The 576,716-nt window shown below is 41.9% G+C and overlaps 1 protein-coding gene and 1 long non-coding RNA gene across 15 annotated transcripts; one reads left to right on the forward strand and one right to left on the reverse strand.

Annotated features, from left to right (window-relative positions):
• Nucleotides 1–20,490: 20,490 nt before the first annotated feature.
• MYCBP2 (MYC binding protein 2) lies at nucleotides 20,491–419,606 on the reverse strand. Of its 14 annotated transcripts, none has more exons than XM_054011672.1 (86): nucleotides 419,021–419,606; nucleotides 384,773–384,848; nucleotides 376,630–376,845; nucleotides 361,778–361,931; nucleotides 347,924–348,120; nucleotides 345,469–345,711; nucleotides 345,111–345,182; nucleotides 343,312–343,408; nucleotides 339,503–339,576; nucleotides 336,370–336,508; nucleotides 335,146–335,222; nucleotides 321,914–322,118; nucleotides 315,236–315,400; nucleotides 314,273–314,431; nucleotides 303,863–304,067; nucleotides 303,109–303,254; nucleotides 296,490–296,591; nucleotides 287,154–287,261; nucleotides 285,218–285,337; nucleotides 283,441–283,522; nucleotides 280,475–280,592; nucleotides 279,149–279,353; nucleotides 278,613–278,766; nucleotides 269,631–269,803; nucleotides 263,459–263,584; nucleotides 263,241–263,368; nucleotides 255,130–255,221; nucleotides 244,168–244,302; nucleotides 244,000–244,083; nucleotides 228,146–228,242; nucleotides 225,476–225,668; nucleotides 224,468–224,742; nucleotides 222,484–222,705; nucleotides 213,927–214,118; nucleotides 209,039–209,245; nucleotides 206,965–207,096; nucleotides 206,100–206,278; nucleotides 200,570–200,712; nucleotides 199,236–199,336; nucleotides 194,161–194,379; nucleotides 187,199–187,424; nucleotides 186,655–186,773; nucleotides 176,496–176,583; nucleotides 170,044–170,093; nucleotides 163,008–163,180; nucleotides 162,426–162,570; nucleotides 159,290–159,502; nucleotides 154,064–154,119; nucleotides 153,381–153,496; nucleotides 144,871–144,968; nucleotides 139,636–139,752; nucleotides 138,662–138,802; nucleotides 125,361–125,435; nucleotides 122,721–122,945; nucleotides 121,699–121,831; nucleotides 116,113–116,238; nucleotides 104,641–104,796; nucleotides 91,327–91,428; nucleotides 88,165–89,814; nucleotides 84,866–85,035; nucleotides 81,234–81,478; nucleotides 80,220–80,387; nucleotides 78,858–79,015; nucleotides 77,594–77,793; nucleotides 76,806–76,955; nucleotides 69,867–70,027; nucleotides 68,607–68,763; nucleotides 67,603–67,827; nucleotides 66,291–66,356; nucleotides 63,358–63,597; nucleotides 62,354–62,452; nucleotides 57,450–57,530; nucleotides 55,956–56,222; nucleotides 51,689–51,972; nucleotides 51,325–51,421; nucleotides 47,094–47,213; nucleotides 43,359–43,460; nucleotides 41,326–41,454; nucleotides 38,345–38,477; nucleotides 36,239–36,342; nucleotides 35,416–35,604; nucleotides 34,587–34,694; nucleotides 24,651–24,860; nucleotides 22,838–22,945; nucleotides 22,475–22,640; nucleotides 20,491–21,295 (listed from the first exon to the last, which is right to left on the reverse strand). In XM_054011672.1, the coding sequence occupies exons 1-86, from the start codon at nucleotides 419,305–419,307 to the stop codon at nucleotides 21,180–21,182; spliced, it is 14,361 nt and encodes a 4,786-aa protein (XP_053867647.1). In that variant the 5' UTR covers nucleotides 419,308–419,606; the 3' UTR covers nucleotides 20,491–21,179. The 14 variants fall into 14 exon arrangements, with proteins under 14 accessions (XP_053867647.1, XP_053867568.1, XP_053867577.1 ...); XM_054011593.1 differs by having other exon boundaries at nucleotides 62,363–62,452; nucleotides 419,021–419,512; XM_054011602.1 differs by lacking the exon at nucleotides 345,111–345,182 and having other exon boundaries at nucleotides 419,021–419,512.
• An 83,457-nt stretch (nucleotides 419,607–503,063) lies between these two features.
• LOC128827699 (uncharacterized) lies at nucleotides 503,064–558,817 on the forward strand. Its single transcript, XR_008443042.1, has 3 exons — nucleotides 503,064–503,099; nucleotides 558,328–558,364; nucleotides 558,677–558,817. It is a non-coding gene; the product is annotated as an uncharacterized LOC128827699 (long non-coding RNA).
• The last annotated feature ends 17,899 nt before the right edge of the window (nucleotides 558,818–576,716 follow it).

The following is a 576,716-nucleotide window of genomic DNA, read 5'->3' on the forward strand; positions in this document are numbered from 1 at the left end:
AGCTCATGTATGAGTGGAGTGGGCTGGTCAGTTACTGAGGTGGCACTGGAAAATATGCTGTTCCCTGAAATATGATCAGGGCCCATTTCAGCGTTTTTGCCGCCCCAAGCCGTGGCAAAAAGAAAAAAAAAGCCGCGATCGGCGGCAGTTCGGCAGCAGGTCCTTCACTCCAAGAGGGACCCTCCGCCAAATTGCCGCCGAAGAGCCAGATGTGCTGCCCCTTTCCCTTGGCTGCCCCAAGCACCTGCTTGCTGCGCTGGTGCCTGGAACCGGCCCTGAATATGATACCTATCTGGGAAAAGTTTATGGCTATCAACATTCAGGATTGGGTTTTAATTCATGGGGAAATCAACAGGATGCTCTGTTAACATCTGCGTGGATTACTGCCTTCCCATGGCTTGTGATACAGCCTTTTATTGACTGCATGCAAACACACATGCTAATATGGACTCGCAAAGAACTGCACAGCCAACCTCCACCCCAGCACATTTCTGGACTGCATACAACCCCCCAGCCATATTTCAGGGAAATTATTTTGTCACCCGTGTATTACCCGGAGTACATTTAGCTTAAATAGACCACACTTTTAAATGGATTGCATGTCAACTTTCCTCCCAGACAGGTCACTGTTTACAGAGCAGCGTGCTAACAGGAAAGGCAATATAAGGTTCTTATTTTTAACACCCTGGCACATCTTAGGAAGAATGTGGGAGTTTCTAGTAAAACTTAATTTTTAAATGCTTGTCTCACTGTTTGCACTTCCTGGTCTCCATTTTGAATTCCATGTGATGGTGGGGCGGGGGCGGGTGGAGTGTCACCAAGGTGCTGCCATGCAATTCACCATTAGCGGATACCTTCTGCTGCCTGTGACTAGTAGTAATTTTTGCACTGGTTCATAATCTGGAAATCCCTTCCGTTCCTACATTAATAAAAACAAACATGGAGCCAGAATCTTACCAGGCTCCGGGGGGAGTTCTGTCACTTCCACTTCCGCTCCTGGTTCTGTGGCAGGCTGCTCCTCGGGGAGTAAAGGGGAGCATCAAAAAGTTCCTCTAAGTAGGGATCCAGGCTGTACTGGAGCTGCTTCAGTGGCAAAACCTCCAGGACTGGGACCAGTTCCAGTACCAGAGTTCCTTCACTACCCTGATCCAGCATTTTCTGGCTCCCCTCTGGTCCTATACTAGATTCAGGGGGCAGAAGGCTGCCATCCCAGTTGATCAGGCCATTGTGAAGCATGTGGCTCCATGCTCAGTGCAGTACCCAACAACTGGTCAAATTCTTCATAAAAGGAGAAGTTTGACTGCGAGATCCTAGGGGCGTGGTTCTCATCCCTGGCTTTTTGGTTGTTGATCATGAGCCACTTAATCCTCTCCCTGCACTGGTCATGGGTCTAGAGAATCCCCAATGCTGCCAGCTTCTTCAGTATATCCTGGTACACTTAGTCATTCCTGGTAGTCTTACTAAAAATCAAACTTTTTGCTCATCTCACCCCAGAGATTCACCAAAATTTGGCTGTGATGCTGTGACCAGGAAGCAGCGCATTTGGCAAAGGATTTCTTCTGGTTATTAGCCATTGCAAATGCAGAAGAAGATTCACTGTGTTTGCAGCTCAGCGGTCAGAATAAAATGGAAGGGTTAAATGCTAATCTGCTGTACTTGAACAAGGGGAGCTGTTTCTATTTCCTGGGAGTCAATGGACTACTCTTGGGATAGAGTGGACAGAGAACACCAGGCCATGAGATTATGGGACAGCATTGGTAGATTGTCAGAGCCCGGGTCCAGGGGTCCAGGCCTAAGCTGTGTCCCCAGTGCAAAATGAAGGAGTTTGGGCCAAGTTCCAATGGGACCTGGGATCAAATTCACCCATTCTGTTGGCTCCTGGGGCTAAGGCCAAGTCAGACAGAATTGTGTGTAGATGGAAGGGGGGTTTGGGCTAAAGTCTGAATCTGAGCCCGGGTTTACACTGCAGTGTAGCTATAACGTGACAGATCAGATAATGTCACTTGACTGCCTATTTGCCTACAGTCAAATATTCCAGCACAAATGCCCTGATGTAGGTGGTGGCTACCTTTTTGATCGCATTGTGGTGCCATCTGTTAGGAATCCTACTTAAATGTCTTTGTCACTCACTTTATTACTTTGTGATCCTAAGAACACCCCAGTACAAGAAGACAAGGGGCTCTTGGTATGTAACCATGAGCCTCAGCTGCCCTGACCAGCTCAAGTACCCCAATTTACTGTTGTCATCATCTGTATCTTCAAAGGTACCATATGTGAACTGGCAACATGCTGGTCATTAATATTAATGGATGATGCATGTATAGGTGACATGAAAAAATGTGCTGAAAACATGTTCTTAAAAGATGTTTGGCAGGCAGGGTTTAAGTCGTCCCATCCTAGACAAAGGAATGTGATTCTGCCTGCTTGAACACGTCTCCAATATAAATTAAGCAAGCATTTACATGCAAGATAGACAACGCCATCTGGCAAATCTGTGTGTGGGTGGGCCACTTAACACTCTACATGGGATGGAAGCAGCAGCTCCAGGAAACCTTCCTATCTCCTGAAGCAAGGTTATTGAACTTTGGTAGATATAAGCAGAGAGAGAAAGAGACATTTTGACATCCTTCAAGGGAGGAGACAGAAACCAGCTGCTTTGGGTTCTGCATGTTGGACCCTGGCTAAGGGCTGGCCAGCCATGCTGGAAGAAGGACCGTGGTGAGAAAACTACTTTGAACAAAAGACTCTACTTTGCTAAGTGAGGTTTTACTATTAGAAACACATTTTTACTTTTGTTTATTTGTAACCATTGGTATCCCAATTACTTCTACAGTAGAACTTCAGAGTTATGGACACCTTGGGAATGGAGGTTGTTTGAAACTCTGAAATGTTCCATAATTCTGAACAAGACGTTACGGACTTCAGCCGGGGAGGCTGTGCGGGAGTGTTTTGGTTGCCGCCATGGGGGTCAAGGCTCTGGGCAGGGGGCAGGGTTTTTGCCTGCAGGAGCACCAGGGCTCAGGGCTTTAGACCTGGAGGCAGGCTGGGCTTCTGACCTTCGGGAGCACCAGGGTTCAGGACTTTAGACCTGGGGGTGCCTGGGCAGTGAAAAGACAACCAATAAGAGGGGGCTTTACCCTCAGGCTGGATGGAAATTTGGAAATGGGCTGGATCTTCTAGTGCCATTGCAGACTGGCTGCAGCTCCAGCTGAAAGCTGGTGATCCAAGAAAAAAATCACTAGAGTTGGTAATAGTGATTCCCCCTTGCAGTAGATCCTATAGGCAGTGGATACAGAGTCAGCCCTCAGAGGCCTTTATCAGCCATGATGTTGATAACTGCATAACAATTTACATGCATGCCATTATCAGGCTGCAGAATCAACAATCATTGACCTGAATTACAGCAATTCATTCCTCAACTCTCCTGGCCATTGTAGACTTCACTGTATCACTTTTCAGCTGAGTCCCACTTTACATACACTGAAGAACACAGGAACACCTTTCTTTTTTTTTCTTTTTTAGTGCAAGTTCCAATTCTTGAGCACAAGATGCAGTGGGGTCAGGGGAAGGGCCAGCTCTCAGAGCACTGCATGCCTGCCCAATTTGAAGCCAGCACATTCACCCACCACCGTCTCCTCATTCATGTCCCTGGGGGGGGGAAAATCACTTCTTCCACAGTGACCATAAGAAAAGAGTTTATTACGATTAGAGGTGAGGGGAGGGAATAAGGGAGAATAGCCTCTGTTTTCCACTGAGTTTCCTTGGGCAATCGTCTTATTTACACAATAAGCTCTTTCAGACAGGAAGGTATTTTTGTGTCTATATTGTACAGAGCACTCTTAGTACTAATAAAATATACTATATTTTAATACTGGGAACTAGACTTCAGTTAAAGCCACAAAAGCAAGAAAAAGCTAAAAACTAAAACATACACATTTAAAAGAAAAATAAAAGCCTGAGATATTTTTAGAGGCTCATGAATTGTCTAGATGGTATTTCTTTTCCTTGGGTACAATAATTGTTGCCATATGAATAGCCAAGATGGTGAAGATAAAGTCTTTATATGAAAGGAACCATATAAAACTAAGTACCATATTATTATTCAGCTTATGTTTTGTGAGACTGTAGTAGCTCATAGGAATAATTGCCATTTACTGTAGCATCCCAGTTTTTAAAATGAAGGTTACTTATTTGTAACTAAGATTCTTCGAGCGTCCTCTGCGTATTCCCACTCCTGGGATATGTCCAAATGATGGCACTGAATGGTGGAACTTTCTGTAAGCAGTGCCTCTTAGAATGTTAGCACCGGTGCATGCACGCACCCCCTCCTACCCTCTCCCATAGTGCTGTAACGTGTTCTGAAAGCATGAAAGGAGGTGTAGCAGCGTCTGCTGCCTCAGTTCCTTCTATCACTAATGCAGAGTATTGAATAATTAGGTCTCCACAGAAGAGGGGAAGAGGGGCAGGGTATATGAATATGCAGAGTCGCTTGCAAAGAACCCTCATTACGCTCATGAAGTAACCTTCATTTCTTGTTTGAGTATCCTCTGCATATTCCCACTGTTGGTAGTTTGGTCAGCAGTACCTTGAAAATGGATAGTGAGACAAGGTGCCCTAATTAAAAAGGGATTGAAGAACAGCACTGCCAAATTGCACATCAGACCTACCAGCTACATGCATAATGTTTAGTAAAAGTATGAATTGAGCTCCATGTGGTTGCATTACATATTTCAATTGATGGAACACGTCTGAAGCATGCTGCTGAAGTAGCAATTGCACTGGTAGAATGTGCTTTAATAGTACTAGTAGGAGAATGTGAAACATTTTTGTAACTCACTTCTGTGCATTGTCTGACCCCCATCTAGATAAAGTTGGAGCAGGAACAGCTTTTCCTTTACAGTTATCTGCCTAGGAAATGAATCATTTATGAGACCCTGAACTCTTCAGTTGTATCTAAGCTCTTTTAGCATCCAAACAATGTAACTTTGATGCATTCTTATGAGTGTGAGGTTTTGGAATGAATACTGTCAGGTTAATACACTGAAAAATCAGAAATTATTTTAGGTAAACATTTTGGTACAGCCACACTACTTTAGCTTTATAAAGAACTGTAAATGGAGGTTCTTCAATCAAGGCATAGAATACAATCATTCTTATAGGTGATGTAACTGCTATAATACAGGCTGTTGTAATGGAAATATGAAATAAAGAACAAGCTGATAAATGTTCAAATGGTGGACACATGAGTTACATTAACACAAAACCTAAGTCCCATGGAGAAATAGGGGATCTTAGTGGACTTCTTACTCTTAATAGACCTTTTAAAAACTTTTTGACAATATATGAGAAAATATTGATTTTCCATCCACAGGATTGTGAAAAGTTGCTATTGCAGCTAAATGCAGTCTAAAAGTATATCTACACTTACAGCAGTGTTTAGAGTACAGACACTGCATGCCCTGTAGCAAGGGTATAAATAGCAGTGTAGATGCTGGTGAGGCACGGGTTAGGTGAGTAGAGTGCCCTACATGTCTGAAGCCCCCCAAGGTATAAACCCTACATGGGCTCTCTACATATCTATATTGCTATATTGCTGCCGGAGCCTTTCGCTGTCGGATGTAACCTGGGGGATTGGAATGGATATTCACTTATTCTTTAGGAAAAGCAAATACTCTGAAAAACACTGAATAGGTGCCAATACTGGAACAAAATCCTTATCTGGTACCCATAGTAGAAATCCCCACTGAAACCGGTAGTGAAGCCATGGAGAGCCCCAAGCCCTGATGCCCTCCACGGGGCAGAAATTATCGCCACCAGGAATGACACCTTCCTGGAGAGCAGAAGAAGAGAGCAAGATGCCAAGGGTTCGAAGGGGGCTTTCATGAGTTGCACAAGCACCAGATTTGGGTCCCATAAAGGGACTGGGTCTTGTATTTGGGGGTAAAGCCACTCCATACCTTTTAAGAACTGGACCATCATGTTATGAGCGAAGACCGACCTGCCCTGGAATGGAGGATGGAAGGCTGATATAGCGGCCAAATGGACTTTAATTGATGAAAGGGGCAAACGCTGGAGCTTGAGATGCATAAGGTAGTCGAGGATCAACTGCAGCAAGGCCTGCTCAGGCCTAACCCCTTGGGCCGAGGCCCAGCATATGAATAGTTTTCATTTGGTCAGGTAGGTCGCTCTAGTGGAGGGCTTTCTACTATCCAGTAGGACCTGCTGGACTTGGACCGAGCACTCCTGCTCTTCGGCAGTTAACCATGCAGCAACCAAGCTGTGAGGTGCTGCGCTGCCAGATTTGGGTGTAGGAGTCTGCTGTGATTCTGTGACAGCAGATCCGGCCAGAGGGGCCACTGCAGTGGGGTTGTCACCGACAGGGCCATCAGTGTGCCAAACCAGTATTGGTGAGGCCAAGCCAGGACTATCAGGATAACCTGGCATTGTCCTGCTTGATCTTTCATGAGGACTCTGTGAATCAACAGCACTGGTGGGAAAGCATACATCAGAGCCCCCGACCATGGAAATCGGAAGGTGCCCAACAAGGAGCCCCTGTCAATCCCCCCCACCCACAAAATGATCAGAACCAGTGACACTTCCTGTTCTGACAAGTTGTGAATAAGTCCATCTAGGGAGACCCCCTTTTGGAAAATCTGGTCAACCACTTCAAGGTGGAGGGACCACTTGTGGCAAGACAAGAAGGTTCTGCTGAGGCAATCTGCCACACATTCCTAGTTCCGAGGAGGTGCGCTGCCACGATATGAATGGTATGCTGCACACAAAAGTCCCAGAGTTGGAGGACTTCCTGGCAGAGGGCTGATGACCTGGCTCTGCCTTGCTTGTTGATATAAAATATTGTGGCGGTGTTGTCCATCAGGACTTGAACCACTTTACCTTGTAACTGGGACCGAAAAGCCTGGCAGGCCAGGTGAACCACCCTGAGTTCCCTGACATTTATGTGGAGGGAGTGGTTGCCTCCCGACCAGCGGTCCTGGGTACTGAGCTCACCCAGGTGGGCTCCCCAGCCCAGGTCCGATGCGTTGGACACCAGAGTTAGTGACAGGGCTGGGGCCACGAAGGGAACTCCCTGCAACACTGATGCGGACTCCAACCACCACGCCAGCAATGACCGGATGTAGTCCGGCACCTTGATTACCAGGTCCAGGTCATGCCTGTTGGGGATATAGACCGATGCCAACTACACCTACAGTGGCCAGAGGTGAAGCTGGGCATGACAGACCATGTAAGTACAGGCAGCTATGTGGCCTAGCAGTCTTAGGCAAGTGCAGGCGGCGGTGGTGAGTGAGTGGCCCCTCACACGGGAGATTACGTCCCAACATGGCTCGGAAACAGGTCTCTGGAAGGAATGCCTTGGCCCACGTGGAATTGAGGAAAGCCCTGATGAACTCTATCCCTCTTTCTGCTGCACTGGTATGAGGGTTTTTTTTTTACGTTCATTAACAGGTACAGGTTGCAGCATGTGCACCAGATCGAGGCTGCTCTGCACTTGATCCCGTGATCTGTCCTCGATGAGCCAATGGTCGAGATAAGGATAGACCTGGACCCCACAACACCTCAGGTAAGTGGCTACTGGGGCCAGACATTTTGTAAAGACCCACAGGGCCAAGGAGAGGCCAAAGGGAAACACCGTGAACTAGAAATGGCACTGGCCCACCATAAAACAGAGGAACTGTCTGTGTCATTGGAAGATAGAGATATGGAAATAAGCATCTTTCAAGTCGAGAGTGGCGTACCAGTCTCCCGGATCCAGGGAGGGGATAATGGAGGCCAGGGATACCATGCAAAACTTTAACTTCTTGAGGTACTTGTTGAGCCAGAATGGATTGTAGGCCCTCTTTTGCTTTTGGGATCAGGAAATAGCGGGAGTAGAAACCTTTCCCCCTCATTTCCTGAGGGACCTACTCCACTCCCTCCAGTTGTAGGAGGTCATCCACCTCCTGAATAAGGAGTTGACCCTGAGAAGAGTCCCTGAAGAGGGACAGGGAAGGGGGGCGGTGAGAGGGTGGAATGGCTGAAAACTGAAGGGTGTAGCCCAGCGACACAATCTCTAGCATCCAACGGTCCGAGGTGACTCTCGATCAGGCTGAAGGGGTAGAGATGGAGACAGTTGAGGAAAAGATGGGGCAGATCCGGGGAGGTGACCGGGGCATAGCTTTCGAGCAAACCCTCAAAACACCCCCTTCTGGCTCCCGGGGTGTTTTGCTGGGACAGGTTGCGCAGGTGAATGGGAGGAGGAACGGCAGGGGCAATTGACTGTGCAGCCTCACGTCTGTCTGTTCAGGGCCAGCCTTTGGAGTGGGCTGTAGGGGCCTCCACTGAGGGTGGTCCGCCCAAGGGTTTGGATTGCCACCTGACCTGCTGCTGAGAGGCCAGCTGGGCTGATGGAGGCAGCACAGCAGGCAGGTGAGCAGCAGCATGGGGGAGGAGGAGAGAGCTGAGCTGAGCTGCAGGGGGCAGTTGGACAACCAGCCATTGAAGCCAGGTTACTCCTCCATAGCAGGGGTTCCCCTCCTCCACCCTGCTCCACCTGTGCAGCCGCTGCTGTTCCTGTCCCACCCTTCCTCCCTGGAGTTGCCCCTGGCCACTTCGGACTGGGAGCGTCCTCCTGTCTGCTCTGCGGGGGGGCAGGGGAGGAAGGGGCTGATGGTAGGGTGTCCCTCCCCACCCATACACCTGATTTCCACTAAGCAAGGGTTAGGGGCAAAGGGGGCACAGTGCAGAGATTAGGGGCTCAGGAGGGAGGTGCAAGAGGGTAGGAGTGAAGGGGGCAGAGTGTAGGGATTGGGGCAAAGGGGGTATGCACAATGCAGGGATTAGAGATGCAGGAGGGGAGTGCAGGGGTTGAGGTGAAGGGGACATGCACAGTTCAGGGGTTAGGCTCAGGAGGATCAGGGATTGGGATGAAGGGGACATAGTGCAGGAGTTAGGGTGAAGGGGTCTCAGTGCAGGGGTTAGGGGCACAGGAGGGAGGTGCAGGGGGTAGGAGTGAAGGGGTGCAGGGATTGTGGCACAGGAGGGGGAATGCAGGGGTTGGAGTGAAGGGAGCACAGTGCAGGGGTTAGGAGCACAGAAGGGGCAGGTGTTGGGGTACAGAAGGGAGGCAGAAGTTGGGAGTGAAGGGGGTGTAGAGATTGGGGTGCAGGAGGGGGAGCAGGCATTAGGAGTAAAGGGGGAACAGTGCAGGTGGGGTAGCTTATGGGGGCAGGGGTAATGGGGGTGCCACTCCCACAGGGGCCAGGGGCATCAAAATGCAATTTTGCCCAGGGTGCCATTTTCCCTATGACCGAAAACAGCCCGACTCCATCAAACGTGAGATCTTGTATGGAGGACTGAATCTCCTGGGATAGGCCGGTGGTCTGAAGCCAGGAGCTGTGCTTCATAACCACCGCTGAGGGACTACCTTGACTGCCGAATTGGCCTCACCCCAGGCCATCTGGAGGGAGCACTGAGCCACTGTGGTACCCTCCTCCAGAACGGTCCCGAACTCTTGGGCCATCTCCTGGGGCATGGAGTCCTTGACGTTCCCCTCTGGTGTTATCTGGACTGGTGGTCTGTTAGGTCACTCCAATCCTTGACTCTGGGAGCCAGCCTTACCCTGCTCTGCAGTGAGAACCCCCACTCCTGGGCTGTTCATGCACAGCCTCTGGCATGTAAGCTGCTCCTTGGATTGTGCAACCGAATGACACTAGCCAACATCTCTGGTCCCAGACACAATCTTAGGAACCTCTGACTTGCGGTGTCCAGTTATGCTCACTGGATGCTGCAAGCTTATAAGAGTTCATCAATTTAACAAAGAAATGTATATGTTCCAGGCTTGTTATCCCAAGGTGAGTCTCTGACACACTTCAAACCAAATACACTGCATCAGGTAGAATAAACAAACACATTTATGAACTACAAAAATAAATGTTAAGTGATTATAAGTAAAAGCAAAACAAGTCAGATTTGGTCAAATGAAATAAAAGCAAAATACATTCTAAGCTGATCTTAACACTTTCAATGCCCTTACAAACTTAAATGCTTCTCACCAGAGGCTGGCTGGTTGCCCTTCAGCCAGGCTCTCCCCTTTGATCAGCGCTTCAGTTGCTTGGTGTGGTGTCTGTAGATGTAGGTGGAAGAGAGGGAGGAAGAGCATGGCAAACGTCTCTCCCTTTTATCATGTCCTTTCTTCCCTCTTGGCTTTGCCTCCCCCCCTCCATGGTCAGTTGAGCATTACCTCATTGGAGTCCCAAATTGACCAAAGGAAGTGGGTTGACTCACTCGAGAGTCCAACAGATCCTTTGTTGTTGCTTAGGACAGTGTCCTTTGTTTCTGTGAGGCTGGGCTGGGTTTGTCCCATACATACCCTGATGAGGTGCGAACTGCCTCTCTGCTCTTGGAGAGTTTTCCCCTGGGCTTGCTTTAAGCCATGAGGATACATTTTCAGCCTCATAACTATATACATGAAATTACAACCTATAACATTACTATAGCATTACTGTAACAATGATTACTATAACATTACTATAACAATAATGCTCAGTGCATCATGAGCCTTCCGAAGATCCTCGACATGACAAAATTTGCATTGGATACCACACAATCATTTTACAAGGATGAACATGGGGCTGCTGGATGTTCCCCCCCGGTACATAATGTTACAGAGTCCCACAGGTTAAAATTATAATGCCCCAAAAGAGCCTGGTGGTTCATGACCTGGAATTGGAGACTGCCCGTGGAATACATTTTTCTCCCCAAAAGGCCCAGTCTCTTAGCCTCCTTATTTTTGGGGGTGGCACTAGCATGTCCCTGCTTGTCCTTTTCATTGGCCACCAATACAACAAATGACCCTGGGGGAAGGTGGGTGTATAAGTATTCAAATCCCTTGTTATGGACAAAATACTTTTTATCGACCCTCTTGGAAGCGGACGGGATGGAGGACAGGGTTTGCCAGAGGGCTTTTGCAATGTTCAGGATCTCTTAGTGCACCCGGAGCACGACATGTGCAAGGATGGATGCAGAGAGCACATTGAACAAAGTATCTGATTTCTCTGCCATATCTTCTGCCTCTAGGCCTAAATTAGTGGACACCCATTGGAGCAGGACTTGGTGCTCCTTTAAGTCATCCAGTGGGCTAGCACGGGAGGGCCCCGCCACCGCCTCACCTGGAGAGGACGACGACTGAACCACTGGGGGAGAGCCAGGGGCATATATCCCCTGCAGGGGAAATGGGTCTTGGGGTGGGCACCTGTCGCTCCACCTCAGCGCCCGCCAGCGCTTCATACACTGAGCCTGGTGCCATCGGTGCTGACTGGAGTTTGTCCGATGCAGCAACTGACGACTGCTGAGACAGAAGCATCAGCATAATAGACATGCTCCAGGCATTCCAGTAAGACCATTGCGCAGGCCACTGGCCCTGCTGCCAGATCAGCATCACTGGGACGGATGCAACCTCCGGAGCCCAGTCACGAGGGTGCTGTCTCAGCGAGGGGCTGAACTCCCTCTCTGTGCTGGAGAAATCCTCCTCCAGTGATCAGTGGGGCCATCAATGCCTGAGTCTGGCGGCTAAGCATCGCCATGGGTGACTGGTGCTGATAAATATGGAGCTGTGGTTTATAAACACTCACACTACATCACATTCCCTCAAGAAGCTCACAGCACCATGGTACTATTTGATGAGTGCTGGTAATCTTGCTGAGGGATAGAACACACTACAACCCATTCAGTGTTTCCTAACCTGTGCCCACTTGGAGGGCATCAGGCTAGTCTTAGCGGGTGGGGGAATATATGGCAGGAGAGAGCAGCAATGAGGATGGGGAAAGACTGTTAGGAGAGGAAGATGGCTGGATTGGTTGGGGGAGGCAGGAAGGGCAGGAGGAGGAAGAAAGAGAAAATAGGAGGCAGCAACAACATAGCCATAGGATGGATTTTTGAGTCCTATGTGAAAGGCCTCATTACTGATGGATATGGAGAACTTCTTCCACTTATAGTGGATGCGTCAGGGAGTATGTCAGTGTGGGGCAGGGTTTAGCAGCTTGATGATATTTGTTGCCATGAGTCCACATCCATCCATTTTACTGAGTGGCATGCCATAGGCCACAAAATACTGTAGAGTGTGTATTTTGTATCAAAAATACACAGGCCTATTTTGTCCTGTGCTCTTGTGCATATAGTTAAATCCTGATCTATGGCAGACCATATCATGGAGTCTTCTGGACTTGTGAGCTGCCTAGGTTCCCTGGCCTCGGAAAGATCTATTATTTATATAAGAAAGTTTTGTTCTCCACATGGAGAAGATCCTGTCTGAAGTTAAATTTCATAAATCCTAAATCAACATTAGGAAATGAGACATTTTGGTGTGCGCGCGCGTGTGTGTGTGTATTGGATTGACTTAAGAAAAGATGTATCGAACAAAAACTAATATGGATTTTCATACTACTCTAATGAATGGACACCTTGTGATTATGATACTGATGTATCAAAAACTAAAGGAACTATAAACTGATCTGGTTTCTAGGTATACCTTGCAGTCTTAGAAGAGATCTCGCTCCCAGAGACAACCTTGACAGCTAACATAAAGAAAATCAGTTTTGGCTGTTAGAAGGACAAGAGTTCGCTATCATGCGAGGCGCAAGGTACGTTATACAATTCTGTAACTTAAGTGTAGATTTACCTTGAATAAACCTGTCATGTCAATTTTAGCCAACTGACATAACATTTTATTTCTGTTTTTCATTATTTACAGTTGTCAATAAATGCTTGGTTTATTTTGACTGTTATATGTAGGGAAATTACTCATACCTGCTTTCTGAGGAGAGTCTGAGAAAGGGAATGTAGTCAGCCACAGAAGTATGTGGTCTTTGCCTTAGAGTAGTGCTACATAAGGAGTAACTTTGAGACCTTCCTGGCCTGGTAATGGCCACTAAAATGAGACCTTCAGCAAGATGTGTATAGAATAAGGTTCCCATTGACTCAAAGGTCCTACCACGCATTTGATTAACATCAAAGCTTCTGATGTGTACCGTATATACAATACCATTTTTAGTCTAAGTAGGGGTGTTAAGGCCATCATCCTAGCCCCATTCTAATGCAGGTAATTATAGTCCTAGTTAAATTCCCGAGGTTTCATGTGTATATGGCCTATCTCACTTCAATTTCTAATTTAATGTTGCTCTGAGCTGTTAACAGCTGCTGTGTTCACTCAGAAATAGTGACATTTCTGTGGTGTGTGTATGTGTGTGAAATTTACATACTTCATTGGGGTGTGAGAAGCCTCAGTTGATTTTGTAAGGTGCTTTAAGGTACTTGGGTGAAGTGTATTCTAGAAGTGCAAAGTGTTACTGGTATTGTAATCAAATGGCTAGTGTGCACATGTAGCACTGTCCAAGACTATGGAATGAACTTCTCCAAGGAATAAAAACCGTCACAATACTCAGCATCTTCTGCTCCAAGTGGAAGGTGCATTTCTTTTTCTTCACCTTCTCTAGCATACATAGCAACATGACTATTAAAAAAAACCCCAAACCCTACAAAACAAGACACTCCACTGCATGTGCTTCTCCTCCTGGGAGATGAGAGAACACATGTGACAGCTGTGTGGTCACGTTGCTTAATGCACTACTAGAAGGTCTTAAATATGATGGTGATGAGCACGGTAGAAGAACCTATATAGACTAGAATACAGCTTTGCTGCTGCCCCAATCTATGAAGAAATATAGGAATCCCTTGCTGTCTTTTGAACATATTTACAGAAGTAGGGGATAAGGAGCTTGTGCAGAGGTAGGCTGGGGGGAGGGGAGAGAGGCAGGAGAGGGAAGAGCATTGTTGGCCATGAGCATTCATGCTTGAAGCCCCTTGCTCTGTGAGCTTTAAAGCCTTGCTGAAGTGGTTGTAGGATGTAATGATGCAGTGAATTTTTCTCCCTTAATTTTGATATTTTAGTGCAGGATCACCACCTTTCAGCTTGTCCACTGAAATACTGAAATATGCAGGCTGATGGTGTCAGCAGCTAGATACTCTAAACCAGTGGTCTCCAAACTTTTTTTTGATCGCGCACCCCATCAGTAAAAATTTTTTGAGCACGGAGCCCCTGCTCCTGGCCAAACCGTCGAAGGAAAAAAAAAGGCTGCTCGGACTCCCGGCCGAACTGCCAAAGGGAGGGGGGGACACACCCCACTTTGGAGACCACTGCTCTAAACAATGCCACTTGGATGAAAGCTGCCAGGTTCCATAAAATGTCCAGTCAGGTTGATCTGCCAAGAGACACTGGAAAGAGAAAAGCTTAATTGCTGCAGATTCCAGCTATTTTGATGGCACATGAAGGCTAGCAGTATGGATGAAGTAGGTTGCTTTGCTACACTGATAAGAAAAGCAACCAGCAGGTTGACAAATGTAGACCACAATGACCTAGGGTAGGCTAAAAAGAAAACAGGACTACTGGCACCAGGGACTAGATTCCTCTGTTGTATCCTACAATAAAGTAAAAACACAGAAAGCAGTGGTATAATGAAGGACTGGATTAGGCCACACTTAAGGGAGCCAAGAGAACAGAAGGGTTAATTGGCATCAGCAGGTTGGTAGTATAGGCCAGACCACTGTGTTGATTCACTGAAAGCTAGTAGAAGGAACGAGAAAAGGGTGGGAAAGTGTGGACAGCCAGGCCCATGGTAGCTTGGGGAATGGGACAACCTACCAGGCCAGCAGAGAGAGAGAGGCCAGCAGCCCAAGAAGCAGGATAACTCAGCAGCCACCTGCAGAGGGGGAGGCTGGCAGCCTTGGGAGCTGGGAAGGATGGCAGAGAGGGAGGCAGGTAGCCCAGGGAGCATATTTGATTCTGGAACCAGCAAAGCATTCCTACTGCCTAGGCTACCCAGGCACCAGGAACATTTTGGTATTTCCAAAATGTAATATTACAGATGTTCATTTCCACAATAATTTTTGACTTTTTGATTTTTGTCTTGATACAGCTTGGGCCAAATTTTGAAAACTCAATTTTTCATGGGACCGAATTTCCATTTCCTGGCCAGCTTTATTAATAACACTTGTTACCAGATGACAAATTAGAGGATTGGGCCAAAAGAAATCTGATGAAGTTCAACAAGGACAAGTGCAGAGTCCTGCACTTAGGACGGAAGAATCCCATGCACTGCTACAGACTAGGGACTGAATGGCTAGGCAGCAGTTCTGCAGAAAAGGACCTGGGGTCACAGTGGACAAGAAACTGGATATGAGTCGACAGTGAGCCCTTGTTGCTTATATGAAGGCTAACGGTATTTTGGGCTGTATAAGTAGGGGCATTGCCAGCAGATCAAGGGACGTGATCATTCCCCTCTATTTGACATTAGTGAGGCCTCATCTGGAGTAGTGTGTGCAGTTTTGGGCCTCACACTACAAGAAGGATGTGGAAAAATTGGAAAGAGTCCAGCGGAGGGCAACAAAAATGATTAGGGGGCTGGAGAACATAACTTATGAGGAGAGGCTGTGGGAACTAGGATTGTTTAGTCTGCAGAAGAAAAGAATGAGGGGGGATTTGATAGCTGCTTTCAACTACCTGAAAGGGGGGGGGAGGGGGTTCCAAAGAGGATGGATCTAGACTGTTCTCAGTGGTAGCAGATGATAGAACAAGGAGTAATGGTCTCAAGTTGCAGTGGGAGAGGTTTAGGTTGGATATTAGGAAAAACTTTTTCACTAGGAGGGTGGTGAAGCACTGGAATGGGTTACCTAGGGAGGTGATGGAATCTCCTTCCTTAGAGGTTTTAAGGTCAGGCTTGACAAAGCCCTGGCTGGGATGATTTAGTTGGGGATTGGTCCTGCTTTGAGTAAGGGGTTGGACTAGATGACCTCCTGAGGTCCCTTCCAACCCTGATATTCTATACTACAGTTAACTGTGTTTTACCCTTGCTAGCAGACTAGGATGACATTTCTTCCTTTAGCCAGTTTGGCAGGTTGTTTTTTTGCAGCGTAAGCAGCCTCCCCACCATACCCCACTAACAATGACTGTTATCAGTTTGTTCCATTGGGCCATGTCACAGATCTGTGTGGAGTGCATCACTTTACACGCTGCTGCTGCTGTACCTCTGTTCATACCCTGGCAAGCACTCTATATTCACTATTACACTTGTTTTATAAGTAGGATTGAGAGGGAAAAAATCCTCCCACAACAGATTTTCAATCACTTACATTGGCGGGAGCAAGGCTGTAGTGTGTACACTGACATAATTATGTCAACATAAACTGCCTTACATTGACTTAACTCTGTAGTGTAGACCAAGCCTTAGTTGCAAAGACTCTGCACTGTTTATTGGCCTTATATTTTGTTGCCATTTTTGCTAGCAAATCCCCTGCAGAAGAGGAGGATTCTAGTGGAGCTTTCTAAATACATAAATGATCATGATGAAATGAAGTAGCAGTTCAGTGAAAAAAGCACATAAAATACTATACACTGTATTTTGTAAGTCTCTACTCATTTTAGGCTGGGCACCACACATTATGCCAAGCAGCAAGCATAAATAGCAGGGTCAAAAAAGTAAACAACAATGATTAGAGTGCACATAACTCGTCTGCTTTATTGTCTGGCAGTTTGATAGGATCCAATGATAACTGAAGTAGTTACATGCTTTTTGACAGTGAATTCTTATCCATTGATCTATTGACCATTGTCTTCGGTCAGCAAACAGAACTAAATCTAAGTCTATTTCTAATGCTCATTACTGGAAGAAACACACACCAGTCTAATCTTGCTTAATACTGTATGTTGAAGTAAAGACATTTGTAGAGGGCTTTGCAGAATGTTGCTGCTTATTTTTTGTCTTAGTGCATCCATGATTTTTTATCTAAGATTGAATGTTAAAAGTTATATACAAGTAAATTGCTGTTCATTGCCAGTCATCCATTCCTTCTTCTCTTCCTTTTCTTTCCTTTTCTCAGTTCTCCCATGCTGTCTAATTTCTTCAAGGATCTCTGTCTTCTTTCCCATTTCCTTTGGCACTGGGTCTGTGCTGCTTGATTCTTGATGCTGTGATCACAGTTTCAACACCATTGCTCAACTTCCTCCAAACTGTTGTTTCTACTGTATCTGTGCCTTAAGAGTGATGCTCTCTGTTGATCTGCTCAAGAGCTTCAGGCACATCAGGGAGCTGTGTCTCCCTACTTTATGTTGTATCTTTTCAGTCTTCCCCCAGATTTCAGAACTGGAATACTGCTTGTTTTTGTTTCAGCCACAAGCCCAATTGCTCTCAGCCTTACCACTTCAGATTGTGATTTTGTCAGAACTCAAACTAAACAAGGTAGTTTGATCAGAACCAGAATGTGCGATCTCTAGGGAACACCCAGGGTACTGCTGTTTAGAGCACAATGGGGTCGTTTTGCACATGGTAAAGAACAGGACTGAGAGTCAGAAGACCTAGGTTCTCTTCCTAACTCTGTCACAGACTTTGGGCAACTCACTTAGGCTTTTTGGCCCTCAGTTTCCTCATCTATAATATGAGGAAAAGTAAAACTCATGTACCTCAGGATAGAAGTAGTGAAATTTATTTCATTAATATTTGTAAAGTGTTTTGGAGATCCTCAGGTGGAAAGCACTTGACAAATACAAGCGCATCATTTAGTAAGTGACACTCTTACCTGAGTCATTACTGAACCAATACTTTCACATAGTGTTTTCTAGATGGGACTAGCAAATGAGCATTGAAGTGACTCCATCTGTTATTTGTCGATCAGTTTGTCTAGTACCTGAAGAGTGTTGGATTTAAGGGGCTTTTATTATCTGAATGCATTTAGCAAGCAATGCTAAAAAGACATTTAAAATGCATAGTATCACCCTACAAAATGATTAATAATTTCTAGATTTTTAGCTTTACCTGCAATTATTTTGCTTTCTGTGTTCAGTAAAATCTAAGACATTATGTACTAGAAAATGCAACATGTAGCAAGTATTCATCCATGTAGATTAAGTGACAGTTAGAAACAGCCATAATAAAGCGACCTCAATTTACAGATGAAATTTCCTCTTTTTATCGGGAGTGATATTAAAACAATCTATTTCCAAAGGACTTACTTGTTTCTCTCATTAATTATGCCTGTGCTTTGCCAGTCAAGATCTACAATAAAGCTGTGCTGCTTCTTTAAAATGTTGATAACCACCATATTATGGGCCTAAATCTATCATTACACTTTGTTTCTCCCACGCGTGAGGTCTTTCACATCGCTGTTCACTCTCATCACAGACAGTAGTGTGTTTTAACAAGTATGTCAGTAAAACAGGTGTGTGAGATTAGCAGTCTAAATTTTGAAAAGATCCAATTACTTTTTAAAACAACTTTTCTATTTATTGTTTGTAATACATTTCTGAAATCTTGAGAGCATGAGGAGGTCAAAAAAGGGTGCAGCCTTCCCTGGCACCTAGAGGACTTTAGCCAATGCTAGCAATGTGGGATAGTCTGATGTGGCGGGGCATCATGCTGAGAAAGGTGGATCAGCAGTTGACTCTTGGTGCGGTTCCCAGCTTTGGTGCTTGAAACACCTGGGAAGGCGCTCCCAACTGCTTTTCCTCATCTCCCTGTGTTGAAGTTGAAACCAAACAGATTTCACTGGCCCATTAGAGCAGAGGCCAACTGCACTAAGATGGTAGGCATTTCTGCAGAATAGGTCAGTACTCCGCATTTGGACCAGGTTCTGGATCACGAGGGAGGGTCCTCTTGCTCAAAGCCTGAAGCCAAATTCATGCATTGTTCAGCAGGTGAAAATAGTCAGGTGGCTGTCTGTATCACATCAAGTCTGGCTGAAGAAGGATCAGCAGGTTGGGAATATGGTGGAGATATGGCCTTTCCCAAGGCAGAAAAGATTACTTTGTGTGACCCTCCACACTGTGCCTCAGTCTGTCACATGGGCAGAGTTTTAACCCTAAAGATTTTACCTCAGCCATTCGGTGGGGAAATGGTCTTCGTGTTGATCAGTCGACTGACAGGTCAAAATCTATCTAAAAGCTGCCAAACGGACAACAACCCCCCGGCCCCCAAACCCTAACTACTATGAGAATTATTAATTTTCTGAGATCTAACATTTTAAAAATAAGTCGCTGTGGACACTGCTGAATTGTGACCCACTTCCACAGGCACTAAGGAAGAACAGGCGCAGTTGGTGCTGCATTCCCTTATCTGCCCACAGGTAGGGAAGGTGTGAGGACACTGAGGATGCATGTACAGCCCCAATGGACAGCACTGACCAAACTTTTTTGGACTCATGGCATGAGTCCATACATACTAGAAGAGGGTATCTGCACAGCTTTAATTAAAAGTAAATACAAACCAACTAAAAATTAATCTTCCAGGATATTACTGTGAAGCCTTCAGGAACTGCTTATCAACCTGTACATCAATTCAAATATACCGTATATACTCGATCATACCGTATATACTCTATCATAAGCCAGTTCGTTTATAAGCTGACCCCTCCAAGATGGATAAGTAAAAATGGAAAATTTTTATGACCCGTTCATAAGCCGACCCTATAATTCAGGGGTCAGCAAACTTTGGCTCCCGGGCCATCAGGATAAGCCGCTGGTGGGCAGAGATGGTTTGTTTACCTCAAGCATCCGCAGGCACGGAGGTAAACCTAAGTAAACAAAGTGTTCCAGGGGCAAGCCAGCTACTTACCCTGATGGGCCGGACAGCAACTGGTGGGGAATTTTTTTGGGGGAGGAGAAGCTGGGGGTCAGGGGAGTAACCCCTGTGATCACCCCCCACATGACCCCACCCCTAGCCTGGGACCCCCACACTCTCCCCATCCCATCCCTTCCAACCTTATCTGGGGAGGGCCGGGGGGGATGTCTGTGGCCTGGCTGGAGCTGCTCCGGCAGACCGGGCAGTGCAGCTGCAGCCTACTCCAACGGGCCAGACCAGGCGGCACGGTCACAGCATGTTCCAGTGGGCTGGGCCGGGTGGCACGGCCGCAGCATGCTCCAGCGGGCCGGGCGGCGCGGCTGCAGCCTCCTCTGGGGGGTGGAGCTGAGTGGTATGGCTGCAGCCTACCAGCCCCAGAGTTGCAGCTGCTTTGGAGACTGGGGGGAGAGCAACGTGGCCAGAAGTGGAGAGACTCTGGCCCCGCCTCTTCTGTTCTGGCTGTGCTGCCTCTCCTTGCTTCCTCTGTTGGGGAGAGGGGCTGTGTCCCACCTCTCCCTCTCCATACCCATTCATAAGCCGACCCCCTTCTCTGGTGCTTCCCTTTTTTACTAAAAAATTCAGCTTATGAACCAGTATATACGGTAATACTCTGTGAAGTCTAGTAAGATTACCCAACTTTTCTTAAAGGATGTTCAAACAAACTTTTTCTATCTAATAAATAGTACCATAAGCAACTTTACCATACCAAATAGTACCATAAAGCAGTTTACCAGCTGGTTTTGAATTTGGTTCTTTAAAAACGAATACATTTTATTTGTGAAATGAAATGATTTGGTTTTGAGCCATTCTAAAATAAAGTCTTACACATTCATTAGACTTTCACTGTATAAAAATGTACAGTGGTTTTATTGACATGTACATTCCATTATGTTTACAGCTGCAAGATATGAGGCACACTCAGTATTGCACTTCATTAAAATTTCAGGCTCAAACATAACCCAGAAGTTTAATTGAAACTGCTGTTGTAACTTAGTAATTCTTATACAGGACAAACATTGATATTCTTTATATACAGCGTGATACTTGTTACATTTATGCCTTCCTAACACAATTTTTTTTTTTAACAGTCTAGGAAATAAACGAGAATACTCCTCTTTCCCACCCCCACCCATGATGCAGTTACAATTGTACAGGATTACAAAAAGTCAGTATACAATAATCCATTTTTTCTTTCTTCGTCTGAAAACCAGCATCATTCATAGTCCACAGACACAGAGATCCTTTAATAGCAATTAGTTATTTGTAAATGTCCAATGCTTCATAGCCGATGACTGTAATGGCCACATGCAAACATCTCACAATTTTTGATGTCTTAATTCAAAAAATGTCAATTTCTCACAGCATGGTACATGGTATTTGGCATCCTTCTTGCACTGTAAATTGTTCCTTTTACCTGGGTTATGAAATGGTCCCATCCTCATCCTGACTGGACTTTATATTCTGTTTAGGACACTTGTGGGATGAGGACAACTGTTTTGCTCTGGTAAAAAAATTACTAGTCTAAAAAGTGTGTGCATTTCTGCAAACCCCACATCCCAGAGCAAATTCCTCACCAGTGGGTGGATGGACAACATGAAGTGGACACTCTGTTCCTTCAAGTTGTTTGCCTTTCGGACCTGCAATCAGTGTAAAGGGAAAAAGACATTTTCAAAACTTCCAAATCTTATGTAAATAAAACTGTACAAGTATTGAAAAACACAGTATTAAATAGAGAAATCTGTCTGAATTTATAGGACACCGATAAAAAAGATTTGGGAAAAATGCAGTTAGTATAGGAAAAAGTAGTTACGGGCCACTTTCACATGACCAGCTTCTATCAGGCATTTAAAAATTAGAACTTTTACAGGATGAAAAGTGAATAATTGTGAGCAGTTTGACTAAGCCTAACAAGAAGGGCCAGGACTGTTGGCTTCTACAAGATTTACAACTTCAGGTCAAGGATTAAACACAAATTTGAAGAAAAACCCCAGACTATTTGACTGCTATCTAGTCATAGTAAATCAAATTCATTATGGAAAATTTACAGTCAAAATTTTATTGAAAGAAAATTAAAATTTCTTTAAATGGATCTTCAATACAGTGAAAAAAGTTTCAGCCCAATGTGAAACAAGAACCTTTACATCTGAATAACATATACTTGTTAAATGAAATTTCAACTGAAGAACAATTTAGGAGTTAGGCCAACAATTACTTCCCTGGTGTATAAGTGAAACATTAAGCAATGTAGTAAAAGTATGTATTGCCCTTTCCCTTCAAGTTATCTAATACTATGTGAAAAGCTATAGGTAGCACATGAAACATAATATTAAAATTCACAATTCTGGTGAGACCATCAGATGCAGTGGCACACGATGATGCCAGGAACTAGGGGATCAGCACAGTTCAAAGTGCTTTCCTTTATAATTGCAGGATAAGTACTCAGCTCTGGCTACACCATTTCATGTTAGGAAGTTCATTTATTATCTCTCTTGGTCCATGTGGTAGCATGCAACTCCAGTAGTGCGTGGAGGCAATTTGCTGAAGAAAGGAAGTTTCAAAGTATCTAAAGATGTGTTGATTTTACTGTGATAATAGCATTGCCCATTTTGGAAACCAATACTTCCCGAAAGAAATGAATCACAGAACAAAATAATCCATACTATGAAGATTATCTAAACTGTTGAATTTAAGACATCACATGATTAATTTTGCTATATTTCTAAAAATTAGCAAGATCAATTGTAATAGAATAACTGGCTGATTAAATAATTTTCTGGTAATTTAGATTGTTAAAACTGTTCTGTAAAAAACATTACCTGCAGGACAATGTGGAAGTTCTTCTTTAGTGATGCTTGTCATTCTTTGGAAATCATCATGGCAAGCATTGCAGAAATGTGTTGTCCCAAAGCAGAAAAACACAGCTACTGAGCAGCAGTACCGACATTTGTACTCCAAGAAATCTGTACCATGTTTGGGACACATCTGCATAGAAAGAAAACAAAAAAGTGCTGTTAACATTAGAAACCGAACTGTAACATGTAAGCAACATATTTACATATTTGAAACATCTGTCAAAAATTAAACAAATATGTATATTTTACTACAAATAAACCTAATTGCTGTACAGCTCAGATAACTATTTAAAACTCTTTAAAAGAAAACAAAACTAGTCTGCTTACCTGTGCCCTTGAAACATCAGAGCATGCACCACAAATAAGCTCTCTTGGATCATAATCATCTCCTTGTCCAGCCTCAGCATCACAACGAGCTTCACCACCAAAATATGCCTAAATGTGACACACAAATGACTGAAGATTAAAACTGAAGAGATTGGGGACAAACAGTTTATATTCCTGTTACCAAATTCATATGCATGGAGAAGATGATAAAGGCTCTTCTACAATCTCTTTATTAGGTTCTATAAGGTTAAACCTTTTAAAAAAAATAATCCCTTTTCCGCTATGACCCTCAAAATGGCCAAAAATTATCCAGCAATCCAACATATCCCACATACATGTCTTTAATATGTGCAAAAGATTGCAGGGTTTGGATCACGGGATGATTTTTGGGCCATTCTATGAGTGCATATCAAGAAGGTGGAGGCAGGGTGGTGCTGCTGAGTGATGCTAGAGTTGAAGGGAAGCTTCTCCCTCCCTTCTACTTTACCACCTGCCAGCAAGGTACTCAGATCCAGGGGAGGGGAAAATCCTGCCCCAACGGGCTATGAAGCTGGCTTGAAGTGCCACTCCCTCTGCCTTGGCCCTTAGAACCAAGTCCTAAATGGGCAAGGTAGCAGAAAAACTGCTCTCCAATTGGGTGGAGAGCAACAGGATGGGCAAAGACAGCAGAAGTGAGGAGTACGAAATGAGCTGCACCTTCCTTCTCATGCTCAGGCTCCTGCTGGCCAAGGCATTTTGCTGCTCTCAGTTTTTGGTTTTATGGCACAAAGGCACACCAGGCAGCCATAAAACACACACTAAGCAGGGCTGCCTACTCTGTGGAATTTCCTTATATACTTAAGTGTTTTCAGACACTGCTATTGATTGGTGGGTGGGAACCCCCATCTTATTAGCTGCCCTTTCCCAACCTCCAGGGGAAAGACAGCTAATCAGAGCTACTGGATATACTAAATTATAGCTCGCTTAAGTAAAACAGCAGCTGCTTCCTGCTATCTCTGCACTGCCTGAAATGCACCCTCTTTCTGCCTAGGGGGATGTGGGTGGACTGTCAGTGATATTTTCTCCTCCCTGAAAAAAAAGTCTGGAAATGAGTCTCCAGGCCACTATCCAGGAAGGAAAACCCTTTTGGAACCCCAACCCTGCAGACCAGAGAGAGGAGACTTCTAAACGGTGTGCTCAGGTGTTAAACGTTAGACGTGAGTGAGGGTTCAGGAATTAAATAAAATCACAGGTGTCAGTAGCCTGAGGATAACTAAATGACAGATTGGGGGTGAATACTAACATAGTGGAGTGGAGTCAATACAGAATAATACAGAGGGGATGCATATGTGGGAGAGAGTACAGAATGAAATACGAGGGTGTACAGCATGCTGGAAAGAAAACATGATATGTAATGAGAGCAGAAGGTGTGACAGAGGGAGAGGCAGAAGAAGAAAATACCTTTATTGGGAGGGGAGACAAAAACTCAATTGGTTGAGAGTTGCAATAGGGGAGTGAGCATTGATTAATTGTGGGAGGTGGGAACAGAATTGAACAGGGTGGATGACAAGGGGAGTTTTCTAACAAAATAGGATGCCCACATTCTTCTGAGATGGCACCATCCTCTGTTCAGCTAAGGTATCTGATTTCTGAACCATTCTCTCTCTCTACTGTAGGTTTCACAGGGCTAGGGCTGTGTCTTTTTCTATGTTCTTTTTTTAGTGCTTTTGGATTTTACAGTGCAGCTTTTCTAGTTTTCATACTGTATAAACAAATAAGAGATGTTTTGGCAACATTACCTCAATTTAATCTGAGAAAGTGCTAGTAGTCATACCTTTTTGCATTTGTAGCAAACATAATAAGCATATCTGTTCATGGCATAGCTAGCTGGGTCATTATAAAATCTAACGCCAGGTGTTGTGATGGCCTCACTCTTGTGCAATCCTTCATACTCCAACCTCATTAGAGCTTTCCTCCTCACGTCTTCATAGAGTTCTTTGATTGGATCAAGCAAGTCCTTTAATACCGTATGATTAATTTTGTTCTAAAATAAAGAACAACTGATAAGAAACTTGGAATATTGTAATACTTTCATTATAACAATCTTAGTATTTATTTGTATCATGGTAGTGCCAAAAGGCTCCATTGTGCTGGATGCTGAACAATCATAGAAAAGAATATAGAATATATATTTTAAGGAGCGGTAGCTACACTAGATGCTTATTCTTTTCAGCTACTGCACTCATGGCAAACAGGAATACCCTTTTACCTCAAAATTTTGAAACTCAGATCCATAAGCTCGAGGGCTGGTCTAGCTTACACTGGGCTGTAGCAGCCATGAGGGGGCTAAAAAACACAGCAGAGGATCAGGGTTGCATAGGAGAACCCCAGTCACACCATTTCTTTGTCCATGCTCCCTTTTCCCTTCTTCATCAGCAACAAGAAGGGTATGTGACATAAGAATCCCTATTTTGGATCCATGCCACTGGAAGATCACCCCCTACACAAGCTCCTATCATGACTGCAAATATAGAAGTCCAGCGCAGTGGAGTTGCTAAAGGCCAATAAATTCAATGTACTTATATTCTAATATGCCCTCTTTTCTGGCAGCTTCATAGAGGTGACTGAGTCTTATGCAAACGTGCAATTCATTACCAACCTTCTGTGGTATTGAAAGACAGGTTAAAAAGGCATCTTGCTAATGTTGGAGCTACCCAGTCCTGCTGCTTGAGATAATTTAGGCTAAACTGAGGGAAGCGTGGAGTGTAGAGACTAGGGCCTGGTCCCCACTAAGTCCCCACTTCGGACTAAGGTACGCAAATTCAGCTAGTACCTTAGTCCGAACTTACCGCAGGTCCAGACGTGGCACGGAGGCTCCCCCGTCGATGCCGTGTACTCCTCTCGCCGAGCTGGAGTACCGGCGTCGACGGTGAGCACTTCCGGGATCGATCCCAGAACATCGATTGCCTGCCGCCGGACCCTCCGGTAAGTGAAGATGTACCCTTAAAAGTCTTCACTTATTTTGTTATGGCTACATTGCATCCAACTCTTGGATTATTACAGATTGATAGATCTAAGTATATAAAAATAATTAAAAAAGGACTTCTGCATTATTTTCATTTTTTATGAGAAACCATGTTTCTAGGCACAGTGGGCAAGAAAATTAAAAAAAAAAAAAAAAAAAGGACCCTCCCATACCCACAATTTACGGTTCTTTCCTTTCAGCTATGTTGGAAAGTATGGATTATTCATCTTGTAGTAACTTGAGTTCCTTGAGATGTGTAGTGCAGGGGATCTCCAGTTGTGCACGTGCTCTAGGCAGAGCAGAGATTTTTCCCTAGCAATGTTTGTCTGGTCTACGCATGTACCCCTGCTCTCCTCGTTCTCATACTCTGCAGAGTAGCTAAAGGGACTGCTGGACCACCACCATTTTAGTTTCTTCTCTACTGCCAATTCCCAGTAGGGGGAAATCAGGCAGAGGGTAAGGAGGGTGAATAGTGCACTACACACCGGGACAACGCACCGCGAAGAACTCAAGTTACTAGAAAGTGACAATTCGAGTCATTGTCCCTATGTGTAATGCACTTCAGATGATTCAGAAGCAATATCTCTATTGAGGAGGTGGGTGTCTGGAGTCCTACGACACAATGATTGCAGAAATGCCCTGCCCAAAGAGGCATCGGAGGCAGCTGCTTGCACCCGTTCAGTGTCTAGCCAAAGTGTGTACAGAGCTCCAAGTTGCTGCTTTGCAGATGTCAGATGCGGCACATCTGTAAGGAAAGCTACCGAACGCTGTCAGAGTTCTTGTCATGTGTGATCTTACACTTCCTTCAAGAGGAACGATGTTCAGTTCATAGCAGAGTAGGATGCACCCAGAGATCCATTTGGACAGCCTCGGGGGGAGAGATGGGGGGGAGGGGGAGAGGAGGGGAGAGAGAATGGCCTCATTTCATTTGTTCTGCAAATGATATAAAGAGTCTTGGAGACTTTTTAAATGATTTTGTCCTCTGTAGGTAAAAAGCAAGAACCCTACATACATCCATTGAGTGCCACATTTCTTCCATGCTAGAGTGAGGATTAGGGTAGAACACAGATAAGGGGATACTTTGGTTGATAAGAAAGTCAGACACCAACTTCAGGACAAGTTTTGGATGTAGTCTCATGCATCCCTTTTTCTTGTGGAAAACCGTATAAGGATGATCAGCCATGAGTGTCCCTAGCTCTCTAACTCTTTTGGCCAACATGACAGCAGTCAAGAACACTAGTTTCATAGACACGTAGCAGAGAGCAGCATACCACAGGCTCAGACAGTGAGTTTATCAGCATTGATAAAGCCAGGTTCAAGTCTTAGGCTCATACAGGTTTTGCCACTGGAGGGAACACTGTAATCAGACCCTTTAGGAAACAGGATGTGACTTGGTAAGAAAATACAGAGTAGGTATCTGGCAGATGAAATATGTTGGTGACTGGCAGGCGAATCCTGAGAGAAATAAGAGACACTTGTGTGGATTTTAAGGATAAGAGCTATGTCCAGCACATCTGGAATCTTTGCCTATAAAGGGGAAATTCCTTGTTCTTTGCATCAAAACAAAAACCTGTTCCACTTAGCCTCATACCATTTCCCAGTAGAATCCTTTCTACAGCTGTCAGGATGGCCTGGACATCAGCTGAGCAGACCTATTCTAATTCTGACATCCATCTAAACAGTAAGCCCTATCGTGAAGTATGGCTGGGCTGGAGTGTTAAGTCCTTCCCTTAGCCAGCATTAAGAGGTGTCACATCAGAGTGATAGATACAGACAATTGCAATAGAATGGGGTACCAGACCTGGCAGGCTCAACCTGGTGCTATAAGAATGTTTTATGCCATGTCCTGTCTGATTTTCCTTAATACCCATGGTAATAAGGGAACTGGGGGGGGAGGGGAGAGGAAGGTAAAACTCAGGACAGCATAGTGTGGAGGTCATCCTCCTCAGGAATTGGTGCCGTTCCTACTCATGTTGTGTGGAGAAATGTATGCTTAGAGAGTCCACACCAGGGTGTTTTGGATTCTTGGCAAATGGACTGCAGTCAGGGTAATTTGCATGGAAATGCACCAGTTCCGGAGGGTGACGGCCTCCACGCAAAGCTATGAGGAGTGTGCTCCTTCCTGCTTGCTGATGGAACAGACCGCCATCATGTTGTTTGATAACACCTGGATCGACTGGAATTGCTCAAAGGACAGCCTGCCTGCTCTCAGTTCAAACACTTTGATGAGAGCACAGACTCCTGAGGAAACTGTGTCCTTTGAGCAACCTATCATGCCATGTGTGCCCCCCAACCTAAAATGGATGTGTCTGTGGTTATAGTAATTGTTGGAAGTGAGGAATTGAGTGGTGCCCCCCATACATACCTTTCTATCCTACCACCAAAGAAAGGAAGTTAAAACCCTTCAACGAACCACAACTAAAAAGTCTAGACTGCTTTACTGGGGCACACAGTCTGTAAACAGGCATGCTGACGTCTGAGATGAAGCCTTTCAACCAGGTTCACACAGGTACTTGCAGCCATATAGCCCAATAGTGCCATAAGGCAGGAACATAAGGAGGTCCTGGGGCTCATCTGGATGTGCTGTACTAGTCTGATGATGGAGAGAGGAAGCGATTGTCTGGTAAGTATGCCCTGAACATCACGGTGCCCAGCCTTGCCCTGAAACTCTGTTGACTGAGTGGTTTCCAGGATGAACTTCTCCAAGTTCACATTGAGATCTAGCCTCTCACACAGGTCTAGATGGATGACAGTTGCTTTTTGTGACTGTCCCTTTAAGAGCAATTTGTCTAAGTATGGGTATACCATCCCCCTTGACAGTGAAGGTGAGTATGTGCTGACTGGACATTAACCTCAGGAATCTCCTTTATGCCAAATACATATCCATATGAAATAGTCGTCTTTGAGATTCAGGGCCAGGAACCCATTTCCTGGATTTAGAAAAGGAATAATTGGATCAACATTCTGAACTTTAGGCAGTGGATGAACTTGTTTCCTAAAATCCAGAATGGGTCTCCATATGAGAGTCACTCCTCAAACTACAGGTGATAGAATTAGTACCTCTAACAGCAAGGGGAAAAGGGGTTTAACTCGAGGTACTTCCTCATCCTGCAGAAGAATGCTCTCATGATAGGGGTCCCTGAATGAGGACTGGAGGGGCAATTGGGGAAGAAAACTGGATGATGTACCCTGAAGAGATGACCTCTAGTACCCATCTATTGGTCATAATTTCTGCCCAGGTAAACAGGCAGTGGGAAAGTCGGTCTCCAAAGGGATCTTTGGAGATCTGGTCTAGATCCAGTTAGTGAGTGTGCAGCTCTCAAAGGTCCCATCAAAACATTGGTTTTAAAGATGGCAATGGTTGGGAGGTGGATGGTTGTCCCTGGGCACCCTTTCTAGGAGTCCCTTTGGTACTTGCATTGTGATCCTTGTTGGTGGTGATCGAAAGCAGGTGGGGCTGGTCTCTGTCTAAATGGGCTTAATGGATTTTCTTTTAATTTGTAAGTGTAAATATCCAGTGATTGATGTATGGTTTGGGAGTCTTTCAATGAGTGGAGAGACAACTGTTTTTGTGCTAAATCGTTTGTTGCAGTTGAATGGCAGGTCTTCCACAGTTTATACCTCCTTGGGAATCCCTGAGGAGGAGAGTCACGATGAATGCCTCATTATCACTGCTGTCACCACAGACCTTGCCACAGTATGAAACACGTCTAAGGCTGTCTGGAGTCCAGTCTAGTCACCAGCTTTCCCCTGTCAATCAGGGCCTGGAACTGGGCTCCGTTGTCATGAGGTATCTTATTGGTGAAGTCTGCTAATTTGTTACACATGGAGAAATCATATGTTTGGCTATCAACGCCTGGCAGTCAGACTCAAAACTGTGTCTATTATACTCAATGTTCACTGATACTACCAACAAGTGGGTGAGAGAATAGATACACTGCTCTACAGCCAAAATCCTTCTGAAATAAATGTAGTCAAACTTTACTAATTCTGGGTCACTGAGAACGAAATTGATGCTTAAAATTGTTGATTGGCTCTAGTTTTCAAGATATGCTCTTGGGTCAGTATATACAACCCTTGACTTGGGAATGGCGGAGGATAAGTGAGTTATAAAGGGAAGGGATCTCAATTTAAACCAGAAATGACTAAGATATATCTTTGACTGGATCTATGAATAAATCTATGACTGGGTTTGGACAGTACTTGCTTTTTAGGCAAAACAATGAATGATGCAATCTGAAGCTGGTATTGCGTCATACATGATATGAATTGCATCATGTTATTCCTAGAAGTCATGGATGATGCAATCATAACGAAGCTTACATCACTCTGCTGAACAAATTGCCCTATATCAGCTCTAGAAATCATACAGTGTCGTGCTCTCTTATTTGTCAGTGTTTGATTTTGCAAAGGGACACATTTCTGTTTAGCCAAAGTGAGCCGAGATGCCTCATACTTGTGTGAACAGTGCAGATAACTTCTGCTATGTTTGTGGTGAAGTGACTTTTGCATCACAAAAGCGCAGTATAACCACTATGGTTAAGAAAGCCTATCATCTTTATTTTGGCTGCAAAACTGGAGATCAGGACAAGAGGTGGGCCCCACACATATGCTGCAACACTTGTGCAATAAATCTTGCCAGTGGTTGAACAGGAAAAGGAAATCTATGCCTGTTGCAGTGCCAATGATTTGGAGAGAGCCAACAGATCATACCAGCAATTGTTACTTCTGCACGGTGCCTCCAGTTGGGAAAGGTGTGTCAAAGAAGAAAAAGTGGACTGTGCATTATCCAAACATTCCATCAGCTATACGCCCAGTACCCCACGGAGAAGGACTGCCGGTTCCTGATGCACCAGAATCTTTCTCACTTGAGTCAGACGAGGAAGAGGATGAAACTTCTGGTCCTGAACCATCAATGTCACAGGACCCACATTTTCTCCCATCCTCCTCCTCTGAACCACACCTCATAACACAAGGTGAACTGAATGACCTTGTCAGGGATTTGGAACTACCCAAGAGTAAGGAAGAGCTGTTGGGCTCCAGACTACATCAGTGGAATCTCCTGGCAGGTGATGTTAGGGTTTCCATGTTCCGTGACCGTCAAAAGGATCTTGTCCCATTCTTCTTCATGGAAGGTGATCTTGTAGCCTGCAACAACATCGATGGTGTGATGGCAGCCCTCAACAGCGTTCACAATCCAGATGAGTGGAGACTTCATTGATTCATCGAAGACGAGTCTTAAAGCTGTTTTACTGCATAATGGCAATGTTTTGCCATCAATTCCAGGTCATGCAGTCCATATGAAGGAAACCTATGACAACATGAAACAACTTTTGAGGTGCATAAACTATGACCAACATCAGTGGCAGCTTTGTGGCGATTTGAAGGTTGTTGCTCTCTTGCTTGGTCTGCAGACTAGATACACAAAGTACTGCTGTTTTCTCTGTGAATGGGATAGTCGTGCAAGAGATTCCCACTACATCAAGAAAGATTGGCCACTCTGACAGTCATTGGAGCCTGGGAGGAAAAGTGTTCAGCATCCACCACTTGTTGAATCAAGGAAGCTTTTGTTACCACCCTTACACATCAAGCTGGGTCTGATGAAGAACTTTGTCAAGGCCATTGACAAAAACACAAGCAGCTTTCAAGTACCTCCGTGGAAAATTTCCAAGGTTAAGATAAAGGAAGGTGTCTTTGTTGATCCTCAGATTCGTGAACTTCTTTGAGATGATGCATTTGACCATGCACTGCGTGGCAAGGAAAAGACGGCATGGAAAGCCTTCCAGTTAGTGGCAATAAATTTTCTTGGAAACAACAAGGCAGACAACTACAGGTTGTTGGTGGAAAACCTCCTCAAGGCATACAAAAGCCTTGGTTGCAACATGTCACTAAAGATACATTTTTTGCACACTCATCTAGATTTTTTTCCACCGAACTGCGGAGCAGTGAGCGACGAGCACGGCGAGCGATTTCACCAGGACATTGCAACAATGGAGAAACGCTATCAGGGCAAATGGAGCCCATCAATGCTTGCAGACTATTGCTGGACAGCTCCATTTAATGAATACAAGAGACAAGCCAAGAAGCGCCGAGTAGACACTGAATAGGACTAAACTATGTACATAATAGTTTTTTGCCTTTTGTTTCATAATAACCCTTTTGCTGATTTTTAAAGTGTTACATAAACAGGACAGGTGAAATATTATCATGTAAAGCAACCATAAACACATGAAAAGACCTAGGTTTACAATTTATGATTAAAACTCTACTATCTACACAATATACATAGACATAAAATGTAAAAACTTAAATATCTTAGAAACAGTAGCCAATCAGTTGTTTTAATTGTCATATTTGAATTCAGCACATCAAAATACATAATAAATAGCACATTTTATCTCTGAAGCAGACGACTTCTCAAAAATTGTAGACCAGTGTAATCTGTCCCTTTTGCAGGTATGAAAAACCTCTTTTTTAGCCTGTTCCAATGCTGGTGGAATTTGTGGCAGGCATCTGCCAAAGTGTCTTGGTGGGTTTGAGGATGGCTTTGTTAATTAGAAGCCCAACTCTACTCAGTTCTGAACTGTGTGGGATGTCTAGCACTCTGTGCGGGGCTTCCTGGACCTCTTCCGGGGGATCTGTAGTGACTCTTTCACCCTCTTAAGTAAATCCTGGAAGGCCTCAGGATTATCAGAGTGTGATGGGGAAACTGGAACCACTGCCTCATCTGGAGAAGAGGACAAGGTCACGGACGTGGTACCCTCCTGTTCCCCATGCTGCTGTTGTTGCACATCTTGAGGAGACAGAATATGATCTTTGTCTTCTCCAAGAACCCTAGATCTCCTTGAGTCTCCTATCTGACAACATTGGTATGTTGGGTGGTAGTCTTCTGGACCATCTGGGCCTCAATACTGCCACTCATACCCCTTCAGTGTAGAGCTCTATGGTGCTGGGTAAGTACAGGGAGGATATTCTCTCAAATGGGAGTAGTGTGATACCCTGGAGACTCCTGACATTCTATTTGGGCTCAATCTCGCAAGGAACCCCTTGGGGCATAGCCCAGGGTTGGGAGTCTCCCACAATCCTCTTCCAACTCTGAGGATTTGGGTCCTGGATCCATATGGAGTGCCCTCAATACAGGAGATGATGGTGACCTGCCTCTACTCGTTGCTGGTACTGCCAACAGTCTGGCTCAACCCCTACTTGAAGACTGGGATGGCGGAATACCAGTAGGAAATCGGTACAACCTGATGAAGTCCTGGTACTGGATCTGGAAAGTAATGGTGACTCCAGTTCTGGGAGCACCATAAGAGCATTTGGTGCCAAGAATCAAGACAGAGCAGACAGTGTCATTTCTGTAACTCAAGCTATTAAAGCAGAGGGTGCCAGATCTGGCAATACAAATGTGGTAGATTTTGGTGCCGAGGGACCAGTCTTGGTACCAAATGGTGGTGCAGTCTTGCCCTTTGAAGAAGTCCCAGTCCAGTCCTTCCTGATACTGGATGGTCCCATTACAGAGCACGAAGCCTCTGATGGTTGGTATAGGATGGGGGAACTTCTGCCTCTTTTTAAAGGGCTTCGACAGGGATCCTTCCCACTTGTCCTTATGAGATGACTCCCTTCCCCTGTCTGCTCTGGCTCTGCTCTACTGAGTCTCTTATAGCTGAAGGGTTGCCAGAGGTCTTGGAACTGGCTGGGACAGTAGAGGAGGGACTAGCTAGTTTTATTTTCTTCAGGCTAATGTACAGCAGGGTCTTGCCAGTCTCAGGTTGTTCCCACCTTTATGGACTCCTCCATGAGGGAATTTTGGGGTTGGAACTTCCTCAACTGCTTGATCCTATTTGGGAACAACCTGCAGATACTGCACCTGGAAGGATGCACGTTTCCCCCAGGCAGTACAGACAGAGGTTGTGGTACTCTGTGCCCTAGAAGGGTTTGTGGCACTTGATGCAACTTTTAAAGGCTAGGGATCCTTGGCACACTCCCCAAACTGTTGGAGAACTGGGACTGGGAGGGGGAAAGAGGGGAGTGTTGAGAAATCTCTGCCCATCCCAGATGGAGGGTTCCAAGAATTAAGGAATCAACCCCCTAAAAACTATACTATATTTCAACTTTTTACAAAGAGAAGCTGAAGAAGTTAGAACAAATACTGAAGCACTGTTCTAGACCATGAACAGCAAGAGTGAACTAAACTGGTGGTGATCCAATATGCCCTATTTATTCCTTTGATGCCGAGCATAAGGAGATGTAGGGTGCATACTTGAGGGACACTGCTCGGGAAAAATCTCTGCTCCTGGGTGCATGTGCAACCTGAAAGGCAATATATAGCGGGACAAGCACTCGAAGAAGAATTGAGGGCTTGTCTACACAGGCGCTTAGTTCATGGCTAGCTAGGATGTGAGCATACAACTCCCTAGCCTGCTGTGCACTAAAACCGGCCATGTGGGCCCTGCTGCTGCGAACTAAAAATTCCATAATGTGTTTTGACATACAGCTGTTTGAAATGGAAGTATGTCAAAGCACAGTACAGAACTTCTAGTGTACAGCCGTAGGATCTACACAGTCACTTAGCGTGTGACAAGCTAGTGCACTGTAGATTTACAGCCTGGCTTGCTGCATACTAAGTCTCTGCATAGACAAGCTCTGGGAATGAAAATGAACAATATCTAATGTCCATCATAAGTAACATTAAAGTAAGCACTTGTGTTTACTATATGTAGCACAGAGTATCTACATCATCCTTACCTTGCAAATAGGACAAGACATAAACCCAAAAGTTATCCTGGGCCCAAGCCATCTATTTTCTAGTACTCGACGACAGCACTGCAAGTGGAATACATGACTGCAGTCCAACTTTAAGAAAAAAGGAAGATGTATGAGTAACTACTGTACTGTAAATTCACAAGTTGCAATAGCTACTGTAATGAGACACCATTATATTTGAGTTTTTGATTTTAACTAACACTAGGTGTCAAATTGCAAATTCACTTAAAATCTTATCAGAAAAGCCTTTCCAACCATGAAAAGAAAGAATATTAATGGCCTTTAAAATCAGTTACAAAACTGAAACTTTTGCATAACACTAACCACTGGACATATGAAATCATCAAAAGTGACCAAGTTAGCATACTAACTACAGTAAAATCTTCAGACATACAACGTACACCCTCTACAAGGTCTATGCATATGCCCTTTTTTGGAATATGTAACAATTTTCTTGTATAAGAAATGGGCACAATTTTAATATGATCTGTCCCTTGCATACAAAGAGTGGTACATAAGGAAGAAAAGGGTGGTGATTTAAAACACTTTAAAAAATACTTCTAAGTGAGGTGGATTTTCAGTTACAAACACAATGTTCAAAATAGAGGAAATGTACACACCAAAATGATCCTATTTGCATTCTCAACCAATTGAGAGAGCAGTAGTGTTAGGCACACAATGTGATCCTCTGCACACTGACATTACGTACTCTTTGAAGCTTTTAAAAATGCATCCTTTCAAAGGAAATTGTAAACTCTTAAAAATTTAACAATGTTGTATAGAATTCATTTATTAAATAACAAAGGCAAACCTGGATAGCTGGTGCTGCTGAAAGTGCTTCAGTAAAACAAATCATGCACATGTCATCAGCATCTTGTTTAAGAGCTGTGGCGTTCTTATCACAACCATGCAGGCACGGCAAACAGTGCTCTTCATTCTTAACACCTCCACATGGGTGACCACAAGGATGAGTCTTGCTACAAGCTATCTTAGCATACTCCTATTAAAAAGGAATTCTTAAATTAAAATTTTTTCTAATCAAAGAATCATTTTGTACACTGCAATATATTTATTCTGTTGCTTCTTGAAGTAGTCTTTCTACCTGCAATGAAAACTCAGGTCAGGGAGCAGTGACAATAATTGTCTAAGTATAATACAGACATCAGTATAGTTAGGAATACATCGAGCTCTAGGACTTTGAAGCAAAACAGATGTTTAAATTTGCTTTTGCTATGTGACACCTGAATAGCAGAACCCTAATGAAACTTTATTTAAAGAAAAATTACTTTTGATCACACACTTTACAGAACCTTAAACTATTTTTCTCTATTCTTCCTGTGTACATATTTTGTGCATTTGTTAGCAGTTTTTATATGGTTAGATTCATGGCTTACCCTGTGTAATCAGTCACTTTCCAGTTCACAGTAACAAAGGTGAGAAGAAACATTTAAAAAATAAGAAAAATGGGAACAGAAGGCCATACAAATTGGCAGGAAGAGTAAGTAAGTATTATTCACAATTCAAAATTATTTGGATGACAGGGCCTTTAGCTTTTATCTTTTACTGCTGGTTGTAGACTCAACTATATACTAATATTTCATCTTCACGAGATAAAGTGAGGTTTGTATACATACCTGGCAATCTGCATCAGAACAGACACTGCCTACTGCTGATAACTCTGTTCCACTCCTACAACCACAGAAACGACATGCTTCAGAGCTGCTGGTGGTTGGTTTGCCTAAGCCCACAAAACAAACAAAAAATCAGAATTTACCAAAATGAAGTGATTATCAACCAACATACTAATAGTAGCCTTAACTATCCCAAGAAATGAGCAGGAAAAATGTAATTACTAAGGAAATTCAATGAATCTAGACTAAACTGCCTCATGCATGGGCTAGAAGAACTCTGTGCTCATGGGATTTTCACAAGTAACCATAGAATCACACATCTCTAAAGACCACTAAACACAACACAAGGATATGAGAAATACTGCAAATTTTTGGCAGAAATACATTATTATTATAATGTGATAACACTTAAAAAAAGTGTGCCAGCCACCTTATGTACATGTAAAAAAGATGGTTTCTTGTCTTGAAGACCTTACAATTTAAGACAAATTACAGCCAAAGTGGAGAGAGAAAGGCTTTGTTTTTTTTTTTTTTTAAATTACCTTACGCTGAACACTTTATTTACTTGATCTCATACCTAGCTAGAACTGCCTTGATTACAAAAATTATTAATCCTAGCTTGATTCACCCTTATTTGGAATTTCAACTCATTTATTTTCTCTCTTACATTACTAGGTGTTTTGTATTCTTATGAAATGACATATCAAGATATTTCCCCTTCAAAAGGGGAGTTTGTCAAGTATTTGTCATGTCAGTTACATGAGAAAGAAAGCAGGAAATCTTCCAAGTCCTGCTTAATTTATAAATGTTTGAATTCCCAAAGCTTCAGCTAGCGTATGGGGAACTACATTTTACAAGCAATATCAGTTTCATCTTTAAAGACCACTAAACACAATGAAAGGAACAGCATCCCTTGAGGAGGGACAGGGGAAATGGAACAACATGAAATATATATTTTTCTTTGTTTTACTAAATCTAATGAAAGATAAAGTACTTCTGATTCTTGGGACCCCCCCCTATAATCCCATGCTATCAAAGTTAAAATTCAGCTGTTCAGCGCATCACTCAAGGGTAAGATAATAAAGCATCTTTCCTATTAATTTGTGACCATAAAAGGAGTATTTGCAAGCAGGCAGGTACACAGCTGGCTTTTCTTATTATATAGATGCTGCACAGAGGCCAACGCATCTGAACATTCTGATCACTGTGAAAAGGATTGTAATTAAGGGCTATGGGATAGCTATATTTTTACCACCCAAATGCTCTGTAAATGTAACACAATACTTGGAATGTAATGACTATCCAAATGCCAAGCTGAACACTGTCCACAGCTCAGCATTGTTGTGGTCTTTTCTTTCTAGTAGTAGTCATCACGATACTATGTCTATGGGTAATTTAGAAGTGTTTATATTTTAGGGCAGTGGAAAAAGTTTGTTTTTGGAGAAATTAGCATTAACATTGTTCAAGGGTACTGAAACTATTATTTAAATATATTTTTCTAATTACCCAACTCAATTTTGTTAATGATAGATTAGGTTCTTTTCTATATGGTGTGCCCACCTTCCTCAAAAGAAAGTAAAAGCATTTTATAAATCATTCAAATGTACGTACAGGTGACAATTATTTATGGGGTACTGCTCTCAATTTGTAGTACTCCCTTTGATGAAAGTGGGAGTTGCATGAGTGGATAAAGAGTGGTAATATCAACTCAAGAATCCCCCATTTAAAAAATTCTAGCATTTCAAAGAGCTAAATATCCAATTATTATTATTATTGTTGTTTACTTTACTGTAGCACCTAGGAGTCCTAATCTTGATCCCATTGTGTCAGGCTCTGTACATAAACAGAACAAAAACATAGTACCTGCCCCAGAGAGCTTACAATATTTTTAAACTCAAGCATCCACTTGGTGTTGCAAAGCACCACCATCATGCTACCACCAAGGCAATATATAATTTGCCAGGATTCAGTGCTTTGTTTTAAATAATAGAACTAATAAAGCATTAATGTAAAGATTCAGAGAGTAACATTTCCAGAAACTGATCTTTTGGAGAAGCTTAAGAAAAAGTAATCAGGATGAGTAAGGAACAAGAAATATCTGATTTTTACCTGTTTGTTCTCTAAACTCCACCATAGCCTTCATAGTTTTAGAGTCTGCTAGTGCCATGAGCCAGAAAAGTTTGGTCCTACCACAGCCTTCATGAAGATCAACTTTGATAGCTTCTTCCTCTTCTTTAAATACCTATCAGTTTAACCATATGGGTATTAAATAGTACTCTTACAAAAAGCTGAGTCAGTAAGCAATAATAAAAAACTTTAATTTTGGTATCACCTGTAAGTTTACATTTTTTGTTGCAATTCTCATGGGTGTTATGGAGTCTGTATTGCAAGTTTTAAAAATATGACTTTTATACATTCTGTAATTTGTGTGCATGCAAGGAGTGGGATGATATGATGATTTGTAACACACTGAGGGGTAAAAGCTACAAATTAAAACCTGGATTGGCCAAAGAGTCAACAAAGAAAACAAGAACACTGAAAAGCAATGCAGCTATGCTAAGAACCAGAATGATGTGAAGACTCCCAGTGAAAGCTTTCCACTTCAGGAGGCCTTAAATTACCCTACAACCTCTTGTGCAAAGTAAAATTGTTTACATCTAAAAAATCAGCGTAGGTTTATAAAAGGTAGGCTCTGGTATGGCAACAAATAGGTTGAAAACTGTTCTGTCTTAAGGTTTCTTATAATGCCCATCACTGTAGTAACTAAACACTTCCCAGGTACATTACAATTAGATAGCGAGACCCCAAAAGGACTTAATGCAGTTTTCTGCCTTTCCTGGTTAGGAAGGCTCTGCTTGAATTGATTTTACATATACTATCGTAACGAAAGTGAGAGAACCTTCCTGTGTGTATATACAAGATCTCTCACTATCACAGAATACATACTGTTCTTGTTTGCAACAGAAGCAGAAAAATGTTATTTTTGAGTACAGATTTTTTTTTTAACTTTTGCCTTTTTGTTAAATATAAGTATTCCCATGATGTTTGCCCTGTTCACCATGATCATCTGTGACCTACTAAAAATTGGCCATGACAAATTATTATTTGTTAAAACTGACTATGACAGTGATGTAAAGTAAATATTTCAAAATAATCCCTGCCTTAAGAGTCTCCAGTCTAGAACAAAAGTAAACCGTAGGCAATGATTTAAAAATATTTTGTTTTCCAGTTGTGGGGGCTCATGGAAGAAAAAGCAAAATTTCCAAATCCAGGTGGTCCAAAGTTAGGTTCTTAAATCCATAGTTATGTAAATAAATTAAAGTGAGAAACTCTACTTCCATTTGACTTCAGTGGGACTCTAAAGATTAGGACACTTTTACTGGTGCCAAAACAAGAGTTTAGGTACCAAATTCTAGGTCTGAAAATGCTGGAATATGTCTTAGAGAGGGATATTCAGGAGGAAAGGGTGATGACGACTGGGAGGCTGTTCCTTTCATGGTAGGAGGCACAAAAGACAAGAGTGGGTGAATGAAAAATGAGGTGTTGAGGCTGCCATCATAAGTAGAGAGAAGGGGGAAGAGGTGGAACACGAAAGATCTTAGATCCACAATATAGAGGCCAGAGTGTAGTTCTGCAGGGTTTGAAGATGAGAATTAGAAATTTAAACATGAATGTAGATGTAATATGGTCTGACTGGCAGGCATTTTGGACAAATTGGAAGAGAAGCAATATGGCACCAAGGAGGCCAGAGAGGTGGTGATTACAATCGCCATGGAAGGAGCTGACATGGGTATATTGGTATAGAAAGTAGGAATAATTTTTGAAATGAAGAAAGATATGGCATGATTTATTGACATCATAGGTATATGAAGAGAAGGAAAAGGAATCAAAGGTGACACCAAGATTGCAAACATGAAAAACAGGAAGAAGGTGATGTCAACAGCAGTGGAGAAAGGAGAACAAAGGGAGGGCACAGAAAGAAAAAGAAGGAACTATATTTTGGCTAAGTGAAATGTGAACTGGCTAGGCAAGATAAGTCAGACAGATATACAAAAGATCAGGGGATACAATGAGAACAATTTTTTTTTTTTTTTAAGGTGGTCAGTGGTGCAGTATGAATATTACATCACACTTGTATCTGAAGAAAAGGCACTTGAAAGAAAGGGATGAGGGCAGGGGAAATGGTGCTCACAAATCAGGATGGGATGGAGAGATATGTGGTGAAGAATAGGTGAGTAGCCTTTGAGTGAGTGATTGGCGTAAAGGAAAAAAAGGAAATAGGGCCAGGGGCATGGATGTGAGGAATGGGGGAAGGCGGGGTGAAGGGAGCTATAACAAAGTCATGAAAAGTATGCAAAGCCCTAAACTGAGAGGGAACGGACTGAGGAGCAGAAAGGGTGTCAAAGAGGGCAAACAATTAATTGTGCTCATAGGCATGGACTCCATGCGAAAGGCAGGGCCGGCTCTAGCTTTTTTGCCGCCCCAAGCGGTGAAGAAAGGGAAAAACCCCGATTGAGCTGCCGCCAAAAAGGACGAGAGGGAGCGAAGGTCCCGCTGCCAAATTGCTGCCCCAACAATGGACGGAGTGCCACCCCCTTCTATTGGCCACCCCAGGCACCTGCTTTGCTGGTGCCTGGAGCTAGCCCCGGAGAAAGGAGAAGTAAACATAACATTTCTGAGGGAGTAATGGATAGATTTTTAGTTAAGGAAGTCTGAATGGTTTTTGGATTTTTCCAGAGAAATTCAATGAAGTTAGAATAGGAAAGAAGGAAACAGATGGGGATTATGAGCCAGGGTTGTGGGATTAGGAGCTGACATTACAGTCCTATTCATAACAATATTCTTTAAGGACAAGAAAATCAAGTAGAATCAAATGCAAAATTAAATACAAAGTTATCCATCCCTTTTAGAAAGCACAGAGAACAGTTTGTAGATCTATTACTCACTACCACTGTTTTCTAATCTGATTTATCAATAGAACAGCAACAAAAAAAAGCTACTGAAATGCACACTACTTGGTGTCAGAGTAGCAGCCGTGTTAGTCTGTATCTGCAAAAAGAACAGGAGTACTACTTGGTGTGTTACTCTACCTGTCTCTGATGAGTTTTCGTTCGTCGATGGAGATGAAGGAATCTGTCGCAGTCTGTACACAAATTCCCACAGACATTACATAAAATGATTGCAGCTGTTTCACCATCATCATGGTTATCGCACATTGGCTGAATAAAGAAGAAAAATAGTGGAATAATTCCCTATACATTAAACCTGCTTCCCTCAACTCCCCTCTCCCTGTGGGTGTCCCATAAAGGAAAGTAGGAAATTAAAACAGGACAATTTGAACTTGTTTTAGACTATAAATTGTCAACTTTGAAATGATCAATATCTAAACACAGTTATGCCTGTCAGAAATGTAAGAAATAAAAGTGCAGTAATGCATCCAATCCCAGATTTGCTTTGTTTAATGAAAATTAGCTCAAATTCATCACTAAAATGTCTGGGAATCTATTTTCAAAAAGAGTGAGACAAAGGTCTTGCTGTGCTAACTGACGTGTTACTCACATTTTGGGAGCATGCTACACTTGATAGAAAAAATTATGGAAACTGATGATGGGGAACCTACAAAGATGCATCAAAATGGCACAATATCTACCTTTAACTCCCCTGATAGGTTGCCTTTTCTGTCAAGATAAATAATCAAGGCGTAGGTTATTCCACAGTACAATGTAAACAAATTCCATGGTAACAAACCCTAAATTCCACTGTAACATTAATTTATTCTACTGCTATAAAACACTCTCCATTTCCATCTCTACTGCAACACAATCACATCCTCCTTCCAGCTAGGTATGCAAGGGAGTGGGAAACTGGAAGCAGACTTCAGCAGCTCTTCTCCCTGACTGCTGGACTAGTTCTTCATCTGCCTAGCTCACAAGCCTACTCTTCTGACTTCCCCTACTTCCTAGCTGCAAGATGGATTCCAGCTCTGACTCCCCACGCCCTGTTGTCTGTCTCCATTGAACAGTGCAAAGATCCAGCACTGTAATCCAATTAACTTTCCCCTGGGGAAAAACAGGGGAGAAGAGACAACTGCTGTCAGGTTCTGGAAAGGCAGAAAGCGATCCTTTTTTGTGTCCTTGAACAAATGTTTGTGCGGTGTCCACATTAACATTTACAAATATGTAACCACCATGCATTAAGTGATGACCAGTTAATCTCTCCTGCTGAAGCTGTTCCATTTTATATAATATACTTAAATAATCATTAGAACAAGGACTTGAACTTGGGTCTCCCACCTCCCGTGTGAGTGCCCTAATTACCAGGCAATAAGGTCATTCTCACACTCTCTCTGACTCCCAATAACTATTCAGGTATTTTATACAAAGTGGAACAGCTTCAACAGAAGATACTAAGAGACCCCACAGAATACACTGGGCTAAAAGTTATAAGGGGGAACACCATCACTTCTTCCTCCTTCTCTTTTGTGACTCTGGCCCTTTAAAATGCACAGAAATAAAAACATTTCAGGTTGAACAAAACATTCTGTTCAACCTGAAATGGACTTTTTGCCCACTTTTTTGATTGGCCAAACATTCTGAAAAAGTTCAGATGTGGCTCAAACCAGCAAACTGAAATATCATTCACTCAGCTCTAACAATACCTCATTATTATTACCAGAAAAGAGTAGGTCCAGGGTAGGTGTCTCCACCAACATCTTCTCCAGTGAAGACTGGTGCAAAAAAAAAAAATCATTTAACGTCTTCGCAATGTCCTTATCCTCCTTAATTGCTCCCTTTAATCATTGGTGGGCCAATCGAACCACCAGTTCTCTTGAAGTCTTTTCTATTTCTGATGTATTTAAAGAATGTATTTGTTTTTCATCTTTTGCTATTTGATCTTACATATTGGCTGTCATATTATGTGTTTCTTTTTCCTGGATATTCCATTGGGTTCCATTTTCTGAATATTGTCTGGCTAGTATAACCTCGTGAGGAAATCTGAGAATGTTTGTTCTACATATCATGTGCTATTGTAATCTTTGTCATTGTTACTGCTTGTTTGAAAAGTAAATTCAATACAATCCAAGTTTAAAAGAGAAAAAAATATCTTGAATTTGAAGTCTTACCATCTGTTTTTGCTGTCCATCCTTTCCCATCCATCTTCCAGAAGACAGTCTATCTACATGGTCCTGATCAAGCACACACAGGGATGCTAGGGCTAACCAGAGCTGTTGAAAGAGAGGGTTGTATTATAGAAATATTCCAAGTAGACACAAAAGACTAAAATAAAGATAATTCTCATGGTTAGGAATAAACACAATTTTCAACTGCCTTCTTTTCAGGTCAATCCACTTAGTATGGATTCTTCTACCACATCACATAAAGACAGTCAGGCACATGAATAAAAGTTACTGACTTTTGGGTGCAAATCTTGGGACTAACCCATCTCTCCTCAGTTTCCCCACCTTAAAATTATATTAACATATTAGTTAACTATACAACAGAGAGGCAGAGAAGGCAAATCAATCATAGTATGCTATAGAGAAACATGGTAGATCAAGCACAACCACTGCCAAACTGAACAAGCTTTGTCAATACACTTATGGAATAATACAGCAATAAATAGAGAATGTCAGTATACACTGATGATAAAGAATACCAATAGTAAAAACAAGCTAAAGTTACAGCAGGAAATCACAGAACAGCTGGGTGGTCTTTGTGAATTGTCCTAATCAAGAGAAACACCACTGGCGTTTTTTAGGACTGATTCAAGTTACTTCACACTTTAATATATCTAAGTGGCAGCCTCAAAAGTAAGTGAGGGCTTCAAACAGGCAGAACTCTCTGAGAACTCTGGGTCCTAACACTGTTTTCTTTGTTCACCTGAATCTTACACAAAATTACATGTAATAGGGACTGGAGATGGCAAATGTGGGATGATCTTTCATTTGGAGATAAAATGGCATCTTTCGGGCTGCTGGTGAATCACTTATCAAGATTCCTGGGAAACAGCACTGCCCTAATGAGGTACATTTTTTAATCCACTGAATTTTACTTTTGGAGCCAGGAACTATAACTTTGCTTTATCATCTTTCAATTTACGGATTTTATTGTGCCCTTGCCAGGAGACAAAATCTGGTGTTTGGAGCTACTCTAAGTCCTGACTGAAGTATGAAGGTGATGGCATTATCTCGTATCTTTTCCATGATAGGGGACTAGGACTCAGTGATTCTCAAAATGCAGAGAATAGATGAGGAAGGAGATGGAAAAGGGAATTAGCTTAACATTTTAATACAGACCTTGATGGCAAAATACCTGCAGCTGCTGGGGACCTCCCTCTTCACACAACAGTTCTATGAGAAATAAGAATTTCCTTCTTCTGGAAGAGGAGAAATGCCAGCCACTACAGCCAAAAATATTTGACTACGGCTCTGAGACCAATCCTCCACCGAGACCACTAAATCCTCAACTGTTTAGTCAAAAAGCATAAAATACTTTTGCCACATGAATTACAATGATGAAGTTACCTCAACCTTGAAAGGTGGGGCGGGAAGAAGTTTTAAAAGATGCCACTTAGCAGTACTTACTGCTTAATCTAACTTTTTTATTTTTAAGTGAGAGGAGCAATCCTGGAAGCCACAGGATGGGGCCAGGTTTCAACAAAAGATTTTAATTTCATTTTAAAAATAAATAAATAAATAAATAAAAGAGGACTATGGGAAGAAGAAAAGGCTCGGAAACATAGTATGTCCCAGGGTGAAATTAAAACACAGACTAAGTTTGGTTTAGCTCTTCCAGAGGCTTTTTGCTGCTGAGTAGTGCTCTTCACAGCCTAAAAATATAGAGATTCATGGCCTATGAATATTAGGAACCTGATATGAGCATAAAATAATAGTTTGGAATATTGAAAGCCCAAGGGACAGAGTAAATGAATTTCCTCTATCCATGGATGATTTAGTTGGGGATTGGTCCTGCTCTGAGCAGGGGGTTGGACTAGATGACCTCTTGAGGTCCTTTCCAACCCTGACATTCTATGATTCTAAGAGTAGCATTTTTTCTGCTGAAAGTCTCTCAAACCAAGCTTCAGAGATTAATTTAACTGAAGGCAACCATTTCTTGAAAGGAAAAATGAAAGGAAGAAGGTAACTCTTGTTCATTCTTAGAGTTGCTCCAAAAAAATTCTTCAATTTGACTGTGTTATATTTCTTTCATACAGAAGAAAATTGAAATATGTGGACTATCTTGATTCAGAATAAACAAGGATTACCTGAGAAGATATATGGAAAATCCTTTGAGGACTAAAATGTTGAATATTTTTACTACCAACAGTTTCACAAAATATTATTTTATGTAAATTATTTTAACATATCTGGTGTTGATAATAAAAGAAAATTATCTTTTAATTCTATATAAATATTTGGCATTGCATTTTACATATTAAACACTTTCTATGAAGTGTATTAAATACACCTATGTTCATTTACAGTTTTCAAAACAACAAAAAATAGTAACACTAAATTGAAAATATGTCAGCATATGAGACCACCACCATCCTTTAGCCCTCCCTCCTCCCAAAAAAGACATACTTTCCTCTTGCAGATAAAAAGCCTGAATTAACAGAGGCCTTGCAATGTGCCTTGAAATAAACAAATGTAGGTGCTCTCAGAGCAGTGAGCTTTTTAGGGCTCTCTGAATCCGTTCCAGACATACAGTTCTAGATACTGTCAAATGAGAGGGCCTTGACTAGATATCACAGTATGGCTTTGAAGATTTAGCTTGTAAAAAATTCCTTCCTTCCCTCTGTGAAGTCTCTTGGTGCCTTCCTGGTTCAGCAATATCTCAGTGTGCATCATTCTGTGACATCAAATATCATGGATTACCATGAGACTCAGGTATCTATAACGTTGCAATGTTCAGTGAACCAGAATATTTCAGAATTGGAAAAAAAAGATTTAAAAAGGGTTTGCACATCTATTTAACTTTACTACATATCTAACTTCTTGGGCTTACAAATTTCAGTGGCAAATGCATTCCTATTAAATAAGCTTTAAATATTAGGCATTTTCAACATCATCTAAAATTTACAAAGTTCTCTTCCAACCAATACACATCGATGCTAATTTTTAGTAGAGTTCAGTGTGACAGGAATTTTCAAATTATTATTTGCCCTGAACAATGGGAAATATTTCTAATTAGCAAATACACCTTTGTTTATTTTTCACTGCACGAATACCAAGTGGAATAGTATTATTCCTCCACACCATAGGAGCGCACACGCAACTTAAAAATTAAATGCTCTATGATTTCATACAACTATATAAGGCTTTTGCTCTGCTATTATCGGGTTTTTGAGGTATTCTATCCATGTTGCAGAGAAAATACAGAATCTTCAACTTTGTTCATGGCAGATAAATAAATGAAGGAGAAACTCATTTAAAACTGTATTTAAATTTTAAGTTTAAATGTTCATTATGTTACTGATCTTTTAAAAAAGTTTTGCTGTTTACCTTTATTAAAAACTGTACATATATTAGTGTTACATAAACCATATTGCTTGTATATAATTAGTTATAAATTAGAGAGCTTCAAAATGGAGGTACACAGTACCTGAAACTGTTACATACATAATAATACATATTTACTGGCTCTGCCAACCACCACCCTGCACAGAGTATGCAGGATACACCTCACATACAGAGCAGGACTTAGCAATTGTAATTTCTGTTCCCTGTATACAAAGTTTACTACTATGAGGACATATGGAACCAAACATTATGCTAACCAGTGGGAGTGCCATTAGTAGGATGTTGCTGTTATCAAATGTGTGCAACAAGCTGATGTAAATCTGACAAAGTCCTTACCCTGGTTGTTGCAATGCATCGCACTGGTGATCTGTATTCATCTTCCATTTTGGTCAGAGCAATGATGGTTTCAGCAATAGCATTTTTTGTCACACGGGACCAAGCTTCAGACAGGTGACCCTGTTAAAGAGGGAATTGTAGATAATTTTTCTAAAACTCATTAACGTATTACCACTTTCCTCATTAAAATATCAAGTAGAAATGAAACTGCAATTAAAGGAACTCAACGGGAAGCTAGAAATAAGGGAATTTAAAGTACAGTGGTCACAGTTAAAAAGTCAGCATTCTCCAGCAAATGCTATTCAGTTACCAGTTATTTCTTTTTCTAAGCATACAGAAAAATGGTTAGTCTCAGATATCGATGTGGTAATTATTGGCAAATGCCAACTTTGGCCTTGTCTACACTTGTGACGGCATGTAGGATATATGTAGCTCCAGGCTGCAGTGAAAGGCATCCAAACTCACATGACAGTGAAAGGTTCCAGCAGGTGACGGCAGAGGGGAAAGGCTTCAGCAGTGGCAAGGCTGCTGCCGAAGTGTTTCATTATGGTGGGGAAAGGCCCCGGCAGTCGGAGACTACGTGGCCAAGAACAGCAGTGTAGACATGGGAAGTACTGCTTGGGCTTGTAGAAAGCTGTGTATGGTATGTACCCTAGGGTTCAGGATGTAAGGTACTCTACCCACGTAAAGAGTGGCTCACTGTCTACACCAATATTTATACCTGAGCTAGCTGGGCCTGCAGTGTCTGTATTCTACACATTGCCACAAGTGTAGACCTACTCTTTGTGTAGTGCCTCAGCAGATTAAGTTCCCAAGGGTATCAGTGACATGAACTAAGAATCATCTAGAAAGCATGACAACTGGGGGGAATGGTGGATAACCCTCACTGATCTAAGAACTTGCTTTGGGAGCATAGAAGGAACTGCAATAACATTCCATCTTAGCAATAAGAGAAAGGGAAAATATAACAGGAATACTTACTAGAGGGAAGGGAGGAAAATGTAGAATGCAGCAGCCACTGTCAAATAATCACCTAACATTAACAAGGGCTACTAGGATGATCCGAGGAATGGAAATCCTGTCTTATGAAAGGAGACTCAAAGAGCTTGGCTTGTTTAGCCTAACCAAAAGAAGGCTGAGGGGAGATATGATTGCTTTTTATAAATATATCAGAGGGATAAATATCAGGGAGGGAGAGGAATTATTTAAGCTTAGTACCAATGTGGACACAAGAACAAATGGATATAAACTGGACATTAGGAAGTTTAGACTTGAAATTAGACAAAGGTTTCTAACCATTAGAGGAGTGAAGTTCTGGAACAGCCTTCCCAGGGGAGTAGTGGGGACAAAAGAAATATCTGGCTTCAAGACTAAGCTTGATAAGTTTATGGAGGGGATGGTATGATGGGATAGCCTAATTCTGGCAATTAATTGATCTTCGATTATTAGCAGGTAAATATGCCCAATGGTCTGTGATGGGATGTTAGATGGGGTGGGATCTGAGTTACTACAGAGAATTCTTTCCTGGGTGCTGGCTGGTGAGTCTTGCCCACATGCTCAGGGTTTAACTGATTGCCATATTTGGGGTCGGGAAGGAATTTTCCTCCAGGGTAGATTGGCAGAGGCCCTGGAGGTTTTTCGCCTTCCTCTGCAGCATGGGGCATGGGTCACTTGCTGGAGGATTCTCTGCACCTTGAGGTCTTTAAACCACGATTTGAGGACTTCAGTAACTCAGGCATAGGTTAGGGGTTTGTTACAGGAGTCAGTGGGTGAGATTCTGTGGCCTGCGTTGTGCAGGAGGTCAGACTAGATGATCATAATGGTCCCTTCTGACCTTAAAGTCTATGAATCTATTTTCACTGACAGATTCCTTCTTTCGATCAAGAAAAGTGCTGTCACCTCCCAGACAGAAACATATAATGCCACAAAACATTCCTGTAACTCACACTGTACTGCACTCTTAACTCTGATCTCATACTTTCATTAGAAACAGAACAACACGAATTTAAAGAGTAAACCATGTGAATAGCACAAACACACATGCATTTTTAAGAGATTGGAGTTCAATGTTTGCATTACAGTGCAAGTTCAGTTTTAGGAACAACCCTCCAAGCCTGACCCTTGAGGGCTGGGCAAAGGGCAACTTGTTTCAAGAGTCCAGGAAAGAGCAGGCCCCTCACACACAGCTCCCTCTCTGTCCAGCACAGCTGACAGTCACAGACAGAGGAAGTGTATATATGAAACTAATACATAAAACCACAATTATAAATACTCTTCAAAACTGTCTGTGTTCCATGTACAGGTGAAAGTAAAACAGTGGTGTTATGTTATTAACATTTTAAAAATTGAAAATAATACTGATGTATAAAATTATTTCATCAACGTTGTCATATGTAATGTAGACATTTACAAATCCAGTGGCTTAAAACTGATGTACTTACTTTTCATTAACAAGGAAATCATGAATTTTTGTAAAAATATAGTAACACACATTTTTCCCATCCTTAAGTACCCATTAACTAATAAAACAAATCCCATGCATTTCTATATTATAATTTATGCGCTGGAGGGGTCTGAAAAAAAGTGAAAATCTGTCTTGAAAGAAAAATAGATTTTTGAACTATCCTTAGGAAATAAAAAAGTAATTCCACTAACCTCCTAAACTCCATTCTCAATACACCAGAAATGTGAATACACCAAACTTCCCCATCTGTAATTTACATTTCTTATTTCTCTCTAAACACAGACTGACCAGGTAATTTTAACTATTTGTACTGAGGGCTTTGTTTGAAACAATGGGTTTCCCTCCATATGGCAGAAGCTATAAAAGGCACTGGAAACACCTCCATTTTGCCTCTTTCCTGCTCAAACCTCTGGACCATGGACTTATACTAATGGGAGCATTCTAACCAAGGGGACTGAGGTCCTTCCAATGATTTGGAAGCAACCAGAGACTTAAGCCAGCGGTTTATTCCATCATTGATACAAGCCTGAACCAACAACTTTGCAATTATTGTATGTATTTGATTTCTTTAACCAATTTTTAACTCTCACGTTTCTTTTTATAAATAAACCTTTAGATTTTAGTTACTAAAGGGATTAGCAACAGTGTGATTTCTGGGTAAGATCTGAGTTGTGTGGCTAGTCCTTTGGGATCAGAAGAATCTTTATTTGATTAATTTGGTTTTAAAAAATCACTCAGCTCTAAGTCTAGTGTTTTTGGTGATGATACAAGGACTGGAATGCCTAAGGAAACTGCTGTTCTGACATCTTGTTAGCAAGTGTGGTGAAACAGACGTTTACTTTTGTTACTGGTTTGGTATAGCTCATGGGAGAATTACCTCCTGTTTTGGGGTGTATCTGCCCTATTTCTCAGCAGTTTGTCCTGAATTTGGTATTCTCAGTTGTGACCCATAGAGGCACGGTTACACTACTATATCCAAGAGACTCCCAACAATAACTTCATTTATAGACAAGATGATACCTGAATATCAACACAAAGTTGACCAAGCTCTCACAAGAGCCAAAGATGCTTTTGGTATTCCATTATAAGTAATTGAAAACAGTTAGTGGCAGGCAGCATTTAAACTATTAGGACCACCATACCAGTCACCCAGCAGACGTTCTTTGAGCAAGACTCTTCTATAGTCAGAAGTCATACATGTAATACATAGTTTGCCAAAGTAATAAGGAACTGGAAATAGGGTCTTACAGTGGGAAGTGTTTGGCAACCTTAGCAATAGGTGGCTCTACTACCTTTGCCTAAAATAATTACATACAAATATATAAAAATAACATTATATTTGCAAAGTCAAACATTCAAAAATTAAAAATTCAATAATTAAACTTGCCAGTAACAGTTCAGAAGTGCTGTGCAACTAACAACTTCCTTTGAGTTCAAATGGAGTTTTGAATGCTCCTGAAAAATCAGATTCTAGGTGTCTCGCAATTGGCCATCTAACAAATGAGGAACAAAGTGAGCTGCTACTTCCAAAATGACTTATTCAACAATATACAGAAAATGTGGGCAAAGCCAGAGATAGAACCCAATTCTTATTGGTCCCAGTTCAATTCCTTAACCTAAAGACGGTCCTTTCTCTTCCTGATATCTCTATCTCTTTCACAGTGCACTGAATGAAGCAGGGTTCCTCAGGAAAAACACAGTACATGAACTGTTCAGTGATCAGAAGTGTTTCAACATCAAAGTAACACTCAGAGCATGTAAACTTACTGCTGCCATGTCCTTAATCAGCTTAATAATGATTTCTGAAATCTGTGTAGGAGTTGAGCCCTTCATCCACCAATGGCTTTCACCTCGGCGAATATAGCTGCAAAAGATAATAAATAAGATAAATTAAATTAATAAAGGTAATGCCTTAGTATATTTCACACGTAATTAAGGGAACATTACACTTATTCAGTATCCTGCTTTTTACATCAACATAGTAACACTTTATGTCAAATTAAATAGTTCTAATTGTAGGGCACAAATATTTATTTTCAGATTATAAAAGGGAGAGATAAAGAGTGTATTTTACTTTAAAATCTCTGGCTTCTGTTTGTCTTTAGCTTGACAAAATATAGCTTTTACTAACCTGGAATTGAAAATCATTGGAAGTGTAACTGTAGTAACTCCTTTGCCTGCAGCAGTGCCAGCAGTTCCAGTTATAGTGGTTCCTTTGGCTTTTAGCTGTACAGTGAGTGCTTTGGCAATGCACCCCAGGAACATGTCCAAGATACCCAGTTTATTCCAATCTCCTTTTTCCGTTGAGTGAATAATATCACTTATGTCTGCCGGTGGCAGAGACTTTACTCCTATGATACTAGCCAAGCGACTAGGGGTCACCTCTGGCAAAACACGTCTTAATAATGATGTGACCTAAGCAGACGAAAGCAACACAAATTTAAAGGAGATAGCTGAATTTTCAAAGCTATATTCAAAAGCACTTTTCACTTATTTATAAGCTATTTTGGTATGTCATTTTCATAAGAAGAGTTAATCTACTTTTTAACTTCTAAATCATCTTTCTCAGGAATTTTGTAATGTTTGTATCATACTTTGTAAATTGTAATGTGCTACATAAATTTCAAGCATAATTATTATTGCAATAAAAAGGAATATCCAAGCACCTTATGCAAATACAACTAAAAGCTGCTATACTGAAAATCTGATTACTTACACTGGAATACAGAATGCAACATAGCATATAAATTCATAATTAAGGCTTGAGACTTTCAAAAGCACTATGTGGTATACTAAGAATACTTACTAACAAGAAAGTAGGGAAATGTAAGAAGCAATAGCCAGGCACTAAATGGTCATCTTAGGGCTGACTGATGCTTGTCTGTGCAAAATGTGAAAAGCTAGCTATCAGAAATGTTTGCTGAGAAATACTCTTATTAGAGTTGGTCTAAATTTTCTCCATTTAAGTACTGAGCAGACACAAAACTGCTATTACAGGAACTCAAAAGGAAAGAAACCTAATCTGCAATTTTTGGTTCCAATTAAAGTCAACATTTTCCAGTAGAGGTCATTCAGTCGCCACAATTAGCTATTATACTAAACAAGATTTCTCCCCCAATATCTTACCTTTCATTAATTTTGTAAGTCTCTTGCCTTTGGAAAACATTCAAACCTAGACAAACTTCTACTATAAATAGTACAATAAATTTCCCTATTCTAATACAATACAGGTTTGCCTGGTTAAAATAAAAACCACAATTAAAAAAACAAAACAAAACACCAGGTTAAAACTGTAATGTTAACTTGGTCACACTGCATACAGGAAATATCTCTGTTTCTATTTTAATATACTTCTGTTTATGTTGTTAAATGTAAAGATAAAATACAAAGGATTTGCAATGTGACCAGGTTAAAATTGCTTCTGGAAACTTAACTCCTCCAATTCCTGATTTTTAAATTTTAAGCTATAAACTTTACAGCCTTAACATTGCACTGACCTAGTTTTCTGTTTTTAATTTATTTTTAAATAGAAAAATTAAAATATTGTGTTAATATTAGATGCTAAAATTTTGCTTAATATTAAATGCCAATTAATTTTTAAATCTCAGAAGTCAATGGAAGTACTATTTCTGGCTGAAGATAGTTTCTGCAAGGGTGGGTTAAGTGGGCAACACACATTTGTTTACACATGAGGGTATCCTCTTCGCAGAAACAGATCATTTTATTTTAAATAAAAGCTTGTAATATGCAGTATGATGTATTACACAGTGTAGCAAAAACAGAGAAAAGACTCCAAAAATACCAGTATCCACGTTTTCTCCTATTGCTTATAACCAGGTAACTTTTTTTGCTTGTATTTCAGTGACACAATAAAATAAAATTAACATTAAATCACATAAATTGTTCCAGCAGCAGCCACATTACTTGTGGATTTTGGCAGAAAGAAAGGGTAGTGATGATGTAAAGGGAGCAGCAATTCAGTAGGCTTTCCTAAAATTGTACAAATACTCAAAAGCAACCAGCCAATCTCTTATTCCCCTCCAAACCTAGCAAAGATTATGAAGGGGTGTACCAACCCTGCACTGGAAAGGTGAGGGTTAACAAATTGCTCTGGACCCAAGAGGCCATGCCCACTCACCCCTGCTGGGCATGCTCCCAGTGGAGGGAGCATTCAAAAGGGAGCAGCGCAACTCAGTTTGGGCTGACTAAGGAGGAGAGTGGTTGCAGCAACCTCCTGCCAGGAAGCTGCCAGGGTCGAGCCTCTTAGCTGTGCCATGGGAAGCCAGTTGTCCATGGGAACTGATGGGGACGACTTGCTGTTGTCAGTGGAGGAAACTCTAGAGACCAATCAGAGGGAAGACAAGAACCACCCCGCGTCCAACCCGAAGACGACATTAGAGGGACTGGAATAAGGGTAGGAAGGGACCCAGAGAACACGCTTGGGGGTATCGGGACTTGAACCCTGTGTCAGGGTACACTGTTTTAAAGGGCCCTGGGTCGGAACCTGGTAGAATAGGGTGGGCCCAGGTTCCCCCACCCCATGCTTGCTAGTGGGCCCTGTGATATTGCCACCAGGCAGAGCGGCCTTTGGACTCTTTCCAGTGGGTTACATTACTATGTAATATTGCCACTAGTACAAGTGGCCCTGGGACTCTCTCCAGTAGGCGATTCTACCCTGAAATAATGCCACTAGGGAAAGCAACCTTTGGACTCTGGTATATCCTGGAGTGTCTCCATTAGGCAGCGCTGTTGGCCTGGAGCACTCAACCACTCCCCAACTATGATACTGTTCTTCATTAAGAGCTGCTTGCATAGAAGATTTCAGTTTTCAAACTACAATAATTTTTGCTGTAGCTATGTCTAAAGAAGTATGGCTAGATTTTAAAATAGGAAAAGTAATGGCTCTCAGATTTAAAAAAAATTTTTTTGCTTCCTGTATTTGAATAATTTTGTAATAGTGCCGTGTGATAGCATTCTTTGTAAGTAACAACAAGCAACTGAAACAGCTATTTTTTAAATGGATTTCACTTGTTTTATGTTCACTAACAGGACCAGATAAAGGTATAGGCACTAAGAAACTACCATCTTGTAATAATTTCAGAATCAGAGCTTTCATGTTTTCTTTTTAATTAACCTTCTAGCACTCATGATTTTGGAGAAAAGCTTGAAAAAGTGACAAGTGCAACTTATGTCTGCCTGACTCTGCAAACAATCTGAAAGAATTGGCTCAGAGTGGTATGAATTCCTCTATGAATATCATGGGGTGTTAATTCCAACACTCACTGCTTCTTGCCAACACCATCCAAACAGAGTTGTGTGTGTGGCAGGAAAAGTGCCACTATCTCAGTCAGCCCTCCACCCACCTGAGCAGGTACACTCAGACACCTGGGGGGGTCCCCTGCTGCACCTCTGCCAATCTAGGAGAAAGAGGTGAAGTCTGCTGCCACTCATGTTATCCATGAGGGGAAGAGGGACCCCACTATCACTTCTGTAGCAGAAAAAAGGAGCCCCATTCTGCTGCCCCAGCCTCTCTAGAAGAGGGCAGCGTGCTGTCTGTCACTAGCACTCCAAGTTGGGGGAGGAGGTTGATGCCACAGGATTACTTCATGAGGGCAGAGCAAAGGGGGTGCAGCTGAGGGCGCTCCCTCTAATGGTGGGTGTAGGGCCCCAGATTGTCTTAATCCAATCTTGCTCACAGTTTAAAGGTTGTGTTGAACTGATGATTGTTAGAACTGCCTATTAGTTTGGGGACTTTCTTTACATAACACTTCACTTTTCTTCATGTTATTTGCACATATTTCCTGTGTGTCAGATATATCTATGTAATATAGCTGAAAAAAAAATGGAGAAAATAATCCTCTTCATATTAAAAGGGCTATTGCGCTGTATTAATCTGTACTGCACATATTTTTATATTTAAAACAAGTGATTCTCCCCCTCCTTTATGGGCCTGTCACATAACAATGCAAAAAGACTATTAGATCCCTGTGCTAATCTGGGGAGAATTTCCATTGGTGTAGATTTTGTATAAGGCAGTTCACATTGCCAAAAAAGGCTCGCATCGCAAACCTTTTGGGATGAGATGGGTGGGGATGCAGAGTGAGATCCTGAGCTATTAAGGCTTAACTGTCTTCCATATGTAGTCACACTACAAAAGTCTGCTTTTATTTTATTTGAGAATATTTCACATCTCATATTTGAGGACATTTTGAAATTGACAGTGAAAATTATACACACATTTTGTTTCATGAAAATCAGAAATGAGGCCAACTACTAAATTGAATAAAAAATCAGTTCACATACATTCAGTACTGTGAAGCACATTATGATCTAATTTTTAGCACTGGATTATTTGGCTGGAAGCACTGCAGGAGATAAGGAGTAGTTAGCACACTCACCTGTCTCTGTACCCTGGGAGAGGCAGTATGCAGTAGTGAGAAGAGATCCTGCAGTAGAGTCAGCTGCTGAGCCAGGTACTGACGACCTACATTGGAACCACTCAGTGCCAGAACCATGGACAGCAGCTCAAAGCAATAAGCATCAGAAGAGGCATCTTCATCATTAGGCTGCGAGTTGGCATTCTCCTTGCTAGAGATTGCGTGCTCCCATTCCTCACGTACGCGGGTTGCTTCCATTCGGATGGCCTGGACTATATGAGCACATACCTAACCAAACAAATGCCACACACATAGTAGCTTAGTAAGAGCTAAAAAAAAATGCAAAAACACCTTCAAGACGGCAATGTAAACCAAAAAAGCCCATAAAATTTTGATTTTTTCTATTACTCCCCCTTATAAATGCAATTAAGGATAAAGATGTACCTATAATACTGAATTTGCTGGACTCTGTTAGTCTGTGACAATATCACATAACTGTGTTTTTATTTAAAATCCAGGAAAACACACTAGAAGTCAAAAAGATACATATACCTTCCCAAAAGAGAATACCTCCTTAAAACCACTTTATAATCTCTTTTCTAACCACATATTTAAGAAATCTTAGAGACAATAAAAAACCCTTATTGTTATGTATACATACACATTATTAAATGCATATAATTTACCCAATAACGTGTTAAAAAAAGGTAAACATATTTAAAAGATTTTAAAGCTTGTAAGGCTTGGCTTTTCAAAGGTGGAAAAGGGAAACAGGAACCTAAATCTTGTTGAAATTAAATGGGAGATGGGCACTTAGTTCCTCTCAGGCTCCTTTGAAAATCTCTGCTATAATGTTTATCCCACAGAAAATGGCTAATCTTACTATGTGAAAGGAGAATTTAGTTAAATAAAAAATCTTAAGAAATTTCTTAAAGTTACCTCAGAAGCACAATAGCCACTTTTCTATGTTTGAGTAAAAAAATAAATTAAAAACAGATGAAGCTAAACAAAACCACAGATCCAAACATCCAAAGACATTGTGGATGGGGTAGTTTCAGAATCCAAATCCTGATCTCCTTGCTGGTCCCTCCCATAATCTAAGAAATCTAAATTTATTTTTTGGTGCGAGAAGGGGAAAAAGCGTTTTAAATAAGTACCTAAAATTGGCAGCTGAGACTCATCTGAAATATTGAATGAGGTATGCCAACATTACCTATTAGTAGTAAACTTTAGGACAACTTGTACTCCACTTAACTATAATTTTTAAAAGAAGGTTCATAGGATAAGATTTTATTTTTAGTTACAGTTCACTGCTAAATTTTAAAGCCAAATTATAAATCTTTAAATATGTAATTTATAATGGAAACAGAGCCTTAAGTATGGAAAATACTATTAAGGATGAAAAATACTCAAGTAAAAAAATGTTAAACAACAAAAGATTTATAATTATGCTCTTTTCCGGTAGTTACAATTTAAGGTAAACATTTAACACCTCAAGAACTGTATTACACAAACCTGTTTTTGTAAATTTGTCAGTTTGCTCCTGCTGAATATGATTCCAACCATGTGCTCTTTCAGATCTGCATCTGAAGTTGCCTTTATAAAAAGCAGAAATAACTGTTAGGATATAGATATTCAAGCCTGTCTGTAAAGGCCTATACTTTAACAATTTAGGTATATGTTTATCATTTAGCTAGTTATAGAGGTATAAAAGAAAGAATCTGTGTAAGGGCCTTCTCTCACTGTGACAATCTGAGGCCCTGTTCTTAGGCCAAAGCCTTTGGTTAAGAGGCAGCCATAAACTGAGAAGCGTGCGGTCACATCCTCACATTTCAAACTAGTCATATTGAAATAAGGCAATCTGGGGCTGTTAGGAAGGTGATGCAATCTATCACCTCCCGAAAAAGGGAAGAGCCTGGAAGATGTAAAAGGAAATGTAGTTTGATAGTTTTCTGTCTGGTAAGAACTCACCTTATCAATAGACACAGTTGGGAAACCCTTATGTCTGTATAGATGTAGTTGTGAAATCCTCACTTCTGTATTGTTTTGTATGTTTATTTGCATGGTCTCTGTCTGGTTCTGTGATTGTTTCTGTCTGCTGTATAATTAATTTTGCTGGGTGTAAACTAATTAAGGTGGTGGGATATAATTGGTTAGCTAATCATGTTACAATATGTTAGGATTGGTTAGGTAAATTTCAGTAGCATGATTGGTTAAGGTATAGCTAAGAATATTACTATATAAATTAGGGGCAAACAGGAAGTAAGTTGGGATTCGAAAATAAGGAAAAAGGAACTTGGATTAAAGCTTGCTGGAAGTTCACCCCTATAAACATCAAATTGTTTGCACCTTCGGACTTCGGGTATTGTTGCTCTCTGTTCATGTGAGAAGGACCAGGGAAGTGGGAGAGTGAAGGAATAAGCTCTCTAACAATAACATTAGATTAAGACTTTCTAAAGTATTTCTGAACTGTCGCACCAATGAATGTGGAATGCCAATCTATTGTATGCTAAAAGTGAGCAGATTTTTGTAACATACAGATGTGTAGCAAAATGTTATGTAGCCAAGATAAAGCAATTAGGAAAACTGACAAGTTGGCTGTGCTTATTTCCTTCCTGTTATGTATGTAAAATATAAAAGGTCAGAGTACAGATACATCTCCAGCAAGCTCAGACAAATGAAATTCAGTGTTCTAAGACCCACCCTTATGAATTCAACTTAATACTGATCACCAATGATCAAGTCTTTAGAAACTAATGTAACATGGACCAATTTTACAGTCTTTAATGTATTTTAAATTAAACGTCTCCAGAAGGAGAAACTCAACAATAAAAATAAAAAAAAATCCCATGATTTATAACACGGATCGGCAATCTTTGGCATGCAGCCCAGCAGGGTAAACACCCTGGCAGTCCGGGCCGGTTTGTTTACCTACTGCGTTCGCAGGTTCGGCCGATTGTGGCTTCCACTGGCCGTGGTTCGCCATCCCAGGCCAATGGGGGCTGCGGGAAGTGGCGTGGGCCGAGGGATGTGCTGGCTGTCGCTTCCCACAGCCCCCATTGGCCTGGAGCAGCGAACCACGGCCAGTGGGAGCCGCAATCGGCCGAACCTGTGGACGCGGCAGTTAAACAAACTGGCCTGGCCCGCCAGGGTGCTTACCCAGGCGTGCCGCGTGCCAAAGGTTGCCGATATCTGATTTATAATATGTAACTTGTTATGACAAAGGGAACAAAAATCAGGCAATGTACTTTTCAGGATCTACCATAAATCATCTGCAGTTAATTTAGCACTTGTGAAATGTGATGAACTGACAACACTGGAAACAGAAGTCCTGCCTTGTCACTGGGCCTTAACTGTGTTGCCACTGGGCCTTAACCCCGTTCTAGGTGAACTACTTTAAGCAGTCATAAAAAATAACTTGCTCACTGGACTAAGAGAAAATCTTTTCAAGTGGGCCTGGGCCATTTAAGAAGCATCCAATGAAAACTATACTTGTAAGTTACTAGGAACTGGGACAGCTTTGAACCAGCAATATGGTAATGAAAGATGCCAAATGCTATTATTACCAGTCACATGAGCCCATCATTTTCTATTAGTTTTAAATTCTAATATGATTTAAGTTTGCCATGATCAATAATGCATAATTCCACAATTTTCATGATTTATAAAATCATTTCCATTTTAAACAGATTTTATAGTGACAATGGAAGGATGGATGAGTGAGCAGGGGTCTTGTGGAATAAATAACAAGTAATCATGCAATTAAAGACTATGTAATAATGGTTGTATAGGTGACCTTAACTCTGGCATTTTTCTCTTTGAAATTTCCTAGACTTTTTCAAAAAGAAATAAAGATAGAACCAAATTCTCTCATATGCAACTGTAACATACCTCCTGTCATTTATCTTCAGCAGTGTTTGAACCCTGGACCTTCTACACTTCATCACAAAACTCTACCACTTCAGCAAAAGGACTAACTATAACATCTGGCAGCATGAATAAGCCGTTACCATCTCCACACCAACCATTAGGAAGAGGATGCATAGCACCCTGCAACAGATGGTTACACGTGCATGGAGTAGTCTTTTTTAAAAAGCAACAGATAGTCTTAAAGGTGCCGCACACAGGACTAACAGATGTATTGGAGCATAAGCTTTCGTGGGTGAATGCCCACTTCGTCGGATGCATGCATCCAACGAAGTGGGCATTCACCCACGAAAGCTTATGCTCCAATACATCTGTTAGTCTTAAAGGTGCCACAGGACTATCTGTTGCTTTTTACCGATCCAGACTAACACAGCTACCCCTCTGAGTCTTTTTTAAGAAAGCACAGAATTTGGCAGCATCTTAACAGATTTTTCTTAATCTTTCTGAGAGACTGTGTGGCACAGTGGATGAGACTTGGTGTGATGGAGTGTCTACCCCACCCAAGGCCTAAGTAGGAAAAAAGAGCCAATTAACCCTTTGATAGGCTGCACCTAAAGTAGAGCCAGGGCTGATAAGGCCTTATTACTGATGAAGCCTAGCTGCGTGAGGAGCTGGGACAGGCACAGAAAGAGGAAGTTGGTGATAAGAGGGGGCTGTAGGAAAGACCTTGCAGGCACTTCCTAGAGAGGAGGGGGGATGGCAACAACAAGGGGGGAGTTCTGCAGGAAGTAAGCTCTGAGATCTTTGGAATACAGACTCTTGCAAGAACCTGAGAGGGGTGAAACAGCCATAGGGAACAGAGGAAGCTCTACTGATAACCCAGAGTGGGGGCAGAGCTATAGAAGAAAGGTAGGACGGAGCCTAGGGAAACAGCAATAGTGTCTGGGATTGTGAAGACCATGTGTGCTAAACATAGGGTCCAGATTCCCCTACCAGCCCTGGGGAAAGTGGCACAGTGAGGACAGTAGACAAGATGACTGCCTAAGACCGTTTGTCCATTAGGACTTTGATACCCCAGAAAGGAAAAGCTATAATGACCTAGACAGAGTGTCAAACCATGAAGAGGGATCACCATGAGTCATGAAAAGGAAGAGAGAGAGAGATCACACGGTGAGCAAGTGAAGGAGGGGGCATTAGACTGATTGAGAACTAATCCCCAAATGACCCACAAGGAGGTGCCGCAGCAGTGAGCGGGGAATCCAGTGACACTTGGGTATGCCATATTGGAGAGCAGGGGAGAAATCCTTACCCTGTAGCCAATGAAATTTTTGTGTTGAATTCAGTAAGATGAGAATTTCATTCCTCTGTTATATTCTCAGCGTGTATAGTCTCTCAATAGAGCATGAGACCTCGTTCAATAATTAGGGCAAAAAATTATTAACACCAGTTCATAGAAGGGAATAGATCTAAAACTCTTACTTCTCCAAATTCCCAGCCCAGTACACCTGCTCATAAACGTAAGGCTATTTTGTTTGAGGAGAAGGGGGAGGAGCAGTGGAGGCAGCAGTCATGTGGTGGGTCCTATCAGGAGATTCAGCTTTGTATAGCATTCTCAAGTGAGACACTGGGAAAGGTAGTATGGATTGACTGTTGAGCAATTTTATAAGCAAGACTCAAGACAGCTCTATTGTACACAATGCAGACAGCAAACTGTGATTTTTGACAGCAGATCTTAGCCAAATTATTTTCATGGGGCAACAAATACTTCCTCAACTCCAGAATGATCCCCATTCCAAATTCCTGTTGCAAACCAATGTGATTTAGTGTTTAAAGAAAACCAGAAAAAAAAATGTATAACAGCAACCCTTTTAGGGGGAGCACCAGCAACTCCTACAATAAATAAGTAAATAGCTTTGAGTGGTTACAGTAAAAATTCAGAGACTTGATTCTTCTGCTTACTGTGATACATGTCTGACTTCCATAATTGTTAGTATGATTTGTACCAGTGATAGTCAGACCTCAGTGGTTCAGGAGCCAAATTAGCAATCAACATTACCCAAAAGAACCTCAGTAGCGTGAATTCATTTCATTTACACACACTCTCTCTCTCTATATATAGTATATTATATTATTCTCACAGCAAAATGACTGACAGAGTATTCTACAACTGGTTAATAACATAGTAAAAGCATCCTGATTAATGATTAAATCACACCGTTTTTATCCGTAATATCATGTGCTGCAAAGAGCCATAGGAGACACATTAAAGAGCCACTTGAGGCTTCTGAGCCTGTCTGAGTATCACCGATCTGTACCATTATTACTATGACTCTTTAATGAAACCTATAGCCCCAATTATGATCTATTCATCAAAAATATTAATTACACAAAATTCCATCTAATTATGTTTTTTTTTAAAATAGGCAATGGCAGCAGTATAATATTGCTGGGATGTGAAGAATACCCGGAGTAAGAAGATCAAAACAGACCGGAAAACATCTGGGACAACTTATTTCAGTAAAATAATAATAATTGTAGAACATAAATAATACATTGTGTACTTTTTCTTCTCCTTCCGGGGAAGATAGCAGTGTTTTTTCTTCTTGTTCTGGGGTTGGCTCAGCATCTCCGGAGATGAGTTTTCCAAATACCTATGAGAAGTTACAACGAAGGTTAAACAAAAGTTCAAAACTAGGCTCATATGGACATAAAACTTCTCGAGCTGACAAAATAAGGAGGGTTATGCCGTCATTCTTTGTAGTTTAAAACAGATTAACATTGCTTAGTTTTGTGTGCCATGTATTAGATTTTCTGATTGCTGGCAACAATATAGTAAAGAGAGGAGTCTGCACTGCCAGTCAGCATCAGAGAAATTTCAGCCGCTAACAACATTTGATTAAAATATGTCACTGTTTTTAAAAGTCTGTCATTCTACATTTAAAATGTCTAGCTTGCTCTCCAATTTCTGTGATATCTATCACCAACACACACGATGGTGATTCAAAATGTCTGAATTTGTATTATTTATATTCCATTAGCACCGAAAGGCTCTGATCAGGATCTTTATGCTATGTACTGTACAAACACAAATAAAGACAATCTCTCCCCTGAAAAGTTTACAGTCTAAAATGACAAGACAAACAAGAAAGAGATACAGCATATTTTTTAAATGGAGGTGTGGATAAAAGGAAGGAATGGGAAAAAACATGGGAGAGGAAGGATATAAAGTAGTATGCTGTTGGTAGTGTAAAGAAATGAGGTTCTGCAGGACGGTGGACTGGTTAAATCAAAGAAAGGCAAAAGAAACAAATTAACTGTAAATCAGTACAATGGAAAAGCTCCAGAAGGAAATTTACTTCATCAACATATTTAATCACTGTATGAAGTAGTAATTCTTCAAGTTCTTTTCTACCATAGCTAACTAGCACTCTATAACCACCGCCACACACAGAAAAAAAACACAATAGCCTTCTTTTTAAAAGGAATAAGTAATTAAATCTCAGCAGCTTTTATGTTCTCCAGTGTTTCACCATATGAGATAGTTGCAATGTCCTACCTGGGATGTAATAAGGCGGAATACTCGCAGTGTCTCAGCTTCACAGTTTCTTTGCTGAGCTACACTTGCTGAGATCTGGCCTGCAATTTTAATGCTTTCACCATCTTTCCAACCCAATACTTTCACTTGGCGAACTCTTAGCGTGTTCTCTGGGCCCTTCAATTCAATTTTGATGATGTGATTATCTCCACCAGGAAGTTCACTTGTTACCCAGCCAATGTGTCTTGAATCCAAATCAACCTGATGAACAGGAATATAAAGATGTGAATTTGAAACACAGTATCAGGCTAACTGAGTCACCTACTCCTGGTGAGTTATTGGTACAAATTATCCAGCACACACTGTAGAAACCAATTATAGCTTACGTGACACACAAATGTCTGTTCTGAATAACAAGGTTACAAATCTTTTTTATTATAAAACTATCAGTCTTCACAGGTTAAGATTTCAAAGTCTCAAATTATAAATAAAAAAAGACATGTAACTATTCATTTTCTTCTCACTTTTAAAGCCCAGTTTAAAAAAATCAGTAAAAAGTCATTTTTGTTGGTTATCCAATTGCACCACAGAGTCTACTTCATGCTCTCAGCAGCAATTTATAAATGTGTAAATCACTTTGATGTAAATAAAGTTCTTTCACCTCCTGTAAGAAAAGTAGTTGTCAAAGCACTTAATTTTTCAAATTCTGTGTCAGACAAAAAAAAAAAATATATATATATATATATAGAAACACAGGTTGAAATCCTGACCCTATTGAAGTCAGTGGCTAATCTCCCATTTACTTTAATGGAGGCAAGATTTCATCTCAAGTGTTTTGTTATTTTTTTTAAAATCACAGAAAACAGAATTTAGATTCAATTTAAAACAAGATTCAATGTTTTCTGGAGAAAAAAGTTAATGAAAAACAATAATCATTATACTGTTTGGATAAGTCATCCCACAAAAAGAAACTAACCTGACAGTAATTATAGTTCTTTGAGTTGCATAGAGTGAATAACTGTTTCTTCTTCTGAGTGCTTATCCATATATGTTTCAGAGTAGCAGCCGTGTTAGTCTGTATCCGCAAAAAGAAGAACAGGAGTACTTGTGGCACCTTAGAGACTAACAAATTTATTAGAGTGTTCCATTCTATATGCATCCGAAGAAGTGGGCTGTAGTCCACGAAAGCTTATGCTCTAATAAATTTGTTAGTCTCTAAGGTGCCACAAGTACTCCTGTTCTTCTTTATCCATATATGTATTCACTATGTCTATCAAGCAGTGATCTACATTGTAGGAGGTAAGTGCTAGGAGTCTATCTACGTAGTGATGGTTGCATGTCCCTGTAAAAATTAGCATCTGATTTGGATGTCTCCACAATAGAGTAGTGCTGGGAAAGTGTATGTACAGTTTTGAGGACCAGGTAACTGCCCAACACATGTTCTAAATGGGGGCACGTCTCAAGAAAGCAACTGTTTTTGCCTGTGCTCCAGTCGAGTGCGCTGTTGCCTGGGCTCTAGTCGAGTGAGCTGTGACCACTATAGGTGAGATAACTGTCCCACTTTACTCAGCACTGATGAGACCTCAGCTGGAATACAGCGTCCAATTCTGGGTGCCACACTTTAGGAAAGATGTGGACAAACTGGAGAGAGTCCAGAGAGCAACAAAAATAATAAAAGGGTTAGACAATCTAACCTGTGATGAAATGCTAAAAAACTGGGCATGTTTAATTTTGAGAAAAAGACTGAGAGGGGACCCCAAAGAAAGGACAAGAAGTAATGGGCTTAATCTGCAGCAACGAAGATTCAGGTTAGATATAAGGAAAACCTAACTACAAGGGTAGTTAAGCTCTGGAATAGACTTCCAGGGAGGCTGTGGAATCCCCATCAATATAGGTTTTTAAGTACAAGTTGTACAAATACCTGTCAGGGACGGTCTAGGTTTACTGGGTCTTCCCTCAAATACAGGGAAGCTGGACTTGATTACTTCTCAAGGTTCCTTTCAGCCCTACATTTCTGTGGTTCTATGATTCATTATGGCGAATAATGGTCATACTAAAAACACATTTAGCAAGAAAGGGTTTTAGATGTTGTTTACAAATGGGAGGGATGAACTAACAGTGATGCCAATAAAGAGTGAGTACCATATCCTGGCACACAGCACATCAAGGACACTATTGCCCATTAGCTAAAAAAACAAAAAGCAGGAGCCTTAAAAAGATAGATGTCTTATCTTCCACTTAGTTCAAGACTCAAAAAGAAGTTGCTTACCCATGTAACCAGTGCTTAAACAACTAGTAATATTAAAGTAACCATGCCAATTTACCTTTTTTTCTTGGAAGCTACAGAAAAGAATATAAGGCAGACATAATATGATCATGACTGCTCAAAAACAGTGTGGAAACACATTGTGGTATTCTGAAGAAACTACAAGTGACAGAGAATTCCTGCTAGGAGTTTGTTTCCATAGGAGGGAATTGCAGTAATCAAGATTCATGGTCCTGACAGCTGTTGCAAAATCACCATAGATTAATAGAGGAGCAGATTGTGCAAATTGCACAATTTAAAAAAACCCACCTCTGCACAATGTCTAAACACAAGGCTTTCTATGGAAAGGGCATTGGTCAAAAGTGATGACAATATCTTAACAAGAAAGGATGGTCTTATGGTATGAAGTTTAAAGCACACTGGCTCGCAACAGACTTCCTATGTGACTCTGACAAGCCATGAAATCTCACTATGGTTTAATTTCCCCGTATGTAAAACAGTAATAGTATTAACTTCACAGGGTGTTATAAGGCTTAATTTGTTAAATATTGTAAAGCATTTTGAGATTTATGGTAACACGTGTAAACTACTTTCACAGGTGGGCTGTGTGGTATACATACAAAGGATTATTATTTTTATCATTAACAAGACGTTATTTTTACATGCAGCAATATTTGTAATTAGTTACCTGCTTTATTCTGCAAAGATCTTCTACTGCCTTACCAGTCAAGAAAGTAATTGAAGTCACTTTATTCTGTGAAAGACAAGCAAAATCAAAAAGACAAATAAAAACCTCCACAATTAATTCTGAAAGTGAGTAGCATTATGGTAATTTCTTCCATATTAACATTACGGAGTGCCTTTTTAGAGAGACAGAATTAATGGAGTTGCACGTTTAATTTCTTAAAACACAAGATATCTGTATGTCTAAGGCAATCTGAAGTTCTCATTACATACAAAAGTAGAAACAAGAAAGTGTATAAATAAAAAAAATGGAAGTGATTTTATATTGAAAACTTAGGACAATGAAAAATTACAGAAAAGTTCCAATTAAATCTGCAAACTGTTCTTTTTGCATCACTATGTGCACTTGAAATGAGGATATATATGAAACACTGCAGACTTACAGATCTAGCACTCTGTTACATACTACATGCAAACACCCTGTGTACTCCACGGCAATGCTGCTGGATTCTGGGGTACTCCATACACCATACCAGAGCTACCGTAACAGCTTCAGATATATACCTCTACCCCGATATAACATGAATTCATATATAACGCGGTAAAGCAGCGCTCTGGGGAGGCGGGGCTGCGCACTCCGGCGGAGCAAAGCAAGTTCCATATAACGCGGTTTCACCTTTAACGCAGTAAGATTTTTTGTCTCCTGAGGACAGCATTGTATCGGGGTAGAGATGTATTAAAAAGTTGAGATTTTAAATTAATTAAATCAGAGTAGTATTCCTTGTGTCATTTAATTTTATATTAAGTTCAATGTATTTTACACAGCCCCTACATTTAAACATTCTGTGTGTTACAAATAATGTGTCAGTTTTCTGGAGAAAAAGTAGAAATTGTGGTAATAGGCCAGGAGACCATCATGATCTTCTGATATTTGGGGAGGCAAAGGATGCCATTTGGGATTGTTGGAACAAACTCTCCAAGTGGATGTTTTTGCAAAAAACGATCAGCAGGAAAACAGTTAATAATGTGGATAGCTAAATTCTAATAATTAGGTTTCAAAGTTAACAACTCACTGAAAATGAGGCTTACTGAATCACTTTACATTCCGTTTACGTTTGGAAGCTTTTCTTCATAACCAAAAAAGTTAGAAACTTAATTTCTCAAAATGAGATTTAGATTCTGGAGTAAAATTCTGAACCAAACAGGATGGCAAAAGTGGTGGGGAGGAGGAGGACTCTGTAATAAAATCTGTGACTGAATAATACACAAGGCCCTGGCTATGCACTTGTAATAAAGACAGACAATTTTTCTCTCACCCCAAGATCTCGGGAGTTGTCTACATGAACAGACACATAGCGAGCATTGATTCCTTTTACACAATTAATTGTGATGTTTTTAGTTTTATTTTTATCTTCATCTCCTGACTCCCAGAAGGTTTCTGTGGACCCATCTGTCAAACTGCCAATCATGGCAGGTCGGCTTGATGTTTTGATGTCAACGATGCTGGTTAGGTCTTTTAGGCAAATTACTATACACAATTCCTGTAACAAAAAGATGATTTAAAACCTCGGAAATGAAGCCCAAGTAAAAAAATGTCTAACACACTTTTTAAAGGAATACTTATTAAGAAGAATACACTCTCTAAATTAAAAGAAGAAACCTGTGCACAACGAGTAAGTTATATGATCAAAGCTCCTGGTTTATTGCGCTCCAGCCACCAGAGGAAATACGATGGAAAACAGTTTCAGTTGCTAAAAAGTGTATTAAGAATTGGTAACAATGCTCAGCTTATTTTCTCCTACTCAATTCCCATATCCTCTCTTTACTGTACTTTCTTTTGTAGATGCTCATTAAAAAGCAGCAATGTGTGCCTTCAAAAGAACAAAAGGACAAAGAAGAAATGTGAGGAAGAAGTGGAGGTAGGAAAAAGAACATGAGATGTAAAAGGAATTTTTGAATTAATTTAAATTCAAACATAAAAGGCCCTCCCACTCCTGACCCTAGCAACCAGTAACAGAAAGTAGGGATGGTCACTACTCAAAAATACCGATTTGAATAAGGTTCAGGTTGAGGGGTAATATTTGAATCTTTAAATCTAAATATAACAATCTGGATATCATCTACAAAGGCTCTGATCGCGATAGATATTCGTTACTGACAAAATATTTAAATAAACTACAAATTTATTAATAAAAATTGCATGTAATAAAGTATGATTGCTAAAAACTAGAAAACTGAAATAGCTTGACTATAGTGCTGGAGGTTATCTACTAATTCATTTTGATCTACAACTTGTGATATTTACAGATAAAAAACTTGCCTGACTCATGGCTTCAAAGCCAGACTGTATACTGATACTAAAGCTCTCCTCACTATCTCCATCATCAGATTTGGACAAAATGTTGTTAATATGGTGAAAGACATTGCTCTGATGCAGGAACTGGTGGTCAGATTGTTTGAATTTGAGGCTCCAACATCTGAAAACACATTAAAAATAAGTTTATTAAAAGTTTTTTTCAATATCAGTGCACTTTTGCAAGCACCATTAGTATTTACATTATTTTAATTACTGCATAATTTTAAAAATTTAAGCTTATATAAATATTTTGAAAGGAAACATCTGGATCAGAAACGTTGTGCATCATTTTGAAGAAGGCAAGAAGAAATATTCGTTAGTGCTGCAAAAAGTCTAAAGCAGGAATATTTGTTATAGTCACACGCAGGGCCTCCCAGAGGATTCAGGGGGCCTGGGGTCTTCGGTGGCAGGTCCCGGGGCGGAAAGACCCCCCACCTCGGGTCTTCGGGGCACTTGGGCGGCGGGTCCTGGAGCGGAAGGACCCCCTGCCGCTGAATTGCCGCCGAAGACCTGGAGCAGAAGAAGCTCCGGGGGCCTGGGCCCCGCGAGAGTTTTCTGGGGCCCCCAGAGTGAGTGAAGGACCCCGCTCCGGGGCCCTGAAAAACTCTCATGGGGGCCCCTGTGGGGCCCAGGGCAAATTGCCCCACTTGCCTCCCCCCCGGGGGGCCCTGGTCACACGAGAGTTCAATAATAATTATTCCATATATTCCTTTATACTAGCTATAATAGCAAAATGAAGAATACAGAAAATTTTGTGGAATAGCTAAATGACAGATTTTTCAAACAAAAGGTATTTAAGCTACATGCGGCTTATGCATGTACATTAAAGAACACAGTAATGTAATTATTTTTACAATAAAAGTAATGGATATGGTACAAAATTTAAAATCAAATACATTTTTCTCTACAAACCCCTTGTTTATGCAAGGGTTAAAGAAATATCTTTTTTCTCCATTTTAAAATAGCATATCCAGGCACTTCAGACTTCTAAAATACATTGCAAAATCTTCTAAGGAGTTAGTTTACAATGCTTGGATGTCTTGGGCCTTCATAGTGTCCAGTATCAGGGGGTAGCCGTGTTAGTCTGTATCTACAAAAACAACAAGGAGTCTGGTGGCACCTTAAAGGCTAACAGATTTATTTGAGCTTAAGCTTTCATGAATAAAACCCCCAGACTCCTTGTTGTTTTTGGGCCTTCACAGTTTTCCCCTATTTTGTACCTACCTTAGGGCCATTTGTTGCAATGAACTACCACTGGGGAGAGACATCATAAGATCAGAGATGGTCTGAAGCAAACGATGGAAAGTGTGGGGCAATGGATGAGCTGCTTCACCAGCAATCACTATATCTGACAGTGGATGTTCACATACTCTTGTATCTTTCTCCTAAGATTCAAAGGAAATATGTTACACTGGTTCTGTTAATAAGAGGCTTTCATAAAATAAATATATATATATTTAGACAAACAATGTTAAAACTGAGTTCAGGTTAAGAGTTCATATAACTAATTTAGAATAAAATATATCCCAGGAATGTTGGAATTATCCCCAAATGAATTGTTATAAAACTGCCGGAAAGTCAGAGGTAAAGTTAACATTAGAAGAAATCTAAAGAGGTTAAAATACAGAAATGCACAATTAGGATTGACACCATGCAATAATCATATGATTAAGCACTGTAGAGTTTGTGGTTCCTCATTAGTTTAAACTAATATTTTAAGGTCCCATTAGATTTTTTCTTTCCATCCCCCCAGTGTCCCAACCAAGCAGAGTTAAGGTTGTTTGGGTGCCCTAAATCTGCAATGCTACACCTTCATTTCTTTTTTAAAACTTAACTCTGAATTTCCTAGGTTTATTAAAAAAAAACCCTTGATTTTGAGATAATTACAACATTCTTAAAATGTATTTTATCCTAAAATTACTGAAACATTCTTAACCTTCATAACAATTTAATGTAGTTTTTGTCTGGAAATTTCCCAGGCTTTTTTTAAAATCAAAAATTTCATACATGAACACTGAACAAGAAACTGAAAAGAGAAAGTTACCACGTGATATTTCTAATTATTTTAAAATATGAAATATTAACCTTAATTATTTTTTTTGAAAAATTGAACAGGTGATGGCCCAATTCATCAGTATGTACCAGCTGTTCTATGCCACTCTGGAGCAGTAAAAAAGCAGCAGCCCACTGGCCTGTTAAGATGTGTTTACAGCTGCTTCCCCCTCCCCCCCTTCTTTTTCTCATCAGTGTAGCACAAACCAGCTGGAGTCTACACACCCGTTTCTTCCCTCCCTGTCTTCCAAACTACCCCTGCCTCTTGTACCTCTTTACAATCCCTTCCACACATTATCCTTTCGGCCTTCATAACATCCGCCAGCAATGAGTTCCACAGGTTGACTGTGCATTTGGTGAAGAATACTTCCTTATGTTTGTTTTAAACCTGCAACCTATTAATTTCATTGAGTGACTTCTGGTTCTTATGTTATGTTCTTATGTTTTGGTACACAACTGCACTCAAAAACAAAACAATGTAAAACTTTAGAGCCTACAAGTCCACTCAGTCCTACTTCTTGTTAAGCCAACCGCTAAGACAAACAAATTTGTTTACATTTACGGGAGATAATGCTGCCGCCCACTTCTTATTTACAATGTCACCTGAAAGTGAGAACAGGCGTTTGCATGGCACTTTTGTAGTCAGCACTGCAAGATATTTATGTGCCAGATACGCTAAACATTCATATGCCACTTCATGCTTTGGCCACCATTCCAGAGGACATGCTTTCATGCTGATAACTCTCATAAAAAAAATAATGTGTTAATTAAATTTGTGACTGAACTCCTTGGGGGGGAGAACTGTATGTCCCCTGCTCTGTTTTACCCACATTCTGCCATGTATTTCATGTATATGATGATGAGCCAGTATATGTTGTTCATTTTCAAAACACTTCACTGCAGATTTGACAAAATTCAAAGAAAGTACCAATGTGAGATTTCTAAGGATAGATACAGCACTTGCCCCAAGGTTTATGAATTGGAAGTGCCTTCCAAAATCTGAGAGGGACGAGGTGTGGAGCATACTTTCAGAAGTCTTAAAAGAGCAAAACTCTGATGTGGAAATACAGAACCCGAACCACCAAAAAAGAAAATCAATCTTCTGCTGGTGGCATCTGACTCAGATAATGAAAATGAACGTGTGTTGGTCCACACTGCTTCGGATCGTTATCAAGCAGAATCCGTCATCAGCACGGACGCGTGTCCTCTGGAATGGTGGCTGAAGCATGAAGGGACATTGAATCTTTAGCACATCTGGCGCATAAATATCTTGTGATGCCGGCTACGACAGTGCCATGCAAACACCTGTTCTCACTTTCAGGTGACATTGTAAACAAGAAGCAGGCAGCATTATTGCCTGCAAATGTACACAAACTTGTTTGTCTGAGTGACTGGCTGAACAATAAGTAGGACTGAGTGGATTTATAGGGCTCTAAAGTTTTACATTTTTTATTTTTGAATGCAATTATTTTTTGTACCTAACTCTTCATTTGTAATTTCAACTTTTGTGATAAAGAGATTGCATGACAGTACTTGTAATGGGAGAATTGAAAAATACTATTTCTTTTGCTTTTTTACAGTGCAAATATTTGTAATAAAAATAAATATAAAGTGAGCACTGTACATTTTGTATTGTGTGTTGTAACTGAAATTAATGTATTTGAAAATGTAGAAAAGATCCAAAAATATTTAAATGTTATTCTATTATTGTTTAACAGCACAGTTAATCAGTTTTTTAATTGCGCAATTAATCACAATAAATATTTTTAATCGCTTGACAGCCCTAAACAATATACAAGACCACAACAAACACTAAGATGAAGATACAGTACCATCTACTGTATTAATCATTACAATTGTCCCCTAGATAAATAAGAACTTAAAACAACAACTTCTAGGAAGCCAGGTAGTCTGACAATCATGCAGGTTTCTGTGTTGGTCTGCCCCTTGAGTCCTATATTCAGTCATGGAGACAACACTCATATTTTAATCTAGATTATCAGTGACTGCAGGGTTCATTTGCTCTAAGTTAGGCCTAGCCTTTGTGGACTGTCTGTTGAAGACTGCAGTATGGCGAGGTCCCAACAACAACCTGGCAATTCTTCCTCCATTATTAGACATGGGAACTTGCTGGTGTACCTCCAAATCCTCCTCTGCCTCTCTATGGGATGGTTGCTGAGCATCCTCAGTGCTTGTATCAGCAAGGATAAGGATGGATTACTCACCTTTTGGCAACTTGAGTTCTTCAAGATGTGTTGTCCCTATGTATAGCGTACTTTAGGGTGTACATGCACTCAGGACAGGAGATTTATCCTATCAGCGTCCTTCTGGTTTGAGCGTATGCACCCACGCTCCTTATGCTCCAAACCAAGGAATACAGGGGGCTGCCAAACTGCTGCCTTCTTAGTTCCTTCACTATGGCCAATTCCCAGTAGGGGGAAAGCAGGCAGTGGGCAAGGAGGGTGGGTAGTGTACTACACATAGGGACAACATCTCAAAGAACTTAAGTAACTACAAGGTGGGTGACCATTCATCTTTGAGTGATTGTCCCTATATGTAGTGCACTTCAGGTAATTCGCAAGCAGGGTCTCTACTGAGGTGGTGGTGCCTGGAGTCCTAAGACACAACAGATTACAGAACTGGCCTGCCTGGAGAAGCATCAGAAGCAGCTGTTTGCACCAGTGCACAGTGTGTAGTAAAGGTGTATATAGAACTTCAAGTTGCTGCTTTGCAGATGTCAGCAACATCTCTAACGTAGATAACCAGTACTGCCTGAGCTCTCGTCAAGTATGCTCTCATACTGTCCTCAAGCAAGACATTGTTCATCTCATAGCAGAGCAGGGTGTACCTGAAAACTATTTAGACAGTCTCTGGGAGAAAATGACCACTCCTTTCATACGTTCTGCCAAATGAATGATGATGAAAAAAATCTAGGTGACTTTCTAAATGATTTTGTCCTATACAGGTAAAAGGCAAGAGTCCTACACATGTTCAGTGAATGCCACATCACTTCCTCTCCGCTAGAGTGAGGTTTAGGTTAGAGCACAGGTAAACAGATATCCTGATTGATGTGGAAAGTCTGATACCACATTAGGGACAAAACTTCAGATATAGTTTTATGGACACCTTTTCCTCGTGAAAAACCGTAGTGGGTTTGTCAGCCATGGAGACAAGGAAGTACCTCAAGGAGAATCTCTTTCCCCTTGCTGCTAGAGATACTAGTTATATCACTCCTAGTTTGTGTTCTGAGGCCTTCCAGGACTTGCTTAAGAGGGTGGCAGAGTCACTTCAAACCCCCCTGGAAGAGGACCAGGAAACCATAGGGTCACCATTCTGAACTTTAGGTGGCAGATGAAACTTTGCACCTCTGTGAGGTCCAGAATTTGGATGGAGTTAGAAAAAGCCTGTCCGACTGTTGTCCAGGCCCTCCTGAGCAGTAATAGAAAGGACTCTACCAGGAAATGTTACAAAGCAAAGTGGAAAAGATGTTAATTTGAGTACAACCAACAAGGAATTTTTCCCTTATAGGGAAAGATTTTGGATATGCTGGACTCCCACTTATCCTTACAATCCTCAGAGCGGTCTGTTAACTTCCTCCTAACCTGGCAGCCATCAGCATGTTTCACTAACCAGTAGACACCTACTCTGTATTTTCCTACCCAGTCTCTGCCCAATTACTGAAGGGTCTGACTAGAATCTTCCCTTCTGGCAAAACCTGTACCATTCCGATAAATCTGTGAACCTTGTTTTATTAACGCTTACAAAGTCACTGTTTGAGCCCCTGGCATCGTGCCAGCTACTACATCTCTCTGTGAAGGTAGCATTTTTGTCACTGTCACATCAGACATAGGATTTGGGGAGCCAGTTTGGGATTTTTTCCAGGTTGCTTTTTCCAGTTGCATAGCCACACCTTCTCCCCTTCCTGGTTGGGCACATAATTCCCCTATTTCCTGGCGTTTGAGCCTGGCATGCTCGCTTCCGGCTAATCTGTTTCTCCATCTTTTGGAATGCCGTCCCTAGGTCACTCATATACAACTCTGCCATGTCACCCACCTATGTAGATGCAGGGGGACCTTGCTAGTTGATTCTTGCTGCCTGAACATCAAGTCACAGGGAAGGATGAGTTTGCAGAGTCCAAAAATAATCTTATCAGGAGAGTAATGGATTGTTGAGTGCTGGCCAGCATTATATATAAAGATCTTTTTGTATTCCAGTCTTGTTGGTCTTCACTGACAGATGCTAAGCATGGAACCAGTGGTGTGGTTTACCGTCTCCATTTCTACATCACTCACAGAATGGGTGATATTGGGCCTCACATTGGTTATCTGGAGTAGTCAGCAAACCTTGTGCGACAACCAGGGTTCAAACTTCTTTCTCCATCACTACAGATACAGCGTGGTGGTCTGATCTGCAATACCACATGTTTCATCAATGGAAGTCAACCCTTTATGCTTCAGTAGTTGTGCCACCACATACTTTGAGAGGTTGTCAGACACTGCCAGCAAATACTGGTGTTTCTGGTAGTGAGCCTTTCAAGTCAATATATGGGAATTCAAAACATGGGAGGAACATCTGGTAGAAGAGGAAAGGATTCTAAAACTCTTCCACTGCTATCTAATATACCAAGGGAATCGGATATGGGAGCTGCCTTACAGGAATGCTCCCTCACTTAAGAACAATCTGAGGCAGTACCTGATCACATCTCTCAAGATCTTCATTATTCTTGGAGAACACACTAGCATACCATAAGAGCAGCTGTTCTAATCACTTTTTTGTCACCTTCTCTGGCAGCATCTCTCAAGTCAACACTTAGCTCTTTTACATCTTTTAATCTGTGCCCGATGAAAGGTTTTTAGATAACAGTTACATTGTATACTGTCTCCATGGTCCGATTTTTCACTAGCTGCACTTCCTGGTCAGTGACATTAACTGCTCTTACTCAGAACTCACCCTTTGGTCCAGCTCAAAACAGGGATCTGCTAAACAGCAATCCTGACTGGATATTTGTAGCTTCACACCCTCCTTCAGGTTCACTGCAGAAGTCCTTTATCTTTATGGGCATTAATGCATGATGACCTGGCTTCACCACAACTTTATTCCAAGCCACCATAGGGAGCAGTTTTTCTCTGTCACTCTGTAGGCCCGGTAGAGGCATCTCTAAGCCTCTAAGAGTTGCCCCCCAGGGTCCACAATTCCTCTTACTCCCAGATCAGATACAAAAACATAATATACAAGACTACAACTTAGCAGTAAGATAGAGATACAGTGCCATTTATTGGTAGAGGCTATCTGCACTGATCATTACACTACCTGAAATCTGTTACTTTAAGAGTATATATTACAATAGGGTTTTTCAATCACATGATCACACCATTAAAGAGAAAAAATATAATTCAAAAACAAGTCAAGGCCACATACATTAGCTTAATTTAAAATAATTTCATTATCAAGCTTTGCAAAAAACCCTGGAACTCACTTAGCTACAAAGTTGAAAAACTGTTGCCAATTACTTGCCTGCCAGAAAATTACTCATCCCAGTCAAGTGGGTGATGAGAGTTTTGCAAGACTACTTCATTATAACAAAAAGAATAGTTGCCTCTATAGGAGAAAAACATAACTGTTCAACATAAATTATGCCAGCATAACCTGTGGTTTACACAAGCCCTAAGAATAATAGCGTTTCTTAGAGAAAATTTCCCTCAGTTTTCTGGTATGCAATCTAAGCATAGTTTTCAGTTACTGTACTTGTCAAAAACACAGCATTTTCTATTATAGAGAATGTTTTAAACAGTTTAAGTACAAAAATAATGTACCAAAACAAATTGCAATGGATCAACAGATCATCATTAATTCAGCAGTCATGAAATGTGAATTAAATGCAATGGTGATCAACAAAAACAAACACTGTATAGATATGTTCTTGAAAAAGGTAAACTAAAATTTCCAATTCCATAGTTAAGATTTTGTTGTTCACTAAAAGCTACACAACATACAAAATTAATGTTTGTTTTCACTTTTAAAAATATTTTCTGAATGTGTAAACTAGCTGTACAGTCATACCCACAATTTCTGTAAGATACTTTATGAGTAGCATGCTAAAATCTCACATACTTGCTCTGCATTTTCTTTATTCGCTTTGTTCTCCTCATCCTCATCTTCCTCAGGTTCCATAGGGGCAGGAGTCAGTGAAGCCACAAAATGCCATAAAAGATCATGAAGAGAAGTTGTTTGAATGACATTACAGAGAAGCCAATTAAAAGCCTAAAACCAATGTAGATACAAAGTTATAATTTAGGTTATGAAGTTGGAGGTATGCATGTAGAGTTCAACAAAAAGATTCATTTTAAACATTTCACAGAAGGAGAGGCACCAGTATTTTGAAAAGTTATCAAAAACACTGCTGCACAAGCCCTTTTATTAAACTATAAACTATTTCTTACAATTATGTAAATATATAATAGGGAACACACCACACTGATGGCTTGTACATAAGACAATGTGCAGCAAGCTGGGGGGTAACTCTACAGTGCTCTAGCCTGTCACACCCTAACTGATCATGTGGACTCGGTTACAGCACAGTACTTTAAAACAAAGCTTGAAAAAAATAAGTCCCTTAGATATATTTAAAGATTAGAGACACACTGCTGACCATCCAAACTAGCACATTTACAGTTAACATTTCTATGTTTATATTTCTGATTTTGCAGACATTGTTATGGCTACTTAGACTTGTTTAAAAACTTGCTGGAAGTCTCAGTTTGGGATTAGTAAAAGAGCATTATCTTTTTTGTATTAGTATTTAATTTAATATAAAAATTTGTTTCAAAACTTCTCTGGAATTAGGACAAGTAACTGATGTGTCATTTTTATTATAGTTAGATCCATTAATGCATTAATACCTCCATAGCAAAGACTCGGCAAGCAGATTTCCGTAAGGCTTGTTTCATTGCTATTTCAAGTCCTTCCAGATCATGGTGCTGGATTACAAATGCCAGAACTGGCCACTGGAAATTTCTCTCTCCTTTAGAAAGAGAGCTGTGGGCGGAGATTAACCGAGAAAGTTCAGGAGATGGATGTCTCAGGAGAGATGATCCCACTTCTATTTAAAGTATAAAAATATATACATATTAGATTCTTTGTGTAATTGTTTTTACTGTAGCTAGTTTGCTAGTATTTATAAAATAGCAACTTTAGAAAGGATGTTCTATTTTTTCCTTGTAGAACAATACACTGCTACCTCAATATAACGCCACCCGATATAAAATGAATTTGGATATAACGTGGTAAAGCAGTGCTCCGGCGGCGGCGGCGGGGGGGGGGGGGGGGGGGCGGCTGCGCACTCCGGCGGATCAAAGCAAATTCAATATAACACAGTTTCACCTATAACACGGTAAGATTTTTTGGCTCCCAAGGACAGCTTTATATCGAGGTAGAGGTGTATAATACAATCCTTGAAGTGAAAAAAATTGTGCTTCACTTCAGGGTAAGCAGACACTAAAAATCTGCAAGAATTCTTCCTGAGTTTTAAAACCAAGCAGAGAACTCCCAGGAATTCATTTCAGACCTGAATTAATTCCTGAGCCACTCTTAACGCTCTGCATATTTCTCATAACTTATATGTGGTTAATATTTGACAAGCTATTAGTATTTGGAACTGGGCGAATAATGGAATTTTTGGTTCACTGTCAATTCCAAAATATCAAAAAATGTTTAATTTCAGATTGAAACGAAAACAACATTTTGAAAGCTTTTCAGTGAATCGAAAAAGTTTTGAACTGGGTCAAACCAAAACATTTCATTTTGGGGCATTTGACAAAAGCAAAGGAGGACTAGATTCACAAAGTGACCAGAGACTAAAAAGGAGGAAGTTTCTTTAGCCCAGCAGTCAGGGAAGTCACCAGGGAAGTGAGAGACCCAGGTTCAATCCCTCCCTTTGCCTGATGTGGAAAAGGGACTTGAATAAATTATTCACTGAAAAAAGTCTGCCCAGCTCTATTAATTACATATATTTATAACAAATGGTAATTTTTTCCCTATAGTCTTTCACTAAGGAACTGTAATCCTATGATCTATCCTTAAACTCCATTTACCTTTTTTAAAACTAAAAATAGACATTTTAGAAAAGTGTAAATACTTTTTCTGCTTTAAGAGATCTATTTTTACCTGCGTCGCCACTGTTGACTCTTCTTCTGGGAATGGCCTTAACCCGTGCAGGTAAAATTGAGTGCTGTTTGTCATATTCTGATGCAACAACTGAGTATGATCTTTGAAAAACTGTGCGCTTTGCCAGGTCTGTATCTGTTATTGGACTGGTCTCCAAACTGCAAAGAAAAGAGATCAGTGAGGTCATAAAAACTTTTTTTAAAGTTTCAGTGATGACATAACTCAGACAAAATTCAGAACTACAGTATTACCATTAAAAAACTAAACTTTGAAGACTGGAAATGAAGCAGACGAGAAAGCAGCATACATTTGGATAATGGCAATACTACCGATGTATGAAAATTTACTTTATGCAACATAATAGAATTGACTACATGAACTCATATAGTTGTTCATATAGTATGGACAAAGAAATTCTTGCAAATTCTTTCAACATAAACATTGCTAATATGTGTATCTTGTATTTCTTAAAATATATAATTGTGATGTAGCAAGGTAAACCCTGACAATCCAAATATCTCATGGGGGGAGGGGGAAGAAGAGGCATCCAAAGTATTCAGATGACTGAGTTTCAGATAAACAAATGTATGATGTAGACAGATATATAAACTCCATGGGCCTCCTACATGAAATGTAGAAGTTTGTTTAATGGGGGACATAACGTTTCCCAGCCAGTTCTGATCTGCTGTTGCCAATCCACTGGAATGTTTCACTCCCCCCTACTTTGTGGGAACTTCTTATGGTCTGCAGAAGAGCTCCCACTTCCCACTCTTCCTAAAGGGTGTGGGAGAGCCCCATTGCCCCAAGTCTTTAAAGGGGCAAGGTGGCTACACCAAGATGATCCTGAGGATCCCTGTTAGAGCAGAGATTTGAGATCAGTTGACCAGACACCTCGTTCTCTTTCCAGAAGGTGGTCACGGTTAAATGTTGGCATTCAAATTTGTTTTTATATGTCAAGCTCCAGGACACAGAAATAAGTATATAAAAATGTTGTGGCTGATTATGTCCTCCTGATATATGAAATATCCCAGATTTTGTTTCCATTTTGTTTGCTTCAGTGTCAAAGTTCAGACTTGCGGCAATTCTGTGTTAAATCAATTAATATAAATTAGTTTAAAGTTTTGAACAGAATTGGAGCTTGTGTTTGAAAATATATGAGAGACTGTTGTCTTTCTGTAAACAAATACAATTTCTGGTAGCCTATAAGCCAAACATATATACAAGTTATGGCTAGAATTCAAGGGTTGAGCTGACTTGGTATTTTGGCTACCTATTGAAGCAACAATTCCCATTACCCTTGTGTTCACTTCAGTGCTGTGCTAGTATGTTAGCTAACAGTTATCAAGAAGTACACTGGCATACCTTGGTGGCATAGATTTCATGTTACTCTCTGGTTCCTCAAAGACATTAGGACATGCATCAGGAGTGACTGATATGTATGGTGCAGGTACTGAAGTTGAACGCAGATATCTCATCTCATCTTGGAAGAGGTTGTCATCCTGATAGCTAACAAAGTTTTCATGATGATGCCTGCATTAAAGCAGATATTTAAACTGATGATGATGATTTGTATTATCATAGTGCTCAAGAATCCTATTGGACCAGAACCCCATTGTGTTGGGCATTGTACAAACCCAGAACCAAAAGACAGTTTTCAAAACCAACCAACTGACCCTTTCCAGTCCAATTAGCTAGCAATTACTGTCACTCGTACACCTACTGCATTTGAGCTTAACCTGGTTGTGGCCTTTAGGAACTGAAGCAATGTAAATGTTAATATGATGCTGAAGTAGTGAGCTAAAGAATAGCCTATCTGGATGTGTTTATCATTTGCTAATGTTTTGCAAACAGCAGGGCTTCTCAAGATGATGTTACTTATTGTAGAACCAAATTTCCCCCTTCATCCTGAACCATTTTAGGACTCATGAATATTATATACCAAATTGAAATATACTGGGAAATACAAAGGGGCACATGCTTAAATGCTCTGAATTGAGAGGAGATTGTAGGAGGGACTATGTATACTAGGCTCAAGTCATAACATGAGTCTTATTATGGAGTTCTGCTACCAAGTTCTTAAATCACTGAAATTTAAGTTTTAAGAATTATTCATCAAGCATCCAAAAGCGTGTTAAGGCACCTCCCAAATTCAGTAGCTCTGATCCCTGGAGCAACTGCAATCTAAACAGATGTGACAAAACCATGGAAGATGGAGAGAAAGTCAGGGGACAAAATAATAAAGAAGCATGAGAATGCTTCCAGAGAGCAGCACGCTTTTATATATACATTTTAGTTTAGTATATAAAATACACATTTTATTTTTATTCAAAGATTACGCATAAATAGATTTATGAACTCATGAGTAGCTTTCATTACCTTGCTAAAGTTTGCAGATAGAGGCATGGCATTTTAATGGGAAAGTCCTCAGAAATTCCTTCTTTAACACTGGGAAGCTGAGACTGGAATGGTTTTGCTGGATGATAGCACAAAATACTGGGCTCAGCAGCACTGCTCAGGGACAGCAAGAACAGAGCATTGGCTTTAATCACTTGATGAGCTTCCATAGTTGGCAAGGCACGAGGAGTCTTAACTTGCATTGGCTTTCTCCTGTATTGTTTAACCTAGAATACAAAAATGTTACATGTTTATATATTATTTTATTATAAGTAAGGTTAAGACTTAGTCATGGGTATTTTTAGTAAAAGTCATGAACAGGTCACGGGCAATAAACAAAAATTCACGGCCCAGGACCTGTCCATGACTTTTACTATAAATACCCATGATGACTAAATCTCTGCTCCTAGGGCCCCGGTGCTCGGGGGGGGGGGGGGGGAGGGGGGCGGCGCGGGCGCTGGCTGCTCAAGTGGTGGGGGCTGACTGCCCCCAGTACTGCTCTAAGGCCCCCAGGGACCGCTTTCCCCAAGGACTGCTGTTAGGTGCTGATTATTCAGTAGCTGGGGGCTTGCTGTCTTGCTGGATCCTCTGTTCATTTGGGTCAGTTTCAATCAGTTCATTAATGACACAGTCATTCCACCCAGACTGCCATGTGACACACATGCACACATTCCTGTCTCCCGCATTGTTTTGGGAGCAGCATTAACCATTTTGCACCCACTTAGTAGCAATGCAACACATGGAGGGAAACTGACGTGCTTAGGATTCATAAAGATGTTACAGAAAATTCCCACTTTGACACACATGTTCACATACAATTTTTTTCCACAGGGCTCCTGCCTTGTTCAGTGGATAGCATAGACCATGCTTTGGGAATGAATAAGGGTTGTGTAGTGAAGGACACAGTTGTGACTGTAAGACCCTTGCCTCATTCGTTCAAGAAATTGGAAGGTGTGTAATGAATAAAGCAGGGGATGCAGGAAGAAAAAAGGCAGTTAAATTCCCTGGAGAACTGAATTCTATCCCTGCCTCTGTCACAGAGTTCCTGTGTGATGCTAGGCAAGTCACTTAAACCAAACTTTTCACAGGTGGCCACTTAGCATGCTCATTTTCTGGGTTCCCAATGTGAGATCTGTGGTCTGATTTGCAGAGTGCACTCTCAGCTGCAACTGAAGTCAACGTGAGCTATGCTTTGAAGATATTAAGACTATATAATTTGAAGTAGTCTGAAAAATTAGACCTTATGCATACCAAACTGGGCATCCCAAATTAGTGATAACTTTTGATTATAAATTCTCTGTGCCTCAATTCCAAACCACTTACATCATTAAACTTAATTCTGGCATTTCCTAACTTGTGAGTGCTTGACTTTGAAACCTTAACATTCTTTGAATGTAATTTTTGGTTTGCAATTTTATTCACATAGCTCTTAAATGACAAAACACAGAGGAGGAATACAAAGGAAACAAAAATGATACATCAGACAAGGCTAGGGAAAAAGTTTCCTTACCTATTAATATTCTTTCTTCAAGATTTTCTTTATCAGGCCATATACTTGGATTATAGTCCCTCCCAACCACCAGATGGAGAACAAGAATTTAGGTAATGCCATATCTTCCCTTATAAGGGTCTAGCTATCTCAGCTTTCAATTGAATATTTCAGAAGCAGTACCAAGTAAGAACTTAACCAATTCATAAATAACCATTAAAAAATGTTAAACAATTTCAGTTTGTCAGTGACTCTGTCAAAGTTCTTAATGAGTTAGGCACTCAAATCTTACAAGGTGGTGGATGGGACTGGCATAAAAAGGCTTTAATGAAGGAAAATTAACAGATAAAGATAATTTCCCCCTCTCTCTTTGATCTTCTATAACAGATGATATGCATGCGATCTTCCAAAGCATCTGATAAGCCAGTCTTCTTTGGTCTTGTACACTCAATAGCAAAGTCATGACTACCAACTGTACTGGATGTCCACATGAATTAAGGACCTTGCATACACAGGTTCAGACTAAAGAGGAGCCTGAATGGGGATGGACATGGACATGTTCACCAGTTCCAGGATACCATGGTCTTCTCAGTCAGCCTGGAGTTATAAGAAAAAAAGCTCCTCTTGATTTGGCAAACCTTCTACAAGACTATGCTGATCATGGGCTGGGGTAGGAGGGCAATGTACATTTGGCTGAGGTCTATTGACATTCAAGGTAATTTGTTCTGCTTGCTTCTGCTTTCTTGAATCTGAAGTATTTTTTTCCTGGGTATAATGAGATTTAGTTCTCCTGATTCAGCTGCATTCTACTCATCCAGTCAGGTGTGCTGGTTCTCATCCTCAGACTCTGATTGCCAACTGACTGGTAGGGTTCTTTTTGGCTTAAGCCATCAACAGGTCTGGTTCCCTGAACATATCTTGACTTCTTGTGCCTCTCTGGTGACAGATGTATATTACAGATCGTGGCAATGTCCAACTGAATTTTTATGGATGAATATATTAGCTTTCCCTGGAAGTGTAACAGAGTGATCCTCACAACCTTGGACTCTAACTTGTTTATGGAAGACTTCCTTTGAACCAGTGATGAACATTGCAGCAATGTTGGAAAAAAAATTTCCACCCCAGTGGATGGTTTATTGAAATTGTCCTCAGTTAGCTATTAACTTCATGAGTCTTGAAGATATTTGCAGGATCTTTGAGGTTATCTCTTTACTCCACTTCCAACAGGAAGGCACACTAAAGAGAGTGCATATTCAGGGCATACATTGAAGCTCACTGCCATTGACCCTAGCAGCTGCTGACAGTTCTATACTGTGCTCTTTGAGTGGTGAATTAAAAGTTTTGACTTGGATCTGCAGTTTATTCATAGAGTCCTACACAATAAATGCTCATTTAGTATCGTGAATTCTTCAGATACATAAGGTTTCATGTGGGACTGAAGGAGCTCTTCTTGTTTATCACCAACCCCTGCCTTCCCAAATAAGCCCTACTGTCTTCCACTGATGAACTGGCTGAAGCTTCTGAACCAGCTCAGAGCAGCCAGTTGTCCAGATATAGGCTATACGGTACAGTTTGGTCCAGGATAGCAAATCACAGTTATTTCCAGTGAGACTGCAACACTGGCATATGCAGGGACATATCCTAGAGATCCCATGAGCATAAGAATTTACCTTAATCTCCTCCTTGAATAATTGTTTTAAGTGATTCCATCTGCTTAAATTAGCATTGACCCAACTGTGCAATGACAGCATGTTATTTGCCAAATAATGAGTTATTCAAAGAGATTTACCTACATTGCTTGCAAGATATTAGCTTCTATATTAAAATATGTTAGCTTAAAACTAAAAACTAATTTACAAATTTGAATCTGAAAATAAGTAAATACACTGTAAAATAATTTGGATTAACAACAACTAATTAGTTATGACTTCTCCCCCTTCCCCCATAAGGAATAAACTGGATCTTAAGTACAAAACCAGAAGTGTTCAAATTTTTTTATCACAGTATATTAAAACTACTTTTAATATAAATGAACATTTCATGACATTGAAATATCTTGACATTCTAAAATTACCAAGATAACCTGAACTATTAATACTAACACTGGAGAAACAAATAAATATACCTTCTCTCTTGCTGCTGCTTGCTTTTCACGGAGGTATTTTTCTCTGCATCGATCACAAACCAGATACCAAGTGCTTCCTCCTATACCACCATCACCACAATTACCAGCCCATCCTCCGCAGAAGTGTCCAATGCTATTATAACCTTGACCACCTGCATACCGGCCACAACCTTGAAATAATGAAGACAAGATCCATAAACAATAACTTTACTTTTAGGAGTAACAATTAATGCTTCTTTTCCTATCTGTAAAATAGGAAGGAGGAGACTCATTTTCTTTCCTTTAGCCTGGTTTTATTCTTGCTAAATTCCTTGAAAGCTATATTCTGAAAGCAAACGGTGGTGTCCAATACTTGGAAAGTTTTTGCTTTTTAAAATCTGTTGATCAGAACAGCTTTTTAAAAGCTTGAGAATTACATTCATTACTTATTAATATCACAGTAGTGCCCCAAAGTCAAAAGACTGTGCAGACACACTGGAAGACAGTCCCTGATCCAAAAGGCTCATAAATCTGAAAATGGGAAATGTCGTGCAACCTTCATGATAGGTGGTGCTACCACCCTGCTGATAATTTTATCCCTCTTCATTTGCCAAATACATTTTAAAGCTTATTTTTGATGAAGGTGGAAACTAAGTAGCTTTGTTTCTTTTTGTTCAAAGGGTAACAGTCAAATGCCTGGAATGTATGCTAATTGCTCCACAGCTAAAAGCCAAATTTCAACTGGATTCTATATTTTTGCTTCCCGCAGCTCCCATTGGCCGGGAACGGCGAACCACGGTCACTGGGAGCTGCGGGGGGCCACGCCTGTGGACGATCAACATAAACAAAATATCTCACGGCCCACCAGCGGATTACCCTGATGGGCCGCGTGCCGAAGGTTACCGATCCCTGCTTTAAAATAAAAATCTAAGGAATTCTAAAAAATAAAAATCCAACCCTAGATGTAATAAAACTTTAAGGTTGAAAAATTAAGCTCTTAAAAGTTAGGAAATTTCAGAAAATAAAGGGACATTTTCAACTTTAAAAAAATTACTTTTCTGTGCGAAAATTATGTACATACTATAGCTACTAGAGAACCTAAGATTACTGTAACTGAAGTAAGTTAGCAAAAAACCAGTATTTTCAGTTTGACGACTTTGTGTACTTGATGTTTCTTTGTGTATGGCCAGTTTCTCCCTTGGTCAGAAGGCTCTTATAAAAACATCAACAATGAAGCAAAAATGTTTATTTTCAAGAAGAGGATTTCTTTTAAAGTTCAGAATGTATTATTTAAAGGGTGTTCTACCAGAAACTAATTTTTTTTAAATGCCCATGCTGCTTTTTGTAGAGTCCTAGTCTGAAATAGCATGCACATGTAAAGATGTGTAGGTGATAACATGCACTGAATGCTTTGGTGATCTTAGTGAATGAAACAGGACTTCTATGGAGCCCTATCTCCTTCATACACTGTAGGGTTACCATACGTCCTCTTTTTCCCGGACATGTCCGGCTTTTTGGCAGTCAAACCCCCGTCCAGGGGGAATTGCCAAAAAGCCGAACATGTCCGGGAAAATGGCGGCTCTGCTCCTCCCTGACTCTTCGGCTCTGTTTAAGAGCCGGGCTGCCCGAGCGCTACCGGCTTCGGGAAGCCCCCGTGCCTCCAGACCCTGCGCCCCCAGCCGGGCACTTCCCCTCCCGGGCTCTGGCGGCGCAGGGTCCAGAGGCACGGGGGCTGCCCGAAGCCAGTAGCAATCGGGCAGCCCGGCTCTTAAACAGAGCCGAAGAGCCGGGGAGGAGCAGCGCTGCCGCGGCTGGAGGCTCTGCTCCTCTTCGGCTCTGTTTAAGAGCCGGGCTGCCCGAGCGCTACCGGCTTCGGGCAGCCCCCCCGTGCCTCCAGACCCTGCGCCGCCGGAGCCCGGGAGGGGAAGTGCCTGGCTGGGGGCGCAGGGTCTGCCCGAAGCCGGTAGCGCTCGGGCAGCTCGGCTCTGTTTAAGAGCCGGGTTGCCCGAGCGCTACCGGCTTCGGGCAGCCCCCGTGCCTCCGGACCCTGAGCCGCCGGAGCCCGGGAGGGGAAGTGCCCGGCTGGGGGCGCAGGGTCCGGAGGCATAGGGGCTGCCCAAAGCCCGAGCGCTACTGGCTTCACGGTTTGCCGAGCAGCCTCCAGACCCTGCATCCCCGGCTAGGCGCTTCCCATCCCGGGCTTCAGCTGCGCTGGGGAAGCGCCGGCCGGGGGCGCAGGGTCTGGGGGCTGCCCGGCAAACCCTGAAGCCAGTAGCGCTGGGGCAGCCCTTTCCCCCTGGCTGGGAGTGGGAGGGAGGAGGGGGCGGAGTTAGGGCGGGGAAGGGGCAGAGTTGGGGCGGGGCTAGGGGTGGGGAAATGGGCAGGGCCAGGGCCCGTGGAGGGTCCTCTTTTTTTATTTATTAGATATGGTAACCCTATGTCATACACGTCTTAGAATAGAAGCATGTTTACTATGAAGTAAAGTAAGCCAGGCATGCATGTATGACATAGCCTTCCTTCACTTAGAAAATTATTTAAAAAGTGCTAAAAATTAGACAAGAAGTATTATGAATGCACAATGTGCAGTTTTCAAACCCCTGTAACCTGTTCCAATGAAAAGTTTCATCGGAGCACTCCAGGATACTTCACACAGAGGACTATTTCTCTGTCAAATTTCAACTTTCTACCTGGCCCCTCCCCCCCACCCCATTTTATAACAAGTGCTGCTTGACAAAACAACAACAAAAACAGTGGCAAAAGTAAACATTTCTCCCCCACTCTTCTCCCATTTGTAAGAGGCTGAACAGTTTTTGCTCAAAGTTGTCAAAAATCTTCACTCTTGTCCAGAGAACAGGTCTGGAAAATTTTAGTCTAAAGTTTCAGAAAGTTATCAATGACTGAAAATATGGGGTTGTAATGGAAATGTTTGGCAACCTAGAGCTCCTACTAAAGTTAGGCTTTTATTTTTTAATTTTGATCTCCTCTTATTTTCCCCACACAGTCATAATCTAAAATTTTAGATTAAAATTGTATTGCCAAATAGGTACTGTAAATTCAGTTTTTTAACTGCTTGTAGGTCCTGATTCAGCAAGGCACTTAAATATGCTTGTAACTTTAAACGTGAGTGCTTTAAACTATTCACATGCTGAATCCCTTGCTGAATCAACGTCTTCCATTTCTTTATTGTTTTAATTAACACAATTCCCAATATGGGTAAGGAGGCCTAATTTATTTTCATAACAATAATGACTGTCAAAATACAAACTATGTAAAAATAAATTTTGAGTGAGAACTGGGTTATGGAAAAAAAATAGTCTTACCTGGATGAGCTTGTCTCATGTGGTAAGTCACTGGATATGGATGGGATTCTCCACATAGCTCACAGATGGTATCTTTCTCAGGTCCTCCCACTGCAAGTTGGGCCATCTCACCAAAAAGATTTCCCCTGGGCCTAGCCTCAGCCTTTTCTTTTTTCTTTTTTTCCTTTTTGGTTTTCTTGTTATCTTTGTCGCTTTCTTTCTTCTTTAAGACTGCACAGGAACCAGGGCTTGGGAAAATCATATTCTGGGACGCTGCTTTGATAGTTGCTAAAGAAATATCTTCCCAGAAAGCTACCAAATGCTGCAGTGTTAAGGGAAGAGGAGATTTAGATTTCATAGTATAATGACTGGTTGTTTCAAAAGAGGTAATTTCAGTTTTTCCATCCTCGCATTTCTCATGCAGAGGTGGTTCTTTAAGCATAGACAGGACCTTGTTTTTGTTGATACTCCCCATTTTAGATATGTCTGGACCATGAGGTGCAATGTTAAACATATTAAGAGCAGATGATATTTCCAATGAGTGTCTATTTTTCAACTTGATTTCTTTTTCCTCTGTAGGTTGATGATTAAGACTGTTTCTTATTGGTGCATGCTCTTTGGTAAGCTCTGGATTAAACTTCAAGAAAGATGAACAAGCCATAGCATCATGGACTATTCCTTCATGCCACAGGAAAGAAGCAAAGACAGCTCTGGCACATTCTGCAACAGATGGTGACATTGCTTGCTTGGCTGGCTCTACAGATTTGGATCCATCGCCTTTGAAAAGTAAGCCAGATTTTTCCTTTTTGGGTCTTGTGTGCCTACTGGCACATTTACGGCTCACTTTTGGAGAAGCTCTCATATCTTGCTCATCTTTCAGTGGTGCTTTTCCTATGCTAAAATGAATTTTATTAGAACTATCATCCACAATTTTGAATTCTGTGTTATCGTCACATGTGCTATCTGTAATGCTATTAGTCTTTAAAGTACTTGAAGTACAAACTTCAACAACTTCACTGTGAAGGTTTTCTTGTACAACGTGAGGGGAAGGAGCTCTATTTTCAGTTTCAGTCACAGGTTTTGCATCTTTTGATAGAATTTTTGGTTTGGGTGAAGTGGACCGTCCCCTTAATGGCTCTGTTAGCGGTACTTTCTTTTTGCGAAGTGTGTCTGGATCTAGTGTGTAAGAATCTGATTTGGATCGTTCCCGAGGAGGATCAAGCTTTGTTTTTACAGGGACTGAGGCTTTTTGAGGTAGAGTCTTATCATTCGGAGATGATGATCGTGGTGAACTAGCACCAGAAGTGCTGGATCTTCCTGCTGTGAGTGACTTTGGCTTTGGTGAGGAAGACCGTGTTCCTGATCCCGGAGATTCAGCTCTTAGACCAGAAGTTGTCCTCCCATCAGATTTTAGTGTCTGCAAAGTGTTATGGTTTGGAGATAATGATCTGCTATGAGAATCTGACCTCAACTTTGCAGCATCTGATTTCAACATAAGAGACTCACTGGCAGATAAGCCTTCTGTGTTCCTTGGTTTTTTCTGGTCAGCAACAGTTCTGATCACACGTCCATCGGGTTTGGGTGACTTGCTCTCAGCCCTGTGTTTTGATATGTCTGATTTTCCTGCTGGAGAAACTGGTCTAGCAGCTGCTGTGAAATTCACTCTGTCACCTGTATGGTACATTTTATAGTGAAATTATTACTACATTTTGTAACTGATACCCATTACAATACAAATTAAAAGATACAGAATTGAACACAAAGATAGAATTCAACCAGGTGCTTCTGTTAACATCCCAAAGTGCCAACAGAGCTGGAAAAAAGGATTTTTTAAAAATAATTATAATGCAACCACCGATTACTTAAAACTACTTTGCAAAGGGTGCAAAAATATATACATGAGTATGCATTTAAAACATGTACAAGAAAATATTTAATAGAAAATGCACTACTTGTGAAATTACCTAGAGATCAAAAGCATTACTATACCATATGGAGAATTTGAGTTCACAACCTCCACTGACCACCAATAAGGGAAAGTAATTTGTTTACTTGGAAACTAGAATACAAAGCATTATTAGCTAAGTTTACCATAGCCAAGCTTACCAAAGTCACAACAGAATTATTATTTATTAGCTTTACATATGTTAGACTGACTACAACTATGGAACTTGCTGGATGGTCTCTTGGCTACTTTATTTTTCTTCCCTGCTTAAAAGACAAAGTACCTATAGAAAGTAATTGAAACTACACAAATAAATTAGGATAAGAGGCATGTTCCTGACATGTTGCCAAAAAGTCAGGCTCAAGTTGGAGGTTGCCATATTATTAAGGTCAGTTAAGAATAAATACATGTGACAACTTTTGTCTACTAATTCATCTTTTTTGTTTCGGTGCAGACACAATAATTGGTTGTATTTACACCAATTCATTGCCAATCCATTATCTGATAGAACTATGTAATTGCTTTTTATAAATGTATGTAAAATACATGTGTACAAGGCTGAATAGTGTAGCTCACAAGAAGAAAGTAATTTGTGTCCATATTGTTTTCTATGAATGGATGCAGTTAGTCTATTCTGCAGGATGGCATTTATAAACAGTGCTGGCAAGCTACTGAGTAATCATGAATAAATAAATCTAGAATACCGCCTCTTTCCTTGGCCTTATACAGCAATTTCCTTGCTCATGTGATTAATCCCATTGATTTCAATGATTGTAACACTTGTGATATACAGCATAATACAATCAGCCCCATAAATAATGTCTCAGCATTTTGAACTCAACCAGCACAAAAATTGACTATTTAATACTGTATTAAATATTAATTTTTTATTAGTTTATTTATAGACTAAGTAACATGAAAATGAATCTCTACCCGTTCTCCCAAATTTCACTAGTTTGTTGTCTAAATATTCATACATGTATGACAGTAGTCTGTTTATAGTATCTAAACTGGTTGTAAACTAACATTCCATCTTCAACATACAAGTCATTAAACCATTACAGTTAAATAAGCAACACTGAGTTGTTATATTATATGAACACTCACACATATCACACTAACATTAATTTTGAAAAAGTGTTTTATCAAGTGAATGGAATGAAAATGAACGGAAGAAGAAAAACCATTTTTCCAATGTAAAATTTGAATAACCTGTCTGTGTTTGCATGCATACCCACCCTTTAGTTTGTGAGAGAGAGATGAAATAGCAGAGGCAGGCCCAGCTACATCACTACTTTTGTAAATGCGCTCACGAGAAGCAAGGCAGCGGGATGGAGTTTCTATAGTGGAAAACAGTGGCACAGAAGCAGCATAGATTCAATGGAAAAGATTAGCAAAGATAAAAACAAGCAAAACAAACATTTCAAATGATGTGTATCTACTCTGCTAAATATATTGTATTTCATTGCTAAAATACATTATCCTAAACATGTTTTATATGAGACTGTTATTTAATTTTGAAACATTTTTTTCAAAAGGTTTACATTAATTTTTTAAAGAGTAAAAATGAAATGTTTTATGATTTAAATATGTATTATGAAAAACTGATAACCAAGTATTTGTGGGACAGACAGCAGGGCTTATAGTTTATTATAATAACAAAGAATGATATAATAATGACTATCTTACTTATGTTTCAATTTGATATCTTTTTATAATCTAAAAATTTACATGCATGCATGATTTAGAATTGTAATATGGCATTTTTGTGTAGCAATAAACAAACTGTTCTTAAATGAAACTAAAAAGAATATGTGGGAAATTCACCTTTGAAAATCCCAATTACAAAAATAAAATAAAGTAAGTTACATTTTGAAAGGCAGTTTTAGTGCTTTTATTGGAATTATTTTTCCTTTTATCTATGCAAAAAAAATATTATAACTCAACTCAGTAATGGTGTTTATTTTGTATAACCTAACATGCATAGTCTGAACTTAACTGATCAGTATTACAGAATGACATGACTAGGATTACAGAAGAGTCTAATAAACAATTAATTATGGATTGAAAATTGTATCCATATATAGTCTTTATTTATAAAAACAGAAGAGGAGTTTGGCATGTCAACTCTCACACTTCTATAAGAAAAGTCCTTTATTAATAATGCTGTCAAAATTGTGAAGGGCAAGAATTATGCCTTTAAAAATACTGGGCCAGATGCATTCATGGTATAACTCCATGCTTAACTTCACTGAAGTTGCATCAAGGATGAATTTGCTCCACTGAGTCAAAGTAACCTGAACTATCTAACATAAATCCACAAAACCAAGGAAATATTTCCATACATACTAAGTGTGCCATAATTTAAAAAAAGTATCATAACAAAGCTCTAGACTTGTGAAATGTAAGTAACATGGAAACGTTAGTATGGAATTTTAGCCTTAACTCTAATACTGTCCTGTAGTAAAATTCAATTTTTAACTTTAACTCTTAGTTCGTTCCTTCAGTAAAATTAAATCAAATAGTTATTGTAATAATAGTCTTTAAAGATTTAATTTGCATATGCAGCAGAAAACAGCATGTTTTAGAAAAGCTTTTTTGCGGAAGCTCAAGAGGCAAGTGCATCCGAGGAACTGTGGTTCCAACCCATGTATTTCATAAAAGATTTGTTGCCTGTGTCTCTGGTGTTCTAGTTACTAAAGCATACAAAAAGGTTAAGTATAAGTATCTCCCAACCTAAGTTTTAAGGGTAGTTTTGTAGTGAGTAAGAATGACTGAGTTCACATATACTTTGAACACTTGAAATAACAATCCCATTCTTCAAGACAGAATAATAAAACAGAAATGATTACATTCACCTTCCCAATCAAACATTAGCATAAACTTGAGATCAGTGAATGGAAGCCCCCATGATAAAGCTTATTATTTCTTATTTGAAAACTATTTTTCCAGGCTATAACAGAGATGCCAGATCTTGGGTATACAGATAAAATAAACACTAATTAAAAAAAAAAACCACACTAGGAAAAAAGCATATGGGTATGCTTAAAAACAAACTTTTTACAGTAATGGCTATCAAAATAAAGAAGGATTAACAAAGATTAGAGGAACAGTATGGTCAATAAAAATAAAATTTTTAATTTGATATGTAAGCATTATGCTTTTCTTACTATAACATGATTTGTTGTTCCTAATATTTGTGTCTGTACTGGTAACTTTCCCAAGATCCTTTCATCCTATATATTTGCAAGTACTGTATTTACTTTTTATAGATTGTCAGTTTGTGATTATGCTGTGCTGCCCCTGGATCAGTGCAGGAAGGAAATTACAGCTCAAATAGTCAATCTCCATCCCAGTCCCCCTGTTGCCTTCAGGAAGGGAATAAAGTGCAACTGATCAATACCTGTCATAGCATATGCTCCAAGATACACTGGCATTACTACACATCCAGGTATATTGGGGGGCAAAGTCAAGCATGATGGTGGGAGGTAGTGGCTCTGAACAAGCAGCCTAAGTATGGTTCTCCTGCACATGGGTGTCTTATGCCCCTTTTACTCCCTTACACCAGCGTGGAGAACAGGCCACAATATGACTGCATATTCTGAAATATTATAATATATTTATATTTCTATAGATCTCAAAAGAACAGAATGCAGTGGTAGTAGAACAATGAGCCTCTTTCTTCACTAATTTATGATTAAGAAGAATATACTGAATTGTACAAATACCTGAATATTCAAATATTAAAAAAGGAGAGAATTAGTCTCCGACAATCGTCGTAATGGGATTCATCTCAACACAGGAAAGTTGAGGTGTAGTACCAGTGGGAAATATATCTTATTACCCAAAGGTAATAGTGGGAGCTATATCACTCAAGCTATTTAAATCTGGACAAAGAACTTGAATATATTCAAGAAGGCTGCACAAAATGACCTAACAGTTCTTAGCCAACTGTAACATTTTAGTAAATTATTGTTCAAACTGTTAAGATAGATCCAAAATCTAGCTTAATGCAATTTATGCCCTTCTTCCAAACTGTATACCACGGTTCATGTTTTGGAATTTACCAAATTTGCCACAGAGAAAATAAGCTTCACATCCAGATATTCTAGAATAATAAAACTGTAAAAGCCCAATGCCACATTTACTGTTCCCCACAAAAATATTTGATGCGTCAAAAATATCTGATGGCTAATACACGCCACAGTTCCAGATCTTGGAAAACAGTTTGTGAATTTCCCTCACTGGGGCATACTCATCAACCCTCTTAAAATATTTTAAGTTTTCTAGGAAAGGGACCATTTCTTATTTGTACTGTGAGCTACCTAGCACTAAGGGTGCATGTGAAAAATAATAATGCAGCTGCCTCTGATGCAGAAAAGAGTCAAAGTTTCTGATTTGTAGTCACCCTATATCTATTTCCAGTATACCCACTTCTAATTCCTCTTCAAAATTTCCTTTATGAAGTATTTTTGATAAAAAAAAAATACTCCAGCATAGACGTTAATTTTTTTCTGTGATGAGAGAATATGCCTGGATATTCCAGTTTACAAAATATCCTTCCCGCCCCCACCCATTTAAATACCTAAATCTAGCTGGGTCCATTACATTAGTGAGCTCATTTCTTCCAACCAAAGACTCTATGGTCTCGTCTGACTGGCTGCTTCCTCCAACCCCCATTACCCATCTCTTATTTTCGGTGTCAATCTGCCTGTCCTCTCCATATGTCACATTCTCTTAATATCTTCTCTGCACTCTTCCTTCCATATCCCATCTCTGTTCATTAATCCCCTTATGCCTTCCTTCTTTCACCACCTATTTAGCTTGGGATTTTCAAAGGAGCCTAAGTTTTATTATTAAATACTTATTATTATACTAGCACGCAAAGGTCCCAATTGGGATTAGGACTGGGATTACAGTATGCTATACAGTCAAAGAAGAGATGATCCCTGTGCTGAAGGGCTTACAGTCTATAGATACAAACAGACAAAAGATGAGGATACAATATACAAGCAAATGAAACTGGTGAAGAATTACCACAGCTTTCTTAGTTACATGTACTGTATTTTTTTTTAACAGGGTGTACAGGTAAAATGGAATGGAGAAGAAAAGGAAAAGAAGAGTAGTCACAGCTTGTCACCTGTCTAGCCAAGATCAGCAGGTTGGGTTTTGTAGGCATGATGACAGAGGTGAGTCTTAAGGAGGGATTTGGAGGAGGATAGGGTAGTGTTTGTTTGGATTTTATCAGGGAGTTTTTCCTATGCTTAGGAGCAGCACAGGGGGAAAGCATGGAGTGTTTATGGGAGAAGTTGACTGATGGGCAGTAAAGGTTGGAAATACTGGTGAAGCAAAGGTGGGGATCAATGTTATGATATGTTACTAGATCAGGTAGCAGAGGCTTTGACTAAGTAATGAAAAGATAATGACAAGAACTTTGCCTTCGATGTAGAGCTGAAGTGGAAGCCAGTGGAGGCACTCAAAAAGAGCATCCACATAATCAGAACAATGAGCCAAGATGATTTTAGCAGTAACAATCTGAAAAGTCTAGAAGAGACTAAGGCTGCAGTAGTAAAGGCCAAAAATGAAGAGGCTGTTGTAGTAAAGATGTGAATGACGAATACTTGGATAAGAATTTTGGCTATGTAACCAAAGAGGAATGGCTGAATTGTAGCAACTCCAGCTGGTAGGTGCAGAAGAATCCAAAGCAGGGACTGCTGCACTGGGAAGGGAGAAGGTAAAAGGGGGCACAGACATGGCCACCCCTTCCCCTCCAGCAACTCTTTGGACCCAAAACCGTGCAGGGGAGATCACCCCCCACTCTGGGGACACTAGGACTTGGGCTGTGCCTCCCTCCGTGGGCTTGGGAGATAACTGCAAGGAAGAGCCATCCAGTAGCAACGGGAGCAGCCAAACCAGGAACCTTTGGTCCTTTAAACATTCAGACAACTGTCTACATTTTGACTGGACTTTCTCTGCCCTGTGCTGATTGGCTGTTTGCTCCAACCTACGCAGCTTCTGTTCCCCCTAACAGTCTCGTCACCTCAGCTGCACCCCACACCTGCCCCTCGTCTTCATCAGGGCTGACAAATGTTCTGTTACAAAAAAGTCCACTGAGAACTGCACTCTTTCAAATTGGCTATCATCTCCCATGTTCTTAGGCCACAGGCAGCTATTATAAATGACTGCTGGATTCACTCACAATGGAAACGATGGGAGGTAGTAGGCATTTTGAAAAAAAAAAGGCACATTAACTGAAAGCTGCTATGGCCTCAGTTCCCTTGGGAACAATAGAAGATGGCGACCATTTGGAAAAAGAGCAATTCTCCATGAATTTCTCTGAAGGAGGCCATTTTAACATACCAGCCTCTATTGAGAGGAACTTTTGGCTATGAAAATTAATAGCAAAAATGGCCATTAATCCTAAATGATTATTTTCAAAAGCTACCCATCTGACCCTACCGAAAGGTGTGTATGTGAAGGAGATGGAGTGCAAAAGGGAGGAAAAATTTGAGGACTGATAGGGAAATTCAAATATACACTCCAGCTTCTTCATGCTCCTCTGGCAACGCAAAGCAACTGCAAAAAAAAAAAGCTTAACTGGACAATATGCTCTGGTTTCTTTGTGCTACTCCAAAGTAATACCATGCAATAATCATATGATTAAGGCGCTTCCATCATTTGTGGTCCCAGATTAGGTTGGAATGATTTCTGAAGGCATTACATTTCCCCCTGTTCATTGTATCCCCATAGGGCAGAGTTATGGTTGTTTGGGTGCCATAACCATGAACTGTCCGCAGCAATTAGTCCTTCATGTCCCTCTCCACAGTTTAAAGAAATGTTGATTAAGTCCATTGTGGTAAAGCATGTGGACTCCAACACACTGTAATTTAATACTCTTGTTTATGGTAGTGCTTACAATGTTCTAGATTTAAGGCAGGGGTGGGCAAACTTTTTGGGCCGAAAGCCACATCTAGGGGGAAATTGTATGCAGGGCCAGGGCAGGGGGTTGGGGTGCAGGAGGGGGTGCGGAGTGTAGGAGGGGGTGCGGAGTGCAGGAAGGGGCTCAAGGCAAGGGATTGGGGCAGAGGAGGGGTGCAGGGTGTATGAGGGGGCTCAGGGAAGGGGGTTGGGGTGCAGGAGAGGTGTGGAGTGCAGGAGGGAGCTGAGGGCAGGGGTGCGGGGTGTGGCAGGAGCCTCACGGCAGGGGTGCACAGGGGTGCGGCAGGGAGCTGGGGTGAAGGAGGAGTGCGGGGTGTATGAGGGGGCTCAGGGCAGGGAGTTGGGGTGCAGGAGGGGTGCGAGGTGCAGGCAGGGGGCTTAGGGCAGGGAGTTGGGGAGGGCAGGGTGCAGGAGGGGTTCGAGCTCCGGCCTGGCGCCGCTTACCTAAAGCGGCTCTGGGGTGGCAGTGGCGCGCACTGGGGTCCTGGCAGGCTCCCTGCATGCCTGCCCTGGCCCCGAGCCACTCCAGGAAGCGCTGTGGCCCCTGGGGCAGAAGGGCGGAGGGCTGTGCATGCACAGCCCTTGCCACGCCTCCAGGTACCTCCCCCAAAGCTCCCATTGGCCAGGGTTTCCCATTCCCGGCCAATGGGAGCTGTGGGGGGTGGTGCCTGGAGGCAAGGGCAATGCACATGGAGCCTTCCGCCCTCCCACCCGAGGGCCGCTTCTGAGGGGCCAGATCCGGCCCATGGTCTGTAGTTTGCCAACCCCTGATTTAAGGTGTACCGGATTTAAGGTTCTAGATTTAAGGTGAGCTTAAAAGTGCCTCGGGAGCGAGTAACTGATGCAGGTTGTGTGCTAGTGTGATTGCTGGGTTGCTGTTTGTGTGGTTAGGAGACAAAGTGTTGTGTGAGGTGTGGCAGGGAAAATGTTTGCCATGATTCCAAGTTCAGCTATTTCTAAACTCCATCAGGGACCATGTAGAGTTTATATTATCCATTAGACTGTTTCTAGAGTTCAAGCTACATAAGAGTCCCTGTACAAACTAAAACATTATCAAGAGAGTGTGCCTTAACTCATTGTGTGTGCAGGTGTGACAGAAAAGACTGTTCTTGTGCAAGGGAGAAGAAAGAATGTTGGAGTGCATGGAAGGAAATCAGTTTGGGAACACTGACAGTCCCCTAGTAGTGCCAGAACACTGAGCTCTTAGTAAATCAGTAATGAAGAACATACATAAAAATAAACATACACAAACATACACAAAACTCAAAAATTGAGGAAGAAGAGCAAGTATAAGTAGATGTGTGAAAGCCCCAAAACACTTATACATAATATTAAATTAAAAAAACATCCAAGATTAATGCAATGTTTAGGGCCATGAAAATCTAAAAGTTTAACATGGTAGCAACCTTACCTGTCACACCACAAGTTTTTATAGCATCTGTTAACATATATAAAGCTTTACATTTTAATAGGGAAAAGACTACAAAGTACTACATAACATGCAGTGTTACCAATGAGAACAAAACAAACTTGGCTTTGGAATGTACGATTTTTCTATGCTTGACTTCTCAACATCAACACTGTCAACTATAGTTTGGGGCAGAATTTATGCATGAACATTTATCAAGAGGAAAAACCACACCACCACAAAAAAACAAAACAAAACATCTTTTCAACCTGTACCTATACTAGAGTACAGTTCTGGGTTAATTCTAATGGTTCTTTCTCCTCACCCCCCCAAAAACTGGATCTCATAAACTGATAATCTTTTGGCCTATTGCAAAGCAGCATATATCTTCAACCCAAGGCTGGTATTGGCTGTTAGTTCTCTCTTTTGTAACTGACTGAATAATTCCTGGGAAGTACACCAGTGTAGGAAGTCCTAAATTTTCTCAACTCCTAGCGATTCTCTGCCATTCTGGTGATGTGTTTTGCACATTTGGAGAGGATATGTGAGGAGGGATCTCATTTACCAACTTGTCCACAACAGCAATTTACACGACTAGCTACAATGCTAACGAGACTTTGTGATTACTTAAAGCTATAAATGTCTGTAGTTTCTTATATCTGCTGTCAGGTAAGTGACGTCTTCTGACCTGTTTACGATCACTCCCCATATGAAAAAGATAGTGTAAGGGACAATTTGTTATTTTGGATGTTCATGAAAGACCTATTTTCCTGCAGGGTCTCAGTGGTCTTTAACGTACTACAGAAATCCACATCCTGAACGTGGATGCCACCTTAGAACAGATAAAAAGGTATTCCTTTGCAATTAAGATTAGCAGTAACTGTGACCAGCACTTTGGTGAATATTCACAGAATGGTCATGAGGCTGCACAGGAAAGCTTTAAATTGATATTAGGAGAGGTGCAAAGAAACATCTGGAATTATCTCTATGTATCTCAGGCTTGGTCCACACTGGGGAGGGGATCGATGTAGGAAACGCAACTTCAGCTACGAGAATAGCGTAACTGAAGTTGACGTTTCCTAGATCGAACTAAGTTTACTTACTGCGGGTCCATGCGGCGCAGGCAAGCTCTCCCGTCGACAACGCTTCCTCCTCTTGGCGAGCAGGAGTTCCGCAGTCGATGGGGGAGCGCTTCTGGGATCGATTTATCGCGTCCAGATGAGACACGATAAATCGATCCCAGAAGATCGATCTCTACCCGCCGTATCAAGTGGGTAGTGTGGACCTAGCCTAAGTGGTTTCTTCAGGTTTGCCTTTAAGATCAGTGGACAATCTGGCCAGTAGAATGGTCCTTCTGTGTGGAGGAGAACTGCACCTGGAATCATCTGCATCTTTTGTGTGCTTGAAGGTCTTAAGGACCAGTGGTATCCTCATTACTCCAAATTTATCTCAATGACATAAAAAAAAATACACTACAGATAATCTGAACTGGTTATGGTGCAATAGGCAACAAGTATTATTGTGTACATCCTGGCAAGTTTCTGAAATATTTTTGCTATTTATGACTGAACTATGTGATTTCCCAGGAATTTCTCCAGCTCAACTGAATTCCCTCTTGATGAGCACACAAAGGATCATTTGTCTATATAGAAAGATCTGCTAAATTATGCTGAAATGAGAAGACTCCACCAATAAGAAAGGATTCTCAATCTCTCCCAAGTAGCCAGGATGATTCATAGATTCATAGATTTTAGGACTGGAAGGGACCTCGAGAGGTCATCGAGTCCAGTCCCCTGCCCGCATGGCAGGACCAAATACTGTCTAGACCATCCCTGATAGACATTTATCTAACCTACTCTTAAATATCTCCAGAGATGGAGATTCCACAACCTCCCTAGGCAATTTATTCCAGTGTTTAACCACCCTGACAGTTAGGAACTTTTTCCTAATGTCCAACCTAGACTTCCCTTGCTGCAGTTTAAACCCATTGCTTCTTGTTCTATCCTTAGAGGCTAAGGTGAACAAGTTTTCTTCCTCCTCCTTATGACACCCTTTTAAATACCTGAAAACTGCTATCATGTCCCCTCTCAGTCTTCTCTTTTCCAAACTAAACAAACCCAATTCTTTCAGCCTTCCTTCATAGGTCATGTTCTCAAGACCTTTAATCATTCTTGTTGCTCTTCTCTGGACCCTTTCCAATTTCTCCACAGCTTTTTTGAAATGCGGTGCCCAGACCTGGACACAATACTCCAGCTGAGGCCTACCCAGAGCAGAGTAGAGCGGAAGAATGATTTCTCGTGTCTTGCTCACAACACACCTGTTAATACATCCCAGAATCATGTTTGCTTTTTTTGCAACAGCATCACACTGTTGACTCATATTTAGCTTGTGGTCCACTATAACCCCTAGATCCCTTTCTGCCGTACTCCTTCCTAGACAGTCTCTTCCTATTCTGCATGTGTGAAACTGATTTTTCCTTCCTAAGTGGAGCACTTTGCATTTGTCTTTGTTAAACTTCATCCTGTTTAACTCAGACCATTTCTCCAATTTGTCCAGTTCATTTTGAATTATGACCCTGTCCTCCAAAGCAGTTGCAATCCCTCCCAGTTTGGTATCATCTGCAACCTTAATAAGCATACTTTCTATGCCAATATCTAAGTCGTTGATGAAGATATTGAACAGAGCCGGTCCCAAAACAGACCCCTGCGGTACCCCACTCGTTATGCCTTTCCAGCAGGACTGGGAACCATTAATAACAACTCTCTAAGTACGGTTATCCAGCCAGTTATGCACCCACCTTATAGTAGCCCCATCTAAATTGTATTTGCCTAGTTTATCGATAAGAATATCATGCGAGACCGTATCAAATGCCTTACTAAAGTCTAGGTATACCACATCCACAGCTTCACCCTTATCCACAAGGCTCGTTATCCTATCAAAGAAAGCTATCAGATTGGTTTGACATGATTTGTTCTTCCCAAATCCATGCTGGCTGTTCCCTATCACCTTACCACCTTCCAAGTGTTTGCAGATGATTTCCTTAATTACTTGCTCCATTATCTTCCCTGGCACAGAAGTTAAACTAACTGTGATGGCTTGGAGCTGAAGGAAGGGTAAGCAGGGTCGTGGTGAGACTTTCAACCCCTGAAACTCCTGTTTCCATACCTCTCCCTATTGATTTCCTAGTCTCTACTGATTTTGGAATATCATTAGGAAAGAAAGGAACTTTGATACATACTGAACTATCTTAACTCTCCTCTACTGCTAAAGGGGCAAGGCACGAGTGACTGCTTTTACTTTTCAAAATTGTATGTCACGCCACTTTGTGCAGGCCAGTGCTACCAGATGCTCATCTTGTTGGTCTGCTTTACAGATAGATTCAGATATTTCCTAGTGACGGTACTGGATGCAATCTATAAGGATTATTTTATTTAATCAATTCTAGTTCCTGTTATGAAGGATAATGCAATTGTAATTTGTTAACAATCCTTAGACTCATTTGGCCTTAAGTGGGAGTAGCATTTTGTTTCCCTGTATAATACTAAGGGAGGTCTGAACAAACTAATAGGCTTCACTGTAGTTTCAAAGTACTGATAGAAGCCTGCCCTGCATGGGTGCCTCTGAGTTTTCAGATCAAATCCTATTCTTCAGGTGAGAAGCAATATGAAATGTTTAGTTTAATTTATTAAGGTTTTTTCCTACTTACACTCTTTATAGTATTTTGATATACAAGATTTCCTGTATATCATGGGGACTGAGAAGGGCAACATTCTTTTTGATTTCTTGAGGATAGTTTTAGTGTTCTTTTATACAGTTGCTGATCCAAAGAGCCACTGGCATATCCTCACTATGCTTTATAGGGATTTGTGGGGGCCAGTGTAGTAAAGGTGAAGGCAGCCCAATTTCCCATTATGATCAGTCAAAATTTTCATATTGGGAAGAACCACTATGAGAACAAGGTGGTTCAGAGATAAGTGCACTATAAATATTTAAGTAGATTAAAGAAAATACTGACTCCTATATCTACTAGAGAAGAGGATTCCTTGGTAGACATACTTTTTATGAAGTATTTTACTTTATAAGTCTTCTGTCTTCTTGCAGTCTGCCATCTTGAAGCTATTGTCCTGTGGTCTCAGAGAAAGGGACAATACTTAACTGGTTGTGAATAATGGTGGACAGAAGGGGAAAGAGGTAGAAGACAGTTTATTAGAAAAGTGGACAGTTGAAGTAGTAAAGAAAATTTGAAGAGAGGGGAAATAGGACAATCCCCAATAGATATTAAGAAGTTTGTCTGAAATGGAAATGGGATCCCTTTTCTGGCATGTAGTGACAAGCACATATAGCAGAAAGATGGTGAGAGGCATCAAGTTCATAGAAATGCACAGCTCTAGCTGCTTCCTGTCTAATCAATAGAGGAGTCTTGACATAAGGTGAATCAGAAGACATGGCCCATTCAAAGAAGAAAAGAGTATGACAGCTGAAGTATCATCCCAGAACTATGGGGATGATATAATTTGAAAAGGCAACAGTAGATACTCCACCCACCCATATTTAGAGATACCTGGAATATTAAATTACTTAATCTTTGACAGGAAAGGGTCAATGGGTCATTTTAAAATGCAATTTGACAAATGCGTTAAAAAAAGCAAAACACCACCCTAGAAGATTTTTTTTTTTTTTTTTTTAAGAAAAGTTTAAATTTCTTTCCACTGATTGGAGAGAAAAAAAAGAGAGGGATGGTAGAAATGAAGAGTGACAAAAATGAAAAGAGATGATTGTGGTCTAGCTCCCTATGATGAAAGATGTGAAAAAAAAAAAAAAGCAACTTACTCAGGAAAGTGAAGTCCAATAGAAAATTCAACCTTTTTAAAAAGTGTTTTTAGGTAACAGTTTGTATAGACAGTTTTAGAATGATGCCCCAAGTCCTCCAATTCACTGTGCCACTGTGGCAGTCCAGTGACTTCAACAGGGCTCTATGCTGATGCAGCAGTGCACCTGTTTGCAGAGACTTGCAGGATCCAGGCAATAGAAATTACCCATATTTTAAAATAATGTGATTTAATTTACCTTACATAAGGATAGACCAACTAAAGGAAGGTATGTATCAATAAAGACAGAAGGGAGGCTCATTTCCATTAAAGAAAAATATTTTCAAAATGATAAAGAAAAGTTTTATTCAATTACAAAATTGCCAATTTTATAGTTAAATTCCTCCCTGATATTGGATGGCTCAGAGGATGTCTAAATGGCTATTTCACTTCCAGGTCATTCTTTTGACTCTGGTATAATCAAAAAGTTATTGTTCTTGAAGGCCTTTTGGTGAAGGGTTTGTGAAATGAACCGGAGATCTCAGTCTAGTTCTCACTGTATAAGTATACACATTACAGACCACTATCACAATTCACATTCAAATGAAGAGGAAGAGACTGAACTGGTTTCTACAAGAAAGTAATAATGAGGCACCTCTGAAGGACAGTGTGTGTGGGAGGCTTGTATTACTGCTACCCGTACTATACTTGTTCTGTAGATAGAGAGAAATACCTCTCTAGGGTGATCAAATCTGCCATTCATAATGACCTCTAAATTGAGTAAAAGCTTAACAGTTTCTTCTCCATCCCATCAGCAGTTAATGTTTAACAACTTTTTGGTGCCAATGGTCATGAGCATGCCAGTGGCTATCTATGCTAGACAGAAATGCTTTTCTTATTAATGTTTCTAATTAATGAATTAAGTTGTCCCAATTCCAAGTTTCAAGTATGTTAACGAAAAATTATGACAAGGTAAGGAATGTAGGAGGCAACAAACATTTTAAAATAGAAAATTGAAATGTTTATCTACTGTAATCAAAATTTCTTCAAATGTTACAGGAATTACAATATTTTGCATTGTATGCAATATTTACCTTAATTATTATCCTACTGCAATACACTATATTAGAAACACACTTTCATAAATACACTATCTACACTGCAGAATATATATATAAATCAATACAGTAATTTTAATACTGAAATAAAAAATAGCACAAGTATGCTTCTCTGGGAGCATTAACTCATGTTTCTGAATAAAAAAAATTAATTCAAAAGAACAAAACCAGACAGATGCACTGATGGATGATTAGTAGCTGATAAGCAACTAAGACGGTTATAGCAATGACAAAGCTTCAGAAATGGACTGATGAGGCAGGTAAGGCTGACAGACTTACTCTGAAGCTGAGGCTGCTGGAAGGAAAGGGGCTGTCCGAACACAAATGGACTGTGGACTAGGGAAGAGGGAGGTTTTGCAGCTTGATCAAAGATGGAAGAAGCTGGGAGATTAGGCCGTGACTGAATGGAATTCAGTATGGCACTCAGTTGGTCACCTGCAGTGAGCAAAACAGTCAAAACTACAACCTGTTATTTTTCATCCTCCACAAAGGCAGAGTAAATGGTGCTGAATGAAGTTTAGATGAAGATAATTGATAAAGACCGCACTAATCTCTGACACCATAGTTCGTTTTGATTCCAAAACTCAAGATACGGCACAAACTTTTACACAATTGAAGAAAAAATCCCTTAGAACCATAAAACAAACATGGCTAAATGTAGAGACCTCACCCCATGAACGGTGATGCAAATACTGAAGAATATGAACAAGGTTTGTAAGAATCATGACTTCTTTATCCTTGTTATTTAAAACATTCCAAAGTGCATCTCAAATCACCCATATCTTGCTAAAAACAAACAAAAGCAGCCAAACGCAAAAAAATCAGCTACCATTCACAGAAATACACACAAGTGCAAACAAAACTCTGAGATGAGTATAGCCAGATGAGAGGGTTAAGATAATAAAATATATTTAAGCTTTGGCAGGTATATATCTATATCTATATGTACGTGTGTCAAGTTTAGGAAAGTACTTGCTTGCTTTTGCATATATCTTAAAAGAACACTGTCAAGGTATTTTTCAGTTAAAAAGCTCCCACTATTTACAACCATGTTTTGATTTTAAACTGAAACGTGTTTCCTTAAGAGAACTGTGTCTGCATATTCGATTGGCCGTTGGAGGGTATCTCAGGAGAGTTGTGATATTTTTGTTTTGTTTTGAAGAAAGCATTTGTTTGGAAAAAGGAAAAGAAATAATTATATGTATGTTGCAAACATAAGGTGCATACAATAAAAAAAGATAGGTTAAATCATTTAAGGTCAAACCTTGAGATGTTAGCAGCAATAATTTTGGCCCCTATCGTCTACCACACCCTAACAGTGTTCCTTTATTTAAATACAGATTCTGACATCCCATATCACTTTTGACAGTACTATAGAAGCACTAGCAGAAAAATAATGTTAACAAACAGGAAACAGATAAACAACTCATTTTAAAACTGAAGGTTTTTAGATTTTTAAAATAAATTCTCTAGTTTTATAAAAGGAGAAAAAGACTAGAGGATCTAATGATTCCTACAAGATCCCAAACCACCAAAATGAAGTATTTTGATTATTGTCTCTCTCTCTCTAATACTGTATTTTTGATTTAAAAATTAGAAACCAAAATTACTATGAAAGAAGAGCTGGAACTGAAGCACCTATATCCAAACGATCACCTGCGGGTAATAGTAACCATTTTTATTTCAGTATTACAACAATATTATACTCAAAAACCTTAAGAATCACTACTTCTGCAACTACTGCCCCATCCCACACTACACTAAAGACAACCGACATGTTTAGTGCAGAATTCACAAATTCAAAATGCCCATCTTCAGAACAATGAATTCTAGGTCAAGAGTTGTATTATACTTTTTCTGTATATAAAAATATCAATGAAAGAAAGTTAGGTCAACTAGTAATTTTTTTTTTTTTTAAAATATAACTACTCCCTCCATGTCCGCTTTGGGGGGGGGGGAACAATTTAAGAATGTGTACATTTTTAGAATTCCAAAATAACTCTAGAGATAAGATCCATTATCTTTGTTTGGCACATATTTTCAGCAGATGAGACAGTTACTCACCTTGTGCAGCAACTGAGGTTCTTCAAGATGGCTGTCCCTGTGAGTGGTCCACTTTAGGTAATTGGTGCCCTGTGCTTGTAATCGAAGATTTGCAGTAGCAGTGCCTGGTTGGGCTGCACGCGTGCCATAGCCGTCTTGTGCTGCTCCAAGCAGTTATATAGCTGTGCGCAGCCAACCGTCCTCCAGTTCCTTCTCCACCTCAGAGAATTGGCATGAAACTCCGAAGTAGAGGGGAGGGGGGGGGGGAAGTGGAGCACCCACAGGGACAACCATCAGTTACTGCAAAAGGTTAGTAACAACAACTTCTTCTTCAAGGAGTGTCCCTGTGGGTGCTACACTTTAGGTGACTATTGAGCAGGGTCTGTCAGTGGAGAGGAGGGCCTTTGGAGTTGGTCTACTGATGGCGAACAACACTAAGTCCAAACTGAGCATTTGCTGTTGATTTTTGTTCTAAAGCATAGTGTTTAGTGAAAGTATGGGCTGATGCCCAGGTAGTTGCTTTTCAAATGTCAATGATAGGTACATTACTGAGAAAGGCTACAGATGCTACTAATGATCTGGTAGAGTGTGCGAACTCCCGGTGGGGGTTGCAGATTGTTGTTTTGGTAGCACAAATGTATATATCCAGATATCCATTTGAATAGCCTCTGTTTTGAGATGGTTTGAATCCTTGAGCATTCTGTTATGGAAACGAATAGTCTAGGTGATTTTCTGAATGTTTTTGTTCTTTCTATGTAGAAGGCTAATGCTCTGTGAATGTCTAGTGTGGAGTGAGGCCTTCCTCCCGTCAGCATGTGGCTTCGGGAAAAATATAGTTAAGTAAATAGGATGATTTAACTGAAAAGGGGAGGCAACCTTGGGTATGAACTTAGGGTGCGGTCGTAGGATTATTTTATCCTTAAAGAATGTTCTATAAAGTGGGTGTGCCATTAGGACACCTAATTCTCCCATCCGTCTTGCAGACGTGAGGGCAATGAGGTAGCCACCTTCATTGATAAGTGCAACAAGGAGCAAGTTGCAAGGGGTTCAAACAGTTTTCCCATGAGACTACATAGAATAAGGTAGAAGTCCCACATGGATGTAGGGTTTCTTAGTGTGGGATAAGTGTTTTCTATGCCTTTAGTGAAGCATTTAATCATCGGGTGAGCAAATATGGTGACTCCGCCCATCTTGTCATGGAAGGAGGTGATGGCAGCTGAGTGTACTCTGATGGAGCATGTGGATAGCTCCAATTTTTTAAGCTCCAGTATATAGTTGAGGATTCTCGGTATTAGGGCTAACTGTGGACAGATCTGTTTGTCCTGGCACCAAGTGCAGTATTGTTTCCATTTATGGATATATGTCTTTCTTGTGCTTAGTCTCCGACTGTTCAGTAGTATATCTTTCACTTTCTCAGTACAGTCCTTCTCAATCCCTGTCAGCCATGGAGTAACGAGGCCTCGAGGTGCAGTACTGCAAGGTTGGGGTGATAGAGGTGTCCCACATCTTGTGATAGAAGGTGAGGCACTAAGGGAAGGGCTAGAGGCGGTTTCACTGCTATCCGATGCAGGTATGGGAACTACGTTTGTCTGGGCCATGTGGGTGCAATGAGAATGACCCTGGATTTGTCATGCCTGATCTTGTGAAAGACTCGGCTTAGGAGTGGAGTCGGGGGAAATGCATTCATCAGTAGTGCCTCCCATTTTAGGAGGAGAGCATTGCCTAGGGAGTGGTGTCCCAATCTGGCCTGGGAGCAATACTGTGAGCACTTGGCGTTCTGAGCTGTTGCAAATAGATCTATGGTGGGAAACCCTCATAGTTTGAATATGGCTTTGAGAATACTAGGATCCAACTCTCACTCATAGGTTTGTGAAAAATCCCTGCTTAGTTGATCTGCTGTTGTATTCTGACATCTCGGCAGATAGGATTGGGATATCTCTAGGTTGTTGGCGATGCACTAATTCCAAAGGCGTATTGCCTCTGTACACAGGAAATATGAACTTGCTTCCCTTTGGCGATTTATATAGAACATGATGCTATATTGTCCTTAAGGATCTTGATGGCATTGTTCTTGATTAAAGGGAGAAGGCGCTCGCATGCATTTCGGACTGCCCTTAGCTCCAATACATTTATGAGCATGTTGGACTCCGCTGGGGATCAGCAGCCTTGGATTGTATTGTCGCGTAGATGTGCCCTCCAACCAACTAGGAAAGCATCTGTTGTGATTGTCATGGTTGGAGCTTTTTATTGGAAAAGGACTGAGCAGACGTTGTATGTTGTGACCACCATGTTAGCGAGTCTTTTACCCTGCATGGCATTGTGAGGCATCTGTTGAGAGAGTGTCTGTGTGGTATAGACACTGTTTGAAGCCAGGCCTGTAAGCATCTCATGTTGCGTCTGGCATATTTTACAACAAATGTTGTTGCCAACATGAGCCCCAAGAGTTGGAAGCATGTTCTGGCAGATGCTTGTGGGCTGTCCATCACCACTGAAATTAGGTTGACTAGAGTGAGAAAGCGTTGTTTGGGTAACATTGCTATTGCTGTGAAACACCTGAGGAAGGCCCGATGAATTCCAACTTTTGGACAGGAACTATTGTGGACTTTTGTACATTTATTTGCAACTCTAGGTCCATGAACAGGGTTATCGTCTGTGTGGCGTTTATTGCTCCTTGCTGCATTGGTGCCTTTATCAGGCTGTCGTCTAAGTATGGAAATATTATCACTCCTTGTTTATGGAGGTGAGCTGCAATGACAGCGAGAACCTTGGAAAAAACTCTTGGAGCAGTGGACAGGCTGAAGGTTAGTACTCTGTATTGGAAATGCTGTTTCCCTAAGGTGAATCTCAGGAATCCTCTGTGTGACAGGTGAATGGTAATATGAAAATAAGCGTTCTGGAGGTTGAGGGCTGAGAGCAAATCTCCTTTTTCTAATGCCAGAATTATTAAAAACGTGTTCTCACAAATTTTGAAATGTGTTCTCACAAAATTCGTTGAGTTTTTGTAAATCCAGGATAGGTCTCCACCTGCCGTTCTTTTTCTGAGTTAGAAAGTAATGGGAATAAAAACCTCTCCCCCGTATGTGCCTAGTATGGGTTCCACAGCACCTAATTGTATGAAGTGATTTATTTCCTATTGTAACAGGTGGTCATGAGAGGAGTCCCTGAAGTGGGATGGGGAAGGGGGTATGGGGAGGTGGGCTAAAAATAAAGGGGATGGAGTAGCCTTTCTGGATAATCTCTAGAACCCATTTGGTATGTCATGATGGTGTTCCAGACTGGGTAGTATGGTAACAGATGGTCTCTGAATGGGCAGGGGCTGTATCTGGCTCAGAAATCAGAGTGTGTGGAGGTTAAATTAATTTAATTTAATTTAAAAAAAAAAAAAGTCTCATGCCCTCAACTACACATTCAAAATGATTGTCTGGAGGTGGATGGTTGAGACATCGAAGATTCATCTTGGTTCTGCCAATTTCTGTTCTGTTTTTGTTTACACTGTTGGTCGTACCGTCTTTGTGACTGGGAGTATGGTGTAGACTGGAAAATCTGGTTGTAAAACATGCTCCGTTTCTTTTTATTTGCAGGTACGTATATGCCCAGGGTATTTAAGGTTGTCCTTGCGTCCTTTATGGTGTGTAGAAAGTCATTGTTTTTGTCAGCGAATAATTTTTGCCCTTCAAAGGGTAAGTCCTCAACAGTTGCTTGGACCTCTCTTAGGAAACCAGAAAGGTAGAGCCAGGATGCACAGTGCATGGCCATGGAGGTTGTGATGGACCATGCTGCCGTGTCTGCAGAGTCAACAGAGGCCTATAGGGACATCTTGGCAATGGGAGACCCTTCAGAAATGTTTGCCTTATATTGCTTTTTTTTGTCCTCAGGTAAACTTTCAATATATTCTGACATGTTCACAAACAGATTGTGTGTGTATTTTGCCTGTAGGGCCGCATAATTGGCTATGCAGAACTGGAGTGTGGCGGAGGAGTAGGCTTTCCGTCCGAAGAGGTCTAGCCTTTTCCAGTCCTTATCATATGGGGGGTCACTCTGGACTGGTGTAGTTTTCCCCTTTGGTTGACTGCATCCACCACGAGAGAGTTTGGTGCAGGATGGGTGAATAAAAATTCAGCTCCTTTTGCTGGCACGTAATAATTTTTGTCAGACCTCTTACATGAGGGAGGGGCTGTAGCAGGTTATTTTTGCAGGCTCCATGATAGCATCATTAATTGGTAGTGCTATCTTTGCTGCTAGGGATGCCTGGAGTATGTCCGTGAGCTTGTGTTGGGTCTCTGGTAGTTGTGCGAGCAAAATGTCCAGGGATTCAGCTACCCTTTTGAAGGGGGTGTAGGGGGGGAGAGGTAGCATTATAGTTTTGTCCGGTGACAAAGATCAGATATGAGTGGGTGGCAGAGTGTCACCTTCAGCTGTGTCCTCAGGCTCCTCGGTCTCTTCCTCTTATGTCTCTGAGGGTGCTGGGACAATTGGTGAAGGGGACCGTGTTGCTCTGAACCTAGGCGGGTTAGGGGCCTTGAGGTATTTGGCCCTATACATTGCCCAAGGATCCCAGTATGGCTGGGAATGGTATATGAGGTGTTGATCATACCAGCTCTGCATGTCTGTAGAGGTTTGTGATTATAAGGTCCATGTTTAGGTGAGGAGTGGCAAGGAGTGTATATTACTGCCTCATTCTCTTCTTCCTCATCACTGGAGATAGGAAGTGGTTACCAGGCTTGGTCCCAATCTAGATGGGGTACAGTTGGTATCGAGTAGAGGAGAGTCCTACTGGGAAGTTTGACTTTGCTGCGTGCAACTCCATTAGAGCTTGCCCACATAGGTTCTTTAACTCCTCGGAAAGTCTTGGTACCGGATGTCCCTGGTGCCTCGTGGGCCGGTGCTCTGGGTGCCGTCAGTACTGGGGCAGATTTTTCATTTGGAGATCGCATTATTTTAGGCGATTCTCTGTGTGGGGGTGAGAGGGGCCGCTTTTTGGTAGCCTTTCTAGGAGCAGGCTCCTTAGCAACTGTTGTTGAAGCCGATCCCGTCAGACGTTGCTGCTGGAGATCATTGACCAGGAGGCATCCTGGACTTGAGGTCGGAGGCGGGTCTGAGGGATTTCTCCATCATAAGGAGCTTCAATTGGAGATCCCTGGCGTTCTTTGTCCAGGCTGTCAGTTTTCTACAGTGCGGACAGTTTTGGGTAATGTGTGTCTCGCCCAGGCAACGGACACAACGTGCGTTGCCGTCAAAGACCGGTACGGAGAGTTTGCAAGTCAGGCAGCGTTTAAAGCCAGGTGAGCTGGGTATGCCCCAGAGAGAAAGTCTTCTGGAGAAAGAACAGGGATAAATCCTGTTTTCCTTTCTTTTTTTCTTTTTTTCAGGTAATAGCTGAGTACCTGCCAAGGAGGCAGGGGTAAAAGAGAGAAGGAACATATATATATTTTAGAAGAAAAAATAAAGTAAAATATAAAATATAAAGAGCAAGGGGATAGGGCAGCTAACACTATCGGGAACAACTATGAACTATTAAGTTTATCTGAGGTAAGAGAGGGCGCTGCTGTCGCTCTGACTCAAGCCAAAGGCGGTAAAGAAGGAACAGGGGGACGGTTGGCTGTGGACCCCTATGTAACCGCACAGAGTGACGCGAGATGGCTACCGCGTATGCGCAGCCCAAGCGGGCACTGCTACTAAAAATCTCCGATTACAAGTGCAGGGTGCCAAGACATCAAAAGTGGAGCACAGCGTATGCGCAGCCCAAGCGGGCACTGCTACTAAAAATCTCCGATTACAAGTGCAGGGTGCGAAGACACCTAAAGTGGAGCACCCACAGGGACACTCCTTGAAGAAGGATTTGTTATGTTCTTAGCTGACATTGGGGATATTAGACTAGCTATTCTTTCTGGGTCATTATTGTTTTTCTGATAGCTGATATATCAAGTACTTTGCTATAACAAATCTTGCAAACAAGCCTCATTCTCTCCTATATGTAAACAACTTTGTGGAAGCCAACCAGTCTTTTTTCTCAGCCCATTTTCATAAGTATGTTTTATCTCTTAGGTCTAGAATAAAATGTTTTAGATGTTACATTCAGTATGACATATAAATTGGGGACATTTAAAAAAATCCATTAGTGCATTCATCTTTTCTTCCTGGAATATCTAAACTGGCCAGGTCTGTACCATATATTTTGCTGAAGGGCAAAAAAACCCAAAGCAAATGTCTCTCTTTTGACAATCCGTGGATTGGAGGACACAATGAGATTTATGAGATTTTTGTCACCAGTAAATTTATTTTTTCCAATTAATATATAACTCTAATCTGTCACTGATTGTTTTTTCTGGGTGAAGAACATAAGCTTTTCAAGTGTGTGATACAATGCTTGGGATGTAAGGCTCATCCATTCCATTTATTTTCAAAAGAGTACTTTTAAAATTGTAGGAAAGAAAGGTTACTCATCTATAATTGGAGTTTAGAATAGCTTACCAGTATAGAACTAAACTCTGGGTACAGCTACACACTAACCCTGAAGCCCTCTGGAAAGTGGACAATTGTGGTACCACACAGACTCATCAAGACATGATAGGGTTCAGGTTGAGATTATATAAAAACACATAGCTCTCACACTTGTTTTTTTGATCCCTTGGAATTCAAAACAAACTCTATAGAACTGGGGATGTATGGTAGAAGATGTGGTCTGTTCTAACAAGTTACTTGAACCTGAGTTAATGGAAGTAACCTTTCTGCTCCTTCAAGTATAGTTATTATAGATTCTTCACTTTTGGGAAATGCACAAACAGTACAAGATAGATAAGAAGGTAAATGAAGACACCTATTTAAACAATGATTACAGAACTGCTCACTCAAATTGCATTAGATTTTGAAGCTAAATAAAAAGACTAATGTGGCATAAAAGGTTTGGGAGCTAGTAACAGAACGAAGATCTAACTTTTCCACAGCTGGAATATTCCAGTGGTATGCCATAGAAACCACCATGGAGCTAGTCAAATGAATCACACCACCTTCACGTACACCAGTGAGCTTAGCAAGTTTCTCTTCAGGATTTTATTCATTCTGACAGACCTTGAAAGGAAACTTCCTTTCCCTTAATCTTATCACAGAAAATTATGGTAATGTTTTATTCTTATTACACAATTCCTGTGCTCAGTGGCAATCTGTAATACTGCCCCACAAACTGAGCATCTCTTGCATTTTGTGTGCTTCAGGACTGAGTCGCCATTTTGAAATGTGGATGGCTAAGGCTGGGGAAAAAGAGTACTTCACAGAGTGATCTCAGAAGGGAAATTACTCCGCCATGGGCTAAATAATACAGAAAACATCAGAAAAAGACTTAGTAGAGGCAAAGAAAATAATGACTTCTTACAATGTAAACCGTAAAAACAATTAAAAACAAAATAGAGGGAAAAACTATTGCTTCCAGTGAAGGTAGAACCTCTAATGGGAAGTGGAGTGGGCAAAGCTTAATTTTCTAACTATGAAAATGCATGAATTTTCTCTAATCTTCATCCAGAAAAAGGGATCCGATTAGGGATGGATTGAGTTATGATAAAGACTAGACAAACATCATACACATATTAAACTTTCAGTAAAATTATGTAAATCCTATATTTCAATGTAAACCGTTTTACACAAGATTATATGAACAGTGAAAAACAGTTAATTCAGAAAGTTTAGATAAAGCCCTCTTCTGTTCTCCCTTTAAAAAAAATAAAATATTCTAATTACTAAAAGCCTCTTGAAGACCAAAACCAAGTTGCCCTACTCTTGAAGTGTGTCCACGGCTCTAGTTAGTGTTAAAGGGAAGTTTCACCCCCTACCCCAAAAGCACGCGTCACCAAGACCAGTGGTTCTCAACCTTTTGGGGCTCAGGCCTTATTTGTAAATATTTATGGTGTTGCAACCCAGTAAATAGTCTGGAGGCTCTGGAGCAGACATGTAACTAGGCAATTTAGCGCCTGGGATGAGCAAGTGTATTTGTGCTCCATACCAGAGGCGACACGGGGGGCGGAGGGGGTGCTGGGTCACTCCCCAATTTTTTGATTGTGCCTCCCCCAACCAAGCCAGACTGGATGACCAGCTGAGGTGAGTCCATGGGTGGAGGTGGTGCTCCCTCCCTGAGCTCCGCCCCATGGGGCTGGCCCGAGCCATTCCCCACTGCCTGGGTCTGGTCTGAGCCATGTGGCATCACCAGCCCGAGCCACCCCTGCAGCTTTGTGTCCAGGGCAGCTGCTCCGCTTGGCCCGCCATGGTTATGGCCCTGGAGTGGTTTTGGTTGGATCCTGCCCCCTGGAGGGGCTGGGTCCTGCCCACACAGCCCCCCTCCTCCACAGGTGCATCTCCTGCTGCTCCTGTGCTGTGGGGCTCGCTGGGTTTGGCTCTCCGCTCTGGGCGCTGCAACCTCTGGAGCTGCAGTGCCACTCAGGTTTGGCCCAGCCCCCGACTGGACCAAATTTGTGAGAGTGGAGTTGTGACCTGGCTCATGGGACTGCAGTGCCACTCATGAAGGCTGGGCCAAACCTGAGTGGCACTGGGACCCTAGAGGTTGCAGTGTCTGGAGCAGAGATGTGAGCCCAGCCAGCCCTGTGGGACAGGAGCCACAGGGACTGCCACGTGATCCTTTTAAACGCTCTGGTGACCCAGTTTTAGATCCCAAGCCATGAATTGAGAAACCCTGACCTAGACCACAGAAATAGAAGATCAGAACAGCAAAGCTCCATGTTTCAATGATATTCTTCAAGAACACATGACTACACAAAAGAACTTTCAGTTCACTTAGCCTTCTGCATATAAGTAATGAGTGAACAAGAGTTTGCTGCAGATACCAGGTGATTTGCCCTATGTTGTTATTGTCCAAAATTGAAGCTGCAGTTTTTGTTTTGTTTTGTATGTTGCTGTGATTTACTGTACAATATCATCTAGATTAAGCTATTTGGTTCATATATTTATCAACCTAAACTCTAAAAGTCTACATATACAAAGTAATACTCCAATTTAACAACTACTAGCATTATACTCCATATTAATATTCTACTTTAATGTGAGATCTCCAAGCATAAACTAGACAGAGCACTTTCATGCTATTATGAAAAATGCTTAGTGTGACGCTTCATATTATAACTATCTATAATCAAAACATCAAACCTAATCTTCCACCTAGTCATCAAATGTAAAAGCACTTTTTTAAAGTTAAGCTTATTTAAAGCAGATGGCCAGAATCCTCATGGTTTTCTTGAAAGAATTTTCCAAACTAATGGTTTTGAAGCCTAATTTGAACAATATTGGATGTTATCACTCTTTCTGGTTCAATGAGTAAGAATTTTTAATTCTTGTATTATAATTCTGTGGATAACATGACAGGAATTTACAGGACATTCACTTTTCAATGAAGCTATTCAATAGTGCAATTAAAGGGACCAACATAAAACTCCAGTAAGTCTAAAAGTATTCCCTTTACATCTATGTAAAGTAGAAATTTACACGAGTTACAATATTACTAACTGCACAAAATACAGTAGAAAATGCCATTGCAATTCTCAGTAACTTGTTTCACCATAATGATGGATGGTTTTGTGGGGTCACATCTGTGGGTGTCTCAAATGGCACTGATGTCTACTCAAGTCCTGGAAAACGAGTAGCAAACAATACATAGGCAAAAGTTTGAAAACATACTATTTTGTAAAACGTTTGTAGCTATAAACTTACCTTTGTTATTTGCAAGGCCATAATCAAATCCTTGTCCATTGCTACAAGCAGACCCCTTATTGAAAGCTTGTATTGAAAAAGGGCTTGGAGGAGGAGTCTGAGCATTTTGATCTAGCAGAACTTGCTCTGTAAAACAAGCCATCACTTCAGTGTTAGTATTTCTTTTATCACTGATTTGGAGTGGAAAGATGAGTCACAAGACAAAAGAATGATAGCTTTTAATGTTATTTTTCTGTTAGGCCCCCAAACACACAGCATAAGTGTAAAATCTTTGTCGCTCATGTCACAAGCTAGCTTATGCACTACTGAAAATGGACACCACACTTATGCTATGTGTTCAGGAATGTAATGAAATCCAGTTGTTCATTATGCTTACTTAACATTCTTAACAGACTGATGGAGCTGTGAGGCAATTATTGTAAAGGAGAAAATACTCAGCTGCCTTATCTCTTTCAACAACCAGTTCTCTTATCCCCATTCTGGAGAGTCAGTAATGACTAAAACTATTATTTTTGTTAAAACATACTAAACTCAAATTTATTGGTTTGCAAATATGTCTACACTCTTTGGGGCAGGGACTGTCCATGCTCAAACATCGGTAAGCTATCTGACACATTGTACAAACTAGCATAAACAAATAACTAATATTACTATAAATAATCATTGAAAGTATGTGCATAGTGTTGATACACTAATATGCATAACAGCACATATCAGCCATTCTTTTGCACAACCAGGTAAGACATCTACAGTCTGCAATAGCTGTATTTTGGAAAACCTGACTTATTGAGGAAGGGAGGAGGATCAAATTATTTTCCATTAGCTAGATAGAAAATTCCCCTCATTCATTTGCATGTTTCACCATCATTTAATGGATCTCATTCATTTTAAATTGTAGATGTCAGGAATTAAAAATATGTTAAATGTTATAATGTTAATATAGCAGTTTCTGATTACCAAATTATTAAAATAGATGGGAAATGAGTTTCCAGTTGCTTTAATTGGTATCCTCTGGCTGCTAACACATCTAACAGTGCTACATTTTAGTAAAATGGCTAAAAAGTCAATTTTAATTAAAAAATGTTAACTATAATTGGTGCTTATGTAAATTTCCAGAATACTGAACTGAGCAAAATGAATAACATGAATAACAAAAACTCAAAGCTGTGTGAACATGTATGACAACCATACACAAAGCAAGACATAACACTAAATAAAAATGTAGTAGCAAAATCAAAAGCAGCCATATAATTTTAGCTCAGTTGAAAAAGAAAAGAAAAATATCGGCCAAATGAAAATTATGCAGTTGTTAGGAGAAAATGTACTGCTCTTTTAAAAACGCACAGAGATGAAATGTTAAAACATGAAAAAAAGTGTCGTTTGAAGACAAAAACTTGAAAGAAAAACATTTTTCCTACCTGTCAATTGACCTTTGAATTCTTCTGAATCAGTCTGGTACTGTAGGATTTACCTCCTCCCATCCTTACTCCCCCAAAAAGCAAAACAAAAACCAAGAAAACCCAATCCTGACAATTCCTGTGGGCAATTCTTGAGTCATATTTAGATTAATAGATTTTAGATTTTAAGGTTCGAAGGGACCATCATGATCATCTAATCCAACACCCTGCATATTGCAGGCCATAGAACCTTACCCACTCACTCCTGTAATAGATCCCTAACTTCTCTTTGAGTTACTGAAGTCCTCAAATCATGGTTTAAAGACTTCAAGTTACAGAGAATCCATCATTTACACTAATTTAAACCTGTAAGTGACCCATGCCTCATGCTGCAAAGGAAGGGGAAAACCCCAGGGTCTCTGCCAATCTGACTCCGGGGAAAAATCCTTCCTGACCCAAAATATAACCAGCAGTTAGACCCTGAGCATATGGGCAAGAAAGCAGCAGTAAGTTTCTGGTGGATAACATCTGAACAGGAAGCAAAGCATCATCCCACACCCTTAAATTCATGTGTTCTAGACCCAACATCACAGACTATAGGTGAGTATCGGACTGAAACAGAAGTAATTAAAGAAACTAAATTTACAGGAAGAAAAGTTTTCCTAAAGGCTTCACTCCCTCTGCATAAATTCAGGACTGACAAAGTGCAAAAAAAAAAAAACCCACGAGGGAATTATTGTTGATATAATCATCTAGTGCTGAGACTTAAAGAGCTCAATATATTTAGTTTAAGAAAGAGAAAATTAAAGGGTGACTTGATCACAGTTTATAAGTACCTACATGGGGAACAAGTATTTGATAATCAGCTCTTCAATCTAACAGACAAAGGTAGAATAAGATCCAGCAGCTGAAAATTGAAGCTAGAACAGTTATGCTCAAATTAAAACAAATTATTTTGGGAAGTTCAGTGGTCTGAATTATGCAAGAGGTCAGACTAACTGATCACAGTGGTCACTTCTGGCTTTAGAATCTATGATATAGTACTGTTCGTGTTGGGGGGGGGGGGGGGGGGGGGGGAGATGCATGGCACGGCATGGGCCCACCCCTGAGGGGAAGGAGCATGCTGGCAGTACAGGGCCGGGTGGGCCACTGTGCATCTGGCAACTGCCAGTTTGTAAATAGTGCCCAGTATTGGGCTGGGCGGAGCAGGGAGGCCCCTGCCTGTACCAAAAGGAACCATAAATTTAGAATTAATGTATTGTTTTTTTATTTTCCAATAAATATACAAATTGTTTGTTAAATAATTTAAATAATTTGAAATAGATATAGGAAATATGTGTTGTGTGTGAGGGAATCCCCAAAATATTCCTGCTTAGGGCTCTCAATGGGCTAGCACTGGGGTGGGCAAACTACGGCCCGGGGGCCGAATCCGGCCCTTCAGATGTTTTAATCTGGCCCTTGAGCTCCTGCCGGGGAGTGGGGTCCAGGACTTGTCCTGCTCCATCTGTACCGTGGCTCTGTGTGCCTCCCGGAAGCAGCAGCATGTCCCCCCTCCGACTCCTACACATGGGGCAGCCAGGGGACTCCGCACGCTGCCCCACAGCTCCCATTGGCCAGCAACTGTGGCTAATGGGAGCTACAGGGGCGCCACCTGGCCACGCCTCCATGTAGGAGCCGGAGGGGGGACATGCTGCTGCTTCCTCCAGGAGTTGCCTGAGGTAAGCACTGCCCGGAGCCTGCACCCGATCCCCTCCAGCACCCCAACCACCTACGCCAGCCCTGATCCCCCTCTCGCCCTCTGAACCCCTTGGTCCCACCCTCCTGCATCCCAGAGTCCGTACCCTCAGCCGGAGCCCTCAACCCCCACCCCAACCTCCTGCCCCAGCCCCCCTCCCACACCCTGTCCACACCCAAGAGCCCTTGTGCCAAAAAGTTTGCCCACTCCTGGGCTCCCACAACATCTGTGGCAAATTCATCTGCGGCTTTCCTCTAGACAATATTGCCTTCATTGGTACTCTGATGGCTGAATTTGATGGAATTGCCCAGTATGGAGGTGAAGGTGCTTGGTGCCAGTGCTGGGCGAGTCTCCTGAACTGTTGGTGATGGTGGCACCGAGAAGTTTAACAACTCTCTTGCAGCCTCAAACACCTCAGGAGTAGAAATGACCAAGATGACACTATGGTACCAGGGCATGCAGCCAGCAAAGGTGCTTCGGGAACTGGTCTCAACAGACCCGTGCCGTGCTCTGAAGGCAACGAACTCCCCTGTTTAGAGGTGTGCTTTGGGGTATGTTTCTTCTTTGAATGTCCCCCCAAGTCAATTTCAGCAGCATGCATTTTAATCTGGCTGCCTCCCCCCCCCCCTTTTTTTTTTTAATTAGGGCTTTAAGCCCTTACAAATGCCACATTTGTCACTCGTTTGAACCTCCCGCAAGCACTTAAGACAACAGGGGTGAGGGTAACTATTAGGTGTTGCCTAACCACAAGAATGGCAGGGCTTGAAAGCTGGAACATGCTGCATATTTGTGGTACTGCACAAAAGAACAAACACATTTATTTTAAACTAACCAACCAAGCACTAAACTACACATAACAGATACTATTTATAGATTTTGACTAAAGACTTGCAGAGAACTGGGACACCTACAACAACCGTCATGGGTGGCAGAAAAGAATGGGGGGAGGGGGCGTCAAGACAGCTTGATCCTTTATGCCTGCATGTGGTGCACAAGGCAGCAGGGGCACTTGTGCTGCCCTGACTAGTGCCACTAAGGGAAAAACTCAATTGTGCACTGAGCACACAAACACCTGCAGTGGAATGCACATGTGCAATCAGTCAAAGAAGAACAGCTGTTAAATATTTTCTATCTTTACTGTTCCTTTATTTGCTCACTACACATTATCCAACTCTTCACAGAATTAGGCAGGCCTGCTATACAGCAGTACAAGTTTGTTTTCTGCACATCATAATGAAATAGGACAAGGTTACTTTGGAATGCCCACAGACGAGAAAGGACAACACTACAGGATAGCAGAATAAATGGAAAAAGGATTACAGAAGTTAGTAGACCTAGAAGATCAAGGCTACTTTCATGCAAATGTGAGATAAAATTCCCTAACGGAGCTTGTAGCAAATATTACAATTCTATCACATTTAAATCTAAGTACAACGGTCAAAAGCAGTCCAGTTGAATCCTTAGATCCAAAGAAAGCCCCAGTACTACTACTTTAAGTATAGTGTCCTCGAAATGGACAGAAAAACTGATTTTAAGCAGATGTAGCAGTAGTGTGCTTAGATACTAAATTAGGTTAAATAAATGGCACATTAAAAGATCTATTTTGGATGGGGTACATACAAAAACACATCATCCTGAGAAAATATCCCACTCTACTCTAATTGATATGGAGGTAATTAAGCTAGTATTTTCACAGGAATTGACACTGATAAGGAAAAATATTGTTCTAGCCAAGAACACAAGCTCAGAGACCTCTCTCAAAATCCACAGAACTTGCTCAAAATATGCTGGTTGTAATGACCTAAAACATGATTGCATTTACTGGAAGCCATCTTGCCAGTCCTAAATTAACATTCACCACTCCTTTATTATAATATGAAAAACAGGAAGCACTGAGCAAAAGGACATTAGGTTACCAACTACAGATTTTTCCTCGTTTCATATACGGAGTTCAAAATTTGTTGGCAGTTTTTAACAGGGTACTTTTGTGGCCCCAATCCAATGGTTGGGATTATATGTTAAACTCAAAATAAAAAATTCTAAGATGCTGTACAAATTCATTCATCTTTTTTTTTTTCTTCTTCTTCTTCTTTCAGGTGGAGACAAAAGTAGACTGAAGAAAGTTGCCTCAGGAAGTTCAGGATTGGTTGTCTGAAAACTGAATCCCCATAAACAGAAGAAAGGACAACACTCTAGTTCATAATTGGTACAGAAGAATGACTCAGGAAACACTTACAAAAATGTCATGTTTGCAAAATCTAAATGTCTGAAGACTGTACTATAAAATTTAATTTAAAAAAAGTTTGACTTCATATTTTCTCCAATTGGGTTATTTTATAAGTTACTGTTTTACATCATTCAAACTCAGTTCTTTCTTAAAACTTCCCCTCCCCCGACTTTACTTTGGCAAACTCTTTAAGTAGTTAGTTAAAAAAAAAAAAAAAGACAACTTGCCATCTTCGTGCCGCAGATACTGGTTTCCACCTCTGTCTCTAGCTAAGGACCATGCCTCGCCTTCATCACTCTCACAGAACTCTACCATGCTGTTCTTATCCATTTGCACCCATGTACCTTCAGAATTAGTCACCTGGTGCACACACATAAAAAGGCAGTTTATTCACTTTTCAAATAATCCAGTGCTCAGATCCAGCAACATGCTTCAGTATATGAAACAATATGCTCATTTCCATCATGATATTACAAAAAACATGTTTCTGAAATTAAGGCCACAGCCTGAGGTAGAACAAAAACCAATTCCATGTATGGCAAGTTTAAAACTATAAATACTTTCACAATATTAGGCCAGTTTATGTTTAGAAAAAAAAAATTCAATAGTTGACCAACCACACAAACCCAAATAAGCTCTTGGAAGGTGTTATCCAACAACCTCCATCTTTTTTTGGCACCTGAAACACCAAAATAGATTATATTGTCTAGTTATATATGAAATATTTGTAAATTTGCTAATTATGCTCCTGATGTTGTTTGAGAAAAATAGCATGACACACTACATCCTCAAGCCCATCTCAATAGGAAAATTCCAAAGCATGATGACAAATACAATAACAATTGAATAAATACAGTGAAATAGGATCATTTTTGAACTGATCACAGCCCTGGAAATGATTCCTCCAACAAGGTAAATTCACTTTGATACCTATGATCAGTAAGTGAAACAGATAATCTTATTTAGCAATGAATCAACCATACTGTAACAGAAATATATAAATAAGCATAGGTAACTGCGGTATTAGAAAATTCAAGTTTAATGTAACTCCAATTAATGAACACTTTTCTACAAAGCAAAACACATAACTGTATTAGTATTTATAATATAAACCAAGTTCAAATGTTAACATTTAATCACCAGGGTTGGAAAAGCAAACCTTGTGTAGGGGAAGATGCTTTTGTTGCGTTTACTACTGATATAAACTGGTATCTATGAAGACATGAACTGAAGCTACAAGGATCCATACCTCGCCTACTGCCTTGACTTTGTTTCCCAGAACTAACATTCCAATTGGGATACCTCTAAGGTTAGGGCAGCTTCTGATGTTGTGACCTGAAGGGCCAGTCTTCACTACCTTGTACACTCCAGGCCCACCTCGAAGGAATGGCATATCTTGCTCTTGCATCACTGCCTCCTGTGTGCAGCGTGAATTTATGTCTTTGAAAAAGTCATCAGTATTAGACTTAGGCTCCTGAAAAATTTAAAAAAGCAAAAGAAAAACAGAATAGAACCTGTTAATAATGCCTTTGCACTTTTTAGATTAGAAACACCTCTTCCCTAAGTCTGGAACAGTTAACTTCTTAACCTAGAAAGATTAAAAAACTGGTCATAATGCCAGTTGAATTGTAAATTTCCTTTCCAACTGATCGTTTTAGCTTGCAGAGGTACACACATCTCAACTACTGCTCCACTTGAAATGAACAGGCATTTCAGTGGAATATAAATTATATAGATATTTTCATATGTGCAGTTTGACAAAAAATTCTTTTCACCATCATTTTCATGAAGTACGTTGTGTTTAGCACTGTCATTTATCAGCACAGAGAATCCAAATATGCGATTGAATATCTTGCAAATATAACAGGTAAATGTTACCAGTGATTAATCTGGGCATGTGTAACGGAGACGTATATGCTATCTGGTTTCCAATTCAAATGTGCTCCTTTCTCTGAACTCAATTTCAGGAATATATTGTAAAGACTGAATAAAGGTAAAATTATAATTACTAAGGCCAAGTGGAGCAGTAACTCCATGTTTCTTATATGCACATAATAAAATACTAGTGTGTATTTATTATTATATTTTTACTGTGACAATCAGAGTAGCATTGCAGACTTATTTTGCTTAGAACTAAGCAAGGATGAAGGACAAATCCAGGCCTGATCTGATGTTATACTTCTGAGATATGATGATTCCATATGTTTAGAGTTCCTAGAAAACCCTCCAACCTTCACTGTAAATGAGGAATACTGTCATGGAGCTTCCACTGGCTGTAATTTAATAAAATTTCCAGTATACATGGAGATAATGGGAAGGAACACTAATACACACTTTATATCACAAAGAAACAAATATGTAGCAGTAGCAATGACCGATGTACTTTAAAAACAAGATGTGTGACCTGCATACAAAGACTATTTGCAAGTGTGGTTAATTTCTTTATTAAAATCACAATTTTTGCACTGTTCAGTTTTCAGCTCTATTTGGTGTTGATTCCCGTGTTTTGCGCCTAGAATGTTATAACACCCCTCATAAAAGGTTATAATAGCATTTCCAAGAAAACTACGGCAACTGACCCATTACACAGTATAAAGTTGTTCAGCAAAGAAGGGAATTTTCAATTCAAGTTGTGGCATTTTCTAAAGTAAATTGTTTCAAGGGGGAAAAAAGCCTAATGTTCTACAACTAGAAGCTAAGCATTTTTGTCAATTAAAGTTTCTATATATCTACAGAGCAGCAAAGCAGTTCAGTGTTGTTGCGGGGGGAAGAACAGTGAAAATGTACATTTTTAAGTCGCTAAACCAATATGCGTAATTATTTGAGAATCATTAAAAAGATTCTATGGAAACTGCTGCCTAAAAAGCAACAATAGCCTTCCAAATAATTTACAAAAGCATCTGGGAGATATTTAAAACACTTAGTCATGTATAATGCAACTGGATATTTTTCTACGAATTATGACACTTTTGAAATAGATTAGTAAAGAAGTTAGTGTAGTGTTCATCAGCATGGGTATTTTTAGTAAAAGTCATAGACAGGTCACGGGCAGTAAACAAAAATTCATGACCTGTGACCTGTCCATGAATTTTACTATATACCTTAACTAAAACTTGGGCTGGGGGTGCTCTGGGGAGGGTGGTCCGGGGCGCTGCGGGTGCTGGGTGGGGTGGCCCGGGACCCCCTCTGGTGCCGTGTGTGTGTGTGGGAGGGGGCCAGGCAGTGGCGTGTGGCCCAGGACCCCACTGATACTGGGGGGAGATAAGGGGGGGCGGGGAGAGTTGGTGGAGCAGGCTCTGGGCAGCCCCTGAGCCAGCCGCACTGGCCGCTGCAGAAGTCACGGAAGTCACAGAATCGGTCTCTTCTGTGACCTCTGTGACAGACACGCAGCCTTATTCATCAGCCGTGTTTATTAATATTTTTGAGCTGGCCCAGTTCATGGGGGACCTATTATGTTCAATTTACTGATTTTTGCAATGGACTGGGGGTGTATAGCACTGAAAACAGGGAAAGAAAAGTTTAGCAGTATACCTTGTCTATAAACATAAGCAATTGGAAGGTTCTCTTTTTAATGTTAAATGGCCAACAATGCTTGTGAATACAGTATAGTAATTAGGATGTACTATATTTAAAAGAAAATGGTTATTTTTGTGTTGCTGGAGGTTCACAGTAACCATCATTAGCATTTTGAACTAATAATTTTTCAATCTAGAGAACAGTGAGATTAAAGGAGTAGATACACAATTCTACAGTATGCTATTTACATATCTAGCATTTCCTGCAAAAATACGTCAGAATACAGCAGACTTTAAAAGGTTATTTAATATAAATGTATTTATTAATGTAAAACATCAGGATACAATGTGACTGTTCTTGACAGTTAACTCACCTGTGGGGGAAAAGCTTTAGAAGTCCTTGAAAAAAAGTCCAAATCCCTGACTCCTTGGCTAGCATTAAAGACATTCTGAGCAACAAAGTTTAAAAAAAGACAAATATCAACAAGGAAATGGGAACAAGAGAACACTGGAAGAAGATGCTAGAGACATTGTAATTCAAATTGTCTGCATTCTAACATCAATATTAAAATAAATTGACTTTTTAAAATGAAGTCACTTGAGTCCATTGCTCACCATTGCAAATAATCTGGTAAACAAAAACAGATTCGTATGTCAAAAGCTCTAAACGGATGTAGTGTGTCATGCCATTTACTGAAATAAGAGCCAGACATCTGTTAAAGCTTGAGACTTGTGCAAGACAAACCCCACACTCCTGTCACAGTGAAACCACATATGTTCCAGTGCAAGCCAGATGTGTTTTATGACAAGAGAGTCTGCTGCTTTCTAAAGATTATTTGAGTGAATTAATGTGACATGGCTGAATGTGGACTTTCAGCCACCCAATTCATAACAAGAAAGATATATAAAGTATTAAGCTGTCTTCAAAATAGTTGGAAAACAAATTATTGCCATACAGTACAACCTCACTAGTATGCACATCTAAAATTTGCATACAAAAATAGTATCTTCTCCCCATTATACCAGAAGAAAAACTAAAATAGAATGCGATAGGAGGGATTATCACAAAGAATTTATTAGTAGTACAAAATATACATTTACTAGTACATTATAAAATACAATAAAATAAATGCATTCTAAAATAAATGAATGAGTTTTAGCAAGCTGCAATTGCTGTCCCATTCAGTAGGTATTAGTGAGGTTCTACTGTACATTTTAAAGAACTTTCACAATGCAGCTAGGAAAATATTCATTAATCTTCGGGGAAAAAAATAAAAACCTATTCTCACATTAAAATACAAACTTTATTTCTTTCCACTTCAAAGAAACTCTCCCTGCTCCTGTCATATGCAAGCAAAATTTCATCTCTATTTAATGCAGAGTGTTAATTAACTATCATCAAAATGAATCTATTCTGCAGCATCTCTTTGGAATAGCAACACTTATCTAGACTAACAAAACATGCTTATTATTAAAATCATGTTTCCTAGGCCTATTTTGACAAGGAAATTAAATGAAATCCTTGAACAGCAGTCATATTACAGTTTAACAATGGTATATAGGAGAAGTAATGAACTGTTTTAGATTACCAAAAAAAAAAAAAAGGTCATACAGAAAGCTTCTGACAAGTTTTTCCATACATTGCTTTTCCAAGGTTGTACATATGTTAAAAACAATGTAAGCAAAAAAAAAAAAAACAAAAAACAAAAAACCCACAACCCACTAAAATAAACCATCTCAAACACAGATCAAGTTTTACTAACATGAAAAATCAAAAAACTAGAACAGAACAATACTAATTCTGACACCTTTTTAGAATACATTATATTCATGTAGTGCTGGAACAGGCACATTTACACACAAACAAGGTGGCTGATGTCCTTCCTGTTAAGGTAGAAAGATGAAATATAGACCCAGACTTTTGGCATGAATCTAAGAGAACTATTAAAGCCTATATTTGTCTGATCAGTTTATTTTTTTATTCAATTTATATTAACAGATTGAATGTCTAATTTTGCCATTTATTCTCAATGTCTATTCTTAACAGAGAAATGCAGACTTTCCATACATAAAACAACATCAAAAATGATTTTTCTGGTGCTCTCTTTCGAAGTTGCATATTATTATTTTTGTGTTATAAAGCTGTAGGTGAATGCAATGAACACGAAATTATCAGCAGGAAAAAAAGCACTATAATGGCTGTGCAACAATGAATATACCAAATTTATGGCTTATAATATGCTGAATGCCAGTTTAAAGGAATGTACATGCATGTGTATGTTGGTTTAAAAACACCGAATAAAATTCTGCCAGATTGAAAACAATGTTTCCATTTTGAAGGAAAAAAATTAGATTGACAGACCAGCAAACGCGTCACATTTTAGCCCTTCGGCTGCCATTTGTAGACTCTCAATTCCTATTTTTTCCTTTGCAAACCAATTTTGAACAAAAAATCTCATTCTTTACACACAATTTTTTCATTAAGATTTGAAAATATTTTAAATGCAAATTACTTAAATAACATTTTAGCAGAGAATTTGGAGAGAGTTTAACAATTTTAAATAATTTGAATTTTCTGAAGCACAGTGTTGCAATCATTTTTCTATCTTAGAGTGTGCTTTTACTGTGAAAACAACTCTAAAATGACATACTGGGAATCAATTTTTATTGTGCTTCAATGATTTCATATCAAATTCCCTCAGATTACAAGACACTTTCCCCTCCCCGCCCCTAAACTCTGCCAATTAAACCTGTGATCTGGAAGTTAAACCGTATTCTTTTCTTCTTATGCCCTGCCACTACAGTAAAGGTTCAGGAGGCCAAATTCTTCCTGCAGGGACACCTATACGACCCTGTTGGCCTACAACGGGCACAAGTGTAACAGAGCAATGTCTGGCTTGCAGAAGACAGTTTTTCTCATTAACGAATGAAATTTGAAATTAAGTAATTGAGAGACACACAAACACAGTATCACTCTTTAGAGCAGAACCACACTTGAAAATTATATTAATCTAGTTTCTCACAAGAGAAACCTAAATTTCTCCCCATTACATATTGTTCAATGGTTCATATATCTTTTTGTTATTAGTAATACTTTGTATTTATATAGCATCTTCTATAAGAGGGCCTCCAAATCCTTTCTGTACATAATAAACTAAACTTCACAACATCCATACGAATGAGGTATTATAACCATTTTACAATGAGAAAACCAACGTACAGGGAGATTAAGTAATTTGTCCAAGACTACAATCCACTTGGGCCAGAGCCAGGAATAGAACCATGGCCTCATGAATTCCAGATTCTCTGCTTTAACTACTTCTGCCCCTAAACTGAATCTTTTAATTGAAATGTGCAACATAATAGTGTCACCAATTACAATACTGTTCTTCAACCAAATGGGGTTTGGACTATAAACAGCAACACATTTTCTATGTTTTGAAGATGTATGAAAATTCTCTCCAAACTGAAATTTGGCATAAATATCTTAGCCCAGAATGACTTATCTCCCAGTCATCAAAACATGTTAATTACATTTTTTAAACATAATACCTGTACAGATTTTAAAAACTTTACAGAATTTTTCTCTCTATAATTTTAAAATGACATTTTAAAAAATGAAATTTCACAAGTCAATATCCCACAGCATGCAGTAGTTCGATATTATTGTATGGCATGAGTAGCCCTGAGCAAGAAATGCTAAAATCAGTCAAATCATGGGAGTTAAAGTCTAATCCAAGTCTTCTATTTGCTTAACAGAGTCAAACCATAGGGTGAGGATGAATTTTCACTCTAAGTAGTGAATGAGGACTGTGTCTTAGAGCACACAGGAAAGCAGTCTTTTCACATATACAGTTACATCATCTATAAATTCAATTAAAAATATCCAATATTAGGATAAAGAATTTAAATATAAAAAAGAATTTCAGAAGTAAAGGTTCACCCAGCATCAACTTGGCTATACTGCACTTACAACATGCATACTGAATTAACTCTCCACTAAATAGGTAGTATGTAACAATTCATTCTTAAATTTAGTCATGTTCACAAAGAAGCTGAAAATGGTATATCATGGGCCAACCAAGCAGGAAAAGGCTAAGAGAAAATTATCCCAGTGCTCTGCAAATTCCTTTGCTCTGCATTCAGTAGTACATAAGAATGTACATAGTGATCTAGAATTTGGTCTTCTGATACTATAAAGTTTAAATGTGTCTCCAAAACTGCGAGCCTTTCCAAAGTCTGCCATGACTGCTATGATAATCCAGTTCACTCGCATTTAACAAAAACCACACACAAAGGAATGGTAGGATAGAACCTTCTTAAAATAGTCCCTTGTCTCTGGAACAATGCCCTAAAGGAAATCAAGAAGAGTCCTACACTATCAAGTGATGATGCATGATTCAACTTTTCACCAAAACACTCTCCAAATAACCAACTAGAGGAAAATATCAGCTTCATGTTTAAAATTATTTAAAAAATTAAAAATCAGTAATTCCCTTATCACCAGAGCTTAAATGGCATCAAAATGAGTCCACAGTCCTCTATCATAGAAAGTTTACCAAATATATTTCATCTTAACTTTCAATTGCATGAATGTTTCTATTTGCCATGAATTTTATGAGTAAGTAACCTTAAACATAATTTGATGGTTCTTAATTTTTCATGTTCCATTGTTTCTGACATCTTCATTCAACTCTGAATATTTTATTGTGATAGCAGTGACATTAATCCTCTTTGGTGAATCACTTCTTTTGAGAGTGAACACAGTGTACATTCTACCAAGGAAGGAAAGCAACTTTGCTGTAATAGAAAACGGTCTTGAACTATCTGACAAATACTGACAAGCCGGAACTTGCTGATATAAATGCCTACTTTTCCAGTGATGCAAAATAACTTATAAACTGAAGACTGTTTTACAGAGAAATTATAAACACTATTAATAATAAATAAGACCCTATTTGAATCACGTGACGATTGTACAAAATTTGTGGTTGTGGACAAGCCATGGAAAGTCGCAGAAAAGTAATAATGTACCTTATTATTTGCGGTAATAAGGTCCATTATTACTTTTCCGTGATTTTCTGCTGTGGGCCGCCTGGGGCTGAGAGTGGAAGCTCCTGCTGTTAGCAGCCCATTGTCAGCCACCTGGGGGCCGAGAGGGGGGCTCCCGCTGTTTGCCGCCTGGGGCTGACAACAGCTGCCCAAGGCTGACATTCAGGGCTCCCACTATTGGGGCAGCCAGGGCTCCGTCAGCACTGGGCACCGCGGGGTTCCCGCTGTCGAAATTGCAGTGGAAGCCTAATATTGCAGGGTCTGCAATTTCTGCAATACTGTGAATTAAGTAGGGCCTTAATAATAAATTATAAATAATATCATCAACTCCCTCACTATGAGTGATTAACATGAAATCCTGTGGAGATAGTTGTATTTCATAGTATTAAGTACTGAACTAATTGAGTAGAAGTATAGAACCACTTTTTAAGGTTTAAAATAATGTGGGTTAGCTTTTGAATAAGTCTTAAAATGATCGTTTCCACATTTTTTACTTCTATGGATTCTGAATCAATGTAATTCACTATGCCTGTTACCATAAAGTCAGGCAGTGGACTGTTGGGAGAGAACAAGTTACTTACCTGCACAGATGTTTTGTCCCTATGGGTGTGCAGCTGTAGGATGTGTGCGTGCCTGTGTGCTCTCTATGGGTCCCCACCTGTGTACTATTCAACCCTGTGCTCTAGAGCAAGGGTGTACAGAGAGGAGTGGACCCACTACTGTTCCAGTTTCTTAACTATAGAGCCTAGAATACTCTGCAGCAGAGGAAAAGGAATGACTGAGATGGAACACCCAACATCTCAAAAAACTCAAGTTACTGTGCAGGTAAGTAATCTCTCATCCTTCTTCGAGTATATGTACCTATGGGTTGCTCCACTGTAGGAAACTCCCAAGCAATAACGCAAATGGAGTTGGGTGTTGAGGAGGCAGATCCAACATGGTTCGGACGACAGCATCACCAAAAGTTGCTTCGGTCTTTGATGCAGGTAGAATAGCATAAAGTTTGGAGAATGAGTGAACTGAGGACCAGGTTGTGGCCCTGTAAATTTCCAGTATGGGATCGGCCTTAAGAATGACTATAGTTGTGGACTGAACTCTGGTAGAGTGGGTTGTCACTTGAGGAGAGGGGACCACATCCCAGTAGCTTCATAGTAGGCCAGGGTGCAACCCGAAACCCACGCTGTGTGGAAACTGACTCTCCCTTCATTCTTTCAGCAAAGGATACAAATAGTCTGGGCAAAGCCCTAAAGGTTCTTTGCCTGTCCAGATCAAAAGGCAAGTGATTTTGTAATATCTAAGTGTGGACACTAGCCCGTTCTCTTGAGACACTGGACTTAGGGTAAAATAACAGCAAATGGCTATCCTGATTGATAGGAAAATCTGATCAGACCTTCAGCAGAAACTAAGGATGGTGGCACAGCAGAAGATAGTATATGGTGGCTTGGCTACCAACTCCCTGAGTTCTCCTATCCTTCTGACTGAGGTGATAGCTACCAGGAATGAAGCCTTCAGAGAGAGATGAAGGAATAAACAGGTACTAATAGGCTTGACCAGGGGGTTTCTTAACACGTTGAGGATTAGACTGAGGTCTCATGGAGGTATGGGGTTCCAGACACAAGAAAATAAATTAGATAAGTCCTTAATACATCTTGCTGTGGTAGGGTGGGCAAAGCCAAAGGGCCCTCAATAGGGAAATGGAAGGCATACAGCTACCAGGTATACCTTACCAAAGCTCACTGACAGTCTGTGTGTTTTTAATTTTCAGCAGGTAATCAAGGATCTTCAAGAAACTTCAGAAAAAGATACAGCATGGCAGGAGCACCAGAAAAGGAAGCATTTCCACTTCTACCATAAATTTTATATGTGGGAGTCATCCGACTGCTCAAAAGTACAGCCTGGATTTCTGCCAAGCAACCTAACTCTAAACGAGAAAACTATCAAGGAGCCAGGCTTTAAGGCTCAGTGACATGAGGCTAGGATGGCTCAGGGTGTCGGAGTTCTGTGTCAGGACATCTGATCTCACAGGGAAGCGTTGAGGCATCGCCACAGACAAATGAAGTAGATCTGAATACCACACGTGTCTTGACCATGAAGTTGCTATTACCATGGCCCTTGCCTGCTCCTGCCTCAATTTGATTAAGGTCATGACAATTAGTGTGTATTGGATGGTAAGTGCAGAGAAGGAGGAGGAGCCAGGGAAGTAGGAGAAGGTCCCCTAAAGAACTGCAGCTGCCTACCCCAATGGTGCAGAAGATTTGGTATTTCACATTTGTTGGATTTGCAAAGAGATCCACTCTAAGGTGGCCCCATGTTTGGCAGATGCTGTGAAAAACAATTTGTTGAGCTCCCTCAAGTGGTTCTGATGGAAGTTCCTGCTCAAGGAATCTGCCACAGTGTTTTGGAGGTGTGGTAGGTTAACTGGAGATCTCTATGTGGTGGGCAATCTACGATTTCCATAGTTCTAGTGACAATGCATAAGGACCAGGATTTGTTGTATTAATTTAGATGGGATATATGGGCTAAAGATGTTAATATAACCCAGTCACACTGTCCAACATTAAACAGTGTTAAATAAGGTTCGGGGTTTGTTATACAGAGACCATAGCCTTAACACCATGGCAAATGAATAATTAAACATCCTATTAACCTTTTATTAACGATAAAGAAGGAAAAACAGTTACCACATTTGAAATGTACAGTATAAAATAAGATTTCATTTTAACATCCTTTGTTCCCTTTCCCTTTAGTGGAGAGAATTTTTAGAAGGAAAACCCCCTTATCTGACAGTCTCTTAGACAGAATTAAAGATGGTACTAAATATCCTTTTGGGGAAAAGAGAAGAAATTAGCTGAGATGAGCTGGAGCTGTTGTTGTTAAGATTAAATTCTCTTTTATCCCAGATGGTGTTGGGAATTCAGCTGGAGATAGCAGAGGTGGTGATGATATTTGGTTGCCTCTCTCTGGCCTGATCAGACCATCTCTCAAAATTAGAATGACGAAGGCTGGAGTCCCAGGAGATGGTGGGGGTGACAGACATGATGGTGAAGCTTGCTTGCTTCAGGAGCCTCTGCCTGTATTTCCTATTTCCTTCCTGAACGCTCTTTCTTTAAGGACCCCAAAAGGGACTGGTGGGTGGAATTCATCCCATCATTATTTTGTCAACCAACTGGGCTAATGTAAGAACCTAAGAATGGCCATACTGTGTCAGACAAATGGTCCCTCCTGCCCAGTTTCCTGTCTTCCGACAGTAACCAATGCCAGATACTTGAAAGGGAATGAACAGAACAGATAAATAGTCAAGTAAACCATCCCCTATTAACAACCGACTGTCAGAGGCTTAGAGGAACCTGGAGCATGGGGTTGCATCCCTGACCATCTTGGCTAATAGCCATTGATGGATCCATCCTCCATGAACTTACCTAGTTCTTTTTGGAACTCAGTTATACTTTTGGTCTTCACAACATTCCCCCAGCAATAAGTTCCACAGTTTGACTATGAATTGTGTGAAGAAATATTTCCTTACATTTGTGTTAAACCTGCAGCATATTAATTTCATTGGTGATCCCCAATTCTTATGTTACATGAAGGAGTAAACAACACATCATTCACTTTCTCCATACCATTCATGATTTTATAAACTTCTGTCATATACCCCCTTAATCATCCTTTTCCAAGCTGAACAGTCCCAGCTTTTCAATCTCTCCTCAAATGGAAGTTGTTTCATACCCCTGCTCATTTTTGTGGCCCATATTTCTACCTTTTTCATTTCTAATATATCTTTTTTCAGATGGGGCAACCAAAACTGCATGGAGTATTCAAGGTGTGGGTGTACCACGGATTTATATAGTGGCATTATGACATTTATTGTCTTATCTATCCCTTTCTTAGTGGTTCCTAACTTTCTATTAGCTTTTTTGACTGCTGCTGCACATTGAACGTATAGCTATCCTCCAGTCATTTGGCACCGAAGCTGATTTAAATGATAAGTTACAGACTACAGTTAATAGTTATGCAATTTCACATTTGAGTTTCTTCAGAACTCTTGGCTGAATACCATCTCATCCTGATGACTTATTACTGTTTAATTTATCAATTTGTTCCAAAACGTCTTCTAATGTCACCTCAATCTGGGACAGTTCCTCAGATTTGTCACCTAAAAAGAATGGCTCAGGTTTGGGAATCTCCCTCACATCCTCAGCTGTGAAGACCGATGCAAAGAATTCATTTAGTTTTTCCACAATGGCCTTATCGTCCTTCAGTGCTCCTTTAGCATCTTGATCATCCAGTGACCCTACTGGTAGTTTAGCAGGCTTCCTGCTTCTGTCGTACTTAAAAACATTTTTTGCTATTACTTTTCGAGTCTTTGGCTAGCTGTTCTTCAAATTTTTGGCCTTCTTAATTATATTTTTACACTTCATTTCCCAGAGTTTATGCTCCTTTTATTTACCTCACTAGGATTTAACTTTCACTTTTTATATAGGCATCAAAGATATTTTGTGGACTGCCCTGTTACTTTTTGTCTTGCCTTTTTAATGTAGTTGTGTTTTCTAATGCCATCTCCAAAAATTAGCCTCTTCCCCTTGTCTTCATCACTTGAGCCTAGATGCATATTGGCTGGATTTTTGTCACCATCCCCAATAGGTCCTTTTTAAAGTTTAAAGCTCTCCTTGTCAGGTTAGCCAGACGATGTCCAAAGATGCTCTTCCTAGCATTTGATAGATGGAGCCCATCCCAGCACAGGAGCCCTCTTTCCTGGAACATGAGCTTGTTGTCGAAGAAGCCAAAGCCCTCTCACCAACACCACCTGCGTAGTCATGCATTTACTTCCATGATTCAACAGTCCTACCCCAGGCCTTTTCCTTCAACAGGGAGGATGGACAAGAACACCACTTGCACCCCAAACTCTCTTATCCTTCTTCCCAGAGCCACAAAGCCTGCAATGACCCACTCTAGGTCATTCTTGGTAGTATGGTTGTTGCCCACGTGAATAAGTAGGAAGAGGTAGCGGTCTGAGGGCTTGATGAGTCTCGGCAGACTCTGTGTCACATGTTCAGTGCAGACGTGATGGAGAACTTGTCCTGGGGTAGACTGGCTCTAGTAGCTAGAGAGTCTAGAGTATCTCCAGTAAAATCTATTTGCTGAAGGTGTGGATTTTCCAAGGTTGGTGCATAGGCCTATGGACTGAAACAGGGCTAGGACCTTCTTGTCTGTCAACTGTTGTGGGGCGGCCCTTGAGGAGCCAATCGTTCAGACAAATATTGCTATATCCCTCCGATGCAGGTGAGCCATGACTAAACAAGAGGATCTTTGTAAAGACCCATGGTGCCACAGAGAGGTTGAAGGGAAGGAACCAATACTGATAATGTTCTCTGCCTATGCCAAAGCACAGAAAGTATTTACAGGAGGGGTGCACAGCAACATGAAAATACGCATCCTGAAGATCAAGGGCAACAAATGAATTGCTCTAATTTTGGGGTGGGTTACTGTAGTCAGAGTCACCATCCTGAAATGCTGTGAAAGAATGTAGGTGTTCAGGTTTCTGTGGTCCAAGATTGGCCTCCAGTCACTGTTTCTTTTGGGGACCTTCTTCTGACAAATGTGGGAGAACTAGATCTGTTGTATCCAGACACAGGAGGGAATGGACTCCTGCTTTAAGAGACCCCCTGAGAGGGGTCCCTGCAGAGGGAAGGGGAGGAGAGTTGCAGAAAGAATGGAAACCTCCCTACCTGTGACTTCCTTTTGACAACCTAGACAAGTGTCACAAACACCCCCCTCCTGTGGATCTGCTGATCAAACCCACCATCCCACCCCATCTCCCTTTGCGCACCACTATCCACTTTATTTCTTGGGATAGTATCACAGACATGTGAATCCTAAAGATGGGGTCTACAAGACTAAAATCGACTGCATAGGAAAGTGGTGGCGTGGTATTAACACCTCATCATGGGAGAAGGAGGACTTGTGTGATGGAAACGGCTCTTCCATTGGTAGCTGTTGTTCCTCCTATACTACTTCTTGTGTTAGGGAGACATGATACCAGTGACTGAACTTGTGGTGCCAGTGGTGGTTATGGCACCGACAGGTATTGCAAAAATGGCCTCTTCCGGGCCCCATAAGAGGCTAAGAAATTTCGATAGCCTCATAGTGCTGCCAGGTAAGGGAAGGGACCCCAGGGTATTCATGTTTTGAATGCCTGGGGCATCTTATGGGTTCTAATGAGTCCTCCTTGCGGTACACTTCAAGAGGCATAGGGTGGTAAGGTAGTGAGTTAAAGCTTTGCAACAAAATTTCTGAGTCCAAAGGCAAGACCCCTAGGTATTGGTGCTGGGGCCAGTAACAAAGGCCAAGAAGGTGATAGACAAACTGAAGGATGGATCGGTACTGGAAGGTTGGCTCCTGCTGTCAGGTGTAAGGGGTTGATGACAGAGAGCATAGCAGTACTGGAGGGAAGAGTCTCTTGGTGGCCCTTAAGGGAGGACTCTGGGTCCTTGGAGATTAACTGATTCTCTTGAGAGAGGAATCTCATGAGGGTGTTAGAGGGCTATGGTAGTGGATACTCAGAACTGGGAGTGGTACCGGACCCTAGGCAGGCACGGTAACCAAGCTGGCATCGAAGACGGCACCAAAGTGGCGATTAAAATCATATCTCTGTGCTCTGAATGCATACAACCCAAAGAGGATAGTACTGGAGAGGGAGCAGAGGTTCAATAAGAGCTCCAAGAGAATGTCAAGACGAGTGCCTTAGGCTTTTTGAAGCTTTTCATTTTAGCACAGTCTCAATGCCTGGAAGATGCCACAAACAATACTGGGGATGGTACCTCATGGTGCTTCTTACTGGCAGACTTACTGGGGTGGAACATCATCTTAGGTGGTATTGATGCCTTGGCATTGGGGTTTGTTGAAATCTTAAATGGTATCTATTATTGGACATGACGTCTCCCTGCAGTCATTTCTAAGGGGTGACTTATTCCTTCTTCTGGACTTGCTTTCAGGGGAATGAGGCTCTCTTTTCTTATAGTGCTGTGTCTGAAGCAGCCTTGGTCTCCTGTACAGCCTGAGAGGATGAGGCCAAAGTAGGGGGGAATTGGGACCCTGTGGTCCTTAGGGAACATTCCAACATCACTCTTCTTTCTTTGAGAAACCTGCTTTTAAACCTCATGCCAACCTTGCACATGGACGGGATGTTTGAATGTCTGAGACACCAGTGATAGCTGGAGTGTTTGTTGCTCCATGGGAAACATCTAAAGCAAGTCTGGAAAGGTTTGAATCCTGGGGCCTTTGGCATACCCCCGAAGTTAGGCCACTGAGCAAAGTGACTGAGGAATCTGTCCTAGCTGGACATTAGGGGAAGGAGTGGCAACACACCCCACACCCCAAGCCAAAACTGTATTAAAGTAAAAACTAAATACTAAAGTAAAATAAAGGCAAGAGAAGAAGCTTCTAGGAAGCAGTGGACACCACAGTTGCTTCATCTCAAGCTGCAGGCATCTGAGAAGGTACGGAAGTGGCAGCAGGGCCTCTCCTCCCTATAAACTCTTGCTCTGGAGCTCAAGGTTGTATGCACAGGAACGGATACTACTAATTTAAATCTCAGACTGAGAGCACCCAGGCGAGTGCACATTCTACAGTGGCACCCATAGGGACATATACTTGAAGAAGACTGTGTGTTTACAGATACTTCCATTGATATGATTTCTATTGGGAAAGATCCCAAAATAAAGGTGATGTTCTGTCAACCTATGATTTTATTGGCAAGAAGGAAAAATCTAAAGGTTTTGGTTTCCTGATGTAACTGATGTACACATTTAGATACTATGAAGCAAGAGAAGGAACTGTCTACTTTCAAGTTCTAGTGCTTGTGTTTTTCGTCTTAAAGCTACACATCTACATTTTGCTTATTGTTATTATAAATTCATTAACATGATTTTTTTTCTCAAACTTTGGGAAAATCTTTTGATGGCAAAACATTGCTGGCTAATGTGAAGACAACTGTGAAATCCACGGAGACTGATCAATGAAAAAGTAGTAGAACCTAAAGAGCATTCCAACAGTGTAAAATTTTTACTCCCAGTAACACCACTATTTCACCTGAGTTGGCTTATCAATTGTACTGCATTGCCATAAAATGGGTGTAATAATATTCTGAAAAAGACTAAAAGGACCCAAACATGAAATGAAAAACTCCTCCCCATCTATAAAACAAATAAATATTAAGCTAATGTGTGCAAATCGCAGCCTCAATGGGCAGTGTTATGAATAATTAAGTTTAAGACTTGTATAAAAAACAATTGGTGCAGACCACACACTCTCTAATACGATTGATCCTCTGTGCAAAATTATAGTCATGGCCCCTGCTTTGTTGTTTGTTTCTTTTTTTTTTTTTTTCTTTCTTTTTTTTTTTTTGGGGGGGGGGGGGGGGAGAATGTTTAGCATAAAGGGCCTTAACCTTTCTACACTCCACCCTCATTACACAGTAGCCCTGAAGAATTCAAACAAATATAAGGCAATATGTAGTACAGTGTGGTTTACCTCAGGACTGAACAGTTGCAGCCTTAATTAAAGAAAACCTTGTAATGAGGACAGAGTGTACTGCTAGTATTCTTCAAAGGCACCTTTTACTTACATCAACAGGGACCAGAAGGCTCTTGCCAAGATGCTGGTTAAAAGAGAGGCACCAGGCTTCAGTGTAACCATTCATGTTAGGAACATACTTCTTTATTGTTTCATCATTCAGTCTCAGCCATACACCATCATCATTGTGGATCTATGGGAAACAAGCAACAAAAACGAGCCATGCCTTCCTGCAACTAATACATAGCTAGCAAGGACTAAAAGATTTCAGACCAGGCAGCAATGGGTAACATTAGAGGTAAGCTCTTTGCTATTATGGTAGGAGATATGGAAAGATAGGGAAGAGTGTTGAGGAATTTAAAGCAGCAAAGAATGCCAAAACAGTATGAAGAATACGTTTTAAAAAGCTAAGTTGTGAAAGTCACTTGTACTAGGCAGCAAAAGTAAAAAGAACCACTAGAAAAATTCATTAAGAATTAAAGTCAGGCCTTTCCTCATAAAAATTACTTCTCCCCACCTTTCACTTTTATGTTGCATCAGCACCACCTTGGCTTTTATAACTTCAGTTAAATATGAAGTTACATTATAAGGACAGTACATGCACAATTACTCACAATGTTATGATCTTTCAGAAATATAAATGAAAGATTCATGAAAATACTTTCTACAACTTCAAAATTTTAATGTAGTGTTTAATATATAGATTAAATGTTAGAACAGCCAATCCCTAGAGATACCATAGCAAACGTTTAACATAATGAGCTTTTACTATTACTACTCCACTTCTTCAGACTGCAGTCTCAAGGTTTGTTGTAGGAGTCTTAAAAGAAGTAAATAAATAAAAATAAGTAAAACAACATCTTGAAAAACTGGACTGATGTAAAATACAAAAATCTAAATATTTGATGCACATTTATTTAAATTACAGATAAGGCAATGTCTATACATGAAAATTAGATCATTTATTTACATAGATTATTTACATCTTCACCCCTTTTTTTCCAACAGCAGTTTCTTATGAATTACCTCGTCAATAAAAGTGATGGATCCATTGACTTTCACTATGCCTATTTGCTCACTCTGAAGGGAAGGGTGGCTACGGATACGAAGCCCTGCACTGTCCTTGGCCACAAATTTGCGAACCTAAGAAAGGCAAAGGCAGACAGTAAGGAAGAAAAAAATTGGAAGAGAATTCTCAAGAGTATACAGAAATAGGTTCAACAGATTCTGAAATGTTACAGTGATAAGATGGCAGTCTCAAGAGTTTGTTGCTAGTTTCCCATGGCTGCTGTATAAAGCTTCCATTTTTATTTATAACTGATAAAAAAATCTAATAGCAAAACTATGCTCAACTAAAACAACATCTATTATATGAACGTAAGAACAACAGAAATTTCTATGAATTATCTTCACATTTTATTTCTTTAAAGTTTCAATGTTAGTTTAGTTTTGTGGTTTTTTTTGTTTTTTTAACAGGTCCATAAACCGCAGCCCAAGATCACTATAGTTTCTATTTGGTGGAGCATCTCAACATTACAGCTTTGGTGAAACATTGTTTCTAATTGATATCTGTCAAAATTTGGCTAAATGATGTTTCAAACGCCAATCTGAAGCCAGTAGCTATCCCTCATTGTATCTGTGCCGTAACCATCCAGTTGTTTACCCCTTCCTCATAGCAAGTTTACATCAGGCCCTCCTTATTGCTGTTTTGATTTGCAATAATCCCTATTGCACCCAAATCTTCTTACTGCCATTCTTCTCCCAACCTACCCCACTATCAGATTTCTGCCCTATGCTGGGTGAATTTAAACTCTTGAAGCTTAGTGGTTTAAGATATACATACAGTCTAAGGAGTATGTGTTCTTCCTCACTCTTGCAATCTATATTTTAAAACTAAGTTTTCCAGCATCAACAAACTTTTCATGTAAAAACTGACAATACTGTAACACAAAATCTTTACTGACCCTTTGAATCATGTTGATAAGAAAAAAAAGTATTAAAGATATTTAACCCTTCTGAAGTGCATTAATCTTCTTTTTAAAAGAAACTATATTAAGTTCCTAAAAGTATTTGTAACGCTTTTTACAAACATTTTCATTTGAAAAACTCTTTATAGAAAATAGTAATAAATTAAAGCAAAATATGATCCTTACATCTTTTCTGTACATCTATTTACTTCAAGATACTATATTTAGTATTTTGTTCATATTAGCAATCCTCTCCCTTAAGGGATCTAAAGAAAGATCTCTCTTCCAGCAGGCAGCACAAAGGCCATGTCTACACTATCAGCTAAATCGGCACTGCTGCATTTGGTGAGTCTAGTGAAGACATGCTAAGTCAATGGGAGTGCGCTCTCCTGTTGATGTCTGTACTCCACCTCCCCAAGGAACCGAAGCGATGTCTATGGGAGACGCTCAGTATAGACGCTGCTGTAAGTTGACCTAAGTTGTAATTCTCATAACACCACTGATCTTCATAAAATGCAGTGTTAATTCACTACTGACAGCGTCCCCAACTTGTTGCCAAAGCTATGGGAACTAGGATTGCTGTATTAGCACCCAAAAAGTGAATGAGTGCAACGATTCAAATGGTAGATGGGTAAAATCTTGGAATTACAGATTTTAGTTCCAGGGAGAGACAATCTATGATGGATTTAACACTATGGCTCAGAGCTATGCAGATGACTGAGGAGAGGTTGTTTTCCCTGCAGCAGCCAATGTCAGGGTTTCTAACTGTAGTTAGAAGTAAATGAGGTTTAGAACTGTTGACAGACTGAAGGAACTACAATATACTACAGATTAGAAGGCTCCACTGATTCAGCAATGACCTCCTCTTTGCCCATGATACCAGCCACAATACTCTGTTAGTCTCCTTTTTCCCCCACTCTGCCCCCTATATACTGAATGTCCTCTACATCAACCAGTGCTCAAGCCACAGCTCTTCTCTTAATTTAAAAGAGATTTCTGACCAGTCACTTCTTCCATGGAACCCACAAGAAGTTAAGCAAATAAAATATTCCAATAACCCCTTCTTCCCTCCTTCCAAAAAATCCTCAAATTATTTCTTCCTCTCAGGCCTCGTATACACTATGGGGGCAAGTCAACCTAAGTTACGCAACTCCAGTGATGTAGCTTAGGTCGACTTACTGTGGTGTCTACTCTCCTGTCAACTTACCTTATGCTTCTCGTTCCAGTGGAGTACCGGAGTTGATGGGAGAGCGATCTGCGATCGATTTAGTGGGTCTTCAATAGACCCACTAAATCAACCCCCGCAGCATCGATACCTGGTAAGTGTAGACATGCCCTGAGCTTCCAAGTGGAGCCCACCATCTGTCTGTTTCCATTATATCGTCTCCATTTTGTGTCTAGTACAGTGTCAGGCACATTGTCGATTCATTGAGTTTTGTTCCATATTGATTCCAAGCCATATCCTCAAGTATGAAAGTTTTTGCTTGTTTTGTAAAAAGGTGCTATAAGTATTTTGATGTTTTGTCCAAAACAGCTCTAGGTTTCCTAAGCCAAAGAAGCTTATGTGCTCATGAAAAACAGGTCTGGACTGTGAATCAATCCCTATCTACAAGTATGTTCTGATCATTGAGTTTAACGGTCCTCAAACTAATATCTGGACTATTTTTGGAGAACCATGGCCTCCAACTCAAGTGTGTAGCAAGAAATATCAATATTTTTTATAGGACCACCTGTCAAAGTGTACCATCCACTGCCAGAGCCCTGCTGTTACTCATTCTAGACAAGTATTTCCCTGACTTCCTGTTTGGGGCTGATACAAACAGGTCTACCTGAGGTTCCTGCAGCATGGAGGATATCCAGTAGAAGGTCTTATTGTTCAGGCTACAATTCCCCTTAACTCATGGGCTCCCTCTAGGTGTGAGACAGTTAGCATAAGAAGTTTTTCTGCTGATGAGGAGAATGTCCTTGCTTCCAATATTAGAAACTGACTTCTTATTCCTCTTTTCTGGTATCATACATGAGTGCACAATCATCAAAATATGTTACTGTACCAGTTTGGCTGCCCTCAGATCCAGTCAGTTACTGATACTGTTCTTCTCATGGTTGCACCAAACATACTGAAGCAGGATCCACAGGTTGCATCTGTCCTTACGGATTCCCTTGATGGAATGTAGTGTGGAATTTCTTGCCTATTCAATTACTCTGATCACCCCCACAATCGTAGAAAAGTGGTACTTGTTTTGAGTATCCATATGGTCAAGGACTGGATGAAACTGACACAACCTTCACTAACAAAGATTTAGAATAGAAATCTGGACCTTCTATTTTAAATACAAGAAAAGGAAAAATGAATTCAGAAACATGTTCTGTCACCCATGTTTCAACTGCTTTGGAGTTCAGGTACATTTAGGATTAGTCATTTGGTTAAGAAATTGGAAGATTCCATAGCTTTTCTGCAAAATATTTTATTTTAATCTTTTCTGGTTCCAGTTCTTCACTGTTCATTAGACCAAGCAAGATTTCCACTGAGAATGGACTGTTTTGTCCAAAATAAATCTCTAGATTTCCTCAGCCAAAAAGGGTGATCTGCTCACGAAAAACAAGTCTGGACTGCAAATCAATCCCTATACAGAAGGGATGCATCCCTATATAGATTAGTATGCTTTACTACTGTCAGCACCCTGTAATCTGTCCTTTCCTTCTGCAACCTCTTGCAGTCATTTTTGGAAATTTTATTCTTTTCTAAAAAAACCCTTGACTCAGTCTAAATGAGACAAAGAAGTGTCTCTCTTCAGCTGAAATGAAGTAATTAAATTCTCCCAGTGGCAGGGTCATGAAGACTGATAAAAGGGTCTGCATTTGCAACTAATGACATTTCATGCATTTGTGGAATGCTTGGCAAACCATTCAGATTGCCTAATATATTTAAAAGCATGAAAAAGATGGAGGACACACCTCAAAACAAAGTGCTAAAATGAAGATGTATAAAGGCTTCTCTCTGTGGCACATAAAATGTGAGGAGGAGCACATCTGTAAATTTCTGGTGCTGTCTTGGTGGCTTTCAATTCTGCAGAATCTGCCTCAATGGATCCAAGATGAAGTCCAGAGCAAGTTCTTTGGACATTAGTTTGAGCAAACATTTGTCAAAAGTGATCCATGACAACAGCAAGGGTCATTCCCTAACCCATTGGGTATCTAGAACAGTTGTTTTTTCCCCGCTCACTCTTCTCTCTCTGAATTGCTTATCTCCAGTGCACTTCACAACACGGCAGATGCTTGAATTTCTTCAGCTAGATTGGTAGCCACATTTGCAGCCACAAGTATAACATTACACCAGAAATAATGGAATACTTAAGAGTTCATGGATGTGATGGGGAGGAAGATAAGGGGGATGGGGAAAAAAGGAGGAAAGAAGGAGAGCAGCATGGTAGGCAGGTGAAATGACAGAGAAGACATTGAGGGAAGAAGGACAGAGAAATAGCAAACAACCAATCGGCATAGGAGAAAGAACATTTGTGTAAAAGCTGTAGAACAGTCTGATGACATGAGTGGATATAGGTTCCTGCTGAAACTGCTTCTGCACTGGCTGGCTCACATCTCTGGCCAGTTCCAACGTGAAGTTCTCTTTTTCCCGAGCTCACAAGGCTGAGGGAGGTGTGTGTGTGTGTGTGTGTGTGTTTGTGTGTGTGAGTGAGAGAGTGTGAGAGAGAGAAAGAGAATGAATTTCAAAATCTTATGTGAGCACGTGTAGAGAGTTGGCCAATGAGGGAAAGTTATAAATTACAGATAGGTTATGTTTAAAAAAGGGGCTTGGGGAAGAAATAATTTAGAGGAGAAAGAATAGAGAAAATGTGAGAGGAGGTAGAGAACACAATTCAGGGAGAGGGAAACAGACAAATATAAGATTTTATTTCCAGTGACAGAGAAGAGAGGATTACTAAAACATAAATGTGGAAGTCTCTCTAAATTCTTTTGTGTCTCATATAAATCATAGTGCTGAATAAAAACATTACCATTCCTTTTGTAAACCGTCTCAGTGCTGTGTAATGACAGGCGTGGAGTCACCAATGATCTGCATGCTTGGGTGTCAAACCACATAGAAGCCAGTTACTGCGTGAGTTTGCAATTTGAGGAAAAGAGGTTAACTAGAAACACGTTGAAATTCCCCTCCTTTTTTGTGTGTGGGCATGCAGTACATAAAGGTGACTTGCAATTAGTCTAGTTTAGAACTACCATTTTAACCCACCAAAATATACAAAGAATCCAAGTTATTTGGATTCTTAGTTCTCCAAACCTTGTTTGGTTGAGGTTCTGCTTTTGGTTTGACAAGCTGCGTTCCAGGTGGTATCATCCCTTTTGGAGGGTCTTTTACTTTCACTTCTAATCCAGCATCTGTAAATAAACAAGAATTAAAAATGAAAAAGTTAAAGAAAAAAAAGACCATTTTAAGGGGATAGATTTCCACAAGAGATTAATTATCCATCATTATTGGCATGGTTAGGTACTATACTATTAAATGTTATGTTGCTCAGTCAACATAAAATTACTACTGAAGGTCCAGTGCAGTATAAATTGCCTCAGGATACGAATACTTAGTGTGCTCAATTGGCTAAAATAAACCAGCTGATGTTTGTTTTTTTTATTCCTTGGCTGAGGGGGAAAAAAAAAAAGGATGGGGAGAGGGGGGAGAGAAATGTTTCTCAGAACTAAAGTTAATAGACACAGTATATCTGGCAGTCCCACCCTGTAGAATGGTCTTCCCCGTGTAGTTTTAAGATTAATTCAGCAGGGCCCACCTCCTTTCATAACTACCAGACCAGTGAAAGCCTGCCAAAATTGGCTATCCTGAAGCTGTACTAATATTAAAAACAAGTGTACTAAGACACTACAAATATAATTATCTACAAGCAAGGAAAGAGAATTTGCAATCTGTCACAGGGTGACTAGCTCCTTTAAGAAGTAATAGGTCCAGGCCCACCTATGATTCCCTCTGTTCTCTTCCCAGGTGGGGAAAATCATCAGATACAGGACACGCACGTCATGTGGCTAAATCAAGGTGGAGATAAGAGAGAACCCTTTAGAAACTGAGAGCCAGAGGGGGAGGAGAGAGCGCAGACAGCTTGGAAAGGAGAATATCTGTCTATCAGCACAGCCCCCGTAGGAAGGCTGTGGGCTGCTGAACCAAGAGGAGATCTGTTAAACAGAGCTAGAACCTGGCTACTGATGGGCTGGGGGAAGCTGGCCTTAAATCACATTATAGGCCCCAAGAAGGATGTGGGACTCCTGAACCAAGGAGAAGAGACTTTGCCCAAGTCATAGCACAGGCTCCCAAAAAGAAGTATTTGGAACTGAGGGGACAAAGTTTGTATCCTGAAAAAGACAAAATAAATAAGAATATTTGAGTACTTAAGTATTCTGGCCTGTGAACAAGTTATTTCAAGAACCTCGGAAGCTGAGGGTGAGGTGCCTGCAGGACCACACCATGGCACAAGGTGTGTGCCATGGAATAGCACCAGGCCAGACAATCTGAATGAGATTCCAGCTGCAGATTGGTAATTGAATTGGAGTAAGCTTGAAGGCCATGCTTTTAAGAATTTATTAATATGAGGATCTTCTAAGAGGAATTATCTGGGTTGCAACCCAACAGAGAGGTCTCTCAGACACCTTGTGCAGAGGCCAGCCCCTATACTACACTGCAGAAACTGGAGCAATTGGTAAATATCAGATTTCTGATGGTTAATCTCTTTATATTAGGTACTTATCTGGCTCACATTATGTCAGTACCCAGCCCAGGCAAGCTAATTATCCAACCAGCAAATTTCGTGATACATTCTGGTCACATGCCACCTGAGGCATGTCGTGCATACGCTAAGAAGAATAAGATTACGCTCAAGAATCGGAATGCATTACAATTTAGAACAGGGGTTGGCAACCTCTAGCACACGGCTCGCCAGGGTAAGCACCCTGGCAGGCCGGGCCAGTTTGTTTACCTGCCGCGTCCGCAGGTTCAGCCGATCGCGGCTCCCACTGGCTGCGGTTCACCACTCCAGGCCAATGGGGGCTGTGGGAAGTGGCGCGGGCCGAGGGATGTGCTGGCCGCTCTTCCTGCCGCCCCCATTGGCCTGGAGCGGCGAACCGCAGCCAGTGGGAGTTGCGATCGGCCAAACCTGCGGACATGGCAGGTAAATAAACTGGCCCGGCCCGCCAGGGTTCTTACCCTGGCGAGCCGCATGCCAGAGGTTGCTGACTCCTGATTTAGAATGTATTTATCCTCATCACCCCTGAGAGTTAGAGAAGTATTATCGTACCCATTATATAGATGGGCAGCTGAGGCACAGAGAGACTAAGGGCTTGTCTTCACTACCTGTCCGGATCGGTGGGTAGAAATCTTGTCAGGACGCGATAATCGATCCCCGAATCAACACGCATACTCCACCAGCCCAGGTAGGAGTAAGCGCCGTCGACGGGGGAGCCGCGGCGGTCGATTTGCCGCCGTCCTCACAGCGGGGTAAGTCGGATCAGATACATTGAATTCAGCTACGCTATTCCCGTACCTGAATTTGCGTATCTGAAATGGATCCCACCCCCCCATAGTGTAGACGTAGCCTAAGTAAACTGCCCAAAATCACACAGGAAAATCTACTGATTCCCAGGTACTTACTACCTTCTCCATATATCCAGTACATCTTAGTACTGACCTTTCTCATCAACAATCTGCCAAATTCAGTTTTGGATGGATTTGGATGCATTATAGGTCCTGACAAGATTTCAGCTAGATATTTGCTTACCTTTATAACAGGCTACATAAGAATCACTGGGGAAGTCAGTGAAAACTAAAATTTCATACGAGTTGTTTTATACTGCTTTATATATGCTGAAATAAAAGTACAATATTTATATTCAAATTTATTTATTTTATAATTATATGGTAAAAATGAGAAAGTAAGCAATTTTTCAGTAATAGTGTGTTGTAACACTTTTGTATTTTTATGTCTGATTTTGTAAGCCAGCAGTTTTTACGTGAAATGAAACTTGGGGGTACACAAGACAAATCATACACCTGAAAGGGATACAGTAGTCTGGAAAGATTGGTAGCCACTGGTGTGACTGTACCCCATAATGCTTTATGGGAATATGACATAACTGGAATATGTTTTGTGCTGCCTGTGCCATGTAACATCTCTGTAAAAGTTATAGTCTACTAGATCTATTCATCCTATTTGTACACACATATCATTTTGTACTTGAGGTTAAGAATATTGGCTGTATACTTGCTTGACTCCTAAGTAAGCTTTGTGAGGCATTTGGTCAGCTTCTTTAGGAAGGAATACGCAAGGTTAAGTACCTGATCAGGAAGCACTTGGGGAACAATGCATTTTGGAATGCTCCAATCCACATAAGAAGTCTTCCTGGAGACATACAAGATACCATGTGGACAATGGCTTCTGCCTGTAAAGACGGAGTCATGTCTGGATATGCGACTTGCCCAGGTGACTCCAGAACTCCATCTTGGAGCTGGACTTTGCATAGGAGTGAGGAGAGGGGGGGTCTCCACCCACAAGAGAAAGTCTATTTAACCCCTGGGAGACCCCTCCATTTTTTCTTCAGCTGTCTAAAGAGAGAGCCTCCCCACCCCCCCAGCATACTTGGAAGAAACTGGAACAAAGGGGTGTGAGTGATTGCTGGACCCAGGCTAAAAGGAGATTAGTCTGTAAAAGGGAGCATTCTGGAACTGGTGAGGATCTCATCTGTATTCAGTTTGAATAGACATAGATTTGCGCATTTTATTTTATTTTGCTTGGTGACTTACTTTGTTCTGTCTGTTACTACTTGGGACCACTTAAATCCTACTTTCTGTATTTAATAAAATCACTTTTTACTTATTAATTACCACAGAGTAAGTATTAATACCTGGGGGAGCAAACAACTGTGCATATCTCTCTACCAGTGTTATAGAGGGCGAACAATTTATGGGTTTACCCTGCATAAGCTTTATACAGGGTAAAACGGATTTATTTGGGTTTAGACCCCATTGGGAGTTGGGCATCTGAGTGCTAAAAACAAGCACACTTCTGTGAGCTGCTTTCAGGTAAACCTGCAGCTTTGGGGCAAGTAATTCAGACCTTGGGTCTGTGTTGGAGCAGACGGGAGTGTCTGGCTCAGCAAGACAGGGTGCTGGAGTCCTGACCTGGCAGGGAAAACAGAGAGACAGGTGGCAGCTCCCAGAGGGGTTTCTGTGATCCAACCCGTCACAACTGGTTTAGGACATCTGGGCTTTACCAGGACCCGTGTTCTTATTTTAATTAGATTTTAAAACCATTGTCTTGTTGGTCAGCTTGGTACAGTTAGTATTACTGAAAATTACTGAGATTTATTTCTTGCGATAATCTTGGTAGCAGTAGATTAAAGGAAATGGATACGGAAACAAAACATTATTCCTGGATTAGCATGTCCAGAGTTAAGTGTCCTGAATTCTGAGTCCCCAGAGTAGAATTTCTTACTCTTTGTCGAGAATATGACGGAGCTCTATCTGATATTTCCATGGCATATATTATCTTGTCATATACATGCTCTTCTTGGTATACAGTAGCATTCCCAAGTGCACTGAAGACTGAAGACCCCAGGAAACTCTTCTTGTAAACTATGTTATCATGGGTGATCTCAGTGGTCAGTTTCATTGTGATCTTAGTGGGCAGTTCCTGGACTTTGCTTTAATTAAGGAGAGAATACTTCTGATCCAGAAGAGTGCTAACTGGGTCATCAGCACTTTCATGAAAACTCTGGAGGTAGAGAAGAACACAAACTAAAGTACCTTGCATTGATACTACATCATATGTAGATAGGCTTCATCCAGTCTACTGATATGAACTCCTTTAAGCAAAATTGTTGCCACTATGTCATCCAATGAGGCCATGTGAAATTTCACGTTTCACATGTTTATTAGGAAATTTAAGAATAAAGCATTCTTCTGATGTGGAACAACTTGAAGGACCATGAGTCATTCTGATTTACCTCCTTGTAGTTCTGATATATATCTCCTTGTTCTCATTCCTGCCTCAAAGCAGAGACAGAGAGAGAGAGACAGAGAAGCTTGCTAGGACTCTGGTGCCCAACCACCAGTCTGAGGTCTCCATTCTAGAAGAGGAGCAAGAGCCCATAGCTCCTTAGCGGGTCTTGTAATTTGTCTAGTTCTGCATGGCCTTGCCTGAGTTGGGATAGACACAGAAGAACCAACGAAAGGTCACTTCTGCCTCTACCATATTCCTGTCTCCTTTTCTGCTTCAGGGAAGGAAAAGGAAAATATGAATAACTTAGGAGGCTACTCTCCAGTTCAGCTGGTAGTGCTTTAGTCAGGTGAGGAAGAAGGAAGAACAGAAGAAGTGAGGGGAAAAAAAAGAAAAAAAACTTAGTGGGGTAGAAAGGCTTGTGATCCCAAGCTAAGCTAAAAACGGGCAAAAAGCTCAGGGAAGCACTCTAAGGGGTTGTTTCTAATATGGAGGCACAACATTTTGGTGGGCTATCAGTGACCCTGCAACGTTCAACTGTGAATTCCTGTCTCTCCAAAGGCCCATACACTGTGAGGAATTGGCCACGCATGCTTTGGCTTAAGAAAATAGTTGCTGACTGTACGAACTATTGCTAAGGTCTTCAATTAGTGGGAGAAACACTGTTCTCAGAACTCACATAACCTGCATTTCTTTTAAAGTGTAATTGAGAATTTTTTAAAGAAGAGACCAGATTGGAATCTCAAATCAGCAAAAGAATCTCTTTAAACAGACTTAAAAAAATACCAATTACATTTTTAAAAGAGTTCATGTACATATTAAGTTTCCATGACTGTGCACATCTTCAATGAATCAATTTGCTGATTCCCACTCTTATCAAACTCAAGCCTCTCCTCATTTTCATGGTTCTCCATAATGTCATCCATGTTTACATTTCTACACTTATCTTCTCCTACAGTGCCTTCTCTCTCTTCTGCCTGTTTCCTTCCCCCAATCCCATTTCCACACTTCTTTTTTGCTGTACTTTTGAGCCTGAAATAACATATTCACGATTATACATAAACCAACTACTCTCCCTGAAACAGACTACTAAATTCACCTATTATGAGAAGTATTCAGGTTCTAATGGCTAAGGCTCTTTATTTTTTCCTTGAAAATGTGCCACTTCCCAAAAAAAAAAAACCTGAATAAAACATCAAGTTTAATAGGGCAGCATGAAATTTTAGACACATTTTAATGAGTATGATCAACCTAACAGTGCTTTATCAAGTTCTAGCAGTGTTTCAATTCATACTTGTAGAAACAGGGCATTTCTATTCTCATTTTAGTTTGCTGGGTCACTTTTTAAATCTGCAAGCATTAAAACACAACCAATTTTAATAAAAAAACTTCTTTGAAGTTCTACAATAGATATTTCATTCAATTGTAGTAGGCTGTATAGATCTGATTCTCTAAATACTAATTTAGGAAGTATTGGAAGGTTATTTTACACTACTTTAAAGAGTTTTGCAATTGGCTGGCTGATAAAAACAACCATTCTGCTCCATGCAGTTAGGCAACTCCTAGGGACAACTCACTTTGGTGTTTTTCAAGCTCCATGCTTCTAGTACAGTGGCAAAAACCAGTCATATGCAAAATGAGCATTCACTTGGTCTATCTCAGATAAGCATTTACAATGATGCTTAATGGGTGCACAATACATTTCCTTCTTAATGTTGTACTTGATATTTTGTGACAAATTTACATGGTCACATGCAGATCTCTTAAAAAAATATTCTGCATGATCGAAAACAGCAAAAAAACGAAGTTCAACCTGTGATTATACCAAGAGAAGAAATTCTGAAGATTGGCCCTGAGCCTGCCAGATGTTGCATCATAAATACTTACCAAATTAATTTACATAATTACTTAATAAATACCTCCTCCACCCCCCAAAGGCTCTTATACCAGTAGAAACATGACAATTTGCCATTTTTAGCAGATACAGTCCATATGCAATCCTAGATATATGAATATGAACCCAGCAGAGTTCACACTGGTGGTAATGAAAAACTTGCAAATTTGATCTAATATAGACATATTCCCTTCAAATTCTGTAGTATTCCCATGTAGACTTCCCTATACTTTAGCCACAAGACATAACTAAACAAAAATTATAGTAGTATTCAAGGTATCTAAGACAATTGGCAAGTACTTTTTAAGTACTACCAACAGGTATATGTCCAGATACATTAGAAAGCAAAAGTTTTGAGTGGCATATTACCATATGTAAATATTTCCACCAAATAAAGAAAAAATTTTTTTTAATCTTGTTGCATACTATTTTACAACCATAAAGCAGGTTGCAGCAGACTCAAGACATTTCTTCTCACACACTACTACACTACTAGTGACTACATGTAGCTTTTACAATCATCTGGAATACTACAGGTAATGCCGCACATATATCCAGCGACAAATATTTCACTTTTATACTTCAGATATGGAAATATACTAAATTCCCAGATACAGCCACTTTTTTTGGTCTTCCTCAACATTTATGCTCCATGTACCATAACTCACACTGTTATTCTAGAGCCAGTAAAGTAGCCTAGGGTTTGCAGGTCATGAAGGAAACTAAGCCAGTCAGAAGTGGAGGCAAAATTAAAAACTGCAACTATTTGAAAGGATTGAGACTTGCCCCCCCAACTTTCCACAGAGGAAACAGGAGTATTTGTAAGTATTTGAGACCCCTGGTTTCTTAAGGTTTTTCCCTCTCCTACACTTCTGTTAGGAACCCCTCAAGCAGCTTAAACAATAAACCTTCCTTGCACGCAAGACCACTAAGAGCAACATGAAAAAGAGGAAAAAAGAAAGCAAGAAAAGCAGGCCTTCTCTCCAAGAAAACAGTATTACTCTTAGTATTCAGATCTGTGGAATCAACCTCAAAGAACTCAGGAGCATAGCAGCTAAGCACCCCCTGCACATTCACAACTACCTTCACATTTCTCAAGCAAGTGTCTGAGGGTTTTCATTGCACATGTGCAGCAAGTGAAACTGGTAAAAGGGAATTTCCTTTTCCCAGGTTTTTTGTTTTTCATGGCAGTCAGTGTCATGTTTTCCATAAAATCAGGAATTTCAGTGAAAATATTAGTTTAACACAGGGTTACACTTCTCTTTTCTTTCTTGATTGTCCAATGCATCTTCACTTGAGCTTCAGACTGTAAGCCCTTTGGGTCAGTGATCTGGATTGGTACTGACCTATTACTATCTAGTGTCCTGTACATTTACAATACTATATAAATGATTAAATTACCTACTAGGATCCAAATTCTGATTCTCTTCTCTTTTCCCCTGCAACAGTTAATCTCAAACACCTATAAGGAGTGTAGGAAAATCATTTGCTTTAAAAAGATTTGTGAGGTCATTAACTTTTGCAGTGAAAAGAATCTCGAGCACTAGCTGTCTTTAGTAAAATCTACACAGATATTCTACTACTGAAATGAAAGCTTAAGAAAAACTATTTAAAGGTGAATTAAAATAGTATTTTAAAAGAGTTCCAAACAGTTGCCTTAAGCTCCTTCTGAAGGTACACTTTTGTCAGTCGTGTCTTTACTTTTAGCTTTTCGATAACAGTATGCGGGGGGGAGGGGAGAGGTAGGGAAGAGAGGGGAAAACTGGATAGAATGCTCTTGGATCCCCAAAAGCAGTGTGCTAATTTTCATGGACATGCTACTTACACAAATCTTCGCACACCATTGTGGATACATACATGTTAAGCGCTTGTGGTTACTATACAAGATTAATGAAAATTAGATACCTATTTCAATGCCATCTATAGTAACATGAATGGTGTAAAGACCAACAGCTCCCGGGGTCCAATTTGCACAGTAAGTACCATCATTATTGACTCGGATCAACATGTTTTCACTGGGTCTAGACAAAAACAAAATAGACATTGAAATAATTAACCAAATGTTAACTTATTTAGAAGGCATTCCACTGATTTATTTTCTGCTTTTTCCCCCCTTCATATGCTCCCAAACTACACTGCCTTTTGTGGTCTACCAGGGACATTTCTATGGAAACAGGATCTTTGATCCATAGGAATTCATCTAATCAAGCCACTTGTGCTCTTCAAGTTGTTTATTATGAAATCATAACCTACTACAGTAATTGAATGTGATATCATATTCAGAAAGTGAATTTAGGTGAGGAATAAGCAATTGGAGCAAATAAACTAAGTATAAAAGATTGATTTTATGGAAATGTCCCAGTAATTTTAAGAAAAACGTGCTAGATTTTCACTGTTTTCCCCTACACAGAATATTTTTCAGAGTGTTGAAGTCTGAACAGTTCTTTAAACAGAAATTACGATAACTCTGCTGGAATAATAAGTCTATTCATATAAAGCTCTGATATTAACATGATTTTTAAAAAGTTGGTATAATATTTACTTTTAATTACAGTCAATTTGTAATTCTCTGCAAGACTGTTTTTTACCTTTTAGGTGTTGGTGAGGCAAAGCGTAATTCTTCAAATGAATAATTTTCATATACCTACAAAGCAGAGGATTAAAAAAATGTTCAGCTAAAACAAAATCAAAACTCAGTCAATGCTATTATACTACTACTGTAAACATTTTAAAATAAAAACAAAATAATTTCTCAAAACATGTTACTCTAATTGATCACATAATAGAAGTGTGGAATAGGGAACCAGAAATAGATACAAAGTGTACACAAAGATACACATTTTTAAAGTGACCTTTTTATGTGAGAAAGGTAATTATTGCTCATGAAAGGTGCTGATTAATAGTGCTTTGGGCAGGGAGGGAAGAGTAAAAGTGTGCCCAGTTTCCAAGTTGCTAATGCACCTGACCCCAATTCTGAAGGGACCACTCTCAAGTGGTAAGAAAGTAGCTAATCCTCTATCCATTCTTGATTCTCCTGCTAAATCTGCCAGCAAGGGTTTGAATGAGTGGCATTTGTATGAGGTGGACACTGTCAACTATCATCTGGAATGTGTATGAAGGTTCATTTCTTCTCTGGAACAGCGAGGGCTAGGATGAAACACAAGTAGGTGAATCTCTTGATTGACATCAAATTCTGAGGAAACCTTAGGAAGAAAGCAAGACTGTGGATATAGTGTCACTTTGTCGTGCTAGAATACTAGGTACAGAGGGGCAGCCATCAAGGCTTCAAACTCCCCCACTCACTCCTACATCTTGTTCAGCCAATCGCGGAGACAAACAAGTTTGTTTACATTTACGGGAGATAACGCTGCCCACTTCTTATTTACGTCACCTGAAAATGAGAACAGACGTTTGCTTGGCACTTTTGTAGCCGGTGTTGCAAGATATTTACATGCAAGATATGCTAAACATTCGTAAACAACTTTGTGCTTCGGCCATCATTCCAGAGGACATACTTCCATGCTGGTGATGGGTTCTGCTCGATAACAATCCAAAGCAGTGTGGACTGATGCATGTTCATTTTCATTATCTGAGTCAGATGCCATCAACGGAAGGTTGATTTTCTTCTTGTTGGTTTGGGTTCTTAAATTTCTGCATTGGAGTGTTGCTCTTTTAAGATTTCTGACAGCATGTTCCATACCTTGTCCCTTTCAGATTTTGGAGGCCCTTCAGATGCTTAAACCTTGGGTTGAGTGCTGTAGCTATCTTTAGAAATCTCACATTGGTACCTTCTTTGCGTTTTGTTAAATCTGCAGCGAAAGTGTTCTTAAATCGAACAACATGCTGGCTCATCATCCGAGACTGCCATAACATGAAATATATGGCAGAATGCGGGTAAAACCACAGAGTAGGAGACATACAATTCTCCTCCATGGAGTTCAGTCTCAAATTTAATTAACACATTTTTGTAATAGGCATCATCAGCATGGAAGCATGTCCCCTGGAATGGTGGCCAAAGTCTGAAGGGGAATACAAATGTTTAACATAGCTGCGATGTAAATATCTTGCAACGCCAGCTACAAAAGTGTCTTTTGAATGCCTGTTCTCACTTTCAGGGGACATTGTAAATAGGAAGCAGCCAGCATTATCTCCCATAAATGTAAACAAATTTGTTTGTCTTAGTGATTGGCTGAACAAGAAGTAGGACTGAGTGGATTTGTAGGCTCTAAAGTTTTACACTATTTTGTTTTTTAGTGCAGTTATATAACAATAAAAAAAAATCTACATTTGTAAGTTGAACTTTCACGATAGAGATTGAACTATAGTACTTGTATGAGGTGAACAGAAAAATACTATTTCTTTTGTTTATCTTTTTTATCAGTGCAAATATTTGTAATAAAAATGATAATATAAAATGAGCACTGTTCACTTTGTATTCGGTGTTGTAATTGAAATATATATGAAAATTTAGAAAAACATCTAAAAATATTTATAATACATTTCATTTGGTATTCTATTATTGTTTAACGGTGCAATTAAAACTGCGATTAATTGCAAATATTTTTTTTAAATCAAGTTAATTTGTTTTGAGTTAATCGCTTGAGTTAGCTGCAATTAATTGACAGCCCCACTTAAAACCCAAGCATAAGACATGAGACAACAAGGTGAATATAAGCAGGCGGGCGGGGGAGCATAAGGAAACAGAGAATATTGGTCAGCATGACAGGCAATGGTGTCAGCTCACCAGCTGTCTAACCACTGTCAATTTTTTTGTAGGTATCATGGCAAAGAAGAGTTTTATGGAGGGATTTGAAGGAGAACAGACAGTTAGCTTTGCAGATGTTTATGGGAAGCTCCTCCCAAGTGTGAGGGGCTGTATGGGAAAAACCACAAAGGTACTTGTTAAATTTTCAAATAAGTGGATGATGAAGACTGGCATCATAAGCCATTTGGAGACAGGAGTTGACATTTCGATAGCATATGAAAGATGATAGGTCGGGTGGAGACTTGCCATCAAAGGGCTGGAAAGTGAAGATAAGTAGCTATGATGGAAGTTTCCATGAAAAAAACCCTAGAATCTGAGACTTCCTGATCTCTTTATGCCTGAGGAATTTGATGAGGAATTATATAAATTATGTGAAGTAGCAGGATGACAGCTCCTCTAGCCAGTGCCAAGAATACTGTCCAGTGCCATGCTTCCTCCTCCTTTTCAGGAAAGCCAAAAGAGGGTCCTGACGTCTAAGTGTGATGCTGGTAAAGAGGTGCCAGCTCTGGCCAAGTGTGTAGGCATCGACTGAGCACTGATAAATTCATAGCTGGAAAGCACATCAGCTCACTTATATGTCAATATCGTTCAAGACAGGTGTTAAACTTATAAGGAGGTGTTTAGACCAGTGGTTCTCAACCTATAACCATTGTGGGCCACATATGCAGCTCTCTGTGTGTTGTGTGGGCAGCATCCACATTATATATATATATATATATATATATACATACATACACACACACACACACACACACACACTCTACCTGTATGGCCCTGAGGATATCACATGGGCCACAACTGGGTGCTGACTGGGCCACAACCAGTACACGGGCCACAAGTTGACAACCACTGGTTCAGACTATAAAATGCTCGTAAGTTGCTGTATGTATTAAGCTTACTTGTAATGTCTGTATTCCATGCTACAAAGTAAAATATAAGTTTGTTTTATAATTGTAAAAATGCCTGTTCTGAATTTGTGAACTCAGATGGGACGCGTCTCCCCCTGCCCATCCAGGAGGACTATCGAAATTAAGTATCAGGGGGTAGCCGTGTTAGTCTGTATCTACAAAAACAACAAGGAGTCTGGTGGCACCTTAAAGACTAACAGATTTATATGGGCATAAGCTTTCGTGAGTAAAAACCTCACTGCATCCGAAGAAGTGAGGTTTTTACTCACGAAAGCTTATGCCCATATAAATCTGTTAGTCTTTAAGGTGCCACCAGACTCCTTATCGAAATTAAGTGGGCCATTGTAGGACAAAAGCTTTGTTGATTGCCCTATCCACTCATTGAAAGTACATGCAGAAGGCCTTGTCCCATTGGTTTGAATGCTGGAAGAGGGAAATAAAGAGAGTTGACATTAAAGTTTTTCATCTCTTTGCTGTTGGACTCTTATAAGGGCTAGATCTAATAAACAAAAAGTAGAGATCTGCAAGATCAACCAGGGTTAGCCCTGAAAAGACATTCAATGCTGACTGATTACTACATCTCTGTCACCTTTTGGAACCATATGCTGAACTCATTTGTGCATATATGTTGCCCGCTTTAACCTGTAAATAACACTCATTTCTTCTTTCTAGTTAATAATCCTTAATTAGTTTACTATAGGATTGGCTACAAGAGTTGTCTTTGGCGTCAGATCTAAGCTATCAATTGATCTGGGGTGACTGGCCTCTTGGGACTGAGAGCAACCTGAATATTTTGTGATTTTGGGGGCGACCATTTATCTCTATGACCAGCTTGCCTGCGTGGCAAAATAGACTGGAGTGCCCAAGGGGACTGCCTGTGACTCCATGGTAAAGTCTGTTATAGTGATCCAGAAGTTCATATTTGTTACTGGCTTGGTGAAATTTAATTAAAGAATATACTACCAGTTCGGGGTGCCTGCCCTGTTTTTGACAGTCTGGAATAGGCACACTCAGTCATAAACCACTCCAGACAGCATGACACTAAAAATAAGATGTCCCTGATTGAACTGAAAGACTGAAGCAAAGGTACCTCTAAACTGATGACATTCTTCTAAAAATATTGCTCTTTAAATTTCACCATTGACAAGAAAATCTTGGCATGCATGGGAGGGTGTTTTTGTTTGTTTGTCTGAAAGAATGTCCTGAAAACTAAAGCTGGCTTCTGCTCCATAGGATTCAGACACTTAGCAGGTAAGCCCAATTTCCTTGGAATGTAGGTAGCACTAGAAATATACATGCTCCGTTTTTAAGATGATGAATCTGAAAGACAAGGTGGCTTCAAGGCTTCTTACAAAAGGAAAACCTTTATACAGATCTCTGACCTTATGAGCTTTAGACATAAAGGCCACAAATACAGTCCGCTTTACTGAGGAGCATCCTCCTTCAAGAATGCAGCAGCATTGAGCACTTTAGACTAGAGAGGGGTAGGAAACTGTTTTCTGTCTCATCAATATCTCAAGAAGTTGAATTTTTTTCCTATTTTAATGTCAAAATCTTGTAAAATATTTACAAACTGAAAAACTGATTTTGGGGAAGGGGTGTCAAGTGAAAAGGTTTTTTTGGACCTTTTTTTTACCTTTTCTTCATTTCTTCCCCAGTCCAATTAGCTCAAATTTCTAAATGGAAAGTTTGTTGTTGGGTTTTTTTTTTGTTTTTTTTTTGGTTTGAAAGAAAATTTTCCATTTAGAAAATGGCAAAACAAAACTTTTTTCTTGACTTTTTTGAGCCAGGAAATTAGTCAAATCCAACCCTGTTTCTTGAATCCTTTTGGTTTAAACAAATTCACATTTTTTGATGACAAGTGATTTGTCAAAATATTCCTGACCAGCTCTACTTTGGTTCACAGCAGACAACTTAATGTCACTCCACAAAATTTTTAAAATCATTTTGATTTTTGTAAAAAAGCAAAAATCTCTAGAAAGAGCAATTATATGTGATTCCATAAATCCAAATATCCCAAAATAGAAAGAGAGGTATAATGAATAAAATGAGATTTGCAGTTCTTTGTATTCACTCGTATAAAGTCCCTTTCTTTTCCACATGGAGAAATAACTGTCATTGCTGATCTGACAATAATTTACCTTCATCATTGTAATAGCAATGTAGCGAGCTTCTTTCACTATCATAGGTTCATATGAAGCATCAAGTTTTGGTGAAGGGTGTCCTCCAAAAGTCATATCAGTGCCAGAGGAAGTGGGTGCTGCAGGACTGCCTGGTATCCGTTGGAGTTTTTTCAGTTGTTCTTGTTGCAAAGATGTTTTTTTCTGTGAAACAGGAATAGCCTTGACCTCCACCTGCCAAAATGCAATAAGAGGTGAAAAGATGATTACATTTTTTTGGTCCCTCATTTCCATTTTCATATTATTTTTAAACTACTTACAATCTCACCCCAACTTTTCCACTACCACTTTCCCGAAATGCCTTTATTTCCTCCTCCACAAACTCTACATCTCTTTTTGAATAACTCTTCCACTCTGCATATTAATGGTTGGAGCAACTTCTTCAGCAACCCCATTTGGGTCTAAAAAGCTTCTCACCCCAACAGGACCTCAGCCCCACCTCACCCCACTCCTCAGCCCCACCTCACCCCACTCCATGTACCTGAATTTCTGACAAGTACTATTTGCTATGCAACTTTCAGATGAAGAGTAAACAAATAATCTGGAAAATGAGTTGATTTTTTAGTATTTAAACTCTAAAATGATTGAGTCCATCCCAGCATGGATTATAGTGCAATTAACCTGAACATGAATCTGTTAAATGGGAGTTTGGCTTGAACGGGGAGTACTGAATAAATGGATACCCATGGACACCTGCAGTCAAGTTAATTTAAAACGTCACTGATATTAATACACTCAGTAAGGAAATCACAATGAAATTAAAAATCCAGAAATTACTTTTGCAGCAGGGATCAACATTTCCTTTTCCTTATCACTGGTCTAGGACCACTGCTTTCAGATAAGTTTCCTAAAGTGTTTTTAAGACTCATTTCCAGGAGTTTACAACCACAAACTATAGATTGATTTGACAGATATAAACTTTCAACTGTGCCATCAAGTTATGCACATAGCTAATCTGAATCTCATGTGGTCTTACTGTTATGGCCTTACCTTCCCATCATCCATCTCTCTTTATTTTATGATACCCTCACTTATTATATCACATATAAGTTTAGATTGTAAACTCTTCAGTCATGTATTTCTGTTCCCTTCTGAGCCATGTTGTTTCTTTTCTGTACCTAGAACACTTTGGGGTTCAGTAAATAAAAGTCCTGAAAACATTTGTACTAGTCCAAAGTGATACTGGGACATTAAAATGTAGATGAAACCTGACTTCAATTATTTTTATTTTTTTGTTAATTTTGAATTTCTCTGAATAATTCTATTACACTTAAGTAAAAGTTAATATTCGAACAATTTCTCTAGCTCCCTTTCACAGGAATTCTGGGAAGAAATTGGGTTCCAACTGCTGCTGTCACAAGCAGTTTTGTATGCCAGGATTTATAGGCGCTGCAAAGGCCAATTAATTGGATAGTGGGAAAAATAAAAAAAACTAACAGTGCCAACCAGTTACTTTCTCCACCTAATTTAACTGAGCGACTATAGGTTCTCTGAATATGGGATCCTCTATTTAAAGTATGGGTCTACTCTCAAAAGCAACTCTAAAAATGGCATGCTCATATCTTGATGATTTTATATCACATGTATTCACTTTACATGTAAAATACTGTTTTAAGAACATAAATACATAAGAATGGCAATCATCAAGTGATCAATCCCATCTTCCAGTCTCAGCATCTAGTAGTCAGAGGCTTAAGGATACCTAGAGCATAGGACTGCATCCCTGACCATCTTGGCTAATAGCTATTGATGGACCTATCCTCTATGAATTTATCTAATTCTTTTTTTAATCCAGTTATAGTTTTGGCCTTCACAAAATCCCTGGCAATGAGTCTCACAGGTTGAATGTGCATTATGTTAAGAAGTATTTTTTTGTTTGTTTGTTTTAAACCTGCTGCCTATTAACTTCATTTGGTGACCCCTAGTTCTTGTGTTATGTAGATGAGTAAATAACACTTCCATAGTCACTTTCTCCACATCAGTCATGATTTTACATCTCTTTTCCAAGCTGAACAGTCAGTCTTTTTAATCTCTCCTCAGACGTAAACTGGTCCATACCCTAAATCATTTTTGTTGTTCTTCTCTGTACATTTTTCATTTCTAACGTATCTTCTTTGAGATGGGGAGACCAGAGCTGCACACCAGTATTCAAGATATGGGCATACCATGATTTATATACTGGCACTATGATATTTAGTGTCGTCTTATCTATCCCTTTCTTAATGGTTTCTAGCATTTTGCCACCTTTTTAGACGGTCACTGCACACTGAGTGGATATTTTCAGAAAACTACCCACAGTGACTCCAAGGTTTTTTTCTTGAATGGTAACAGCTAATTTAGACAACCATTTTGTATGTATAGTTGGGATTACATTTTCCAATGTGTGTTACACTTTGCATTTATCAACATTGAATTTCATCTGCCATTTTGCTGCCCAGTTTTGAGAGATCCCTTTGCAACACTTTGCAGGCAGCTTTGGACTTACCTATTTTGAGTAATTTTGTCTCATCTGCAGATTTTGCCACCTCACTGTTTATACCTTTTTCCAAATCATCTATGAGTATGTTGATCAGCCCTGGTCTCAGCACAGATCCTTTGGAACACTGCTATCTACCTCCCATTCTGAAAACTGATCATTTATTCTTAGCTGTTGTTTCCGGTCTTTTGAAGGAACTTCCCTCTTATCCCATGATTGCTTATTTTGCTTAAGAGCCTTTGGTGAGGGACCTTGTCAAAGGCTAACTTCCTAACTTTCCTAACTTGCATGCTGAAAGTTGGTTCTTTTCTTCTCACACATCACCGCCAATAATAAAGATCATGCAGGCCAAATTAGGTCCTTAGCCATACCTGCATAAATCCATTATAGACTAGAATGATTTAATCTGGAGAAAATGGGGTTGAGCAAGCGCAATTAACAGCATAATCTAGACACAGTGGTGTTGCACAGATGTAAGAAAGTCCCACAGAGTGTACCCAAACTTCAGAATGCCACTTTCTGCACTAATCAAGTATTTTCTGTGTGATATCAACTAGAAATGCTGACAAATTTACTGCAGGATGAAAACAGCAAAGAGTATTCTAGTTCATACACAATTACCTTCATACTGGGAACGTGAACAATATCTCCATACTGGTCTTTTGTTTGCACAGTAATAATAGTTGGCCAACCACATCGTATATCATCCTTGTTTAGAATTAAAGATGTCTTCTGAGGATCAGCATATGAATCTGGCTGAAGCCATCTAGAACAGAGTAAAGTTAAAAAACATTTAACATAACATTAGAATGTTTTGTACTACCTTATAATCATAATAAAGAAACACAGAGACATGGCATAAAAAGCCCTATAGTCAGACTTGTTATTAAGGAGCAAAAATAGAGTCAAGTCTGAAGTAATTAAATATATTTTCATAATGACCATATTAATAAAAACCCAATGGCCAAGTTAACAAGGCCTTTTTAATATACAGATACTAATAAAAGGCATAACTATAAAAATGTATCACTACAGGATAAACAAGAGGGCTAAAACATGTAGTTTTCAAATTCCAGTACATAATTAAAACCATGATCCTAAGCAAAACAATGCCTAGAAATGGTTTAAGTTCTATATTTTGCTACAGTGGTTAAAAATGAAAATAATGCAATAATAAGTTTGTTCATATAGCACACAAATCACCTTGCAAGCCGTCCACCACTAGACCCTGGTACACAGACTATGAAATCATCCAAAAATGACTGTTCGTTGCTTTGCATCTGAAGTGGAAGATTTCCTTCAAGAGCTTCTAAGATGGTTGGTGAGTGAGACAGTGCCAAACCTTTTCCAAGAATGCCTGAATGAGATTTACACACCTGTTGAGAAAAAAACAAATAAAAAATATTTCCAGCTAAACAAATCTCTTACGTGTTGATGTTTTCCATTATGTGACAACAATGGTAAAAAACAGATTTTTGGGGTAGGATTCCACTTCACCTGGAAAGCAGGACACCATCTCCATACTCTCAATGACAATAGAGTGATCATGGAAAACCTCTTCTCCTTTGCATAAAAGGAGGAAGGCCTTCTAACAGAAAAGAGGGGCTGCAGCCATGCCAGTGTGGACCCAGGTCTTGCAGCAGAGTCAGTCAGCAGGCAACCTAACTAGTACAGCTGGCCTGCAGTAGGGCTGTCTAATTGGTTACACCGCCTGACTGGCTGGTTGAGTCAGAAGAAACCCAGAAGTAGCAGCAGTTCAGTGATTGCTCACAGCATTTACCCATGGCTGTGACAGTTCCTGTGCCTACTTATGCCCATCCTGGGACCCAGCCCTGCTCCTGCCTTGCCTCACTGCAAGTAACCCAGTTCTGACCCTGGGCTCTGGTCCTGGCTCCTGACTCCAGCTCCAACCCTTGGCTCTAGAACCTGGCCACTGACTCTAGATCTGTTCCTGGGCTCCAATTCCTGGCTACCGTTTGCTGCTCTAGCCACTGGATCTTATTCCTGCTCTAAGCACCGGGCACAACTGCCCAGGGGCTTGTCACTGACACCTCCTCTGATGTCTTCTGTTCTATAAGGGAAATCTTGATGCTTTGTCTCGTCTCACAAAAGATAAACCCACTTCAGGGTCTGGGGGAGGAGTGCCGAGAAGAAAAAAAGGTAGATTTGACCCTCCTGGTAGAAGAGTTCTCTTCACTTCCAAGAGAATATTGTTAGCTCTTCCTCTACTTGTGTCAGTGAAAATGTCCCAAAACAAATTAAGTAAGGGGCTGGAGATACAGCCAATGGAGAAGAATCCATCTTAAGGAACTTATTTTTGATGGGGTACAATATAAAAGATCCCTTCTAGGAGGAGGAGAGAAGCTGGATAGACCAGAGAATTGCTCTGGATCCAATGTCTCACCTCAGACAGTGGCTCAACTCCTCCCATCTGAACTCCTTGTCCTTTAACTGCTCTCTTCCTTCTTCCCATGCGGGGATACGGGTGGGGAGGGGGAGAAAGATGAGAGTCTGAAGAGTGGCAAGAGTACCCAGTTCAACCGTACTCTCCTTTGTGCTAGTGACTAGGTGAGGAAGGCGCTCAGAGCAGTGGAGTGCCAAAGTACTGTTGCACACCATTCACCAGCAGTGTGCTAATACAGGCTCCCTCTGTCCTGCTTTAGTGGCCCATTCAATGGAGGACTGGAAAAAAAAAAAAAGCTGCAGCCAAGTCACGGTGTCATGATCCTGAGGAGCATCATGATCCAAACCTCCACCCAACTGCTTATGGGCATCAGCTAGAACTGGAACTCCCTGAAGCCCAGCTCAGATAGAAGGTTCCAACCCTGGGCCCCAACTGGTGAAACACTGGAGCTCCTGAATGGCTGGCTCACCCTACTTAAGTTGGAAGGAGGAAGTAGTTATCTATACAACTGGGCTCCACCCTACTTGGGAATGCTCACCCAGTGCTACCCGCACCTGTCTCCTGACCCTGACCTCCTGGTTTCCTGATTCAACATGATTCTTGGTATCTGACTCTTGCTTCCTGACCTCCTGATTCTGAACCCCAGCCTGCCTGAGCACCCGGCCTCCGGTCCTACGCTAACCACTAGGCTTGGCCATCTACATCCCAGCACTGAAAGGCACGGCTTGTTGTTCCTGAACAGTTTCTTTTCTTCTAGATTTTCCCCTATTTTACCATTCTGGTGGCTGAGGCAGATTCAAGGCACCCTAAATGGTGTTAAACTATGGCACTAGCTACTTCTACACTGTAAACTCGGAAGCAACGGGGACATCTGCCTTAAAAAAAAAACTCAGAAGGGAGGGAGATGATTTTTTATCCTGATTTGCCGTCAGCTGTTAGCTACACTGAAGGTAAGCACACAACTCAGCCACCTGTATGAGTTACAGTACTACCAACAATACTCTCAGAAAAATAAATTTTATAACATCAAAAATACTATATTTAATAAAAAATATAAATAAGCCACAGCTCTATTCTGTAATATTTATGTTTGAATATATGTTCTGAGAAACTTTACTATAATGTGTGTTTAATGTAAATATTAAACAGATCATAAACGCTTCCATAAAATCCTTTTAGCTTTCTTCTAAATACTACCTCACAAATACTAGGATGCCCTCCTTTTGTCCATATTCTCATATTCCCTCCTCCCCATTTTAGGAAAACATTCTAATCAATGAGTGTGCCCAACAAGATAATTTACTTCCATATAATATGACAGTTTAAATCAATTGGTAATAAATACTGCTTCTTTTTATGAAAATTAGACCCCAGTTCTAACAAGTAAATAGAAGCATGGCTCCATGTAAGACACTATGGTTATGTCTACACTGCAATTAAACACCCATGGCTGGCTTGTGTCAGTGGACTTGGACTCACAGGGTTTAGGCTATGGGGCTGTTTAATTGTGGTGTACACATTCAGGCTCAGGCTAGAGCCCAGGTTCTGGGATGATACCAGACACCTCTGTGTTCTTGGGGAACCAGGGTGCAGTATCCAGCCTGACTCATGAAAGACCCCCCCCCCCCCCCACCAGCCTCTGCTTAAACCAAAACCCATCAGAAGAAGAAAACTTGCAGAGAGCAGTGAAGGGCGTTGGGAGACATACCTAGACCCCTCCTGACAAGGGTGACAAGATTAAGACATCTCCATTCTGTATGCTAATGGAGAGCAAAGACAACTCCCCTAGCCTCATCTGCATGAAAGATGGGACAGGAAGACATCTCAATTTACATACAGAATGGAGAACAGAGAACCACACTGAATTCTGGGACCAGAAAAAGCAGGGAAGCACTGCATCCTGGGAATCTCTGCTCCAGATGCTAATGAACCTATGCCTGCACACACACCCAGCTCAGCAATTATCAGACCAACTCTAGTAATGAATCCTTAATTGATATCCAAATACTGAAGCAGCCTAATTGCATTGTGAGCTCCCTGGAAGAAACCACCACCCATAGCCAAGAGTGATCAGATCCTATTGTCTAGTCTAAAGAAAACCCTTGAGTCATCAGCTTACCTATAAACAAATCTAGTGTTCTCCCTTGAACCATTGTATTTTCTCTACAAAAATCCCTACTCACCCCCTAGTCACGGTTCTGATGCTTAGATCCAAACTAGGCATAAGTTCCACTGGAACTCCATCATCTCCTCACTGATCGTGCAGGGGACTCTGCCTGCCTCTTGCCTCAGGACCCTCAGCTACCACCATCATCTGGGAACCCCGACCAGTTCAAGCTTCAGGGAGCGGTGAGACCCCCTTCTCTCTCTCTCTCTCTCTGTTTTCCTGTCTACCTTAGGTATTAGCCTTTAATCATGTATGTTATGTTGGTTTAGTCCTTCTTGTGTAGTTATCACTATTATTCAATAAATAACTTCTATGGTTAAGTTGGTTGTTTCTCTCTCTCATGCTGAACTTTACTCGGTTGTGTTTTTAGCCTCCCCCATTCACTCTACAGCAACGCTTCTTTTACCTAAGCTAAAGATCCCTGCAGCGCCCAAAATACTGTGGGGTTTGCTCATCAAGGAGGTTACTGCCAGTACAATTGTGCTGGGGGAGTGGGGATAGGGATGTGCTGAATCTGGGACACATAAGGGTAACAGCTTGAAAGTGCTGCTTGACCCAGTTCACGGAGCCCAGGGGCATATAAGGAGAGACAGCTTGAAAGTGCTGCTTCATCCAGCCCAGTGAGTCCAGAGACATATAAGGGGTCAGCTTGACAGTGTTGATTGACCCGGTCCGCTCAGACTTGCTCTGTTAATGTACGTGTGGGTGTGTGGGTGTTTATCTGGTTCTGCGGTGGGAGTAACCCAGCCCTAGGGACCTTAGGTCCTGCAGGATAGCTCCAGTGGGAGGGGACTTGCAGAAGGGAGAAGTAGAGCTCCATATGTACACACAAGTGACACAAGCAGTACATTGACAGGATTACAGAACCCCCTTCCCCAGAGGAGTAACCCGAATAAATGAGCATACCCCAAAGTAATGGGCACATCTGGTAACAGGGACCTGACAAGGGGGGAGGGTCCCCGAGCCCAGCCTTCAGCCCAAGCCTGAACAGTTAAACAGCTTCGTTGCCCAAGTCCCACAAGCCCAAGTCGACTGACACAGGCCAGCCATGGGTGTTTAATTGCAGTGTACACACACCCAAAATAAACCAAGAGTGGACAATGGACCTATCTAATAGCTGTCAAATGATAATTTGGGCTCATTATTGACCTATGTTGTGTTCAAATGTAGACCTTAAAAGGCTTTGTATCCCACTGTAGTGGGGCAACTGCCCCACTCCTGCAGAACAGGAGTTAAAAGCAGCCCTGGAGAGGGCTGGAGCTGGGAAAAAGGAGTGAGGGAGTAGCTGACCACAGGTGTGGCCAGCTCAGTCAGGCCACAGCTAGCCGTATAAAGGGGCTGTGAGCCATGAGCTGAGTGAGTCTCTCTCTAGCTCTGAAGAGAGAAGGACCTGGCTGCCTGGGAAAGAAGGGTACCTGAGGTAGAGTAGTGCTAGGAAAAGGCAAGAGGAGCTGGGGAGCTCCAGCCTGGTAACTCCCCAGGCTGCAGGCCCTGTGCAAGGACTAAAGAAGGTACTGGGGCTGTAGAGGTACAGTCCTGAGTTAGGCAGCTGGTCCAAACCTCCTTGCCAATGACAAGTGGCCATGACAGACTGCAGTTTGCCCCAATGACCAGGGGCTAGATGACGACTGGCAGTAGCCACTGAGGCAAGGTGGGTGTAGAGGCTTGGGGGTTCCCCTGGGAGGGAAGACCCAGCATGTGGGGGTACTGCAATGGGCAGAACGCCAAGATAAAGGGGCACCGGGGTCCAGGAGAGACATGGGGGCCTAAGGCAGGCAAGACACCGGTTTGCAGAGGGCGTTCGGTGTGGATAAGAGCTAATTCCCAAGACAACCAGCAGGAGGCGCGGCACCGTTGAGTCTCGCTCCGCAACACCTACTTATAGGTCAAATTCCTTCACCCCATCCCTGTCTTTCAGTGAGACTGTATTTCATTTCAGCTTACCTCCCTCTTAATACAGAGAACTAACAATCAGTAATAAGATAATACAAAAGAATCTCTATGCTAAGTTAATCAGTTATTAAGAACTACCAAAAGATGACTTTAGTAAAGCTTTTGATACCGTCTCGTTCAACATTCCCATAAACAAACTAGGGAAAAGCAACCTAGATGGAACTACTACAAGGAGGGTGCATAACTGGTTGGAAAACCATTCCCAGAGAGTAGTTATCAGTGGTTCACAGTCATGCTGGAAGGGCATAACAAGCAGGGTCCCGCAAGGATCAGTTCTGGATCCAGTTCTGTTCAATATCTTCATCAGTGATTTAGATAATGGCATAGAGAGTACACGTCTAAAGTTTGTGGACAATACCACGCTAGGAGGGGTTGCAAGTGCTTTGGAGGATAGGATTATAATTCAAAATGATCTGGGCAAACTGGAGAAATGGTCTGAAGTAAATAGGATGACACTGAATAAGTACAAATGCAAAGTATTCCACTTAGGAAGGAACAATCAGTTGCACATATACAAAATGGAAAGAGACTACCTAGGAAGGAGTACTGCGGAAAGGGATGTGGGGGGCACAGTGGACCACAAGATAAATATGAGTCAACAGTGTAACACCGTTGCAAAAAAAGCAAACATCATTCTGGGATGTATTAGCAGAAGTGTTTTCATCAAGACACAAGAAGTAATTCTTCCGCTTTACTCCATGCTGATTAGGCCTCAACTGGAGTACTGTGTCCAGTTCTGGGCACCACATTTCAGGAAAGATGTGGACAAATTGGAGAAAGTCTAGAGAAGAGCAACAAAACTAAAGGTCTAAAAAACATGATCTATGAGGGAAGATTGAAAAAAATTGGGTTTGTTTAGTCTGGAAAAGAGAAGACCGAGATGGGACATGATAACAGTTTTCAAATACATAAAAGATGGTTACAAGGAGGAGGGAGAAAAATTGTTGTTGTCAACCTCTGAGGATTAGGACAAGAAGCAATGGGCTTAAATTGCAGCAAGGGAGGTTTAGGTTGTATATTAGGAAAAACTTCCTGTCAGAGTGGTTAAGCACTGGAATAAATTGCCCAGGGAGGTTGTGGAATCTCCATCATTAGAGACTTTTAAGAGCAGGTTAGACAAACACTTGTCAGGGACGGTCTAGACAATACTTAGTCCTGCCATGAGTGCAGGGGACTGGACTAGATGACCTCTTAAGGTCCCTTCCAGTCCTATCATTCCATGATGACAAGACGTATGCCTTCCTACTCTTCCTCCACCAAGAGGCAATGTCTCCAAAATATCAGCCTTAGGAGAAGTCACTTTCAAAAATGACTAGTGCTTTTGGGTGCTCAATCAGACAACATGAAGGGGCATATTTTTCAGAGGTTGGGTGCTTAGCATATTTTTTGAAAAATTAGACCCCTCTGAGGTGTCAAGTTGGGACATAACAATTGAGATATACAAAATTACTATTCACTTTTGAAAATCTTAGCCAGAGCTCTCCACCCAATCATGTTTATACCAGTAAATAATGAAATACTATGACCCACTAGCTTTAAGAGCCTTTTCTCTGAAGGTTTCAAAAGCAGTTTTACTCTATTTACTAATAATGGGTTAGCTTCCTTCATACTGCCAACATCTTCCAAACAGGTTTCTTCTCTGGCAATCAGTAAAAAGAAAGTGACAGTGGAAGTTAGCACCAAAATGCCTTGCCATGTTAAAAGCAATGCTATACCTGCAATGCAGCCTCTTCAAGAATCTCAAGATCTTCTTCAAATTCATTAGCTGTTGTACAATACATAGAAATGCATATATGGTTAATATAAACATCAAGATAAATCTACATACTTTCAGTATTTAAAATTTGGTTCTAATTCCATTTAGCAATGCATTTTATATGAGAACCTTATTATGAACTTAAAAAAAACTTTACTCATTTTGCTCAGCCCAGCAGTGTGAAAATGTTCTAAGGTTACGCAGCACTTCTTAATGAACAGATAAAATAATATTTTCCATGCAACACTGTAAACATGCAGTATGGTATAATTCAGTGTACAAACAAATATGACACTAATTCATATAAAGAAAAATTTATTCTTATATCTTTAAATGTATTTTCTCCAAAACAGTATGTCTGGCAATTCTGTGCATATGGATAGGTGGTCTACCTTCCAGGGATTTTGGAGGCAGTTAGATCTGACTTCCAGATGGCAGTAGTTGGGACCTATCCACCAAACGCTCCTCAGAGGAGCTTATACAACTAACTATTTAAAAAACATAATAATGATAATGCTAGCCAATTATTAATTCCTTTGTAAAATTAAATCCAAATGTGTTCAATGTAACCGTATTCCATACTTCTTTCTCAGAAACGTAATTCTAAACTTTGATTCCAGGGTGGTCAGAATTCACAACCATGCTTTTTTAGAGAAAAGAAATTTACAGGTAAGGACAACATTTTTCTGCCCTTTCAAAAACATGTCAGGCAATTCTGCACACACAAGATGTAATCACTAGTGAGATAAGAGAGGAACAGAAAAAGAAGGACTCAAGTTCTAATGCATTAAAAATGTCCACAGATGTCTACATCTGTATCAGAAGCTAAATCCACTCAGTATAATCAAATAATGAAGAACGTTCATTAAATATATTGATCCAGGCAATTGTAGCTGTTTGGTATGCTACTTTGCTTTTTTATTTTCTTTAATTAGTACAGGTGCTGTGTCTGTAGAGGAGGATATCATAAATCTTGTGGAGTGCACCATATTGATACCTGCTGCAAGATCCTAATAGCATGGTGGGCAACCTGCGGCCCGTCAGGGTAATCCGCTGGCGGGTCACGAGACAGTTTGTTTACACTGACTGCCCCCAGGCATGGCCGTCTGCAGCTCCCATTGGCCAGGAACAGCAAACCGTGGCCACTGGGAGCTGTGAGCAGCCATGCTTGCGGACGGTCAATGTAAACAAACTGTCTCGCAGCCTACCAGCAGATTACCCTGGCGGGCTGCGTGCGACCCACGGGCCGCAGGTTGCCCACCACTGTCTTAATAGTGTTTCTTGTATACTTCAGATAGGCAAATGAAAAGTGACCTGCAAAAAGGGTCATTAGTCACTTTCTCCTTGTGTGAAAAAAAGCAAAAGACAAATGTGGATTTTTTTACATATTTAAGAATTGATGTATGTTTTAATTAACTGCTCTTCACACTTCCATGCAGTGCCATTATTTTTACTTCAGCTAGATGGTACTGGATAAAAGAGAGTGCTATCTTCAGGACCCTGTTGAATGTAGATGTCACCTTAATCAGGAAGCATTCTGAAATCTTCTAAACTATCCTGTCCACATAAAATGTAAGGTATTGGTCCACTACTGATAGCCAAAACTCAGACATCCTAATTCCTCAAATTTCTGCTATCTTTCTACATATATATCTTTCATCACCATAGTCTTACAGTCATAAATGGATTTTATTCTCACAGCCCTCCTGATGCGGTAGGGAAATATTATGAAAATGTTTACATATGGGAAATTGAGGCATAAAGCAGATGAAATTACTTGCTCAAAGGTCACATAGGACACCTGTGACCGGCCAGGAATTTTACCTAAGGCCTATTGAGTCCCATTCCAGTGCCTTATACACTAGACTTTCCCTTCCATCCCAGCTTGGACACTAGGGTTATTATCTTAATAGTTAAAAAAGCAGAAGGATGGGGAATGCAATGGTTTAAAGAGAGGACTACTGAGATGCTGCAATTCCAGATTTTTCTTCTGGTGTAGATACTTATCTCAGTGGATTAAACATTATTGTTGCATGTTTTAAAAATGCAGATATTGCTAAGGAAATGTGTTGGTACTCCTGTGCTCACCACACGTGTGACTGAATAAAGGAAAACCTAGAGATGGGGGATTTAAAAAAAAAATACCAACAGCAACAATTTTCACAAATGGTTGCCTAAAATAAGCATCCTAAATCCATACTTAGACATCTAAACAAGTGGCCCAATTTAAAAAGCAACAAAAAGAAAAAACAACAGAGACTTTGCTCTCTGTCCTATTCCCCTAAAAAGGGAAACACTAATTGCTTAACATTTGCAGGGAAGAGGAAGACCTGACCCATCCTTCTCTCAGTTCTCTCACTTTCATATTTATATATGGCAAATTAGGAAAAAAAAAAAAAACAACCCCACAACTCAAGGCAGTTTCCTGTCATCAGGGATAAAGGGAATAAAATTATTGTTGTCATTTTTACTTGTAGGAGGCACTCAGAATAGAGCAATGGGAGCCACATAAGAAATTAGATAAAGATAGTTCAGATATCAAGGCCCTAACAGCGGGAAAACAAAACAATCTGGCAACAATTTTTTCCCCAGTGACAACTTGCTCAGGGCTTGTCTTCAATACTGGGGTAAACTGACCTCAGTTACACCACTCCAGCTATGTGAATAACGTAGCTGGATTCGACATAGTTTGGGTCGACTTACCCTGGTATCTTCACTGTGCTGTGTCAACGGGAGATGCTCTCCAGTCGACTTAATTTAATCTTCTCAGGGAGATGGAGTACTGGGGTTGACCAGAGAGTGCTCTGCCGTCGATTTATCAGGAATTCGATTGCAGCAACATCAATCTCCCGGTAATGAAGTCAAGCCCTCAGCCACATGTCAGTTTCCTGGATAGAGGATTTTTTTATGTAGCGGGGGTTCAGACCTACTGATAAATTGTCCAGGAGGAATTATGTAACAATTATCTTCTGTGAACTTGGCTGAAGCTAAAAGTTTATGACGGGTATCAGTTATCCAGATTTGCAGATATAGGTACCTTCACATCACTTTGTTAGCTATGGAACTAGAGGAATATTTGAACAAGTCCATGGTCATGTCTGCGATGAATGCTACAGCTAGTTGAAAGACAGAAATCTGTATTTGTGGAAAGTAACTTCCCTGAACTCCATAAACCAAGTAACAACCACCCTGACAAATCATACTCATGTTGAGATGCAAAATCAGAATGAAGACTTCACGATTTAGGCAGCATTCTCAGTCGTTGACTGTGTGTCTGCTGAATCAGTCTGTCTTTTGTTTCAGCTCTTCTTCTATGTGTATTGTTCTTATGGAAGGGAGTCTTCTCTTCCCATTTCATTATCTCCATTCACTTCTTATGTCGCGTAATGCTCCTTGATGCCCCTTGGTGATTGATGTAAGCCACAGTGGTCACATAGTCCAACTGGACCAGAACACGCTTGCCCTGTAGGTAGTTCTGGAACTTCCGCGGAGAGTTTCAACAGGCTGATGTTCTGGTTCCTTTCCCCAGAGTTCCAGGTGCCTTGCACTGTCATTTGTAGCACAGGTGTCTCCATCCCATCAGGTTGGCATCAGTTGTGAGTTCCTATGGATCTGGAAGGCATATGGGAAGACCCCCCGAGGACAATCTAAGAGCGTTCAGCACGTGGTTCAGAACCAATACCTGATCCTCTAATGGTTCCATACTTCCAAGAGAAAGGACTGGAGGCACCTGATATGGGACCCTACCCATGAGAGGATTCCTATTCATGAAACCAGAAGGACTAGTAGCTGTAGACACTGAACTATGGTCAGAATTGCACACTTTACTAACATGGATATCAGATTCTGGATCCTGTGGAATCTGTCCAGTGATAGCTAGATTCTTTGCCACGGAAGGGTATTTCCACTCCCAGGTGAACTACTTTTGTGGAGGGAATCAAGGACCTCTTCTTAGTGTTTATCATAAATCCATGTGCTTGAAGCAAATCCAGTGTTTGGATTGTGGCACTCCTTGCTGCTGTTTTGGTCAAAGCTCTGACCAAGAAGTCATCTAGGAATGGATAAAGGTGAGTGCACCGAGATCTGAGTCTATTATTACCACCAGCATCTTGGTAAAGAGCCTTGGGCCCCATAAAAGGATGACAGGAAATGTATGATACTAGTGGTGGGCCATGCCATAAGTAAGTCTCGGCAATCTGTGGTCGAATGGTCATATGGGAATATGGAGATATGCATCTGCTAGCTCCACATAAGCAAGAAAGCCCCCTTGAGACAGGAATGCTCCCATTGAAGCTACAGTCTCCATCGGGAACTTTATTTTCTTCATCCATTTGTTGACCCAGAATGGGTCCAACTTCCCCCCTCCCCTCCCACCCATGCATGCTTCTGGACAAGAAAGAAAATGGAGTATGGTCTTAAGAATCTTTCTTCTGTGGGAACTCTTTTTATTGCTCTTATATCCAGGAGATGTGAAATTTCATTTAACACCAGCTCATATTTGATGGGGTCACGTCAAGATAGGGGACTGAGGATGGGATGTAGTGGGGCCCTTAGTTTGAGGGAGTATCTGTGACTCTCTACCTCTTTCACCCCCTTGTCTGTCGTTGATCAAGACCATTCTTCTGAGAAATGGGAAATTCTGCTTCCTAGGTGCAGGTCTCAGTAAAGACACATTTGTTTGTTGTCACAGTGGACTCTTAGAGGTGGCGGCTCCATCTCTGGATTTTCCATCCAGACCTCATTTCCAGGGTTTTCTCCTCATATAACTGTTGTCTTTCCTCCACCTTTTTTATTTTATTTTTTAAAGACTTTAGCCTTTGCAAGCATTGCCACCCAAACACAATTTACTCTCTTAAAGAGCCTGTAAAGCTGCTTCACAGACAGAGCACCACTTGAATTTAGTTTGGTGTTTGTGCAACAGCTCCGCTATGCATGAATGGGGGCAGAGAATCATGGCTGGGAGGCACAAGAGTGCTAGCTGAGACTACTTCACTGCTCAATACCCAATCCAGGAGAAGGAGGAGAACTAAATGCTGCTCGCTACTGCCACCCAAAATGAATAAAATTAAAGGCTGCTCCTTGGTCTTGAACAAGCTGCTACTCAGTAGCGAACAGGGAAGGTCACAGAACTGTAGTAGTAACACCAATTTTAAAAAAAGACTATACAAAGTCTAACAGCTATCCCCTTTAGCAAGAAAGGAATTGCATTTTAGTAAAAAACCATCTTTGGAGATAATTCACTGTTAGAAAAGCCAGGAAATTAAAGTTGGGAGCCTTCTAGTTTCTGTATTTTTCTCTTGCATGGAAGAACGAAGGGAACCGTTGGTAAGCAGGTGTCATCAATGGAAGTAAGTTTTAACTTACCTCTAATCCGAGGGAAGAGGGATTCTAATCCATGTTACAGAATTGCCTAACATACTCTTGAGAGCTAAATGAATATTTATGAGAAGTGCCTATTGCGACTGAAAGTAAGAGATGTGCAAGTGCACAAGAAAATATCTGATTTTTAAAAAATTCTATTTGATCAGTGTGCAGTTACAACCACAAAAACATATGTCCCCTTGCTCATTAACATGCCCTTTCTATTAAGCACTCTCATTTGCAATATGTGAACACTTAGTGGCTTTGCTTACATTTAACCTAACAAGCTAATCACTAATCTGAGCCTAGCAATGAATTTAAATAATCATAGTAATGTGAGCCTTCTGTAAACAAGAATAACGCCATTAAAGACAATGGCGCTGCACCAGAATAAAACTAGTGAGAGGTCAGAATTAGGATCTCTCTCTTTCTAGTTCTACTTCAGTTACAATATTCTGCTCCAGTCACTTTTGCTGAATCTCATTTTTGTCACTTGTGGTACTTTTTAAATTGTGTTTGTATTATTGAAAACGTGTGTGTACTGTGTCTGCTTATGAAGTAATGTAATACTTTTGATAATTTTAAAATTTGGAGAAGAATTATTTTAGGCTCCAAGATCTGCAGATATTCATGACCACTTAATTTTAAACAAATAATTGCACATTTTACAAGTCAGCACCACAGTTGCTGTTCCTTAATGATTGATGTGGAGTGTGCTGAGAAAGAACAGTGATAAGAAAAACAAATAGTAAGATACCTGAACATTTGTGAAGTACCATTAAGAAACTGGAGAACATAGCTCATACCTGTAGATGGGGTGAGTTGGTCAGATTTAAATACTAGATTTCCCTACTCCCTATACATAAAGGAGTAGAGTGGGCGGCAAAACAGCACTATTTATCTGTGTTGATTGATTTTTAGCCTTAAAGTGAAAACAAATTTTATCTCCAATTGGAAGCAATCTTAAAACTCATAGAATATTAGTAATTCACAAAATATAATATAAATCAATTATCAAGGAAAAAATTATGTTCTTTAAGAGAGACTTACCAATGGGAAGTGCCAGATCTTTTTTCATCAAAGCAGCTGCACATGCTCCTCCTAGATTGGCCAACTCTTTCTCAAGCTGTATAATACCCTTCAAAAATAAGAGAAGAATTTAAAGCCAAAGGTAGTTTCAGAAAAGAAAAGCTGAGTAGTTGTATTAATAGAATGCCCACAAACTACTGAAGATTGTGAGACACAAAAATACTGTGCTCTAGTTCAAGGGTGCTCATCCTTAGGGTCATAAACAGGTTTCACGGAGTTACAATCACATTCCTTGCTTTACCGCTATAAGGGAGGAGAGTCCTGACCCTTTTTTTTTCTTGCAACATGGGATCACAGTAGAAAAAAGATTGAAAACAATTTCTCTGATTAATAGGATTTATTAAATGTAGGCAGTTGCTAGGCTTTTACACTCAGCAGAATCACTCTTACCAGAAGATAACTGTTTTCTTTAGCCTGTAGCATTCACTTAAAAGAGTGGGAACTTGGAAACATACTACTAGATAAACCAACTGTACATACATGCATTAATACCTTAAAGCTATGTTCCCTCTAAGATGTGCTCATGTATGCAGCATGCATGAACTCACTCACGTATGCAACTTAGAGGTACCATTACTCAAAGGGCTTCCCCCTTTCTTACCCTACTGCCTCTGGCTGAGGGGACTCCAGATTCTCCTTCCACCCAGCTGCTGGTCCTCAGGAGAAGTCCCTTACAGCCTCTTCCCTGTATATTGGCCCTCAGGGAGAGTAAAAAGTTCTTGGGTTCTTCTCCCCATTGATGTTGCTGCTCTGCGGGTGGGTTGGAAATGAGAACCCCTCTTCCCCCTTGCTGGTCCTTATATGTGGAATGATCCCCTTCTTCTGGGCTGAGGAAGGGAATGTGGCCTCTCAACCTCCTTCTGCTCCGCTCCTGAGGAAGTCCCCAATTTCTTCACCACACTAGTTCCCCCAGATTCTAGGCTCCCTTTCCCCCCCAGCTGCTCCTCTTCTAAGGTGGGAAGGGGAGTGTTGTTCCTCCCCAGTCAGAGGAAAGGGGACTATTGTGCTCCATTCCAGTTTCTCCATTTTTCTGTCTGTGGAACATAAAAGTGTCTGAGCTCATGTTTTAAACCTAAGAGTGCAGTCTCTTCCATTGTGTTCAAAGGGTCTGATTTTTGTAAGTGCTGAGTGCAATGCCAATTTAAGGTAGAGAGTGCTGTGGGTTGGCTCAGCACTTCTGAAAATTGGGTGCATGGGTTCTAAACTTGCACTCAGGAAGTTATTCATTCCACATACAGGAAAAGGAAACCAATTAGTGGGAACAGTTAACTAGAGGAGCTTCCAGGGTAGTGATTTCCTTCAGAGATAGGCAATATACAAAGAAAGACCAAAATCTCTTGGCCCAAAGAGCCCTCCAATCTTGATTATGCCTCACCTTCCATAGATGCAGGCTAATTAATCTGTAACTAGAGGGTGTGTCTTGGACTCAAGTCCTTATGCAACTGAGCCCAAGTGGACTCCGATTACAGATTCTGAAATGTTGAGCATACATGTGGATTGACACCCAACTGTTGCTTGCTACATCACCTTCACAGAATCATATTCTCTTTCTGCCCAGGTACTGTCTTGACACTAAAATAATTTGTGTTTATGTCTAGATGGCGAGGATACCCTTCTGCTTTGTACATTTTTTTAAAAATTAGGTTATACAGCCATTCTGTTCTGCCCAAACAGGAGGTCTGTCTTTTGCATCATGAACAGCACAAAACTGAGTTTGATTTTCAAAAACCTTGGAGTTTTATGAAAATAGAACATAATGGTTCAAATTATATCTAAGGAATTCTGTAGTGACTTCTTGTAGATACCCTTGTTTGCACTGAATAACAGCATACTCTCTGAGTATTCCCATGAACTTCAATGGGATTACTTGTTGAGTAAATTTCTATTCAATGTGAACAAGGATATCAGAACCTTGCCCTATGAGAGAAAAGAGTAAAAAACAAGAGAAGAATACATTGACCCCTTTGAAAAATACAGCCAGATCCAACTTTGTGCCCTGGCCAGCTTGACTAAGTCCCCAGGTGGTAGACAATCAGCTCCACAGATCTGTGCAACACTCCAGAATCCCTGGCATAGGGAATTCCGGGGGGGGGGAGGGGGGGAGAAAGGTGTGGAGCTATGGATAGCTGGGTGAGTTAAGAGCAGCATGAAAGATGCTCTAATTTACATTGAGGACAGCGAAGAAGGTGGCTAATAACTAAGGTTAAGATTTTGTCATGGTTATTTTTAGTAAAAGTCACGGACAGGTTATGGACAATAAACCAAAATTCATGGAAGCCCTTGACCTGCCCCTGATTTTTACTAAAGAATAACTGACAAAATGGGGAGGAAGGGATCCAGCACCCACTGCTAATGCGGCTCTGGGGTCCCCCAGGTGCTTGCGGCGGCTTGGAGATCCAGAGTCCTCCCACTGCCCGTAGTGGCTGAAAGTGCCAGGGTCCCTCCTGTTGCAAGCGGCAGCTCAGAGCTGTGGGGTCCCCCCCATCACACATGGTGGCTGGGAGCTCAAAGGGGTGCCCCTCCCCGCAGCTCAGAGTTCTGCAGGGCCACCCCACTCGGCTGGGAGCTGCAACTGGCGAATCAAAATTGAGTAATTATCTGATGGTGGATGGCACACACTGATTGCTGCCAGGTGGTCTTGTATAGAACTGAGGGAGAGCCCCGTCATTTTGACAGAACGCAGACAGTCCAATATAAGGGGAATATTTGCTGACGTGGGATTTGTGTTCTAGCTGCATGCAGATGGAAAAACTCTTCCACTCAGCTGAATAATGTTTCCTAGTGAACTCCTTTCAGCTGTTATTAAGGATGGTTTGTACGGCTTCAGAGCAGGAATGTTCTAAGTCTGACACCCATCCAAAAACTAAGCAATGAGATGAAGTGCTCCAGGGATGGGGTGATTGATACTGCATTTCTCCTGGGTCAAAAGATCAGGAAAGGACAGGATACTGATTGAATGATGAGATGACACTAAATGGAGATTTGGGAACCAAATTTATTTTTGAGCCAATTGGGGGCGAAGAGTATGACTCCTGCTGTGCCCTGTCCTGTTGAAGTTTCCATAGGACCTGAGGTAGGAATGCTAGAGAGGAAAGGCATAGTTCAGGTTTCCTGACCAGGTCAGAAGGATAGCAACACCCTGAGAGTGTAGATCTAGAGCTCCCCTAGAACAGTAGATGTTGCATTTCCTGTTCATTTGGGAGGCAAACAGATTCTAGGTGGGGTTCCCCATTGAGTGAAAATACTGTTCACTACCGAATCATGCAGCTCCCACTCATTATTAATAGCAAAATACCTAATGGGGGTGTCTGCCAACACATTCTGAGTTCCCAGAAGGTAAGATGAGGACAGGGTGATTCAATTCCTAATACACAAATTCCATAGGGCAACTACTTCTATACACAAGAGAATGGATCTTACCCCTCCTTGCTTGTTGATGTAAAAGTTGGTTATGCTGTTTAACGTTATGAAGACATGATGGAACTGGATAAACCGAAGAAAGGCATTGCAAGCCTATCAGACTGCACTAAATTCCAAAAGACTGATGTGCATCCTGGTTTCTCGGAGTGTCCAAGTGCATTGTGCTGTATGTCTGTGTGGCCCCCCACAGCTCAGCAGGGAGGCATGTGTAATTACTGTATTGTCCGGTAAGGGGGATAGTAAGGGAACACCCATATGTAGTTGATGGCATGACATTACATCACAGATTATGTTACATTAGCAATTACGTTACTTTGGAAGGAAGCGTCACTGTGGTATTCATGCTGTGTTTGGTCAGCGAATGCACTGTTTGGAGCCACGGCTCTAGGAAATTTAAGAAGAGTCTGGCGAATGGAGTAACAAGTGCATGAAGCCACATGTCTCAGAATGAAAACAAGTTCTGACTGGTACTTGAGGGTTGCAAATAACCTGGTCTATCAGGTTGTTCATAGCATGAAACCTGTTCCTTGGTAGATAAGCTCTTGCTGTGATTGAGTCCAAAGTCACTTCATGCAGCCTGTGGTCTGTATCAGAGTGAGGATATACTTTTCAAAGTTTACACTGGCTTCAAGAGAGAAAAGGAGCTGAAGTATTAATGAGGTTGATATGCAGGCCTCTTGAAATGTCCTGGCAACAATTAGCCAGTTGGTGAAATAAGGGATGACAGTCAGACTTTTCTACCTGAAATGAGTTGCTATTACCAGGATGACTTAAAGAGCTTGGGATCAGAGGCAAAACCAAATGGAAGCATCCTGTACTGGAAGTGGTCGGGGCCCACCATGAAATTGAGAAACTGCTTGGGGGGGTGGCGGTGGTGGGGGAGAATGAATGTCTACATGAATGTACGTGTCCGTCATAGAGAGAGCTGTAAATGGAAATGTCTTTTTACAGGGGTGGGATTATGGAAGCAAGTGTGATTATATGAAATTTCAGCTTACAAATAACACGATTGAGATTGCAGAGTTGGAGAATGGGTCTCTAACCACTCTTCTTTTTGGGTACTAGGAAGTACATCAAGTAAAAACCTTTTCCCTGGTGTTGGAGAGGTTTCCACTCTATTGCTCCTCATTGGAGGAGGGACCCTACTTCCTGACTAAGAATCCCCTTATGAGAATGGTCCCTGAAGAGGAATGGAATGGGGGTTTTGGAGGAGGTAGGGAAGTAAACTATCGCACAGCCAGATTGAATGATATCTAATACCCACCCACCCATTGTTATAGCACTCCAGTTGTAGAAATAGAGTGCTAAATGACTGTTGAAAGATATGCGGGTATAGGGTAGTGGCAGCATAATTGATGGTGTGCAGTTCTTGAACTTCCATTATAGATGTAACAGGAAAATTTTAATAAGCGCACAAGAGAGACTTGAGCAAAACACTCATAAGTAGGACCTAGCGGCTTTGTTAGGGCAAAATTAAAGTTCTATGACAGCAGAGGCTCCCTAATGGGAGGAACCTAGAGAATGTAGGGGAGAGAAGTCCTTGTTCTTAACAGAATTGTGTTGAGCAGATATTACAATCATACGTCAGAGTGGCACCTTCCCTGGATTACAAAAGGACGATTTGAACCCTTCAAAAACAGAAACAGTCCACATTACTCAGTAGGCTATCCTCCACATTGTAAGGTGAGTATTTCTAGGTTGGAACGCACAATTCTCCCTTGTGGTTAAGACAGGACCTCTGGACAGATAGGCAGTGATTATGGTGGCTCTCTGGCCATCTGAAGATACCAGTGCTAACAAGGTCACATTGAGGCTATTAATATAATGTTTGCTCTATCCAAATTGCTAATCCTTATGACCTTGGGTATCAGGGAAATGGGAGAGAAGGCATATAGAATAGTGTTGGATTGAGTCCTGCTGCATCACATCTTAGAGGGAGCTTTTGTTCCTGTATACTCTTCTGTGATAAACTTGGCATCTGGTAGTTTTGTTGGGCACAAAGGCATCTATCACTGCATGGCCCTAGACATCAAATAGTGCTACAGCCACTACTGGTTTCAAGGACCACTTCTGTTGATCATTAGATGGCCTGCTGAGCAAATCTACCTCCATCTAATCCACCCCTGCAAGGTGAAATGCAATGAGGTTTAGCTTTAGATGAAGCACAGCCATAGTTTTATTGCCTCCACAGATAAGAGCTGTGTTTATTGACACAGCACACAGCTACAGTGCTGTCTGTAAGCAACTGTATTATATAATTCTGCAGGGATCCGCAATAGGCTTTAAGGGCCCACTGCACTGTTCTGAGCTCTATTCTGCAGGGATCCGCAATAGGCTTTAAGGGCCCACTGCACTGTTCTGAGCTCTAGCATGCTGATATATAATCTGGACTAAGGTGTTTTAACGATCATGTACCTAGAGGTCTTGGTTCTGTGGACCCCAGGCCAAATCAGAGGTAACAGTGGTTACTGTGATGGCAAGTGATGGGCAATGAAGATTTCTCCTCCTCCCCAGATGATGTTTTCCCTGTTCTCCCACCAATGAAGCTATTGGAGTACTTGAGGTTGGATGGCCAGTTTCCTTTGAAGGCTGTGTACATTCAGTGTACAGTGAAGCACTGAGATGGAGTGCACCCCTGTATTCACACTACTGTAATCACCTTTGTATAAAATATGCCTTGTAATGTATCATTTGAAAGAATAACTCACTGGTCAATAATATCATGATGAAATGTGTGTAGCATCACTATATGTAAAGTTATAAACAATCTGAAATTGGGTCTCAAATGTGTTTACCAGACAAGTCTGGGGAGTGGGTAAACCAGTTTCTCAAAGACTAAGGACAAGCTCATACCTCTAGCGAGGTGTCATCACAGCTGATGGGCAATCACCTGTCAAGTGGTGGTTCTTTTGCAAGGAAAGGGGGCAGAAACAAATAGATCTGCATCTTAGCAAACAGAATGGACCCTCTTTCACCACCATACTCCTCCATCCTCACAATGGGAGTGAACTTTATTTAGGGTAACCCTCAAGAAAATATATTTCAAAGAGTGACTAACTATAAAAGGGGGGGGGGGCGGGAGAAGGGGAGAAACATGCCAAGTTATCCTCAAAAAGAACAGGAGTACTTGTGGCACCTTAGAGACTAACAAATTTATTAGAGCATAAGCTTTCGTGGGCTACAACCCACTTCTTCGGATGCATATAGAGTGAAACATATTGAGGAGATATATATACACACACACACAGAGATCATGAACAGGTGGGAGTTGTCTTACCAACTCTGAGAAGCCAATTAAGTAGGAGAAAAAAAAACTTTTGAAGTGATAATCAAGATAGCTCAGTACAGACAGTTTGATAAGAAGCAAGTGTGAGAATACTTACAAGGGGAGATAGATTCAATGTTTGTAATGGCTCAGCCATTCCCAGTCCTTATTTAATCCTGAGTTGATTGTGTCTAGTTTGCATATCAATTCCAGCCCAGCAGTCTCTCATTGGAGTCTGTTTTTGAAGTTTTTCTGTTTTAAGATAGCCACCCGCAGGTCTGTCATAGAATGGCCAGACAGGTTAAAGTGTTCTCCCACTGGTTTTTGAGTATTAGGATTCCTGATGTCAGATTTGTGTCCATTAATTCTTTTGCGTAGAGACTGTCCGGTTTGGCCAATGTACATGGCAGAGGGGCATTGCTGGCACATGATGGCATATATCGCATTGGTAGATGTGCAGGTGAACGAGCCCCTGATGGTATGGTTGATGTGATTAGGCCCTATGTCGTCTCATTTGTTAGTCTCTAAGGTGCCACAAGTACTCCTGTTCTTTTTGAGGATACAGACTAACACGGCTGCTACTCTGAAACATGCCAAGTTATATCTCACTATCCATCTCTTGCTCTTTCACCTAAGACAACAATAGAAACCCCGCATTTGATTTTGGGAGAAATCCTGACCTGAAATTTGGTCAGCCATGTTGCTGGGAGCATGTGGTAAGAATGTTATCTTGAACCAAGTCTAGCTGGTTAAGTTTTAGTCCTAGGAAGCATTTTACTTTTATTTCTCTAGTCATTTCTGAGTTTAATGCCTTATACTTGTACTCACTTAAACCCTATCTCTTTGTAGTTAAATAAATTTGTTTTATTCTTAATCAAAACTAATCCAGTGTTGTGAACTGCATGGGTACTCCTTTTCAAGTACCAGACTGTTGCATATTGATCCCCTTAGAGAGGAAATGGACCTAATATATTTGGACTGTCCAATAGAGGGCTGGACAGTGCAGAACACACATTTTTGGGGGGAAATTTGGGAGTGGGATTGTGTCGGACTCACCCTGCAACTAGCAACCAAAGGCTGCTGGAAGCTAAAGTGTGTCTGGTGTTCGGTCACAGGCTGCTGAGGTCAGAGTTGCTGGGCACACAGACACTCAGGGTGTGACCTGCATGCTGGATGACTGTTTGTGAGTGGCCTTGGTGGAGGCTACAGCAGCAAAGCACTGTGACGCACCCAAGTTTGCAGGACAGCATTGAGACAGCACCTCACTGGTCTGGATTGCACCTGGAATATCATACCCATCATCCAGTGCTGCAAGGTTTTCATATTCAGATAAGCAAAAGGTGTAATGATGTAGGTCCAATGAAGTTATCAAGCCTACTAGTCTTCAGAAAAATTGTGAGGTCTGAACTAGTTGTTCCCTGAATTGTGAGGGAGTCTCAAGTTTTGAAAAATCTTTTCTCCAGAAGGAAGGCTCTGGGCTCAGTGGAGTCCATGAATGTGACAACAAAGGTGATGCGTTCTACAGGAGGTAGTGTGATTGTCAAACAAGAGGTGCACTTCTTAAAGCCGTTATAGGGTGCAAGGTCCAAAGGCTCCTAAAACAAGGGAAGGGATATTTACTTCAAACTATCCTATGCTACTCTGGACTAAATATTTACAATAAGGTCTTAAACTAGCCTGAGGGGAAAAAGTCCTGAAGTCAGGAAGGATTTCTGTTCATTCTCTGTGGCAGCAAACAAACTGAGGTGACTGGAGAGTGTGGTGATGTCAACATTACACAAGAAAAATTGAAATGGGCCATCCTGATTATCACTACAAAAGTGATTTTTCCTCAGGCTGATAATAGCCCACTTTAATTGATTTGTCTCATTAGAGTTGGTTAGGCAACTCCCACCTTTTCATGTTCTGTGTGTATATGTATCTTCCTACTGTATTTTCCACTCCATTCATCCCACTAAAGCTTATGCCCAAATAAATCTGTTAGTCTCTAAGGTGCTACAAGTACTCCTTGTTCTTTTCACTTCTATAGGTATTACTGAGGCAACATATTCAGGAGCATTTGAGAGAATATTAGATGTTCAGAGGTTTAAAGTATCTGTAATTACACTAAGATAAAAATGTATAAGGAATATTAATCTTCATTCTTCATAACATCAGACAATATCTAGTGTTTGAAAGAAACTTCTCTCAATAAGCAACTTACTGCATTATTTTCTATTTTAGGGGTTTGTATACCATCTTCTGAAGAGCCTGGTATTGGCCAATGATGGGGAAAAAGAATAGAAGACACTGTTCCTACAATGACCTGAGCCAGAGGTGGGCAAACTATGGCCCGCGGGCGACATCCGGCCTGGTCCCTGAGATCCTGCCCCGGGAGGCTAGCCCCTGACCCCTTCCCCGCTGTTCCCCCCTTCCTTGCAGCCTCAGCTCACTGCGCCGCTGGCGCAATGCTCTGGGCAGTGGGCTGCAAGCTCCTGGGGCAGCGCAGCTGCAGAGCCGGTGCTGTGTGCTGTGCTGTGGCGACGGCGTGGCTGGCTCCACCGGTGCTCCAGGCAGCACGGTAAGGGGGCAGGGAGCAGGGGGGTTGGATAGAGGGCAGGGGAGTTTGGGGTGGTGGTCGGGGGGGGGTGTGTGGATAGGGGTCGGGGTGGACAGAGAGCGGGGAAGAGGGAGTTGAATGGGGGCAGAGGTCCAGGGGAGCAGTCAGGAATAAGAGGAAGGGTTGGATGGGGTGGTGGGGGGCAGTCAGGGGACAGGGGGAAGGGGTGGTTGGATGGGGCAGGGGTCCTGGGGGGGCCATCAGGAATGAGAGGAGAGATTGGATGGGGTGGTGGGGGGCAGTCGGGGACAGGGAGCAGGTGGGGTGGATGGGGCAGGAGTCCCGGGGGGCCCGTCAGGGAATAGGGGGGGAGGGGGTTGGATGGGACAGGAATCGGGGGCGGGGGGGAGAAACCGGGCCATGACCCCCTCCCCTAACCAGCCCTCCATACAATTTCCAAAACCCAATGCGACCCTCAGGTCAAAAAGTTTGCCCACCCCTGACCTAAGCTAATAAAATGTACTTATGGATTAATAACTATTACAGAGCATTCCTAGATTTTTGATTTCTCAGCATAATGGAATCAAGGCAGATGTCTTGAGTAGAATTACAGGAGATACAGAGTAGTTTTGATGCAACGAATAGATTTTTTTTTAATCAATTATAGAATTTTATAGTCCCTTACATGTCCATAGACTGTTCTAACTGTTAAAGTTTGAGAAACCTTGTACAGTAGGATAATGCACATGCAGCTGGACAAAAAGGCATGAAACAACGAATCTCCATACAACTACAGTTCAAAAGATATGTTGACTAGGGAAGGGCGGTATAAAATAATTTGCCTTTTGAAAAGCAAATTTATTTGGTGTAATTTTAGTAGCTTCACTTATTCTCACCTCATCAGATCCTGGACTAAATTCATATCCAATTGCAAAACACTTGAAGCCATAGAAACAGGCCTTTTCATCTTTCACGTAGTCTGATGCAGTTTCCAGTGAAAAGAGTGCTTCATTTCCTAACAGAATACAATGAAATTAACATAAAATAAATCTATGTGAATTCCTCCTTTTTCATCCACTTTTATATCACAAAAAATAAATATGAAAATTAGCCTTTAAACATAACTGGTGGAAGAAACACTTGAGCAATCTGCATATCTATACCACATAAAAGAAAGTAAATAATTACTCCATGATATCCAACCAATTGCTTTAATTGGCCCACCTTTCTAATCTGAGTCTGGCTTCTCCTCAGCTTTATATTCTAAAAACTAAACTGAATAATTCAGTCTCATTATTTAAGATAGTCATCAAAAGTCTAATTTTGACTAAGTAAAGTTTACTTCTCTGGAAATTACTACAATTTAAGTTCACTTTTGTTAATTATATACTCCAAAACCCTCCATTTTATTTAAACAGGCAATTTATAAACTCTTTTTACCTGGCAACACTAAAACCATGGTAGGCCATCCAGATGTGCCTGAAAATTTCTTTAGTTCAATCCATGAATTAAGATTTTCATGAACAGGAGTTTGCTTTTGTCCAAATCCTGAGTTCAGGACAATTCTGACAGGAATTAGCAAGCGAAGGACATCCTCTGATTGAGCTGTGCCACACTGAGCATCAAACTCTATTGTCATCCACCTGACGCATTCTGGGAAAGTCACCTAAAACAAATAACAGTTGGAAAATAAACACAAAAATCATTGTACACTTCTAATTAATTTTGGTTTAAGTATCTTACTTTAAACGTAATATTTAAAAATGGTCAAGTATCGAAAGATAAAGGAAAGTTACTTATCTCTACAGTAACTGGAGTTCTTCAAGATGTGTTGCCTATGAGTGTTCCATTTCTGGTATGCATAGACCATAAATCAGAACATGGTAGCCAGCAGTGTCAGTTAGGTCAGGCCTAGGCCCATCATATCCTAGAGCCCCCAAGCTGCTCTCCCACAAGGGCATACAAGGGAGGAGCAACCAACTGACCCTCAGTTCCTTTGCCAATACAAAGTCAAGATGTAATTAGACTCCGTGGGAGGGGAAAAAGGAGTGTGAGTCATGAAACACATATATACACCACATTTTGAAGGTACTGTCGGGATAAGTAAATTTCCTTTCTTCGAGTGCTTGTCTGTGTGTTCCACTTATGATGACTCACAAGCAGGTAACAATTAATGGAGGAGAGTAGAAGGATTCTAATTAAATAATGACTTGGTCATGGCTCTGCCAAATCAAACATCAGATGTACATTTCTCTATGATGGAAAAGAGCCTGGAATAGCTGCTCTATGTACAACAGCTATGGAAATACCCCTAAAAGAAGCTGCAGATGCTCTAGTCAAGTGCACTCTAATTTACCTTGGAGGTTCTAATTTAGCTAATTTAGAACATATTAATGTAGTCTGACACCACCTACATGTGGTTCACATTGCTTGCACTTTAGATATTTCAGCAAAGGCAATGAACAACCTAGGGGATACTCCAGATGACTTTGTTCAGTGTAAATAAAATACTAGGACCTGGACAACATCTAAAGGGTGCAGGCTGGCTTCCCCTTTTGATGAATATGTTTTTTTGTTTGTTCTGGGGCGTTTTTTGGAGGGGGGGTGCAGATAGGCAAATGAATGTATTGGATCAAATGAAAAGGAGAGTTACAGAGAAACTGAGACCACACCTTAATTATCTCTGAGAAAGATCAGATAAGGAGGACCAGCTATAAGATTTTGAAGTTGACCCACTCATGACAAGGTAATTGTCACAAGGAAAGCCATCTTCAGGGAAAGATGAGCTAACAAATGTGTGGTCATAGGTTCCAATGCAGATCCTACTGAACAATTAAGGATGATATTAATATCCCAGGACAGGGGTGGTCCTCAGATTGTAGGAAATAACTGAAGGAGTCCTCAAAAGAAATATGATCACAGGAGGATGAGAAAAAAAACATGACCATCAGCTGATGATGAGCAAAAATGGATGCCAAAGAAACAGAGCATATATAGATAATCCAGATATTTTCAAAAAGATAGTCAATATTCAAGGATATGAGGGATCTCTGTCTTTGATGGGGAGAAGCTAGGCTAGGCTAACCACATAGAAAAGCACTTTCATTTTAAATAAACCTACTAGGATCTTTTCTACTCTGAAGCAAGATATTCTGCACATCCATACAGCAAGTTTTCTCCATATCTTTTAACTAGAGAGCTTCCAGGCCATGAGATAAAGAGAGGCAAGATCTGGATGAAGTTAGTCTGACTGACCAAGGCTGGCAAGAGAGGAAATTATATTTGGATAAAGTCTGAAGATCTGGAAATGAATACTGCCTTTGCCAGGACGGAGTTAGGAGAATGACTAATGCAGAATCCTGGTTGATTTTCCTCAAATCGCAAGGGGTTAATGGGATTACAGGATAGGCATAATAGAGATTGTCATTCCATGGAATCAGAAAAGCATCTGCCTTCAAACCGGGGCTCTAACATCTTCCAGAGCAGAAACTTGCATTTCTTATTTCCTCTGATTGTAAACAAATCTGCATGGGGAATGCCCCAATGCCTGAACATTGACTTGAAGACCGAGTCTTTGATCAACCACTTGAGGTCCTGTATGAAGTGGTTCTTTGTGCAAGTGTCTGCTCAGATTATCTGCCAATATGGCATGAAGACCTATCAGATGAATTACTGATTATCCAGTGGTGGATACACCAATTCCACAGCACAATAGTTTCTCTGCATAAGGGAGAAGATCTGGCACTTCCTTGTTTCTTGATATAGAACATTGAAGTGGTATTGATCATCACTATTTGGATGTTTTGGGCCTTGATGTGAGTCAGACATACTGCTCTGAGCTCTAGGATGTTGCTATGCAGACAAACCTCCTCTTTGGACTACCAACCTTGTACTGTGAGGGCATCCAAATGCTCTCCCCATTTGAACATTAAGGCCTGGGGCACTATACACTTTACAGGAAATGTAAAATAGGGAGAAAGGAACACCTTGACATATTTGCTGAGTGTCCTTCTGCCAGTTTGGATCTGAATGTCTAAGTTGTGCAAACTGGAATGATAAAAAGACTTCAGCTATCCTCAGACGACAACTTAGATGAAGCTGGGACAGAGAATCACAAACGTCCATGAGGCTATATGGCCTAGCAAATGCAGATGTGTCCTCATGGTCATCTCAGGAGTCTGCCGGGGCTGGATGATCAGTAGACACTTGTTGAATCTGGTTTGAGGCAGATACACCTCCACCATAAAGGAGTCTATGAGGGCTGCAATAGATTCTATTTTCTGTGTAGAAATTAGATGTTATTTGTTTTGCTTATTTTTAGTCCCAACCTCAATAACAGGTACAGTATATATTGATTGTGATCTGCTGAGGAGATTTTCCATGAGCTAGCCAATTCAGAGGTGGACTGCTGCTACTACTATACACTTTGAAAAATTTCTTGGAGATGTTGATAATCCAAAATGGAGCACTTTGTATTGTTAATCTGAGTTACCAACTACAAAACACAGATATTTCCTGTGTGCTTGCTGAATGGGCATATATAATATGTAGAATGAAAGCTGGATTTCAAGGTATGAAAGCAAGACATATTACTATACCCATATCTCAACAATCTTGTTTGATGAGGAGGTAATTCACCAATGGCCTGAAACATCTGTACAAAATGTATGGGCAGACTGTTATTGTGGTTGATGGCCTGTAGGTGGCTGCCACAGGGATGGAGGTCTGACTTGTGATACTTCAGGTAGATTACTGTCTTCTAATGTGCTGAACAGACCACAGTGCCCAATAAGGCCAGGAGGAAGATATATAGGGATAAAGAGTGGGAGGAGGATATAGCAGGCAGGGGGTCTTAAATATATGGGTCATAAAAAAGGGACCCTTGGAGGGTGGAACCACCCCCACTTATGTCCACAGCAGAAAAGATAAAGGAGTGATCTTCCTCAAATTGAGCAGCAGCCCTGATTGGGGTCTGAAAATTATGTTGTGCTGGGAGTTTTTTAGATGGTGCTGGAGATAAACCCAATATGGACAAAGAAAGCAAAAGGACAGACAGAGGCAAACTCTGATATAAAAAACGTCAGGACCAATTGCGTTAGTGCCAAAACAAAAATTGAAAGGGTCAGTACCAAATTCAATGGTGCCGATATAGTTGGTACCAAAACTACTGGTGCTGAAGTGTAAATGCTGCCTACTAGTACGAGAAGGCCTCATTAGCAGAAACAGATTTGTCCCTTTTTTTTGGTCCTCCCAAAAAACTTTTAGTGGGAGACCCACTCTTATGCTCCTTACAGAAGTTGATCAGGGGTTTCTCTCTCTCTCAACATGTGAGGAAGGAGCAGCCACAGAAGCTGCAAGAAAATGCCTCACAGGGACAGAGATAGTCCTAGAAGATGAGGACATAACAGAAGAATTCTAACTGAAGATTACTCCAAATCAGATGTATCTTGCCTCTCTGGACCAGAGGCAGGTCTCATGGATTTATCCAGGAGATAAGTTTTTAACCTTGCCTCCTTGGATTCAGCAGTTTGTTACTAGTACATTACAAAGTACATTGGTCTTTAATGTGCTCCTCCCCAGGGCAAAATAAGCACATAGAATGTCTATGGTTGGGGGTGGAGCTGCCTCATACAATGACCAATATTTAAAGCCAAGAGATTATTGACCATCTCTAAGGCTGACTCCTGGTACTGGCTGAATGAAACAAAGAAAACTTGCCTGAACTAAAGCTTACACTAAGACACAATAAGATTCCTATCAACTGTATATTAAAACTATCCTATCCTAAGAACAGGTATTTACAATAAATTGGAAAAAGTGGGAGCAGAAGTACAAGAGGCCAGAAACTGCTAAGTCAGTGCTGTGTCTCAGCCACAGGCAGTGTAAAGGAAATGAGGGTGGTTGGTTGTGCCAGCCCCTTTATGTTCTTCTGTGGAGAGAGGGTGCTAAAAGGCATGAAAAGGTACAGGCATGGCCCAACGGACACCACTGGCTAAAACATTCCGACCTCTGGCACGTGCGCAACAGAAATGACACACACGTAGATAAGTACACAAAGAAAAACAGGTTATTTTTATCTAAAATCAAACAATTGAATCAAATGACTGACTTCTGGGGACTGTAGGAAACTAGTCTGTAATCTGAGTTATCTTCATTAGATTCCAATCATCCTTGAAAAGAAATCCAAAAGAAGGCATGAGAATAATCTTATGTACACAGATTCATCTTATTTGCCCATTTTCCAGACCATTTCCCCCTTCTTTCTGCATTGCTCTAATGGCTTCACCATTCTCTACCAAATTAAGCATAAGCTTCTTGTCATCATTTTAAGTCGCTCTGCCACTTATTCTTGCTTTACCATGCAATATTCCATGCAATAGCAACACAATTATGATTAATGGATTTAATGTTTTTTGTCTCAAAGTAATCTCTTTAAAAATCAGGCTAATCTTTACTTTGTGAGACATCCTTACCTAGACTTTACTTCATGTGAGTGCCTTACCTATGCAATTCCATGCCTTGTTCTTTGGACTTCTTTTCATCTTAACCTTGAAGTCTGAATTTCCCGGGTTTGTAATGTTTGTTTTGGGATAATTACAACAGCCACAGAATGATTTTCCCCCCTTAAATTACTGTCAATATTAATATCAGTTTAAATGGTTTTTGTCCAGGATTTATTTTTCAATTATCTATTTCATATATAAACACTAAACAAGAGAGCCAAAGAGAATGCCACCAGAGTTGAACGTATATAGCATCAATCTTAGATAACTTTTTGAGGACAGATTCAGTGGTATGCTTTGGCTGTTTTGTGCTCTCCTAAAACAGTACAAAGTAGCTGAACCATACTGGTGAATCTGATGCTTAGTATGTCAGCATGTAGCTATAGAACTTCGAGACAAGCGAGAGCTGGGGACCTAGTATTCTACCAAGGAACTCTTTACACAAATGTACAGTCTTCCTCATCACCGAGTCATTTCAATCAACAGAAATAAGCATGCAAATTAACTGGAGAGGAAAGATGATGATTGGCTGAGTTGCCTCTAATGTTACAGCAGCCCCATTTAAGATCAACCTAACCTACTGACCTAGAACTGTACAGTTATAACAATTACTAATAAGTTAATTTAATTTCAATATCATTTCCCGAAATGCAACCTATGCATAAGTCATCTATTGGCAACATTTGAAGGAGTATGCTAAAATGTTATTGAGATCATCGGAGACAAAAAAGATCTGACAGTGTGCTAAGTTTCTTAAATGAACCCTTTTATTTTAATTTCAACTCAAACTAATTAAGAGTTTTATTTGTATGTTGTTTGGAGCTTCAGGGGTTCCATGTATGGAGAAAATATTACAGGGTCAGAAACTCAACTCCTGTAGGAAGCCCAGACAGTTTAAAGCTCAAGTGATTATTTCTATTTTCTGTATCAGCTGTCCTGCTCTCTAAACAGAACATCTTAATTTTCAAGAGCAGCAGATACGAATTGCAGCTTGTGTTGTTTCAGTACTTGCAACCTTCTGCTTCATAGTTTTGACTTCATTATGAAATGCATCAACTCTAGAAATGAAAATGATTTATTGAAAACTACAGACAGGGCTTAACCTCTGAGAACTCTGTATCCTAAATGGTGGTCAGATATGAGGCAACTTCATGAATAATTTTAATTGCCACATCTTCCGGCCAACAAAACAAACTGGTGGTGCTACAGCATCGGGGGTCTCCCCTTGCTCAGAGCTAACATTACTTACACTCAAAGCTCTGATATCAGATTTCATAAGAGTACATTTTTGCACTCAATAAGAAGGTTGTGGATATGCATTTGGACTATCTTTACCTATGAGAACAAACTTGTGGGGTATTATCCATTAGGTTCATGAATAGGCAGGAGTTTGCGAGGAGCTCACAAGGAAGGTGTTTCAGTCAAAGCAAAGCATTACACGACTCCCTAGCTTTGTTCCTTTAAACTTTGAAAATGTGACGCATATTAAACTATCCTTTGTCTATTTTGATTCATAACAAGAAATAAAACTTCACATTGTTAAAGAAACCATCTAAACAGACCCTCGCTGCTGAACAGAAAATAAATCAGACAGTATGTTACAACAGTGAAAACATCAGGAAACTGAGTTATAGCAACTGTTAAAAATGTGTATACAAAATGAGAATTTAACTAAAAGACTTAGGTTACGTACAGCTTTGCATCGGCTACCTCAGAACAAGTACACGACTCATAGCATGAGATTCATATATATAAAATCAAACAACAGTGCAAACACTGTATGCTCACAGCATAGACACAAACTAGGTAAAAACTTTAGAGATGTTTTAAAAATCTATACATACTTTCAGTTTATGATATGTACTAAAAATCGCATACAGACATAGAAATGGTCCTTACCTTATAGTGAGTAACACAAGCTGGTTTATAAGGGTGTTCACTTTCTATGACAGCATAGTGATTAGAGGTCGTACCAGCTGAGAGCCCTTGTTCAGGTTGGTTTCCTGTGGTGCTGTCTGTAGACTGATTGGGGTTAAAGGAAGGAGGGGCATACTTCTGATTCAAAACTGCTACAGAGGGAAGTAACTGCTGTACTAGGCCAAAGACTTCAACAGCAACCTGTAGTATGACACAGTAGAATATAAAATATTGTATGATATTGGAGGAAAAAGTCAAAAAGCCTATAGTTCTCTACAGTAATTGAGATAATTCAAAAAAAGTAACACTATCATAGTTCAGTCATGTCATTTTGTTTACTTTAAAAAAAAAAAAAACCCAAAACACCTTCCTCCTCTCTTTTGTGCTTCGGCCACCATTCCAGAGTACATGCTTCCATGGTGATGATAGGTTCTGCTTGATAATGATCCCAAAGCATGCAGACAGATGCACATTTATTTTCATCATCTGAGTTAGATGCCACCAACAGAAGGTTGATTTGCTTTTTTGGTGGTTGAGGTTCTGTAGTTTCTGCATCAGTGTTGTTCTTTTACGATTTCTGACAGCATGTTCCACACCTCATTCCTCTCAGATTTTAGAAGGCACTTCAGATTCTTAAACCTTGGGTCAAGTGTTGTAACTATCTTTAGAAATCGCACATTGGTACCTTCTTTGTGTTTTGTCAAATCTGCAGTGAAAGTGTTCTTAAATCGATCAACATGTACTGGGTCATCATCCGAGACTGCCATAACATGAAATACATGGTAGAATGCAGGTAAAACCACCGAGCAGGAGATATACAATTCTCTCCCAAGCAGTTCAGTCACAAATTTAATTAATGCATTTTTTTTTTTTTTAGTGAGCATCAGCAGCATCGAAACATTTCCTCTAGAATGGTAGATGAAGCATGAAGGGGCACATGAACGTTTAGCATATCTGGCACATAAATACCTTGCAACACGAGCTACAAAAGTGTCATGCGAACGCCTGTTGTCACTTTCAGATGACATTGTAAATCAGAAGCGGGCATTATTACATTATCTCCCATAAATGTAAACAAATTTGTTTGTCTTAGGGATTGGCTGAACAAGAAGTAGGACTGAGTGGACTTGTAGGCTCTAAAGTTTTACATTGCTTTGTTTTTGAGTGCAGTTACGTAAAAAAAAATCCACATTTCTAAGTTAAACTTTCACTAGAAAGAAGTTGCACAACAGCACTTGTATGAGGTAAATTGAAAAATACGTTTTCTTTTGTTTCGTCTTTTTTACAGTGCAAATATTTGTAGTCAAAAATGATAATATAAAGTGAGCATTGTACACTTTGTATTCTGTGTTGTAATTGAAATCAATATATTTGAAAATGTAGAAAAGCATCCAAAAATATTTATAATAAATTTCAATTGGTATTCTATTATTATTTAACAGTGCGATTAACCGTAAATAATTTTTTTATCAAGTTAATTTGTTTTGTGTTAATCATTTACGTTAACTGCGATTAACTGACAGCCCCAGAAAATAAGATACTGAATAAATAGTAAATACAAGTTTAGTTACTACATAAATGCGGTATTTTCCCCTTGATCCCTAAGCAAACCTCCTACAGACATTAACTATTGTGAATTTAGGGGCATATAAAGTCTTGAATTTAATTATGCTCAGTGGCGGGGATACAAACATGAAGTATGTCCCTCTCCTCCAACTGGGTTTAACATCTCTATAAGCAATGTAAAATTTACTTCACTCCTACGTTTCTAGATTTTAAGCCTACTCCAGAGAAGGGCCATATACATTTGCCATTGACCTTCTGAAGTATAGTGCCATGTACATTCACAGCAATATGCAGATGATTAATAATCATCATAGGCCATAAAAGTTACCAAACTGGGGGGGGAACCCCCCACAAATGGAGAATCACCCTCACATATGAATTTGCTAAAGAGAGGCACAGATTTCACCAAGCCAAAAGCAAAGTTATTTTCACATGAAAAAAGCAGGAAAGTCTCTCTTTAAAACAAAGAAATCCCATTTCAAGATCCAGAATCACAGCAATGTTAAAATTTTAAAGCAAACAATGAAATCCCATGAGGTTATTGCTTATTTGTGAATGGTGAAATAATATCAAATTGTATCAATAAGCCTCATATTTTTGTTACTTTGGAGTGACCAATGCACTGCAGAAGATGGAACGAGTCCATCTTAAAGAATCTTTTGTTATTTTTTAGTAAAATTAGTTTTGAGGCTACAAGTTACAGCCATGTGGACTGAAGATGTTAAATAGAGTATTCAAGTAGTCAGGGCCTGATGAAATTTATCATAGGGTACTTAAAGAACTAGCTGAGGCAATCTTGGAACCATTAGCAATTATCTTTGAGAACTCATGGAGGACAGTTGAGGTCCCAGAGGACTTGAGAAAGGCAAACATAGTACCTATTTTTAAAAAGGGGGAACAAAGAGGATCTGGAGAATTACAGACCAGTCAGCCAATCTTCAATACCTGGAAAGATTATTTATTAATTATTAAACAATCAATTTGTAAGCACCTAGAGCAGGGATTCTCAAACTTCATTGCACTGTTACCTCCTTCAGACAATAAAAATTACTACATGACCCCAGGAGCGGGGGACTGAAGCCTGAGCCAGCCCGAGCCCCCCTGTGGGGGGGGAGCCAAAGCTAAAGCCCAAGGGCTTCAGCCCCAGGCAGGGGGCCTATTACCTGAGTCCCAATGCCGAGGGCTGAAGCCCTTGGGCATTGGTCCTGGGACACAGCAAGTCTAAGCCAGCCCTGGTGACCCCATTAAAATGGGGATGCAACGCACAGTTTGAGAACTGCTGACCTACAGCATAATAGGGCTATAAGGAATAGCGAACAGGAATTTGTCAAGAACAAATCATGCCAAACCAATCATAATTTCTTTCTTTGACAGGGTTACTGGCCTAGTAGACTGGGAGAAGCAATAGACGTGATATATCTTTATTTCAGTAAGGCTTTTGACACAATCCCACACAACATTCTCATAAGCAAACTAAGGTCTAGTAGACTGGGAGAAGCAAAAGATCTGGAGAAAGGGGTAAACAGTGAGGTGGCAAAGTTTGCAGACGATACTAAACTGCTCAAGATAGTTCAGACCAAAGCATACTGTGAAGAACTTCAAAAAGATCTCACAAAACTAAGTGAATGGGCAACAAAATGGCAAATGAAATTTAATGTGGATAAATGTAAAGTAATGCACATTGGAAAAAATAACCCCAACTATACATACAATATGATGGGGGATAATTTAACTACAACTAATCAGGAAAGAGATCTTGGAGTCATCGTGGATAGTTCTCTGAAGACGCAGTGTGCAGCGGCAGTCAAAAAAGCAAACAGGATGTTAGGAATCATTAAAAAAGGGATAGAGAATAAGACGGAGAATATCTTATTGCCCTTATATAAATTCATGGTACGCCCACATCTTGAATACTGTGTATAGATATGGTCTCCTCATCTCAAAAAAGATATACTGGCATTAGAAAAGGTACAGAGAAGGGCAACTAAAATGATTAGGGGTTTGGAACGGGTCCCATATGAGGAGAGATTAAAGAGGCTAGGACTTTTCAGCTTGGAAAAGAAGAGACTAAGGGGGGATATGATAGAGGTATATAAAATCATGAGTGGTGTGGAGAAAGTGAATAAGGAAAAGTTATTTACTTGTTCCCATAATATAAGAACTAGGGGCCACCAAATGAAATTAATGGGCAGCAGGTTTAAAACAAATAAAAGGAAGTTGTTCTTCACACAGCACACAGTCAACCTGTGGAACTCATAGTCCTAGCCTTCACAACCTCCTCAGGCCAGGACTATAACAGCATTTAAAAGAGAACTAGATAAATTCATGGAGGCTAAGTTCATTAATTGCTATTAGGAATGGTGTCCTTAGCCTCTGTTTGTCAGAGGGTGGAGATGGATGGCAGAAGAGAGATCACTTGATCATTACCTGTTAGGTTCACTCCTTCTGGAGCACCTGGCATTGGTCACGGTTGGTAGACAGGATACTGGGCTAGATGGACCTTTGGTCTGACCCACTATGGCCATTCTTATGCTCTTATGAAATGCGGTCTAGATGAAATTACTATAAGGTGCATGCAGAACTGGGTGAACGATTGTAGTGAGAGAGTAGTTATCAATGGTTCACTGTGTAATAACTATGGCCAGAGCACTAGCACCTGCTGCAGGTTTGAGATATTGACATGCTATAAGGGCCTGCTGTGATGCAGCAACGTGGAATGCTGACCTGGAAAGGGAACAGCTCACTGGAGAGTAGCTCAAGCTGGGGAAGGGGCTTGGATGACTTCAGAAGGGGAGACAGTTGGAAAAAGCTGTTAGAAAAGGAGGAGGGAAGAAGAAGAACCTAGATGCTGAGTTAGTGGATGAACTGGGGCTGGGGTTCAAAGTGAGGTTAAAAAAAATGGACATGTTTAGTTTTGAGACTGAGGGGGAACCTGAAAGTAGGACAAGAAGTAATGGGCTTAATCTGCAGCAAGGGAGATTTAGATTAGATATGAGGAAAACCTTTCTAACTATAAGGGTAGTTAAACTCTGGAATAAGCCTCCAAGGGAGGCTGTGGAATCCCCATCAATGGAGGTTTTTAAGAACTCGAACAAACACTTGTCAGGGATGGTCTAGGTTTATTTAGTTGGTCCTGTCTCAGCACAGGGGGCTGGATTTACAGACTTCGAGGTCCCTTCCAGCACTACATTTCTATAAATCTATGAAAAAGCAGCTACGAAAACATTGCTATAAATTGGTCTTTTAGATCATAAGTAATATTCTGAGACAACAGTAGAAAAACGTAAGGGTAGAGAAAGCGCCTATAGGAAATTCTTGTTACCATGGCTGAAAAATCCTAACACTTTTGAGGCAGCTTTTAATGTGTCAAGTGTTCTAAGGTTAATCAGGAATTCACAAGAATACACAAACACAAAAGTGCCTTTCAGACTACAGCCATCTCTTACACAGCATTTTAAAAATACATCTGTACAGGATACTAAAGAACATACCTTGGGAATAGCTGCAGCTACTGGTCCTATGTAGGCTATTATAAGGGGAAGCAGCATTGAAAACAGACTGGAAGAGCTGAGCAATTCTGGAATGTCTTCAGCTAAACAAAGATTATTACAATAATTAGATATTCTTTATAATGAACGTACTATAGCTCTGACAAAGTTTTTTTTTCTGTTTTGCCTACTGTATAGTAATGGCTTATAAAGTAAAAACTTATGTTTACAGTGATGCATTTTCAGTATAAATTATTTTCATCATAAAGTTTAAGAGTCAACTTAAGAGCCTGCAAAATTCATTTGAAGCTAAAATCCTCATTTAAAACATTCACTGTATAAAAACCTTCATTTGTTAGAGCAGAAATAAATTATTCTGTCAAATGATTACTAAAGGTATAAAAACTGTTTTAAGTTCAAAAATAAAATCTGCAACAAATTTCTAAAATATGGTCTAATATTTTAGAGTCAATTAATCCTTATTCTGAAGTAGCAGCCCAAACACTACTTTAATCATTTAAGACCAAATGATAACCTCCTAAAAATGGGGATTTATTGCAAAAATGCTCAAACACATTATCTTCAACAGTTTTGCGGATAAACACAGAAATGAAAAACATGCTGTAATTTATACAGTAGACAGTGGCACCAGATCGGGGGGAGGGTGGAAGGGGCCCAGGGCTCTCTCACTTTTTGAAAATGGGGGTTGTGGTCCGTCCATTTTTCACTGGGGCAGACCTTGCCCTCTTCCCCTCCTCTTCCCTGTGAGGTCCCAACCTCCTGCCAGGCCAGTGTGGAGCCAGACCAGGAAGCCCGGGCAGCTGTCGGGAACCGCGGCAGAACCTCAACCTGCCCTAGGTGGGGGACCTAGGGAACAGGGACACGAGCCAGGGGCTGCGCAGCCCTAGTTGAGGGTCCGCCACAGTTGCCTGCCTGGCTCTTATCATGGCCGGGCTTCGGCTCTGCGGCTCCCCACAGGCGAAGTCGGGTCGGGGAGAGCAGCGCTGGCAGCTGCAGGAAGGGGGTCCCTCCACCAGTCCTGGGCAGGAGCTCCAGGGGGAGGGAGGGGACTGCTTTCGGCCCCCCACTCCCTGGGCGGGAGGTGGTTGGGCTCCCCAACTCTGTTCTGGCTTGGCCAGGGAAAGGGTCTTGGGGGGGAGGTCCCCCACTTTTGGGAAGGCTCTGGCACCCTTAACAGTAGATGAATATTCCTGAGGGGCAGGAGGGGGAAGAATTATATGTTAATACTATCTATACTGTAGAGACACTGATCTCACTACCATTAATTTGTGTTGCCAAAGAATAAAACTAAGTTTCAATTAGAAAAAAAGTCTTACCATCTACAGCAAGAGCCCTGTGTAACAGGTCTTTGGCAGCTCGTACCACAGCACTCACAACAGAAATAGCTCTGCTACAGTTTTTATCTTCTTCATTAGCTTTACTTAAAAGCTGTGACTGTAGATCTCCATCATACTCACTCCTGGATAGCAGATTAAGTTAAAGTGAGTTCATAATATACAAATTTTACCTTTAAAAGATATTACATACATTTGACTTTTAAAGCAAATCTTGACAGAGGCTTATTTTAAATTGCACAAAGAAAATCAATTAATTTATAAAGAAAGAGCAAAAAAAAAAAATGAACAAAATAAATAATACCGCATGTAGTGAGAGACCATGGAAGAAATACTGGGAGTGACAGCTACATGAAAATCTTTCCAAATCAATTTATTTTGATTTGAAGAGAAAACGTATATCAAGTTGAAATATATTACTCTATTTAGATGCTTTCTTCAAATCTTCATATCACAGAAACATCCTAATTGCTATCCTGGACTAGGTCAATTGTCCATCTACTCCAACAAAAAATTCTATCAGATTCACCACAGGAATGTATAAAACTTCTGTAATGGAAATTTTAGTGATAGAACTTCCTCAAGAAATGTTTACCCTCCTAATTGAAGGAATAATTTTATGATGAACAGCCCTGGATGGGCAAATTTCCCTACAAGATAATTTTTTTTCTTTGAAAAAGATTATGCTAGGACATAGTGCCTCCCTACGGAGCAGTACACAAAACCTTTCCAGTCATGCATATACGGTGCTAGACAGCTCAGTAGACACTTGGAAAGCAGTCATATGATTTTTTTAAACACACATTTTATTTTAAACCCAAACTGAAACTATATCCAGACTCTGAATAGGGGGAGGTCGTCTTGACTGTCAAACTGAAGAGAAGTCATCAGGTAAGGAAAATATCCCATTCTATCCTAGATTCTCTATGCTAGCCCAAAACACTTGAGACTTTCCAAAGTAACAGTCTAGACCATTAAGTGGAACAAGCATCCCACAATGCCCCACATGATGCTCCTTCTGAATACTGCATTGGAAGAGGCCTGGGCATCCACTCAATAGTGTTTGAAAAAGGCATGGAGTGATGCCCAAGTGACTTCTTTACACCAGCAAAGATGTTTATGCCAATAATTCTGACAAGGAGTTCTTGAGTGATTCTGGGACTTCCTTCCTGCTACTGATGTAACCCTCACTGGGGAGTTATTTTATCCAATAAGACAGGGTAGATCTGGCTGTGGCTTTTTCCCTTAAATTCTTCTTTCATGAAGGAAAGCCTCCTTGACTCCCTGAACTTCTGAGTTCTCTGGGACATTCTTAATGTTCTGATCAATCACAAACTAACAGTACTAACAGTTCCTTACTGTTCCTTGGATTAGAACACAAAGGAGGAATACTTATAATTGGGGTTAAAATAAAGAGATACTTCAGCCAAATTTCTGGCACTGTCCTAAGCACTTCCTCCTCCTGATGAAACACAATGAAAGAGGCTGAATTTTTGTCAACCAACGACAGGAATTTAAGCGAGAGAGGCCACAGAAAATTCTTTGTAATGGCTCAAATGGTAGTTTGGCAAGAATGTTCAGGACCAAGTCTAGTTATGGCAGGGGTTCTCAAACTGGGGGTCAGGACCCCTGAGGGGGTTGCGAGGCTATTACATGGGGGGTTGCGAGCTGTCAGCCTCCAGTGCAAACCACGCTTTCCCTCCAGCATTTATAATGGTGTTAAATATATAAAAATGTTTTTAATTTATAAGGGGGGGGTCGCACTCAGAGGCTTGCTGTGTGAAAGGGTTCACCAATACAAAAGTTTGAGAGTTATGGTGACCTGAAAAGCAGCCTCAGATTCTTCACAGTCTTATGGAAACATATGACCAGAATATGCCCCTAATGGCATTTTATCTAAAGAACCCTGTAAGGTTACAATTACTGCTAAGTGGATTTTCAGTGAACTGGAACTTATTCCTAAATCCAGACTACCCCCCAAAATAACCAGAACACTGGGGACTCTAGCATTGGAGTAAATCCTTCAATTGTCACACCAAGTAGAGAATACTTGCCAAACCAACACATGATGCACTGTGGTACATTGTTACAGAGAGATCATCAAAACTGAATTTACCATATATTGTTCTGCGGTCACTGACAATGGGCCATGTATTAGGATATGTGCTGTCAATGCATCCCAGAATTGAGGCTCTGCTGCCAGATTTACCATGTCTGCATACTGAGATGTGACAGCCATCTATGCTATTTTTCAGTTTTCTACATACAGTGCCAACTGATTGATCTTTCTATTATTTTTCTGCCCATGTCAGAAGCAAGTTCAACACCTCATTAGCTGTGTCTTTGCTTCTTGGACTTCTTGACAATTTTATGTATCAAACAATGATCATGTTGCGTGTCTGTACCTAACTGGTACCTAACCATTTATCCTGAGCTACCACATTTCAAAGATAGGCTCCCCTCCCTGACAGGCTACCGCTTTTTCTTAGGTTAGTCTCACTTCAACTTGTAGCCTTTGAAGTTAGAGCTTAAATCTGAAGTCAGAGTCTGAGTTGAACACCTTGCCACTGTTAGCAAGGTGCAGCTGCTGGGCTGTCTCCATTTTAGGCAGGCTGAAACCTTTCTTGTGAGGGGTGGGTTGACCAAGGGAAAAATGCTGCCGGGACAGAGGAATGTGCGCAGTCTACCCCGGAGAGACAAGGGCGACTGCTATAACTCAGCTGGAAGTATCAGGAGCATAGGTGCCATCAGCCAGAACAATGCCTAGAGCTTTTCTGTCCTTTGAAGAAAGGCAGAGAAAGGTAGTCTATTTCCTGGAAGGGGAATTCACCTATCCCTAGTCCCTGGACCCAGGGTGAGATATGCCAGAATGGCATGGTTCCCACACTCCCACTGTGTTCACTGACTAGCTCAGTAGAGCACTACCTGTGGATTTTGTGAGGGGGATGCTCCCCTGTCCTGTGCCCTGCTTGGACTTCCTAGCTGTTAAGGGGTCTCTGGTAGACAACATCTTGTCCTCTATTCTGCCTATTCTTTCCTAGGCCTGATTATCCAAGAGCCAGAAATCTTCAACAAACAGAGCACAAGGTGAGAAAGGCAAAACAAATGTCTTCAATAACTCCCTGAGTATAGCCTGGGATAGCCACACAGTCCCATCATGATTTTTGAGGTCCCCGAACCTTATTTTCTCCTCAATCCTTTGTTATAGTCAGTGAAGTGCCAAACTCATCACTTGCTATAGACAGGAACAACTGAGCTTATGAGCCAGAAAGACTTCTATATGCAAAAGATGACATCACCAACAAAGTTTTGTGCACTGTCTCCATCTGCTTGAAAGGAGGAACCAAACGCAAGCGTCTGATCTGGCACAGAACATCAAAGAGAAAACACGTTTTCATTAAGTTATCCAGTGTCTGGATCCTTTATCTTAAGTGGTACAGTTAATTTAAAACTCGTCAGTGTCTAAGGAATAGATTAAATTATTCCGTTTGTTTGCAGAAGCTGTGTTGTTTTGTCATTATATCATATCGTATTCAATTAGGTATTAAATAATTGTATTGTTTCGACCAATTTATTTAGTTCTGAAATGCTTTTTACATTACAAATAGAAGTCATCACGGCTTGTATAAAGGGAAATCAAGCCAATCTATTAGAATTGCCAATTTGAATTTTTTGAGGAGGTCAACACGTATGTGGACAAGGGTGAACCAGTGGATATAATGTACTTGGACTTTGAGAAAGCCTTTAACAAGGTCCTTCACCAAAGACTCTTAAGCAAAGTAAGCAGTCATGGGATAAGAGGTAAGGTCCCCTCATGGTTCAGTAACTGGTTAAAAGATAAGAATAAATGGTCAGTTTTCAGAATGGAGAGAGGTAAATAGCGGTGTCCCACATGGATCTGTACTGAGACCAGTGCTGTTCAACATATTCATAAATATTCTGGAAAAAGGGGTAAACAATGAGGTGGGAAAAATTGCAGATGATATAAAACTACTCAAAATAGTTAAGTCCACAGAAGACTGCAAAGAGTTCCTAAGGGATCTCACAAAACAGAGACTGAGCAACAAAATGGAAGATAAAATTCAACATTGATAAATGCGAAATAATGCACATTGGAAAATATAATGCTCTGGATGTCCCTAGCCTCTGATTCCAGAAGCTGGAAGCGGACGACTGGGGATGGATCACTTGAAAATTGCCTGTTCTGTTCATCCCCTCTGAAGCACCTGGAATGGCCATCGTCAGAAGACAGGATACTGGGCTAGACGGACCACTGGGCTGAGCCAGGATGGACATTCTTATGTAACATCACTTACTGCCATTTAAAAATTAGATACATTTACTACCCTCCAATCTCTCAGTGTAGTAGCTGATTTTTAATAGAACTATATCATTTTGTTAGCAGCTTAGTTTCTTCATTCTCAGATCCTTCAAAATCTTGGATAAACATCTGTTCCTGGAGACTTGTTGCTATTTTATTTATCAGTTTGTTCCAGTACCACCTCTTCTACCATTTTGATTTTTGACAGTGTCTCATTTTTATTAATTGATAAGAAAACATGTCTAGACTAGGTATCTCCCCAGCATACTCTGTGGTGAACAATAACAGAAAACAATTATTTAACTTTAATACACTGTCAGCTTCTCCCTTTACTCCCTGAAAGTGCAGACCTGTCAACTATCTCACAGGATTCCTGATTCTGATGCAGAGAACTTAAAGTATTTCTTTATCACAGAGGGAATGACAACAACTCCTATATTGAGATGTTGTCAAAATCAGGCCCTAGGTGTCTGAAGTTGGCCATCCAGAAAATGAGAAACGGAGTTAGTGGCCACCTGCAAAAAATTTAATTTTAGTAACTCTCCCAGTATTGCACAGAAGTCTGTGGCAGAACCTTCTCTTGGGTGGCATTCAATGGACTTAACCACTTTCTCTTCCTGTAGTCCCCTGCCTCATTCTCAACACACCTTTCAACTTCTAAAGCAAATGAGGCAGAAGTTCTATAAACAACAGACTCATTTCACTATGCAATCTGATTCTTTGAGTGGGGGGGGGGAAAGAGTACGGGATAGAGGACTAGTTCTCAGGGGGTGATCCCATTCCAGGAATGATCCCCCTCAAAATGTTGTACCCTGCATGAAAGATAGAGGGAAGAATAAATGCCACTTACTGATGCTCCAAAATCTGGCTTTAAAAGCCAGGATAACAATGGACAAAGCAGGAGAGCTAAGTTACCACAATGTTTGCCAGACTGGAGCACAGAATCTGAAATGAGGGCAGAAGAAGCATAGCCTTGCACCAGAGCCTCATGGACAAATCTAAACTGCCTCCAATAAAACAAAGCTAAAAACAACATAATTGAGTTGGAAGAGCGAGATATTGTTCTAACCAAAGCTGCTATCTCTACAACATTAACTTAGATTTGTTAGTTCCTGTGAATTCTCATAAATGGATTTATGTTAAGTTTTTATGAAAAAAAAATATTTTAATCAAGCATGAGAGCTCACAGACCTGTAATAAAGAATCTGTGGAATCTGTCCTCGTGTCTGGTTTGTGCCATTACTGCTCAGGCTACACGTACTGAACGTAAATGTCACACCATCTGGACACTGGACTGTGGTCATTCCCCCATCTCCATTGGCAGTGCGGCTTCCATAGTTCCTCAGACGGACTGCATATTTCACATTTTCCTTCAAAACAAAAGCCAGAAACAGCATACAATATTAGACTGGTACACAAAATTTGTTTCATAATAGTTTGTAGTATTCATGTTGAAAGCACATTTTCTACTTAATATAATTTTATTCAATTATATAAAAGCAGTACACGGTCGAAAAGTATTTTATACACACTAACTTTCAACTTAAGGGAATACTCTAAAAATAAAATTAAGTGGAAAAAAGTGTGGCATCTAGTAAAAGTCAGAACTTGTCTGCCCTCAAAGTTTTTGTTCACAGTGATGTAAACTGTATTATTTCTGGTTTCTTTAAAAATAACTAAAAGATAACATACCCCATTGACTAGAAACTCCAGAAAATTAGCTGCCAGTATATATCTAAAACTATTTTAATTAGTGCACAAGTTACATTCTATTGAACACTGACACTCAAAAATAAGATTTCATTCATTTTAGAATTTGAACTTGACACTTATTGGGTAGCTAATGAAATGACAGTTTTCTCTAGATATGTTGTTTTTTTTAATTTCTCAACAAAACAATATAAATTTAAATGAAGCATGTACTTTTCACATATATATAACAGAACCTCAGCTATTTTTCAACACCAATTCAACTCTAATATTTAATTTTTTAGAATAAAAATCCAGCATTTACTGACAATAAATGGGGAATTACACAGCTTTTCCTTTTATTTACCTTCAGAGGCACAACTTTGTCAAGTCTAATTTCAGATATGTCGCTGGGGGAATCATCTGTGGTGTATGTTCCTTTTACTAACTCTAAGGATGTCCATCTATGGGAATGAGTTGAATCTCCAGCATGATCACTCTAGTTTGAGGAAATATAAAATCAATTTTTAATTTGTATAAAATGTAACAATCTATTCAGATTATGCACTTATTCTAATAATTATACTTTCAAAGTTACTATGTCAGAACTCTGTGTACCACAAATACCACTGTTTTTAAAGAGCTAAAAACCCTTCAGCAAATAAATAAGAGCTCATTTACGCCAAAAACTTAGGTCAACCTAGCTACATCACTTAGGGCTATGAAAAATGTCACACCCTCTGCGACAGAAAAACCTCTTCTGTCACTGTAGCAAGTGTATACACCACAGGGCTGCTGCAGCTCCACAGTTGTACCGCTGCAGTTTGTAAAGATGTAACCTATGGCTCTCCTCATAAAAAGTGACTTTTAAAACAGAGAATTTATTTTCCCATAACTGCATGCTCCTACCATTCAGAACCCAAGCTCTGTGCCCAAAAGTGAACAACTAGGACTACAGGTGCACCAAATCACACCTTGTGTCTTCACTAGAATGAAGGTATTGCCACGATACTTCTGCACAATATGTTGTCTTGGGAGCAAAGGACTTAATTCCAGTTGCAAACAGATTTCTGCATAGCAGCATTCTGAATTACCTCTGGCTGTAGTCTATGGCTTTTCTTTTTGATATGAGCATTTTCTATGATAGATTGGTAGGTGAGCCCTCCGTAGCATGTTGCACCCCAGACCAAACTCTCGTATATTGTTTGCCTTTTTTTGGTCAATTTTCTGTCTATGCTATTTATCTCCTCCTCCATTTTTTCTTTTCTGTACATGTTGCTTTCAAAAAGATTTCCTCCTCTATCCCCATACCCCATTATTTTGTTTCCCTTCTTCTGGGGGTTCCCTCTGGTTTCTCCTGTCCTACAGAACCCCAAACTCTCCTAGGTGTTTCTCTCCCTTTTCTCATCATCAGAAGGCTACATGCCATATGGAGTAGGAACTGATTATCTATGGACAGATTCAGAGGCCAGAATACATGTGCTTTTGCATCTGAGAGGAGTGCCACAAAAGCAAAGAACAAAAATTTGGGATGATTTACGGATTAATTTTTTGTAGTACAATAAGGCCTCGAGGCCATAACACATCAGGGACCCATTCTGCAAGGAGCTAGTACAAACACATGGTAAGAGACAAGCCCTGTCCTGAACATCTAAGAATCTAAACCAAAGGATGAAAGGAAATATTACCCCTCATTATACAGATGGTGATCTGAGTCACAGAGAGATTAAGGGCCTGATCCAAAGCCTATTGAAATATATAGTAGGACTTCCATTTATTTCAGTGGGTTTGGATAAAGCTGTAAGTGACTTCCAAAGGTCACAAAGGAAGTCTATGTCACAGATGGGAATTAATGCAAAACTCCTGAGTCCCAGTGCATCATTGTAATAAAAAAAAACATCCTCTCACTCTCAGGGAATATCTGACCCACAATTGTGCACATGTGAGTGTCTTCCAAGTATGGCTCTATTAGGGTTAATTGAGAAAGCAGGGGAAGATGGAGGACGGCTTTCAGAATCCAACTGCTGCTTTACTCATAGTTAAAGGAGTACATTTGCAAGGAGGAAGGGAAACAAATTTACTCTCACTACGATTCTGTTTCAGATTTCCCTCCGCCATACTTCCCCTTCCCGAATAGGCTGCCATTCCCACCCCTCAGGGTTGGAAACAACATATCTATATACTGATAAAACTTAGCTGAAAGGATATGGCCATCCCTTACCACAGCTTCTCTCTTTCCATACTTTAGTGCTATAATTGTATTTATTAAATCCAAAGAATTTTAAGATTTTATTTGGAATAATGCTACTAATATTCATACTAATATTAAGTTGTAACATGCTGTATTGGTGCACTGATATCTTGGAGAGTAAAAATATACATGTCCTACTTTACCATATATTATTTTTGTTTGGATTTTTTTTTTCAAGTGCAATACTTACATCATCAACTAACACCTCCAGCTCATATTCATGAATTCCTCCTCCTCCATAAACAGAAAACCCTACAACAACTACACCAGGTTTGTCCACAGAGAAACAGATTGCATCAGGGGACCCATTACCAGTATTCCAACTTCTTCCCTGACTTGTTTTAGTGAATCGGTTTGTGCTGGATTTGACAGAATGAAGGGAGTTAAGTCCATCAACCTGTAAAGAAATAAATATAAGCAACAACTAGAATATACTTTGTTTTAATGGAAGAAAGCAAAATTATCTCAATTATATAAATATTTTAACTTAGTAAATGTAGGAAGCAGGTGTTAGAACAGAGACTCACAAAAGAGGACTTTATTGCAACTTTAGTTAAAAATAAAAAAAGATTTATAGTAACTGCATCTTTTTCTCAATTTGTCTAAAATATCTGACTAAATATTTTTAACAAAACTAAGCAGGAAACTTTAAAATGGCAAATTTTGCTTGAAATTTCTTTGAAGGAAAGATATACAATATGTTAATGTCATGTATCACTTCTGTCACTCTTAGCAGATCAAATGAATCACTTTATTCATTCTTAAGGGGTCAAAAAGTTCAGCTGATTTTTGCAGCTTTTGTTTTAAGAATGGATACGGCAAAATTCTGGAAGTACTGTTGTACTACTAAATGGAAAATTACTTACCTGTAATTGGAGTTTCTTTGAGTGTGTGATCCCTATCTGTACTCCACACACTGTATTCATGCTCTCTATGTGGACGAGAAGGGAGAATTTGCAAGTAGTGTCTGTTGGTCTGCATCCTTGCCCCTGGCGTTCCTCATGCTCAGTACTGAGGTTACAAGGGAAGGTGCAGATCAACAACCTCCCCAGTTCCTTCTCTATCATGAACCCAGACATAATCCCAAGCAGAGGGGAAGGAAGATGAGTAGTGGAATATAGATATGGACTACACATCTCAAAGACCCCCCAGTTACAAGTAAGTAACCTCCATTTCTTCTTGAGTGCTGATCCCTATGAGTATTGCACATGTGGGTGACTGCTAAGCAGTAGTCAACTAGGAGGGGATACAAGGATGCAGCAGTATAGATGTATAATACTACTGTCCCAATGACTGGGTCTGCAGAAGAGGCTGGGACTAAAGCTTAATACTTCATGAAGTTGTGGATGGAACACAAAGGCTGCCCTACAAATGTCCAATATAAGTACTTCCTGAAGAGATGCTAATGAAGTTGCCTGTGCTCTAGTGGAATAGGACCTCACTGTGACTGGAGAAGGAAGATGTGCTAACTGATAACAAAGGATGATACAGCCAGAGATCCACTTAGAGAGTCTTTGAGCATACAATGCTTGCCCCGATCACTCGCTATGGTGACAAATAGTCTAGACAACTTCCTAATTGATTTCATTCTTTGCAAATAAAACGTTGAAAGCTCCTCGGAGGTCAAGGGAATGAAAATTTTCCCCCTCACTGGAAGCACGAGGTTTTGGAAAGAATACTGGTAGGCGAATTCATGTGAAACTTGGTGATTACCTTAGGGATGAAGTCAGGTGGAGGCAAAAGGAAACCTTTTCCTTATGAAACATGGTGTATTGCAGATCAGCCATGAGAGTTCCCAGTTCACTCACCCGCCTGCCTGACACGATGGCAACGCGAATAGAGATCTTCATAGACAGGTGGAACACTGAGCATGCAGCTAACAGTCCAAATGACAGTATGGTAAGTATTGAGAATACAAGATTGAGGTCTCATTGGTGTGTGGGCTTCATTAGTGCTTGGAAGGTCCTCATGAGGCCTTTTAGGAATCTGGTTGTATGCAGGTGAATAAAAACACAATAGTTCTCCTCCAGAGGTGGAAGGCATTGATTGCTGTTAAGTGGACCTGCTTCAAGCCAGTAGAAAGGCCTGATTGTCTTGAGAGTGAGGAGGCAGTCAATACCAGGATCCCAGCACAGTCTTTGGAGAGAAGAGATTTTGTTGTGCCCAGCTAGAGAAATGCCTTAATTAAGCTAGGTAACATTTTCTGGTGGAGTCTTTTCTGCTGTAGTTGAAAACAGTCCAACTGGACTCCGAAAATGAACACTGCAGGTCTGATGCCTATCCAAATACCAGGCTGTGATGTGGAGATAATCTGGGTTGTCATATCTGATCCCACCATTCTTCTGATTCAGCAGATCTGGGAAGGGCTAGATGCTGATGGGAAGATTGAAGATTTGCAGGAGGTACAGAAACCAGAACATCCTGGGCCACTTGAGTGCTATCATGATTGAACAACTTCAGCTGAGCGCAAAGACTAGCCAGGCCAGCCTCCAGGCTGATTAATGAGCTCAACTGAGTTGTGATAGGATTGCCTGATTGACAGGTCCATTTGGCTGAAGAGAGCCAGCAGGCCTCCTGTTAAGCTCAGCAGCATCTGGTCACCAACTACTCAATGCTTTTTGCCCACAACTGTGACCACTCTTGCCTCTGCCTGCTATTGTCTTTCTCTAGCCCTGATCCTATCCTGCTCCAGCCCTGCGTTCCCTTCCCTGCTCCTGGCTCTGACCCTTGGTCCCCAGATCCAGTCCCTGATGCCCTCAACCCAGTTCTAACTATTCAGTAAGACTGTCGATACCTGCCCCGACAGGTGCAATGAAAATGAATTGTGAATCACCAACTCGTGGTCTATGGAGATGTGTCTGCTGAAATTGTCTGCCAGAGAGTTTTGTGCATGAAGGAGGTACATCACTAAAAGAATGGAGTAATTCCAGATACACCAGTTCCATAAGTGGATGGCCTCTATACAGAAAGAGATTTTACTCCTTGTTTGTTTGTTTATAGAGAAGACAGTCATCATATTGTCTAACATTATTCAGACAGGGCAGGACCATGGAAGTGGGAGGAAAGCACTTTAGGCCTTTCATACTGCCCGTAGTTCTAGGAGATTGATATGTGATCAAAAAATGTAGGCAGATCCAAGTCTTTAGGGCCCAAGCATGAGATCTGATCCTGCATTTGTGAGAGTGCCCCTCACTCTCATGAAAAGCCTGAGAGCTCATGCTTGGAGGGGCGCTGCTTGCAGACGGAGGCCTGTGTACAGGTGGGGGGAGGGGAGTACTCCTGGTCTAGATCTGATTGGGGTCTCATGGCTTTTTCCATGAGGTGCTTCCTCTGTTGAAGCTCTCGTCCTTCTCAAGTTTGGGGTCGGAAAGAGTGGCAGATGCTGCACGTGGCAGAAACATGAGCCTCTCTAAGGCAGTAAAGGCAGCGTTAGTAGTCACTGCTGACCGAGCAGGGGCAGGGGAGACAGTTCTTAAGTCTTGGAACTCTGTGCACAGTCCTTCTTCTAAAGGGAGAAAATAGGGAGAGTCCCCAAGGCAGGGAAAAAAAATGCTCTATACAACTTAAAAAGTCTCTAGAAAGGCACTAAAAACTATAAAAACACTATTATTTACAGAATTATTTACAATATATGTCAACAGATAAGAAGACTGAAGCAGCTTTGGACACAGAAGATTCTTCTGACTCAGACCATACAGTGGAAAGAAGGAATTGGAGGGGAGGTTAATCCACAACTTCCCTTACACCCTTAGAGTACGTCTATACTTACCTCCGGACCTGGCGGTAAACAATCAATCTTCTGGGATCGATTTATCGCATCTGGTCTAGACGCGATAAATCGATCCCGGAAGTGCTCGCCATCGACGCCGGTACTCCTGCTCCACGAGAGGAGTACGCAGAGTCGACGGGGGAGCCTGCCTGTCGTGTGTGGACCCACGGTAAGTTCGAACTAAGATAGTTCGACTTCAGCTACGTGAATAACGTAGCTGAAACTGGGTATCTTAGTTCGAAGTAGGGGGGTCAGTGTGGACCAGCCCTTAGTGTAGGCTATACTGCCATTTGAGACATGGCTGGGAGGAGAGTAGGTTGGTGAGAGTTTAAAGATGTCAGTCAAGCTGCCCACTGGATGAACTTTGTGGGCTGGAGCATGTGCAAAAGGGACTCCTCAGATGAGGAGCTGTAACAATGTTGCACTCATGAAAGGCTACACTGGATAATGATTGAAATGCCATATGTAGTCATGAAGTATTCAAAAGGTATTTGTTAACCCATCATATCAATGGTTATCTGTCTGATAGTTCATGTAAATGTTATCTGAACCTTGCTTGATTAATAAGGTTCTACTATTAGTGGATATAATCTGTAAACTCCTGGCCATGAGTTGGAGTTATCTGCTGGCCAGGTTGCTCCACTGTAAGGTCCAAGGGGACCAGGAGGCACTTTTGGGTTTCCTCAACACTCCTTATCAGTTTGTGGTGAAATTGAACAGTTCCTTACGAATACTGTGCAGGATAGGAAGCAAAATAAGGTTAGAAGAGTCCTTCTGCAAGGCTTGATATAGGTAGTTAGAAACTTAGTTTGAGAAAATAATGCCCTTGTGGCAGAGGTGACTAAATTAAAAGACCAATTGGTGGAGGCCGTTGAAGGGAAGGAGGATGCAAGCCTTAATAGCCAATAACAGCCTCTTGTGTTCAGGAGCAGGAAGAAACAGTGGCCAAACCGTCTTAAATGAGATGATATTTAATTTTAACTCTACCTGAATAGTATTATTTGTAAATTCTCAAAAAATTCATTCTGTACACAGAGTAATTGCTGTAATTTTGGGAAAGGTACACTGTATTCTTCAGCCATAACAAAATGGCTAATCGTGAACAGCACTTCAATAATAGAGAGTGATTACACAATTTAAAAAGAAATATTTTAGTTGTTTGAGAGAGACATCTGAGGAACAGCAGTAAAATCAGTAAAAATTTTCACACAGGTAGAAACATTAAGTGCGATCACAGTAAATATTACACTCAATGTACAAATACTGTAAAACACTTATATCAAAGATAATTTTACAGAATCATTATTACCTCAGATCCCAGTGCAGAAGCTGTAAGTTCACTCACAATACTAGCAAGAAGTCCACAGGTATTGGAAACCAGGTGTGAAGAGAAGAGCTCATTTTCTCGTCTAAGACTGTTTCTGACTGGTAACACAACTATAACCAGCATTTTTTCTAGCACTTCCCGAAAGCTTGTCATCCCTGAGATATTTTCCTCATTCTGTGGTATGAAAAAAGTATTAGAAATGACAAACAGTATCTCTATATACAAATCAGCTTATAATAAAATAAATTATCTGTAATAATAATTGAGGCATCGGTACCTTTCTAAATTAGAACTTCAGATCACTTTAAAATCAAACCATAAGAAAAAAATTTGTGATGCTAAATTCACATTCCTACATTTTGCATGAGCTGTGAATAAGATGATTAGCAGATTTATCTGGTAAAACTTCACATACATCAACGTATAAACTATCCTTTATACATCATTGCATTTTTTGCATTGACTCTGACATTTCTCAGAACTACAATGGTGGTGAACGTTTCCTTAAAAAAAAAAATATTAAAAAACTGTACACAGTCTCAGCAACGCTCATACGTAGTAGGATGTACAAACCAGTTACAAAAAGAATCCCAATCTAAAAATTGCACTGATACTCTGCAATCCAAGGAAAACACTCACCCACTACTCAAAAAACTCCAACTTTTATTTGAAACGTGGGTCTACTTTAACAGAAAAAAACCTCAATTTTTCTGAGAATAAGATTTTACCAGTTCAACCCCCAGTACCTCTACATAAAAGTCAACTTGTAATGAAAGAATTTAATTATCTTGCAGTAATTGAAGTATCAGTGCCTTTTTAAATTAGATCATCATAAATTTTAAAAATCAGGACTTAAGGAAAATGTTGACACTAATTCATGTTTACTGTACAATCGTAGCAATTCAACAATTCATTCAGCCAGACAGATTTATGTTTTTGTCTTCTCAAATACAATAAAAACTAGGTTTCATTAAGAATATTATGCTATAACCGGAAAGAGAATTCCTAGATAGGCTTGTGCATAGTCACAACGGTCATAACAGACCCTTATAGTCCATTACCTCATCAATAGCTATATCCCAGCAATGAAAGCTCTCTCTACTGGAGGAGAATGTCTCACCTTTTTTCATATAGCATTCGTCATGAATCATACAATGAAAGTCAATGCAGAGATTAACCAGATAAGTATCAGTCTGCATGTCTTCTCTGTCCCAGAAGCTTCTGCTTTTTGTAAAGGTATGTCTACATTGCATAGTCAACCCAGGTTCTGAGTCAGTTTTACACCCAACCCCCCTGTACCATTCACACACACAGCCTTCTGAGAGGTGCCAGAAGCCTCTCAAGATGCAGGCCTGCTGACTAGCCCAGGGGCATGAGTCTGATCCATATCCTACTGTGGCACAGGTCTAAGCCTGCTAGCTTTGCAGTGTGGATGTAGGCAAAGCCCAGGTCACCAGGCTTGTGTTTGGAAAGATCATCAATGCTATCCCACAATCCCATAGGCCTGTGTGTTCTGAACCTTTAATCCTCAAACTTTCCCACCTGACTTCCAGGAACTGGAAGCAACCTCCTGGTTAAAATACAACTGCCAGGCATTTAATCCATCCTTCACATGAGCTCCTCAGCTAACCCTATCGTACATTAGCTATTCCTACAACTAAGAAGCAGACTAACACTCAGCATACTGCTAGCTGGACAGAGGAACATAGAAAGATTATGATGAATCTGTGGTGTGAGGAGAAGAGCCATAGTTTCAGCAAGAACACAAGAAATGAATATGTGTACATAAGCATCTTGGAGAGGCTGGCAGCACCTGTGCTCCACCAGCCCAGAGCTCAATGCTGGGAGCGGTTTAAGTCCTTCAAGAATGCCTACCACAAACCCAGGGACAGGAACCACACCTCAGGGAACTCCCTATCTACCTGCCCCTTCTACAAGGAATTTGATCAGGTGCTGCGGACCACACCAAGAAGCCTGAGCAGGGATGTTTATAACCACAGAGGAAGAACCAGAAGAGTGCCTGCAGTTGCTAAATCAACCCCTCAAAGTAACCCTGTTGTTGATGCCAGTCCCAGATCAGGCTATGCTGCCACAGCAGCTGCAGCACATCCTAGGCCCATATTCAGAGGATCTGTTTTGGGATGGCCCTGGAGAGCACCCATTTCTGGCTGGTGAAGCATGTGAACTTCTCACACAGTATGTATACACAGCTCCTGGCAGCAAGCCTCCCAGCTCAGGTGAACAGACTCAGGCTTGCACTACCCCTAAACATATCTGTTAGTATTGTGGGTTGGGCTGGAGCTCAGGCTCTGAAGCCTAGGGATATGGGTTGACTTCACAGACCAACCTTTAGCCCAAGCCAAAACTTCAAAGCCCTGCCTACACAGCTAGTTTTAGAATACTAGTCCGAGTCCAGCAACCCGGACTGGGAGGCTCACTGCCATGGGCTATGTAGAAATACCCACAGAGTAGGAACTCTAGATGGTTGGTTAAATTCCAGAGCCGGGAATACTTATTATGGCTCCTTTGTAGTTCAGAAGCCCACTCCATTCACAGATGTGATCAGACACCAGATGCCAAAAAATCTCCTTAGAATAGACAGATGGCACTCCTCTGCTGCTCTGTTTCTATCCAAGCACTTCTAGAACCACAATGTCCTCCAGACTTTGTCTTGCCTTAAAGGACTGTAAAATCATAGTAACAGGGTCCTCTTTATAGGAAACCTCTGCATCAATGGGAAAAAATAAGGAGACTTGTTTATTATTTTAATTGATTTTGGTATGTCAATTTATCATGTCTCTTGGCTTAAAGCATGGCTTGCAGGAGCTTCTAAACTGGCCAGTGAATGAAAGATGAATAAAATAAATCCAATTCATATAAAATATCATATCCTGTGACCTTGAAGTACTGCAGCCCTGGAAAAAGGGCAATAGTGTCTTCCCCAACCCACACCTGAGTCAGACAATGTGCTCTTATTTTCCTTATCAGATCCTTTCACCTCTGCTGGGTAGAGGCAAGGAACCAGAAGCCTGGGGAAGCAGATTCTCAACTAATATGCAAGAAGAGTCAGGAATGAAATGATGCAGGAATTCTGGCCAGGGCTGATGAACAGCTTGATTACAAGAGAAGACTATAGACAGAGGGAGGCAACATAGCAGGAGAAGAGACTGGTGATGTAGTTTGTGCAACATGGCCAGAGATTGAGGAAGGAGGACAGGGTGTAGCACCAGAAGCTTTTTGAGAGGTTGCTCACTGTCATGCCACCAGGCTACAAGCTCTAGCTCCACATGCTGAGTCCCCCTCCACGCTACCACATGCTGCAGCCTCTGCAGACAATGGACAATTCTGGGGTTGTCTGGTTCATGATCCAAGCAATAAACAGTGCATGGAACAATAAAATGTACCCTGTACATCAGTCTACACCTGTTCATCCACAGCTTATGCATGCAAATCACACCAGAATGGGCAAGAAGAAAAGGGGAACATGGGAGAACTGCTGTGGTACCACTGTGAATAGCTTGGCCATTTTGCACTTGTTTCCCACTTTTTTTCTGACTGTTCTCGTTTACTGTCTTTTTCACCTTGATGGCACCTGGTATGCTTGTAAGGTTTTAAAATTATTTACATGCTTGTTTTAAATAAAGTATTCTATTTGCAAATAAGAACATGTTCCAAGGTTCTATGACAAGGTTCCCTTGAATGAATTTATTAAAAACAACACAATAGTCCATAATCAGTGTGTGGAGATACATGAACAGTTGTATTAAATTCATAAAAATAAACTCCACTGCAGCAGCCCATAAACTGTATGTGGAGGCACATGAAAGGGGGGCTACTTACCTGTATTGTAACTGGAGTTCTTCAAAATGTGTGATCCCTATCTGTATTCCACTATGGGGGTATACATGTGCCTGAGACCGGAATATTTTTGCTGGCAGTGTTCGTTGGTCTGTGCCTGCATTGTTCACCCCCTTGAGCTCCGGACTGAGAGCTTAAGGGGAAGTGCACCTTCTCCAGTTCCTTCTCTAGCATGAATCAATAATTAAGTCTGCAGCAGAGGGAGGAGGATGGATGGTGGAATACAGATAAGGACCACATATCTCAAAGAACTCCAGCCACAGCACAGATAAGTAACCTCCCCATTTCTTCTTTGTGTATTCCATTGTGGGTGATTGATGAGCAGCGTCTATTGTGGTGGTGGGTGTGAGGAAGACTGGAACACCACAGACGGGAGCACAGGAAGTGTCAGCTTTCAAGGCTGGTACTAAGGCCTAATATCTGGAGAAGTATGGGCTGACTCACAGGTTACATTAATAGGAACATCTCAAAAGCTATTGAAGCTGTCTGAACTCTGGTAAAGTGGACTTTCAAATCTTGTAGTGGAGCAGTGTTCGTTCATAATACAGTAGGATGCACCCTCAGATCCATTTGGGAAGTCTTTTCAGACAATATGGCTTCCCTGCCATCCATTCTGCAAGTGATATGAACGTAGGCCATTTAAATGGTTTTTATTCTTTGCTGATAGAATACCACTGCACTATGAACATACAGGAAATGCGGACATCTGTATTTGCTAGAGGTGTGAAATTTCAGGAAAAGTTAGGTGATGGGCTGATGGAGATGAAAGTCTGAAATCACTTTAGAAATAAACTTCTGATTCAGTCTCAGCATAATCTTAACTTTGTGAAAGACTGTGTATTGTGGGTTTGCCATAAAGTCTCCCAGTTCATCCATCCATCCAATCGAGTTGATGGCTCCCAAGCAGATGACTTTTATGGAGAAATGATACAGGAAGCCAGACACCAATGGTTCAAAAGGAGGCCTTGTTAGTGCTGAGAGGACCAGACTGAAGTCCCAAGAAGGAAGAGATTTGCTTACAGCTGAGAAAGTTCTAACTTAAGTCTTTCAAAAAATGAATTGTTACAGGATGGACAAAAACAGAGCAGCCATTGATAGCTCGCAAGTGGACACCTATTGAGCTAAGGGAAAGACCTGAGATCTTCAGGGAGAAGTAGTAGTCCAGGATAGTAGGGATGTTGATTTCTTCTGGATTTATGTGACAATTATTGGCCCAGATGGAAAACCTTTGACACTTGGATGTGTAGTGTTTTTTCATGGACTTTTTCCAACTGTTGAGAATAGCATGAACTGCCTCTGAACAAGCTTTTCTAGGCTAAATGCCCATCCAAAAAACAAGCTCCTATTCTCTTCACAGGGCTAGAAAGGCTACTGGAGGGAATCTACCTCCTCTTGTGTGGGAGGGAGACTAACTTGCTTATACTGTTTCTGTTTGGTGAGTAAACTGTGTGAAGCTAGTCATGCAGTCAACCATGTCTTACAAATGCAGGATGCCCCATGACACAGGAGGATGAAAAAGGAGCAAACCTGCATCTGTGGGCTTAGTCTGAGTTGTGCAGCAAGCTCTTCTGTGGCCTGGAACCTGTACTATTGAAGATACACTTTTGGCTGTGATCAAGTCTAGACTCGCTTCTACAAACACTATGGACTGGGTTGTGTGTTATTAGGGTGATTAACCACTGGAACAGACAACCAAGGCAGGTAATGGATTCTCCATTTCTTGAAGTCTTCAAAACAAGACTGGATGCCTTTATGGAAGATGTACATTAGACAAACAGAACACAAGTTACTAGGCTTAATGCACAGGTAACTGGGTGAAATTGAAAGGTCTGTGAATCTATGAAAATCTGTCAGTATAAGAGTATGAGGACACCATGCAGTTTTGCAACTTTAACTATCACAACTACTTGAAGTTATTTGTATTAAGGAAAACTAGAGTCACATTGTATTATATAAATACATATCTATAGGTATCTATATTATGCATGTACTATCTAGCCAGCCTTGCTGCTTTTCAGTACTATGGACAGCAAAATTACTTAAATGTAAAAATTCTTTACTGAAGATATTTCTTGATCTATTCATCGTCTCGGGTTTGTGCTTCTACTATAAAACTGGTGGGTATTTTTAGCTAAAAATAATAGTTTACACTAAGAATGTTGCACACTACCTTTTTTCTTCAAATGCAGTTAACTTTATAAAATATCCTTGATCTCAGGGACTCCAACCTCTACAGAGTCTTTACTGTAGGTAATGAAAGCTATTACGAACATTTTAAAAAACGAAAACAGGGCGCTATGAAAATAATCAAGATGAGGAAGTGTCTCATTTGACAGCGGTATATACATATTGCATATACAAAGGCAAAAACGATAACTTACTGGAGAAATCGCTACCAATAACATAATATCATTCCATAAAACATAATCCATCTTGCACCAAATTACCTTGATTCTCCCCTCCCCCGCAAGTTCAACATCTTGTTTTATTGTCAACAGGAAATCGAGAAATTGCACAATTGCACTTTTTCAATTTTGAGCAGTATATGGATTTGGCAGGATAGTTTCATTTATAACTGCTTTTCTTTCAAGGATATAAACCTTTAGTTTGAGAACTATTCTCCTCCTGATGAGAACACTCAAAATGCGAACAAACACGAATGGCAATTACACCCACTCATCTAGAAACTATCTCCCAAATCATCTTTTTTTACATGCAAGTCATTAACACCCTTTTTGAAAAATCACTGAGTTAACATGGGTTTAACCTTCCTTTTCCACTCTCAGCAGATTTTACTAAATATGGAGCTCACAACAAGCATGATAATTTAAGCCCCTTAACATTTCTTCTTTTCAATCACTATTTTTGTGACGCAGACACATTTCCAAATAAATGCACCACAAAAGACAACAGTGGTAAATTAGATTAATCTGATATCTCCAAAGTGGTGTCATGGGTGAACTAATCATCCATTTAGGGGAACATGTGAACTCCCAAACTGAGCAAGAAAGCCACAACCATTACCCAGCATTTTGTGAAAACAACTGGGACTGATGCCAGCCTCAAAGCCCTGAACGTACTCATGATGTTCCGCCTACAATTAATCTAAGATACTGTGGTGATAGGGAAGTTTCCCTATAGGTAAGAATCAATAGCATCCAGGGCAAGAAACAGAAAAGATGTGACCATCTTGAATTTTTTCTTGACCAAATATTGATTCAAGTCCATAGCACCAGAATGGGTTGGAGTCTGCCTGTCTTTCATTATCAGGAAGAAACTGGAATAAATGGATCTCTCTGCCAGAAGGAATTTACTTCCTGCTGTGTCCCTTCTTGATAAGGCCATACCCAAGTGTGTACCCAGAGGCCAGGGGCAATCAGCAGAGGTTGGGCTTTTTTAAAAATTTCATCTTGCAGGTAAGCCATAATACCAAGAACCATGTGTTCTAGATAGCTACGGACCTCTAATTGGCATGGTAAATGGTCCCAATCTCCCCCCAATAAGGTGGTTTGGCAAGCTATAGCAAGTAGCTGACTGTCTAGATGTTCTGGACCCCTTAAAAAGCCAGGTGCTTGTAGACAGGGGGCCTAGAATGCTTTCATTTCTGTTGCTAGTGAGCGGATATGTCTGTGTAAGGAGGTTCTGGACACATTGAAAGCCAATCATTAATGTAGAAAAACGTATCACCACCCCCACAAATAGTGGTGAGGAAAGTGAAATACACCAGAGCCAACTCAGTTAAACATCTACTCTGCCTTCCATAGAGAGATTTCTGCCGTTTCCCAAAGCAGTTCTCCCCAGTGTAGGGTAGTTCTTCAGGTTTCTTCTTGAACTTTTGGTGGAACCCAGACTACTGCAGTGAAGCAGATCTTCAGGTTTCCAACAGAGCTGAGGCAGCAGCTCTCTTAATCCTATCACCCATATGAAAGGCTTCCTATACAAGATTCTGGACCCAGGCCAAGTCCATATCTTTGTGACCAATCCTTCAAAACATCTAGGATCTGTCATGTTGATTCATTAAAGTACAGTACTGTTTTTGAACATATAATATTATTGCTTCAGGACAATGCTTCATTCATTGTGGAGGCTGGGTGGCTTGTGGATTTTTTTTTTTTTTTTTTTTTAAATCCTTGCTTATGTGTGGTCCTCTGACTCTTTCATTGCAGACCTTCCAATCTCTGAACGAAGCTGGGATCTCCCAGGTACCAATCTCAATCACTTCTCACTCTTGCTTTATTTATGATCCAAAAGTAGTGTGAGATCATTCATTAAAGCCTATCAGTCTCACCGATCATGGGGACACATTAAAAAAAGCCTTATTCAGCTTATGTGGTCATATGTGCAAAGTCAATAAAAAACTGAGATTATTAATGAAAAATATGTAGTAAAACTAATAGCGACAAAAGGGTATTTTTCCCCAGTGTACTCAAATGACTAAGCTACTTTTGATTAAACTTTCCAAAATTTAATTTTCTCTCCAGTTGAGAACAAATGTGGGAAGTTTCAGCCTAAATGATGAATGTTTGACAAAGTTGTAAGCATCTGAAATAAGCCACTTAGAATGGAAACACGTAGGCAACCTAGGCTACAATCCTATAAAACAGACCCAAATTCCCTTTCCATTCTACTGGTTTGCTGTTACAAAAAAAATAAATAAATAGATTTCAGAAAATTTCCTAACCTGACTAAGTTTTTCCATATGGGCTACCAAGAGCGGGAAACGGTGGGCCAGTGCAGAGTCATTCTCGGTGCTGACTTGTTTGACCATGGATCGCAGCAACACCTCTCCATCATAAGTGATAGGAAAGATAGAGGTCAGCTTTACGGAAGTATGACACAGGGCTGACATTACAGCTGCAAGAAGCCGGCTACTTGATGTTTTGAAGTTTGCTTCCTGGATGTCCTTTAAAAAAAAAGAGAGAGAAAATATTAAACAAATAGTAAGTGAAGTATAGGTTTTGAAATTCATACTATTATTTTGTGCACATTCTACTGTACATACTTATATAGCCCCCATCACAATAGTATCTGAGAACCTCACAATGCCTCTGTGAAGTAGGGAAGTACTATTATCCCCATTTTACAGATGGGAACTGAGGAGCAGAGAGACTAAGTAACTTGCCCAAGGTGTCACAGGATATATTTCAGGCAGAACTGGGAACTGAACACAGATCTCTTGAGTTATAGTCTAGTTCTTTAAACAAAGGACCATCCTTCTATTCTCACACTAGTTTCCTCTCTCCTAGTAAAAAGCAACAGAGGGTCCTGTGACACCTTTAAGACTAACAGAAGTATCGGGAGCATAAGCTTTCGTGGGTAAGAACCTCACTTCTTCAGACGCAAGCCTTGCATTTGAAGAAGTGAGGTTCTTACCCACGAAAGCTTATGCTCCCGATACTTCTGTTAGTCTTAAAGGTGCCACAGGACCCTCTGTTGCTTTTTACAGATTCAGACTAACACGGCTACCCCTCTGATACTCTCTCCTAGAAACATTCAGGTTACTGCACCACTATAACTAATATTAATTTTTGTGAAAGAAGCTTCTAAATCACAGTGAAAGGCTTTTTCCAGTGGCACTTTAGTTATTAAATCTATTTTTAAAATGTTTGCTGTAAGTAGCAAAGCATTAAAATGTCAATTCTCTTGTATATTTTACATTACCTTCACTCTTTGGATCTCAAATAGTTTTTAACTTAAGTTTATTAACACATTATTTCTCTCAAATGTTATTTTACTTCCCAAATTTATGACATTATCAAATTACAATTTTTAAACCTGAAAATTATGTCCTCAGCTGAGTAATGAACTTAAGCATATGAATGATTTTAACCATAAAAGTTGGCCTTAGTACGCTTAACAAAATCAGTTTCATTTACAGCTATTCACATTAGGTCATAGCTTCAATAGGGACTATTGGGACTGTGACACTCCCATTTATTTCAATGAGAGTTAGTTGCCTAATGAACTCCCATTGAAATAAATGGGAGTTAGGCAACTAACCTGCATAGATGCTTCAGAAAATCCCACTAGGTGACTATCTGCATCTTTAGGAATCTAAATACCTCTGAAAATCCAGCCTGTGGTGGCCAAAAACAATCTGCCAATTCACTAACTACAGTTAATACTTTCTTTGTTTATTAAAGTTTTAAAAGCAAAGCTGATGCTTATTTTTTCCTTATGTATCATTTAAGATATTTTAATTTAATTAATAAAAATGTTTTGTGCATTTTCAACTAAGTATTTCCATCCAAAGACAAATCCCACAAACACAAATACCAAATAAAAAATTATCTAGTAAATAAATGCATCCTACACCATTTTCCAAAATAGTGTGTCCAAAAGGTTATCTATAAAAGCCTTAAGAATTTGTCTGTCTTCCTCCTTTTCTATTACACCTTCTATTTGAGACTATATTTACAAATGTCAGTGTCAATTCATAAGATAAGCCCCACCCAGAATACTGCACCTTAGATCATAAGACAGCGGTTATAGGATTTATACTATATTTATAGAAGTGAATAGCAACTCAAATTGTAAAAGCAGGATAAAAATTAAACTAAAAAAAGTGAAAAAGAAAGTAGAATAGGAATCTTATTTTTGTGTCTCTTTAGAGCACAGCACAGCATTGCAAGAACTACTGTTCAGTGATGTTATTTAATGTATACCTGATCTAAACAATTGAGCAAGTCACAGAGGCAAGCCCATTGTAGAGCTGGTGTTGGACAGAAAGAGTGAAAGCAGGCTGTGAAAGTGTTATGACATTCTTGAAGAACAGCTTCTAGAAGACTCAGGGGCTGACTGAGATATCCTTGGGGGTCATTGTCCAGCTTCACCATACAGTGATCAACTCCTTCAGATAGAATTTTTCTCAGCAAGGTTCTTGTTTTCCCAATGCAGTCTGCTAACTTGCTTGTTTCCTCTACAACAGCCTTAGCAGTAGCTAGAAGGTGATAACAAGCAGTACATTAAATTTACAATTAACAAAATATCAGTGTATATTCTTGTCTATTACAATGTAAATTATATACAGTAGCTAAACACAAAAGTTACACAGAAAGTTAAAAATAGTATACGCATATTTTTAACAAGAGAAAAATTAAATAAACAGTTCAGTAATTGTATATATCAACACAAAGCAAGACAAATCAAAATTAAGCAACGTTAAATATACATGAGAACTTGAAACTTTTCAGACCTAGATCCTAATGAAACAAAACAAGGATATACAGATGCTACTAAATTTTAATAAAGATGCACTTAGGTTGCAAGTGTGAAAACAGCAAACAAATTTGCTTTCAAATTTTAATTGATTATGCTTACTAGCAAAGCAAATACTATGCACAGAAACTGGATAACAAACCACAGGGTAGTCCTGAAAGCATAGCTGTCTACTTAAGCATGAAAATATATTTTGACATAATTAGGAGGTTAATCAAACATGTGCAGTTGTATGTTCCATTAGGCATATAATTGATAGTGCAAAAGTTTCCTATTTCTGAATGCATCAATCCCTACTCTCTTAAATTGCTCCACTAAAAATATTTCAAACTGTGATACAGCTGCTAAAAATCAATAAACTGAAAATTTTGCTTATTACTCAAGTTATTTCCATATTTTATGTTACCTGTCTGCTGATAAATATTGTCTCACATGCATAAGACAAAAAATATTACCTGACATGGGGTATATCTCACACGTGTAGACCCTCAGCAACCTGAGACAACAAGTGCCCACAAAACGCAACCGCTCTAGATCAAGAAGGGTAGCTGTATACTGGAATCCTTTCAATCCCCGAAGCTCCTCAACTCCTAGGACTAAGGTTGTCCAACTCCAATGAAGAATGCTTAGCAATGACTCAAAGCATTCCTATTTCAGGAAAGGAAAAAAAGTTAAGTTCAAATTTCTAAGGAAGATTACAAACTAATGGCACCTATTTACATCGGTAATATAAAAAAAAAAACCCTCTTACATCAATACACACACAAAACCTTATTAACCACATTAAAAAATGCTTTTAATTTGAGGATGAGAAAAGAAAAATGCCAGAGGTAATTCACTATTATAACACAAATAACACCCCCAGCAGCCTGCACTGTATATAACAATGTCTTGTGAGTGGAAACTGAAAACTGAAGATAAGCCTCTCTATCATACATAAAATATTCAGGTGATCAACATAGCTGATAGCCCTAATTAATTTATAATGAATTAAAATAAACTTTCAAAAATTGTTTTCAGTTGTTGAATAAATACCATGGACAATTTTCAAAAAAATACTTATTTTCAACTGAACGCATCCTTGCCTTAATGAAAAAGGATCTATAACTACATGCCTGGTGCTGTCAATGCCAGAGCTTACAAGCTCATCAGGTTTGAAACTATGTCAGTACTTGCATGGGACACTGCCTCGGAACACCTAAGACCTCTGGGGGAAAAAGTGTTGCTTATTTATAAAGTGCCCTAACCAGAAAGGATGTTCCCATCCCAAATAGTTTACAATTCAGGTTAAGACATGTTATGAGAAGGGATGACAAACATAGGCAAAATAAGGAAGGAGGACACCCAATAAAAATCATGTGACTGCTTGGCTTAGTAAAGCAGATATCTTGAAATATACATAGATTTGGTGGAGAGTAATTGTTAGTTTGTTTTAATGCTATTATTAAAAGAAGGCAACAAGGGTTTTCTGGCCACACTGAAAGTTTTAAAAAGAAACTTAAAGGACAGCAGATAACAGACTGCGTAATTAAAGGAATTCCAAACACAGATGGCCACATAAAAGAGGATATAAAAAAGAGCTGGTGAATGTAACAGGGTGGGCTGCCTCCCTGGTGCCCCTTATGGCCAGTGGCGCTCTGCCTCATTTTCCTCTTCACTCAGGCTCCTCAATAATTCCATAAAGGCTTCTGCCCAATAAAAATTCCTCTTCTTGAGGTCTGGCTTATTAGCATAAAATAAACTCAAAATAAAGTATCTTCAGCCTCAGTCTCACACTGGGCACAGCCACTCCTCCTTGAGGTCTGTCTGTCCTCCTTTCAGCATTCAAACACTCTTCTGCTCCAGTTTCAACCTGGGCACAGCCCCTTCTTTGACGGTCTCGCTTACTGCTCTCCCAGTACTTCTTGCCTGGAGTTCGGCCTTCTCCAATGCCTTCTTCCCCATTAGTGCCTTCCCTCTGCTGAATCAAGGCCCTGCAGGAGCCTTCTTACTCTCTGCAGTGCTTGCAGGCATCAGCCAACACCAAGCTGCAGTCTCTTGTCTCTTTAGGCCCCCTCCTTATCTACCCCAAGACTGATCTGGGTCACCTGACCTCATTCTCCCCACCTAGGCAGGAGAGTTGGGTCATGGGACAGATGGGGCTGGGCTCATCTCCCCTTAAAGGGGCCAGACACCCTGTAACAGTGAAGAAAATTAAGATGTGGAAGTATACTCCTGGAGGCACAACCTTTCAGACGATTATTAGTTGCCAAGTGCTGACCATACGCTCGGTGCTGTACAAGACAAGACGTAAAGTCATATGATGAAATTCAAAACTAATCACCATTTACAACCAATAAAGATCCCATGGCACTTTTTGTAAGAGGAGGAGTGAAATGGCCACATTCCAACTCACAAATATTTTGTTTATGTAAGGGTCTTCTTGGAATTTCAACTGTTCTTTATTTTGTTTTAAACTGTTCTGCTGTGCTGATATGCAGTGTTCAACAGATGGGGTCTTCCACTTCAGAGGTGGCTGTATTTCAGTGCCCCTATGTATACTCCTCACCTCACAGAGTGTAATGAGGCTTAAGTAAGTGCTTTGAGATCCACAAACAGTATGTGCTCTGGAAGTGCAAAGTAATGTAATTTATTCAGGAGAAAAACTAATCTCACCAGTAACTACTTAGGAATCAGTTATATTCTGAAGGCAGCACAAGACAATAAATAGTACTAGGTGCCTCAGAACGGTGTGGAATCATTAACAACTTATTAGCTAGTGAAGACAATGATTTGTGATACTATCAATACATATGAATATTTTAACATCAAAAGTGAAGGCAATTTTCCAAACTAGGTTACCCATTAAAAGGTAAAAACATACTGCAATAAATATGCTATTATACAATCTGGACAACCACAATGATAATCAAAGTTTACTCAGAGATGAGTTTGCATTGGAATGTTGAGGGAGAAGTGAAAAAATCGCATTTAATACATTACTACATCTAGCTTCCTCTCAATGTATGCGAATTTTTATTAAGTTATAGCTGAAAATACAGTAAAATTACAATTTTTTCCTTGAAATCTTTAGATTTTGCAATGAGAAATGAAAACATAGAAACTGAAGACTAACTAGTACTCACCACTGAGACAGTTCTTGCAAATGACCTCTTTAAAATATGCACAGGCTCGCTGGTTTGCTGTTTTCCTTTTGATGCACTGCCATCACTTGTTGGCAGCCTGCAAGCAGAAGTTGAGAAATGAGACAAGAAACCCTGATTGTGTTTTTTAAGCATGTTTTGTTTTAATGTACTGGTTAGCGATGATGCAGCAGAGGGGTAGCCTAATGGAATTACCTAGAAATGTTTACTTCACTTCATTTCTAAAGTAACAATTCTTCTCATAGTAATATATCTGCCAATTTGGATTCTGCATTACTAGGAAAGAGGGCTGTCCTTCAAGCAAACACTGATGAGTAAGGCTACCTTTTAGTCATGGGTATTTTTAGTAAAAGTCATGGACAGGTCACGGGCAGTAAATAAAAATTCATGGCATGTGACTTGTCCATGACTTGTACTATACCCCTAACTTAATCTTGGGAGTGCTGTGGGTGCTTGTGGGTGCTGGGGGCAGTGGCCCGAGGAGGGCCGCGGGTGCTCGGGGGGGGAGGGGGAGAGCAAGTGCTCAATGGTCTGGGGGGGGATAGAGTCGGAAGCGGAGACATCCCTCCCTAAGCTCCTAGCTCCATGAGCTGCCAGCTCTGCAGCTCCCATTGGCTGGGAATCACTTCCAGGGAGACCCCCCAAGATGAGCACCACCCAGAGCCCCCACCCTCTCCCGTGCCTCAACCCCCAGCCCCACCCAACCTCCTGCTGCTGCTGCTGCTGGGGGTGTGTGTGGCCTGAGACTGCCCTAGCAGCGGCCGGTGAGACTGGCCTGGGGGCTGCCTGAACTGCTCAGGCAGCCCCAAAAACAGCCACACTGGCCGCTGCAGAAGTCACGGAATCCGTGACTTCCGTGACAAAGTCGCAGCCTCACCGATGAGTAAGGCTACAATTATGTCATGGAAGTTACAGAATCCGTGACTTCCAGAGACCTCTGTGACATTTTCTGCTCTGTGGCTGGAGCTGTCAGCAAGCAGCCCCACAGCTCTCAGCCGCTTCTGGCGGTAGGCCCTCAGCAGCTCTTAGCCACCAGGCAGCAGGGGAACGCAGAGCTGTCCATTTGCTGTGTGTGCTGGACCCTCCTCATTTGTCAGGGATATTTTTAGGAAAAATCACAGACCGGTCATGGGCTTCCGTGAATTTTTGTTTATTGCTCACGACCGGTCTGCGATTTTTCCTAAAAATATCCATGACAAAATCTGAGCCTTACTAATGAATTTTTCTGTTTTTATTATTGAGAAGTTTTTCTGCTGGCCTTGAGAATACAGAAAAATACAGGACAAGGCACATGACCTCAGGAGCAATAGCCAAAGATTTGCTTAATTCAGGATCTTTTTGTGGTGAAACAGAAAAAAGATGAAGAAACAGAGGGAACTATGGATTGGCAGATATGTTCCTATGAGACCCAAATTACAGGTAGAATAATGTTGTCCGGATCTCCAGCAGAGTGCATTTGATAATCCAGATTCAAGACTACTGAGACATAGGCCCAAAGTAGTATCACACAAAAGAAGGAAGGAGATGAACACACAGAGAGAGAAATTATGACTAAGGAAAGTACCACCATCTGCAGGCCTTTGCGTCTCAAGGCTGCAGACTTGGATATCTAGATGGTAATCCTTCATAAAGGTGAAATAGTGAGTGATAGGTGGCAGGTTTGCAGAACTTTGATTCTGACCTGCTTACATATTAATTATACAACAAGATGAATCAATTCAAACAAACATTTGAACTGTCAACACAAAGGCCCTATATGCTCTCTCTTCTAGCATCTGAACAGGTCATCCAAATTATTGCACTTATGGAAGGGAGCCCTGCTAGACAGAAAATTCTCAGTCTGTGGAATAAAGAACATAGAGATTTTTTGGATTGAGGCAAAGTCATGTTAAGGCTACATCTTTGCTGAAGTGAAAAGGGAAACTCATCCCAGAGAAAATTAGGAGAAGATTGTCAAGGCTATTACACTGAAGTGAGATCCAAGTTGGAAGGTAAACCTTAACATGGGATTTAAGATTAGAAATGGTCTTTAAGAAATGGAAAATATGAGGGTGCATCACAAGAGGATCCTGTCTCCCAGCAAATCCCAAAGTGAAGACTTGTCCATTAACTCTCATCCCCCACTCTCACAGATCTTGGGAGACAGACCTGTCCTCACTTACAGACAACCCCCCAACTTGACGCAAATACTCACCAGCAACCACACACCACTGAACAAAAACACTGACCCAGGAACCTATCCTTGCAACAAAGCCCGATGCCAACTCTGTCCACATATCTATTCAAGGGACATCATCATAGGACCTAATCACATCAGCCATGCCATCAGGGGCTCGTTCACCTGCACATCTACCAATGTGATATATGTCATCGTGTGCCAGCAATGCCCCTCTGCCATGTACATTGGCCAAACCAGACAGTCTCTACGCAAAAGAATTAATGGTCACAAATCTGACATCAGGAATCATAACATTCAAAAACCAGTAGGAGAAAACTTTAACCTGTTTGGTCACTCAATGACAGACCTACGAGTGGCAATTTTGCAACAGAAAAGCTTCAAAAACAGACTCTAAAGAGAGACTGCTGAGCTTGAATTGATATGCAAACTAGATACAATCAACTTAGGCTTGAATAGAGACTGGGAATGGCTGAGCCATTACAAACATTGAATCTATCTCCCCATGTAAGTATTCTCACACTTCTTATCAAACTAACTGTCTGTACTGGGCTATCCTGATTATCACTTCAAAAGTTTTTTTTCCTCTTACTTAATTGGCCTCTCAGAGTTGGTAAGACAACTCCCACCTTTTCATGCTCTCTGTATGTGTATATACATCTCCTCAATATATGTTCTATTCTATGCATCCGAAGAAGTGGGCTGTAGCCCACGAAAGCTTATGCTCAAATAAATTTGTTAGTCTCTAAGGCTAGGTCTATACTACCCGCCTGAATCGGCGGGTAGAAATCGACCTCTCGGGGATCGATCCCCGAATCGGCGCTCTTACTTCACCAGCGGAGGTGGTAGTAAGCGCCGCCGACAGAAAGCCGCAGAAGTCGATTTTGCCGCCGTCCTCACAACAGGGTAAGTCGGCTGCGATACGTCGAATTCAGCTACGCTATTCACGTAGCTGAATTTGCGTATCATAAATCGACTCCCCCCTGTAGTGTAGCTGTACCCAGTGACCTAAAGATAATAATTTTAGTGTTTAATGACCTAAAGACCCTTCCCTTAAGCTGCCAAGCACCGTTTTCCAGGATATTTGGAGAAAAGATTAAATTATTTGCGTAAATGGGGGAAAATGCACCTTACTAGTGCTTCCTATATAGTTTCAGGTTTGTACCAGAAAGTCCAGTGAAGCATGTCCAAGGAGAGTGATATTTTCACTTGTGGGATGGAGAAGTAACTATCTAAAGAGGTCTCAGGAAAATGGCTTCTTGATCAAGATGCGCAAAATTAGAACCACTATGGGGTAGTCCTTCATGGACTTCCTGGAAACACAAGGAGTCATAGAAGAAAGAGATGTATATATAAGAAAGCAATTTCCCATGCTTGATTGGAAAACAGGATAAGAACTTCTGAAGTTTTGACAGGAGGGAAAGTCAAAGAAATGCGGTTGAGAAGTGGTATTTGATGGCTCACCCAGTCTACAAAAGTGTTTTAGTCCCTACTATTTAGCTGAATCAAAGTTATGGGATTCTACACGGAAAATTATTTACAATGGCCTTGGCTTCCCCTCCTTCCCTGACCATGCTGGCAATGTACAGTCATCCTGTTTAACCTCAATCACGATGGACTTGCTAAAAAGGCAAGGAAAAAGAAAATGGCAAATTTAAAGTTCAACAGCTTTAGGCTCTTAAAGGCTGATACAGAAAAAAAAAAATTCTTAAGGCCACTTGTTCTCATAGGAAGTGTTCTACATCTGGTATCCCACACAGGAAAGCAATTTTTGAGTTACTGGAGTGCTTGGTTTTATGTTACCCCACAACCTGCACTTTGGACGCATGCCCTTCCCACTGCTGAAGAGTGGGGTCCATTGTTGGTTGAGCTTGTCAATTCCTCCTGTGCAGAGGGCAGGTTGCCAGCTTCCCTTTAGGAAGCTACTGTACAATCTTTACTCAAGAAACCAAACACTGGACACTGACAACCAACCAACTACTGGCAAGCATCAAACCTATTTCTAGCTAAAATTATTATAGTGAAATAACTGAGTATTTAGCTGCCTTCGAACTCCATGATCTTTGTCAATCTGGATACCTATTTGGATAAGGTACAGAGACAAAGTTGGTTGTATTGCTAGATCTCCTAGTCACACAAAGATCAGGTATCTAGGAAAAAGTTATTAAATTTATCAAAAACAACGAGGAGTCCTTGTGGCACCTTCGAGACTAACAAATTTCTTTGGGCATAAGCTTTCGTGGGCTAGAACCCACTTCATCAGATGCATGGAGTGGAAAATACAGGAGCAGGTATAAATACATGAAAAGATGCGAGTTGCCTTACAAAGTGTGAGGTCAGTCTAACGAGAGAATTCAATTGACAGCAGGATACCAAGGGAGGGAAAATAACTTTTGAAGTGGTAATCAGAGTGGCCCATTTCAGACAGTTGACAAGAAGGTGTGAGTAACAGTAGGGGGAAATCAGTATTGGGGAAATTAGGTTTAGGTTTTGTAATGACCCAACCACTCCCAGTCTTTAGTCAAACTAATCTGATGGTATCCAATTTGCAAATTAATTCCAGTTGTGCAGTTTCATGTTGGAGTCTGTTTTTGAAGGGTTTTTTTGGTTGAAGAATTGCCATTTTTAGGTCTGTTATTGAGAGACCAGGGAGATTGAAGTGTTCTCCTACTGATTTTTGAATGTTATGATTCCTAATGTCAGATTTGTGTCCATTTATTCTTTTGCGTAGAGACTGTCTGGTTTGGCCAATGTACATGGCAGAGGGGTGTTGCTGGCACATGATGGCATACATCACATTGGTAGATGTGCAGGTGAACGAGCCCCTGATGGTGTGGCTGATGTGCTTGGGTCCTATGATGGTGTCTCTTGAAGAGATATGTGGACAGAGTTGGCATGGGAGTTTGTTGCAGGGTTTGGTTCCTGGATTGGAGTTTTTGTTGTGTGGTGTGTAGTTGCTGGTGAGTATTTGCTTCAGGTTGGGGGGCTGTTGCAACTCACATCTTTTCATGTATTTATACCTGCTCCTGTATTTTCCACTCCATGCATCTGATGAAGTGGGTTCTAGCCCACGAAAGCTTATGCCCAAATAAATTTGCTAGTCTCTAAGGTGCGACAAGGACGCCTGTTTGTTTTTGCTCATATAGACTAACACGGCTATCATTCTGAAACCATTAAATTTATGGTCTGTATTTGTTACGATGATCATGAGGTACTGCAGCAAGAATGGACAGGGCTGCTTTCTTTGTGAGCAACCCTACCACTTCTCTTCTGCCCTGAGGACTCATGTGGGGTTCCACATAATTCCAGCTTGTCTCCTCACTTGCTCAAGGTGTTTATGGAGTCATTGGGAGAGTTAGTGAGGAAGCATGGTGAAACCATACACAATATCTCCATCACTTCTGATCTGGTTAATGAAGTTTAATGTCTTACAGTGAGACAGGGCATGGGTTAAGGCTAGTTATCTGAGGCTCAATCACTGAAGATGGAAGTGATATTGGAGGGAAGAAACCAGAAAATATAGCAACAATTGTATTTGTACTGCTGCCCACCTGCTACCCTGGTTGCAATTGGGGTCCAATTACATACCCACTATCTATCTGATAATCATGTACCGCCAGTACCTTTATATGAAAAGGAGGCTGCCGCCTTTTTTTGGATGCAGAAATTGGTATAATCAGCTATGCCTTGGTCAACGTGAAATTTGGCTGCTGCAATATATTTTACATGGGGCTATATGTTAAATTCATTTAGTGATTCCTGTTAGCGCAGAATGTGGTGGTTCACTTGTCAAATGGTGTTTATCAGTGGGAGCAAATTACACCAGTGTTCCAAAGCTTGAGCTGGCTATCTGAATTTCCAGATGATATTTAAGATGTTGTTTTTGACATGTAAGGCCTTAATGGCTTAGGATCTATCTGAGAGACCACCTCTTTCCCAAAGGCATATTGTCACAGTTGCAACCAGTAGAGGCATCAGAATTGGACCTCTACTGGTTTATGAGAGGAGGGCTGCCAGCACTGTATTATCTGTGAAAGCCCCTCTCTCCACTCTGGATTTACTCCCCTTTACTCCCACCACTCAGTCCAAAATAAATCCAATCTGTTGACCTACACGATGTACTGCAAAGCCCACGTTACTAAGCAGAGCAGGGCAAAAAAAAAAAATGCTTGTATTTATAGACAGGGTGAACTAATCTGACTCCATTTGGTTATTTTCCACTTATCTCCTGACCCAGAACAAATGGGCACTGCTGGTGTTATTAAGTATGAATTCCTAATGTAATGCTTCTTCATTTGTAAGCTTTTGTACATCCAGTCTGCCTGGTAGAAGGTTTTAATTTGTAATTGCCCATGCATGCAGTGCTGGCCTTTGAAATATTTCAGAAACCAGCTTTTTAATTTAGTGGCATTTATGCATAGGGTGGCATTAGTGTTAGAGCAGAGGTGGGCAAACTGCGGCCCGCGGGACCGTCCTGCCCGGCCCTGGAGCTCCCGGCAAGGGAGGCTATCCCCCAGCCCCTCCCTTGCTATCCCCCCCTCCCCTGCAGCCTCAGCTTACCGTGCCGCCAGCGCTCTGGGAGGCGGGGCTGCGAGCTCCTGCTGGGCAGCACAGCTGCAAGAGCCGCCGGCTTGCCCCGGTGCTCTAGACTGCGCGGCACCGTGGCTGGCTCCAGTGCTCTGGTGCTCTGAGTGGCCTGGTAAGGGGGGGGAGGTAGTTGGATAAGGGGGAGGGGGTCCTGGGAAGCAGTCAGGGGACAGGGAGCAGGGGGAGGTTGGATAGGGGGTGGGGTCCTGGGGGTAAGTTAGGGTCAGGGGACAAGGAACCGGGGGGTTTGCCTCCCTCAGAGCCCCTGACCCATCCAGTCAGGGGGTGGGAAATGGGAGGGGGAAGAGGCCAGGCGGTTTGGGGAGGCACAGCCTTCCCTACTCGGCCCTCCATACAGTTTCAGAGCCCCGATGTGGCCCCCAGGCCAAAAAGTTTGCCCACCCGTGTTAGAGATTACAATACACAGCTTCATATTGCGCTTCCATCAAAGTGTTCACTAAATAAAAATGGCAATTTTGAGATAAACAGATCTAATTTATATCTCATTTAGCACATCTGTAAAAATGAACAATGGTGGTAGTGGTGGCGGTAATTCTAACAATATATTTTGGGAATTTTATCTCTTCAGTGAAGTTACAGTATATGATGACATGGAAAATACAAGCCCCTTAAAGCTTACATCAGAGAGAAAAAGATTCTCCATAAACTTTAAAAAATGTGTAATTTGTCAAAATTAAAAGAATGCTAAATTGTCAAAAGCCACCAGTGCTGAACAGAATTCTGTGATGCAGGCAGCAGAAGCCAGGAAAAATTAACTGTACTTGTGGCTACTAAATAAATTTTCTAGTTTAGATGATGTGCCATCAATACTCTATCACAGGGGTTGCTTTCAGAAATACACAAGCAAGTCGAATTTAGCGCATATTTCTCCTGGGGCAATTCTGCATAGCTGCGCACGCACAGAATTCATGCCGCGGCAGACCTCTTTACTTCCCTGCAGAAAAATGACTGTCAGGGAAGCAAAGTGAAGCCACAAAAGCAGTCACATGCCCCTCCCCAGCAGAGTGGGCATGGCGTTTCAGGTGCCTGGAGCAACCACCAGAGAGGTAAATCACTGGGGAGGCTGGCGACATCTTGGCCGCTGCTGGGTCAGATCCGCCCCTCATCTGCCCATGATGCTCTTTAATCTGATTCCATTTGTTTTCTTTCTTTAGTTCAATACAACTGTGACACGTTACCCCTGAAGGAATTCTGCGCCAAAAATATAAAATGCCAGATGTTTCAGAGGGAATTAATAGAACAGGCAATCAAGTGATCCCCGTCGTCCACTCCCAGATTCTTGCAATCAGAGGCTAGGGACATCCAGAGCATGGGGCTGCATCTTTACCCATACCTAATAACCATTGATGAACCTTTCTTCCAGGAACTTATCTAGTTATTTTTAGAACCCAGTTATAGTTTTGGACTTCACAACATCCCCTGACAAGGAGTTCAACAGGATGACCATGCATTGTGTGAAGGACTTTGTTTTGTTTCAAACCTGCTGCCTATTAATTTCACTGGTTGACTCCTGATTCTTGTGTCATCATAGAATATCAGGGTTGGAAGGGACCTCAGAAGGTCATCTAGTCCAACCCCTGCTCAAACCAGGACCAAACACCAACTAAATCATCCCAGCCAGGGTTTTGTCAAGCCTGACCTTAAAACCTTTAAGGAAGGAGATTCCACCACCTCCCTAGGTAACCCATTCCAGTGCTCCCCCCCCCCCCCCGTGAACAAGTTTTTCCTAATATCCAACCTAAACCTCCCCCACTGCAGCCTGAGACAATTACTCCTTGTTCTCTCATCGGCTACCACTGAGAACAGTCTAGATCCATCCTCTTTGGAAACCCCCCTTCAGGTAGTTGAAAGCAGCTATCAAATCCCCCCTCATTCTTCTCTTCTGCAGACTGCATAAACCCAGTTCCCTCAGCTGCAACTCATAAGTCATGTGCTCCAGCCCCCTAATCATTTTTGTTGCCCTCTGCTGGACTCTTTCCAATTTTTCCATATTCTTCTTGTAGTGTGGGGCCCAAAACTGGACACACTACTCCAGATGAGGCCTCACCAATGCCAAATAGTGGGCAATGATCACATCCCTCAATCTTCTGGCAATGCTCCTACTTATACAGCCCAAAATGTGGTTAGCCTTCTTGGCAACAAGGGCACACTGACTCATATCCAGCTTCTCGTCCACTGTAACCCCTAGATCCTTTTCTGCAGAGCTGCTGCCTGGTCACTCGGTCCCTAGTCTGTAGCAGTGCAAGGGATTCTTCCATCCTAAATGCAGGACTCTGCACTTGTCCTTGTTGAACCTCATCAGATTTCTTTTGGCCCAATCCTCTATTTTGTCTAGGTCCCTCTGTATCCTATCCCTACCCTCCAGCGTATCTACCACTCCTCCCAGTTTAGTGTCATCTGCAAATTTGCTGAGGGTGCAATCCGCGCCATCCTCCAGATCATTAATGAAGATATTGAACAAAACCGGCCCCAAGACTCACCCTTCGGCCAGTCCGCTTGATACCGGCTATCAACGAGACATGGAGCCATTGATCACTACCTGTTGAGCCCCATGATCTAGCCAGCTTTCTATCCACCTTATAGTCCATTAATCCAGCCCATACTACTTTAACTTGCTGGCAAGAATACTGTGGGAGACCGTATCCAAAGCTTTGCTAAAGTCAAATGTGAAGGAATAAACAACATTTCTTTTTTCACTTTCTCCACAGCAGTCAAGTTTTTATAGACCTCTGTCATAGGAGTTTGTCCTGTGGTTGACAGCTAAAGAAACCTAATTCAGCCAGCAATGAATATCATCCTTCAGAAGACGTTCAAAGGTGGTGTCACTCAGTTGCAGAGTTAATAGCATTTAACAGATCCAAAATGATCACACCACTTGCTACCATGAGTTTTGGTCTTGCAATTTTATTGGCATACTACACCTTCATGGATTCTACATCAATAATGAGCATGTGAGTGCTGCAAAAACTGGGGCAGAAAAATTCCAGGGAGATGTGTTCATTCCAAATGGAATTGTTCCACTTCATGCTTGTAGAAATCTAATCCATGAAGGAAATAACAGACATCAACATAGAGACTACTGATGGAAAGAATACCTTCCATTCAATGGCTAGATTAATATTTCAAGAACAGTTTTCATACAGTCCTGCATCACAGGAAATATCAGTGAAACATGGGAAAGAAAAGTCACTTACTCTCCCAAGGCAATCAGAGTATTTTATGCAGGATGCAGCATTTGAAAAACCTAGAGCATGCCCAGAACCAACTCACCATGAAAAAGCATGAGAGAAAAACTGTTGTCACCTACAGATGAACACTGTCCAAGATCTCTCCGGTGTCTTTTAACAACTACCACCTTGGGATGTCCTACCAATACCAAATGACATTGATATGGTTCACACTCGGGTGATTCCATTTTAAACTGGTTTCAACCACAAGCTCACAACAAAGAAGAGCATCTAAACAGCACTTGCATATGCACCTACTGTGGATACCAAAACAGCTCACATGGCCACTGTCTATATTACAATGCTGAAATGTCAGCAATTCTAGGACAGTACCATGCTGTTCAGACCACGGAGCAACAGCTGTATGCAGTTGCTTAACAATTGAAAAAAAACTTGGTACCAATATGATTCACCTGGGTGGTTTCACACCCTGTGCTGCTTTACTGTATATATTGGGAAATTTGGGGGAGATGCAGGATTGCTATATTTTCTTGTTGAGTCTGATGTGTATGCAGCCTGTACTGCAGATCAAACACTTACTGGGAAGCAATTCAACCCATGCTCTGTATGGCTGGACTCTAGCATTTGAGGCCCCCAGTGCTCTGCAACTTTGTTTGTTACATGGTACGATCTAGGAGGGGATACTCGTATAGTTCCAGCATTTGTCTGGCAAATATTGGCTGACACAAAAAATGTACTTGAGTCTGAAGACATTGAGTCCTTACAACAACACGACATTAAAGAGCTTGATGATGCTGTATCTCAGCATATACTAACACAACTAGAGGAACTTTATACATGGTGGTATGCCCAGTCTCCAACGTTCAAGTTCTGGGATCAGTTTGTCCAGGTTATGCATATACTACTTCTAAATGTCTGTGCGGAGCAAGAGAGTGTTTGGAAACTTCACCTACACACAGCATGACATGTTGCCATACTTCTTTACAGCAAGCAGGCCCAACTATGACAGGTAGATACCAACCTACATTCCTGATCTGTTAAATCTCCCTGAAGTAGTTCATTCAAAGGCATTGTGTCTTTGAATCTGGGGAATTTGATGTGCATGAGACTCCTGGTTCTTTCAGTGGAATTAATAGCGACATGGGAACAGAGAAAACTGTCAAAGACTCTAAAAGGTCAGCAATGGGATTGTAGGACTGACAAGAAAAAGGTCAGCCCTGGTTAGATGGACCCTCACAGACATGTCCTGAGTGAATATGCAAAAACTATGAAAGAAAGAACTGTCCTAACAAGAATTTGTGAAGACAAAATCCACAAACAACTCCTTGCCTCTGTATTCAAGAGGGACGAAGAGCATATTACAAACAATGTCATCAACAATATGACAAACCCATTTGACCCTGTATCACACCCAGAGGTGCTAATCAACATATCTAATGGACAGGATGTAACATCAGATGTACAAGAGGGTCTAGTGAAAATAAATGTTGGTGAAGAACAAATGGAGAGTTTTGTGAGAAATGCACTTGCTTCTGATGAGACACATGGCTTCTTCAGTCCAGTCAAGAAATCTGGCATCAAAACATTTGCTGACATGGTCACAACAATGAAATTTAAGTCCAACAGGGAGGCACAATCACAGCAGCTATCAATCCAAAAATTGTTTCCCATAGAGTGCTGTCTTCAGCAAGATGCAGAGATGGTGTTTCAAAGGCAACTGTTCTTAGTCATCCAGTAGGATCCATGCTTCCATGCTGATGGAACAATGATAAGAACAGACAGAGCTGAATTTTGACATCAGCTAGAAGCTTTCAAGCTGAAAGAATCCAGGAACTAAGAGCATGCAACAAAGAAACCAGTGTACATCAGAGATGCTATGGCTGTCATACAAACAATGGCTGGGAGACAAATTCCAAACATTTGATGAATTGGCTCCTAAGTATTTAATATAGGTCCTAAAAGGATTTGACAAAACTAATTCTGTAATTGAAGTCTGACTGATATGACAACAATACCTCTGTGAAAAGTGCAGAAAGACAGCACCAGACAGGATCTAAAGTTGGATGAAAGAAATACGAGGTGATTGGTGGATTTCCTATGTCTTCACTGAAAAAGTTTCTAAACGTGGCACCCAACAAGCAGTCACTTGTAAAATTCCGCTGTGAATATATAGTTCACAATGCACCTGAGATTGCAGAACCAAACCCAGCACAAACATTCCTCCTAGCTTGAGGCTTTTTCAATGGTGAAGTAGCAAAGTCCATCATCAGTAAAGGTGCTGAAGAAGCTCAAGACTTGTACAGCATTCAAGGGGTAGTGAACACAAGGATGTTTCTGCATGCTGTACATGCCAATATGGCTCTTGGGTCTCTTGGTGTCAAATGTACAGTAATTAGGTCAGATGGTACAGATGTTTTGATCCTTGCTCTTCACTACTTTCCACCAATAACCTGGATTGAAATAGGCACCACTACCAGCACAACTGAAAAGCGTCACTTCATAACCTGCACATGCAATGTATAATACACTCACTCCTGACTTCTGCAACATGCCTCTTGCTATATACACAACAACAGGATGTGACTCTGTCATCCCTATTTGTTATTGGGAAAAATCTGTGTTTAATGTCAAAATAAAAGGAGCTTACCTCTTCACAGATCCTGTCAAATTGGGGGAGAGAGATGGATAAGCTGCAATTTCTGAGGCAAAGAAGTTGGTAGCAGTGCTGTACGACCAGAGCAATTAAGAAAAGGAGACCCATAGAGACCTGACTTGATTGCACCTCAATCTAGCCATCAAAAAGAACAAGTCACTATCCAAACTCCCCCCATGTGAAGACAGTTTTGAAGAGCATATCAGCAAACAAAGATTTGGATGTCTTTGAGCTGAGGTAAACCAGATATTGGATCACCCTTGCAACATGGATGGAAAAATGTGGATGATGAACTACATCCTGTATTCTTCAAGGGCCTAATGGTACCTTAGCTTCAAAATCTCCTTTTTGCCTGGACCCCTAAGGACAATCAACTGTGCCTGTAGTCACAACGATCCTCCCTGCACAGAACTGTGTACATGCTAAGACAGTGAAGACTGTAGTAACCCATGCACTCTTGACAGAGTACATAAAAATGATGAACAAGATGATAATGATATTGACTAGAAATGTCACCTTCATTTCAATGATACCTGTACAAATTCATTATTAGATTTTGTTTTACCCTTTGGATTGTTGTGATGCTTTGAGGTCACAAAGAAATCCAATTTTATGTCTTGAAATAATACAGTCATTAAACTAACAGAACCGAATGCAAATATTTCAAAGTGGTTATTTTAACATGTTATGCTGTTGTTTATGTCCATTTCTATGGTAATAGCACCACTTGACATTTCCATATCACATCTCACCCTCACTGAAAACATAGTAAGTTTTCAAATGATATGCATGTGTGCAGAGAGGGTACATTATGTCAACCAAATCAGTGGTGTGCCACTCACACATATTACTGTACTTTTAAAAGTTGCTTCAAAAGTGCCTAGCACCTGGATAGGTGGATTTTTATTTCTGTAATATAAAGTAAAATATAGAATTGACTGACATTGGAAATACATCTGTCAATTTTACTCTTGAAATATTACTCTCTCTATATATAGGTATCCATCTGAATCTTGAAACTTTGCTGGAAATTTCTCTTTCCTGTAAGGAAAGAGAGCGAGCTTCTTCAATCTTGGCTTTCAGCCTTGATATTTTGTTGTTTTAAGCTTCCTAGACCTTTTTTTTTTTTGTATTCTTTAAAGGTAGATCAATGTGTCTGAGCTTTGCCTCCCACTTTTTGCCTCAGAAGAGAGTATCTGAAATGGGGGGGAGGGGAGGTTTACTGAATGAATAACGAAATGGAAAAAGGCTGGGAAAGAGATGCAAGGCCTTCTGAAAGAGGAGATAACCAGGAAAATGACAGGCTAACAAAAGCTCTGCTGGCTAGCAAGTTCACTGAATGGAGCATTTCATGTAACATTTCAAAAAGAAAGCACTGGAGTAAGAAAATGTGGAGAGGAGTAGACTCCGAGGAGACTCAAAACAAGAGGGAAAGGAGATCTGGAGTCCCTTGAGTTTACGAAAGGGGGCCTGGAAACCTCCAAGGCTAGGAGAAGGGCTGGGCCTCAAAACAGAAAGCCCAAAATGATCTGATTAGGAAGAGGAGAAAATATAACACAGGGAACACTTAAGAGAATATCAACCAAAGAAAATTATTCAGTGCTGTCTCAATATCTTTTTAAAGTTTGACAGCCCTTCCCAGCACTGTGAATCTAGAGTAGCAGCTGACCTGAGGGAATATATTACATCCTAAGAAAGTTACACAAATGGAAAATTCTCTTTTGCAGAGGACAGTGCAAGTGCATAGCTGATGAGGCTAATTTAAAAAAACAAACCTGTCTTTACTTCAGCGATATCTTTGTGAATTGCAAACTTTTCACTCGTTTGCTAGTTTTAAATGAGCTAACTGAACATATATGTAAACTGAATTGGTCACATTCATTTGACCTTTCAAAGAACAAGAGAGATTGGAATCAAAGTAAAACAGTAGGCAAGATTCACACAACCATAAGAACCCTAAAGCTACTTCTACAGTACAGCTTATGTCGGCATGACTTATGTCGTCCAGAGGTGTGAACAAACCTCCCCACAAGAAACGTAAGTTATGCCGACATAAGTGATCATGTGCACAGTGCTATGATGGCAGGAAAGCTTCTCCTGCCAACATAGCTTCTGCCGTTTGCAGAGGTGGTTTTATTATGCCGATGGAAGACCTCTCCCATCAGCATAGAGCGCCTTCACTAGATGCACTGCAGCAGTGTCAGTGCAGCTTCACTGCTGTACATGCAGACATGCCCTAAGCAAGTTTTTTGTCGCCCATATTTCATTTTTTATCCCTACCACACTTTAAGGTGTCAATTCACTCACACCAAGGAAATCCCCAAATAAACACTCTGATCTTAGCTAACATTGTGGTATGCACAAAGTGAAAAGCAACAGTCAATAAAACTCCCAATTAAGCAATATTTTCCTGTCATGCATATTTACGGTTTGTTTTGTGGTAGCACTTAGAGGTACCAGTTAGGATCAGGACACAAGTCTGAAAGACACCGAAAAAATCCAGAGTGGCTTACTGTTTGTGAGAGTGGCTTAGGCTTTCTGACAACTCTTGTTGTCTACTGGCCATTGAATGTGCGCCAAGAAATCCCAAACTCTCAGAATCAAATGCAAAGTCTTATGATTGAGGCCTAAAATACTTACAGCTGAAGCTCTGTGAACCACAGAACAAAATGGTGATGAATTGCAGTATCTGCTGTTTGCCCAGAAGCTTTAAACCCAACTACATGCCAATTACAGTACAAAAATACATAGTCAAGGCCTGTGTAAGCACAATTTGAGTATTTTCTCTAAGAAGCACTGCAGTACAAAATTATGTATGGTAGTTTTTGAGAAACAGCCTACAGCAATAAGCCTGCCAAATCATTTAAGACCTTCAATCTATCACAAAAATACACTATTTTAGGGGAAAAGACCAATATTCACAAAACTAGCAGCTAAACTAAGGATAAAATATTGCGAACATTTTAATCCACAATCTCAATACTTAACACACCACCACAACCTTTTAAAACAAGATGGAAATAACTTTTGGTATGACACATATTTTTCTGTATCTCTTTTCAGCTATAACTTAATTTTCCCACAAGTTTTCAAACATCAGTTTCCTAACCAAGTAAAATGGCCCTAACATGCACTGTAGGCTTATCTTTACAGTACTTCCATAAAAAAAAAGGATTCCACAACCTGACCCAAAAATGGATGAAAATATTACCTGTATAGTAACTGAGGGATCTGTCCTGCATTAACATCTGTACCATTATTTGATTTCTTGGAACTCTTAAACTGGAAAACAACGCTGAAAGAAAAAAACAACTTTCGTTCAAGTAATATTAGATGCTTTCTTTCATACAAATATATAAGAGACACAAAAATAAATTACCCATCATCTGTTGTAATAGAGGCCTGTCCGTGAGATCCACAATCACTGCTAGGGCCTGATACTCGTGCCCAGGCTACATACCACCAGCCAGCTTGCAAGAGAACTGGTTCATCAAACATCATTGCGTATTTTTCTCTGAGAGAAGCAAAGTTTGAAAAAAAAAAGTCTGAATTAATTTACAAATTAAATTATATGAAATTCAACAATCAACTTGAAAAAAGACAATCCAAAGTAAATATCCTAAGCCCAAATGAACCAGAAGGATGATAACAATATGAAATATCTACATATTTCCACTCTCAACTTTACACTACTATGCATTGTGCTGGCGGTGTGTGGAGTGTGGTTGTTTTGTTTCGTTTGTTTTTTTTCAGAAAGCCAGGACATCTAGTGATCCACTAAACTAAACTAAACTTGGAATTGTTCTTAAAACATAGCCGAGGTCCTGAAAATCAACTACAGATTTAAAATGCTGGATAGGCTAATGAATGCAGTTAGTTTAACAAAACACAGGATATTAACATTATTTGCAATAATGCATAGTAAAGAACATGGCCAATGCACATTTTTACTACAGCTTTACAGCATTTCAGGGAAACACATCTTTTTATAAAGAATTTCAGGATATCACACAAATTCTAAGGAATATGTTAATATAAATATACTCACATGAAAGGAAATAAGACCATTACATGAAAGGATGTCAAGATACACAGAAAATATGTACAAGTTAAAATCCTGGTCCCATTTAATTCTGATTATTGGATTCATAGTGAATACAGTGGACTTCAATGGGACTAGAATTTCATAGAATCATAGAATATCAGGGTTGGAAGGGACCTCAGGAGATCTAGTTCAACCCCCTGCTCAAAGCAGGACCAATCCCCAGACAGATTTTTGCCCCAGATCCCTAAATGGCCCCCTCAAGGATTGAACTCACAACCCTGAGTTTAGCAGGCCAATGCTCAATCCACTGAGCTAGCTCTCCCCCCATGAATAACTAATTAACCTTTTTAAAGGCATCTTCTAACCTTAGAAAATAACATTAGAAATGTGAACTGAATGTAGCCCTGCTGCTGTGACAGGTGGTAAGAGAGAAGTTGTTACAAATTTGGGCCTGTAAGAGGACCTTTTCTCTCTCTACCTCAGTTCAGCAGATGAGTGAGTGAAGAAACCACTGCAATGACACCTGTTGAATCCTCTGAGCACCGGACTCCTCCTTGATTCCCCCTACCTTATGCATATAGGGACTAAGGAATGATGATCAGCAGTTCCTCCAAGCTTCCCACTCTCCTGGACCAAAACATGGTGGTTCTTCATCTCCTGGCTGGCTGAGGCCAGGCCCAGAGTATTTTGACAATGTGCAGCTTGACAATGGTACTGCTCTAAAGCTGCCAACTGCACTCACCCAGTTCTGGAGTCCACTCTCTGGGCACAGAGAGAACACAAGATATCTGGCTCCTTACCTGGACCCTTCCTAGACAAAGGAGAAGGACAGAACCCCCAGTTCCTCCACAATCTAGGGGATGGATGCAATGTTGCAAATGAAGCAGAGATGAAACACCTGCTATGAGAGGAAGAACTGAGACCTGACTAGGGAAAGACACGAAGGGTCAACCATGTACTATGAGGTGGCCCAACAATGGGCAAAGAGTTGAGACAGCTACACAACTTTAAAGAGACACGACAGTATGGGAACAGATTTAGTGGAGCTGTGAAGAGAACTGATGAATTGGGTGAGGGGAAAAAGAAGGAAAAGCGAACTGATAAATCTGATGCTGGGGTTAATAGTGAGTGAATGAAGTTATGATTGAGTTGGGAATGTTTTTGGAATCAGTTTTTGGAATCAGTTCCTGAACTGGTGATTGAGCAGGGATTGACTAAAGACAGCAGGTTGAAAAAGAATGGGGATGAGCCAGAGTACGTATGACTTAGTCATGAGGGTATGAAGTAATGAATGAATTGCAGGTTGGTGTAGTTGTTCGATGTGCATGAGAAACAGGTGTGAAGTATGCTGTGGCAGAGTTCCGACCTTGTCTCCGTGGGTCTCGCGCTTCCAGGTGGTTTATGCTAGCCTCCAAGGCTCACTGCGACCCTCCACATAGCCCTTCTTTCTCTAGGGCCAGGGTACAGTCTACTGAGCCCTTTTCATCATAAGCCAGCAAGGAAGTTGGTGAGAGAACTCCCAGGGCACGTCTTCACTTACCAGAGGGTCCGGCGGCAGGCAATCGATGTTCTGGGATCAATTTATCGTGTCTGGTTAAGACGCGATAAATCGATCCCGGAAGTGCTCGCCGTGACGCCGGTACTCCAGCTCGCCGAGAGGAGTATGCGGCATCGATGGGGGAGCCTTCCTGCCGCGTCTGGACCCGCGGTAAGTTCGGACTAAGGTACTTCGAATTCAGCTACGTTATTAACGTAGCTGAATTTGCGTACCTTAGTCCGAAGTGGGGGCTTAGTGGGGACCAGGCCCCACAGTCTCTCTTGAGTCTCCTGTCTTGTCAGGGGCCTATTTTCCCTTCCCAGGAGGTGTTTCTGTAGTGGCGGGTTGGGGGGGAACCCAGGCCCGGCCTCTACTCCAGGTTCCGGCCCAGAGACCCTAATGGCAGCAGCTGTTGGCAGCCAACCTTTCACTGCTAGAGTTGCTACATTTCCCTGGGCCACTTCCTCACAGCTTCCCCGCTTCTCTCTCTCAATGCCTTTTTCACCCTTACCTTAGGGCTCCCTTTCCAGTGGTTTCAGGGTGTCTTCATTACCCAGCCCCTCAGCCGCACTTCCTCTCCTCTGGCTCCCTTTGGCTTGACTGGAGTGAGCCCTTTTATAGTATCAGAGGGGCCTTAAATTAGAGCCAGGTGCTTAACAGCCTCACCTGACTTTGCAGGTTAATTGGAGTCAGGTGTTCTCATTAGCCTAACGGCTTCAACTGACTCTTCGCAGGCTAATTGGAGTCATGTGTCCACCCTACAATGGAGCAGCCCCTGCTCTGGTCAGTCAGGGAACAGAAAACTGCTTATCCAGTAGCCAGACTATCTGCCTTCTACTACTCTGCTGTACCCAACTGGCCTGGGTCTATCACAATGCACATCTCCAAGAGGTATGGTCCCTATCTATATACCATACATGGGTACGCATGAGCACCATGCGCCCAAGTCCGGAAATTCTAACAAGCAATGTACTTTGGCCTGCACATGCACAGTCGTTCTCCTAGTCCTACAGACTGAGGGCTGAAGAGGCAGCGTGGGTCGATGTCTCTCCAGTTCCTCTTCTTACTGCAAATCCAATAGGATTGGAAGCAGAGGGGAACAAGTACGGGTAGTGGAATACAGGTAGAGGCCACACATCTCGACTAGTTACTGTAAGGTAAGCAACCTCCATTTCTTCAAGTGCAGGTCCCGCTGTGTATGCAATGCATCAGACTGAAGGTGGGTGGAAGGATGTTGTCAGCAAAGATGCTGGAAGTACTGCAGTTCCCACTGCAGCATTTGCAGCAGAGGTCTGAACTAGTACGTGTAGTAGAAAGAGAACCTCAAGCATGGGCCTGGTGCAAGGCCTGATGCCTGAACCTAAGTCAGCATAAGTTATGCTATGAGCAACAGTCAGGCCCTGTCAAAAGCAGGTGCTTGCCTGCAAGCCAGTGTCCAGTACATGAACTCAGCACCAATATTGCTAGCATTGCTAAAACACACTGAATATGTAAACACATTCCAGTAGGGCAGCACTAGAACAGACCAACCTAGCACACAATAAAATAATTTGACAAAAGTAATGAATAGGGATATTTTATCTGAAACATCAAGAGAAAAGTACAAGGGGAGGTAACAAACATGTCATGGAACATGTAAGATGATCCGTAAATTGCTTATCCCAGCTTGTTTGTTTCAGTCTATAAAAGTTAGGATATCTCGCTTTAACCCTTCATCTGGCCTAGGGGGCAGTGGAAAATCCCGCCACTGATTGAGCTGGTCCATTGTCACCACCATGTGTTAGTGTACCTGTAACCACTGAGATAATCTAAAACAACTAGGATACCAGCAAAGTCTGAGGAAGACTGTGCCCAGGTAGAGAAACATTTCAATTTAGCTCCATAGCAACTCCTGGTTGAATCTTTCCTATTTTGATTAAGAATGACTTGGACAGCTGTTGAGCAAGAGTATTCTAGATCTGATGTCCATTCAAACACCAAACCACAAGTGAACTGGATTTCAATTGGGATGTCAGATTTTGCTGCCTTCCTGAGTAAGGATATTTGGGAAGGGACGAATCCTGATACGAGGACTGACTGACATTCTCAGAAGGTCTGGGAATAAAAATAGACGGGGCCGGTTGGGTACTAGGAGACAGGTCCTTCAAGACAAGGTCAGTGTCATTCTTAAGACCTATAGTGGCAGGGAAGTGGGCAGAAATGCATATCTGAATTGGTCTGTTGTCTACTACAGCAGGAAAACATTGCCCTCAGAGTCATGGCTCATAGCTGCTCTGGAACAGACAGACAGACAGCCCTGCAGACTGCTCTTAGTTCCAGCAAGTTGATGTACTGTCTGGCCTCCTGTGGAGTCTGGTACCTTGTACAGTGTAGTTATTCAGGTTAGCCCCCCAATCCTGGAGGAATGTGTCCATTACTATGGTAGCACTGTGGGTGGGAGCGCTGAAGAGGATGACTACTCTCACTTGATCCGGGTTCGATTACCAAGCAAGAGAGGCAATGACCCTGGTGGGAACCGTCACTCTGGTGCTCATGTGATCCTTGACTGATGAGCAGACAGACAGAAGCCAGGCCTGTAGGGATTGTAGATGAAGCCTGGCAAATGGTGTCACAAGTACATGAGATCATGTGACTCAAGAAAGAAAGACACACTGACCATAAGTCTTTGGCGAGTAATCTGTGTTATTAGATTGCTCATTAAAACTGAAATCTTTCTGTGGGGAGGAAAGCTCTTGCTGAAAAGGAATCCAGTGTGGCTCTGGAGGTTAAAACAGACTTTTATTTATTCACACAGACACCCAAGGCTGCTAGAAGATGAAATGGGAACAAAGTCACTGATCTGTCCTCAGGGCCAGAACAACCTACTGGGACCCAACTGTCCAATTAGAAGAAAACTGTGCAACTTTGATGTCTCATCTGGGCTGCCACCACAGAGAAAACTTTAGCAAATACTCTGGGTGCTTTTGCCAATCCAAAAAGAAGGGCTCTGAACTGGAAGTATTCCTGACCTTTCATGAACCAAAGGAACTTTCTATGGGACAGATGACTATCTACATGAAAACAGGTGTCCTTCAGGTTGAGAGCCACAAACCATATTCCCTCCTGTGGGATTATTGATATTAGTGTAACCATCCTGAATTTCAACTTTTGAATAAAGATGTTGAATTTATGAAGATCCCAAATGGGTCTCTATCCTGTGTCTTTTGGGGGGGATTAAGAAATGAGGGGAATAAAAGCCTCTCCACATGATACTGAGGTGGCACTCACTCTATTGCCCTTCGTTGGAAAAGAAAGTCTGCCTCTTGTTGAAGACGCTCTTCATGAGAGTCATCCCTGAAGAGGGGCCGGGAAGAAAGTTTGTAGGTAAGGACATGAGAGAAATTCAATGGAGTAACCTTGATAGATAATTTCTAAAACCCAATTGTCTGTGGTGACAGAGTCCCAATTGTGGGAGGAAAAAGTGAGAGATGGCCCCCAAAGATAAGCGGGGAAGAAGTGGGTGTCATCAGTAATGGCTGGCAGTTCTCAACAGAAGCATCAAAGAGTCCTGGGCAGGTGGCTGGGAATGGGCAAACATCGTGGCAGCAGAGGAAACTGTCATTTATGAGGAGTCTCAACTGGACACTTATGACAGAACGTCTGTGGAGGAGGCAGCCTGGTTCATACACCTGCCTGTGGTTTTTTCTCTTCAGGGTCAGAGTACAAATTCCCAGGGAGTAGAGTGTAGGGTCTCATCCGTCTTCTTGTTAAACAAATCTGACTCCTCAAAAGGTAGGTCACTGTATGGTTCTGGACCTCTGCGGGGAACCCTGAAGAGTGAAGCCAAGACTTACACTTCATAACTATGCCAGTGACTATGCTTCTAGATGCTGTGTCCGCTGCATACATAGTAGCTTATAAGGATATTTTTTCCCCACTGGTTTGGCTTCCTCGATGAAGGATTGAAACTGAACTCTATCCTCAGGGGAAGCTTGTCTTTAAAGTCCAGCAGCCTGGAGTAACTGTTAAAATCGTATTTTGCTAATGAGGCCTGAAAGTTAGCAATATAGAATTGTAGGCTTGCAGAGGAAAAAAAACCCTCTCTTCCCAAAAGGTCCAGCCTCTTTGAGACCTCGTCAGCTGGGGTGGTCTTCTGATGTTGTGACCTTGGTCTCTTCATGACTGCTTATACCATCAAGGAGTTGGGCACTGGATGGGAGAAAAGAAATTTGGCTCACTTATCAAGGACAAAATATTGTCTGTCAGCACCTCTGGGTGTGGGTGTACAAAGAAACTAGGGTATGCCAGACCACTATGGCTGGCTCCCAGATGGCCTCAGTAACAGGAAGTAAATAGGCTGCAGAGTTGGAGTTAGAGGTCCTGGACCTCCTCCCATGGGATCTCAAGTTCACTGGCTACCCTCCCCGGCAGCTCCTAGTACTGTCTATGGAGCAGTGGTGGAGACAGTGAGGATAGAATAACTGCTTCATCCAGAAACAAGGATGAGATTCCAGTTTGTACCTGCAGATATGGATCAACATCCTCCACCTCATACTCTGACAGATGCCAAGCAGGTGAGCTATGGCGTGACTCAAAGATGGATCCAGGGCATCTGCCATACAGGACCCATGGGTGCCAGTAGGCTAAATGAGGGGTTAATTGGCTCAGGGGGACCCTGTGGAAAGCATAATTGCAAGGAGGGAATCTGGATCTCCTTGATTGTGTCAGGACTGCGACTAGCTGGAACATATGATTTGTCAGTCTGAAAATTGTTCTCTCCCTATTGGAGGGGCAGTCAGTACCAGAGGGCAGACATCTGCCCAAGGGCTGCAGAAGAGATGTCTTCTGTGTCATCAAATAGTTTCATCCTCTGCTGTGGAAATGGCCCTAGGGAGGATGGGCTAAGAAGAGAGGGGACTGAGAGTAAGGAAGGAAGATATCATCCGATGAAGTATAAATGTCCAGATGTCTCGGTGTTTGGGGCATTCTGATGAATGGGACCAATGGTTCCAATGTGTCCCAAGAGTTCACAGTTGGGGGATTCTTCAAAGGAAGTGCCTGGTTCTGCACAGAAGTCAGGTCCTGGACTGATATGATATGTCTACACAGCAACTAGATATCTGCAGCTGGTTTTGCCAGCTAATTCGGGCTCGGGCTGTTTTATTCCTATGAGATGGGAGAGTCCCAGAACCTGGGTCTAGCAGTTTACATAGCAATGAAACAGCCCGATAGCCCGAGCCTGAGTCAGCTGGCATGGGCCAGCCACAGGTTTTTCTTTGCTATGTACACATATCCTTAAAGCCAGTGGATGTCGATGCCTGAGGGTTTCCAGAGGTCCCAAGCTCTTACGATCCATGAGCAAAGGCTCACCCAACCTGGATGGGATCAGGAAGGGATGTCATCTTTTATGACGAGACTTGGACAGGGATCTGTCGTTGTGATCATGAGAGTGCAGCCTGCTCTCCAGGGAAGCCATTAAATGAGGAGTCCTTGGGCTTAGCAGTAGCCTCCTCTCCCAAGCTTGTGCTTGGAGCGGTGCTGCTTAACTGATTAGGGGTATGGAACTTCCATATGAGGAGAGATTAATAAGACTGGGACTTTTCAGCTTGGAAAAGAGATGACTAAGGGGGGGGGGATATGATAGAGGTCTATAAAATCATGACTGGTATGGAGAAAGTAAATAAGGAAGTGTTATTTACTCCTCCTTATAACACAAGAACTAGGGGTCACCAAACGAAATTAATAGGCAGCAGGTTTAAAACCAACAAGAAGTATTTTTCCACACAATGCACAGTCAATCTGTGGGACTCTCTGCCAGAGGATGTTGTGAAGGCCAAGACTATAACAGGGTTCAAAAAAGAATTAGATAAATTCATGGAGGATAGGTTCATCAATGGCTATTAGCCAGGATGGGCAGCGATGGTGTCCCTAGCCTCTGTTTGACAGAAGCTGGGAATGGGCAACAAGGAATGGCTCACTTGATGATTACCTGTTCTGTTCATTCCCTTTGAAGCACCTGGTATTGGCCACTGTTGGAAGACAGGATACTGGGCTAGATGGACCATTGGTCTGACCCAGTATGGACGTTCTTATGTTCTCAGGACTCTGGGCATTGTCCCCTGTATGGGGAAAGAACTATACCATAAAAGCTAACAAGACTCAGTAAAACTATTTACAACATCTGTTTAACACATTATAGACAGAAATCTGGGGAAATCTGTGAACATAGGGATTCTGACTCAGGCCATGCAGCGTAAGAAGAAACTGGAGAGGCATAAGTCCCCCACTCCTCTTCTGCCCTTGGTCCGGAGCACAAGAACAACTACTGCATATGTGTGGGCCAAGGGACACTGCTTGTTAGAATTTCCAGACTTGGATCCATCATGTGCATGCAAACCCACATCTGTAACACACACAGGTGCCAGCACTTGAAAAAGAACCCGGACCTCAATCAACTCATCAGTTGCACAAGTGCATCTGACAGGAAACTGGGGACCTAGGACTCAGACTAGTAGGGGAGACATTATTGTGTGAACTGGTGCTTATGTTAAGTGTGACAGAAAATTTTGCTTGGAGAGCTAAATCTGAATTAAAACAGTAGGGCTGTAGGGGTTTCCTTTTTTATTATTATTCTACATCTTTAAGGAAAGTTCCTAGACTATAAAGAAGGGTGAGTTACTTACAATAGATTTTCTTTGAAAATATACATTTTAATGGATTAGCAAGCCTTGGAGGAACTCCCATAGGTGTACATTTAAGCAGCTGCACTCAACAAGGAGCAACTAATAGTGTCTCCATGAGATATTCATGTTGTCACACATTCCTTTCAAATGGGAAGTGAAAATACTCCCAAAGTAGCCAATTTGTTGAATAACATTTAGAAAAACCTCAAGTCCGTTGAGAAGGTGGGACAGGTGAGTGGTAAGCAAGAACGTGCTTCTCTAAAAAATATTCAGAAATGGGAATTTATAAACCTACTCTTAAAATACTAAATCATAATGCATGCCCTGTCACAAATCTAAAAAAACTAAGGTATTATTAAAATGAAAATTTAACAGTTTGCAAAAGATAGTAAGAAACAAACAGGATGAATATTACTTAAACTGTATGATTTGGATACTTTCAAATATATGGAGAAATAAGATACCTCTGAAAAATGCTGAGAGCAAGAGAGACACGCAGAAATCAAATTTTAGGAGGCAGGTCAGGTTTGAGCAACTCTAACACAGAAAAATATTCTGTAACTCTGTTGAGCCAAATTTGGTTTCTTGTCTGAAGGATGAATCAAAGCAACAATATCTTGGAAAAAGTGTGCAAAGACCATGTGGAAGTTTAGCAAATCTCATTAACTGACATTGGTTAGAAAGCTAGCTACTCCAACTGACTTGAATGACATTCAAGGTCTACGTAAATACATTAAACTGTGAGAAAGGTAGTCAGCCAGTTATTTAGACACAATTCCCCATGAAGAAAGCAAAACCTGAGTCAATATCAAATGAAACAGAAAACTGGGTGTACTTTCAAATAGCTTCAACAGACCCCAGAGAAAAGCCTAGGAACCTTTTCAAATTACATTTATGGAAAAAAACTTCACAACGGGCAGGAGGGTTAAGTGAAAAATATTGGCAGGATAACTGATTGTTCATAGTAGGACAGTCCCTATATTTGGAAAGTATTTAGGAATTAGTAGCTCCCCTCTTATTTGAAGAATATAATGTAAGCTTAATTATCTTTTAGACAACCTCATTATCTTGATTTGATGCTATTACTACCCAGTGACTTTTTTTTTTTTTTAAATGGGAAGTGGACTGTTTTAAATCCATTAAGTATTTCAATAACCCAAGGACAAGTTATAGGAAAGAATCCTGCCTATATTCAGAAAGTTCATGAAAGGCCAAAGCAGCTGCAATTGAACTTTAAGAAAAGATGCTTTTCATTCACATGGACAGTAAGTAAGGCAGTCAAAGCAGTTTTTTGTAGATCACTTTCTATTTGCAATTATATGTCCTCCTGGTTACACCCCTTTTTAGGGTGACCAGACGTCTCGATATTTACTTGTTTGTCCCGTGTCCTGACTGATGGTTCAGTCGGGACGCGAATTGTCCTGATATTTTGCCCTCCAGCGCACAGGCAGAGGGCGCTCGTGCTCACCCCTCCCCGACTCCGCCCCCTCCCTCCCCATTGGATCCCTCCCCAATTTCCGTCCCTTGCCCCACCCCCTCACTGCCCCATTGGATCCCTCCCCAAATCCCCACCCTGGCCCCACGTCTTCCCCAAGCACGCCGCATTCCTCCTCTTCACCCCTCCCTCCCAGGCTTGGGCTAATCAGCTGTATGGCAGCGCAAGCACTGGAGGGAGGGGAGAGAAGCAGGATGCGGTCCCCAGCTCAAGGAAGGTGGAGACGGAGCGAAGGCGAGCTGCTGCAGCTCTCTAAAACATATTCTTTATCCTTTAATCAAACAGACACAAAATGTAATGTCTACATTCCCACCGAAAAATAAAAGTAAATGTGTTGGTCTGGGAGAGGGAAGGCTTTCATTTTTCCATTTGATATCTCAGTCTCCCTACAATATCTGAACTGGGTTGTTTGTTTTTTTTTGGTTGCTCTTTTCATTCTGTTACCTTTCTTTTTGTTGAAGATAATAAATGAAGCACTGCATGTTAGAGAGTCTAACAACACAGATTACTTAGCATACCTTAAAAATATGTTTAAAATGCATACCAAAACAAAATTAACAAGACAGTAAGCCTCTTTACAGAAAGTAAATAAAATGATTTACCTAGCAGCACAATCATACGCCAAGACATCAGTTTCAGCAAGAAGGTCCCCATCAGTCTCATGATCTCCCCCATCTGGACCCAATTCAAACAACTGCAAAAATAAAGTAAAATATTTCTCCATCTTTACAAATTTAATTCTCCTCATTTGCTTGTCATTCTTTCTTGCCTCTCTCTATAGGAACACTATTGAACAGTGTACTACTATTAGTAAATATACAAAAGAACAGATCTTTATTTTACAGTAACTGTAGTTCTTGGAGTATGCATCTGTGTGGATCCCACTCTAGGTGACTGGAAATCAGTTTCTCATCTAGAAAGTGGTATTGAGGAGTCTTATCTGCTAATAACTAATGACTGTAACACCGCCTTTCCAAACCTGGCTTCTAATCTTGCTGTCAAAAAAAGATGAGAGGCCATGTAAAGGACTTTGTCCTATTTAGTGAATATAACAAGGGCCTAGAAACATCTAAAGTATGGCCTTTTTTCTCTCCTTGACAAAAATGTGATTTTGGAAAGAAATCTTTAGACTAATTGCTTGATTTAAAATGAAATGTGAAACAACTTTGGGAATAAACTTAGAATGAGGTCTCAACTCCACCTTTTTGATGAAACAATACGATTAGCCATGAAGGCTTGGAGTTCACTGACATCTGGCTGTTGTGATACCCACCAAAAAGGCCATTTGGAGAGTAAACTGGTTAAGAGAACATTCAGAGAGGGGGTTCAAATTCAGTTGCCTGAGACCTGCAAGGACAATGTTGAGATCCCAAGAGGGAGGGGGCTCCCTAACTGGTGGGTTAAGTGTGATTCAACCCTTCTAAAAAATCTAGAAACAGAAAGGTGGGAGAATACAAAGCATGACTGAACCAGAATGTGGCATACTGAGATTACTGCAAGGTGAACTTTGATTGAACTAATGGAGAGGCCAGAGAGTTTCAGTTGCAGAAGGTAGTCAAGGATCTTGAGGAAAGAGGCCTTCAAAAGGTCACAGTCATCCTGGGTTGTCCAGATAGTTCTCCTCAAAGTGAAAAGAGATTTGCTAAGAGGATTTCTTATACCTGGAATGAATAGTCTCTTTAGTAGACCTTAGCCAGTCAACATCCAGGCTATTACATGCAGTGATTGTACATCCAGACCCAATCTGTCCCCAGCTCTGTGATGTTGTTTGTTCAGTCCTGAAGTGATACAAGGCCAGAGAGCTGACATCTGGAGAAAATCTGTTAGCCAGAACTGTCTCTGTCAATGAGAAGCTATCAGGATCAATGTAGCTGCATCTTGTCTGATTTTCCCCATAACCCAGGGTGCCAAGGGCATCGACAGAAACGTATATAAGACCTCAAAAGCATGGTATGAGAAATTCATCTTGAATGGATCTTAGGCTCAGGCACCCACAGAGCCACAGGCAAAACTCTGCATTTTCTCTGATGGCAAATAATTCTGTGAGGATATTCTCCACTGCTGAAACATCAGTAAGAGGACGTAGCTCTTCAGAGATCATTTAGGATTGGTGACACATTGACTGATGAGAAAGACTACTAACTTGTTGGTCCCTGGAAGACCACCAATTGGGGTTATCCCATTAAAGTGACACCATGTTCATTTCCTGGTTGCCTCTTAGTGAATGGGCAGCCTTCTGCCTGTTTACATAATACATTGCAGATGTGTTGTATAGAAGGATCTGTGTGACTAATACTTTAAAGCTAGAGGAATGCTTTGCAGGCCAACCTAATTGCCTTAAGTTCCAGGACGTTTATATGGAGTCTCACGTCCTTTTTGGACCATATTTCGTGCATTTAAAAGTGGTGTCGGGTGACTCCCCAACTTGTTCCCGGAGCAACTGTGACAGGTGTCTTTATAGATGGATGTGTAGAGAACATTCTGGGCATACATCCACCAGTTTAGTAATAAAAAGATATAAACTGGGACTACAATATGTGCATGCACTTGATGTTTTTTAAGTTGATACACAAAGCTCAGACAGTCCCACAACGGATGTGAGTGATGTCTGAATAGTAGTGTGACAAGTGAAAATCTACACATTGGCTAACAGTTTGAGACAGGTTTGTACTGGGGTTGATTGGACAGAATGGAATTTCTCTTACGGAAGATGTGTATTTGCCAATTTGGAGGTGATTAAAGCTCCTATGAATTCTACTGTCAGTGATGGTTGAAGTGACAATTTGTTGTAGTTTATCAGGCCCAGCTCTTTGAACAGATTGAGGATGGTGTTCAGGGCTGCGGTGATATCTTGCTGCTTCTGATCAGCCAATCATCTAGATATAACTAGACACAAAAGCTTTGTTTTCTTAGATATCAGCTACTGCAGCTAGACATTTAATATTCTCTGCGATGTGGCTAGATCAAGTGACTGTACTTTGTATTGATAATGATTGGGCCTACTGTGAATCACAGATACTTCCCAAGGGTCAGATAGATTGAAATGTGGAAATATGCTTCTCGGAGGTCCAAAGCTATGAACCGGTATTCTGCCAGTAGAAAACGGATGATGAACGGTTGCACTGCCATCCTGAATCTGAGATAGAATATATATTTGTTCAATCTTCTGAGGTTGAAGATACGATGAAGACCCCCTTTCTTCTTCACAATAAGGAAATAAGGGTACCTGAATTCCATAGTTACCTCCTCAATGGCTCTTGGGCAAAGCAAGGAGGCCACTTCTTTCAGCTGACTCTTGTGGGAAGAGTTCCTGAAGAGGATGGGGTTGAGGTAGGGTCTGGAATTGCATCACGTACCCACATAAGAGGACTTCTAGTACCCATTTGTTGGCTCAGGTGTTACTCTTGACCTTCAGGTCAAACCCGCTGTCCCAAAGATATTGTGGGGTGGATGGTGACTGTGGCAGAAGGTGATTTTCCTCCAGGCTCTGGGTTTATTCCTCAGAGAACCATCACCTCCCTTAACATGCTCTTGCTGAGAGTGGGAGGGTGCTGGTCTGAGGTTGGTACCTGGAGGGCATCCATCTTGAGGTCAGGGTAAAAAAGCCTAGTGATCCAAAAGTAGCCCTAGAATCTTCTAATAATTGTACCTCAAAAATAATTGTACCTCAAAAGTCAGGTTACTAAACAAGTCAGTTCCCTCAAAGGGTAAATCTTCTATGGTAAGTGTACCTCTTCTGGGATACCTGAAGCCTTCCTCACTCTATCAGCTATGGCCACGGACCAATCTGGAGTATCAGAACCATCCATAGCTGCTCATATAGAGGTCTTTATCACTTGCCACCCTTCAGAGATTATAGTCTTTAATTCCTCTCTGGGCTCTGGAGGAAGCTTCTTCACGAAGGGAGATACGTTGTCCTCTGTCAAAAAATTATATTTAATGTATTACACTTAGTAATTCATTGTGTATAACACTCAATTTGCTGAGCCTAGTTGGAGTAAAGTGGAGAAGCAAGCTTTCCTCCCAAAGATATCCAACTTTTGGGGGGTCTTTAGCTCTGGAAGTAGCCTCTGATGAGCCAAACTGTCTAAGCTTTCTTCTGAACTGCAAAGACCACCAAAGATCTTAGGACTGGATGTGTGCAGAACTGTAAAGCCTTTCTGTAACACTATCTCTTTCCCACTTGGTTGCTAGTTGGGGAAACGGTAGCAAGAGTCCTCCAGCGAGCATTAGCTGGCTCTAAAATGCCTTAATTTTTAAGCTTCGCTTCCACCAAGAACAGAGGATACCAAATAATTTAGGGGCTGACTCCTTGATCATTGAGGTCTCAATCTCAATAGCATATGCAATTTTTGAGAAAGCAACTCCTGAAAGACTCTGAAATCATCTAGGGCTGGTAAAGGGGCAGAAAAAACTATATCATTAGGAAGGATAATGATCTTTGGGAGAAGTTGAAGGTTACTGGTCTGGAGGCTGAGAACCTGACTCTTCTTCATCCATCTGTTCTTCATCACTAAGCCAAAAAGTTTCTGACTGAGGTCTTGAAACTGAGGCCACAGGAGAATAAAACCGCCTACATTTTCATGATGATCAGGAAGCAGATCCACTTCTGGAGGGTGGGCCCCAGACAGCCCATTATGGCCCAACTGGGATGTTGCATGGTTCACTTTGACCAGATTGGGCCACTGCCATCCACGTGATGGATAAGATGGGACCTGAAATGAGTGTTCTAGTCTGGAACCATCTCCTGATCTTAGTGAGTGGGGAAGTGAAGATTGCTGTTGGGATGGGGTGGGGGTGCTGATGTGGTACAATCAGGAGAGTGACCAGAATAGAAGATCTCCGCTATTGGTGGTGCTGATCTCTGAGGTGATGTCAGTATGGGGAGCTGAGATCTTTAAGTTGGTGCCAGATGAAATGCCCTCGGTAGAGAGGGTGATACTGGAGAGAAAGTAGCTTCCATTAGTAATAAATCATCAGGGAATATTAGTACCTTAACTGCCAATGCCAGCTCTGAGGTCAGTACTGAGATTTTCAACACTGAGGCATCTATCCCAGTCCCAGGTACTGGTGTAGCCTTGAGACCCTTTGATGCAGAGTCAGAGATTGAACTGTGTCACTTGCCCCTATAGTATGAAAGGGCATTGTGCTCAGTAGAGCTAGGAGAAATATTTTTGAAAAATTGTTTATTTGCTGGAAAATACAGTTTTTGTGGACTCTAAACTATTCAAGAATTTGACCCAAAATTGACCCAATTAGTTTTGGCCCAAACTTTTTTGGGGTGGTGGGAGAGGTAGATTCACAAGGGCACTATTCACAAAATGGCTGGAGGAATCAGAGAATATCAGGGTTAGAAGGGACCTCAAGAGGTCATCTAGTCCAACCCCCTGCTCAAAGCAGGACCAATCCCCAGACAGATTTTTTATGCCAGATTTTTCCCTCAATGGCCCCCTCAAGGACTGAACTCACAACCCTGGGTTTAGCAGGCCAATGCGCAAACCACTGAGTTATCCCTCCCTCCAGGAACCTCCTTTATAACCTTTACCCCAATGATTAGGGAAGTCACCTAGATTGGAGGTTCAAGTCCCTGAACCATGAAAGGGGGGGGGGGGCACTTGAACCTGGGTCTCCCACATCCCAGGTGAGTGCTCTAACCCCAGCGCTAAATGTTATAAGGAAGGCAAGCAGCAACACCACCGCCACCTTCTCCTCCAGCCATTTTGAGAATCTAGCCCTTAATTTTCCTTTGCCTTTATTTTAAAAATGCCCAGAAACTAAACATTTCATTTCAGGACAAATCAAATTTAGTTTTTTGTTGGCTTAAATTTGCTGAAATTTTTCAGAATTTTTGGTTTCGGTTCAACCTGAACTACAATCCCCCTCTCCCCCCCGAATTGCCTGTGAACCAAAATAAATAAATAAATAAAATCAGTTATTCACATAGCTCTAGTGCTCTTTTCTTGGGAAGAGAGCAAAAAGAGAGGCACTCTTAGGCCTCAACTTTTCCTTTCTTTGGGGAAGGCCACTGCTGGGAACCCTGGTTAGTCTGGTGCTCGGATACCTTTCGACAGTACGGTTCCGGTCTTCAATGCCAGAGCAGCCATTAGTACTGAGATGGTCCTTGGCTGCCGTTACTTATAGCTTGTGGGTGCTGGGACAGATTTTTTTTTTTTTTACCAGTACCAGTCTTGGGAGTCACACCCAAGCTGACAGACTGGGATACAGAAGTTGATGCCAGTTCTTCTGGATGTGAACTTCCTCCTAAACAGCTCCAGAAGATGTAATTTCAGCCAAGTATCCCTGAATTTTCATGTTCTTGAGGAGAATGATGGGCAGATGTAGCATCAGTCGGGCACATGGCTCTCACTGACAAACAAACAATGGCTATGATTGTCTGTAAAGGGGTGAATCAGTCGTAAGACAAGCACAGGATTTAAAACACAAAGGGTTTGAATCCACCACTGAAGAGGTTTTGGCACAAAGTGAAAAATTAATTTTTGTTTTCTTTCTTCTTAAGGGTATTGAATTTAAGGAAAGCTTTTAAAAGAAAATGAAATAAAGGGGGAATTTACAGGAAAATAAAGCTATAGAAGATGTGCTAGGAAGTAGCAGGCAGACAGAGTTTCGGCCTGCCTCACTGCCATGCACAGTAAGAGGGAACTGAGAGATGCTGGCAGGTGCTCTGCCCATTATGCCATCAGGTGAGGAGGCTCTGAGGCATGCAGGACACAGGTGCAACCCAAAAAACACTGCTGTTCAAAGATTCTGATCTCACATGTATGAGGCATATGCACACCTAGAGAGTGATCCACAGAGACAAATGAAGAATCTTAGCTCTTACTGATCACTTGTAGTTCTGATTCTCTGCACCAATCCTAGTCATATGGCAATCCAATCTGTTTATATGGGTACAGTTTCAGTTTTCCCCTCTAGAAATGTTATTAATGATCAGAGCCTGTAAATTTCCTTAAATAGAGCCTCTTAATAATTCCACTTGTTTGAAAGATGAAGAAGAGATCTCAGGCAGCATAACTAAGTAACTGATGGCATCTGAATGACATTCTGTGAACCAGAAAAAACAGGTTTTAAGTAAATTAGATAATCTAATTTGTTCCTTTCCTTTCAACATCCTCTGAGGCATTTCTGAAATCCCTATGAACAACAGGAATTAATAATTCACCAGGATAAAAAAAAAAATCAGTGAATGACAACAAAAAAATTCGTATTTATGGTAAGATTCATTAACTCAGAAAAGTATGACCATCTTGAAACCTGGATTGTATGAAGTTACATTTGAGTAAACCCATAATAGAGAGTAATATTTTGAGTAACTCACTGAAGACCTAGAAAGTGGATAAAAATGGTTTGTGCCTTTTTGCTTCTGTATGAGTAAGTTCTTTTAAACAGTTTTTTTTTCCTGTTTTTCCCCCTTAAAAATATTTAGTCTTTTCTTCATGATACATTAATTGAAATCAGCAATTTCAATACGGACATCAATGGGGCTACTCAGTGCATAAAGGTAGTCAACAAGCATGTTTCTAGGATCGGGGCTTAAGATCGTAATCTCTTTCCGGTACAGATGGTATCGTCTGTGTGTGTTTGCATCGGGCCAGATCAACTTGTAGGTCAATGAAAACATTTTGACGACATTGAGTTCTTCTGTCATGACTAGGAAAGAAGACGGGACTTTTTGGATGTTATCACATTATCTTTCTGGAAGCTTACTACTGCAGCTTTGATAAGGGATGGATGGGTTCCAGAAAATTCTAGGAAGCTTTTTGGAGAACCTATGTTGTCTCATTTTCACATAATCAAAAGAATCAGTAAGAATTATCATTAGAAAAATCACTTGATTTTACTGCACAATTTAGCAAATGAATGGCAATTATTAAATGCATTATTTTAACCGAGTGTTGCCCTCAATTGCCTTCTTTTGGAATAGCCTAGTACTCAACAGAATTTTGTTTATAGTTTTTCGCATGTTTTAGTTAGATGGCAACCTGTATAACCAAGCCTATTATTTAGGTTTTAAGGTTTGAGGAGCCTGATGGCAGTATTTTCAATAACACTGCACTGAGTTTTGGAGGGGGAGAGGGGAAGAGAACAATATAAGGGTCACTCATCCCCAGCTATAAGTATGACAGCATGCTCTTATACAACATTAAAGTTTCTAGTAGCCCAAGCTGTAATGTCTAAGAAAAGAGTATCACCAAAATATCACCTCTTCAAAAATACTATCCGAATTCTTCTTTCATACTGAATAATACAAAAATCGCTTCAATGAACAAAGTTTCTAATCACTTCACCCACCATAAATGAAGAGCTCCAAAAGTTAACAGAAATGCTACTTAGAAATTTAGGACAAGTGGTAAAGCATTTAATTTAAATTTGGCCAGGACCTTAGTGCCAATACCCCTGTTCTTGAAAAAGTTGCATAGGATTTTAAAGATGAGTGGCGAACTCCCAGTTTTATATCTCCCCCCATACTACCATCATCATGGGGCACTGAATCAATATTGCCTCAGTGGGGAGCCTGATTCATATTCTTCTGTGGGGTTTTTTGTTTATTTTTTGATGGACAGCTTTTACAATTGTACAGCATGGCTCCTTCCACCCCATTAGTATAATCATTAAAAAAACCCTATCAATTCTAAATTACATTTCTAAACCCGTGATCTTAAAACAGTATGTTTTGAAAGAGATCATCTCTTACCTTTATTTTAGCAGTGTATTCACCCCTACCTCCAAAAAGGCCAAGACCACCAAGTAAAATGTCAGTATCGGCATAGAAGCGGATAGCTTCCACGGAATGGGCTGAATAACCCCAACCTCCTCCATGACCTACAAGGAACAAATAATTACAGATCTATATAGAACCAGATTTGTGTAATGAAAGTCTGTTTGTGCAGCAAGATTATACTGAGTACATACTTTCAAATCTGTTAACCACACTATAATCTTCCTTGGAATAAACTTTCATTACTGCTTGAGTCTCCTCCTCTGTATTTGCTACACCCATTTTTAAGTCCTGCATAGCAGCCAATGTATCAAGACAACCTGAAAGAAAATAAAAAGAAATATTCAATTTCTGTAAGTGGAAACCACAATTGGTGGAACTCTGATAAAAAGCAGAATGCTTCTAAAGAAAAAAGTTATCAGCAGCACTATTATCTTTCCCCTCACTTACATAAACATACTGTAGCAGAAGAATAGTACTTTGCCTCCAATTACGCTCAAAGAAGTCACTGTGGTAAAATATATAGCCTTACCACTGAAGACAAATCTTTTTACTAAGAATTTGCTCTCAATAAACTAAGAAATATTTGACTAAACGTGTTATGTGGACAATGGCACACAACCTCTCAACAACAGCCTTACATAAACATTCCTCCTTTGGTGTCAGGTATGCTTTACATACATAAGTGAAATGAAGAGCTAAAGCAGAAGTTTCTCACCTGACTATCAGTCTCTACATATTCTTATCAAATGGGTCAAGACTCAACAGTAAGATCAGGATGGAGAAACTACATATAGAAAACAGATTAGCTGTAGGAACAGGCATCCTAGCTGAAGTTAAGTATAGCTCTATGCACTTTTTAATCCATTTGAGAGAGTCTTTGCTTAGAAATAGAGCTGGTCAGAATTTTTCTGGCAAAATTAAGTTCTGTAGGAACATGCTGATGTGCTAAAGGGAAATATTACAGGGTCAACAGCTCCATGGCTGGAGTCTTGTCTCTGGGGGCTGTCAAGTTCCTTGCTCCATGGCAGAGAGCCTCCCACCTCTCCACGCAGGTCTCTCAGGTGTAAAATGTCCATTTTTGTCTATAACACTTCAAGGTAGATACCTTCATTGAGTGAAGGAGAATTATCAGCACTCTGTAGGAATGAAAGAGTCTATACAGATTAGGAAATTATCCTCCAAATGGTCAGATTTAGATTCTGCAACTGACCTCCATTTTATTGGGAAAGAGGAAGCAGGTAAGGGGTTTCTCCTTGGACAACTCTAGGAGTTCTAAATAGTGTTGTTGATGTGGCCATGTGGCAAACTGTGAAAATATTTTCCCTCTCAATCTGGTGCAATATAAAGGAGTCGGTTATTCTCTTGCCACAAAGAGGTCTATCTTTGCATGGCCAATCAGTGAAAGCTGTCACTACATATCTAGTTTTAGAAACCACTTCTACTGGTCTTGTATTCTTCTACTTCACAAAGAAACAAAATGTATGTAGAAGTATGAATCCTTCAAATTTAGAGCTGCAAACCAGTCATCTTACAGCAATGAAGGAATGGAGATCCCCTAAAGTGGTCATCCTGAACTTCAAGTTCTTGATTATCATCTTATTTGTTCCTCAGGTATAGACTGGGTCTCGGACTTTCTACTTGCAGATGAGAAAACAGGTGTAAAATCCCTGTTCTTGGTGTTCTAGTAGGACTTATTCTATGGTACTTTTGACAGGAGCAAGTCAAATTCTTCCAGGAGGACCTTCTCATAAGAAGCGTTTCTGAAGAGGGATGAGAGGAGAGTTGTAAGTAGGCCTGGTGCCAAATTGGATGGAATGTGTGTCAAGGACAGTCTCCCAGATCCAGCAACTGGAAATAATCACACATCAGGAGATATAAAAGAAGGATAAATGAGGATTGAAAGGAGGGAACAGAATGGAATTAGATGAGGAAAATAAATGAATGTGTCTATTGGGTGCACCATCAAATCCACTTCTTACAAACAGATGAAGTGGTCTGGGTTGAGGATTGTTGAGGATGCTTGCTCCTTTATTGCTGCTAAGGCCTCTTCTGATAAGTGGGTCTTGAAAGGGATTGGAATCTTCTCTGTGAAGAGAATCACTGCCAAATTAAGACTGTCCTATGTGTGGAACATGAAATTGGGTAAGGATAGTAGGGGTCCCTGAAAAAGGTCAAGGGCTAAGAAAGACATCAAGATCTAACAGTAACGCTAGTGGACTTCATTTTCTCTAGAACCTTGTTAGCTGCACCACTGAAGAGGTCCTGGTCTACAGATAAGGCCTCAATTCTCCCTTAGACTTCTAAAGTACACCCTGAGGCACAGAGCCACTAGTGCCTCCTCAAAGCACTCCTGTAGCCACAGAACTGATGTTTATATTAGACACATCACAGGCCACTATAAGGACATGCTTGGCTATAATGCAATCCTCACTCACAAAGGAATTAGCTGCCTGTTTTCTCAAGTCTGAGGCTGAATCCAGGATGGGGTTTCAAGGCGTTTCTCAGACCACCTTGGATGTTGAGGGATGTGGGGAAGACTCATGTCTGCGTGGAAACTCTTGGCGCAGGTCCAGAGGTGGTCTGAGAGCTGCCTTCATGGATATAATCCTCTTTCTCAGTTCTCTGTCCTTGGGAGACCAAGGCCTAAGCAACCGACAGAAAATGCACTTTTGAGGAATGTGTCCTTCCCCAAGACAACGAATGCACTGTGAATGCATGTCTGATGAGATACCCTTGTCGCAGAAGAGGCACTTATTGATGCCCAGAGAACTGAGCACAGGCCATTGGGGAAGGAATGGCCCCCAAAAAGAAGGATGGAAATAAATAAAATCCCCGCACGCTGACTAGCCTTGTGGTGGGGCACAAGGCAAGACAGCGCATGTGCGGGCCTAGTGGACAGTGCTACCGAAGTTCTCTGATCTGCAGCGCAGGGACGCAAACATAACTACAGTGGAGTACCTATAGGGACACTACTCAAAGAAGAAGCAGAGTCTAGGATGCAGTTGCCTAAGCACAGTTCCAGAGTTTTATTGCTTCAGCACAAAGAGAAGGCAATCAGGCCCCTCCCTATCAATTGATATAGAAAATGCAGGCTATGTTGTCTGTCAAGATCCTTATGGACTTGTTTCTGATTAAAGTTAGGAAACAGACAGAGGCATTCCTGACTGCCTCAACTTGTGGAGATCGATGTGCAAGAGTGCCTCTTGGGTTGAACATTTGTCCTGAGTGGTACTGGCCCCAGATGTGCTTCACAATCTATCAGTGATGCATCTGTCATTATGGTGATGGAAGGAGGAGTCTGAACGAAAGGAACTCCTGCACAGTCCCTGACTGAGACTTTCCACAAATTGAGTTGTGGAAACAATTCTGACACATCAAAGTGTAGCCTACCACAAAGCATCAAAAAGGTACATGCTGCCATGTATCCGAGCAATTGCAGACAATTTCTTTGTGATGTGTGTGGGTTAGTTTGAATCTTTGAGATTAGACCTATTAACACCAGGAATCTGACTGCAGAAAGGTACGGCCTGGCTGATAGTGTGTCTAAGGAGGCCCCTATTTGTTGTACTGCAGTCCAAGTAAATTTCTCAATGCTGAGCTGCAACCCTAGCTTGTGGAACAGAGACCACTCTTTGCGATAAGAATGGCAAACCTTGTTATAAGATTGGCCCTTGTATAGCCAGTCATCAAGATAAGGAAATAGCTTATCTCCAATCCCTGGGTATAATTCTGTGACCACTGCTAACACCTTCGAAAACATCCTTGGGGCAGAAAAGAGGCTGAATGGGAGCACTCAATACTAGCAGTGATCCTGACCTATCAGAAACCAAAGGAATTGCTTGCAAATTGGAGGAATCACATATGGAAATAGGTGTCCTGAAGGTCAAGAGCCGAAAACCAACCCCCCGGTTCCAAGGATAGAATTATTGCTGCAACAATCAACATCCTGAATTTTGGGGATTGTTTAGGAGTCTTAGATCTAAAATTGATCTCCATTCTTTTTCAGGGCCAGGAAATAGCTGAAGTAGAAGCCCTTCCCACTGTGCTGAGCTTGAACATTTTTACAGCTCCTATATGCACAGAAGGGAAATCGACTTTTTGCCTTAAGAAAGGCTCATGGGAGGGATCCCTGAAGAGGCGTGAGTAAGAGGAAAAGGAGGTAAAAACAGATGGAATACCCCAATGTTGTAACCTCCTACACCCATTTGTCTGATGTAATCTACTCCCATGCAAACTGAAAACGAGAGACGTGGTCTCCAAAAAAGGAGGAAGGAGGCAGAATGGTGCACATGTAGCTCAGTTCTATGGGATTGTTTAAGGACCACAACCAACTTGTCATAACAGTCGCTTAGATGTTGATGGGACCTAAGTGGTAGACACTAAAACAGTCTCTTCCTCGGATATCATAGTTTCTTTTTGAGTGCTTCATAAGGTCTCTGAAAAGTTGAAAATTATGTGAGGCAGGATCTCTGTGCCGTCTGGGATTTACTAAACCTTATTTTGTACACAAGTGTGTAAATCCCAAGAGATCTCAAGGTGGCTCTAGAATGCTTTAGGGCAGGGGTTGGCAACCTTCGTCACGCGGCCCATCAGGATAATCCATTGGTGGGCCACAGGGATGTGCTGGCCGCCGCTTCCTGCAGCTCCCATTGGCCTGGAATGGTGAACTGCAGCCACTGGGAGCTGCAGGGGGACGTGCCTGTGGACGGTCAACGTAAACAAAATGTCTCGTGGCTCACCAGTGGATTACCCCAATGGGCTGCGTGCCGAAGGTAGCTGACCCCTGCTTTAGGGTATGCAAGTATTTATCTTTGGATTCCACAAAAAGTTTGAAACCATCAAAGGGGAAGTCCTCAACGATGTTTTGGACCTCCCTTGGAAATTCCAAAATCTGAAGCCAGGATGCTGTGCATATGACCACTGCTGCAGCAACAGACTAAGCAGCAGTGTCTGCGGAATCCCAATGAGACCTGAAAAGACGTTCTGGCTAACAGTTGCCCCTAATTGTAGCCTAAGACAGCTCACTCTGTTCAGTTGGTAATCACAGAATCATAGAATATCAGGGTTGGAAGGGACCTCAAGAGGACATCTAGTCCAACCCCTGCTCAAAGAAGGACCAATTCCCAACTAAATCATCCCAGCCAGGGCTTTGTCAATCCGGGCCTTAAAAACCTCCAAGGAAGGAGACTCCACCACCTCCCTAGGTAATGCATTCCAGTGCCTCACCACCCTCCTAGTGAAATAGTGTTTCCTAATATCCAACCTAGACCTCCCCCACTGCAACTTGAGACCATTGCTCCTTGTTCTGTCATCTGCCACCACTGAGAACAGCCGAGCTCCATCCTCTTTGGAACCCCCCTTCAGGTAGTTGAAGGCTGCTATCAAATCCCCCCTCATTCTTCTCTTCTGGAGACTAAACAATCCCAGTTCCCTCAGCCTCTCCTCATAAGTCATGTGCTCCAGACCCCTAATCATTTTTGTTGCTCTCCGCTGGACTCTTTCCAATTTTTCCACATCCTTCTTGTAGTGTGGGGCCCAAAATGTTCAATAAAGGTGGAAAAATTGGTGTAATTTGAGTGGTTGTGTATAACCATGACAGCCTGACAGTTTGCTAATCTAAACTAAAGTGTTGTGGATGAGTAGATCTTGCAGCCAAATCAATTAAGATATTGTTGACCTTTATCATACAGAGTGGCTTTAGCAGGACGTGAGGTCTCTGAAACAGTCTTAGTTGGAGGACACAGACTTCAGAGTAGGCTCCTGAGGAGAATGGGCTCTCTTTTTTTAGGTCTTCTGAGGATTTACCTCCAACAGATCCAAGTGAATGTGCTGAAGTCAAAGGGGCACTATGTTCACTCCCAGGCCGATGTCTGAGGTGAGCAGACGGCATCCTGGCCTGGATCTGAAGCTGGATAGGGAGAATGCTCCATTGTTAAGAGTCTAAGTCTTTTCTCATGATTCTTCTTACCCCTGCCCTTAAACCCAGACCAGAACTTTTGAGACCAATTCCTCTGAAACAAAGTAAATAGAAATGAGAAACAGAGAGGCTAATAGACTATTTTTGAATAGAAAGGCACACTAATACTCTGTCTCAGGCTGAGGTGGATGAGGAGGAACAGAGAGCAGTTCTACCGTGCAGCCCTATATAGCCTTTGTGGAGGGCATGAGGATGTGTAGGGAATATATGCAAGTCAAACAAGCACTATTACAAAAAAATCTCTGATCTCAGGAGTATGGGGTGTAAACACACCTTAAATGGAGCACCCATGGGGACACTACTCAAAGACAACACAAACACATACACAGCAGAGTGTATTTACTATTACTTTTCAGCTTTTTGATTCATCAACCATAAATTTATACCTAGAATGTGCAAAGCTGCATGAGACCTGGTGGTTAGAGCTTTGGATCCTGTCGGAAGAGCAAGTTCCGGGCTTAGAATACTACATCGGGATTGCATGTCTGGAGCTGAGGGAAGCCTGGAATCAGCAACAACGGCATTGTAACTCCACAGTTCTCTAGTATTTGGTCGAAACCTGACCCAAAAACACAAAGTAAAAAAAAGATTTCAATGTAGCGAAAAAATTAAATTTAACAATAAAAAATTAACGGAACCTATTTTAATATCTAAACTTTCTAAACTATTTTAATATCTACTGAAAACTACTTAATGATAGTTCTGACTAGTAGGGAATGTTAGGATTGCAATCCACTGTACCAATGAAATATGTTAGGCGAGATAACCACTATTTATTACAAAAATGTAACAATAGCCCCAAACATTCTTAATAACCTTAAATTCAAACTAACATATTAGATTATTTAAATTTCAGAACATCCAGAAAATGTTCTAAGCATGTCTCAGAGCTAACAAGAGACATTAAAATGGTTGCTGATTTCAGGAGCTTAAAATCTAATTATAGATGTAATACAAGTGACAGTACCAAACAATAGGGGATGAGGCAAAAAATAACAAGGCTTTAAATTGAAAGTCATAAGGTTACTCAGTTTTGACGCATGTAAATCTTGGGGTTGAGGGGTCCAATATATTTTCGCTTGTTTTTTTCAACAGACAGTACCTTCTTGTGGATGACCCATATGAAGAGGTTTTTTTAAGAGAGAATGATATGAACACAGTAACTTAGCAATGGATTGGAAGAACCTTCTATGTGCAGGGGCAGCATGGAATAAGATGGAGAAAGGGAATGAAATGAGTTAAAAAGTATTTGTTATCATTGGATGATAGTTAAAATTGACACTGAAATTATTTCACTGCTCAAAGGAAAGAACAATAATATTTTGAAGACCTACAGCATCTTTCCTCTCCATCTGATTCATGAAGATAGAAGGGTAAGTGGAAACAAACAAAGCCCTGAGAGCATACAAAAGCCACATGAAGGGGAAGCAGATCCCATAGATCCAAGCAGGTCATCTAAACAGATCCCATAGATTTGAGCAGGGCATCTAAGCCCCTGTGAAAAGGATCCAATCCTGCAGAACCCAGATGGCCATTCAAGCCCTGCCCCCTAATCAGACTGCATCCCTTCTAAACAAACGTGGGCTAACTGGCTTCCTCCCTAGCTCTATAGCTGCTACTGCTTGTCCTTCCTATAGACTTTTTGACTCAGGCAGAAATTTATGCAACACTTCTACTTGACTCATTTTCAAGATTTTCTTCACAATCACGATGGCTAGAAACTTCTCTCTAAATGAAAGCTGAGATTCTGATGTCATCACAGAGCCTTAAGCATATAACTATTGCCTTAACTCATCTCTACTCATAGGTGTATCTGAACTCTGATGAAGGGAACTCAATCCTGAAGAGCCCATCAGAACACACACGATCATATTTTGAATATATGAACGTTAGTTACCTGTAACCGAGGTTCTTCAATATGGACTCTGCATATTCACACTCATGGGATGCTCTGAACCTTTGACTGATGCAGCCCAAATGGTAAAATTCTACCAGCAATAGCTGATGAAGCATCCATGCAGCTCCTTTGCACTCTCCTCCCTACCCCTACTGAATTCTCGAGTTCTAGGGCAAGAGTTTAAAAGGAGTGTGATGACCCACCATCTCAGTTCATTCAACTGCAACCCCCAGCCCTCTGGTAAGTAGGACTCTGAGATAGTGGGGAAAGGTGGATGGGGAGTGTGACTATCCAGAGTTCATCTTGAAGAATCTCAGTTACAGGTAAGTAAACTTCATTTCTTCCTTTGAATGTCCTCTGCATATTCCTACTCATGGGATGGATTAACAAGTACCCTGACCCAAGAGGGTGGGACCTGGCATTCTAGTTAAACAAGGAGTGCATGACTGCCTTGACAAACTTTGCACCAGATCTAGATTCCAAGTCTAAAGAACAATGATTAGTAAAAGTGTGAACACAACTCTGGGTTGCTACTGTACATATCTTCAGAGAACTGTATCTAGAGAAAGCCATGCAAGCTGCCTTTGATTTAGCTGAATGAGTTCTGCTGCCTTGAGAAATGGATAATCCCTTCAATTTATATGCTTCATAAATACCAAATCTAACCCATCTAGAGAGATTTTGTATATAAACAGCTTTTCCCTTGTTTTTTGGTCCACAAGCTCTGAACATCTTGGAAGACTGTCTAAATGTTGTAGTCCTGCCTAAATAAAAAGACAACATTCTTCACATACAACACATGTAATTTAGCATCGCCATCATGAGTACGGGGTTTGTGAAAGATGACTGGTAAAATTAGAGATTGATTTATGTGAAAAATCAGAATTTTTTTGGTAAAAACTTGGAATGAGCACAAAGAACCACTTTATCCTCATGAAAAATAGTGAATGGTGGATCAGTCATTAATGCATGTAATTCACTTATGCATGTTGCAGAAGTGATTGCTATCAAAAACACTATTTTTTATAGACAAATGAAATAAAGAACAGGTTCAAAGGGAGGTCCCATTAATTGTGTTGTAATACTTTCAGATCCCAAGAGAACACAGGAGTTCGTATTGAAGGATACAAATTATTAAGGCTTTTTAAAAACCTCTTAACTGTATCTCATTAGCAAAAACTGATTTTCCCTCTACAGGTACTGATATGGCTGAGATATGAACCTTAACTGAAGATAAAAGAATGTTTTATGTTTTAAATACAATAAATATTCTAATACATAATTAATTGTTGCCATATAAGGATCCATGTTATACATGGAAATCCACAATAAAAACCTCTTCCATTTAAGACTATATGGAAAAACCTCTTCCATTTAAGACTGTGTGGATTCTTTTCTAGACTAAAACAGTACATTCTGTACTTCTAATGAAAGCCTGGCTTCTAGCTCATCTAAAGATCTATTCCCCACGCAGTCAAGTGAAGGGACCAAAGATTCAGATGCATAATTTCACAGAGTCTGTTACTAACAGAATTGCTTTGTTTTTGAGTTGACGTAGAAAATACGTTAGAGCTATTCTGACTATTATCAGTTCTAAAATATTGATGTGTAAGTTCCTTTGATGAACAATGATCTCTGATCAACAATTCACTGTTCTGATGGGCTCCACACATCCTAGGGTAGATGTATCCATGATCAGTATTACTGATGATGTAATGGATTGAAAAAGTACATCTTTCATTGCATTTTGATTGTCTGTCTACCACGTTAAATAACATGAGATATGGAATTAATATTTTTTCAATCAATATCGTCTAAAACTGATTTATAATTCTTTGCTAACTAGTGTTGAAGACCTCATCTGAAGACTAGCATAAGGAGTCACTGCTGTGGTTGACGCCAACAGACCCAACAACTGAAGGACGAAAAGAATCAATTGTCTCAGTAACCAGCAAAGGAAATACATACAACTTTTTATGCTGCTCTCTCCCCCCTCTGGGAGAACAGCACTCTTCACAGTTGAATCCACTATGGCTCCTATACAAAGAACCCTTTAAATAGGGTTTAGACATGACTTTTCCCATTTTATTGGTAATCACAGACTGACAAATAGTGAACATATTTAATTTACAAGATCTCTTCCCTGAATGACACTTATTAAATCATCTAGGTACAAGTATACATACATCCCCTGCCTTCTTAGGTATACTGTCACAACAGACAGCTATTTTGTAAATACACTGGGCGCTGCAGATAACTCAAAAGGGAGGGCCTTGTATTGAAACATGGTCCTCTCCAACAATGAAACACAGGAAAATTTCAATGACATGGTTTATAGAAATGTGGAAGTATGGGTCTTTTAAGATCAGAGCTGCAAAACAATCCTGGAGGGAAAGAGGTGGTGTTAGAGAACATGCAAAAGTGAAGTTCCTTTATATAAAAAAGTGTTTAATCTCCTTAAATCCAGACCTCTTCCCTCTGATCTCATGGAACTATGTCTACTACACCTAACTATAGTAGAGACTGGAAATCCTTTTTTTAAGCAAATCAAGATGACTGATCTCTGCTCAAATATGAAGTGGGTGGCTTGTTGGGGGGAGAGGTTTTGAACTGAACTTATAACTGTATAAAAGAGCTTCTAATATCAATTTGTCCAATGTTATTCACTCCCACTGCTAAAAAAAATGGGACAACTAGTCTCCAAACTGTGGATTAAATAATGCCCATACAGGCTGACTTGAAACTTCGTGTCATTACGTCAAATCCGATGCATCAGAGGCAGCGCAGAAGATGAAGATGACAAAACTTTCCCTTTATTATTGCAAGGTTTAAACTTTCTTCCTCCATTGATGTTGATGTTGTGAAGTATGATGTTTTGGATGAAAATGATATGCCCTTCTCTGGTAACTGTAATGACATGAAGGAGACAACGGTGGTGGATATTGCCTTTGATACTTGTTTAATGAAGTAGAATATGACTTCTTCCCTATTTAAAGAAACCTAAAGATCTAGCAGATCTTACATTTTTCATTCTCTCCAGTACCTCTTTAGTCTGAACACTCAACAGACTTTCTCCTTCAAATGGAAGGTCCATGAGCCTCATTTCTGTCTCATAAGGGAGTTCGACCAATCTTAACCAGGTGTGTCTCCTTAGTGAGACAGCCAAAGCTACTGATCTTGCTGAAATATCTGAGGATTCAAATCCACTGTCAACTGTTGCTTAACAACATTCAGTCCTTCAGTCAAAATAGCATTTGATAACCTTTGGTGGTCCTCTAAAAGCACATTAAGAAAAGGATGTTTTGCTCCAGAAATGGTATTGGTACCTAGCCATGACAGCTTCATATGCTGTCCATATGCACATGCTGATTTTCTCTGAAGAAAACATTTCTTCTGAATACAGTCACCCTCTTCCCTTCTTTATCCGATGGAGCAGAGTGAGCTTCGGCACTTTTTGATCTGTGAAATGCCACTTTGACCACCAATGAATTAGGAGGCAGGTAAGTATGAAACATAGCAAGTCCTTCTTCGGGGAACTGATATATCAACTTTAGAGAGAAGCTGAGTGGTTGATATATTTCATAACAAGGGAAATAGGATTAGTTACTTAACCACTGACCCCAAAATATCAGAGAGGATGTGATGATTCCTCCACAAAAACAGAAGGAATATCTAGCATCTTTGACATTCAAGATACTAACTCTTGAAAGGCTATAGCATCTTCTGATGGTGATGATACTGAGATGTCCTCCACATTTCCATTTGGAGAAGACACATCCCTTAATTATGAATCAGAATCTACCAGCTCGTCCTCATATTTTACCAATTTCCTTAGGTGACTTCTTCTGAGGAAGCTGTATTGGCTGGTCCTTATCCATTGGATTCAACAACCTGAATGTTCTCCTGATATAGTCTGTCCTCACACCTTCCTAATAAGGTGCCCAAAATGGCCAGTGCGACCATCTTACTAAAGGAGGTATCTGCCACTCAGGCCAAAACCCCACTGGATAGATCAAGCTGGAAATATCTCTGTGCTTGCGGATCCAGCAGACCTGCACTGAACTGATTATATTTTTTTTTCCTGGTTCTAATCTGATCTGTATTTCTCTTCTAGCTCCAAATCACTCGAGGCTCAGATAGGACTTGAGACAATAACCGCCTTGAAATGGAGAGCAGAGAAAAGTTCTTCTTCAGGTATCATGAAGGGGTTTTAATAGAATGCAGCAGCACAGTGCTGCTGACTCTCAGAAAAGCAGTCAGTCTGATTGCTTGCAGCAACCCAAGTGATGTGTCCTAAGAAGCAGTACCAGGCTCAACTGTCAATGGAGCCACAGATGGAGCCGTATGATGAACTACCGCTTTAACAGTATTATGCCAGTTAATGAACGCTCATCAGTTCTCTTAACTGGATCCTTAGAACTCACCATAAGGACAGGGTCCTCCAGATGTGATATTGTCGGATCTGTACAAGGACAACTCCCAACTCTGAGCTGAGATCTTAAGTCAGATCCTGGCTCTATAAATAGATTCTGTCCTTGTAAATCTCTCTCTGATTGGTTCTTTGTACTGAGGCTGACACCAAGGAGATCTGCACATTTTTTCTCGGTACTGCAACCGATACTTTCTGAAATGGGACAGTTATGGAAACAGAGTTTATCACTGATCCAAAACTTTTCTTTTTTGGATCTTTAACTATGTCAGATCCTGCATCTGACACAGAAGCTGAATCTGATTTTTTTCCCAGCTGAATTGACTGGAACTACAACCACTCTCTGAGAATCTGCTGCCACTGTCAGTGATTCCTGCAATAAAACTCACTGGAGCCTATTTCAACTCTCCCACTCTTAGCCCTTGTGATAAACATTAAGCAGATTGTCAAGTATCAGGGGGTAGCCGTGTAAGTCTGAAGAAGCGCATCTGAAGAAGTGGGTTTTTTACCCACAAAAGCTTATGCCCAAATAAATCTGTAAGTCTTTAAAGTGCCACCGGACTCCTCGTTGTTTTTATTAAGCAAATTGGATATCCAGAGAGAGAATGATCTTCCCCCAAACATGCCAAGCCTCCGATATGTGCATCTGATGCTGGGAATACTGCCGGTCACGAGAAACATCTTTTGAATCCAGGCTTCTTAACCTTCTGATCCAACATGTTATCCTTTAGCTACCTACCTCTAAGTAACAATATATAACTATATGCACTTCGGTAACAACTAACCAATACAAACTATCTAGCTACTACTCCATAAGGATCACACAGCAACAGTGTAACCCTCCAGCTGATCACGGTCGAAGGAACTGAGGTGGTGGAATTCCATGCAACTTTTAAACCCTAAAACATCCAGAGTGGTGGTGGTGGGAAGGAGGGCGGAGAAGAAGCATGCAGAGGGACCAAGGGAGGCACATAGACACTCCAATGGCTACTGCTAGTAGAATCTTACCGTTCAGGCTGCACCGGTTGGAGCATTCTATGAGTGGGAATATACAGAGGACACGAAGGAAGAACTAAAATCTATTTTCAGAGTAACAGCCGTGTTAGTCTGTATCCGCAAAAAGAAGAACAGGAGTACTTGTGGCACCTTAGAGACTAACAAATTTATTAGAGCATAAGCTTTCGTGGACTACAGCCCACTTCTTCGGATGCAGATAGAATGGAACATAGATATATATACACACATACAGAGAGCATAAACAGGTGGGAGTTGTCTTACTAACTCTGAGAGGCCAATTAATTAAGAGAAAAAAAAAAAAAAACTTTTGAAGTGATAATCAAGCTAGCCGAGTACAGACAGTGTGATATGGATTTCCATTCCATACGGCTAAATGCAGTGCCTTGCATAATGACAAGTTTCAGAGTAACAGCCGTGTTAGTCTGTATCCGCAAAAAGAAGAACAGGAGTACTTGTGGCACCTTAGAGACTAACAAATTTATTAGAGCATAAGCTTTCGTGGACTACAGCCCACTTCTTCGGATGCATATAGAATGGAACATAGATATATATACACACATACAGAGAGCATAAACAGGTGGGAGTTGTCTTACTAACTCTGAGAGGCCAATTAATTAAGAGAAAAAAAAAAACTTTTGAAGTGATAATCAAGCTAGCCGAGTACAGACAGTGTGATATGGATTTCCATTCCATACGGCTAACAAATTTGCACTGCATTTAGCCGTATGGAATGGAAATCCATATCACACTGTCTGTACTCGGCTAGCTTGATTATCACTTCAAAAGTTTTTTTTTTTTTTTTTTTTCTCTTAATTAATTGGCCTCTCAGAGTTAGTAAGACAACTCCCACCTGTTTATGCTCTCTGTATGTGTGTATATATATCTATGTTCCATTCTATATGCATCCGAAGAAGTGGGCTGTAGTCCACGAAAGCTTATGCTCTAAAATCTATTGTGAATATCCTCTTATTTTTAAGTCTCAAGTAGGCAGAGCTTAGAAGAGTACCACTTCTTCCCCCTTCTGATCAGCGAGACTGCTAAGGAAGATCCTGAAGTAACTGAATTGAGAGATTAAGACATGAACAAGTGGTTTAACTGTTGGGCAAGGCAAGAAGATTCAGATACTGTTTCTTTTTCCACAGCGTATTGTGTAAAATCTGAATATAGCTTGGACAGAATGCAAGGAAAACAGATGGAGGAATTTAAGATTACCAAATATTTTGAGCCTGGAGGAGTTGTTGAAAATAACGGAGACCAAATAATGTGAAGAGAATTCAGGAGGAAAAAGAAGGAGCTCTGTTTAGGCCATGTTGAGCTCAAGTGGACAGCAAGCCATCCAAGAAGAAAAACAGAGATACAATTTGTCACAGGGTAGCTGGTTGCTGTGATAGAGCCCAATTCCCCTGAAGTGGAACAGGTAAGTCCAATTCAGTTAATTAAAGAGGGCTAGCCTACACCTGGGCTGAAAAAGGGCTGCTAGTAGGCAGCTGGAGGGAGGAAAGACAGAGAGGTTGAGCCCTGGAGAAGAATAGACAGAGGAAGCTAAGCCCTGCGGAGGAAAAGCCACACTGGAGTGCAGTTAGCTCCTATTGTGGGTCCCTAGAGCAAGGGGCCAAGAGGCTCAGGGAAGCAGCTCTGTTGCTGCTATTCCAGGATGGGAGCAGAGCTGACTAAGGCTGGGAAGCTGCCAGGAGCAGGTATGCTAGAGACCTCTGGGAGGGCTGACCCTAAAGCCTGGGGCCAAGGACTGAGTTGAGACTGTTTTCTGTTTGTTTGATAACCTCTGTTTAAAGAAATAAACCTCCTTGAAAAGATTGGGCGTGACAACACATGCTTTGGAGCCAGGGAGAAGCGACAGCCCTGGCAACAGATATAAAGGAGACTGAACAGATGCCTTATTACAATAGGTAAGAGAAATGATAGTTGAACCTATGTGAGCAGATGATGCTACCCAAAATTGTTCTAATAAATTCAATCTTATTTCTATACTGATGCCCCCTTTCTGTGACTACAAACCACACTTGCCTCCAAATAACATCATAAACAGGATCCAGACATACTCCAAACCCTTGAAGATCCTCCTGTTCAGAATCATTAAATGTCTTGCAACTCCCATCTACTTTATTTATCAGAAGACATTTAAACGGAGGTGGTTCAGACATAGAAGCAGGGACCAAACCTGGAAAAAAAATAAAATAGTCCATCTGTCACATGCTAGCCTCCATCTCTGAAGTAATAATAATACTGTAAGGAAGAGTACACTCATAGTACAATATCTTATAGATGTCATGAGATGTTTTTAACTGCACTGGAACATTAAAAATTTAAGAGTAGCTCGGAGGATTTTTATTTGTATTAATAAAATTACATTAGTAAATCAATTAAGAGTACCAAACACAATATAAATACGCTAAAAGTAAAATGGAGTGTCATAAGATAAGAGTTTACTCAATTTGCATCTTTTACTTACTACCTCCACTGCTTGCATTGTAATGTTTCAAGTTCCTTCACTAAATGTATGTTAAATGAACTAATTTACAATACTGTTGAAGAGCTCTTACCTATTATATGCCTGCTTGCAAAGATCTCAGACGTGGCTAGAACATGAGAGTTAATGAGAGCTTCATCAATCCGAAGAAAAGTTTGATCTCCACTTGCTCCAATCCAAGTAGCTTTGCGTCCATATTTAGATCCAATATTAGGCATGGGTGCTGGCTTTGCATTCCAGTAAGGCATATCCAAAATCGGTCTGCCAAGCTGTCCCTTCTAAAGCAAGAATTCAGTAATTAGTAAATACTAGCAACAATAGTTTCAGATGGATAAAATAGCACAGTTTCAATATACAAAATGGAAAATTGGAAAAAGATGACCCATTTAAAGTTTACATCATAACGCTATCACACTGTGGCACGTGGCCTCGGGGAAAGGGGCGGCGCAGGGGGTGGGGCCACTGTTCAGGCACCACTGCCCCCCTCCCCCACCCCTCCCCCCACACTTTTAGGGAGCTTCCAGCACTCCTGGGGTGAGGTATTATCTTTTATTGGACCAACTTCAGTTAGTGAGAGAGACAAATTTTTTGAGTTTACAGAGAGCTCTTCAGGTCTGGGAAACTAACTCAAAATATGGCTGCTAAATGCAAGGTTTGAACAGATTGTTTAGCATAAGTAGTTAAATATTTTAAGGGACCATTCAAAGTGATGTGGCTTATTAACACCTCTCTAGTCACAGGGAGAGAAGGAAGAGGGGAGGAAGCAGCTGGGGTGGGGGGAGGTTGTTAGTGGGTTGCAGATTGTTGTAATAAGCCCTAAATCCAGTGCCTCTATTCAGTCGATGATTTTTAGTGTCTAGCAAAGTTATGAATTTAAGCTACATCTTACAATTTTTAACCTTACATGTTTGAATCAGCCCTACCACTGCTGTGAGGAAAAAGGAGGTACTGCCTCCCTAGCTTCCTCCCACAACCTCCCTTGCAGCCCAAGCAGAAGCTCTGATGTGCGCCAGGAGTGCTCTGAACAGTAACCATCTTCTCCATGCATTATCTTCCCATGTAGAAATATTCTACAGATGCCATGAAATCCCACCACATTAGTTTGCAGATAGCTTACGAGGGGAAGTGTTGTTGTTTTTTTTCTAATTGGCATTAATGTCAAAACTATGTAAATTTGATATGGGAGATAGTAAGGAACAGCGGGAGATTTTCACAGTCATGCTTTTCTAACCAGATTTAAAATAAAGACACACAAACACTTGATATGCACAGGCATAAGTTAGGTATATGCAAATGTGTGCAATTGTGAAAAATCTTTCTAAAAACTATTTACTGTAACTAAGTGTACAATATATAGATAAAAAAATATTTCCAAAAGTAAAAAGAAATGTTTCCTTACAGAGAAACTGCCAAATGTGAACACCTGTCCATCCATTAAGAGAATGGCTGTATGGTTGCTTCCCGCAGTAACTTGCGTGCTAGGACCTGGTAATGCTTGTACCAGAGTGGGACATCCCCTATGTCAAAATAAAACCACACCAATATCAGTGCATCTTTATGAAACATTTAACAAATGCAATATTAATGTTAATAACTGTGCAGCTGATCACAAAGTAATATTGTTACTGTCATTTGTCAGATACTATCTGGAATACTATTTGTATTATCATGCAACTGAACATTTGTCTAGTATTCCGGTCCCAAGCATGGCTGGCAAGACTACTGGATGACTCTCTGCCCCAGCTGTCTAGGGAGGGGCAGAGGGGGAGAGAAGATCCTGGTTCTGCATCTCTCAAATGGAGGGAAAGGCATTAGACCATCCCTCTTTTCCCCAAAGTCCATAGATACTAGAAAGAATAATCTCACCAGAAGACCTGAAAAGTCTTCTGTGTGCCTCCCAAATACAGATGTGTTTAAGGAAAACACCACAAAGTCCCTCTACCTGTCTCTCCTCAACTGGAAGTAGTGAGTGTATCTGAGGGAGAAGACAGTAGTGGTGAATGGGGGGAACCCTGAAGTGATAGATTAGAAAAGAAGCAGTGAGATTGAGAGGTGAGAAAAAAAAATAACATTGAGGTGAGCAAATTAAAGGCCTGACAAGTCAAAACTGACTTCAGTGGGCTTTGGATCATGGCCTAAGTGCTTGCCTACACTTGCAAATTGTTTCAGATTAAGGTAGGGTCTAAGTTTAAAGTGGAATAGCTATTTCTGAATAACCCCATATGTAGATTTCAGAGTAACAGCCGTGTTAGTCTGTATCCGCAAAAAGAAGAACAGGAGTACTTGTGGCACCTTAGAGACTAACAAATTTATTAGAGCATAAGCTTTCGTGGATGCATCCGAAGAAGTGGGCTGTAGTCCACGAAAGCTTATGCTCTAATAAATTTGTTAGTCTCTAAGGTGCCACAAGTACTCCTGTTCTTCTTTTTGCCCATATGTAGAGAATCCCTGATGACTAGAGGGAAGGACAATGGAAAGATTAGGCATGAGAAAAATGAGAAGAAGAAGAGATAAAGAGAATACAAGATAAGGAAGAACACTGAATATGACAGGAAAAATAAAGATACACAAAGATAATGTACAATGTGAAATGTACATTAGCAAGTTACATTATTTAAGATGCTGTAGACCACTCAGTTCTTATTGCTCAGCAATATGCTCATTTGGACAGACATGGTTCCCTCTGCACAAAGGTTATCATTCTAAAATAGTTAAAGTAGCAAAACACCAGATATTCTGATAATCCAAAAAAAAATTTGAGAAATGTAGCTTTATTATATTATATAAAATATAAAGCATTAAGTGAGTTAATGTCATGTTAAGGCTAGAATTTGAAACACTGAAAACAAGGGAAAATAAAGTTAGGCGTTTATAGGAACATTATCTCTGCAACTGCACAATCCTGCATATTTTATGGTATACATGCAACAAAATAAACAGTAAATATATTAAATTACACATTTAGGGCTCGATCCTGAGGTGCTCTGCACCTTTCAGGACCAGGCTCTTAAATATTAAAACAGGAATAAAATATTATATATTTACACACTGGCAATATATATATAAAAAAGATAGTCTTTTGTCTGATGAAAAAAATTTCTCTGGAACCTAATCACCCTATTTACATTAATTCTTATGGGGAAATTAGATTCGCTTAACATTGTTCCGCTTAAAGTAGCATTTTTCAGGAACATAACTACAATGTTAACCAAGAGTTACTGTATACTGGCAAAGCACTCGTAGGATGAAGATGTGGCCTAAATTATCTCCTGACTTTAATATGTGCTTCCACAATCCATCCATACTCTTCATACCCTCTTCCTCTCCTGCCCTGTCCCCCTCACCTAGCTTCCCTTCAAATTTTGTTTCCATTTAGCTTATCGTCTCATAAGCCCATCCAAAAAAACCCAAACCATGAAACATGACGTTTGCTGCTATCACACTGTTCACTTTGCTTGTGTGTTATATTTCTTCCCCCACACTGTCTGTCTTGCCTATTTCAATAGTATGCACTTCAGGGCAAGGACCATCTACTACTCTGTTTGGACAGTGCCTAGCACAATGGGACCTCATTCTTGGTTGGTCTTTAGTCACTATTGTAAGAGACATAATAATACGTAGAAGTTTCTTTACTGAAGTTCTTAGGGGCATAAGGATTTCAGCACATATATTTTTACCTTGTGGAACTCACAAACTTGGCAGATTTTTTGGCACTGAAATCTTTATCCACTGCAGTCTTAATATGTCTGGAAAACTACAATGCATGAAAGGAGTCTGCAATAACTTTCAAAAACATTTCATCTTTGGGCACAGACAATGTATAGAAATTTTCAGACCAAAGAAAAAGCTACACACTTTGAATTGTATGATAGTTTTCATAAACTAAAGTTTTTCAAATACTTTGGGGACTGAAATTTTCCCTGGTTGCTATCTGCTAGAAGGCAGGCACTGTTTGTTCTTAAAAAGTCTGAGTAAAGTCCCTTCCTGGTAATTTTGAGTAACTGGTAATAGAGGGAAGCACTTTTCCCCCAGAGTAAAATTCCTGTAACCTTTTTTTTTTTAAAGACACAGCAACACAACATTTAGACCTTCATGTGAACAGTTCTTTGAAGACTAAATCCTTTTAGCTTATTCTAGATGAAAACAAAGTTGAAACAGCTGACACTGATTCTGAGTATGCGCAGGAGACATTTTCTAAAATTTTTAGCAGAGCTTAAGGAAGTCCTGCCCTATTTACATCACTCCTGAATATTCTCCCTGCCTCATCTAAGCAGGGAGAATATATCCATTATATGTAATCCAATTCATAGATATGGAATGAAATTCAATAGTACAAATATGTCCTTTAACCTATTTACAACATACCTGCAATTAACGTCTCCATGTCCCAGCTGCCCATGCTGCCCATATCCAAATGTGTAAACATCACCATTCTCCATCAAAACCACTAAAAATAAAATGTTTTGTTTTCAGAATATTTTTTTCCTGACAATTTGAAGGACCTCACACATCCATGGTTTGATGTGTACTTTATATTACTAAAAATATTTGTAGATGGTAATAATTTTACCCTCCTTGACTTTAACTTAAGTTCTTGATCGTGCAAAGACTTGCATACAATTAACTTTAAGCCTGAGAGTAGTCCCACTGAAGCCATTCCCTGGTAAGAGAAAAGCTATTGAAATGTTTAACACTAATTACATTTTTCATCTGTTAATTTAAACAAACTGATTACAGAGCTAACCGTGTCAAACATGTTTTTGTTCAACAGTTTAATTACAAAAATCATCAAATTTTCATTTGAATAAACAAAAAGTAGCAATCAGAGCAAAATTAGAAAAAGTAACTACTGGATTAAATTACCAGTTAACTGACTGCCATAAGCATTTATTACATTTGTTTGCCTACTAAGAACCTGGGCAGACTGATGCTCATCTTCCTGGGGAAAAATATTGTCCCACCATTAAAATCCACTTTATCAAAGCGACTAATTTCCCATTCACCTCTGTATTTCCTAATATGTCTTGTTTCTGTGTGTTTAAGTTTCTTCACAGCGAGTTCTTAGTACTGTACAAAACACAATACAGTACCTGCCCAATAATATTGTCAGCATGAAACAATTTTCTTGAATAAAACAAGGATAATATTTTTGCACGGTCGCTTTTGTGATCATAACTGTACTTTAAAACAATTTTTTTCCATGCTAGAGATAATTTGGGAGCCTCCAATCAATGCTGATTATAATGCTGGATTATAATTTGTTCCAATGGCACTCCAAATTAACCAAAAAACTCACTAAAATTATTATAACAATAAATATTGCCTTGTGGTCAAATTCCGAACCTACTCTTTTTGGAATTGAGGGCCCTTGGAAGCATAGCAGATGCAGTTCCACTACATAGGGGTTAATAATTTACACGGTCCCATGGGATACCCATTCCCCTGCACAGTTCAGAATTAGAGTGGCAACTGGCAGGAAGAGTGGAGTGGAGAAGCACTAGAGAATGGTTTCTTAATCACTGTATGGTTTCTTAACCCTCCTTCAGTGGTGAAGAGAACTGAAGTTGGCTGCAGATGTTAATCCAACCTAATCACTCCTTTGCACCCCCACAAAGATGGCTAATCAAGACATCCAATAGAATGCTGAAGCCTGGAATTACAGTAGAACCTCAGAGTTATGAATACCAGAGTTACGAACTGACCGGTCAACCATTCACCTCATTTGGAACGGAAGTACACAATCAGGCAGCAGCAGAGACGAAAAAGAAATACAGTACAGTACTATATTAAATATAGACTTAAAAAAAAATAAAGGGAAAGCAGCATTTTTCTTCTGTATAGTAAAGTTCCAAATCTGTATTAAGTCAATGTTCAGTTGTAAACTTTTGAAAGAACCACCATAACATTTTGTTCAGTTACAAACATTTAAGAGTTACGAACAACCTCCGTTCCTGAGGTATTCATAATTCTGAGGTTCTACTGTACCCCAAAAATATCAATGATTTGAAACTTACTTGGGTAAGGATTAACACCACCTTTCCTTAGAGAAGGCAGTTCATGGTAGTTATACGAGTGGAAGGGCATATGATCACATAATTTTTTCAACAAGTGCACGCATTAGATAAAAGCTGTAGCTTTGTACCTGAATGGTGAAACCCACAACTGACTTGTACTGCCCGGAGTTCACAGTCAAAATGGACAGCCCCTGGAGGATAGGTTGTGATTTTGCTGGCATCCTTCTCACCCCTTTCTCCACTTCCGTCTACAAACATAATTCATAGTTATATTCCTATTCTTTTCAAGAAGCAATTTTAAGAAAAAAGAACAATGAGCAAGGGTGGGAAAAGAAAACACTGAACAAGGTAACAGCAAGAACAACCTGCAGTACACCAGATTAAAGAAGTCAAAATGCATATACTGGTAATAAAGCATATTTTGAGATATGATGCACTGAAATTCTATTTGCAAACAATCTGCTAATGCACACGGTTCTGGACTGGGAAAAAAAACTATTAACTTAGTTAATAACTTCTGCAGAATGAACAAGTTAATTTAACTCAGCAAAACAGGAACTAATATAATATATATGTGTTAAATACACACACTTGTTGCATGAAAATTGTACTGCACCTCCACTTCTTTAAGAAAACTACCATAGTCGCACATATAGTTCTGTCAATTTACAAACAAATTAGCCATTCCCCTATCTGCTCCTTTTTATACAAACACAATGGTGTGTATGAGAGATTTTTTACATGCTAGTAAACCCTTTGTCACAAAACCCATTGAAATTTGTTTAAGATACATTTTTCAGAATCTGTTTTAGTGGGTTTTTAACAAAAAATTAGCTCTACTGCTTAGTCTCTAAGGTGCCACAAGTACTCCTGTTCTTTTAATGTAAAGACAGGTTGCATTAGGTACCATGTACAGACTTAGAGGTGACAAAATAAATAGAGTATCTTTGTAAACTTCTGGACATTAATTAAAATACCTTTTCTATAAATTAGGGTATCATTTTAGGATACTATAAAACAGATTGGCAATGCAGTTGTATTTGCACATGGAAATGAGGGAAGGAGCTTGCATAATACATGCAGGAAGCTAGCAAAACAGAAGAACAGGCAGCAAGCTCCTTGTCATTAGACCAGCTGGTAAAGTGAAGAAAGCTGGTTGGAAAAGCTCCATGGAAAGAGTGAGAGTATAATTACTATCCTTTAATTTGCTAGTCTTGCCACTGTTGCTGGCCACAATGGCACCAGGGAATGCTGCTGCTGCTGCTACAAAAGGTCAGTAAACACCTGTAGCTACTGTTTTGCCATGAAGACCTTAAAAAGCCACAGAACTTTGTTTGACAGGAACTAGTATTGAAAAGCAAGAGAAAATTCACAAAGTGAGCTAGAAAATTGTCCCATCCATTTTATGATTACAATGACCACTGCTTTATTACCAAAAGTTGATGGAAACCAAACTACCTGCAGCAAGCTTTGAAAGCATACTATGTGTCGCTACTTTTGACATAGGTCTTCTGTTACCTAAACGTAATTTTTTACTGAGTAATTAACATTTTTAAACCAGAAGTATCAAAAAAGGCTTACTTATAGATGGTAAACCTACAGAAAATCAAACAGAAGCCTTGAATTAATGAATCTGTAATATAAACAATATTTTAGCAACTGCAACCGATACACATTGTGCAAGATCATAAAATTAAGACAAGAAAATAAAATGACAATGCATATGCTAGACTTGAATTACCTGGCCCAATGAAAAAAATTGGAAAGTTGTGTAAATTTCTTTAGTTTTATTTAAACAAATGAGAAAAGACAGAAAAATAAAATGACATACTTTATCAAAAAAAAAAAAAAAAAAACCAAAGATGATATAGGGTGTCAAACATTCATACTTTTAAAGTAAACAAACATAAAATGTGTTTTCTTTCTCCTCAGGTTACAGAGACTAACAAGAAAAGAGCAGAATAATTTTTGTGCATTTCTCTGAAAACAAAGATTCAGTGGATGGAAGGAATGACTTGGAGGATGGGCATATGTCCCTCCTAGTCAATAAGGAAGACCAAATACCTTTGTGCTTGTCCCGCTTATGCTTTAGCTGTGCTGGATGGGGTCTGATTCTGGCTAGAGCCTGCTCTCGATGATTCATAAAAATAGGACCAGGAAATACAAGGGGGCCTGAGGAGAAACATTTTGCACATGCATAGGAAAGCTCACAAAATGGAAACTGTGTTCAAACAAAAAATAATTCAAATTAAAAGCGTGAAAAAATGATTCTAATTCTACATTGCTCTTGCACTTTACAAGGTCAAAAATAAGTTAGATAATTCCTGAAGACGAGACCAACATATTATTCAAAGATGCAGTAATTTTCTCAAATAAGATACAGATTTTTCCCTTGATTTATAAATACGGAACCTTACTAAAGACCATGAGCCAACACAAGGTGTAAGCTGGAGAAGAATTTGGCCCTAAATAGTTAACATTCTATATTACAGCTAAAGAAATTTTATATACCATACATTTCCGGCTATTCTATTATACTGCAAAATATTCGTTTGGCACAAAATATTCAAATATCACCATATCAATGCTAAAACGGAGAAAATTATATGGTTGGTCACATTTCCTAAATTTGAAATTCAGAAATAATGTCCATAAAATTATCAACTACCTAGAGACATTCTTTGTGGGGAAGCAGTTATATAAAACTATGCACTTTGGTGGTTTTATTATACTGACATATTTACAAAGGAATGCTTCAAATATAATAAATTATTTTTTGTTTCTTTTAAAGGACACAATTTGGAGAACATATTTACACTTGAATATATTACTTGCATTATTTATTTTAAAGATCCCAGGACTACAATTTTTGTCTAGATACTCTCTCCAAAAATATGAAAAGATATATTAAAATATCTTGTAGCTGCATTACATAAAACTTTTTAACTAATTCTGTATGAACCTTTTTGCTTGTATATCATGTGTTTTATTTTCACCATGTATTCTTTGTAACCAGAGACATTCAAATGTAGGGACTCATCCTTCTCCCACTGAAGTTAATGGGTTTTCTCTTGTCAATGATAAGTCAGAATCTGTGTTTACAGTCCACTGCCCATATCCTTTCCCTCCTTTGAGCTTCTTGAACGGAGCATAATCTCATTGACCTGAATACTATTTCATTCGCTCTTTCATGTGTGCAAATATTCATAAGTTCCATTGTTTATATCTGAATTCTTTTACCTCCACTGAACTAAACCAGCCCTCATCAACTCTTCCTGACAATCTCTAGGCTTCTCTTACAGCCTAGCCCCCCACAATCTGTCTTATCTTTATCAAGGTCATTTGCACCTTTTTGTATCCGTTCTCTCCTCAGATTTCAGAAACCTGAAGGCTTGATTCTCCTGCTATTTCTCCCAACCTCTTCCTTTTGTCATTCTTTGGTAGTTTTTCATGATCTTCATAATCCATTCATCTCACTATGTTGGTGTAGCAGACAGGTTTGCCTCTTCTTCTATCACAAGTATACTCATTGTCATAGCTTTAACTAACATCTCTATCCCCGTGACTTAGATATTATTCTCTACTGGACCACTCCCTTTCTGTTCAGTTTCCTATTTCCCATATCCTGGATGTCTTGCCATATGCTCAAATGCAACATATCTAACATTTAACACTTCTTTATCCCCAAATCTCTTTTACATCTAAAATTCTCCCTGTCCTGACTCTCACTTCTGGTAATATTTTTCACTCTTCTCCCTTTCTTCTCATACAGCTTCTATCATTACATCAAGTTTTATCTTCACAAATCTAACAGTCCAGGGGGAGTAGGAGCCAGGGAAGAGGGAACTGGGAAATGGGGAGAGGAGGGAGGGCAAATTGGGTCTAGCAGGGCAAAGAGACTAGAAGAGGGGGAGGGAGGAGGAGAATGGAGAGAGAGAAGGATTGGCTGAAGAGCCAGGAGGGGAGAACTGGGACTTGCAAGACAAGGGGATGGAGGAGAAGGCAAGAACTGGGACATGGAGTCCAAGAGCTAAGTGACAGATTAGCTGGGCAGTAAGCTTGGGAGTGTGAAGAGAAACCTGAGAGATGGAGACTGGGACTTGTTTGGTGAGGAAAATGTGATTGGGACAAGGAGTTGGGTAGCAAAGAGACAGGCCTGGGACAAATGGGAATGGGCAGAAAGGTCTGTGAACACTAGAGCACACTTCCACCCACAACCTAGAATGGAACCAAGATTACAGAGTCTTATCATTCCTCTGCTGTCAGCAAATGTGTGAAATTCACTCACGAAATGTGTCTCTCATCCCCTCTAGTCCTGGTGCATGCAAGGATGACAACCTACTACTGCTATCAGTTGCTCCCTTAGCTCAGGTAGTAGAGACCTGTATGGGACATTTTAAGGTTCAACCCTGCTGATGAATCATGTCAATATGATGGAATTTCTGGGTTTTCTTTTCCAGTTTCCTTTTTCAAAAACCTATGAAATTACACACACTAAAATTATTAGAAGAACATTAGGATTGAAAAATCAAGCACTCAAAAGTTAGGAAATGCCAGAATTAAGGTTGCCTGGGCAACTTTAATTTGGATCCTTTACTTTGTGCCTATGCATTATGGTATAGTCTTTAATTACATGGTTATCAGTTCCTCCACAGGACCGGTGCCTCATTCTCTGCACAAGTTGGACCTGCTCTGAGATGAGTAACAGTTGTGTAAAAGGACATTTATCTGGAGGGCCCTTGCCTCATCTTTTGCAAAACTATGTAGTAGATGAGCCAGTATGTTGCAGGAAAAGAAAGGAGGATTTCGTGATTAAGGGCTCATATATAACACATATGGAGATCTGGATTCCACCCCTGCCTCTGCCAAAGAGTTACTACATAATATTAGGCAAGTTATTTAAAACAAACACTTTTCACAGGTTATCACTAATTGTGTGTTCCTCATTTTATGGATACCCAACTTGGGTCTGTTTCACAAAAGTGCTAAGAATTCACAATTACAAAATTACGTCAATGGGAGCTGTGCTTTGAACATATTAAGTGCTATATAAGTACTCTAAAAAAATCAGATACAGTTTGTCTCAAACTGGGCAGCCAAAATTAGTGGATACCTTTCGCCTTAATCTGTGCGCTTTAGTTCCTCATCTATAAATTGGGATAACAATAGCCCTTCACCGCACAGGATTGTTGTGAAATTAAATAAATTAATGTTTGAGTAGCAATCAAATAATGTAGTGATGAGAAAAAAAATCCCAAAAAGGTTAGTAGCAATTGAACATCTAACATAGTGAATGCCAGTAAAAATGAGGTAGGATCAGATGCTACAATATGGAAAGAACAAGTTAAAAATTACTTAGACAAATTAGATGTCTTCAAGTCACCTGGTGAAATACATCCTAGAATACTCAGGGAGCTGACTGAGGAGGCATCTGAGCCATTAGTGATTACCTTCAAAAAGTCATGGAAGACGGGAGAGATTCCAAAGGACTGGAAAAGGGCAAATATAGTGCCCATCTATAAAAAGGGAAATAAGGACAACCCAGGGAATTACAGACCAGTCAGCTTAACTTCAATACCCAGAAAGATAATGGAGCAAATAATTAAGCGATGAATTTGCAAACATCTAGAAGATAATAAGGTGATAATTAACAGTCAGCATGGATTTGTCAAGAAAATATGTCAAAGCAATCGAATACCTTTCTTCTACAGGGTAACAAGCCTTGTGGATAGGGGGAAAGTGATAAATGTGGTATATATTGATTTTAGTAAGGCTTTTGATACTGTCTCACATGACCTTCTCATAAACAAACTAGGGAAATGCAACCTAGATGGAGCTACTATAAGGTGGGTGCAGAACTTGTTGAAAAACCATTCCCAGAAAACAGTTATCACTGGTTCACAGTCAAGCTGGACAGGCATATCGAGTGGGATCCCGCAGGGATCAGTTCTGGGTTCCGTTCTGGTCAATATCTTTATCAGTGATATAGATAATGGCATAGAGAGTACACTCAAAGTTTATGGATGATACCAACTTGACAGGGGTTGCAAGTGCTTTGGAGGAGAGGATCACAGGGTAAATATGAGACAACAGCGTAACACTGTTGGGGGGGGGGGAAACAAAACAAAACAAAAAACCCATCATTCTGGGATGTATTAGCAGGAGTGTTGCAAGCAAGACAAAAAGTAATTCTTCCACTCTTCTCTGCACTGATCAGGCCTCAACTGGAGTATTATGTCCAGTTCTGGGCACCACATTTCAGGAAAGAAGTGGAGAAATTGGAGAAAGTCCAGAGAAGAGCAACAAAAATGATTGAAGGTCTAGAATACATGACCTATGAGGGAAGATTGGAAAAACTGGTTTGTTTAGTCTGGAGAAGAGAAGACCGAGGGGACATGATAATAGTTTTCAAGTACATAAAAGGTTGTTACAAGAAGAAGGGAGAAAAACTGTTCTCGTTAACCTCTGAGGACAGAACAAGAAGCAATGGGCTTAAATTGCAGCAAGCATGGGTTAGATTGGACATTAGAAAAAGCTTCCTGTCAAGGTGGTTAATCACTGGAATAAATTACCCAGGGAGGTTGTGGAATCTTCATCATTGAAGGTTTTTAAGAGCAGGTTAGACAAACACCTCTCAGGGATGGTCTAGATAATACTTAGTCCTGCCATTTCCAGGCCTACAAATCTATGATTATATAATCATTATGTATTCCTAGCATGGCTTGAATACTGCGGAGTAATAAGGCTTGTGGCCACACACTGAACAATGAGGATAAAATAAAATATCAAATAGTTGCTCACTGAGTGAGCACTGGTCATTCTATTCACTGTATGAAGAGGTCCTGTAGAAAGAAAGTAATATGTGATCACGTAACTGAAGACTACACCATAGTGCACACAAGGGGTCCAAATTAAGGTTGTCCAAGCAACCTTAATTCTGGCATTTCCTAATTTAATCATGACTTCAAGACATTCTTTTAATATAATTTTGTATATGTAATGTACAATGCCATGCATGTGCAATTTCAAAAGATAAACTTCTTGTAAAGTTGAAGCATCTACATGCAGGAGCATGCAATAAAGTTCCTCCAAAACCACAAGAATATCTATACTGCTGTGATATATATTAAAGAGTGGATTCCAGTGTTTGAGTTTTTCATAAGATATCACTATATATTAACATTTGTTTGTTTTATACTGGTTAGTATGCAAGAGGTTTCAGTTTGAATTCACATGAACCAGGTAAAGGGAATGAAATGTCAAGGAAATAAATTTGCTTTAAGTAGGGTTACCAGATAGCAACTGTGAAAAAACAGGACAGGGGGTGGGGGGTAATAGGAGCTTACATAAGAATAAGTCCCCAAAAATGGGGCTGTCCCTTTAAAAACGGGACATCTGGTCACCCTAGCTTTAAGTAAACATCAGAGTGAAGAGCCAAAGAACTCAGCTTTTTCTTGATCTATCAAAAGTAAATTACATAACAGTTAGGTGGGTTTGGTTTGGTCTGTAAATACAAGATCCTTCACATACTATGAAAAAAGTGTAATACTAGATACTGAAAACACAATATATAATTTTTAAAAAGTACAAAATTAGATTCTGGAAGCACCAAGATAATGCATTTAACTTATATAACTATAAAGTTAACTTCATCAAATGTTTAATGAAAAAGTAACACTTTGAATAACTTATTCTGCTGGAAATTAAGAAGGTTATTCAGTGACATGTAATAAGCAGTACTATTGGTAACTTTATTTCAAGGAAAGGTCAACAAAGTGATATCTTGGATAAATGCTAAATAGATTTAAATATTTAACCTGTTATAATCCAACTGCAATTACCATGTGATTTTTTTTCTTCAAAAATAGTCATTTTAATTGTCATATTGCTACCGTTTAAAAAGCTGTGAAGTATTAGCCATATTAAAAATAGTTTTTAAATGTTCAGCAGTAAGTGGTTAAGTACGTTACTTGATTGCATATTAGAAAACCATTAGCCATCCATTCTTGTATGGAGTGTTGTTGTAACTGTGCTGGTCTCAGGATATTAAAGAGACAAGTTAGGTGAGGTAATGTCTTTTCTTGTACCAACTTCTGATGGTGTAAGAGACAAGCTTTCAAGCTTACACAGAGCTCTTCTTCAGGACCTGGAGAAGAACTCTATATAATCTTGAAAGCTTTTCTCTTACCCCAGCAGAAGCTAGTCCTATGAAAGATATTACTTCATCCACCCTGTCTCTCTAATTAGCCACCCACTAATTAGACAGTGCTAGATTGTACTGTCTCAATGTCCAGCAGCTTTGGCTAAAAGTGTGATGCAACCAATTTCCAGATTTTTTTTTCCTCACTTTAGGACAGCCTGGGACCAAACTTCCCTAGTTCAAAAGTTTTTTTCTTGCAGACTTTTTTCCAGCTGTTAGAAAGATCATTGCTGTGACCTGGGCTAGCCCATCCCCAGGGCGTACATCCCTTCTCCGAGAAGCCTCTGGGATAGTATATTGTGCATGGATAAGCCGTTAACGACCGTCTGGCCAGTGATGGCTACTCCTTTGTTGTAACTGAAAGGCTGGCCATGGGCATTCCCAACCTTTACAACATATTTCATTAACTCATATAATAATACTTCATAATTTCACATACAATGATAGTACATACAATCTAACAGGATATTAATGTTTAATAGCTCAACATTTTTAAAATGATACCTCACAAGACATACTTTGTATAAATCATATCAATTATACAAAAGTGGTGAATATGGGGGTTCCAGGGTGCTACTTTGAGGTACAGAGTGTCACAAGATGATAAAACAGTTAGTACTAACAGAGTATCCACTGAGTCCTGTGTGATTAAATAATGCTCGGTGAATGTGTGGGAAGACACCCAGATCACTGCTTTACAAATGTCCGTGATTGGTACATTGGTCAGGAAAGCTACTGAGGTGGAAAGTGATCTCATGGAGTGCGTTCTAGTCCCTGTCCGCGTTTGCAAATCAAGCTGATGATAGCAAAGGTTAGTACAACTGGAGATCCATTTTGAAAGCTTTTGTTTAGATGTGGCTGATCCTTTTGATCTTTCAGCAATAGAAAGAAATGATCTTGGTATCTTTCTGAAAGGTTTGGTTCGTTCAAGAAAAAGGCTTAGCACCCTTCTAACATCTAGCATGTGGAACATGGCCTCCCGTTTATTTCCATGTGATTTAGGGAAGAATGATGGAAGATGAATAGGCTGATTTAGGTTGAATGAGGAAGGAATTTTTGGTAGGAACTTTGGATGTGGTCTTAATGTAACTATCTGGGAAGATTGTACAGGGAGGTACACCACGAGAGCCCCTATTTCCCTCACTCTGAGTGGATGTGATGGTCACGAAAAAGGCCGTTTTCATAGACAGCGTTATGAACAAGCAGAACAACCATAGGCTCAAATGGGAGACCATTGAGGCATCGTAGCACTATGCTGAGGTTCCAAGGTTGAATGGTATCTCATACTGCAGCAGTCCTAGGTGGAGATGACAAATGGGTAGGTACCGCATGCACATCCAGGGGTGAGATGTGTACTGCAGCAACATTGGTACACAGCAGTGGAGACTTCGGTGCCTCAGATACTAGTGTATTGGGAATCTGAATTCACTGGTATCATGGAAATAATTTGCCTGTTCTGTTGTTGACAATGTCGTCAGTGCTGGCGCCATAGATGCTGTCAGTGCCGATGTACTTGGTGCCGCATGTCTATTTGGTGCTGTCGGTACCATCTTTGAGACTCCATTTTTCTTACCCCTATTACCTGATGATGCCATTTTGTCCAGTCCTGCCTTCTTGGGGTCCTTGAACTTACTGATGACAACATTACCAGAGGCCCACGAGATGTCACAGGTATTCAGTCTCATATCTGTCAGTGCAGAAGTTACTGATCTCTCTGGGACCTCTTTCTTTTTGGCGGCTCCTTTTTAGGCGAACTTGAAGCTTGCTTTTTAGTGTCTTTTCACAAAGGACTCTGTTAGTTTCTCTTCGTAACTAGCAGGGAGGGTGGCACGCCAACAGCAACCGTTGTCCGGGCAGGGTTCCAGGACCAGGGTCTAAAGCTGAGCTCTCCGTCGGTTTTAACTTCAGCTCATGGTTTTTCTGAGTCTGTTCCTTACGTTTAAGGCAATACATACATTTTTGGGGAACCTGTGCCTCTTCCAGGCAACGAATGCAAAGGGAGTGACCATCACTGACCGACCGGAATGGCCTCCCAGCAGTAGAGGCACCGTTTGAATTTGGAGGATCTGAGTATAACACCCTTTATAGGGATCACTTCTCTGAAGGGAAGATATGTAGAAACTACTACTCTAATCAAGGGGGTAACGATAAACAACGAAAACAAATTTTTTTTGGAATGAAGAAAAAAGAACGGGAACTCTAAATGACTAAAATCTTAACTGAAACACTATCACTATGAAAAATGAGAACACAGACACTAAGAACTCGCTAGAAAGGGCTCTTCTAGGGACTCCATCTCAGGACAAGGGCAGTTGAGAAGGAATCGAGGCCAATTTGGCCGAACAGCACTATATAACGGCCAAATGTGGCGTGCAAAGGGGGAGTGCATGTGCGGCCCAAGCAGGCACTATTACGGATAATAATCTCAAATTCTAGGTACACTGATGCAGATACACCTAAAGTGGAGCACTCATAGGGACATTACTCGAAGAACCACCACTAGTTCCTCCAATCTTATTCCCATTTTAGCACTTACATGAAGTAAACACATTCTGATAAGTAAGATTTTGGGAAGGAAATACTCATACATCCCCTCACAATACCTTCATGGCTCTCTTAGGTATTTGATACAGCATTAGCTATCTGAAAACATAAGGACTGACAATGAGTCAGCAGTCTTATCCAACAGTTATCAGTAATACATGAACAGAGGACCCCATTCTTTCTTCAATCAAAGACTACAAATACTTTAGTAGCCACCAATGTCACATTGAACAGCACAGCACCGGAATGCTGACTCTGCACCTGAGATGCACAGGGTCAATCTCTAATGGTGTTAATCTTTTAATTGTCTAATCAAAGGCCTAGATCTAAATTCTCAGCTGTTTTGTCTTCCATACTCACCATTATAGGCTTAATGGAAGCCAAATTCTCAAGCCACTACACAGCAGTATTATTGAATCCTTGCAGGCCTTTTCTGTATTATAAAATTGAAGTGGTATATTGATTTTTTTTTTAAATCTATTGAGTTCAATTAGTGCAAACCTCTACTGAAGATATACTTAAACCTGATTTTTGTTTCACGTTTGACAGTTTTTAAATAGAAAAAAAGGCCTGTTTCGTAAGGCCTAATCAGTTTTTAGAAACGGTGTGCATTTATCCTTATTTTAGCCTCGACTGAGTAACAAATAATCTCTTACCTCTCCCTTCCTCCAATCTATGCCTCCTGTTTACACGCTGCCGCTTTTCCTCTTGCCGTAGCTGAAGGTGCTCTTCAATATTAACCCCAGGAACAGGGACAGCTACATCAATTAATAAATAAAAAATACAAAATCTATGTTTAAATAATATGATGAATGTGACAAAACCTAGTAACAGCCAAGAAAATCAAAGCTAAGGCTCGATATTTTGTCCTTTATAAGCTCTGCTGAGATGTTTACGAATAAGGGAAAGCGGCAACATAATGCTTTCAGAATGGACTGTCAGCCTCAATTTTGGATTTCTTTACTTTCATAAGTCTGTCACAATTTCAACATTTAATAGTTTTCTGTACTTCCTATCTATTAGCTAAACACAGTTTTAGAGTTTGTTAAAAGAGTTTGGTTGTTTTTACTTTTGCCCCAAATTTCCAGTAAACATAACACAAGAGAACTTATATGCTGACAAATTCTATTTAAAACAATACTGATCTATTTAAACTTTTCTTTAGGTACCGCACATATGACAGCAACAAGAAAATGAATACCACAATGTTTCAATTAGCAGTTCATTTTAGAAATAGTTGCATAATTTTTATTAATTCAATTAATATAGATCAAGATTGTATATCAACCTTGTTATTTTTGGCATGTTGATCAATTTAATACCAAATTATAACACCTTGAAAATAGGGGTTTGTAATGGAAAGATTAATACAAACTTAATTGCAGGCATAGGGCGACAGAGAGACACTAATATTAAAATACCTATAAGCTTATTTAAAATATGATTCTACTCTGAAAAGTGACCGTGAAAATGGCATCTTTTATCCAACAGATCTCCTTGATTGTACTCAGCATTACATCTGCTTATTTAAGTGACAGAAAGAGGAAGTTAGTTACCTGTAACTGGAGGTTCTTTGAAACGTGTCTTCCCAATTTGGATTCCAAATGTGGGTATGTATGCACGTCACACACCAGAACCAGAAGGTTTTCCTTCAAGTGTCCGTTAACCTGCACATGCATCATACATCCCCATGTGCTCACAGTCAAAGGTATAATAGGCTGTGCGGGCTGACGCCTCTCCAGTATCCCTCTTACTGCTGAATAGTCCAATCCGCAGCAGCGGGATGGAGGGCAGGTATTGGAATCCAAATAGGAAACACACATCTCAAAAACAGTTACCTTTTCCGTAACATCCGAAGAAGTGAGGTTTTTACTCACGAAAGCTTATGCCCAAATAAATCTGTTAGTCTTTAAGGTGCCACCAGACTCTTTGTTCTTTTCCGTAACAGGTGTTCTTTGAGATGTGTTACTCATGTCCATTCCATATTAGGTGTGTACACTCGCCACATGCACCGGTGCCGGAAGTTTTTCCCTCAGCAGTATCCGTAGGGGACCGGCTCTGGTGCCCTCTACAGTGGCGCCTGCATGGCACGGGATAAGGGGCACCGCTGGCTCCCCACAACCTCAGTTCCTTCTTGCCAGAAACTCCGAAAGTGGGGAAGGAGAGCGGGTCATGAACTAAACATGAGCAACACATCTCAAAGAACACCAGTTACGGAAAAGGTAACTTACTTTTCTTCAAGTGCTTGCTCATGTCCATTTCATAGTAGGGGACTCCCAAGCAATACCCCTGGAGGTGGGTAGGAGTTCACGGATGTTCACATTGCAACACATCTCTGCCGAACCCAGCGTCGTCCCTGGCCTGCTGAGTGATAGCATAATGAGCGGTGAACGTGTGAACAGAGGACCATGTTGTGGCTCTACAGATGTGTGCCCGGAAGGCCACCAAAGACGCCCGCACTCTCGTCGAGTGGACCCTGACGATCGGAAGTGGCAGAACCCCGCCAGGTTGTAACAGGTCCTTATGCATGAGGTAATCCAATTGGAAATCCTCTGCGAGGACACTGGGTGACCCTTCATCCTATCTGCTGTAGTGATGAAGAGTTGAGTCGATTTATGGAAAGGCTTGGTACGTTCTAAGTAGAAAGCCAAGGCCCTGCAGACGTCCAGGGCGTGAAGACACCTCTCTTCACTGGTCTTGTGCGGTTTGGGACAGAACACCATGAGGAAGATGTTCTGGTTCATATGGAAGGTGGAGACCACCTTTGGCAGGAAGACGACCTTTCATGACAGGTGGGAAAAGAGGCAGGAACTCGTGGCTCAAAGGGTGGGCCAGTGAGCCTAGAAAGGACCAAGTTAAGATCCTACTGCAGGACAGGAGCCTGTACATGCGGGAAGTGTCTCGCCTGTCATGATCCCCTCAGGAATCTGACATGTCATGGGAAAACACTGTCTGTCCTTGGATCGGCGGGTGAAAAGCAGAGATGGCCGTGTGATGCACTCTAATGGAAGACTGTGCCAGGCCCCAGTTCCTCAAATGAAGCAGGTAGTCCAGGACAACCTGTATGGATGAACGCGAGGGAGAGATGCCCCCTTCAGACGCCCAGCAGGAAAGCCTCATCCTGTTGGCCAGGTAAGTCAGTCTAGTTAAGGGCTTCCTACTTTCCCGGAGGACCTGTTGGATTCCTTTCGAACAGGTCCACTTCTCCTGGTTCAGCCACTCAGCATCCATGTCGAGAGGTGGAGGGACCCGAGGTTAGGGTGTAGGAGTTGACTGTGGTCCTGTGACAGTAGGTCCGGTCAGTTGGGCAGGGGCCAGGGAAGGGCCACTGACAGGCTCATGAGCGTGCTGAACCAGTGCTGGTGAGGCCATGTCGGGGCGATCAGGACTACCTGCGCCTTGTCTCTCTTGATCTTTGCCAGGGCCCTGCTGATGAGCGGAATTGGAGGGAATGCGTACATCAGGATTCGTGACCATGACAGGAGGAAGGCATTGGAGAGGGAGTCCTTGCTCAGACCTTGCAGAGAAAAAAAACTGGTGGCATTTCCTGTTCTGTCTGGTAGCGAACAGGTCCACTCAAAGGTGGAGAACTCCCCGAAAGATCATGCAGGCTACCTCTGGATGGAACGACCACTCATGGTGAGAGGCAAAGTCCCTGCTGAGCTGGTCCACCAGCGTATTCCTGACGCTGGAAAGTGGACAAGCTTCCAGGTGGATCTCGTGGCTCATGCAGAAGTCCCATAGATGGAGCTTCTCCTGACAGAGAGCCAATGAGGATGCTCCCCCTTGCTTGTTGATGTAGAACATCGAGGCTGTGTTGTCTGTCAGGACTCATACCACCTTGCCCGACAGGTGGGGCAATAAGACTCCGCACGCTAGCCGGACTGCTCGTAGCTCTTTGATGTTTATGTACAACCGCACTTCATCTGGGGACCACATCCCCTGAGACTGTAGGACGCCGATATGCGCCCCCCACCCAAGGTCTGAGGCGTCCAACACCAACTCAATGGAGTGGGGGGGGGTTGTCGAACAGAACCCCTTCCAGGGCTGTTCTGTGGTCGGCCCACCACCACAGCAAGCTAAGTATCACCTGGGGAATGGTAATGATCTTTTCCAGGGGGGTCTCGGGACAGGGAATAGACCGTCACCAGCCATTGTTGCAGGGGTCACATCCTGAGCCTGGCATGACGGACTACGTAAGCACATGCTGCCATGTGGCCCAGCAGGCGCAGACAGACCCTGGATACAGTCAGAGGGAATGCACAGACTTTTGCGATGAGGTTCGTCAACATGTGGTATTATTGGTGGTCATCTGGTGGAGATAGCAAGGAAAGAATAAATGCCTCATCTGGAGATAAAGATGCAGCAGTGGAGACTAGCAGTACTGGTTCCATATCTTCTTCCTCCTCGTACATCGATGGTGCTGCAGGACGAATGGGAGATGGTTGATATGAGGCGACCAATGGTGCTTGGCATCCCTGGTAGGGATTCGAGTGTGGCCACTGCCGGGCTTCATGGGTAGCAATACCAGGCCTCTGAAGCACAGTCATAAACTGGTGGATAGTGCAACCTGGGACGTGATTCCAGATTCTGATATGGAACGGAAGAAAATGAGGACTCTGTCTCTGAGAAGCCCTCAGATTTGGAAGATGGGGAAGTAGGGGGTGGGGGGAGAAGACCGCAAGTACTGGAGGACTGCATGTGGCAACAGAGCGGGTCTTTCTGGTAGCAGGAGCAAAGGTTCATCCGAGGGGAGGATGGTACCAACGGATCCAGTGCCTGGGAAGTGCTGGGAAGGGCACTCAATGCCAGTGATGGATGCTTCACCATCAGTTCTGCTGGTCCCGGATCTGAAGGCACCTGGGAGAGCATAGCCTCCTCCATCAAGAACTTCCGGAGGTGAAGTTCTTGAGCTTCCCATGTTCAGGGCATTAAGGATTTGCAGATAGCACAGCTGACTGCAATGTGGGCCCTGCCGAGGCAATATAGACAATGCTGGTGCCTGTCACTCATGGAGAATGAGTGCAGGCAAGAGGCACATTTCTTAAAGCCGGGAATGAACAGCACAGTCCCCAACGGGGAGGGAGTCCCCAACAGGGGAACAACTACACTAACTATATCTAAGGATAAAACAAGTATAGAACACAAACAGCTTAGCTAGAACTATGTACAAGAATGGATGAAAAGGCCACTCTTAGCTAGGCTAAGAGTGCAAAGGAACGGGGGTTCAGACTCAGGGAAGTGGAGAGGCATCGACCCACGCAGCCTATTATACCCTCGGCTGCGAGCATGAGGGGACATACGACACAGGTGCAGGTCAATGGACACTGCTAGGAAAACCTTCCGGATCTGGCATATGGCGCACATGCGCCCCCATGTTTGGAATCCATATAGGGGGACCATCACTCGAAGAAGCACAAGTGTTTACTGATTTTACTCCTATTAGGATCACAAAGACAACAAAGCTAAGTGGTGGAATCTAGTCTTCCTTGTGTATCAACAGAAGTGTTCACAGTATTCCAATAGCTTACTTATGCTCTGCAAAACCATCTTCAGAACTACGTACAATAAGTAAACAATCCATCTTCAGATTCAGACCACATGTAAATTTGCAGGACTGCCAGTTAGAAAAAATATATTCTTCATTGTAAACTAAGCAGAATCAATTAAAAAAACAGTACAAAAGTGGAACTCTACAGTGCCATTTCTACGAATTCAAGTTTCAGAATAAAGGATCCTAATGTGTCCATCTTTTTAAAACTGACAGTAGTCCAGACTACAAATTATGCCCTTCAGCAAGTAACAGGACAATCTCTCCTTCAGAAACGGGCAGCAAATAATTACAGTGCCACAACACTAGCACCCTCCAATGCTATTAGGGCATCACAAGTACACCTGATAACAGGTATCATGGGGCCTGCCTTTCCTGCTCAACTAATGCAGTAAAACACACACCTGGAACATTTCATATCTTTAAAAATCCCACTGTTATGCTATATATTTTAACACTGATTTCTGATTCTGAAGAAGCTAGAACTTGGTGAGATGAACACTGAGGAAAGAAAAGTAAAATTTCAAATATCTGAAGATGTTAGTTGTCACACATTAGAACCCCAAAAATTGGTCCTGGACTAAATCACCCAATTATTAACTCCATGTTGTATTAAGTTCTGAACGGGTACCTGAATAAACCATAGTAAGAGGAAGAAGTTGAGACTAGGAAAATCAACCATGCGATGACCTCTTCCAGCTAGAGGTTTACTCCCTATTGCAGAGGGGAGCTGTGGAACTAATCCCAGACCCCTTTCACGCAACAGGGTTCTACTCAAGCTACTTTCTAGTCCCCTCAAAAAATGGAGGATGGGGGCCGATATTGGATCTTCAACGCCTCAACTGTTCCATTTCCAAACGAAGATTCCGTATGGTCACTCTTGCAATAATCGTTCCCTTTCTTGGAAAATCAGGGAATACAATATTAAAAACATTTTCTATCATAATAAATCTAATCCGAAGTCATGGCCCCAAACTTTGTATTTAGATAAGTCATTTTTTTTTAAATTTATTCTTTCTGGCTTCAGCTCTTAAATATTAGTCTGGTTATACATAATATCACTTTCTTCCAAAGAGTTAATTATTTTTATATTTCTGCCATCTCCCACTTTCTCCAAAAATTTTGGGAGGAAAAGTTATTCAGTGCTGAGGGGACTGAACATCCCATGTTTTTATGTAAAATCCTGTTCCAATTTCTGACAACAGACCTCTGGCAATCCTCCCTTCTAGAGCTAATATGGAGGGAGAGGAACAGCCTGATGACACCAGCAGTGTCATCACAAGGGGAAGCGAAAGTTCAATGCATGTATCAAAACAGTGCCATCATGCAAGTCGAGAGATGAAGTTCAAATGTTAGGTCCAGTCACTACCTTTACTACAATACCAAGGAAAAAAGTCTAAGCAATAATTTACTCGTGGAAAAAAATTACTGCACTAAAACTGTCATGAAAGACCATAGCTCAGCAGTGTTACTGCAAAGGAAGAAAGAAATTCCATGAAATTAAGATAAACAATTTTACAACCAGAAAATCCAAATGCATACAAAAGTGATAGGATTGAACCCATTTCTTGACTAACTGCTATTTTTCCCTAGTTACAGTAGTATGTATGGGGACTGATTACAAACAAAGCCCACAATAAATTCTAAAAGGGAAGCTGGTTGTATTTTGTGACTAAAAGTTATACCACTGGCAAATGTCTGTTTATCAGTTTCATCCCACTTACCTAGTAGGAGATCTAAAGGTATCATCTCTTTCACAGCATCAAGAATTCCTCTTTGCCTTGCCTCTTGACCATCCAACTCTCTAGCACAGGCCTTGCAACAACCACATGCAGCACAGCCAGACTCACCAGAGCCACAGCCACATATTCTACAGAACACAAAGAGGTTTTATCCATAATCTACCAAGACAAGCAATATTACATAAAAATGTATTTTAAATACAGATGTAATAGAACAGATTGGACCAACATCTGTCAGTGATGATATAGGTTTATTTGGTTCTGCCTCTGTGCAAAGGGCTGGACTTGATGACCACTCGAGGGCCTTTCCAGCCCCACATTTCTATGGTTTTACAATAACCATTCATCTTCCATTTTATTAAAATAAATAAAAAAAAGTTATATCCAAAGCCAGGAATCCCGTACCTTAGATAGCAGCATTCAATGTCATTAGGCATACCAAATTACAGTTTGTTTATACTCTTTATACACTTTCCTCCTTTCTGCTTTTGTGAGAATTATTTTGAACATAAGAAATATTTTAAGTCACCTGTTACCTTTACTAAAATGTTTATCAAAACCATCACAAAAGTTAAATATATTCTTAGTTTTAAAAAATGGATAAGCAATATTTTCTTTAGATACAGTGCTATTTAAGACTGAAGTCTGAAGTGAAGTAAAGTGAACATCTATTTTGATTACATTCTGTAATCTACAATACTGTATGAAAGATATTTGTATGAATATATTTACTTACCCTCCAGGTACCCTGTCTGGACGCCCACTGCTAACACAGCTGGCTCCATAGCCTGTACAGTCCCCACACACAGTGCATACCATGCACTGCTCCAGCTTCCATTTATGCATGCCTGGAGGACACATCATGGACTTCTCGTCTTTTTCATCCAGTTCTTCTTCTAAGTCTTCATCCATTGCTGTTGCCATATTCTCAACTACAAAACCTATTGAAGAAGATATTGAAACACTTCAACAATTCACATCAGTTATGTTAAGATACATAGTGCTATAAGGAAAACGTTAAAATAATGGCAGGTCAGATGACAATTGGACCTTTTGATACATACAATTATATTAATTGTTACATATATATCAGTTTACAAAGTTAGGGACAGACTTTCAAAGGCTCAAATTTTACATATATAATTTTGGCAAGATAAGTGTACAAGTCAGGTACATGCAAAATTCCTTGGAAAATTTCATAGATTCATAGATTCATAGATTCTAGGACTGGAAGGGACCTCGAGAGGTCATCGAGTCCAGTCCCCTGCCCGCATGGCAGGACCAAATACTGCCTAGACCATCCCTAGTAGACATTTATCTAACCTACCCTTAAATATCTCCAGAGACGGAGATTCCACAACCTCCCTAGGCAATTTGTTCCAGTGTTTAACCACCCTGACAGTTAGGAACTTTTTCCTAATGTCCAATCTAGACCTCCCTTGCTGCAGTTTAAACCCATTGTTTCTGGTTCTATCCTTAGAGGCTAAGGTGAACAAGTTCTCTCCCTCCTCCTTATGACACCCTTTTATATACCTGAAAACTGCTATCATGTCCCCTCTCAGTCTTCTCTTTTCCAAACTAAACAAACCCAATTCTTTCAGCCTTCCTTCATAGGTCATGTTCTCAAGACCTTTAATCATTCTTGTTGCTCTTCTTTGGACCCTTTCCAGTTTCTCCACATCTTTTTTAAAATGCGGCGCCCAGAACTGGACACAATACTCCAGCTGAGGCCTAACCAGAGCAGAGTAGAGCGGAAGAATGACTTCTCGTGTCTTGCTCACAACACACCTGTTAATGCATCCCAGAATCATGTTTGCTTTTTTTGCAACAGCATCACACTGTTGACTCATTTGACCTAGAACTGTTTTAACGTTTCCCTAATAGCACAGCCATATGTAGAAAAATATGGAAAACAAGCACAAATCTAGTCTATCGTTTTGTTCTTATTTCTAATTCATTCTTTCTTGTTTTCTTTTTGTACTCATTTGTATTTTGATATATTTGTAATATACTGTGTAGTATATATTATATTTTACTTAAATATATATATATATCAAATATGTTAAAAGAACGTCAAGGTTTCAAAGTCACGGTCAAAAATTAAGAAATGTCAGAATTAAAGATGCCAATGCAACCGTAATTTGGTCATTTTGTGCACATAAATTATGACACAGTCTTTAAAAACGTGAGCACATACTATTTTTTCCACAGACGTTCTGCCTCATTCAGTGAGAGGATTCCCCACCTTCTCATCCCAGTCTCTCCATCTAGTTACCCCAGACTTCATCCTGTTGGACTCATCATCCCTATCAGTCTCCTTTCCCAGCCAGTCCCACGGTTGTCCTCGTCCAACTCCATCTTCCCAGCTCCCAATACCACTCTCCCTCACCTGGCTCCTTGCCCAACCAGCTCTAACATCATAGACCCCTTCTCACGCGGTTACTTATCTGATTTGTCTTCACCCTTCCCCATGTAACAGTCTCTGCTTCTCACCCTAAGGTTCCTTTTTCCATTCTACTCCTCCATTCTGGCCCAGCACCTCACCCCTTTGCATTTCAGTCATGCACTTCCTCCTCTGCATCTATGCTGCCTGAAAGCCAGCTGCAGGAGCACTGAAAGCACAGAAGAGACTGTCTCTCCCTGCTCTCAGTTCCCATGCCTGGAGCCACAATACCTGGAAGCAACAATTGCCGGGAACATCCTGCTCAGCCCCAGGATGAGGTGCAGCATGCCCAGTATAGATGAAATTTTTGACAAACTTAACTGCCAAACTAACAAATAGAGCTCATTGGAAAATAGATTCCCCCACCCCAAACAAAATCATAGCGTCCTGTGATATATTTTCTTAAAATAACCTCTTCAAATATAGGAACTACTTAAGAGCTTTGCTTCCCCAACCTCTCGATCATATGATAATGCCACTGAAACCCTATGCCTCTGCTGGCATAGAGATATTTTTTAAATTAATTATAAGAGTTGCCATTATAATTTGAAATACAACAGTGATCACTAAATATGTTAATTACAGACCGAAATGCCATACCAAAGGCACCTGATATTTGAAAGTGGCACAAAGTGAAATATATCAAAATGAACAGGAGTACTTGTGGCACCTTAGAGACTAACAAATTTATTAGAGCATAAGCTTTCGTGGGCTACCGCCCACTTCTTCGGATGCATATAGAATGGAACATATATTGAGGAGATATATACACACACACACACACACACATACAGAGAGCATGAACAGGTGGGAGTTGTCTTACCAACTCTGAGAGGCCAGTTAAGTAAGTGAAAAAAAACTTTTGAAGTGATAATCAGGATAGCCCAGTACAGTTAGTTTGATAAGAAGTGTGAGAATACTTACAAGGGGAGATAGATTCAACGTTTGTAAAGGCTCAGCCATTCCCAGTCCTTATTCAATCCTAAATTGATTGTATCTAGTTTGCACATCAATTCCAGCTCAGCAGTCTCTCATTGGAGTCTGTTTTTGAAGTTTCAGATGTCCTCGCTTACAGACAACCCCCCAAACCTGACACAAATACTCACCAGCAACCACACATCACTGAACAAAAAAGCACTAATGGTAGCTGCATGTATTTAATGGAGCTGAGGGCAAGTCCCAAGTCACTGAACAAAAACCCTGACCCAGGAACCTATCCTGACAAGGAACCTATCCTTGTAACAAAGCCCGATGCCAACTCTGTCCACATATCTATTCAAGTGACATCATCATAGGACCTAATCACATCAGCCATACCGTCAGTGGCTCGTTCACCTGCACATCTACCAATGTGATATATGTCATCGTGTGCCAGCAATGCCCCTCTGCCATGTACATTGGCCAAACTGGACAGTCTCTACACAAAAGAATTAATGGACACAATTCTGACATCAGGAATCATAATACTCAAAAACCAGTGGGAGAACACTTTAACCTGTCTGGTCATTCAACGACAGACCTGCGGGTGGCTATCTTACAACAGAAAAACTTCAAAAACAGACTCCAATGAGAGACTGATGGGCTGGAATGGATATGCAAACTAGATACAATCAACTTAGGATTGAATAAGGACTGGGAATGGCTGAGCCATTACAAACTTTGAATGTATCTCCCCTTGTAAGTATTCTCACACTTCTTATCAAACTAACTGTACTGGGCTATCCTGATTATCACTTCAAAAGTTTTTTTTCCCACTTACTTAATTGGCCTCTCAGAGTTGGTAAGACAATTCCCACCTGTTCATGCTCTCTGAATGTGTGTATATATATCTCCTCAATATATGTTCCATTCTATATGCATCCGAAGAAGTGGGCTGTAGCCCACAAAAGCTTATGCTCTAATAAATCTGTTAGTCTCTAAGGTGCCACAAGTACTCCTGTTCTTTTTGCGGATACAGACTAACATGGCTGCTACTCTGAAATATATCAAAATGGTATGTTCTGAAGTGTTTTGCATTTTTGAACATTTTCAATATAGAGTTCTGAAGAGAGAAAAGGGAAGTGGAAGAAAAATATTTTATCTTTTTCAAGGCTAAAGAAAAAGTATAGAAGGGGAAGAAGTTTAGGAATAGGAGGCTTAAGGATCAAATAGTGTTGGAAGAGAAGAAAAAAATTAAATAGTGTGGCAGGAACAGCAGATAATAAAAATAGTCAAAAAGAAAGGTAAAACGTGAAATGTGGTTGTAATACAGGGATGATACATGAAGAACTACAAACATGAGGAGAGAAATGGGGTCTATTATGAAACAGGTCATTCTATGCATTTTTTTTTTCATTCTTAATATTTGTAGTAGATCACTTCTAAAGAAGTCCTCTGGGTTAACTAATCCTTTCAGCTATATTTGTAAAATGTACTGTAAAATGTAAATACCCTCTTCGTAAATGTAAGTGGAAGGAATGAATCTAAGAACCAATAAATGCCTTGCTGCCACTGTTAAAAGAAAAGCATCTGACATATTTTATATTATGGCAATACACAGTTATCAAAAGGCAAAATGAAAACATATAATGAATTAGTTTAACAGAAGAATATTAACAACATCTGAAAGTCAACTATGTAGCAATACTAAGAGAGAAAGAGATAGACAACATTGAAGTGCTATGCCTCCTTGGCTTTTCATACTATAATATGCTCCAAATGTAAACTTACAATAGGAATAACAAAGTTACTTACCTCTAACTGGAGGTTCTTCGAGATGTGTGTGGTCTCTATCTGTATTCCACTGAGGATTACGTGCATACGCCCAGAGCTGGAGCTCTTGAAAGTAGGACTGTTCGGCAGTCTGCGCACGTGCTCTGTGCTGCCTCATGGTTTCACCCAAGGAGATAAAGGGCGCAGCGGCCGCCAGCGTCTCCAGTTCCTTCTATACCACAAATTTGTTGGCTCCACAGCAGAGAGGAAGGAGGGTGGGTTCAGAATACAGATATGGACCACACATCTCAAAGAGCCTCCAGTTACAGATAAATAACTTAGTTTTCTTCCTCGAGTGACAAAGAAGTGACTATTGTACTCTACTGAGGGTATGTGGGAGGATGCTGCAAGGAGACTGTGGAATGGAGGACTGTTGCTCCGAATGATGCATCTGTCGCAGAATCATACACTAGAGCATAGTGTGTGGAGAAGGTGTGTACCTAACTCCACATGGCCGCCATGCATGTGTCTGCGAGGGGCACATTGTGGAGTGCAGCTGTAGTTTCTACTTGTGCTCTCACAAAATGGGCCCAAATCCCTTCAGGTGGGGATCATCCCGATAACTGATAGCAACACGTAATGCACCCAGAAAGCCACTTGGAGAGTCTCTGGAAATGGCTTGCCCTTTGACTCTCTCCGATATGGCTACAAAAAGCCTAGAAGATTTCTGAAATGGCTTTGTCTGCTCAAGATAAAAGGCCAAAGACTGAACATCTTACGGGTGAAGCCTTCTTTCCCCATTAGAGGCGTGAGGCTTGGGGAAAAAGGTAGATAAAGGTATGGGTAGGAATTTGGGGTGAAGGCGTAAAGAGATCTTGTTTTTATGGAAAGTGGTGAAGGGAGGGGTCAGCCATCATGGCTCCCAGTTCACCAACCCTCTGATTGATGAAATGGTGACGAGATAAAGGACTGCTAGGAGGCAGGAGTCCATAGATTTGACAGGGTAGTCACCAACGAGGTGAAGACTAGGTTACAGTCACAATGGGGATAAATAGCCTGAATGGGAGGGTATTTTCATAAAAGGCCTTTCCAGACTCATACAGTTATGGGGTGGGTAAAACTGAATTGCTGTCCACTGGCAAGTGAAAAGCACTAATGGTAGCTGCATGTATTTAATGGAGCTGAGGGCAAGTCCCGAGTCCTTCAGATACAGGAAATATTCCCAGATTAGTGAGATGCCCACCATTTCAGGGACAAGACCCTGTTGTGTAGCTCAGGAGGTGAACTGCATCCATTTGGCTCGACACAAGCATCTTGTCTTTCCTGCTGCTTGAAAGGATTGCTCACACTGCCAAAGAACAGTGTCCATTCAAAAAGCAAGCCATCAGTTGAAGGGTATGCAGGTTATGGTGTCTTAGCCTGCCATTGTGTTGAGTCTCTAGCTCCGGGAATGTCCAAAGCATGAGTGGAGGTTGCTTCTACATGCAAAGGAGAATTGGCGAAGTCAGAAGGGGGCTATCAGGATAGCTGTTGCTTTCTCTGGTCTGATCTTGTGGATTACTCATGGTAGGAAGGGTAAGGGGGAGGAGGCATAGTTTGTGCAGTCCAACCAGTCGCCTGACTAGGGCGTCCCCCTGTGATTGGGCTCCAATTCCTCATCTTGAACAATACTGGGTGCATTTGGTGTTGTTGTGGGATACAAAAAGATACCTCATGGGGGTTCCAGTCAAAGATGTCCATGACTACAGAGTCATGCAATTCCCATTCATGGTCAGTTGCAAAGTTTCTGCTGAAGGCATTGACAATCACTTTCTGGGTGCCCAGTAGGTAGGCTACTATCAGAAGAATGTGGTGTTCGATGAACTATTCCTATAGGCGTATGGCTTCTGTACATAGCATTTGGATCTCATTTCCCCTTGCTTATTTATGTAGAAGAGCGTGGTGATGTTGTCTGACATGAGAAGAATGGGCCAGTCCTGGATGGATAGTAGGAACGCCAGGCACGCTTTAAGTATTGCCCAGAGTTCCAATATATTTATGACAAGTTTCAGAGTAACAGCCGTGTTAGTCTGTATCCGCAAAAAGAAGAACAGGAGTACTTGTGGCACCTTAGAGACTAACAAATTTATTAGAGCATAAGCTTTCGTGGACTACAGCCCACTTCTTCGGATGCATCCTGGCTTCCCATGGTGTCCATGTGTTTTGTGTCATGCAGTCATCCATGTGGGATGCATCTGTTATGATTGTAACGGCAGACGAGGACAAGAGAGAGGTAATTCCCGAGCAGACTTATAGTGGGTTCATCCACCACTGAAGTGAGGAGAGAACTTCTGGTGGCATGTGGAGCAGAGCGTTCATCGGCTGGTGCATGGGGGAATTAGACCCTCTGCAGCCAGAGTTTAAGGCCGTGCAGGTGTAAGCATGTAAACAGCATGACATATGTGCAGGCCGCCATGTGTCCCAAGAGAGAAAAGTAGATTTTGGCCGAAATCCAAAGGTTGGAGATCACCAAAGAAATTCGTTCCCTTATTGTCTAGAATGTTTCCTGTGGAAGGTACACTCGGGCAGAAGTCACATCTATGCGAGCTCCTATAAACTCCAGGAATTGGAGGTTGATTTCTCAACGTTGACACTGACCTCAGGGGAGAAAAGGAGTAGAAGCAATTGGGATGCTGATTCCTGGGCCGCTGCCTTGGACCGAGTTGCCCAGATAGGGGAAAATGAGGATCCTCTGACATCTGAGATGAGCTGCCACCACTGAGAAAACTTTCGTGAACACTCAGGGCCAGTGGCAAGTCCAAACAATAGGACCCTGTATTGAAGGTGTTGAGATACCACCTTGAACCTCAGGAACCTTTTGTGTCTTAAGTGTATATCGATATGGAAATAAGCGTCCTGCATATATAAATAAATATAAATATAAATTAATGGAGATATCCCATCTCCTAGAACTGGAAGGGACCTTGAAAGGTCATCATGTCCAGCCCCCTGCCTTCACTAGCAGGACCAAGTACTGATTTTGCCCCAGATCCCTAAGTGGCCCCCTCAAGGATTGAACTCTCAACCCTGGGTTTAGCAGGCCAACGCTCAAACCACTGGGCTATCCCGCCCCCTAAAGTTACAAACCACGGGCCTTTTTCAAGGGAGGGAACGATTATTGCAAGTGTGACCATACGGAATCTTAGTTTGGAAATGGAACAGTTGAGGCGTTGAAGATCCAATATCAGCCCCCATCCTCCATTTGGGGGGGGGGGAGGGTGACACGAGAAAGTAGCTTGAGTAGAACCCTGTTCCATGAAAGGGGTCTGAGATTCGTTCCACAGCTCCCCTCTGCAATAGGGAGTAAATCTCTAGTTGGAAGAAGTCATTGCATGGGTGTTGCATGCACGTGGACCGTGGAGGAGGGTAAGATGAAGGCATCACAGTAAACTCTATGACCTAGTCACCCTGGATAATATCTAGGACCCATTTGTCCATTGCTATTGCTTTCCATGACGCAGAAAGAGTTTGAGATGGACTCTGAAGGTGGTACACAGGATGGATATTGGTGTATGAAGTGTCTGACGTCTCTCTAAAAACACTCGAATACTGCTTATTTGACGATTGGGTGAATTGAGTAGATGACTGGCAGTCGACATAGGCAGATGTGGTCTGTGAACCTTACAGCACTTTTGAGAAGGCTCATAGGCGTGTTAATGGTATAGTTGTGAGACCCTGTAACAATGTGATTGGGGCAGGAGATAGAATTTCCTCTTGGTGCTGATGTATGAATACCCAGAGATCTTAAGAGTGGCTCTACAGTCCTTTAGGGAGTGGAGGAATTCATCCATCTTCTGACTGAAGAGGTGCAATCTGTCAAATGGGAGGGCTATAGTTTTCTGCATCTCCCTGGGGAAGCCAAAGATGAGGAGGGAATCCTGGTTACGCATGTCAATCCCCACTGCCAAGACACAGGAAGTTATGTCTGAGGAGTCCACTGTAGCATGGACCTGGTGAGTAACTTGCCCTCCTGCACAACTGCCTAGAACTATCCAATCTTGCAAAAGTAGATTGTCTGCAAACTCAGCCAATTGCCCATAGTTAATAAAATCATACTTAGCCCTGATGGCAAAGTAATTTGAAATATTAAATTGGAGTCCCTCCAAGGAGAAGACCTTTCTGCCCATGATATCTAGTCTCTTACCCTCTCTATCGGATGGGGTGAAGCAGGGCTGTTGTTGCTTGGAATGCTCAAAAGCCACCTGGATGACCAATAAGTTCAGGGGAGGATGAGAGAACAGGAACTCTGACCCTTTGGTGGGGATAGAATGCCTTTTTTCAACCCCTTTCGGGGAAGGTGCACACGTGGCTAGGGTTGGAGGATGGCCTCACTGATATCAGCGAGGGTGGCCCTACCAAAGTGTGTAAGATGTCAAGCAGCTGGTGTTGACTGTCTTGTATTTCCTCTAATAGGATCACCAGGGCATTGGCTATTCTCCGCAGCAATTCTTGGAACTTATGACAGTCATCTGGTGGAGAGGAGGGAATTGAAGAGGTAGCTGCATCTGGAGAAGATAAGGGATACCTCTCCAGATCCATTGGTACCATTGGAGTCTGGCTAACTGGTGCATCATCCGGTGCCATGTTGAAACGCCTACCTTATGATGGTTGTGGTGACGAAGGGAGGGAGGGAGTCCCAGATACCAATTCTGTGGGTGAGGCAAGGTGGGGAACTGCCACAGCGCTGTCGTAACCTTCCGGTAGTTGTGCTTCCAGAACAGGAGCGGTAGACCGTGTCAGACATCTGTATCGTCCGAATCAGAGGCGTCAGAAATCCTGCCAAATGCCGGTGCCGTAGGAAATGAAGGCGGCAGGAACGTATTCGGGGAAGGGTCCCTTCAACTTGGTGATCGGATCTGGGCCAGTGGAGACCGTAGTCCTTGCAGCACAAACACCACATGGGGATCTGAAGTGCTTCCATGTCCCCTGGGGGGTAGAGGGGAGGGAGTCAATGGTACCCGTTCCGCTGAAGAAGCCGGTAACAGGAACTGCATCTGTCTGGAGACAGACTGTTCCCAGGATGCCGGCGGGCCACAAGTGGTGGAGTCACAGGATCTATGATCAGCAAAGGTGGATCCAAAAATTGATGTGGTTGTTACTTGGTCTTGTGAGACTTGGAACACGTGGCTCCTTCGTGGACAGAACCCGTGGACAGTGCCGAAACCTTCTTAGACTTGGAGGAAGACGTACTGTCATGCTTATGCACATGCTTCCTTGGTTCATGGTTAGGCCCAGTGTGGGGTCCTTAGCACGGATACAAGTGGATCCCGATGGCAGGGGAAGCACTCTTCACCTGTTCAGGACAACGTACGGGGCGGTTCCCCAGCCAAAATCCGACGACAGTTCCATGGCAGTCTCCATAAGGTGTTTCCTGAGGTGGAGAGTTCAATTCTCTTGAGAACAGGCAGGAAAGGAGAGGCAGATACTGCACCTTGAGGTGATATGGGTTTCTCCCAAACTGATGGAAAATGAGTGAGGGCAGGAAGCACAGATTTTGAACTCCAGAGGCTTCAGCATAATCCAGTACCCAGGCCCGGGGAGAGGGGAGCATTTGCCAAGAAACACCGCCAAAGTGGTGTCCCAAGTCCTAAATCTGGTACAAAAGGAAAAATTCAAACAAAAACAAAAAAGGGAATACAGAACAAAATAATACATCTAAACTATGAACAGTATTAAGGATATTTAGAAAAGTTTTGGAAAGTGCATCACAAAGACGACAGGAGAGTATAAGCTCCAACTCGAACATGTGCCCTTTATCGCCTCAGGTGAAACCACAAGGCAGCTCAGGGCGTACGTGCGGACCATCAAACAGTACTACTTTCAAAAGTTCTGGCACCGGGCTCATGCACATAACCCTCAGTAGAATACAATAGGGACCATCACTTGAAGAAGAATATACTGTTTCTATCACAATTTGAAAAAGAAATTTAGCTAAGTTTTTATTCTGTTATTTTCTAAAAACAAGCAGCTCACCTTTTCCTCCCTGGCTCATGGAGCCTGTGTCTCGTCCACACTGTCCTTTATTATTCACGCCAAATGTCCAAACCTCTCCATTCTTCATTAACACGCATGTATGAGCTTTGCCCATAGCTACCTGAGTCACAAAATGGCCTTTCAAATCTGCTACTAAACCTGTTAGATATAAAACATTTGGGTGATGAACAGCATTTTCTCTCTCTGGATCAGACATTCACTATATCACAAGTATTGCTGAAAAAACACTTAATTTTTTTTTATCGGGAGTAGAGGTGAGGTGAGAATGATGGAATATTGAAGTCAGTAAAACACATGCCTGGTCTACACCTAAAGCTTAGGTTGACCTAGTTATATCAAGCAGTGGTGTGAAAAATTCAGACTCGAGAAATGTCGTTGAATTGACAAAGCCCCAGTATAGACGCCCATTAGGTCGCTGGAAGAATTCTTCTGTCGACCTAGCTACCACCTCTCAAAGGGATGGTCTAACTACAGCTATGGAAAAAAAACAACCTTCCATCACTGTAACAAGTGTCTATACTACAGCCCTACAGCTGTAGTGCTGTAGCTGTGCTGCTGTAGCGTCTGTAATGTAGACAAGGCCACAAAACAAGTGTCTATACTACAGCCCTACAGCTGTAGTGCTGTAGCTGTGCTGCTGTAGCGTCTAATGTAGACAAGGTCACAGATAGTGAAGAAAAAGAAAAGGAAGGAAGGAAGGAAGGAACAGTCATAACTAATCTGCCCAGTCAATACAATAAATGTACAAGTTTTTTATAAAGTGATTTCATACAGAACCATAATCCAATTGGAACAAAAATTTCTCTAGCATTTCATTTAAACTGGCATGTTTCAATGCCGAATAAATGCAATCAAACAATACTTTAAAGACATGTCTCTCTTACATCTGTACTTAACTGGCATTATTTGAAGCCAAATAATGTGTCTCAGATATCAACTTACTTGTGCTGTCAGAGTAAATGGCATCTTTTCCAAACATATAAAGTTCTCCATCTTTTGAAATGACAGAACTGCTCCCATTATTGCATGCTGTATATACGACAATCTTTCCTTCCATTTTAATGATCTTTTTAGGCTTATAGGGTTTTGCCTGCCGTCTGCTTTTAGCTTTAAAAGAAAAGGCATTTTACAAATAATATGTTTCACCAAAAAGTGAGGGCAAGAAGAAAATAAGATTTTCACCAGCTAAACTATGAACATTTGTTTCATAATACAATGTTTCCTTAGACTATCCCTACAAAAATCTGCTTGATGATTCTCCCACTGAAAGTAATTTTTTGGTTAGTTTTGTAAAATACCATCAACTTTTTCATCATTAATGGAATGGTAGGCAAGCAAAATGTGTGTCTAGGCTGACATATTTCCATGATGACTCTGCAAGGCTTCTTTAGTTGGCTCGTTTGTACTCAATATATACAACAATAAGTGATCCTAAAAAGCAATACTTGCTCACAAAAGTTTTTTGTCTGAAACCGAAAAGATGCATAAACAAAATCTGAAGTCATCTGTATCACAGTAAGTCTGCAGACCGAATTTTTATTATTTAAAGATCTTGGTTTAAAAAAGTTTTTAAATCCTCCAGTAATCTATCCAATCAAGACGTGAGCATATTCCCATTTAAGTCTCATTAAGCTTCATTAGAAGCCACAATATTAACTTCCCTAATAGTTGTGCTAATTCTATCAATATTTTAGCTAAAACTGTAACATGATTAAGCCCCAATGAAAACCAACTGACGATATTACTGTTAAGATTTCCTGTAATTGTTCAGAAACCGTAGACATTACAAGTAAATTTTAAACAGTCCGTCCCATTTTACATCATAAATATATATCTACTAATTTTAAAAGCTTCCTCTGGACACATTCAGCAAAATCAAGGTTGCAACTGCAGTTTAGTTTTAAACCTCTCAATTGTCTCCTAACTTTGCCACCAGAGTTTTGGGGCCCCTTTTTGTTGCCACCTGAACCACAAGGGAAAATGTTTGGCACTCTTAATCCCATCAAATCCACTGGACCCCCCACTTGGAAACCCTGCAAGGGGGGCAGGTCTCAGAGCCTGGCTCCAACCCATGCTCAACATCTACACTACAATTTTTAGCCATGCAGGCTAAGCCCTGAAAGCCTGAATCAACTGACCCGGGCTCTTAGACTCTGTGCCACAGGTTTTTTTCACTGCAGTATAGAGATACCACAAACACACAACCTGACAATGCCATTTTTAGCGAGTAACCACTCAGACTAGAACTAGACTAAGGCCATGTCCATACTACCCTTCCATGGTTAAAACTTTTGTTGTTCAGGGGTGTGAAAAACCACACCCCTGAACGACAAAAGTTTTAAATAATGGAAAGCACCGGTGTGGACAGCACTTTGTCAATGGGACCCGCTCTCCCATCAAAGCTACCACCCCTCATTGGGGGTGGTTTTATTTGGTCACCTGGAGACCTCTCTCCCAGTGACAAAGAGCAGCTACTCTGCTTCCCTTACAATGGCGCGGCTGCAGCAGCACAGCTGCAGCATTGTAAAGTGTGCAGCATAGACAGCCTAAGTTTGCATAGTCAGAACAGATGATCTTAGCAGCTGCTCTTTGAATGGATCTTAGACAGTCAGATGGGTGGCAGAATGCCGAAAGGTATTCTTCTGTACTCCGTTATCTAGCACACTTCTTGGATCTGAAAATTAAAATGGTTTACACAGTGCCTTTATTAATCAATAGCCTAGCAACCTCTGTTTAGAAATGTAATTTCACTATCACTTTATTATGAAAGTGCAGTAGTGACTTCACAGTTAAGGGGAGCAAAACTTTGCTTTAAAAGGAATACAGATAGACAGATTTATTTGAAAATAGCTAAGCCACATCAGAGTACGGGTCAGACTTTGTGGTGCAAATTTGAGGTCATAAGGTCACAGAGTTCCTCCTCCAAATTCCTTGGTTTTAAGTTTTCAAGTAATGAGGAATCAGACAAGTACAGAAACTAGGGTGGGTAGTTGAGAGTTGGCATGTTCGGGGCCTGCCACAGGCACTTACCACTGAAAATAGAATGGGGAGCTAAAAATGGACATGCTTAGTGCCTATCACACAAAACTGAGACTGGGAAGAAGAGCTGAAAATAAGGAAACTCGGGGGATACCACATGCACATCGGGCAGAGACCAGGAAGAGCTAATCTTTAGGAAACTGCTCGGGCTCCACTCCAGTCAGATTCAACACCAGCTCCTCAAGGAAAACCTCAGTTACTGAGAGGCTGCGTGAATGACCTGCCCACAGACACAACCTGGTGATTTAAAGAGATTTAAATCTTCTATTTGCTTGACTTCTGTGATGAGTTTTATGTGAATCAGTTCTAGGGACATGAGGGGGAAAGGAGTCCAGGAGAGCTGGCTGTATTTTAAAGAATCCTTATTGAGGTTGCAGGAGCAAACCATCCCGATGTGTAGAAAGAATAGTATATATGGCAGGCGACCAGCTTGGCTTAACAGTGAAATCCTTGCTGATCTTAAACACAAAAAAGAAGCTTACAAGAAATGGAAGCTTGGACAAACGACCAGGGAGGAGTATAAAAATATTGCTCAGGCATGCCGGAGTGAAATAAGGAAGGCCAAATCACAATTGGAGTTTCAGCTAGCAAGGGATGTTAAGAGTAACAAGAAGGATTTCAACAGGTATGTTAGAAACAAGAAAGTGGTCAGGGAAAGTGTGGACCCCTTATTGAATATGGGAGGCAACCTAGTGACAGACGATATGGAAAACGTTAATGTACTCAATGCTTTTTTTGCCTCTGTCTTCACGAACCAGGCCAGCTCCCAGACTACTGCCCTGGGCAGCACAGTATGGGGAGGCTATTACCAGCCCTCTGTGGAGAAAGAAGTGGTTCGGGACTATTTCGAAAACCCGGACGAGCACAAGTCTTGGGGCCAGATGCACTGCATGTGAGGGTGCTAAAGGAGTTTGCTGATGTGATTGCAAAGCCATTGACCATTATCTCTAAAAACTCACGGTGATCGGGGAAGGTCCCGGATGACTGGGAAAAGGCTAATGTAATGCCCATCTTTTAAAAAGGGAAGGGAGGAGGATCTGGGGAACTACAGGCCAGTCAGCCTCACTTCAGTCCCTGGAAAAATCATGGAGCAGGTCCTTAAGGAATCAATTTTGAAACACTTAGAGGAGAGGAAAGTGATCAGGAACAGTCAGCATGGATTCACCAAGGGCAAGTCATGCCTGACTAACCTAATTGCCTTCTATGATGAGATAACCGACTCTGTAGATGAAGGGAAAGCAGCGGACATGTTATTCCTTGACTTTAGCAAAGCTTTTGATACGGTCTCCCATAGTATTCTTGCCAGCAAGTTAAAGCAGCATGGGCTGGATGAATGGACTATAAGGTGGAAAGAAAGCTGGCTAGATCGTCGGGCTCAACGGGTAGTGATCAATGGCTCCGTGTCTAGTTGGCAGCCGGTATCAAGCGGAGTGCCCCAAGGGTCAGTCCTGGGGCCGGTTTTGTTCAATATCTTCATTTATGATCTGGAGGATGGCATGGATTGCACCCTCAGCAAGTTTGCAGATGACACTAAATTGGGAGGAATGGTAAATACTCTGGAGTGTAGGGATAGGATACAGAGGGATGTAGACAAATTAGAGGATTGGGCCAAAAGAAATCTGATGAGGTTCAACAAGGACAAGTGCAGACTCCTGCACTTAGGACGGAAGAATCCCATTCACTGTTACAGACTAGGGACCGAGTGACTAGGTAGTAGTTCTGCAGAAAAGGACCTAGGCGTTACAGTGGACAAGAAGCTGGATAGGAGTCAGTGTGCCCTTGTTGCCAAGAAGGCTAACGGCATTTTGGGGTGTATAAGTAGGAGCATTGCGCCAGCAGATCGAGGGACATGATCATTCCCCTCTATTCGGCATTGGTGAGGCCTCATCTGGAATACTGTGTCCAGTTTTGGGCCTCACACTACAAGAAGGATGTGGAAAAACTGGAAAGAGTCCATCGGAGAGCAACAAAAATGATTACGGGGCTGGAGCACGACTTATGAGTTGCAGCTGAGGGAACTGGGATTATGTAGGCTGCAGAAGAGAAGAATGAGGGGGGATTTGATAGCTGCTTTCAACTACCTGAAAAGGGATTCAAAAGAGGATGGATCTAGACTGTTCTCAATGGTAGCAGATGACAGAACAAGGAGAAATGGTCTCAAGTTGCAATGGGGGAGGTTTAGGTTGGATATTAGGAAAAAGTTTTTCACTAGGAGGGTGGTGAAGCACTGGAATGGGTTACCTAGGGAGGTGGTGGAATCTCCTTCCTTAGAGGTTTTTAAGGTCAGGCTTGACAAAGCCCTGGGTGGGATGATTTAGTTGGGGATTGGTCCTGCTTTGAGCCGGGGGTTGGACTAGATGACCTCCTGAGATCCTTTCCAACCCTGATATTCTATGATTATTAGATCTCAAAGAATTTTACAACATTATCCCCATTTTACATATGGGAAACTAAGGCACAGAGATGTGAAGTGACTTGCCCAAGGTCATGAAGCAGACCAGTGGCAGAGGTGGGAATAATCTCAGTTCAACTGTCTTCCACTAGGCCACACGATTACTGTGTGATTCCTCAATGCTCCTCCCTACTCCTGTACATTCTGTTATAGCGGAATGGTGAAAATGGTTGTGTTTTTGAAACATTTGCAATATATAATTGCTAAGAAGGATGTGACAGAGGTAAAGTTTTCCCAAGTGTTTACAGTTTATTCTCAGATTTCTGCACAAGATGTGTTTCAAAATTTCAAAGTTGCTAGGATTGGAACTTAAATGATTTTTTTCTAGGAGCTGTATCAAATGACCCCAAATTTAAATCACTAACCCTAGCTTGAACTCCCATGAGGCATAGGAAATGTGAAGACAATTTGTAAGCATGCAAATTTTAGATTTTGAAGATTTATTGTTTAAACAAGAAGGGCTTCCCAACATTACCTAGAACAGAGCTGGTACTCCATTATATTACTATATGATTCCTGGAGCTCTACACATGGATCAGCAGCATAAAAGGCTCAGGGAGGTGTTAAGTGACCCATTCATGTCAATGAAGTTCTCTGATGAAAGAATATCCCATGGAGAGGAGTACAGCCTGAAACCATAGTTCTGAGACATGTGAACTATTCCAGTCACGTCAGTGAGTATTCCCTTCCCCCCTCACAAGTGCTGAAGAGTTTTGATAAGATATCAAGCTTACCTGTTTTTTCAGCTCCTCATCTCAGTCTCAGTGTAGTCTTGGTGCATGTTCCAAGCATGTCTGTTTAAACTCCTCACCCAGAGGGACAGGGCTTCTGCCCTTCACAATGCATTAACTTTAAGAAAGCCTGTTTTTCCCCAGGGGCTGTATCTTGTGAATCACTTAGTCAAATGGCCCCAACTTTGAACCACTGACTGTACCCCAAAGCCCCATGAGGCACAGCAAATTTCAAGACAACATGATTAATTATGCAAATTCTAGAGCACTTAGAACAGCCAATCTTTAAAACAGAAAAGCAGATTTTAAGGTTAAATATAGCAGCACTGTTACTCTGCTGTAACATAGAGGTAAGGTATCCCACTACATCCCTTACAACAATAGCATAATAAGAAAATGTAAATGTTGTAAAACCAAGAAATGCAGAGTTAAGATAATTCTTCCCACCCAAAATGGTCAAAACAACCTTAACTACTCAAGTGGGAATATCAATCAAAAGCAATAATCTAACAGCATCCTAATCCCTCCCCTAATCAAACCTGCCATCTTTTCTGTTTCAATACAATTCCAAATCAACATTCCAACTCCTAGTCCAGAGGACCTTCACTGCACTCTGTCCAGCACCAGTGATCCCAGGATGACTTGCTGATGGTTTGCAGAAGTTAATGGAGGGTTAAGCTTCTGGGATCTCTCGGAGAGTATATCTACACTTGGAGCTGCAGGTGTGATTCTCAGTTCAAGTAGACATTCACACTAGCCCTCACTGAGACAGCACGCAAAAAGTAGTGTAGCCTGGGTAGCACAGGAAGTGTTAAGAGGCAGCGCAGCCACAAACCCAAATGAGCACAGTGGGTATGCATTCAGCACAGCAAGCCCATGCCACCACTCACTCTTGCCCATGCTACTCTAGCTACACTACTGTTTTTAGTGTGCTAGCTCAATGAGAACTAGCACAAACATGTCTACGTGAGCTGTGAATCACACCCAAAGCTCCAAGTATAGAAATACCTTGAGGGTCTCTTAAGGGCTGGGATCAAAGAGACCAGTGTTAAGGTTGTGTAGGAAGTGTCTCTTAATTCTGCATTTCCTTGTTTTCCAACATTTGTGCATGAAGTAACAATATTCTTGCTTGTTAACAATAAGGAGTCCGGTGGCACCTTAATGACTAACATGCATGTGAACATCATTTTTTATGTTCGCTGCTGGGTTCAAACACAAACTTGTGTTTACTTGCAGATAATGTGCACAAGCATGTTGATGATATGCTCGTGCATTGCTCTAGTAAACGACCCATTTTTCCTTTCACACCTTAAGGACTGGTTAATATTGATTTTACTGGTATAATTTACAAGTACCAATTCTATATTAAGCCATTGATAATACAATAGTAAAACCTACTTGATTCACCATCTTCTCCTTTACTAGCAGAGCCTGTAAAGAATATACTTCCATCCTCTGCAACAAGTAATGCATGCGAACCATCATGTCCAACTGAGAACTGGATAATCTTTGGAGATTTTGTGATTGGCAGCTCAACCCATTTTCCTGCTGAAGGACCACCTTGTTTGATTCCCAGGCTCTGATATTTGCCAGTGTAATAAATCTGAAAGAAAAAAAAAGTTATATTGTTCTCCTATCATGTCATAATACTTAAAATGAAACAATAATTGTATCTAATAAAAGCAAGGTTCAAAATAAAGGGGTTTAAGGATTTTTCCCATTTGATGACTTAATGATAAATAAGTTAAAAATCAGTCTTAATAAAGACCTTAGAAAAGTTTACTATAAATGACAACCAAAACTGGACTTATTTCGAGACACGACCTCAGCAAGATGAAATAGAACATAACAGAAACGTGCATTTTTTCCCGCAAGATATTCTATGCCATTCTCTTCCTTTGTTTGCTCAAAAAACTTTTGATAGTTAATTATGCATTAATGCACCCAAAACTACATGAGGATTCATTTGATTACAGGAGCAGATTAACAGAAAGCTTGGTTACAAAGTAAAAAGGACCAAGGAAAACCAAAATAAATAAATAAATAAATAACACATTCTTTAACTCATCCAGTTACTCGATAGGTCAGTATAGTGTTTCTCAAACTTGGGACGCTGCTTGTGTAGGGAAAGCCCCTGGAGGGCCAGGCCGGTTTGTTTACCTGCCGCGTCCGCCGGTCCGGCTGATCGCGGCTCCCACTGGCTGCGGTTCGCTGCTCCAGGCCAATGGGAACTGCTGGACAGGCCGAGGGACATACTGGCCACCGCTTCCAGCAGCTCCCATTGGCCTGGAGCAGTGAACCGCGGCCAGCGGGAGCCGCGATGGGCCGGACCTGCGGACGTGGCAAGTAAACAAACCGGCCCAGCCAACCAGGGGCTTTCCCTACACAAGAGGGGGCCTAAGTTTGGGAAGCACTGTGTCAGTATATAATGTACTTTTGGTACTTAGTGTCATGATCTGGTACAAGGCACATGCTAAAACACTGGTAAAATGAGTTAAATTAAGAAGTGTCAGTCTGAACATTGCTTTTAAAAAATATGAATTTAAACATCATCCAATACTAGAAACTCTTTTTTATTTACAAGATTGCCCTAAAAAGAAACATGGGACAGAACAAGAAGCAATGGTCTCAGGTTGCAGTGGGGGAGGTCTAGGTTGGATATTGGGAAAAACTATTTCACTAGGAGGGTGGTGAAGCACTGGAATGGGTTTCCTAAGGAGGTGGTGGAATCTCCATCCTTAGAGGTTTTTAAGGCCCAGCTTGACAAAGCCCTGGCTGGGATGATTTAGTTGGTGTTGGTCCTGCTTTGAGCAGGGGGTTGGACTTGATGACCTCCTGAGGTCTCTTCCAACTCTAATCTCCTATGATAAGAATTGCAATACCAAATCAGACCACTGTTGCATCTGGTCCCAGTAGCCTGTCTGCAGCAATAACTAGTACCAAGTTACAAGAGAACTTACAGTGCACAATTATTAAATAACACTGCTCTACAGCCAAAATGCTTCTGAAATAAATGTAGTCAAACTTTACTAATTCTGGGTCACTGAGAACGAAAATGATGCTTAAAATTGTTGATTGAGTCTAGTTTTCAAGATATGCTATTGGGTCAGTATATACGACCCTTGACTTGGGAATGGCGGAGGATAAGTGAGTTATAAAGGGAAGGGATCTCAATTTAAACCAGAAATGACCAAGATACGTCTTTGACTGGATCTATGAATAAATCTATGACTGGGTTTGGACAGTACTTGCTTTTTAGGCAAAACAATGAATGATGCAATCTGAAGCTGGTATTGCGTCATACATATGAATTGCATCATGTTATTCCTAGAAGTCATGGATGATGCAATCATAATGAAGCTTACATCACTCTGCTGAACAAATTGCCCTATATCAGCTCTAGAAATCATACAGTGTTGTGCTCTCTTATTTGTCAGTGTTTGATTTTGCAAAGGGACACATTTCTGTTTAGCCAAAGTGAGCAGAGATGCCTCGTACTTGTGTGAACAGTGCAGATAACTTCTGCTATGTTTGTGGTGAAGTGACTTTTGCATCACATAAGCGCAGTATAACATGTTGCAACATGTCACTCAAGATACATTTTTTGCACTCATCTAGATTTTTTTCCACCGAACTGCTGAGCAGTGAGCGACGAGCACGGCAAGCAATTTCACCAGGACATTGCAATAATGGAGAAACGTTATCAGGGCAAATGGAGCCCATCAATGCTTGCAGACTACTTCTGGACAGTGACAAGAGATGCTCCATTTAATGAACACAAGAGACAAGACAAAAAGCGCCGAGTAGACACTGAATAGTACTAAACTATGTACATAACAGTTTTTTGCCTTTTGTTTCATAATAAATTTTATTTATATAACCTTTTTGCTGATTTTTAAAGTGTTACATAAACAGGACAGGTGAAATATCATGTAAAGCAACCATAAACACATGAAAAGACCTAGGTTTACAATTTATGACTAAAACTCTACTATCTACACAATATACATAGACATAAAATGTAAAAACTTAAATATCTTAGAAATAGTAGCCAGTTGTTTTAATTGTCATATTTGAATTCAGCACATCAAAATATCTAATAAATAGCACATTTTATCTCTGAAGCAGACGACTTCTCAAAAATTGTAGACCAGTGTAACCTGCCCACAGAGGATGTTTCTTCTTGAACCCCATCAACTTAGTTATTGGCTTATGCTACAATACATAGAAGTACATTAAAAAATATATCCTATGAAACGTACTCTTATCCCTATCTGAATCTCTGACTACTTCCCACGCAATTAGCGGTCACTTAAACAGTCTATTCTGGGCCACTCTTCACATATCCTCTGCGTTGTTAAGACCCATAGGTTTTCCCTCCGAGTAGCACTCAGAGGAGGGATTCTTTCAATCCACCTATTTGCATGTTCCTCTAGCTGCTCAATAGCACACCCATCATGGCAGATAATCTGGCTTTATTCTTTACACATGCCCCATACATTTCCATCATCTTTTCTGGATAACTTTGGCCTAAAGGGTTGTTTAACTCTGACAAATCTTGACATTTTTTATAAACTCGCTGGAGATATACCTATCTCATAGAGCTGGAAGGGACCTTGAAAGGTCATTGAGTCTAGCCCCCTACCGTCACTAGCAGGACCAAGTACTGATTTTGCCCCAGATCCCTAAGTGGCCCCCTCAAGGACTGAACTCACAACCCTGGGTTTAGCAGGCCAGTGCTCAAACCACTGAGCTATCCCTCCCTCCATTTATTAAACTAGTATTTTTGAGGCATTTTGCTTTGGAAGGCATTTAAATGTCTGTCTGTAGTTTTAGTGGATTTTCCAGCTTTTATATGCATATGTTAGGACTGAAATATCCATATGTCTATTCCATTTATGAATTCCACCAAGCTTTGGTCTTCAATATCTTATGAGAATTAATTCCAAAGGTTAAATCCATTATACCTAAGTATTTACTTTCTTCCTTTCAGACTCTCATACTACCTCTTGAGGCAGCAGGTTCTGAAGCGGTCTTGCAGTACTTTTGGCCACTTCTTTGAGACAGCGTTTTAGGCATCACACCCTTTAGCTAAGTGCCATTCTTAGTGGCATAGACATTTCTTTTACAGACTCACGGAACATCAAAAGGCAAGAGGAAGTAACAGTTATTTATTGTAACTGTGGTTTTTTGAGATGTGATGCAAACATGTATTCAACTTAGGTATGCACATACCTAGCACACTGGAGCCGGACAGTACTTGTAGATGGGCAGCACTCCCACGTAATGGCTGTGGCTCCTCCCCTGGCTATATGATGTGACACTGCCCCAACATCCCCCTCAGTTCCTTTGCACCAAAAGCTCAAGAGCAGACTATGATGCAGAGGGGATGGAGAGTGGGTCATGGAATACACATCTGCATCACATCTCCAAGAACTACAGCTACAGTAAGTAACCGTTCCTCCTTCTTGGAGTTGATGCAGACGTATACTCCACTTAGGGCTTCTCTACACTTACAGGGGGATCAATGCGCAGCGATAGATGCATCGGCCATAGGTTTAGAAGACCGGTTAAATAGACCGCAGATAGCTCTCCTGTAGACTCCTGTACTCCTTCAGATCAAGAAGAGTAAGGGGAGTCAACGGAAGAGCATCTCCTGTTGACATCACGTAGCATGGACTCCACGGTAAATAGATCTAAGCTACGTTAGCTTGAGTTACACTATTCACATAACTCAAATTGCATAGCTTAGATCGACTTTTCCCTGTAGTGTAGACAAATCCTCAATTCACTCACACGCAATATGGAAACGTCACTCAGCGTTGCTTGTGCTCTCGTCGAATGAGTTTGTATCTGCTGAGAAGGCATAGCTGAAGCTCTCATACAGAGTCTTGGTACAAGATGTTATTCATCTAGAGATAGTCTGTGCAGAGACACCTTGCCCTTTCGTGAGGTCCACATATGAAATGAACAGGTGATGCAAAGTATGAAACAGTTCGGTCCTGTTCAGATGAAAGGTTAGATACTGTTTGACATCCAGCATATAGAGGCACTGTTCCTCTGGAAAGGAATGTGTCTTAGGGAAAAAACACAGATAAATATACCGCCTGATTCAGATGAAACTCGGATCACCCTGGAAAAAACTTTGGCTGCAGCCAAAGCATTATTTGCCCTTGAAGAAATGCATGTAAGAAGGGCCCACCATCGGGGCCTGCAACTGACCCACCATCCTTACAGATGTAATGGTTATCAAGAATGCAGTTTTCGGAAACAGGAGGGGCAGTGGACAGGATGCAAGCAGCTCAAATGGAGGGCCAATTAGAGCCACCAGAACTGCATTTGGGTCCCACAACAGGACTGGCTCTCGGACCTGATTATCTAAGTGGATAAGCCCTTTCAGAAATCTCATCACCGTGGCATCAGAAAGAACGGATTTCTCCTAAATAAGGAGATGAAACACTGATATTGCTGCCAAATGCACTCTCAGTGAACTGAGGTTAAGGCCTGATTTCTAAAGATGTAGTAGATACTCCAAGATGTCCTAGATGGAAGTCCCTGTTGGTTGGGTCCCGCAGGCAAAGAACAGCACCAAGAACCTCTTCCACTTCACTAAGTAGGTTTTCCTAGTGGGGGACTTCCTACTGTTGAGTCAGACTTGCTGGACAGCCACCAAGCACTACTCTACCTCTTCATTCAGCTATGCAGCAGCCACGCCATAAAGTGCGTGGAGCTGATCACATGATGGAGGGTGTGGCCATGGTTCTGAGTGAGCAGGTCAGGAAGGAGAGGAAGCGGTATGGGAGCCTGAACAAGGAGGTACGTGAACCAGGGCTGTTTCAGCCACACCAGAGCAATTAGGATGAGCTTGTCCCGATCCACCTTGAGCTTGAGGATGACCAGAGGAATGATCAGAATAGGAGAAATGTGTACAACAGAGTTGACTATGTGCTGCAGTGGAAAGCATCAGAGGGAGCCCATGCTGAGCTCCCCACCCACACCCCAGAACAGAATAGGCAACACTTTCTGTTTTTCTTCAAAACAGGTCAATCGTGGGGATGTCCCACATCGCAAAGATGATCTGGAGGACACTCGCCGTCAGGGACCACTCATGGCTCACAGAGAAAAACCTGCTGAAATGGTTCACAAGACAATTCTGCATCTCCAGCAAGTGGACTGCTATCGTACGGATATCTTTTTCGATGCAGAATTGCCCCATGTTGATGGCCTCGGGGCAGAGTAACCTGGAAAGTGCTCTTCCTTGTTTGTTCACATAGTACATCGCAGTAGTATCATTGGGGAGTATGTGAACCACTTAGTGTCTGATACAGTCCCGGAAGGCACAATATGCATTGTGGATGGCTCAAATGTTGATATGGAGTGAGGTTTCCTGTTCCAACCCCAGGCTCTGCGCACACAGAGTCCAGATGCATTCCCTCCCCCCAACCCAAAAGGGAGGCATCAGTAACCAATAACTTGGTTGGAGAGGGCTGAGTGAAGGGGACTCCTCAGTACACATTGCGCAGGGACGCTGAACAGCTCAAGGAAGAGTCTAGGACTAGTGGAGGAACACAAACCAATCTATCCAGAGAATGTAAGGCAGGGCAGTAGACCATCCTGAGACCACATATGAAGAGAGTGAAGGGACAACTTGGCTAACTAGACCACCTATGTCCCAACGGGCTCAGAGACATCCTGACTGTTGTGGAGGGCTGAGTTTACGGACCGAGGAAGAGTTGTTGAATTGCCTGGAAGCAGCTGGTTGGAGGAACACTCTCGACCTCATGGAATCTAACAGGGTGCCAGCGAACTCAATTTTCTGAGTGGGAGCCAACTATGACTTTCTGGTGTTTAAAATGAGCCCCAGTTGGTAGAGCCCAGACAACGTGATCGTGACACTGGCGAGAACCTCCTCTCTAGGTAGGTTCTCTCAGTAACCAATTGTCGAGGTACAGGAAAATATGGATTCCTTTCCTCCTGAGATATGCCATGATCACAGCAATGCATTTGGTGAAAAGTCAGGGGGCAGAAAAGAGGCTAAATGTTCTTCTACCACAAACGAAGAAAGTTTCCTGTGGCTCGTTAGAATCGCCATATGAAAGAAAGCATCCTGTGATCCAGACCCAGTCTTCTGAGACAGCACTGGGAAGAAAGCCAATAGAGTGACTATGCTGAACCTCATGTATTTGATGAATATGTTGAGGCCGCGAAAGTCAACAATAGGTCTTATCCCACCCTTGGGTTTTGGTATCAGGAAGTACCAGGAGTAGAAAGCCGTGACCCCGGTGTTCTAGCAGAACTTCCTCCACCACTCCCAACGTCAGCAGAGGGCTGACTTGCTTAATGAGCAGTGTTTTGTGAGACGGGTCCCTGAAGAGGAATAGGGGGATATGGAGGTCACATGGAGAGGAAATGGATGGCATAGCCCTTCTGACAGTGTCTAGAACATAGCTGTCAGATGTAATTAAGTCCCACGCATTGTAAAAATGGGACAGTTTGTCCCCAAAGGGACATGGGGACGATGAGAGTAGAGCAATAATTAGAACAGTGCTCTGGACCAAGCACTCAAAATGGCTGCTTAGCAAGTGCCAGGTGAAGGCATGGACTAACTGAACCCCACACCTGAGTGATTCCTTTTGTGAGACCTACCCCTCTTTCTGGAGTAGTCGCCCTGCTTCAGGGAGAAGGGCTGCGGGTGATACTGTTGCTGAACCCCATAGTGGTGTCTCTGCATGGGCTGTATATACACCCTAAAGGACCTCCAGGTAGCCTTGGAATCCTTAAAGGAGTGCAAAAAGGGTCAACAGTCTTGTCCAAGAACTAGGTCTGGATGTCAAAAGGCAAGTCCTCAATGGCTTGCTGGACATCCAGAGTGATCCCAGAGTTTTATGGCCAGTAAGCTCTCCTCAGAGTAACCACAGAGGGCGTAACCCTGGCTGAAGCACCTGCAATGTCAAGGGGGGACTGCAGTGATGTCTTGGCCACCAACCAGCTTCCTGTGACAAACACCCTAAATTCCTCACGCAAGCCCTTGAGCAACTGGTCCACAAACTTCGACACTGATGACCAGTTGAGAAAATCAAATTTGTACAGCAAAGCTTGTTGATTTGTTGGGACAATAAAAGTATAGAGTTTCTATCCTCAAGGATGGACTTGAACTTACTCTGCCAGGCCCTATCATTCATTGCCATTATAACCAGAGAATTCAGGGACAGATGGGAACAGAACCCTTAAAATCCCTGCACAGGAACAAAGTAGCACTTTTCCATGCACTTAGCCACCAGTGCTACTGAGGCCAGTGTACTCCACAGGGCTCTCAACAGCTCGAGGGGCGCATTATTACTCCAAAGGGCCACTCTCTCAGGGACAGAGGGCTGTAGAACGTCCAGTGTGTGTGTATTTTCCTGGAGAAACACTGCCTGGATGCAGCTAAAAAGGTCCTGGTATGCCATAAAGTCCTCCAGAATAGAAGGGGAGGACAAACCAGGAAGCACTGCATCATCTGGAGATGAAGTCAAAGCTCTTGGCTGAGCCAAACCAGCTCTTGCTCCTGGAATGACATACCCGGACAGAAGGAGTCCAGCAGCTCTGCAGTGAGGAAAACCACTGATGTCTGAATTTGCAGCTGATCTACAGCCACCATTGTCAATCTTGCCTTTGAAAGGGACCAGGAATGACATCTCCACTAACGAGGAGCATTCCACTATCTCCAAGGTGGCCACTGATATGGATAGGGCATTGGTGGCCAGTTGGTGTCGGGCCAGGGACTTCCATCCTGGTCCCAGGGGATACGTCAACCCCGGCTGCCATACTAGTCCACTGGCAGGCTTCAGATCTTGTCAGGTGAAGCAGAGCAGGAGAAGGATGACCCCAACTCAGAAGCAGAAGAGTCCTGTGATCTCAGAGACATGAGTGGAGCAATTCCCAAGGGAGCCAAAAGGCAATCCAATTCATCCATCACCCAAAATGAAGCAGGAATCGGTGCCCCCGATGAAGGCGGCACTATCAGTACCAACCGTGCTGGTAACGCAGGCAGCATCAGCCCCTGCATACCCAAGTGCATTGATGTTGAGGGTGGTGACAGTTGCCATGGAAGCATCTGCGGCATCAACTGTAGCGGCGCCACAGGGGGTCCCAGTACCAAGGTACTGATTCCGGTAGCATACCCATCCCAGCCACCAGGAGAGAAGCATCTTGGGTACAGTGCCAAGGGGCCCAATGATTGGTGGCAAACTCCTTTGGAGGGGCTATCGAAGGTACTCGACTTGTAAAATCTTGGACCAGCAACAAGGATGGGCCTGAAAGGCAGGGCAATTCCACCACAGTCTGGTACTTTGATGAAGTAGATACTGTTAGTACGGCCTCGCCCTTGTTGGTACCGAATTCAAAGGACATCCGGAGGCCAGAACCAAAACAATACCCTACTCGGTACTGGGAAGGGTTAGAGGTACCTGCGCCATCATTCACACCAGAGCCAGCCCTTCATCAGTCTGTGCTCTTTCTGGGGGAGGCAGAGGAGTTGCCCCACAACCTGGAGCCATCATAACTGGTCTTATGAGTCCTCTTCTTTGGCAAGAAGACAGAGAAAGGCTCCTGAGCCTCTTCAGAGAGGCACCTGCCCCAGAACAAGAGACAGCAGCACTCTCCAAGCCCAAGGTTGCTCTCCGGCCCAAGGAGAGCCTCAGTACCAGATCATGTCACATGGCCTGTTCAAGCAGGTGCTGCTTGAGGCAAAGCTCCCGGGCCACCTGAGTCCTCTCCTTGAATGATCTATGCTTTTTAAGGTGTGCCTTGCCAAGACAAAGCAAGCACCACATGTGGAGCTGCTGTTCGAGATCATTCCTCCACATGAACGGCAATGCTTAAACCCAGATGAGGGCATCACCGGGAACACTATATAGCAACTAATACTAACTACAATCACTAACACACACTAACTATGCATAATAAAGATTAAGTGCAAAGTGGTGAGACTACAATCACACAGAGCTCCAACTCCAGCCACAAGCAGTAAGAAGGAACTAAGGGGTGTTGGGGAAGTGCCACTTAATGTAACCAGAGAAGGGGCCACAGCTACAAGGTGCGAGTGCCACCCCTCTACGGGTACTGCTAGGCAAAGGTCTCCGGCTCCAATGCACTGGATGCACATCTCAAATTTCACTTCAGCCTCCAGATGTAGTTAAAGTTATGAAAAGTTGTCGAAAACTTTAAAAATCACCCCTAAAGACAGTGTCAATGGTAATGGGCTAGACAAATTTCACATTGGTGGCAATGTGCTGTTCTGTATGCAGCAAGGCTGTAGATTACATTCGAAGGCAGACAATTGTAGAACACATGGAAAGCACTAAACAAACTGAATGAAAAGAAATGAAAACAAGAGGCTGAAACAGCAGGGCCATCGCAACAGTAAAGAAACAATGCACTGTGACTAGCTCATTCCATTAATTTTATTATGGCTGATGACATTTGTAGTTTCAAACTTGCTTAAAAATCGTAAATATATCAATAAAACATTCTGTTCAACTAATACCTGTATGTATTGTGGCTAAGGAAACTAAAGTTCAGCGTTTCATTTTAACAGCGGAAAAAGGCAATTTTTTTTTTTAATTGGACCATTTGGTGTTTTGTTTTTGTTTGTTTGTTTTTTTAAAATCACAGAAAACTAGGACCCCTGGTTCTAATACAACTTTAGCAGCATTATAAAGAGCAATTTACAGGTAGTTCAATGAGATTTGGTGGGGGAGGCATACTATTTATTTTGGCAATACATGGACTGTATATTTTTGGACATTTTGTACATTTGAAAGAACCACTTCAAATTCATTTGCTATCTCCTTCATTTGAAAAGATTCCAGATTGAGCAACTTTTATTTTTACATGGTCAAATCTTTGTGACTCAAACAATTTGGATTTGTAAGTTTTATGTCCATTTTCAAAGGTTCAAACTACCTTGCCAAAACCAGAACTCTGATCTTAGGGCAGGTCTACACTAACCCCCCAATTCGAACTAAGGTACGCAATAATCAGTGAATAACGTAGCTGAAGTTCGAAGTACTTTAGTTCGAACTTACCTCGGTCCAGACGCGACAGGCAGGCTCCCCCGTCGACCTCACGTACGACTCTCGCTGAGCTGGAGTACCACAGTCGACGGTGAGCACTTCCGGGTTCGACTTATCTCGTCCAGACAAGATGCGATAAGTCGAACCCAGAAGTTCGATTTGCTTGCCGCCGAACTACCGGGTAAGTGTAGACCTACCCTTAAGGAAATAAAATATCTCCCTAAACTGTTCAATATGAACAGGAGTGAAAAAAACTAAACTGTTGTCCAAACTGGAGAAATCAAAATAGGTAATACACAAGGTCAGACAAACAGTAACCAAGATAAAATGTTTTCCCAAGCTGACTTTGCCAGTTAGACCACAGACATCAGCTAATATGCAGTGTATCTCTGAGAAAAGTGAAAATAGTTTCCACTGAGCTGAGCTAACCTTCCTAACCACGAGGAATAGACTTAAGCCAACTGTGGGTACAAGAGAAAGCATCAGGTTTAAACTCTAAACATACAGCAACAAGCAACCTGTTAAGAACTTGTGAAGAACCACACAGCATAAAGAATGTTTGTAGAAGTAACTAGCATTTGTAGGTAAACAAATTAAATAAATAACAGCTTATTTGCACAAGACTTAAACCTCACAATAAAGGTTGATTTTAGACATACAATTTGAACTAAACCGTTCTCATGGAGTTGCTCAGGATTCCCATTTAAAAATACCAGCCTCTTTAAAAGTTAGTATTCCAATCAAAAATCTGCATTGATATTACTTTCTTAAAAGGGCACTGACAAGATACAAAAAATTGAACTAATCACATTGAAATCCATTTTGAGTTACTAAATTTTACAAATTATTAAGTAAACAAAAAAGCTTTTTAAAAACTGAAGAGAATTTTTCAAGTTTAATTCACTTTTCGCCATCTGTGGTGTTTCTTTTCTTCACTTCATCCAATTTGGACTGAAGATAAACTGATCATTGTGATACCTCACAAGAACTAAAAAGTAAAACTATTTAAAGTAGTGTATCGAATTCCACCATTACAAAACTGTTTAAAATCCCTATCTATAAAAATATCTGCTTTCATTCACACGTAAAAAAAATTCATGAAAACATGTCTACACTTATTGAGTGAGACTCACCAGTCCAGAAAGCATATGGACAAAGCTCTGCTAACCAATTTAGTGGTGAAAAGGATGTTGCACAGACCTTCCGCACTAGGAAGCATTTGATCCACTGTATGCTTTGTAATCTCTCCTTCACCCCTACCCAACCCTTTTTTTGTAAACACAAAACTTAAATTATGACATAAAAATAAAATTATTTGATAGTACAGCTAAGAAAGTACATTTAGGGTCTAAAGACTGTTTCTTAGCTACTCATTAGGAAAAATATCTCAAACATATATCCAAGAATTTTTAAAAATCCGTTTACAATTACTATGCAACATTATAACTCAGTGGTTCTCAAACCGCGGCCCAATTAGCAGACAGCTGTGGTTCAGTTGTGTGCTAAAAAAACCTCAAAATTTGCGGCTCTGATCTGAAAGGGGATGGGGTTGGCTAAGGGAGGGAACAGCATCAGGCAGCCTGCTGGAGCGCTCCTGCCAGCAGGGGGCTAGTGAGTGCCAAGGGGGGCACAGTGTGGGATAGTGGGTCTCTGGCAGGTTGCCGGGGGGGGGGGGGATTCTGGGCAGTGAGGCAGTGGAGGGCACTGGGAACTAGGGTTTTGTGGGAGTGCTACAGCAGCCCCAGGTTTTAGGTGTGCAGCAGGGGCGGAGTCCGGCTGTCTGGCCCCACACCCAGGGCTCCGCTCCTGGGCCCACTGTGTGGAGGAGTCTCTGGGCAGGGGGCTCTGGGCATAGGGGACTGTGGGGAGCTTGTGGGGGGAGGGATGATGTGGTTCTCAACCTGCAACCCATGTAACACACTGTGCGCCGCATATGCAACTCACAATGATAAATATGTTGAGAACCACTGCTGTAACTAATAGTGCTACCGCCGTTAAAGCAATTACATCATTTTATGGCCCTTCCCTCTGTCCCAGCAATAACTCTAGACATTCCTTTGGATTCCAGCTGAGGAGCACTTTTCATTTAGAAAAGCCAGAAGCTGCTTTAACAACACTGAGATTAAGTAGATGACAAAGTTAGAGTAAATTTTAAGGCAAGTTTTGTATACATTCAACTACACAGACATACTGAGTAAGAACATATAGGCTTTACTTATAATTTAGTACTAATTTTGATAGGACTGAAAAAATGTGGACATATGACATTTGGTTAATAAAAGAATAATCCAGTAATTATTGTTGCTATAATTTTGTTTAGGAGAAAGTCATAAAAAATTAAATTGCTATATGAACACTACTTAATCTTATTGGTTTGTCTTGTCTACATCACAGTGAAAGTAAATATATAAAAACTATAGTCAACTGCCAATGTACAATAGCATAATATATTTTTAGAAGCAGAAATGAATCTTTTTTTTCAAAACCAATATATCAAATCTAATTTCCATAACAAGATCTGGTAGCATATTATTTATGCAATTTAATATATCAATAATGAAATATTTCTAATACCTTTCCACTAGCAGTTTTCATTAGTGCAAATTCTCTTCCTGCACCAAGAACAGCCGACTCCTCATCGAACCCTGTACCTGAGAGCACAACAAGATGTAAGTTAGGTATGCAATTTATATGTAGTTGGTTTTAAAGATAAGTTTTTCCTTATGTACCTCATCCTGCATGGTTGAAGTAGAAGCAGATTTTGTCATTGACGTCAATTAACAATATGATGAGAACCTCACAAAAAAATTAGTTCACGAAAGCTTTCTTTCAACGTGAACTAATCCAAGTGAAATGAAATTTCAAGTTTACAATTATACTTTTAATTATAGGGAAAAAAATCAGAGCTAAAATCGAAATTATATTTTCCATGAACATTTTCACAAAGTATACCTGTAATTACTTTCACTACAATGGGAAAGTTCTAAACCAATTCCAAGAGGACAGCTATGTTTCACTTAAAATCCAAATGGATTCCAAGTGTAGAGGCATGGATAGTGTTATTTTCAACAACAATCCTTTTTTACATAGGATAAAGTTGATTGCTACAAACCAAGATGGGTATGGGTTTAAGAACTATGAAGGTCCATGTTAGTAGTCATCAGTATACTTGTAATGGAGCCAGGGACACTGGAATGGGGTGGGAGAACGGGGGAGAGGGAGCATGGCACCAGGGTGGGATTGGAGAGGAGCAAGTGGGGGGTGGGGTCTTGGAGCAAAGAGGCAGCGCAGGAGCACAGCCTCAGGGAGAAGAAACAGGGCGGGATCTTGGAGAAGGGGCAGCACAAGGGGCGGTTCAGGTGCTGGTGGTCCCCCCACTTTTAGGGAGTTTCCACCACTCTTGAATGGAGCTGTCAGTCTGAAAAGACCACTGCTGCTCCCCTTACTTGTTCTCGTTCACTTTTAAATTAAAATAAATAAACTAATTAATGGAGATATCCTATCTCCTAGAACTGGAAGGGACCTTGAAAGGTCATCGAGTCCAGTCCCCTGCCTTCACTAGCAGGACCAAGTACTGTCCCTGACAGTTTCTTTTTTGTTTTGTTTTTCCCCCCAGATCCCTAAATGGCCCCTCAAGGATTGAACTCACAACCCTGGGTTTAGCAGGCCAATGCTCAAACCACTGACCTACCCCTCCTCTCCTCTCCCCTTTTATTTATTTGTTTGAATTATAGTACCAAGTTTGTACTATAAACCACTAATAATGTTGAAAGAAGACATAACAAAATGAAGCCTTACTGATAATGTGCAAGTCTTTCTCCAGATCAAATAATGAGATACCACAGGCATGTAAGCACTTTCTAGCAAGTTTAAGCTGCAGTTCTTGTTGCAATACTGGTTCCGTACTTGTTGCAAATATTCGAACTACAAAGCCATCCTGTAACAAATAAAATACCCATTTAAACCATTAAACAATTATTTTAGTTAGTTTCTGTGGCACATGTCTGGTTTAATCTCACCCTGCAAAGAGTATACTGTGCATCTCCAGTCATCCTTCAAAACAAATCAGTAGGTAACACAGACAAAATTACGGGGTTTTTTTTAGGGTAGAAAAATGACTAATAATTGGTGAAAGAGTGTAAAAAGAATAAAAGACAAGTAAACTGTTTAGAGACAGACAGACCTGAAGAGATGTATGAAAAAGTATGCTTTTTAAGTCTGATAACTTCTGTTTCAAATGTATTAAAAACCAAATCAAGAGAAACAAACTATTGAAACTCATAAAACCATGGCACACGTTGTCTTTTAATGTTTATTCATTCAGTGGTATGTTTATTGGTTATCTTAGAATAGGGTATGGATGTTTTGTTTCTTCCATGGGGCAAAAGTCATGCTGACCAATTTTTAGTCTTGGCAACTTCACAGTGTATGTTTACTAAAAGGCTTTAAGTAAACATTTTCTGGTTCATTTCATAACAGCTAAGTAGTAAGTGTGCTTAAGAAAAGCAAGAAAATGGTCAGAGTCTGATACTTCTCTTGCTACAAATACCTTAACACGGTCAGATAACACAAAACGCATACTTTTATGCTAACATGAAAACTGTAACATGACTTTTTGGGGTACTTTTGTCACTGTTGTCCATAGACATTTCAGGATACATATTACAGATCTGTTTGCGCCCCTCAAATAGAAATGAATCAAGATTAGAATCAAAACTGATCTATTTGTGTCACAACCTATACAATTGGGTTTTTCCCCTCATACCAACTTAATTTTTCTTCTTAACAGCAAAATAGCATACAAGGAAAGAGAAATGTTAGATAAGAATCAGAGGACTGACTACACTGACATCGGAGATTAAAGGAATGTAGGTGTTAAAGACGACAAGTATTCAACAAGCTATCCTACTCCAATTTTCAGCTCCTAAAAAAATTCAGTGGTATATTCAAATAAGTCAAATCAATCTGTGCAATGTGAAGTTCAATCCATTCTTCCATTTTTACTGCTGAAAATGGGGGGGGGGGATTAAAAGCATTACTTTTTTAAAAAACTTGAAAATTAGAAGGTGTTTTAAAATATAATAAAGTAGAATATTAGGGATAGCTCAGTGGTTTGAGCATTGGCCTGCTAAACCCAGGGTTGTGAGTTCAATCCTTGAGGGGGCCATTTAGGGATCTGGGGCAAAAATCTGTCTGGGGATGGGTCCTGCTTTGAGCAGGGGGTTGGACTAGACGACCTCCTGAGGTCCCTTCCAACCCTGATATTCAATGATTCTAGATGAGTTTCCTCAGTTGCCATTTGGAAAAGATCACACACAAAATTTAAATATGGTACAAACTATTCCACATGAACACTACCATCAAGAACATGGCATAGCAAAAAACAAAAAGACATGCTATCACGTAAATACACAAAACAGATCTGAAATAGAAGCCCATAGACAAACCTCCCCAAACTTTGAGGAAGTTCAGCTTTGTATCTAGGTCCAGACTTTACATCTCCAGATTCTTTATAATGGACAAGGCCACTTAATCACATACTAACAGCTTTTCACTTTAGGGAAGTTTGGATTGAATGTTAATTACAGATTAGAGTTTTACACCTACAAAATGTTTCTATTTCATGCACATTTCATAAAGGAAGTTTGATACTTGTGTACTGAAGTCAATTTTCAGTTACATGAATGAAAGGAGGATCTGGAACCAACACCTTTCCCCACATTCTGTTCCTACAGTATAAAAAACCACCAAAAATGAAATTCACATTTGAGGATGAAGTATCTGTAGGTATGCCCAATAGAAAATCCATCAGGGTAGGTAACTATTTTTAAAGGATTATCCATGAAGGTAGATATTCCTAATAGTAATATAATACTTTGTACTTAATGCCTTGCAGTCAACCACTTTACAAACAAACATCAGGAGGTTATACCTTAAGATCTCTTCAAAGAAAAGAAGTATAAGGACCACTTTTTACAGATTGGAACCTGAAGCAAAGGTTAAATGAACTGCAACAGTTACACAGGAAATCCATGGCAGAGTCAGGAAGAGAACACCTAGATCACTTAACTCATTGCTTAACTCATTTTTCACAAGATAAACCCTTTCCATATTAATAGCAGTCCCTGCTGAAAGGTCTCGCCCAGAGGACTGAATCAATGAATTTGTGTATGGGGCTTTAAAAACCAAATGTTTGTTTACCGTATTTAATTTTACTATAGGATGAGCAGCCAATCATGGTTTTGCTATTAGATTGTTTCCCCTTCTCCTGCCAAGCAAGACAATGCTGCCTCTAATGAAATCAACAATTATCCATCATTTCTTCAACAACAGAACATGAAATCTGATACCATTCCCAAATGTCACACTGGAATTCAATTCATCACATTAAGTGTACCATTTTTTACTACCTTATCTGAAGGAAACCTGTTTTTGAAAGAAATATGCGGAAATCATCATAAACTGAAGAAACTCCGAAAGGGACAATAGTTAAGGTATGCATGCCCTGTTAGCCTCAGTGTTCTTTTGAAACAGAACATGCTTTACTGAAAAGCATCACTCAAATTACTTGAAAATATACTCTCATACAGCATGACCTAATGGCAAGGAAGTCCAGCCAGCCACATTAAAATAAACAAAACCAAAACTATTCAGCCCACAGAATCTCATGTACAGAAGCAGAGCTACCAAACCGATTGTAAAATATACGTCTGAAAAGAAAGTTTTGCCACTATTGAAGATGAAGTAGTATGAAAGCTAAGCCCTTGACAGATGCCTGGCAATTTTTCATTTTCTCTAGCTATGTGTTTTTGCCTTTATCTACGCTAGCCAAAAGGAGTCCCTCTTTTTATCTGGAAGACAACCACTTAGTTCAGTGACATTTTTGTTGGCTTAAAAAAAAAAAAGTCTACTCTATACATTGAATACTTACATCTCTAGAAGCTGCTATCTGATTAATGTACTCTCCATCAGTGAAAAGGATGTTCTGCCCTTCAGTGTGGCAATCTGTGTAGGAAGGAAAAAATTAAGTATTCTGCATTAATTCACCTCAATTAAAGACATTCTATTCTGTACCTTTGCCAAAGCATTATCATTGGTGTTAAAGGAGATTGCCCAAAAAGCAATCATATTTAAGAGCCCATTTTTGCAGAATATAAACTAGAGTTTTTACAGGTTGTTCTTTACTAGGATTTTTCTTTCCAACATTTTTTCTTTTCATGTTTTAATAATGAATGTGCACAAAAACTTCCCAAAAAATGCAATGTTTACTACTATCTTCTTCTATAATTATTAAACCATACAGTATCTGGAGAAAGGGGGTTTCCACAATACTAAATGCTTAGCACAAGAGCAGTCTATATGTGATGTGATGGGTAACCCAGACTACTATGAACACGTTTATATCCTTAATATACAACATGTTCGATTTTAATCTTGCAATTTTAAGTAAAAACATTTTATTGGAGCCAGTAGCTTTAAGGAGAAGGCCACTCAACTAGATTTTTTTTTTTTAAATCAGTATTGGTAGCACAATTATTATTAAGGTTGCCTGACATTTCCCATTGTAATAGTTTGTTTTTAGTTGTTTATATCTTGGCCAATCTTTACCCATTTGTGCTAAAAAAAAATGTATGCTAAGTGTTTGCCTCAGGCTGTGGTCATAAAGGCACCTTGTCCTTTGAGAACTGTGTGTAAGGAGACTCTGCCATCAGAGCCTGCAACTCACACATACTCCTTGTGGATGTTAACACAATCAAGTATGCAGTTTTCCGACACAAAACCTGAAAGGGACAAGATTCCAGGGGATCGAACGAAGGTCCCATTAAAGCTCCTAGGACCATGGTAATGTCCCACAAAGGAACTGGCTCTCAGACTGGAAGATGGAGATGAAGAAGCCCTTTTAAGAAACTTGTTGCTATGGTATTGGAGAAGACTGATCTTCCCTGAATGGGAGCTGAAACACGCATATTACTGTGAGATGCACTGACAGTGAGCCAAATGCAAGTCCCAATGACTAATTGCAGCAAGTACTCCAAGATGTTCTGGATAGAAGCCAGCGTAAGCTGAACTCCAAAGGCTAATGAGCACACTGAAAATCGCTTCCATTTCGCTGAATAGGCTGTTCTGGTAGAGAGTTTTCTATTGTTGGGTAGGACCTGCTGAACAACCACCCAACACCGCTCTTCCTCCTCATTTAGCCATGAAGCAGCCACACCATTAGTTGCTGGGAGCTGAGGATGGGATCCAAGGTATGGCCATAATACTTAGTAATTAGGTCAGGATGGAGGAGAAACAGGATGGGAGGCTGAACTGATAGTGCAAGAAGGTCTGAGAACCAGCACTCCTCAGCCACACCAATGAGAACTTGGCTCGACCCACCTTCAGCTTGAGGATGACCTGTGGGATGATCAGGATCGGGTCAAAAGCTTAGAGGAGAGCTGACTGCCAGCTGAGATGGGAAGCATAGGACAGGGAGCCTGGACAGAGGACCCTTCAAGAGCAGAACAGATGACACTTCCTGTTATCCCTCATAGCAAACAGATCAATTGTTGGGATGCCCAAAGCTGCAAAGATGAGCCAGAAAACACTAGTCTTCAGAGACCACTTGTGACGCAGGGAAAAATTCCTGCTGAGGTGGTCAGAGATTATTCTGGACCCTGGGGAAATGATTGGCTAATGGAGTAATGCTCTCCTCAATGTAGAACTGCCACAACATGACTGCCTCTTGGCAGAGCATCCAGGAGTATGCACCCCGTTCCTTGTTCAGATAATACACTGCGGTGAAATTGTTGGTAAATATGTGAACCACTGAGACCCTGATACAGTCCAATAAAGTGTGACATGCATTGTAGATGGCCTGAATGTTGATATACAGAGAGGAGTCTTGCTCCAACCAGAGACTTTGAACTTTCAGTGACCCCAGGGGGACCCCAATCCCTCAGGGGGGCGTCGGTGACAACAGACCTGGTTGATAAGGGCCAGTCAAAGGGAACACCCTGGCAAATGTTCTCTGGAAGCGTCCACCACTGCAAGGAGTCGAGGACCAGTTGAGGAAGGCAGGCCAACCTGTCCAGGGGGTGAAGAGTCAGATAGTAAACCGTCCTGAGCCACATTTGGATGGGATGAAGACAATCTTGCAAAATAGACCACCAGCGTGCAAGCAGATATGTGGCCCAGGAGCACAGCTGAACTGTATGGGAAGGCTGAGACTGCAGACTGATTCAAAGGTGGTGAATCACCAGAAACTGACTTGGCAGAAATGCTCTTGAACTCAGAGCCTATTCCAGCCCCAATGAACTTGATTATCTGAGTGGGAACCAAAGTTGATTTCTTAATGTTTAGGATGAGACCCAGACGATCAAGCAAGCACAGTGTAGTGGCGACATGAGAAAATTTCCTTTCTCGACCTGCCCCACAGTAACCAATCATACAGATATGGAAAGATATGGAGTCCTTTCTTCCTAAGATATGCTGTCACGACAACCATGCCTTTGGTAGAAACCCAAGGGGCAGAAGATAGGCCAAATGGAAGCACCATATACTGAAAATGGAACTCTGCTACAATAAAATCGAAGGAATTTTCTATGGCCTGAAAAAATAGCCACATGAAAATAGGTATTCTGAAGTTCCTGGGCAGTCAACCAGTCGTTCGAAGACAACGTGGGGAGGACAGTCAATAAAATGAGCATTCAGAATCTCATAGATGTATTTGTTGAAGCGGCAAAGATCAAGAATGGATCCTCCCTTGCATTGGGAACCACAAAGTACTGGGAATAGAAGCCATGACTCCGGTGTCCCAACAGAACCTCCTCCACCGCTCCCAAAGCCAGCAGAGAGCAAACCTGCTTGACAAGCAGTATCTTGTGAGAGGGTCCATGAAAGATGGGTGGAGACGGATGGACAGGAACTAGATGGCATAGCAGTCTGCTGGTGCTTAGGATACTGCTGTCAGTGGTGACAGAGCCCCAAGCATTGTGAAAGCACAACAGCCGACTGGAACACTTCTCTGAACCAAGCAGTCAATATGGGCACTTGGGACATGCAAGGGGAGGGCGTGTAGACTGAATGAACACCAGACCAGACTGCCTTCTCCTATGGGATCTATACCATTATCTGGGGCAGTCCCACTGTCTCTGGGGCAGGAAAGGCTGCCCAAATATGTCCTGTGGACAATACTGCTGCTGATCACTGTAGTAGCACCATTACACCGCCAGCTTACACACACCCAAGGAATGTAGGGTAGCCATAGAATCCTTGAAGGAGTGCAGAGTGTCGTCTACCTTGTCTGAAAGCATCGCTTGGCCACTGAAGGGCAAATCCTCTATGGCCTGCTGCACATCATGAGCAATGCCCAAATTCTGCAGCCAGGAAGCCCTTCCCACTGACATTGCACTGTCCACATTGGCAGTCAGGTCAGTGTAACTTACATCACTCAGGGGGGTGGCTTATTCACACCTCTGAACAACAATACTTATACCAAAGCAAGCTGTAGTGTGTACACAGCCTTAGAGTTATGCTCTAGTTTCACCAAGCTAGTGGAATAGACGTAGGAATGTCTGGGTGAAATAATATGGCCAAAATTATTTAGAGGTCAGACTTGGTGACAACTATCCTTTCTGACCTTAAAATCCATGAATTACTTCTCTGTCAGAGCCCTTTTCTGTTGATCTTCAGGGTATTGTGTGAAAGCTCTCTTAAAAAGTATTCCCAGCACTCTTGGTAATGTCTAGAATTTCGTACCTGGCAAAGTGACTGTACCATCTTGTTCCAAGGTTTCAGGGTTTATTCTTATGGCTGTCATAGTGTGATTGTTCACATCTCTATACAACAAATAACTCTGGTAAATTGAAAACAAAAAACATATTAGAATGAAAGTATAACCTTCATAAAAACTTTTAAAGGAATATTATCAAACTGAAAATCATTTACTTTTTTTCTCTTTAGCTATTTGTTTTCAAAATCAAGTTTTTCTCATCTTCAGGTTCACACCTTATTCTCTATGCTAATGCTAATACAAACTGAGTTGAATACACTCTGGAATTCCTACTTCCTTGTGCACCAGCACGGTGACATTGTGCTCTGGAAGCCATTTGCTCCCTCTCCAGTATTCGCTTCATAGAAATAAGATGCAATTACAATAGCAATTACAATATCAACTGTTCAAATCTGTGTATTAGAAACGTGAATGTAGATGTATTAAAAGGTTAATGGAATTTTTAAGTGTTGTTTACGGTTATGTATTCCTATTTATACCACAGTGTCACCTACTAGGTAAAAATCACTTTTACAGACAAAAAAAATAGATTCAATGTATTTCTTTTCTCCCCAAGCACTACAGTAAAGATATCTCCACAAGACACAGTAATTCTGATGACAGCAACCCCAACACACATGGTTACAGCCAATCATTTGTGTTGTGGTAACGTTCCTCCTCTCAACCTTTGCAGGCTGTGTGAGGGAGATACTTCACAACTATAGATTTCATCCTCCATGGTTTCCCTAAGAACAGCATCTCTTCACCTCCTGGAGAAGCCCCGTACATAGCAGTAACCCAAGTATAGAGTACTTCTGCGGAGTGCCCATGGACCATCCTGTACACATATGTACTCTCCCAGGCTGGATCACAAGTTTCTTCAGATGCCAACCTGGGAGGTTTGAGTAGTACAAATATGAAATACAGACAACGCTGTCTATGGAAAAGAAATTTAGAAATAGTGAAGACTGTGTTGACCACATTCCTCTGCAATAGACAGAAAAATCCTACAGACGGAAAACATCTTCCTGCTTTGATATTTTGTGTTAATACATATTTTGATAATATATTTGTTAAAATGTTAAACAAAAGATGATGTACTGTACAAATGGAATAAATTTAATATATTTTTAATAGACGTATTTAATTTAAAAGATGCAAGACTGAGTAAATCAGCAGTTTCACAAAGCGGTAAGGAAATCACAGGATTATTTGAGCTCAAAATGATGAAGATGTTATAAATCTTGCTAAGAATATAGTTCAAAAAGAAAGAAGTAAAACAGTACTGAAAGAAAACCTACTAGTAACTAAACATGCCATTTTTTGGTTATATTAGAAATAGTAATTGAGCTTTCCAATACAATAGTCTAAAACAGTATTGTACTGCTTTATAACTGCAAAGCCATGCTTTTAATATTTTTTTGCATTGCCTAAAAGAGAAATACAAAATGTATTAAGTTTTATTACAGAATTCAGAAACAAAACAGTGCGAGATCTTCAAATTTTAGAGATAATATTGCAATATAGTCTGGCTACAGTGGACACTGCCATTATCCCTTTTCTATCTGCCAGCATAAAAAGGAAAAAAAAAAAAAAAAAAGAAAGAAAAAAGGTCTCTTCCCTATCCACAACAGAATTTTTAACTACACTGGACTGGCTTTATTACTTTACAGCCAGATAGAAAGGAACGATGTAATACTTGTATAAAGCTATCCTAAACTGTGCTACATTTGAATTAAATATTAAGTTATTTCTTTTATGTTTTTTGTTTTATGTATTCTCCTACCTGAGCATACCCTAACCAAGACTTTTTTTCTTTTCTGTTTTTGATGCGGGATGTAGAATTGTATATATGACCCTGTAAGGTAACAAAAAAGTTAGTTTGACAATTGTTAGAATGACAGTTTTATAGTTAATCTTTTATCATCTAGAAACATTATCTTCTACAGTGATGAGAAATGAAAAGAAAAAGAAATGAGAAGCTGGTGAACAAACACTACAAGAATTTTAAAATCAATATATTTAAAAAAGAATTATCAGTATTACTAAGTTACAAGACAATCTAAAAGTCAAGCAAGACACCATAAAATGTCATTTAGATTAAATTTTCAACTGCTATCGTGAGTTTTCAGGAGTCACATTACCCTCACTGTCCCACTGTAGCCAGAGCCGATTTTGTAAAGTCCATCTTTGCATAAAAGGTACAGGAAGAAACCATCATTCTGAAGTAAACAATGGTCATCTTCATCTACAGAAATTTCTTTCAGTGGCCATTTGTGCATCAGGGCTGCTTTCTTTATCCCATTACTGAACCAGTCCTGGATTTGGATTTTGCCCACCAGAACTGCCTGTACACTCCGCTGAAGAGAGTTTAAGATAGTTGGCACCTAAATGGTAAAGAAAACCCTATGAGATGGTACAAAACATTACAGTTTAAGCAACATATAGAGGTGAAAATAAAGCTTTAGTCACTAATCCTGGCTCTGAAAAAGTTAGAGACACGATGTGGGTGAGGTAATATATTCTATTATAACAACTTCAGTTGGTGAGAGACACAAGTTGGTCCAATAAGAGACATGACTTCAACCACCTTCTCTCTCTAATATCCTTGGACCGAGACAACTACAACTACACTGCATATCTGAAAAAAGCTGTTTTGCTAAAATTTAAGCCTTAATTTATGCTTTCATTCTTACTAATGAGAAATACATGAAAAGAGGTAAGATTTACTTCCTACAAACTCCAACTGATTTACTCCATAATATGCATGGCAATCCAAAATGGATCTCCTCTTCTCTATCTCAAAACTGATTTCAAGAGTGAATGAAGCCCGTAAATTTCAATGTATTTCTGTTTGGACTATCAATTAATCACAGTTAACTCACATGATTAACTCAAAAAAATTAATCAAGATTAATCACAGTTTTAATCACATGTTAAACAATAGAAAGCCAATTAAAATTTATTAAATATTTTGGATGGTTTTCTACATTTTCATATATCTTGTAATCTGTGTTGTAATTGAAATCAGTGTATATTATTTTTTATTACAAATATTTGCACTGTAAAAATAAACAAAAGAAAAGGTTTTTTTCAGTTCACCTCATACAAGTACTGTAGTGCAATCTCTGTCGTGAAAATGCAACTTACAAATGTAGATTTTTTTGGTTATACAACTGCACTCAAAAACAAAACAACATAAAACTTCAGAGCCTACAACTCCCCTCACTCGTACTCACTCAGCCAAATCGCTAAGACAAACAAGTTTGTTTACATTTACAGGAGATAATTCTGCCCTCTTATTTACTATGTCACCAGAAACTGAGAACAGGCATTCGCATGGCACTGTTGTAGCCGGCATTGCAAGGTGTTTACGTGCCAGGTATGTTAAACATTCGTATGCCCCTTCATGCTTCGGCAACCATTCCAGAGGACATGCTTCCATGCTGATGACGCTTGTTAAAAAAAATGTATTAATTAAATTTGTGACTGAACTCCTTGGGGGAGAATTGCTCTGTTTTACCCGCATTCTGTCATATATTTCATGTTATAGCAGTCTCGGATGATGACCCAGTACATGTTCATTTTAAGAACAGTTTCACTGCAGGATTTCACAAAACACAAAGAAGGTACCAATGTGACGTTTCTAAAAAGATAGCTACAGCACTCAAACCAAGGTTTAAGAATCTGAAGTGCCTTCCAAAATCTGAGAGGGATGAGGTGTGAAGCATTCTTTCAGAAGTCTTAAAAGAGCAACACTCCAATGCAGAAACTACAGAACCTAAACCACCAAAAAAGAAAATCAACCTTCTGCTGGTTGCATCTGACTCAGATAATAGATATAAACATGCGTTGGTACACACTGCTTTGGATTTTCATAGAGCAGAACCTGTCATCAGCATGGACGCATGTCCTCTGGAATGGTGGTTGAAGCATGAAGGGACATATGAATCTTTCGCGCATCTGGCATGTAAATATTTTGCGATGCCAGCTACAACAGTGTCTTGCGAACTTGTGTTCTCACTTTCAGTTGACACTGTAAACAAGAAGCAGGCAATTATCTCCTGCAAATGTAAACAAACTTGTTTGTCTGCGCGATTGGCTGGACAAGAAGTAGGACTGAATGGACTTGCCGGCTCTAAAATTTTACATTGTTTTATTTTTACATAATTCTACATTTGTAAGGTCAACTTTCTGGATAAAAAGACTGCACTAGAGTACACGTATTAGGTGAATTGAAAAGTACTGTTTTCTTTTTTTTTTTTTTTTTTTTTTTTACAGGGCAAATACTTGTAATCAAAAATAAATATAAAGTGAGCACTGTACACTTTGTATTCTGTGTTGTAATTGACATCAATATATTTGAAAATGTAGAAAACATCCAAAAATATTTATAATAAATTTCAATTGGTGTTCTATTATTGTTTAACAGTGCGACTAAAACGCCAATTAACCATGAATAATTTTTTTAATCACACGATTAATTGCAATTAATATTTTTAATCGCTTGACAGCCCTAATTTCTATATTAGAATGCTTCCAGGACTCACGCATATGACCAACCAAAATTCTTGATGTAGAATAGGTTTAGTACAACACCTGAATAGTCTGACAAGCATGACTGCCATTATTGGTGAGAATAGCAGAGACCGCCTGCAGTGTTCTTCCTGTTTCTCCCCAGGCAGCTACCAAACTGAACAGGCAAGCGCAGGAAAGTGCTGTCAAGGATTGTCCAGTACTGTCATTCACTCCAGTGCTACGAACAGTTATTTCCAGAAGAAGCTGGAAGAGAGACTCTGTGAATAAAATATAACAATTACATAGGCATAACAAATCACCAAATCATATTAAGCAGTTTTCCAATTCTGTAAAATCAGTTAAATTAAAATTTAAAAGATGCATATACTGTATCACTCCCCTGCAAATTTTGAGTTATTTTTATCCTACATTAAGTTATTTAACTGAAAATTATGTTTGGTCATCTGCATTTCATATCAACATAATTATTAAAAATTAAGTAAATTACCTGATTAAACCAACACACACATCCACACAAGATTCATCTCACATGCCTTGTCACCCAAATTTAATACCAAAACATGCTTAGACTCCTCTGTCATGTTCAAATCCTTTTCAGTTACAACATATACACATTACATACACATTAATTCCTCACAGTCACACTTCAGTGCACGGACTTAACTCTGACGTCAACTAGCTTAATCTAATTACATACATACGTCTGTCACTAAGTAACGTATAAACTTCTTTGCTATCCCTACCTCCAACAACCCAACAAATAATTCTCCCCTGCAAAGGATTGTGGAAAAAACAGTTACCTACCTTTTGTAACTGTTGTTCTTCAAAATATGTTGCTCATGTTCATTCCATTCTAGGTCTGTGCACATGCCAACATGTACTGTCAGAGATTATTGCCTTAGCAGTACCCGTAGGGTCGGCTATGGCCCCTCTGCAGTGTCACGCTCATGCAGCGGTATATCAGGTGCCACCAACCCTACGCCCACTCAGTTCCTTCGTGCCAGCAACTCTGACAGAGGGGTAGGAGGGTGGGTAATGGAATGGACATGAGAAACACATCTCGAAGAACTACAATTATGAAAGGTAGGTAGGTAACAGTTTTTTCTTCGACTGCTTGCTCATGTCTATTCTATTCTAGGTGACTCACAAGCAGTAACCTCGGAGATGGCTCACAGATCACAGCCTTGCAGCTTGCAGTACAGTTCTGTTACAGACCATGTCATCTCAAGCTTGCTGGGTAAGTGCATAATACAATGCAAACGTGTGGACAAACGACCAGATAGCAGCTAGACAGATTTCTTGAATCGGCACTTATCCCAGGAAGGTTGCTGATGACGCTTGCGCTCTAGTCAAGTGAGCCGTCACGATACTCAGCGGAGGCACCTTTCGCCAGCTCCTAACAGTAGCAGATGCAGGCTGTGATCTAAGACGAGACTCTCTGGGAAGACAGTGGGCAACCCTTCATTCTGTCTGCAACAGTAACTAACAACTGCGTCGACTTACAGAACGGTCTTGTGCTACCAATGTAGAAGGCCAATGCCCATCTGACATCCAGGGTATGGAGCCTGCATTCCTTGTCCGTGTTATGAGGCTTAGGACAGAAAACTGGTAAGTAAATATCTTGACCAGTGTGAAACTGGGAGACAACCTTGGGCAGAAAGGCCAGTTGCAGATGCAGCTGGAACTTGTCCTTATAAAAGTCCGTATAAGGCAGTTCTAACATAAGTGCCCCCATCTTGGACATCCTACAGGCCAAAGTTATAGCGACCAACGAAACCGTCCAAGAAAGAAGCAGGAAGCCATGGGTTTGATGGGGGGGGGGGGGAGGCACATGAGCCTTGACAGTCCCAGATTAAGGTCCTAGAGGGGAACCGGATCCCAGACACGCGGGAAGAGGCACTCCAGACCTTTCAAGAACTGCGCCATCATGGGATGGGCGAAGACCATCCTGCCTTGAAACTGAGGATGGAGCACCAAAATTTCTGCCAGGTGTACCCTGACCAAAGAAAGCGACAGGCCCTGGAGCTTAAGGTGCAGCAAATAATCTAGGATGGCCTGTAGCAGAGCCTCTGCAGCGCGAAGGTGTCGATCTGAGGCCCAGCACATGAACTGCTTCCATTCTGCCACGTAGGTAGCCCTGGTGGAGGGTTTTCTGCTGTCTAGTACGATCTGTTGGACAGCAGCAGAGCACTCCCACTCGTCCACACTCAGCCATACAGTAGCCAAGCAGTCAGGTGCAGTGACACCAGAGTCGGATGCAGCAAATTGCTATGGTTCTGGGACAGCAGATCCGTCCAAAGAGGCAACTGCAGCAGGGAGGCTGCTGAAAGACTCAGCAGCATGCTGAACCAGAGTTGACAAGGCCACGCTGTCTTGTTTCACCTTGAGCGGGACCCTGTGGACCAACAGCACCGGTGGGAAGGTGTACATCAGCACTCCTGACCACAGAATCAAGGGGATATCTGACAAGGAGCCTTTGCCCCTGCCCTGAAGAGAACAGAAGACGTGGCACTGGACATGAACAAGTCCACCTGGGGAGTCTCCCACCTGTGGAAGATTAGGGTGACCACCTCTGGGTGGAGTGACCATTAGTGGTGAGATGAGAAGGTCCTGCTGAAGTGATCTGCCAGGACATTCTTGGTTTCAGGCAGATAGACAGCTACCAGATGAATGGCACGGCGCCCACATAAGTCCCAGAGGCTGAGCACCCCCCCAACAAAAAGCCAAAGACCTGGTGCCACTCTGCCTGTTGATGCAATACATTGCAGCAGTATTGTCCATCAGAACCTGCACCACCTTGCCTCTCAAGTGGGGCAAGAAAACCTGACATTGATGTGAAGGGCTAGATCGTTTAGTAGCCAGCAGCCCTCAGTGTTGAGCTTGCCCAGGTGGGCTCCAAAGCCCAGATCTGAAGCGTCCAAGACCAGGGTGAGCGACAGGGACGGGGTCACAAAGGGAACTCCTTGCAGCACCAACTTGGGATCCAGCCACCAGTCCAAGGACAAGAGGATGTGGCTCAGCACTGTGACCACTTGGTCCAGGGCGTGCCTGCTGAGGATTTAGACCAAGGCTAACCACACCTGCACAGGCCTCGGACGAAGTTGGGCATGGCTGACCCATCAGTCGCAGGCACGTGTGGGCCGTGGTGAGCAGGTGGCTCTTTACGTGGTAGATCAAGTCCAACACGGCCTGAAAACGCACTTCCGGAAGGAAGGCCCTGGCCTGTGTGGAGTCAAGAACTGCTCCAATGAACTTTATGCATTGGACTGCTTTAACATGGACTTTAGTGTGTTTATTAACAGGTCCAGGTTGCTGGAGGTGGACCGCACCAGATCGAGGTTTCTTTGCACCTGCTCCGGAGAGCTGCCCTTGATGAGCCAGTCGTCAAGATACGGGAAGATCTGAACCCCTTGACATCTCAGGTAAGCCGCCATCAGCGCCACGCATTTCGTGAACACCCCGGGAGCCAAAGACAGGCCAAAGGTTAGCACCGTGAACTGGAAGTGGTGCCCAGCCACTATGAAACGCCTGTGACCCGGGAATATGGAGACATGAAAGAAAGCATCCTTTAAGTCGAGAGCGGCATACCTGTCCCCCCAGATCCAGGGAAGGGATAATGGAGGCCAAGGAGATCATGTGGAACTTCAACTTCATGAGAGACTTGTTGAGGCCCCACAGGTCCAGGATGGGTCTGAGGCCTCCTTTGGCCTTCAAGATTAGGAAGCAGCAGGAGTAGAATCCTCTTCCTACCATGTCCCAAGGAACCTCCCGCACAGGCCCCAAGCCCAGGGGCTTCTCAATCACCTGAACGAGGAGTTGCTCATGAGAGGGACGGGGAAGGGAGGTGGGGGAGGAAGGGGTAGCCAAAAACTGCAGGGTGTAGCCCCAAGCTACTATGTCCAGGACCCAGCACTTCAACTTACCCCACAACCAGGCCGAGAGGTAGGGAGAGAGGCGGTTGAGGAAAAGGAGGGCAGGAGCTGGTTGGCTAACTAAAGCACCGCTCTCGGGCACACCCTCAAAATGACCGCTTCTGCCCCCTAGATGTTTGGCGGGCCCAGGCTGGGTGGGTGAACAGGAGGAGGAAGGGCGCCGGTGCTTAAACTGGCATCCCATCTTATAGAGCCCTGATGGGGTTGCCAGGGTCTTGGCAGTGGAGGCGGTTGGAAGGGCTTCCTGGCTGATTGTGGCATGTGCATGCCCAAGGAGCCAAAGGGAGCTCTAGTATTCTTAAACCTGTGCAGCCTGGCATCTGTTTGTTCGGCGAAAAGACCAACCCCATCAAAGGGGAAGTCCTGAATCAAGCTCTGCCTCTCCTGGGAGAGGCCCACCATTTGCAGCCAGTAGCTGCATCGCATGACCACCGCCGATGCAACCACCCTATTCACTGAGTCCACTGCGTCCCACGCCATTTGCAGGGAGCATCTGGCTGCCACAGTACCCTCCTCTACCAGGGTGCCAAACTCCTGAGCCAGACCTTCAGGAAGGGATTCCTGGAACTTTTTAAGACGGTCCCAGAGTTTAAAGTTATATCTGCCCAACAGGGCTTGATGGTTTGCCACTGGAAATTGCAGGCTGTCTGTTAAATAAATTTTTCTCCCGAATAGATCGAGCTTCTTGGCTTCCTCATTCTAGGGAGTGGAGGAGGAGGGACCTTGTTTGTCCTTCTTGTTGGCCGCAGACACAACCAACGAGCTGGGGGAGGGTGGGTGGGTATAAAGGTATTCGAAACCTTTGGCCAGAATGAAATACTTTTTCTTGGCTCGTTTCGAGGTGGGACAAATGATGGAAGGGGTATGCCACAGGGCCTTGGCTATCTTGAGAACCCCTTCATGCACAGCAGGGTGACCCAGGTGGGGGTAGAGACCAAGAGGACATTGAAGATGGTGTCCTCCTGCTCTGCCATTTCCTACACCTTGAGCCCCAAGTTCTCGACCGCGAGCCAGAGAAGGGATTGATGCTCCCTGACATCATCCGGTGGGCTAGCTCTTGAAGGTCCCACAACTGCCTTGTCCAAGGATGACGAGGAAGATTGGACTGCTGGGGGAGGTCCTGAGGTATCCACCACCATCGGAGAAGGAAGCTTAGGGGTGGGCACACGTTCCTCCCCCCCAACCTGTGAATGGGCTTCCGGTACCGGGCCCGGTGCCAACTGTGCTCTGCTGCAGCTACCAAGGAATGCTGCAAAGGGGGCATCGTCGTGACCGGTACGCCCCATGCACTCCAATAAGACCACTGCGTTGGCCACTGGCCGTGTTGCCACTGTGGTGCCCCCAAAGGAGCAGGTTCCGGTGCCCAATCTCATCAATGGGACCTGGGCAATGGGCTGAACTGGTCCTCCGTACCGGAAGAATCACCTTCTGGCAACCAGAGAGGGGCTGCTGATACCTGTGTTTGCTTACTGGTCATGGCCACTGTCGACTGTTGACCAGGTGTAGTAAACTGTTGGGTTTTACCCTGAACCAAATTTGGGAACCCCTGCACTAAGGCAAAAATCTCCAACGACTACGCACATGGGTACATGCAGACCTACAATGGAATCGACATGAGCAAGCACTTGAAAAAGAAGGAAGCAGTAGCAGGAAACGAAGCTGAACTGTATGAAGCAGACCAGGCAGTAGAAAAAACAGTGTGTACAGGGGGACACAGGAATGGAAGGGCTTCCTGGCTGATTGTGGCATGTGCACAGGAATGGAAGGAGAGCAATTGCGGGGCCGGACGGCAGAAGGTGCTCAGCTGCAACCTATAAAGGCATTGGCCTTTGAACAGCTTGACACCTAGCAGCCGCTACCTGGTGCAATACATTGCTTTGGTGCTCTGAAACTGGACTCCACACTCACCCAAGACCCTCGGCTCTGTCCTTTACTCCCCTTCCAATTTTTTTGCTCAACCTCCATGCACCTTGCTGCCTAGGTTGAACCCCTGGCTCCCCAGAATATATTTGAGGATTGTAAGGCTGAGTATCAGAGAACAGGAATAGCTAATGAATCTTAATTCCATCATAGAATATCAGGGTTGGAAGGGACCTCAGGAGGTCATCTAGTCCTTGTTTTCGTGAAGTTAAATTGAATTGACCAATAAGGATTAACAACATTATTGAGGTTCGTATTTTAGGACTGTCAGGGATGGTCTAGGTATACTTAATCCTTCCTCAACACAGATGATCTTTTGTGGTCCCTTCCAGTCCTACATTTCTATGATTGACCTATCTCTGAGATCTTATAACTTGTATCTGTGTAATTGTGGTGAGACTTTTTAAGATACATGGGTCCAAAAAACAACTTGAGAAGAGATTATTAAAGAAGCTAAATTTTAATGTTTGCTGTGCCAAAGTTACAGTACCTTTGACCAAATTTTATTGATAATTCAGCTGTCCCTGGAGAGTTGAGTGTTAAGTTTAGAGACGAAATTCAAATATTAGTGAAGGATTTTATCCCTATTTTAAATGTAACCTGTAGTACAGCCGTCACTATGGAGAAACAAAGGGTGCCTTTATAAAATGCCATTTGGTATTCTCTTTTTGCCCAGAAATGAATATTATCTTTAAGTACTTATTAATATTATTCCTAATTTTTTTGAAAGACTGATATGTTTAAAAAGTGAAGACTCCATGTAAAACTCTACAGATCCTGCATGAGCTTTTCCATTTACTTGTTGGCTTGTTGGAAGCAGAGATACCAAAGAGATTAAAAAAACAAAAAACATATTATACTATACATGGCATCTTTCACTGCAGAGGATCCCAAAAATATTTTGCAAGCTATTGTGTATACACTGTGTATATAGTAATCACTTTACTCACCCCTGAAATCAACCACCCATTCCCACGTGTAACATAGCAGAAACTTAAGAAATTTAACTTATGTTCTCTTTTAAAACTCACTGTTATGCTTCAGTAGTAACTATCTCTGAATTATATTACAGTTGCCAAGCAAAAGCCATTTTTACACTTCAAGTGTCCAATATTGGCCCATATTTAATAGATACGGATACCAAAAACCAAGAAAAGAAGTTAAAACAAAAAAATCTAATGAGCCAACTTAAAAGGCACCCACCTACATCTTAACCCCCTGAAGCTCACATTCATACACTCAGGCCTGTAATCTGGTGTCATCTTTGACTTAACCCTCTTACCGGTTTCACATATTCAGGTCTTTTCTATATTTTGCCTTCTTTTCTTAAACAGCATCTCTAAAATCCAGTCATTCCTCTCTGTCCATACTGGTGAAACTCTTGTCCAAGTCCTCATCATTTTATGTCTTGGCTATGGAAACCTTCTTCCCCTTAAGTTTATTAAGAATAGAGCTGCTAAAATCTTCTTGGGTCATCATCCCTACCACATCAACCCTTTTTTCAAGTGCCTGACCTGGCTTCACATTAAATACAGACTCATTGTCTTTACTTTTAGGACCCTTCATAACTTACCCCGTCCTACTTAACTGGTTTAGTAACTTCCCTTTATACTGACTTTGGCATATGCTCTAGCCAGGGCCGCCCAGAAGATTCAGGGGGCCTGGGGCAAAGCGGGGGAGCTTGTACTCACTGGGCGGCGCTCCGAGTATGTGGCGGCGGCAGCATTTCGGCAGTGGGGGGCCCTTCAGTCACTCCACTTCAGTAGCGCCGAAGGACCCGCCACCGAAATGCTGCCGAAGACACGGACTGCTGCCAGGTGAGGAAAGGAATTCTCGGCCAGGGCTCGCAGGGCCCGTGGCAATTTGCCCCCCCCCTCCCGGGCGGCCCTGGCTCTAGCAGCACTTTCTACCCATCAGTCAGGTTCTCCCTTAAACATCTTCATGCTTCCTCCCATGCTGCCCCTTATGCACAGGGAGAAAACTCCCTGATGGAATCCAAACAACTACTACCTTATCCTCCTTCACACCCTCCTTAATATCCACCTCTGCCATAATACCTACTAAAAACCCAGCCTGAAGATCATGGAGGCAAGCTGACACTGTTCCTCCTCTTTCCTTTTCTTCTTCCCTTCCTCCCCACCTGTAACCCCAATTTTAAAAAAAAATATTTTTTTATATATATATATGCATAAAAAAGCTGTGCCAATTCTTCACAATAATCATTTGCTTGTCTGTTATATCCACATCCTCTACCCTTCATCTGTTTATGTCTTTAGATTGTAATCCCTTCAGAGCAGGAAATGTCTCTTTTCTGTGTTTGCTCAGCACCTACACAGTAGGTCCTAAGCCTTTGGCACTATCATAATAGAAATATTTACTAATAATAACCTTATCTGGACTGAGTTACAGCCAAGATAGTCAGAAGCAATGAGATTACAGAAACAGGGTTTGAAGTAAAGGAGCCAGAAATCAAGATCAGCCTTACTGAAGCCAAAAACATCTTGAAATTCACTGCAGGGCACTCTTCACACTTTCAAAAGAGTAAAAATATCTTGTAATCAAAGGCACAAAAAGTTGATGAAAAACAGAATCCGCCTAAACACACTGCCATTCATGCACAGGTGGATAACCACCACCTTTATCAGTCTTTTCCGTACACAGGTCTGAATTCATTCAAGTTCTTATACCACGCTCTTCACAACAATAACTGAGTGCCTTCCAAAGATTAAATAAAGTAACAAATATTTACCATGTATAGTGCCCTCTCTATTCTACTCTCCACACTAATAATGATCAAAGCAACCTGTGGAATCCAAATGTAACTAGATTTGCCTCATCTCAACTTTCTTGACAAACATTGGGTAAAGCTGTAAATGAAGGTCTCCCAAGTAAAGATCTAACCATGGCTTAGATAAGTACGACTTGTTCTTAATCAGTCATAGGCCCAAGTTATCTCTACTTGCTTTAACCAAGCATGAAATACATTGATTCATCTCACAAATGGTTTGCCACAACTATTCAAGCGCATATGAATCCCTGGCAAAATTAAATAAACCACCAGTATAAGCTTTGTGTTCCTCCCTTCTAACTCTGACCCTATTTCTCAAAGTAATCAAAGCAGCCTAATTTATCTGTAAAATAATTTTAGATGGTGACATTTTTGGGAGAAGAACATGTGATTATAGACATGTTTGCACACCATATAGAACCATCAACAATGACCATTGCCAATAGCAACATACAATCTATTGTATACCAGAAGCACTCCAGGTTACTCAAGACTAGAGCTGAGCCAGAAAAAAAAAAAAAAATTTAGCAAAGAGTAAATTCTCCAAAAAGAAAAGTATTTTTCAGGGTTTACTTATGACTATTTGCAAATTTGGAACAAATTCTATGAATAGTTTTGCATCCTCCCTCCCCCCAAAAAAGTCTTTTGAATCAACATTTTGTTTCAAAAATGCTGTTTCAAGTATACATTCAAAGCATTTAATTTGACCCAAATTAAATTTTTCAGTTTTTGTTTCTGTGAGGGGAAGAGTCAGTTTTGATTCAAAACAAAACATTTTTTTCCAAGATTTTACAGTTCAGCCACTGAAACAAAAAAAATATATATATATTCAGTCGTCTCTAATCAAAACTGCCCAGTAGTTCCATTGATCTACGACAAGAAGGATGGTTCAATGGCAAGGGTTCCAGCAAGGGACTTAAGACCCTGGTTCAATTCCCAGCTCTGCCACACAATTTCTGTGTAACCTTGGGTCACAGAGACCTTAGTCTCTCTGTGCCGCAGTTCTTCATCTGTAAAATGGAGATAAAGCTTCTCTACCACACAAGGTATCAAGATAAATGCATTAAAAGATCATGGTGTTCAGATAGGTCACTGATAGAGAATGACAGATTTAGAGGTGCTCTGTAATAATTTATTAATACTCTATGTCGACCTGCTAATTGGGTTGCTTTCTATAAGATTTTATCGGTTTAACTCAGTAAGTGTCTGTCTGAAGAAAAAAAAAAGTCCGGAAAGAAAAAGTATGTCTCAAGATAAGCCACCCCTCAGCAAATACTGGAGAGAGTGTTAATGGACAGTGCTAGAACCATTGTCTCTGAGGCCTCCAGCTCAATCTCCAGCTAAGCCTCTGGAACGGACTTTGATCAGGAGGATCAGTGATAACTCAGGGCCTCTATCTGTCCAACAATGAACTCTGGTGGATATTATGAAGTTATTCTGAATTTCTCATGATACTGTTGTATCATGGAAAGCCCATGTATGTGTATCCACCACTGTGGGCAAGACCTGCACCAGACACACACCAGCCTGAGGACATAAAAAGTACTTAACCTGCTGACCAGCCATTAAGAGTTAAGGGAGTTTGCTAGGGGAAGACATCCTCTTGTCTGATTAAAGGGGGAAGTTTTAAAACAGTGGAAATTTACCAGAAGGCAGAACAAAGAAAGCCACATGTTGGGATGGGGGCATACAAACACGGAAAGCTTGGCGCAAGACACAGAAACCACTGGGCAAGAGAAAGGAAGGGCACACACCAGCCAAGAATAGAGAAGTTCAAGCCAAGCTGAAAGACTGAGGGAGAAGCAATCCAATATGCAAAAGTCCAATGAGGCAGGGTCACCTGCCTACCTTCCTGAATCCAGATGGTTCCCCCCAGACTCTGAAGGAGAGCTAGTGAGGGCATTGCATTTAGGGTGTTCATTATTTTCTAAATTATCTGTACTCTTGTGTTTTATCTGTTAAGTAAAAGAGCATTTCACATTTTTAGACTCCACTCAAAGTGTCTGTGTTATATGCTTCACTACTACATGCCTCCTGAGAAAGTTAAATGATTACCAAAGATGTGTGCTTCCAGGCTGAGTTCTAGGAGGGCTGTATTTAGGCTACCGAGGCATCTTGAGGGTCAGCATTGGCTCTGGGTGCCTAATGCTCCATTTCACTGAAGGGGTGGCAGACAGAGCTGGTGCCCAGGTAATGTGCCAAAGAGGCCAGGGGAGGAAGTAGTGCTGTGATTCAATCAGTTTGAGAAGTGTCTTTCCAAGACACAAGGTTCCAGTATATGGGTATACCAGGGGCCTTTAAAACCTTTGAAATGTTGTCTCTAAAGACATGATGAGCTTCTCGAAGATTAGCTTTTTCTAGGGCTATAGATTAATTGCAGTTAACTCACGTGATTAACTCAAAAAAATGAATCACGATTTTAAAAATTAATGGCAATTAATTGCAATTTTAATAGCACTGTTAAACAATAGAATACCAATTGAAATTTATTAAATATTTTGGATGTTTTTCTACATTTTCATATATATTGTATTGTGTTTTAATTGAAATCAAAGTGTATATTATTTTTATTACAAATACTTGCACTGTAAAAATGATAAAAGAAAAGTTTTTTTCAATTCACCTCATACAAGTACTGTAGTGTAACCTTTGTGAAGAAAATGCAACTAAAAAAAAAAATCTATATTTGTGTTACATAACTGCACTTGAAAACAAAACAATGTAAAAAACTTCAGAGCCTACAAGTCCACTCACTCCTACTTCTTGTTCAGCCAATCACTAAGACAAACAAATCTGTTTACATTTATAGGAGATAATGCTGCCCTCTCCTTATTTACAATGTCACCAGAAAGTGAGAGCAGGCATTTGCATGGAACTTTTGTAGCCAGCATTGCAAGGTATTTACGTGCCAAATATGTTAAACATTCATATGTCCCTTCATGCTTTGTCCATCATTCCAGAGAACATGCTTCCATGCTGATGAAGCTAGTTAAAAAAAATAATGTGTTAATTAAATTTATGACTGAACTCCTTGGGGGAGAACTGTATGTTCCCTCCTCTGTTTTACCCACATTCTGCCATATACACCTCTACCCCGATATAACACGACCTGATATAACACAAATTCGGATATAACGCGGTAAAGCAGTGCTCCGGGGGGGCCGCGCACTCCAGTGGATCAAAGCAAGTTCGATATAACACAGTTTTACCTATAACGCAGTAAGATTTTTTGGCTCCCGAGGACAGCGTTAGAACGAGGAAAAGGTGTATTTCATGTTATAGTAGTCTCAGATGATAACACAGCACATGTTGTTCGTTTAAAGAACACTTCCACTGCAGATTTCACAAAAAACGCAAAGTAGGTACCAATGTGACATTTCTAAAGATACAGCTCTTGATCCAAGGTTTAAGAATTTGAAGTGCCTTCCAAAATCTGAGAGGGATGAGATGTGGAACATCGCTTTCTGAAGTCTTAAAAGAGCAACACTCCGATGCAGAAACTACAGAACCTGAACCACCACCACCACAAAAAAAAAAAATATATATCAACCTTCTGGTGGTGGCACCTGACTCAGATAATGAAAATGAACATGCATTGGTATGCACTGCTTTGGATTGTTATTGAGCAAAACCCATCATCATGATGGACGCATGTCCCCTGGAATGGTGGTTGAAGCATGAAGGGACATATGAATCTTTAGCGCATCTGGCACATAAATATCTTGCGACGCCGGTTACAACAGTGCCATGCCAACGCCTATTGTAACTTTCAGGTGACATTGTAAACAAGCAGCAGGCAGTATTATATCCTGCAAATGTAAACAAATTTGTTTCTCTGAGGGATTGGCTGAACAAGTAGGACTGAGTGGACTTGCAGGCTCTAAAATTTTACATAGTTTTATTTTTGAATGCAGGTTTTTTTTGGTACATAATTCTACATTTATAAGTTCAACTCTCACGATAAAGAGATTGCACTACAGTACTTGTATTAGGTGAACTGAAAAACTATTCTTTTGGCTTTTTTATAGTGCAAATACTTGTAATAAAAAATAAATATAGTGAGCACTACACACTTTGTATTCTGTGTTGTAATTGAAATCAATATATTTGAAAATGTAGAAAGCATCCAAAAATATTTAAATAAACGGTATTCCATTAACAGTGCGATTAATCATAATTTTTTTTCATTGCTTGACAGCCCTGTTTTTTTTGTAAACTATGTCTTGAAAATAAATACACTTGTGATCACGTGCATTTCTTCTTCCTGTTCAGTTGTTGAACAGGGATGAAATCTTCCTCTTTATTTAGTGTTTACTTCTTTTTTATGTCAGCTGCAGTATTACAGACAGTAATGTGTAGCTTGATATACAACTGTATATCAAATCTAACTTCTAGCAACTTTTCCTGCAGTACATCTCACCATAATTAGAAGTTTCATGCAAACATACGTATCAGTTATATTGGTTACCGCTGCAACTGAATACCTAATGTACAGTGGTATCAAGAGCCAAGGAGTCTGAACAGGTTTTAGAACAATACATGTTCAAGTACAAGCATGGACAGCCTGAGTTTCTAACTCTATTACTATGGTTAAGACTTTTTCTATGATCATTTCTACAGTGTAATTAATTCCACTGCATGCACTTCTTTTGCTACTCTTCATATGCAGAGCTGTTAAGAGGTAAATCAACATGTTTTCAGTACCACCAAAAACCAAAGGATCAAAATACCGATATTACCTTTATTAGTGAATACGCAATGATACAATTGTTCAAGAGTGACAAACAAAACATGACATTTCTCTGTGTATTATTCAACTTTTATACAATAGATAAATATACAAATTTTTAGCATGCAGTAGTAGTATAGGATAGTGGCCTTCCACAGCATTGCCTTTTCTCGGAGACCAATGTCTTATAGGATTAGTAAAACCAAAAAGAACCTCAAGCTGGACTTTCTGGTTTTTGTATCACTACAGTGTACAAATAACTGGTGAAGTGAATGTCATAAAAGCACAAAATGATATCCCCTCTATATACAGAGATCTCTCTTTTACAAAGATAACGGGTCAGAGTGTCCAATTCCCTTGAGGGAGTCATGGCCCCAGAACAAAAATTAAATGTATCAGGTTATAACAGAGAACTGAATATAAATTCTTTGTATAAATAATCTATTAAAATAGATGAAAACACACCATCCTCTTCTCATTGCCTGCTAATGACTTTTTTTTTTTTTGCGCCAAACATAAGCTCAAGCAAAAGTATGAAATATTACCTAGAACTTCAGGAGGCTCTGACTGGAGACCTTCTGGCTGCTGGCCCTGGAGCACATTAAGCAGAGCTTGCAGACTCCTGAGACACAGTGATGGATGAGAAAATCTTGTCTCCTTGATCAATTCAAAAACTTCACATAGTCCAACTTCAATGATCTAAAAAAGTACAACACACATTTTAAACAGAAGACCCATTATCAGGATGCTTTGATCAGTTCAGCCATAAAAATATTTACATAATGGTATGAATTTCTCTTTAGCTTAACACAAACACTCTACCATGTAAATATAGAAGAGCACAGCAGTCCCCAGACAGAAATAATCAAACCAAATTCTCAAACGAGTGTAATTTTGAATATGAAACAGAGATACGGTTATTCTAATATGCATGTGTCTACATAATTAGATATTTAATATTTAAAAACCCCTGAACAAAGCTGATTGTTTTCAATTTTTAGATCATGTCATGGCTACAGGACAAACTGTACCTTGGACCTCTTTATTTCCTCTCAAATGCATCCATCCCTTGTGTGACTGGCCTGGCTTCCTGCACCTCACTCTGCGCAGAGTCATGCAGTTCAACCATACTTAGACTAAAAAGCAACAGAGGGTCCTGTGGCACCTTTGAGACTAAACAGAAGTACTGGGAGCATAAGCTTTCGTGGGTCAGAACCTCACTTCTTCAGATGCAAGTAATGGAAATCTCCAGAGGCAGGTATATATCAGTGTGGAGATCTCCACACTGATATATACCTGCCTCTGGAGATTTCCATTACTTGCATCTGAAGAAGTGAGGTTCTGACCCACGAAAGCTTATGCTCCCAGTACTTCTGTTTAGTCTCAAAGGTGCCACAGGACCCTCTGTTGCTTTTTACAGATTCAGACTAACACGGCTACCCCTCTGATACATACTTAGACTGGATCTCTGGGCTGCAGACCCCCTGGTTACCAACCACATGAATGGCACAGGCCCAATTTGGGTTTAGCACCTGTAATAGCTTCTATTGGGGAGCCTGTGACAGTACAAGTTTACAGTGACACAGAAAATGAAGGTTACTTATAACCAGAGTTCTTTCAGATGGACTCTGCACATTCACACTCATAAATTAAGGCTGCTGTCGCAGCTCAAAGGGTGTAATCACCTCATTGCAGTGCTGATCACACTGCTCACATGGTTCCTAACATTGTTAGCTTTTCTGACTACCACCTCACCCTGAGCAGATGTTTCCAAAGAACTACTCACGATGACTACAAGAGCTCTTTCTTGACCGGTGGTAGATAATTAAGATAGACGCCCATCATTTTGTATGTATTATTGGGATTATGTTTTCCAATATGCATTACTTTGCACCAATCAACACTGAATTTCATCTGCCATTTTGTTACCCAGTCACCCAGTTTTGTGAGATCCCTTAGTAACTCTTCACATCTGCTTTGGACTTAACTGTTTTGAGTAATTTTGTATCACTTGCAAACTTTGCCACCTCACTATATTTACCCCTTTTTTCAGATCATTTATGAATATGTTGAATAGGACTGGTTCCAGTACAGATCATCTCTCCATTGTGAAAACTGATCATTTATTCCTACCTTTGTTTCCTATCTTTTAACCAATTACTGATCTGTGAAAGGACCTTTCCTCTTACCTCATGACTGCTTGCTTTGCAAAGAGCCTTTGAGAGGGGACCTTGCCAAGGGCTTTCTGAAAGTCCAAGTACACTATATCCATGAGATCACGTTTGTCCACATGCTTGCTGACACCCTCAAAGAATTCAAATAGATTGGTCAGATAGCCATTACAAAAGCTGTGCTGGCTCTTCCCCAACATACTGCATTTGTGTGTCTGATCATTACATTCTTCATTATAGTTTCAACAAATTTGTCTGGTATTGAACTTAGGTTTACCAACCTATAATTGCCAGGATTGCCTCTGGAGACTTTTTTAAAAATTGGCATTACACTAGCTACCCTTCAGTCATCTGGTACAGAGGCAGATTTAAGCAATAACTTGCATATCACAGTTAATAGTTCTGCAATTTCATATCTGAGTTCCTTCACAACTCTTGTGTGACTACCATCTGGGCCTGCAGACTTATTACTGTTTAATTAATCAATATGTTCCAAAATTCTTCTACTGACACCTCAACCTGGGACAGTTCCTTAGATTTGTCACCTAAAAAGAATGGCTCAGGTGCGGGAATCTCCCTCACATCCTCTCCAGTGAAGACTGATGCAAAGTATTCACATAGCTTCTCCACAACAGCCTCGTCTTCCTTGAGTGCTCCTTTAGCACCTCTATCATTCAGTGGCCTCACTGATAGCTTGTCAGGCTTCCTGCTTGTGACATACTTAAAAATTGCTATTAGTTTTTATGTCTTATGCTAGTTGCTCTTCAAATTTGTTTTTGGCCTGCATAATTATACTTTTACACTTGACTTGCCAGAGTTAATGCTCCTTTCTATGATCCTCAATAGGATTTGACTTCCAATTTTTAAGGAATGTCTTTTTACCTCTAACTGCCCTCTCTTACATTGTTGTTCAGCCAGGGTGGCATTTGTTGGTCCTCCTACTTGTTTTGTTTGTTTTTATAATTTGGGGTATACATTTAGTTTGAGCCTCAAATATGGTGTTTTAAAATAGTTTCTATGCAGCTTGCAGGAATTTCGCTTTCGTAACTGTTCCTTTTAATTTACATTTAACTAGCTCTCTCATTTTTGTGTAGTTCCCCTTTTTGAAATTAAATGCTACTGTGGTGGATATCTTTGGCAATTTTCCCAATACAAGGATGTTAAATTTAATTACATTTTGGTTGTTATTACTGAGCAGTTCAGCTATATTCACTTCTTGGACCAGATCCCGTGCTTTAGGACTAAATAAAATATTGTCTCTCCCCTTGCGTGTTCCAGGACTGCTTCCTGGAATAGCTAGTCACTAAGGGTATGACTACACTGCCCACGTTACAGCACGACCACGGCAGCACTGTGACATGGGCAGTGTAGACAAGCTTTATCACCAGGGAAGAGCTCTCCCGGCGATAAAAAAAATAAAAATAAAACCACCCCGAATGAGTTCCCGGCAATAAAGCACTGTCTATACTGGTGCTTTTCAGCACTAAAACTTTTGTCGCTCAGGGTTTTTTTTCCACACCCCTGAACGACAAAAGTTTTAGCGCTGAAAATGACAGTGTAACACAGCCTTCGTCTAGAAGTTTTATTTCTGCATCCCATCCGGAGTTAACATCTATCCAGTATACAAGGATATAGTAGAACCTCAGAGTTACAAACACCTCAGGAATGGAGGTTGTTCATAACTTTGAAATGTTCTTAACTCTGAACAAAACATTATGGTTGTGCTTTCAAAAGTTTACAGCTGAACTAACTTAAAACAGCTTTGAAACTTTAATACGAAGGGGAAAAAATGCTGCTTTTAACCATTTTAATTTAAATGAAACAAGCACAAAAATAGTTTCCTTGCCTTGTCAAATTTTTTTTTTTTTTAAACTTTCCCTTTTTTTAGTAGTTTATGTTTAACACTACTGTACTTGCATGCGTGTGTGCTTGTGCTGCTGTCTGATTGTGTACTTCTGGTTCAAAATGAAATATGTGGTTGACCAGTCACTTCATAACTGGTTTTCATAACTCTGAGATTCTACTGTAGTTGAAATCCCCCATTATTATTGGGTTTGCTGCTAGGTTTGTAGCCTCTCCAATCTTCCTGAACATCTCACCATCCTAGTCAGGTAGTCAGTAGTACGCTCCTACTGCTATACTCTTATTATTCAAGCACGGAATTTCTATCCATAGAGATTCTAGGATACAGTTTGGTTAATTTAAGATTTTTATTAGATTTGATTCTATGTTTTGTTTCACATAATGCTACTCCCCCTCCAGCACGACCTACTTCGTCATTCCTATATATTTTGTACCCTGCTATTACCCGTGTTCATAGATTATCATTGTTCCACCAAATTTCTGTGATGCCTATTATATCAACAGCCTCATTTAATACTCAAGTTTGTTCATCTTGGTATTTAGACTTCTTGCATTTGTATACAAGCACACATAAAATTTGTAAATATTTAGTAGTCTGCCTTCAGGTGATGCAAGTGATGGGGCTCTTTCGTTTGATTGCTTCTCTGTTCAGTTCCTACCTGTACTTCTATCCTCTCCTCTTTGCTAGAATATAGAGTATCCCTGTTAATAAATCATCCCCTAAGGGAGCACTTGTCCGCTTTCCACCAGCCCTTGGTTTAAAAACTCCTCTATGATCTTTTCAATTTTACATGCTAGAACTTTTGTTTAGGTGGAGCCCATCCTTCCTGTATACGCTCTTCCTTTCCCAGAAGGTTCCCCAGTTCCTAATAAACTTAAATCCTTACTCCTAACACCATGGTCTCATCCACACATGGACACCCTGCAGTTCTGCCTGGCTGGCTGCACCCGAATATGGAACAGAAAGCCTTTCAGATTCTGGTACTATGGAAGTTCCAATCTCTCACTTAGCCTACATTTGGCCTTCAAGACCTCCCTCCTGCCCTTCCCTATCTCATTGGTATCTATATGTACCATGACTTAGGTTCCCTGTAAGCTGCGCAGCTATTAAGGGCTGGCAGGTCCTCCAGCCCGGCCCGGCCCAGGCCCACCGGAACTGCCACTGCTGTAGAGAGGTGGCCCAACCCAGCCCCACTGGAGCTGCCGCGGCTGGGAAGAGGAGCCCCTCCCCCGGGGCCTGGTCCAGCCCAGCCCTGCCAGAACTGGTGTGTCACAGATCACCTCCTTATTGGGGCACAACAAAATTAATTCCACACATAGGTGGGAAAAATTAGAGGGAACACTGACCATGACCACCAGCTCCTCCACAACAGTGCACTCCAAGAATAAGACTACCAACATGGTGGATTGAACTCCCTACAGTATCTTAAAAGAGGACCACAGAGGTCCTTCTTCCAACAGGTTGAAAGAGAGTACTGTAGACCTTGAATTCTTCACCTTCTCTAACATTTCAGTTTTCTTGATGCATAATCCACCTCCTTCACAAGGAAAGTCTTCTATCTATAACTTGCTTTCTGGAGGAGCAGACAAACATCTCTTAGACTCATGGACTTTAAGGCCACAAAGGACCATCATGACGATCTAGTCTGACCCCCTGCACACTACAGGCCACAGTCTCTCACCCACCCTGTAATAGACCCGCAACCTCTGACTGAGTTAGTGAAGTGCTCAAATCTTGATTTAAAAGACTTAAAGTTACAAAGAATCCACCATTTACTCTAATTTAACATGCAGCAGAGGAAGGCCAAAAATAACCAGGGTCTCTGCCAATCTGACCTGGAGAGAAATTCCTTCCCGGCCCCAAATGCAGAAATCAGTTAGACCCAGAGCATATCAGTGAGACACACAAGTGGAAAAGAACTCAGTGTAGTAACTCAGAGCCCTCGTGATCTAATGTCCCATCTTTGGCCGTAGGAGATATTTGCTACTAGCAGTCACAGATGGACCACATGCTGTTGTACGCACTCTCCTGATACCAACCCCCTCAATAAACTTATCAAGCTCAGTCTTGAAACCAGTTAGGAAATTTGCCCCAATGGCCCCCTTGGGAGGCTGTTCCAGAACTTCACTCCTCTGATGGTTAGAATTACATGTCTAAACGTATTGATGGCCTATTTATATATATTTGTTCTTGTGCCAACATTTACCCTCAACTTAAATAATTCCTCTCTCTCCCTGGTATTTATCCCTCAGATGCCTTTACATAGAGCAATCATATCTACCTTCAGTCTTCATTTGGTTATGCTGAACTAGACAAAATCCTTATCCTTATGTTTTCTCTCGTAAGGTAGTTTTCCCACTCCTCTGATCATCCTAGTAGCTCTTCTCTGTACCTGTTCCAGTTTGAATTCATTGTTCTTAAAACATGGGACACCAGAATTGCACACAGTATTCTAGATGAGGTCTCGCCGGTGCCTTGTATAGTAATAACACTTTCCAATCTCTACCTGATGCATACCAGGACTGCATTCATCTTTTTCACGGTTGCATCACACTGGCAGCTCATAGTCATCCTGTGATCAACCAATACACCCAGGTCTTCCTTCTCCTCTGTCGCTTCTAACTGAGATGTCCCCAGCTTATAGCAAAAATTCTTCTTGTTAGTCCCTAATTGCATGACCTTGCACTTTGCACTATTAAATTTCATCCCATTTTTATTACTCCAGTTTTCAATGTCACACAAATCTTGTATGATATTCTTTGTCTCATCCACAAGTTATTAGCACACCCCCATTTATGTGCCACGGTCATTAATAAAAATGTTAAATAAAATTGGTCCCAAGACTGATCCCTGGGGAACTCCACTAGTAACCTCCCTCCAGCCTAACATTTCACTTTTCAGTATGACCCATTATAGTGTTCCCTTTAACCAGTTCCTTATCCACCTTCCCAGTCCCATATTAATCCCTATTTTCTCCAATTTAACTAATAATTTTCCATGTGGCATGCCTTACTGAAAACCATGTAGATTAGATCTACTGCATTTCCTTTGTCTAAAGAAACTAGTTAATTTCTCAAAAAAAGAGATCAGATTGATCTGGCACAGTCTACCTCTTTTAAAACCATGTTGTATTTTATCCCAATTACTGTTTACCTTTATGTACTTAACTACTTTCTCTTTCAAAATTTGTTCCAAGACTTTGCATACAACTGAGGTCAAACAGGCATAATATAAGCAATTTTCCAGTCACAGGGTACAACTCCTAAGTTTACAGATTCATTAAAAATCCTTGCTATTGGACTTGCACTTTTATCTGCCAGCTCCTTTAATATTCATGGATTGAAATTATCTGGGCCCCCATTTGGTCCCAAGCTGTTTCAGTTTGACTTCTACCTAGAATGTCGTAATTTCTACTTCCATAACCTCGTTTCCATTAGCCACCCTGCCACTACTTCTAAGAGCCTTATTATACCCTTATTTAAAACTTAGGCGAAGTGTTCACTTAAATGTTGGGCCACACCTAGATTATCTTTAATATCCACCCCATTCTCAGTGCTTAGCAGTCCCACTTCTTTCTTTGTTTTCTTTTTCTTTATATGTCTAAAGTACCTCTTACTGTATTAATTTCCTTTCCAAGGTCCAACTCTGTTTGGCTTTTGGCAGGTCCCACCTTTTCCCTACACTTTCTGACCTCCAAGAGTCATTTTCCTTGCTGATCCATCCCTTATCAGCTTTCTGCTGTCTCTTAACCTGTTTAAGATGCTTGTTCATGCTGTTAGATCTTCAACCCTTTCCCACAATTTTTCTCCCCTTGCTTGAGATGCAGGCTTCAGATAGTTTCTACAACTCTGATTTAAATAATTCCAAGCCTCCTCCTCATTCAGCTGCTTAAGTTCTTCAGTCCAGTCTACTTCCCTAACAACTTCCCTCAATTTTTTTAAGTTTGCCCTTTTGAAATCAAGGATCCTAGTTGCAGACCTTTTTTAAAAAAATCCTTCCATTAACTTTCAACTGAATTAACTCATGATCACTTGAGCCAAAGTAGTCCTCTAAAACCAGTTCTTTTATGAGTTCATTAATACTTACCAATACGAAACCTAAAATGACATCACCTCTTCTTGGTTCAGTGAGTACCTGGTGAAAAAAAATCTGTCTGCTATCACATTCAGGAATATCTGGGCCCTACCATTATTAGTAGCATTTGTCCGCCAATATATATCAGGGAAATTAAAGTCTCCTATAAATACTACTGGAAATTGTATGATTATCCCATTGAAAATATTAAAGAAGTCCCTATCCATATCAGATCATGGGGGTATTTAGTATACCCCAAGCATTATCCCAGTGAAGCTTCTTTTACAGCTTTCTTTGCCAAAGTGATTTTGACCCAAACAGATTCCCCATTTTATCCAATCACTTCTAATTTCTGGATCGCCTACTTTACCATTAATATACAATGCTACTCCACCACCTTTATCTGTATTTCTGAACAGAACATACCCTTCAATACCTATATTTCAGTCATGACTACTATTCCATTTTATTTCTGTTATCCCTATAATATCTAGTTTAACTTCCTGACCCAGGAGTTCTCGTTCATCCATTTTGTTACCCAGGCTCCTTGCATTGTTGTAAAGACATCTAAGTTGTTCCTGCTTGGCTTCACCAAGATTCCTCACACGACTAAGCATGGTCACTCTACTACCAGTATCGCCTACCTGACTGTTAGTGCCAATACCACGGACAGTATCTGTCCTCTTGATATCCATTCTCCTACCCTCTGTTGTTCCTTTCTCCATTGCTATATCCTCTGTTACTTGATTTTTTCCCCCACTCAGGGTTAGAACCAGGCGTGGAGATTACAAGAGCATCTACTGTGAATTCCTAATTTAAAGCGCTTGTAATCAGTTGTCTCAACCTCCATTTAAGAAGTCTATTTCCCTCCCTATTAAGGTGGAGTCTGTCCCATGAAAACACTTCTGTCTGTGAATGTCTCCCAGTGGACAATTATCCCAAAGACCTCCGTACAGTACCACTGTCTGAGCCATCTATGGATCCTCAATCTTGTCTCACCTTTGCTCTCCTCTTCTAGCGACAGGTAGAATCCCACTGAACATCACATTAGCCTCCATTTCTTTAAGCATCTTTCCGAGCCTCGTCTAGTCTTCCTTGAAGCGTCCCCATGAAAATCCAGAAGTATCATTTGTTCCCATATGAAGGACAATCAGTGGACTATTCTCTGCCTGTATTAGGCAGAAAACCTTTCCCATACTGCCTGGTAATTAGCCACTGTTTCTTCAAGGCAAACAATGGCAAACACTTTTTTTAACCAGTTACCTCCATCTATTTTCCCCTCTTGCTGGAGGATGTGAAATTCAAATCTACTCCTCTAGATCTAATGACTGCTGCAACTAAGGCTTAGGGCGTGAACAAAGGAGAATATTTTATATAGCAAATAATATAACTTAGGGGTTTTTTTGGTTTTTGTTTTTTGAAGCGGTACACTGCATTGCTTTTGCAGGCTGCAACAGTTCATCTACAACTGGAAGAAAGACTTCATTCCTTGACAGAGCACCCAAAACAAATACAGAATGGGGGTGTTCTTCCAATATTACAGATGGAAGTTTCAAAGTCATGGCCATCTTATCTACAAACTTGTGGAATTGTAAACTGTCCTTAGAATGAGAAGTAGTGGTAGCCACCCCAACAATTCATTTGGTGATGAGTCAGTTTCCACCATTGGCTCCAGTTGCTGGTATTCTGAGCCGCAGGCTCTCCTTCTGCTGACAGAATTTCAGGGATCATAGAGTGACAATGCTCTTTGAAGACAGGAGAAGTAGTCAGATCTGGGAAGCTCGGATACAATGGGCAAGCTTTTCCAACAGTGGCCGTGCAATCTCTCTGTGCTGCTGAAACGACACTAATAGGGCCATGCATCCTTTAGTGGAACTTGCCAGTAGTACAATACCCAAATTCTAGGAACATCTCAGACCCTAGAAGATAAGACAGCACAAGCCCAATGTCCAGAAGTACTCTTTCCTGAACGTGAAATCTCGACAGGACCTCTGAAAACCTAACTCAGTCCAGTTCCTCTGTAGATCGGACAAGCACAGACTGCAGATTCAAGAGACAAGTGGAGAAACTAGAGGACCTGGCATGTTTAGCAAAAAAGGCGACATCATTTCACCGCGTGAGCCCGAAGGTATTCTTGGGGGCAGCAGGAAAGTCTCTGGGAAAAATAAAATCGCTTATCCCATCTCTCTTGTTTCACAGGAGTCAAAATATGAGAAGGATAATTGGTTGGAGCTTTCATCTTCTCCACTTTAGCTAACTGGTCTCGTGGCTCTGCAGATTTGTGTGGTGAACTTCAGCTACCACAGTAACCGATGAAGCTGTGTGAATCGGTGATGATGAAACTACTGCTAGTTCCAGAGCTCTCTTTAGATCAGATGCTGTCCTTAGAACCCATAATTGAGATTTACGCAGGGATTTACATCTAATTTTCAGGTTTGGATCTGATGTCAAAAAATGCAGATCTGATTAATCTCCTGGATGCAACTTGGCCCTGATAAGAGAAGCCTTCTTATTTCTTGACATTTTTTTAATCAAAAGACGACTGATACAAAGGCTTTTCTTGGGGCTCGGCTCTTATCTCAAAAGCCAATCCCAGTGGTGCCTTAGAGGCTTTCACTATCAGATCAGATGAATTAAGAACTGCCTGTGCAACAATCATGGAATTCAATTCCAGGGCCAAGGCCAGTGTCTTCATCATTGGGCTTCTTAATCCAACTGTGCCCAAAGAAGATACACGTGTTTGTGTCTCAGAATCATAGGACTGGAAGGGACCTCATCTAGTCCAATCCCCTGCACTCATGGCAGGACTAAGTATTATCTAGATCATTCCTGACAGGTGTTTTTCTAACATGCTCTTAAAAATCTCCAATGATGGAGATTCAACAACCTCCCTAGGCAATTTATTCCAGTGCTTAACCACTCTGACAGTTAAGATGTTTTTACTAATGTCCAACCTAAACCTCCCTTGCTGCAAGTTAAGCCCATTGCTTTTCTCCTATCCTCAGAGGTTAAGAACAACTATTTTTCTCCCTCCTCCCTTCAACAAACTTTTATGTATTTGAAAACTCTTATGTCCCCTCGCAGTCTTCTCTTTTCCACACTAAACCAACCCAATTTTTTCAATCTTCTCTCATAGGTAATGTTTTCTAGACCTTTAGTCCACAGAAGAGCAACAAAAATGATTTTCTCCAATTTGTCCACATCTTTCCTGAAATGTGGCACCCAGAACTGGACACAATACTCCAGTTGAGGCCTAATCAGCGCGGAGTAGAGCGGAAGAATTACTTCTCATGTCTTGATTACAACACTCCTAATATATTCCAGAATGATGATCGCTTTTTTTGCAACCGTGTTATACTGTTCATTCATATTTAGCTTGTGGTCCACTATAACCGCCAGATCCCTTTCTGTAGTACTCCTTCCTTGGCAGTCATTTCCCATTTTGTATGTGTGCAAATGATTGTTCCATCCTAAATGGAATACTTTGCATTTGTCCTTATTGAATTTCATCCTATTTACGTCAGACCATTTCTCCAGGTCATTTTGAATTTTAATCCTCTCCTCCAAAGCACTTGCAACCCTCCTAGCTTGGTATCATCCGCAAACTTTATAAGTGTACTCTATGCCATTATCTAAATCATTGATGAAGATATTGAACAGAACTGGACCCAGAACTGATCCCTGCGGACCCCACTCGTTATGCCCTTCCAGCATGACTGTGAACCACTGATAACTACACTTTCATCATAGAAAGAATACAAAATCTTTGCATCAAGACTAACAAAGGCACACAGCAGTTTAGGAAAACAGCAAATTTTGCTCCAACATCTATTTACAGGAACCTCCAAAGAATTTTTCATTCAGATCTATATTTCAAATAAAAGCCTATATAAAACAATTTGGTTTGTTTGTTGGTCTATCAGATTTCAGAAAACAAAACCAGAGATTTCACTGAGGTTTATTAATGCATCTTATTCAAAAAGTACAATAATTATTTCAGCTTGTTTTCAACTACCAGCTTTATTGTCAATTGGAAAAGCATTTTGTATTTGAATTAAAAACAAGCATTCTAGAGGCTTGTCTATACGTAAAATGCTACAGTGGCACAGCTCTTCAGTACAGACATTATCTACACTAACAGGGAAGATTCTCCCCACCAGTGCAGGTAATCTGCCTCCCTGAGAGGCAGCAACTAGGTCAACAGAAGAGTTCTTCCACTGACCTAGTGCTGTCTACACTGGGACTTCGGTAGGCTTAACTACACCACTCAAGAATGTGGATTTTTCACACCTGTTAGTAACATAGTTATATTGACCAAGTTTTCTAGTATAAACCAGGCCCCAATCTCAGTCTTAAAAAGCTTAGCACCGGAGGAGCTGTGAAAGTGGAAAAAGTTAGGTGTACGTTTTTCTTCCAACTTTCATCCCTCTTTGACGAACATAAAAGATCTTTATCAATATTCTCTATTTAGCCCAGTATCTTATTCAAAGGAAATAAGTCTAGAAATTACTAAAATGAGACTTCAAATCATCTGCAACAACTCTCCTCATTTATATCAAATTAACAAAAAATGAGCTCAGTAGCCTATGCCAATCCAATAAATTTTATTATGTGTATATACAAATATACATACACACATATACATCCACACACGAAATATCAAAGCAATTCACCTATTAATGAAGATAACATTCGCAAAAGCACTTAAGTGACTTAGGAGTCTAGGTCCCATCTTCAAAAGTGATTTAGGCACTTTGGCTCCTAAATCCTATGGATTTTCAACAAAAGATGGGGCTTGTCTACACATGGATATTGTGCAGCAAGCTATAGTGTGAATCAGCCTGCTTGCACAGTAACTTGCCGTGTGGACACTGCTATAGAGCAGTGAAAGTCCACTAAACTGCATACTTGGACTTTCATTGCACCGTAACACCGTCCACACCGCAAGTAATGCACAGCAATTGGTACGCTGTAGGCAAGCTGTTAGGTTCCAAAAGGTCCATATTTTCAAAGGCACTTTGGTGCCTAATGATGCAGATATGCAGCTAAGCAACTTAGATGCCCAATTCTGTATTATTACAATGGAAATTTGGCCTTTACCCTGTGTAGGTGTTTTTTAAAGCCCCACTAGATGCCTAACTGCATCTTTAGGTATCAAAGTAACTGAAAATCTGGTGCCTAGGTTACTTCTGAAAATTTTATCCACACTGTTCTAACACTGCCTCACTATGAAAGTATTTCTAGAAACTGCAAATAGTATTAATAGATGTTAAAACAGCTTGTTTTTTCACATTCACACAGGTAAGCTGTCATTCATTCCATTTTGATCAGGTGACAAAGTCAATAAATGTGGAATATTCACTACAAAAAACAAAACAAAAACAAAACAAAAAAAATCACAAATCCCTTCCCTCCCAAGTAAACAAATCAAGGTAGGCAGCATTTACAACTCCACCTTCAGAAGCGATCAACCAAATTTACAAAGAAAACAGGCCCTATGCCCTTATATGGGAATTGCCATACTGGATCAGATTCACGATTAATCTAGCTGAGTATCCTGTCTCCAGAAGTGGCCAGCACCACATACTTCAAAGGAATGTACACACACAAAAAAAAACCACACTAGGTATATGTGGGATCATCCCGCCCCTCAAAGGTCATATTTTAATACTTGTAGTTAAGAGATTGATTTATGTCCTGAAACAGAGCTTATTGTCTCCTTCTGTCCTTCATTACCAGTGACTATTACAAAGTATCCACAAACATCCAATCCCTCTGAGTCTTACTAAGTTATTAGGCTCAAAAAATCATCCTGTTCCAATTTTTCCACAATTTAAGTACTGTGTGAAAAAGTATTCATTTTATCAGTTTTAAATTTACCACCTTTACATTGTGCTGAATGTCCATCCCCTTGGTGCTTGTGTTTTGAGACAGGAAGAACAGAAATTCCCATTCTCTTATTTGTCTCCTTACTGACAAACAGGAATCTTTCTACTCTCTTCATAGATGTTTTTTCCACGTCCCTAATCATTTTTGTGCCCTCTAATTCTCAAATATCCTTTTGGATACAGGGTCAGCAGTACTAAAGCCAGACTACTGATTTACATAAAGGCATTCTGTTTTTCATATTCCTCTTCATCCCACTCCTTATGCATCCTAATATTTTGTTTACTTTTTTGACTGAAGCTACACATTGAGCAAGCCTTCAATGAGCTGAGATTATATAGTTAATTTAGAACTCTGTAAAAGTGCATTATACTACCACCAATCCTTCCCTCCAACATGCATTACTTGGCATTTATCAACACTGAATTTGTCTGCCATGTTGCCCAATTATCTACTTTGGTTAAGTCCCTCTGAAGTTCACCAAAATCCTCTCTGGACTTCCAAGCTAACCTTTCATGACAAAACATCTGTAAGATACCTGTTTTCCAGGCAACAATAAGACCAACATAAAGGCAATTTTACTAGTATTTAATTCAACCTTATCATAATAAGTCACATAAAAAGAACTATGTGAAGCTGCTCTGCCCAACTCCCTTTGAGCTCACATCAGGGAAGGATGACCGGAAACAATATTAATAGATTACACATTAAACAAACACTAATTGGTGGGCAAAACAGAATTCACAAAAGGCATACTCAATAGCTAAATGGAACTGGTAATCGGACATATGAGCAAATAAAATATGCAGGTAAGAAAAACGATGCAGTTTAACCATTCTCACCAGCTTTTCTTTCTAATATTCCACTATTGAACAGCATCCTATTATACACTCATAGCAAAATCATTAAAGTCATTAAATTCTAAAAGCTATTATTACTGAAGTATTCTGTCCACAATCTTAATATACAGACCAACAACACTGCAGCCAAGAGCTAAGCAAGATTTCAAAAAAAGAACAAAATATTTATGTGGAGGATAAAAATATCCAGTTACATTAGATGGGATTGAAAAAATAAATGTTTGGAAGTAATATAAACCCTCATAAATCAGAGAATGAGCCAACTTCTAATTGAGGGAGTTAAAAAGAAACTTGTGGGTAGCTTATTTCCAAGTGACCACCTCAGAGTTTCTTGCAGTCCTCTGAAGCATCCAGTATCCACCACTGTCAGAGAAGATACTTGGTCTGACCTGGTATAACAATTACTATGTTCCTAATAACTTGTCATAAAGTAAAACGATCCAACTGAGAAAGGGTTAAATTAATTTTGATGAATAAAACTGTCAAAGATGTGCCACGTAGACCTTGTAATTACACATGAAAAATTATCCAGGGTCACTTGCCTTTGGAAGCTTGAGGGGTGGCTCTTTGGACTCCTCCTCTTCATCACTATCTGAATCCCCACTCTGCACAGTGTTCTTTGAAGCCAAAGTTAAGGATGTTTCTTTTTTTTGCCACTCCAAAACACAATGGCGGACATTGCAGTAAACATTAAAAGCTGAAGGGTTGCTGTGTAATTTGATATCCGGTATGGTTATTGTACTCTCCAAGTTTTCTGTCTGAAAAACAATAAGATTTTATTTTTGGTTGAAAGTTAAATCTTCATTTATAAAGTTTATTACTTTTCAAATTTCACTAAAGAGAAATATCAAAGTCTCACTATCCCTTTAGCCAGACAATGGTAAAAAGTGGGTTAATATTTTATTTTTTCAAGTATGGATGACAAACTCCATATGGCAGAGAAAAGCAGCACGTCATTCATAATACACAGTGATAAACAAGTTTCACCAGCATGTGTATCTTTATCATAACCCTAAATAGCACACAAGTCTTCAAATTAGGAAATTTTACAGTACACCATATGCTGCATAATCTAGCAATAACAGGAAAACCACATGACATGATTTCAGAATCAACTGAGAAAGACATGTTTTTGACTTTTTATATTTAAATGTAATTCATACAACACTGACATACATTTGGGAATCTACTTCATGAAAACAAGCAGGAAACCCTGGAGAAATGTTAACCTAAATAGTGGCACAGAAGAACAAATTTAATACTAAAACATGATTACGGTCAGAAAGTTGACTGCAGAAAAGGGACATTCATGCTAAGCAGATGAGATCCCTATGTAGTATTCAAAGAATTTTTTTCTGACAACAGTTCATTTTTACTATTGTGACAAAGTTCCTCCTCTGCCTCGGTGGTTCCTGCACTTTCTGACGGATTTGCTCGCCTCAGAGGTTCATGGCAGCTCTTAGTGAGGATAAAGAAGGTGCTGGGGGGAGGCCATGGGGAAGTAGCCCAGGGAGTTGTAGCTGTCACGCAGCTGATACAGGAGACGTAGACAGCTGCTATCCACAGGGCCCTGGGCTGGAAGCCAGTGTAGGGTGTGGGCCTGGGTTCCCCCCATCTCCCTATCTGGCACAGGAGGAGTTGACCTGGTCTGTGAGACACATCAGAGGGGAAGGTCTGATTTGGAAAGGGATCTGGCCTGTCCCCGACCCACTAGGTGGGACAACAGAGACTGCGAAGATTTTTCTCCATTTCCCCCATGCTGGCCAGTGATGAGGTTAGCTGAGTGAAAGGCAGGTTTGAGCCTCTAGCAAAAGCAACCAAACAGGGCTGCCATGAACCTCTGAGGCGAGCAAATCCACCAGAAAGCGCAGGACCCTCCAAGGCAGAGGAGGAACTTTGTCACACTGGTGTCAGAGTTGGGATGGGGGGAACCCAAGCCTGCCCTCTACACTGGGTTCCAGCCCAGGGTCCTGTGGATAGCAGCTGTCTACAACGTCTCCTATATAGCTGCGTGACAGCTACAACTCCCTGGGCTACTTCCCCGTGGCCTCCCCCCAGCACCTTCTTTATCCTCACCGCAGGACCTTCCTCCTGCAGTTCTCCTCAGTCCTCCAGCAGCATGCCTTCTTACTCCCTGCTCCTCGAGCGCCCCTCACTAACTGTTGGAAGGTCCTTTTCAAACCAGGTGTCCTGATTAGCCTGCCTGCCATAACTGATTCTAGGAAGTTCTTAATTGGCTCCAGGTTTCTTAATTAGCTTGCCTGTCTTAATTGGTTCTAGCAGGTTCCTGATTGCTCTAGAGTAGCCACTGTTCTGGTCACTCAGGGAACAGAAAACTATTCATCCAGTGGCCAGTATATTTGCCCTCTACCAGACTCCTGCACCCAACTGGTCTGGGTCTGTCACACTACCTCTTACTCATTAGAGCTGCAAAGCAAATATAAACAGGGGAAAGCCAATTTTTTTTCTTGAGTCACACACTAAACAGAACGTTAACTACGTTCCAACAAATCCTAGAGAACAGAGACTGATTTTGAGATCCCACTTTGCAACTGCCAAGCCAGAAGTTAAAGCCATCATCATTTTACCAACTAGCTTTGCAAATTTGATATGGAACTCGCTGAGACGTGAACGTGAAAACACACAATGCCAGTTAACTGCTTTTTTAATAAAAATACTTATGTCTCATTCAAAATAAAACAAGCTCCAGACTCAAAACAAAAATGTAATTTCTACAGAATCAGGACGTTAAATAGCATACAATTTAATAAAATATACTTCTACTGTATATATGTATCTATACATATACTTTCAGAGTTTGTTTGCAATGATTTATAAACCAAATATACATTCACCTCAGTTTTGAGCCCTAAAGCTGAATAAACTGGCCTTAATTATACAAATTAAGAGCAATTTACTTCATAAGCAATGCTTCCTCTCCTACTGCAAAACAATTGTAGGGCACATATCAAGGTTCTTTGGAGTGTCTTCCACATAAAGCCCTGTTTACTTCATTAATGTCAAATGTTACTGCAATGACAGCTACTGTACAGTAAATTTGAACATCTCCATATTTAAACTCATTCTCATTAGAATTGCATGAGGCCTTGATCTATATATGTTGCAGTATCCAACCCTCTTTATAACTAGGTGGCCAAGTCATCTTACCTGCATTCAGGTAACTTCAGAAGTCAACCCTTTTAACACTAGACTAAGTATTACAGGCTGTTTTCCTACATCTTTACAATGAGCTGACCAACTTTCAGAAAGTGTCTCTTGTCCTACTTTCAGTATTAAGCATTATGTTATTTAATTGATAGTTTAGGTTTCAAAGCTCAAGTATTCCAACCCATCTGTCCTTCTGCATTGAGCTAACACTGCCTCATTCTGCAGAGATACTCAAACTAGAACCCCATCGATAAAGCAGAGAGCTGATGGCAGAGTATTTTCCATGAGAGACCATTCAATTTGGAGAGGCAGTGTGGTCCAATGGGCTGGGACTCAGACTTGAGGTCTAGTCCTGATTCTGCCACTGACCTCCTGTTTTACCATGGGTAGATCCCTCCACCTTGTTGTGCCTCTATTTCCCCTCCCACATTCCATCTTGTCTATTTGGACTGTAAGCTCTTCGGGACAAGGAGTGTTTTGTATTGTGTTTGTAGAGTGCATAACAAAATGGAGCCCTGACACTTTACTGTGCTAAACAAATAATTTTAGGAATAATGCACTATTCACCTTGGTCCTAAATTTATTAATCTTGAGGCCATACTATAAAAGTCTATCTTTTAGAGCAGGAATTCAATGAGGGCTGGAGGGCTAGGAGTGCAGCTCTGTTGAGAAATTGAAAGGAGATGTTGATTTGGTTGCCATTATGTTTTTATGTCTGGTAGCTATATACATAAAGATGCTCATATTCATAATCACTGTATAATCAGCAGCAAAGATGCCTGAAAACGGATATAGGTAAAAAAATGCCACCACAGAATTCATTAAAGACCTGATAATCATAATGTATGAGGTATGCTAAAAATCACCTATCAAAAATGTTAATAGCCAGTCTGGATCAACAAGGTCTGAAAATGAAGTTACTTACTTGTAGCCAGAGTTTTTCGAGAGGGCTCTGCATATCCATAGTTATGGGTATTGCACCACCTAATGGCACCCAAAAATAAAACCTTCTCCAAGCAGTAACTATTCGAGCGCTCCTGTGCCCTCTCCTATACCTCCCCTCGGTGTCTCTGAAAGTTCCAAGGCTATATAAGAGGGTGCTGTGCCCTTTACCACTTCAGATTCCTCCATTGCCAACCCAGAGATTAAAAAAAGAGCACTCAGACAAAGCGAAAGACAGGTGGAAGTGTGACTATGCAGAGTCATCTTGAAGAACTCTGGTTACAAGTAAGTAAACTTCATTTCTTCAAGTGGCTCTACATCCCACTCATGGGATTGTTCAGCAGTGCTGAAAATAACCCAGAGGAGGGAACAGAGTCCTAGTTGAATAGAGACTGAAGCACCGCTTTACCAAATCTAGCATTAGCCCCTATGGCCAAGTTAAGAGCATAATGCTTAGAAGAGTGTGTACAGAGGACCAGGTCGTAGCCCCGCACACTTCAGTAACTGGAACTTGCTTAAGGTAAGCAAGAGAAGCTGCCACAGCTGTACTAGAATGTGATCATGCGGTCATAGGTACAGGAATTTGTTAATGTGTAAGAGTCAACAATACATTTTTAATCCTTCCAGTGTCTAGAAAGATATGCTAAAACTCATGTGGGTTACAGGGTAAAACAGAAATAATCTAGATTTTCAAAAACTAAAATATCAAAATCTAAATAACTAAATAATATGCAAGAGCATTCTTGCATCCAAAATACATAAAACAGATTCCCCTTTATTAATATGCAGCTCTGGGGGGAAAATACCAGCAAATTAATTGTCTCATATGAAAATCAGACACCACTTTTGGCAAAACCCTGGGATCAGGCCTAAGAACCACCTTATCTTTTTGAAAAGGCATAAATGGTGGCTCAGCCATTAAGACATTTAATTTGCTCACTCTTCTGGCTGAGGTTATGGCAACAATGAAAGCTGTTTTAAGAGAAACAATACAATGAACAATCAGACAAGGATTCAAAAAGTGAGTTCCTAAGTGAAGCTAAAACCAAATTAAGATCCTAAGTAGGGACAGGATTTCTTAAAGGGGGACACAGATCAGATAACCATATTATGCGCAAACAGCAATCTACCATCAACTAAAAATGTCAAAGATGAGTTAGAAAACCCTTCAATTTTAAGTGTATTAACTACTCTAAAATACAAAGTATAGAAGCTGAGACTACTAATAAGATTTTTGCCTCACCCAAGGCACCAATCTGGTTCATTTCAAATAGTAGTTAACACTTGCTGGTAGACAGCTTTCTAGAGTTATGCAGTATATTCTACACCAACAAGGAAATGATTGCTCAAGAGTAGGTACGGTCAAAATCCAATTGCCCAAGCAGTCAGGCAAGGGACTGTGAATCTGACGGAAAAACCTGCCCTCTTGCTGTTGCAGCTCCCAAACCTGGGCTGCTCACAAACAGCATGCAGGTCCCACCATGAGTGTCCGTGTTACAATATAGCCCTGATCCAGCAACTCTGACCCAAGCAGCCTGTCTGCAACACACCAGCTACACTCTGGCTTCCAGCTATTGCAGCGTTTGAGGCTGGGAATCTGACAAAAAGTCAATCCAAGGTGGTGTCTGAAACACTTCTGCAAGACTAAGCAAAGCCCTTGTCTTCTCTTTAAGGAAATGTATTGTAATTGGAAATCCAAAGCTCCTCTTTAGATCTTGAACAGAAATACTTTCTACAGGTAACTTTTTCTCCCTTTTTAGTGCCATTTCTCTTAATTTTCGTATTTTCTTTTCTTTTACTTTGCTCATTCTGAATGTCAAACTGACATTGACAATTTTATTTCTCTTTTTAAACATGTTTTCAGAACATTCAGGTAGAATAACCCTTCGCTCTCACATTCAAAAGCTTCTCCTCAAAAGGCAAAGATGAGGAGCTCCTCTAGGAAGATAGGACAAATTAATTTTCTATGCTTTGATTTTTTTTTTTAAATCATCATTTCTTCCCTGTACAATGAAATCTTATGATTCATGTGGGAGGCAAACAGATTGGAGACTAAGTCCTTTACAAACAGATAGAACACATCTGGGTATAGTTCCCATTCTGAATTATCAATTTGTTCCCAACTAAGCTAGTCAGCTCTAACATTCATTTTTCCCTTAGATGTGAAGGGAGCAGAGAAGAATCTGCCAAAGTCATTAGCAAGTAACCTTCTCTATATAGGAGTGTTGACCTTGCTCCCCTTGACCTATTGATGTAGGACGTTACACCAAGTTATTTGTCATGACCAGTACATGACCGGTGTCCAAATATGGGAGCACTAAGCAGTTTGTACTGTGTTTCGTCCCTTTTTGGAGCAGATCCCCAGGAAGTCCTTGACCTGGTGTGAGCATCCCATCTTTCCAGACTGGCATCTGTGGCAATAACTTCCTGACTGGTTTGCCTATCAGGAAGCCTGAATCAAATTTGCTTGAAACCCACTATCTGAGGGACTTGAGTATCACTTGGGTATATACCTTCACTGATGGGTGGAAAAGAGATTGGTGAAGGAGGACAAGGGGAAGCTCTGTAGCATCCTCACATGAGCATGGGTTCACTAAAGATTATCCACACAAGAGACTACTGATCTCAGAATAGACAGTGTGAGAGAGTGGGTACTACCCAAGAGGGGCTGACCAGTTTTGATAAGATTACTCATTTTCTCCTGTGATATGAAAACTTTATAGAGAACGGCATCTATTCTCCTCTGAGGTAGGAAATCTATTGCAAAGGTGTTAAACTGATTATTCTCCCAATTGAATCACAGAGCCATGGTTCTGCAGCATCCTGACTGGTGCTGGCTATAGCTCTGACTCTGGATAAGGCTAGAAAAAGGAGGTCATCCAGGAAAGAATAGGCAAGAATCCCATTCCTAGTATTCACACTACTGGCATTTTCATAAATATTTGCATGGCTGTTGATAAACCAGAAGATAAGAGACCTGTACTGGTAGTGCTGTTCTCTAAGAGCAAAGCACAAGCAGCATCTGTTAGACAGCCAAATTGGGATATGGAAGTTGACATGAAGAGATCTGAAGGATGCCCTAGAGTACCCTTGTTGATAGCAGTTAGTGTGTATTTAAGGTTTCCATCTTGATTTTGTTTTTTTTCCATGAACCTATTGAGATACCTTCAGACTGAGAACTGCCTTGTAGCCTTTTGACTTGGGGGGGGGGGGGAGAGAAAAGGGAAGGGGAGGGACTAGGAACAAGAAGATGGAGTGAATGTACTGGTTCCTCTCTGGAGAATGAACAGATTCTATTCCTCCCATTCAGAGGAGATGAAGGATGACCATTTGTATGTCTCACCTTTTCTACATATCCTTTAGCAAGGCAAATGGAATAAATTTGCCTCAATTTGAAAAAAAATCCAAAAGACTATCCCCGTTGCACTGTTTCCAAAATCCATTTGTCAAGGGTCACCACTTGTCAGAACACTGCAAACTGAAGCAGCCGCCAACTACTAATTTGGGGCTCCTCTCTACACTGGGGTGTCTGCTAGACATGCAGTTTGTTTTGAGGAATCTGAGGTTGAACCAAAGAACTCACCTCTGCCACCACATGCTCCCCTGCATCTGTTTCATTTTCCTCTTAAGTGTTTCCAGTGGGATTTTCTATATTGGTCAGTGTAAAAGGATTACCCTGATATGGGGTAAGACCTGTAGTCACTCGTATCCTGCTTGTTAGGAACTAAGGTCTTTCTTGATCTTTCCAACAAATCCACTACCAGCTTATCCATAGGTTTGACAAACAGCTTCCCCTCGCAGTATTTTGAAGTGATTGAGAGCAGTTAATCTGTGGATCTCTCTTTCACTCCCAGGGCCACATGGGTCAGCATACTATCACATTGTAGCTCTTGGCTCTAACTGAGTACCAGAGGGCAATCAGGGAGACATCAAATATGAAGTCTGCTTCTAAAGACATCTTTTTCAGAGATGCAACTAGTTAAAGGCCTTTCTATGCTTCAGAGGTATTTCAGATTGTCAATCCATGCCAGAATTCCTTTGCAAAACAAACTGATGCAGCTGAAAAGGCCTCAAAATTTTTCTTTCCTGCTGATTCTATTCTCCTAATCTGTGAGGTCCTTTGGCAATAGATCCCCATCTGAAAGACTGGCTGTGTCAAACTAGAAGGAAAAGAGCATCAACATACCGAAATGAGACCATATTTGATTTTGGATTAGGGCACACTGTAGCACTATTTGGCCATGCTACTCTGCCTTTTGGTCTTGTCTGTAAGCTCCGTTCCCTCTTTCATAATTTTTTCGAAGGGGAGGTTTTACATAGCTATATTATTCTAGCCTGGAACCAGAACTATATTGCTTAGTGGTCTCACTTTCTCTATTAGACTGGCTTTCCTCCTTTTCTCTTATAGGGATTTCCTGTGGCGGCAAACCCAATATAGATACTGTCTTTAAGCATAGTGATAAAATAATCTGTAGGAAGAAGTTTGTCATGAACCTCTTCCTCTTTATGATATAGAACAGAATCTGACCAGATGGGAGAGGTAATAGCTTGAACATATAGATCCATATCATTTACCTTGTTTCGTGTTTTCACTTTCAATTTAGTCTTCTGTTTCCTTTTCAGTTTTTTCTTGTTTAAGATTTTCTTACTCCTGAAAAAGTGAAACATTCATGAGAATAACAATTAAATTTTAACTGGAAAAATATTTTAGTAGATACTTGGCCCTGTGGCCTCTACTACCACACCCACACAGGAAACAGCAGCAGCACCTGGAAGGAGTTTGCTAGGGTCAAACTATGAATGTTCCAAGAGCCTTATAGGTAAGGCTGCGAGTTTGTCACAGAAGTCACAGATTCCATGCCTTTCCGTGATCTCCGTGACTTTGGCAGTGGCCGGTGCAGCTGGCTGCAGAATTGCCCGAGCAGCTCAGACAGCCCCTGGGCCAGTGGCGGGCCACTGCCCCCCCTCCCAACAGCAGCAGGAGGAGTTTGGGTATGGGAAGGGGCTCAGGGCTGGGAGTTGGGGCACAGGAAGGGATGAGGAGTCTGGGTAGCGCTTGCCTTGGGAGGGGCTCCCCGGAAGCAGCAACATGTCCCTCCCTCAGCTCCTAGCCCCGCACACTGCCTCCACCTGCAGGCATTGCCCCCACAGCTCCCATTAGCCATGGTTTCCAGACAATGAGAGCTGCGGAGCTAGGAACTTAGGGAGGGACATGTCGCTGCCAGCCCCTCCAACTCTCCCCAGCACCAGCTGCCCGTCCCCGGACTGCTCCCCCAGCACTCGTGGCACCCCCCCCCGGATCACCCCTCCCAGCACCTGCGCCCCCCCCCCCCTCCAGCCAGCATCTCCCCAGCACCTGCCCCCCCCAGAACCTGTGCCGCCCCCCAAGAACCCACAGCACTCCCAAGATTTAGTCAGGGGTACTGTACAAGTCATGGACAGGTCACGGGCCATGAATTTTTGTTTATTGCCCGTGACCTATCCATGACTTTTACTAAAAATATACGTGACTAAAACGCAGCCTTAATTATGGTATGTGATTCCCAAAGCAATCAGCACCTGCTACAGCTAACGGTGCAAAGAATGTGTCAATGATATTTAAGTTATACTTCACTATTCCACTGAATCCAGTGGGACTCTCACAGAGCTTCCAGAACAAACTGCCTCTCCTCTCCCCTTTCTAAGCATGTTTAGATGTCACATCAAGAAAAATATCTGTTCCCTGTCTACACTAGCATTTTCACCATTGCTAGCCCTGATGGTGATGAACTGTGCTGGGCAAATGGTGGAAAGAATTGCAAAAAATTCTGAGTGCAGACACAGCCTTTCTGTACTTCTGTCAGGATACAGTGTGTACATTTTTAGTAAAATATTTAACATAAGTCAGATCCAAATCCTCCATACAGGAAAGATGGCATGAAAATGCATGACCAGCCAAAGACTCCAGCTGGAAGAAGAAACTACAGAAGTAGCTAAAGCAGGGACTGCTGCACTCAGGAGAGGATAAAATGGGGTCCATGCAGAACCACATCTCCCCCCACCGTTCCTTGGTCCCAGAACTCTGTAGGGGAGACATCCCTATTCTGGGGTTATTAGAGCTAAAATACTGGTCTGGTGCCACACCCCACCCTCACCATGTGGCCTTGGGGGCGGGGGGGGAAGAGACTGCAGGGCGGAACCAGCCAGAGACTCCAGTTAGTAGGAACAGCTACGGAAACTGTATGGACTTTAAGACAAGCAGAACATTTTCTACAGTTTTGACTGTACTTTCTCAGGCCTGTGCTGACTCACAGTTTGTTCCAACCCTCTCTGTCCCTCAGTCTATTTTACACATCCCCCTCTGCCAGGTCTCATTCACCATTCCTTTTCAACATCGTCACTCCCCATGAAAAAAAGAAGTCATGAAACTAACATGAAATTTGCTGCCATCACATAGTTCACTGTGTGTGTGTGTGTGTGTGTGTGTGTGTGTGTGTGTGTGTGTGTGTGTGTGTGTGTGTGTCTTGTCTATTTAGACTGTAAACTCCTTGGGGCAGGTGCCATCTCTTTTGGTGTCTGTACAGTGCCTAGCACAATAGGTCCTTAGGCACTACAATAATAAACGTAACCTTCTTTCATGCTGCTCTTTATTAACAAAGTCCTCCAATTTAGAGCCCAGGATTGTTGAATAATTAAGCTAAGGATCCTGAACTCTCATATAAATAAAAAATTCCCCTATGGGCAACAAAACAAAGATGAGATCATTTATCAGGATGCACTAAATACTTTATTCAGAACAAGGCTGTGAAACACACTTTCTTGAAGACTACCCTTTGCATGCTACGCTCTACACTCGCAGTAGCCAAACTCTAGAAAGAGAGAGGAGACTGTTCTCTTTTCCAGCAACTAGAAGTTGTTGCCATCTAAAATTTGTTGCACACCCTCTAGCCAGAACAAATACCAAATATGCAGCCCCAAGGAGGGTCCAGTGAAACCACCCTGCTCAAAATTCCACCACCGTCAGATTCCCAGCTGTTGGCTTGATGCTAGGATGAGACGAGACCCCCCCCTTATCAAGGAACTTCAATGGTTCTTGCTGGCAGTGACCCCAGGTAAGCTCAGGCTACTAAATATCTGGTGAATTTGTTTAAACCTTGATAGTTACTGCTACTGAATCTATTTGTTAATTCCATATACAATCATAATTGTCTGTTCCATCAGATTTTCTTCCAAACGCAATACACACAAATTCAATTCTCATTAAAACTGGTTCCACTGTTGCATCCAGCTCTTTAGGTAATAAGGACACGACTGCTCACATTGATGCAGACAGTAGTTTATCCATTGGTTTTGATAGCAACAAGATTGCACCATAAACGTGCAAAGCTAGTCAAATAAATTATTGTCTCTTTAAAATGGGCACATAAGGCTTAGAAACACTGTTCACACAAGTAAAGAAAGAAAATTAGAATATCACCTAGAATGGACACAACTAAAGAAAAGAGTGAAAAGCCTGCTGAACATCCCTACTCCATCTTATTTCAGTTCATGGCACAATTATTAAAATTAGATGAGGCTCACTCACCTCATTCAAATGTCTATTTAAATCATGCACACAATGCTATTTTAAATTATCATCAAACCAACCAACAACGGTCCCAATTATCTCCCTCTTGATTTGTGCATGGAAGAATCCTGCACATATGGAGCTCCTGTTGTCAACATAGGATGGGAACTTCGGAATCTTCAAAGGACCATCCTTCTCCAGAACCTGCACAGTCTTCTCCAGGAGGAATGAGGAGTGGAGTTAGGACAAGCTGGAGAAAATGCACATTATGGAAAAGTTACAATTCCAGGCTACATATATCACCCTATTCTGAGTGGATCAGGGCAAGCATAGCTCCACAGGAGCTAAAACACCTATCCTTGTGCCCCATACTGGGGGTATATAGGGCTGTAATGGACAAACAGTTCTCGGTTACTTCTCTACTTCAGAAGTTCCATGGAGACCAAACTCCAAAGCAGAAGGGATGAAGGACAGGTAGTAGAGCACTCATACGGACAAACATCTAGAAGAACTCCAGTCACTGTATAAGTTAAATAAACTTTCGTTCTTCAAGTAATGTCCCTGTGGATGCTCCACTTCAGGTGACTCCCAAGTAGTACTCATTAGAGGTGGTGAGTGCTTTGGAGAAGGATCTAAAACGGATTGGAAGACGGCAGTCCCAAGCACAGCATCTATGCAAGATGCACACACTACAGCAGAGTGCTTTGAGAAATGTGGATGGAGGCCCATCTGGAAGCTTTGCAGATTTCTGAAATAGGAATGTCCTTTAGTAGGGTAACAGAAGTGGCCTGCAACCTGATGGAATGAACTATATATAGCCTTAGAAGGGAATGGAATATTAGCAGCTTTGTACCAGGAGAGAAAGTCTCTGGGGGCATTAGTGTTTCTGTAGCTCTATCTGTGACAGAAACAAATAACGGAAGAGAGGCCTGAAAGGGTCTAGTCCTATTTAAATAGGAGGACAACAGCCTTCTAACATGCAAGGTGTGAAGGATGTCATCCTCCCTAGTCTAATGAGGTTTATGGTGAAAAACAGGGAGATGACTAGTCTGATTGATATGAAAATCCAAGATGATCTCAGTTAAGAGCCACTGATATAGTCGGAGGGATACCTTGTCTTTAAAGAAAACAGAGTAGCCATCAAAGCCCCTAATTATCAACTCTCCAAGCAGAGGTGACTGTCAATAAGAAAGTGGTCTTCATGGATACGGCGCAAGAGTGAACACATGACCAGCAGTTGAAAGGGAGGTAGCATCAGAGTTAAGTCCAAATCCCAGGATGGGGACTCCCTGACGTGTGGAAACCTGTTAAATAACCCTTTGATGAACCCAGAGGTTGCAGGATGAGCCAACGTCAAAAACCGCTCCACTGGATCATGGAACACCATGATGGCCACTAGATGAACTTCAACAGAGCTCGGAGAAAGGCCTATATTCTTCAAACCAAAGAGGTACTCTAGGATTTCTGAGAGGTGAGAGTCAATAGGAGACAAGTGTTATAGGGTACACCAACGGTAAAATCTCTTCCATTCCTGCCCATAAGTTTTTTAGAGATGATTCTTTTCTACTATTCAACAGAACCTCTTGAATCTCTAAAACAGGAGAGTTCTATCCCCAACAGACAATCAGGCACCATGTCTTTAGTCACCGAGCATTCGGGTTGGGGTAAAGAATATTTTCTGAGTCCTGTGTGAGCAGGTTGGGTGTTAGTGGAAGGTTGATAGCAGGAAGAGAGGGGATGCAAATTAGATATGGAATTGATACTCATCTCAGCTAAGCTGGTGCAATTAAGACAACCTTGGCTCCATCCTACTTGATCTTGTTTAAGACTGAGGATGAGAAGTGTTGGAGAATAGGCATGTGACAGATTCTTCAACCAAAAGATGAGAAGGTACCTCCCAGGGAATGGCTACCTAGACGACCTCTTCAGGAAAACTTTGCACACTTCATGTTGGTGACCTTGGCAAAAAAAACAACCTACTTCTCGAAAACCACAACTGAAAAATATGTTTGAGTATGGAATTGGCAAGTTCCCACTTGTGATCCTGAGACAAGCAGCTGCCGAGACCATCACCTATGGTGTTGAGGAGGGCAGATAGGTAAACAGCTGAAATAAGGATGTGGTGGGCTACACACCAGTTCCATAACTTTACAGAAAGGAAAAAGGCTCTCACTCCCCTCTTATGTTTTATGTTGTACGTATTGGCCTTGTTGTCTGTCTTTACTCTGTTGGACCGTCCCTTGATCATAGGCAGGAAGTCAGATGGCAGGCATATCTGATGGCCCTCAACTCCAGAGGGTATATGGAGAGTAGATTCCTGGAATCTTCACCTGTACTGAATAGTATGCTCCTGAAGAGGAGCTCTCCATCCTAGAGAGGATGCATCTGAAACTATAATGGTGGTGGGGGAGGAGAGTGGATGGGTGAAAAGGACCCACAGTAGGGACTGATTGGGGGAGAAGCCATGGGACAAGAGAGTGCTGTCTCTGACATTCAACAAAAGAGCTAGGTACCTTGGAAAACTGTTGACGTTAGGCTGCCCAAGAATCCCAATATGGCTACCGGGAAGAACCAAAAGGAAAAGGGGGACACACCCTAGATGTGTCATACCAGTGGGGATGTGGAACTGCTCAATGCTATGTCTTGAAGTATCCCTTAAAAGAAAAGGCTCCAGGCATATCAGACCTGGGTTTATAATTGAAGTAATTTTGAACAGAAATTAGGGAGTGAGAAGAACTGTTGTCTCCTGTGGCACTCTGTACCTCAAAGCAGCACCCTGGAACTGCATATGCACTCCTATCATATAATTATGATATATTTCATACAAAGCATGTCATGTAAGATATTATATGAAAGGCCATGATCTGCTGAAACCCATTGTTCTGTCAAAATATGTCTATCATTGGTGTGTATCTAGTTATGGGATATTAATATATGGTTGTTGCTGAAACATGCTGTAAGTTTGCTAGTGATATACAAAGGAGGTGATCCCCCGCCCAGGAGAGTGTTCAACAACCATTAATCAGCAGCAGTTATAATGAAGGGATTTACAATTCAATGACAGATGCACAAGACCCCACTAGGGGGATCGCTCAACCCTATGACTCAGCAAAGCCCACCAGGACATGTCTGGCCTAGTATTTTCCAGGCACGCGGACTGAGGGTATAAAATAAGGGACGGTGGCATCATGCATTGGCCTCTTTCCTCTCCCACCTACACTGGAAAGACAGACTTCACCTGAGGAGACTGGTCCCAGGCTTGAGAGAAGCCTGTATATTACGGACTGCAACATCCAATGGGGTGAGAAATCTGCTTGATCTAATTACTGCCTAGTCTGATAATGTTTAAGATTTAGACTGTGCGCTTTTATTTTCTTTGGTAACTATCTCTGACCTTTTATGCCTACCACTTAAAATCTATCTTTCTGTAGTTAAATCTGTTCTATATTTTACCTAAAACGGTGTTTTGGTTTAAGTGCTTGGGAAATCTCAGCTCAGGACCTCCCCACACCCAACCCCACCCTCCACCGAGCCTCACACACACCCCTGCAACCACAACCCCCCCACACCCAGAACCCCGTCCAAGCCCCTTGCACCCAAACCCCTGAAACTCATCCTCTGCATCAGGAGCCCCCCACACCTAGACCCCCACCGAACTGAGCCTCAACCTGCTGCATCCTGACCCCCATGCCACCAAGCCCCACTCCCCCAGCACCCAGATCTCTTCACCGAGCCCTAACCACCGTCACCTGGACTTCCCTGAAAGTACCGTTACCCTGAACCCAGAACCCTGCAACAAGCCCCTCTGCATCCAGATCCCCCCTGCACCTGGACCCTTCACCAAGCTGCCAATCACACAGAACCCTGATACTGTTGATGGAATTCTACCCCAGAAAGTTTAAAATGTTAAAATTCTGCAAAATTCTGCATTATTGTGCTAATCTATTTCAAAATACTTTTCAGCAAAAAAAATATTTATTTGACAAATAAAACATGCAGAATTTTAAAATACTGTGTGCAAGATTTGTAATATTTTGGTGCAGAATTTTTGTTTGGCGCAGAATTCCCTCATGAGTAAATCTAGCCGTGTGTGGGGCCCCACATGCTGCTACGCTGAGTGATAAGAGCGCCTGGAGGGGCTTGCTGGTTGTCACTAGCAAAGCACTGTGAGAGAGCCCAGGCTGGTGAGTTAAGGGAGCACAGCAGTTCCCCAGTTCCAGGTTGCACCCCACAGTCAAAAAAGGGGGGGGCAGACAATGATAGTGTAGGAGGCTGTCCATTCGCAAGGAACCAGTCAATACTGGTAAGTGATGTGGCACAAGGGGTAAAGCAGGTCCTGGGACTGGCAGTGTTCCATCACTGAAGGAAGACTCAGATTAATCAGAGATGAATAGGTCTCTGGAGAATATGAATTCCTGAAGTACTGGGTGGCTCTATGAAGAACTCTGACAAGTCTTAGCAGCAGCAACCTGTGATACCAAGAGTGATGCAGAATGCACCAATACCAGCTGACTGATGGATCTGGGTACCGTAAGCAGCGATGAGGAAGTGGAAGTCACAGCTGGTACCATCTGGAGTCTCCTAGCACTTTGATCCTGCTTATATGGTACCTAATGCTAGGTTTAGATATAGAGGGACTCTCAGTACAGAGAATCCTTGAGACCTCAGCAATGCCTTTTGTGGCACTTCCAGTATGGCAGGTCTCTTAGGGCCCAACTTCATTCTGATGAGATTTAGGGCTTCTCTTGACAGAGAACTTTCATGCTATCACTTGCAGATCTCTCTTTTTTCTAGAAGGCAATCAAGCTGCAGAGGTAATGGGACACTATGATCACTTGGAGATCACTATTTGGGGGGATGGTAGGGAAGGGGCACAGTTCTGGGTCTGGTGCCTGTCAGAGGGAGTGTTCCATCACGATGAGTCTAAGCTTATCTCCCTCTCTTTCCTGAAATGACTCTTGAATCCTAAGCAGATCATGCCCTTGGACAGCACTTGAGTATCCCTTAAGCAGCGGATACAGTGCAAATGGCCACCTCTAACTGGTAAGGAGTCCTAGCAGTAAAGCAATGCTTGATTCCTGGAGATTTAGGTATGATCCCCCCCAAAAAAAGGCTCCTTCAGGAAGAAAAGTTCCCACAAGGAAGGAAGGATGGTTTTGGGGGGCAGGACAGAATGTTTGCCTCTTGGGAGAAAAAATAATAAACTATTGAAACTAATTTATTAGTACAAGTTAAACTAAAGGTTAAGTACGCTATCAAGTACAAATGGCATGGTGTTCTTCGAGATGTGTTATTTATGTCTATTCCACAATAGGTGTGTGTGCTCACCACATGCACCGGTGCCGGAAGTTATTCCCCTAGCAGTACCCATAGGGGAGCGCCCCTACCGACCCCTGGAGTGACACCTCCATGGAGCAGTATAAGGGGTGCTGTGCGCTCTCCCCACCCTCAGTTCCTTCTTGCCAGACAACTGACAGAAGGGAAGGAGGGCGGGATGTGGAATAGACATGAGCAACACATCTCAAAGAACACCAGTCTTTTCTTCGAGTGATTGCTCATGTGTATTCCACAATAGGTGATTCCAATCTCTATCTGTTGGAGGTGGATAGGAATTCACAAATTCTCGGGATGGAGCACAGCCCTGCCAAACCCAGCGTCTTCACTGGTCTGGGAAATGATCGCATAATGCAAGGTGAATGTGTGAACTGAAGACCACGTGGCAGCCCTACAAATGTCCTGAATAGGGACATGGGCTACAAAGGCAGCCGACGAGGCTTGCGCCCTAGTCGAGTGTGCCCTCACAATTGACGGTGGAGGGATTCCCGCCAGGTCATAACAGGTACGGATGCACGAGGTGATCCAGTTGAAGAGCCGCTGAATGGAGATCGGCCAACCCCCCATGAGTTTGGCCGAGGCAATGAACAGCTGTGAGGACTTCCTGAACGGCTTGGTCTGTTCCAGGTAGAAGGCCAGAGCCCGTCTCACATCCAGCATGTGGAGGCGGCGCTCTTCGCTGGACGCATGTGGCTTGGGGCACAGGACGGGCAGGAAAATGTCCTGACCCATGTGGTAAGTAGAAACCACCTTCGGGAGGAACAAAGGATGTGGGCGGAGCTGGACCTTCTCTTTATGGAACACCACGTACAGGGGTTTGGAAGTCAGGGCCCTGAGTTCTAAGACCCGTCTAGCTGACATGATCGCCACCAGGAAGGCCACCTTCCACGAGAGGTGTGACCAGGAGCAAGTAGCTAGCGGCTAAAAAGGGGGGACCCTGGCCAGCACCAAGTTCAGGTCCCACTGTGGGACTGGGGGGCCTAACGTATGGGAAGAGACGATCCAACCCTTTAAGGAATCGGCCAGTCATAGCATGGGAGAATACCGTGTGCCCCTGCACCGGCGGATGGAAGGCCGATACGGCCACGAAGTGCACTTTGACGAACGAGAGCACCAGGCCTGGGGCGCTAAGGTGAAGGAGATATTCTAAAATGAGCTGGATCTGGGCAGCCACGGGGGAGATGCCTTGCTCAGCTGTCCATCGGAAAAATCAAAACCACTTCGCCAAGTAGGCTCAGTGCGTGGAGGGTCGCCTACTTTCCAAGAGGACGCGCTGAAACCCTTCCGAGCAGGTCCTTTCCTCCCAGCCTAACCATTGAGCAGCCACGCTGTGAGGTGGAGTGCCACTAGGTTGGCGTGGAAGAGGCGACCCTGATCCGGGGAGAGCAGGACCGGGAGGGGTGGCAACGGCCACAGCGGAGCTACTGCCAGGCTCATGGGGGTCCTGTACCAATGTTGCCCAGGGCACGCCGGTGCCTTTTCCAGGACCTTGCCAATCAGCAGTCCCCCCAGAGCAGAACCGGGGACATAGATGGTTCTGCCGAGTCGCGAACAGGTCCACGTAGGGAGTTCCCCACTCTTGGAAAAGTCTGTGCACCACCTCTGGGTGAAGAGGCCACTCGTGCTGAGAGAAGTTCCGGCTCAGGAGATCCGCCGTGAGTTCCAGGCAGAGGATCAGGCCCCGCCTTGCCTGTTGGTGTAAAATATCGAGGCCGTGTTGTCTGTGAGAACCCAGACCCCCTGCCCACCAGGTGCGAGCAGAAGGCCACACGCCAGTCAGACGGCCCTGAGTTCCTTGACGTTTATGTGGAGGGCAAGATCCTGTGCAGACCACAGACCTTGGATCTGAACATCCCCCACATGGGCTCCCCCCCCCCGGTCTGATGTGTCGGACACCAGCTCCATCAACGGGGGCCTGCCTCTGAACGGAACCCCACGGAGCATGTTCCCCAGGGAGGACCACCATTGTAGGGAGGTGATCACTGGCTCGGCCACAGTGAGAACCTTGTCCATCCTGTCTCTGGCCTGGGAGAACACAGAGGCCAACCAGAGATGAGGGGCCTCATCCATGGTCTAGCATGGCGAACCACATATATGCACACCAACATGTGACCCAGGAGCTGGAGACACGCTCTGGCCGTTGTTACTGGAAACCTTCTGACTGTGTCAATGAACGCTTTTAGGGTCTCGAACCTGTCTGGTGGGAAGGAGGCCCTGGTCGATTTGGTGTCCAGGACTGCCCCGATAAACTCTATACGCTGTACCAGGACTAAGGTGGACTTGGTGTTGTTCACCAACAGGCCCAGAGTGCCGCACATGGACAGGAGGAGCACCACGAGATCCCACACCGGCGACTGGGAGCTGCCCTTGACCAGTCAGTCATCCAGATAGGGGAAGATCTGGACCCCACGATGTCTGAGGTAGGCCGCCACCACAGACACACACTTTGTGAATACCCTGGGGGCAGTGGACAAGCCAAACGGGAGGACCATAAATTGGTAGTGTTCCTGCCTAACCATGAAATGGAGGAAGCGCTTGTGCCCCTCAAATATATAGATGTGGCAGTATGCATCCTGCAGATCGAGGGCGGCATAACAGTCCCTGGAATCCTGGGAGACCATGCGGAACTTGAGCTTTACCATGTACTGGTTCAGGCCTCGCAGGTCGAGGATAGGCCTGATCCCCCCTTTGGCCTTCAGGATAAGGAAATAGCAGGAGTAGTATCCCTTGTGTTTGAACTCCACTGGCACCACTTCCAGCGCTCCTAAGCCAAGAAGCCACCTTACCTCCGGCTCGAGCAGAACCTTGTGAAAGGGGTCCCCCAAGAGGGACGGGGCGGAGGGTGGTTGGGCAGGGTAGAGGAAAACTGGAGGGTGTAGCCCCGGGAGATGGTGTTGAGGACCCATCAGTCCAAGGTCAGTCGAGACCACTCCAGGAGAAAAGCACACAACCGGTTGGAGAAGGTAAACTTTATTGTGGGTGGACCCCTGATGTGAACTGGTGGATTGCCCCCGGGCGTCCCGTCAAAACTGTCGTTTCCCCGCCTGTTTGCCCTTTGAGGACCCAGGCTGGGGGGGGCAGACCGGGACTGCCTCTGAAGGTGTTTCTTATAGTTCCACGACTTTTTATAAGGGGGCTCGTATTTAGAGTGGGTGGCCTGAGCAGCAGCCTGCTGCAGCTTAAACTTAGGTCTAGCCGGAGCGGGAGCATAGAGGCCGAGAGTCTTAAGCGTAGTGTGGGAGTCTTTCAGGCCATGCAGTTTTATGTCCGTCTTTTCCGCAAACAGAGCCTTGCCATCAAACGGGAGGTCCTGCAGGGAGGTCTGCGCCTCACTGGACAGCCCAGACAGCAGAAGCCACAATGCCTTTCTCATGGACACCGCGGAGGCCATGGACCGTGCAGCCGTGTCTGCCGCATCTGACGCTGCCTGCAGGGTTGCCCTGGCAGCCGCTGTACCCTCCTCCACCAGAGCTTTGAACTCCTTCCTGTCATGCTCCTGAAGGGAGTCCTCGAATTTGGACAGAGAGCCCCACAGATTGAACTCATACCACCGACCCAGGAGAGTCTGATGGTTTGCCATTCGTAACTGGAAACTTGAGGACTAATACATTTTCTTTCCAATTAAATCCAGCCTCCTTGAGTCTTTATTTTTCGGAGTAGGGGCTGGTTGGCCCTGCCGCTCCCGGTGGTTGACTGACTCGACCACCAGGGAGTTAGGAGCAGGGTGGCTGTATAGATATTCATGCCCCTTGGCAGGCACAAAGTACTTGAATTCCACTTTCTTTGAGATGGGGGACAAGGAGGCTGAGGTTTGCCACAAGGCATTTGAAATTTTTGCCACCCCTTTGTGGAGTGGAAGGGCCACCCTGCCCGGTACAGAGGCAGATAGGATGTTGAAGAGGGAGTCCGAGGGCTCCTCCACCTCCTCTGCCTGAAGGTTGAGGTTAGATGCCACCCTTTTCAATAGTTCCTGATGGGCTTTACAGTCCTCCTGCGGGACAGAGGGACAAGGAGATGTAATCACCTCATTGGGGAAGGTGAGGAGGCAGGTGCAGTACTTTGCGTGTCCACCGGCACCGGAGGATCCATCACATGGTCACCCTCTGGGCACGGCACCGAAGATGCACGTCCCACCGACTCCTTCCTTGGAGATTGGGAGAGGGAGGCCGACAGCCGTTCCGAGGCTCCAGCCACCGAGCGAGCCCTCACCAGGGTCTGTGTCGGGGGCCACTGGTACTGCTGGGAGCAATGCCAACCACGAGACTGTGATCCTGACTTGGAGGAACAGTACTGCCAGTAGCAGCTGCTCTGCGATCGGCTCCGGCGGGCAGCGACAGCGAGGCGACGACGATCGATGCCCAGGAGCGGTGCCATGGCAGGGTCCTGGAGCGAGATAACAAATGGGAATGGCGTCGACGTTCGTATTGCAACTGGCTATGATAGCCCCTCGGAGACGAGGACCTTCGGCATCATCTGCCTCGGTCTCGATGGTGTCTGCTCCTCGAAGTGGACCGGTGCCTGGAGTCTCCGTCAGTTGGAACCCAGCCAGACAACCTGGTGGGTGTCGATGGTGACCTGCATGAACTACACACAGGACGGTCACTGAGCAGCTAACGGGGTTGGGAACATTCCCTCGACTGGGACTGAGCCGGGGGCGACTGCGGAGATCCCAGTGCAGCTTGCCTCTGGACCGTGGAGCCAGCATTGGCAGTGCCCCTGGTACTGGCATGGACATAACATCCTGGGCCACTTGCAGGGCCTCCAGCATGGAGGGCACCCAGACATCTAGGGAAGCCTGCTCTGAATGGGCCGGGATACTCCGCTCGACCTGAGTCAGAGGCTAGAGGCCAATGGGGACTGAGGACTGCCCAACATGCGTCTAGCCTCTCCCCCAGTTTTGCTCCGGTGCCGCAGTAGAGAAGGCCTCTTAGCCTTCTTGGCGGGCCCCTCAGACGGGGAGCGGTGCCGACTGGTAGATGGCAACAGGGGGTTGCCGCGCACCGACACCGTAGTACCCGGTGCCAACTCAGAGCAGCGCACCGGAGTCAGGGTCAACGCCGACTGCATCAGGATGGCCCCAAACCGAATGTCTCTCTCTCTCGGGCTGAGGCTTGAACGACTTGCAAATCTTGCAGCGATCACTGAGATGGGTTTCACCCAAACAGCATAAACAGTCCACGTGCAGATCAGTCACTGGCATCGGTTGCCTACAAGTGTTCAACGACTTAAAACTCAGGGCATGCCCCGGCCCGGGCGCACTAAACTAAACTAAAACTAATCAAACTACTTTAACTACAGGTACTAGTACACTGAACGAACAAGAGTTCTGGAGGAGAGCTGCAGACAAGCTGGAGCAGAGCAGTTCCGAAGCACCTTCATTGGCGGCAAGAAGGAACTGAAGGTGGGGGGAGCACGCAGCGCCCCTTATACCGTGCCACGGAGGCACCACTCTAGGGGTCACTAAGGGCGCTCTCCTATGGATAGTGCTAGGGGAAAAAACTTCCAGCACCGGTGCACGTGGCGAGCACACACACCTATTGTGGAATATACATGAGCAATCACTTGAAGAAATTAAGGGGAAGTTTAAAAAAAGCAATTTGTCAAGGTAAGGAAACTATTTCTGTGCTTGTTTCACATAAATTAAGATGGTTAAAAGCAGCATTTTTCTTCTGCATAGTAGCGTTTCAAAGCTGTATTAAGTCAATGTTCAGATGTAAACATTTGAAAGAACCAAAAAATTTTGGTCAGAGTTACGAACAACCTCTGGTCCCAAGGCACTCATAACTTGGAGGTTTTAATAGTCTTCCCAAAGTGTTTGGTAAGAGTAAAAAAAAAAAAACACCTTGGGATGCGCCCAATAAAAATCAGAGATGTTACTTAAATTTCTAATCCATAACTTCATTTTTGTCCAACATAAAGCAAAACTGAGCATGTACCTATCACAAACCATTAATAGGTGTCAAGATAGAGGTGTGACTGATATGTAATTTAATCATAGGGCAATACACAATAACCATACCTCACTGAACTACCTATACAACATCCCTCTCTGACACCCACCAACCCCCCAAAAGGCTATATTTGCAGTACAAACACAAATAGTTGTTCTCCTGACAGCTTTAAGTCAAGTGAGTTGAACATTTATTCAGAGTCCAGTAACTCTGTAGCAATACATAGTCAAACAACAATGCTGACTCCCAATATTTTAAAATGTTGTAGATTACACCACTGTTGGAGCCTGGCTCTGTATTTTTCAGTATCTGCCAGAAGAACAAATGCTGTCTCCTACAAAGGATAAATAGGGCCTGTTAAAAATTAAGGGGAGAAACCAATACCATCCCCAGAATACTGAAGAGAATAATCAGATGGACCAACAGAGGAAAAGGGCATTTACCCAAGAAGCAGCCTGTACTATGCCAGAGTTTTTAATTCCATGGCTGAGAAATCTTTTCGAATTCTCAGTATTCCCTCCTCTCATCATGGTTTGAACCTGACCTCCACACCACCTGGAAGATGCTTTAGGATCCGGGGTCATACCAAGGAATCTGACCTGACTCTGCATATCTCTGGTGCACTACTTGAAAGTCTCCTCTCTCTTAAAGAAGATGAGATTCCTCTCTGTGGTTAGCTGCCTGAAGAATGCTTAGGCAGGCGATACTTTCTAGAGCTTCAATTGGTCTTCTTTGGCTTCAGAATTTTTAAATGTCCAATTGGTTGTCAGTGCCAAGTAGCTTCATTACAATGCCTTTGATTTAACTGCAGTTAGCAAACTGAAAGAGACTTGGAGCCAAGACTCAATCATAATGGTCCCTTACAACCTTTCTACCTATATATTTGTTCCTAGTTTTGATATTAGAAAAATCTTTTGACCTAAACATCATTCTCTCTCTTTTTGCTCCGAAAAATGGTCTGTACTGCTCTGTTACCTGATGCTGCACTAGCTGGGGTTTGGTTCTCATCCTATGACTCACCAGTCATCTGGGTCTTGCTCCAAAAAGTGAAAAGGGATCTGGACAGAGAAAAAAATCTTTAGGACTGAGCAATGGTATATGCCCTTTTATGATTCTCTCTTTAATTATTGTGTTCACAAACACTCTTTTACCCACAATAAGCCACTTAATTAAAAAAATTCCAAATTATTCCCTCATTTAAGTTTTCCAGTGTATTCCATCTGTCTACATTGGTCTTAAAAATGTAGTGTATTGTTTGAAACAGACTGTAATAAGAGTCCTGTATACTGCAGTTGTATGTTTAGTAATAAAACACGAGGCAGGTAGAACGTGACTTTTCAAGGGCCAAAAATACATTAATTTCTAGAAGTACCTAACATACTACTCACTCACTAGAGTTTTATGTATTTGAAAAACGAATTTAATGAGAAGGGAGCTTGTTGCTTGTCTCCTTTATTTTGCTAAAAATGAAGGTTCAAAATTAGTGACAGAATGGGAAGTGACTACAATCAGGAAAACAATCTGATGTACATTTTTAAGATCAATATGTCAAATACAAAATTTTCTCCTGACCCTCACATGCAGCAAGCCCCTTCAAATAAAGAAGTTGTTCTAGTTGCCTGAAGGTCTTTAAGTTTCAATTGGATTTATATTTACGGTTAGGTGGGGGGCAGGGGGATTTCTTGGTATTATATACAATTTCCAAATATAGGATCCCTCACTAATTTTGGTACGTTTCTTTAGCTCAATGTCTGTTAAATGATTCCGATACACCTTTTTTATGCATGGATCTTAATGCATAATTGCAACAAGCATAAAAGAAATACTAATTCAGTGGTTCTCAACATTTTCCTTACCAGGACTTCCCTTAGACCCCTCCCTCCAAGACCTTCCCTCCCATCTAGCAATATAGGAAGGGCACAGAGGTCATGATCCCAGTACACCTGTTTGTGAGCCTCAAGTTACGAACCCATGTCATGCTTTGCTCATGGAAAGAAGCATTCAGAACAAGGTAATGATGGTCACCAAAGTTCAATGGAAATTCTTGACTCTTCTCTGATCTCAGACACGATCCAAAACTTTGCCACAAGAAAACCAACCAATCTGGTTTAGAAAAGGAGCTTCTGGTGCTGAGTGCCCATTGCTTCATATCAAGTAGTGAAACAGTGCACATGAGGTTTACTTTTAATAAAATTTGCATCGCCTACAGCTTCACCAAGTATCTTTTTCAGTTTCACTTTCATCCTCTCTGCTGCCAAAACTTCCCAACAAGTTGAATAACGTGTCTAAACATATTGGGGTCCAACAGACTGGATTCTAGTCACAAGGTCAGTGTTTTCCTGTCACTAGTCAGGCACCAACAGTGCAAATACCAATAAAAAAATACCAATTCAACCCAGCTGCAAAAATCAATTGATGAAAGTTTCAAAGATTTTTGTCCCCTACAGAAGATCCTCTCTGAAGACCGCAAAACAGGCAATAATCCTCATGTATGGATCCTTCCCATTCATGGACAAATGTTAAAAATTGGCCAGAAGACTACTTATGTAGTTTTACTGAGAAGTACTGGATATTCTAAACAGCTGTTCCCAAACATCTGCAGCCATGTCATAAATTTGTCAGCTAAAGAGAGAAATACTTTGACTTGTCTTGCAGCAGCAAATCCCAAAACAATGACGACATCAGAGAAAGCATACTCAATGTCCCCCTCTCCCCTGTTATGAGGAATGGCAGCTTTTGATTCACAGCAACACCAAGTGTGATGCTCAGAGGGCTTTCATGTTTACAGCATTTCCATTAATAAAAAAAACGTTATTTGGTAAGCCCATAAGCTTCCCCCAGAAGAATTCAACTGGTTTCTTCTGCAAAGATAGATAGTTGGTCTCCAAATGATCTCAAGTGTTTTCTTTCTTAGGTCATATGCATGCCCCAGAATCTTTTACCAGCTACTGCAACACCTTCTTTGAAGTCACATAATAGCTGACAAGCATTCTGGTGCATCCTTTGGCCAGAATCCGCCAGAAAAGAAAGTCAGTCTCCAAGCAACAGATCCACAGAAGAAGAAAAGGTGAGTAGTCAGAGCAACCCTGCTATCTTCCTTCATAGAACTGTGCAGGGAGCATGAATTCCAATCCAATTAACTTCTCCTTGAGGGGAAAGTTGGAAATCAAGGCTATGTCTACACTACACACCAGTGTTGGTCATGTTATCTACATGCTGCAGTGCAAAGCAAGCTGTGTCCACACTTCAGCATGTAGCTACACGTGTCAATGAAAGACTTTGGAGGAGGCAGCTGGGAAAAAGCTTCAGCAGCTCCCTGCTGCCATAGCCTTTTCCCGTGGCAAGGAAAAGGCTCTGAAAGCGGGGAGGCAGCAGGGAAACCCTCTGGCCAGAGCCTTTTATATCCATGCTGGGACAAGGGCTATATGGGTATGTACACTACTCATCGCTAAAAGAAGTGTGAAGTGTAGACACACCCCAAGAGGGCTACAGATAGGGTAACTAAGCTGATTTTGTGAGAGTGTCCAGAGGGAGGAATATGGGGGCTGTTGTGATAATTGGACCTAAAATTTACCCTAATTGTGATTTCGCATATAAAAAAGTTTAAGATCGGAAGATATCACAATAACCTATAACAAAGTGTTGATGGGAAAAGGTGCAAAGGGAGACAAAAACTGAATTAGTCCAAACAAAAAGGCCTAAGGATATAACTCAAGGAGATTGTAAAGACCAAGTTTGATCAACAAGAAATTGTGGGTCCAGAAATTTGTGAATCAAAATTAGTGTGTCGTACATTGGGCCTAACTGGTGGACAAAATAGATGGGCTATTCTACCCACCATTCTCTTTGTGAGTTCTTAAAGAAAGATACTGGGGGTGGGGGGGAAAAGAGGGGGAGAGAAAGAACAGGAAGAGGCTAGTGGATCTTGGGGCTTCAGCCCTGCAAGGAGGCGCCTGCCCAGGCTTGGGGCTTCAGCACCGCACCTGCTGAAGCCCCGAGCCCCAGCAGGTGCGCCCCACAGAGCTGAAGCTCTGAGACCCTCCTCCCCACTGGGCGGAAGCCAAAGGCGACATGTGGAGGGGCACATGACCATGCCCCCTCAGATTTTTGCTAAGGTTTGCTGGCCCCACTCAGTCACATGGTGCCACCATGCCCCCTCTCTGCACAGCAACTGCTGGAGCCAGCAAGCTGGGAGCTGCAGCCATGGGGAGCAGCAGTGGCAAACAGCTGGGAGCTGTAGGGAGAGCCACTGCTTTTGCTGCTGCCTTCCCAAGAAGCTAAAACAGCAGCCCTGCCCTGCAGATTCCAGCTGTTTGCCACAGCCTCTCCACAAAGAGTTAACACCTGGAAGCTGCAGGGAGTGCCGGCTGAGGGTAAGAAGGCAGGCGTGCCTTGGGAGCCATGACAAACTGTTGGGAGGAGCAAAACTTTAAATTGTGCCCCCCCCCGCCCCTCCCATAAGCATCAGTCATCTGTGGCAGAAGCCCCTAGCCCCACCCCCTGCCGCAGGGCAGAAGCCCCAATCTCCCCATCACCACAGTCCGGTAGGTGGAGAATGAAGGGGGGCTCCACGAGCCACACTTTAACTATAAAAGAGACACATGTGGCTCAAGAGCCACCGTTTGGCCACCCTTGGCTTATGCAATGGCCAAACTGGGTGGAATTTTCACAGGGATGGCAAAAGGCCCTTACACAAAAAGCCACCCTCTGACAAATTTCAAGTCCCTGCTCCAAAGTGTGGTTTTTTGCTGCCCCCCACTCCCCCACACCAGCCCTGGGCTCTCCCCCTCCCCTCCCCCCGCAACTGCACCCTCCTGCCGCCCCAACCCTGGGTCACTGGTAACTAGCTCCCAGGGCGGGTCATTCAGCAGGAATTTTGGATATGCACAGAACACAGACAGGATTGGTTCCCATATGGTTACAGAACTGCAGTGAAGTGGAACAATTTTCAGCTTGTGTGACTGGAGGATATCTGGATGCATATTATAAGACTGTCCTACATAAATGAGGAAAAGTTGAGGTGCCTTTATTATTTTGTTCCATTCTGTGTTTCTATGGGGAATGCACTATCACGGTCTTCCTTTTAAACAAATAAAATTAAAAAAGCAATGGCTGTTGAAAGTAGCAATTCCAGTCCTAATAACCACTGGGAAGCATTTCTTGCTCAATTTATTCTACTTTTTCTACAGCAAGTTACAGTGGATCAGTATATTTGATGTGGGAGAAATGAAGTAACAGCTACCCAAATTGAGCTTGAGCACTCCTGAATTTTGAGGGTGTTCAAATCTGGAAGGCAGGTGCTAGATTCCCTTTCTGAATATTAGCTAAATCTGGAAAGAAAAAGTCAATTTCTGCTTCCATGGCTCAGAAGTGGAAATCCTCCTAAGTCCCTGTACTGTATCTAAAGCTGCCCAGGTCCAGAGCCTCCTCTCCCTTACTTTTCATTTTAAATTCTAGTGGGATCCACATACCTCCCTTGCTAGGCTTCAGATAGAGAGAGGTGCACCGTCCATTTAGTCCACCCAATTCCTTCTTTAGGGGAGAGCCCAGGGCTGGTGCAGCAGGAGGTGCGGGGGGGGGGGGGGGGGGAGGAGAGCCCAGGGCTGGGGCAGCAGGAGGGTACAGGTGGGGGGCCAGAGCTGGGGCAGCAGGGGGTGTGAGTGGGGGAGAGTCCAGGACTGAGGCAATACAGGGGTGCGGGGGGAGCCCAGGGCGGGGGGGGGGGGGGCGGGGCGCGGCAAAAAACCTAGAGCTGGCTCTGTTCCTACCATTCACAGCAAGCTGCAGATTTCAGTTCCATACTCCTTCCCCCACCCTTTCCTGTTGCTAGTGGCCAAGGGAATGCTGGGAAATGTAGTTCTTTCCCTGCTCCAGGGCTGGCTCTATAGGCAGGGAGCTAACCAAGGAACTACAGCTCCCAGGGCCCCCTGTTGGGTCTCAGCTCCCATGCTGGATTCTTTCGCCCCTTGCAAATCTGCCGCCCCAAGCAACTGCGTGCTTTGCTGGTGCCTAGAGCAGGCCCTGTCCACAGGCTCTTGAACGCATATGGCTCAATGTGCTAATTAACAAAGCCAATAAAGGGGAACTAGTGGGGGGGAGGGGGGAGATCTGCAACAGACCACCAAATCAAGCTTGTGAACAGAATGAGTTACATGCTAAGTACCTATCTAATATGTGAAGGACATGGGGGACTTCAATTTAGGAGATATATGCTGGAGATCTCATATAGCTAGTAATAAGTCATCAAGTTTCTATAAATTATACATGATAATTTTCTAAACACAAATAGGTGTTACATCCAACACAAATTAACTATTTAGGACCTCATTATGATGGATAAAGATGAATTAATCACTGGACTGGAAACTGCTGGTTGCTGAGAAACCGGTGACCATGACCCATATACATTCAATATGGGCAAACAGAACAGTCCCAACCAGTCATTTACACTTGGTGTTTCAAAAGAACTAATTTCCCAGACCCAAGGAAAAGTTTATATACAAACAGCTGAATGAGAATTTGGAGTTCTTTAAGAACTGCCATGATTCCACAATCAAGGAAAGAGGACAACTTTGTCTAAAAATTCCTCCTGGTTCAGTGGCAAATTGAAGGAAGCAATTAGGAACATAGCAAAAAGAAAAAAAGGCAAAATATACAGTAATAAATATAATTAGAATTATTAACTGTAGAAAACAGATAAGGAAAGCTGAACACATCGGGGAAACATCAGATAGGGCTAAGAAAAAGAAGTAGGAGAACTTAAGTATATTAGGAATGAAAGAAAACCTAGCAATGGTACAGGCCCATTAACAGATGAACATGACAAAATTATTAATAAAGAAAAGGCAGAAATGTTCAATAAATATTTCTGTTCTGTATTTGGAAAGATGCTGGATGGTGTAATTTGTATGGCATGAAGATGATGTAATTTCCAGTACATTAGTAACAAAGGAGCACATTACATCTATTAGGGATAAATGCTTTTTAAAAATCAGTAGGCTCAGATAACTTGCACCCCAGAGTTGGCTGAGGAGATCTCAGGACAGTTGGTGATAATAAAAAAAAAAAAAAAATCTTGATATACCAGGGAAATTCCAGAAGCAGGGTGACCTGGGTAACTATAAACTCATTAGCCTGACATCAATGCTAGGCAAAATAATGTAAAGTCTGCTGCAGGACTTTAGTAGAGAAGAGGAATAAAATTAATGCCAGACAACATGGTTCTTTTAAAATAGGTCTTGTCAAATATATCTGTTTACATTATTTGAAGAGATTATAAGTTTGGTATGATTACAAAATTATAACAGTAACTGCGCACATGTAATACACAAACTTTTGTAAAGAGTTTGACTTAGTATCACATGACATTCTAATTTTAAAAAAGATCACGTTAAATGGATTAAGAACCAGCAAACTAACAGATCTCAAAAAGTAGTGGTCAAAGGGGATGTTTCTAATGGTGTTCCTCAGGGCTCAGCACTAGACTTGATGCTACTCAAAATTTTCATCAATGATCTGGGAGCCAGTATAAAAATCACTTGATAAAATTTGCAGATGACACAAAAATTGGCACAATGCTAAATAATGAAGAAAGGACAGTCATACAGAGCTATCTGGATTGCTTGATAAGACAGGCCCATTCAAATAAAATGCATTTAAATACAGCCAAATGCAAAGATATAAATATAGGAAAAAGGAGCAGAAGCCGCACTTACAGAATGGGGGACTTTATCCTGGAAAGCAGCGACTCCAAAAGAATTCAGAGCCCATAGAAGACCAGCAACGTAACACCCACCCAGTACAAGGCTGCAACAAATGGGCTAATATGATCCTTAGTGGTGTAAACAGGGGAGTAGCAATTAGGACTAAAGTCTGTACGTGTCATCAGTGAAAATGACAAAGGAACACTGCATCCAGTTCTGGTGTCCATATGGAGAACGAGCAGAAAGTAGCCACAAATATGAGTCAAGGACTCATGAAAATGTCTTACAGTGAATGATTTAAAGAGCCTAATCTGTTTAGTTTATTGAAAAGAAAATCAAGAGGTGAATTCACTAGTGTGTAAGTACCTTTGTGGAGAAAATACCAGAAATTAAAAGGTTGTTTAATCTAGTAGAGAACCAACCACAGGAAGCTGAAGCCAGACAAATTAACAAGTTAGGTACACACTTTTAAAAGTGAGAGTGATTAACCACTGGAACAAACTATCAAGGGAAATGGAGGCTTCTCCATCTTTTGATGTCTTCAAATCAAGGCTGGATGCCTTTCCTGAAGGTAGGTTTTAGCCAAACAAATTATGCTACAGTGAAATATAAGTTAGTGGACTCAATACAGAGATAGCTGGGTGAGATTTAATGGCCTGTGAGATACCAGCAGATCAGTCTAGACCAGACTTCTCAAACTGTGGTCCGTGGACGAGCTCCATTCAGGAGTCCCTGGATAGTTCCCTCTAAGGTGCACACCTGGGTGGCCACCCACACGAGAATGAAGGGCCACCCACCTAATTAGTGGAGCAGGCACAGCTCCACTAATTAGGCGTCTGGACCCTGGAGAATACACACATGTAAGGTGAGGTGGTGGCCTTGGAGGGAAGTGGTGGCAGGGGGAAGTGGGGTGAGAAGCAGAGGTGGGGGAAATTTGGGATATGCAGGGCTGCAGCAGGCAAAGAAAGAGGCAATTTTCCCCAGCTCCAGGGTTGCGGCTGCCAGGAAGATACGGCCCTCCTTCCCAGCCTCAGCTCGGGGACTGCCACAGCAGGGGAGAGAGGACACATCCATCGCATTAGGAAGGTAAGACTAGTGATATTAAAATATGAGTTGTGTGTTTTATTTGTAAAACAAAAAAAATGATAATTATTAAGGTTTTTTTATATAGCGCTTTTATCCAAAGCGCTTTACAATAGTTAGCTAACGGTACAAACAACATTTGGAAAGATCATTAAGTGGTCCCCAAGACCCTCAGCAATTTTCAAGCGATCCATGAAAAAAAATAAGTTTGAGAACCAGTGGTGTAGACCATCTCATGATCCCTTCTGGCCTTAAATTCTATGAATTGTGAAGACCTGAAAAATTGGTTCTAAGATGTGATCGCTAAGTGTGTGGTTCTCATTTTCTGGTGCTCATCTTAACACTCACAGGTGGCCTGACTCAAAAGTGCTAAGCTCTCAACTTCAACAGAAGTCAAGGAGATCAGCAGGTACTCACTGTACCTGATTTTTCAGAGGTAATGTCTCAAAATAAGCACCCAATCACTAAGATAAAAATCAGAGGATTCTTTTGCACATTTTGGACAATCTATAAATGGAAAACTACTACTTCGTATTTCAAAGTTTCTGTGATATAAATTCATTAAATACTCCAAGGTACTAAGATAGTATTGTTAATAAGTGCAATGGAAAAGCCCCTAAGATAGTTTAAAAAAATCTTATTCAGTCCATATTTGGATGGAATGCAGGTAATAAACCATGGTCCTAAAAACCGAATGACGAAAATGAAGAGAAATATTGAACAGTTGTCTCACTCAATAAGTACCAAACATCCAGTGTTACAAAGAAGGCAGGATCCTATGGAAAAAAGAGTAAGTAATCATGTCACTAAAGATTGCATAATAATTCCATATGTACATGGAGGTAGAACTGAAGTTCCATGGGCAAATTTAATTCTGGCATTTCCTAACTTTTGAAAAAACTAACATTAAAAAATGTATTTTTTTTGTATACAATGTCTATAGAACCATAGATATACATAACACTATGAAAACAGATTAAGACTGGATTCTCTGTACTAAGAGATTATGATGTCAACTAAGATGGGGACAGAAGGAGATGAAAACACTGGGAGAGAGCAGAAGAGAAAGGAGAGAACTATGGGTAAGACAGCAACTTGGAAGACACATGTATGGCGCCTCCAAAGTTTTCTGATATATTTTTTAAATGAAACTCCAATGAAGAAGGGAGGGGTTTAAGAAGGAATTAAAGGAAGAAAGTATGGCAGATGGAATTAAGTGGAGCATTCCAGGGATAGAAGACATAAAAATAAGGTATTTTTCATACCTAGATATCAAAAGTATTCCTCAGATAACGTAGTTCTGAAAAACAGAAAAATTGATTCAAGAGCTTTTATATCACCGATTTGAGATTATAGGTAAAAATACTCTACCCAGCTCACAAAAGACTTGCCTCCATTTCAGATTCTGTCTATACCAACCAACCACGTGGAGAGGAGAAGCCAGAGATTCTCCAACAAAATCACCCGCATAGTGAAGGTGCAGAGCATCATGCAGAAGAACCTTGAACTACAACTGCTCACCCTAAAAGAATAAAGAATCTGATGGGACAAGAGAACTGGACAAGTAGGCATTCTATGGGTTACTAGTACATAAAGTATTCAGAGTCTGACCACCTGAATCATGAAATACAAAGTCCTCTTCTGGGCTGATGTTATATGGGTAGACACCAGGTCAAAACCTTAAGTGTGATCCCTTATTAGAAGAGATGATTATTTTATAACTGTCTTGGCCCCATCTCTTATCAAGTCTTGATATATTTCCTCTATTCTTAACTATTAATAGAAAAATGAAATCCCCTTGTTGGAGTCTGCAGGAGCTGGTCTTAACCGTCACATTCCATTAGTTACAAAATTAATATCTCCCTAAATCTAACTGGACTAGGAAAATAGATCAATTTCATTGCAGGTTACTTGACAAAAGATGACAGTCGAGCTCAGTAGGACTGACATCACTAGAATTTCAGATGGTATTACCACAAACACAATACCTCAAGACTACAGAGGTCTGCAGGACATGGTTTCTCAAAAGGGGCAGGGTCATTTACATTGTTTTTCAAAAGCACTGTAAGTGCAATTGAAGATTTTAACACACATTAGAAGGCATACATGTTTCAGATTTTTTCCCCCTGTAGCTAAATAAATCTGTTTTTAATAAAATGAACAAATTAGTTAATGTTAACCAAGACATTTCTTAAATGGTCATACTCTAGCTTTTCGGTAACTGAAAAGTACATACAGCAGGCACTATAAATGCATTTTTTTTTTGTGTAAGAGAATGATAGAAGGGGTGTTGAGCTTCTCATAACATCTATACATAAAATTGTAAGCTGTTTAAATGTCGCTATTAGAGCATGCAGAAATTAATATTACAAGTCTTCAAAAAGCAAAAAAATAATTTGAAACGGATTACTGTAACTCCCAACCACACTGCAAGGCAGGAAGAAGGGAGACAATCCACTAAAAGAATGTGAAAATGGCTGGATAGCAAAAAGCAGTGTATCCCGCAAACAGCTACATTGAGGTTTTCCACCTCTTCATACATTTAAGCTTGTCTTCTTTACTTCCCCTCCATACAGAAATTTTTTTAAAAGAAAGATGCTGATACAAAAAAGTAACTCTTATTTAAAAGATTAGATAACAATCAGAATTTAGGGCCAAAAGGGACAACCAGATCATCTAGTGTGACCTCCTGCATACAACAGGCCACCAGCACCCCAAAGCACTCATACATTGACCCAATCATCTGTATCTTCTAATGAAAACAAGCATGCAATATTAAGGAGAAAACGGACGTATCACAATGTGCTGCTCACAATACTGATCACTCTTCAAAACAAGATATTACACTCGACAATCTTTTCAATTTGTATTATAATTTACAACACACATTGGGAGGGAAAAAATCAATTTTAATACTTACAAAATACATTGTTGACAAAACATACTTCCTCAAAGCAGGTACAGAAAAAGAAAAAAAAGACCGCTGCACAAACTTCCCTATCCTGCCTCACTTGCATGTCTCAGCAGTAACTACAGAGAACACCGTGAGAAATGAGAAGGCAGTTTGCTCTCCCTGTCCACTCCTTTACCTCACCGACAGCAAACAAAGGCAAAACGTCACCACTTAGCAACATGAACAGGTAACTATGAGGGCTTGTCCTGAAACCACAGACTCATTTTAAAATTGCCACGAAACAGCTGTCAAAGTGAAACTACTTTTGGTCACTTCCAAAATAAACTAGATTTGAACTAGAGTTTAAAACACAAATGGCTTTACATATCCCTTTATTATTAATCTAACCCAGCAGTTCTCAAATTATGGGTTGGGACCCCCAGTGGGTCCCAACCCTATTTTAATGGGGTTGCCAGGGCTGGCGTTAGACTTGCTTTGGGCCATAGCCCGAGTCCCAGTCCCACCACCCAGGGCGGAAGTCCAAGCCTGAGGGCTTCAGTCCTAGGCGGCGGGGCTCAGGTTACAGGCCCCTCACCCAGGGCTGAACCCTTGGGCTTCAGCTTTGGGCCCCCCAGCCAGGGCAGTGGGGCTCGGGCTTTAGCCATCCCTCCTGGGGTTAGTTATTTTTGTTGTCAGAAGAGGGTCATGGTGCAATGAAGTTTGAGACCCGCCGAAAATCCCTACACAATGCAGTTTCAACAAATCAGCTAATCCCCTCCAAAATAAATGCTTCCTGTCTAAAATTTAAAATATTTTAAACAAAGTGTTAGGAATCAAGACCACAAAAACAGACAAAAATGCCCTTTAGCATTTCTTGATTTCTAGTCAGGATTGTTCCACCTCTTCATTTGCCAAAACTAGCTGCTTCTTCTAATTTCCAAAGCCCCACGTATAACCTCTGTGTTCCCATTGTCACCCCAACACTTCAAGTCATATCATTTTTAAAATTACTCAATACCTCATTTCATTTTGAATCACTCATTGCACAGTTTATCACTTTAAACTGCTTTGACTTCAGAAGTAGTTATTCAAATTATGATTTTCTACATCTCTTTTTCTCAAAGTCCCTTTCCAACATTTACTAAATTTTACAATGAATCAGTTTATTTGATTCCTCCACTACTTCAGTCATTAATGTACTTTTAAATAGCACGGTGTATCAACTTTTAAACTCTTAAGCATTGTCAGAATTTCTACCACCCACCTTTAAAAAGTACACATCCTCTTGTAGTACACCTTGTGTACTAGTGCAAGACAAGAAACAGCACTAAAAAAATAAATGCATTCAGCTACTGAAGAGGATTAACTAACATCACAATAAATTGAAAAGATTAAAACAGGATGTATAAAAATTACAATTAAAGAGTCTGCTACTATATCACTGATTCTCAAATATTCAGAAGTTACATAACTTGTTGAAAGCCTCATCTCTCTCACCAGAAATTGGTCCAATAAGAGATATCATCTCACCCACCTTGTCTCTCTAATATCCTGGGATCAACATGGCTACAACACTGAATTCAACAACTTTTGTCAGTTTTCCAATAAAATACAATTATCAATGTATAACGTAATGTAAATTAGTCTAATAGTGTTAAGCCAGAAAAAATAAAATCTCAACAGGCTAGCCTAGGGGTCGGCAACCTCTGGCACACGGCTCGCCAGGGTAAGCACCCTGGCGGGCCGGGCCAGTTTGTTTACCTGCCGCATCCGCAGGTTTGGCCGATCGCGGCTCCCACTGGCCGCAATTCGCCGCTCCAGGCCAACAGGGACGGTGAGAAGCAGCGTGGGCCGAAGGATGTGCTGGCCGCAGCTTCCCACCGCGCCCATTGGCCTGGAGAGGCGAACCACGGCCAGTGGGAGCCGCAATCGGCCAAACCTGCAGACACGACAGGTAAACAAACCGGTCCGGCCCGCCAGCGTGCTTGCTCTGGTGAGCCATGTGCCAGAGGCTGCCGACCCCTGGGATCACATATCTTATTTTACAAAAGGAATGGAAAATGTGGTCATACAATGCATGTATTTTTCACAAGAAACACCAGCGTCTAACTATGTTATTATTATTGTTGTATAATCTATAATTCAGTCCATTATTTCTGGCTAAATATGACTCATGTATTTTCAAGTTGCATTATAGCACTGTAAGTAGATCTGAAGCAATGAAACTAAAAAACTTCTGAATCTCAAGGTAAAAAGCAGCCTAATGTTTTCAAAAATGACAGGTGGTGTTTGGCTTTTAGTGTGAAAAACAAGCAGAAGTTTTCAAAGTCTGAAGATAGTAAGTATCTTTGTAGACATTCTTCATCAAACTGCGCGGAAGTGGGGGAGAGGGACAAAAAAAACTTGTAATAGCTGACAACTTGCTACAGGGAATGTGCAGATATACATTAAGAGGGTTGGATGTGCTGGTCTAACAGTATCCTTTGGCAACCAACCCAAAGAGCTGATATTCAAAACCAAGAAATCAGCTTCTTTTCATCAAGCAGTGTAATATCGAGGTACAAACATAAGGTGCAGGAAAGTCCTAAACTGAGGGAAAGACAGCTATAGATTAATGTTAAAATAATATATTTTATGGCTAAGGCTGCGAGACTGTCACAGAAGTCATGGATTCTGTGACTTTCCATGACTTCTGCAGCAGTTGGTGCTGGCTCAGGGGCTGCCCGAGACAGGTAGCCCCTGGGCTAGCAACAGCAGTTTGGGTGTGTGGAAGGGGGCTCAGAACTAGGGGCAGGGGGTTGGAGGGTACATGGGGACACTTACCTCAGGGTGAGGGACTCCCAGACTCCAACTGGCATAGCCCCCCTGCAGCTCCTATGCAGCTGAGGGGTCAATCCATGCTTCATGCTGCCCCACCCCCGCAGGCCTCACCCCTGCAGCTCCCATTGGCTGCGGTTTCTGGCCAATGGGAGCTGCAGCAGCTGGCACTTGTGGCAGGAACAGCAGAGCCCCTGCCCTGGCCCCTGCCTCCGCCGCCTAGGAGCTGCAGGGACGCGGACCTGGGTAGAAAGCCCCTGCCAGGCCCGCCAAACCCTTCCCACGCCCCAGCACCAGCAGAGGTCCCAGGCCATGCACCGCAGGCCTTCCCTCCCCCTCATCAGCAGGGGTTCCAGGGCCATGCACCACGCCATCACTCGGCCCCACCTCCGCCAGCTACAGCAGGGGTCCCAGGCCACATGCCGCACCGCTGCCCGGACTCTCCTCCGCCAGCACCAGCGGGATCTCAGGTCTGCGTGCCACCACCTGGCTTCCCCTCCGCCAGCACCAGCAGGGGTCGGGCCATGGCCCGCCCACCCTAGAAGGGTCCTGGGCACCCCACCCCCAGCGGGGTCCCTAGACTGCCCCCCAGAGCACCCATGGCCCCCCGCCCAAGTCTTAGTCACGACAAGTATTTTTAGTAAAAGTCATGGACAGGTCACGGGCCTGTGAATTTTTGTTTACGGTCCGTGACCTGTCCATGACTTTACTAAAAATATCTGTGACTAAAACGTAGTCTTATTTATAGCAAATGAGTCAAAACTTAACTGAGCTTTTAAAAAACTAGATTCACTTTTCAATAATATGTCTAGATCATGGATTCTCAAACTGTGGGTCGGGACCCCAAAGTGGGTCGCGACCCTGTTTTAATGGGGTCGCCAGAGCTGGCTTAGACTTGCTGAGGTCCAGGGCCAAAGCCCAAGCCCCACCACCTAGGGATGAAGTCCAAGCCCTGGACAGTGGGGTTCAGGTTACAGGCCCTCTGCCTGGGGCTGAAGCCTTTTGGCTTCGACTCCCCCCGCCAGGAGCAGTTGGGCTTGGGCTTTGCTCCCCCACACTCCCTTCCTGGGTCAGTGGGGCTTGGATGGGCTCAGGCTTCAGTCCCCCCTCCTGGGGTCATGTAGTAATTTCTGTTGTCAGAAGGGGGTTGCAGTGCAATGAAGTTTGAGAACCCCGGTCTAGAGTACTAGGGAAGGTTTCAAACCACAACAGCACTGTTTTTAGATTTCCTAATATTGCAGTAATCATAAAAATAGAGATTAAACTTAGATTTACCAAAGTTCATTTGTCTTTTTAAATAATCTTAGTTTAATCCACTATCAAGAAGTTTGACATTAGTCATAGCGCTATGTCAAATTCTTTAAAAAGAATTTGTCTAATGATTCCTGATAATGGTGTAACATTATTGTTAAAATACAGATAGTAACTAACCCTACATAAGAAATATGAAACATCTTTACCTCTGCTTCAATACCTATTACTGAATCTTTTCAGTATGTGATACATCACTCACTACAGCTAGTACAAATAATCTCTGAGTATACATTCATAAATTCTGTACATGATTCTTAAATAATCTATATTTAACTTTGACCAAGCACTGCCAATGCAATCTAATATGCTTTGATTTCTAATTTTTCAAAACAAAGTAAAAAGCAAGCTTTTATCATAAATCTGACTATAACAGGAGGCATTACTTACAGCTTCATTGTTACAACTGAGTTTAACTGTGCACTTAAAAAAAGATTCAGTATCTCCATTATGCAAGAAAATTAGCGCATCATGCCCCAAATTACAGTATTCTCTGAATACAGAATGAAATTTCTGAGAATTTACAAATCAACTCCTAAATTTGGTCATAATTTAAACTATTTGATTTTAATAATGGAACAGCAGGCTTCAGTTAACATATAGTCTATGTTAGCTTAATTACAACCTAATGCAGTGAAAGTTATTAACTACTGCATCTAGTTAAGACTAGAGTTGGATGAAAAATTAATACTTTTTAGCAAATATTTTAGAGAAAAATTTTACCCTGTTTTTAACCAAAAACATTCAAAACTCAATTTTTCATCCAGCTCCACTTATGACTACAGGCAGCGTGAGGTTAATAACTTAGAACACACTTAACTATTCTGACAGTGGTAACTCAGACTATCACCAATTTTCTTCTAAGAGAAATTGCATGCCACAATTATTTTGGTTGTAATGAATTAGTGGTGAGAGAAAGCCTGGGTTTTTTGGGTCAAGAGTTCTGATGGGGAGATTGCTTAGCTGTTGTCACTGCACTGGAAACAACTGTGCCTGCTCTTAAAAAGTTCCATGGATGACACTAGCAAATAAGGGCTAAATTCAGCAGTACAGTACTCTGTAGTTGCTTACAGTGCTTCAATGACAAAGCAGCTGTAAATCTTATTGACCTAATATATTCTGGCTTCTTTGTGCTGCTTCAAAGTGATTCAAAGCAGTCAAAACATACCAGTGAATCTGGCCTTAATTTACAATTTAAAAATAGTTTAAGATTGATACAATACACATTTTTAACTCTGAGAAACCACAAGCTATCATCTTTAAATTTGTTTCTTCTTCAAGGTTCATGCAAGACATTTTTAATTTTAAAACAATAAAACTATGTTAAACCAGAGTTCAAAGAGAGAGGACATATCTGGAATTTAAGAGTAAAAGTCATGGCAATCACTGTAATAATTCCAAAACCAACCATTATAAATCTGAATTCAGAATTAATGTTAAGCTTAAAGGAAATCCAAATGTGTTAAGGTGTGGAAACAGAGTTGAGACACCCGAAAAACTTTAATTCTACTCTCTCACGACACCTTGCATAAACCATATAATTAAGGATGAACCTGAATTTCCTAGGATGAATGTTTGTAGTTCCCGAAAAGGTTAAACTGATTTTTAAGGCTCATGATGAGAAGAAAATATTGAAACATGGAATCACAGAATTAAAGGCATAACAAGAGCAGCAAGATTTTCACAGGTGCAGTCTGAAATATGACAGTTTCTTGGTTATACAAATGGGACAGAATGAGGTGGTGCACAAAAACACACACTAAAGGTCAGGGCCCAGAGACGCCTACTGGCCAACAGATAAATCAGAAGGTTGCATTATTCTTGTAGTTTGCAAAATTACTTCTCTCATAGACACACTGGCTATAATTAATTATTGGATCCCCTGTGCTTTCAAAAGGGGGACATAATTTGAGTAAGTAAAGTCAAACTGTAAAAAAAAAAACAACACACTTAATTTTAATGTTTCACCAGCATTTACTAGTCAAGGAGTTGATTCACAAAGCTAATATTTCTCTTGTGACTGGCTCTGCTTACCCTATGTCACAACTTAATTCAACTCGAGAATGTGAATAAATACAGCACCCTTCCACCTCCTGTACTTAGGAGGGTCTCCAAATGAGACAGGTGAACATGTCACTGAAATCCTCAGCAATCTCCCAGAGTAAGAGTGAAAGATGAGCGCAGACCCTGCTCACCGGGAAGGTGAAACCAAAGGGATTCATCGCAACAACATTCTCCCTTGTTGTGCATGAAGAAGCAGCCACCAGCAGGTCCCCCGCTGTGACCCAGCCTGGGAAGAGGTTAGCACCCTACTCACTCCTGCCCCTTAGGTCATTTTCATGTGGCAAACCCAACACCCAGCTCCCCAGGCACTCACTGCTGACTCTGAGCACAGACTCCACAGCTGTCATGGAAGCAGCAGGACCTATCCCCTTCAGAGCTGAATGGGAGAATCAGGCACTGCAGCCTCCCTGTGCAAGATGCAACATTCGCACATCCCTAAACTGCAGCCCATGGCAAGAAACAGCCATGTGCAGGGTTAAGGCTGCCCTAATCCCAAATGGGGCTGTAAGTATTTTGGTTGGGGTGAGCCCCATTCTGCCCCACCCCCGGTTCTGGGCAATACCCCGCTGCATACTATCTCAGCAGCCACTGCCACCATGCACTGACTCTCACTCCCAGCAGCGAGAGAATGGAGGGTTAGAACCCAGCTTGCACCAGCCACCTTTTCCCCAACAGCCCCATAGGGTTCTGCCTAACCGAACCCGGAGTCCACATGGGACCCACATCTGGCCTCCCCTCTCCCCATCACTGCTGCAGATTGCCCCACGCAACCTCACACAGCTGCTGCTAGGCAGGATGGAGTATGTAGTGTGCTGGTACCCCCATCCCATCTCCCTAGCACATCACATGCTCCAGGTGCTGCTGCTGGGAAAGAAGGCCATCTGGTGTGATAGCCCCGACCCTTGATCCTGCATCCTCTCCACCCACCCAGCGCATTACAGACCATGGGGGAGAGCACCTGTCTAGGATGAAGAGAACAGGTTGGAGGATGAGCCTCAAAGCAGGGACAGGGGCTTGGGGGAGGGGGAGAGCACGATACCTGGTGTAAAGACAGAGTTCCTGGCCCAGGGTTGCGGAGGAAGCAGGCTTAGGTGCATAGGTCCCCAAAGAGGCGCCATCTTGCCTTAAGTCAAAATACCTGGGCACGGAAACTGCCCTGGGAAGAGAACAGTGACTGGGGAATGGGCACAGTCCGTCCATGGCAGACTAAAACTTAGATGGAGGGCCTCACACTTGCCCAGGAGCCAAAGGTACCAGCTGTTTTAGCTGTCTGGTGGTTAGAGAGTAGGTGCAACACATGCCAAGGTGGATCCGGTTGAGGAGAGTACCTTACCTGCCCCAGAGAACTGGGTAGAGCAGGATATACATTAAGCACCCAGTGAGCTGGCTGGCAAGGATTACATGTGCTAGCTGGCTAGCAGAGGCAGGGTAGATAGGGGGGGTAGCAGCTCAAAGACACAGGTATGGGCAGAAGAAATGGGCACCTTACCTAACTGGGAGGTCCAAGTGGTGGTACATTAGCTGACTGCATTGCCTTGGGGTAAGGGTGTAATATCCACATGGATGATCTCAGTTACAGGGTGAGTGCATTACCCCCCACGTGGGGAAACAGCAAATTAGACATACTACCTATCAGAATCACCCTGTCACAAGTAGTCACTAGGCCAGGTGATTTGTTTGGGGGACTCCAGCAAGGGAGGAATAAGGGAGTGAGCTCTGTTACCAGGTACCACCCCCCCTTGGATGAATGGTATTTGCATGGAGGCTCTAGTGAGGGAGATATTACCTACCCCAGACCCTCGGGATTTTGGGGTTACCACCTCGCTGGCTGGCTCGTTATCTAACTCTGGGTCCTTGGGGGCCAGGCGTTACCTGCCTGTTGACTCCGGGCAGGCCCAGGGCGAGTGGGTGCGTTACCTGCCCAGGTGGGAGGCCGGGGGTTCCCTCTGCGGACACCCTAGGTAGCAATGAGGATACATTACCACCCTGAATGGTCGCATTAGTCCTCTATCATAGGACCACCCTGGCAGCTAAGGAAAAGAGTGCATGACACGCCAGGCAGCTGCCTACTGGGTGGGGGGAGGGCGTCCCGCTTGGCCCGGGAGGCCTGGGGTGCGCTACCTGCTCGTGTGGCTCCCCGGATCCCTGTCGCTCAGCGCCGCCGTGTAAATCTTCCGGTATGTGTCTGCCAGGGCCCGGCCCGAGAGCAGCAGCTGGTAGCGGTCCCTGTAGCCCGGAGGTGGCGGCCCCGCCGCTCCTGGCAGCGCCCCGAGCCCCATGGCTGAGCCCTCCTCGGACCCCACGGCCCCCGCCGGGCAGGACCCGCGGGAAGAGGAGAAGAAGAAGAAGCCGCCCTCGGCCCCAGTCTCGGTGGCGGCGGCTCCTGCGGCGGAGGCGGCCGCGCACATCCCTCTCCCCGCCCCCTGGCGGCTGAGCTGCCTCCCCGGCGAGACACGGACACAGGCGGCTCCCGCTGCCTTCACCGCCGGGGCCCGGCCATGGGGAGGCCGCAAACGCCAACACCGGCCCCGGCGCTGCTCATCCAATCGGGCCGGGGCAGGGGGCGCAGTGACACCTCTTCCCCCAGCGGCCCCCCGCTGCCTTGCCGCCGCCTCCTCCGGCTGGAGACCCGGCCGCAGCGCCCGCGCAGCCCCCTGCTGCCGGCGGAGGCCGGTCCCGGAAGGGCCGCGCTGGAGACCGGAGCGAGCTTATGTGTCCGCTGGGGCCCGGCGCCGCTCGCTCGCTCCCGACTCCCGCTGCAGGGGGCGAGGCCGGCGCTGCTTCCCCGCGCGGAGTTTCTCTCACAGCCGCCGCCGCCCTCCGCGCAGCCGCCTCGGCCCCACCCCCTCCGGGTGTCAGACACACACAACGGAGCGACTGCGCAGGCGCGACTGAGCCCTCAACACCCCCCTCCCCGGGAAATCCGGGAGCGAGCCCTTCAGTTCTCACCAGTCTCCCGCGCGCTCGTACCTGCTGCACTGGGCACCCGGCTCCTGCCCCCAGTTGCCGCCACCCTGCAGCGGCGGACATAGGGGAGGCTGCTGCTCACTCAGCCTTCCCCAGCCCTGTGCGTACACGTATGCAAGTGCACTCGTCTACATACACAAAGCACGCATCACACTAATGCCTGAGGCCCTTAGCAGATCAGGGCTCAATTGTGGTCAGCACTTCATAAACATGCAGGCACGGTATGGCAAATTCTAGCAGTTGGGACTTCAAGAAAAACACCAAATATTACAAGAATTGGCAACACAGTCGTCAAAGCTTTACAGCTTCAGTGATTCCAGTCACAGCATTTAGTCCTTGGTACAGAGTCTCAGCTTTCATTTTACAACTACCTTTCTAGTCCTTATAGTTGCAGAAATAACCTAAAAGTGAGCATAATCCAATGGAGTAGCAGATTCCTGAGTCTGAAACAATGCATTTAAGAAGTGTGAACTGTCTTATTCACGTGTGAATTCCACAATTTTCTAACCCCAGAATTCATCATTTTTGCCATGGAATTCCCATTTTTGCTGCAGCCAGGGGCCTGGCATTTTGTTTGATCTCTCTCTGTTACCAGAACCTGCCTGCTGCTGCCTTTTTGTTTTCCAGCTTTCCCCACAAATGGCAATTAACTGGATAGGGGAGCAAAACAAACAATTAGTCCGATTTGGCGCATGACTTCCACTACTGTCACTCCAGCCATTTTCCTTCATGCTTCCGTTTTTACAGATTACTGCTAAACCATGATGGCCTATAAAGATAAGGCAAAAGGAGAGGATGCCTAGGTTCCACTTCACTGATACTTAGTGCCCTACAAAATTCGTGGCACGGACCGTGAAATCTGTTTTTTTGTGTGCTATTACCCTATACTATACAGATATCACGGGGGCGACCAGCATTTCTCATATTGGGGGTCCTGACCCAAAAAGGAGTTGCTGGTGGGTCGCAAGGTTATTTTAAGGGTAGCGGTATTGCCATCCTTCCGTCTGTGCTGCCTTCAGAGCTGGGTGGCCAGAGAGTGGTGGCTTGTAGCCGCAGAGCAGTGGCTGGTGGCCAGGCGCCCAGCTCTGAAAGCAGTGCCTCACCAGCAGCAGCACAGAAGTAAGGGTGGCAATACCATATCACGCCATCCTTACTTCTGCGCTGCTGTGGTGGTGGCGCTGCCTTCAGAGCTGGGCTCCTGGCCAGCAGCCACCGTTCTCCAGCTGCCCAGCTCTGAAGTCAGCGACACCGCCAGCAGCAGTGCAGAAGTAAGGGTAGCAGCACCGCAACCCCTCCTACAATAATCTTGTGACCCCCCACACACACACTCCTTTTTGGGTCAGGACCCGTACAATTACAACATAGTGAAATTTCTGATTTAAATAGCTGAAATCATGAAATTTACAATTTTTAAAATCCTATGACAGTGAAATTGACCAAAGTGGACAGTGAATTTGGTAGGGCCCTACTGATACTGAAGTAAAAATGTCAGTATATAGTTCTGCCAACCCATAGATAGAGTGGGCTGTTACAGAAAGACAATATTTTTTGGAATAGAATTTAATGTTTTCTATTCAGTTCCTCCAAAACACTCCTAATTATATGTATTTCAGTACAGTTAAAAATTGTTTCTGTTTTACTCTCAAATATACATATCTATACATTTCAAATTTTGACAGGTATGGTTTCAATGAGATGTTATAAATCATTCTCCATATTTAAGTCTTTCTTCGTTCAAATTGTAACAAAATTTACTGTATAGCCCCTGTGGGCTTTTGGCTTCTTCATTTATAAGAGTTTTAAATCACATCATTTCTTCTCCATTCCCACCACTAGAATCCTTGTTTGTGGCCATCTGATCATTATTCAATTCAACTACTGTAAGCTCCCCTCTGCTTACCCAAATCCCATTTTGCCCTGCTCATTTTCCCAATACAAAATGCAGTCTCTTATATAACAATCTTCTCTCTACTTCAATCACGTCTCCTTTCTTAGGGCTTGTCTACATTGGCAAGTTTTGTTGCCAAAAACTGCCTTTTGGCGACAAAACAGAGATAGCGTACACACTGCAAGGTCCCTTTTTTCAAAAAAACCCACCTAGATTTGGTGACAAAAATCTTCCATCCCTGCGAGACTTTTGTCTTTTCCCCTCCCTTTACTGCCGACAAACAGCCAGTGTAGACACCACAGGGTTTTTTTTCGATTTTATTGGCCTCCAGAAAGTATCCCACAATTCCCATGCTACCGCTCTGGTAAGTGGTTTGAACTCCACTGCCCTGCAGCCAACCCGCCCCTCCCCCTTGCAAGCCCCAGGATTTTTAAATCTCATTTCCTGTTTGCTGGCTTCCCATAGGAGCTTCACAGGTGGCTTCCCAGGTGAGCATGGCTGGCTATCACACCAAATGCGCTCCTGCTTAGACCACCGCTGAGTTGTTGGATCTGATCAGTAAATGGGGAAAGGAGTCTGTTCAGTCGCAGCTGCAAGTGACCCATAGGAATTGGGACACATATGGGCAAATTTCTCAGGGCTTGTGCAAAAACGGCTATGATCGGGACACGCAGCAGTGCAGAGCAAAGATAAAGGAGCTGAGGCAGGCATACCATAAGGCGCAGGAGGCGAACCATTGCTACAGTGGTGCACCTAAGACCTGCTGCTTCTATAAGGAGCTGAATGCTATCCTCAGTGGTGACCCCACCTCCATTCCCAATTGCCCCATGGATACTTCGCAGGCAGCAGAAAGAGTGGGTAACCCGGAGGCTGAAATTGTGGATGAAGAAGTCAATCTAGAAGAGGATGTGATGCTCCCAGTGGGGTCACCTGGTGCAGCAGGCAGACAGGAACTTTTCTCCACTCCAGAAGTGCTCAACAGGGAGCAGGAAGCAGATGAGACACCGGGTAAATTGCTGTGGCTTATGGAGGGAATCGAAAAGTGGGAGGCAGGTAGTGTTTTCTGTGAGCTGGACATTGCCCTGTGTAGCTAATCTGCATGGCCAAGCTGGGTGTCGATAGACATGGAGACCTCCAGGGAATCCTCCAGAGAGAGGCTCTGGAAAGTTTCCAAGAGGTACTTGTTAATCCTCTGCTGCAGATTCCAAGGGATTGCAGCCTTGTTAGTCCCCCCATTGTAGGAAACTGTACCATGCCATTTAGCAATCACTGGAGCTGGGACCAAAGTGGCACATAGCTGAGCTGCATATAGACCGGGGTGAAAGCCGCAAGCATTCAGCAGTTGGGCCCTGGTTTCCCTGGTAACCCATAGCAGCGAGATGTCAGCCAGCAGGTTGGCCGCCTGTGGAAAAGTGTGTGATAATTTTAGAATGAGTTCCCTGCAAAGCTGCCTTCAAGCTATGACCATTTTGTCCGTACGCACAACCGCCTTCCCCCTACTCCCGACACTCACCATGATTGGGATGTTTGCAGAGCTGTGTGCCTGCTTAGAGTTCAGAGATTTCTACTAGCAAAAGGACAGCGCTCCTGCCGACAAAGCAATGTTCACACTGCCACTAGCGTCAGCAAAATGTTTGTCTTTCAGGGGGGGGCTTTTTTAAGTATCCGTGAAAGACAAAAGTTTTGTCGACAACATCGCAGACAAGCCCTTAGTTCCTTAACTCCACCAGTCTTTCAGCCGCTAAAGCACTCTCCTCGGGGCTATCCCTATCTTTGACTTGCAGGTTAACAAGTGATGCATCCCAGACTCTAAATCCCCTTGAAGTGTTCCCCTGTGATATCCAGCCAGTGACACTGACTGCTCACAGGTTTCAGATTAGCAGCCGTGTTAGTCTGTATCCGCAAAAAGAACAGGAGTACTTGTGGCTTAGAGACTAACAAATTTATTAGGGCATAAGCTTTCGTGGGCTACAGCCCACTTCTTCGGATGCATATAGAGTGGAACTATATGACTGCTCACAGAATCCCAGATCCTCTGCCCCCAAAGAAGCAGTGTACCTAGTTTTACCTTAAATCACCATTCCCCTGTGCAACACACAGCACCTGTGAGGACTTAAAACAAAAGTAGGTTTATTTAAAAAAGAATAGAGATTCAACTAGAAACAATAGTGATGAAAACAAACTATCACAATACAAAACAAAATTATAAAACATGACCTAGGGCCTACACTTATTAATAGTTACCTTTCCTATCTAATAAAGTAGGTTTTTCTCGCAAAGTTTAGTCTGTTGCAGAGCTGGCTGGCTGCACAGGAAGCAAGATCCAAACTTTAATGAAAACATCCCCGCTCCACAAGTTTTCACCTCAGTGAATGGTTACAGAACACTTCTTCTTACCCTGCTATACTGAAACAGTCCTTTTTCTTTGTTCGTAGACAAGCCCATTGATCCCCTGTGTGTTATAATGTTCCTTTTCTACCGCCAAGTGGTTTTGATTGTTTGCAGTTGAATTTGATGATTTTCCATTAACTGTTCTGTGGTGGGGCAATAGTAGACAATTGAGCTTTGCATTACTTCACCATATAACGAGAGAGGGGTGGCACATCCATCCTGCATAAATAGGCCATCACTGAATAATATCACTGCCTGGTGACTCCTTTTAACAACTTCAGTATAGTTACATTATTCCTTAAATACTACCCATGCACATATCACGCCATGATTATGAACATTATACATTGCAAGCTTCAATATAGACCTTATATGTTACATTTCATGGATAAATACCTGATAAGAAATGTATTTGATGTAGCAAGTTTGTCAGTCTGAGTTGAGAGTTGTTTGCAAAGAACAGGGAACCCTTTGCCAGGGGGCCTTTGTGTCTCCTACTCCAACCACTTTAAAATCCTCCTTCAAATTCCATTTTAAAAACTTGCTTATATGAAACCTGTCAACAGTAATGCACATACTGAATAGACATAAAATTGCTGCTCTTGAAGTTAGGACCTTCAGCAAGTATATAATTTAATATTGTGTACTCTGTTTTATTTAGATTCTAATTCTTGAGGCGGGAATCATGATTTCCTTTATGTACAATAGTGATTTCAATAAAACAAATAGTATTACAATGGCAATCAGCACAGTATCAGAACCTACCTCAAAAAGATACACATTTTGTTTAAACTTATTAATTATCTAATTTTAAATCCACAGAAGATTTATGAACTCATCTTGGAAGATTTTACTGTAGTTTTCATTCTTTACATTGGGGAAAATATTTCCATTTATTTATGGAATTGTCACAATGTACAGTGTAACCCACACACCTCCTTGGTGTGGTGCTTTGTCTCCTCTAGTGGCATTGAGACCACTTAGAAAGTAATTAATTACTCTGCTACACTGAGCCAAGGGCCATGTAGCTTTTAGCTCATGCATTAGAGGCTGATGCATTAAGCTTCAGAGGTCCCAGGTTCAATCCCGCCCTCTGACGACCATGTTGGTGTTACAACAGTGCACACACAAAGGATCATCCTATTGTGATTGGGTGGTAAACATATATGACACTATCATGTTAAATGAGTGCATTTAAATTTACAACTTGTAGGTATAGGCCAAGAATGGTGTAATTTTGTTGTACAAACTTTTACATTTTAGGCACAGAAATGATTTATTAGACAATCATATAACAAGGATTATGAAAGGAAGAATGTTATTGGCTGAAGATTTATTTGGAATTAGTACTTGTGTAATTATTTGCTTTTATTACAATTTGAAAAAAGCTTTCTGTGAAAACAACAGGATGGCCTGGTGAGCTAGCTGCAAGCACTGCAATGAGAGCACACTTGGTTCTGATAGAGGAGAATGCCTAGTATCCCACTGAATTGGCCACAGGAGTCACTGCACCATCTACAAGACCTTAAGTTCTTAGCCAGAAAAACAGCAACAATGTTTGGGTTAGGAGAGCCGGGGGGTAGATGTGGAAGGGGAAAAAAAATCAAAGGAACATTAAGGCTCACTTTCCATGGGAAGAAAGCAATAGCATTTCAAGAAGCATAACTCCACTTTTTGGGTTGTTAGCTTTTATTTTCATGTCACACAATGCCAACCCAAGTCCTGTAGTTATCCAGTATAAAAAAAGACCTTCTTATATTATTTCTTACTTATCTGTTCATTCCATGAGCAATTTTAGTAACAGTTTGTATACAATCACATATGTATTTATGATGTCATATAAGCATGTATTGGATGAACTTTGAGTCAGTTAAGTTGAAGGCTGAGTAGCTCAGTGGTTTAACCATTGGCTTGTTAAACCTAGGATTGTGAGCTCAATCCTTAAGAGGACCATTTAGAGATCTTCAGTTAAAAAAAAAACAAAAACTGTCTGGGGATTGGTCCTCCTCTGAGGAGGGGGTTGGACTAGATGATCTCCCGAGGTCCCTTCCAACCCTGATATTCTATGATTCTACATATCAATCTGTAACTACACACTCTGGAGAGTATTTAGGAAATGCTTATTTTATTGAAAAGTGTAAAAAGTTCTGCTCCATTATAGTCTCGGTGCGCAGAATCCTTGACATCTAATTATATTGCTTCCCCAAATAAAGACATTTGTGTGTGTGTGTGGGGGTGTGTGTGTGTGTGTGTGTGTGTGTATAAAGAAAGGGAAACAATAATGTAATACAAAGATACATTTCCATCAGGAGACTCAGGTCATGCCATAAATCATAATAAATACAGCTCGAATTTTTGCCAACAAAACTTGTTTCCTGAGATCTGCTTAACTCACAGTCTCATCATTCATGAATAATGCTTGCCTTTCAAGCTTATGTCAATAAAATATTCCTACCACCCCACACAAACTAGTGTGCTCATCAACAAAGGGAAGACAAAATATATGGCTATCAGTGTCCCCAAAGTAACCTTTAGATGTACAAAGAAACACTAGAACAAGCCATTTTATCCACTAGGGAGTGAGATGTGCAATGATGATGACACCATGCTAGATGTTAAGCAAAAATATCATAAGCAGCAAACAACTTTCATAAGCTAGAAGCAATTTGGAAAAGTAGCATGATTGGCACTGAAAAAAAATACAAATTTTTAACAGCAGCATCATGTCTGTCTTCCTTTTTGGAGCAAAGTCAAGCAAATCTACAACAGAAATAGATAAAAAGTTCAGCTCATTCCGAAGTAAATGCCTGCGGAAGATCTTCAGAGTCCATTGGAAAGAGTTTCTTGCAGCATCAGAAATTCTAAGTAAACCAAACCAATCTAAAGCATCTCAAATATAGTAAGAAGATGATGATTGGCATATTGGGGGGCATGCTTTGAGGCTACCATCAACATGACTTTGGGTGCAAGTGATAATATGGACACCACATGGAAAGAGAAAAAGAGGGCAACCTAGAAAAACTTTACACAGAACAATAGAGAAAGAAGCCAAATAAATCAGCATGGCACTCAGAAGCCTGAACCTACCAGCACAAGACCAAAATAAATGGTAGAAGCTAATGGATGCCTCACACACTGAGGGTGCAGAAAGATAAAAAGAATGATCATCATGTTTATTCTTATATAGACACACACATCATGTATATAGCAAAAATACATTCAGTAATAGTTTACATTGAAAATGTAATTGCAGAAATACTAGCATGTCATAGACATATATATTACTTTTCATTTTATTTAGTTAGTTAGTTAGTTGTAGAGGAGAGAGGAAAAATCCGAAACAAACATAACATTTTAACAAATAGGACTGCAGTATGTGAATAAATTAAAAGCAGTTGTTTTTCTTGATGTTAAGTCTTTAAAAAAAAAATACAGAAGATATATTAAGCATTTATACAATACTAAATGTTCAAAGTACTTAAAACATAATACACATGATCCCTTCCTTATACCCTAATTCAACATCTATTGAAACTAATAGGTTTTGAAACAGGACCTTAGAGAACTTGCAGTTTACACAGAGAAGACAAAGCATGGACAACTGTTCAGATAAGACTGAAATTCCTGTGCAGAAGGCCTACAGAAAGCTGGGGAACTATTGAGGTCCTAAATAACAGCAAAGATGTAGACTGGAGTGAGATCATGTCCCCAAAATGTCTTGATTTTCATACAAGACTTCCAACTGAAGTCAATAAGACTACTCAAGTGAATAAAACCAGTAGGATTTAATCCTACATAGGGTCTGGACTAAAGATCTTGAATTTGATAAGATTAAAGATAGGAATCCAGTGAATGAATTTAGGACCCAGTACTGTTCCCATTTAAGTCAGTGGGAGTTTAAGGAGGAGGATGTTGTGGTCAAAGTGACAGGAGAGAAATATTTCTTCAGCAACAGCACCTTAGACTTTTAAATATATTTAAAATTATATACAATTGCATTTTAATATATTTAAAACATTTAAAATCACATTTTGCTTATTAAACCATTGTAAAATACAACATACAAAAGTAATCCATTTTTTGTGTATGTACTCATATATAATATACACCTCTACCCCGATATTACACGACCCAATATAACACGAATTCAGATATAAGGCGGTAAAGCAGTGCTCCGGGGGGGCGGGGCTGTGCACTCTGGCAGATCAAAGCAAGTTCCATATACCGCGGTTTCACCTATAATGCAGTAAGATTTTTTGGCTCCCGAGGACAGCGTTATATCGGGGTAGAGGTGTATCTCAGGATTTTGATGACATAACAACCTAGTCAACTTTTGCTCCTTAGGACCAGATCACACCAACTCTTATGTACACGAAAAGTGCCATTGAACACAATAGGATTAGTTACATGCATAAAATTATGTGTGTACAGTAATGTTTGCAGATTGGGACCTCATTTATTATTGGAAACCTTGTTGAAGGGAGTGTATATATTCTTTCATCTCATTATTACATATGTTTCATTCTTTCATGTCTGGGGTGTTTTTACTTTTTAAATTGTTGAGTTATATATTTGAACAATAATGCAAAAGTTTGTCAAATAATTTATTTGCAATATCTGACAAGTGATCTGACATCTTTATAGGTGGGGAAATTTTTGAAATGTGTTTAATATATATTTTAAATATCATGAAATTCATCGAGTACATTATTCAACACATTATTTGGTTCTATTTTTTACTTTACTGTCAAATTTGTATAGATTCTATTGTCCACTCGTAGCAAAGTGAAATGAATACCGAAACAAAGTGAAACAAGCTGCAAATGCAGGAGGCAAAGCTAAACAGGCATTTTTCATTAATATTTTTTCTTTATTGTCTTACCATGGAATACTGTTAGTTGCTGAAGAAGTTACTTTTTCTGTTGTAAAGATTATCTCATTTAAGTGCTGACATATCTGCTGTGAAAATAACCTGGTGAGGCTATTTGTTCAGTAAAAGTTTTCATGGTCATGACATTTTCTATGAGAATTATGTAAGACTAATTAATACAATTTATTTGTAAATTTTCAGTCAAGCCATGTAATGCCTGATTATATAGTAGTATTTTTGTTTGTTTATTTTTAAGTGTTTTAACATCTACTGAGCCTCTTCAGGTCTATGAGCTGTCACTCCTTCTGTCTCAGCCTCTCTTATTGCTTGGGTATTTTTTAGCTGCTGAGTTGGATAACTCTATACCCACTCCATTCTGTAAAATGTATAAGTAATTTTGGATGCACTTTAAGAACCTGATGCTATAATGAATGCCACATGAGGGAATCCATATGCCTACACAGAGCACCACTGAAAGCAGGAATCTGCCTGGCTGGGTTTGGGGCCCATTTGGTCAACTGTAAGGAATTCTGCCATAATATTACATGGCTATGATACTTTGTATGTTTGGGGTTTATTAGGGTTTCTTCTGAAGCAGTAGATATTGACTAATGCCCAATGCAGAATTTCATTCTCTCTCTTTGTATAAAACCTATACCTATGATCCCCACCCCCCCTCAAAAAAAAAGTTTACTAAATAATAATTTCGCCTATCATCACCTATCACATTATTTACAAAAAATATTCTTAACTCTGACCCATGGAATCTTCATGTTTTTACTGTATTATTTTTAACTTGATTTCATTAATTAAATATTATCTTAAGGCAGTGGTGAGCAACCTGCAGCCCATGGGTCGCACGCGGCCCGTCAGGGTAATATGCTGGTGGGTTGTGGGACAGTTTGCTTCCCGCAGCTCCCATTGGCTGGGAATGGTGAACTTGCGCCACTGGGAGCTGCGAGTAGCTGTGCAAATGTAAACAAACTGTCTCACAGACCACCAGCGGATTACCCTGATGGGCCGCGTGTGATTCACGGGCCACAGGTTGCCCACCACTATCTTAAGGGATTCTGTTAAAAGGGAAATATCTCTTAATATATTGTTTCTCCTTCTTCCAACACCAGTATTCCATTCTTACACCATTATTGCCCCTCTGTCGAATGGTAGCAGACTTCCAGAGCTAAGCAGGCTGGCTTCCCAGTGGAGGACAAGTTAGTGATGCTGAATTTTGGTATATTCTAAGTGTAACTTGTTTTACTCACATATATACTCCAGTCCTGGAATGGAGGTGCTCATATTTGTGTGAGGAAGGCAATACAGTAACCTGAATAGAATAGACTACAAAGAAGCATGCATGAAATCCCTTCTTTCAGGTATCGCAGCTTAACACCAAACACCCAGTTGCTCAGGGAGCAACTCTACCTCGAAAATCCATCTACTCAGTGACCAAGATGTAATGCTATATAGAAAGTAGGGTTACCCCCATCTGGGTTTTACCCAGAGAGTCCGGTTTTGGGCTTCTGTGTTCAGGTGCCATTTAGGGTGCCAGGTGCCTAGTTTTTGACCAGAAAGTCTGATCAGAGCAGGGGCAATGCCTTGGGGGGAATAGGCAGAGAAAGGGGTGGGCCTCCAGGGAAGAGGTGGAGAAGGGAGCAGGGCCTTGAGGAAAAAGGTGGAGCAGAGGCGTGGCCTTGGGTGGAAGAAGCAGGGCATGGGCAGGGTCTTGGGGGAAGTGGCAGGGAAGGGGGCAGGGCCTTGGGAGTCTGGCTACTAGCAATTAGAAAGATGGCAGACCTAATAGACAGGAAGAATACTAGTTACACTAATACAACTACCACTGTTACAAAATTGCACTAAATCTGATACAAAGTATGTCATGTAAGGTATCAATGGAAAAGTTGTAATCTGATAAATATGATTATCCTGTTTATATGCTACGTATTTGTATCTCAAACGTGTGTTGTGTCCTTGGGTGACAACCCCCAAGAGAGATTTGCATCAAGTCTATCCAGCCTGCTTGATGGTCCATTAAGGACAATCTGCTCACCCAATGAGCCCCTCCTGGAGATGTTTCAGAGAGCTCTGAGGCAATGGCTGCCCCATGATTCAGCAAGGCATGTAAGGACATGTGACAAGGACTTGTGATCTAAGACTCCATCTTTTGCCTGTAACTTTCCATACACTTAGGTTTTGTCTACACTGGACTTTCATCAGTAAAACTTTTGTTGTTCAGGGGTGTGAAGCAAAAAACAACAACCCCTGAATGATAACAGTTTTACCGATGAAAAGCAGGGGAGACCTGTGTTTCTCAAATTGGGGTCCTGACCCAAAAGGGAGTTGCAGGGGGGTCTCAAGGTTATTTTAGGGGGGTTGCAGTATTGCCATCCTTACTTCTGTGCTGCCTTCAGAGCTAGGCGGTCGGAGAGCAGCAGCTGCTGGCCAAGCGCCCAGCACTGAAGGCAGCACCCTGCCAGCAGCAGCACAGAATTAAGGGTGTCAATACCATACCATGCCACACTTACTTTTGTGCTGCTGGATGGCCAGAGAGTGGTGGCTGCAATGTAGAAGTAAGGGTGGCAATACCATATCATGCCATTCTTACTTCTGCGCTGCTGCAGGTGGTAGCGCTGCCTTCAGAGCTGGGCTCCCGGCCAGCAGCAGCCATTCTTCAGTTGCCCAGCTTTGAAGTCAGCAACAACGCCAGCAGCAGTACAGAAGTAAGGGTAGCAGTACTGCACCCCTCTGCAATAATCTTGTGACAGCCCCTCCCCCAACTCGTTTTTGGGTCAGGGCCCATACAATTACAACACAGTGAAATTTCAGATTTAAATAGCTGAAATCATGAAATTTACTATTTTTAAAATCCTATTGCCGTGAACTTGACCAAAATGGACTGTGAATTTGGTAGGGCCCTACTTATGTGTGATGAATCTGGTTTTCAGTAACTTCTCATCATAAAGACCAGACGTCTGGGTGGTGATAGGGGTTGGATTGCCTAAGGAGACTATGGTTTGGCTTCTTGTTAATTAGTGTGGTGTTACAGGAGCTCACTTTTGTTACTGGTTTGGTGAACTCTAATGTTAGAATAACCACCAGTGCTGGGATGTGTCTGCTCTGTTTTTTTTCTGGTTTTGTCCTGAATTTGACATAATCAGCTGTGACCTGCACCAGGCACAAGCAAACTTTCATAGACCTATAAGGTCAGAAGGGACTATCATAATCATCTAGGCTGAGCTCCTGCACATTGCAGGCCACAGAACCTCACACATCATCTCCTGAAATAAACCCCTAATTTCTGGCTGAATTACTGAAGTTCTTAAATCATGGTTTAAAGACTTCCAAGTTATAGAGAATTCACCATTTACACTAGTTTAAACCTGCAAATGATTCATGTCCCATGCTGCAGGGGAAGGCAAAAAAAACCCCAAACCCCAGGGTCTCTGCCAGTTTGATCCAGGGAAAATTGCTTCCTTATTCCAAATATGGTGATCAGTTAGTCCCTGAGCATGTGGATGAGACCCACCAGGCAGGTACCAGGGAAAGAATTCTCTGTAATAACTCAAAGTTGTTTCCATCTAGTGTCCCATCTTCGGCTGTTGGGGATTTTTGCTTCTGGCAATTGCTGATGGGCCACATGCCATTGTAGGCAGTCCTATCAGACCATCCCCTCCATAAACTTATCAAGCTCAGTCTTGAAGCCAGTTAGGTTTTTTGCCCCCAGAACTCCCCTTGGAAAGCTGATGGTTAGAAACTCCTCCGATTGTTAGAAACCTAGACTTTTTTACGGCCACATCACACTGACAGCTCATAGTCATCCTGTGAGCAACCAATACACCCAGCTCTTTCTCCTCCTCTATCACTTCCAGGGCCGACTCCAGGCACCAGCAAAGGAAGCAGGTGCTTGGGGCGGCTAATGGAAAGGGGCAGCATGTCCGGGTCTTCGGCGGCAATTTGGCAGCAGGTCCCTCAGTCCCTCTTGGAGCAAAGAACCCGCCGCTGAATTGCTGCCGAAGAATGAAGCGGCGCGGTAGAGCTGCTGCTGAAGTGCTGCTGATCGCGGCTTTATCTTTTTTTTTTTTTTTTCCTCCGCTTCGCTGCTTTGGGTGGCAAAAAAGCTGGAGCCGGCCCTGATCACTTCCAACTGATAAGTCCCCAGCTTATAGCAAAAATTCTTGTTGTTAGTCTCTAAGTGCATGACCTTCCACTTTACACTATTCAATTTAATTCCATTTCTATTACTCCAGTTTACAAGGTCATCCAGATCTTCTTGTATGATATTCCAGTCCTCCTCCATATTGGCTATACCTCGCAACTTTGTGTCATCTGCAAATTTTATTAGCACACTTCCACTTTTTATGCCAAGGTCAGTAACAAAAATGTTAAATAAGATTGGTCCCAAGACCAATCCCTGAGGAACTCCACTAATAGTAAACTCTCTCCAGCCTAACAGTTAACCTTTCAGTATGACCCGTTGTAGTCTCCCCTTTAACCAGTTCCTTATTCACCTTTCAATTCTCATATTAATCCCCATTTTCTCCAATTTAACTAATAATTTCCCATGTGGAACTGTATCAAGTGCCCTACTAAAATCTGGATAGATTAGATTTACTGCATTTCCTTTGTCTAAAAAAAATTAGTTATCTTCTCAAAGAATGAAATCAGGTTGGTCTGGCATGAGATACCTTTTGAAAAAACAGTTTGTATTTTATCCTGATTACTGTTCACTTCTGTCATTAACTACTTTATCTTTCAAAATTCCAAGACCTTGCATATAATTGAGGTCAAGCTAACAGGCCTGTAGTTTCTTGGATCACTTTTTTTCCCTTCATAAAAATAGGAATTATATTAGCAATTCTCCAGTCTTAGGGAGAAGACCCCCAACTTTACAGATTAATTAAAAAATCCTTGCTATTGGGCTTGCAATTTCATGTGCCAGTCTCCTGCTGCTCAAACAGCTCCCTCTCCACAGAATCTTGCATAACCCAAACTAACAACAAAAGCATTAGAGAGACAAGGTGGATGAGGTAATATCTTTTATTGGACCAACTTCTGTTGGTGAGAGAGACAAGCTTTCAAGCTTACACAGAGCTCTTCTTCAGGGCAGGGAAATGTACGCAGTGTCACAGCTAAATAGAAGGTGGAACAGATTATTTAGAATAAGTAGTTAACACATATTATGATGTATTATTTAGCTGTGACACTCTGAGTACATTTGCCAGACCTGAAGAAGAGCTCTGTGTAAGCTTGAAAGCTTGTCTCTCTCACCGGCAGAAGTTGGTCCACTAAAAGATATTACCTCACCCACCTTGTCTCTCTAGTATCCTGGGACCAACGTGGCTACAACAACACTGCATAAAGAGCATAGGTACATAGAGAACATGTCTTCCTAAAACTGAACATCTGCTTGCAACCCAAGAAAAAAAGTAGAAGACTACGTGTAACAGCAACACCTGGTAACGTACTATAACAATTTATTAACTGACAGAAACTGTCTTTTTAGGAAGTAATTATAATTGATGTTTGAGTATGATGTTGTAGAAAAAATGTCAATAATCAATTTGGTCGTTGAGTGTAAGTTGACATGCATTGGAGGCTCTTGTCATTAGCAGGTACATATCTAGTTCTGGATCATAAAAAGATTTACACCCAACTTGACTGATGTGAATGTTCCCATTAATATCAATTAGACAACTCACGTGATTCAGATCATATGTGTAAGTACTGGCACAATCAGACAAAAATATTTTTCTTTTTCAAAACGGGTTTGTGTTGTTACTGTTCTGTCTCTCATCAATATTATTTAGTTGGGGTCAGACTTTGTTGCAATGAAATCTGCATTTCTTTATACTTAAGAGTAATATGTTTTTATTGTAGTGTAAGATATATTATATCCTTAACAACTCATTTCCTTTTTAGTGGGTTTTTTAAATTGTGATAGGTAGCTATATTGTTTTAATTTACAAACCTTTACATGTTTTTGAAACAAAGAGATTTTTTGGTTTTGGAATTTCCTAGGTTTAACATCTTTACAATTTTCTTTTATGTATTTAACTCCTGCCAGCTCGGTGTGGCACTGTGTCCCCCTTTAGTTGTGGCTAGGCTACTAAGAGAGTGATGCCCCTGCAACAGCCCTAGCTAAGTGAGATGTAGCTTTTAGATCAGATAGTAGAGGTTGATACTTTAACTTCAGGAAGTCCCAGGTTTGATCCCCACCGATGCTGTCTGAGGTGGTCAATGTTATGTGTAGATAAAAGATAACAATTTAAAAATACTTAAATTGTATGACCAGATTCTTAATTTAAAAGACAGAACAGCACTGGCCAAGCTAATGACTTCTGTGGAGCTCTGCTTCATTCTGTGGCTGATCCAATGTCCACAGATGTCAATGAAAAGATTCCCATTGACATCAGTTGGCTTCAGATCAGACACACTGGCCCCAATCCGCAGAGGTATTTAGGTACTTAAACCCCAGACTTAAGAACCTAAGTCCCAGTTTTAGGCTCCATGGGATCCACAAAACTCTTAGAACCCTGTTGGTGCCTAAATTCACTTGACACCTAAGTTTTCAGAGTAAAAGTTTCCTTGGCGTCTAAGTCTCTGTGTCTGAGCAAATGCATGCTGCTACCCAACTCTAGGCATCCAGATGCCTATATCCCACCAAAGCCCCAAAGCAATTCACAAATCAGAAGAAGATAGGCATTTAGCCACCTATCCCACTTGTGGGGCTCAGTCCAATAGTCATACTCAGAGGCCTACTGGATTGGATCCCATTCAGAATCTGGCCCAAGGAATAGGTGGTGCTACGCATATTATAACTTTTAGACTAGTGGGGTAGGAGTGCTCACCAAAGACGTGGGAGACCCAGGTTCAATTCCCTCCTCTCTACCAGAAGGGGAGAAAGTATTTTGAACAGGGGTCTTCCACCTTTCAGGAGAATACTCTAAGCTACTGGTTCAATGACTAAATATTTATCCACAGTGGAGCAGTCCCACTGGTTAGCTTAGGCAGCTTCCCACCTAGGGTGCTGGCTTTTGTGGATCGCATTCTAAGATGCCTATCTCTCCCCATTCATTGCATAGGGTGTCTAGGCATCTAACTCAGGCTTTGTGGATCAGAGTTTCTGTGATTTTCTAGACACTGCAATGCTCAGCATTGCAAACCTCAATCCATGTATGGATCTGGGCCACTATTCACACCTGACAACATCTGCATGTTAAATACCTAACTATGCTGGCCATGTACTACAGCTTAACATTACTTTGAATATTGTTTCACAAAAGTGCTAAAAATTCAGAGCAGCTTCAGACCCTGATCATGCAATGTGTTCCATCATGCAGACTGCCAATACCCATGCAGAGCTCATTGTAAAATTGGGGCTCACAGGTCAAACTCAAGTCTTCTGGTATCATATACAGTGCCTAAAGACACCAGACCACAGTGCCTCCCAGCCCAGTTCCTGAACCTCTAAGCCATAGTTACCACATCTGGAAAACATGGCTAATGCTAATTCTTTGCTCTTGTGTAGTATATTCTTATGGGCACAGATTTAAAGCACTTTACCAAAAGCAGGAAATGGTTAGCAGCCCATTTTACAGTTAGCCAAAGTGCAAATTTTTGAAGCAATTTATATGGTAGGCCGAGGTCTAGGCAATAAAATATGGGTCTGCAACCCCACAGATCAGGGTTCTGATTCTAGCTTTGGAAAACAGACCGCTGCACATTCTCCTTAGTTGAAGGGGGTAGTTTGATTAGACATGGATGACTAGTTTTACCAAATCTTTGAATTTCCTTTCACTTTTAAGATTAACCTTTCATCATCCTCACCCTCCCCAGCAGCTACACTGCAAGTAAAATGACACAAATAGAAACTGCTATTTCTATCTTCTGCTGTTTTTTTTCCACTCTCTTTCCCTGTGTGTAGTTGACTTAAGAAGGAACAGGATCAGATTTTAACAGCTCAGGAGCTACCATCTATAACTAACTATTTCCCTCCCTTTCCAGTAAAGACTTACAACATCTAAAAATCATCAATATTTTTTGCTTGAAAAGATTTTAAATGAAAGTGAAATAGAGGGAAATTGAACAAAAGAATCTATTAAAATGAAAGTTTCCTACTTTTAAGTTTCAAATGCTTTAACTTTCTCCCTTATATATGTATTAAGTCTGCGTCGTTAGAACAGCCATACTGGGTCAGACCAATTGGCCATCCAGCCCAGTATCCTGACTTCCAACAGTAGTCAATGGCCGATGCTTCAGAGGGAATGAACAGAATAGGGCAATTATCGAGTGATCCATCCTGTCATGCTGTCAGAGGCTTAAGGACACCCTAACCATCTTGGCAAATAGCCATTGATGGATCTATCCTCCATGAACTTACCTAATTCTTTTCTGAAGCCAGTTATATTTTTGGCCTTCATAACATCCCCTGGCAATAATCTCCACAGGTTGACAGTGGATTGTGTGAAAAAGTATTTCTTTATGTTTGTTTTAAACCTGCTGCCTATTAATTTCACTGCATGACCCCTGGTTTTTGTGTTATGTGAAGGGCTAAATAACACTTACCTATTCACTTTCTCCACACCATTCATGATTTTATAGACCTCTATCATATCCTCCCTTAGTCATCTCTTTGCTAAGATGAACAGATCTAGTCTTTATAATCTCTCCTCATATGGAAGCTGTTCCATACCCCTAACAATTTTTGTTGTCCTTCTCTTACTTTTTCCAATTCTAATATAACTTTCTTGAGATGGGGTGGGCAGAAATGTAGTAGTCAAGGTGTGGGTGTACCGTGGATTTACTATAGTGGCATTATGATATTTTCTGTCTTCTTTTCTATCCTTTTCCAAATGGTTCCTAACATTCTGTTAGCTTTTTTGACTGCTGCTGCATGTTGAGCCAATGTTTTCAGAAAACTATCCACAATAACTCCAAGATCTCTTTCTTTGAGTGGTAATAGATAGTTTAGACCCCATCATTTTGTATGTATAGTCAGGATTATGTTTCCCATTACTTTGCACCTATTAATAATGAATTTCATCTGCCATTTTGTTGCCCGGTCACCCAGTTTTGTGAGATTCCTTTGTAATTCTTTGCAGTCTGCTTTGGACTTAACTATCTTGAATAATTTTGTATCATCTGCAAACTTTGCCACATCACTATTTACCCCTTTTTCCAGATCAGTTCTGAATAGGTTGAACAGCACTGTTCCCAATTCAGATCCTTGGGGGACCCCACTATTTACCTCTCTCCATTGTGAAACAAATCATTTATTCCTACCCTTTGTTTCCTATTTTTTAACCAGTTACTAATCTATGAGAGGATCTTCCCCCTTATCCCATGACTACTTACTTTGCGTTTGGTAAGAGCATTTGGTAAGGGTCTTGTCAAAGACCTTCTGAAAAGCCAAGTACACTATATCGACTTGATCACCCTTGTCCATATGTTTGTTGACACCAAAGAATTCTAATAGATTGGTGAGGCATGATTTGCCTTTAAAAGAGCTGTTGGCTCTTTCCCATATAATACTCCTTTGACATAGATCTTCATTGTGGGCTATGAGGGCAGCATCATCAGTGAATAGAAATTCCCTGATAGCACCTTTTTGACTTAGGTCTTTGACTTATGTCAGGACAGGTTGAAGAGTTTTCCATCTGATCTTGTGTGGAGATACACTCCATCTTTCATGTCCTTAAATGCACAGTTTCAAGAGTACTGAGAAGAAGATTCCAAAGAGTGTAGGGGCAAGAACATAGCCCTCATAGCCCCCAATGAAGATCTACTACAAGAACTCATGGACCGTCTTTCAAGTGCCTGTCAGGCATTTGCTCTCACCATCAGCACAAGAAAACGGTTGTATTAGGACAGGGGGTTCCACAAGATCCTTCAATTACCTTAAATGCAAACCAGCTAGAAGTAGTCCAAAAGTTCATCTATTTAGGTTCTACAGTGACCACCAACTTCACACTGGATGAAGAATTAAATGTTCACATTGGAAGGGCTGCCACCACCTTTAGCAGACTAACTAAAAGAGCGTGGAACAACTCAAAGCTTACCATCAAGACCAAAATGCTAATGTACCAAGCATGTGTCCTTGGCATAGGCGCCGACGCTGTGGGCTGGAGCATCCATGGGAAAAAAATGTTGTGTGCTGAGCACCCACCGGCAGCCCCCCTACCAGAACCTCCCCCTCCCCCCAGCGCCTCCTGCCCGCTGTTGGGTCCTGTGAAGCAGTGCCTCCCCCTCCCTCCCAGCACCTACCGCCTGCCACGGATCAGCTGTTTTGCAGCATCAGGAGGTGGGGGGGAGGAGTGAAGGCACAGCATACTTGGGGGAGGGGGAAGGGTGGGTGGGAGTGGAGCAGGGGTGGGAAGAAGCAGGGTGGAGGTGGGGCCTTGTGGAAAGGGGTGGAGTGGGGACAGGGCCTCGGAGGAGCTGGGGTGTGCACTCCCCGGCATATTAGAAACTCGGTGCCTATGATCCTCAGCACTCTCATGTATGGGGGGAAACATGGACAACTTATACTTATCAGCAGAAAAGGTTAAACAATTTCCACCCATGTTGTTTACAGCACATACTCAACACCAAATGGCAAGATAAAGTCACCAATGCAGAGATTTTTCGAAGGGCAAATTTACCAAGTGTGATAGCCCTGCTCAAGCAAAGATGACTGCGCTGGCTGGGTCATCTGAGTAGGTTGGAAGACGGATGCATATTCAAGGACATGCTATACATGGAGCTGTCAGAGGGAACAAGAACAGGTCATCCCAAGCTTCACTATAAAGACAATGCAAGCGAGATATGAAGGAATTTGGAATTGATCCTGACCAATGGGAAATCTTGGCAAGTGATTGTACCAAGTGGTGCCATCATCTCCATCAGGGTATCAAAGTCAATGACAGTAGCTGGCTCCTACAGCTTGAAGAGAAAAGAGCCTGTAGAAAGCAAGCAGCTCCCAACCAAGATACATACATTTGCAATAACTGCCAAAGATCATGCAAATTTCAGATTGGATTATTCAGTCACATGAGACATTGCAAACCAACTACATCACAGGCTGCAATTTCCACCATCTCTTGCAGACGAAAGGATGCCAACAACTCCTTTGAGGAAGGACAGTACAGTTATCCTGATTTTACAGATAGGGAAATGAGATACAGAGAGGCTAATTGATTTGCCAAAGGTCACACAGGAAGCCTATGGAAGGGCAGAGACTTGAACACAGATCTTGTGGATTATAGGCTAGTAGCTAAACCACTAAGCCTCTCTCTAGCTCACTTTCTGGTTCAGCTGTGATGATGCACCATGGGAGTCTCATGTTACACTGTGACATCTCAGGTGAACACAGATGAATGTTGACTTGACCCAAAACAAAATGTTTCTGATTTTCCTGGCAGAAAATTCCACCAAAATCTATCGGTCACAATGGAAAATTGTCATTTCAACAAAATCCTGTTTTCTGATGGTAAACTATTTTGTTCAAACTTTTCAACTATCTCTATTGGCAAAGTGCCTTATGCTGTATAAAATATTTATACTTGAGTACTACCACCTCAGAGTTGATAATAAATAATAATAATTTGTTCTTATTTTAGTTCAGGGAATTTGAATATGCTACATTAGACGGCATTTTCCCATAAATTTGGGTGAATGTTCCTCTTTCTTCTGCATAAGCAATTCTTAAAGGAAGTTCTAGCCCATTATTTTATATGTGCCTCTGTCATCTCTCTTCCTAATCTTCTCTTCTCTAAACAGGCCTTGTATTCATACAGAAGCCCCCCATGCGTCTTGATAGTTTATCTATATTGTATTTTTGCTTCTGAAAAAGGAGATTAAATATTTTGGGCCAAATTCTGCTCTCAGTAACACTAGTTAAAGTCTATTGATGCCAGTGGACTTGCAGCAGTGTAAGTGAGACCAGAGCTTGGCTCTTGCTCTTTAAAGATAAATAATAAGTCCTCATTGTTGCCAGATAGCAGTTCACTAAAGAGGCATAGAGAAAGGATGCTAATTTGCACTAACGACAAAAATGTCACTGCTTAAGCACTGTAATGTATTTCCTAAGGGGTAGATCCTGAGCTCTAATGCATTTATCAATATCACCATAAAATTGAAATGATTGGTATATCTAGGGACATAGGCATCTTCATGCCAAACTTTAGCTCATACTATACTCTAGTTGGTAGACTAACTTTAGACATTGTACACGGATTTTATCAGCATTTGTGCTTGAATGATGTCCTGCACACGTACATGACTACAGCCCCCACTGTGGATTTTCCAACTCCAAAATGATTTTCCACTCATTAGTAGCAATCAGGCGTTGTAAGCTTCCAGAGTGCAATCACCACTTGCTTCTCAACTGTCAGTGAAATTCTCACTCTACTGTCCCTGTGCTGGGATGAACTTGTCACACAGATCCAAGAATGTGAGCTTTGGCATCCAAAAGTTCTGCAGCTCCTGCTCATTGTCCCAAACTTACATTACAGTGTGAGCCCAACAGTCAGTGCCTGTTTCTCAGGTCCAGAAACAGTACTCAGCTTTTTGCAGTTGCTCTGTGAACTCCACCACCCACCTTTCATTTGGTTTCACTGCGTTCCTTAGCAATCTGTCCTCAAAGAACTCATCATGTCCCCTGATGTTGCAGTTCTTCTTGCAGTTCTGCAAATAGTGGAGGATTATGCATTCTCTGTTTGCAACATTCGTAACAATAGCGCAGAGCTGTGTGGGCTCCATGCTTCTGTCACAGATGGCAGACAGCAAAAGTGCCACACAAGTTTGTGGTATTTTTAAAAAAGCTATGAAAATTATGGGGTATGGATGGCATTATGCGATGGAGAAAATTGCATGATGCTCTCAGGTACTCCTGTGCAACTAATTTCTGCCTCACCGTGCATTGCCAACATTTCCCAAAATACAGTGTACAGGATAATGATGAGTGGTAAACTGGGATACCTACTCATTGTGCATCACACTGTGTATTGACTTATGCACTTCTAGTAAGTACACGCAGTGCTGATGCATGGAACCAAGTATGCATAAGCAATCTGTGGCAGCTTTATGACGATGCAACTTGTGTCAACCAAAGTTTGTAGAGTAGACATGGACTTTGTGATAGTCCTTCACTTAGGTGGGAATCCCCTTTCCTAGGCAGGGTGGCTGTCAGGAATGCAGTACAATAGATTGGCCTCGGGCAAGTTTAATGTCATGTTCACATCTATTAAAGGAGTATAGGGAACAGATATACCTTGAATGATTAATAACTATTAATTTCTCCTGACCCTCAAAATATTAGAAGAACTATACACTTCTGTTTATCCCATAGTAAGAGCCACCTAAGAAAAAAAGATAATAAGCAAATGGTTCATATCACGCAAGAAACTTTGTCTAAGGATAAAAGTTGGGTATTTTATTCCCCAAGAACAGAAACTAAAATGGCTAAATGGGATTGCTAACAACCTAGGCAAGAACCTCTCATAATCTGCATATAGATAAAACCTTTTTCTCCATCCCAACAGGGCTAAAAATAATTCCAAAAAGTTACTAACCAAGGATAACACCCTGCTTTCCTATGTGAAGTGGCCCATTGCACATTGATCAAGAGATGGGTGGGGAAGCTGCAAGCTAACCAACCTAGAAATAATTGGCTGGCAATTGAAGGTCAAATAGGGCAAATACCTGTTACCTCAAGAAATCCAAACCATGTTTTCATCCCAAATTATGAACTATTCATTTGCTTGCCTTGTAAATCAAATATACGATGGATAATCTGTTTTGCCATGTCAATATGTCTTTTACCCCATATTAGAAGCTGCACATTTGCTTGCTACATCTCTCTTTATGTGAATAGTGTCTATTGTTCTGCTCTAAACCCTAAGTAACATGAAATGTTTATATATAATCAAAGAATGTATTAAGCATGTACAACAAATTTGGAAGATAAAGGTATTTTGGTGGGTTTTAATTATAAATAGTTGTGGCATTCTAGAAGTAATAGGGATTGTCTGGCACAAGGAAGAAGGAATTTTGAAAGATATAAACCAGAGTATAACTTTGGATCATTAAAAGAAATTGCTTTAAAAGGATAACATTCGAATTAATAGTGTCAGCTAATATTGAAATACAGTTATTGAAATAAACCAAACATAAGAAGCCTCCGATTAGAAAATGATTGAAGAAATTTGTTATACACCATTGCCGTCTACTGGATACCAATGGAAGCAGCAGAGAAACAGACAACTGAAATCTGACTATTCAGTTGGCACATTTCAGCAGGCGGCCCCTCCAGGGAGCCCTGAAATCAGGAGATAAATATAAAACTGAGGTCACCATGTGAGACCTCAGCATTGACTGAACCAATGAAGAAGCTGCAGAATCACCATTGTGACAAACATCCAGATCAGCCATAGCCATGTGGAAAGGGCTCTCCTAACATCCCAGGGTTAAGAGGGTAAGAGGTGGTCAGATTTCATTTAGAAGACTGTATTTCTCCTTCGATTCTTTAATATAAATAACTGAAGACTATCTTGCTAAGTCTGCTCTCTCTGGGGAGGCCTCAGGAAACAATGCTTTAGATCAGGGGTCAGCAACGTTGGCACGCGGCTTGCCTGGGTAAGCACCCTAGTGGGCCGGGCCAGTTTATTTACCTGCTGACACGGCAGGTTCGGCCGATCGTGGTCCCCACTCGCCGCAGTTCACCGTCCCGGCCCAATGGGGACAGAGGGAAGCGGCGCGGGCCGAGGGATGTGCTGGCCGCGGCTTCCCGCCGCCCCCATTGGCCCGGGACGGTGAACCGCGGCGAGTGGGGACCGCAATCGGCCGAACCTGCCGTGTCAGCAGGTAAATAAACTGGCCTGGCCCGCTAGGGTGCTTACCCAGGCAAGCCGCGTGCCAACGTTGCTGACCCCTGATCTAAAGCATTGTTGGTGAGCAGTGTGCCGAACGTTGCCGACCCCTGCTTTAGATATTAACTAAGGTTATATGAATACCCTCCTTTATAAATCCAAGCAAATTGGCCTAAGGGAGATTTGAACAATAACTTTAAGCAACTGCTGTTCATAGTTTAAACTTGTCCCTTTTGGATCAAATCTGTTCCAATAGCAGGGATCACACTCTAAAGAGTGTATTAAAGACAAGCATATCCTTACTCCTTGCAGAAATACTGGAAGGGTGACAAATGTGTTAGGTACTAAAGGATTGATGATCTTAAATGCTGAGCCTTAACCCTAGTCTTTGACAACTGCTTACAAGACTGTATGGCTTGTGCAGTACATACCTAGAACGTTGGTTGTGTCTACACATGATTAGTGAACTGTTGATTGTATACTAATGTGGTTCTGGCTGAATGAATAAATTGTTGATTTGGATAACCAATTTCCTGATTTGAGAAATACTGTTCAAGTTAAAAGATGACCTGAAAAGAACCCAACACTACTGTTAATTGGTAAGCTAAAGCTCCCTGGACTCAAAAATAAGGAGTTATCCTGTTAGAGTCCATTCTAATATTGGCTATAACATTCAAATTGGCAAATCTAGTTTCTTACATTTCAGGTTTTAAAACTAACTGGCACCTCAGCAAATTCATAAAATTGACCCCCTTCAGGATTACAAAATCTAGTACTAAAGATTTCATTATTTGTTACAGACATATCCCATTCTGTATTGTTACAGACACAATACCTCCTACTGATGTGCTCATAACAAACTCTGGCATATACCAGTTGTGTCTAACACAATTAGAATATACATTAATCATTTATTAATCCTTTATGAATGGAACTTTAAAATAAAATGTGACCCAAATTAGTATTTATGAAACATTTGATGACCCACTGGCTATTTGTAGGCTTTAACAAGAATACATTTAAAATAAGCAAACAAAAAGGAACTGACAGGTAAGACCCAGTTGCACCTACATACTAGCAGCAGTATTCATTTTACAGTATGTGCAAGTGAATAGTATACATTAGTACATCAATAGTTAGCTCTGATGAAGCTACAGAGTCCTGTAGGACTTCAAGCAGACCACAGGCCCTTCAGTTTCATTGCTCTTGGGCAAGTATCTGTTTTATGCTGGAGATTTGAAAATGATTAGGGATATGAATGCGTAATGAATTGTATTTGATTTATATATTTATACTGCTTTTAGCAACAAAGGTTTATAACACAGTAGAGATAAATTTAACTTTCCTATACTGGTCTGAACAGCATGAAGCCTAAAAATAAAGCTTTAGTATTTTCACATCACTTCTCTCGTATTAACTTTGTTAACAAGCACAATAGCAACAAACTGATGATCAGGGCCAGCCCTAGACCAAATGGCACCTCAGACAAGGAACATCTTTGGCGCCCCCACTCCACGTTAACCTTTTGAATACTTTATTTTTTATTGCATTTGTAGCCCATTTCACTACTTTGATGCAAATTTGCATGCATGATTTATCCCTGTCATATAAGACAATAAATTTTTACTCTAGGATCTGTAAATCTGTATTTATTCATGCCATATATAAGCAAATAAAACATGTGTTTCCTCTCAGCTTATAGAAAGTTTTTAATTTGAAGAATAACTGAAATGTACTAACATCAAGCAGTTGAACTGCGCACCAACACTGTGTGGACCAGTATTAAATAGTGTTACAGTAGGTGACAGTCTTAGAATGTTAACCCTAGTCCTTTAATTCAAAAGGTCCCTTTTCTTGCCTTTTCCCTTGCAAACTGAAGCACAGCATCAGAGAGATCCACAGACTGGCCAATGGCATTTTTAGGTGATAAAATAGCAAGCGATGTCAGTCTCTTGTCAGCCTTTGTCGATCGAAGATATGTTTTAATGAGCCTAAGCTTCAAAAAGCTGCGCTCACCCCTCGCAACTGTGACTGGCAGCACAAGCAGAATCCCCAAAGCTATCCACACATTAGGAAAAGCGTCCTTCAGCTCTGCATTGTGAATAAACTGGAGAACTTGGAGTGGAGAGAGCTTCCCGTGTTGCAAAATGTGATGGATGTTGTCCAATTTGGCATAGAGGTCTTTATCATTGACATCCAAATATTCCTCATGAGTCAGCGTCCAGTGAAGGTCCGTACAATTGTTCAAGTGTATTTTCCTGTCTGCCGGCAGCTTACTAAAGTCATACAATACCCTCCTCCGAAGCCTTTTTGTGGTGCTTCATTTTCCAAACCTTTCTTCGATGGACACTCGAGCAGTGTCAACGAGCGAGCAAAAAAACCCTCCTTCTTGAATTTTTCTGCTGAGCTTCCCATCAATTCATCTCCCCTCATAACCAAACTGTCTCTTCTTCTGATGAATACAAGTTTTCTTGAAGACAGGCTCAACTCCTAAGTTTTCCACCATTTCTTTGGCAGCAGTGATGGCGTCTTCAAATCCATTGTCCGTGTAAGCCACAACAAAATCAAGGCAGCTTCTCATCAAAAAAATAGTAGTTGTAATTTCCATCGACTGAGTTTGTAATGTTTGCTTATAACATTTACTTGCAACAGGATATCGTGCCAAACCACAATTGAGACCAGAAATTTGAAGTCAGTGATCTGGTTTGCCAGGCTTTGCGCCTTGTGTTGCATTCTGGCCTATCAGGAAGTCATAAATGTCAGTCACATGGTACCTCCCTGTCCTTATGCTGTCAATGTGGCTCTCCCAGCAAGTGTCACTTAGTGTCTTCACAGTCAGATTTGTAACCCTGTCCATGAGGCTCTTCCACCTAATAGTTGATACTGAAATCAGAACGTATATCATTTGCAGTACTTTGAAGAGAGATATTGAATCTAAAGAAGATGACGCTGCATCTGACACAACCAGGTTGAGGGAATGGCAGCCACAAGGTACAAAGAAAGCTCTTGGATTCAGTGCAAGGATCCTTGCCTGGATTCCACTGTGTCTTCCCTTCATGATTGTGCCATTGTCGTAGCCTTGGCCGGGACTGTCCTGAAGTTTTATTTTATTCTCATTCAAAATGTTCAACAGTTCTGTTAGGTCTTTTCCAGTGGAGTCACCCACAGACTGGAAACAGATAAAGTGTTCCTTTACTTGGATATAGCGATCGTCATTGTCAACAAATCTTACAGAAATGACATCTTTTCACTGTAACTAATATCAGGAGTGCAGTTCACTATTAGAGAGTAGTACTTTGCGCTGCAGAGCCACATCAATATGTTATCAAGCACCTTCCTTGTCATAAGGTCAATCAATTCTTTTTGAATTCTTTTGTCGCAGTAATGGTCCATAGCTTCTTTACGAGCTACTCAAGTAGGTGCTCACACATGACATTGTTGTATTTCCCAAGGAGCTCTACCAAAGCCAGGAAATTATGGTTATGTACAGTGAACAACTTCTCCAACGAGACAAATTATTCTTTGCAAGGAAGAGGGTAATTGAGATCAGATACTTGAGCACATTCCTCCAATGCTGGGTTTCTACATTAATAATGTGCTTTTTTTCTGCATATATACATTTATTCAGCTTGAGCCTCGACTTGACCTCCATCCATTTGGAATAGGCCGTAAAATAGCTGGTTGACTTTTCATGTTGTTTCAGGGCATCAACAAAGTTATTGCCAGTAATTGTACCCAAAAAATGCAAGCAACAATTTGGCATTCTTGTCAAATATTTTGCAACAAAACCAGAACACTTTGTCAGTTGATTTCAAGTAAACTAGCCAATGCCAATTCAGTTTCTCACCATTCTCGAACACTCTTTTGCAATGTGACTTTGAGAAGTGTTGCTTCTGCTCATTTACTGGAAATGTTATATCCTTGATTTTGCCCAGCCCATTCAAAATTGGGGAATCAATATAGGTAGAGTTTAGTGCAGAAGAAATTGAGGAGCGAAGTGTAAATGATGGAAATCCTATTACTAAGAAATTAGCAGATTTACATGAAGATAAGGAATGGAAATGTGAGGAAAGTGATGGAGAATCTTCCAGTTTTCCTGATGGCATAAAGGAGAGTGATGATAAAGAAGAATATGGCTCACATGAAAAGGAGAGTAATGACAAAGAAAAATCTGGTTTCCATGAAAAGGAGAGAAATGATAAAGAAGAATCAGCCTCACATGATGACAGAAACAGCAGTGAGAAAAATTGCACACCACAAATCGATACAACAGTGTTAGAGAGAGAAAAAGTCTGTTTTCCACAGTCTTAGAGAGTCATCAAACCATATGTGTTAAGCATGGCAAAAGAAGTAACAGTGTTTCTTTTATATTGTTGTGTAGATAGGGATTTGATAGATATCTCTGATGTCTCATTAAATATGTTCTTTATTAGTCATTACTTACAGTCTTCAAGTCTTAAAATACAAGCACACTTTCACAATTACAGAATAAAACAAGGTTCACAATATCCAGAAAGCTGTGATTAGGGATATTTTTTCCTGACCGGTGAATTACCATTGATGATATTGAAATGCCAATAGTGAGCCTAGGGGACCCAACCTACTCCTTTTTCCCTGGTTCATGAAGCCATACACTGGTCATTGTGACAGCACCATGGAATGATTCAACTATCATCTTAGCAGGTGCAGAATGACAGCTGAATATTCTTTTGGTAGACTGAAGGGATGCTGATGGTGTGTACTCACAAGATTGGATCTCAGTGAGAAAATAAGTGAGTGAGATCTCTATAGCTGCCTTTTGTGTCCTTCATAATATCTCTTAGGCAAAGGGGGAAAAGTTGGCACCAGGGTGGAGGTGGACCAGCTGTCTGATGACACATGGACTATTAGAAGATCTCAAGATGGAGTTATGCGGCTGAGGAAGGCCTTGAAAGAGCACTTAGTGGCTGGCCATGCTAATGTGGTATGGTGGACTGTAGTCTGGCTGGCCCTTAAGTTTTGGGGGCTGTTTGGAGTGGTGTAGTGCTTGGTGTACATTTATGACACTATCTCTTTTCCTAAATCTATGAATTATGCAGTGTGTTTATAAATTATTACACTGTTTCACTTAACATATTAGTTCTGTGGTCCTATGCAATTACAGTGGGTGCTTTGAGTAGCAGTCAACATGCTGTAGCATATGCTGTAAAGTAATAAATACGTTAATTTTCAAAAATAGAAATATCTTGTGTACCAAAATTGTGCAAAAAATGCAAAGGGCACTTAAGTGGCAAGCCCTTGATTGTTGGAACTGTAAATCAACAAGAGTCTGCAGCATTTGTATTTGCTGTCTGAAAAGTCCCATTATATTCTGGTCCATCTCCCTCTCCTTTTTCTGGGCTTCTCTCCTGTCCATTCTTTCTTTCTCCATGCTATCTGCAAAATTAACCCTGTAGGCCCTCTGTTCACGGTCCGATGCAGCACTGGCTTGCAGGATCTCACTGAATATGTCCTCACTTGTCCTCTTTTCTTTATTGTCACAGTTAAGCATTCTATAGGGGTGGAGGGGGTACTTCTCAAAGCTGCAACGGCAACAGCTACAGATAGACAGATGTATCATTGAATTTACAGTCACAATGGAAAGGGAAAGATAAGTTTCTAATTTTCCTTCCTTTATTGACATACGTTTTTAAATAGATGTGCTTATTGACACTTCAGCTTTGGAGCACCTCTTCACAACACCTCTGTCCAGCAACAGCCATGTTGAATATGGCCACCAGGGGTGAGGGGAGACAGGGGGAAAGTGAGAAGGGAATTTTTCAGTCACATGAAACAGACTTTTAGACCCTATTTCCATGGGTATGAGCCTAGGGCAATGGTAGTGAGTAATGGCACCATTTCCCACAGATGGTGGTGGTTTTAGCTGATGTCTCACTCCTGAGGGTAACAAAGGCACAGCGAGCAAGCTGTTCCTGACATCCCAAAGCTGCCCAGGCCTGTATGCTACTATCCTGTTGACTGCAATGGTGCGGAAAAGTGTCCTAGCATGAAGGAAGAAATAAGGCTGCCATTACTAGGTTCTTTTGGGAGAGGATTGCAGAGTACCTCTGTCATAAATATAAAGGGAAAGGGTAACAACCTTTATGTATGCAGTAACATTAAATCCCTCCTGGCCAGAGGTACAGAATCACTTACCTGTAATGAGTTAATCAGTTCCATTAACCTAGTTGGCACCTGACCAGAAGGACCAATGGGGGAAAGAACATACTTTCAAATCTCGGGGGGAGGAGGTTGTGTTTGTGCTCTTTTGTGTGTTCCCTCTTGAGACAAAGAGAGAGACCAAGCAGGTAATCCAGCTCCTACTAAAATGATACATCTAAAATTCCAGAAATTGTAAGTAATAGCAAGAAAATGCATTAGATTATCTTTTGTTTTAGCTTGTGAATTTTCCCTATGCTAAGAGGGAAGTTTATTCCTGTTTTGTAACTTTAAAGTTAAGTCTAGAGGGGAATCCTCTGTGTTTTAAGTCTTTTTATTACCCTGTAAAATTACCTTCCATCCTGATTTTACAGAGGTGCTTCTTTTACTTTTTTTTATAATAAAGTTCTTCTTTTAAGAACCTGATTGGCTTTTAGTGTCCTAAAAACCCAAGGGTCTGGTCTGTGCTCACCTTGTTAACCTATTTGGTTGATATATTAGTCTCAAGCCTCCCCAGGAAAGGGAGTAAGGGGCTTGGGGGATATTTGGGGGGGGGGGATAGGGCTCCAAGTGGTCCCCCCCTGAATGTTTGTTTAAATCACTTGGTGGTGGCAGCAATACTGTCCAAGAACAAGGAAAGGAATTTGTGCCTTGGGGAAGTTTTTAACCTAAGCTGGTGTAATATATGCTTAGGAGGTCTTTCATGCGGGTCCCCACATCTGTACCCCAGAGTTCAGAGTGGGGCGGGAACCCTGACAACCTCTTTGGAAGTTTCATTGAGATCTCTCAAGAGGATACAAATACATCTCTTTATTCATGAACAAACTGCTCTATATCCCTCCCCCAGCACCTAATGCTACAGGGGACTGAAAAGCAGAAGAGGTAGTGATGCACCAGATCGATTGTTAGCTTCCCTGACCTTCACTTTCATGCAGCATGGTTGCTGATCCCTCTCATATCCCTTTGCCTGTATTCCCTGTGCAATTTTTTGTAAAGGTCCATGTTTCTATGGCTCATCTGTAGATTTGTCTACACAGTCTTTTCTCTCCACAAGCCCAGGAGATCTAATACCTCCTGTCCACTCCAAGCAGAAGCACTGTGACAGACTGTACCCCTATCTTCACCCTGTTTAAAAGACCATGATAATTTCTGTACTAAGTATGCCTTTTGAGGTATCATTTGAAAACTAAATCTTCTGAACATTATTGTCTTGGTTAAATGTGTGGCAACGTTGTATGTAAAGTATCAGAGGGGTAGCTGTGTTAGTCTGGATCTGCAAAAGCAGCAAAGAGACCTGTGGCACCTTATAGACTAGCAGACGTATTGGAGCATGAGCTTTTGTGGGTGAATACCCACTTCGTCGGATGCATCCGACGAAGTGGGTATTCACCCACGAAAGCTCATGCTCCAATACGTCTGCTAGTCTATAAGGTGCCATAGGACTCTTTGCTGATTGTATGTAAAGTTATAAGATTCTACTGTATAACATTGCTGTAACATGTTCCAGAGTTAGAAAAGGAGGCACAAACTAGTTCTTCAGAGACAAAAGAAAAACTGATGGCCCAGCCAGGTGTCAGTGTAATCATATGTACTATCAGGGACTATCACCTAGCTAAGCAGCCGTTCTTTGACAGGAAGAAGGGTGTGAGAGAAAACTTTACATATCGGCAATGGAACAGCTATGGGTGTCCGTGTAAACAGTCTGGCTGTCACGTGAACCCCAGCTGAAGATAATCCTCAAAAAGGGGAGGAGGGTATAAGAATGAGAAACAGAGACCCCAAATCACTTCTCTCCCCTCATTTCCATTCACGGCAGCTACAATGTTTGAAAGACAAAGGAAGCATCATTGAACTGCCAGGGGGAAAGGAGGAGGAAAGAGGTCCTGGCTGAAGCAATTCCACCAGACTGCTGTTAGCTTATAATGAGAAAAAACATTTTGCTTTTAAATTCACTTAGCTTGTTAAGTTAGGCATCTGTTTGCATTTTATCTTTTTATTTTCCTTGTAACCTATTCTGACTTTTATGCCTCATTACTTGTCATTGCTTAAAATCTATCTTTCTGTAGTTAAGAAACGTGTATGGTTTTATCTAAATCAGTGTGTGTTTGGATTGAAGTGTTTGGGAATCTCCACTTGAGATAACAGGGTTTGTGCATATCATTTTCCACTGATGAAATGATGGACTTTCTATGAGCTTGTATAGTCCAAGAGGGTGCTAGGCAGTACAAGACATACATTTCTGGGGGACAAGGCTGAGACTGGGAATTTGCTGGTGTCACTCTGCAATATAATTCATGAGAGGCTGGCCAGGCCATTCATGTAATTCAGCTGGCCGTGATTTTGCATGCTAGAGGCTGTGTGTGAGCAGGACTAAGAGTGGTTGCTCTCACAGCAAAGCAGTGTAAAAGGCAACCCAGGCTGGAGAACTGAGGGGACCCTGGGTAATGTCACAAGTACCTCTAGTGTATGGAGGAGGCATCATTAGTTGGACAGTCGCACACAACAAGGGAGAGCTGCTAGGTGTGATCACCAAGGTGAGAAATTAGAAAAAGGCACTTCAAAAATATGTGGCAATTTTAAGACCAGAGTGATCACTTTTGGGCACTGTGGGACAGCTGCTGGAGGACTGTTAAGGTGGACATGAAGATAATGAAGTACTTTCCAACCTATTAATAACTAAGAAGGCTGTTAACATTTACTAAGGATAAGTGTTTTTAAATCAGGAGGCCTGGATAACTTGCACTCAAGAGTCCTAGAAGAGTTGGTTGAAGAGGTCTTTTGCCCACTGGTTAATTTTTTAAAATAAATCTTGGAATACTGGGGAAGTTCCAGAAGACAGGTAGAGTGCTATGTAGTGCCAGTATTCAAAATATGCAAGCGGTATGACCTGCATAACTATAGACTAGGGGTTCTCAAACTTCATTGCATCACGACCCCCTTCTCACAACAAAAATTACTACACAATCCCAAGATGGGGGACCGAAGCCTGAGCCAGCCCGAGACCCGCTGCCCCAGCTGGAGGTCCAAAGCTGAATCCCGAGTCCTGCCACCCTGGACGGGGGGCCAAAGTCGAATCCCAAGGTTGGTGGGGCTTGGGCTTTGGCTTCAGCCCGGGGCCCCAGCAAGTCTAACATCAGCCCTGGCGACCCTATTAAAACGGGGTCACAACCCACTTTGGGGTCCTGACCCACAGTTTGAGAACTGCTGCTATAGACATCACCCTTCCATCAGTCCTGAGCAAAGTAACTGAAAATCTCATACAGAATTCAACTGATAAAGAATAAGAGGATAGGAGTACAATTAGTGTCAGTCAACATGATTTTATGAAAAACAGGTCATGTCAAACAAGTCCGATTTCATTCTTTGAAATTACAAGCTTGGTTGACAAGGGTAACTGCATAAATGTAATATGTATAGACTTTTGTAAGGAGTTCGACTTAATACCACATAACATTCTGATTTTTAAAAATTAGCACCATACAAAATCAATAATGCATATGTTAAATGGACTAAAAACTGGCTAACTGACAGATCTCAAAAAGTAGTTGTCCCTGAGGGAACAATAATCAAGTAACGGTATTTCTAATGGGGTTCTACAGGGCTTGGTACTAGGTATGATGTTATTTGACATTTCCATCAATGATCTGGAATAAATATAAAAATCACTGCTGATAAAATTGCAGATGACACAAAGATTGGTGGAGTGGTAAATGAGGACAGGACTGTCATACAAGGTGATCTGGATCACAAGGTAAGATGGGCCCATTCTGACAAATGAGTTTTAATTCAGCCAGATACAAAGTTATACATCTAGGAATAAAGAATGCATACTATGCTGACAGAATGGGGGACTTCTGAAAAGCAGCAACCCAGAAAAGGATTTAGGGGTCATAATGGAAAAACAGCTGAATATTGTTGCCTCTTTTCGACCCAAGCAGCTAATCAAAGTTTGGAGCTCTCTGAGTGTTTCAGTTGGGAGTGGAAATTAGTAATAGTCAGTTATGTCTTTGATGCAGTTTATTTATTTACAAAGAATGTATAAAGTCTCACGTGTCTGGATGCAGAAGGAATCAAATAGCAAGGAACAGCTTCTTTTGCTCACAGCAACAAAAGCAGTCTATTCAGCCTGCTCCTTGCACTAAAATAACTCTCCTTAGGTTTCTTCCAGGGTCAGCCATGTGCTTTCACCAGCTCCTTCAGATTCTCTCTTTTTCTTTCACTCGGTCTGTTTTCAGTTTCTGTGAGCCCCCCTCACCTCCCCTCCTGGTGACAATACCCAGTTGAACCCTCTGCCCACCTTATGGTAGTTTCTGGATAGCCTCTATTAAGCTTTGTTTTAGGTGTGGCCCCTTAACTATCGCTTACAACTGACTTAAATGGGCAACTCATTCATACAGCAGTTTAAATATGTTTTAACTTGACCCATAACAAGGTTTGACACAGCTTATAACAATATGAGAGTTCATATTGTGGCAAAAAAGGACTCATGTGATCCTTGGATATATAAACAAGGGAGTAGTCATTAGGAGCTGGAAGGTGATTTTATTTTTTTCTATACATGGCATTTTTTCTGTATATGACATTGGTGAAACTGACACTGGAATATTGCATCAGTTCTAGTATTCATCCCCCATCCAAATTGGAAATTTGGAGAGGGTGAAGAAGACATCCACAAAAATGATATGAGGGCTAGAGAAAATGCCTTACCACGAGAGATTCAAAGAGCTCAATCTGCTTGTCTTACAAAAAAAAGTTGAGAGCTGACTTGATTAGTGTATAAGTATCTTCACACGGAGAAAATAACAGGTACTAAAGGGCTTTTTAAAGGCATAATAAGAACTATCAGCAAGAAACTGATTCAAATTAGAAGTTAAGCACACATTTTTACCAGTGAGAGTTACTAACCATTGTAAAAAACTACTAAGGGAAGTGGTGGATTCTTTGTCTCTTGGAGTCTTCATATTAAGACTGGATCCAATTCTTGAAGATATGATATAGTCAAATACAAATTAATACAATGGTAAATGGATGAAAGCCTATAGTTCAAGAAGGTCAGATTAGATGATCTAATGGCCCTTTCTGGCCTTAAAATATATGTATCTATAAAACCCTTTTACCAACCCTCCTACACGCAGGACTGCTGCTAATTGAGTTGGCTTTCCCTAACAGGCCTAGATGTGGCAAGGTGGGGATGCTTGAGCCCATAGTAGTTCATTAAACCTTTCCTCGCCAGTGCAGACTTTACACCCATCAGACCCAAGAAAATTGGCCTCTCTGTAGCTTTTTTCCAAGTAACTTCAATGTAGCATTAACAGGTAAAGTAATGTTTCAAATATTGATTAGTTCCATAAAGGACATCAAAGTTATTTTCATAAACATTAGTTTATTAAAGCAAAGATGCTATCATTATAGGCACTGTGGAATTGGGATAACATACAATACTGGGAACCATTTTGCATGCTTCCAAAGACTTGGTCAAACTAAGTGCTGGCATTTCTATGTTGGAATTTTGCAATTAATAGGAAAGGAAGTGAAGATATTTCAGTCACAGATGTAGTGGTCTCAAAATACCTTAAAGGGAAAGTGCACGAAGCTACATTTCTTTTTACAGCAATTCCAAAGACAGTAGCTGACTCAACTAACTGTAGTATAAAGGAATAGAGTAGTATACTTTTAAGTGGTCTGTGAGTCCTCCAGTAGTGCTCCGTGTGCTCTATATTATAGAAGCCATCAGAAACCAGTCAGAGCAGCAGAATGCATTAATTTAGGCTCAGTATGTTTGTGTTTGGTTAATAAACATGGTTATTTGGGAGCCAACTGTGCCTGTATAATTTCTTCATATTACTTTTGTTGTATAAAGAGTAAAAGACGTCACTAATCATAATAAATATTCTATATTAAATACAATTATCAAAATGTGTTTGTGTTTCAAATTTGTCTAAAAACAAAATCAGGGTCCTTATAGACTTCTTTATTTCTAGCTGTCCATGTAATTTCTGTAAAAACATTACAGCTGGATTTGCAACAAGTTTGTTAGATGTTGTTTTGGGTTGATATTTACATGAATATTGTATGCTTACCAATAAAGAAGATACAAACTAGAATACAAGTAGAATATTTGGTTGAGTTTTGCTCAGAAATAAAGCCTTGGCCCTGGGAGTAGCATATACTAATCTCAGCATAAAAGTTACAGGGACTTGTGACTTGGGATGGCCCCCTGAAGCATTTTGTCACTCAATGCCAGATAAATCCAGTTCCTTACTCAAGTGTCATTTGCAAAATGGAAGTGGGAGACGTATGTAACGTGTCAGATATTGCACAGTAATAAAGCTTCAGGTCAGGGAGTGGAATATCCCAGCTACTTCAGAAGAGTCTAACGGTCACAGGAAGATGCCAGTTGGGGTGACCTGAGAAGCATTTTGTCACTCATAGTCAGTCAAAAAACAGTTCCTTATTTAAATAATTAATTACTAATATACATCGTAAAACACAGTCATTTATTTTGGTGAAATTTCCAAATATTGAATTTTACATTGATTTTTTTTAATGTTCACCTTTGAATAAGGAGGGGGGTACCACAAATAAGGAATTGGTAATAAAGAATCCACTTCAGCCTCATACACTGAAACTGAATTATTGACTTTCTGAAGTTTTAAAATAAGAAGTAAATATTTCTCAGGACTTTCTTGGTAAGATAAATTTTTTTAGCCCTCAGCACATGTAAATTGGCCATGTGGAGTAGGCATAGGTGCTGACTTCCCCTCTACCCAGAGGGTGCTTGACCCTCCCCTCTGGCCCGGGCCCCGTCTCCAACTCTTCCCCCAAGCACCACCCTTGCCCCACTCTTCCTGCCCCCACCCTGCCTTCACTCCACCTCCTTTCCCCAAACCCGCACCCCACCCCGCCTCTTTCTGCCCCGCCCCTGAGCGCACCCCGTCCATGCTCCTCCCCTTCCCTCCTGGAGCCGACATGCATGCCACAAAACAGCTGTTTGCGGTGGGCAGGAGGTGCTGGGAGGGAGGGGGAGGAATGATCAGCAGGGCTGCCGGCAGGGGAGAGGCGCTGGGGGATGGGAGGGAGAGGGGGGAGCTTGGCTGCCGGTGGGTGCTGAGCACTGCTAATTTTTCTCTGTGGGTGCTCCAGGAGTCAGCGCCTATGGGAGTAGGTACTCACATTTGATTAGGTCTTAAATGATTGAAAGCAGTTCATGGATGTAAGGATTGCAGAATCAAGTCCTTACTATTATTTTCTTTCAGTGACCCACAGCATCTTTGCTTCGCCATCAGGATGTATCAATGTTTCTGCTTTTCAGCTCACTGAAAAATCTCCACACAGCCTGAAGACCACAGCCAACTTTATTTTTTTTAAACTAAACAATTTTCTTCCAATTGTTAAGCCACAATCGGAATAGGTTGGAAACTGGTTTACACTTGCTGACGTAAGCAAGGTCTGAAGGAGAGCTCTCCGCTTACAGCTAGTGATGAGGAGGGCTTCAGTACCAGACTGTATTTACATGAACATACCCACTCTGCCTAGGTATCCAGCAGACAGAGCTATTGTCAAAGTTACCAACTTTTGCTGGTGTTGGGTTACAAATCACTTTACTTTTGAATGCAGGGGTAATGAAATGTTGTTATCGTTATTGTATGAGTAAAGGGCAGCAGAATGGTGCTTAGCCTGTCCTGATTGAGGGGGGTCACCCTCAACTGAACTGAACTTGCTAAGCAGGGCGTTTGGATGCCAGACCCTAGTGAAAAGCAAGAGAGAGTGGGGATAGATGGTCTGCTTAAGAGTTCTAGGCATGGTCTAACTTGCCCCTCCCCACTGTTCAAAAGTAGAGCTAATTAAGCTTCCATTAGAAGTCATTTTGTTACGTGATCACTAATGCTGAAATCATCAGTTATAGGATAGCCTTCTGCCCAATCTGCTTCAGCAGTGAGGTTCCCTCACTAAGAACTGAAAATTAATGAGAGCTGGTTGGAACCTCAAGAGACTGACTTGCCAAGGTCACAGTAGAGAAGCAAGTAGCAGTAGAAGGTGGCAGCGGGTGGAGTGGAGCAGCAGGAGGGCAGTCTGTGGAGCGGAACACCAGCAGAGTGAGCAAGGTGCCTCTCTCTTCTTCACCTGTCCCCATTAGGGTGGGAGGTGAACTCATGCAGATGCATCTCTGAACTCTGGGTCTTCACTGACCAAGGACAACACTGTGAGTGGGGTGTGGTGGAGGGAGAAGGGAGGGGCATGTTAATGGAACTTTTGGTTGTTGGACTTAAAAACCTGAGGCAAAAGACACTGCCCAATGTACTCTGGGGTGGGTGTTTGTCTCATGGCTTTATGTTTATGAAACCTGTTTGTGGCGGTTTTCCAAATTAATGCCAGGTTACTTCCCTCCTTTTATTAAAAGTTTCTTTTCTAAACTCAGACTTTGTGCTTGCGAGGAGAGAACTATTGCCTCTTAGAGGCACCCAGGGGTAGTGTATAATTTCCCCAGGTTACTGAGTGGGGACTTGAGCCGTTTCTGTATGGTATTGTTGAAAATGAACCTCTAGATATTAAACCTGGCCCTGGTTGTTGCCGCCTTCACCTGGCAGAAGGGTTACATTACTATAGGGCAACTTCCCCATTCATTGTCACAAAATGTCAACATTAGCCTCCAGTTGCAGGCTCAGAAATACCACCCACTATAATTAAATGTTTGGGCCATATTCATCAGTACATAGAACAGCTGTACACCTGGTTTAATCAGCCAGTTAAGCTGAATTTACAGTTACTTTGCTTTACCAGACTGATGCAAAGCAGCCAATGTAATGTGGCCCAGAGCTACACAGAAGTTTTTGAGGGTCCAGGACAAAATCTGAAACTAAGGCCCCCTATCATTCCAAAAAAATTACCATGCAGACAAAAGAGATTAAGGAGAATACTGTTGGAAATTTTGAAATTTTTATTGGTTTATTATCACAAAAGACAAACCAAATCATGTTTATCTTTCTTGCATTTTTTTAAAGCAAATGGATTGATGATGCTATCATAATTTAGGCTCCTTACAAGATTTCACTCTTGAAGCATCAATAAGGCCAATATGCAGTCTTGACCCATGGTAGATTGAGGACAGTTTTTTACCAAGGCTAACTTTCTAAAGGTGAGTACCCCTTCAGAAACCACAATCAGAATAGAGACAAAAATCCTCAGAACAACGCAGGTCCATGGGAAAACATTTTACTGTCCTTTTTCAACTTGATTGAATTCACTGTTCCAAATAGTGTGTCTCTCTCAGCTTTCAACAAAATCCTCTTTTATCAAATCTCTTGGGTGACAAGGTGAATGAGGTAATATCTTTTATTGGACCAACTTCTGTTGGTGAGATAGACAAGCTTTTGAGCTTACACAGAGCTCTTTTTCAGGTCTGGGAAACTAACCCAAAATGTCACTGCTAAAAACAAGGTTTTTTGTACAGATTGTGTAGTATAAATAGTTAACACATATTTCAAGGGTAAAGTGGCCTGTTAACACTCCTCCAGTCATAGAGAAGGAAGGAAGGGGGAGGAAAGCAGCTGAAAGGGGAGGGGTTCTTAGTGGGTTACAGATTGTTGTAATAAGCTATTAATCAAGTGTTATCTATTCAGTCCATGATTTTTGGCCTTATTTATAGTCAGGTTCCAAATAAATGAAAACATGCCGTTGATATATTCAGCTGTTTCAGATCTTCTTGTAATTTCACACTATTCAAGGACTGTGACAATCTTGCATACAGGTTTCACAGAAAGTACTACAGAAGGCCCCCTCCCCCCCCCAGGTTTACATGGAGTCTATCATAGTATTATAAGCATTTTCCCTGTGTTATTGTCTTTGGAATTTGTGTATATGAAGGGGCTGCAGAGTGCAATTTAAAGTGGGATGGATCCACAACGCTGTCATCCCTCCCACCCCCCGTCTCCTTTCTCAGGTGCCCCACCACCACCACCAGCCTACCCTGCCAGCCTATTAGCCCCTACACCAGGGATCGGCAACCTTTGGGATGCGGCCCGCTAGGGTAAGTCCCCTGGCGGGCCAGGGTGGTTTGTTTACCTGCCACGTCCGCAGGTTCAGCCGATTGTGGCTTCCACTGGCCACGGTTCGCCGTCCCAGGCCAATGGGGGCTGCGGGGAGCGACGGCCAGCACATCCCTTGGCCTGCGCCGCTTCCCACAGCCCCCATTGGCCTGAAATGGTGAACCGCGGCCAGTGGGAGCCACGATCAGCCAAACCTGCGGATGCAGCAGGTAAACAAACCGCCCCGGCCCACCAGGGGGCTTACCCTGGCAGGCCGCATCCCAAAGGCTGCTGATCCCTGCCCTACACTCACCCCTCCTCTCAGGAGTTTCAGCACTTGAGGGAATTCCTTTATTGTCCCTTTCCGGGAGGCCCTGCATCCCCAACCCTACTCCTTACCTAATCCCTCCCTGCTGGTGACCCTAGGCCTTGGGTCAAGTCCGATTTCTCAGCCAGTCTCCATGGCTGAGAGAAGCCGCCATGGTTTCAGCAGCCAGCAAGTGAGGGCCTGGCATGTGGCACACTTGCATGTAGGAGCTTGTAGTGAAGTGGAGTGGCCTCCCTCTGAGCTAGAGGGGAGGGACCATGCTCTGCACCTGGGTGATGGAGCCAGGCTGGCCCAGCCCTCCCACCAGAAGTTGAGAAGCAGGTTAGGAAGTATAAGGGGGCAGGGCCTCCAGCTCAGTTGGAGGGGAGTCAGATGCCTGCCCCTAGAGGAGACTGACTCTAGAGAGGCGCTAATGTGATTGTGGGTGGCCAAATACCCTGAGGAGATGGAGGACCCCTGGATGCCAGAGCCCATCCCTGGATTGTGGTAGGAAGAAGCCCCGGGAAACCAGTCTTTAGTCTGGTTTTGCTGTCAGTGCTTGGGTTGGTGTGTTTTGGTGGGATCCCTGCTGACCCAGTGGCAGAGCCCTGGGCTGGGACCCAGTGGAGTATAGTGGGCCTGAGTATCTGTGGCTGCCTTACCATCTTAGGCCAAGAGGCTGGCATTTGTCCTCTTTCTGCCTGAGCCAGGAGACCAGGCGAAAGACTTCCTATTGCTTGGCCCTGCCCAGAGGGCCAGAGCCCCACAGACTGTAGCCTCCTGATTTGCTAATTCCCTATGCAACTGGGCTGAACCCACAGTGAGGTGGAGTGGCCTCCCTCTGAGCCAGAGGGGGAGGGATGACCGTGGAAGCACTGTAGAGCTGCTTTAGCTATAGTGGTGCTGTGACCCTCTGCACCAGGTTGCAGCCGTAGTCACTCCAATTTCGTCTGGCCACCTCTGCATCATGACAGGGGCCAGCTGGGCCAAACCTAAGCAGTGCTGGAACTCCATCCAACAGGTTGCAATATCACTTGCTCAGATCTGCAGGCCAAAATGTGGTCAGGTGATGGCCCAGGTGCCCCCCCTCCAAGCTCTGTGGCCTTTGATATCTTTATTTGGGTTGTGTAGAGTAGACATGTTTCCCATGCGTTTGGGGATGCTCTCATATGGAGGGCCTGGGGAAAACTGCTCCTTTTTCTCCCTCACTCTGGACAGCCCTGATGTGGCTTGTAACAACAGTGTTTCTCTCCAGCATGTGGAGATCTGCAGGAAGCAACAGAGGGTCCTGTGGCACCTTTAAGACTAACAGAAGTATTGGGAGCATAAGCTTTCGTGGGTAAGAACCTCACTTCTTCAGATGCAAGTAATGGAAATGATTGATCCATTTCACAAATCCAACGGATCATAATCAAATAGAGGTAGGATTTTAGACAGCTTACGGTCCTTTTTCCTTTATAGAGAGGTGAAGTGTGTAATGTAGATCTCCTGTCTTATTTTAGTAAAGTCCATTTGTGTGGAGGGCTGATTATCACACACAGATGGAATACAAGCTGTCAGGAACAGTATCCCTGATGATGACACAGCACAACTTATTGCTGACCTCTGTGACTTTATCCTCACACATAATTATTTCAAATTTGGTGACAACATTTGGAACAACGCTTCCTCAGCTCCCGTCCACTCATGCCCCTTCTCTACTTACGCTACATTGATGACATCTTCATCATCTGGACCCATGGGAAGGAGACCCTGGAAGAATTCCACCATGATTTCAACAGCTTCCACCCCACCATCAACCTCAGCCTGGACCAATCTACATGGGAGGTCCACTTCCTAGACACCACCGTACAAATAAGCGATGGCCACATTAACACCACCCTATACCGAAAACCCACCGACCGCTATGCCTACCTTCATGTCTCCAGCTTCCACCCCGGTCACACCACACGATCCATCGTCTACAGCCAAGCACTGAGGTACAATCGCATCTGCTCCAACCCCTTAGACAGAGACCAACACCAACAAGATCTTCACCAAGCATTCTCAAAACTACGATACCCACACAAGGAAATAAAGAAACAAATCAACAGAGCCAGACGTGACCCAGAAGCCTCCTGCTACAAGACAGGCCCAAAAAAGAAACCAACAGAACTCCACTGGCCATCACCTACAGTCCTCAGCTTAAACCTCTCCAATGCATCATCAGTGATCTACAACCCATCCTGGACAATGATCCCTCACTTTCACAGACCTTGGGAGGCAGGCCAGTCCTCGCCCACAGACAACCTGCCAACCTTAAGCATATTCTCACCAGCAACCGCGCACCGCACCATAACAACTCTAACTCAGGAACCAACCCATGAAACAAACCTCAATGCCAACTCTGCCCACATATCTACACCAGCAACACCATCACAGGACCTAACCAGATCAGCTACAACATCACCGGCTCATTCACCTGCACGTCCACCAATGTTATATATGCCATCATATGCCAGCAATGCCCCTTTGCTATGTACATTGGCCAAACTGGACAGTCACTACGCAAGAGGATAAATGGACACAAGTCAGATATCAGGAATGGCAATATACAAAAACCTGTAGGAGAACACTTCAACCTCCCTGGCCACACAATAGCAGATGTAAAGGTAGCCATCTTACAGCAAAAAAACTTCAGGACCAGACTCCAAAGAGAAACTGCTGAGCTCCAGTTCATTTGCAAATTTGACACCATCAGATCAGGATTAAACAAAGACTGTGAATGGCTATCCAACTACAGAAGCAGTTTCTCCTCCCTTGGTGTTCACACCTCAACTGCTAGCAGAGCACCTCACCCTCTCTGATTGAACTAACCTCATTATCTCCATACTGATTTATACCTGTCTCTGGAGATTTCCATTACTTGCATCTGAAGAAGTGAGGTTCTTACCCACGAAAGCTTATGCTCCCAATACTTCTGTTAGTCTTAAAGGTGCCACAGGACCCTCTGTTGCTTTTTACAGATTCAGACTAACACGGCTACCCCTCTGATACTTAACCTCTGCAGGGCCATTTTTCTTCTGATTGGAGGTGAGCTTTGAAGAAAGCCTCCAGCCATACCCCTATGTGAATCCTTTTGTCTTTCAGGGAACAGAGACCCAGATCCACAACGGGGAGTTAGGTACCTAAACCCCAGTTTTAGGTGCCACTTCAATCAACAAACCCCCATTTGACTACCACCTAACCTTGTAGGCACCTAAACTCACTTGGCACCTAAATTTCCACTATAAAAGTTCTCTAGGTGCCTAACTTTCTGCCTCTTGGCACGTGCACTGCTGCCTCACTCTAGGCATCCAGACACCTAAGCCCCTGGGCAATCCTCTTGGGTACCTGTCTCAGCCTTTGTGGATCCAATTGTTGTTTCAGTTGTTCCAGTGATTTTTGGATTGGTGGAGAGAACATGGTGAAATAAACAAAGTGACTGGTGGAGAGAACATGGTGAAATAAACCAAGAGACAGTTCGTTGGTCAGAAGAAGGTCTCAGAGTTTTTTGTTCCTTGAAAAGAAAAAGGAGCAGGACCCCACCTGTCAAAGATGACTTTTGTGGACCCCATTCTTAGGTACCTGCCTCATCCTTTGTGGATCCCATTATTGTTCCAGTTGTTCCAGTGATTTTTCTAGGTGGTTAAAGGTTATGTATTGCAATGCCTAAATCCCTTTGTCTAGGATTAGCTGATAGGTTTCTCTCTCCATTGGGTATTTATAAGATATAGCAGAAACAGAGTTTGGTACAATGGTTTGTGCCCTGAAACATGTTTTGTTTGGCAAGATGCCATACTTCAAAAACAGAAAAATCTATTTTCTGAACTGTGTATGTTTGTGATGTGAGACTGATGCAAATTTTTAACAGAAGGTAACTAACCATCAAAACCATCACTAGAAATTTTTAAATCAAGATTGGATGTTTTTCTAAAAGATGCTCTGGCTCAAACAAATGAAGTCAGGGAATTAGTATGACCTTATTATGCAGGAGGTCAGAATATATGAATACAATCATCCCTTTAGGTCTTACAATCTATTAATCTAAAGATAGGATCGAACAAAACGGCTACCAGGTCATATTTTTTTAGATTCAAAAGTAAAGTCTTCTGCAACTAGAGCTACTGTTACAATGCGAGTCTCCCTGTGGATCTGCACAAGAGTACAAATAAGAAGTATCAAGTGAACAGCCCTCTTTCCCCCTCAACGCAAGGATCTGCCTTCAGCCCTTCCTCAACAGTCCAGTTCCCATTCAGTGACAGGATTTCTATACCTCTCTAAGTAGCACAATAAGGGCACAGCAGAGCACTGTACTTCCCTCCATCCCTGACTGAAGACCCGGGTAAGTGAAGCAGCTGTCCACTCTGGTTTTACATTCACTCCCCTTAGCCCTGGGGTTACTTCCTACATGACCCTGTTTACCTCTCCAGCTCCTCCACTGTCAGTCCTCAGGGAAGGCCTGCTCTGGCTAATTCCCCAGTTTCCACATCACAGGGAACCGCACCTATGTATTCTGGAGTCCTGCCAGCCAGCTACTATTCTTCCAGCTCTTCCCATTGGCTTCCTTTAGCTGGAGCCACACCCCAACTTTTTCTCATTCTACTTACCAGAAAGTGTCTCAGCCTGTTGTTCCTCCTGTCAGCTCTCCCACTCTGTCAAAGGTATTTGATAGTAGGTGCAGCTTCTGGGCTGCTGTCTTGTGACATCATTCAGTTGCAAGTCAGAGCTGGGGCCTAAACCTTGGGGTTTGGCACTTTAACTTTATTTTACCACTTTTTTTTTTCTTTCTTTTTTTGCAAGAAGCTCTTTTACCTTGTGAATTTTCAGATTATTACTGAATTGAACTAGAGTACAGTTCGGTAACAATTTCTATCTATATAAAGCATTGTCATGCTAAAATATGTTTTGCATATGATCTAGTATAATTGATTGAGATCTGCACAGCTCTGATAAGTGTCTGATCCTACCCTGCAAACATATCTGCTTAACTTTACTACTGTGGATAGTGCCATTGACGTCAACAGTGCTATTTGCAGTAGTAAAGTTAAGCACATGCATAAACATTTGCAACATCCGGGCTTTTGTTAGTTAACTACTGCTTCAGTTGGTGCAAAAACCATTGTTTTTTCTGGGCCCCCAAAATAATGCTAATTGCTTAATCCTTTTAACATCTCACACAGGGAATAATAGATTTTAAATAATTCAAGATGTATAATTAATACTAATAATACTTGGCATTTATGTAGTCCAACTCCTGCCCTGCCTTAGGGCAGTTTTTATGCTGGCTTTAAGGCTTGTGAATTCAGCCATTTGGGGATTGACCTGTGATGGGGGAAATGGTACTATTTTACATGCACTTTGCACAGCTGTAAATTACTCCAGAGAGTGTCAGGCAGTGGAGATTCTGCCCATGAACAGGTTAGAACATTGACATGGAATTAGGAAACTTTGGATTCCTACAGATTTTTCTCTCTTCTTGCTGGAGGAGTATTGATATTATTTTGGAGGGTACTTTATGAACAAAACTTGTTTTGGGCTATAGTATTATGCTAAGACAGTATGGATCATTCAGAATACAGTATATCCTTATGGCACTTTCTATTTGTAGGTGAAACATAGGACTACATTGACTATTATGCAGGATATTAAACTCCATGTGGTACAGCTTCAAATTAGCACATGAGCTGTCTCTTTCAGTGTATTGAACTTCTACTTCCATATGAAAGTTTTCCTTTCAAATATAAAAAGATAGCACTACTTCTGTAGGTACAAGATCCAGCTCTAGGTCACAGGAGAATAAAAGGCAAATGGGTCAGCAGCAGAATTGAAAATACCTAATTCTCTACTGTAACAGACCTACTGATTTCACAAGAATTTGGTTTAGTTTTCCCTTCAGGAACCAGTAAGATTTTGTTACTAACCAAGGGAACTTCTGAAAAGTTTCCAGACAATCACCAGGACATGAGGGCTTTATTCCGCCCTATAACTTGTATAGATCTGATACAGATTTTTTTTTTTTAATAATGAGCTGCAGTTAGGGCTCTTACCGCCTATTGTCCAATTTAACCTTGCAGGCTTGGGGATATCATTTTGCAGACACCGTTTACAGATTCCATAAATAAATAAATAAATAAATAAATATGAACTTACTGATTTACAAACTACATTTATATAAGGCCCCAGTTCAGCAGAGCACTTAAGCATGTGCTTAACTGTTTTGTTGAATAAGGGCCTAAATCTATAAGGTGAAATCCTGGCCTCATTAAAGTAAATGGGAGTTTTGCCATTGGCTTCAGTAGAGCGAGGATTTCACTCATAAACCTTTGATCCTGAAATTTTGAGGATTTTGAGGTGAGAATGACTTAAGACTGTTCTCTAACTCAATGGACTTTCTGCCTGCATCTGACCTCACTCCATTAAATTTCACTCCACCTAAAATGCTGGTGCTATAAAACCATCCTCCCGTTTTACCACTTAAAATTACTCCCTTCTTAAAATTCTTTCACTGGCTCCTCCTCCCCTTTAACATTAAATTTAAACTTCTAATCTTCTCTTGCAAGATCTTGCACAGCTCCCATCCTGCTTATTATCTTTGCCCTCATTTCTTCCTTCTCCTTTTGCTCCTTCCAAGTTTCCTTCCCATCTGCCCCTCTGTTCTTTTTCAGTTCTCTTCTATATGGCTTCTTCCACACAGCCTGCGTGCTCGAAACAGGCTCCCTCTTTTGTGCCAAAACACCTCTTCTCAAACTACACAGCTTCCATAAAGTTTATCAAAAATGGCATCTGTAAGATTACTTCATCTCAAACTCATAATGGCACCTGATGTGAGAGATGATTTTTTTTTGTTTCTGTACTAGCTTGTGAAAATGTTAGGGAAAGGAATGTGTTTTATTTGTGTGAATAGCACGGAGCACACTGTCAGTGCTAATACATTTTAATGTGTGAGAATGTTGCTTATATTAGAAACTTTGAAAACATGCCTTGCAAGAAAATGCATCAGAAGTTAAGTAGAAACACCCCTCCTCCCCCCTCCCCCCACACCCCTCAAAGGTAAAATGAGTTTAAGTGGAAGAGAAAAGAGACTATGGAATGGGTATGTAAAATACTAAGAAACTATGTAATAGAAGAGATCAGCAAATGTGATTTAGAATTAATAATCAGAGAACTGCTGTTGCAGACTAGATTAACTCCTATGTTTCAGTGCAAATTTAACGTAAGGCACTTTTGTAATTTAAGGGATCCTTAAATTTTACAAGACCAGTACAGACCCTAAGAGAATACAAATTAATGAACTGAATTAGTGATGAGGAAAATGGGAGATCCTCCTTTTATGCATATTGTACTTGAACTAGTGTCTCATCTAGCTTTTTAAATTAACTTTACAGGAAAAATATAAATTAACTATATTGTTTGCTTCCCTCAGCTCTGCTTTCTGCTATATAGAATTAAGTTTAGCTGAAAATTGAAGACTGAATCTTCTATGGAATCAAACTGCACTTTGAGTTATTAAGGGTATATTTTCACTGCACAGTTAGCCTAGCTTGAGTAACTCAAGTTAACTTGAGAGGAGTGAAAGCAGCCACTCTGCAATAGAACACTTTGGCACTGCACTCACTTGTGTGTGCACTAAGGCTTTGGGGGCATAGTCCCTCCCTGGTTCTTTGGAATGCAATAAGTTGAATTCTTTCCTAGTGAATTGTAGTAAAACTTGTCTGTCCTTTCTGGGCACACGTGGAATTGATGGAAGGCGTGGGCGGACTAGTAGCACTTGAGTTGAGCTAGCTTGCAGTCATGTTAGCGGCTGATGAGTTGTGCTAACTTGAGTCAAAAATACCACTGCACTTGTTAAGCGATTTTGTGCATGGATGGAACTCAAATTAGGGGCGACAGTTGAGTTAAAACTTGATTTAACTTTGCAGTGAAGACAGGCTCTTAGTGATGAACCTTGCCTGGTACAGTTGGTAGAAGGTAGCAATAAGAAAATAAAAGTCAAGAAAAGGTTATAGTTATTGTATTTGACATTTTCTTAAAGAAATGTGAAAACAGGGTGTGTGGAGGGATTGCTGAGTTGGAAGACTTAATTTTATTAAACTAGAAATTTGAGGTTGTCAGTTTGAATAAGCTATTGTGGGAGAGAAAACTCTATTATCAGAATATAATGCCATGACAGCTTTATAAGGCTCTTTCCAATCAATACATAGCCTTTTGAAGTGTGCAAGTCACAAAAGATGTTTTATGGCCCTTGTATGCTCAGCTGAACAGACCTAAAGTAATTCCTGCTGTTCAACTGCCGAGAGTTGTGAAGATGCTCAGATAGTAGAGAATGCTCTATCTTCTGCCTCCCCATCTCTCGCCAAGGCCATTCAGCTCACAGGAGCTTCTAAAAGCAGTGTAATATCCCCTTGCTAGTGCTAGCATGAGGCAAAACTGTAGTTCAGTGACATGAGCCTTTCAATCAGCATCACTTAATGGGGAGAGTCTCCAACTCAAAACCCTCCTCCTGTGAGAGAGCTTTCCAGCTGCACGTAGCTTCTTCCTTTCTCTCCCAATCGATATTTGAGTTGAGGAGGGAAATCTTCCCTTTGATTGGTCCATTTCACAAATCCAACGGATCATAATCAAATAGAGAGCTATTCTGGAGTGCATAATTACTAATTTAACTGGGCAGGGCTTCTCGCAGTCCAGTTCTAAATGAAATCCAAAATCCAAAAGTCAAATAACTGTGAATGATCTTCTTCCAGCCCTGATTTCTAAATAAACCTGAAAGGAAAAACCATGTGCAAACACAAATTCCTCACTTCTTCGAGAAACTCCTGAGATAACCTTTCTTCAGTCAGGGCTTTTCCCTTAGGACAAGTTATGTCATGCTGCTAGGCTCTTTAGTGCACTCTTTTCTTGTATTTCCCTTTGGAGTACATTAACTCACTTGTGTTGACCACACATGTTTCTCCCTCCTGGCTGTGCTCCCTGGCAATACCTGCACTGAAGGCAAGGAAGTAGCTGTAATAATTTCTCTGCTCATGGAGAGAGAGTTAACCCTATTTTTGCCAACAATGCGACAGAATGATGCAGCCTGTCACAGCTTTTCATTTGCTCCCTGCTTTGCTCCATAAAGCAACTATTTGTCAAAGGGATTTCGTCCTGACCTTTCACTTTTTATTTTTTTTCTGGCAGACTGACATCTATGAGCCAGGGAAAATCTCAAACCCTGCTCATGAAAGGATATTAAGGGTGCGATGAGGTAGGGTGATAGGCAGGTGGAAGACTAAGGTTGTTTCAGCAGTAATATAACTGGTAGGGTAAGTTTTAATAAGGAATGTAAGTAGTATAACTTGCATCAATTTATCATGCATTTGCTGTGCAAAACAATTGAAATTCACAGCAATGTGATAGTCTTTTGGGATGAAATTCAGGTGTGGGATAAATGAATGAATCTCTCACTGAAATCAATGGAAGTTGAACGTATTTATAGAAGGGATGAATTTGGCCCTGGAATATTGGGGATGGTGTAGGTGTAAGTTAATGTGTTTGTGGTGGAGTGCTGCTTTACCTTACACCTGTCTTTAGTTGTTTTTCCTGCTGTAGACCCCAATTCAGCTGCTGAACTGGGGCCATTAGCCCTACCAGGCAGAAGTCCCATTTAAGTGAAAAACGAAAATTAGGAGGAGTTTTGCATGAATAGGAAGTGCAGGATCAGGCTTAGAGGTCCCCGTTCTAGCACATTAGCAGGACATTGTGGGGAAACTTAACTAACGCTATCCATGCTGTACCAGTTTTCTGAACAGAGGGTTGGGGTGTGATTTTAGTTACCTTGGTGTAAATCTGAAATAACTCTAAGACAATGAAGACAGTTGGGATTTACACCAGTGTAAATGGGATCATAATCTGTCTGCCGGTCTGTCAAACTGGCAGGGAACAGATGCAGAACTGTTAAATCACAGATTTAGATTATTTTTTTTGTAACCTTACCTCTACATAAGTAAGCTTTGTGAAGACTTACATGGGATTTTGAAAATTTGCATTACAAAAAAGATAAAGATGGAGCAGCTACTTAAACTCCTCGGAAAAGTGCACCTTTATTGAAAGGCTCTTTAACACACTACCAGCCCATGTATAGCACACTCTTGTATCATGGCTTCTTCAGCAGATTATCCAATCAGCTTGCATTCAGTGGTGTTTAACTAAAGTAGAAGTTTATAGAACAGTTTATAAAGCTTGAGAAAGTATTTACTTTTTAGTGCAGTTTCTGGAAACAAACTATTTAACTCCTGATAGAGTGCTTTTATAACCACAGCCAAGCTGAGATCTGTCACAGCTCTAAATCAATCGAACTTTTTGTCCTATGAGTTAAATGCCTAAACAGTTGTTGGCTCCAGTCTTCATCCTGGAACTTTAGGCCGTCTTTTAAATATTTTGGGCCAAGGCTACTGAGAACCTTGAAGATAAGGACCAAAATCTTAAACTTGACTCTACCAACGAGAACTTTTTAACTAGTGTCCAGTCTATCTAATACTATTGACTCATTACAACCAACTGAATTGTAGCATGCAAATTATTGTAGGGGAAGGATGATGAGTGGTGGAGTTAACTTTGTCACAGTGGCCCCATTGAAAATATTAGGTTGCAATCGTAGATTATCCACAAAAATTCAATGAGTCTTAACTAGACAGAAAGCTGGAAACTGACAGAGTAATCTTCTTTGTCTTCAGAGAATTCCATGAGGAATTGTCCTCTTTGAAAAGAGCCATGGCTTCACTGCCACTGGGAACAATGGGAAGCAAAATTACCTTCAAGGAAGATGGCGGTTCCCTATATTCCCAGTAGGTGAAGAAGAGCACTGTAAAGACTGGCTGAAAGGAGTCAGTGGCCATCTTTTTGACAGAAAGCCTTTGATCTCAGTCCCATTCTGAACGAAGTAAGATGACAGACATTCTGGAAGAGGGCAATTCTTCATGGAATTCTCTGAAGATTATTCACCAGCCTCTGCTGAAGGAAAAACTATCAAGAATGACTGCAAAAAATGACCATTAATCAGTTTAAAAAACCCTTCAAATATAGCCTATGCACAAGATTTCAGTGAATTTTAATTATAATTCAAAAATCACTAGGGACAAAAAAAAGGTTCTAACTCAGGGTGCTAAATTTCTTATGAAGCCCATTTAAAAATAAATTTAAACTCAAATTAATTGGCAAACTCACTGGTAAATCCTCAGAAAATTCCATCTATAGTCAGTAAGTGCTGTAATGCTAGGGAGGAGACACTATTTTTCATACATATCAAAGAAATTGAATCCTTGATTTAAGTGTAAAAACTCAACTCAATCTTTACTGAGCTATGATAGGTGCCTCCATGATCTTCCTTTAATCGAGAAAGATAAAAATATATTAGAAATTGAGATAAATAGGACTTTTGTTGTACATTTACTGAAAACCAGTGGAAAAACATTAAGCTTGGGGTAAAATGATAATCATTGCCAGAAAAGGTTTCTGTATTTATTCCAAATTACCGTATATACTGGTTCATAAGCCGAATTTTTTTAGTAAAAAAGGGAAGCACCAGAGAAGGGGGTCAGCTTATGAACGGATATAGAGAGGTAGAGGTGGGACACAGCCCCTTCCCCCAACAGAGGGAGCAAGGAGAGGCAGCACAGCCAGAAGGGAAGAGGCGGGGCCAGAGTCTCTCCGTTTCTGGCCACACTGTTCTCCCCCAAGCCTCCGAAGCAGCTGCAGCTCTGGGGCTGGCAGGCTGCAGCTGTGCCGCTCAGCCCTGCCCCCCAGAGCAGGCTGTTGCCACGCCACCAGAGCACACTGCGACCGTGCCACCTGGGCCCACTGGAATATGCTGCGGCTGCGCCGCCCAGTCTGGCCCGCCGGAGCAGGCTGCAGCCGCGCTGCCCAGCCTGCTGGAGCAGCTCCAGCCAGATCAGAGACATCATCCCCGGCCCTCCCCAGATAAGGTGGGAAGGGATGGGATAAGGGTGGGGTCATGTGGGGGGTGGTCACAGGGATTACTCCCCTGACTCCCAGATTCTCCCCCCCAAAAAATTTCCCCACCAGTTGCTGTCCCGGCCCATCAGGGTAAGCAGCTGGCGTGCCGGGACACTTTGTTTACTTAGGTTTACTTCCATGCCTGCGGATGCTCGAGGTAAACAAACCATCTCTGCCCGCCAGCGGCTTATCCTGATGGCCCGGGAGCCAAAGTTTGCTGACCCCTGAATTATAGGGTCAGTTTATGAACGGGTTATAAAAATTTTCCATTTTTACTTATCCATCTTGGGGGGGTCGACTTATAAACAAACCGGCTTGTGATTGAGTATATACAGTAATATGTTTACATAAGCAAAGAAAAATTCCAATGATTCTTCACACCATGTGGGGGAGATTTATTTTTACACTCACACTAGTATGAAATAAGTCTTATTCTCTCCACGCTAAACAAAAAATAGGTTTTGTATATTAAGAAAAGCAATAGAAAGATGGAGATAGTATAGTTTGTTTAGTGCACAGAGCAAAGTGCATTTTGGAAAATAATACAGTATGATTTCAAATGTTAGTGGGATAGTAGGACTACAGTTATCAAAATAACCATATATGTTGTATTTTGAAGTTCATCTTGAGGCTACCTTTCATTGATATAATGTAGGTTGCCTCCCTATATGCTGATCTAACTGTGGTTCCAGAAGTGAAAAGATTATGCTATGGAGATTTACTTGATAAGATTTACTACTGTTTTTACTTAATTTCCCTCCTACCTCGCCTTGCACCAATGGACTTTCATTAATTTAATTTCTTTCTGTGTTGGGCACTTGCCATACCACTAGAGATTGATAATATTCTTCTACCGAGTTCTCTTCAATGATAGCAAACATAGGCTTAAATAATAACTATATGGTTTTTGTTTAGAATTCTAGGCTGACATTTTCAAAGCTGCCTAAGGAATTTGGATTCCTCAGCATCAAAATCCATTGGCCAATTTGGAGAATCTTAGTCATAGTGTCATATTAGAGGTTATATAGTAATGATCAAGGAGGTTTTCAGTATCCAATCAAACAGCCTCTGCAATTCTTTATAATATTTAACTCAACTGCAAATAGTGAGGAGGATTTAAAGATGGTTAACTCATATCAGACTTTCCCAACAGTATTATGCAAAGTATTGTGGTACAGTAAATTACTCCCTGGGCAACCTTTTGAAAATGGGTCTGGCTGAGGAATAAGTCAGTGCAGAATTTGCTTCTATATCTTAAGGAAAGGGATTTTCTGAAGCACTAATTTAATTGATATGAAAATCTGATTGCATAATTAGTATTATTTCTCCATAAAATGTTCATATGGAACTGGTATTACATTTTAGAAAAAAATACATACAAGCATTAACATATCATAAATGACACTTAAACTGTATTGTAATATCTTAACAAATAGTCCTTAAATCTCTGTAACTGTCCCCCCCTCAAAAATGTCTCACTAAAAAGTAAACAGTCATGATCTAACACTAAAATGAGAGGATAATTTTATAAGAAAAGCTGGCTATTAATGACTAGGCATAACCAAGAAAGATGAAAATATATTAGGAAATAGCACTTAATTTGTCTGAATTCAGTGCAAGCATACATTTACTGAAAAAAAAACCCAGTGGAGATGTATTAAGCTTGGGGTAAAATGATAATCAGCTTCTGAACAGGTTACAGTTTGGCCTGTATGTTTTTTGGAATGGCAAAGTTATCAAAGTTCAGATTACTATGCAGGCTGGCAATCTGCTAGTGAATTTACAAAAGTATATACAGAATTTTGTATTAAAATTTCCATATCTTTAATGGAATGAGTTATTTCAATATTTCATAGACTGTAATATATGAAACCCTGGAAAGTTGTTTTACATGATTCTTAAATGTTGAATGATGTAAAAGATAATGCCTGTTTGGCTGGCATGCGAAAGCAGTGGTTGAAATTCAGGATTACTCCTTATATCTTACGCCCTATGAATCACAGACTCTGGCTGATTTTTCTCTTTGTGGCTGTTTGATTGTGAAGGCGTTGGCTTGTGAATTTTACATGTCCAAACTTCTATTCAATCTTTCTCCATTTGCTCTGCCTTTATTTTTTGTAGAGATCCAGAATTAAGTTAAGCATTGGGATTCAAGTTTTTTCCCATTCCAAATGTAATGTCTTCATAGCCCAGAAATTATAGATTATTTTGAGTTTAATAACTTTTTCTTACCATAGCTATCACCTCCCAAACCACAGATAGCGACGTAAGGTTGCTTTTCTTCCATTTGTGCTCCAGAAAGACTTCTCAGTGGGAAGTACATAAGGTAGAGCACCTTCTTTCTGTTTAAAATACAACTTCTTATCAAATCACATTTTTATCAGAGTTTTCTGACTGAATTTTTTTCTAGTTTCACAGATTACCTACTTAAGGCTTTTTTTTTGGTGGCAATACAAAGAAAAGGAAAATTGAAGCATTCCTTTCCAGGAGATGGAAGATGTCAGATATCTGTGACATAGGTTTGCAGTCTTGCGATTTCTTTTAGGTGCAGGGCTGCTCCTGGATGTTCAGGTAGCAGTTCTGGCCAAGAGCATGTTTTTCCATCTGCATCTGGTGAGGAAAGCACTACCACTTCTTTCTGATCTGGACCTTCCTACCATTATCCTGGGATTTATCAGCATGAGATTGTCTCGCTTCATGAACAGCATATTAGTTATCCAATGACACAGTTTAGAAATTGAAGCTACTGAAGAACATGTAAAAAGCAACAGAGGGTCCTGTGGCACCTTTAAGACTAACAGAAGTATTGGGAGCATAAGCTTTCGTGGGTAAGAACCTCACTTCTTCAGATGCAAGCCACGAAAGCTTATGCTCCCAATACTTCTGTTAGTCTTAAAGGTGCCACAGGACCCTCTGTTGCTTTTTACAGATTCAGACTAACACGGCTACCCCTCTGATACTTGAAGAACATGGTTGCTGAAAATTCTCAACTTTCATTGAAGCCAGCATTTTACAAGCTTGAACCTCCAAAGAAAAGTCATGGCATGATAGAGTCACAGCATGAGACAGATAGGAACACCTTGGTTCTGTCCTAGCTGTCTTTGATACTATCTCTTTTTTGACTTTTGTCAAATCGCTTCATTCTTCTAGGACTGATTATGCACTGCCTTGCACCTTTTGTAAGCCATCCATACTTGTGCAAAGTGAATGTAGAATGCTACCAAATCAAAATTTTCTATTCACTTACATAGGTGATAATATTTCACTTTGCATAATGGAAAGAACTATACAAAGTTCAAAGCAATGGAGAATCATGACTTTTGTCTCTGTTGCATCACTAAAATGAGGATAAAAATATTTAGAAATACTTTGGAGGAGTGTTGTGAGGATTAACCAAATTAGCATTTCGTGAGTGTTTAAAAATTAAAGGCAATATATAAGTACTAAATAATTAGCATCACACCAAACTCAACACACGGACTGGTTTTTCAGGTTTTGAAAGAGTCACTTGTCAGCTTTTGACTTTGGCATTCTTCTGAGAAGCATGTACAAATTCTTTCACAGAAGATAAACAGGAGCAGGGAAAGTGCAAATTTAAAGACCCTGGACAAAATTCTGTTCTCAGTTATGCCAGTATAAAGCCTGAATAACTATTGTCTTTGGTGGAGTTGCTGCGGTTTTAGTCTATTCTAAGAAAAATCAGTCTCTGGCTCAGAATGTGGGAGGTTGCTCTAAATCTGAGTGCTAAAACATTTTTTAAAAGCTAGAGCCAGATTCATAGCTGTTTAACCCTATCAAATCAAAATTCTCCATTCCAGGATTTATACCAAGGATGAATCTAAATACTAATATTTATTTCTGATTCTTTTGCGCCTATGCCTCTAAATCCATCAGTACAGATCATATCTACAAGAAGAGAGATTTATTCAGTAAGTGATTGATCCTGCTTACTTTAAACTCAGTGGCAAACCTTCCATTCATTTCTATGGTGGTATTGTAGTACTGTGGTTTGCAATAGAATCTTTTCTGTAGAGCTGGGGTGGGGAGAGATGTTTTCCTGTGAACATTTTTGAGAATTAAAAAATTCTCCATTCCACTTTGGGACAAACTTGAGACCTTTTGGCGTGCGTGTGTGGTGTTTTTTGTTTTTTGTTTTTTTAAAGAAAAGAGAGCCTTTCCCCCGTGATCACCAATAGTCTGTTGATTAGGGCATTCGTGTGGCATGTAGGAGATACAGGTTCACTCCTCTTCTGGCTGACTCAGACCAGACACTTTCAGTTGGGTCTCCCACATAAGTGCCCTAACCACTGGGCTATAGAGTCAGTCACTTTCTGGCCCAGTGAATATTTATTTATACAAAATGGAACAGCTTCAGCAGGAGACACTGACAGACTACTGTTTTAGCAATTTTTTTCTATGTGTTTCCAGATGATATGCAATGTAAAATATTAGTAACAATCTGAATTAACAAACGTGTTACACATTTAATACTTTCGTCTCCTTTTAGTATTTATGAACAACACGATACATGTATTCCCTTATATACTAGGAGATAGGCATCTACATACTTTTGTGGATCTGAGTCCCAGTTTTAAGAACCACAGTGATCCACAGACTCCCCGATCAACTGTTGTTTAAACCTGTAGACACCTAAACTTATTTAGTGACTACACTTTTGCTATAAAAGCCTCTGGGCATGCACACTTTAGATACATGGGATTATTGTTTAACCATGCAGTCCAGATCCTCAGCTGTTGTAAAGCAGCATAAATCCATTGACTTCACTGCAGCTACGCCAATATATACCATCTGAAGATATGGCTCATCAGGTTGTAAGATACATACCTCTTGGTAACCAGTAAATATTAATATTCCTATAAAATTTAGCACTTGTCATTTTAAAAGGGTTTGTATTTCCTCAAAAATGCCAGAGCTGGGTTCATGTACCATCCCTGTGCTGAAATTTGTTTGCATGAAACAGTCCTCAAATAATTAGGAATGGTGAACAAATTAATAAAAATCAAACTTATTCACAAACAATTTGCAAACAGAAAACAAGGCCAAACATTGCAAATTGTTTTTTTAAAAAAAATAGTTCAACCAGTTCTACTTTGTAGGCATCTGCCCTATCTGGGCACCCTCTCTCTTTTTGCCTGATTAGTGTGGAGTTACTTAAACAGATGCTGTTTATCCAGATAGCTAATTTGACATCTGTCAGTAAGTGAGGCCCATAATGTGGGCTTTTCTCCCACATATTTCTATTTTGTTCTTCATGCCCATGATTTTTTGTTTTCACTAGGCCATAATTACTATTGGAGATCAGAGAGTTTTCTTGTTTTTCTGTAGATTCCTAAATAAATTGTGCATGGCTATTAAATCAATTACTGATCAGGTAGAATTTGAGTCTTTTTGAGGGCATGTCTAATTATCAAATACTAACTGATACTTATGAGCAGCAAGTAGTACTCTTCATCCAGAGACCCAATTACTCGAACTTTATACACATTCGCCTGATTCTCTGCTGCCTTGCATGTTATTGGTCATTTATGCTGTATGACATTATGTCAAATGCTACTGCCATAAGGCCCTCTCTATATTAAGGAATTTCATACCAGTTTAATGACATCAGTGTAGTCACATTTGTTCAAACCCATAATGCAGGCATGCTGCACTGGCACAAAGTGGGATTTACAGAGCAGCTTAATCTGATAATTTACCGAAGTAGACTGGACTGATGTAAAACCCACATTGTACTGGTGCAGCACATCTATATTAGGGATATGAATTTGGGCCAACAGAGTGGAGAATTTTGATCAGCTAGAGTTTCATACCTAGTTTGGCCCAGTATAAATGACTATAGTAGACACAAGGCTGTGGAGAATCAGACCTGCAGCTCCTACCCTGAAAACAAAGATTAACAAAGATGAACAGTAAACATAGGACCAGATCCTCAGCTGGTATAAATTGGTACTGCATCATTGAAGTCAGTGTTTGGAGAATTATGTATGCAAGACTCTAGCCCTCATGATTGTGGAGAAAAGCTTGAAAATGTGAAGTGGGTGCACCCAAAGGCACAGAAACCAAAAGACAAGCTGAACCCTATTTTTTTTTATTACTTTGGGAGGCCTGACATGATTTTTGAACACCTTGGGCTGGCGATACTGGACATACTACACTATTTGTAAACTATCTGATAGTGGTTTGCTGAAATAAATTTGGCATTCTCTAAAACCTTGCATACATCAGTCTTTAATGATATTTCTTTCTGAAGCCTGTTGAGACTTAAAACTGAATTCTCTTACAAGCCATATATAGTATAATAATTGTAGAGTGGTGCCAAAGTTTGCCCACTTTATGCAAGGAAATGCTAGATTTTGATTTAAGCCTTATGTTCCTCTTAGGTCTGGGTGCAATCCTTGGCACTGGTAATTAATAGGATAAAACTGAACCTTTCATTCTCTTGTACACAGTATAAACTATAGTAAATCTTGGAGCTTGCAGAAGCTGGCAGATCTGGCTTCTGTAACTGTCTGACCTGTTCAACCCCAAATCAACACAAATGTGACAGATATATTTGTCCCTAGGGCACCAGTGCAAGCCTCTAATAGCCAAGTGGGATGGAAATTTCATGTAAACTATGCGATCACCGTCTGTGGTCAAAGTTATTTCTAGTGATGTATAACATCTTGGTGCTTATGGCTGCCTAGTAAAACTTAGTGAGCTGGCAGATGGTGCTGTTCCTTGGCTAAAATGCATTGCTTCATTCTTTTTCAGACTGAAAATAGGCCAAGTAACTTTTATCCATGTTCAACACTGGTCCCAAGGCACTGGATCATTACTACCAGTGAGTTCTGGTTATACAGTACTTCTGTCCTACCTGGTGATAGCAATTAGCCCTCTTTTTGGTAATACACCTTAATTAGTAGTGGCCAAATTAACTGAATGGTGTCAAGCAGAACTGCCTCTTCATATTTCACTTATTTTGATTCACTTGATATTGTCTGTGCTGCTGATTTGGAAGCTAATTGCTTCGTAGTCTGTTGGACAAGAGTGTAGAGAGCACAAACTGCATCTTCATACACTAAGAGGAGGTAAACCATATGTACTGTAGAGCTAAAGGGATGGAATTGGTGTTTCAGAGATCAGTTGAACTTGCTGAAGAAAAGTCCTACCAAAACAATAGAGCAGTATCAGAGGGGTAGCCGTGTTAGTCTGAATCTGTAAAAAGCAACAGAGGGTCCTGTGGCACCTTTGAGACTAACAGAAGTATTGGGAGCATAAGCTTTCGTGGGTAAGAACCTCACTTCTTCAGATGCAAGTAATGGAAATCTCCAGAGGCAGGTATAAATCAGTATGGAGATAACGAGGTTAGTTCAATCAGGGAGGGTGAGGTGCTCTGCTAGCAGTTGAGGTGTGAACACCAAGGGAGGAGAAACTGCTTCTGTAGTTGGATAGCCATTCACAGTCTTTGTTTAATCCCGATCTGATGGTGTCAAATTTGCAAATGAACTGGAGCTCAGCAGTTTCTCTTTGGAGTCTGGTCCTGAAGTTTTTTTGCTGTAAGATGGCTACCTTTACATCTGCTATTGTGTGGATCACAGATCAAGATTAAACAATGACTGTGAATGGTCTCTGCATGTAGCGTATGTCGATCTTAAGGCTGCATTTGATTCAGCTGACTGTGTCATGCTATGGAAGGCCTTAATGGGCATAGGTGTCCCTAGCTCTCTGCTGGACTTGATTAGAGTACTGCATAATGTTCGTGTATATCTGGGGAATGGAATGGCGGCACTGTTTAATTCAGTATCTGATGTCAGGCTGGGCTGTGTCTTGGCCTCTGCACTTTTTGCCGGGCAATGGATTTCATAATGCAGCATTCCGTCAGGTCCATAGGCATTAAGATTGGTGATCTCTTGCTCTGAGACCTTGACTATGCTGATGACGTTGTTCTTCTAGTACAGAGCCCGACAGGTTTCATGAGAAACTCCACAAATGGAGGAGGAATCTGCTAAGATTGGCCTCCATGTTTTGTGGTCAAAGACAAAGCTGCAAAATCTAGGACCAGGAGGTCCACCTGCGACTCCTATCTCTTTGAATAATGAAACTGTTGAAGCAATTTCCAGCTTTTGCTATCTGGGCTCTATACTCACCAGTTCCTCCAACTCTCACATGGAGGTTCTCCATTGGATTGGCACCGCAGCATCTGCCAAAGGTTATCTACAATCAGGGGCGGCCCTAGACTAGCTGCCATGCAATCGGCGCCCCCCCACTCCCAAACCCCAAGAGCAGATCTAGGCTGAGGTTTTTGGTAAACTGGGAAACATTTTGTCCCTTTTTTCCTTTTAATATTTTTAAGCGTTGTTTTTTTTAAAAACAGAGACTTAATTATTCGGTTTGTCCATCCGTCCATCTGTCCAATCATCGTTTCTGAGATCAGATAAAATAGAGACACGAAATTTTCAGAATAGATTTGTACACGAGAACTAGATGATATTTCAATCTGATTTCAAATAAAAATGCATTAAAAATGTTAATTATAATTTTTATTATTACAAATCCAAAATCATCCATTACATCAGTGGTCCCCAACCTTTTTCGTCTGGTGGGCGCCAGATGATGAGCCACGGAGGACCGTGGTGGCAGACGAGCATCCGCCGAAATGCCACCGACAAGCAGCAATGTCAATAGGCATCGCCACTGAATTGCCGCTGACAAGCAGCGTCATCCAGAGGCGTTGCTGCTGAAATGCCGCCGAAATTCGGCGACATTTTGGCGGCGACGCCTCTGGATGACGCTGCTTGTCGGCGGCATTTCGGCGGATGCTCTTCCGCCAGCCAGTACGCGGACGCACTTAGACGCCCCAGCAGGCGCCATGGCACCCACGGGCACCGCGTTGGGGACCTCTGCATTACACTATCCTGCTTTAACTGCCATTACCACCACATCCAATATAGAAAGAAATAAGAAAACTCTTCAATGAACTTTAACCTGTATTTACAAAACATTCCGAATAAAAAACATTCTGTGGTCTTAAAACATGACTTTTCTTGCTTTAAGTTTTGAAAATTTAGTCACTAGTTCTTTTAGATCCAGTTTTCCAGCTATTTCGTGCTCTATTGACATTGTGGCAAGTCCAACAAGTTTCTCTTGCACCATTGTTGAACACAGATACGTTTTTATCAATTTTAACTTTGAGAAGCTACGTTTCCCACTAGCTACGGAAACTGGCAAAGTGAAAAGAATGTGTAGAGCTCTAAAAATGTTTGGAAAACTGTCTGTGAGTTTATTTTCACAAACAAACTTCAGTACTTCTTCAGGAGTGGAATGTTTCTTAAGTTGTCTTGAAAAAGCCTGAAGCTCACTACACAAATCTGTAGCATCAATGTCTTTTGAATTTTCATGAGTCAATGCCGAATCCAGTTTTATACAAAATTCTCTTATCTGTTTTCTTTTGCAAGCTGTGGATATCATATAGAAAGCCAAATACTGACTCCAGCTGCTGCATCTGTTGAAATAGCAGTATCACGGACTGCGAAGTAGGAATTGACTTTGAACCTTTGTTTTGGGTTATGAGTGAGTGTGTCTCATCCTTCGTATGAAAACTGCTGTTTCTTTTGCCAAATGCGAATTGGCTCTGGTTCAAATTCTGTTGGAAAGTCTGTTTCTTCAGCAAGCTCGAGAGAATCTACCAGTGTTCTTTCGAATCCTTCATCACTTCTGAATTCCTTCAGAATATTTTTAGTTTGCTGCAGTTTTTGAATAGCAGAATGTATGTTCAAGTTCTTTTCCTGAAGCTGCTTACTAGTGAGGTTAATCTCAAAAAGGATATTATACCACAAAATGAGTGAAGTCACAGATTTGAACTTGGAAAGGCCATTTGCAAGAGCTTCTGCATCTGAATGTGCCATATTGCCAGATGATCTAGTAAAGATAGTATCATCAAAAATTTCAATTAGAGAATCTTAAATGTTTCCAAGTTCATAACGAAGAGGCTTCAAAGCATTAATGCGACTCTCCCATCTTGTCTGACTAAGTGGTTTCACAGTTAGAGAATTCACATGGTGTGTTGAGCCTGAGAAAAATACATAAACACGTTGCACCAGGTCAAAGAAACTGCTTGCCTCCAAACAGCATCTAGCAGCATCATTAGCAACCAAATTCAGAGAATGCACACTGCAAGGAACGAAAAAGGCCCTAGGATAAATTTCCATCATTCTCCTTTGCACCCCATTGTCTTTACCCTTCATATTACTCACATTATCATAGCCTTGGCCACGTAAGTTTTCAACAGACATTGTTTCAAGCTCTTGTAGAATAGTTTCAGTCATAAATGCTCCAGTCGTCTCCTTCAGCGGTATGAAACCCAAAAAATGTTCCTTTATGAGCACTTCAACATTATCTTCATCTGCAGACTTTTCCATATCCACAAAACCAATGATCATTGTCATTTGTTCAACATGACTCACATCTGGTGTACAGTCCAGTATTCTAGAAAAGTATTTTGCAGAATGGGCAGCTTCTACAATTTTCTTTTTTAATGGCATTTGCTAGGATTTGAATCAGTTCATTCTGCGTATTTTTTCCTAAGTAATGAACTTGCGTTTCATGATCAGTTATTTTACGTAGATGTTCCTTCATGACTGGATCAAACAAAGCTAGGTATTCAACAAATTTTAAAAAGTTTCCATTACCTGGAGTGTATAATTTTTCATTTCTACTGTGGCCGCGGAATGCTAAATTTTGCCCACCGAGAACTCTCACTAAAGCAATCAGACGCTCTAATATTTGATGCCAATATTCTTCTTTTTCCTTGATCACATGTAAATTTTCTTAATCAATAGTTTTTCCTTTTTTCAATCGTAATTCAAGTTCTTTCCAATTTTGAAAACATTCCAAATGTTCTGTACTTCTTTCCTGTGAAGAAAGAATTGAAGATATGTTTTTCCAGTCCTTCAAACCATTTTCAGTAAGTGATGTACCAATTGCTTGATTTCTAAACAACTTGCAGCAAAAGCAAAACACAGAGTCCTTCAACACTGAATATTGTAACCAGTTTTGATTAATATCTTCCCCATTAATGAGTTTCCTCTTGTAATGCTGAGCAGAGAATTTCCTTTTATTTCCATCCTTAGGGAAGGGAAATTCATGAACTTGTTTGGGTCCATGTTCCACGAGAATTTGCCGCACACTGTCATCGCATCTGGGCCATGAAGCTGGGTCCCCATACTGTAACTTGTTTGTAACATCCTCATCCTGTCTTCCTTCTACTTCATTTACTTCATTTTCTGCATGTGTCTCTGAAGGTGAATAAATTTTCTCCACTTCCATATCAGTCTGATGCTGTGAGCTGCCTTCATCTAGAAGTAAGTTTCCATCAGCTTGAGTTTCCAAATTGCTTTTTTTGTGGATGTGAGCTATCCTCATCCATAGGTGCTGACTCCGTGGGTGCTCCGGGGCTGGAGCACCCATGGGGAAAAATTAGTGGGTGCTCTGCACCCACCGGCAGCCAAGCTCCCCCCACCCCACCCCATCTCCTCCTCCTCCTCCTCTCTCCCCGAGCATGCCGCATCTCCGCTCCTCTGCCTACCTCCCAGCGCTTCCTGCCGCCCCGCTGCCTAATGGCTGTTTGCCAGCGCTTTGGACTTTCCGGGAGGGAGGGGGAGGAGCGGGGACATGGCGCGCTCAGGGGAGGAGGCGGAGAAGGGGCAGGGACTTGGGGGAAGGGAGTGGAATGGGGGTGGGGTGAGGGCAGTGCAGGGGCGGGAAGAGGCGGGGAAGGGGCGGGGCGGGGTCGAGCATCCACTGGGCAAAGGAGAAGTCGGCACCTATGCCCTCATCTTGAAGTAATATAATCTCGAAGTAATCTCTTCATCTTGATGTTCCAAACTACATCCATGCGGATGTGAGCTAACCTCCTCTCCAAGTAAAATTCCTTCATCTGGATGCTGTGAACTACTTTCATCTTTATTTGGATTAAAGACAAGATATTTCAGGAAGGATCCCTTCTGTTTTGCTTGGTCCTTTTCCTTCTCAGCCTTTCATTTACGATACTCAGCTCCTGAGGTTTTTCTTTTTCCTCTTTCTGCCATGGGGCATTTGAATATTGTTATGTACTGTGCTCCCGACAGCAAGCATTATAGCGTTAAGGATGGCTGACATACCACATGGTTGGCGATTTAAAACACATTGCAGCCATCCCAATGCGTCTTTTCACTGCTTAAAGGTTCAATGATTGGTAACATATACTCACTTACCTATTAAAACAGTTAATGCGTTTACACGGAAACAAAATGACCTTTTCCGACGTTATAACCTGTCACCCTCCAAGCAGGTAACCATGAGGAAGAGGCTTACTTTCCAAATAACCAACACTGGTTATTTGGAAAGTAATCCTCTTCCTCACGGTTACCCGCTTGGAGTGTGACGTCATTACTTTCGTAGTCTATTAAGCGTTAATGCTGTTACTTTTATGAACCTTATTTATTATGTGAACCAGTTATAACAAAGAAAAGTTCATAATTATACAGCTCGATAATAACGCTAAGGTTATGCTTAAAGATACTCACATTTTGGATTTATAATGCTGAAAGACTTTATTCTTTGGCACCAAGAAACACAATTTTCCACAGTATTCGCTCAATTCTTAACCATCTACCTGCGACGTGTTAAAATGACTGTTTGACATGTATCAACTTGCGATATCTCTGCTCTACATGAATTTCCGGCTATGTGACCTCGATGCATATTTGAGTTAGGTGTCACTAGCATTGCAGATCTTGCTGCTGGCAGATGTGTTTCATTGTGGCTGAGTTATTGCTTATCAGAATTGCGGAGTGGGTCATCTTGACCCTATGTTGCAAATTGAAAAAAAAATACCGCTAAAATATTATTTATTTTTGCAGTAAATAAAAGATTTGAGATATTAATACATTCTCAGAAATGTAGAGAAAAGAATTATAATTCATATTCCCTCTGTACGCTCACAGGAATTGGAATAATGACATCTTCATTATTTTATATGTATTTTTTTCATCTTTTTCATATTTTTTTCATTTGATTTCCCCCCCTTGAATTTGGTGCCCTATTTAACTTGGCACCTTAGGCGACCGCCTCGTTCGCCTATATGGATGGGCTGCCCCTGTCTACAATGAATATGGAATCAATATAATCTCAGCACAACAACCCAGTTAAGGATCTATTCGAGCTGTATCCTCACCGTACTGTTGTATGGCGGTGAAACATGGACACTATGCCACTCAGACTGGGCAAAGCTGGAGGCTTTCCACACAATGCCAATGTTCTATACTGGGCATAAAGTGGAATGACTTCATTTGTAATGCAGATGTTTGTGGTTGCTCTGGTCTACAGACTACTGGGGCCATTGTCTGCAGATGGTGCCTTATGCTTTTCGGACACGTTACGAGAATGCCACAAGACATTCCAGCGAACGCCGTTCTCTGGGTGGCTTGTAACATCCGGGATAAAATTCCACCAACCAAGGGGTGGAGGCGGCCCAGAGGCAGACCCACTATTACATGGGTTCATCAGTCTGTTCCAATGTTGGACTCTCGGGCTGCCAAGCCCTTGTGCCCGTTCAGGAACGGACTAAATGGCAAATGATTGCTACAGCTGACTGTTTGGCTAAACGTTGAAGAAGAGAATATTTTATACAGGTAACATCAGAATACTAGATAAAAACAAAACAGGTGGAATGCTGTGGTCCTCAGTCCATCAAAACTGAGTGAAGACTGAAGGATTTTGCCTCCTGCATTTAACTATATCAAATGGTTTGAAAGACCAATCAAGAAATTTCTACATGCATTGATTAAGAATAACATAATTATATATTTTGAAGTGCTAATTCAATGAGGGGAATATAGCTGATGTATACTTTTGTATCCCTTCCCTTCCTGTTCTTGGAGGCTTTATTCTTTTACTTCCTATCTGTATATTTCTTATCCTGTTTTGTGATTTGATTTTTATTTTTTTTTAGTCCCTTGGGGTACGTCTACACTACCCGCCGGATCGGCGGGTAGCAATCGAGCTATAGGGGATCGATTTATTGCGTGTAGTGTAGACGCGATAAATCGATCCCTGATCATTCTCCATCGACTGCTGAACTCCAACTTGGCGAGAGGCAGAAGCAAAGTCGACGGGAGAGCTGCGGCCGTCGATCCTGTGCCGCGAAGACGTGAAGTAAGTAATTCTAAGTCGATCTAAGATATGTCAACTTCAGCTATGCTATTCTCGTAGCTGAAGTTGCGTATCTTAGATCGATTGCCCCTCCCCCCCCCGCACTGTAGACCAGGCCTTGCTTTTGCTCTCCATCTCTGCTGCTGACCTGCCTCCCTTCCCCATTGTTCAGTCTATTTTTTGGCCTGGTGTATCTTCCCAGCACTCTGCCTCCATCCCCCAGGAACTTGGTTGGTAACTTTTAGTTTCCATTTGTATTTTTAAAATGTAATGAAAAAGCTGGTGAACCTTGTGTCTGATTAAGAGCTCAATTCTGTTCTCATTCAAATCAAACCCTTATTGATCTCAATGGAAGCAGGATCAGTCACAATTTAAAGTGCTAAACAATAGTGCAAGCAGAAAAATCAGGGCTTGGGAAAGTGCAGGGGCAAACTTCTGACTGTGAATAGCAATGAGTGAGTACAGGAGCCATAGGCAACAAAAATGAGAGAGGGGGCAGGGGAGGAAGAAGGGAGGAAGGGGAGGGAAAACTGTAAAAAGTATAAGAAAAGGGAAAGAGGTTTAAAGCAACAGGAAAAAGATGAAGGAGAAGAGGCTTATGAAATCTAGGGAACTGAAGCACCAACAATGCAGAATGAAAATGCTTATAGAGTGCCTTAAATATTTAAAGTAACTTTATTACATTTACAACTATATGAACAAAATCTGGATTGTTTAAATAACTGAATTTTTAAACATTAAGCTAATTTTGCAAATGCATTATGAAAACATACCAGCCCAGACACAATTAACTTGCCTGCTTACGCCAATTATGATGATTAACAAAATGAATATTTTACCCCTTCTGTAAAAATAAGAAAATCCCAACCAATTAGTGTATTGCCCATTTTACAAATTCTACTGTATCGAAGGAATGGATCTTATTCAGTACATCAGTTCTGCTTGGAGTGTAAGATATCTAATTATTTAGTCCATCCTGACCTTTAAATCAGTGTTAGTATTACTAACAATATTGCCTCTTTCCTCCAATCTCACTATTTTCTTAAGTTTACACACATTATAAATAAGCATTACCCGCTGCTATGCATAGAGTAAGCCATGTTGATGAACACTGATTTTATGTCTGTAACAGAACAGAGGTTCCTGTTCACTCTTAAAAAAATTGTTTACACAAGATCTAAGACATACGTGTAATGTTTTCATAAAGCCTTGAAGGTTTACGTCTTCTAACTTGCAAAAGTTCTAGATCATCCGTGCTATCAGTGTTCTTTATAAAATAATATGCAGAAAGATAGCTGTGCACTGTATCATTTATGAGACTGCACACGAGAAGTTAACAAACATTATCTTATCTTAGCTTTCATTTCTTTTTAAAGTTAATCCTTTTATTTTCTCAAGTTTTGCAGAGAGTTAATATCATCGTTCTTATGTTTTCTTTTATTGGCAATTTAAGAATGAGTTTTTCATCTAGTATCTTCAAGAGATTACTGAAAAAATCTTAAACTAAATTTAATCCTGAGTAAATAGTGTGTAAGGGGAAAAATAAATTCACAATGTTCATGCTTTGGAATAGAGGGGTAGCTTTCCAATCTCTACATTATGGTATGTGCAATTACTAGCCCTATTCCCAGGAGAGCTGCCTATTGACCCACTGGTAGTTAACAGCACTCCTGGTCTACTTTAGTAATGCAATAGAAAAACATTTTGACTTGCACCATGCAGTTAGGTAATATTATTACATCAGATCTAAATTCTGATATTAGATTAGGGTGAGAACATTTGTCTCTGGTTTCAGAGGCTAGGGAAGGTATGTTACCTTAGCTTATTTTTTATTTCTACAGCAAAAACATGAAAGTACCAGAAAAAGCATATTTACAATTAGAACAGCATGTGGTATATAAATCTGAGGGTTTGTTAGAGAAGACACTGTCATTTAAGCATTATAGTAAGATGTGCATTTTGTAAGAGATAACTAGCAAAACTCCATTGGTGTATTTATTGTCACATTGTTTTTACAAGTATAATGGAAATATTTCCATGAAAGTTGTGTGAAATGGGAGTGACAAGGTGGGTGAGGTAATATCTTTTATTGGACCACTTCTGTTGGTACAAGGCATGCTTTTGAGCTATACAGAGATCTTCAGGGTGACAGTCATTAGAAATCAATCATTTTTATTAGTTCTCGACTCATACAAATTAGCAATGGAAAAGACCTGTTTTAGTGAGTCATCTAGTCTATCATGCTGCCAGTGCAGGATTGTTCCCTATAGAATATTTCCTGGTATTTATATTAGCTGCGTTTTACTATATCAAGTGATGGAGCTTCTACCCACTTCCCTTCAGAGATTTTCTACAGTCTAATAGATTTCACTGGTCCAAATCCTGCTTGCCTTGTTCGTGAATGTTGTGGCATGGAAGTTATGTAGGCATCAGGAGCTTTTTCCATAATATTCAGGCTAAATCTTACTTTAAGTTTTCTTAGTCATGCCCTCTTATGGAAATATACAGCGTCTGTTCTGACTCTGAGGTCTTTTGTAAACAAACACACAAATTTAGCCATCTTTTGGATTAATACAATGGAACCTGTACCCAGGGCTATCCCTAGGGGGATGAGGTGCCCGGGGTGGAAGTGACGAATCCATCACTTCCGGGACCAACCCGTCACTTCTGGGACTGACTGTGCTGGACAATCATGCCGGTCTGTGGGGCCCGGCGTAGGGCCCGGAGTGGTTTCCCCGATTCGCTGTACCCTAGTGATGGCTCTGCCTGTATCATTGTGCAAGGAAAATACAAGTAAATAAAAAATACTAACTGTAACATTTGTCTTTTCTTGCTTTTCTGTTTTCCTATTCCTTTGTTTCCTACACTTTTTCTGTCTCCCATTTTCTCCTTCTTATACTTTCTTAATTTATCCTCTTCTCAACAGTGCAAGGTTTCCAGAAGAGGGTGCTCCCCTTTTGGCATTTCAATATATCCTGGAGAGAGATCAGGAGTGTGCAAACTCCAATTTGTGCATAAATTAATGTATGGTTACTGGTGTGCTCAATATGAGCACAGCCATGACTGAAATGTGGCCCTTTACCATCTTTTCTCTTTATGATACTGTCTCATCTTCCTATGTCTCACTCTTTCCTTTTCACTCCATCCCATTGCTCTTTCATCTTTTCTTTCTCTTTGCTCCCTTCAATTTGTAGATGATACCACTGTTGCAGACAACAGCGAGGACAGAAAAATAACATAAAAAAGACCTAGGTCCTGATCCAAACTCCACTGAATGGAAGGACCTCCATTTACTTCAATGGACTTTGAATCAGGCACTTAGCTAGGTTAGAAGCATCGGTAGAATATAACAAAATGAAATTCAGTGGAGACTGATACAAGTTAATTCATCTAGGTAAAAATTACCAGGGAAAAATAGGTGTCCAATGGACATAGAATGTACTAAATGATGAAAAGACCATAGTGATAGTGGCTATAATAGATGTGTGTTTGCACAATGTAACATACCAGGCTGCAATCCAGACTAATAAGTAACGGTCACCCCTGACCTCTAACCTGGGGTGCCCTTTACCCTGCTTTTCTGCTGTAGCCCCAGCCTGTAGCCCCACCTCCAGCATCCAAGTCACTCCCAGCTATGTCTCAGTGTGTGCGCTGCAGACAGCCAGCCACACCTTGGCTCTTACCAGCTTTGGTTATATTGCAGGGTGACACCAACACAGTCCCAGTCCTAGATTTCCCCCCAGAAATGTATGTCCTGTCCTACCCAGCCCTCTCCAGGTCCATACAAGTTTATATAAAGTCAGTCATTTCATCAATAGAAATAATATGTACACATCTTGATACCCCAAATGGAGTTTCCCCAAACATTTCAGTTTAAATACACTGGAATAGATGAAATAAAACAAGTTTATTAACTACAAAGAGATTTTAAGTGAGTACAAGTAACAAGGCATGAAAGTCAGAAATGGCTACAAGAAAAATAAAGATAAGATTCCACTGGTGCCTAACTTAAATAATGGTAAATTCAAAGCAAAGTTTTCTCCCCACATGCTCTCAGCAGTCTTACTGACAAAACTTCTTAGGAGAGGACCCCTCTCCAGTCCAACATCTACTTCCTTTATTCCTTCAGGTGCAGTGAATCAATGGGTGGGCAAGGTCTCTTGGTGTTTGTCCCTTCTTTTCAAAGCAGGGGTCTCAAAGGCCCAGTCTGCGGGCCATCTGCAGCCCGAGAACCTCCCCACTGCGACCCGTGGAAACTTTTTAAAAAGTTCTTTCATCTGGCCCTTGTGGCTGCCGTCCGAGGTGGCGGGGGGCAGGAGGGGAGCGGGCAGGAGAGATTCACATGCCACTCTCCCCAGCGTTGCTCCATTCTGCTGCTCCTGGGACCCTCCCAGGGGTTGCACTCGGCAACGTGTCATTCATAAAACTTTTGAAGTCTGTGGATTGGGGAACATTCATCTCGGGCAGCTCGGCTCCCTGCAAGCAGTTCCCTATCCCTGCTGTTGCTGGCGGAGCTGTGGAGGAGAGACCCATGCAGACACGCTGCCGGCTCTGTCTGCTGCAGGTGCCACCCCCACAGCTCCCTTTGGCTGGGGGGGAGGGACAGAGATACCATCACTAGTTGTCGGGCAGAGTCAGCCATGGAGGCAGCATCATTAGTTGCTGGGCAGAGTCAGCCGGGGTGGCATGAGGCCAAAGGAGTGAGGGAAAAGTGTGGGAAATGGGCTGGGAGGTGGCGTGACTTGTGAGGCTCCAATAATAGTGTGAGGGGGCACACTGCCTCCATCCCTCCCCTCCCCCCCCGAGTGCTGACTCCATGGCCAATGGGAGCTCCTGGAGACAGTGCCTGCATGGAGGCAATATGCCTGGTGTCTGCAGATAAGATAAGGTGAAGATAAGAAGAAAGGAAAGAGGTTCTTTCTAGCTGTCGGCACTGCAGATCTGTGTAATGAAATGGGGCCCTTTATTTACTTTTTTACCCACTGTCCCATGTAATATTGATAGGCTTTGTAGGAGAGGCCATCTCAGCAGGAGCACCAGGAGGCACTGAACCTGATGGGAGAATAATCCCAGACACACAGGGAGGTTTAGAACCACCCACTGCCCCATCTCTTTAGGGTAGTAGCCATGCGCCTCCCCCCCTGCATCTGACCTGTGGGCAGACATGACTGTGCCTCCTCCTCAGCTGCTTTTGTGCCCAAGGAGGCCCAGCCCAGCAAGGTCCTGCTGTCAGCAGAGCATGGAGTGTGGGAAAGTGGAGCAGGAACTCCATCCTGGTAGGATGGTCTTGGTGAAGGTCCTTGGTGCAGGTTTCTATTCTTGGCACCGCCTCTGCCAGTGATGTTCTGTCTGACCTTGGGCAAGTCTTCAGTTCCCCAGCTGTCACACAGGGATAATAATAACCCAATGTGCAGGGATAATAATAACCCATCTCTCTCTCAAACACACACACACACGGGTTGCTTGTAAACAGCCTTACAGAGAGATGTCTCAACCTAAAAAAAGGAAAATTGACAACGACCACCGCCAATTCCAAGATAAGTGGACTGTTGATTATTTTGCCGTTGAGTCAAACAGACTGCCTCATGCTTGATCTGCAAGGACAAAGTTGCTGTTTTAAAAGACTACAATATCAAACGACATTATACAACAAAACATGCACAGCGATATGATAAATATCCGGGAGAAGAGAGAGAGATGTTCTTACAATTGAAACAAGAATTAGCGAAGCAGCAGCAGCTTTTTCAGAAAGTGAGAAAAGAGTCAGAGTCAGCAGTTATGGCAAGTTATGTCATGAGTGAAATGATTGCTAAGTGTGGGAAGCCATTTACTCATGGTGAATTTATTAAACAATGCTTTATTAAAGTCAGTGAGATTGTATGTCCCGAAAAGAGAGATGTTTTCAGCAATATCAGCCTATCTCCAAATACAGTAGCAGAGCATATTCTTGAGCTCTCTAAAGATATCGATGGACAGCTCATCGAGAAAAGCACAGCTTTCTGCGCATATTTGGTACTCTCATCAATTCCAATTGATTTAGTTGACAGTGCGCAGCTTGCCATATTTGTGAGAGGCGTCGATGAAAACTTTGCAGTAACTGAAGAATTGCTCAGCTTGTGAACAATGCGTGGTAGAACAATGGCCAGTGAAATTTTTCACTGCCTCACAGAAGCACTGGAACAATGTGGTCTGTCATGGCACTTATTAGCAGGCTTAAGGACTGACGAGGCCCCAGCAATGATTGGTCAAAAAATTGATTGGTGAGCACTAGTACAAAGAAAGATGGCCGAGCACTACGCTGAGCAACCAATAGTGTTACATTGCATCATTCACCAACAAGCACTGTGCAGTAAATCTTTGAAATCTGACAATGTTTCATGTCAGTTGTTGTGAAATGTGTGAATTACATTTGCTCAAGGCTCTTGCAGCACAGAGAGTTTCATGCTTTCTTGGAGGGAATTGAATCTAAATATGGTGACTTGCTCTTCTTCACTGAGGTGCGCTGGCTAAGCAGGAGTTCTACTTTAAAGAGATTCTTTGAATTGAAAATAGAGGTGAAAAGATTCATGGAAGAAATTAAAATGCTTGTACCACAATTTAAAGATCACAAATGGATGATAAATTTTGCTTTCCTTGTTGACATACATGAGCTGAATATCCTAAATCTGAAGCTGCAAAGTCCAGGCAGCTGGTGACAGCAGTGTATGATAATGTGAGCGCATTCACAACTAAACTAAAATTGTGGAAAAATCAGGTTTCTCAGGGGAATCTCACTCATTTCCCAGCATGCAAGTCACTCGTGGAAGAGCTCGGCTCTGAAATACAGTTCAGTGTTCTGAATACACTACTAAGCTTGACCTGCTTTTGCGAGAATTTGATCAGTGGTTTGCAGATTTCAGAAAGCACAAAGAAAGCTTCAGTATGTTTGCTAATCCATTTTCTGTTGATGTGGAAACAGCACCATGTGATTTACAAATGGAACTCATTGATATGCAGTGCAACACATCTTTAAAGGCTAAATTCAGAGAAACTGAGATGTCACAGAGTTCTTCAGACAGCTACCACCATCTTTCCCAAATCTTTGCAAACCCTTCAGAAAAATCATGTCCTTGTTTGGCAGTACTTACATTTGTGAGAAACTTTTTTCCACAATGAATATAAATAAGTCAAAATACCAAACACAACTATCTGATGCACACCTTGCTGCAATCCTGAAGGTTTCAACTGCTCAGTCACTGAGGCCAAACATCAACAAACTGACAGAAGTGAAGCGTTGCCAGGTGTCTGGAAAACACTAAAAACTCTCTGGCAGGTGAAGAATTGTATACAGTTGTATGACAGTTTTATTATTTCTAAGAAATTCAAAATAAAAAATACAATATAAACATTTTCTTTTCTGAACATCATCTTCAGTGACATTATAGGCCTGCTGGGAAGATTTGAGGACTGGCACTGGCCCTAAGGTAAATTGAGTTTGAGACCCCTGTTTTAGAGTGTCAATCCCCCTCTTGAAAAACATTTCCAGCTGAGATTCAGGAGCCAAAGAGTTTATAGGGAAGTATGTTCCCTGCTACTTTTCCTTCCCTGTTGGAGCTTCTTTTGTTTCCCTTCCATTGATGACTCTGTTTACTGCTTAAGTGCAAATTAAGCAGAATATGCATTCCTTTGTTGGAGACAGACCTGTTGCCAACTTCTGCTGTGGTTTGGAACATGTATTAATAAACAAACAGGGAAATCATATAACTTCACATACAGTATTGCCACACATTTTATCAGGACAATAGTGACCAGCAAATTATGACCTTCCAGATGATACCTCACAAGGCATACTTTGTACAAAAATTACTACAACAGAGTTTAGGGTGAGGATACAGGGGTGCATTCTGTCACACATGGTAATATAGTGGTGATAAAAATATTTTGAGTCCACAAGGGATTATGAAGAGAGCTGGGAAAATATAGTAAAAGTGGACAGTGTTGAAAAGAATGTACACATCAGGAGCATGGTCTTGAACGCCTACTCCTACTGGGTTTTCAAGACACAGCCTTAACCATCATGCCACACAGACTCACTAGATCAGCGGCAATTCACAAACTCAGGTGCGCCAACTTGACCCTGATTGGCTAGTACTGTATATACACTTCCTGCTTCCCTTCTGCCCTTGTCTGTGCAACAAGCTATTGCCTGCTCATTACTATTTGGACACAACTGACCCTACCTTGTTGCCTTGCCTGATTCTGCCTTGGTGTTCTTTCCCCTTGGATTGGCTCTCTTGGTTATTGGACTCCTTGTGTGAACGCTGACCACTGATTGGGACTGCCCTTTGACCCCCGCCTCACTCCTGTGCATTACAAACATCTAAACAAATTCAGGTTTCTTGATATTTGTGAGTCCTTTTAGTCACTTCCATCAGTGTTCATATGAATGAATGTTTGCAGAAATGCTTATGGACAGATATTTAAATAAATAAAAAAAATAAATTAATGGAGATATCCCATTTCCTAGAACTGGAAGGGACCTTGAAAGGTCATCATGTCCAGCCCCCTGCCTTCACTAGCAGGACCAAGTACTGATTTTGCCCCGGATCCCTAAGTGGCCCCCTCAAGGATTGAGCTCACAACCCAGGGTTTAGGAGGCCAATGCTCAAACCACTGAGCTATCCCTCCCCAATGATGAAGACTCATGATATTTTATCTGTGGCTGTATTTGAATTAAAAGTGTTTTATGTGGCCAACCTGAGAGCTCTTAGTAGATCTGAGTCATCTAAACAGGGACTTGAAACAATATTATGCAAGTTAAGTGACCAGTCACACAGTGTGAATGGCAGCTACTGAACAATGCACTTAAGGAACAGCCGCAACAAATAGTTTATTAGTAACATGGGCTGGGAAGTGTTCAAATATCACTCCAAAGACTGAATAACAATCATATAAATTGAAGTCTGTTTGTGGGTAATTCAAAAACAAAAAAGGGGGGACTTCTTGAACCCTTGTCTTTCAGGGCTAGCATAGCACCCTATCCAGTACATTAGCCTATCTCTCTGCTGCATGCTGCAAAAAAAAAAAAGAGGACTCTGATAGCTGGGAGCAAACCCAAGGCAGCCAGTTCACTGAGACTCCAGTAAACAGTCCCAGAAGGTTGGGATGGATGTCATGGTTGACAACATGAAAAGCAGCACAGCGGTCAGGAAGGAAGGAGAATGAGAATCAGATGAGAAGATACAACTTAACGCCCAAGAAGTGGCAGTTTCTGCCCCATGCTGGGTTGTAAGGCAATGGCTGCTGTGCAATTTTACCTTTTAACTGAAAACTATTTTGTTTTTCCCATTTTTTGTTCTGTGTTGAAGAAAGTGAAGGAATCAGACAGTATCATGTAAGTATCAAATGTCTTTATGCCTCAAATTCTTAGGGTTTCAGCTGTATCCAGGCCAATTCCAGAACAAAAAATAGAAATTGCATCCACAGTGTCCATAAAGTCAACAATTATTGTCATGATTTGTATTATTCACTGGGCACCACCTGTGTGCTCAGCACTGTTCAGAATATGCCAAAAAATGTAGTCCCTGAGCTAATGTATATAAAATATGTAGCCCTGGATAAGATGGCTCAGATATTTAAGTATGAAGTGTACAGTTATTAAGCACATGATAATATCTATGAGTGGAGATGCTGATGGCAATAGAAGTTTTACTGGATTAAGGATTATAAAACTCTAAGAAGGGAGAGAAATTATTTGGCAAAAGGGGTTTAACCAGATGTAAGTGTATGAAATGAAGGAAATTTAAGATGACTATCAGAAGAAATTTCCTAAGATTGAGAAACTGTGGAAGAAGCTTCCAAAGGAAAGGTGGATTGTGAACCCCACACCAATATAGAAAGGATTAGGGAGCTGCTTTGAGCTGGAGAGGTCCAACCTCTCTACCCCTGCAAACCATGCCAAGGCTGGAGGAGGAGTTAAAAGGAGGGAAACTCCACTTGGAGGCAGTGGTCCAGCTCCCAGAGAGCATTCTGAAAGCCAGCAGAGCCCCTGCCTGCTCAAAAGAAGGACACAGATGGACTCTGGGTTGGACTATGATTGTTCCATGGCTCTCTGATAAAATGAGGGGCCAATATACTAACTGAATCTGCCTAAAGGTTTTTTTTTCCTTTATGCTTTTACTTAACCTCATTTGCTGACAGTAGACTGTTTTGTTAGTTTCACTGGGACCCTGAGAGGGGAAGAAACACTCAGAAGCCCTTGGCTGGAGGATAGAATGCTGGCCCCATTAGACTGATATTCCACAGCACCTGCAGGAATGGGGCCATTGGACCCACGAGCTTGTGCTCAACATAGCTCCTAATGGGGGTGCTCTGCCAAGGACATGGGCCCTAGACAAAATTTTAAAAATTAGAAGGGATAAAGCACTAGGTGCTGAAATCACGCATGTATGAATCATTGATGTAGAAGCATGCCAGATGAAACTCTCCATAGAAAGAGTTAAAGTTGCCTCCTGACAAAAATTGCACGCAGAGTGTCATTAAGGTGATTGTGAGGTTTAAAAAGCACTTTCCTTTATTGGGATGGGGAGTCACAACTTTTCTGAGGTTCTTTTATGTTGCAGAAGAGCTGCACAAAAGGAGAATTAATGCCCAGACTACCTTTCAAGACCATGTGATCCTAGATGGGTAGTATTGCAATAAAGGAGTTTCCTGGGTGAAAAGCCAAGACCCGGAAAAGAAAACCGAGTCTAAGAGAGACAGACACCAACAGCTGTTTCTTGATGACTGGGGAGTGGTGTCTTTGCTGGGTTTTTACAAAAGGAAGTTGCCTGTGTGCATTCAAGTCCCTCTCCATTCAATTAAATGGGACTCGGACATTCTCTAAATAAAATATACTAGGAGATCCCTTGACTGTGCCACCAATGTCCGATTCAACAGGAAACTAACCTTCAGGACTCCAAACACTGCTACCAGTTGGCAAAGGGACACTGGGTCATCAGAGAAGGATCAAGTTACGAAAGAGAAATTGGGAGCAAGTATTCCAGCTGAACTGAGATGGAACAAATAGCTTGTGGAAATCAAAGCAGGCTGGGAGCATTAAAACCAGGCTTATAGGAAGGAAAACATACACAGGTCTTTTCTCGGGTCTCAGAAAGGATTGGGAGATGAGCTGAAAGCAGAGATCAAATCCAGTCAGTTGGAAATAAACACTTTATTGAATGAGAAGCTACAAAGTGTCTGAAGAAGAGGTTTAGATTTCCCTGTCAAAATGCTTCAAGAGTTTCTGGATGAATCATCTTTAGAGATGAGAAGGTAGTTCACTTTCATGTCCACATAATCTCTGCTGAAACTGCCAACAAGAGCCATTTCTGGGGTGGACACCTGTCTATTAAGAGCTGGATGAAGGCTACCAATTTGTTACACTGGGTTGCTAAATAACCATTAGATTATCATCACTTTCAGACCAATGGAATTCCCCCAAAGACAGCAGTAAGTAGGAGGATGAGGCTGGGCATGCTTCGTTGATAAATATAAAAAAGTTTGCAATCTTCATGCTGGTTCACAGTTTGTTCTTATGTACTTTTGCAATTCAGAAGTTCTGTATTGGCATGCTTTCATGCATTTTTTGCTTTGTTAATGCTGCAATTAGTATTGTTACTTTATTTCATTCCTCTTGTAGTTCTAGAGCAATACAATTCTTGTCCTAAAAGGGAAAAAAAATTATTTCATTCTTAAAGGCACAGGTATGAAGTGGAAACTTGGAGAGTATAAAATATTTAGTAGTATTATGATTAGTTATGTATACAACACTGTAAATATGCATTGCTTTCTATGTACACATTAAACAGATAAAGCTCTGACATGCATAATTTAAAATAAATAAAGGAGTATAGATTATATTAATTTATTTCACTTTGATTGTACATGTCTAAACTAAGGTCTAGCTGCTTTTACAATTTTTTGCTCTTGTTAGTATTACTTTTTATGTCTGATTTTTTTCCCCCTGTCTTTCTTTGGAGATATGTAGCAGAGAATAAGAAATGACTCAAATGTTCTAATTTGGACAGGAATTCAGTTTTTTTACTACAGACTCACAAATGATAGTATTAATCTGGAAAAGTTTGTGTAAATAATACATTGTAGCTTGTTTTTTTATTAAAAAGTGGAGTCAATCCAATAATATTGAATTATGAATGAATACAACATATAAATGTGTAACTGTGCTATGAATGGCATAATGAGTTGCTCCATTGTTTCCTGAGCTAGAAGCACAAATAGACAGTTTTCAAAAGCTGGGCTCTTTCTTAGACAAAAATCCCACTGAAGAGCAATTGTGAACTCTATGGGACTTTTGCCTGAGTAAAGTCTTTAGGAGTGGGCTTAGCAGGCGTATAAAATCAGATGCCACAGACAGTGATGGGTCATTAATAGTAGAAGACAATCTGTTTATGTAAATAAAGTTAATAGTTTCTACACAGTAACTTATCAGATACACTTGTCACAACCCCAAAAGCCATTTGTTTCCAGGAATGTATGGCGAGTGCATAAAATAAGAAAACTGTCACATATGTTATAGGCCACTATGGCTAGCAGATCCTCTGACATACAGGAGAACCATTAGCATCATATTTCCTAGTAGTATTTTATTAGCCCTTTGGCAATTCACAGGCACTGCTTTGATGTTTGGAATGTAATGCATAAAAGAGAAAGTGCTCTTGCCCAGAAACTGTTTTTAATCTCTCTCCTCTTGCTCTCCCAGCCACTGCAGTATGTGAAGGAGCTGAGAGTAATGTGATAACTACAGTTTCTCCCCATGGGCCAGATTCTAAATCTAACCCTAATAACTATACATATAGTGCTTTGTACAGCAATTAATCCAAAAGGACATTCAGGGCTATGTACTTTCAGTTGCATAGCACTCCCTTTACACTACCCATATGGTCTATTATTCTCTGGGATCCTAGCAGAGTGTGCCAAGAGTGTATAGTTTCTTTAAGGCTTAAAGAAGGTACTCTAAGAATTATGAAATGATCTCATTGGTCCTCTGATCACCGAATCCTTGGTCTTCCTTATTACAAGTAGAATGCAATACTTTTGCTTTATTTTATTACTTATTTTACTTTGACTACAACTGACTTTTTTCAGTATAATGCAAATGTATGGAAATGTCCAAATCTCTACTCTACATAAATTCAACAAAGACAACCATGCCACCCTCACACCAAGCAGATCTTACAACAAAATCATATTTGTCTGATTTTTTTAATAACTATTGTTACCTATAGCACCTGAGATCACTGTAGCAAACTGGCATATCTCCCTCTTCACTCCCCCACCTCCTTCATTCCCTCCCTATGACTAGAGGGGTGTTAGCTGGCCACTTTACCTTGACTAGTCCCTTGAAATCTTTAATACTTTTGCTTATCAATCTGTTCCACACTGTTTTTAGTAGTGGCACTCTCAGTAAGTTTCCCACACCTAAAGAAGAGCTCTGTATAAGCTTGAAAACTTGTCTCTCTCACCAACAGAAGTTGGTCCAGTAAAAGATATTACCTCACCCCTCCCCGGTCTCTAACATCCTGAGCCCAATACCGCTACTCCAACACGAAATTTCAAGTTGACAGTGACCCTTTAACAAAACGCTAATGGTTCAAATTATCCAATTTTACATAAACTGAATGTTTAAAACCAAGTAGGGAATCTTAAACTAATGCTAGATTCCTCAGAGCTTACAAAAGGAGGCTTTTACTTTACAGAAAATGTGTACACTGCTGATGTAGCTGATGGAGGATGATTAAAACTATGTAGAAAAATCATGGATTAATTTCTGTGACATGGAATAAATGGCCTTTATCAAATCCAATATCACAAAGGCAATGTATGTGCATTATATCTGTACAGTGTAAAACAGTATATATATTTGGTAAAGTTATAGCACTGGAGAATAATCTTTTATGGTCACATTGCACAAATTAAGTAGTGAATGTAGGAAATTTGTATTCCTATATTTTAGTCTGTTCACCCATTGGCCCAGAGTCATCTTAAACAAGTTACAGTGCTAGAGAATATATATGACTATGTAATGGTGAAATGCAGAACATTTTCACCTGTGTAGGTTGGAGTTACACTCTGGTTTGGGTCACTTTTAGTGAGTAGTTTTTATTAGCTCAATCTAGTTCCTGCTGCCTCTCTTTTTATTGCAGTCAAGTCTGTTCTCATCACTGAAATAAGCAGTTAAGTTATCCATATGACTACCAGGCTGTATAACAAAGCTTACAGACACATGATGGTGCTTAAGCTAATGACAATGCCTGTAAAATGGCCTATAGCCATATTTTATTATATGTGGTGTCTTTTTCCATTTACTCGAGAACTTTTGCTTTTCTTATTAATGGCAATTTCCTATAGAATTATACAACATCTGACACAAGCAATCACGATTAATAAAGTAAAAAATGGAAGCTGTATTATTTTTCTTTAAACAAATGATTAGGTAACTGAAGTTTTTAAAGATAAAATTAAGCATAAAATTAACTAGTGATGAATTACTCTAAGTGAAAGGCAGTGCAAAAGAAACATTCTGATCAACAAGACCAAAGTTTATTTCTGCTAGGACTCTGAATAATCTGTGTGGGGATGGTAATTTAGATGTCATTTCTGGGTAAGGATTTTATGCCCATAACAATTTGGTCTCCACCAAGGGTACCTTTCTGCAGCTCTTGTCATATAGGACCTGTAAAGTAGCCTCTCTAGTCTTTTATTGCCTACATCCCAAAACATACAAAGGGGAGAAAAAAGTTCATCTCCTGATTCCCTTCTGTCTGTGGCTTTCCTGGCATGGATTTATGTGCACGTGACAAATACATAGTGACCCATGGTTTCTAAAGTTCTTTAGGAAGAAAGGTGCTATGTTAGTGTCAGATTCCTATTTCATGAAGATTAAAGTATCCCATCTTAAAGCATGTAGAAAATGTCTGTTTACTATAAATAAGGTTTTACAAACTCAGTTAAGCAACTCTAGTTGCATATGGAAAAGCATTGTTCTTTCTTTCAAAATTATTAGAACACATTTGATTGATCAGGATGAGACTTGATCATGTTATTCATTTTAATTAAATTATAGATGAATTGCATCCTTTTTTTCTATCCACTAATTCATGAACTGATTGTGATTTGTCATTTATAAATATTTGAAGAGTTTAGACAAAGTATTTTCACCTGACTGGTTATTCATAAACTGCTGTGTAACTGGTCACTTGAGTTAGATGGTATGATTTCTATTTCCTGATTATATGACTGAAATAGTTACAAACAGGGGAATAACTAATCACTGTGGGCAGCATACTTTTGTTTGTGCACAAATACTTTTCTTCATGCGTGATTATATGTATACATATAACAAAAAATGCTTGAGGGAAATGCTTACAAACAGGGATCAAAAAGAGGCATGGAACTGCTTGAACCAAACAGCTGTTTCAAATTTAAATACACGTTAAACACTTTTGAGTATTCTTGCCAACTCTTATTTGGGATGGGAAATTGCTGTAAATGTATAAAATGTAAACAATGCTCCAACTCAAATTAAGAAGTTTTGAGACAAATATACTTTCCTTCTACACTACAAATAGGTTGTACGTTTTTATTTAGTACATGAATTTTTCTATTTGTTAGTTATCAGTGGGTGTTCTGATATAAAGGCCTGAGAATGACAACATGTAAGTGTGCCCATCCAGATGTTTGTGTGCCCCTATTCTCCCTACATGTTTCTGATTAGATTTGGAAAAAACAGGTACATACTAGCTGATAAATAGCCTTTACATTGTAATACTTGTCACCTTTTCTTTTAATCATTTTATTGACAGAATTCCTAATAATTTTATAGAGCTCTAACAAGAACTACGTTTTGTATTAAACGTCAGAGATTTTAAAACAATTAATTTGTGTTGATGTATTCTGCTGAAAAGGCAATAGAACAGAATTACACAATGATTGTTACCCAACATACATGGGGAAAAAACATCTCCAGCACTGCTCCAGATCCCCACTGAAGTGTCAGTATTTCAATGGAATACCAACACTTTAAATATCACTTCAGAGTACTGCTACAAAGAAACTGAGATAGCAATCCATAATGAAAACATTAAATCAGTGTCATTTTTCACACAATCTCAACACTGTTGATGTGAAAATCTTCCCCGCTGCAGCTCCTAGCTGTTTTAAACTTTTCCTGATTTCATTTGAAAACCTATCCTTTCTTCTTAGTTTATATTTAGGCTTGGAAGCTTGTGATACATTAAGGGGGAGAGTAGCTCTCTTTGATGGACGCCCAGCCAGCCACTTAGCTGTAAAATCCCTCTTGGTCTGTTCTATGCTTGCTTTACCTGTAAAGGGTTAACAAGCCCACAGGTAAAAGAAAAGGAGTGGGCACCTGACCAAAAGAGCCAATGGGAAGGTAAAACTTTTTAAAATTGGGAAAGAAACTTTCCCTTTGTCTGTTGTTCTCCGGAGAAAGAGACACGGAGCAGCAATGCTGTGTAAGGCTTGAACCAGGTATGAAATTTCATCTTCCATACCTAGAAGAAATTATTTGGCTAGGGAATGTTTAGTTAGATACAATCAGATTTCTTTTTTTATTTTGGCTTCTGGCTCTCCTCTGTGCTAACCCCTGATGCTTTTGTTTGCTTGTAACCTTTAAGCTGAACCCCCAAGAAAGCTATTTTGGGTGCTTAATTTTTGTAATTGTTTATTTTAAGATCTAGCAAAAAGCCTAAGTTCCAGATGTATTTTCCCCTTTTTGTTTTTAATAAAATTTACCTTTTTTAAGAACAGGATTGGATTTTTGGTGTCCTCAGAGGTTTGTGCATGTTGTTTGATTAGCTGATAGCCACAGCTAATTTCCTTTGTTTTCTTTCCCAGCTCTTCCCCCAAGTGGGGGTGAAAGGGCTTGAGGATACCGCACAGGGAGGAATTCCCAAGTGCTCCTTCCTGGGTTCAAAGGTTTTTTTTTTTTTGTATTTGGATGGTGGTAGCGTTTACCAAGCCAAGGTCAGAGAGAAGCTGTAACCTTGGGAGTTTAATACAAGCCTGGAGTGGCAAGTATTAATTTTTAAAATCCTTGCGGGCCCCCACTTCCTTCACTCGGAGTGACAGAGTGGGAATTCAGCCTTGACAGAAGCATTAGCTTTTTAACCATAAATGTTGATTTCACTGTACATACACAAACCAACAAAAGTATGTCCATTGATGATAATCAAAATGTACAGATCAGAAAAGAAAGAAAAGTTCTATAGGAACACTTATTGGAGTTTCCTTTAACGAATCCAGCCTGCAAAAGTTTAGGTACAGGCTTAGTTTTAAGCAATCTAGGCAGTGTGGCCTAGTGTGTAGCGTACTGGACTAGGACTCAACAGATGTGGGTTCTGTGCTTGGCTGTGTCACTACTCTGCTGGTTGACAGTAGGCAAGTCACTTCCCCTTTGAGGACTTCAGCTTCTCCATCTGTAAAAGAGGGATACTTATATTTACTTAGGGTTACCATATTTCAGCAAGAAAAAAAGAGGACGGGAGGAGCCCCGCCCTAGCCCCGCCCCTGCCCCTCCCACTTCCCGCCCCCCCATAACCTCCAACCCTCCCCCCGTTCCTTGTCCCCTGACTGCCCCCTCCTGGGACCCCTGCCCCTAACTGCCCCCCAGGATTCCACTCCCTATCTAAGCCTCCCTGCCTCTTGTCCCCTGACTGCCCCAACCCTTATCCACACCCCCACCCCCAGACAGACCCCTGGGACTCCCACGCCCCATCCAACCACTCCCCACCCCCTGACAGCCCCCCCCCCCGAACTCCCAACCCATCTAAACCCCTCTGCTCCCTGTCCCCTGACTGCTCCGATCCATCTCCCCACCCCTGCCACCTGACAGCCCCCCCCCAGAACTCCCAAACACTCCCCCCCTGCTCCTTGTCCCCTGACTGCCCCCTCCTGGGACCCCTGCTCCTAACTGCCCCCCAGGACTCCACTCCCTATCTAAGCCTCCCTGCCTCTTGTCCCCTGACTGCCCCAACCCTTATCCACACCCCCACCCCCAGACAGACCCCTGGGACTCCCACGCCCCATCCAACCACTCCCCACTCCCTCCCCAGAACTCCCAACCCATCTAAACCCCTCTGCTCCCTGTCCCCTGACTGCTCCGATCCATCTCCCCACCCCTGCCACCTGACAGGCCCCCCCAGAACTCCCAAACACTCCCCCCCTGCTCCTTGTCCCCTGACTGCCCCCTCCTGGGACCCCTGCCCCTAACTGCCCCCCAGGACTCCACTCCCTATCTAAGCCTCCCTGCCTCTTGTCCCCTGACTGCCCCAACCCTTATCCACACCCCCACCCCCAGACAGACCCCTGGGACTCCCACGCCCCATCCAACCACTCCCCACCCCCTCCCCAGAACTCCCAACCCATCTAAACCCCTCTGCTCCCTGTCCCCTGACTGCTCCGATCCATCTCCCCACCCCTGCCACCTGACAGCCCCCCCCAGAACTCCCAAACACCCCCCCCTGCTCCTTGTCCCCTGACTGCCCCCTCCTGGGACCCCTGCTCCTAACTGCCCTCCAGAACCCCACCCCCTACCTAAGACTCTCTGTTCCTTGTCCCCTAACTGCCCCCTCCTAAGACCCCCCCCCAACTGCCCCCCAGGACCCTACCCCCTACCTGTACCCTGACTGCCCAAAACTTTCTCCACTCCCCCCAAAAAGCCCCCCCCGTTTCTTGACTGCCCCCTCCAGAACCTTCCTGCCCCCGGTCCCCCTTACCCTGCTGCTCAGAACAGAGTGTTGGGCTCTGTGCAGCCGAGCCGGACACGTGGCTGAGCTCCCCAGCACAACAAAACCCGGTCTGGCCCTGCACAACAAAACCCGGTCTGGCCCTGCACAGTGCTGCTGGACTGGGCTGCAAGGGAGCTGCCGGCTCAGAATGCAGGGCGGATCCGGCTCCTCTACAGCTGCTCCTGAGTCCAGCCCGGGACTTCCCTGCAGCCCTCCCAGCCGCTCGCTCTGCTAATCCCGGACATTGTGAGTGCTTTACAAATTCCCCCCGGACGCTATTTTTAGCACACAAAAGGAGGACATGTCCGGGTAAATCCGGACGAATGGTAACCCTACATTTACTTCCTTTGTAAAACACTCTGAGATCTACTGATGAAAACCATTATAAAAACTAGGTATTATTTTATTAAGTTATATGGGGACACGTGTGCTTTGACCTTTGGCTTGTGTGCAAGTCTTTGCACAATGGGGGCCTGTAATTGCACCTCTCACCTCCAGATTGCCTCTTAGTGCAGTATTGCCAAGGTTCTCTTAGTCTAGTGCCTACTTCAGTTCTGATGCCACAACAATCCATTGTTGTCAGCTCATCAGGACAAGGTCAGTCAAGCCTAGTGGTCAGGGTCAGAGCCATAGTCAGAAGCCAAAGCTGAGGCTTTTCAAACCAGAAAGCAGAAACCACATACCAGAGCTGAGGGTCAAGCTGGAGTCCATAATTGGGGGCCAGAGCCAAGGGTCAAACCACAGATCAGGAACTGGATCAAGGAGGGGTTGTGACATTATTTGATTAAACTATGACCATTTAGATCATTGTTGCTACTACAGTTATATAATTGCAGTAAATCTTGTACAAAATGTGGCATGTAAGATGTCTATGGAACGGTTATGATTCGCTGAATATGATTATACTATTTGTATGCACGTATCATTTTTGTAGCCAAAGTTAGGAATATGAACTATGTATCTCTATTTCTAAGGTGTTTGTTTCTGGGTAGCACCAACAAGGTGTTTAGTCAGCACATTGTAAAGGAACTATTCAAGTAGAATGGCCCATTAAAGAACACTCAACTTACAATGGAAGATGCCTATCTGCTTAGTTATAGCAGGAAAGTCAATTAAGAGTAAAGTCATGCATGGACATGTGACTTGCCCATCTGACTCCAAACTCCATCTTTTACCTGTAATTTTCAACGGTAAGAACAATGGGATTCGCTTCCCTTGAGAGAAGCTATAAAAGGCACTGGAAATATCTCAGTTTTGCCTCCTTCGTGCTCAAACCTATGGACTTATACTAATGGGAGCATTCTAACCAAGGGACTGAGGACTTCCAATGATTTGGAAGCAACCAGAGACTTGACTTAAGCCAGCAGTTTATTCCATCACTTTGAATAACTGTATGTATTTGATTCCTTTAACCAATTTTAATTCTGAACTCTCTTTCTTTCTTTTTATAAATAAACCTTTAGATTTTAGATACTAAGGGATTGGCAACAGCATGATTTCTGGGTAAAATCTGAGTTATATATTGAGCTGGTCCTTTGGGATCAGAAGAACCTTTTATCTGATTAAATTGTTTTTTAAAGAACCACTCATCTTGAAGTCTAGTGTTTTTGGTGGTGATTCAAGGACTGGAATACGTAAGGAAACTGCTTTTCTGACTTTTTGTTAGCCAGTGTGGTGAAACAGAAGTTTACTTTGGTTGCTGGTTTGTTATCTCATGGGTGAAAAACCACCAGTTTTGAGGTGTGTCTACCCTATTTTTCCGCAGTTTGTTCTGAATTTGGTATTCAGTTGTGACCCACTGAGGCACAGTTACAGGGATACAGGGCAGAGATGAGACTAGGGGTAAGACAGGCGTATGCACAACAGTAAGCATAAGAACTGAGAAGCCAGAAAACCACTGCTGCTGGCTTAAGAGCCAGCCTGCTGGACTCTGCAGCCAATCAGATTGCGTGGCTAAGCAGTCAGCCTGCTGCAGGCCAGCTGTACTGATGAGATTACCTAGAGATTAGCTCTGCCGCAGGGCCTGATTCCTGGCAGGCATTGTATGTGACCTAGCCCTCCAGCCAAGTCACTGCTGCTTAGTCCATTCCCCTTCAGGGGTTATCAGAAAACCTCCAGAAAAATAGGAAATTCAAAATCTAATTGCCTTCAACCCCATCTCCGAGCCTCTGTCTGGCACTTGCCATTCTTCTTGTCTTTTATTTTTGACACCTGTGCTTTACCTCTTGGCTGGGGGAGAGGTAGGGAACCCAGGCCTGCCCTCTCCTCTGGGTCCAGCCCAGGGACCCTGTTTAGGCAACTAAGGACCATTCCTTCAGTCCCTCCTCCATTTTCCCTGGGCTGCTTCTACCTTTATCTTGGTCATTGGTCTCGTCACAAAGTCTGCTAACTCTGAAACTCCCGCCTTGACTTTGTAGTTCCTCACGGCTTCTCCTGGGTCAGTTACAGCCAAATTTCCTAAAAGCCAGTCACAGCTCTTCCCTGCAGCAACTGGATTATATTGCTAGCCATTTTCTCTGCCCCTTGCCTCAGTACCACTCTCCTTTAAACAGGACTGTCTCCTCAGTTCTCTCTCTGGGACTGAGTTTATACCTCAGACAGCATTTCTGCCTTGGAGTGGTCAATATTTCCCTACTTTTAAGAGGAGTTTTCCCTCAGCCCTCTTTCTGGGACTGAGGTTGTATCTTAGACCAGTTGTCCTTGAGAAACCAGTATTTCTGTGCTGTGAACAGGTGCTACTGCCCTTGACAGCAGACTAGCCTGTCACAGGCCTAGAGTCTAGAAATATTACTATATGTTGTTTCAAAGGTTTCTGATAGAATCTTATTTTAGGCCAAACCCTGCTAGCCCTACTCATGCATCTAGCCCTATTGAAGTCAATATGTAAAATAAGGTTTGGAATTAACTAAAATGAAAAATCTTGGCTGAGATAAAATCAAAACTGGAGTTTGAAGGGAATAAACTGAATACAGGTTGTTACAAAAAGATAATTACCTAATCAGAAGGAACACCCAGAGAATATAAGATTGGCCATACTGGGTCAGACCAATGGTCCATCTAGCTCAGTATCCTGTCTTTTGACATTTTTGTTGCCTTTCTCTGAACCTCTTTCAATCATAATTCATCTTTTTTGAGATGGGATGATCAGAACTGCATGCAGTATTCAAGGTATGGGTATACCATGGATTTATATAGTGCCATTATGATATTTTCTGTCTTATTATCTATCCTAATGGTTCCGATCATTCTTTTAGATTTTTTGAAAGCTGCTGCATATTGCGGGGATGGTGTGAGAGAATTATCCACAATGACTTCAAAATCTCTTTCTTCGGTGATAACAGCTAATTTAAACCCCATCATTTTGTATGCATAGTTGCGATTATGTTTTCCAATGTGCACTAATTTGCATTTATCAACATTGAATTTCATCTGCCATTTTGTTGCCCGGTCACCCAGTTTTGTGAGATATCTTTGTAATTCTTTGCAGTCTGCTTTGGATTTTACTATCCTGAGTAACTTGTATCACCTGCAAATTTTGCCACTTCACTGTTTACCCTCTTTTCCAGATCAATTATGAATATGTTGAACAGCACTGGTCCCAGTATAGATCCCTGGAGGACACCTCTGTTTACCTCTCTTCATTCTAAAAACTGAACATTTATTCCTACCCATTGTTTCCTGTCTTTGAACCAGTTACTGATCCATGAAACGACCTTCCCTCTTATCCTATGACTGCTTACTTTGCTTAAGAAGCTTTGGTGAGAGACCTTGTCAACAGGGCCGGCTCCAGGCACCAGCTTAACAAGCAGGTGCTTGGGGTGGCCAAAGGAGAGGAGTGGCACCTGCGGCAATTCGGGGGTGGCAGGTCCCTCACTCCCTCTAGGAGCGAAGGACCTGCAGAAATGCTGGAGCCGGCCCTCCTTGTCAAAGGCTTTCTGAAAGTCCAATTACACTATATGTTCTGTGTAACCCATGTGCCTAATCGGGAGATCTCTCTTTACGAGACCCATTGGGGGTGGGGGATAGGAGTGAGTTGTGTCTGGGTCATTGTTGCTAGGCAGATTTAGCACAGATGAGGCAAGCATACGGGCAAGCAGTCAGGGCAGCTGCTTTACTAAGGGCAGGGCCGGCTCCAGGCACCAGACCAGCAAGCAGGTGCTTGGGGCGACCAAGAGGAAGGGGCGGCACGTTGGGCTGTTCGGTGGAAATTCGGCGGCGGGTCCCTCTCGGAGGGAAGCACCTGCTGCCAAATTCCTGCTGAAGAAGAAAGCGGCGCGGTGGAGCTGCCAGTGGAGTGCCGCCGATCGCAATTGCGATCACGGCTTTTTCCCCCCCCCCCCCACCGCTTGGGGCGGCAAAAACCCTGGAGCCGGTCCTGACTAAGGGCCACATGTCCTGTGTGAATTGGGAGAAGCTGAGCCCAGGAGCAGGAAGCAGGCTGTTGTCCCTAACTCTGAAGCATTTTGCAGCAGGGTTTTCTTTAAATCTATATATTTTTAACTGAGTGGTTGGTTAATCAGTTAGCTGTCTGGCTAACAGTGATTTCAGCAGAGGAAAAGTCTGCATGGATTCCAACTGAAGATTCCTACAAGCTAGTGATGGGAAGATGTTGTTTTAGATTCAGCAGACTGTACAGATTTGGTGATCAAAGACACTAACTGAGATTTAGGTGAACTAAACCTAAAGTTTTTGGGAACTCTCAGTTTCTTATCACTGTGTTTATGTGGGGACTGAACTGTTCAGATTTTAATTTTTCTTTATTTATGTTTATGTATAACTAGGGTGAACAGATGTCCAAATTTTGTAGGGACAGTCTTGATTTTTGGGTCTTTTTCTTATATAGGCTCCTATTACCCCCCCCCCCCACTCCCAGTCCTGATTTTTCACACTTGCTATCTGGTAACCCTATGCATAACTGTGACGATAATGTCCGTGGATTATAAAATAGCCATGTTATGCTGTAAAAATTAGATTATTTGTTTCTTTATCATAAGATTTTATAAAGTTATTTAATTAAATTCATTTCTTTAGTTTCTTTTGGGACCTGAAGGTGGGGAGGTTGACCCTGTGCAATCCTTGCTGAAAATCCTTAGAGACTGAACTCTCGGTCTCCAGCTACTTTTCTATGGGAGTTGGGGGGAGGGAGGGTTAGGCACTGGAGAAGGGCAATGAAGTGAATTATATTCCATCCAAAAGTTACAAATTGGTGCCCAAACAGACAGGGACTTGAGGATTGCTCAGCGCTCACCTCTGATTTTCTTTTGAGGAATATTGCAGCAGTTAGTTATAAAAGCATTTGGTGTTGTTGACTATTATTGAATTTGTGCACTGTATTAATATTAAGATATTGAAACTTTTACAGAGGGGTAGATCCCTATAGGACCATTTTGGTCAGTGATGTGTCCCCTGTTGATAGTACAGCAGAAATTAAGAGGGCTATTAGAACCTTTGGTCATGTGACTAATATGAGGCGAGTGAAGGAAGAACATAGGGATCTGATTCTCTGTGAATTTGAAGACGCAGTTTCTGTGATACACAGGTAGGACAGAAATGGGATCTGACTCCTATTCATTTTGAGGTTTTGCCATTTATATCCACTGGTTCTGTGCAGGAGCGGCTCCAGGGTTTTTGGCGCCCTAGGCGGGGGTCTTTCCGTGCTCCCGATTGTTGTCATCAATTCTGCGGTGGGGGGGGTCCTTCGGGGCACTTCAGCGGCGGGTCCCGGAGCGAGTGAAGGACCCGCTGTAGAATTGCCGCCGCCAACCCGGAGCGCGGAAGGAACCCCCGCCACCGAATTGCCACCAAGGGCTGCAAAATGCTGCCCCCCCAAATCCTGGCGCCTTAGACGACCGCCTAGGTTGCCTAAATGGAAGCGCCGGCCCTGGTTCTGTGCCCAGAGTATACCTCAGTGCAGGGATCAGGGATATTCTGTGTATTCTAACAGAGGGTTCAAGACTGGGACACGGGCTATGGTTATATCTGTGGATGATAGACAGCCTAGGTGGTTAACAGATGCTACACCAGTTATAGACCAAGGTCCAGTAGAAGCCTCATGCAACATCTTTTGTTAGAGAGGGTGCTGAAATCTGCCAGTGAAACTGTGACTGATGTGAAATTTAAACTGAAATATGTTTTGGTTAATTCACCCAGATCTAGTGGAGAAGTAGATTATCCTCTTTTGCTTGTGCTCACCAAGTAGATGATGAAAGACAGAGAGGTTTTTGACAAAGTCAAGAGAAGGAAGATTATTGAAAGTTTATTACTCCCAGCATTGAAGGTGGCCTTAGCAGCTGGTAGCAAGGCATCCACTGTAGAATACTTTGATATTTTAGAGAAGGCATATGGAAGTGTCATAAACGCATCTGAGCTTAAGGCTCAGTTTTCTGAGACTCACCAACACACTAGAGAACCACCTTCTGCATACCTGACTAGACTATGCACATTAGCCCAAGAAATTTTGGAGGCTGGTGGGGTAAAAGATACTGAATTGGATGACTCCTTATTAAATACATTCTTAATAAATCAAATATCGGGGGCAACCGTGTTAGTCTGTATCCACAAAAACAACGAGGAGTCCGGTGGCACCTTAAAGACTTGACTTAGATTTATTTGGGCATAAGCTTTCGTGAGTAAAAAACCCACTTCTTCAGATGCATGGAGTGAAAATTACAGATGGTGGCATTATTACACTGACACATGAAGAGAAGGGAGTTACCTTACCAGTGTTGACTGGGCCAATTCAGTCAGGGTGGATATGACATACAAAAGCCAGTAGGAGAACACTTCAATCTCCCTGGACATTCTATAACAGATTTAAAAGTAGCCAAACTTTGAACAAAAAAACTTCAAAAACAGACTTCAAAGATCAACTGCAGATGGTGTCATACGGCCACTCAACTTTGAAGGAGCCCCTCTCAGTGCTGCTGAGAGGAAAGGATTGCTGAGACAATCAGTAAGGAAGCTGTGGTGGGGCGATTGCCCCACACCCAGAGAGAGTGGGCTGCAGCAGGCCTAGGCGCCTGCGCAGACGCACAACCAATCAGGGAAGGGCTTACAGAGAGCCAATCAGAGGACAGATTGGGGCCAGCCAATCAGGGCCCGGCTTAGCCATGTAAAAGACTGCCCAGAGCAGGAGCACTCAGTCTGTCCCAGGCCTTCAGAGGGGAAGGTCTGTCTCCAGAGCTGGGAGGCCAGCACCACGGACAGCGCAGTGCAGGCCAGCTCGGGAGAGTGGGAGAAGGCCCTACTCCATAGCCTGCCAGGTGGCAGGCCTGGGAGGAGGAGGCCTAGCGTAGAGAAGGGCTGTTGGGGAAGCGGTCCAGAGGGATAGACAGAGGAGGAAGGAGAAGGAAGACAGCAAGACTGTCACCCAAGGGCCTCTGGACCGGGACTCAGAGTAGTGGGTGTGCCTGAGTCCTCCTCCTCCCCCCCACCCTTTTCCCCCCTTTGCTTGCTGTGCTGCCCTACGCACAGCCACAGGCTGCAGGGAGTGGCCGCCCTGAACCACGCCAGGTCCTAGACTGTAAGGATCAGACTTGAAGGTGTGGGGCTGCTGTTTACCCCCCCCCCCCCCCCCGGAAGGGGGTGTGAATGGACAAAGGGACACTGTCGGAGGACAGTGTTCCAGAAGAGGACGCCGAACGTTGGGAGCAACGCAAGTCTGTGCACCCCACAAAGGCAAGACGACAGGTGGGACGCCACCCAAATAGGGCGCTCTACTGGCTCAAACTAATTCCCTGAGATGACCAGGAGGAGGCGCCGCAGCGGTGAGCTACCGACCCTGTCACAGAAGCTTATAAGGCTTTTGCTGTTCGTGATCTAGACTGGTGCATAAGAAGACAGGAGCTCTTAGGATGGTGGTCGATTATAGAAAACTGAACAGCATTACCAGATAGGATGCTTATCCATTACCCAGGATAGAAGAAACCTTTGCCTCATTGGCAGGATCTAAATGGTTTTCTGTATTGGCTCTAAATAGTGGATACTATCAAGTTCCAGTAGAGCCAACTGACTGACTGAAGACAACTTTCACAACACCGATCGGTAATTGGCAATTCAAAATGATGCCTCAAGGTCTGACTAATGCACCAGAAATCTGATGAGGTTCAGCAAGGAAAAGTGCAGAATCCTGCACTTAGGATGGAAGAATCCCATGCACTGCTACACTGGGGACCGACTGGGTAAGCAGCAGTTCTATAGAAAAGACCTAAATTAATGAAGATGGAGATATCTCCTAGAACTGGAAGGGACCTTGAAAGGTCATCGAGTCCAGCCCCCTGCCTTCACTAGCAGGACCTGGGGATTACAGTGGATGAGAAGCTAGTCAGTAGTGTGCCCTTCTTGCCAAGAAGGCTCATGGCATACTGGGCTGTATTAGTAGGAACATTGCCAGCAGATTGAGGGAAATGACTATTCCCCTCTATTTGGCACTGTTGAGGCCACATCTGGAGTATTGCATCCAGTTTTGGTCCCCCTACTACAGAAGGGATGTGGACAAATTGGAGAGAGTCCAGTGGAGGTCAACGAAAATGGTTAGGGGGCTGGGACACATGACTTACAAGGAGAAGCTGAGGAAGCTGGGGTTATTTAGTCTGCAGAAGAGAAGAGTGAGGGGGGATTTGATAGCAGCCTTCAACTACCTGAAAGGGGTTCCAAAGACGATGGAGCTAGGTTTTTCTCAGTGGTGGCAGATGACAAAACAAGAAGTAGTGGTCTCAAGTTGCAGTGGGGGAGGTCTAGGTTGGATATTAGGAAACACTATTTCACTAGGAGGGTGGTGAAGCACTGGAATGGGTTACCTAGGGAGGTGGTGGAATCTCCATCCTTAGAGGTTTTTAAGGCCCGGCTTGACAAAGCCCTGGCTGGGATGATTTAGTTGGTGTTGGTCCTGCTTTGAGCAGGGGATTGGACTAGATGACCTCCTGAGGTCTCTGTGGTTCTATGAATCCCATATCTAGCTAAGAAAGGGTGTGTTGGGGCAATCACTTTGTCATGTCTCTCTTCCCCATTCCTGTAGATTTCTACATAGACTGTAAGATCCCCAGGGTAGGGGTTAGGTCTCTTTGCAGATCTGTAAAGCACCTAGAATATTATTGGAACAAATGATAACCAACTCCTGTTTATACCTGAAAACACATATTACTTTGAAGAGTAAAATATGTAATATAGTATCTCCCACAATGTATATCCTTGTGTGTGGGATATGTGTATTAACTCACAACAAGTTTTTAAAATAAGAAGTTTGGATGCCCTCTACTCCTAGGGAGTAGTCACTAAAAGTAAGTTGCTCCTACTGGTTACAGACATAGTGCCAGTCAGTATGGACATGGGACCTTGGGAAGCCTGAGAATTGCTCAAATGCAGTTTAAGGTTTTAGCTGCACTTTATGTGGGGACTCTTGCCACACAGAGAAGTGCTTCCAACCTCTTCAGCCTGAGGGCTGAATGTATTATTTCAAAAAGATACAGGGGTCACAATTAAGAGTGTAGGAAAAGATACTCTGCCATGTACCACTTCTTGTGAGCTGCTCATGTGGTGCATGGGAAGTGGAAACTACTTACATGACCTCCTGGACTGGGGTAGCTCCCAATGGATGTAAGGCCAAAGTAGCCAGCTCTTACATGTCTCACGATAGGAGTGGAGTAACTGGAGAACACTGTGCAAACATGATGTAAAGGACTCTCAAATACAAAAAAGTATATGGGGGGAGGGAGGCAGGAAACATTCCTGTGATGGCTTCCCCTTTAGATTCTATAATGTGATTGATCAAAATGCTATAAAGGATTAGACGGCAACAGTGTTAAGCTTTTGGCGCATGTATTGCTTATGAGTTCAGTGGGACTATTGACATGCTTAAATTTATGTATGCAGTGGCGGATTAGCCACTGGGCTGATGGGGCCTGTGCTCAGGGCCCTGGCCAGGCCCCCACACTGCAACCCCATTCCATAGCAGAAGTTGTGGGACTGGAGAAGCCCATCCCCCGCCACTGCCCTCTCCAGCAGAAGCTGTGGGATGGGGGAAGCCCCCCAGCAGAAGCCACAAGATGGACAATTCCTACCCCCAGTGGCCCCCGACCCCATCCGCTGGATGGGCGGGGGAAGCCCCAGCACCCAGATCCCCACCATGGCCCTGGGACTGGAGGAGCTCTCATTCCCCGCTGTGGCCCTGGGGCCATGGCGTGGGGACGGAGCTTCTTTGGTCTTGGGGCCGCAGTGCAGGGGAAGGGGAGAAAGAATCAAAAGGGGCTGTGGGGCTGCAGTGGGGGGAACACAGGTGTGCCTTGGGGAAGGGGCAAAAAGGGGTGGGGCTGTGGGTGGGATCACAGGCAGAAGGGGTGGAGAGGGGCCCCCCACTTGCTCTCACCCAGGGAACTTTAATGTGCCTGTATGTATGTAGTCACGGATCTGGCTGGATCAAGCCTAGGGTGCCTGAATCATGAAAGTTTACTCCCAGACCACAGATTAGAAGCTAAGAACGAGAATGTTCCACCACTGAGCTCCATATAGTAGGAGTGAAGAATTTTATAGCCTCATGAGGCTCTGCTCCCACAACTATTTCCCCTCAAAAACTAGACCTCCCTTATCTGCTTGGCAGCAGGTAAGGTCACGAAAACAAGCAAATAAACTCTCATTCCTGCAGCTCCCTCCTCCCAAAATCTGATGTGAAGTCTCCAACCTAATGTATATCCTTAATGAAAGAGCCACCATGGTTCTCTTTACATGCTACAGTATCCATTGAGCACAGGAAGGGGAAGCAAGTTTAAATGGTAATTTAAGCTTCTCAAATTTTCTAGTAGGGTTTTTTAAAGGGAACTGTCTATGAAGTGCTGATAGAAGTGATCTTGCTTAATGGAAACCACTGCATTTGCCCCTGTGGAAGCGGGAGGGAGGGGAGAGATCATTCAAAATGACAACTGATTCTTAGAGTCTATTGTTAATGATTCCCTTGGAGATTCCTGAAAGCTTTTTTTTTTTCCATCCTCAAAGATTTTTCTCTGGGAGGGAAAGTAATCAAAGATTATTGTTACAAAATTTCAGGCAGCTGTTGCTGTGGGAAGTATAAACCTTAAAGGTCTAAAACTTTTTTTCATATTGCTTGCAAACCCTAGCAATCCTTCTCATTAGAGGATGATGAACTAAGTGGTGAAAGGTCAGAGGTGTAAGTAAGTGATGCGCATCCAGCTCCCCCATACACTGAGCTCATCTGTTGTCAGTGACTTCATTGCTAATCCATTAATTCTTAAAAGATGAATGACATGGTGTGGAAGATGCTGTATCTGCAAGTTCGTCTCTCTTGGTTTGCTCAAGCTAGAGTTTAAATGTTGAGGTGTCCTTGAAAGGGTGTTTGGCTCTCAGGATACAAAGAGTGCACTCTATCTAGGGTGACCAGACTGTCCTGATATTGAGCAGTTTGTCCAGTGTCCTGACCGGAGTATGGTCGGGATGCCATTTATCCTGATATTTTGTTTCGGGCAGTTCCTCCCCCCCTTGTTGCTTAGACGGCGGTGACCAGCGGGGGAGCGCCTTTTCAAATGTTGCACTCACCCGGCACGTCAGGGTCTTCGGTGGCGGGTCCCTCAGTCACCGACAGTCTTTGGCGGCATTTCGGCAGTGGGTACTTCCTTCTTTGGCGGCAAGATTTATTACCCGCCGCTGAAATGCCGCCGAAGACCGTCCGCGACTGAAGGATCCTCCGCTGAAGTGCCGCCGAAGACTCAGACAGGTGAGTGTAACAACTGAAAAGGCACTCCCCCTGCGGCGGTCCCGATATTTTGGAATTCTCATCTGGTCACCCTAACTCTATCTGGTACAAGAGGAAAGCCAAGGGATTTTCCCCACTCAAGGATCTTTTAGAAAATAGTACTCTTAAAATGTTCCTAAACCTCAGTTGGCTTTTGCCCTGCTGATAGACCACAACACATGTCTGTGTAAAAAGGGGAGTGAAGAGAGTAGGAGGCTTCCCTTCAATCCATCCACTCTTCAATTTTATCACTTGGAACAAAGGCAAAACATGCAGCCCCCAATTTCTAGAATTCTTCCAAAGAACAAAAGAGCCACTGATACAGCTGGGAGGAAACTTCCCTATAGGCAGGTTGTTCCATAATTGTCCATTAAAAGGCTTCTTGCACCTTCCTCTGGCACAGGCCACTGTCAGAGTCAGAATACTAGCTAAGTGGACCATTAGTCTAATGTGCTCAGCAGTCTTATGTTCCTCTGGGCATTGTGAAAGGGAGCGTCCTTAAAGTTCATACATTTTGGGGGGCAATTTGTTCTGGAGGAATGGTCACAGAATTGAGATATGATTTTCTAATTTTTCAGTGGGTGGGTGGGGAGAACACCCTGACAATGACCCCTCAGTTTAAAAAAACTGAAAACTCCCCCCCTTCTCCCCTCTTCTTTTTTTCCACTTTGTCAGTGAAAAGGGTGGTGGCGGGGAGGAGAGACACACATACTATTCTTGGTTTTAAAACATGGAAATTTTGTGAAAAATCTGTTTTCTCAAAACATACTCAACATTTTTTTTACCAGTGCTAATCGTGTGTAGTAATCAGTAAATGACTGTAAAGTTCTTCCAACATCTAAGTACTATGTTAATTGTAAAGTATTAATATTGGGACAAGTCTAGTGGTGTGTCAGATCTGCACTTAGTTTAAATCAATCATACCTGGTAACACTGAACAGTTACATAATTTGGGCCACCATCAGAAACGTTTTCCTTAGAGACCAATGCACTTCATCCATTCTTCATGGAAAACTGCTGCAGCTCCAGATGTGCAGTAGCTCACTGTTTATAATGCACTTCAGGAAATTGTGAAATGTGAGTGTCCTTTGCTAGGTTGGCAGCCACTTGAGTTGTATATGAATTAGGAACATCTCTGTATCAAATTAAGAGTTTAATGTGGCTTGGATTTCCTCAAGGCAATTATTTTACAGGCTTATCTCCTACAGTTGCTAAGGTAATAACTATGTTTTTATATTCATACGATTGTCTTGTTTTCAGTGGTGTGGTCTCCCTCTTATGTCGTCTGTCTCCTTTTGTTGTATGTTTTTCTCCTTCTTCCCAATGCACAGGAAGAAGCTGATACTTTTCTTGCCTGATGCCCCCATTGGTATATGGTGCTTTGTATGGCTCTTTTGGGACAAATGTGTGCACTTTGCGGATGTCCTTACTGCACACACCATAAATTTGTCTGTGTCTAAGTCCACAGGAATGGTGTGTGTGCAATTGATGGGATAATCTGGCTTCTGATAGATTTTCTGTTTGTAAAATTGTCTTTAATAAAGAATTGATTTCCCACACAGAGCCAGTTCAACCAAATTAACTTATAAGTAGAACAGAAAAAGCATGGACTAAATGGAGAGAAGTGAGTGGAGTGGTATGTGATAGTCATTCTCCTATCAAATTTAAAAGTAAGATCAACAAGCTTGCACTTCTGTATGGCTCTGAATGCTGGGCACTGAGGAAGAGACAGAAGCAGATCCTGTATACAGTAGAAATGAAAATGTTAAGATGGATGCTTGGCATTACAAGGATGGATCATGCTCAGAATGAACAAGTGAAGGTGGGACTAATTCTAGACAAGCTGAAGGAATCCAAGTTTAGATGGTTTGGGCATGTGGAACAAAAACTGGAAGAATATATCAAACAGGGTGTAAAACTTCGAAGTGGAGGGTAATAGAACGTTTGGAAGACCCAAAACTAGATGAATGGACGCTGTACAAAAGGATTTGATTAGCTGCAGGGTTTTAAGGAATGGCTTCAAGACAGACTGGAATGGAGAAGGACTTGAAGTGCTGACTCCTAGATGGGATTAAGGCTAGAAGACCGTTCAATCAAATACAATTTTCTCATTCCTCTTCTTGCCTCCTCACCCCCCAACCCCCAACAAAGCAGAGACAGAAGCAGACTGGGAGAGGGGAAGAAAAAAGAAGGGGGGCTGCAAAGGCAGAAACACTGAACCCCATTATAGTTAATAAGGATTTTTCCTGAGTGAGAATTGGAGGACTAAGTTAGACACATAAATAGATCAGACATTAAAACACGGGATTGTCCAGGTACTTTCTTTGGAGTCAGGGTTGGGTCACACAGCCTCCTCACAGAAAGGCAGTTGTGAACATGTTCCTCACCAATATCCCAGATCACATAAGCAATAAACTGTAATACATGCTGCCCTGTGGAGACCAGAGAAACACACAGTGTCCAGATAGCCAAGACTTATTGTATCTACCTTGTGGCCTGCTTTTAAACATGCCATCTGCTTGGACTCACTAGCTGAGATACTTGGAGCCAGGTCCTCAGCTGGTTTTGAGTATTGAATGGGAAGTCAGGGTCTTTTCCCAGTTAAAACGAAAGGAGTTAATGTTTTACTTGAAAGGAGCTAATTTATTTAAAGGAAATACAGTTTTTTACCTGTGCAAGGAATGAAGGATTGGTTTCTAAACTGGACAGATAACACAGCCTAATCTGTTTATCTATCTGTCACATTTGGAACCCCATCCTTCAGTCTGCAATGAGCATAACCCTCATGAAATTTAGTGGTGGCCTTGCCTGAGCAAGGACTGCAGGATTTGGCTTTTCAATGGTAAAGTTCCTGGAGCTTGGACAAACTCAAAGTTTTGTGTAGAACTAGGAACTTTACCATCCAATTTATTTAGTATTTTTATTGCGATGGTGCCCAAAGACACAAGTCAGGAACATGATCTCACTATAAAAGGTGCTGAGCAAAGACCTAGGAAGACACTATCCCTGCCTTGAAAAATCTATAGTTTTATTTGAAACAATATATAAATAAACAACTCTCCCCAACTGCCTCTCAACCTAGACAATACTTGTTGGCTGACTTTTTGCAGGTATCGCACTCAGACTAGAGTAGATATTGAGGTGGGAATTGAAGAAGTGGTTAATAGAGCTGGTTGGAAATTTTCTGATGCAATGTTTGTCCATCAGAAGATGCCAGTTTGTCGAAAGCTACATGCTTTGTGGAAACATGTCAATTTGAATTAAATTTCATTTTGAAAGAAAAATGGGTGGTGGAGGCATTTCAATAGATATAAATGGTCCAGTTTCACCTTTTATTTTCTTCTTAAAACTCTTCTTTTCAATTTTGGAACTTTTATGTTACACAATATATAAAAAAGCCAAAATTGGAATAAGATGTTTCACTCTTAGAGTGAAATATTTTTATTTCAAATTGCAGGAAATTCTGAATTCTTGTTTTTTGTTTTCCTTCAGAATGAAGGAAATAGTCAAAATGGCAGAATTTCCCACAAAACAAAAATCAGGTTTCTGCACTGCTAGTAGCCTTTAAGAGTTCTTGGTGTGGGGAGGAGGGAAAGAGTGCTCTATCATAAGTAGCAGTGGGAAGAAATCAGTCAAATTTCTTGCGGAGAAACAGACAAATGGGCCTTTAAGACTGACTTCATTGACAGAGCAGCAGAGGTGTTAAATGTGAGGTGCTGTACACAGAGAAGAGCAGATAAGCAGTGGTGTAGAGTTGTGAAGAACATTGAATAATTTCATTATTACATTGCAAAACTACAGATAACTGCTAAAATAAAAACACAGTATGGTAGTTGTACTCTTATATCTTTGTAAACCTACCCACTACTTTTGACACTATGCTCTATTATAAGGTGTCTTATTGGATGCTTTTGCTATTTACTGGGGCCAGGACTGGGCCCTGAATGATTGGGAACCTATGTGAAGAAAGTCAGAAAATATACACTGGAGTTCCTCTTGTCCTAGAGTGAAGTTTACTTTAACTTTTAAAAATAACCAATAGCTGGGGTGTAAAAACTGAACAAGACAGAAATTAATTCCCCACTACTCCTATGAGGAGGGTATTCTAGACCTAGACTATTCTTGTGATGGTTGGGAACCTAAGTTCCCTCTAAGCTGCGTGGCCGTCCAGGAGTCTATCAAGTGCCGCGCACTTCAGGTGCTCCTCCTCCCACTACCATGCTGCTCCTTCCCTCTGCCTTGGAGACCCTGCCAGGTGCTCCCAGGAGTCTCCTGCTGGCTGTGCAGAACGGGGGTGAGGGTGCTGATGTCACGGTCTCCCCCTCCTCCCGCCCCTGTAGCCTGTCTCCACAGATCAGGGGGGGGACACGACAGGGCTCTGGAGTGGGATGGAGGGAGCTTGCTGGCAGCTGCTGCTGTGTCTGAACAAGCAGGCTTCAGACTGATGAGTGCTGATCTACTTAAAAGGGCAGCGTACTTAAAGGGGCAATGCGTGCACACATGCGCATGCACATGTCTCTGTCAGTCACGTTGTTGTTACTTCTTGATAATTCTTTCAAAATGTGTTTTAGTTTTTTGATTGGTTTATGCATTTCATAATTTTTATTTCTTTTACGCTTAAATTTAATTCTTTGAATAGTGAGCTCTAAAATGCCTAACCTGTTCTGGCTGGAGTAATTATCCCTATGGTAACTTTTAAAAAAGATGTATTCTATCTATTTTTTTTGTTTCTACTGGTGGCGCACATCCGCGCATTACCCTGGTGTGATGCACGTAACAAAATTCATTGCACGCATGGATGGAAAAAATTAGAAGGAACATTGTTGGGGAACCCTCTAATTTCCAGCTGAAATTTATTAATGCCCAGTTTATATCCATTTGTTCATGTGCCAATACTATCTTTTTAGCTTAAATAGCTCTTTGTTCTCCTTGGTCTTATGCCCCTGCTGTATTTATAGAGAGCAGCCACAACCACTCATAGCTTTTGTTTTGCTAGGCTAAACAAACCAAGCTATTTCAGTCCCTTATGATAAGAGAGGCTCTCTATTCCCCTGATCATCCTAATAGCCCTTCTTGGCACCTATTCACATTTGAACTAATCTTTCTTGAAAGTGCGTGACCTGAATTGTACACAGTATTTCAAATGAGGTCTCACCAGTGCCTTGTACATTATCAATACTTTCCTATCTCTGTTAGAAATATCTCGCCTGATACATTTGTGGATTCTTTTTTTACAGCCACATTACACGGGTAGCTCATAGTCATCCTGTGATCACTGAGGTCTCTTTCTGTTTCTACCTCATGAGTCCCTAGCTCATGTCTGACATTCTTCTTTTTCCCTAATTGCATGACTTTGCATGTTATCTCATTTCTATTGCTCCAGTCCTCCATAATCCAATCCTCTTCCTGTACTGATGGTGCCTCCCAACTTTGTCATTAGCATAATTCATTAGCATATTCCAAATTTTGGTGCCAAGATCACTAATAAAAATATTAAGATCAGTCCCAATGCAAGTCCTTGAGGAGCTCCACTAGTAATCTGTCATCTACCTTACCCACTTTACAATTTTTGTACTAATCCCAATCTTTGCCACTTTAACTATTAATTTCCTATGTGGTACCACATCAAGTGTTTTACTGAAGTGCAGACAAATCTACGGCATTTCTCTTGTCTAATTAATGATTTAGCTTATCAAAGAAAAATCGGGTTAGTCTGGCATGACCTACCCTTGATAAACCCATGTTGCCTTTTATCCCATTTTCTATTTACCTTATGTCTTTAATTATTCTTTCCTTCAAAATTTGTTCTAAAGCCTTGTTTACTACTGAGGTCAGACTAATGGATCTGTTGTTGCCTGGATCACTTTTTTTCCCTTTTGTAAATATAGTTACTCGGTTTGCTATTCTCCAATCATATGATCCTGCCCCCAATTTGATATTTATTAAACTATAATTAAGTTATAAATATTTATTAATTTACACTTCAGTTATGCTGGGTGGGGGTGAGGCTCAGCTTAGAAGACTTCTGAATTACTTTCAGAAGCTTTTCCAGTACTTACAGCCACTTTGCTGTGTCTGTCCTTCTTTTTGACAAAGAGCAAAACGTTCACTGTTTGGGTCCTTAACTTAAGATACCTTGGGCCAGGTTTCCATAAGTGAGGAGCTGCAGCTCTTTTAGAAACTGAGCTGATGGGTTCCATGCAGACCTAGAATTTTATTTAGACCGGGTCTTATCTTAACATGAGATCATTTGATATTTACATCCCCAAAAACAGAGGTTCTTACACAGTGGTCTACATAGAACTTTCCCTGGACCCACAGACAGCTTGCTGGTCTTGATTTCTCTTTTCATTGATTTCAATAGGTATGGATGGGCCTGGCTTCTTCTCCAAATTTTCAGATGGCAAACTGCGTTAAACAGCTAAAAAGTAAAAACAGTCCTAATATTTTCTTTGTAGGCAATGCCTGCAATTGAATCAAGGATGTTATGAGATCACAAACCGGTGGACTCCCTTGCCTTCCATTTGTGAAGAATAGGGTCCACAGACTCTGTATTAAAATACAGGTCACATTATGACAAAAGTTTAGGAACCTCTGCCTTTAAAATGTAAATGATCATTTCTGAGCTGTAATTCAACAGATTACTATAGCTTCATAGGGCTTGAGGTTACAGTAAATTTAAAATATACTTTGAAGATGTTAAGAACTGAACTGACTTGGAGTTCTGATACTATGACCCGACTTATTAAAACCAAAAAGGCAAGCTTATCAAACATTTGTTTTAGACCCATGAATATATTCAGAGACCAAATTCTTGTGTATGAAGCAATAATGCCTGAAAGGAAATTGTTTGTAATCAATGAAGTTGGAGGAAAATATTGACAACATAGCATCTATATTTATAATCGGTACAAAGTAATTTAATAGGTAGCAAGCTGGCTCTAAATCTTTCCTTACATTTTAATAGCACATATCTTCCAAAACTGAATGAACCACTTGATCCTTTTTTGCTTTCTTAACAGAAAGAATTGAATCTGCAACAGTCTGAAGTATCAGTGAACATAAGAACGGCCATATTGGGTCAGACCAAGGGTTCATCTGGCCCAGCATCCTGTGGCTTGTGCCAGATGCTTCAGAGGGAATGAACAGAACAGGGCAATTATTGAGTGATCCATCCCTTGTTGTCAGTTCCCAGTTTTTGGCAGTCTGAGGTTTTAGGGATACCCAGAGTACAGGGTTGCATCCCCGACCATCTTGGCTAATAGCCATTGATGGACCTATGAATTTATCTAGTTCTTTTATGAACCCTGTAATACTTTTGGCCTTCACAACATCCCCTGGCAATGAGTTCCACAAGTTGACTTTGTTTTTTAAACCTGCTGCCTATTAATTTTACTGGGTGACCCCTGGTTCTTGTGTATGTGAAGGGGTAAATAACACTTCCCTAGTCACTTTCTCCACACTTCTATCACATCCTCCTAGTTATCCCTTTTCTAAGATGAACAGTTCCAATCTTTCTAATCTCTCCTCATATGGAAGCTGTTCCATACTCCTAATCATTTTTGTTGCTCTTGTTTTACTTTTTCCAATTCTAATATCTCTATTTGAGATGAGGTGACCAGAACTGCATGCAATATTCAAGCTGTGAGTGTACCATAAATTTATATAGTGGCATTATGATAGATATTTTCTGTCTTATTATCTATCCCTTTCAGGGTGGTTCCTAAAATTCTGTTAGCTTTTTTGATTTCTGCTGCATATTGAGCAGATGTTTTTCAAAAACATCAGTGATGACTTCTAGATCTTTCTTGAGTTGTAACAGCTAATATAGACTCCATTGTTTTATATGCATTGTTGGCATTGTTTTCTAATGTGCATTACTTTGCATTTATCAACATTGAATTTCATATGCCACTTTGTTGCCCAGCCATCCAGTTTTGTGAGCTCCCTTTGTAACGTAGTTAAATCCAAAGACAACTGCTATCATGAGTCATTTTGTATCCTCTGCCAACTTAGCCACCTCACAGTTTACCTCTTTTTCTAGATCATTGAGGAACATGTTGAACAGGACTGGCCCCAGTACAGATCCTCTCTCCATTGTGAAAACTGGCCATTTATTCCTACCCTCTATTTCCTATCTCTTACTCAGTTACTAATCTTAGAGGACCTTTCCTCTTATCCCATGATTACTCACGCTGTGTTTTTTAATGTCTTATAAAGCTTTAACTTTTTGAAATGAACATCTAGTGTCCAGTGAGTGTCCTCCAACAAAATGTCTGTGGTTTGACTACTGGCCTACATGTTCATGGTGAGAGGGGAAAATGCTTTTCCCACAAACCTCCCCAAGACAACAAATAACATTGCATTAAGCAGTCTGAAGTACATGAATACTATTTCTGATTTAGAAATTTAGAAACAGACAGAGCTTAAATGATTTCCTGGGAGGCATTGTGATCTAACAGAATTTTGAGAGACTGTACCCCGTATTCACCATTTTTAGAAGACTGATTTTGTACAAAGTGTGCTTTGTGAGGCATCATTTGACAACTCATAATCTACTGAACTTTATTGTCCTGATAAAATGTGTATCAACATTGTATGTAAAGTTGCAAGATTCTACTGTGGAACATATTATTGAGTTAGAAAGGTGGTCCCAAACCAGGTTTTCAGAGACAAGACACACTGGCACCCCAGCTAGGTAGTCCATAATAGTTCATCTGATTATGCTGATGTCACCTAAGTAAGCAGCCATCCTGTGGTAGAAAGAAGGGTGTGAGCGAGAACTTTACATATTGACAAAGGAACATGTAAACAGACTTGCTGCTGCCTGAACCCCATCTGAAGATAATCCTCAGAGAGGAGAATGGTATGAAAATGAGAAACAGTGGCCTCCAAATCACCACTCTCCCCATTTCTAGTCACAGCAGTTACAACACTTGAAGGACAAAGAAAGCATCATGGAACTGGGGGAGAGGTCGTGGCTGGGAGGCTTTTCAGCCAGTGCAGACTGCTGTAAGCGTATGGTGAGATAAAACCTTTGCTTTGAATCCATTTAGCTTACTAAGTTAGATATTAGTTTTCATATTATCTTTTTTTTTCTTTGTAACCAATTCTGATTTTATGTCTCACTACTTGCAATTACTTAATCTATCTTTCTGAAATTAAATGTTGTTTTACCTAAACCTGTGTGTTTGGATTGAATTGTTTGGGAACCTCCACTTGAGATAACAGGGCTAGTGCATATCATTTTCCATTGATGAAATGGACTTTCTATGAGTTTGTATTGTCCAGAAGGAGAAAGCTGGGGAATACAAGATGCAAATTTCTGTCATGCTTTATGGATGCAAAAATGTCTCCGCATTGAGGCAAAATTCAGGATCTATCAAAGCTGTGTACTATCTGTATTGCTATACAGGTCAGAAACCTGGACCTTTTTTTGACAGGCAGACTTGGCACAGCTAGAGGCATTGCACATGCACCATCAGTGCTAAATCCTAAGCATAAAGTGGTTTGACTTTGCAAAGTGTCCACCTCAAAGATCTGGCCTTCCTTCAGTTGTTCATCATATATCAAACACTCTTTGGCCATGTCACCAGGATGGACAAAAATACCATGGCACACCATGCTCTCAAACTCTCCATTGATGCACAAAGGGATGCCTTCCTTGGCACTGCCCATGGGGCTGCACAGAGATTAATAGATTTGCAGGACTGAAGCATTCTGGGAACCACAGGCACTGACTTTCCAATGTGCCGGGGGTGCTCGACCCCTGGCTCTGCCCCAGGCCCCGCCCCTACCCCACCCCTTCCCCCCCCAAGGCCTCACCCCTACTTTGCCTCTTCCCGTCCCCACCCCACCCTTTCTCCCAAGCCCCCATCCCATTCCATCCCCTCCCCCAAGTGCGCTGTGCCCTCACTCATCACCCCTCCCCCACAAGCCTCCTGCATGCTGCAAAACAGCTGATTGCAGTGGGTGGGAGGTGTGGGAAATGGGGGGAAGCGCTGACTGGCTGGGCAGAAGGTGCTGGGAGGAAGAGGGGAGCTGACAGAGGGTTGCCAGTGGGTGCTCATCCCCCACCACTTTTTCTCCCTCGGTGCTCCAGCCCCAGAGCACCCACGGAGTCAGTGCCTATGCTGGGAACTTCACTACACAATGCCTAGTGTGGAACCACAACCATGGTTAGTCTTGCTGGCACAGTGGTCTTTAGCAGACTGCATTCTGATATTTTGCTGGCAATTAAAAGGACTGAACTTGGCTCTTTTCTAAATGTTATACACTTCCAGTACTCTGTAAACCACATGTCTGTGTTAGAGGAAAGTGCAATCGCACTCTGCTTTCAGAACTAGTAGGCAGTTGGACTAAACACATACAATTGGGGACCACAGCATTTTCCACAAGGGCAGAATTGTGCTGCTCCAGACAATGTGTTTTTTGTTTGTTTTTTTTAATCGTGATCTTAAAACTATTTGAAAATAGAATAGGAAATAAGTGAAAGGGTTAATAGCCAACCTTTTACTATGTGTTTCACTGCTATATTCCTCTGTACTGCAGATATTTGAACAAATGTCAAGATGATGTGCTGGTTTGCAGAGCAGAACCGGACTTTAGTCTTTCCTCTTGTATGAAAAATGTTCAGCACCAATTGTGAGGGTTTTTTTTTTTTTTTAAAAAGAATACCACTTGATTGAAAGCCCTAGGGACTGAAATCCTTGATTCTACCACATAAGTAGGCTTGGAAGGATTTGGTGTTTATTTTTTAATGGTAAGTGTTAATGGTAAAGTTCGCCATGCATGCATAAGCCAAAAACAAATTTCCCGTAATGATCAAAATTTACAGTCAGGCAAGTAAGAAGAATGCTGCTTGAGAACTTAGTTTGATTTAAAGATATTTACTTTGTATATTTTGACTTGTCAGCATCGCAACTGGTGTTTTTAATGTCTTACAAAGCTTTAACTTTTTGAAATGAACATCTACTGTCATTAAGCAATGGTCTGACCTCCCCCAGGGCCGGCTCCAGGCACCAGCCCACCAAGCTTATGCTTGGGACGGCAACTGGAGGGGGGCGGCGCGGCGCTCCGGCCGCCGGGGAGAGCGGAGCCGCAGCGGACTTGCCGCCCTCCCCCCGGCGCTCTGGCCGCCACGGAGAGCGGAGCCCCGGTCAGCTCGCCGCCCTCTTCCCGGCGCTCTGCCCGCCGGGGAGAGCGGAGGCCCGGCGGGGCTCTCCGCCCTCCTCCTGGCGCCCTGGCCGCCGGGGAGAGCGGAGCCCCGGCCAGGCTCTGCACCCTCCTACTCTTGGCGCTCTGGCTGCTGGGGAGAGCGGAGCCCCGGCCGGGCACTCCGCCCTCCCTCCGGTGCTCTGGCTGCCAGGGAGAGCTGAGCGCCGGCCGGGCTCGTCGCCCTCCCCCTGGCGCTCTGGCCACCGGGGAGAGCGGAGCCCCGGCCGGGCTCGCGGCCCTTCTCCCGGCGCTCTGGACGCCTGGGAGAGCGGAGCCCCGGCCGGGCTCGCGGCCCTCCGCCCGGTGCTCTGGCCGCCGGGGAGAGCGGAGCCCCGGCCGGGCTCTGCGCCCTCCTCCTCCTGGCGCTCTGGCTGCCGGGGAGAGCGGAGCGCCGGCCGGGCTCGCCGCGATCCTCCCGGTGCTCTGGACGCCTGGGAGAGCGGAGCCCCGGCAGGCTAGCCGCCCTCCCTCCGGCGCTCTGGCCGCCGGGGAGAGCGGAGCCCCGGCCGGGCTCTGCACCCTACTACTCTTGGCGCTCTGGCTGCTGGGGAGAGCGGAGCCCCGGCCGGGCACTCCGCCCTCCCTCCGGTGCTCTGGCTGCCAGGGAGAGCAGAGCGCCGGCCGGGCTCGTCGCCCTCCCCCTGGCGCTCTGGCCACCGGGGAGAGCGGAGCCCCGGCCGGGCTCGCGGCCCTTCTCCCGGTGCTCTGGACGCCTGGGAGAGCGGAGCCCCGGCCGGGCTCGCGGCCCTCCGCCCGGTGCTCTGGCCGCCGGGGAGAGCGGAGCCCCGGCCGGGCTCTGCGCCCTCCTCCTCCTGGCGCTCTGGCTGCCGGGGAGAGCGGAGCGCCGGCCGGGCTCGCCGCGATCCTCCCGGTGCTCTGGACGCCTGGGAGAGCGGAGCCCCGGCAGGCTAGCCGCCCTCCCTCCGGCGCTCTGGCCGCCGGGGAGAGCGGAGCCCCGGCCGGGCTCTGCACCCTACTACTCTTGGCGCTCTGGCTGCTGGGGAGAGCGGAGCCCCGGCCGGGCACTCCGCCCTCCCTCCGGTGCTCTGGCTGCCAGGGAGAGCAGAGCGCCGGCCGGGCTCGTCGCCCTCCCCCTGGTGCTCTGGCCACCGGGGAGAGCGGAGCCCTGGCCAGGCTCTCCGCCCTCCTCCCGGTGCTCTGGACGCCTGGGAGAGCGGAGCCCCGGCAGGCTAGCCGCCCTCCCTCCGGCGCTCTGGCCGCCGGGGAGAGTGGAGCCCCGGCCGGGCTCTGCACCCTACTACTCTTGGCGCTCTGGCTGCTGGGGAGAGCGGAGCCCCGGCCGGGCACTCCGCCCTCCCTCCGGTGCTCTGGCTGCCAGGGAGAGCAGAGCGCCGGCCGGGCTCGTCGCCCTCCCCCTGGTGCTCTGGCCACCGGGGAGAGCGGAGCCCTGGCCGGGCTCTCCGCCCTCCTCCCGGCGCTCTGGCCGCCGGGGAGAGCGGAGCCCCGGCCGGGCTCTGCGCCCTCCTCCTCCTGGCGCTCTGGCTGCTGGGGAGAGCGGAGCCCTGGCCGGGCACTCCGCCCTCCTCCTCCTGGCGCTCTGGCTGCCGGGGAGAGCGGAGCCCTGGCCGGGCACTCCGCCCTCCTCCTCCCGGCGCTCTGGACGCCGGGGAGAGCGGAGCGCCGGCCGGGCTCGCCGCGATCCTCCCGGTGCTCTGGACGCCTGGGAGAGCGGAGCCCCGGCCGGGCTTGCCGCCCTCCTCCCGGTGCTCTGGCCGCCGGGGAGAGCGGAGCCCCGGCAGGCTAGCCGCCCTCCCTCCGGCGCTCTGGCCACCGGGGAGAGTGGAGCCCCGGCCTGGCTAGCCGCCCTTCCTCCGGCGCTCTGGCCGCCGGGGAGAGCGGAGCCCTGGCTGGGCTCGCCGCGATCCTCCCGGTGCTCTGGACGCCTGGGAGAGCGGAGTCCCGGCCGGGCTTGCCGCCCTCCTCCCGGTGCTCTGGCCGCCGGGGAGAGTGGAGCCCCGGCCTGGCTAGCCGCCCTCCCTCCGGCGCTCTGGCCGCCGGGGAGAGCGGAGCCCCGGCCGGGCTCGCGGCCCTTCTCCCGGCACTCTGGACGCCTGGGAGAGCAGAGCCCCAGCCGGGCTCGCGGCCCTCCGCCCGGTGCTCTAGCCGCCAGGGAGAGCGGAGCCCCGGCAGGCTAGCCGCCCTCCCTCTGGCGCTCTGGCCACCGGGGAGAGCGGAGCCCCGGCCGGGCTCGTCGCCCTCCCCCTGGCGCTCTGGCACCCTCCTACTCTTGGCGCTCTGGCCGCCGGGGAGAGCGGAGCCCCGGCCGGGCACTCCGCCCTCCCTCCGGTGCTCTGGCCGCCAGGGAGAGCAGAGCGCCGGCCGGGCTCGTCGCCCTCCTCCCGGCGCTCTGGCCGCCGGGGAGAGCGGAGCCCCGGCCGGGCTCGCCGCCCTCTCTCCGGTGCTCTGGCCGCCAGGGAGAGCAGAGCGCCGGCCGGGCTCGTCGCCCTCCTCCCGGCGCTCTGGCCGCCGGGGAGAGCGGAGCCCCGGCCGGGCTCGCCGCCCTCTCTCCGGTGCTCTGGCCGCCAGGGAGAGCAGAGCGCCGGCCGGGCACTCCGTCCTCCCTCCGGTGCTCTGGCCGCCAGGGAGAGCAGAGCGCCGGCCGGGCTCGTCGCCCTCCTCCCGGCGCTCTGGCCGCCGGGGAGAGTGGAGCCCCGGCCGGGCTCGCCGCCCTCCCTCCGGTGCTCTGGCCGCCGGGGAGAGCGGAGCCCCGGCAGGCTAGCCGCCCTCCCTCCGGCGCTCTGGCCGCCGGGGAGAGCGGAGCCCCAGCCAGGCTCGCCGTCCTCCTCTCGGCGCTCTGGACGCCTGGGAGAGCGGAGCCCCGGCCGGGCTCGCGGCCCTCCGCCCGGCGCTCTGGCCGCCGGGGAGAGCGGAGCCCTGGCCGGGCTCTCCGCCCTTCTCCTCCTGGCACTCTGGCCGCTGGGGAGAGCGGAGCCCCAACTGGGATCTCCTCCCTCCTCCCGGCGCTCTGGCCGCCAGGGAGAGCGGAGCCCCGGTCGGGATCTCCTCCCTCCTCCCGGCGCTCTGGACGCCTGGGAGAGTGAAGCCCCGGCTGGGCTCTCTGCCCTCCTCCCGGGGCTCCGGCCACCAGCGGAGCCACAGTGGGCTCACCGCCCTCCCCCCGGCGCTCCGGCCGGTCGGGGAGAGCGGGCGCGCGGCCGGGCTTGGTGCCCTCCCCTGCCGCGCTGGGCGCGGGGCGGGGAGGGGGGCGGCGGGAGGCTTTTTTCCCTGGGGCGGCAAAATAGCCATAGCCGGCCTTGATCTCCCCCCCATGATGTCACACAACTGTGAATTTAAACTGATAGTAGCTATTAGTTATTTTTAAGCATTTTTCTATCAAGGTCTATTGAAACAAACAAACAAAAAAACTAACTCTGCCAAGCCAAACAATAAGCAGAAACAATTCCAGCTTCCCCACCCTACCAATGTATCTCAAGCCTTTCCTGGAGGCAGGGCCAGCTCCAGGGTTTTGGCCGCCCCAAGCAGCCAAAAAAAAAAAAAAAAAAAAAAGTCGCGATTGCGATCTGCGGTGGCAATTCGGCAGGAGGTCCTTCACTCTGAGCGGGAGTGATAGACCATCCGCCAAATTGCCGCCGAATAGCTGGATGTGCCGCCCCTCTCCGGAGCGGCCACCCCAAGCACCTGCTTGCCTCGCTGGTGTCTGGAGCCGGCCCTGCCTGGAGGGACTGCCTCTAATGGGTGAGAGGAAGAAGCACGTTCTTTTTATCCCGATCATAGTAATCCTGGGTTTCTCTGAAAAGTTTACTAACAAAGGATTTGGGTATGTGACTAACATATCCACCAAGAACTGAACTGAGTCAGTCATAAATTTTTCACAATGGTCATCAAAACCATCATATAGACTAAATCTACCTCTTTACCTTGGATTTCACCAGATTCGTAGATAAAATTCTTTACAAAACTATGCCAGCTGTATTTTACCTTATGGTGGGTTTTTTTTGTTTTTTTTAGAAAGTTTGTAGTTTTGATCTCTAACTTCGCCAGGATCTTGCTTACCACCAAGTCAGACTCAGTGGATTATAATTTCCATGTTCTTCTTTACTCCCTTTTCTTTAAATCTGGTGAAGATTCCAACTTTTAGGGAGAGGGGAGGAACAGTCAACCTCTCTCTACTGCCTGAGGTAGGGCAATGCACTAATAGTTCTAAAGAACAATTGTCAGTCAATAGGGTTGCAGTGGCAAGTGAGAAAGCTGAGGTCTTAAAAGACATGGGCTGAGGTCTTGGGATATTCAGATAAGCACCTAAACATTTAGGCCCTCACCCTGAAGCCAGATCCTTGCATGTGTTGATGTCATTGACTTCTGTGGGGCCTATGCATGTAGATCCAGTTACAAGACTGGGGCCTGAGATACTTTTTGGGCTTTAGCTCTCAGTTAAGGTTAGTTATGCAAGATTTACTACTTCAAATTACCTTCATTTTTTTCACTATCTCCTGGTCCTTTCAGTGATGTGAAATTTCATCTAGTTTTGCTTTATTGACCTCTGGATTATGGGCCCAGCATGCTTCCAATCCACCACTCTGAGTATTTTATGTGGTGATTCAAGCCCTGAACCCAGTGTTTTGTGGCTGAACTAGAGCATATTTAGATATTTAGTTGCAATTGAAAGACTCTAAACAATGGAGAATGTATTATATCCTCTGGTAAACTGTTCCTATAGTTAATTACCTTCCCTTAAAACTCGGATCTTTTGCCTTGTCTGAATTTTTCTAATTTCAACTTCTAACCAGTGGATCTAGTTATAGCTTAGTTTAGGAGAGCGAGGCATCCACCAATATCATTTCCCCCCTTCATAATGCACCTCAGTAATTCTCAGTGACAACTACTAGAAATTAGGGCTGTCAAGTGATTAAAAAAAGTAATCATGATTAATCGTGCAATTAAAATAATTAACAACAATTGGTTGCATGATTAATCGCACCCTTAAACAATAATAGAATACCATTAACTTAAATATTTTTGTATGTTTTCTACATTTTCAAATATATTGATTTCAACTATAACACAGAATACAAAGTGTACAGTGCTCGCTTTATATTTATTTTTTGATAAATATTTGCACTGTAAAAAACAAAAGCAATAGTATTTTTCAGTTCACCTAATACAAGTACTGTAGTACAATCTCTTTATCATGAAAGTTGAATTTACAAATGTAGACTTATGTACAAAAAATAACTGCATTCAAAAATAAAACAATGTAAACTTTAGAGCCTACAAATCCACTCAGTCCTATTTCTTGTTCAGCCAATCACTTAGACGAACAAGTTTGTTTATATTTCCATGAGATAAAGCTTCCTGCTTCTTGTTCAATGTCACCTGAAAGTGAGAACAGGTGTTCTCATGGCACTATTGTAGCCAGTGTTGCAAGATATTTACATGCCAGATGTGCTAAAGACATGCGTCCATGCTGACGACATGTTCTGCTTGATAACAATCCAAAGCAGTGCAGACTGACACATGTTCATTTTCATTATCTGAGTCAGATGCCACCAGCAGAAGGTTGATTTTCTTTTTTGGTGGTTCAGGTTCTGTAGTTTCCGCATTGGAGTGTTGCTCTTTTAAGACTTCTGAAAGCACGCTCCACACCTCATCCCTCTCAGATTTTGGAAGGCACTTCAGATTCTTAAACATTGGGTCGAGTGTTGTAGCTATCTTTAGAAATCTCACATTGGTACCAGAGTTCCCTCTAATTTTTCCTACCCATGCGCAGAATGAATTTTGTTATGTGCACCGATATGGAGGTGATGTGGGTGATGAGGGGTTCAGAGTGTGTGGGGGGCTCAGGACTGGGAAAGGGGGTTGGGGTGCAGGGGTGTGAGGGCTCTGGCTGGGAGTGCGGGCTCTGGGGATGAGGGGTTTGGGGTGCAGGAGAGTGCTCTGGGGCTACAGTGGGGAGAGAGGACGCCCCACAGCTCTCTCTCCCTGCAGCAGCACCTGGGCTGGTGGGGAGAGGTGCCTCTCCCCGCCACAGCAGCTCTGGGGCTAGGGCTGTGGAATAGGTGCCTCTCGCACATCCGCAGCAGGTCTGGGCTGGGGCTGGTTTGGGCTGCCCCTCCCTCGGCAGGTCCGGGGCTGAGTTGGTGCCGCGGAGGGGGCCCCTCCCCTGGCCATGGCAGGTCCCAGCTGTGCAGGGTTCCTGACTGCCTGTGTGGCGCTAAATAGACTGCTGCACGGCCACACCGCTTACAGGGAACTTCGATTGGTACCCTTTGCATTTTGTCAAATCTGCAATGAAAGTGTTTTTAAAATGAACATGTGCTGAGTCATCATCCAAGATTACCATATCATGAAATATATGGTGGAATGTGGGTAAAATAGAGCCGGAGACGTACAATTCTCCCCCAAGGAGTTCAGTCACAAATCTAATTAACGTATTATTTTTTTTAACGAGGGTAATCAGCACGGAAGCATGTCCTCTGGAATGGTGGCCGAAGCATGAAGGGGCATAGGAATGTTTAGCATATCTAGCACATTAATACCTTGCAATACTGGCTACAAAAGTGACATGCGAATGCCTGTTCTCACTTTCTGGTGACACTGTAAATAAGAAGTGGGCAGCATTATCTCCCATAAATGTAAACAAACTTGTTTGTATTAGAGATTGGCTGAACAAGAAGTAGGACTGAGTAGACTCGTAGGCTCTAAAGCAGGGGTCGGCAACCTCTGGCATGTGGCTTGCCAGGGTCAGCACCCTGGCGGGCCAGGCCAGTTTGTTTACCTGCCGCGTCTGCAGGTTGGCCGATCACGGCTCCCACTGGCCACGGTTCACCGCTCCAGGCCAATGGGCGCTGCGGGAAGCGGCGCGGGCCAAGGGACGTGCTGGCCGCAGCTTCCCACCACCCCCATTGGCCTGGAGAGGCGAACTCCGGCCAGTGGGAGCCGCAATCGGCCGAACCCTCCAGACGCGGCAGGTAAACAAACCGGCCCGGCCCACCAGGGTGCTTACTCTGGCAAGCCGCGTGCGAGAAGTTGCCGATCCCTGCTCTAGATCCTTTTGTAGATCCAGTCTTAGGCTCCTACGCCCAACTTTCAAAAGTGACTTTCAGTGGGTCTAAAGTATTTGCCATTTTGTAAAAGGGGCTTAGGCTAAGTCAGTTAGGTGCTTTTGAAAATTGTACTCCTTGTGTATTGAAAAGAAAACATCAGAAAGCTTTGTTTTGATTTTTGCCAGAACTGCTTGCTTTTGATTTTAGGACTAAAGCTCCAACAACCTCAGATGTTACTTTCCCAGAAAAAATCTTTTGTGGAAACATGGAGCAAAGTCTCACTTCCTTATAATTGTAATAACCGCATTGTATTTTTTTTCAGAGTAAGAAAATAAATTAAATACAATAAAATGTACCAGTATTTTTAACATGGTTGTAATATTAGTTGATGTATAACAAAGCTAGTAAAGGTATGAAAATAATAGATGGATTGAAATAGTTCATATGGAATACCTCCATCTCTCCACAGGATTGCTTAATTGAGGATAACTGCTTCCTTTGATGTAATGGGTCACTTACAAGCCAGTACTCCAGGTCCTGGGCCTTATTCTTCATACACTTTTATGCTGGTATAACTCTATTGGCTTCAGTGGATGTACTCCTGATTTACACAACACGGAAGAGGAGAATCAGGCTCCAAGTTTAAGGAGGAGGTCCTGACATCAAATCTTACCTTTGGTGTTGCAAGCCACTGTAACCAGGGAAAAGGAAGAACAGGAGTACTTGTGGCACCTTAGAGACTAACAAATTTATTAGAGCATAAGCTTTCGTGGACTACAGCCCACTTCTTCGGATGCATATAGGTCTATGTGCATCCGAAGAAGTGGGCTGTAGTCCACGAAAGCTTATGCTCTAATAAATTTGTTAGTCTCTAAGGTGCCACAAGTACTCCTGTTCTTCTTTTTGCGGATACAGACTAACACGGCTGTTACTCTGAAACTTGTAACCAGGGAGAATGACACCTGTCCCACCCAAGTACTTGTTGGATATAGTGGGTATCTGTACTGTCTCTTGAAAAATGAAAACTCAATTTTGGTTTCTTTACTTTGGGCACTTCTTTTGTCATATTTTCTTTCCCGCTTTGTGTAACTTAAATTCTCAAAAAATTGCACCATTTTGAACTGTTTTCCTTTAAATTAAATGACATCTTGCAGTGAACTTCTATTGTGTAATGGCAGCAGAATATGGCCTATAATCTTTTGTCATTCAAAAATATGCTTTCATTATATAAGATGCATTTTTATTCATCAGTCTTTCTTCAGAGACACAAATCACAATCATAGAGCAGATGCTATTCTGCAAAACTAGGAGCTATAGAATGATTTAAGTGACAGCCACCCATTTATTGTTCCTATAATCTAATCACTATGATAGAAGATTCCAGCTGTACAGAATAGAACCAGTTTAAAAAGACCATATTTTTCACTTACTCTGTCCCTAATATATTTGTATAATTGGCAAAGCAATATATTCTCTGCTGATTAAAATAGATATTTTATTATATTCTCTACATCTTAATATTCTCGTTGCCAGTGGCAACCACAAAAGGAATAAATGCAAACAGCCAATAAAGTTCCTGTTTGTTTTCTAACTGTGAGTACAGGACAGTTGAGCTCAGCACCTGGAGAGAGGCAAAGGTGGCTTTATTGCCATTTCATCAGTGGGGCTGGGGCTTAGTTCAGCTCCTGTTTATGGCAGCCTGTAAAATGTCAGGGTACAGTATGTTCTGGCCGCATACTGGCATGACCCTATAAGGGAATGTTGGAGTGAGGCAGGTGGCATAAAATTGATTACACCAACTTTTCACCATCCCAAAGATTCCCCTGCACCAGCTGGCCACTTAGGTTAGGTTTAAGAGTACTTTGTGCAGCCAGAGTGCTGTGAAGGACCCTCATTAGGGCCAAGAATTTGGCCTCAGATTTTCTGTAATTACAAAAATTCTAATAGATTGGCAAGGCAAGATTTCCCTTTACGGAAGTCATATTGACACTTCCCCAACATACTGTATTTATCTGTGTCTGATAATTCTGTTCTTTATTATAGTTTCAACAAATTTGCCTGGTACCAAAGTTAAGCTTACTGGCTTATAATCACCATGATAGCTACTGGAGTCTTTCTTAAAAATCGGCATTATATTAGCTACCCCCCCAGTCACCAGGTACAGTGGCAATTTAAGCAATAGGTTACATACCACAGTACCCCTGGGCGAATTCTGCGCCAAAAAAAAAATAAAAATAAAAATTATGCACACAGTATTTTCAAATTCTGCAAATTTTATTTGTCAAAATAACACAATATAATCACACCAGTTTCAATTATTTTTGGTCATTTATTTCAAAATACCATCAGCAAGTATGTCTGTAACAATACAGACGACAAAAAAGATTCAGGAAATGTTTTTTGACAGATTATTTTATAGGCATTTTAATACAGAACTCTGAGTAATAATTTATTTAAACTACAATACAGAACCATATTTCCCGCACCCCTCAGCAGCAGTGCAAAGGTTTGGGGGAGTCAGGGGTAATGGAGGAGCTGAGGGAGAAGAAAATAATTGCTGGGAAGGAGCCTGGGTGTGAACTTGGAGAGTTGTTGGGTATGGATGGGAAAAATATGGAATAGGTTGTTTTGGAGGGGAGAGGGGTTGTTGGGGAGCTTCCCTCATGCAGACCCTGGCTGACCCCTAGCCTCTCCCATTCAATCAGGCCATCTGCTCCTGTCCCCACAGCCCCATGTGTCCTTGCACCCCCTATCCACATGTATTCCTCCACCCCCACTCAGCCACCCCCTGTCCCTATGTGGCCCTGTACCCCCTCCCCTGTCACCATGTGGTCCTGCACCTCCCTCCCCCCTGTGGCCCTGTGCCTCCACTCCCATTCAGCCCCTAACCCAGTCTGTCCTCCCCCATTATCTCTTATGAGCCCCTGTCTGACCCCACAGCAGCCCCACGCTGTTTGTCTTCCCATAGCCCCTGTCTCCTGACCTGGTGCTGGGAAGAAGGCAGGCTCTTTCTCTTCCCTAGCAGGCAGGGAGCTGCTGCTCTCTTCTACTGCCACAGCACCGTCTGGTGGACAAAAGGCAGAACTACAGCAAATTTTCCGGCAGAAGCTTTTTACTGCACAAAAATTAATATGCACAGCTCATTAATTATGCACATGCAGTGGTGCAGAATTCCCCCAGAATTCCCCCAGTTAGTAGTTCTGCAGTTTCATATTTGAGTTCCTTGAGCTTTTGCGTGAATACCATCTGGTCCTGGTGATTTACTACTGTTTGTTCCAAAGTGTCCTCTACTGACACCTCAATTTGGGACAGTTCCTCAGATCTGTCACCTAAAAAATGGCTTGGGGGTAGGGATCTCCCCCATAGCCTCTGCAGTGAAGACTGATACAAAGAATTCATTTAGCTTTTTCACAATGGCCTTGTCTGTCTTGAGTGTTCTTTTAGCACCTTGATTGTCCAGTGATTCCTCTGACTGTTTGGCAGACTTCCTGCTTCTGATGTACTTTTAAAGAATATTTGCTGTTTTTGTCTTTAGGTAGTTGTTCTTCAAATTGTTTCCAGGCCTGCCTACTTTTACACTCACAAGCGTTTATGCTCCTTTCTATTTTCCTCAGTAGGATTTGACTTTTTGTCTCTAACAGCCTCTTTTACTCTGCTGTTTAGTCATGATGGCATTTTTTGTCCATTTTTGGGGGGGGTGTACATTTAGTTTGAGCCTCTATGGTTTTAAATAATCTCCATGCAGTTTGCAGGCATTTCATTTTTGTCTGTTAAGTTTAACAAATTAAAAAGTATCTGCCTCGTTATTTGTGTATTTCCCTCTTTTTGAAGTTTCTTTGGCATTTCCCACTTTCAAGGATGTTACATTTATTACATTATGGTCCAAGTGGTTCAGCTATATGCATTTCTGGGATCAGATCCTGTGCTCCACTTAGGACTACATCAAGAATTGCCTGTCCCTTTATGAGTTCCAGGACAAGTTGCTTCAAGACGCAGTCATATATGGTGTCTAATATATTGCAGTATTCCCTATCTACAATATGAGAAAATACTGCCATGTCTCATCCCACCTTTTGTGTAGGACTGGTTGGAACCTGGAATTCCCATTCTGTGAGAAATTCCAAAATTTAAAAAAGTTCATTCAACCTATCTCACCTGCATACTGGGGAATTCCCACTAACTGTAGCACATGGAGTAACAACCATCATGGGCAAAGAGATCCAGCAGATCAAAGATGGCTTTGTGGACCTTGGGAGACAACTGAAGACTAACTGGATATTAGTGTTCTTTTCTGAAGTTTTTATGGTGCCAAGCACATGCTGAGAGACTGACTGCAAAGAGGGTCTGGTTTCATGGAATGCTGGAATATTTTCAGCAATGATGTAATATTGTTTGTTTGGGTGGAATGGTCCTCACTTATGCAGAAGGGCCTCGGATAGCTTGGTTCTAACCATGTCGGGTTTGACTAGGTAGAAAGTAGTGAGTGAGTAGCTTTTGCTTAACTAAAAAAATAAGATATATACTTCCATCATACAAAATAAGGCAGCAGATTCAGTTTCTAGGAAACAGAAGGCAAATAAGAAGTGGAGTATTAATGTACTATAATGTCTACACACAAAAAGCAAAGAGTATGGTGAAATAAGCAGGAGCAACAGATCTCACCCTTAAAATTGTTACTATTGCACACTCTAAAAGTGATGCTACACAATGGTCTGTGACTCATTGGATTTTTGTAATATAAATGTCATTATAGATGGGCTCTATAGCGGAGAGACAAAAGGTGGCACTTTCAAAAGCATCTGCAGTACTTGTGGAGCATGGTTGTGAAATTCTCTAAAAAAGGATGAAAAGAGTGAGAAAAATGAGAGAAGTCCGAGTGGGCATTAACTATATAATACCAGGACCTAGAGAGAATGAATGACACACTTGTAGATCAGTTCTTGAGGTACTTGAAAGCCTAGAATACTGTCCTGATGAGGGAATCTAAACTGCGATGACCCCCACTGGGTAACAAATACAAGGAGTAAGATGCATCATGCACAAACATCTTAAGTGACACAAGGCAAAAGAAAGAATCCAACCAGAGTTAGCCTGCTTATGCTTATTGCTAATGTTGAGACCGAGAAGAACAAGGAATCATGGAATCAGCAACGATGAGCTACTCGAGTTTAATACAGTATGGAAAGGGTTTCCGGACTGCACTACTGCCTGGGTCTCACATTTTAAGAAAGCATACTTTAGAGAATTAAGAAATCTGAACAATGTGCAATAGGAGGAATTATTCAACCTCATGCAGTGGAAGAAGACTGGAGGCTAGAAGAGGATGTTTCAATAAAGGAAAAAATTTAACTGAAAAAGAAAATAAGCAGTATCAAATCTGGCTAAATGAAGGACTGTTCAAAGATCTGGTGATTAAAAGAACTAAACAAAATAAAAACCAACACATGAAAGGGACAATGGCAGAAGCAACTGAACAAGATTATGAAGAATCGTTTGAGGCTTAAAAGAAAAGCTAAGAGCAGAAACAAAACAAAAATGAACTACTTATTATTCTAGTTAGAGATCTTTAGAATAAGTGCTTTTATACACTCTATGAACCAGGAAACAAAAAGCAAGAAAAAGTAGGCTGGATGATCAGAAATCACTGATTTTTCTAAATGGGGCTGTGGGGGGGAGGGAGGGGGAATTACCAATTTAAAAAGTAGTACAGTAATTCTGGTAAATACTGTTTGGCAAGTCTAATGTCTTTAAATAATGAGACAGGAATCAAGAGAGTTTTTATCCATTTAGAAGATAACAGAACTATGAGTATCAAGCAGAATGGGTTCATACAGAACTAATCATGCCAGAAAAGTTTCTTAGAAGAATTATGAAATCAGTGGAGGAAAAGAATTCATATGTAAGCAAGATCTGAATGAATGCTTCCCTGATGGCTATCTGGAGATGGAGAGACTTTGGGTGTGTTTATGTAAATCCAGTTTGCGCCTGCCCTACTTAGATATTCAGCAGATAGAGCGGTGTCAAAGTAATCAACTCTGGCTGGTGTTGGGTTACAAATCACCTTAGTACTGAATGCAGGGGTAGTGAAATACAGTTACCAATTAATTGTTGTAATTATTGTAGGAATACAGGGAAGCAGGACTGTGCTTAACCTGTCCCAAATAAGGGGGTCACCCTCAGATTATCGAACCTCGTTAATCCAGGGGCTCGAATGCCAGAGCCCTGTGAAAGTAAGAGGGGTGGGGCCAGGTGTCCTAGCCAGGAAGCTGTAAAGCTCCGCAAAGGTCCTTCCTGGACTGTTCTTCCCCACTGTTCAAAGAAAGCACTAAATAGGCTTTATTAGGAACTTCTTTGTTATTTTAAATCCTCAGCCAGAACTGAAACCATGTTGTGGTAGGACTGTGTTTCTACCCAGCCTACAATGAGCTGAAAATTACTGAGACTGATTTGCAGAGGTCACAACCGAGAGGTAGGTGGTAGCAGAAAGTGACTGACAGCTGGCTGGTGAACGAGTGGCTGGTGAGGCAGACTGTGCAGCATGCAGCCAGCAGAGTGGCTGGTGGAGAGGGTCAGAGCAGAGCCCCGCAGAGAGGGGCAGTGAGTGAGTGCTCAAGCAGCGGAGCAAGTAAAGTGCCTCTTTACCCAATCCACCTGGGATGGGAGGTGAACTCTGCAAATGCACCTCTGAACTCTGGGTCTGCACTGACCAAGGACAGCAAATGTGAGTGGGGTGCAGGGAAGGGTCGGGCCTGTGAAAGGGACTTCTGGGTTGCTGGACTTAAGAACCTCAAGGGAAAAGGTGGGTCTTTTGCTCATGGTTTATGTTTATAAACTCTGTTTGTGGTGTTTTTCCAAATTAATGCCCAGTTACTTCCCTCCTTTTATTAAAAGTTTCTTTTCTACACTCAGACTCTATGCTTGCAAGTGGAGAAGTATTGCCTCTCAGAGGTGCCCAGGGATGGTGTGTCATTTCCCCAGGTTACTGGGTGGGGGCTCGAGCTGGTTTTGTGTTGTATCAATGGAAAGGAGCCCCTACATATTGAACGTGGCTATGGTTGCTGCTGGCTCCACCAGGCAGAAGGGTTATACAAGTAATTTTTGTGGATTATAGTGAAATTTTTGAGTAATTATCTCATGAATCTTTTAATAGTTGATTCAAATTGGCTTGGCTACAAAATTTTTCATACCGGTTGAAAAACGACTGATGAGCTAAAAAGAACGATAGACGACAATGCATTAATTGTGAAAAGTATCTAGTGGGCTTCTGCAGGGGTCAGTATAAGGTCAGGCCTTATTTATCATTAATAAGATATGTTAATGGCTTTGTTAGATGATACTAAGTTAGAAGGTGTTGCAAATATCAATGAGCACAAAGTAGTAATACAAAAGAACAGAGTTGAGAAATCTGTGAAGAAAAGATTACGATGAGCTCAGTGAAAATACAAGCAATTCCACACTGGGAGAAAAATAATCCAACATACTTTAATTCATTGGGGTAGAGAAGCAAACACTTGGATGATAATGGGCATCAAATTAGATATGAGTTTACAGTGCAGTATGGCAGCAAAAAACTAGGCCAATGCAATTTAGGATTGAATATACAGACCTCAAGTCATGGAGCAGCGAAGTGAATATACCACTCCGTATGGGCTTTGGCTAACAAATCTGGAATGTTGCGTTCAGCTCTAGGTACCTTAATATCAGAAAGCTATTGAAAAATTGAAGGGAGCTTAAAGCAATGTAACACAATTTTTAAAAGGCTTGAAAGTTTCACTTATCAGTAAAAGAGTAAATGAGCTATATAGCTTGACTATGTCAAAATATTTATCATCATCATCATGTTCCTATTACGCCTCTGGCGTTTAAGGTAATGATGAAGCTCCTCCACTCCTGTCTGTTTCTGGTAAGTCTTTCAATGGTTCCCCAGCTGTGCCCCAGGTTTTTCAGCTCAGCTTCCACAGCTCTTCGCCATGTTGTTTTTGGGCGGCCTTGTTTTCGCTTGCCTTCAGGTGTCCATCTTACTGCTACTCTGGTGATGGAATCAGTTTCCATCCGAAGCACATCACCGATCCGTCTCCAATGCCTCCTGGAAATGATGGTGCTCAGATCCTCTGGGCTGCCCTGTGCCAATAGATCTGGGTTTGAGATTGTTCTTGGCCAAAAGATACAAAGGATTTTTCTGAGACAGGTTGTATGGAATGAAGGCAGTTTGGACATGTCATACTTTCTCATTCCCCAGCATTTTTTTTATCAGAGCTGTGTACTTTGAAAGTATTTATGAGGGTGTATAAATATCTACAGTGTCTGTGTACACATGTAGACACCATAGTTGAAGAGAGAGAACAGTGAGATTTAGTTGACATGACTAACTGGCACAATAAAAATAAATAGCAAGTAATAATGGGAGAAATTCTGGACTTATTGAATTCAGTGGAAATACTCCCTTTGGGTGAAATCCCAACCCCAATGAAATCAGTGGTTTAAATATAAAAGGAAAATGTAAGCTGAATAGCAGGAAAGATTTCTAACAGTGGACTAGATTGTGACTTTGCCATAAGCCCTATGAGCACTTTGCAGACTTATTAGAGGTGCAGGAATGGAACTGAAGTTCTGCCCATTCCCTGCTACTCCTCACCACCTGTGTTAAGGCAGTGGACGAGAGACAGGAGGGGAGCAAAAGTAGTGGGCCCAAGTATCATCTTACCCCTGTGCACTTGGACCCGGAGTTCTTACTCACTCTTATAACCCTGCATCAGTGCACAGTTTCAAATTAGAGTACTGAGTTTGATTTATGCTGGATAGTAGCCTACCAAGGGAAGTGATGGAGCTGCATTGGTTGGGGCATTTAAAACAAAACTGAACATTGCACCAGAAAATATGCTGTAAGGTCAAGTATGTGTGGCATTAAGAAATTAGGTAGGTACATTATGGAGTTCTTCTCTTTCTGTAATGTCAGGTACTGGCTACTGATGGAGAAAGGATGTCCAATTAGACAGATCAACTATCTGTTTGGTATGGCAAAGCTAACATTCCTTCATTTTGTGCTTCATTTCTTTTGCAGGGTCTTTATTTGTTTTCTCTGCAGAATTACTGTTCAGTAACAGTAGTTTCAGTGAAGTTTAAAGAAAACAGTTTGGAATGACACCATATAATGACAATGTGATATCATTCTGATAATATAAATTCTGGTAGCCTCATTAGTTCTCTTGATGAGAATTCTTATAGGCTCAATTGTGTGATGTTTAGCAACTTATTTAGGTTCACTTGTCATTTTGAGCCTTAACAATTAATTGTTCATGAATGTCAGTTAACTTGCAAGCTTGAAGCAGTTGGTTGGCCGGAGTTCATGTCTTTGAGGAAAAACGTATTACAATTAATCTTTACAAGATGAAACTTTAAGATCACTTCTTTAATTCCCAGAATTTTAGCTGAAATGTAGCTCTTTGATAAAAAGGACATGTTTTCGAATTCCTCTCCAGTTCAGAGATGTTATGAAAAAAAAACAGTTGTATTTTCACAGTTAAGCATCAATAATATTTGGATATCAGCAAAATAAATCAGAGAAGGGAAAAAAATCTTAGAAATTATAGTTGAAGTTCTCTACTCACCCAGGTTAATTTAAGAAACAACTAACTAACTAGGAAGTGTGGTGGAAGTTGGGAGGGAGGGATAGCTCAGTGGTTTGAGCATTGGCCCGCTAAACCCAGGGTTGTGCATTCAATCATTAAGGGGGCCATTTAGGGATCTGGCCCAAAAATTGGGGATTGGTCCTGCTTTGAGTAGGGGGTTGGACTAGATGACCTCCTGAGGTCCATTCCAACCCTGATATTCTATGACTTTTGAAGACATTCTCATTTCTAATTTATAAAAAAAAAAAATTAGTAAATTATTTTTGTTCTTTCATCCTTAGTCTACCTGACAATATCTTAAGTACTGACTGATGGAACCCTTCTGAGACTGCCTGCAGTTTAATATACAGAAAAGTGAAGAAAATACAGGTCCTTGTATTCATAGCGCAACATGGGTCCAGAAGAACTGGACCCCAATTTATCTGTATGTACACATAACCATCTTAATAAAACTTATAGTTGCTCAAAATGACTGATTAACTATACCTCAATACTTGCAGCATTCAAGGTATTTCCTAGAGTAAGTACTTCAAAGGGAGATACAAGAGAATACAGATACCATGGTAACTATACCTATTTAGTTAGAGGTAAAATTTGCTAATGTTTTAAGATTGATGTATCTCTTCATATACATACATGCATATCTGGATGTGTGACTAAATCTTCAGCCATACCACAACTTGGGTTGTTATCTCATGAAATCATCAGCTCTCTCAAAGTAAGCAGGGTTGGGCCTGCTCAGTGCTTCAGTGGAAAACCTCCAAGCAAACACACAAAATCCACAGGAGCTGTCATTAGTAAAACAAAGGATGCTGCAACAAGTGGCACCAGTGATTCAGTATGCAGCTCTCTTCCAGCTGAGTCAGTACTAAACCAATGCCCAAGCAGTGTGGGAGGGGATATTGTGGTGCAGAAAGTGCCACCCTGCAGGTAAAATGGAACTGACAATCTGATCATCAAGTCCTGATGTCTTGGCCAAATTTCAGTTTGGATAAATACATGCTGGTTATAGAACCTGTGTTTTCCTGTGCTTCCAACTGGATACACTATTCTTGTCCCAAAGTTGTTGTGAATTGTTACTCAGCTGTTGCATTCTTAATCAAATATGCTGCATTTCAGTCATGCATGAAGAGATTCCTGTATCTTGCCACATGAAGTGTTTTAGATCCCTTATCCTTCATTGAAATGCAGTCAATTTCCAGGGTGAAATCCAGGATATGATCTATTACTGTCAGCACCCCTGCAGAACAGGTTTGGACAAAAGTGAAGCATGATATCCAATTGAAACCACAGGGAAAACATAAGTAGGATGAAATCAGCATTTAATTTCACTCAACACATTTTTAAAAAATACCCATGTCATGCCTGGTGAAGAGGCAAGGACAACTATTTTTTTTTTATTAGTGTTAAAAACTGTAGTAGTAGGCATCCTTCAGTCTTGAGAGACCCTGGGTACGTGCCCCTGAGAGGTAAAGAATGTACTCAGTTGTTTTTATGGCACCTGCAGACGTGGCTGAAGAGATCCACTTGAGAGAGACCATCTCTGCCACATCTGTTACACTTAAAGGTGATGTTTCAACCCTTTGGGCTCTGCCCTCTGCAAACTCTTTTCTCCTCTGCTAAGTTTGACTGCTTCCTCTTGTAACTCCGGAGACCTTTGTTAATCTCTTGTTTCCAAAGGCTGCGGTCTTAGGTGTGATCTTCCCATTTGTCCACATCCATTTCTCTGAGGTCTTGCTTGCACACGTCCTTGAAATGCAATTTTGGGTGTCTTTGGGGTCTTTTTCCAGATGCCAATTCGCTGTAGAGATGCCAATTCGCCTTTGGTATGCACCCATCATTCATTCAGCACACATGCCCAAGCCAGTGGAGGCGCTTCTGTTTGAGGAATGTTTGCATGCTGGGTATGCTTGAGCACCTGTGTTGGTGACTCTGTGCCTCCAGGAGTCTCTGAGCTATGTTAAAAATAACATAGCTGTGATAGTGCTTGAATGAGTAGTTTTGCACCACAGCAAAATTTGTCCACTTCTACTAACATGAGATAAATGAGCTTCTGTTCTAAACTCAGTGTTTTCTTTATTTATTATTGTAATATATTCACTTTTTGAAGGGGAAAGGGAGCTAAAGCCCTTCCAAGCCCCATTTGTCTACTCCATGGTTCACAAGGAGGGGAGCAAGTGTAAAACTAATGAATCTAAGTAAGTTTCTCTTAAAGCACTGACGTCTCTTATAGTTTGAGTAATTCCTATTAGCTTTAAATGAATTTTTGACAGGAGGAAAATCTTAGCTTTTAACATGAAATAGTTTTGTAGGGAATAACAATACTATAAAACGTTTTAGAAACAGCAGTTTGTAAAACTTGGCAGTTCCACTACACAGGATTTTGTGTGAACTTTTACTCCAGTTTCAGTTCTTATTGGTTCTTCCAACAAATTCAAATGATCAAAAAACCCCATCACCTGTTTTAGCCAAAAACCAAAAAAAACCCCTCACCTAGCTTCACTTTAAAACAGTGTGGGCCTTGTTTTTTTCCAACTGGGCTCAGTATTGTATTTTGACTAAAAAAAAAAAAGTCTGCAAGATTAAACTGGAAGTTTTTTATTTAGCCTAACTCTCAAACTTAACCAGCTTGCCACCTTTTCTTCCTCACCTTAGCTCCCTCTAGTGTTCACGTATATATTGCACTTACTCATTCAACTAGCTTTTGATGCCAGTTACAACACAAAGCTTTGTTCCAGAAACTGGCAAATTTTGATGAACCTGATCCAAGTTCTGAATTTGTAGCATAAGCCCATAACTTGACAAGTGTAATATGGCTTCTAGTTTCACTGTGAACACTTCATACAGCTGCAAAAAATAGCTGACCAAAAGAAAACATAATTTCATTAATTTAACGTATTTGCTTAGCCAACATCCTGTGACAAAACCTCCTTAGAGTTTAAATGAAGTGCTGCCTGATGGAGAAGGGCTGCCAGCTCCGCTCCCTTGGGGTTGGATTGATGGGATGGACAGGCTAAACCTGAGAGGTGCAGAGCTGTGTGGTTGGAGTAATCAGAGCTTGGTGGTCAGGATCAGGGGGAGCTGCCTTTGCCTGAGATGGAAGCACAGTTGCGGAGGGGTGTGTGTGTGTGTGTGTGTGTGTGTGTGTGTGGTGCTGAGTGGCCAGGAAAGTCCCAATGGCAATGGATGAGGGGCTGGGTATGAGTTGATGGCCTATAGGGTGTGGGGAGGATGTTTGGGGCAGTGGCCAGCAGGGCTGAAGTGGTTGGCTGCAGTGAGTGGGACGTATGTTAGGACTGCTGGGATGTGTGTGGGGGGCTGGTGGAGGGTTGTTGGGGGTATGTGTCATGGAGAGAGGGGCAGTCGAGGGGGGAGTGTCAGTGTGTGGGGTGGGAGTGCTTTGCTGTTTAGTTTCCAGAAGTTGAGACTCCCAGTTTCTACAGTGCATGGGGCCCCATCATTCTTTAATCTGGGCCTGAACACCAGTTAATACTACCCCTCTTCTCCCACTTAAATTAACGTTGTTGTCGCTTAGACGTTGTTGTCGCTTAGGCTAGGTCTGAATTGGCGGGTAGAAATCGACCTCTCGGGGATCGATTTATCACGTCCCGTGGGGACGCAACAATCGATCCCCTAATCGACGCTCTTACTCCACCAGCGGAGGTGGGAGTAAGTGCCGTCGACAGGAAGCCGCGGAGGTCGATTTTGCCGCAGTCCTCACAGCAGGGTAAGTCGGCTGCGATATGTCGAATTCAGCTACGCTATTCACGTAGCTGAATTTGCGTATCTTAAATCGACTCCCCCCTGTAGTGTAGATGTAGCCTTAGTGACCATCAGAATATAAACTCATTCTGCCCGCTTATACACAGATTCCAGCCCTTTCCCACCTCACGAATTAATACTGACTCCACATACACCCCCAGTAAGTTAATATGGCCCCTGCTGCCTCAGCACACAAATTAATATGGTCCTATTCCCAAATACCCCTGATTCTGCTGCTTCTGGTCATGCTCTCCTCTTGGACCAGTGCCAGCAATTCTTCAGGCCTGGGAAGGAGTGAGGGCATCTCCAACAGGGGCCTCTTCATCACACCTCCCAGATCAGGTACAGGGTTAGCTCAAGTGGAGACATGGGGTGGGGCCCCCACTAGCAGACAGAGCTGCTGATCCTGCAGGGACTTGCTGCTCTGAACACACAGTTAAAATAATATAAGAATAGTATAAGTAAACCCTTGAGTGTGCAGCAGGAGGCAGCGCTTGCTGCTCTGTGCTGATGAATTAGGCACATGCAGCAGCTCTGATTGGCTGCCCTTTCCAAGGAAGTGGAGGAATTGAGGAGGGGGAGGGGAAGCAACCAGTCCGGTGCGATTTGTCTGTAGACTAAGAATTTTTCCCTCTAGACACATAGGAGAGTATGAAGACTCCCAGTCTATAGAGAAAACGGTATTGTTTGCAGATTAAAATCAAACATTTCTTCCTTGCAAAGTGATAAAAAATGTGTACTTCAAAAGAAAAATGTTAAAAGGCCAGTCTTTCAAATCCAGCTTAAAGCAGTAGCTGTCTGATTTTAGATTGCTATTCACCTGTGTTCTATACAAATCTGATATTTCACTATCTATTTCTGTGCAATTGACAGAAGTGCTGAGGTTATAAAAAAAAAAACTTATAAAAGGTTTAAGAAATTAACTTGCATCAGTTCAAGCTTCCAATGTTACTTTTTTATTATAAACCCTCATTTTTAGGTCTTGATGCTCAGTAAGGCGGCCAGGGTCATACACTTGAATCTTGTGATGACATATATTAATAGGTTCAGTCCCAAGGCATTGAAGGGAAGAAAGCAATGTGTTTTTCGGCTCCCTCAGAATGTATTTTTCTGTTCTTTCTTAAAATGAAATACATTATATACCTGTTTATAATTTGAGACTATGGAATAAACAACTCTGGATACATAAAGGCATATAGATTGTAGCATTTATGCCAAAGCCTGACACTGGAGGCAGTATGGAGCTATATTTGTTCAGGAGGAATTCCGGGGGCTACAATCTGAACTAAGCCTCTTACAGGTGTGTGAGGAAATGCAAACGCTACTACAACCCTTTAAGGTATGCAGCATACTCCCCCATTGAATGGCTGGCAATTCCCCTGGCCAGCAGGATATATTTGTGGAGGCCTTTCCTATCCCCGTTTGGGGTACTGTCTACCCTGAGTAGTAAGGAGGGAGCAACCCCTGTATTAACTTGAGAACAAGGATGGCAATTTTGCCTGGCCCATACATATACAGTGCCAAGGGATGGGGAGGGGTTTCTTCCTCTCTCCCATAATGAGGACTAAGCAGCATCTAGCCACAAGTCAAGATTTCATAGGTGCTGTTCTACAAATTCATTTGGTTTTAACAGACTGTGTGAGATTCTTTACTTCTTTCCTTGAAACATTTTTCAGTTTTGTCTGCTCTCAGTTGCATTTTCTTTTAATTTTGTTGTTTGTATGCTAAACTGAGACTTGGTAATTGTTTAGTGAAACATAACATTTGACAGATCAGATCATTAGGGTGCACTTTATACCTTGTGATTCAGAGACACAAAAGGAAAACGCCCATGACAGCACCTATAAGTACAGCATTGTACAACCAGATAGCAGGAAATCCTTTCAATCTAGATGATCAGTTTGTCTTGAAATGAGATAATATGATCATTCCTAGCTTGCATCAATACTCTATAAAGTCATCTATTTTAAAAAAAATCCTGTCTGCAGTATTTATAGGAAAATATGAATGAAACTTGTCATGGAATATTTCTACTGTTACTGTAACATGCACTAAGCTCAGTTTTTTTAAACTAGATTGCATTCTTTCACAGGGGAAAGGAATCTGGTCTGGTGGGTAGGGCACAGAACTGGGACTCAGAACACCTGGGTTCCATTTGCAGCACTGCCATTGAGCTGCTGTGTGACTTGGAACAAGTAACAACCTGTCTGTTGCCCTTTTCTGTAATGGGGTTAATAATTCTTACTCACCTTTATAAAGTCCTTTAAGAGCCATAGCTGAAAAGTATTACGTATTAAGTCTGCTAGAGTTTCTGTAGGTGGAATCTAGAAGCACTTAGAGAATGACAGACTGGGATTAATTCATTCTTTGATTAATTAGAGTTCCAGCTTTCCCAATGACAAGAGTGCAATGTAATACCTATTACCTTGGTGAGTGCTAGGACACAACTTCAAATCTGTTAGTGTTAAGTAACAGTACTACTTGCACCAGCTGTAATTTAAAGGTTGCACAGTTTTGCATCATCTTTGAAATATAACACCAGAAATGCCTAGTTTTCCAGTGCAGCATTTTGCAAAGGTCAGGGTCAAATCCTGAGTTCTTTACTCATTCTCTTCAATGGGAATCTGTCTAGATGATTGGAGTGGAAACTTGAGTAAAGCCAAATAAAAAAACTAAAGATTCAATCCTATTGTTTTTATGCGCTTGCAAACAGTTGCCTTCGATTACTAAAATGTCAATAGAAAATTTATACTTGGTGCAAAAATCACTCCCCATTTTATTTTTAATGTTTCAAACTTGTGTTTAAACAGACCCATAACCAATACTGATTATATATGCTTTTTCAATAATACTGCAGCTATGTAATACTATTTTACTGTGCGTGCATGAATCAGCTCTGTGTTTATACAAGAGATGAGATGTATCAGAACTCTGAACCCCTGTATAGTAAGATGTATTTCATTTTGGTGTTTTGATTTAAAACCATTAGAGAAATTCAGCTTCAGAGCAGGGTTCATTGGGGGGCTTGCCTTGAACTCATATATAATCTATACTACACTAAATGTCATTCTGGCTAATTTCATTTAACCACATACAGTGTAAGCTGTTGTGATTTTGCATTATCTAGATCAGTGGTTCTCAAACTAGGGCTGCCGCTTGTTCAGGGAAAGCCCCTGGTGGGCCGGGCCGGTTTGTTTACCTGCTGCGTCCACAGGTTCAGCCGATCGCGGTTCCCACTGGCAGCGGTTCGCTGCTCCAGGCCAATGGGGGCTGCAAGAAGGGCGGCCAGCACGTCCCTTGGCCCACGCTGCTTCCTGTAACCCCCATTGTCTTGGAGCGGCGAACCGCGGCCAGTGGGAGCCGCGATCGGCCGAACCTGCGGACGCGGCAGGTAAAGAAATCGGCCCGGCCCGCCAAGGGCTTTCCCTGAACAAGCGACGGCCCTAGTTTGAGAACCACTGATCTAGATACCTGCCATAGGAAACTTCATATGAAAGAAGACTTCAAAATAGAAATGCATTTTCGGCCTGATCCAGTGCCCACTGATGTCTGCAGAATGGCCGGGCTATAACAAGGAAACCAGACATGCCAAACTCACAAAACAAACAAACAAACAAACAAACAAAAAACCCCGGAAATTGGGCTTGTTTTTGGCTTAATTTGCTTGTGAGTTGTTTGTTGGCTAGTTTTTAGTTTGTTGCATGTTTGGCTTGTAGCTTGTTGCTTGTTTTTTTTGATCGGCTCCTGGCAAGCAGGGGCAAGGGGGGGAGAGAGTCAGGGGTGCACAGAGGGCCCACCACAGTCCAAGACTGCACGCTGGAGGGATCTAGTCAATAGAGCTTTGAGGTTCTTAGGGATTGGCTTGTTTTGGCCTCGTTTTGAAATGGGATTAGCTTGATTTTTGGCTTATTGTGAAATTCGGGGTGCTTATTTACCACGTGAAAGTTGGCAACTGTGAAGGGAACTTGCACCTCAGAGCATTCCCTTATTCTAACAGTGACATTGCTCTGCCTGCCCTGGGTGTGTTCCTGCTTCAGTTTCCTCTTATGGATATCTGTAAGTTCAACCAGTCTGGTATATAGTGACCTGTGCCCCTTCAGGGGTCTATTTATTTAATCAAAGGCTGAACAGATATGCAAGCACCTCTTTACCCCAGTGTCCTAATTAAGGGTGGAGGCCAGTTAGTATTAGGCTATCTTCCTCAAGTGAGACCATCCATCTCCTCCATTCAGATTCTTCACCAGTAAGGCCTTCTCATTCCAGGACACTCTTCTGGGATCAGTCCTCCTGCCATCACCTGGGGTTCCTTCTGTGGAAAGGAGTCAGGGCCCCTGAAGAGATCAAGGCACTGCAGCTCTTCTCTGGAGCAGCATGTAATTTCCCCCAACAACCTGGACCTCTTGGTGCTGCCTGGTAAGGTCCTTTTGTTGGGACCCAGCCTTCCTAGGGCTCTGCCACTCATAGCCCTTTCAGTGCCTGCTTCGTCCAGGAGCACCTTTCCTGCATCCCCCTTTTCTGGTGAGGTCTCTAACCAGCGCCACCACAAAGTCCCTTTCCTCAAGAATTTCCTCGCTATAGTCTGGGCCTTTGCGATTGACCATCATAAGCCCTTTATTAGGCCCAGGTGTTTCTTAATTATTTAACTACCACCCAGCCAGCTAGATGATAGACTACTCACAGGTAGATCTGAGTTAGAGCATTTTCTTAGCAGAATCTGTGACAGGGGGGCGGGTCACTGTGAGAGGCTGTCCATTTCAGTGGGTCCTGGATAAGGGGTTCTCTCTGTTATGCTGAGAAAAGATGGCCAACATTTTCAAACTCTTGTGCTCAAAGCTAGGCACCTTACTCCGTACTTGGGCACCTACCAATGTGGCCTGACTTTCACATGTGAGTGCCTGTGGTTGCCATTGACTGCCATAAAAGCTGCAACAGTTCAATGTATCTGAAAATTAGGCTGCTCTGACTTGGGTGCTAGGCTTGAGGTACCCAGGCTTGAACTGTATTTTCTGACCTGAATGTTTAAATAAGAGCTAACTCTCTTCCATCTCAGCATCTCTTTTCGCCTCATGCTGCAATGAAGTCATGGTTGTGTTTGCCAGTCTGTTGCCATGGACTGTAGGAGCCTAGAGAAGGACTAGCTAACATAAAAGTTTGCTTGCATCTCTAATTTCTTTGGTTCTGTGCAATGACTCATGCCATTTCAATTACTTAAATGAAGGACCAAGAAGATGATCTGTAACTGGCTCTCCCTTTAGCATAAATATCTGAGATTGATGCTATATCTACACTAGAGACCTTACAGTGGCACAGTGGTGCCACTGCACCTGCACCACTGTATGGTCTCCCATGTAGACGCTCTATGCAAGGAAGAGCATCTCCCGCTGACATTGCACTGTCCATACCGGCACTTCTATCAATGAAAGTAATGTTGGTTGGAGTGTGGGTTTTTTTTCACATCCTTGACCAACAAACGTTTTACCAGCAAAAGTGCTAGTGTAGACATAGCTTTAATAAAAAGAGGCAAGAAGGCCTCATTAGAGGTGAATGGAATTAGATTTAATTTTGTTTTCTCTTCCACATTACATTCTGGGTTGCATACATGTGATGCTGGCACTCTGGATAAGGGTGAACTTCATGGTTTATGCAAAAGTAATTTACTTAGGGTATGTCTACACTACCACTTATGTCAGCAACACTTGCTTGGGGTGTGAATTTTCCACACAATCATGTGACATAAGTGCTAGTGTGCACAGCGCTATGTCAGTGGGAGAAACTCATTGGGGTGGATTAATTTTGTCAGTGGGAGAGCTCTCCCCTGTCGGCATAGAGCAGCTACACTAGAGATCTTATGGCTGTGCTGCTGTAAACTCTCGAGTGTAGGTATAGCCTTAGAAAAATGTTCATACTGCAGCACATCTGTGTTTTCATTATAATGATCCATGACCTCACTTAGGCAGTCTGTCATCAGAAATCTGGGCCAAAAGAAATCTGATGAGGTTCAACAAGGACAAGTGCAGAGTCCTGTACTTAGGAAGGAAGAATCCCATGCACTGCTACAGGTTGGGGCAGGGCCGGTGCTACCATTACGGCAAACAAGGCGGTTGCCTAGGGCGCCAAGATTTGGGGGCGCCAAAAAGCGGTGGCTTACGAGGAGAGGCTGAGGGAACTGGAGTTATTTAGTCTGCAGAAGAGAAGAGTGAAGGGGATTTGATAGCAGCCTTCAACTACGTGAAGGGGGGTTCTAAAGAGGATGGAGCTAGGCTGTTCTCAGTGCTGGCAGATGACAGAACAAGGAGCAATGATCTCAAGTTGCAGTGGGGGAGGTTTAGGTTGGATATTAGGAAACACTATTTCACTAGGAGGGTGGTGAGCATTGGAATGGGTTACCTACAGAGGTGGTGGAATCTCCATCCTTAGAGGTTTTTAAGGCTTGGCTTGACAAAACCCTGGCTGGGATGATTGAGTTGGTGTTGGTCCTGCTTTGAGCAGGGGATTGGACTAGATGACCTCTTGAGGTCTCTTCCAACCCTAATATTCTGTGATTCTATGATCAGTTGATACTGACCAACCTTAAAATAACTCTCATAAATATGATACCTCAAATTGAGGGCTCTTCTGGGCTGATCATGAGAAAGTGATCAGCCCTGTTTTTGGTTCAAGGAATAGATAGCTAAGGTATCTTATTAACTGAACCATCAATGCTTGTGTATGGTTTGGCAGAACAACATGGCTGACTCATGCTGAATTGTCAGCCCAGCCCTAACGGCTATGTCAAAGGCACTTGGGGGGAACAGAAGGCCTGAGGAATGAGGGAGCTCATTTCTTGGAATATGGATTTTTAACATAACTAACGTCCATCAAATACATATTCAGAAAAATGTGAATACTGCACACTGTGCATGAAGGGAGACTTTGTAGTTATTTTTGCATGTGACCATAGTCTTTTTGGACCACTGCATTTTAACTGGGCTGTTTTGCTGGACATCCCTCGATATGTTGATAGGAGCTGTTTTGCTTCACCATTGTTTTCTTGTATTGGTTTTAGCCTCCTCTGTGGAAGGGGGAAATTAATGTCATTTTAACAGAAACCTTTGCTTACCAAAAAAAAAAAGTATGTTATATGCCAAACTTAGATCCTGTCATGTGGACTTGCTGACTAGCTCTGATAAAGTCTTTTTCTTTACTCACATTGTTTCACAAGAAAGAGAAGAATTTACAAAACCTGAACCCCCACCCTTTCCCTTTCCCTTTCGCATAGAAAGGGACAAATTGAATTTAGAAATGGAACACAGTAGAATACATTCAATTGAGTTTAGTTTTTTTATTGGTACAGTAGAGCTGTGTGAACCATTTATATCAACCAATTCATTTAATTTAGCCCTGTATTTGGTTGTGAATTGTCAATGAACTGATCAGTGTTTCCACACATTTGTTTGTCAAGCTCATTTATTCACTTTTGGTTTTGGGTGAACTTATTTCACACTATGTATTTTGTATGAATTGTTTTTGGAGAGTTTCTGATATTTGCAAATCAAGATTCACGCTGAGTGATTTGTCACTCTAAGTGGTGGCATCCCCACCCCAAGCAAAACTTCATAGCTTGATGACAAATGTACATATCTCTATTATTAAAGTCTAGTATTTAGCACTTACGTATCAGTATAGAAGAAATTCTCACAACAACCCCCCTTCCATTCCTGGCCAATGGAAACTGCGGGAAACGGTAAGTAGGTGCAGTAGGTAAGTATCATTAATCCCATTTTACAGCTGGTAAAATAGAGAGGCAGAGATATTAAAGCAGTTGCTGAAGGCCACACAGCAAGGCAGTGGTAGAACTGGTATTAGAATCTACATGTTCTGGATTCCTACCCGCATGCCAGTTGACTAGACAAGGGAGTTTTCAGCATCTAACCTGTCCCACCGATACATACCTCTTATATGAAATTACTCCCGTCTCTTCTAATGCAATCATAAAACCTCAGCTACGCTGCAAAATTTGTCCTGTCCTAAAATGGCTTCCAGAACTGATCTTGAAGGTGATTTCAGGATATGCATTTCCCAACACAGTGCTGGCTACAATGGTCAGGAGGATGGTTTGTTAAAATCAACACTTGAGACTAGTTCATTACATGCTCTTGAGCTGGTTTCAATAACCATTCCAAAAAACAAACTGGCCAGTAGGCCTGTGCTGCCAAGACTGGTTTAAGACTGGCTCTTGGAAATCATTTCAGGACAAAGGCAAATTTCACACTGTGAACAGGCCCTAAAGCAGTGGTGGACAACCTGCAGTCCGTCAGCCATACGCGACCCATCAAAGTAATCCGCTGGCGAGTTGCCAGACAGTTTGTTTACCTTTGCATGACCGCCCGCAGCTCCCAGTGGCCGCGGTTTGCCATTCCCGGCCAATGGAAACTGCGGGAAACGGCAGCCAGCATGTCCCTGTGGCCCACGTTGCTTCCCACAGCTTCCATTGACTGGGAATGACAAACTGCGGCCACTGGGAGCTGTGGGCGGCTGTGCAAATGTAAACAAACTGTCTGGCGGCCCACCAGCAGATTACTCTGATGCCACATGCGGCCCACTGGCTGCAGATTGCCCACCACTGCCCTAAAGGAACTCCTCACTCCTTGTCCATGGGGAAGAGGCTCACCCCTCACTACCTGCATACTAGCACTACCTACCCACTGGGTAGGGGCTTAAATGTCCCTTACTGTTTCTCCTTTCCATCCGGATGGCTTTTTCCTCTGTCTTGTAGTGTAGGTTTCTGCCTGTCTGTCTTTAAGGCAAAGATACAGTAAAACATGAACATACTACATTGTACATTACAGATACAGGACCAGTTTAATATTCAAAGAACCTGGCTATCGATTTTGGCTTGCTGGCTGGGAAACCCTCCTCCTCGGAGTATGCTAAAAAGGGAGACCACATTTCTAAATACCCATCCTAAGATCCACATTTCCCTTGTGTGCATACATGATGTTAAAGCTTTTGCATTACAAGAAAAGTCCATATTATACTCTACCACAATTCTATAGGATGAGGGGTCAATTTTTTCCTATAATGTGCTATACAAAGTTTTGTTGCTAACATAATTTTTTTTTGTCGTTCTGTTTAAAATGTAGATATTTTAATCTAGCACTAAGAGTATATCTACACTGCAACTAAAAACCAACGGCAGGCCCATGCCAGCTGATTATGGGCTTGGGCTAAGGGACTATTTAATTGTGGTGCAGATGTCTGGGCTTGGGCTTCAGCCTGAGCTCTGGGATGCTCCCACCTTGCAGGGTCCTAGAGCCCAGCCAGCAGCCCAAGCCCAGAAGTCTACACCACAATTAAATAGCTCAAGTCGGCTGTCACAGGCCAACTCCAGGTTTTTAATTGCAGCGTAGTCATACCCTCAGTAAGCAAGCCAGAGGATCTCTAGGAAGCTGGCATTTTTTCATAAGATGAAATTCCTGGACAAAACTTGTGTAGGTTTCTTAACTATGAGCCTAAACTATTTGATGATGTCCCTTGTAAAGTATGCACATAACAAAAACATGAATAATGTGCATTTTGATAGTTCCTTCTACCATAGGACCTCTATTTATTTTACAGATGTTAAGGAATGAAGGCTTACCAGCACCTTGATCAGGTAGGTATTATCCTTAGTTTGTATATGGGGAACTGATGCACAGAGAGTAGGTGACTTTCCCAGACTCAAAGTGGAAGTCCCTGGCAGCATGCAGATGAGAAATGTGTACCTTCAGCATTCCAGTTCTATACTTTAATCACAAGCCCTTCCTCTCTACCCTCATTATGGGTAAATTGCTATTCCAATTGATATCTGCATTTGATGCTGACATTTTGCCTAGAGCAGGAGAATAAATAAATAAAGAATAAATCATTTCTTTAATCGGAAGTGCAGAATCTTTTTTTTCTCCAATAACAAGAACCTTTCTTCTAGGGCTGCATGACTGCACCATTGAAGCATCCATCTCATGACCTGGCACACATGAAAGATGATCAAAGCAACAGCTTTGGTTGGTTTAAAGCAATTTTATGGAAACTGCATGCTGGACAAAGCAGCTGAAAAACAACAAGGATTGCAGAGGTATCTAGTGTACTGGAACAAAGCAGGGCAGAATTAATAGATCCTAAACGTTCTTAAGAGTTTTTCTGCAGTCCCTCTGTGAGCTAAATAACCTATTTAATTAGAGCTGGTGAAGTCATCACAAATAGCTTATTCCACAAATGATTTCCCTCCCTCAATTGATTATACAAATTGTATTTACATAGGCTTTTCCCAGTATCCTACCAGTTCTATAGATGGCCAGCCAACACTCATCAGATAAGTTATTTGTGACTTGAGGTTATTTTCCAACCATTGACAAATTTATTTGAAAAATTTTCCCCCTGCTATTTGACCAGCTCCAAACTCAGTATGGTTTCTCTTTTGAACACTGAACAAACCAAGAGGCTTAACAGTCACAAATGGATATATTTGTCAAAAGCCTCCAAATGCTTTTGGAATAGTCGATATATAGCATATATTTTAACATAAATAGAATAGTGAATCAGGAAATATGTACAGTACATTAGTGTTTGAATTAATTGGGTGTCATTGCATTAAAGCAATACAGAGAAGGCAAACAGTTTTAATCGAGAATAAGTCATTTTAATGAAATGTTTTCTCAGGCACCTATTTCTTTCAAAGGAATGTAAACCATTTGTCTCATTTATTAATCCTTATCGATATTTGACACATGATTTATTAATGACCTGCTAAAAAGCCTTGATGTAACTGTCCAGCTCTTCACCCCCCTCTTATGGGGGAAGGGTAAGACAAGCACTGTCATCAGCAATTGGCTCTCATCCAATAATTCTAAATAGCACTGTGTAAAATTAATTTGAAAGGCCAAGAGCTACGCATAAACATCCCTTGTGTGGCAGGATATATGTTTTAACTGATTGGTTTTGCTTTTATTATCTAATCTGTCCTCTGCTTTGCAATACTGGGAGGGAGGAGTGAGCTCCCCAATCTTGCAAAGCCACCTGACTTCTTTGTCTGCTAGTGTGCACGTTGTCTGCTACAGAACAAACCATGAAACATGTTTTCAGTGTTAATAAACTGCTCACATGTAGTCTAGACTGCAGTACGAAATGAAGCAAGACAGTGACGTAACCCAGTTGGAAACACTTTCTGTGCTTCAGAGGCTTTTTTCCCCTCTGCATCATGCCTTTGGAGAAAGGCAGATTAATTTAAATTTTACAATTATGATTAACAATTTGAGCCAGGCCCTTGAGAACAAGAAGTGGTCATATTATATTGCCTTCCATTGTGCATACGCTGTCCCACATCTTCCATTGTTGTTTGCAGTATTGTTGTAGCTGTGTTTGGTCCCAGGATATTAGAAAGCCAAGGGAGGGTGAGGTAATATCTTTTATTGGACCAACTTCTGTTGGTGAAAGATGAGCTTTTGTGTTTACAGATTTCAGAGTAACAGCCGTGTTAGTCTGTATCCGCAAAAAGAAGAACAGGAGTACTTGTGGCACCTTAGAGACTAACAAATTTATTAGAGCATAAGCTTTCGTGGACTACAGCCCACTTCTTCGGATGCATATAGAATGGAACATATAATGAGGAGATATATATACACACATACAGAGAGCATAAACAGGTGGGAGTTGTCTTACCAACTCTGAGAGGCCAATTAATTAAGAGAAAAAAAAAAACTTTTGAAGTGATAATCAAGCTAGCCGAGTACAGACAGTGTGATAAGAAGTGTGAGAGTACTTACAAGGGGAGATAGAGTCAACGTTTGTAATGGCTCAGCCATTCCCAGTCCTTATTCAAACCGGAGTTGATTGTGTCTAGTTTGCATATCAATTCTAGCTCTGCAGTCTCTCTTTGGAGTCTGTTTTTGAAGTTTTTCTGTTGTAATATAGCCACCCGCAGGTCTGTCTGAATGACCTGCGGGTGGCTATATTACAACAGAAAAACTTCAAAAACAGACTCCAAAGAGAGACTGCAGAGCTAGAATTGATATGCAAACTAGACACAACCAACTCCGGTTTGAATAAGGACTGGGAATGGCTGAGCCATTACAAACGTTGACTCTATCTCCCCTTGTAAGTACTCTCACACTTCTTATCACACTGTCTGTACTCGGCTAGCTTGATTATCACTTCAAAAGTTTTTTTTTTCTCTTAATTAATTGGCCTCTCAGAGTTGGTAAGACAACTCCCACCTGTTTATGCTCTCTGTATGTGTGTATATATATCTCCTCATTATATGTTCCATTCTATATGCATCCGAAGAAGTGGGCTGTAGTCCACGAAAGCTTATGCTCTAATAAATTTGTTAGTCTCTAAGGTGCCACAAGTACTCCTGTTCTTCTTTTTGTGTTTACAGAGCTGCTCTTCAGGTCTGGGAATGTGTCACAGCTAACTACAAGGTGGAATAGATATTTTAGCATAAGTAGTTAACACATATTCTAAGGAATCATTCAAGATGAAATGGCCAATTAACACCCCTGCAGTCAAAAGACAAAAAAGGGGGCTAGCAGGTTCCGTATTGTTATAATAAACCATAAATTCAGTCTTTGTTAAGACCATGATTTTTAGTGTCTAGCAAAGTTATGAATTTAAGCTCCCAGGCTTGTCTTTTGAAGGTGTTGTGCAAGTTTCCTTTGAGGATAAGGACTGAGAGGTCCAGATATGGAGTGATCGTTTTGTGAAAAGTGATCATCCAGAGGTGATAGGGTGTTTTTATCTTTTATCATTTTTCTGTCTGAGTTCATTCAGGAGCATAGTGATTGTCTGGTTTCACCCTCATAGTCAGTGGCGCAAGTAGAAATCATTTCTTGCCAGTACTGCACTCATGGGAGGGACACTGCGGGGGGGGGGGGCATGTGACCTCCCCACGTGACTCTCCATGTGACTCCTCCCCACCCCAGCCTGGGGCCCCCAGGCTCTCCCCGTCCCCTCCGGCACCCCCCTTACCTGTCTAAAATTTTACCTGTAAAATGATGCTTTGGGCCCCTGGTCCCATCTGTATTTCCAGGTGTCATTGAGGATCCAGCAGCACTCCAAATTGAAAACTTCTTAAATGAAAGGATAGGAAGGACCATCCCCCCATTTTCCCTTAGCACACTATCAGTGCCTCTCTTATGTCCAAACTAAGCTTCTGCCAGCTTGCCTTGATCTAAGGATATGTCTTCACTACCAACATTAAAGTGCTGCTGCAGCAGCACTTTAACGTGGCTGTGTAATTGCGGCACCAGCACTGGGAGAGAGCTCTCCCAGCGCTGTAAAAAACCCATCTCCCAGTGCCGGTGCACTGTCTACACTGCCACTTTACAGCGCTGAAACTTGCAGTGCTCAGAGGGGTGTTTTTTCACACACCTGAGCAAGAAAGTTTCAACGCTGTAAAGCGGCAGTGTAGACAAGGCCTAAGTATTGCTCTCCACCCGGCACTAGGAAAGCAAAGATGCTGCGCCATCTGGTTTTGATGGAAAAGAGGCATAGAGCTGTGTGTGCCATTTGCATCTTGATAGAACTACAGCCCAAATTGTTTTTTTTATTTTCCTCAGCATGACATACAGGAGGGGCAATCAAAATCAGCCTGGCAGAACATGCATGAGAACTGTCTCTGATCAAGACAATTGATCAAAATCACATTCTTTGATCTCTTGGGGCCAAATCCTGTTCCCATTGAAATCAAAAGTTTTGCTATTGAGTTCAATGGGAACAGGCTTTGACATTTGGAGAGGAAAGAACAAAACCCCTCAAGTAAGGGTTGCTTATACCACTGGTATCAAAGGCTGCTGACTCTTGAGAAAGTCAGCAGACATCTGATCTTTGTCCATTGCAAGGGAGAAATCAGCAATGAATGAGGCTAGAACAGTCTTTGTACCATATATAACTCATAAGTCCATCTGCAAAGGATTAAGGAAATATGAAAGCTCCAGATTACCTTAAAGTCCTCAGTCCCTTGGTTAGAATGCTCCCATCAATATATGTTCATAGTCCTGAGGCTGGAGCAGGAATCAAAAACACTGTTTAAACACCTTCCGTCCCCCCACCCTTCCCCTCTTGAGGACTCATGACCAACTTACCAGCACAATACATATGCTAACAAACTTAAACAAACCTTTGTTTAAGTTTGTTAGCATATGTATTGTGCTGTTAAACCCATGTAAAGAATGAATGCCCCCCCAGCCGTGTTCTGCTCCTTTGAGGTGCAGAGTGCAGCTCCACACCCCTTCCAGAGGTGGGGGGGGTAGCCTCCCCAAGTCTTTCCGGTACCCCATTCCCACTAAAAATCTCTTGCCGGTACTGCGTACTGGAGCATACCACCCTACTTGCACTCCTGCTCATAGTTGTTATTGGGGCATTATTGCCCAGGATAAGATATGTGTTAATTACTTAAGCTGAACAAACCCTTCTGCCTTTATTTAGCTGTGACCCTCTGCAAACCTGTCCCAGACCTGAAGAAGAGCTCTGTGTAGCTTGAAAGATCATCTCTCTCACCAACAGAGGTTGGTCCAATAAAAGATATTGCCTCACCCATCTTGTCTTTCTCAGTCCCACATGATATTCTTATATGCAAACTAAGGAAATGTAATCTAGATGAAGTTACTATATGGTGGGTGCAAAAGTAGTTGAAAGACTATAATCAAAGAGTAGTTATCAATGGTTCACTGTCAAACTGGGAGGGCATATCAAGTGGGGACCCACAATGGTCAGTCCTAGGTCTGGAACTATTCACTATTTTCATTAATGATTTGGATAATGGAGTAGAGAGTGTGCTTATAAAATCTGCAGATGACACCAAGCTGGGAACTGTTACAAGCACTTTGAGGGACAGGACAATTCAAAACAACCTTGACAAAGTGGAGAATTGGTCTGAAATCAACAAGATGAAATGCAATGAAGACAAGTACAAAGTACATCACTTAGGAAGGACAAAATGAAATGCACAACTACCAGATGGGAATAACTGGCTAGGTGGTAGTACTGCTGAAAAGGATCTGGGGTTTATAATGGATCACAAATTGAATATGAGTCAACAATGTGATGCAGCTGTGAAAAAAAGCTATTATAATTCTGGGGTGTATTACATATGACCTATAAGGAAAGGTTAAAAAAACAGCCACTTTAATCTTGAGAAAAGGAGACTGAGCGTGTACATGATAGCAGTCTTCAGCTATACTAAGGGCCGTTATAAAGAGGACAATGGTCAATTGTTCTCCATGTACACTGAAGGTAGCACAAGAATAATAGGCTTAATCTGCAGCAAGGGATATTTGGGTTAGCTAATAGGAAAATCTTTCTAACTATAAGGGTAGTAAAGCTCTGCAATAGGCTTCCAAGGGAGGTTGTGGGACCCCCCATCACTGGAAGTTTTTAAAAACTGGTTGTACAAACACCCATCAGGGATGGTCTAGGTTTATGTGGTCCTGCCACAGTGCAGGCAGCTGGATTTGATGACTTCTTGAGGTCCGTTCCAGCCCTATATTCTTTGATTTTATGTGCTGGAGCTGGCATTGTTCACAGCAGATGGTAAGCGAATTTCACTTTGTCCTTAAGCCTGGCAGTTGCCCTCTCTAGCTGTCAACGGGTTTGGGTTTGTCATATTCATTCTAAAAAGCTGATACAGGCATTTCATGTACGCTACAAAGCTGTGGAAGCAAAGGACACCTTGTAGGGGGTGGGAGGGAGAGTACCACCTGCTGAAATTAGAAGTGCAGTTTAGTTCCTGCATTAGTGCATTAAATTACCAGGTGTCCAATTTTTGTTTTGATGGAATTCATGTGTACCCAGATTCTTTATTCATTACCATAGGCAGTCTACATCATTCTACGCATAATATGATTTCCAAAAATTTTATTTTGTTTAGTCTTTTATATAAGCATAAAACATTGAATTATAAAAATTAGTTTAAATTAAAAGCTATCATAAGATGCAACTGTCCTACTTTAATTTGTTGGATAGTAGGGCAAGTTCTTATTTTTTATATAAAAAGAAAATATACACACACACAAATCAAAATCCAAGCTGGACAAAGCAAGTGTTTTTCTACAAAATGAGAAAATTCACGTGTTAATTAAGTGCTCTTGGTTAGTGTCTTCTTCAAAGTCTTCTACATCTTTATAAGGTGTCAGTCAGCATGACTTGTAAAATAGCCTTCTTCATTCCAGCTTCAAAGGGTGCGTCAATACTGCAGCAGAGTTTTTTAAAAAAATATAACATAGTTATTCTGAAAGCAGATCAGAAATACTACTCTATCATTGCTTAAGGTTTTTTTTTAATAGCAATTATTTTGAGTGCCTGATAATACTTGCCAGTGTGCTTTCAGTTTTCAGCTTCCACTCCTTGATATGTTCTTGAACTGCTGCCATTTTGCAATAGACATTGAATCAAAGGATTGAATTGGGGAGACTGGCATAATAAAAATATCGTGTTCTGAATCTCTATCCCAGCCCTGCTTTCTTATATGCAGGGTCACATTGTGGAGCCAGAATCTCATCAACTGACAATGGAAAAAATGTCAGAGTGCTGTCTTACCAAGCAGCTGTCAAAATTCTTACGTTTTATATTGCTGTTATTAAAGGAAGACTTATTGTGCCTTAAGATGTAACCTAGCCTAAGAACTGTCCTCTATTTTAGGTCTAAAATATTCCATCAGAGAAAAAAAAAAAGCAAAGAAAAATGATAAATGTAATATAGCAATGTATACATAGGTTTTACAGTGCCCTCCACTGGTAGTTGTAGTAATTATTTGCACTGTAGCAACAATTTGCTCAATGTTTCACAATACCTAATCAATTATGACAGCACTTCTTAGTATACAGGCTGTGTGACTACACTACTTAGAATCCTTTTACAAGAGTTAGATGTATTTACACTTAGAGAGTGAAAAAGCATAGTGAATTGTTAGTATTATCATATTTGTATAGAGCCTACACTGTGCTTCTGTAAGTACTTCACAGAGAAATATGAAGATCAGGTTTTGCCAAAAATATTTGATTGTAAGCTCTGTGGGGCATCATATAATCTGTTTGAGTAGATATATCCTGTAGGTGGCAGCTCGTGATTTTAGCAATGAACAAACTTTTCTTTGTATTGCCTTCAGCTTCTGCAAAGAAATGCACCTCAACTAACATAGCATTTCTGTAAAGATCCAAAACCCTATATCTGCAGTTATACAGAATCTGTAAGATTATATGTAACAGTGTTATCTGGTAAATCCCAATAATATTACAAACCAGATGATCCATGTAATCCATGAACCAAATGAAGCCAATGAAAGTTGGTGTATTCCTTTAGCATGGAAGGGGTCTCCTTAGCTCTGCTTGAATTTTACTAGCAAACATTTCATAAACTGTTTATTTCTATATGTCCATTTTATTGCAGATAGCAGGGCTAAATCTTGTATGGCAAAACCCACAGTTGTATGCATCTTTTTCAATCTGTGCTTGGCTTAATTCCATGGATATGAGTAGAGCCCTGCACAGATACAAAACGTATATCCACGGATATAAATTGGTATCCACAGAGATGCAGGGCTCTGCTGGGAACTCTGCAGCAGCGAAAGCAGCAGCCTGGTGGGTTGCTGCTTTCAGGAGCCAGTAACCTGTTCTGGCAGCACCTCTGCCATGGCTGTACCATCCCCTTCCCCAGACACTGGGGTGGGCACCAGGCTCACCGGCAGCTGTCCCTGATTGCGCTAGTGCGGCTGGCAGGGCGGGTGGAGGTACAGCTATTCTAGAGAAGCTGCCAGTGCAGGGCGCCGGCTCCTGGGAGCAGCGGCCTGCCAGGCTGCTGCTTTCGCTGCTGTGGTTCCTGGTAGAGCCCTGCATCTCTGTGGATACTGATTTATATCCATGGATATGAATTTTGTATCTGCGTAGGGCTCTAGATATGAGAGACTTAGATACATAAAGCATTGATTCCTTTCTTACAATAGTACAGCCCCAAATCCTTTATTGGATTCAACTGAAATTTTACATACACCTCTACCCCGATATAACACGACCCGATATAACATGAATTCGGATATAACGCGGTAAAGCAGTGCTCTGGGGGTGAAGGGGGGGCTGCTCACTCCGGTGGATCAAAGCAAGTTCGATATAATGCGGTTTCACCTATTACGCGGTAAGATTTTTTGGCTCCTGAAGACAGCGTTATATCGAGGTAGAGGTGTCTGTGCCTTTGCTGACAATTGGTGGTTTCATTTCTGTGAAGACAGAATCTTGCTAGGTATGTGCCTGAAATTCTGAGTCTCTCTATAGGCAATCTCTTAGTAGTGAAAAGACTTTTGCAATGTGTGGTAAACGTGGCAAGGTAAATTGCTATATCTGTTATTGTATCTATCTTAGCATCATGCTCTGCGGAACTCATCTGGGTGATTGTTGCCAATTTGCAGTGCAACTACCTAATTATAGATATTATTACTTCCAATTAGTAAGGGTTGCAGAACTGCAGTATTAGTAGAATTGTAGATAAACAAAATCAAACTTGAATACTGATAGGGCCCAATTATTCCTGGACATAATAGTTGATAATTTTCTTTGTTAAATCATCACTGAACCAACAAGAGGCTATTCAATTTTAGACTTGGTTTTAGTAAGTAATGAGGCCATCATAGAAGAGCTGGTTGTAGGAAATAACTTTGGACGAGTGACCAGGAGTTGATTCCGGTCAACTTAAATGGAAGGATAATCAAAACCGGGTTGTTGGCTATGGCTTTTATTTCAAAGGAGCAGCCTTTGTGAAATTAAGGGAATTAGTTAAAGAAATCAACTGGATTTAAATGCACAAGGACATAAATGTGGAGGAGGCATGACATTTCTTTAAATCAACTATCTGAAAAAAATCTGCAATTTGCATCCCAAGCAAGGCTCCAGACCCAGCCAGATGAATAACTACCTCAAAAAGGTTATTGGAAATGAAATGAGTGTATGGAAATAGAAATCACCAAATCTGAGGTGGAAGAAATACTCAAAGAGCTTTCTGTGCTCAAACTGGGGGGACTGGATTGTTTCCATCCCAGAATACCACAAGAATTGGCACACAAGATTCCTAGTCCCATGGTAAGGATTTTTAATAAATCTATCTAATTTGGGATTAGAACCATATGACTGGAGAATAGCTAACATCATACCTATATTTAAGAAAGGGAGAATAAAATAATTGGGCAATTACAGACCTGTTGTTTTAACCTCAATAGTATGCAAGACTTTGGAACAAATTGTGAAGGAATGAATAATTAAATTCATGGAGATAAATGAAAAAGGGAATGTAATGCAACATGGGTTTACCAAAGATAGATCGTGCCAGACTAACCTGATTTCCTTCTCTTAGAAAATAATTTATTTTTTTTTAGATAAGAGAAATACTAGATATAATGTACTTAGATCTTGGTAAATCGTTACCCCATGGAAAATTATTAGTTAAATTTGATAAGATGTGTAATAGTACATTAATTGCAAGGGCTAAAGGGTAGAAGGCAATGAGTTGTGGTGAAGGGTGAACTGTTGGACTAGAGGGAGGTTAGTAGTAGAGTTCCTCAAGGATTGTCTTGGAACAAATCTTTTATTCAATATTTTGTTAATGCTGTTGGCACAAAAAGTAGGAGCGTGTTAATGAAATTTGCTGATGATGAAAGTTGAGAGCCATCGTCATTACAGAGTAGGATCAGACTGTTATACAGAAATATCTGGATTACCTCATAGAATTGTAGGGCTGGAAGGGATTTTGAGAGTTCACCTAATCCATCTCCCTGTGCGGATGCTGGACCAAGTAAACCTAGACCATCCAGGACAGGATGTTCTTAAAACCGTCCAGTGATGGGGATTCCACAACCTTCCATGGAACCTATTCCAGATCTTAACTACTCTTATCATTAAAAAGTTTTTCCTAATAGCTAACTTAAATCACCCTAGCTGCAATTTAAGCCCATTACTTCTTGTCCTACCTTCAGCAGACATGGAGAACAATTGATCACTGTCCTCTTTATAACACATATAGCCCTTAACACATTTAAAGACTGTCCCCCTCATCTTCTCTTCTCAAGACTAAACATGCCGGGTTTTTTTAACCTTTTCTCAGATGTCAGATTTTCTAAGCCTTTTATCATTGTTATTGCTCTCCTCTGGCCTCTCTCAATTTATCCACATGTTTCCTAAAGTGTGACATCCAGAACTGTACCAAGTACTCCGTCATCACTAGTGCCAAGTAGAGCAGGACAAGCAGGGCCATCCCTAGCTATTCTGGCGCCCTATGCAGGTCCCCCATGGGGTGTATGTGTGGGGCCCCAGGCCTCCGTCGGGGGGGGGGGCTGGCTTGGGGGACGGGGGGAACAACCCCCCCAGCACTCACCGGTGGCACGGCTGGGGCCGGGTCGCTGCACTTCCTGCCGCCGGTGAGTGCAGGCCCAGCCCTGCTTCAGTCCTCAGGGGAGTGGGTGTGGGGCTGGGGCGGAGCAGGGGCAGGAAGAGGTGAGGCTGGGGCGGAGCAAGAGCGGGGACCATGGGAAGAGGCTGAGCAGGGGCTGGAGCAGCACGCAGCTGCGCAGGGCACCAGGAAATTTTTGTGAATGGGTAAGGATGGCCCTGAGGACAAGTACTTCTTGTGTCTTACATACAACACACTCATATTAATGCACCCCAGAATGACATTAGCCTTTTTCGCCACTGCATCACAATGTTGACTCATGTTCAATTTATGACCCACTATAAGCCCCTGATACTTTTTAGCAGTTCTACCACCTAACCAGTTATTCTGCATTGTGTAATTGTGCATTTGATTTTTCCTTCCTAAGTGAAGCACTTTGGATTTTGTTTTTTATTGAATGTCATTTTATTGATTTCAGACCAATTCTCCAATTTGTCAAGGTGCTTTTGGATTCTAATCTGGTCCTCCCAAATTCTTGCAATCCCTCCCAGTTTGGTGATATCCACATATTTTATAAGCATACACTCATCTCCATTATCCCTTGGTACGCCCTCACAGCAAATGATTGGTAACTACTCTATGACTATGATCTTTCAACCAGTTGTGCACCCGCCATATAGTAATTTCATCTGGGCTACATTTCCCTAGTTTTCTTACGAGAATGTCATGTGAGACTGTGTCAACAAACATCAAGATATACCCCATCTACTACTTTAAGATCATCCACTAGGTTAGTAACTCTGTCAAAGAAGGAATTTAAGTTGGTTTGGCATGATTTGTTCTTGACAAATCCATAATGGCTGTTTCTTTTAATCCTATTAATCTCTAAGTGTTTTCAAACTGATTGAAAAGATACTGGAACAAATTATTAAAGAAAGTGAGGCTGACTGGTCTATAATTTCCCGAGACCTCTTTGTTACCCCTTTTTAGTGATAAGTACTATCTTTGCCCTTCTCCAGTCCTCTAGGACCTCACCCATCCTTTGTTAGTTCTTGAAGACAATTGCCAACGGTTCCAAGATTGCTTCAACTAGTCTCTTAAGTACCGTAGGATTAATTTCCTCAGGCCCTGCCAACTTGAATCCATCTAACTTATCGTAATATTCTTTAACCTGTTCTTTCTCTATTTTTCATGGGTTGTGTTCCTTTCCTCCATGTTGTTAATATTAATTAATGTACGTATCTGTTCAACATTAACCTTTTTAGTGAAAACTGAAGCAAAATAGGTATTAAGCAACTCAGCCTTCTTGATGTTATCTGTTATTAGCTCTCCTTCCCCACTATATAAAGGACCTACATTTTCCTTCATCTTTCTCTTGCTCCTAACATATTTTAAGAACCTCTTCTTATTGTCTTCTATGTCCCTTGCTGGATGTAATGCATTTTGTGCCTTAGCCTTTCTGATTTTGTTCCCACATGCTTGTACTATTCTTTTGTATTCCTCTTTAGCAACTACTCTTCGTTCTATCGTTCATTTGTATCGTTATTATACAAATAATAATACAGCAGTTGTACATTTAATATTGTCTCCTTAAGAAACTGCAAGCTCTCCTGAACTCCTTTATCTCTTAGATTTTCTTCCCATGGGATTTTATGTACCTGTTCTGAGTTTATTAAAGTCTGCTTTTTTTTTTGAAGTCCATTATCCTTATCTGCTGTTCTCTCTCCTTCCTTTCCTTAGAATCATGAAATCATCTTGATTTCAAGTGATGATTTCATGACCACTTTCACCAAAATTGGCTTCCATCTTCAGATTTGCAACCTTGAAGACTGGAGTCACAGAAATTGGATAAAATTTAATAGTCCAAAGTGTAAGGGCTTACTCTTAGCGTCTAATAAGAAGAATTTCTGTTACAAACTAGGGGCTGAACAGTTAGAACTTAGGTATGCAATATAAGCAGAGGGGGGCGGGGAAGAAGCTGTGTTCTAAGGAAGCACTTAGCTCTAAAGCACAGCTCTAAAGCACACAGTAGTGCTTCTGGAGTGAAATCCTGACTGAAGTCCACTGAAGTCAGTGGGAGTTTTGCCACTGGCTTCCATGGGGCCAGAATTTCATCCTTGGTGTTTATCACCCAGTTGTGTACCTTACAGGTGAGGTGGTGACTGGGCTGGGTGGGTGGGCTGGCTGGCTCAGAAAATATCTTGTCATAATGAAGCAGACAAAAATGCAGGCAGATTTCTGCATGCAATTGCTGGAATCAGTAGAAGGAAGACAGCCTCTTCTTATTCTGAGTGTCAAGAATACAGATTTTTTTTTTATTGAATATAATCAACATCATAGAATCATAGAATCATAGAATAGCAGAGTTGGAAGGGACCTCAAGAGGTCATCTAGTCCAACCCCCTGCTCAAAGCAGGACCAATTCCCAGCTAAATCATCCCAGCCAGGGCTTTGTCAAGCCGGGCCTTAAAAACCTCCAAGGAAGGAGACTCCACCACCTCCCTAGGTAACGCATTCCAGTGTTTCACCACCCTCCTAGTGAAATAGTTTTTCCTGATATCCAACCTGGACCTCCCCCACTGCAACTTGAGACCATTGCTCCTTGTTCTGTCATCTGCCACCACTGAGAACAGCCGAGCTCCATCCTCTTTGGAACCCCCCTTCAGGTAGTTGAAGGCTGCTATCAAATCCCCCCTCATTCTTCTCTTCTGGAGACTAAACAATCCCAGTTCTCTCAGCCTCTCCTCATAAGTCATGTGCTCCAGACCCCTAATCATTTTTGTTGCCCTCCGCTGGACTCTTTCCAATTTTTCCACATCCTTCTTGTAGTGTGGGGACCAAAACTGGACACAGTATTCCAGATGAGGCCTCACCAATGTCGAATAAAGGGGAACGATCACGTTCCTCGATCTGCTGGCAATCAGATTTATAATCTGATTTATGTATCAGCTCAGTTTGCTTTCAGAACTGGAGAGGGGCTGGGTGTGTTAGTATTTAATTCTACAAGGTGAGTCACCACTGTCATATTCATAACCAAAACCACACCTAGCAACGCTTTTTTAGTTACTGGGACTAGCCAGATAATCAAGGAGACACACCTTCCATTTTTTAATTTTAATCTGAGATTTCAATCATTTTGGAGGTTAAATTTGAGCTAATTTAATGTAATAATTCGAGGTTGGCATATTTTAAATATTAAGGGCATTTATCTGGTAATAGTGATCATGAAGGTTCTGACATCTGGAAATCTGTCCCTAGTTGGACTCTTCTGCAGTAGAATATGGATTAATCCATGTCATGCCAATGAATTCACCTGTGGGAATTTAAAGTGTGTGTGTGTGTGGGGGGGCGGGATAATCTCAAACATGACCCAAGTGACATAATGGAGTTCTGTGTTCATCTCAAGTGCCTTACTTATATGGACAAAATATTTTTTTTTAACTGCCAGATTTATAAATTCAATCTGGGCTCTGGCAGTCAGGCTTGGTTCTTTACTTGTCTCACATCAGCACTAATAATAACCAGTGAGTCTACGGGTTAAATGCCTTCAGTGAAGTTGCATGGGTGATAATGATTGGCCATGTAACTGGAATAGAGCAAAAAAAATTCTGTTGATTCACAAATCCAGCTGTCACATACTTAGCTCTGTGTAGCCAACCCACCTACCAGGGGCCAAAAGCACTATCTTTTGACTGTAGGCAAGTAGATATGTTACTGAAAACACACAGGATGTGTGGCTGTGTAATGTGACTGTGCCACATTTAACAGCTGCTGTGTTCAGGCGTTGGTTACATTTTGGTGATGGGTAAAATGGCTCCCACTGTATACAATGTTGTTAATTAGAATTAAAGGTTCATGACAATTTCTCCCTTTCCCTTGGTTGACCTTGAGGACAAGGATTGAGCTGCAGATAATTTAAGGCAATGTCTTCCAAAGTATGGGATATGCCCACTATAAGTGGGGGCAAAGAACTAGCTAGAGGGAGCCTAGAGAGACAGATTTCACAATTGTTTTCCAGAGTCTCCGGTTTTTGTTTTGTTTTTACTAAAACGTGTCTATAGGCGTTATAACGTGCTCCAAGTGTAACTGATGCAGTTATATCTGACTTGAGTTCCTCAACTCGCTGTCAAGGTGGAGGTTTCGCTTTAGAAGTTGCATATTTGACTTTTAATTTGGAAAGCTGAAGCCTTCTCTAAACCACCTTGTATCAAGAACATTCTAACAATAATGTACCCAACCTGTCACATACCCTTTGGGCTTATCCGAACACTAATTCCCACACCATCTGGAAACTATAGTCAAAACTCAAGACCATGAAGTTCATCCCATTTATTTGAAGGAACCAGTTCAGATGGTGAAATATTTAACCTGGATAGGAAACAACATGTTCTGCTGCTCACCATGCTACTAATGGTTTTATATTCAGTTGTGATTTTTATTCCCATTATATAGTTGTGATTATTTGCTCTGTTATCTGAGCCAATTTACTACTGCCCAAAGGGACTTGGGTATTGCAATGCTGAGCATTGCAACTCCTAACTTTTAGGTGCCTACAAAAATCACTGGAACAACACTGGGATCCACAAAGCCTGAGTTAGGCACCTAAGCTTCCTACATGGGGGCAGATAGGCACCCAAGGATGGGATCCACAAAAGGCAGGGAGCTTTCTAAACTGACCAATGGGAGATGCCAAAGAGAGGAATAAGTCCTAAGGCCCTGCCCCCAGGGAGATAGACACCTAAGCTGCATCTTGTAAGAATGAGTTAGCACCCTGTTTCACTCCACACAAAATGGCTGCAGGAGGTACTCACTTTCTAATTTTTAGCCCAGTGGTTAGAGCACTCATGTAGGATACCCCAGTTTTTTCCCCCTCTGCCTTATGGGGAGAGAAAATTTAACAGGGGTCTCCTATTTCTCAGAAGACTGCATTAACTAATGAGCTATGGGATATTCTGACAATGGTGTACCTCAGTATCTCCTATTGAAGCTGTTTCACTTTAGATAGTTATTGGAACAGGGGAACTGTACCCTGGATCTCCTACTTCCCAGGGTATAACCACCAGGGTATAGTCTCTGGCACATACTCTCTCTCTGGCCCAGTGACTATTTAAGTATTTACACAAAGTAGAACTGCTTCAATAGGAGATAGAGGAAAATCCCATTCTCCCCCTCAGAATAGCCTGTATCCCCATCAGGCAAAGAGGGGAACTGAACTGGCATCTCCCACATCCCAGGTGAGTGCACTAACCACTGGGCTAAAGGTTACAAGGTGGACATCACAACCACCTCCTACTTATTTTTTGAATGAGGCCCACTCCAGAAGGTGTGCTCAGAACGTGCCTGCTGTATCGGGCCCCATAGGCAAGATAGGCATTTGCCTACCTATATTCCCCTAGTTTGTGGACCACATTGGGACTTAGGCCTCTGGATGCCTTGAGTAAGGCAGCAGTGTACATGCCTAGAGGAAGAAACTTAGGTGCCTAGGGAACTTTTACAGGAGACATTTAGGTGCTGAGTGAGTTTGTGCCCGCATAGTTAGGCAGCAGCCTTGTGGGGATCTTGTGGATTGCAATGGTCCCTAATTTTGGGGGTTTGGGTGCCCAAATTCCTTTGTAGATCTGGGCCTAAGTCACTTAAAGGAGCAGAAACTGGCTTCAGAGTGTGGAAACCCGTCCTGCCAAACTAATCTCTACTTTCCTGATGAGCTGCTGTGCTGAGACACAAATGAAGAGCTACAACCCAGGGAAACACACAATAATGAGACAAAGCACCATGCTGATGATTAACAGTTTATTAATAAGAAATAAAATAAAGAGAACTGTTTGTATTTGTGGCAAAATATTGCCGTAAACCTTTTGGGTCATTATCTATTCATTTTGAGTACCTTGATGGCACCTAATCACCACTGAACCAGTGTCATGTGCTGTAATTAAGATTTGTATAGAGATGTCCCTAGCTGACTTCATGGACTTAATAATGGACCCATTGCTGGGCTCTACAAGTAATGCAGGGGAAATATTGGGCTGGTAAATTTCATTTGAGGGTCTGTAAATCCAGGTTGCATCCCTACAACAAAACAAACTTTCACTGAGATTAGACAACTGTTATAAAATGGATGTGTGTGGGAAGTGGGGAAGGCCCAGGTCTCTTCTCTGCCTGCATTTGTGGTAGCACTGCTGTTATGTGGTCAGTTCTGCTGCCTAGCTGCCAGCACACTGTTGCACCACTTCTAGCTATTTCTATTGGTTGTTATTGCTGCTGTATTCTGCATTTTTTTTTCTGGAGCCAAATTTTCATAAGCAATAGACTATCTATCTATCAATAGACAGCTATCATCCAGAACTAAATATAATCTCATTTCCACTTTTCTAGCTAATTAAAAGTAGAAAATTAGGATCAGAATCAAGATGTTTCAACAATAGTTTTATCCTACAGAGTGGTATTAATGCAGCCCCTTTTGGGCACTGCCTTTTTGTTATATAACCAAAATGTATTATCACAAGAATAGCTTCTTTAATTTAACAAGATCTTATAACTATTTTCATTTTAAAAATTTGTATTTGTTCATAACCTATAATTATCAAGTGGAAAACCAAAAAGCAGTTCACTTTAACCATAGTGAAACAAGATTGCAAAATTAGTAACAATGACAGTGAATATTTCTAATACAGATCTTAGTTTCTCGTTTTAATGCTTGAACAATAATCAACTAAAGTATATAGGTAAGATGAATACTTTAGCTTGCAGAATTTATCTCAAGATTTAGAGTAAAATAGGTAAGGAAAGAAGGAAAAAAATAAGATGAAAGTTTGAGAGATAGTATGGATTATGTGTAAGTGCAAGTGCGCAAGAAGAGATCTTGTAAAACAGCTATTTTATTCCATCTGGGGTCTAAGCTGCCATTTCTGGCTGCTTTTATTTCCAAAGCATATGCTGGAGCATTTTCCTGCTTCCATTTCCTATGCTGAGGGGATTATGGATTTTTCTTGTGGTGAAGGAGGATTTTTTTTAAAGCGGGGTCTTTTCATTTTTACTACTCTAGTCCCACCTAGTGCTCAAACTGCAAATTACACTCTATTATGAGTACCTGTGTCTGAATATTTTGAAATTTTAAGAGACTCTGTCCTACAAATCAGGAAGTGAGAACAGTGCTATAAAATGGTTTATTCCTAAAACAGGTTGGCATGAATGCCTACACCTGAATGTCCCCAGTCTGGAGTGATGCAGAACTGGAAGGAATCAGTTTTTCAAATCTGGTCTGAATGTGAACCTAGATGTCAGGAATACCCTGCAGGTCTGATTTTTGTATGATTTCTGCCATTCACAGAAGATAAATGGATTCTCTACACTTATTCCATACTTTGCCTCTCTGCTGGCAGGGCTGGATTTCCAATTAGACACTGTAGGCACGTGCGTAGGGGTGCCAACGAATCAGCAGTCCTACATTTCGAGGTTTCTATATGTGGATACAACATTTTTATATGGAACATGTAAGTGCTAATAATTATAGTTTTAAATGACTTTGTTTTATTATTTTAGTTATAGTAATAGGTCATCACAAGGTTGCTTAGGCCTCACATTTAACTTTTTTTTTAAAGAACGTG

This window comes from Malaclemys terrapin, chromosome 1 (assembly GCF_027887155.1).
Source record: "Malaclemys terrapin pileata isolate rMalTer1 chromosome 1, rMalTer1.hap1, whole genome shotgun sequence".
Taxonomy (NCBI): Eukaryota; Metazoa; Chordata; order Testudines; family Emydidae; genus Malaclemys; species Malaclemys terrapin.

Excerpts from the sequence above, each read along its gene's own strand:
- MYCBP2 (XM_054011672.1), bottom strand. The coding sequence starts at position 419,307 with ATGTGCGCGGCCGCCTCCGCCGCAGGAGCCGCCGCCACCGAGACTGGG. Across the intron at positions 287,262-296,489 it reads TAGATTGGAGGAAGGGAGAG|GCCCCCTTGTATTTCCTGGT; the intron begins GTAAGAGATTAT and ends GTTTCTCCTCAG. Across the intron at positions 209,246-213,926 it reads CTTCTGCACTGGGATCTGAG|GTTGATGGACTTAACTCCCT; the intron begins GTAATAATGATT and ends ATTTCTTTACAG.